Raw genomic sequence first — 524,530 nt, forward strand, 5'->3', positions numbered from 1 at the left:
AACATTACTTATTAATCGTTATGATGTTGCTGAAAGAACCGTAGATTCCAACGCGTAATTTGATATTAATAATTTTCTACTGCTTCTTGGGGACGCACTGGAACACACTGATTGCTTTCGATTTTGAATGTTTCACACACAAAATGGAGAGGCCAAAACCAATCAATAACAGTCAAGCTGAATTCCCAAAAGAAGCCGCACAAGTGGGTCCGGCTAGCACCTGTTAGTGATTTCATAAGTATGCCACAGAAATATGGCGCAACGATTTGCGGCTAGTCGGTTGAAAACCTTTACGGTTGAGTATTGAGTGAGACACTGTCACAGTAACGGATCGATGAGTTTTCCAATGGAGGGGAATATGTTCATTAAAAAACATTGCTGAACTTGTAAATAGTTATCAATAGACTCGATTTTGTGATAATCACAAACGCCTGATATTCGAAAATTCATTTGCTCGAAGAGAATTGTGATTGTAATTATTGAAATTGATAACTAAGAATTATCATTAGGAAGAGTTTAAGTAAAAACATTAAAATAAAATTAACTTACTATAACTTTGGTCGAATGCCTCTTGGAATTAAGGTGAAACCTTATTGAATCCAAAAATGGCCGACTTTGAGTCACCACTTCGAATTTTCGAAAGCAGAAGACTCGGAAATAGTTAATGCGTTCCCTATGAAAATGCTATTTTATGTCTGCTGTGGTGAAGCAAACATAAAATAGAATCCTTCAAAAAAGGAACTTGTTACATAACTAACAGCCAAAAACTAATAAATATCAAGAGTTGTGAGTAAAAACGATAGAGGAAGAGGGAAGGGTACTTGCCAAGTACTACTTGGTGTTTTTAAAATTAACATTATAACCGATAAGCATATTGTTGCACTGATCAGGAAATATATCTGTGAATTAGAGTCAAACAGAACCATAATTTCTCTTCCATTGATGAAACTCGTTTTTACTACTCCAATGGGTAATTTAACCGATTATGGCCCAGGTGTTCGATTTTTCGTACAGTACTTTACAATTTTTTACGCATAACTGAGATGCGATAACCATATTCCGTTTCCTGTGTATGATAGCTGGGAGCTCAAATGTGTTAAAAAACTAATTTTTTTTTAAAATTATGTTATAAACTAAAAAAAATAGATGAAACTCTAAATATTATTATATTGTAGTAGCTTATAAATAGGCTGACCAGATTTTCTCGGGGGGAAAACGGGACAAATGAGTTTGAAAACGAAACACTTACGAAGATAGATTTCTGAAATTGAAATTCCATGTGAAGATTGAAATTTCGCCTAACAAGTATCATGGCTCCCATGAATTGACTTTCCATAAGCCCACATACCGTTTACGATAAAGAACGCATTTTCCAGTTGGGTGGTACTACCAGGAAGACACAAAGGGTACTCAATAGCTTCGACAAATTCCTGGCAGCTTAAAAACATATTTTCTATTTCGTAAAATATGGGAACCCGACGGATTGTAACTGTCACGAACTCTGTGTCCATCGACGCCCCATTCGAAAAAAAAAACGTTACAAAATTGCAAAAAGACCGGACGGTTAAAAATGGTCGGAAAAACGGTACTGTCCCGTTCAAAACGGTACGTCTGGTCAGCCTACTTATAAATGAATTTTTGTGCTTATGAATAAATAAACGAACAGTGAAAAACTCGGTTGTGGAAAGTCGGTTAAAATTTTCTTTTTTTCTTGATAAGATGATCGTCAAATCCCTAAAGGTGAGCAAGGCACCAGGACCGGATGGTATCCCTTACCTGGCGCTCAGGCTGGCGATAAAAACGGCCCCCGGGCTGTTCAGGGCGGTCATGCAGAGGTGCCTGGATGACTGTCTCTTTCCGGACATGTGGAAGTGGCAGAGACTGGTCTCATTGCCGAAGGCTGGGAAACCGCCAGGGGACCCATCGGCATATAGGCCTATCTGCCTGCTGGACACCGCGGGCAAGGTGCTTGAGAGGATCATCCTCAACAGACTGGTGAGGTACACGGAGGGTGTACACGGTCTGGCAAGTAATCAGTTCGGCTTTCGGAAGGGCAGGTCCACGCTGGATGCAATCTCTTCCGTCATCAAGACGGCGGACCCATCAAGACCCTGATTCAGACCCATCGGCATATAGGCCTTTCTGTCTGCTGGACACCGCGGGAAAGGTGCTTGAGAGGGTCATCCTCAACAGACTGGTGAGGTACACGAAGGGTGTACACGGTCTGGCCAGTAATCAGTTCGGCTTTCGGAAGGGCAGGTCCACGCTGGATGCAATCTCTTCCGTCATCAAGACGGCGGAGGTAGCAATCCAGCGCAAGAGAAGGGGAATACGCTACTGCGCAATCGTCACGCTCGACGTGAAGAATGCATTCAATAGTGCCAGTTGGGACTCCATAGCGATCGCGCTCAGGAGCATCCATATACCGGTGTCGCTGTACAAGATTCTGGAAAATTATTTCCAGAATCGAGTACTTGTTTACGACACGGAGGAGGGTCAGGAGTGCGTCCCAATTATCGCAAAGTTCTATCCTGGGTCCGATGTTGTGGAATGTCAAGTATGACGGAGTGTTGAAACTCAAGTTCCCTGTAGGGGTTGGGATCGTCGGCTTTGCAGACGACATAACGCTGTAGGTTTGCGGCGAGTCTATCGAGGAGGTCGAGTTGACGGCCGCGCACTGTATACGCAAGGTCGAGGACTGGATGCGCTCCAGGAAACTGGAGCTCGCGCATCACAAGACGGAGGTCACGGTTGTGAACAATCGTAAATCGGAGCAACAGGCGGTGGTCAGAGTCGGAGACTGCACCATCACCTCGAAGCGATCCCTGAAGCTCTTGGGGGTTATGGTGGGCGACAAGCTCACGTTCGGGAGTCACGTCGACTATGCCTGTAAGAGGGCCTCATCGGCTATTGCAGCATTTTCTCGTATGATGTCCAATAGCTCAGCGGTTTATGGCAGCAAGCGAAGACTTTTTGCCAGCGTTGTTTCGTCCATGCTTAGGTATGGTGGGCCAGTGTGGTCCAGAGCGCTAGGTACTAACAGTTACCGTGATAAACTGGAAAGTACCTACAGGCTCATGTGCCTGAGAGTTGCGAGTGCGTATCGTACGGTGTCATACGATGCAATCTGTGTCTTGTCCGGCATGATGCCTATCAGCATCGCCATCAAGGAGGACAGAGAGTGTTTCGACCAACGTGACACAAGGGGCATACGAGGTACCAGAAGGTCATTCTCGATGCTGCGCTGGCAGCGGGAATGGTCCAACTCCATAAAGAGCAGATGGACGCACCGAATCATACCGGAGATATCCGGCTGGGTCGGGAGACGACATGGTGAAGTGAACTTCCACCTGACACAAATACTGTCAGGCCATGGTTGCTTCAGGAAATATCTGCTCAGGCTCGGACACGCGGGGTCCCCCATGTGTCCCGAGTGCGTGGAGGATGAGGAGACTGCTGAGCATGTCTTTTTCGTATGCCCCCGTTTCGTAAGAGCGAGGAGCGACATGATGGCTGTGAGTGGGCCTGGCACTTCTCCGGACAATCTAGTCCGGAGGATGTGCGACAACCCGGACATCTGGAACGTGGTCTGTGCGACCGCCTCTCAGATTGTTTTGGAGCTGCAACGTGTGTGGCGGGTCAACCACCAACACGCCAGTGGTAGGTAAATACCAGTCTCCAGGTAGTTAGCTAGGAGGTTATAAGAGTAAAGAGGGTGCATCACGCACAAAAGCCACTCCCCGACGTGATACTTAACCGTCGTTCCGGGAAGACCAAGGCTGGAGACTGGAGGGGTTTTAGTGGGTCGGGGCAGGGATCAGTAGGTGCTTGGGGGAGTTAACTACCCCAGCATCTCCCCCCTAGTCTCATCCCCACACCCTGAGTTCTCTTCTCAGATGTCTGTTTGCAGATTTCCCCGCCACCTCTAAAAAAAAAAAAATAGGATCCTACACTGGCTCCGGAGTTTGCGGATCCGGTGTTATGGGTTATGGCCCACCATTTTTCAAGCAGAAGTGTATGCTATACTTATCTTCGCCAAGTTATGTCTTAAACGTAACTGCAGGCATGCTAAAATCGGCATCTTCTCGGACAGTCAAGCTGCACTAGAGTGTGAAATAATGTGCGTCCAAATTTGTTTGGGAGTGCAGCGCAGCACTATAGGAGTTATCCCGACCAAGCCAAGTTCTATTGTACTGGGTACTTAAACACTGAGGTAGCGAGGACAATGAAAATGCTGACTTTCTCACAAGACAAGGATCAGCATAGCAATTAAAACTTTAAAGCATGAGAAACGCTGGAAATAGCTAACCGATGGATTGACACAGACAAGCTAAACCGTTTATCTCTACAAACCCTGCTATAACCAAGAGGCTTCTCGGTCTAAGGCGTGGTGAGTTATTACCGGACACTGCCCTGTCCTTCACCACCTTAAGAACATAGGTATTGTCTCATACGATAATTGCCTCTTCTGAAATTTTGAAACGTTAGCTCACCTGTTTTATTAGTGTGAAGTCTTTGCCTTTGCTAGCTATTACTTCTTCGGACGTTGCCTTTTAACTCCAGGTAAGGAATTCAAATCCCAAAAAGGTCGTTTGTCTCTTTGACTATGTAATACCAAATTGGGCGCAGCACTACCAACCTCATAATCTGTGAAAAGCAATCGGGGCCAGTCGCAAAAGACAATCAACAAGATGGTCGCAGTGGCTCTCTAAGTCCCAATTAGGGTTTGCAATCCCGGGAACAATTTTGAAACCTGTAATTCCGGATCCCGGGAATAGAAATATAGATTCCCGGGATTCCTGTGCTCCTCAAAAAAATTTCCATACAATATTGCAATAAAACTAAATATCGTATCAAAACACGAAACTTACGTCGTAGAAGTGTAAAGAAGCTTCAAAGTGTGCATTATACGAAGCAAATATTTGCTTGAAATGATTATCAATATTTGCTTGCCGTGTTATATCAAATCATTTGCTTAAGTTATTTATCAAAAATATATGCTGTCTTATATAGATATTTGAGCCGTTGCGGAACAGAGTGGTCTAAGGACCATTTTTTCGAAAATGAGTTTTTTGCATAAACCGCATCTACTTAAGAAGCTGAAGTTGGGAGATTAAGAAAATTTCGGAAAATCGAATTTTAAAGCTGATTTATTCCTTGTTGAAAATTCGTCCGAAACAGAATGGCCGTATTGTTTCGGAACAGAGTGGTCTATGTACATAAATCGATGTAATACTATCATGTAACACGTAACATGTAGCATATTACATGTGATAAGGAACATGCCACTTGTTTTGTACATGTCACACGTAATATGTAACATGTAACACGAAAAATGTAACATGTAAAATATTATGTAATATGTAATATCTTGTGTTACATGTGATGTAATACGTGACATCTTACATGTGACATGCTATATGTATCATATAACATGTGACACTAGCCATTTTATACGATTCACCGTCATTTTCTTTGTCATTTACCGGGTTTGTGTACATAGACCACCCTGTTCCGAAACGATACGAGGATTCCATTGAATATATATATGAAGTCAGAGTGGTCTATGTACATTGGTGAGACAAAATCACCGATTTCGCAGATTTTCCGAAATTCGCTTCTCCTGAACAATTTGCTTGATGGCACATAGATCACTCTGGTTCGCAACGGCTCATTTGTTGACACTCTTGAGTGAAAGTGAAAAAAAGCATCCATAAACGTTATTTTTTTACAATCCTTTCAGAGTTCTCCCTTCCCGCTTTTTGCATAAAAGTGAACTGCCGAAACACCTCATTATATTTCATGCGATGGAAACAAGACAGCAAAATCAGTTTATTTCTTTTAACTATGCCTATGGAGTATTTCACTTCCATGGAATGTTCATATACTCTTTCTTCTTTCTTTCGTTATTCGTTAACGAAGATTGTCAAGTCATCGGTCAGTGTCAGTGAAAATGTGTTTCGGTGAGGTTCATTTTGGCTGAGTGGAACGAAATAGTGATCGACGACAACAATGGACAAAAATATTACGCCACAAGAAACTGGCTCCGGATCATCCCCATAGATGTTTCTATAGGCAAAAGATGCCATTTTGTGCTATTGGTTAAATTTTTTGGAACACGACTCATTTTTGAGAAGTTATTCAAAAATGCTATTTTGGGAAGGTTTTGATGATGACAAATATTTGTAGGGCCAAAACGGTTTTTTAAATCGGTGTGATGTTTCGGCAAAGTTGTAGATAATGATTTTATCTTTCTGCAGAAAATGTTTTTGAAAAACAGTTAAAAAAAATTAAAACTAATTATATGAAAAAGCTCGTTTTTTTTAAATCTATTAATAATCTTTTTTTTTTATAAAACTGCAAAAAATTACCTAAACAACGCAACTGATACGATCATGGAGAAATCAGGAAAAAAAGTTATGGGCAAATTTTGTTTCCAAAAAAATATACCTTTATTCTCCGGATTTTTTCGTGATCGGGCCGATTGCATTGTTTAGGTAATTTTTTTTAGTTTTTATAAAAATAAATAAGATTTGAAAAAGATGAGCTTTTTAGATAATCAATTTTCAATTTTTCTTTTAACTTTTTTTCAAAAACTAAATATTTTTTTTAGAGTGTACATTTTTGTCGGAAAGATAAAATTATTATCTACAACTTTTTCGAAGATATCGCCGTGTCAAATAAACTATTTTTAAACTAAAAAAAACTTTTTTGAAGACGTCACACCAATCAAACAAACCGTTTTGGCCCTTAAAATATTTGTAATCATCAATATCATCAAAATAATATTTTTCAATAGTTTTTCAAAAATGAGTCGTGTTCCAAAAAATTCAACCGATAGCACAAAATGGCATCTTTTGTTTATAGAAAAGTCTATGCAAAGTTTCAGACAAATCAAAAATGTTTGATTAAATTGGTTGCCCGTTTTTTTGTGTAATTGCTCTGCAGATATTCTGCGTCAAAGCAATTGTATCATTCATATTAAAAACGACGTGCCACCAGCTACCAGAAACAAACACCGCTTCTCCCGGTTTCGGCGAAATCTCAATCTGCAATTTTCGAAAATAAGGGAATAAAATGACACAGCCGCAACCAGAACCCTTACCGGCTTGCAATCACACAGTTTTCCTTCATGCTAAGCAAAAATAAACCGGCACTAAAGAACAAAAACAGAGCTAACGAACGCAGTGCGTCTTGAACTGTCCTACAGGTCAGACGTGTTTTCGGTTGCTTGTGGACTGGTCTTTGACTGCCTATAGCTTCAAAGTTTGTGTTTTGTCAGTGTGTCTTTTAAAGACTACCTGAAAGTTATTTCCCATCAGTCTTTCTCAAGACTACCTACTTTTGAATTTAACGTTTGTTTTAACTTTTTTCGTATCACCTGAAATGGCAGGACGAAAAAAGAAACAACGCATCGCTGCGGGGAGGAGAAGAGAGGCATCTCTTTCTGACACTTCGAGTGTCTGTAGTGACAATCCTTTTGATATTTTGCCTGAGCAAGAAGCTGGTGAAATGGAAGTTATTAGTAATGAAACTATACAAAATGTAAAATCTTTGAAAAAGGAGAAAGTTCCACAATAGGTAACTATTTCTTCTGAATTCAATATTTTCAAAAAGGAACTTTCAACGTTTGTTTCTGACGTTAAAGTTACCTATCAAATTGGTCGTAGAGGCGAATGCCGCTTATTAGCCGACTCTATTAAGGGTCGTAATCGTCTTATTCAGTATTTAACTGAAAAGATGTATAAATTTTTCACATATGACACTAAGAGAGCCAAGCCGTTCAAGGTCGTATTGAAAGGTCTCACCAACGATCAATCCGTTGATGAGATCAAACTTACTTTAATAGAATTACTTGGCATAGCCCCTACCCAACGCCATGTTGCAGGCAAAATCAATGTTTGAAGCCATTCAAATAGGTACAAATTTTACAATTAAAATTGTTTCTAATTTAAAATTTAGCAATAATTTGAAATAAACCTATCAAAATTTTAAATTGGAATGCTCGCTCATTGAAGGCCAATGAGAATGAGCTTTTTAATTTTTTAACAGTAAATAATGTGCATATTGCAATTATTACTGAAACATTATTGAAACCTAACATGAAATTGAAATATGATCCCAATTACGTGGTTCATGGATATGATAGGATTCAGGGTTCCGGCGGTGGAGTTGCAATTGTTATTCATCGCCGAATCAAACATCGTGCTCTTCCCTATCTTGAGACGAAAGTTATTGAAACTTTGGGAATTGAAGTTCGAACTGAACTTGGGATTTTATTTATTGCCGCAGCATATTTACCATTTCAATGGACACGCGAGTACAAAAATTATTCTGAAGGTGATTTACAAAAACTCACCAGAAATCGTTCGAAATTTTTTATAATCGGCGATTTTAACGCTAAACATCGATCATGGAATAATTCTCAAAGTAATTCCAATGGCAAAATTTTATTCAATGATTGTTCTTCAGGATACTATTCTATTTTGTCTCCGAATAGTCCTACATGCTTTTCTTCTGTAAGAAACCCTTCAAAAATTGATTTGGTGCTTACAGATCAAAGTCATGTATGTAGTGATTTGATCACACATGCTGACTTTGATTCTGACCATCTTCCAATAACTTTTTCTTTATCACATGAATCAGTTTTAAACCCTATGAGCTCGGTTTTTAATTATAACAAGGCTAATTGGGAAAGATACAAAACTCATATTGAGAGAAATTTCAATAATGAGCTCGATTTGCAAAACGAAGTGAATATTAATCCCGCTTTGGAAGCATTGAAATGTGCAATTGTTGATACCAGGAATTATTCTGTTCCATAGGCTCAAGTGAAATTTGATTCACCAATAATTGACGAAAATCTTCAACTTCTAATTCTTCTAAAATCTTCAACTTAAGAAACCTTCAAAGCCTATTCCAGTTTTAAAAGATGGTGAACGTTTTCTTGTATCCAATGAACAAAAGGCTCAAAGACTTGCTCAGCAGTTTGAGAGTGTTCATAACTCAAATTTGAATTTTGTGAGTCCAATTGAAAATGAAGTCACACGTCAATTTGATTTGATTTCTTCCCAGAACTTTTCACCTGCAGAAATAATTGAAACTAACTTGAATGAAGTAAAATCAATTATTAAATATTCCAAAAAAAAGAAAGCTGAAGTTTCAAGTTATCGACCAATCAGTTTGCTTTCTTCAATAAGTAAACTGTTTGAGAGAATTATTCTTAACCGAATGATGTCACACATCAACGAAAATTCAATTTTTGCAGATGATCAGTTTGAATTTCGCCATGGGCATTCCACTACTCATCAATTGCTCAGAGTTACTAATATGATACGAGCTAACAAATCTGAAGGTTATTCCACTGGAGCTGCTCTTTTAGACATAGAAAAAGCAAATCTAGAAAATCTATAACGAGCGTCTTAGCAGAGTGATTGAGATCAATCAAAGAAATAGTTATCGGTTTCCGTTATACTCTACTAATTTTTTTTTTTTTTTTTTTTAGTAGAGTATAACGGAAACCGATAACTATTTCTTTGATTGATAGAAAAAGCATTCGACAGTGTTTGGCATAAAGGTTTGATTGCGAAATTGCAAACTTTTAATTTTCCAATTTTCCTAATCAAAATTTCAAAAAATTTTCTTACTGATCGAACTCTGCAGGTTGTCTATCAGAATTCAAAATCTGATAGATTCAGAGTCAGAGCAGGTGTACCTCAAGGTTCAGTCTTGGGTCCAGTCCTGTACAACATATTCACTTCAGATCTTCCTGATTTGCCTCCAGGATGCACAAAGTCATTGTTCTGCGATGACACAAGCATTTCCGCAAAAGGAAAAGGTCTTCGTGTTATATGCAGTCGATTGCAGAAAAGTTTAGATATTTTTTCTTCTTACTTGCAAAAGTGGAAAATCTCTCCCAATGCTTCTAAAACTCAAATGATAATTTTTCCTCATAAACCTAGGACTTCTTTCCTCAAGCCAAACAATAATCACGTTGTCAAGATGAATGTGGTTATTTTAAGTTGGTCTGACAAGGTTAAGTACTTGGGACTAATTTACGATAATAAACTTATTTTCAAAGAGCACATTGAAAGTATACAAGCCAAGTGCATCAAATATACGAGATGTTTATATCCTCTCATTAACAGGAATTCTAAACTTTGTTTAAAGAACAAACTTTTGATTTACAAACAAATTTTTAGACCAGCAATGCTTTATACTGTACCGATCTGGTCAAGTTGCTGTTCAACAAGGAAGAAAACGCTCCAAAGGATTCAGAATCAAATTCTGAAAATGATTTTGAATCGTCCTCCTTGGTTTGGTACACTCGAATTACATAGACGTACTGGTGTTGAACCATTAGAAGCTATGTCAAATAAAATTATTAACAATTTTCGACAAAAATCGTTGCAATCCTCAATTGCTACGATAAGCTCTCTTTGTAGCCAATAAGTTAGCAATTAAGTTAGTTATATGTTTACTTCCCCTATTCTGACAAGACGGTTTAAATCCCTACGAACGATAAGTCCTAATTGCGGAAGCAAACAAATCCTAACAATTAAAATAACAAATTTTCAACAGTGTTGAGAAGTCACCATTGGACACACATACTCATTACTTACTAATATTTATCATAAATACTTAAGCTACTAACAAATCCCCCCCCTTAAAAAAAAACCAAAAATGTGATTTTTCCAAAGAGACAGTAGATGAATAATTTCCCCAACTTTGAGCAAAATCTGTGATGATCGTGTCCAAGTTTGTGCTTTTTCGTGGTCACTTCGTATGGAATGACCTATATGTTTACTTTCATTATGTGATTTCACATTTTTATTAACAACGCACAAGGTTACAATCCGATTACAATGAATTTCAATGGCAACCTATGGAGCAACTAGACCTTTCATTTGTAACTAATTTTTTGAAATTGGTCCAGCCATCTCTGCGAAAAGTGAGTGAGAAAAAAAAATTGCACATACACACACACACACACACACACATACATATATACATACCTACATACAGAAAATGCTCAGTTCGTCGAACTGAGTCGAGTGGTATATGACATTTGGCCATAGGGACCACTTTTATACCTTTGGTTTTTCCAGTGATTGCTATACCTTTCTACTGCCGCACCAAGCGTAACTGTCCTAGCGTCCATAAGGTTTGCACAGAATATGGGACAGTTATGCTTGGAGCGGCAGTCTAGGATAAAGGCAAAAATATCTTAAAATATGTGGAAACCCCAGGAAAGTAAATTAAACAAATTTCATGGAATTCTCATCTAATTTTAATGTTCAAAAAAGAACATACCTGGAGGTGGTGCACGATAGTTAATATAATAAATCAGAATATCTTACTGCGTAATCACATATAATTATAACCCATAACATAATGTCGAAGTAAGGGGCCATCCACATACCACGTGGACAACTTTGGGGGGTTGGCTAATGTCCACGGTCCATACATTTTTTTTTAAATTTATATGGACAGTTGTCCACGGAGGGGGAGGGGGGGGTGGTCAAAATCGTTAAAAATCTGTCCACATGGTATGTGGATGGCCCCTAAGCTAATAAGAAAAAAACGGAGAAACCCCGTTAGTTTTTTGACTGTTTGGCTGTACTGCAGCATGCACAAAACATCGCTAAAATCATCATCCTTTCGAAAGACTGCTACAACGCAGAAAAGAACGATAGATTTTCGTCGACAACGCGATCCAACCCTCATGTCTCATTATGCTTGATTACCTGTGCACCTCATTCATTCGTCGCAGTAATTGTCGTCATTTGCTGCGTAGTTACGCAAGCTAACTGCACTTGCTGTGATATGCCGCTTGGTATTGCATACACAGCAGCGATTCGAGCCTGTTGCAGCAAGCGGGATGCAGTGGGGTGTGCGTTTACCTTAAACACGTTAAACGAGTGCTGACACGTGGTTTTACGCTTCCTCCTGGCTTCTTCTGCGATGGCACTTGGCGCGCGATAGGTATCCTGCCGGGTAAACAGGTTTACCCCGTTCATTGCACTATTGTACCGGTTTTTTGGAAAATTTGCATAAATTTGTATGCTGTCCGACACACTTGAAGATGAAATTGATGGGTTCTCGGTGGACCGGTTTACCGATTTCGTAACGTTTGATTAAATCCCATCTCAACCATGTGCTGTGTGTAGGAATGCGTTCCTGGCTTGACATTTGTCTTCCTTAATTGGTATGTTGCGCGAGGTTCCGAACGGGGCTCATTACGCCACGGGTTTCGAAGCGTGGAACTGCATCACTCTGATTGTAGCTCGTGTCCCGCATGCTTATTAGAGTTTGAAACTGCGACTGGTCCACAGAACATGTTGGTTAGCATTTCAAACGCCAGGGTTGGTAGGATCCGCTATCTGCTGATTATGAAAACAAAGTTTATTACAGATGCTGTGCTCCTCTGTTATGTTTGGATTCTCCAGCGGCGACCCTTTTTGCTGGAGTGCAAAAGCCGGTAAGATACGTTGCTACAGTGCGCGTCGTCATGCACAGGCAACAACGCTTTGAGTTTGTTTTGGTATGCGATGAAACTGGGAACATCGCCCAGCTTGCAATGCTGTGATTGCTGCTGAATGAACGTTTTAGAATGACGATCTTTTGAGCATGAGTAAAAACTGCTTGAGATGTGATGCTAGATTGTTTTTTTTTTGAAAATAGCTTTGGTCATGTGTTATGACTTTGAAGAAGCTTTTTTGAGAAAAGAAGCCGGGGTTTTGTATAATTTTTCAACAGTCTGCCAAATTGGTGTGAATATTGATTCGAATATTTTGCATATCAGTTTTGTATTTGTATTAATTGCTTGCGTTGATATGAAGTTGATATGAAAAGCCAGTCTATTCTAAATATCTGCACCGTCGATTTCTAAGTGAAATCAAAACAGCATCATTTGACAACTCTGATCGATAGGCTTGTTTGATAACAAACGTTCATTCTGCATACCGCGTAGTTTGTGCGCAGCCTTTCGCTCCTCTCTCGCCCGGCATCGCGCGTTCTTACGAGAGAGCATCATACGCACACACATCAAAATCGGTTCACTCGTGCGATGTTTTATGCTATTTACCGCTGGAGTATCCCTTTTGTGCTCGGTGAATGCTCCTGCATGCAACGTCCAAACAGGCAGCCACAGCCAGAGCAGCATAATAGGTTTCGGCTGCCGATGCGCGAGGAGAGCGGTCATTCCTTCATCGAGGGTCGTAGTGAGCGGATGCACTTAGTCGGTTTTTCCTGCCCGTACGCGTCGCTTTCCCGGTCGGTGTGTGTGGGTGTGCGCGTATAAGAAGGCAACAACTGCCAGCTGGTGGAAAGTGGTGCAGTGTTCTGTGGCGGCAGGAGCTGATTCCGGAGAGTTTTCAATAACAGTGAGCCGCAACAAAGGAGCGTGGTGCGGGGGTGTTTTGCTTGAAAGCACAAGGACGCGAATTTAATTTTTGTTCTTCTCGAGTGGGGCCATCCTTGTTGGATAGCGGTGCTGCTCAGTGGCACCGGTCGAACAACAGCAAAGGTGTGGAGGTGTGAAGTGTAGAGTAGAACGAGAGATAACGCTCGCAAGATTTTATATACAAAAGAATGCAGCGTTGTTGTGTTTTCGATTGTCGGTCTTTTGGTGAAACAGCATGTGAGTGAAGCGAGCAGCTCATTATCACATTTTGGGTGACGAGAGGTGTCAAGCTGGAGGGTGTTTGGAGGAGAAAAATTGTCATAACAATCATTAAAAGAGCGTTTGTTACGTTCGAGTGTTACCAGATTCTGAGAGAAGAGAGAAAAATAATACCTGGAAGCCAGTGGGTGAGCAGGTGGTTTCCTTCGTGTGGGTGGCAAGCGATCAAAGCTAGTGTTTATACTTTTCCCTCGCTGGAATGCATTCACGTTTAAAGCGGCAGCAAATAAAATGGTAAAGATGTTTAATTTGTGAAATTACGTGAAGTTCTAAGCTTGGAAGTGGATCGTTTAATAACGAAAAACCTAATTTTCCGTGCGATCGAAAAAAAGTTGTTCCTGGATTTTTGATAGTTCTCGGAAATACTTGCGAGGGGTGGTTAGTTATACCTATTCACAATACCGGTGTCCGTGTCTAGTAGCAGTGCATGAAAAGCCTCGGATGTAGATTTGGATGGTGGAATGACCTTCAAATTATTGATTTTTGCTGCAATATCATCGTTCGTGTTTCCCGGAAGTGAAGAATGAATTGAAAATACCAAGAAAACGTCACGTGAGCTTAATAATTCTAGTAAATTCTACTTGCATATTTAATCGAATATATCACTAATATTGCGCTATCATCGATGAAACAAATTATGTGTTACTGTGAAAATATATCTACCACTTAATTTAGCCGCCTAATTAGTGTGAGTTTAACTACCGGAATAATCAGCTTGTAATTAAATATTTCCATATCTGATCAGAAAAAATAAACATATATTAACAAGCGCGTGACTGAAAGAAGTGAATGAAAATTATTTGAAAAACGAAAATTCATCATTGCATATGCACACCAGATCGACCGAGCTAGATTGCGCAACAAACAGTATAATTCAGCGATAAATTTGATTTTCGTCGCCCGCCGGTAAATTGTGAAAACGAAAAAAAAAAACAACACGCCAAATCCATTATTGACAATTGGAGGAAAAAAACCGAGTTGTTTACGTGTGCGGACTGAACTTGTACTATTCGCATTCGCTCCGGACCGACCGATTACTGTTTGGATTACGTGAATTTTGGACTGCATCCCAGTTCGGATTGTATGAGCGTTGGTTATAAATAGGATTCATCGGTATAACGCCGGTAAGTGATATAGAGCTATGTTTTAGTTGTCCTATGCGAGGGAAAAAAACTTGCAGTGTCGAGCTTGGAACTGCGCAGTTTATATTATGTAATTTCGATAGTTTCGACAGAAAGGAGTCAAAGAACTGAAATTTGTTTTTCAGATCGCGTCAATCAGACAATTTTGATGAATTATCAATTATTTTCAACAGTTCATTCTAAGATTATTTTTATTGCTGGTATTAAAAGTGAAATCTAGTACTTGCACTGTCAAGAAATGTGAATATTGTAGAATAATCTAATTTGAAGACAATTAATATCAAAAGTAGAGTTTAAATTGTTATCGTAGCAAATCGCCTCCCAGTTGGTCTCGAAGTACGAAGTTGGTTTATCGAAAAAGCCATCTTATGATCGAATATAGACTGGAAGAGCATTTGAGCAATTTTTTTCGCGCAAGAAGTATTTTTTGATTTTACACCTAAATCTCGTACCTAAAGGCCGAAATATTTGGCAGCAACATCTAATAATTAGTGAAACGATTTTTCATGCACATTATGAACTTCATATTTAAAATATCTACGCTGGCATCTATTTGATATTTTCAGTACCATAAAAATTAAGATGATGTTGTTGTTTTTATGGTCAGTTTTTTTTAAACCTAAGTTCTTCACCACTCTATGTACAGTTTTTAAATTAAGAGTCAGTATTTCTTTAAAATAGTGTTTTTCGTTCCTAATTAAAATCGATTTGCGTTTAGCCATTTTTCTTAATGAATGAATTATTATGCTCACAACAGTTGATTCTGCAGTAAGAAAAATCTTAAGCGATATTTTTGGGCAATTGACATATATATTCTTATCTAATGGCTACCAATTCTATGGATTTAATAAAATGTTAAATGGTTGAATGCCCATCATTTAAAATAAGTTTCCTTGGACTTTTTTTCACAACAACAAAAATACCCTGATTGTTTTAAACTTTTCTAGACCACATAGGGTAGGATTACCGATATACCGTTCAACGCAGAAAAATCTTCGGAAAACATCAAACGAAAAAAATCAAACAAAATTGCAGGTATTCAGGCGCTATTCGGGTGCTAAAGAAAATTCCCTGCGAAACAGATGCAAACTGCTTAAAATAGGTTCGAGGTGATTGGAATTGTGTCCCTCGATGGGGAACTTCAATTGATTATTGTTAAAGTTTGCTAGATAAACTTTAGAATATGAAAACCAATGTTGACAGAGAAAAGGTAGAGAACAATTTGATGTTCTTATGTTTGTATTTCAATTTAACGATTTAGAGTATATCGACTCAATACACAGGCGGCTCCTAAAGCTGCTTGAAATATGTTCCCAACCCTACATAACCAGTGTTGCCAATATAAATTTTATTAAAACTGGAAGAATGCTTAAGAAAAAACTGGAAAAAACTGGATTTAAAAAAAAAAAAATGAATAGCATAAAAATGCAATAGAGCTTCTCTGTGATGGTTACTGAATCCAATGTTAGTTTTAAATATAGCGAAAAATCAATTATTTCAATCAGAACTGTTTTGTTTCGGGATTCCTTTCCTTTTAATTTTATTGTTATCCTAATATTAGATTTAAAACGGCCTAATTAATTTATTTTAAAATTATGAAAATGAACTTTGATTTAACTTTTAACAATAGTACTGAGGCAACATTTTTTTACGTTACATCAGTGAAGTTTAAAATCCAATTATCTCTGAGTTCGCTATCTCTTGGTATCTAATTATCCCAATATTTAAACTTCTACGCAACAGAAATTATTTTGTTGAATGCCGCTTGTATATGACATTTTTGAGATCGATGGTTTTTATTTTTGAATAACATATTAAGCTATTATTGGAATTGTTTTTTTTTCACGATCTGGTAAAATCTATTTGTCAGTTCCTGAATAGAGCTTATCTTACTCTCCTTTTTCATCTCATCCTTGCTATGTAGTTTATATTTTGGCCGTGTTTCGTGCGAGAAAATAGAATAGGCTGGAAATGTAGATAAGAATTGTTACAATGATTTAACACTCTACAACATTTACAATCTAAAAATATTTCCGGAAACCAATCGGAGCTTGGTTTTAAAACTGTTTGACTGGATCACTAAAAAAAAACTGGAAGAATCCAGTTTAAACTGGAACATTGGCAACTCTGTACAAAGCACTGGATTGAATACAGAGAGTGTGCATGAATTACCCTGCACAGTTTGCTGCATGTCGTTTCCTTCGCTTATGCACACTTTGCTTGGGATTTATTTATTATTATTTTTTTCCTGTATGGACTTCCTCACTGCGACCAGAATCGTAGATCTATTGTGAGATATGCCCGGGTGTCTGCTGTATCCCGCACTTCTGTTAATGGCAATACCGCTATTGAGAAGTGGCATGCTTATTATTATTGTTCATCAGTGCTTGTGTGTAATGTGATACTCTTCCTTACACGCTTACTGTTCTACTATACCGATACTCGTTTCTCTTGCAAAATATCACCAATTATATTCCCTGGAGAAGTTTCGTCGTGCGTCCTTCTGGCCAGTTTTATTGATAAGAGAGACTTATTTTTTGTTAAGAGGAAGTCACGCAAAGGTATTGTAGATTTCAGCGTAAAGGAGGGGTAACTGGTGGGGAGCTTGAGAATAAACCCATGCTTAAGTCCTTTTTGACATCGGATGGCCTGGTTCTACTAAGATTCGAACCCACGACCATCCGCTTGACAAAGCGGACTCTGTAACCTTGCGGCTACGCAGCTTCCTACAATTGCTTGGGATAGAAACGACGCAGTATAAAAGTGTAAAAAATACACGTTACAAAACCCGAGGATGTGCTGAATTGTCACATTGTGTGATTTTTAATTCGCTCAGACAGGTGTGTGGCAAGGGTGCAATAAAAATAAGTTTTATTTCATTTGTTGACATACGACACTTTTAATTTACGTGAAAAATTTGACTTTCAGCGGAACATGGTTATGATAAAACTTATTCTTCGATTTCTCAAAGAGAAAAGTGTTAAAATGCCTTGCAACCCAAATTAGTCTACTTAAAAGCTCCTGTTGGCAAACTTACGGTTATTGAAATAATGAAAACATGCGTGTGGGCATATCTTGGAGTTCTCTCTTCGTATTGTTTATCAGTTCCAGTTTTCGCTACAAAATAGTTTGAGTAGATCTTACGCTTCAGGTTTGTCTAGAAATTCTCGATGAGACGCAGCTGGGGAACATTGGGCGGGTTCGCTGACTTGGGTACCTCGTCGATATTCAGCGGCTTCATCTCCTCCGATGCCAGTTGCGGCCAGAACACCGCGTCTTCGCCCTTATGATATTACTTGATGAACGACACAACTTCCGGCAGGCACTCCGTACTACAAATTTCCACATTCACGGCCAGTCCGAAAGATGAGCGGCTTTAACATCCCCTTCTCGCTGCTTGTCAGCTACAGAAGTTCCATCTTGGGGACCTTGTGTGAAAAATGAACTTTACCTCAGAGCTCACTTCCTTTGTGGGGTACGTAAAACACGAAGTGCCCTGCCAATCATTACCGTTCAGGGTGAGAAAGGTCTCGTTGTCCATCACTACAGTCACGTCGCGGTTCGCCAAGAAACCAATTTGACTATTTTATCTGCTGCTTCATTGTCTGCAGCTCCGAAACCAGTGAACGGATCTGCCGCTTCCTGATATCTGAGGGAATAGGGGCATAATTAGCACCCTAACTTGGTTGCTGATTTAAGCATGGAAAACGACAAGAAATTTAAGCTGTCTTGAGTGCGAAACTTGAATCAACTATCTATAATTAAATGTACACTATTCACAAATCTAAAAGTTTATCGTATAATGGTGAAAATCACAAATTAGATTCATGCATCAAAAACTAGCAATCAGTCGATGTGTGGGGCACAATGAGCACCCCACTGAGGCATAATGAGTACCCTCGGGGTATAATGAACACTCTTCTAGAACATACCTAGAAACTGTGTAGTAGTACAACTAATGGGCCAACGTTTGTCGCGAGATGCCGTGATACTTGGCGGCTAATTTTGTGAATGTCCCGTCGCGGCTTATGGTGGCCAATTCTGCCTGCAGTCCCATTTTCTGGCCAATTCGGTCTTAAAGATTTTCTAATATATGTTCGCACCATCACTGTAAACAAACACTGACTATGGAAACAGACAAACTCACAAGTCTACTGAGATCAGTGCTGAGAATATTCACTGTCATGATATTCAAAAGCATCGATTTTCAGCCGTCTTTATATTGATAATCATACTACCCATGCGACCGTTGATATTCATGGTACCAAACAACCGGTGAACACCGACAAGATAAACTTTAACACTCGTGTTGATATTTTGATCGTCAAAAATAAAAATCATATCAAAATAGTGAAAATCAAAATTAACCTTATTCGACCACTGGGCAGTGTACAGCTTCTGAACAGATTTGCACTACTTGGATTGATAATCGCCGAAGCTTCTTTGAATATCATTACGAGGCCATTGATATTCATTCCACCGTTCTGTCATTGAATATGAGGAACGATATTCATGCATCGTCGCAATGAACATAGGTTACTGAGTTGCATCAGAGAATAAATGTGCTGACACTGAGATTAAATCAATTCATCTACTCATGAATAAACATTGATATTCTAAGGCACTGACTGAGATGAATTTCAGGTAAGTTTATGTGACAAGGTGTGCTCATTTCACCCCACCTAAAGGTGACCATTTCGCCTCTATCGAATTAGTTAAAGTTAACATGAGATTTTAACACTAATTATAGCTTAAAATCAAAACTTCAATGACGGTGAAATTCGGGGTACGACCCGTACGTTATATTGATGTGCCTACATACTTGATTGAGCCATTCGAACGTTCGTAGAAGCTTATTTTGTAGTGCGCAATAATAATAATTTTTCCAACATCCGGGAACCAAGTTGATTTTTTCAATATATTTCCATATTTTAAACAGATAAATCACTGTTGTTCTACATAAAGAGATACTGTAGTAACTACGAAAAAGTTCCACATACCATATTGTATTAAAAATGCGTAGTTTCGCATAAAAGAGGGGTGCCCATTTCGCCCCGTGTGCTCCTTATGCCTCTAATCCCCCTATGTCCATGTTCGCCAGGTATTTGTTCACTGTTTGGCCGGTTGCATCGACCTCCCGGTCAAGCGCACGCAACGATGCAGCCACTTTTTCTTCGGTCTCTCTTTTCAGCATCCTTTGGAGCTTCTTATCACTCATGGTTGTCGGCCGCCCGGAACCGGGCTTTCTTCCGATGTTTTGATTGTTGTCCAATAGCGCCAAGATATTGTAGATGCCGAAACGGGCGGGCATAGATTCTAACCTAAAACTTATATCTATTGAATAGCATCACCTGGTGCAGATTATGAAAGGAGATTTCTTTATTATAAATGAGTACTAAACGTAGGTCGAACTTGCATGATAACAGCATGATAGATTGCATGAAGAACTACAATTTAAGGTCAAGATTACACCTAAAATAAACGTGCAACGATCAAACCAAGTCACTTTACATGCTAAAAGCATATGTTATCTATATTGGTAAAAATGGCTAAGATGTGCAATGTGACAACATGAAAATTCCAAATTTCGAATTATAATCAGACATTTGTTTTCAATATAAAGGATTTTTCAACTCCTCTCTAAATAAATCGAGTTGAAAACTGGAATTATCAATGTTATAATGAAGAGTGATAAAACGAAAATACCTTCGATCCCCTTATCCATCCTACATAAAGAGCGTTCCAGAAAGTGAAAACACGCTTAAAACATTTGCATAATTTTGAGCTGTTTTGTATTCGATTGGCTTTATCCTAGTGTTTGTACTCAAGCGCCAAACGAGTGCACAAAAAATGAAACGATCCGTGGTTTATCGGAAAATTGAAAAAAAAATTCTTTGGAAAATGTCGCGACATTGTATACTAATGGTGTTTGCTCCGGGGCTATCAATATAAAAGTATTTAGTTTTTGCAGCAAAATGAGTTTTTTCCACAAGTGAAGGAACATTTAGACTCAAGAGTAATTTTATAAAGGGGTGCATGTATTTTAGCTTATACTTTGCATTATAGCTCAAAAATCTTCAGCTGCATAGAGAAATTTTTTTAAGAACGAATGGTAAAGAATTGATAATGCTTAGCATAAAAATATACGCTGTTAAAACGAAATCATTTTCAACAAAAAAAAATCCAATGAACACTAAATTGTTTTGGTTAAAAAAATTTAACATATTTTAATAATGTAATATGATTCCAAGCATACGAGTTCAAGATATTTCAAAATGTGAAAGGGAAAGCTTTTATTTTTTATGAAAATTCATACTTTCACAACAAGCACAACAAGGTTTTTATTAATGTTAGATCAATATAACACAACTCACTTTAAGACAGCAAAAGGAATGGGCTCAAAAAACCAGAAGTTAATATGTAATTTCATCCTTCAGATTTACAGATTTTCTTCATAAACACTTTTCACTAATATTGATCCACAGACTAACAGACGTAACACTGAAACCAAGCTCCATCGCCACAAAAAACCATCATTTCAAATTTTCATTCAAATAACAGTCGTCGCGCGACAACGCCCTCTGAGGCGCTGTCTTGTCATCTCATACATTTTTCTTAGTTCCCAATTTGACACATGCGTACGTGCGCTGTTGTCGAAATATAGGACGCAGCGCGAACATGACAGTAGGTGGTGCTAGTGTTACTTACATAAACTACTGTTATCATCCGAACGATGGATTGATCGATAATTTGTTCAAAGTGTTATATCTGTTAGTCTGTAATTGATCTATGAAATGTCACCGTCATCAACTCACTCAGTGGGAATGCGAAGCCTAAAAAAGTAAAATCCCGATTTTTACACTTAAAATATTATGTTATGTGAAATTTCCTGTACTTATTCATTTTCTGTCATTTTGCGTGATTTATGTGACAAACATCACATGCATACTATGTTTTATCACGTAGCATCTACGTCAATTTGGCAACGTCAAACAGAATGAAGTATCGCGTGAACTCTCCATGCGAAAATACACAGAAATCAAAATTGCGAAGCTGTTGACTGATTCAGTCTTTGAACATGAAAGGAATTCCTCGATGACTTCCCAATAAGTGAGCTTTAGAAAAACCATAAGAATCCGGCATCGAGATTTCACACAGATTCAGTTCAAATTGCGAGGAATTTCTTGAACATAAACAGTTGCAGCTAACAGTGATGATCGCCATCGAATGCCGCAGTATCATTTTGCCATTTTGTATGTCGTTTAATTCATACGAATTGATGATTTTGCATGCCCGTGAACTTATCAAGCAACATGTTTGGATAATTTCTAAAAACTATTCCTAGTCTCTAAAGAATTTGGGAAACCACAAATGAAAATTATACGTTGTATTAAACGTAGAACCTATCGAACAATCAAATGCTTTTCACTTTACCGGTAGTTAAATTCTACGTGAAACTCACATGAAATGCATATGTCTACTGAATAAGATTCACAGGATAAATCATCTCACCAGTTCATGATGAACTCAAATGACAATCACGTAAAATCTACATGAAAATGACAGTGGAAAATATTCACATAACTTTTCCGGTAATTATAACGTGAAAAATATTTTGAGTGTAAGTATCCGAAAAATTTAATTTTTTGTTCAGAAAGTAAAGGTACTTTAACTTGTTAAAAAATTGTTATGTTTTCACAAGATTTTATCCGTTCAATTTATTCGCCGCGGGTGAAGTTGTATGATGTTTCACAGAGCGTAGAAATTTCTGATTCAATTCTCGGAATACACCTGAAAAGAACCCTACTCTTTTAGTCTAGCTTAAAGTTCAGTTAACCTTATTTGAATTTAACGTTGTTTTGAGTCAGCTTGTGTAATATTTTGTTTCACTGCACCATTCACTCGTTGTTAAAAAAAACGTCTCTAACTTATTTTATTCAGTCGGTCTACTTTGGATATTGAGATCAGTACAGTTTTCTCTTATAAAAACGTAGCACGAAACCTTCATAGAAATTAATTCTCAATGGAAGTTACGTGTCAGGATCAGTGCTGATAAAAGTCATTTTCCCCAGCAAAATTCTTCGAAAATTACAGCCAATCATTTTCAATTCTCACTTCCAACGATCGCAGCACTCTTTCAGATACACTAGATTTTCGTCCTAGTAACGTGCTGTTATACTCAGATGAAATAGATCGCGCGCATCGTTCGCGGTTACGGAATGAAATTTGACGACAAATCCAACCAAATGATCTTCACTTCAAAGTGAAAAAGACAAACAAACAGTCCACTCAACCAACATGAACCTCACCGAAACACTTTTTCACTGACACTGACCGATGCCTTGACAATCTTCGTTAACTGATAAACTAATTTTGGTGTCTTGCTTTCATCGCATGAAATATAATGAGGTGTTTTGACAGTTCACTTTCATGCAAAAAGCGGGAAGGGAGAACTCTGAAAGGATTGTAAAAAAATAACGTTTATGGATGCTTTTTTTCACTTTCACTCAAGAGTGTCAACAAATATCAACCCTGGTCAGGATAGTTAAATTGAGGACGGACACAGTTCTAGGGCAGTTTTTAAATATTCTTAAGCAGATATTTTTAGAAAGAAACCGAAGCCATTATTTCCTCTGCTGCTGCAAGTTGACTGAAATTTATTGGATGTTTCGCAGAGGCATCAATTAAAAAAATCGGTGACTAAATGAAATTTTAACGATAAGAAAATTTGCTTGAATGGCGAATGGAAAATAATGTACTGCCTAAAAGATATAATAAAATTGAATCGAATGCTAGGGTAAACTTGGCTAGCCAAAGCATCGTCTGAGGGATTCGTCTACGAGGTGGATTTCGATCTATTCGGTACACTAAGCAACCAAACAGGACACTCAACAATCTAGAGTGATTGATAAACATGCCTCGTTCATGTTGTTTTTATGATTCATTACAATTATTATCTGGTACTGTAGTGACAGTATAAGTTTTTTAAGTTCAATTATCGTCGAGTAGATGTTATCAATGATTTAAACGAAAAAATATCGATAATAGCGTAAGTTTTAGACTGGTTTCTCTCGGCTTTGGATACAAGGAATCAATTCACTTCAAATTTTTCATTAGATATATATTAAATATCGCCAAAGTATTTTTATGCTGTAGTACAACAGTATCAAACATGCAACTGATCAATTATTTTCGAACAAATTACTGACGAATACACACATGAGGAAATGCTTATCCGCTCAAAGCTGCAGAGGCCTTCGGGACGTGCATTTTATAAACAATAACCCGTACCACAATTCAAGTGAAGCACAAAACTGCCCCGCAGAGGGAGGACCTCAAGAGGACATTTTACGGCTTTTCAAGTTGAATGACTGTGTGCAGCCATCACTTTGTGTGCTCTACATCGGAAGGGTGCTTGAGGCTCCTTGACTGGCTTCCCTATAACCACCCAAAACTCGGGTTGATGAATATGTGCAGCGCTGCAGGCTTATAGGGCTCTAGGCGATTTGTTGCATTTTTACTTTCAGTGAGTGGAAAAAATCGACTACCGGTGGGAAGTGCATGCGGGGCGTACCACTCTCACAGGGTGGGTATTTCAGTTGATGCTGTTGAAGGGAACAGGTGATAGACGCATGTGTTCACCCCTTAATATTTACGGCCTACCATTGTGATCTACTTGATTATTTATTAAAAAATATAAGATGGACTATTGTTTGTCGAGTGGCCTTGAGTGAGACCGTGGAGCGGGGAAACTGAATGTGACTCACTGACTAGCAATGAGAATCTACTTGACTAATCGAAATGCGGGAGTGATAAATGATATCTACTAAATAAGTAAAAATGCAAATGGTTTATTTATTCTGTGGTGCGACATAAAGTCCTGACGCTAAAATTCTTATAGATTTCATCACAGTGAATAGTAATAAAAAACAAATTAGCATCCTATCTATCCACAAAAGTTATCGGTCGAAAATGGTTCTCATCATTACGGGCATTACGATCTCATCTCGAAAAACTTTAACCGACATCATTCACAAACAGAGCACCACTTCCAAATTTGCATTCACAGAATATACAGAATACTTAGGCAGCGTAGTGTACTTGACGCGCGTAGAGAAACCAACGAAGTGATGATTTATGATCCATCCTAAAAATAATTGCCTCACCCATCACCCTGCAGAGAAGTCGTCCTTTCAGTGGCTATGACTGTGAAAGCATGAAAACGAATAATTTCGATGCATCACGAGATATTTGGAGAGGCTGAATGAAAAAAAAAAACAACCAAGCGAATGTCAGTCGTCTTCGCTATTTGGATCTAATTTGGCCTGGCTGCCGGTTCGTAAACTCAAAACTCATTCCGAATCGTAATGCCCACGAGCAGAACAGGACAGAACAGATGCAACGGTGCAGCAGATCAAAGAAACGGGGACAAGTTCACGTTCATGGGCAGCAGCACACCCATTAAAGTGCAATTGCACCTTTCGGGAGCTGGCCAGTGGTGTGTGTTTTTGAATGGAGAAAGAGTGAAATTTTCGGAGAAATTTATAAAGAATTATATATTTATAGCCTTCTTATTAGGCTACCCCAGGTGCATATGGCTCACATTTAATGACTGTTTGCTGCAGAGCAGAAGCGTTGGACAATTAATCCTTATTTCACGGAGTAGTTCTTTTATGTGCCAAACACAACTGCACAAACATGCTAAAAATTTAATACAGTTATACATCGATATAAGTGTACAATGCAGAACGATTGTTCTAACGATGATAATTTAAGTTGCTATAAAGTATGCGTAAGTAGACTGCATCCTAAAATATAGATACCCTTTGAGAAAATTCTGCTTGGTCAAAAAAAGACCTTCACTTGTGAAAAGTATTCAAGTTGCTTTTTTTTCCTGTATGGACTTCCTCACTGCGACCAGAATCGTAGATCTATTGTGAGATATGCCCGGGTGTCTGCTGTATCCCGCACTTCTGTTAATAGCAGTACCGCTATTGAGAAGTGGCATGCTTATTATTATTGTTCATCAGTGCTTGTGTGTAATGTGCTACTCTTCCTTACACGCTCACTGTTCTACTATACCGATACTCGTTCCTCTTGCCAAATATCACCAATTATAATTCCCTGGAGAAGTTTCGTCGTGCGTCCTTCTGGCCAGTTTTATTGATAAGAGGGACTCATTTTTTGCTAAGAGGAAGTCATGCAAAGATATTGTAGATTTCAGCGTAAAGGAAGGGTAACTGGTGGGGAGCCTGAGAATAATCCTATGCTTAAGTCCTTTTTGACATCGGATGGCCTGGTTCTACTAAGATTCGAACCCACGACCATCCGCTTGACAAAGCGGACTCTGTAACCTTGCGGCTACGCAGCTCCCCAATTTAAGTTGCTTAGCCAATTCGATCATTCGATTAAAAATTGATGATTTTTTTTTTTTATTCTTGCTTATTTTTCGTCGGTCTAGTTCCGCCACTGTTGTGGCCAATCACCGACGCCCAGGGAGGCGACTCCACACCCAGGACCCTAACTCACGACCCGTTTATTAACGGACCGGCGCCAACGGCTTTACTTCCTCATGCGATGGAAGGCGTGATCCCAGAGATTTTTCGCCTCAGAAAATCTCCCGGTGTCGGCTAGGATTGAATCTAGACCAGTTTGGGTTGGTTGTGAGTGGATCACGCCACCTCACAACCATCGACACCTATGTCGGCGGTGGGATTCGAACCCAGGCGTCGAGCGTGGTTGGCGGAGACGTTACCAACCACACTAGGCCCCCGCTATGAAAATTGATGAATTGGTTTTTTGCGTATTTCCAGACCATTTCTCCAGGATTTCCGTATATGAAAAAAAACACAACAATATAAGGTGCGCAACTAAGTTCTCGTTATTTGTTTATAGAGAGCGCCAGTAGCAAGTGCTGATACAAAAACCAATTCATGTCTTTTTCAGATTTGATCTCCTTGGGATGTTTCCTAACGTTTAATCACGCGACTCTCAATTGACTGCACGATTCCGAGCTGTTTTCCGATGTCCCGATGAGGGAGCTGAGGATTTTTCGGGTGCTTGCACAAAATCAATTCGCCACGTTGCTTTTCTGGTGACGCTATTTTCGGAATTTAAAAAAAAACTGACAGCGATCAAAATACAGTGTATATAATACACTCTAAACTATATAGTCTTTCCCAAGTCGGGGTTCGAACATGGCTTGTTAGACCAACATCAAATTTCGACACCATTTGTGAGGCATAAATGCCAAGGAATATACTAAATCCTAGAATACTAGAATCAAATCAATATTCGGCGTGACAGGTTTCAATTTATTAAATAACAGCAAAATACAAGCATTATAGCATACCGACCTTCCGAGTTGTTAGCTGAAATAAATGAGTTTTCGAAAGTCATAAAAATAATGAAATAATCCCATTTGGAATATTTGATGTAAACCGATGCTCTGTCAAGCTCTTCGTGCTCCCAGAGCACTCTGTGCTCCTCACACGTCTGCAACGATAAACCTAAATCCGATTGCCCTAAGTAACAGTGGAATGAAATCGAAATTCTTCTGTCGTTAGGCCGTATGCCAATTTATTATATATACTTTTCCTTTCATCCTGCCAACTCCGGAGATAAACAGTCACCCATCATGTCACTTGGTGCCGTTCGGAATCCGGCTTAGACTGGTATCCGTGCCTAGGGCGGTGTGTGCCTTCCGTACAGTTCCGATTGCTCGCTATTCACACTCGGAATTACAGGCTTCCGCATCAATTACTTTCCAGGACTTCCCCAGTGGGAGTCGTCTTCAGCTGGAATTGCAGCTCCGTTGCTACCACCTACCACCGTCTTGTTTACCCGTCAAGGAAGGGGATGACGGTGGCAGTGTCACACAATAGTCAGCAAGCAACACGACATCGTGTCGTGCGTATAATCCATTTTCGGTGTACTGCGAAATTGTAATTTAATTGCTCGCAACGACTTCCAAGCTCTGTTTTGCACTAAGGAACTATGGTGAAATAAAATCAATTTCTACCGATTGTGTTGGGTTCGAATGCCAGATTGCTAATGCGAAAAAACACCGCCGCAGTTGGTAAGGGTGTCATAGTGAGAGGGGAGGAGAGGTTCTGTCTAGCTGAACGGTCGTCGGTAAGTATTACGTAGTAACCGGAATAGGACGAACGGCGGCAGTTTTCAGCTTTGTGCTTTTCCTTCTAGTTCAATTTCCTCGCTTCTCTTCCGCATTTGTTTGGTGCGATAATGCCAGGCTGTTTTGATTTATAACCGGGGACGGCACAGGGCATGGTAGAGCATTCGGCGGTGGCGCACAAGACACTCAAGCCCCGTTTGTCTGGAAGATAGCCATGCTCTGGGGAACGAAGGGGGAACTTGAAACAAAGGCTAACAACAGCGACTGTACATGATACACAGATTAGCAAATGCTTTGGAGTTAACTTTCGTTTCGTGTAGAATAGTTTCCGGAAAGGCAACTTACTTTACGAGGAAGATAACGGCTTTAGTTGAGGTTCTAATGCGAGAAACTGTTTGCTCGAAACATTATTATGCTTCGTATTGGAAAGGTTGGCGTTGGACAAAAAAGTATGTCCGAGAGTAAATCCAACTTACTTTAACTGTTACGAAATCTTTTACAACTAGGAGTGACATTCATTTTATATTACGCTGTGTGTACAAGGTAGATGCAGAATATTTTTTCAGTAAGTAGGTAAAAACTTCGCTGAAACCTGGATCTATCGACATTGTTTATCAATATATTTAATTACAGATTTTTCTACCCGTATTTAATTATCGACTTTTGTCACATTGAGCTAATAAAAATTTCAACACAAAATGAAAGGTACTTAATGATGATTTGCAACTGGCAATTTTTTCCAGTTACTGCTGTACCGATTTGAGCTCTCTTAGTATGCATCTTTATATTTTTAAATGTCCAAGCTTTTTGTCTAACTGAACTTGAATGTAGACGGATGTCTGTTGCCTGAATTGGCGATATATTTTTTCAACAAGAAAAAGCACTCACCCACACTGATAATACTCTCGATACTTGCCATCCCTGCATTGTAGTGAATGGCCAAATCGTTTAAAACCACTTCCAAATAAACATATATTCCAATCCCCAATGATATTCTTGTTGATTTCCCTGCAGTATTTAATCTCTTCTCACGTGCAGTCAAATTCTGACACAATCCGAGCTTTTCCAGAGCTCACTCGCTCTCCCTTCTTTCGTGCAGGCACCTATTATGCTTTTGTTAACCCAAGACTCTGAAATCAAAACCAGATCGGCAGCGTCATTTTGAAAACTCTTCTTTTTGGAGTAGAATTACGCTTTACGCCAACATAGAGGTGTACATTAAAAAACCAAAAACATCGAGAGCGTCACGAAAAATATGCACCTTCAAGTGCATAATACTCAGCCAATTTCCAACGGATTTTCTTCATTTTTCAGCAAACGATTGGAAAGTTAGCTGAGCGTACAATGAAATGCAGAAAATACAGACACTCAAACATTTGTATTATGTCCGACAGTCAAGCAGCGTTTAAGGCTTTGAAGTCTGCGACATGCACATTAAAGCTAGTTTGGGAGTGTGTTCAGTCACTCCAAACACTGGGTTGTAAAAATCAAGTAGACTTGTTTGGGTTCCTGTCCACTGTGGCATAGATGGAAACGAAAGAGCCGATTAACTGGACTTGGATCGTCTCTTTAGTTCATAGGACCAGAACGTTTATGTGGTCTATCCGCTTGTTCCCTTAGAATGGAACTGAAGGTATGGGAAACTCTAAAAGTGGAATCCAACTGGACAACACAACCATCGGTAGGCAGTCGAAGCGTTTCATCACACCGCACGTTTCTATGACTCGCAAAATACTGGATTGTTCAAAGAAAGATCTAAGCACGTATACTGGTTTAATAACAGGGCATTGTCCGAGCCGTTATCATTTGAAGTTATTAAAAAACTTCAAGATGATACATGTCGAGTATGTGGCATGCAAAAAGAAGATTCGAAACATCTGTTATGCTGATGTCCGGTAATTTTTTATCAAAAGATATAAGTTCTTCAAGAGAGGGCTACTGGAACCCTCCGAAATCTGGAGAACAAATCCTAGTGCGGTTGTGCGCTTCATGCGAAGTGTAATACCGGACTGGACTAATGCTATTGGTTAAGTTGTAACGACCACTTCCAATAGTGATACGTTATCCTGACTTAGCAAGATTAAAAAGAGGAATATGTCACAAAATATCAAAAAATTGGATTTAGTGACGAAAATGCCCAACAAGGAAAAAAAAACACAAAAATGCAGAAAATTATGATTTAGCGACGCCAACTGTTGTGCTATTGATTTACAGTAAGTGTTCCCTAACTTGGACCGCCTTGAAAGGGCTTCTTTTAAACTGGCGTTCACTAACTGGGACAAGTTCCTATTACAAAAAACAACAAGCGTCATAAATCAAATATGAATGTGTCGCAGCATGCGGCGATTTCAAATATAATATGTAACGTATGCGTTAAAAAATGGACTTTTTTCGGATGGTGATAAAAAAATAACTGAGACAGATGATTGAGTTTGATAAATTTCCTATGGAAGGTAATGGAAGGTTCCTTGCAAAAAATTTTTATGTAGGGGAACTGCTCCGTTATTCATCTCATTGAGCCGATATTCACAAAGAATGCACGGATTAAATACCAAATTTTCACGAAATCATTAAACAAAAAAACAAAATACGCTTACGTGCTCTTATGGAATCGTTCAGCATTGTATATTTAGTAAACTTAGCTAGATTTATCCAGAATTTTGTAAAACAAACCATTTTTCACAACGCTTCCATATCCATCTCAAAACTTGAATCACTGCTCAATTATTCATCTCATGACGTCCCTATATTCCTCACACTGTTAATCATGAATGAAACACATTATCATGAATGAACGTAGCCGCAGCCCGTCACAGTAGGTTACCTAGATATCCGCTGTAGTTGTTTACGTGCAAAAACCTAGGTAACCACTGCAGTGTTGTCGATTTATGTCAAATATGTCGGAATAATTCAACATTTTCGGTATGATTTTTTCGTATTAACTGAAACTGATTTGGCAACTTTTGATTTTCTTCTTCGCAGTGAAAACAGATGAAAATACATACAGTTGAAATATAGGAATTGCAAAAATTCATCTCATATATTTCTGCTAATTCAAGCTTGTTTTTGGAAATTTGAGGTGAACATTTCAAAGATTGAAGTATTCTTGGTGCAGTGAGTGATTTTGTTTAGTGAATAAATGGTCCGCTAGTGATGAATACAAAACAACTTTGGTTGGCTGCTGAACGAGTCCCGTTGTAACCGTATAGAACAATGCGCGGATTTTGTTTTCTGAGGTAGGTGATTGAATTAAATGAGTTTTCGAGAGCAGATGCCCGACTATAATATCAAATTTAGAGCTTTTGAGTGAGTTTTTGAGAATTCTACTTTATTAGAAATCTAAATTGAACTCAGAAGAATACATTCCATGGATTGGCAGATTGGTTTATTCAGAAAATATGCGTTTTTTTCCTGTTTTCATGTTGTAAATATATGTGCTGAGATGAATAATGGAGCAGTTCCTCTACTTGCGTGCAGCCTTCCGGCAGTTAACCGGAACATTCTCCATGGCGAACGAAAACATGCGTGTAGACATGTTTTTTAATTCTTTCGTCGTTTCATTTATCAATTCCACCTCAGTTTTCACGACAAAATTGTTGGAGTAGATCTTACGCTTCAGGCTTGGCCAGAAATTCTCGATGGGACGCTACTTGGGGACGTTGGGCGGGTCCGCCGACTTGGGTACCACATCGATATTCAGCAGCTCCGTCTCCTCCAATGATGGCTTCGAGAAGTAGGCCGACGCCCCATTCGGCCAAAACACCGCGTCTTCGGCCTTTTGGTATTTCTTGATGAACGACGCAACTACCGGCAGACACTTCGTACTATAAATTTCCCCGTTCACGGCCAGTCCGGTGCGAAAGAAGAGCAACTTTGGCATCCGTTTATCGCTGATTGTCAGCCACAGCAGCACCTTCTCGAGGAACTCGTTGTGAGAGATATAATTCACCTCGGTGCTCGGTTCCTTCGTGGGGGAGGTAAAATACGAAGTGCTCTGCCAGTCGTTGCCATTCAGGGTGAGACAGGTCTCGTCGTCCATCACTACCGCCACGTCGTGGCTTGCCGGCAAAATCGACTTGACCACCTTATTCAGGCACTGCCGCTACGACATTGCCTGCACCTCCGGGACTAGTGGACGGAACTGCTGCTTTCTGACATGTATGTCCATGTTCGCCAGGCACTTATACACTGTTTAGCCGGTTGCACCGACCTCCTGGCCGAATGCACGCAGCGATGTAGCCACTTTTCCCTCGATCTTCCTCTTCCGCGTCCTTTGGAGCTTCTTGTCGCTCAGGGTCGTCGGCCGTCTGGAACCGGGCTGTCTTTCGATACCCTGATTGTTGTCCAATAGTACCAGGATGTTGTAGATGGCGGAACGGGCATATTCGATGTCCAGAAACTGCCTTCTTCAACGCAATGGGGTACCGTTCTTTGAACGCGCACACTTTTGAACGGAGTAGCTTCACTGTTTTCGCCATCACGATTAGAGTTCGACTGATAGAGCTGTCATTTTTTTTCTGCTGACTCATGGGTTATGGCATGATGCTGCATGCGTAGTTTCGTCAGTGTGTGTAAAGGTAAACTCAAGAAAAATCGTTAAATGTTGTCCATTTTTTTTTTAACGCAAATGTTAGGTATGGTTTTTACTGCAACACCCGCTCATTCGAGGGTGAACCAGCGGAGAAAATCGGCAGACCGCATTGGTGATCTGGGATCATCTTCCACAGTGCTAGATTCTGGATCCCTTGTCTATGTGCGAAGCACCGTGATACAGGCACAGGTCTGTAGCACTATTGAACGTGTCTGTCCGGATCTGGCGCGTTCACTTTTAGTCGTTTGAGTACTGCTAAGAGTTAGTTGTGCGTGGCTGGCGGCGTGTGTTCACTATTGTGGCCAGTGCTGATAAAAGTCATTTTCCCCAGCAAAATTCTTCGAAAATTACAGCCAATCATTTTCCATTTTCACTTCCAATGATCGCAGCACTCTTTCAGATACACTAGATTTTCGTCCTAGTAACGTGCTGTTATACTCAGATAAAATAGATCGCGCGCATCGTTCACGGTTACGGAATAATATTTGACGACAAATCCAACCAAATGATCCTCACTTCAAAGCGAAAAAGAAAAACAAACAGTCCACTCAACCAAAATGAACCTCACCGAAACACTTTTTCACTGACACTGACCGATGCCTTGACAGTCTTCGTTAACTGATAATGCAAAAAGCGGGAAGGGAGAACTCTGAAAGGATTGTAAAAAATAACGTTTATGGATGCTTTTTTTCACTTTCACTCAAGAGTGTCAACAAATATCAACCCCGATTGTGGCAAACCAACGGCACTTTTTAGCGCATCAAGGTTTTTCAATTGGAGTAGTCATGTGGCAGAAAAAATACCACTCACCAAAATGTTGCTGATAGGGATAAAAAAGTTATTTTTGAAATAAACAGAATTCAGTTCTACCCACGCTATTAATTGTGTTAAACACCGAAGTACCTACTCTCCCCCCAGTGATGAAAAAAAAACATCTCTAGCGGTTTTAAACACATATTAAGCAATTCTGAGACGCGTTGACTTCGTCGTCAATATGAGGATAACAAAGCATCGGTCTTGGTGCACTCTCTTCACTTTCCTTCTTACGATATGCTTCTTGTCATTAGTGTTCACCACAACACCTGCTTCTCAATGTGCACAACTCGGCATATGAAGTTATTTATCCGAGTCACACAAAGCGAATAGTTTGAATTGATTCGTACTCATCTGTTTAATGAAAAAGAATTTTTTTTTAAAAGTAAATGACAATGTATGCTCTCCTACTCTCGCTCAACTCAACCACAGTCAAAGTAGTCCCTTCCACCAGTAACAATTTTCACCGTATAGAGGACGCCTCCTCAAACGTCTATAAATTGAGATTTCAGAGCTACAACACTTTTTCTGATGTAGCATAATAAGGACAGCAGTAAACGAAACAACCCTCTAGAAGATATTGATAACGTTGGACTTGAAAATTTTATATCTCCGTCCGTTTCTCGATTTGGCCCTAGTGCACAGTGGTCCAAAAGACAAAAGGTGGAAATTAATTCCATAGCGCCCATCACTTTCATCTAACTCGTTAGTATGAATGACCCACATAATATCAAATTGTCAAAAGTTATGAAAAGTTCTGTATTAAAAATAGAAAAAACTAACTGTTGGGAGATAGAAGAATGGTTTATTCGACAAAGTTTCATATTTTTAAAAGTTATACAACTTTGTCGAACAAACAAAATTCCTATCTTCATTGAGTAGAAAGTTATGGAGTATATTATTAGAAGTTACTCAAATTTCCGTTTTTTTGTACTTAACATTTGTTAGTTGCATTTTACTTGAAAACATTGTTCTGAAGAAGCGTTAGGACATATAAAACACATGTTTTTGTCAAAAAATACACATCTCCAGGATTTTTCGTTACAAAGTTATAGCATATTTTAGTTTATTTGTTCGAAAACTTCAAGAACGTATAAGGTAAAAAAGGGCAAGTGGAACCATGATGTCAACACTTTTTCGTAAAGCTTAGTTCATGTACCTAAAACTGTTATAGGTTCCATTTGTTTCAATCCACCCACTTTCATCCTATATGTTTTGAAGTTATCGAAAAAATATACTTAAATATGCTATAACTTTGTAAGGAAAAGTTCTGGAGATGAGTAATCTTCGGCAACAACGTGTGTCCTGTATGCTCAAATGATTCTTCAGAACAACATTTTCTTGTAAAATGCAACTTACAAAAGTTAAGTACAAACAACTGAATTTTGAGTATCTTCTTCAAAATATACTTAATAACTTTGTACCCAATGAAGATAGGAATTTTGTTTGTTAAGCAAAGTTTTATTTTTTGACGTAGGACTACGTCTAACCGCACTATATCGAGATACATTCTGCGGAAACTAAAACCAAGATGTAACGCTGAAATGAAAGATTTCAAACGGTAATGCTGATGTAACCACATGATGGATTACAATTATCAATATGTCGTTGGATTGATGAAATGATGGACAATTTTGTGATTCCTCAGTTATCATTATCATTTCATTGTTTAACAGTGAAAATTGAATAAAAGTTTCAAGGTCGAATTTTCACGAACAATGTACCAATCACATGCGAGCACGCCTGGCACAGACTTCATGAGTAGACACCAACTGCCTGCTGTGACATCCTGTATAGAAGTGGCAAAAAAAATTTGACAGAATCTCCCCGTCCCAATAGGTCAACTAACGTTTGCTTCTATGAGCCTAGACTATATTGATGTCTTGAAGGTGAAGCTCTTTTGGCAAGTTCGTAACCACCTCCAATATCAGGCAGTTTTACGTTCTGCTGTTAGAATGTTATTAAAACTGATGTCTTGAAGGAAACCATGCTGGCACAGGCATCAGTGCTGCACCGAGCACTGAGTGCTGGTCAGTCGTCGTCTATTAGTGCAGAAAAACTCGATATTCATTCGTGTGCAGCCAAGCCCCAAGACTACATTGCCGCTGTCAACGCACAGTGAGGTTTGTTGGGTTAACGCGTAGGTGTCGTTTTGCGATCTGGAACACAATCGCATTGCCGTTTGAATTGTCTCTTTTTCTTGTTTCGTATAGTAGAAAATATCAATATTGAATATGGTTATTCGGGTGCCGCAAAGAATCTGCGCCCCGGTGGCACAAAATTACGTACGCGTCGGTAGAGGCAGATAGCAGGGTATATAAATTAGGTTAATTGTACAGATAAAATGCGTTGTTTATTTTTGAACTCTACACTGTGTTTTTCTCATGTCTATTTTGAATTTTCTGTGAATATATATTTTTGCAAGAAAATTTTACTATGTGACATCTTTGCCGCTTGGTGATCGGAGAGTGAGCCATCTTTCACAAGACAAATAAATATTGTTTAATTTTTACTAAATCGTACTCAATTTAGGTTTGTTTATGAGCTTACCTTTTCGCGTATTGAAGAAAATTAACAGTATTAGAATTGAAGAAATTTTTTCCTTCTAAAATAGAGCAAATAAATAATCAAAATACAGACCCCGTTCGATTTTGCTAAACACGACATGGCAGAATTTTTCTGTTGCCAAGATTGAACCATGCCAAAAAAGAACGGTTCTCTTTTCATGACTTTTTTCATAGATATTTTCACCTATGAACTAGTTTTAGTTTCAAGTCGTTTGAGGTGTCGCTTGATGAATTGAGACTGACCATCTAGATACTTGATGGTACTACCCGAGATATTAGAGGCTTAGTACTGCTTAGATCATGATCATTATATTACCGGCACATGTTCCGGTCATGTTCCAGGAGCCGTTTTACCGATTCCGGTCATCCGCTTCGGCAACATAAAGAACCAAAATACCCTTCTTTTGGAGGATGTTGAGCTTAAATTGGTTAAAATAATCAAGAAGACTAAGAAATATGATCAAACATAATCGCTCGTTTTGCACATGTGTGCCAAAATCGAACCGTGTCAAAAGTAAAACGAGCTCAAATCAAACAGAGCCTCAAAAAGAAATATAACACTATTGTAGTCCTACGTCAACTATGCGGTCGTATCTTGGATACCACCCTTCTACTATTTTTTAAATTTATACAAAAGCAAAGTCTTGGTGCTATATTTCGATTCGGAACTTGACTTTCTGTTAACTATACACAGACTTCGCAGCCAACTGTTTGATGTACAGGACAATTGCGGGGCTAGCGCTACGATCCTATTGACACTAACAGTCTCCTCCGTGCCGAGACTCGAACCTACGGCGACTGGCTTGTCAGGCCAGTATCGTACCTCGAGACCAACTGGATGAGAACTTATACAATTTTGTCAAATAAACCATTCCTCTATCTCTTAACACAAAAAAGTTAGTTTTTTTATTTTCATTACAGTACACTTTTCATAACTTTTGACAATTTGAGATTATACGGGTCATTAATACAAACAATTGTACCATTAGCTAGGATGAAAGAGAAAGGGCGCTATGGAATTGAGTTCTACTGTTTGCTTCTTTGGACCACTGTGCAGTGTGGTGTCTGTTTGTTGGGCATAGAAATGGAGTGGAGTAGTGTAAGCGCCGGCGTTTGTCCTATAAAAAGCGCACAAATGCATGTATAAGTTGAAAACTTCAGTTGGTCATATCTTCGAAATCACAAATAACCAACTGTAGTTTTGTGTTTTTCTGTTAGTCAAAAAGGTACTCTGTTGGAAGGTTTTATGGAAGCTTGGATTCGTTTTGCACCTTTTTGAGTTATAACTCCAACAAAAAGCCGCTAGAAACACTTCTTTTTAGTTTTTATTCTTGGATACTGTACATAATAACCAATATACCACTAAAAATTGTTCATCTTGATTTACCGCGTTATCCTCTTTTTTAAAGAGCCATGTTTTGAGCATTAGAGTTGAAAATATGAATGAAAAACTGTTTTTTTACAAATCCTTTTTAGAAAAAATCTTGTATCTCTGAAATCTCAATATATAGAGGTTTGAGGTATTCAGCAAATAGTTTCGTAATAAAATTCTACGCAACATTACTGAAGAAACTTTTGGTCTAGCAAGTCACCTTCAAAAGTTAGGCGTCGCGCCCTTCATACAGTGAAAATTGTAACTAATTCCATTGTAGCAAAAGAAGGACAGCAGTGAACGAAGCAACTTCCTAGAAGATATTTCTCTCGCGAGTCCGACGTCTTGCAAAAACTTTTGTTTCGTGGTTTTCTTATATTTTTTTTGCGTTCTTAGAGCCTCCACTAGTAACTGCTATATTGGTAGCGCTGGTCCTAAGAACGACCAGGTTGTCAAGATTATAGACCTCGGAGATGAGAGATTTATGTTGAATCCATTGCGGAACTATCATTTTTTATATCAATATGTGGAGTAATTAAGCTCTATTTGTTTGCCCTCATATAAATTATATTTTGAAAAGTGAACTCGAAGATTTGTTCCTTCCCGAACGGACAAACGACCATGGGTCAGCAATCCTACATTTCACAAAGACACAAATCTGAAAATCATACTTTCCATTGACATGTTAGCAGATAAAAATTCCTTAATTGAGAAACCTCTGAAAAGAAATAATCTGTCATAAACTGAACAATGTGTCGATAGTACTGACTATTAAAAAAGAGATAGAAAAGCTTTATTCGACAAAAAATTTGTATAATGTCCAATCAATTTGATGTTTGATACGGACATCTAACCCAACAATCCTTCCGAAAAAAGTTCAGTGTGCTATTCAGCCAGATTAGATAAGAATATACATCGTAATGTCTATGAATGGAACTAAAACGACCGAAATAGAGTGCCAGATTCTAATGCTCAAATTTTCTGTGAGGCACGGGTCGCCGGCTCCCGTATTGTCGCAAGGGTAAACTACAATATGATTGTGTAAGCGTCCGTAAACCCCTCGCAATACAACAGCCAAACTGTATGGTGGCAAATCGAAACGAAGGAACACCAGATCCTCTGCATTCATCCTGACGCCGACCTTTCGTTGATGTTCCGGATTTCCATCCCTTCCTGCGTGCGTCACAATTTTTAACTCCCCCATTTTCGCTTCCCCCCTAGCCTTCTTCGATGTTTACATTTGCTATTTGTTGTTCAAAATTGCAAAAAGCACTGTACACGACTGGCGGACGACCGGCGATAGGGATCTTGTACTCTGGTGGCATTCGTTTGGTGTGGTTTACCAACCACCAGGGTGGCAGCAGCTTTGAAAATACCGACGAGCATCAAGCATAAAATATTTACGCAAAAATATAAAATATTTCAACATCCGGACAATCGAAACAGATGTGGGACGGGGTTCGGCAGTTGGGTGACCTTTAAATCGCTGTCCGTCGCTCTCTTCAGAAACCACACATGGTAAACCCATGTCAGTGTTCATGAGGACAACAGCCAGAGGCAAAAGCCGCATATCCAGTTTGAATACCGAATTTTTGGTGGAGCCACCTTAGCATCCACTTGACACTTGCATACTTCTCGGTTAGAATATGTGTGCTTGTCTAAATGGTGGCGCTATTTTGCGGTTCCGACACTGACAGAGGCCATAAGATGTCTATTGTTTTTAGTTTTGGAAGGGCAGCAGCAAAGCTGCAAAGCTAAATGTTGAACAATCCTGCGCTGTAGCTGTGTCAACTGGATGGGACGGAAGGGGCCAATAATTTCGGTTATTGTTCTGCAACTGCATCTTTGACACCCTCGAGAATCGTGCTGTCTGCATTGTTTATTTACGAGTGCCTCTTTTGAGTAAACATCACTAGCATCTTATATGTCTCTGTAGAGCCGAGGGAGAAGCGGTTCTAGATTTTACGCTCGATGCATATACTAGCAAGTGCCATCCAGGGAGTAGTACAAGGGGCAATCCTGAGGTTCGTTTGCTTTGGTGATTTGAAAATGCACTAATGTGAACTCGTGATATATTTCTTTATTTGCAATTTCAATCCACAGTCATATATGAGACAAAACTTTTTTACGTTTTTTATATAAGGAACTAATTTTTCCTCTCGCAGGTACCTACAACACATTTGTTACCATAGATTTCGATGCTAATGTAGTTCTAGCGAAGCTTTATAATTCCCATTATAAGAGCATCGACTGCCATCATCGATAAATGCACGACCAAAAATTATTCTACACTTCCAAAACCCGATTTTTTACTCCTGGCTTCGGTGGCTTTTCCCAAGCGCTTTCAGTTCCGAATAGAATACTGAATGATGAAAAATAAAATCTAACGGATGAGTGGGTATAGAAGCATGGCAAATATGGTGAAGAGCTTTTTTGTGGTTTTCTTTTTTTTTTGTTTTCGATTGCAAAGCCAATATGAGGCAATACGGCTTTATATTATGCATACTGTGTTGATTGAATATTTGATTAAAAACAACATGCATGTCTCTGTTGGGTTTTATATAGAAGGTATTCAAGATTCTGTTTTTTATTCTCATAAAAAAACCTTGATATTTTGTTCATGTTTTACTCTTTTTTCTGGCTTACGTGTTATTGAAATGAAAACAAAAAAAAACTCAATTGGATTCAAGAACACAGATAAAAATCTAAATTATTTCTGTGCCTCTTATCAAATTCTTGGTCCCACCTGCTGGACTATATTTTTCGTAAATTTCTGAATAACTATTTCCCCAGTTAGTACATTTTTCAATCGTCAGCTCCACATTTACTGCTTGAAAGAGAAGAATTAAAAAAAAAAATCTTCGTACAGTAGGTCACCGTGGAACAAATTTCTAAACCTTACTATAAAACGCGTAAATCATAAGTCAAGACGAAAATGTTCAAGTTGATATATTCAATAATCATACTGGGCACAGTCATTAAAGCTCCTGATGCCGTCGTATAGTGGTTTAAAATTGGAAATTGCGAACCTAATTCTTTCCTAACGTTTGTGTACATTTTAGCCTTTTGGTTTGGACTATGACTTTTATAGTTTTTGATCTTACATCTCGTAAAAATTCGCTATTTGGATTTTAAGGTAAAAGTGTATGAAAAATAACTTTCTAATTCATCCGTTAGGGAAATAATCAGTCCAAGTTTTTTTTTTTTGTTGTTGCTGCGGCTATTATTTTGGTCTATTGTGGTGTACCCTTGTTTTTGCAACAGTTTAGTTTGGCACATTACTATAATAGGTCAGTACGTCTTGAACTGTCCTAGAGATCAGACGTGTTTTCGGTTGCTTGTGGACTGGTGGAGTTTGTGTTTTGTCAGTGCGTCTTTCAAAGACTACCTGAAAGTTAGTTCACATCAGTCTTTTTCAAGACTACCTATTTTTGAATTTAACGTTTGTTTTTAACTTTTTTCGTTTCACCTGAAATGACAGGGCGAGAAAAAGAAACCGCGCGTCACTACGAGGAGAAAGAGAGAGCATTCTCTCTCGGACAATTCGAGCGTATGCAGCGAGAATATGTTCGATATTTTGCCTGAGCAAGAATCCGGTGAAATGGAAGATATTGGTAATGAATCTATACAAAAAGTTTTTTTTAAAGAAAAGTTCCGCCTATTGGGGTAACTATTTCTTCGGAATTAAATGTTTTTGAAAAGGAACTTTTAACATTTGTTTCTGACGTTAAAGTTACCTATCAAATTGGCCGTAGAGGCGAATGCCGCTTATTAGCTGAGTCAATTAAGGGCCAATATGTGTTCCGCATTTACCTGCCAAGATGTACAAATTGTTTATTTATGACACTAAGAACGCCAAGCAGTTCAAGGTTGTCTTGAAAAGTCTCACCAACGATCAAACCGTTGATGAGATCAAACTTACTTTAGAGCAGTTCCACAAAAAATGTCGCAGTTTTAATATTTTAGATTTGTTTTTGTTTTTTCAAAAAAAAATTTTCTTCTGATTTCTCCATGATCAGACCGGTTGCAGTGTTTAGGTGATCTTTTGTTGTTTTTATAAAAAAAATATTAGATCTTTAAAAAATGAGCTTTTTTAGATAATTAATTTTTAATGTTTCTTTTGTCTTTTTTTTCAAAAAATAAATAATTTTTTCAGAGTGTACATTTTTTTCGGAAACCGTTGTACCGTCCAATTTTTCTACTTCTTTGCCTTCTTTACTTCTTTACCCGTTTTACGTATGCACAGGTTACAGGTAGTTCGAACACTACACCTAATGTTGGTAGTTCGAAAATGGCCGGGGGCGGGGTAAACAAAAGATGGTAGAAAATAAAAATACATTGATTACCCCAGCTAATATTTTTTCTAATGTCAACTGCCTGGTGCCTATTACGGAAGGTAAACTTTCGTTTCTGTAACACAGGCAATGTTCGATCTAATGAACACCATACCTTACCAAACAGTCCCAAGCTGTGGTGTGACCTTTGCTGTACGCAAGAGTCGTCTCCATTTCACTCGATCCATGGCTGCAGTTCACGAGCTCTGCAGTCTGCGTAGGGTCCGCAGGTCGTCTTCCACCTGATCGATCCACCTTGCCCACTGTGCACCTCTTCGTCTTGTTCCTGACGGATTGGTTTCAAGAACCATCTTTACCGGGCTGTTGTCGCAACGTAGATGGCTCCCCAAGCATCTCCTGAAGTTCGTGGTGCATTCACCTTCGCCACACTCCGTTCTCCATCTGCAGTCCTCCAAAGATGGTACGCAACACCTCCCGCTCGAAGGCCGCAAGGGCGCGTTGGTCCTCCACAAGTATAGTCCATGTCTCATGCCCGTAGAGAACTACCGGTCTGATCAACGTCTTGTAGATGGTTAACTTGGTGCGGCGACGAATTCTACCCGATCGGAGCGTCCTCCAGAGACACGAGGTATGCACGATTTTCTGCCGAAGTATGCACGAGTTTCTGCCATAGTGCGCCGTTGTTTCTCTGCTGCCATCGTTGTCGGCAGTTACCAGTGAGCCCAGATACACTAACTCATCGACCACCTCGATTTCATCACCACCAAATTGAACTCGTGGTGGGAGGTTAGCACTGTCTCCTTGTGAACCCCTTCCTTTCATGTACTTCATCTTCGATGCATTGATGACCAGTCCAATCCGTTTGGCTTCGGCCTTCAGACCGATGTACGTATCCGCCATCTTCACAAAAGTCCGAGCCACAATGTCGATTTCGTCGGCGAAACCAAACAGTTAAACCGGCTTTTGGAATATCGTACCACTCGTGTTAACCCCACTATTCTAATGACACCTTCCAGGGCAATATTTAACAGTAGGCACGAAAGATCATCACCTTGCCTTAAACCTCTTCGGGTTTCGAAGGGGCTCGAGAGTGCCCCCGATACTCGAACTACACACATCACTCGATACATCGACGCTTTGAACATCCGCATTAGTTTGTCCAGAAATGTGCATAATTTGCCATAGCTGGTCTCGATCGATTGTGTTGTACGCCGATTTAAAATCGATAAACAAATGATGTGTGGGCACGTTGTATTCGCAGCATTTTTGCATAACTTGCCGAATCGCGAATATCTGATTCGTGGTGGCGCGGGCACCCGTGAATCCCGCCTGGTAGTGCCCCACGAACTGCTTCGCGGTGTTCAGCAGAGTGATTGCCCGGTAATTGCAGCACTCCAGCTTGTCGCCCTTTTTGTAGACGGGACACACAATACCCTCCATCCACTCCTCCGGTACTCGTTCTTCCTCTCAAACCTTGACAATGACATAGTGCGCGGCTCTACCCAGTGTTTCTCCACCGTATTTTAATAGTTCGGTGGGAAGTAGGTCCACTCCAGCAGCTTTATTGTTTCTCAGCTGACCAATCTCGCCCAATCGCTCTCGTACGGTGTTGCAGCATTCTCGTCCGTGCTGCATTCTTCTCCTTCTCCAAACCAGTCATTTCTATGATTCGGGGCTCTTGTCCCTAGCAGCGCTACAGCAGTGCTACCTATGGCGGATCGGATGCTCCTCCAGCCATCTTCAAGAGCAGCTCCACCAAGCTGCTCTTCCGTGGGCAGCGCTGCCTCCAGCTGCTGCGCGTATTCCTGTGCAGGCGTCACGCAGTTGCTCAATATTTGGTCGCGGCGTTCGCCTTCGGCGGGTGTTATATACCGTCGTTAGTTTTGAGCGCATGCATACAGCTACTAGGTAGTGGTACGAATCTATATTCACGTCCCGTCGCGACCAGTTATCCTAGACCTCCAGCTGCGCGCAGAACGCTTCCTTCTTGTCGCCGGGCCTTCCTTCAAGTGGGTAGTGCACGTTGATGATGCTGTAGTTGAAGAACCGATCCTTCATCCTCAACTTGCACATCCTTGCGTTGATCGGCTGCCACTCCATCACGCGTTGGCGCATCTTGTCCAGTACTATGAAGCCGGTTCTCAGCTCGCTGGTGGTGCCACAACTCTGGTAGAAAGTAGCCGCCCGGTGCCCGCTTTTCCATACCTTCTGTCCTGTCCAACAAAGTTCCTGCAGCGCTACGACTTCGAAGTTGCGTGGCTGTAGCTCGTCGTAGATTATCCTGTCGCATCCTGGAAAGCAGAGCGATTTGCAGTTCCACGTCCAAGTTTCCAATCGTAGTCCTTATTTCGTTGCCTAGGTCCATGTCGATTGTTCCGATCCGTATTATCTCTTAACGTTGTTTGTAACATGTTGTTTTTCGGGGCGGCTCGTCTTAGCTCTGTTTAAAGTCCCACGCTGCCACCAGGACGTTAATCACTCGCTCCTAACATGGAGATCAGACGCTGTTTTGAGCCGCACAATCTTGGTGAACAGACGCTCGGGTTGGCGAAGCATTTCCTCTACCGCCGGCATATGGTTTACGCGCCAATGATCGCGTCGCACCTTCTCACTTAGCTATTGTCGGATGACAACATTGCCTAGGCAACACCAACCAGTTGTATCCATGTTTCAACCGGCAGTTTAGTGTAATCTTATGACTCCATGTTGCAGGCAAATTCCATGTTTGAAGCAATTCAAATTGGAACAAATTTTACACTTCAAATTGTTTCTAATTTAAAATTTAACAGTGATTTTAAATAAAACTATCAAAATTTTAAATTGGATCGCTCGCTCATTGAAAGCCAGTGAGAATGAGCTTTTTAATTTTTCAACAGTAAATAATATGTACATTAGACTGGGACACAGTTGTATGGGAAAAAAGCGTTGGTGTAATTTTTTCGCTCCCATGCACTTTTCGTGTTCCTTATGGGTTCTGTAACAACTGTGTAACTTTTCAGATCGATCGCTGGAACCCCTGATTTGCGCCCGATTTTTAAAGTTTCCATACGATTTTATATGGGAAAATCCACTTTTTCAAAACTTATCCTCTAGAAATTTACAGTTGGCTTCTAAAAATATACCAATACATGATATTTATATGAAATTTTCCTGGGAATAATTCTTCTGAAGACTGTAAGGCGCTACAAAATTTGTAGAAAAAGTTATTCACCTTAAACTGATCGAATGTCTGACGAACGGCTCAACATTGAATTTTTCCAGCAACACTGCCACAGCATGCTGCTATTGCAAACTCAACAACGTGATGAGAAACAGTTTCGTGTAGAATTAAGCTTGAAAGCGTGATTTTTGCTCATAGTATCTTCGGAGAAAATGCTTAGAATATCAATCCCTATATTTTGATAGGATTCGTTTTGTGATTTATACCTCTAAAAGTGAGAAATTAGCTTTCTAAACACCCCTACTCACTTAGATAATATCACCGAGTACGGTAAAATGAATTACCGAGATTTCAACAGCTGAGATCTCGGTAAAAATCTCGGTAATACATCAAAATACCGAGATTCTGTAAAATCAACAATTGACAACTTGTCAAACTTTAACGAGATTCTCGGTAATATTTTACCGGGACTCGGAAATTTCAACTGTCGAATTATTACGAAAATTTCGGTAAAATTTACTGAAGTACGCATTTTGTGATTTCTCAGATAAATCCAGGAAATGATTAAAACGGTTAATTATCCGTGTAATTTTATTAATGATTTTGTCAAATGATTCAACTTATTACAGCATTGGTAGAAACAGGAGAGTTGTGTTGCTTCCTGGAAATAAAACAACATCCATCACTGCAACTTCCATTCTGCGAAGCGAGCCGTTAACCTACAAAATTGAGTAAGGAAAGAATTAATTGTTTTCTTTTAGTATTATATTTGTACACAAACAAGATCTGAGAAATAATATTGTATACTTACTCAACATTGTAGGTTAATATGAATATTACAGATTTCTTCGGAATGATAATTAACCGCGAAACCTGTTCCTTTCACATCTAAACCGAAACACGAACAAAACTGATAGTGAAGCTTTCGTTATTTTGACAGTTCTATTTTTCGGAATCTCGGTAAGAGCTTTTTTGGTTCAACGAGATCTCGGTTAAATGATGTCAGGCTTCCGAGATTCGGTATTTTAGTTTACTGAACTCGGAAATTTGCTGTTTTACGGATTTTTTTGGCAAACAAATTTACGGTATTCCGGTAAACTCATTCGGTTTCCGATTTCTCAGTAATTTTGTTACGGAACAACGGTAAACGAAAATGTTTTCAAGTAGTTCGGTATTTTACTTTACCGAGAAAACATCATGCAGTTAAGTGTGTACGTAGTGAAAAACACATTCGTGTGGGATTAAGCTTGAAGGTATGATATTTTGCTCACGTTATCTTCATTTTCGGAGAGCTTGCTTAAATTATGAACTATCAAGTTTTAATATAGATTGATTACTCCCCCTAAAAGAGGGAAATTAGCTTTCTAAACACCCACGTCGTGTGACAACTTGGGTTCTGGTGCCAATTTAATAGATCATACCCTGGTGTCTTTCAGAAAGGAGTTTGGTAGATACATAGCTACAATTTGTGCAGATACATGGCCAGCAGGTCACTACGAACCACCGTAAATGAATTCTATTGAAAAAGATAAAAAGAGAGTATTGATCTTTGGACGGGATGTTGATTGAGCGGGCATCAAGGTGGGCCGCTGAAAGATCCGAAACAACTATATATATATTTTAAGTAAGCTCTCCGATAATGAAGATAACGTGAGCAAAATATCATACCTTCAAGCCTAATCCTACACGAAAATGTTTTTCACTACGCAGGGGTGTTTAGAAAGCTGATTTCTCACTTTTAGGGGTATGAATCACACAAAGAATACTATCAAAATATAGGGATTGATATTCTAAGCATTTTCTCCGAAGATACTATGAGCAAAAAATCACGCTTTCAAGCTTAATTCTACGCGAAACTGTTTCTCATCACGTTGTTGAGTTTGCAACAGCAGCATGCTGCAGCAGTGTTGCTGGAAAAATTCAATGTTGAGCCGTTCGTCAGACATTCGATTAGTTTAAGGTGAATAACTTTTTCTACAAATTTTGTAGCGCCTTACAGTCTTCAGAAGAGTTATTCCCAGGAAAATTTCCTACAAATATCATGTATTGGTATATTTTTAGGAGCCAACTAGAAATTTTTTGAGGATAAGTTTTGAAAAAGTGGATTTTCCCATATAAAATCGTATGGAAACTTTAAAAATCGGGCGCAAATCAGGTGTTCCACCGATCGATCTGAAAAGTTACACAGTTGTTACAGATCCCATAAGGAACACGAAAAGAGCATGGGAGCTAATATTTATTTTTTGTCCCACCCTAATGTACATTGCAATTATTACTGAAACATTTTGAAGCCTAACATCCAATTAAAATATGATCCCAATTACGTGGTTCATTTTTTTTTTATTCTCGCTTATTTTCCGTCGGTCTAGTTCCGCCACTGTTGTGGCCAATCACCGACGCCCAGGGAGGCAACTCCACACCCAGGACCCTAACTCACGACCCGTTTATGAACGGACCGGCGCCAACGGCTTTACTTCCTCATGCGATGGAAGGCGTGATCCCAGAGGTTTTTCGCCTCAGAAAATCTCCCGGTGTCAGCTAGGATTGATTCTAGACCAGTTGGGTTGGTTGTGAGTGGATCACGTCACCTCACAACCATCGACACCTATGTCGGCGGTGGGATTCGAACCCAGGCGTCGAGCGTGGTTGTCGGAGACGTTACCAACCACACTAGGCCCCCGCTCTACGTGGTTCATAGATATGATAGAATTCAGGGCTCTGGTGGCGGAGTTGCAATCGTTATCCACCGCCGAATCAAACATCGTGCTCTTTCCCATCTTGAGACGAAAGTTATTGAAACTTTGGGAATTGAAGTTCAAACTGAACTTGGGATTTTATTTATTGCCGCAGCATATTTACCATTTCAATGCACACGCGAGCACAAAAATTATTTTAAAGGTGATTTACAAAAACTCACCAGAAAGCGTTCAAAATTTTTCATAATTGGCGATTTTAACGCTAAACATCGATCATGGAATAATTCTCACAGTAATTCCGTTGGCAAAATTTTATTCAACGATTGTTCCTCAGGATACTATTCTATTTTGTCTTCGAATAGTCCTACATGTTTTTCCTTTGTAAGAAATCCATCAACAATTGATTTGGTGCTAACAGATCAAAGTCATGTATGCAGTGAATTGAGCACACATGCTGATTTTGATTCTGATTATCTTCCAATAACATTTTCTATATCACATGAATCAGTTTTAAGCCATATGAGCTCTGTTTTTAATTATCACAAAAAATTAGAATTAGGAAAGATATAAAACTCATATTGAGAGTAATTTCAATAATGAACTGGATTTGCAGAACGAAGTGAATATGAATTCCGCTTTGGAAGCATTAAAATGTGCAATTATTGATGCCAGAAATTATTTTGTTCCAAAGGCTCAAGTGAAATTTGATTCACCAATAATTGACGAAAATCTTTAACTTCTAATTCGTTTGAAAAATGTCCGCAGACGTCAATATCAACATTCTCGTGACCCTTTTAAAAATATTTATAAAGGTTTACAGAAATAGATTTAATATAGATTTACTCTTCTGAGAAATCAAAATTTTGAGACTAAAGTTGAAGAATGGAAACCATATTCAAAACTCTTTTGGAAGCTGTCGAAGATTCTTAAGAAAACTGCAAAGCCTATTCCAGTTTTAAAAAAATTGTGAACGTTTTCTTGTATCCAATGAACAAAAGACTTGCTCAGCAGTTTGAGGGTGTTCATAATCCCAATTTGAATTTTGTGAGTCCAATTGATAGTTAAGTCACACGTCAATTTGATTAAAGTTCTTCCCAAAATTTTTTACCTGCAGAAATAACTTAAACTAACTTGGATGAGATTAAATCAATTATTAAAAAATTTAAAAATATGAAAGCATCAAGTGACGATGGAATCATTAACATATTAATCAAACATCTTCCTGAGAGCGCAATAAAATTTTTAGTAAAAATTTTCAATTGCTGTTTTCCAAAATTGCATATTTTCCAAAATTATGGAAAAATGCAAAAATTACTCCAATTTTAAAGCCGGATAAGAATCCAGCTGAGATTCAAAGTTATCGACCAATCAGTTTGACTTTTTCGATAAGTAAACTGTTTGAGAGAATGATTCATAACAGGATGATGTCACACATAAATGAAAATTAAATTTTTGCAGTTGAACAGTTTGAATTTCGCCATGGGCATTCCACTAATCATCAATTGGTCAGAGTTCCTCATATGATACGAGCTAACAAACCCGAACGTTATTCCACTGGAGCTGCTCTTTTAGACAAAGAAAAAGCATTCGACAGTGTTTGGCATAAAGGTTTGATTGCGAAATTGCCAACTTTTATTTTTCCAATTTTTATTATCAAAGTTTAAAAAAAAATATCTTACTGATCGAACTCTGCAGGTTGATTATCAGAATTCAAAATCTGATAGGTTTCCTGTCAGAGAAGGTGTGCCTCAAGGCTCAGTCTTGGGTCCAGTCCTGTACAACATATTTACTTCCGATCTTCCAGGATGCAGGATGCAAGTCATTGTTCTGTGATGACACAAGCATTTTCGTAAAAGGAAAAAGTCTCCGTGTCATATGCAGCCGATTGCAGAAAAGTTTAGATATTTTTTCTTCCTACTTGCAAAAGTGTAAAATCTCTCCCAATGCTTCTAAAATTCAATTGATGATTTTTCCCCATAAAACTAGGGGTTCTTTCCTCAAGCCAAACAATAATTACGTTGTCAAGATGAATGGGTTTTTCTTTGTTGTGGAACTAGACTACTGCGTCCATTAATTAGAACTACGGGGTTATTCAAAATTGGTCTGACAAGGTTAAGTACTTGGGACTAATTTACGATAAAAAATTTGTTTTCAAAGAGCACATTGAGAGTATACAAGCCAAGTGCATCAAATATACGAGATGTTTATTTCCTCTCATTAACAGGAACTTAAAACTTTGTTTTAAGAACAAACTTTTGATTTACAAACAAATTTTTAGACCAGCAATGCTTTATGCTGTACCGATCTGGTCAAACAACAGTTTAACAAGGAAAAAAAAAACGAGTGGGGGCCTAGTGTGGTTGGTAACGTCTCCGCCAACCACGCTCGACGCCTGGGTTCGAATCCCACCGCCGACATAGGTGTCGATGGTTGTGAGGTGGCGTGATCTGTGAGTGGACTGTGACTGTGACCAACCCAAACTGGTCTAGATTCAATCCTAGCCGACACCTGGAGATTTTCTGAGGCGAAAAAGCTCTGGGATCACGCCTTCCATCGCATGAGGAAGTAATGCCGTTGGCGCCGGTCCGTTAATAAACGGGTCGTGAGTTAGGGTCCTGGGTGTGGAGTCGCCTCCCTGGGCGTCGGTGATTGGCCACAACAGTGGCGGAACTAGACCGACGGACAATAAGCGAGAATAAAAAAAAGGAAAAAAAAGCTTCAAAGGATCCAGAATAAAATTTTAAAAATGATTTTGAAGCGTTCTCCTCGGTTTGGTACACTCGAATTACATAGACCTACTGGTTTTGAAACATAAGAAGCTATGTCAAATAAAATTATTAACAATTCGCGACAAAAATTGTTGCAATCCTCAATTACCACGATAAGCTCTCTTTTTAGCCAAAAAGTTAGCAATTGAGTTAGTTGTAAGTTTACTTTTTTTTTTGACAAGTAGGTTTAAATCCCTACGAATGAGAAGTCCTAATTGCGAAAGCAAACAAATCTTAACAATTAAAATTATAATTTTTCTAACATGATTGAGATGTCACCATTTGTCATTGGCCACACATACTTATTATTTACTAATATTTATCAGAAATACTTAAGCTACTTACAACTCCTCTTTAAAAAAACAGATTTAGTCTAAGTGGTCATGAAGCTTTGACTAATAATCGATTAGTTAACACGCTGTAATGCAAACAAGCGCATATCAGTCCCACTATAATTTATTGTAATCGTTATGATTTGACTTTTCATTAAGCAAAAGTATCAAAAATAACAAAATATCTGAGAAGGAAACATATCAATATTTCGAGCGGATCGTATTTTATTTAATTAAACATTTCAGTTCTTCTATCGCTGTTTTTCTCAGTTCGATGATTTCGCTGATGGGACTGATATGCGTCCCATGGCAGGGCAGTATATGCAGACATCTCCAAGTTAAAAAAAACTCTAGGCCAGTATTTAATTCATTACTACCAATGGTAAATTTTGACATACAGTTGTTAAATAATTCTTAAATGTTTGATGGCCTCGTGTCACGTTTAAAAAAAAACATGTTATGAACATGCAATATTTAACCAATAGGGATATGTTTCAAACTGTATAAAATACCTAAACTGTAATATAAATGTAAAATGCTAAGCAGAATATTCATTTAGGAGGAGGCTAATTCGTATACACTAATTATAATATATATATATAAATATATATATATATATATATAAATATATATATATATATATATATATATATATATATATATATATATATATATATATATATATATATATATATATATATATATATATATATATATATATATATATATACTGGGCAAAATCATAAAATCGCGTGACTGGATTGAAGTATTTGGAAACAATTATAATGTATTCCGGCACGATCGGAATTTGTCTACCAGTAAAAAAAAGGTCAGGCGGTGGAGTCCTCATTGCCATTAATGTAGACTTTACTTCTGAAGAAATAATATCCGACAAATATAAAGAATTTGAACACGTATGGGCCAAAGCATTTATTGCTGGCGAAGAACATATCTTCTGTTCCGTGTACTTTCCACCGGAACATGCTCATAAACATTCATATGAATTATTTTTCAAAACTCAAGAATCTATTATGTCTAACATGGAACCAGAAGTAAAACTGCATGTCTATGGCGACTTCAACCAACGTAATGCAGACTTTATCGTAGACACTGAAAATGAATCTATCTTACTCCCAGTGGTAGGCGAAAACGAAACACTGCAGTATCTTTTTGGCAAATCCTCAGAACTCGGTCTATACCAAATCAATCATGTCAAAAACAAACAAAATGCCTATTTAGACCTATTATTCACAAACTGCCCTAAAGACTTCTGTGTAGATGCATCATTGACTCCCATCTGGAAAAATGAAGCTTTTCACACAGTAATTGAATATTCAATAGTAATGAATAACAGTTCGTATCCTAGCGACTGCGAGTACGAGGATGTACCTGAATACCACAAAACTGACTTCGAACAAGTCAAACGTAGACTACGCATAATAAATTGGCGTTGTATAATTCGTAAAGAAGGAAATGTCAACGAAGAAGTACCAAAATTTTATGAAATAATTAATCAAATTATATCAGAAAATGTACCACTTAAAAAAGAAGACGAACGAACACCAACAAATATCCAGTGTGGTTTAATCCACAATTGAAGAACCTAAAAAATAGAAAACAAAAAGCACATAAAATATACAAAAAAGACAACAATAGGGAAAATCTTCAAAATTACCAAGAAATTTGCCGTCAACTTGACACAGTCATTAAAATTGCGCATGAAGAGCATAACCGTAAAATCGAACATCAAATCAAGTCCTGCCCTAAGAACTTCTTCAATTTCGTAAAAACCAAACTAAAAAGTAGCAACTTTCCATCACGAATGCATCTTGACAGTAAATTAGGACAAACTAATAATGAAATATGTAGTCTTTTTGCCACTTTTTTTCAAGAAATATACACCACATTTAAAGAAACAGATCGCGACCGCGAATATTTCTCGTATTTTCCTGAATTTACGAATTTTTTATCTGTCAATCAGATATCCGAATTCGATATTCAAAACGCACTTTGAAATTTAGACGCTACGAAAGGTCCTGGACCTGACAGAATAGCTCCAATTTTTCTCAAAAACTTGACAGAAGAACTATCTACACCTTTACTACACCACTTCAATATGTCTCTGAAGAATGGACTTTTTCCAGAACTCTGAAAACCTCATATTACCAACATTAAATCTGACATTCGTAATTATCGTGGAATTGCCATTATTTCATGCATTCCAAAATTATTTGAAACAATAATGAATGAAAAAATCTTTCAGCAAGTAAAAAACCAAATCACAACCCAACAGCACGGCTTTTATAAAGGCCGATCAACTACCACAAATCTTTTGGAATTCATAACTTTCACTTTGACTGTAATGGACAACGGCAACCGCGTTGAAGCTCTTTATACGGACTTTAGCAAGTCATTTGACAGAATCGACATACCTTTATTGCTCTTCAAGCTCGAAAAATACGGAATGGAAACAAAATTCTTGGAATGGCTGCAGTCATACTTAACAATGAGAACACAAATAGTCCGCTTCCAAAATTCCTTTTCAAACCCAATAGAAGTAACTTCCGGGGTTACTCAAGGTTCTCACCTGGGCCCTCTTCTTTTTATATTATACGTGAATGACATTTCCTTTCTTCTTAAATCAATACGTGTGCTTTTATATGCTGACGACATGAAGCTCTTTATGGAAATAATCAATGCAGAAGACTTCGAAATATTCCAGAATGAAATTAATGTATTCTACACTTGGTGCAACAAAAGTCTATTGCAACTCAACATTAAAAAATGTAATTCAATAGCCTTCAGCAGAAAAACAGTGACACCACCTACAAACATTTTCTTAGGAAACCAACCAGTAGAAAAATGCAAAATCGTAAGGCGTAATCTTAGACACCAAACTTACATTCATAGAACATTATAATACAATTATCAACAAAGCAAATAGTGTGCTGGGCTTTATGAAACGCTTCGGCCACTATTTTCAAGACCCATATACAATCAAACTATTATGTATTACATACGTCCGACCAATTCCTATATTGTAATACATGAAGAACGCATTGAATCTGTTCAAAAACAATTTCTTTTGTACGCGCCTCGTAAGCTAAATTGGACAGCATTTCCCTTACCATCATATGAAGCACGCTGCATGCTTATAGACATACAAGCACTTAAAGTTTCTGAATTTAGATCACACCAACATTCTCGATGGATCCAGATCAATTCCTTTCCACTGTCACTAACTTCTTTCTCTGGTACTTGTCGATGATGCAGAGGATTCCTCGGTCTGTAGTAGAAACAAGTATCAGACTAACATTCCAAAAATCCCTTCCTTAATTGATTGGCATTAGATAATCAAAAATTGCAGATTGAAGATGAATCGCTACTCCCAGGCATCTTTGTTAGTTTCAATTAATCTTGATCGATCGCGGGCATCTCACGGGCGATCAAATATGCTATGCGAATAAAGTAGCACATTTTCGCAAATGCATATTGCAATCATTCCAAAAAAGGTTTTTTGCTCTGTCAATTTGCTCACCAAATTTTTATCTATTCAATTAAGCATTACTTGTAAAATATTTTATTGCCACTATCTCTATAATTTAGCATCCCCGTTAATAAAATTGAATAGATGTAATTACTTTCCCTTCCATTTTAAATAACATTTTCACCCTCTTCTCGCTCCAACCAACCCCAATCGCTAAAACCAGCAGACTAATATTTTTCAATTCTGTTCAAATACTTTCAACTACGGTTCAAACGGCCTGAAAAAATAGATCTGACCGATAACCGAACTGACCGCATCGTAGGCTCTGCAATATGACCAGGGAGGAGGAGGGTGGGGCAGCTGGTCATCGTAGGACCAACCACAGGGCAATGCGATGCGGATGAAATGTGACCCGTTTGCAATGAAGCAATTGATTGGACGGCCAGCGACGATGGAGGGTCTTTCAACGAAATTGGTTTTATAGACGGCCGGCCAGCAATCAGTACCAATCCGACCAATTTAGATTTCGATTTAGATGCTTGCAACCGGGTTGCTTCAAGATGAATTGGTTGAGCATATTTGAATTTTTTGTGCAAGAATATTTTCTCCAGTAATTGAAAAATATAAAAGGTAATGGGTTTGAGAAATTAATCCAGTTTGTCGTTACCTTTGCAAAAAGATGACGTGATGCGAAATCTAGAACAGAGAACGATGTACTATTAATTGGTATTATAAATCATTCCATTTCTCGTTGAATCATTCAGTAATGAAATTCTGCTTGAAGAACCATTCCCACAATATTGCATTAAATGAACGCAGGAGAAACAAACAGAAAATATGAAAACTAATTATTCTCTTGCTAGCACCTCGGCACTGAAGCGCACTTTTTGCAACGGTACAGCAGCACCGGTATACTGTCACTTGCCAGGCAAGCTGAACCACAGCATGGAAAACAAATTTCCCTCTATGGAAATTGGTTCCGATTTTCCTCTCTCCGTTTTCCACTTTTCCACTGTGGTCGCGAATTCTGCCATATTGCCAGGCATCAACCACGGCATTCATTGTTGGGTCGGTGTGGCACGTTGTATGCTCCTACCGTACGTGCGATTGCACATTGGCAAGCTCTGAAGCTTTGCCAAATGAGTAACATTAGCAAATAAACAGCTTTGTGGAGCGATGCCGCTCTCATAGAATGCACTTTTGCAGCATTTTTTTTTTTTTGCGAGAAGCTTTGCCTGCCAAGGAATTATACATTGCAAGATGCGTGATGATGGAAAAAGCAATGAAAATGCTTTCATCTCAGCTATCAGCTTTTCTCCTGTATTTTCCCATCGGGTGATCACCATTGATCAGGATCTACATGAATATATAGACAAGCGAACTGTTTGATGCCCAATATCATGTTCGTTCAATGTGAGCAACAAAAAATGTTGCGTTTGTCCGTGGGAATGGAAGAAAGGGCTTTGAAAAGTTTTCTGTTTTGCCGAAATTCAATCACGTTAAAATTCATGAAATTGTTCATTCGAAATGCATCGATGAAGAGAGTCTAGTATCATTCACTTGGTGCATCGAAAAGAATACAAAAGCACTTGCGCAATGCGAATATTGTCGTAAGCATACTGACGCGTACAGTTGTGTACGATCTTTGTAGTAAATTTAATTCATTCGTGATACTCTCACGGCGCGAAATTACCTCAGTAATACCAAATAGAAGTGAAAAGCGTTGGAATTGCGCAATTTTGTTTGCATTTCGCGTCTGGCGATTGATACGTACGTTTATGCACGGTCTTTGTAGCAATCATTTTTGCTATTTTTCACCAAGCGCGTAATTCTCGTCGTCGTAATTTTGCATACTTCATTTTTCGAAAATTTATATAGAGTAACATTTAAAATGGGCTAAAGTTCCTATTTTTTATTTAAATCTTCATACCGTAATAATAAAAAGATTTATAGGAAAGTTAACTGCTGCGAAATGGTCGGAGTATTAAAAACTTTGGGAATTTACGCTAAAAAAATTTAAAAAATAAATGATTTAAAAACGGTCATTTCAGGTTTTTGTGAAGCAAGATTTTTAGGTAGATAAATTTGTTGCTTGAAACACTTCTGCACATTTCGAAATGTTCGCTCTTAAGAAAAATATATTTATTTCTTCAACAGTCTAACAGTTTTTTTGTGAAGTAAAGTCTTTTCTCTACCAAATGTCTTGGTTTACTACAACGGGCGCAAGACAGTGTTTCAAAGTACTTAAAAATTTTTAAACTACACGTTTGTTATTTGAGATTATGCTGAAAAAAAACTCGATTGAGTGCAAAAATCTATAAAAACCTACAAAAAATAAGAATAATATTATGTCGGTGAGCGATGTTCATTTCAACGTAGAAAGAACGTTTCTGTAAATAAAACAAGTAAACCAAACCGAGCCTTTATCCTGAATCATTTTGCACCAAAATAAATCAAACTTTTCTTCACCAACAGCCAATCACCAAACAATTTCCCTCTGCAACGGAGAACTTCCCCGCTTGGCTTTATTTTATTGATTTTCAATATCCGTTTATTTTTTCCGATACAAGCTCATCACCGCTGCTAGCATCTTTGTCCAAGTGGGATTATACGCTATCAGCGATTTCGGTCCATCGATTGCGGGCTGACTGTGGCAGAGGGATGATAATCGAGGGGTGGCCATCGTGGGATGAACGCGTATTATGCCTTTGATACTCGTTTTTGTTTTTCCGGACGCTGCGGTTTGCGTAAGTTTTTTTTTATTGAGTATTTATAAAAAAAATCCGATTCACTGGATCATGGGGATAATTTTGAGGATAAAAAGCTATGTTTTCACATCGGTATCATATTGCTTTTTAAATAATTTAAGCAGTTTCATAATTAATTTTGGCGGTTTTCTGTTGTTTACTACTGTTGTTGACAGGGGTGTAACTGTTGCATAATAGACCGAAAATGGCTGGCGCAGTTAATGAATTTCATACGGTTTGAAACATACCAAAAAACGAGTGAATGTTTCGAAAAATTTCAGTGACCAAAATTCTTTCCCTGCTGCACTTATCTGAAGCAGTCAACATCGTAAAATCTTTTACGAGTTTCAGTCCGTAGCAGATGCTAATGAAGATTCTGCTCGCATCACGCCTATCAGCAAACATAATCTTGCCCATAGCGGGCAACGATCTATCCGGCACCTCTGCTGCAACCGGGGGGCAATAGTTCACAAGCCATTGAAGTCCTTGATGGAGCTGCTATCTCGCCGCACTAGGACGGTTCTGTACGGACTCGAACATGTTTCTATCCTTGGAAAGAGGCCGCCTTCGGCGGTTCTGTAGCAAGTTGGCACATTTTGGCGCAGAATGAAAAGGTCCTCGCTCACATTTTGCCAGTTGTCTGTTTGAATAATGGAACACGTGTAAAGATTGGCACGTGATTGGCTTGCCTAATCGACTACAGGGGGTCCTGGGAATATTGGTGGCTTTAGTTTGAGTTGTTATACGGACTACCTTTCCAAATTTGAGTCAGGTAGTATGATTAAATTAGCGAGATAGTACCGTATTGTATACATACACAGGATGGTGTTTCCTACTCGTATCTCACGATTATTATTCAACAAAAATATTGAACATGACCAACTTCATATTGTCCGTGCTATTTTCGTATAAAAGTCGATTATTTTAGGGCGATTCCTATCATTGTTATGTTAGAGTCGCAATAAAAATTGTTCTTGATGAATATGAACCATAAAACCATGTCCCTTTTCTCTACATAGATGATACATACAGCCAAAAACATGCCTGTAATGTTTCTATATTGCTAAATGTCCACAAGCTCTTTTAACAAGTCGTGTTTAGTTTTGAACAGTCACTAGTATTATAGGTTTGAAACCGAACTCTCAGTCCTGAAAGAAATTTTAAATTTTTTGTCAATCTGATGATTTTAGAAACAGGCTTTCTATTTTGGCGCAAGTTTGAGACTTCATCTCTCAAAGGCAGCATACTTAAACGGCCATCTCATTGGTGACCAAATATAAAATCTCATGTTCTCTACATAAAAAACATACCATTAGATTCGATTGTTCTAAAAAAAATTAATTTGCTTCAACCCGTCCTCCCCTCGTCAAGGCTTATCACAGAACAGAACTCTTTCCAGAAATGCTACGTCATTTAACCCTCTAGTGCCCAATGCCGCCTTTAGACGGGCTTCAGTCAAACCTCTAAAAAACTTCAATGATTACTTAAAAAATATTTATAAAGATTCACAGTAATTTTACCGCAGTCCGTCTAAAAACTAAATTGGGAACTTCAGGGTTAAGTATAATGTTATGTCAAATTTCTAATTTTAACTAAAAGCAAACACTCATTGTACTGCTTCAACTGAAAATATGTGGTCGTCCTTAAAAGGACAGTTGGTTTCAGTTTTTACAAAGCATCAATCATCATTCTAACTACGTTTCCCACCAAATCCAAAACTTCCGCAGCAAGGTACTCCATTACAGCCGCCAGATCGACAAACAATCTATGGCTTAGCATGAGATAAACGGGACTTTGTCTTTTCCTTGACTTTGTCTCCATGACCAGACAACGTAGCTTGAAAAGTTTATTGAGCGGAATAGCGCACAGTGGGACCGAACTGAAAAAAGACGGACAAAAGTATTTTTCGACGTTTTAGCATATATGTGTCTTCAGAGAAGTTTTCTAATGTGCGATTTTAAATAATTCAAGATATTCGTTGAAAACGTTATTAAGGGAGTATTCTGTCAAAATAAAAGCAACAACATCTTGTTGCAGGACAGCAAATTTAGGTCTTCGGCAAAGTTGTAGAACTATAAAATTTATGAATTTTTTTCGAAAACACTAAGTGTCTATATTGTAAAACCATTGAGCTATGGTGAAATTTATGTCAACACCCCCTTAAAATCAATTTATTGAGTTTCTTGAGTTTGAAACGCATTTGATCGAGTTGACATATTCTACAAAGTTGTTGATATCCCCAAGATACACAACTTTTCCTAAGACTTCAATATCGTATATCGAATGGTTTGCTCAGAAAATTAGTTTTGAGCCTAAATTTCATTCATTATTCAATTTATATCTCAATGAGTGGCACCTTGTGGCAGCCAAAACTAGCATCGTTTATTCAGTCGTTGTATACACTTTAAGTGTACGAAAAATCATGGCCGGGTATGATCGGATATTATGGTTTTCCCAGCAATCTTTTCAATCATATCATTCACATTTCGGATGACCAAACCATTCGCTATACGATATTGAAGTCTTAAGAAAAGTTGTGTATTTTAGGGATATCAACAACTTTGTAGAATATGTCAACTCGATTAAATGCGATTCAAACTCAAGAAACTCAATAAATTGATTTTAAGGGGGTGTTAACATAAATTTCACTATAGCTCAATGGTTTTAAAATATAGGCACTTCTTCGAGAATAATTCATAAATTCATAAATTTTGTAGTTCTACAACATTGCCGGAGACCTAAATTTGATATCTTGATGTTGTTGCTTTTATTTTGACAGAATACCCCCTTAATAACATTTTCAATGAATATCTTAAAATATTTAAAATCGCATATTAGAAAACTTATCTTCCTATATGCTTAAACGGCGAAAAAAACTTTTGTCCGTCTTTTTTTCAGTTTGGTCCCACTGTGTAGCGGTGTGACAATGACAAAACTGCTACTTGTACTGCATATAGTTAAGATGGCACCAAAGGCTAGCGACAAGGCAACCAAGTTTAGACTTCCGTAAGTTCCCTTGCTAACACGCAGAGAATCCTGAGTAAGAATCCCCAGGATACCTTTACCTCGGTGACGGAATCGTGAAAGGAATCGCAATCACGATCCGGAGGATTCTTATTCCAGAATCCTAGAGCCATATACAGGGCATTCCTGAGGATTCTTTTTTCAGGAATCCTTTTCAAGGACGCTCACGAATTCAATGTGAGGGATCCTAGAGCATCTATGCGAATCGTATGTGTTCGTCCGGGTTCGCTGTTGCCAGGAGAGTTAGCCTAGAACGTTGGGTCAGAAGCTTAAGCTAAACTCAAGCTGTTACGAAATATACAAACTCAAAGTATTGTTTTTTGCATTCCTTCTACCAAGTAGTAATAAAAATTAGCTTTTTTAGGGCTACAAACACGTTTTTGAAGCAATCATGATTTTTCTTACCTTGTGAAAAAATGAAATGTGTGACCGCTGTTCCACATTTATTCCGAAAGATAAAAAAATTAGCGCTAAAAGTCCTTGAAACAGAGTTGTTTCTTGCTAGATGCGACTATATTTAATTTATCGAGTAATACCCGCATAATCAATAACCATAAATTGATTGTAATCCATAACGTTTAACGATAAACTATATAGTCGTGACTATATTCCCAACTAGTTGTTAGGCACGTTTTTATGCGTCGATTATGCGGGTGTGTAATACAGTTTAAACAATCAGATAAAAGCAACGACATCTCAGGAAAATCGTTTGTTGATAAAATTGAAGAAAATGCTATCGGAAATAACAAAAAAAAACGAGACGTATCCCGCGTCATATGCTAATGGTAACTCGCATTGACCTGAAAATAAACAAACTTGCCGGCTGCCACTATTGGGACGCACCAATGGCACTTCTTAGTGCTCCAAAATATTTTTTCGAAGTTGTAAAACAGCGCAGGTGGAATTGAATCCCACTTTGCAAACAGAAATCTTTCAAAGAATAACTATACAATAAACGTTTTTGGCTAGTTGTTGAGTTTAATAATTACTGTTAAATTGGTTGACACATTTCCACATTTTCTGAATATATCTTGAATATTTCAAGAATATCAGCGAATACAATTTTTTTTAAATGAGTACTGGCATGCATAGAGCAAGATCCAATCACTACTTCAAATTTTTAGTAACAATTAGGGTGTTTTAACGTTCAGCAACCATTATGCTGTTTTAATGTGCTCTAAATTTTTCGTAAACATCCTTATTCCGAGGAGACTTTGTTCGTTCCATTGTTATGATAAATTTGGAGTGAAACTTTACTGCTTTCGCAAAATTAAATAGCTTAAAACGACTTAAATGTGATTATGAATATAAGAAGTATAATAGGGGCCATTCACAATGACGGAAGATTCAACATCTAGCTGTGTGGAAGGGGAAGTGTAACTACCCCAGAATCACTCTCCTAGTTTCTTATCCACACTCTGAGTTCGCTTCTCAGGTATTTGTGAGCAGATTTCCCAACCACTGTCGAAAAAACTAGCGTGCTGGTGGTTGACCCGTCCAGGAGGTAAGTATGGACGAAACCATGCTGGCAAAAAGTTTTCGCTTGCTACCATATACCGCTGAGCTATACGACATCATACGAGATAGTGCTGCATGAGGCCCTCTTACAGGCATAACCGACATGGCTCCCAAACGTGAGTTTATCGTCGACCATAATCCCCAAAAGCATCAAAGATTGCTTTGGAGTTATGGGCCGGTGTTCGACTATGGCCGCTGTTGCTTTGATTTACGGTTCAACACAACCGTGACCACCGTCTAATCATGTACTAGCTCCAGTTTTCTGGAGCGCATCTAGTCTTCGATCTTGCATAAACAGTGCGCACTTCTGCATGACTGCCCGAAACAGCCCATGGTTCCACGTCTATGGAAGTCTTGATGATCAGGTTCGGGATTCTATCCGGTCCCGATGCCTTGGTCACCTTTAACCCTTTATAAGGCCGTGTAAACTGCGCTAGGAACATGCTCAGTAAAACGTAAATAAAATGTAAAATTATATCCAAATTGACATTGCACACTTCTAGCAGTTTCAGAAAACTCGGAGTGTGCAAGATAACCCTAGAAATCCTTGGTTATGCAAAATTTGTAAACAATATTCTTGGTGCAACAGAAAAAAAATATTATCAGGCGGATTGCATGGTGTCTAACGAGTTAAAAATGCCTGAATCTGCACGCAAAAGTTGAATGGTGCGGAACCACTAAAAAATTGTGCGGTTTTAGCGCAATTGTTGATGTAGTTTGGAACCAGTACAATGATTGCATGTTGGGCATAACGTAAATCATGCTCTAGCTTTTTTCAATGTATTCAGCAGCTCCAAACCACTACACGCTTCAAGCTTCAATCATCCAATGTGTTCTTCAATCCGCACAGAATTTGCTCTTACTTCGCACAACTAATGCGTAAAACGCATAACGCAAAGGTTGTACAAGTAATACATTGACAGAGATTAAAATCAGAATATGTATCATTTACACAAAAATCGTATTGTTTCGGTAAACTTCGGTTTCGGGCGAATGATCAGTTTCGGGGCGCTCAAAAAAACCGCTCTTTACTTTCGCGAGCCAGTGCGTATCAACGGCTCGTACATTCCCAAAAATCGTCAGCAACGCACATGCGTTGTACTGGTTCCAAATTTAATCAGTGGTGCTCATTACGGGAGTCACTTCACGGTGAAATCAGAGTGAAGTGAATCAGGTCCTATTACGGAACTCACGTAAGTGAGAAAAACGTCGCAAAGTGACATCTGCCGCGGAATCTAGGTTATTATGAGTGTCATATCAGTGAAGTGAGAACGGAAAATGTGACGATTCGCGTGGAATTATTTCACGACCATTTTGAACGGTGAAATGATTCCACGAAGATACCATAACTTTTAAAGTTGATTGATTTGTGATCTAATGGTAAATATTGGATTTATTCTTCAGTAACGAAACGAATCAGAATTTGATCCGTGCCTTAAAGCGGTCAAATTTTCATTTTTTTGCCCGATGAAAAAAATGCAAACTAGTTCAGGAAATTTTCGATACCGAAAAAAAAAACATTTTTTTGATGCCGAATGTTTAAGAAATGCAGAACACGTCAAGATCTGGTGTTATCTGAAAAAACGAAAAAAACGACTTTCTGGGACGAGATTTTTGAGCTGGGAAACAATCTCATTTCACTTGTCCTATTCTCAATTTCACTTCACTGTCAATCTCACTCTACGGAGGTGATTTTTGTCACCTCACTTGAGGTGGAATCGGGAATAGGTCTAAAAAAGTGAAGTGAGCGTGAGAGTGAAATATATTTCACCGTGAAGTGACTCCCGTAATAAGCACCAGTAAATGCGCTAATTTCGCTCATAAATGATCTGGTTACGCACACTCCAACTTTTGCGTGTGTTTTTCAGAAGGTTGCTCTCGTTGAAACAGTGCAACCAGCAATCAACACTAATAATTTGGGTACTGACTAGATTAATGAAAATATTAACTAATCAGTTCACTTTCATGTATCCGGTCATTTAAAAACATCATTGAATCATTAACAATCAAAAAGACGATAAGTTTGATCAAAACATTTTGCATTTTACTATGACTCTGGTTTTGTTCATATGCATACGATTCCACGTTACTGGCATCAGCGTCACTAAGTTGTGTGAGGGAACATGAATCGCTGAAGGTTGTTTTGGCTGCAGAGTATTGTTAGGGATTAGCAAGTCGTTCATATGAACCGGCGCACGAAAATGAAGCACGATTTTTCGAGCACCCCAAAATGATCGTTAGCCCGAAACTGAAGTTTGCCGGAATATCACGATTCTCGTGTATATGATATATATTCTGTTTCCATCTATGTCAATGTAATCGCAGTACAACTGTTGCGTTATGCATTTCACCCATTTATTGTGCGATTTTAGTGCAAAATTTCGCACGAATCGGGAAAACACATTGATTGTACAAGACTTGAACTTTTTCGTGTAAGCATCCAACTCTTTTAATTTAGCCGCTATTTTAATTTAAAAGGAATGAGCTGCGCCTTTATTTAGTATTGTAAGATTCACAATTTTTCTGCTTAACTGGTCAACACAGGTGCACTCTAAAAGCTCAAACCGAAAAAAATGAAAGATTATAGCTATTCAATCATTTCTGTGAATTTTGGTGTTCCTGGCCATTAACTTTTTTGAAGTAGAATACTCCTCTCAGGAAGTTCGGCTACATAGGGATGTAAAACGAAAATCTAAAGCAGGACCAGGTGATGCAGGGCAGCGGATACCAATGACAACGGAAGCGTCCACTACTGTGGCAACGGGGATAGCGCAGCGGTTGACGTTGGTCTCAGCGTCTATATAAGCAGGGCTAGCTGTTGCAGTGTGGCATTTTGGTGAAATGCTGTCTCTGAGCGATAGCAGGCACACTAGCAAATGCATCCAATGTAAAAAACGTTCTGGAAAACTTTTCAGTGTTTATTTCCCCCAAGGAATATTTTATTCGCACTGCCAGTGATAACGAAAAGATGTGATCGGCATCTAATCAAACATTGAATTAAACAACACATTGTCCTTTTCAGGATGAAATAAAAACCTAATTGAAGAGTTAATATTATCTCTTAAATCATTTTACACTTTCAGAAAATTCGGAACAGATACATATTTGGCTTCATCTCCGTGTCTCAGAATGTACTGAATCATCTTTTCTTTCAGTCATGAGCACAATATCCGAAAAGCTTTCACTATCAGCATGAAAATTAATTTTTCGCATAATCAAAATTAAAAAATTATCAAGTCCAAATCATGACAAGCAACTATATTATTAAGAATGGTCCATCCTTGTTGAAGCGCGAAATTTGACAGATCTGATTAGTCGTTAATATGATTGCTTCTCAAGCACGGTCGACAGGATCATACCCCTTGCCATTTTAAATTTGCTATTTGCTAAAGTTGACTCATTTTGACAACACATGAGCCGTCTAGTTTTGAGTGTTAAATCAGCTTTTCACTGTTTATTTTATCACAAGGAATACTTTATTCGCACTGTTAGTGATAACGCCAAGATGTGATCGGTATCTTATCCGATATTGAATTGAACAACAGATTAAAAAATGACTGACACGCAAGCAGCCGGGTTTTCTTGTGAAAGTATTCTACTTCATCCTTGCGGTCGTGGCTTTGCACACAACCCTCCTGTGATTTTTCGGAAACTTGAATGAGTGTTCTCGTAAACTTAACATTGAAGCCACCAACCCGGCGAGTAATTACCACGCGAACTCTCACGTAAGTTGAGTTTTGGTTATGGCTAGAAGTACCAAAATTCATAGGAATGGATAAATAACTATAATCTTTCATTCTTCCCGGTTTGAGCTTTTAGAATGCAACTGTTTTCATTTTGTCAACCAGTTATACTATTATTTTGTAAACTATTTTGTCTCACTACTAATTCCACAGCGTTCCTTGTTTTAATTTTTTTCTATTTCACTTTTGAAAGTGGAGAAATAGAATAAGTAATCAAAGAGCTTTTGCGAATCTCTGTTTTTTTTACGGTTATCAGATCCGAGTGCTTAAGAATCCTTAAGCTCTCTCGTGGTTTTGATCAGGCAAAAAATGGCCACCTTAAGGAAAAAATACATCTTCGACACTGTCGATGTTCAATATTCAAACATCAAAGCCTTGAAAGCGAAACAAAATAGCAATCAGGTTAGTATTTGATTAACCAGCATCTTACTGTGAAAGCCTCAGAATGTACCACTCACCTAGATCGAGGAATCCTTTTAGAGTTTGCCACTCTCCTGTACTAATGCTCCTCTACACCAGAGTTTCTCCACTCTTTGAATATTCTATGCAGATATTCTTTTTCTACGCTTTCCGTACAACCTTTTTCTTTCGTCCAGGTTCAAGCAAATATTTTCCTTCATGTGTGTGCTCGGTTCAATTTGGTGGCTTTCCCAGTTTTCCTTTCCACCAGAGCATTGCTAATCATATAAAAGGTTGCCGGTTTATTTCGCAGGCAGATATGTGTAAAGACAACGTATTTATACTGAGCACGTAGAATGTTTTCTATTTGATGAAAAGCTTGGATATGCACAAAGGTACTAATTCTTTTTATATGCTTTTTCACCCTTTTTACAGATTTTTTTTCAACAAATCTGTGTGCGGCGTGCAAGAAAAAAACCAAGTGGTAAGTACGTGCAGGAGGCGCCTGTTAGAGGTGAAATAATCATTTTGGTTAGCCTTATAGTACGGTTAACGAGGGATTATATGTACCTACTTCTTTTGTTCATGGAAGGGTGAGCCAATTTTCGCAAGCTGAAAATAAAAAAATGACGTACATTGAATACTTCTATTTTGATGTGGAGTTTGTCAATGAAGATTAAAGCTAGTCTCTCCTCTCCAATGATCAGGAAACCTGAAGCCGGAACGCAAAAACCCATCCGATTTAAAAATCGCCACCAAACCCATTCATCACCCGAAAGCTAGCTTTCAAATGTCAAATTTGCTTGCCGAGAGATCCATCATGGCGCGACACACATTCTCTCCAGCACATGGGGCATGGCAGATAGCACTCGGGAGCCTCGCAAGGGTGGGTGGTCGAGCTGATCTGTGTCATTCGTTTGGGCGACAGTCACAAGTCACATGTTGCTCCGAGCTGGTACCCTTACCTAATGCCGCCCCGTTTGTCGACCCACGTTCCTCTACCAACCAAAGGAAATTTGATGACTTCATTTGGTGTTCGGTTTCAGCGGCAACACTCGGCACAGGAAGAGAACATTTGTAGACGACGCACATCGTATACATCATGGTGGAGCGCAAAAATGTCATTAATGGATTGTAGCATTTTTTTTCCGCAGTGTTTTATCATTACAGCGAGGTTGCTCGGTTCCTTCGGGCACCTTTGAAATACGAGGCCACCAACTTCGCCATTCACCAACCTGGTGCCAGTTTTTAATTTTGATAAGAAAATATCATATTCCTTGTTGCAAACCGACGACGGTGAAGGTGTTTGTCACAACACAGGTGATAGGTGGCGTACACAACAGTAGGGCAGGCAAACTAGTTTTTGTTTCTCTAGCAGTGCTCTTTTCGAAAAAGATTATGTACTATTTGTTACGGCTGGTTGGTAACTCGATATTTAGTATCTTTTTACAGTTTCACAACTAGGATCGGTGTGCCATGGTGCGGCATAGGACACCGAATAAATGTTACAATTTTGTTTCCCGTGCCGCTCGGTGACGGATTATGTTACGGTACAATTTGACGCTCGTTTGAATTTATAGGTTCTGTCAATTGTTTTTGTATAAAATACGATAGATTTTGGTTTTACCTCATCCAAGTATCTACGATACTATTGACTGTTGTCTGCTCGTGTCACGAAAATTCGAAGTCAGCTAGCGACCAGAACAGGTAAAACAACCTATGTACTTTAAAAACAGTTGTAAAACAGCTGTGACATAATCGAAACAAGACAAGTCAATGACTTATGCAAAGCAGCAACAAGAAACAGACTCAATAGCTACAAAACAGTTACAGAACAGAGACCACACAGTGGCAGAATTAGGGCAAGACAATCTGTGGCCAATAACAAATAGTGACTTTTCAATACTAACAGCGATCTGTAATAAGAATTGTTAAGATTTGTTCAGCTAAATTCTCAAACCCAATTCCCACGAAAGTGTCGCAAATTCGTGTTTCTATTTTTGTTCGAGTCATTTCAAGAATCTGAACGTTCCTTTGTTCTCCGAATGTTTAGCGAGCTTAATGTCAGAACATTTTAAAGTAAAAGTGCAAAATACTGAAAACCTACTGAATTGTTTATAACAAAGTGAGCTGGAAGTGTGTTTGTCTCTCTGTATGTTGGTTGAGACACTTTGGAGTGGAGAAAGAAGCAGTGTGGTGAAAGCATTGCTACACGCAGGCACATACTGAAAGGGAAGTGCGCGGTGAACTTTTTCTCTGCTCTTTCCACATACTGAGGAGAATGATTGCAGTAAATGATACGCTTTTCATTGATATCCGTGCTTTGTGTGAGAGTTTACCCTTTCGTTGCTTACTGCTCTACTATACCGAGCCTCTTTATATCCTACCACTATCACCAAGTTACAATTCCCTGGAATGAGACTTCACCTAACGTTCCTCTCTGGCCTGGTCTCTCGCCTGGTCTTATTGAAACCTCGTTCCCCGTGCCAACATCACCAATTATAATTCCGTAGAGAGGATAACTATTCCTGAATTCAGTTTTATTATAAGAAGGACTTATTTCAATTTTTTTTTTATTATAAGAAGGACTCAAGTCTTATCGAAACCTCGTTCCTCCATCCAAGACCGAACTTTTAAACGGTACTCGGACCAGTATTATGATTAAGAGGGACTTACTTTTGTTAGGATAAAAGTCAGCAGGGATACTATAGAATTTAGCTTGAAGGAAGGGTATATGTAGTGGAGAGCTTGAGAATAAACCTGTTAAATTACTTCGACAACCAAATGGTCTGATTCTACTAAAATTCGAACCCACGACCATCCGCTTATCAAAGCGGACTCTGTAACCGTGCAGCTACGAAGCTTCTCCTTAAACCAAATGTTTCCAAAAAAATAATACAACTTGTAGGGCTCGTGTAATTCACTTTGTGATGAGAAATTATTATACGTAATGATTACAATAATTTACGTATCATTATTCGAATAATTTGCTGCGAAGCCTGGATGAAAATCCCTGATACTCATAATGCTTATCAATAACTCACCGGAAGTTACTACTAGGTGCCATTGAACATTCCTCTATTGTTCATTATTTTGAAACGGTTTATAATTGAACCGATAAATTAAATCGGATTATACGAATCCATAAGGTACATTAGCACATAACGATAATAGTGACTGAACTATACTGAAAATAATTCATATTGAAAATTAATAACATTAAACCCAAACAAACCTGCTGCTGACATGGCTCGGCAGCCCGTTTCCAAACGAAGCCCACGATGAGTGGTGCATAATTAATTGTATTTTTGTTGTGTATAAATTTTGCACAATTCGTCACGATATAACAAACCCGTGAGTTTAGGGTTGGCTGTATGTTTCGTGTGCAAAATATTCCGACGGCTGTTAGTCACTGGCAGCAACTAGGCGTCATACGGTCGCTCTTCAAGTCGTGCTATACTCTTCAACAAATGTAAAAAAAACTGTGACTCAAATAAAAAAGGGGAAACCCGTAGTTATTTCTAGTCTTGTTTGGGAATAGTAATCACAGAATATAATCTCAACGTTGTCCAAAATTCAGGGAACAAAACTTACTACAAAAAGAATACCCAAATTTTATTCGAAATAAAAAAAAATAATTTAAACTGCCCATTAAAAAACATATTCTACTACCCTTGCGATCGTGAATATTATCTGGTGCTATTCGCAGACACGTTAATAGCTTCCGGCTTAATTTGTTTATGTTTCTTAGCAACTGTTACAACCATCGTAAGATAATGTTTACTGTTTTCGTAGACGCTGCCAAATTGCTGCTGATATTACGACTACTGCGTATACTAATGATGATGGTAACGAAAACTGCTTGAAATGGATGAGGTTATGTTCGGTTTGTCTTGCGTTGCAGGATACTAACGAAAATCTAATCTATAAAATCTCATAAAAATCTAAATTTCGTAGATCGCCGAGAAATAATGTTCGACTGTTTTATTGATAAGTGTGCCATTGCGTTCTAAAACACGTCTGCAGGTTGTAAGGTTACTCACCTAGCGGTGTGATTTGTCTTTCCCCCACGTGAACTTTATTTGCAAATATGTTTTTGAAGCCTAATGATCTCTACGGTTTTTCTTAAAACAATCTTTTTAAATGCCCTTTTATCAATTTTCCTGAATTTTAACAGGTAGCAAACGTAGACTTTTCGTCGATAAGACTAAGCCAAAGGTCAAAAAACGAATGAGGCTGAAAACCAATGTGATTTTTTACTTTTGAAAATTTTTGAATGCCGAAGAAAAAGTCAGCAGAAACAAAGACTACACAGTGCAACATTTTTTTGCCTTGGTTTATGCATGTTTGTCATTCTCCTCAGTATGTGGAAAGAGCGGAGAAAAAATTCACCGCGCACTTCCCTTTCAGTATGTGCCTGTGTGTAGCAAATGCTTTCACCACACTGCTTCTTTCTCCGCTCCAAAGTGTCTCAACCAACTTACAGAGAGTCAAACACAATTCCAGCTCATCCCATATCAGATAGAAACAAGAGGGGTGAATCACTCTACAGAGAAAACGCAGAAGTACACCGCAGAGTCCACTGGCGAGTAGTCTGGAAAGTGAAAAAAAACCTGCCGGGCAAAAGTGTAATCCTCGTGTAGCTACACCGCGAAAACAAATTCGACCAGAGTAAACTCGACCGGCACGAGCAACGCAGTCTATTTTTTTTCTCCCAATCTCTTTTCCTCTTCTGCCACGCTCAACAAACAAACTGTAAAACGCCCCGCAGATAGCTCTGCTGTGCAATTGTTGTGCATGATGTCCATACGTGTGAGAAAGTACACCATAGTTCATTGTCTCGCAAGAGAGAGATTTCAGATTTCACCGCGGTGCTTGCAGGAAGCTCACCAGATAAAAATCGTCTGTCGTTCTCTTCTAGCATGTGCGTTAATTTGCTCTTTAGTGTGAGAGCAATTGTTTTCGCAGTGCAAGATGTTCTCCTGCACTCTAGGGGTTTTCTGAGGAGAAAAGGCAAGGATGCTTCTATGTATGATTTTTTAAAGACAAATTTCCCCGAGTTTGAACACATTTCACCTTAAGGGGCAACAGTGGCGCAATTCTGAATTTTTGAGAAATCGGAAATTTTCGATGTTTTTTCGACGCCATTTTTTCTAAGCCAAATATCAAAAACCTAAGAGTTTGTCCACATATTAGCATTTTTTCCACCATTATTAAAAAAAAACAGATCTTAAATAGGACAAAAACAGCTCAAAACGGCGATTCTTCGAAAACGGTTTTAGCATGGTTTTACTCTATTCCACAAAATAAAATAATATCGAATATGTATGAGCGTTAATGATAATGCGCTAATATCTAAAAGTGGTAGTAAAAATCTGTCTTACATTGAGTGAAAAAGTCTCATGAATCGATTGGTTGGTGTCTGATCAACGTAGAATACTAAATAGATAATAGATAACGTAAAATACTAAATAGTACAATACTAAAATAGATTTATCTCGATGTTAGATTAAATTATTTGAAATCTGTTTATTGTAATATCAACTATGTAAGCGATACTCAAAGATACAATAACAATTTGTCTTAACGTGATCCTCTCCCTTTTGCGAGTTTGGTCGATTTTTTTGCCAAACATAAAAAACTTGCTTCAGCTATGAAACAGAATCATCGCGTCTTCGATAAAGTTAAATGCGATCCCTTTCATACAAAATGGGGAGGATCATGTGAAGATAAATTCTTATTGTAACTTTGAGTATCTCTTACACTTTTGATATTACAATAAACAGATTTAAAATAAGTAAGTCTAGCGTCGAGATAAACCTATTTTAGTATTGTAGGGGAACCGAGGCCAAATTGACACGTTGCTGACATTTTACGTGGATCAGACACCTACCAATCGATTCCTGAGACTTTTTCACTCAATATAAGACAGATTTTGACTACCACTTTTAGATATTAGCGCATTACCATTCATGCTCATACATACTCAATATTATTTCGCTTTATGAAATATACTAAAACCATGCCAAAACCGTTCTCGAAGAATCACCGTTTTGAGCTCAGATTTGTCCGATTTAAGATATGTTTTCTTGAAGATGGGTAAGAAAATGGTAATACATGGACAAACTCTTAGAATTTTGAAATATGTTCAAACCCGGGGGAATTCGTTCTTACGTCAAAATAAATGAAAAAGTCATACATAGAAGCCAAGGCAGAAGAAAAATTACATTTTTGTTGCACTGTGCTATCCTGTAGCAAAGCGGAATCAGAAAATCATTGGTTTGGCGTGCTCACATCACTTACTCTCAATACGAGCTGTAGTAGAGATATGAAGGCGGAGGAATATTAAAGTGAGAATAGGAGAGAACATCGTAAAACATGAAGTCTTTTCTTGCTATTTGCAGCGATACCGCTTGGCGCATAACGCGCGTGCTGCTAAAAATCGTTGCGTAGTTTAGTCAATGATCAATTCGAGAGCAACATAGGGTGTACAAGAGCGTGCTAATGGAAATGGCTTTCCGAATTTCGTTTGCGATAGGTATCAAAAGTTGTCTTTTCGCCGATACCGCTTCCCTGGAATAAAGTGCTGATACTAGACACCTTGTTTTCCGTGGAAGAAACCACGACGTCCGCGACATAAGTAGGCGACAACGACGAGTAGCGATAACGTTTTTTTTTCTTGGTAACTATAGGTGACAAAAACGAAGTTGAGAAATGAAAGGAAACAAATGACAGGGTAAAAATTCAGGAAAAAAGAATTTTTCCCTCTCGGGTTTGAGAAGATTACGTTTAAGTAGTTTTTTTTTTAAAAATCAATCTAGCAACCGACTTGATTTCGGGCGGTCGTTATTTTATCTGCACGTACGAGAACTTATGTATTACAAGTGTTCGGCAATGATCTTGAAGATTAACATAGTTTTTGTAATAGGACTTCCGCAAGTCGTGTCTCAAAGCCAAGCTTCATTTTTATGACCGATGAAAAAAAGCATAAAATGTTTTATGCCAAATGTCTAAGAAATGCATGAATCGTCGTGATCTGGTGCTTTCTTTAAATTTTTTTTTAAGAATAGTCTTTTCAGGAAAAAGAAAATTTCTGAGCTGGACGTCTTTTCCAAAAAGTTGCTCATTTGTCTGAATTTTTTTTGAGATAACACCAGATTTCGAAGTTTTATGCATTTCTAAGACAGTTGACTGAAAAAACAATCGAAAAAAAAATAAACGGAAAACCGTTTACACAAATTTCAAAGTAGAGTAGTTGCTGAATCATGGGTGACGAAACTATTAAAATCGAATGAAACTTGTGAAAGTTACTAGAATTTCAATTTGTTGGTGACCGGGTACCCCATCGGATATGTAAGGAATGAAAAAAAGTCCCTCTCATTCACCTACCTTTTGTTACTAGGTATGTAAAAACTAAGTTTCATTATTTTTATTGACATTAAGACGAGTTATGCTATTTCTCATTTTTTTTTATTATCGCAGTAAATGTAGGTATGATAATGGAAAAATTAATTACCTGAAAATATAATAGTAGAAAACCGCCAAGGTACAATCATGCGAGGCTGAAACAACTCGAAATCGCCGAAAACTACATGCTTTCTCTTGAAACTGCACTGTCAGAAAAGGACGAGCTAGAAGAGGTCTGCTGGATAACTTTCAATTCTACCATCAGCAATGTAGCGGAGAACGTCTTAGGTCTCTGTAAGTCGGCGTTACGAATGGTTTGACGAGGAATGTCGGCAGATATTAGCTGAAAGAACGCAGGGTGGCCAATAATGCTGCAAAGAGCCACCCGTCAGAACGTGGAGCGATACAAACAGAAACGGAGACAGCAAACCCAATTTTTCCAGGAAAGAAAGCGCCGCCAGGAGGAGGAGGAGTGCGAATAGCTACAACATGTATGCCGCTCTCATGAAACACGAAAGTTACAACAGAAATTCGACGCAACCCGCAAAAGGTTGGTTCTGCGAGCCGAAATGTGCAGGAATAAGGATGGAAATATCTTGATAGATGATCGTGAGGTAATCGAAAGGTGGAGACAGCTCTTCGATGAACATTTGAATGACGTACAGTCAGGAGACCAGAGCAGCGACGCAGGAGAATCTGTAGCCATAGTAAGGCGCAGTTAATGATGCTATCCAGCGGCTTAAGAAAAAGGAAGGTCGCTTCACAATCTGGTCTGGTCCATCTGTACACGCGGCAGATCCACCAAAAATGCGGCGAATACAGAGTCCCTACGCATCATCTCTTCGTCAACTTCGAAGCCCTATATAACACGACTAAACGTGAAAAGCTATGAAAAATACTCGACGAGAACGGCTTTTTCGAGAAGCTTGCCAGACTGATAAAGGCTACGATGAAGGATATGCAATGTAGTATGAGGATTTCGGGTAGTCTATCCGACCCATCCGGATCCCGCAGGGAACTTCGACAAGGTGATAGTCTTTCCTGCCTGCTGTTCAACATTGCGCTAGAAGGTTGAAAGATGAGCGGGAATAGACACGCGGGGCATGATTTTCGTTAAATCCGGTCAATTGTGACGTGGACACTGTCGGCAGAACATTTGAGGCGGTGGCAGATCAATACACCAGACTAAAATGTGAAGCAGAGAGGATTGGGCTGAAGACAGATACATCTAAAACGAAGTACACGCTAGCGGGTGGTACTGAGTGCGACAGGGCGCGCCTAGATAGTGTTGTGATAATCGGCGGTGATGTGCTTAAGGCTCCACAAAATATTACGGTCGATACGTCTAAGTCTTCGCGCAAAGTGTAACTTGTACAAAACGTTTATTAAGCCGGTTGTTCTCTACTGGCATGAGACGTGGACAATGCTTGAAAAGGATCTGCGAGCGCTCGGAGTTTTTGAACGACGGGTGCTAAGAACCATCTTTGGCGGTGTGCAGCATAACGGAGTGTGGTGAATGAACCACGAGCTCGCACAACTCTACGGTGAACCCAGTATCCAGAAAGTGGCCAAAGCTGGACGGATACGTTAGGCAGGGCACGTTGCGAAAACGACGAACAACTACCCTGCAAAATTGGTTCTCACCTCAAACCCGGTAGGTAAGAGACGAAGAGGAGTCTCAGACAGTTTTTTCAGACAGTCTTTCATACAACCAACGGTTTCTGAAATCCAACGCTTTGCATAAAACCTATGCACAAATGCATACGCCCTTTTATACAATAACTCATGGGTCTAAAAAATCTCTCCATCTGTAAAAAATGCTTAGTTTGCTAAGCCAAATACGTGTACACTGTTATATTAAAATTAAAAATGGTTGAATAAATTTTTACGTAGGGGAGGAGTACCAGTTATGGCAATACCTAAAAAATGTACCAGTTATTGCATGAACCAGTTATGGCCTATGGAGTTTAAATGGAGTATTGCCATAACTGGTACCATTGCGCTTATGCGATATAGCCATAACTGGTGCACTTGCCATAACTGGCTCACCTACCCTATTTCCAAATAATTTCACGTGATTTTGCTCGAAAGGCGGCATGCATGAATGTCGTAACGTTCATAGGGGGAGGGGGATATCCCTGAGCGTTACGATTTGTTAAGTAGGGGAGGGGGGAGGTAAGATCAGCATTACGTAACAAAAAATGTTGTTCTAAAAGAGCATTTTTATTTAACAAATTTTTCTACTGCGTTCCTTAATTTTTATTAGGGGGCTGGCATTACGTTTTCGTTACATATTTGAGGGTTAGGGGCCAACATTTTGATTTTTTGCGTTACGTAATTTATGAATGTCGCCTCAGCCAAAAAAGCCGCTATGCTCCATGAACACCAATTGCGTAATTGAAACATAACGAATTTTTTACTGACTCTGACGCAATGCAACACACCATTAGAAAAAAATAATTGTACAAAACCCACTTGAGAGCGAAAACTGGCTCAAATATCATGTTCAGCCCAGACAAACAACATAATTTCAAGAAAGTTATCTTTATTGTTAACTACAATCCAAAATTGATCGAAGAGAAAGGAAATAAATAAATTGAACGTGACATTTTACAACTTTATCTTCGATTTAATTTGAGGTTTCATAAACATGGTTTGGAAAATCATACTATCGAAATGAAATGAAATTTCAAAACAACGTTGAAACATAGAAAAAAAGATTCAAAAATCAACTTGAAATGGTAATAAATTGGGATCTGGCATATTTTAATAATAAACCTGATGAATTTTAATATCTTGAATACACATTAGTTCCAATCATGGTGGTACCGGTGGGTAGGCAAATTATGGAGTATGGGCGAATTGCAGAGCTCTCACGCTACTTCTTAGTGGAATTATTTTACCTCTATTGCAAATTTCTAATTGCTTCTAAATTGTCGAAATTCATTATTTAGGGGGTTTGAAAGACAGTGCTTCCTACACACAAATTCTGTTCAAATTGTTCATTAAATCTCAGATATAACTCTCGAATTTCGTTATTTTCACATTCTTCATTTGAAAATATGATTGTGAAAATATGTCCAGCCATCATTAACAAAGTAAATGAGATTGGCAAACATCACATATACTAAGTTCGTTGGACTGGCACGAGTGGTATAAAATTTCTCGGTTTCCGCAGTGATTGCTATACTATTCTAGGATACAGTCAAAAATCGAACGGAAATTTACTGCAGGACTCGAGCAAATCATGTTGGTGATAATAAACTTCAGTATCGATTAAAATAGGTATATATATTTTTTACAACCCCAATAAAACCACGAGTTGTGAAGTGCTGTTTGCTGGTAGTGAGGAGTTGGAACGGTAATAAATTACTGCGAAATAAAACGAATGCTCTGTTCTCGCTCGCTGGGTGCTGAAGAATTAAGATGTAAAAACTCACAGAACAAATTTTTTACAATAAAGACAAGAAATATAAATAATAGTATTTTTACAGAAGCCAACAAGGAAGATTCAAATTTTTGTGAACGTTAATGATTTCCGTTTTTTTTTTGCTGCAAAGGTCGTGATACTTTTGTAACAAGAATTTTAGAGATTTCTACCAGTCGAAATTACTCGACTCGGCGGCAACAGCCTTTCGATAAAGTCGAAACACGAACATCGCTGCTGGGGTGTGTCTCACTCCAGCAGCGCACGCTTTGCCTGGACCTTTCCGGTGCTCTAACGACAACGTGCGCAATATAAAATAATAACCTCCTCTGGCGATAAGTGACATGAGACTGATTGTGAAAAGGACCCTCACCCGAGCGGTGGCGTGAAGCAGAAAGAACAACGAAACAGTCAAAGGTTCAAGCGCGGGTGCTTTTGGACGTAAATAATTCGAGTGGAAAACAGAGGCATAAATTAATGTTGAAAAAGAGAATCCCCTCGTTGTCACAGTAAGTAAAAGGGAAATCATCAATACAAAAAAGAAAAACTGGCGTCGATTCCGCTGTGCTATACAAATTATTTGGTGACTTATCATCGGTACATGCCATATTACCAGGGTGTTGCAATTCAGTCACACTGCAGCAGAAGAGAGGTCGCGCTTTGAGCGCGGTTTCCGAAAGTGACCTGCGAACTTCATGCAGCAACCCACAGGAAAGGACATAAATTATTCATTGCGAGAAAAGTACTGCGACGCAGCTTGATGCTTTGGAGGTAAATTATGGCGTGAACCTTTTGCTGCCAGCTGTGTCACCTAAGTGGAAAAAACGAATATATTTTACATTCATGTGTATGACTATAACTTCTATTGGAAGCTGATAGATTTTGATAGTCGTATTCAGAAAACAATGTTTCTGTGTTTATGATAATTCCAAAACCAAAATTCATATATTTCTTTGAGTCGGATTACATAAGCTACCTTGAACAGAAATTATTGAAATCAACACACCGCAAACAGATTTGGTTACAGTAAAGCTTATTAGCAAAAACCTCTAGTGTTTAGTGTTATTTTTCTAGTCAGTTAGAAGCTCCTACGTTATTTCATTCAGCAAAGCGCTACCAGGTCCCAATGATGGGCACTAGCTGCACATGACAACCTTGTCGTTAAAACGTGAGTTAATTGTATCTGGGCGATTTGTTTCCTAATCCAATAAGATATTTATGGTTCGAAAACGAATTTTCCAAAGTTACCCCGAAACCAAGCATCGTTTCGGCTATCCTAATTACAGGTAGGAGCGGACGGGTGACAAAAGTACACCAAGATCATCCATTAGTCCTTTCGATCCTTTTACGGCTATACCGTGGAGACATTCGACACACATACCAACACACATCGAAATGCCAATGATAGCTGGGCAAGTGAAACCGCTTTTAGCTGGAGAAAGCCATGGGATTTACCCTTATCGTACGACCCCCGGCTTCCGTATCCGCATCCGGATGGAATTCATTGGAACGTATGGGTGTTGAACAGCCAACCGAAAGCCGTGTTAAATTTCAATTAATTTCGCATGCCACTTTCTGTCGTGACAAGTTGCTAGTATGGACAACGATTTGTTGGCTTTGATCTGATTAATACCAATCGGATCAGGTTGATTGCAATTTAAAGCTACATCGTGCCCGATGTGTGTAGAACTTGAAGCCTTCGGGTGTTGGTCGTCAATTAGCTCTTGTTTGGTGGAAATAATGCAATTTTCTCTACGTGTGGATTGTTAGAGTCTATCCCGCAATGTGAATCACGTTTAGTTTTAGACAACTGGTGAAATAGATGGACATAGAAATGTGTTCTACATTGTTGTAATGGACGATTGTGTGAATTCGTGAATAGATATCTCTAATTATCAATGCATTCCCCGAGATAATTCGGGACACAAACTATAAAAAAAAAACAGCTGAGTGTGTCTCCTACTATTTTTGAGACTTACACGCCAAACTCGGTGACGGTCAACACCGCTTCTGTTTGTTGGTCAAAACAAACTTACCAAAACATCAAGTTTAGTACCGGTTTTTTAATGTCAGAGGAAAATCATGACCTAAATATTACGCAAACACGGCAAAAATAGCGACCCAATCGAACATAAATAAAAGAATTACGTGAACAAGTACATGTTCCTTGGTTGATAGGTACGGTGCACGCTTACACGGCGGTACGCAAAAATGGAGTACTTTTCCACTTAGTGCTGAAATTGGAATTGCGCTGGTTGGACATATTCCTCACTTAAATGGCCGCATGCTCTAGGACATTGCCTACATAACATAATTCCGCCAGCTTGATCACTCCATGGCTGCCCGCCTTCAATCCCGCAGGTACTCTGTACTTGCCAGATCATGATTCACTTGGTCTAACGACCTTGCTCTTTGCGCTTCTCTTCGTCTCGTGCCAACCAGATTTGGCGTGAGAACCAATTTTGCAAGGTAGTTATTCGTCGTTCTCGCAACGTGCCCTACCCAACATATCCGTTCAGCTTTAGCTATTTTCTGGAAACCCAGTAGAGTTTCGCAAGTTCATGGTTCATTATCCGTCTCCGCACTTCGTTCTGCACACCACCAAAGATGGTTCTTAGCACCCGTCGTTCGAAGACTCCGAGCGCTCGCAAGTCCTATTCAAGCATTGTCTACGTCTCATGCCTGTAGAGAACAACTGGTCTAATAAGCGTTTCGTGCAAGGTGCACTTTTCGCGGGAACTTAGACGTTTCGACCGTAGCTTTTTGTGGAGCCCATAGTAGGCAAGGCTCCAGCTGATAATTCGTCTCCTAATCTCACGGCTGGTATCGTAGTTCTCAGTCACAATTGAGCCAAGGTACACGAACTCGTCGGCTACCTCCACCGCCTCAAATGTACAGACAGTGGCCACGACACCCGCAAAGCAGATTAATTGACCGAGTTTAACGAAAATTGTGACCCGCGTGTCTATTCCCGCTCGTCTCGCGACACAATTTAGCGCAATATTGTACAACAGTCAGGAAAGACCTTGTCCTTGGACGCAACTACGGGGGGCTAAGGGGGGCTACAGCCCCCCCCCCCCTAGCAAGTTTTAAGCCCCCTCTAGAATTTCCCAGAGAATAATTGTAGTCAATATAAATACATCCCATACTTCCTATCAGAGCATCAAAATCAACACAAATTGTGAAGTCATCATTCATTGGCTGAGAACTAGTACTGTGCCCAGGATCGATTCTCAAACCTCTCTTACTTACCTTACTAAAAAGACGAGTGCCGTGGTGGCTCGTGCTGTATCAAGGAGTTGTTGCCATGCTGCTCGGTTTTGGGCTGTGTTTCGCCAGTTCCTCAGACGTCTCACCACCCGCAAGTCTCTTTCGATCTGGTCGAGCCATCGCGCACGCTGCGCCCCCTAGTCCACAGGGTTGCTGAAGAGAAGTGATTTCACAGCCACAGCCATCCTTACGACGCGACCGGCCCACCGCAACCTATTGACTTTCGCCAGCTGTGCAACGGGGTTCTCTCCAAGCAGCGCGTGCGGGGTTCTCTCCAAGCAGCGCGTTCATGCACTGTCGCCATTATCCGTCGTCTGTCTGTACTCCACAATAGCTAGTCCGCAGCACCTTATGTTCGAAAACTCCAAGAGCGTTGAGGCAAGAAGCGTTCATGTATCGATTCCGTAGAGAACTACCGATCGTATCAGCTACATCGTCAACTTTTTACTTCGTCGCACTAGACTCGATCGAAGTGGTCATGCCAATACCCCCACCATAATTGGTGCGTACGTTTGTATGTCTGAGAAAAATGAGCCGTCGATGAGAACATGGTCAATTTGGTTGGTTGTACGTTGGTCAGGTGATCTCCAGGTGGTTTCGTGGATGTCTTTCTAGGGAAAGCAGGTTCTTCGGACTGCCAGTCTGCGGGAAGCTGCGAAGTTGACGCATCCCTGACCGTTGTCGTTCGTGACGGTGTGCAGGCTGGGCGAACTAATCACCGGCTTATATATGTTTTCCCTACCGACCTGAGCGTTCATGTCCCCAATGACGATCTTGATGTCTCTACGCGAGTAGCTATCGTAGAGTTTCCCAGGGTGTGCGTAGAACGTTTTTTTCTCTATATCGGGACGTCCTTCGAGAGGGCAGTAGGCATTGAGGATGGTGTAGTTGTTGAACCGGCCTTTTATTCTCAACAAACACAACGTGTCGCTGAACGCCTGCCACTTGATCGCAGACTCTGCATCCTGCCCAGCACTATAAAACCTATACCCAGCTCATTGTTTGTGCCGCCGCTCTGGTAAAATTGTGCCCTGCGGCCACAAATTCGCCGTACCTTCTCTCCTTTTCGGTAAAGCTCCTGGAGCGCAACGATACCGAACTGGTGAAGTTCTAGCTGATCCAGCAGGATCCGGTCGGCATCCGAGGTGTTAAGCGATCTACTGTTACATGTACCGTGCTTCTAATCGTCGGCCTTATTTCGTCACTATATCAATGCGGGTACTTCCGGTTCGTTTTCAATTCTTGATTGTTCGTAGTATGTTTATTTTAGCATGCTGTTTTACTAGGGCTGCGATACCTAGTCTCGCGACGGGGCCACCGTCTTGAGTGTAGAGGCGAGACACCGCATTTCATAGTTCATCGTCCACTTCGGATCAGTCGCTGTTCGAGCCGCCCCCATCCTGGAAAACAGACGCTCAGACAAGCTGCTCTCCAAGGAGAACAACTACCGCTTCCCTGTCAGCATACGACCAAGTTCCCACCGGTTCCCCAATCTTAACTTAATAACTATTTTATGCCGACTAGCACGGGTGTACTGCTGGTACGCACTGCCCAGCCGTTTACCAAACCTAGTTCGCCTCAATATCGAATCACTGTCAGCTGAAAGAGATGGTCAAGATATTCAATACATCTTCGGAGGATTATTCCCGACTGAAGTGATTTTGTCTTCTGTTACGACACTACTTTATGCGTTTTTAAATAGGCGCATTGTAACTCTTTTTCCTATTTTTTTTAAATGAAGTGTATGAAAACTAGCCCCCCCCCCTAGAAATTTTCCTTAGTTGCGCCCATGACCTTGTCGAAGTCCTGGATCCGGATGGGCTGGATAGACCACCTGGAATCCTAACACAATACTGCACATCTTCCATCGTAGCCCTCACCAGTCTCATTCGCTTCCCGGGGAAGCCGTTCTCGTCGAGTATTCTCCATAGCTCTTTACGATTATTCATGTCATAAGCGGCTTTGAAGTCGATGAAGAGATGATGCGATCTAACGCAGAGTAAAGATCTCGTCCGTTGAAGTCGGCCTGATAACTTTGCACAAATCTGTTGGTTAGTGGTGACAGTCGCTGGAAAAGTAGCACATCTACGTCGCTTGCTGCACTGACAGTCTCCTGCGTCGCTGTTCTGGTCTCCTGCTTGTATGCCATTCAGATGTTCAGCGAAGTTCTGTCTGCATCTTTCGATCACCTCACGATCATCTGTCAAGATATTCCGATCCTTATCTCTGCATATTTCTGAGCGGTAGTGCTGCTGTAGTTCTTCGCACTCCTCCTCCTCCTCCTGGCGGCGCTTTTTTACTGGAAGAGTTGGGTTTGCAGTCTCCGTTTTTGTTTGTATCCTTCCACGTTCGGACGGGTGGCTCTTCGCAGCATTACTGTCTGCGCTGCGTTCTTTTAACCTAATATGGTGGCGAAACGTGGTCGATTTGAGTTTTTGTTCGGTTATGTGATCTTCAGCCGTACCGATGTTGGAGGCTATGCTGGAGAAAGGTACTACGTATGGCCATGTTCTTGGAGGCAGCGAAGTCGATTAGTCTTAGGCCATTTTCATTTGGCAGCCGGTGTGCGCTGGATCGTCGTATGGGTCTAAATTCCTCCTTCTGAAGGACCTGAGCGTTGCTATAGCCGGTGACGATCTTGACATCATGTTTAGGTCAGCGATCGTATTCACGTGCTAACTGTGCGTAGAGTTCGTCTTTGTCATCATAAGTACTTCCGAGGTGAGGGCTGTGCACCCTTATGATGCCAATGATGAAGAATCGGCCTTTGATTCGTAACCTGCACATTCTGGGGTTAACCGGCCGGGGATGTTGAACTTGCGGTTTTTCAATTTTTCGAAAAGTACACGGGTATTTCCTAGGAAAATGAGAGATCGGCAGTTCTATATTGCACCTTTGGTCCAGTCGTTCACCAACCGGTTGCACATATTATGGTAGGGCACCACAACACTCGTCAGCCTACGTCAAACACGAGTGTCGTTTGAAGGATATGTTCAAGAAATTTGCTGTGGAATGGTATTTTAAAGAAGTTGGAAGTGATTATGATCATAGACGTTCTGTCAATCCTAGTCAATAGAGCTAAGTGACCAGTGCTCTGGATAGTTACACAGATTTTGGCCCTACCATTTCCTTTTTTTAACATGAATGCTCTAGAAAATTCATTTGTTATTTACAGGCGTCATCTATATCCCGATTTTTTTTAGCATCAGTTCGCTAAATAAATTACGATTAATGTGTTGCGCACAGACAACTTCAGTTATTTGAAGCATTCTATTATCGCTACAACTTTATCTCATATTCCTAGCAGAGCTCGAATGCCGTTGTGGTAAAAGTGTACGTCTGTTGAGGTTATCCATTAATCAAGCAATTTTCGATGCCTTTGAACGGAAATAAGAATAATTACGGTGTAATGTCTGGTGAATATGACTTTCCATTTTAGACTTGCTATGAGGTTTTAACAAGTTTGGCAGTATGAGGCCGAGTGTTGTCATGCAGTAGAATCAATTTTTCATGCTACTGCTCGTATCATGGCCGTTTTTAGTGCTGTGCTCGGCTTAATCACACCGGTTGAAGTCGTTACCGTGATGATTTAGTAAGGCTTCAACAACTCATAACAAAAAAGCACCGTGCTGGTCTCATTAAATTCACAGCAGAACCTTCATCGCGTGTATATTCGGCCGCACCGCTGATTTAGAAGCATAACCGGGTAGATCCCAGGACTGTCTTTTCTTTTGGTTGGTGTAATGAATCCATTTTTCATCACCCGTCACAATGCGATGAAGTAAACCATTTCTTTTTTACCGCTGTAGCAGTTATTCACAGGCGATGAAAACGATGCTTAACATTCCTTAGATTCAAGTTATAAGGTACTCAAGTTACTTGCTTTTTATCATTCCTAAAGCATGCATTTGCTTGGAAACGGCTTGGCGGGTTACTCCTAATAACGAAACAAGCTGCTTCTGAATTTGGATGGCTCCTCATCGAGCTTCTCTCACACGGAGTGTCGTCAACATCAAAATTAACGTCTCTAACGTTTGTGCAACGTCGAGATTCGCCAGAAAAATCGACTTGACCATCTTTCTTCTTTCTTCTGGACAGAGTAGCTGCACTGTTTTCGCCATCACGATTAGAGTTCGACTGATAGAAGAGCTGTTAATTTTTTTCGGTTGACTACTGGGTTATTATGATTCATGCTGCATGGGTAGTTTCGTCAGTGCGTGTGTAAGTAAACCCATAATTTTTTTATCCATTTTTTTACGTTAAAGTGACCGACCCAATCACGGCACTTTGTTTAACTTGAAGCAGCATTTCCGTTAACTATTTTTACCTCTCAACGTGCTTTATCAGCCGCCGTTTTCTTCGATTGAGATGAGAAAAGTAACATTTCTCGTAAATGAAAATTTTTGGCACGAAAGCAGACTGCTTGTTTTGCTTTCACTTGCTTTTATGGCGACAGATCGTTGAGATCCTATACCGATTCCAGAATATGCCTCCACAAAATTCGGTCTTGGGTTGCTCCTCTCCAGTCTTCCCATACACCCGCTGTTCTGACATCCTCGTCGACAGTACACATCCAGCGCGTACGAGGTCTACCTCGAAGTCGTCGGTCTCTATCCGGTTCTCTACTAAATATTATCTTTACCGTTCGCTCATCCACCATCCGTGCTACGTAACCAGCCCACTGTAACCTACCTTGTTTCATCAACTTGACAATATCAGCGTGTTTGTATATTTCGTACAGCTCATGATTCATGTGCCTGCCCATTTTCTAGTTTGCCAGCGAGTATTGCCTGCGATCAATACTCGGTGGCAAACTTCTACGCTCGAAGACCCTGAACGCTCGTCGATCGGCCTTCTTTCACGTCCACGATTCGTGTCCGTAGAGCGCCACCGCCACGATTCGTGTCCTGTAGAGCGCCAATTTCATACGGACCTGTAGGCTACGAGACCTAAGCTGGCTACGGAATCCGTAATAGTCCGTATTCGCTGCCGCCACGAGAGCACCAAGATAGACTAATTCGTCGGCCTCTTCAGAAGTATCCATCTCCACCGCAGCACCAACACCCACAGAGCTTCCACGCTATTTGTCAGCCACCATGTACTTCGTTTCGACATTTTTTATGGTGAGTCCAATTCTCGCAGCCGTAAAGGTCTTCTCAACTGCTCTACGGTTAGCACCAATGAGATCAATGTCGTCCGCGAAGCCCAGAAGCATGTGAGATGATGGTGCCGCTCCTTTGCACATCTGCCCTTCGTATCACATCTTCTAAAGCTATTTTAAAACCAAGTTCAAGCACAATTTGCCACAGCTCGTTGCATTTCACACCGCCCTAAAGTCTATAAAAAGATGATGGCACGAAAGCAGACATTGACCCCTATTACAGAAGATGAGGTGAGCGGCGAGCTACTCGTCGGACCAATTTTTGTATTTCAGATGCCGAATCGACGGGATTTTGGACGAGTAGCTCGTCGGTCACTTTACTGTCAAAAGCCAAGTTTCACTAGCGTTCCCTAATACAGTCAGTTTTTTTTCACGCGGGAAATGCGTTCCTAATTTGTTCGAACCGCGTAAAATAAGACTACACTGGGGTCGCTTTTTACGCGGTTGGTTGTACCGCATTTAAAAGATTAGATTAGATATATTTATACTAAACTTATTTGATACCGCGTGCAAATAATTTTCCGAACGAGTAAAAATAATCCGCGTTATTGTAAAAATATCCCGTTTAAAAAAACTCATAAAAACAACCCAGTGTAAAGTGTAAAGTGAGTTGAAAAATTGACATTGAAAACTGTCCCAAAACGTTTGAACTTTAACTGAATATGATATTGGTCAATTTTGAAGCCAAATGTCATAATATGAATTTTTCAGTATTATTACAAAAATTGTGATTTCTTTTTAAAACTGATATATGATTACATTTGTCCTAAAATGGAAAAAGGTCGATATCTTGTACCGTTTTTGCGTTGTTGAAGAAAATAACCCGCGTAAATAAACCTGACTGTACAACATTTTCCTCGCTTCGTCAGTGACTGCGGATGGAGCGAGTTACTCTTTGGCAGTCTTTGACAAAGTTGTAGGTAATCTTATGCAAAAACTTGAATGAAAAACTTTGCTGAAGACACTTTGGTTCTATCTCTTCAAAATCGACCACAGGCAGGTAGTTTTAAACTCCGATATTCCCAAAATTTCTTAATATCAAAAATACCATTTAACTTTTTCCGGTGATTTCAGAGGCTTCTAGTATGCTCTAGACTTTTTTTCATATTTGAGAAATACATCATTCTGCCGAATATACTTCGAGCACATTTTCAATTTTCCTACAAGGTTTATGATTAAAAATGCACTTTCTTGAACTAAAATGCCATCTAAAGCTGCAAAAACAACAGTCTACAATCGAAAAATGGAGGTTGTTACTAGCTTTCCTTGGTTAAAAAATGTACCGTAAACATAAGTCATTTTCGCGCGTTTTAATGAGAAATCAGTGACCGTTTTGATTCTGTACACATTCAAAGATAAAACGCTAAAAACACCATTTTCAACCGAAGAAGTAGAAAATTGTCGCTCGGGGTTATATCTGGCGAATACGGAGAGTGGCGAGCCAACTCACAGCGCAATTCCCTCAATTCATCGTGGTATCGCGAACAGAATGAGCGGGAGCGTTGTTTTAGTGAAAGAGCACTCTTTTCTTCGCCATATTCGCCCATTTCGCCTTGATTTAATTGCCCAATCGATCCAATAATGTATAATGGTGCTCTTTATGAGTTTTTCTTACTTGTTCAAGGTAGTCGATGAATATTACGTTTTAAGAATCGTAAAAAAACACTGGCCAACACCTCTGGTCTCAGAAGTGTAGTAAAGGATCCATGATTCATTTATTGTCACGAGTCACCGTAAAACTTTCTTTCTATTGCACGTAATCAATGTTAGATTCTCTGTCGAAAGTTTGACGCGTTGGATGTTTTTTATCAATTGTTAAGAAACGCGACATCCATCGTGCGTACGGCTTCTCTATGTATAAATATTAATGAACGATACGACTAAGGTCTGTGCCATAGTTGACGCGAAAAGCGGCGCGAACCATTCGCCCGGCCGTAGGTTAATGTACAGCTCTACTTACGGCTGTACATTAACCTAAAGCCGGGCCAATCGGTTCGCGCCGCTTTTCGCGTCTACTATAATAGCAAAGGCCTAACGCGTTCCTTTGAGATGCCTATGGTCGTAACTAGCTCGCTCAATTTCACATTGCTATCATTTATCCCGATATCACGATTTTATTTTTTAGTCCAGCGTGACTCATTTGGCTTTCCTAAGGGTACTGCATCGGTTATAGAGGCCCGGTCACGACAAAATTGAGCAAACCCGTACTTTTTGGTTGCATTAACTAGAGCAGATGTTCTGTAACACTTATCAAGCGATTGCTTCGGTGGAAGAGTATTTTTCCCATCAGAAAGCAATGCCGAAACTCTAAACTCACTTTTTTCGATGGTAGAAATCAAGACAGCTTTTTAATTTGCTACGCCATCTCTGTGTCAGGTCATAGACTTTCCAGCCTATGCACGCTGCTTTATTTAAACTCAAATTTGATTAGGATCTACTCAGTTTGGTATTCTTATGCAAAATGTCAAAAAGTGAGTTATCGGGTACTGGATAATTGAGTAACATTTACCCAAATTTTCAAAATTACCATGTTTACTCAGTTTTGAGTTATTATCCATGATGTTTACTCTCCCCTGAGTATATGTATATGTCAAAAGTTTTCAACAGCGATATTATCTGTTTCCGAAGAACAATTGGTGTCGCTTTTTATTCGTTTGCTAGCAGTAAGTATTTGATCTTTCATCAAATCAATAATTTCCTAATCAATTACATTACAAACAACATGTAACAATATTCCATAACAATTTCAGCCCAACATCATTATTGCAGAGGATTTGAAAACATAAAAAACATCTCTTCAATATGAACAACCGCATGTTGTGTGTCCTGCGATGCCGTTTTAAGTCGGGCTTTTATTCGTGATAATGAACGGAAACATTTGTATCGATGTACAGTGCCCAATACATGCAATCGATACAATTTAAATCCTTCGCAGTGTTTGGTGACGGATGATGACGGATTTTCTGGTGTGCGTACTGCACAAAAACATGAGTCACAGTTCACGGGCAACTGTGAACCGGTTGGTTGCCGCATTATATAAAGACACGTGAATGATTTAAAACTTTTATAATGTTTCGATGAAAAATAAATCTATGATTTTGATTGTTCTGAATTTATTTTATTTATTGAGTCAGATTTACAAAAACCAGAAATCATCAAATTTCCAAATTTAGGCAAACTGGGTAACTTGTACTCATTTTCGTTAATTCCTGGTTTGCATAAACTGAGTAGATTCTAATCAGTTTTTGACGTATGCCGCCCTTACTCAGAAGTGAGTAACCGTAAAAGTACTCAAATTAGGGTACCTCCACTTTTTCAAAAATGGGTCATATCTAACTCACTTTAGAGTAACAAATAATGAGCGTGTGTAGTGGACAAAGAAAATTCAGTACCAGAAATAATTGCCATTTAATTACCAGCTTATCTGCGATTACAATGCCTCAACCACTTCCAGACTGTATGGCTTAATTTAAAATGGAGAAACTCATGTCGGTCAGTCTACCAATGTTTGCGTAAAATAACTGAGAATTTGCAGATTTTTTCTCCTTCTGCTTGTTAGTGCTTCCTATCAGCTGCGTTCATACGGACACTTCGGCAAAGCATTTTGCGATGACCGGGGGAAAAAGGAATGGACAACGCACCGCCATAAAAAGAAAACCTATCTTCTTAATGCCCATTGAAATCATCCCGCAATGGGTGAATCAGGACAAAAGGTAAACGCCAAACCACGGCTACTGTTGTGGCTTCTCCCTGTACCACCACATCTCGTCTGGCTGAATCTGAACCTTTCGGCGGATTATGTGTGTGCCAGGCCAGCAGCAATGCTTAGCATTTGTGTGCTTTTCTTCTCAATCCCGGTGCTCTTTTTCCCTTTATTCTTTGTACACCAAAACTCACCTGCCTCGACTGAAATGGAGCAAAAAAAAAAAATCCGACGCAGATCAATTTCTTCTTCTACGATCAGACGATTTTTTTTCAGCGGGAACGATTGCGAAGTAAAGAGGATCTGATATGAATGATTTAGTAGAAATGCTCACGTGGAACGAATGTGACTTTGAATTATTATTTTTCGGAGCCTCATTTGATTTCCATTTATTGCTGCTTGAAAGTGTGATGGTAAACTGAATATAGTAAAACTATTTATCCTTCGATCCTGCAGCATTCGATTAAGGATGTGATCTCAATCTTTTATTTCTGCATTTTTATGTTTTTATACGAATGGCGCATTTCGATATCAGCTGGAAATACCGAGTCGTCATCGATTCCGCACACACGTGCATTAGACGATTACATCGAAATTATGGGGCAGGAGTGAGGGCGCCTAAATGATCTGTATCGCTTTATCGTAGCTATGTTCAGAAATCCTAAGGATATCTTCCAAGCCACGAACGTATCGGAAGGGTAGCGTGTGCTAATTGAATTGAGCATTATTAGGGGTGCACGAAACTGAAAGCTGCGTCGTTAGGAAAGGCGGGTTGACATCGAAAATCATATTTTCTACCAGGTTCATCTAATATGCAGTAATGGTATCGGATCATATTAGAAGAACCAGTATGGCGTGCACTCGAAGCTGATAACATACTGAAAATAATCATTTGAAAATGGTTCGTCGGTAGTGTTTCAATAATTTAATATGTGATATGAAATATGGATTGGTCACGTGACAACGGGTTCCTGATGGGTGGGCGGAGAAACAATTCGTTAGAAGCCCATCGCGTGTGTGTTCCTGCCCGTTATCAGGATTTACACCATCTGTACCGAATGCACATTTTGACTGTTTCGAAACAGTCATTTATGAACTGAATCGGATGTGACGTGTGCTGTGCTGGACCAAAGGACAAATTTGCTGCAACAGCTTAGGTGGATATTAACTACAAATGGTGCGAGCCACCCTAGTGTATTATTGTCACCACCACGGTGTTGTTATCACGTGTACTGGGCTTTGGAGGCCACGTTTTAGCGCTGCATCGATTGAATTTATTGCTGTGTTTTTGCTGACTCAGTCACTTCACGCGGGGCACAGTGCTGACCCATATTTCGGTAACGAAACAATAGTCATACGGTTGACCATAAATCACGTACATAGAATCGGAAACGTTAAAAGCAGGAGTAGGAAATAACAGGAGCAGGCAACGGTGAGCGCTTACTAATGTGAGCATGGACGTGACAAATTGACAAATGGTGGAAAGCGCGAATAGGTTTTAGCGATTTCGGTGGTTAACATTTATGTTTTTTTTCTCCTCTGGCAACAATCTGTCGGATACAATCAAACCACCAGGCAGTATGATTCCTGGTTTCATGGATATTCCGATATCACTGTATTCAACAACCGTGCTGTTACACTTTGATAGTAAAAAAAAGGTTTAGAGTCGCTTTCGCCACTTCGAACAAAAGCAAACGCAAAGATCCAAGGCGAAGAAAAAAATCACATCAAAATTGCAACATCTGCTAACCGTATTCGGATCAGTGCACGCCTTCTGCAAATTGCCTTTTCCCGCATCGTACGTCGCCGCAACGAGAAAACCGGTTTTTGCTGGTTACAGGTACACACAAACACATACCAATCGAGGCTCCCGAATTTTTTTCATGTTCAGACCACGATTGTCAGATTAAAAACGAAAAAAAATATTCCAGTCCACCTTGCGGGGCGAGTCAGTCTTACTGATAGACTAAACAGCTAGAACTACAGGCTTGATTCAACGTATAGAAATAAATTCATTAAGATTACTTTACTGCTGTAAATCCTGGAATAAATAGAAAATACACACATAAAATACTAGTAGATCCAATGTTTCGATACATAGGATCTATTTACAGGCAAGGCCAGATGTAATGAAGAATTTTAAAACAAAGCTTCAAAAAAGGGAACAACGACCGTTTTTGTTGGAAGCATAGCAGATATCAAATTTTGCTAATATCGTTTTGAGCGTATTAGTAGAATGATACCAAATACACCGAAAGAATGAAAAATTTCCATTAAATTCTACTAACAACTTTAGAAGTAAATATTAATCTTACTCATCTATGACCCAAATGACAATTGTTAAAGGGTCAAAAATAAATATTAAAAAAAATACTCGTCTGCATGCTCTTTACCGCTTTATGCAGTGATAAAGATTACGAGCCGTAGTTCGAAGTAGTACGTATCTGCGTATGAGTAAATTTAATGTTTACTTTTGAAGTTGACAGTAGAATTTAATCGTATCCCTTCCGGCTGGTCTCGAGGTTCGATGCTGGCTCAACAAGCCAGTCATTGCAGGTTCGAGTCTCGGGTCGGGAGAGACTGTTAGTGTCAGTAGCGCTAGCCCCGCGAATGTCCGTACCCTAAAAACAGTTTGCTGTGAAGTCTGTGTATAATGAATCAGAAGGTCAAGTTCCGAATCGGAATGTAGCACCAAGGCTTTGCTTTGCTTTAGTAGAATTTAATAGAAACTTTTCATTCTTCCGAATTATGGTAACAGAAATGTCTATTTCTGTGGGCTATATTTAACCTTTCAATAGTGAAAAGAAACCTAACTAGTCGTTACAGGCTTCTGATTTGTTTTTTTTTCTGTAGAATAATCGATAATAAATCAAGAGCGACCGAATTTGTATTTTTCTGAAGAACTTCTGTAAAACCAGATACAGTCAAACCTGTTTTTGTGCGAGGGATAGGGACCGCACAAAATAAATCGCATAAAAAAAATCTTCTGATAATTCACGTGTAGCTACAAAACAATGTTTCCACAACATTATTGCAAAAAATGGAAATGGTGAATGGGGACCGCATAAAAAAATTTCAGTTAAAAATAACTCGTAAGTTGATGATTCTGATTTTGAATATCAATGAGAACAATTTTTGAACATCTGATTGATAAACGTAACTTTTTTAAACATACTAATCTTTCCAACCGCTATCCTTCGTAGGCTAGCAATACGTGACTTTTCCTTCGTAAAACTGGCTCAAATAGTTTTTTTTTCGTAACACTTACACTCTGGAAAAAATGCACGTGAAATTTACCGGGAAAGGTCACTGATTCTCATCCACCTTCTTTTCACGTAACTTTTCCCGATTTCTCGAAAGCCGATCATGTGTCAGTGTGTTAGTGTCAATCAACCAGGTGTTGGTCAGGTAATTGTTGCCTGATCTTCACGTACATTATTACGTGATATTTAGGTGAAACCATAAATAAATCGCATAAACTCCACATGATTTTCACGTACTTTTTACGTGTTAGTCAGATGGAATCCACGTGATCTTTAAGTAAATACAATACACGTAAATAAAGACACGGCGCATATGACAAATAAAATTTGTTTTCAAATATCAACAAATAATTACTTGCTCCGAATCGACATTTCCGATAGGGGAGAAACAGGACTGGCCGGAACGATTGTCAACCGTTCATCCGCAGCTGGTGCCGGAGGTGTTCTGCTCGAAACTGACTGTTGACGATTCCAATCGTTCCGGAAAGAATTCACTAACTGAAAATTCAAAAGACGTATATGTTTCTTTTATTAATATGAATATTATCCTGGCTACTTACATTGCGTGTTTTCCAATATTGAATTAGTTGGAGCAGCTCAGGAGTCCTTTGTACGCCATATTGACTTTTTTGCATACTAAAAATTCACGTAAATAGCGTTGTCGGAAACGTCAAACCACAGCCGCACTAACACTAACAAAGTTAAAAAACACAAATACCAGCGCGCTGAAACCATCTACCGTCTGTACATGAATTGACAGTAAATCGTACGTGATGTTTAGGTGCAAGTTACTAACGTCACGTAAAATGACAGATTTTCTGAAGGTCAGTCACTTACGTGATTTTTCAGGTGGATTTTACGTGCGTATTTTTTAGAGTGTATGTAATGCGTTGAAATTCATTCCATGGATCGGAAAAACTAAATGGCTGGAAATCTTGTCGGATGTGGTCGTTTTTCATATACCGCAAAAAAAATATCGCACAAAAAAGTCGCACAAATAAAATAAACGCATGAAAAAGTCGCACAAAAAAAATTTCACACAAAGCAGGTTTGACTGTATTTTTAAATAAATTGGGATTTCATCATTCATTTTTCATCATTCAGTATTAATGATTTAATTCAGTTACCTGTGAATTTACATTAATTTCGAAATATTGAACCAACCTCGAAACGTATTTCTCTAATGAAGGTTGATTCATTTAATATTTGGTCGCACAAAATTGAACCTATCTTGGTTGAAAAAAAAAAACACGTAGAAAAAATTCTGAGATATCAATTAGCAGCAAATTTATTGAGTTTCAAAAGAAAAATAAAGAAAATACTACAAGCTATACAGCCCTAGGGGTTGTATGAAATGGTGACGTAGGACTAAATGTATATATTATATGCTGCGATAAACTGTTCATAGGCAACACTACCGTTTATATTTGATGGTCGTTATTGTAAAACTAACGATGCATGAATACATGAAAATTTTACCCTAGTAGTAGTTGTGGAAATTCCCATAACTCTTATCTTCAAGCATTTATAGTTCTGAAAAGAACCGATTCCATAATCTTTATATATGAAATTCGTGCTACAGAACGCTGATGATCGCACCACCACCGGTAGTATTGAATATTTTGTTGGCCGCGCATAAAATTTGCTCTCCGCTGTGCCCTCCAGTAGCTGTGCCAGCAAAATATCCTGCAGAGTACGATGGTAACTGTTGCTGCCGTACGAAAAATAAAGGTAACATGCTCCGCACTGCCTGGAAGTTGGCTCGTATGCAGCTTTCGTTTCTCAATGTCGCGACCTCTAACAGCTATACTCCACTCGCTGTTGTGTGACAAACTAGACTGAAGCTGAATTTTCTACACGCAGTCTTTTGTATCGAGTTCAGCGTAGATTTTTGCCATTAGGGCGTGGCCACACAGCTTAGAGAAAGAGGAACAAACCAAAACACCTTCGATACTACTGAGTGATTTTCATAAGCATCAAAAGAAAGTTTTTGCTTTCCCGATGCGAAAATTACTCTGGTTCTTAGGTTAACTAATTTTCGTTACTAATATTCGACTGATAACGGTGTTCGAGTGGCCACAAAAAAAAACAATGAAACCGGAAAATCACTCAATTTAGCAGTGAAAATTCTTGAAATGAGGGTTATATCTTTCTGTGATAAACTATTCATAGGCAACACTACCGTTTATCTTTGGTGCGCCCTGGTCGTTATTGTAAAAATGATTATTGAGAAATAGATGAACATTTCACACTAGGAGTAGTTGTGAACATTCTCATAACTCTTATCTTCAAGCATTTATAGTTCTAAAAAGAACCGAATCCATTATCTTCAGCTCGAAATGTGTGCTATACAACGCTGGTGATCGCACCACCACCGGTAGTATTGAATATTTTGTTGGCCGCGCATAAAATTTGCTCTCCGCTGTGCCCTTCAGTAGCTGTTGTAGCAGTAGCATTTATTAGTAACTTCGAAATCAACATAACTGCTGGCGCCAAGATGTAGGCTAGCTATTTCGGTACACTTGTCGCAATCCCATCGCATAATTTCTCTCTGCGTGTCAGCCGCTCACTTAGCGCGATAGTCTCTAAAGAAACTACGAAGAAAGGTTGGAAAGGGACAGATAGAGCCAATTTAAGATTCCAAAATGAAACAGCCAAAAGAATCGTAGATTTCCGAAGTAACCCGAAGAAGTTGGCGGGACATTATGTATTTCCTGTAAGTCGTACGGAATCACCTTCCCTTGCCTGAGGACTTACATTGCTCGTTCATTTCGTCCTAGTCTGCCAAGCATTTCGGAAGTGTCGCGCGTGTGTCTGTTGTCCGCGTTTTTCCTAATAGTAAGTCATATAAGTTATAAGCGAGTTTCTAATAGTAAGCCATATAATATGAACGTAGTAGAGTTGTATTAAATTTCTTTATTTTTAAATTAGATAGAGTCGAATAACGTGTGCAAATAGTTTCGCCAATTCAAATAAAATGTGCAAGAAAATTCAGATAGGAAATTCAGATAGGTATGTGCTCATTTCATAATGTCAATGACCCGCTCACGTGCTAATGACCCTTTGTACAATAGCCAGCCGGCTACTCACAATTTATTCGACAGCCACGACGAACGAGAGGAAAGGGGCAGCGAAAGGCGCACCGCGCACTGGTTTTTTTCCCCATCGGACGAAATTCCCGACAGCGCTACATCGTCGGAAGACACGCGGTATTCCCAAAATCCGCATCATCGTGTAACATCCTGTAGACCGGAACCCTCCGGTGAGCTAGTGTCCGTTTCAGGTCGAGATATCTCCCGGTAAGCGGCACTAAGGAAGCGAGTTTATCCCCGCCGCAGTTTATCCCCCGTCGGCGTTTGCCGACCGATCGCACGCACGTTGCCACATGTGATCGTCATCACCAGCAGCCAGCCGTAGCCAGCAAAGCAACTAACATCATCATCAGCAGCCAGCCGTAGCAGTATCCAGCGAAGCAACCAATAGCAGCAACACCAGCGACCGTCGCAGCAGTCTCGGTGAGTCGTATCGTTCTTTCTATCAAAGAGGCCTCCTTAAAGGACGCCCTGTAGATGCTGTAATAATTTTCCCGACTTAAGTCGGCCGTGACCGGCATGCTAACGCCGTGTCCTAAATTATAGGGTGAGCATAATTTAGCGTGCACGCAAATATGACAGAACCACTTTTATGTACGCCACCCTACCAGATTAGACACCCGGATGCAAGCACTTGCTTAAGCCGGTGACGACACTGCAGATTTATAATGAAGCAGCGGATCGAAATATAAAGCACATGGGTCCACGAGCACAGTAGGGAGAAAAAGCACACGAACAATAGAAGATAGGCCTAGAGTTAAGAAGTACATATACCAATACAACACACATTAAAGCATGCTAGTAATATAAAATACAAACCTGTCCTTTGTTGTCTCCAATAAATGGTTTGATTTGTTTAACAAATGATGTAATGCGTTTACTGGAAGGATTTAGTACGTTCTAATACACTCCCCCCACAATTATGGATCTCCCACAATTACGGATCACTTTTGTGTCTCATGTTATTTAACTCAGTTAAACTAACGATTCGAAGGCATGTAACATTTTTGCAGTAAAACATGCCATATTTGCTAGCTTTAAACACAGAAAACATCGTTCTTATTCCTAGATTGATGTGTTTTTTATAGGTGTGAAATATTGTCTTCCAGAATCTATCAAAATATTTGTCGTTTTTCTCAATCAGCGTAAATAGCACGCTCATCATTCATAAGGTTCATATGTCATATAATCGTTAATTCTCGTGCAAAAAATAACTCATACACGAAGATCAAGGTAAGTTCTTCACGATTCATCAAAATGTTGATGGTTGATAACGATTTTTCTATAAAAACTAGTTATTTTCTAAGTGTTCCATAATAGGGACCGAGACAAGATAGTTCTCTATAAATATGGATCACTCCGATTCAAATGTGATTTTCACCAATTAAAACACCCTCTCAACTTCTATTCAGCTCTAAACGGAAGCTAAACAGTGCTGAGCCTTTGAAAAATATTATTTCGAAGGCACGAGGGACAGGAAAGTTACGTAAAGCGGGAAACTATTATGATGTACCGTATACAATGGTTCATTGCTACCTTCGGGAGCGACAGACGTGGACTCTCGATCTAACTGCAACCTCAAAAGCCATATAAAATGTGGTCAGGCCATGCGGGATCTTTAGTACGATTTGAAATATGTTATTTCTTCAAATAACATAATTTGAATAAGGTTTATTGAATGAATTCGTTGCCAAAAGCTGTTTTTATTATGCTGATCCATAATATGATGCGAAATGTCTCATAATTAGAACCGCTCTCAAAAGTGATCCATAATTGTGTATTTGATGAGTTATGAAATAAACATACTTTCTGAGAAATATTCACAAAACATGGAAAGAAATACTCAATGAAGTGAAAGATTACATATTTCTGTTACTGAAAACATTTTTAAATTACTTATAAACAATAAAATTGGTCAGAAATGGATTTTTTGAATTCATACATCTTCTTAAGTGATCCATAATCGTGGGGGGACTGTATGTTCACGTCATTCGTATTCGTGTAGTTCGGTTCGTTGTGTCTTCCGCGTGGCGAAATTTGAAAGCCGAGCAAAGCTCATTGTTCGAGATGTTTGCGCAGTCTAGCGGCAAATAGCGACTTTGCCTGTGATGATAACATCAAGGTATGGGTGATTCCTTACCGCAAGCTTTCTTTGCGTTTACGTAGGTGTTGAAAATTTCTGCTGGCTGATAAAAGGGTTTTCTACCCGCTTTTGGAGCCTTAAATTTATTAGCCTATCTGGTCCGATCCTGATTCCTTCTCTTTATGGCAACTTTGACTGACCCGTAGGGGAGTCTCACCGGGTAAACATAGCGTGGCGTGCAGTCTCCTAACGGAGTGGCGCTTAAGCTGCACGCTGATTAGGAATCGACCAGGGCCGGCTACACTGTGCCAGCAAAATATCCTGCAGAGTACGATGGTACCTGTTGCTGACGTATGAAAAATAAAGGTAACATGCTCCGCACTGGAAGTTGACTCGTATGCAGCTCTCGTTTCTCAATGTCGCGTACCTCTAACAGCTGCACTGCACTCGCTATTGTGTAACAAACTAAATTGAAGCTGAACTTTTTACACGCAGTCTTTTGTATCGAGTTCAGAGTAGATTTTTGCCATTAGGGCGGCCACACAGCTTAGAGGAAAACAAACAAACCAAAACACTTTGTTGAGTCAAAATATGTAGGAAGTGGAATTTATTTCTTTCATGTTATTGTTATCTGTGCTCGGGAAGCAAGCCAATAACGAGGGAAATGTATGGGAAAGCTTGACCATGGAACTTTTCACCTTTTTCCACCATTAAGCAGTGAAGCAACAATGTTGAACATTATATCAAAAAATTGTTACACATTTTATCTATCCACCGACATATAAATGACTAAGATGCATTTAGTCTTTCGCTTGCTATAATCGTTTGAAGTCTGACGCAACATTTGCCAGTTTCATTTTCAATTTCACAACGTGTATATTTGAATTGGACGAAAATCTGGGCAATCTGATGGGTTGATAGCTTTTTCGATAATATTAATCACATTCTCCTTGTACTAATCCTAGACTTCCCGGCTGAGGTGGCTATTCAAGTCAGGCCAGAACTTTACCGGACCGTTATGTGATTGGATGAACGACAATATCCGCTTCTGGAGGCACTGCCTCTTGTACACCTGACCATTCATGGTTGATCCGGTGATAAAAACCCTGGTTTTTTGCCACAGCTGCAAAACCCCTCGCCACAACATCAGCTTCCGGACGAACTTGCCAGCAAACATGGATTTGAACAGCTTGGTGACATCACCCTTGCACTTGGACATATAGAAATTTTGTTCTGGGAGTCTCATCGTCCATATAAATGCAACCGTCGAATTTGATCAAGATTTTCTTATACAGCACCCAGCGCGGCGTTTTGCAACGAGATTCTGCTTGAGGGTCCTGTCGGGGTGCTTGCTGGCGTGGAACGACCAGGCCTTAACACCAACAGATTCGTCGAACAGTGCGCAGGGTGATCCTAAGATTCGTCCTAACTGCTCTGCAGACTTTCAATCGTAGCTGCTTGTCAATAGTTTCACTTCTGCGATTGCTTTGATCAGTAGACTGGGACACGGTTATATGGGAAAAAAGCGATGATGTTATTTTTTCGCTCCCATGCACTTTTCGTGTTTCTTATGAGTCCTAAAAGAATCGGATAACTTTTCAGATCGATCGGTGGAACTATACTTTTGCGCCCGATTTTTGAAGTTTTCATACGATTTTATATGGGAAACTTCACATTATTAAAACTTAAACTCTAGAGATGTCCAGTTGGCTCCTAAAAATATAGCGATACATCATATTTGTAGGGAATTTTTTGTTAAGAACTCTTATGCAGACTGTAAGGCGCTACGATGCTTGTAGAAAAAGTTATTCACCCCAAACTGATTGAGTGTCTGACGAACGGCTCACTATTGATTTTTTCCAGCAACACTGCTACAGCATACTGCTATTGCAAACTTGTTTCAGAATGAGAAATAATTTCGCGTGGAAGTAAGCTTCAAAGTGTTATTGTTGCTCATAGTATCTTCGGAGAAGCCTCCAAGATCAATTTCACACGAAATCATTTCTTATCACATGATTGAATTTGCAACAGCAGCATGCTGCAGCAGTATTGCTAGTAAAATTCAATAGTGAGCCGTTCGTAAGATATTCAATCAGTTTGGGGTGAATAACTTTTCCTACAAGCATCGTAGCGCCTTACAGTCTTCAGAAGAGTTTTTCCCAGGGAAATTTTCTACAAATATGATGCATCGATATATTTTTAATAGCCAACTGGACATCTCTGGAGAATAATTTTCACATATAAAATCGTATGGAAACTTTAAAAATCGAGCGCAAAAATGAAGTTCCACCGATCGATCTGAAAAGTTACACGGTTGTTATAGGACCCACAAGGAACACGAAAAGTGCATGGGAGCTAGAATTTATTTTTGTCCCACCCTAGTGATCAGCGCGATCCAGTGTTATAGTTTCATTTAATCGTTTCAGCACGATGTTCACGCTTGATTTGGGGAATTTATTACCTTGGTAATTTTAGCACCTGACCAAGTCGGATTTTAAACGTGAGTGTGTGAAATTTTCTCACATCTTTCACGTTCCATTGCCGAAATCTTTTGATCCACTAATTCGAATTTGATGAAACTTTCACCAATATGTAAATAAACCTTCCTCATCACTGCGCTGTCATTGGTTTCTCGTAATCACCACTCTCTAGCGCCACCGTAAATAGAAAGCTGCGGCCAAATATTAGGTGGATCTAGCTTCATAAATTAACACAACATTTTGTGATTCGTTAGATTTAACTTATTTAGTAGATAACCCAGATGGTCTCGAGGTACGATGCCGGCCTAACAAGCCAGTCGTCGTAGTTTCGAATCTCGGCTCCAGAGAGACTATTAGTGTCAGTAGGATCGTAGCGCTAGCCTCGCAATTGTCGTGTACACTAAACAGACGGCTGCGAAGTCTGTGTATAAATAAACAAAAGGTCAAGTTCCGAATCGGAATGTAGCTCAAGGCTTTGCTTTTTTTAGTAGATAACAAAGCTTATTGCATTGCAGGTTGTGTTGCATATAGATAGTAATTATGCTCTTTTTTAAATTGGGTAAATAATCTATCAAAATTCATGTTAACAAGCAGGGTTTGAAAAAAGTCTCCGATGTGTGTCTTATAATACCATTGTAATTCTGAATCAACCTAATAGCACTTTCAGGGTCACAATATCACAGGTTTATCCCTAATGCTTAAATGCTTAAAGAACCCCGCTTTTTCTGCCTAGGAGAAAGGGTCGCGCAAACAATTTTCAAAAATACCCCCACTTTAGCAGATCGCTCGTAGTCAGTAATTTGGTAGACTTGGTAGACAAATTAAAAAAGCATCCAAGATACCACCACATGGTTGACTTAGAACCACGTAAATTAATATTCGTCAAACTCTTCGGTTATATTTGCAGTAATCCTGACAAGGACCGTTTTCATTGTTCTTTTGGACGACGCAATAAAATATGCTGAATTTGTTTTGGAAAACTCATTACACTTCATATAAAATATTGAAACGTCTTAAGAAAAATCCTAGAAGGCTATGGCTTATAGCAGCATTTACTCTTGTTATCTGCTTGTAGTCGACACAAAAAGAATTAAATTGTCCTCTTAAGAGCCGCAACACGATACAACGCGTTAGTTATTTAGTAGCGTAAATAAGAGCTTTATCGGTCCAGTTCTAGCAGTTGCTAATACAGAATAAGATCATGTTTTCGTACATCTGGATTACAAACGGAATAAAATCTTTTTGTGTCTTACGAAACTGAGAAAGTGACATAATTTGGAAAAAGGTGGGGCTGCTTACAGTAACGATATTGGTTTAAATAAAAATCGCGATCAGAAAGCGAGCTCGTGATTGGTTAGCCGCTGCTTTTCTAATTGATTTCCAGTTAATTTTTTACTGGTTTACAATCGAACAGATATGCTCATTGTTATACCAAAAATTAGGAGAATACTCCACCTTCAGATTAAGCCAAATCTGTTTAGTGAAATTAACAATACATATATTCAAAAAATTTAAAAAAGAGAACTAAGAGATTTTAACCATAAAATGTGTTATTTTGCAACAAAGAGGGGTGTCCAACAGAGCGGGGGTATTCCAATCGACACCAACATTGGGATTTTTCCAAAGTGATGGTCGTGTCCAAGTGAAGGTACAATGGGGTGGGACAAAAAATAAATGTTAGCTCCCATGCACTTTTCGTGTTCCTTATGGATCCCATAACAACTGTGTAACTTTTCCGATCGATCGATCGGTGAAACGCCTGATTCACGCCTGATTTTTGAAGTTTTCATACGATTGTATATGGAAAAATCCACTTTTTCAATACTTGTTCTCTAAAGATGTCCAGTTGGCTGTTAAAAATATTTCAATAGATTATATTTGTAGGAAATTTTCCTGGGAAATCTCTTCTGAAGACCGTAAGGCGCTACGATGCTTGTAGAAACCACTATTCACCCCAAACTGATTGAATGTCCTGCGGACGGCTCACCATTGAAAATTTCCAGCAACACTGCTACAGCATGCTGCTATTGCAAAGTTACTTAAGTATGAAAAATAATTTTGCGTGGAATTAATTTTCAAAGTGTGATTTTTGCTCATAGTATCTTCAGGGAAGCCTCCAAGATAAATTTAAGCGATATCATCTCTTATCACATGGTTGAATTTGCAACAGCAGCATGCTGCAGCAGTATTGCTAGTAAAATTCAATGGTGAGCCGTTCGTCAGATATTCATTCAGTATGGGGTGAAATCTTTTAACACAAGCAAAGTAACGCCTTGCAGTCTTCAGAAGAGTTTTTTCCAGGAAAATTTCCTATAAATATCATGTATTGATATATTTTTAGGAGCCAACTGGACATCTCTATAGAAAAAGTTTTGAAAAAGTGGTTCTTCCCATATAAAATCGTATGGAAGCTTTGAAAATCGGGCGCAAATCGGGCGTTTCACCGATCGATCTGAAAAGTTACACAGTTGTTATAGGACCCATAAGGAACACGAAAAGTGCATTGGAGCGAAAAAATAACATCATCGCTTTTTTCCCATATAACCGTGTCCCAGTCTTATGTACACTTCGTATTATATTCTAGAATACAGGGTGTTCAATAAGTGCTATTACAACTTTTCAACGTTGTGTAGGGCGCAAGACCCAGCGACATGTTCCGGCGGTTGAAATCCCACATGGTGAAGCGGAATTTCATTTATACATTAATGCGTCGGTGCGGGTGTGAGATTCGTTTTGAATCGACATACTAAATAAAAAATAATATATTTAGTGCTGTCTGATTCCAAAAGTAATTTATTCATTGTATCTTAGTCTCTTATATTTGAATCTCGTACATGGTCCGATAGCGATTGCTAAAGTGAAACACAATATCATTGTTCCGAGTGCTGCTACGCATCTCTGTACAGGCCTATACAGCGCGCAACTCAGCTATACCATTTGTCATGCTATTTTTGAGTCATGCCAGCTTTCATTACGGCGGTTCATCATTATTAGGGTGGTGCTGAAATTGATAATTCAATAATTCGGACGGTCGCGTTCGGCGAGGACGCCAACAGCCATCAAAGTGGGGGGGAAAGGGGTTTGTCGAATAATGAACCACTCAATCTGGCAGACCGCTACTGACCTGGATGTGTCGGTCGGGATTGCCCACACCATCATGACGAAGGACCTGGGTTACAAGCCGTACAAGAAACGCAAGGTCCACGCGGTAACGAAGACTACAACAAAGAAGAGAAAATTGATACGACAAGCAGGTCAAAAGTTCTATTTTCTGATGAGAAACTCTGTGGCTTGCAACAGCCGCACAATGTCCAACATGAGAGCCGCGCCGGTGATGGTTCGGGGAGCCGTATCCAGGTGTGCGAAACTACCACTGGGGTTTATCGATTAAAACGTGAACATCAATGCTGCGTAGTACATCACTGAGGTTCTGGAGAAGATTGTGGCCTCGGCCCTTCGAGACCTCTACGAAAAAGATCATTACGTCTTTCAACAAGACGGTGCACCGGCTCACACGGCGAATTTTGTCCAAGCGACGCGGAATTTGACTAATTTCCTCGATAAGATCTTGTGGCCTCCCAGCTCCTCGAACTTTAATCCCCTGGTTTTTATGTATAGTGGTAGCATGGTCAAGCAGAGCGAACATGAAGAGAGCACTATGGATCAATTCCATCAATTCAGCTAATTTCCAAGCTCTGGGACAACATGCGGACGAGATATGAACCAGGTGGTTAAGTATGTAACTCATTAACCACCTTGTAGATGTTGCTGGAGTAAAATGTGATTATATCAAAACAAAACGCAATCAAACATAAACGCATCGAAAACTAAGTACATGAGAGAAAGAGGTTCCAGAAAAGATAGTATAAACCTCCCGCCTCGAATTCATATTAGCGGTGTTGAAATCGAGGTGGTAGACGAATTCGTGTACCTGGGCTCACTGGTGACTGCTGACAACGACACCAGCAGAGAAATTCGTCGACGCCTTATGGCAGGAAATCGTGTCTATTTTGGACTCTGAATAAAATCCGCCGCCGCACGAAGTTAACCATCTACAAAACACTGATCAGACTGGTAGTCCTCTACGGCCACGAAACCTGGGCCATGCTCGCGGACCATGCTTGGGGTTTTCGAACGGAAGATGCTGCGTACCATCTGTGGTGGAGTGCAGATGGAAGATGGGTCATGGCGGAGGCGGATGAACCACGAGTTGCGTCAGCTGCTGGGAGAGCCACTCATCGTACAAACGGCGAAAATCGGGAGTCTACGGTGGGCTGGGCATGTCGTTAGCATGCCGGACGACAACCCGGTAAAAATGGTCTTGATAACTACCCGACTGGAACGAGGCGACGGAACGCGCAGCGAGCAAGGTGGCTCGATCAAGTGGAAGACGACCTACGGGGCCTCCGCAGACGACATGGCTGGCGAGCTGCAGCCATGGACCGAATTGAATGGAGACGACTTCTTCGAACGGCAAGGGACACTTCGGCCTGAAGCTGACTGCCAGCCAGCCAATAGAAATGTACCAATTTAATCAAGTTTAAATCTGTCCTCCTTTCACCAAAAGAATTGCGTAACCTTTTCAGGAATCCTTTACAGTTGCCTTGCGCCTCATTCTGAGAGATTTGGTCGGAAGTGTCGACTAAAAGCTCTATATTAAGTAGAGTTGCACCGGATAATAGGGCTGGGAAAAAGTTATTTTTGAAAATTAACGATTATTCAGATTATCGAGTAATGATTTGAACTCGAGCTTGTCTAGGGTAACTCACTTTGATTCAAGAGTAATTTGGTTTTTATTTTTTTTATTCAATCATCATGTTATGTTGAATATTCGGCCGTCTTTGCGGGTTGAACTCATTGCTCACTGTGAGATATCAACTCAATATGTTTTCATGTTCAATCGTCCAAAAACATAGATAAATTGTTAAAACTATAGACGAACTTTTTCTTAGGAATTGTAACCGTTTTCCGACGAGAAAGATAACAAACAGTATCTAAAAGAATCCCGAAAACGTGATATTCTGGCAATGCTAACAAAGAAGAGAAGAAAACCAATACACTATAAATTACGTGCGTCATAATTGATTTTTTTTTTCATAATTCACACGGTGGTGCCATTAGCATAACTTTGAACTAATTCGTCGATAAAATCAACATATTCACAGGTAATATTCACAACCAAATTAATGGATGCAGAAGTAATGCCACAGAGTTTAGAGTGCATCAAAACAAAAAACCAAACAAGTAACCAGGGTAGAAAAAAAGGTAAAACATCGAACCACTGTTGTCTGTCCTGTCTGGAAGCAGCACAACCGAAGGTAACCAAAGAAGTAATCAACCGGAGGTAAAAATCTGACGATGGCGATGGAAAGGAAGTGGAGGAGCATAATTATGCTGGTCCTGATGAATGCAGCGTCGTTGATGTGCACCGAGACCGGCACAAGAAACTGGGCTACAATTAGAGTAAATCCAATATTCGCTTAAACAGGTGCTGCTTCTTACCTTCCAGAAACGGTTTCGAAATTCGGTAACCCTATCTTGAATTGTGGTTGCGATCTGTTGCGTCGTCGATATCAACTTGTATGGTTTTGATTATTGTGTACGCTTTATTGTGAATGTTTCTCTGATTACTTATTTAGACTTTCTGAGAGAAATGGTTCACCACAAATTCACCGTGACTCAATAGGTTTCAAATTACAGAACTTTTAGATGGTGAAAGTAGACTTTCTCTTGAGTCGATCAAGAAAATTCTATTTATTAAAAAAATTCTGAACGGAATCGAACTCATTTCAATTCCGTATCAAGATTTATCGTACATTCCTCGTCAAAAAATAGTTGGTGAAAATCTTTACGTGCCCTGTTTGATCTCTAATTGGAAACCATATCACCCAGCAGTAATAAAAAAGCAATATTTATTTCTCGAAGGGTCATTGTAATTGCTTATTGATCCAACGGGGGTGTCAACAGTTAACGCAACGTTCCGTTCTGTGTTTGTTCGTAACTTCGGAAATAGCAGCAACGTTTGATGATGGGGCTATTCCTCATTCACTTTCGTGGTATTACCACCTACTTACGGTTTGTTTGCTGGTCGTATTGCCACTCCAACAGACGCGGAAAGTTCGAGGAGCAATCCCAAAAACAAACCATCTACGTGATTGATTTTCTTCTGTTTGTGGATCTGATGGAACAACGTAAAAGTTTCTTTCTATTTATGTGTCAAAAAGATTGCTATCGTTAAAGCGATACGAACTCTGGTATAAATTCCCTGTTCAGAAAAAAATCAGAATGGTGGCAAGATAAAATATTATAATGAACTAATATTTTGAATATGAATTTGCTGGCTGTCCCATTAATAAATAACAGCATAATTCCCCGAAAATGTTCTCCAGATTAGCAAACAAAATCGATACGGTCTCTGTCTTTTAGCAAAACATAAAAAGAGCCACTACGTGCAGTCCCTTTCTTCGGGAAAACCTCCGGCACGACGACGGTGCGGTTGTTAAATGTTACTACCATGGGAAACCTGCAGGCGGAGGCAGTTTTATTACTAAAGAGTGTTCATTATTTTCGTGGGGCAGTTGGGCATGAGGTAGAAACTGCGGGACTGTGGGACCGGGAAAAATATTTTGTGGAGCACGCTGTAAACTTTTGTGGGCCAGTATGATCCGGTCTGGATGGTGTGATTCTGAACGATGTGACGGCTTAAAACGAACTCCGGAGGGCAGTATTATGCAGTACTGATTTATGGGACAGCTGAGTGGCAAGTTTGCAAATTGAGCTGTTAGCGAGAATGATAATGTCAGTTATTAAATTGATATCAGTTGGAAACTTTACGTGGTGTGGCTTACTATCTTGTTGAGAATTAATTCTAAGTAGAATAAACGTTGATATTAAAGGTTAGCTTAGAAAAGTTTTCTCTTGCATTTCAGACTATTCGGCTTAACACAGGCTACTGGTCTAAATTGCTGTAAAGGTAAGTAAACGTTGAAATGATATTAAGCCGCTGCGAGAAAATATAATCATAGATCCACTCGATTTAACATCTAGTACCTCAAATGAAACATTTTGTCCGCAAAGTTACTAAATGTAATATTATGCTAAGGTAGACGAAACGTAAACAGAAAACGTAAATCACTAATATCTGTAATCAACTCAGTACAGTTGTTAAAACTGCACATAAAGAACATAACCGTAAAAAGTAAAATGAACACAAGAACTATTCGTTTATCAAAAAGCATGCATAGCGTTTGCAGACACAGACCATGCCTTTGTTTCTTAATCTCCAGAAGTTTATCATAACATTTTTGTTAAACAATACATCATCCTTAAAAAAATTGAACACCCCGAAGGTGCTCTAACCAGGCAAAATTTCTCTTATATTCTTGGTTGAAAATTAACCACAACTCTATAGCAATGTCGAAACATTATCTTTTGGAGAGAATTTCTCCCTATTTACAGAATTTTATTAGTGTTGATTTTCAAATCCGCGTAAAATTAGACATTCATAATTATCGACCAATTATCATTATCTCATGTGTTCTTGAACTATTTGAGTCTCTTGTCAACAACAGAATATTACAACAAGTCATAATTCAACTCAAAGTCTAATAAATTATTAAACATCTGTAATCACGTTTGCTTCAAGAATGTATTCTGTGATATATCTTAATAGCAATATTAAAATATTTCGATAAGTAAATCATTTTCCTATTAAATTTGATCAAAGAACTTCGATATTATTTGATTGTGCTTTTGCTTTATGACTAATCTAGCTGGATATTGGATATTGTTACGCGAAGGCGATTTATATTTAAGAGCTCGTAAATTGTTAAAAAATTCTTTTGTATCGTTTCGTTAATACTGGTATTCTCATGGTGACCGGCCAAATGAGAGCCTGGTGACTGTTTTTCTCAAAAGGTCACCATTAATCCAATAAATCAAAAATAGCAAAGTAGGTATTTTCATATCTACAAATGGTTTCGAGAGTGAATAGTGAAATAATCATAACAAGTGACGTGTGTAGCGGGGGCCTAGTGTGGTTGGTAACGTCTCCGCCAACCACACTCGACGCCTGGGTTAGAATCCCACCGCCGACATAGGTGTCGATGGTTGTGAGGTGGCGTTATCCACTCACAACCAACCCAACTGGTCTAGATTCAATCCTAGCCGACACCGGGAGATTTTCTGAGGCGAAAAATCTCTGGGATCACGCCTTCCATCGCATGAGGAAGTAAAGCCGTTGGCGCCGGTCCGTTAATAAACGGGTTGTGAGTTAGGGTCCTGGGTGTGGAGTCGCCTCCCTGGGCGTCGGTGATTGGCCACAACAGTGGCGGAACTAGACCGACGGAAAATAAGCGAGAATAAAAAAAAAGTGACGTGTGTGATAATTTTCATTATTTTAGCCAAGCAGCGACATGGTCTTGAGGTACGAACTAGCCTTACAAGCCAGTCGCAGGGCTCGAAGCGGTTAGGCAATGCAATAGTAGTGACTTCAGTGACCAAAATATCACAATTAGTTATCAAATAATGACTTTATATCGATTGAAAAGTGATCAAATAGTGATGCGAGCTTGCAAATTCATCTGGATCAATTAAAAAACGGAAGAACACTTTTGAAAACACAAAAATACGAGAAGAGATGCCAGGTGTTTGTGAAGAGCGGTTGAAACTGTGCGAAAACCCGAAAACTGTTTGAAATATGAAATATGTAATTAGCCGTAACATGGCTAATTTCATTTCTGTAGCAGTGTTGCTGGAAAAAATCAATGATGAGCCGTTCGTCAGACATTCAATCAGTTTAGGGTGAATAACTTTTTCTACAAGCATCGTAGCGCCTCATGGTCTTCAGAAGAGTTTTTCCCCAAGAAAATTTCCTACGAATATCATGTATTGATATATATTTAAGAGCTAACTGGACATCTCTAGAGATTAAGTTTAAAACATGTGGATTCTCCCACACAAAATTGTATCGAAACGCAAAAATATAGTTCCACCGATCGATCTGAAAAGGATCTGATAAGGAACACGAAAAGTGCATGGGAGCGAAAAAATAACACCATCGTTTTTCTCATATAACCGCGTCCCAGTCTACTTCGCATATATGACTCTGATATTAAAAACGGGTTTACCTACAAACGGCCGCTCCACAGGAGACCGAAAAATTATTGAAAACTAATGATGATTCAAATAAAACGTTGAAGTTCAGGTGATTTATTGATCTTACTCATAAAAAGATACCATGAACAAAATAACTATCTACCTTTTATGTCATATCATCAAATGTGCTAACCTTACAGTATAAAGTCTTGTCAAAATAATATTCGCTATTGTTTTATTTCGCTTGGTGTTATAGTTTTTCGACTAGTTTTGGTTAAAAATAAATTCAGAATCTGATTTGTGATTTTCCCGATGAACCACAAAAAATTATAAAAATAGTGAAGTCTCGGCAAGGGAAAGCTATGTTGTCGATTGATGGCATTTTTTTCCTGTATGGACTCCCTCACTGCGACCAGAATCGTTGATCTATTGTGAGATATGCCCGGGTGTCTGCTGTATCGCGCACTTCTATTATTAGCAATACCGCTGTTAAGAAGTGGATTTCTTATTATTATTTTATCAGTGCTTGTGTGCAAGTAATTATACCCTTCCTTTTACACGCTTACTGTTTCACTATACCGAGCCTTGTTCCTCCTATCAAATATCACCAATTACACCCGATTGATGGCATACTGTTCAACAAAAATAAACAGGTAAGTTCACTCGGCTTACACACAGACTTACCCGATCAGAAAGAAAACACAAAAATGTAACAGAAGTTGTTAGTTTGTTACGGTAAAAACCTTACAGGCTGTGTTTTCAATTTAGTCCCGTTATTTGTTAAAATAACAGAAATGATTTTACTAGTATATAGAACAATATAATAACAAACATTGTTAGAAACAACAGGATTTGATAAAAACGAAAAATCACAGGAGGGTTGTGTGCAAAGCCACGACCGCAAGGTTGAAGTAGAATACTTTTACAAGAAAGTTAACCCAGCTGCTTGCGTGTCAGTCATTTTTTCTAGTGAATGAACGTTGATTAATCAGATCAATCGAATTTTGCGCTTCAACAAGGATTGACCATTTTCAATAATATAGTAAGTTGCTTGTCATGGTTGGGGTTTGACAATTTTTAAATTTTGAGATAATGAAAATTTTTCGGATGTCGTGTTCATGCCTGAAGGAAAAGATTATTCAGTACGCTCTGAGACACGGGGATAAAATAAAATTCATAACTTTTACAAATTTAAAAATGTTAATTAACTTTATTTATTTATTTATTTATTTCGTCAATCATATATGTAGACTGGTTACAATAATTTCTAAACTATACAAGAACATAAAACAAATTAATTTTGTGTCCTCAGCCTCAATGACTTGAAATACTGTTATAGTTTATACCGGGACATCGTAAAGTCAATAGCTTCGCAGTGTTGATTATAAGAATTCATCATACTATTTATAGGTCCATTTTTTGCGTATTCCGTACGATGATGGTTAAGAGCAAATAAACTACGGTGTCGAAGTTGTCGAATGGGTGCATAAAAGTTCAATTTAGAAAGTAGTACTGCTGAGTCAACGTTCTGCGAAACGATATCGTTTACAAATGAAGCCATCGCGTACTCTCGCCGTTCTTTTAATGTTTGAATGTCAATCAACATGCAGCGTGCTTCATATGACGGAAGACGATGTGCGGTCCAACCTAGCTTACGAAGAGCATACAGTAGAAATTGCTTTTGTACTGATTCTATTCTTTCTTCATGTACGCCAGGACGAGGAGACCACACAATGCTACAGTATTCCAGTATTGACCTCACATAGGCAATATACAAAGTTTTGATAGTGTACGGGTCTTGAAAATTGTAGCAGAAGCGTTTGGTGAACCCTAACATGTTGTTTGCCTTGTGTATGATAGTGTTATAGTGGTCGATGAAATTAAGTTTAGAATCTAAGATTATTCCTAAATCTTTAACTTTATCACATTTCTTCACATTCTGATCCCCTAATGCAATTACAATTTTGGGAGTTGTTAGTTTTCTGCTAAAGGATATTACATTGCATTTTTTTACATTTAATTCAAGTAGGCTTTTCTTACACCAGATGTAAAATGTGTGGATTTCATTCTGAAATACATTGATGTCTTCTTGACTTTTTATTTCCAAAAACAGCTTCATGTCGTCGGCATATATTAGAACTTTAATATTTTTGAGGATGAAGGAAATGTCGTTTACGTACAAAATAAAAAGAAGTGGTCCTAAGTGGAAGCCTTGGGGAACACCTGAAGTAACTTGAATAGGATTTGACTTTTTTCCATTAAATTTTATTATTTGTTGCCTGTTTGTTAAATATGATTCAAGCCACTTCAGGAGACCAGACTCAATTCCAATTTTTTGCAGTTTAAAAAGTAGCATTGGTATGTCAATACGATCAAATGCTTTGCTAAAGTCTGTATAAAGAGCTTCAACATGGTTCCCATTATCCATTGCATTCAATGAGTAATCTACGAATTCAAGTAAATTTGTGGATGTAGAGCGGCCTTTGAAGAAGCCGTGTTGTTTGTCAGTTATTCGATTTTTGACTTGAGCAAATATCTTTTCATTGACAATTGCCTCAAAGAGTTTAGGTATGCAAGAGATAATAGCGATTCCACGATAATTACGTATGTCAGATTTACGCCCAGATTTGAAAATAGGCACTAAAAATGAGCTTTTCCATATATTTGGGAAGACTCCAGTTTCCAACGACATATTGAACAGCCAGAACAAAGGAGATGTAAGTTCCTTCGAAAGATTTTTCATGAGTGCTGGAGGTATTCAGTCAGATCCAGGTCCTTTGGAAGGGTCTAAATTTCTCAGACCCTGCAAAACATCCTGTACCTGAAGTTGGTTGACACCAATGTTTCTTGGATATTCTGGATAAAATGCAAAATAATCGCGGTCGCGATTTTCTTCGGAAAATGTGGTATAGATTTCCTGGAAAAATTTTGCAAAGAGATTGCAATTTTTCTCCGAGTTATCACCAACACGTTCATCGAGTTGCATTATTGATGGAAAATTGTCTGATTTTAGTTTTGTTTTGACGTAGTTGAAGAAGTTCTTTGGACAAGACTTAATTTCTAGTTCAGTTTTTGCATTGAATTCTTTAAATGCATCACTGATTGCAAAGTTCAGTTGATCACATATTTCCAAGTAAATTGCTAGATTCTCACTGCTATTGTGTTTTTTGAAAATTTTGTGGGCTTTTTGTTTGCGGTTTTTTAAATTTTTTATTTGTTTGTTAAGCCAGACTGGATGTTTAATGTTAGCGTGGCGTCGTTTTTTCTTAAATGGAATCTCTTGAGAGATGATGTTGTACAGAATTTTGTAAAAGACGCTAACAGATGATTCGACATTTCCTTCATCTCTAAAAATTTGTTGCCAATTGACACAGTTTAATTTGTTTTTAATATTTGCATAGTTCGCGAGTTTGAAATCAAGGACTTCCTCATACTCACAGTCGTTGGGTCTTTGATATTCATGTAGAAATAAAGAATATTCAATTGCTGTGTGAAAATTTTCGGTCAGTTTCGGTCTGATTCGGTCACACAGAAATCTTCATGGATATTCGTTAAGAGTAGGTCCAAAAGAAATTTTCACGGTTTCTTACATGGTTAATCTGGTTCAAACCTAGTTAAGCAATTTCGTCAAACATGCGGTGCAAAGTGATGTTATCTCCAACGACTGGGAGTAGGATGCTTTCGTTTTCAGGGTCCAAGATGAAGTCAGCGGTGTTTTGATTGAAGTCCCCATAGATGTGAACTTTCACTTCTGGAGGTAGTTCAGATAAAATTTTTTCTGCGCAATTAAAAAACTTTTCATACGTAATTTTTTTAGCGTTATGTGGAGGAAAGTACACAGAGGCGAATACGTGTGTTTCACCTGCTATGTGCGATTTTATCCAAATGTGCTCGAATTCTTTGAATTTAGGTGCAGCAACAGTTTCTGAATTAAAATTCGCAGAGACCGCTATGAGGACTCCTCCGCCTGACTTCTTTTCGGATTCTTGAAGATTCCTGTCATTCCTGAATACATTAAACATATTTCCAAAAATTTCTTCACTTTTGACACTTTCATCCCAGTTTGTTTCAGTCGCCAATATGACTGAAAAGGATGAGCCTAAAAGATTGTTGTAAATTTGTTTCATTTTGGCTGGGCCTTTCATGCGATTGAAATTTTGACAATAAACCAAAATTTCAGTCGCATTTTGTGTTGGTGAAGAAATTTTTGGGGATATGGTGGTTGACGGTGTTTGAGGGTTGGTGAGTGTTACCTGTAAGTCTTCTTCTTTCTCATCGAAAGGGGTCGTTATTTCCGAAAACTCGGTTTGTAAAATTTGTCGGTGCTTTCTCTTAGTTGTTGTAGGCGGTGTGTTCGTTCACTGGATAACGATGTCCGATGAGACTGCAGGTCTGCTAAAGCGTCATCGCGTGATATTCCCAGTTCTTCATGTACGTCCAGGAAAATTTCACGTAGCAGGTTTAAGTCAGTTGGTAGTCCTTCAGCTGCCAGCATCACCGATGCACTAATTTTGGTGATTCCTCGAATGCATACCGTTATTGGCTGATCATGCAGGAAAGCGAGGAAAGTTCGTACCGTATCCATAATTTTGTGATCACGCAGCCGTGCTTTCAGATAGCGTTTGTCACCAGCAGCGGATTGCTCCGTTAGTCTGACAATCGGTGGACGCAAAGGATCTAGTAGCGGAGCAGTATTTCCCGGTTCTGACTGTGAAGTAGTGCTCTGTGTTGTACCTTTTTCAGATCGATACGGGTTGATAGTTTCTCCTTTCCTGAAGTTGATAAGTTTTGGAGCAGAAAGTGCAGCTATCGGATGGTCGGTTGATGAGGGTGGCCCGGCGAATTGAACTTTTGCTGTGGCTAGTAATTCTTTGTCTGATGCGTTGATACGTTGATAGTTTTGCGTACCGCTGTGCTGGTTGTTTTGTTAACTGCTATGAGTGATTTGTTGTTTTCTTTTTTTACGGTTTCTTTTGACTTTTTCGGCAGCTTTTTCTTGTAGTCTTCGAGACCGTTGCTTGGCATCATAAGTGGACCAGTCCTGCTTCCATTGCCATTTGTTACTCAGAAATCTCCATCCTGGAGATGTGTGGTCCGCTTTCGGGTAGTAAGATTTTTCAGCTAGTTCTTCCTGAAGATTTTTTTGAGGTTTTGTACTGCATGTGTTGGTCACCTGAGATTGTAGACAGTCCCTGAGACAAATTTCACCTCCTCGAGTATTTCAGTAAGTTTTGAGTCGTTATTTGTATGAGGTTTCAATGACTCAGCCTCTGCGATTGAACTAATAAAATTGCTAGTCAGGCTTGAGAGCCGTTCACCAAAATATTTATGTATTTTTTGTGGCATCGTTGAAAACGACTCGCTGATGCCGGTCAATGTCGTGTGCAATTTATTGTCACACGACTTTATGTGCTGCCCGACCTCACTGCACATGTTTTGATTGCTTTTGTTAATCGCTGACAAAGTTTCTTTGACATCATTAAGCAGGTGCTCAATACTGTTGAACAATTCTGACACTAAGCAGAATTTTTTCATATCCGCGGCAATTCGATGATTGGCGTCCGTCTGTCGATGTATTGCCTCCACAAGCTGCTCCTGTTGATGAAGCAGCTTCCGTACGTCAGCTTCCTTCCGGAGAATTTCTTGACATTCCGTACACACTGGCGCCATATAAGATGTGATGAAAAGTTCGCGGTGTCGTTGTTCGCCGATACACGCAGCATGGTAAGTTCTACTGCAGAGCTCGCACTTCCAAAGAAAGCGGTCGTCAGGTGTGAAAAAAAAAACAAAAAAAAATGTATACTATACAAGTTAATTGCGGAGCGAAAAGCAAACGCGTCCGCGCCCGATGACTGTTCGAGGCGAAAAAAAAGAAAGAGAAAACATTAACTCTTCAATCATCAGGTTTTTATTTCATCCTGAAAACGATAATTTGTTGTTCAATTCAATATCGGATAAGATACCGATCACATCTTGGTGTTATCACTGACAGTGCGAATGAAGTATTCCTTGTGATAAAAAAAGAGTGAAAAGCTGATTTAACACTCGAAACTAAACAGCTCAGGAGCGATGCCAGATTGGAAGACATGTCTTCAAATGGAAGACATTTACCCTGCGGTGAAGACATTTTTGTTTGTGAAAACAAATGGAAGACATTCAAAAGTATGTGAAGATTTAAGGAAATATGTGATATGACCCGCATTTTGTAGAGGTGGTGACCTTTTTTTTTTGCTCGACAGTTTTTGATTTGCCTGTGTAACTTTTTCAGTCTTTGGTACGTGAAGACATTTGGAGAAATGACCTGGCGTCCCTGCAGCTCAGGCCTCTGCCAGGCTGAATGCCAACGCGAGCGATCGGGCGAGATTTTTGCCGTATGGTAATGAACAGCTCTACTTACGGCTGTTTATCGCACAGAGGCTGCGTTTCACTAAAGTGCCTCACTGCATCAGCTGCTATCGATGCTGATACCCGCTGCAACTGCTACGCTATCCGTAGCCATGCCACAGTTGTAACCGCTATACGCTGCCATTGGTATCCGCTGTCCCTGCATCAGCTGGCCCAGCTGCCATCGATGCTGAGATCCGCTGCAACTAGTGCGCTATCCATTGCTATGCCACAGCTCTGGCCGCTATCCGCTATCGCTGGTATCCACTGCACTGCTACTGCTGCTGCTAAGGGAGGATGACTGCTGTTGTCGCTGTCTAGAACTATTATGAGCGGCTCCGGCTGAAACAGGCTCTTATATAGGTCAAATAGCATATTTTAAATTGAAAGGTATATGATTCTGTCGACCGTGCTTGGGAAGCAATCATATAACGACCAATCAGAGGTCGAATTTTTCGTTTTGACAAGGCTTGACTATTTTCAATAGTACAATAGTTTGAATAATAAAATTACAACTATCTTCATCTGGGAAGAATCTTAGAAGATTTTCCAATCTATTGCTGCAAGAACGAAGGAAATCCATCGAATACTAACCGATTTTTTAGCATTTGAAATTGGACATATTTTTCACTTTCGGTTTTAAATTTTCATTTCACATGCCTATGTAGCCGAACATCCTGAGAGAAGTATTCTACTTCAAAAATTAGTTAGACTTGTTTCAGAACTACTTCATTTCAGGTTTTGTTATTATAACTCATTCAGATTCAATTTTGTCATCAAAATTATATGGAAAAATACAAAATTGTATCAAAATATGTTATTTGTATCTCGCGTTGATAGGATTCTGTAATTTTTTAGTTATGCTCTTCTGGTCGGGTATGCGCTTCATTATTCCTTTTCAACTAACGTAACACTTATCAAATACAGTGCTTTTTCGATTCTATCAACAGTCGTTTTTATCACTACTTGTCAAATTCACGCTCGATTTTCTCACACCTTTTTTTCGTTTTTATCACGCCATTTCAAAAAAAAATCTAAATCAAGAATGTACATACCATGGAATGGGGTGAAATTGATCAGTTTTCTTAATATTTTCCAATTAACTAGCTTCATGTACATTTTTCCCGAGATAGTATATATTTAAAACATGTAATGGTATGTGCTCTAGAACACCACTATGACTATTGGTAAAATTTCTATCGTCTACTTCATGAAATAAATTCGAGAATTCTATAAGGTACTATGACTTCCAGTTGAAGAAAGTGTAATTGAAACCAAATTTTCACTTGTGCCTTGTGCCCTTAGTGCATGTGTATATTTTTATGAACTCAATTCAATTGCTTATTTTTCTGGAAAGGACAAAAATTGTTATATTAAATTGAACGTCGTTTATATTCAGGTAAATATTTCATTCTTTCGAAATTCATCACATTAGAGTATTCTTCGCATCATTCCTATGTTGTTTTCCTCGCTAAAAACAGAGACAAATATATGAATATATCTGAAAATATTTGCAATCAAAACTGAAAAATGATTTTATTTTTTTGTTGCATACTTCTCATTACAAAATTTGGAATCTTACCAGAAAATAAAAAACTCAATTTTTCTAACCGGGAAATCAGCCTTGTTGAAATCAGACGATGGGTTGATTGAAGCTCTTTTTTTTTCCTGTTAAACAAGTGGTTAATGTGTAAATTTGTGTTGACAAAATTTATGTAAAGTAAAAGTTAAGCGAACTTTGTTCTGAAATGCCAGGACGAACCAAAAAAGCTTGCTTTGATGCGGCTACGAGGAAACGTGAGGCTTCTCCTCCGAGTGATTCAGAAAGCAATAGGTATGAAATTCTTTCTACTATAGGGGATCAAAAAATTTGAAGCTTCTCATTGTGAGCAAAATGCCGATATTGTGGTAATAGTTGCAAATTTTAAAGTTTTTCGTTCAGAACTTTCATCATTTCTGTCTGATGTCAAAGTTAATTTTCAAATTGGCCGCCGAGGCGAAATTCGTATTTTGGCCAAATCTTTTGAAGACCATAAGCATCTATTTCAGTATTTGACTGAAAAGATGTACAAGTTTTATACCTATGATGCCAAAAATGAGAGACCGTTAAAGGCTGTTTTGAAAGGTCCTTCAAACGACCAAACTATTGATGAAATTAAAGATTGTTTGACGGAATTACTTGGTTTTCCCCCAACCAAGTAATTTTGATGAAACGTAAATCAAACGCAAAATTTAACAATACTGAAATACACCAGGAAAATTACTTGGTACATTTTGATCGTATAGTGATTTAAAATTTTTAGAAAAAACGTGCGAATAAAGTGGGAAAACTTCAAGAGACATGGAATTGTCAAGCTTATGGTCATAGAACTCGTAACTGCCATATGACAACAAAGTGCATGATTTGTGGTGACTCTTCCCGCACAAAGGACATCTGTCCTGTGAAAGAGACCACCAATAATTTTAAATGTGTAAATTGTGAGGGTAAACACAAATCAAATTTCTTTGATAGTCCTGTTAGGTCGAAAATTATTTCCTCAAGACAACGTAGGAATTCAAAACAACCTGTTGTCAATAATATTAATGTGGGTAACCAAAAGACTTTCAATACTGTTCAGGCACCACCAGACATTTCATATGCTAGTGTCCTTTCAGGTAAAATTTCTAATTCAAACAGCAACAAGCCTCTCGTGTTTGGTGCTGAATAGTCAGCCAGTATTGAACTCCCGAGAAGATTGACTACCTACCATGCTGCAGCTAATGTCCGCTTTGTTGAACTGTAACTCGATGTACGAGGCTGTTCAAAAGGTATAAAATTTACAACTAATATTGTCATGAAATTTAAATTCAAATTTTAAATTTTTTAACAGTCTATGGTGTACATATTGCAGTTGTGACTGAAACGCTTTTAAAGCCTAACATTAAACAGCAGTTCGAGAGTGTTCATAATTTCAATTTGAACGTAATGAGTCCTATTGAAAATGAAGTATCACAAAAGTATGATCAGATCATCACTCAAGAATTTCTTCCTGAAGAGGTACTAGAAACAAACTTGAATGAAATACGAACTATTATCAAGAACTTTAAAAACATGAAAGCACCAGGAGATGATGGGATTTTTTATATCCTCCTCAAAAGACTTCCAGAAAGCTCTTTAAATTTTTTGGTGAGAATTTTTAACAGATGCTTTGAATTAGCATATTTTCCCCTCAAAATGGAAAAATGCCAAAGTCACTCCAATTTTTAAACCTGGAAAAATCCAGCTGAAGCATCAAGTTATCGTCCACTTAGTTTACACTCTTCTATAAGCAAACTTTTTGAAATAATGATTCTTAATAGAATTATGACACATATCAATGAAAATTAAATTTTTGCAAATGAGCAGTTTGGATTTCGCCATGGGCATTCGACTACTCATCAGTTACTTAGACTACTAATGTTACTAATGTTTCGAATGTATCTTGAAGCTTTCCAATGGTGATGTCAAATTTAAAATCAGTGGTTGCGAACTTACTCAAAAAACGTTTTTCTGATGAAATCCAAGATGGCGTCGACATCCAAGATGGCATACAGCTCTATCATTCCTCTTTAAAGCGATGTGTTGGTTGCAGGGGGTTTGATGACAAATTCAAGAGAAATAAATCAATGAAAAGATCAAGAATGGCTCAAAAATCAATTTTTGTAGAATCCTTTTAACCGAATCAATATAAACTAACCAAAGTGGTTTTCTCTTTTTTCCACTACTTTCAATCATTTAGATACAAAAATATCGTTTTTTAAAAACCTCATGTCACCAGTGGGACGGTTTCAGCGAGAATTACTCAATGTTATATGCAGTCCCCATCTGGACAAGTTGTTGTACAACCAGAAAAAAGATGCTTCAAAGGATTCAGAACAAATTTCTGAAAATGATATTGAAGCGTCGTCGCTGGTTTAGCACGAATGAACTACACAGGCTTACTAATGTGGAAACATTAGAAAATATGTCAAACCAAATTATCAATAAGTTCCGACAAAAATCGTTGCAATCCTCAATTACAACGATTAGCTCACTTCATAGTTAGTAAGATAGGTGTAAGATTAGATTAAGGTTTAATTTTAAACCCCTTTTTTTCTCTTGACAAGTAGGTTTACAATTTTCCTTCAATTATATTCACTTAACTGCGGAAGCAATTACAATCTTTTAATGAAATAAAGTTTAAAATATATGTAATAGTGTTGATATGTCACCGTTTGTGGCAGAACACACAATAAAAATTTTGAATAAATATTAGTAAATAAATTAATTCATCACAAAACATCCCCTCCCCCTATTAAAAAAATATGAAGAGAATTTTGTTTTGCCATTATTTCACGAAATTTCTTTTGATAGTTAGGCTCAGACGTTGCCGTAGCTATGAACAAAGTGAACATGAAGGATTTTATATTTGGGTTATACGAATCATGGAAAGCTGTGGATGGCGAATATATCAGAGGACTTTGGAGGGAGCTTGGGGTCATTAAAAGCGATCGTTTCATTGACTAAGTTGGACCTACCCTTGGTTGAATGGCTTGGAATTTCAGACTGTGACACAGAAGATATTTCTGTAGAATACGGAGCAGAAAGGCTCTGCCATAGGAGATTGACGGATAGCGAAATTGTGCGAATAGTTTAAGAAGAAGAAGAAGTATCAAGCGACGAATCTGCAAATGACGTTGATGATGCTACTATCAGTGAGTCGCCGATTGAAATCAGTGGAAATGATGTCAATTATGCTAGTGAATCTTGCAGTTTCACATGAACAAGCATCAAATTCTCTTAATTATGCTGTAGAATTAGCAGAAAAGAATCAATTTGACATTGAATATATAATTGCATTGAGGAAAGTTCGTGAAAATGTTATGGAGAAAAATATTATGAATTATTTTTTTTATTTAAATGTATCTTAAACTCATAATAAAAGATATTGAACTATTGAAGTGCGTTGTTCTACTTACTCTGTAACCTGTAACTCTGTAACCTTGCAAATATAGTTTGCAATCAGAATGTTCAACGAAAAAAACTAGTTATTTTACACATTTACGGCGATTTTTGCTTTTTTTTAGTTCATTATTTGCATAAAAACTAAGCAATATAAAATAACTGTAACAAAAAAGCTATCAACAAAAAAGTTGTCGTGATTCGACCGATTGAAATTTCGGCCTTCCATTAGTATTTTTTTTTCTTCATCTATTTCCATTAGTATTGATATACTTCAGCCGTTTGGATCCATCCCGTAAAAACCAAATCAGCCGTAGACAGATTTCTCGCTGAAGAAAAACGTATGGGGCTACTAGGAGATAAAATAGAACATTATCCTGAGGAACAATCATTGAACAACATTGTGCCATTGGAATTACTAAACAAAATAGTCCATGATCAGTGTTTGGCGTGAAAATCACCAATCATAAAATAATTTGAGCGATTTCTGGTGAGTTTTTGCATATTATCTTTAAAATATTTTTTGTGCTTACGTGTGGATAGAAATGGTAAATATGCTGCGGCAAGAAATAAAATTCCAAGTTTCGTTTCAACTCCACTTCCAAGTTTTACGATGCTTGATTCGGTGATGGATTAACATTAACGCCAACGCCGGAAACCTGACATCTATCAAATCTATAAACCTCATAATTAGGATCATATTACCAAATTACCGAATTTGCTGTTTGGTCTGAAAAAAGTTTCAATAATCATTGCAATATGGAGAATTGAGAAACTTTTTTATTAGCTTTTAGTGAGCAAGTGTTCCAATTCAAAATTTTGATTGGATTATTCACAAACGTTGTTAAATTCTAATTTTGAAACAGATACAGTGGTAAAATTTGTTTTAATTTGAATTGCTTGTTCATAAAATCGAATATTTCCTATTTCATGAAAAAAAAAGTAAACTGCCGTGGTCACAGGTCACAGGTAGTAAATATTAGAAAAAGTATTCTGAGTAGCGATGCTGACAGTCTTCACCACTGTATTTTTGTTTACCACCATTTTTAGTTTACCCGCGCTACTAGCGGTATCCGAGAACTGCTGGGTAAACAATTAGACCTACCTACTACAACTGCAAGCAGACTACAACAAAAGTAGGTAGACTCAGAGGAGCTCGTAACCCTACTTAAAGCGTCGGAGAAACATGTAATGACCACATACAAAGTTTAAAGTTTATCTAGTAAACTGTTATCTTATAAAATAGTTACAATATCAGAGGAAGCAGTACAATGGATTTCAATCTACAGGAAGTTTTGGATGAAATATCCAGTGTGAATTTCATGTTAGATGAGTTTCACCGGTATAATATTATAACATCTAACTCGTCACCTGACAGTTACGATCGAATGTCGAGCGCATCATTGGAAGGATGTGATCTATCAAGTGACGAGCAATACGTCACATTAACACCCGTGCAGAGCCCCATAGTCATTGATGGTGCAGTTTCTGAGATACCAGACAGCAATGTTTACCAAATTCTGGTAGCGCCCAACTGGCAGGAAATCGGAAGCCAGAATGCAGGAAGTTACACTACGTTAGCATCAGTGGAATCATGCGGACAGGATTACAACTCAGCGTACAACCAAATATATGATCCTGTTAAACGAGAACCGAATATCGTCGAATACTTTTCAACATTTGTAGAAAGCCCTTCCGCGGTGTGCGATGAGAATCAGAAACCTGTTGATGGTTATGTAACCTATTCAATTGCTTCACCAGTCGAAGAAACTCCAACAGTTTCGTCCCAAAACCTAACAATTTCGGAGAGCACCGACGAACAATCCATTGAAGTACCTCAAAATAAACTACACCGTATGCCACGTAGGATAAATCGCTTCACATACGACACCAAACTGTATTGTAAGTTGTGCGAGAAGGAATTCGGCCGCAAAGCAAGCCTTCAACTACATAACGTCATTTACCATGCCAGTGCTCGACCATTTCGATGTGAAACCTGTGGCAAGTATTTCGTGACCGAGGCGCAGCTAGCAAAACATAAGTTGAACCACGACCCAAAGAACAAGAAATTTTCTTGCTCCCAATGCGAGAAGTCTTACGTTCATGTGAAGGACCGCGACCGACACTTTACGGCCCATCATGGAACGCCAGCTCATCAGTGTAAATATTGTCGTAAACGTTTCACCCGCCGAGATCATATGTTGGCTCACGAGCAGGCACATGAAGACCAAGGTTCGATGGAGTTGCATCGGGGTCGCCGTCGTCGGAAGATGCCTGGTGGTAATGGAGTGCTGATGGCAGCATATGAAATTCAAAATTAGATTCTTAGACGAAGTTTGTTAAACTGATTTTTAAATTAAACAAATAACTAGTTTACCTAGTATCTAGTGATTAAGCAATTATCTAGTGTAACAAATTGTATCGTTTAACAGTTATATCAGCTTTATATATTTTACAGAAAACAAAAATATTTCTTTTCACTATTTTGGGTTTCCCATTTTCGCTTCAAAATTTGTCTATTAGTTCGTCTTTTTGTTGTTCCAATGCAAGTCCTCAAATAAATGCACAGTTAATGCGATATGTCAAAGTTTACTTTTTCGATGATACCATAAAAATTGGCTGTTGGGAATTGGTTAAACGGTATTTCTCCCATTTAACCAGAAGAAACATCTCACTGTGTCCCAAAATCGAAAATAGAAAGTTCCATTGAAACATTAAAAAATAATTGAAACAGTTTTTTTTTTGCATTTCCTTGCTTGGCTGTGTATGGTTTGGCTGTCGCTGGTTGTCGCTGTCTAGAACTATTATGAGCGGCTCCGGCTGAAACAGGCTCTTATATAGGTCAAATAGCATATTTTAAATTGAAAGGTATATGATTCTGTCGACCGTGCTTGGGAAGCAATCATATAACGACCAATCAGAGGTCGAATTTTTCGTTTTGACAAGGCTTGACTATTTTCAATAGTACAATAGTTTGAATAATAAAATTACAACTATCTTCATCTGGGAAGAATATTAGAAGATTTTCCAATCTATTGCTGCAAGAACGAAGGAAATTCATCGAATACGAACCGATTTGAAATTGGACATATTTTTCACTTTTTTCGGTTTTAAATTTTCATTTCACATGCCTATGTAGCCGAACTTCCTGAGAGAAGTATTCTACTTCAAAAATTAGTTAGACTTGTTTTAGAACTACTTCATTTCAGGTTTTGTTATTATAACTCATTCAGATTCAATTTTGTCATCAAAATTATATGGAAAAATACAAAATTGTATCAAAATATGTTATTTGTATCTCGCGTTGATAGGATTCTGTAATTTTTTAGTTATGCTCTTCTGGTCGGGTATGCGCTTCATTATTCCTTTTCAACTAACGTAACACTTATCAAATACAGTGCTTTTTCGATTCTATCAACAGTCGTTTTTATCACTACTTGTCAAATTCACGCTCGATTTTCTCACACCTTTTTTTCGTTTTTATCACGCCATTTCAAAAAAAAATCTAAATCAAGAATGTACATACCATGGAATGGGGTGAAATTGATCAGTTTTCTTAATATTTTCCAATTAACTAGCTTCATGTACATTTTTCCCGAGATAGTATATATTTAAAACATGTAATGGTATGTGCTCTAGAACACCACTATGACTATTGGTAAAATTTCTATCGTCTACTTCATGAAATAAATTCGAGAATTCTATAAGGTACTATGACTTCCAGTTGAAGAAAGTGTAATTGAAACCAAATTTTCACTTGTGCCTTGTGCCCTTAGTGCATGTGTATATTTTTATGAACTCAATTCAATTGCTTATTTTTCTGGAAAGGACAAAAATTGTTATATTAAATTGAACGTCGTTTATATTCAGGTAAATATTTCATTCTTTCGAAATTCATCACATTAGAGTATTCTTCGCATCATTCCTTTGTTGTTTTCCTCGCTAAAAACAGAGACAAATATATGAATATATCTGAAAATATTTGCAATCAAAACTGAAAAATGATTTTATTTTTTTGTTGCATACTTCTCATTACAAAATTTGGAATCTTACCAGAAAATAAAAAACTCAATTTTTCTAACCGGGAAATCAGCCTTGTTGGAATCAGACGATGGGTTGATTGAAGCTCTTTTTTTCCTGTTTAACAAGTGGTTAATGTGTAAATTTGTGTTGACAAAATTTATGTAAAGTAAAAGTTAAGCGAACTTTGTTCTGAAATGCCAGGACGAACCAAAAAAGCTTGCTTTGATGCGGCTACGAGGAAACGTGAGGCTTCTCCTCCGAGTGATTCAGAAAGCAATAGGTATGAAATTCTTTCTACTATAGGGGATCAAAAAATTTGAAGCTTCTCATTGTGAGCAAAATGCCGATATTGTGGTAATAGTTGCAAATTTTAAAGTTTTTCGTTCAGAACTTTCATCATTTCTGTCTGATGTCAAAGTTAATTTTCAAATTGGCCGCCGAGGCGAAATTCGTATTTTGGCCAAATCTTTTGAAGACCATAAGCATCTATTTCAGTATTTGACTGAAAAGATGTACAAGTTTTATACCTATGATGCCAAAAATGAGAGACCGTTAAAGGCTGTTTTGAAAGGTCCTTCAAACGACCAAACTATTGATGAAATTAAAGATTGTTTGACGGAATTACTTGGTTTTCCCCCAACCAAGTAATTTTGATGAAACGTAAATCAAACGCAAAATTTAACAATACTGAAATACACCAGGAAAATTACTTGGTACATTTTGATCGTATAGTGATTTAAAATTTTTAGAAAAAACGTGCGAATAAAGTGGGAAAACTTCAAGAGACATGGAATTGTCAAGCTTATGGTCATAGAACTCGTAACTGCCATATGACAACAAAGTGCATGATTTGTGGTGACTCTTCCCGCACAAAGGACATCTGTCCTGTGAAAGAGACCACCAATAATTTTAAATGTGTAAATTGTGAGGGTAAACACAAATCAAATTTCTTTGATAGTCCTGTTAGGTCGAAAATTATTTCCTCAAGACAACGTAGGAATTCAAAACAACCTGTTGTCAATAATATTAATGTGGGTAACCAAAAGACTTTCAATACTGTTCAGGCACCACCAGACATTTCATATGCTAGTGTCCTTTCAGGTAAAATTTCTAATTCAAACAGCAACAAGCCTCTCGTGTTTGGTGCTGAATAGTCAGCTAGTATTGATTTAGGTAGTCCAACTCCCGAGAAGATTGACTACCTACAATAATCCATGCTGCAGCTAATGTCCGCTTTGTTGAACTGTAACTCGATGTACGAGGCTGTTCAAAAGGTATAAAATTTACAACTAATATTGTCATGAAATTTAAATTCAAATTTTAAATTTTTTAATTTTTTAACAGTCTATGGTGTGCATATTGCAGTTGTGACTGAAACGCTTTTAAAGCCTAACATTAAACAGCAGTTCGAGAGTGTTCATAATTTCAATTTGAACGTAATGAGTCCTATTGAAAATGAAGTATCACAAAAGTATGATCAGATCATCACTCAAGAATTTCTTCCTGAAGAGGTACTAGAAACAAACTTGAATGAAATACGAACTATTATCAAGAACTTTAAAAACATGAAAGCACCAGGAGATGATGGGATTTTTTATATCCTCCTCAAAAGACTTCCAGAAAGCTCTTTAAATTTTTTGGTGAGAATTTTTAACAGATGCTTTGAATTAGCATATTTTCCCCTCAAAATGGAAAAATGCCAAAGTCACTCCAATTTTTAAACCTGGAAAAATCCAGCTGAAGCATCAAGTTATCGTCCACTTAGTTTACACTCTTCTATAAGCAAACTTTTTGAAATAATGATTCTTAATAGAATTATGACACATATCAATGAAAATTAAATTTTTGCAAATGAGCAGTTTGGATTTCGCCATGGGCATTCGACTACTCATCAGTTACTTAGACTACTAATGTTACTAATGTTTTGAATGTATCTTGAAGCTTTCCAATGGTGATGTCAAATTTAAAATCAGTGGTTGCGAACTTACTCAAAAAACGTGTTTCTGATGAAATCCAAGATGGCGTCGACATCCAAGATGGCGGCCAGCTCTATCATTCCTCTTTAAAGCGATGTGTTGGTTGCAGGGGGTTTGATGACAAATTCAAGAGAAATAAATCAATGAAAAGATCAAGAATGGCTTAAAAATCAATTTTTGTAGAATCCTTTTAAACGAATCAATATAAACTAACCAAAGTGGTTTTCTCTTTTTTCCACTACTTTCAATCATTTAGATACAAAAATATCGTTTTTTAAAAACCTCATGTCACCAGTGGGACGGTTTCAGCGAGAATTACTCAATGTTATATGCAGTCCCCATCTGGACAAGTTGTTGTACAACCAGAAAAAAGATGCTTCAAAGGATTCAGAACAAATTTCTGAAAATGATATTGAAGCGTCGTCGCTGGTTTAGCACGAATGAACTACACAGGCTTACTAATGTGGAAACATTAGAAAATATGTCAAACCAAATTATCAATAAGTTCCGACAAAAATCGTTGCAATCCTCAATTACAACGATTAGCTCACTTCATAGTTAGTAAGATAGGTGTAAGATTAGATTAAGGTTTAATTTTAAGCCCCTTTTTTTCTCTTGACAAGTAGGTTTACAATTTTCCTTCAATTATATTCACTTAACTGCGGAAGCAATTACAATCTTTTAATGAAATAAAGTTTAAAATATATGTAATAGTGTTGATATGTCACCGTTTGTGGCAGAACACACAATAAAAATTTTGAATAAATATTAGTAAATAAATTAATTCATCACAAAACATCCCCTCCCCCTATTAAAAAAATATGAAGAGAATTTTGTTTTGCCATTATTTCACGAAATTTCTTTTGATAGTTAGGCTCAGACGTTGCCGTAGCTATGAACAAAGTGAACATGAAGGATTTTATATTTGGGTTATACGAATCATGGAAAGCTGTGGATGGCGAATATATCAGAGGACTTTGGAGGGAGCTTGGGGTCATTAAAAGCGATCGTTTCATTGACTAAGTTGGACCTACCCTTGGTTGAATGGCTTGGAATTTCAGACTGTGACACAGAAGATATTTCTGTAGAATACGGAGCAGAAAGGCTCTGCCATAGGAGATTGACGGATAGCGAAATTGTGCGAATAGTTTAAGAAGAAGAAGAAGTATCAAGCGACGAATCTGCAAATGACGTTGATGATGCTACTATCAGTGAGTCGCCGATTGAAATCAGTGGAAATGATGTCAATTATGCTAGTGAATCTTGCAGTTTCACATGAACAAGCATCAAATTCTCTTAATTATGCTGTAGAATTAGCAGAAAAGAATCAATTTGACATTGAATATATAATTGCATTGAGGAAAGTTCGTGAAAATGTTATGGAGAAAAATATTATGAATTATTTTTTTTATTTAAATGTATCTTAAACTCATAATAAAAGATATTGAACTATTGAAGTGCGTTGTTCTACTTACTCTGTAACCTGTAACTCTGTAACCTTGCAAATATAGTTTGCAATCAGAATGTTCAACGAAAAAAACTAGTTATTTTACACATTTACGGCGATTTTTGCTTTTTTTTAGTTCATTATTTGCATAAAAACTAAGCAATATAAAATAACTGTAACAAAAAAGCTATCAACAAAAAAGTTGTCGTGATTCGACCGATTGAAATTTCGGCCTTCCATTAGTATTTTTTTTTCTTCATCTATTTCCATTAGTATTGATATACTTCAGCCGTTTGGATCCATCCCGTAAAAACCAAATCAGCCGTAGACAGATTTCTCGCTGAAGAAAAACGTATGGGGCTACTAGGAGATAAAATAGAACATTATCCTGAGGAACAATCATTGAACAACATTGTGCCATTGGAATTACTAAACAAAATAGTCCATGATCAGTGTTTGGCGTGAAAATCACCAATCATAAAATAATTTGAGCGATTTCTGGTGAGTTTTTGCATATTATCTTTAAAATATTTTTTGTGCTTACGTGTGGATAGAAATGGTAAATATGCTGCGGCAAGAAATAAAATTCCAAGTTTCGTTTCAGCTCCACTTCCAAGTTTTACGATGCTTGATTCGGTGATGGATTAACATTAACGCCAACGCCGGAAACCTGACATCTATCAAATCTATAAACCTCATAATTAGGATCATATTACCAAATTACCGAATTTGCTGTTTGGTCTGAAAAAAGTTTCAATAATCATTGCAATATGGAGAATTGAGAAACTTTTTTATTAGCTTTTAGTGAGCAAGTGTTCCAATTCAAAATTTTGATTGGATTATTCACAAACGTTGTTAAATTCTAATTTTGAAACAGATACAGTGGTAAAATTTGTTTTAATTTGAATTGCTTGTTCATAAAATCGAATATTTCCTATTTCATGAAAAAAAAGTAAACTGCCGTGGTCACAGGTCACAGGTAGTAAATATTAGAAAAAGTATTCTGAGTAGCGATGCTGACAGTCTTCACCACTGTATTTTTGTTTACCGCCATTTTTAGTTTACCCGCGCTACTAGCGGTATCCGAGAACTGCTGGGTAAACAATTAGACCTACCTACTACAACTGCAAGCAGACTACAACAAAAGTAGGTAGACTCAGAGGAGCTCGTAACCCTACTTAAAGCGTCGGAGAAACATGGAATGACCACATACAAAGTTTAAAGTTTATCTAGTAAACTGATATCTTATAAACTAACAGAGGAAGCAGTACAATGGATTTCAATCTACAGGAAGTTTTGGATGAAATATCCAGTGTGAATTTCATGTTAGATGAGTTTCACCGGTATAATATTATAACATCTAACTCGTCACCTGACAGTTACGATCGAATGTCGAGCGCATCATTGGAAGGATGTGATCTATCAAGTGACGAGCAATACGTCACATTAACACCCGTGCAGAGCCCCATAGTCATTGATGGTGCAGTTTCTGAGATACCAGACAGCAATGTTTACCAAATTCTGGTAGCGCCCAACTGGCAGGAAATCGGAAGCCAGAATGCAGGAAGTTACACTACGTTAGCATCAGTGGAATCATGCGGACAGGATTACAACTCAGCGTACAACCAAATATATGATCCTGTTAAACGAGAACCGAATATCGTCGAATACTTTTCAACATTTGTAGAAAGCCCTTCCGCGGTGTGCGATGAGAATCAGAAACCTGTTGATGGTTATGTAACCTATTCAATTGCTTCACCAGTCGAAGAAACTCCAACAGTTTCGTCCCAAAACCTAACAATTTCGGAGAGCACCGACGAACAATCCATTGAAGTACCTCAAAATAAACTACACCGTATGCCACGTAGGATAAATCGCTTCACATACGACACCAAACTGTATTGTAAGTTGTGCGAGAAGGAATTCGGCCGCAAAGCAAGCCTTCAACTACATAACGTCATTTACCATGCCAGTGCTCGACCATTTCGATGTGAAACCTGTGGCAAGTATTTCGTGACCGAGGCGCAGCTAGCAAAACATAAGTTGAACCACGACCCAAAGAACAAGAAATTTTCTTGCTCCCAATGCGAGAAGTCTTACGTTCATGAGAAGGACCGCGACCGACACTTTACGGCCCATCATGGAACGCCAGCTCATCAGTGTAAATATTGTCGTAAACGTTTCACCCGCCGAGATCATATGTTGGCTCACGAGCAGGCACATGAAGACCAAGGTTCAGTGGAGTTGCATCGGGGTCGCCGTCGTCGGAAGATGCCTGGTGGTAATGGAAAACTGATGGCAGCATATGAAATTCAAAATTAGATTCTTAGACGAAGTTTATTAAACTGATTTTTTAAATTAAACAAATAACTAGTTTACCTAGTATCTAGTGATTAAGCAATTATCTAGTGTAACAAATTGTACCGTTTAACAGTTATTTCAGTTTAATATATTTTACAGAAAACAAAAATATTTCTTTTCACTATTTTGGGTTTCCTATTTTCGCTTCAAAATTTGTCTATTAGTTCGTCTTTTTTGTTGTTCCAATTGCAAGTCCTCAAATAAATGCACAGTTAATGCGATATGTCAAAGTTTACTTTTTCGAAGATACCATAAAAAATTGGCTGAATTGGGGAATGGGTTAAACGGTATTTCTCCCATTTAACAAGAAGAAACATTTCACTGTGTCCCAAAATCGAAAATAGAAAGTTCCATTGAAACATTAAAAAATAATTGAAACAGTTTTTTTTTGCATTTCCTTGCTTGGCTGTTTATGGTTTAGGCTGTCACTGGTTGTCGCTGTCTAGAACTATTATGAGCGGCTCCGGCTGAAACAGGCTCTTATATAGGTCAAATAGCATATTTTAAATTGAAAGGTATATGATTCTGTCGACCGTGCTTGGGAAGCAATCATATAACGACCAATCAGAGGTCGAATTTTTCGTTTTGACAAGGCTTGACTATTTTCAATAGTACAATAGTTTGAATAATAAAATTACAACTATTTTCAATCGTGGAAGAATATTAGAAGATTTTCCAATCTATTGCTGCAAGAACGAAGGAAATTCATCGAATACGAACCGATTTGAAATTGGACATATTTTTCACTTTTTTCGGTTTTAAATTTTCATTTCACATGCCTATGTAGCCGAACTTCCTGAGAGAAGTATTCTACTTCAAAAATAAGTTAGACTTGTTTCAGAACTACTTCATTTCAGGTTTTGTTATTATAACTCATTCAGATTCAATTTTGTCATCAAAATTATATGGAAAAATACAAAATTGTATCAAAATATGTTATTTGTATCTCGCGTTGATAGGATTCTGTAATTTTTTAGTTATGCTCTTCTGGTCGGGTATGCGCTTCATAATTCCTTTTCAACTAACGTAACACTTATCAAATACAGTGCTTTTTCGATTCTATCAACAGTCGTTTTTATCACTACTTGTCAAATACACGCTCGATTTTCTCACACCTTTTTTTCGTTTTTATCACGCCATTTCAAAAAAAATCTAAATCAAGAATGTACATACCATGGAATGGGGTGAAATTGATCAGTTTTCATAATATTTTCCAATTAACTAGCTTCATGTACATTTTTCCCGAAATAGTATATATTTAAAACATGTAATGGTATGTGCTCTAGAACACCACTATGACTATTGGTAAAATTTCTATCGTCTACTTCATGAAATAAATTCGAGAATTCTATAAGGTACTATGACTTCCAGTTGAAGAAAGTGTAATTGAAACCAAATTTTCACTTGTGCCTTGTGCCCTTAGTGCATGTGTATATTTTTATGAACTCAATTCAATTGCTTATTTTTCTGGAAAGGACAAAAATTGTTATATTAAATTGAACGTCGTTTATATTCAGGTAAATATTTCATTCTTTCGAAATTCATCACATTAGAGTATTCTTCGCATCATTCCTATGTTGTTTTCCTCGCTAAAAACAGCGACAAATATATGAATATATCTGAAAATATTTGCAATCAAAACTGAAAAATGATTTTATTTTTTTGTTGCATACTTCTCATTACAAAATTTGGAATCTTACCAGAAAATAAAAAACTCAATTTTTCTAACCGGGAAATCAGCCTTGTTGGAATCAGACGATGGGTTGATTGAAGCTCTTTTTTTCCTGTTTAACAAGTGGTTAATGTGTAAATTTGTGTTGACAAAATTTATGTAAAGTAAAAGTTAAGCGAACTTTGTTCTGAAATGCCAGGACGAACCAAAAAAGCTTGCTTTGATGCGGCTACGAGGAAACGTGAGGCTTCTCCTCCGAGTGATTAAGAAAGCAATAGGTATGAAATTCTTTCTACTATAGGGGATCAAAAAATTTGAAGCTTCTCATTGTGAGCAAAATGCCGATATTGTGGTAATAGTTGCAAATTTTAAAGTTTTTCGTTCAGAACTTTCATCATTTCTGTCTGATGTCAAAGTTAATTTTCAAATTGGCCGCCGAGGCGAAATTCGTATTTTGGCCAAATCTTTTGAAGACCATAAGCATCTATTTCAGTATTTGACTGAAAAGATGTACAAGTTTTATACCTATGATGCCAAAAATGAGAGACCGTTAAAGGCTGTTTTGAAAGGTCCTTCAAACGACCAAACTATTGATGAAATTAAAGATTGTTTGACGGAATTACTTGGTTTTCCCCCAACCAAGTAATTTTGATGAAACGTAAATCAAACGCAAAATTTAACAATACTTCCCTTAAAATGGAAAAATGCCAAAGTCACTCCAATTTTTAAACCTGGAAAAATCCAGCTGAAGCATCAAGTTATCGTCCACTTAGTTTACACTCTTCTATAAGCAAACTTTTTGAAATAATGATTCTTAATAGAATTATGACACATATCAATGAAAATTAAATTTTTGCAAATGAGCAGTTTGGATTTCGCCATGGGCATTCGACTACTCATCAGTTACTTAGACTACTAATGTTACTAATGTTTTGAATGTATCTTGAAGCTTTCCAATGGTGATGTCAAATTTAAAATCAGTGGTTGCGAACTTACTCAAAAAACGTTTTTCTGATGAAATCCAAGATGGCGTCGACATCCAAGATGGCGGCCAGCTCTATCATTCAATATCAATATAAAATAACTGTAACAAAAAAGCTATCAACAAAAAAGTTGTCGTGATTCGACCGATTGAAATTTCGGCCTTCCATTAGTATTTTTTTTTCTTCATCTATTTCCATTAGTATTGATATACTTCAGCCGTTTGGATCCATCCCGTAAAAACCAAATCAGCCGTAGACAGATTTCTCGCTGAAAAAAAACGTATGGGGCTACTAGGAGATAAAATAGAACATTATCCTGAGGAACAATCATTGAACAACATTGTGCCATTGGAATTACTAAACAAAATAGTCCATGATCAGTGTTTGGCGTGAAAATCACCAATCATAAAATAATTTGAGCGATTTCTGGTGAGTTTTTGCATATTATCTTTAAAATATTTTTTGTGCTTACGTGTGGATAGAAATGGTAAATATGCTGCGGCAAGAAATAAAATTCCAAGTTTCGTTTCAACTCCACTTCCAAGTTTTACGATGCTTGATTCGGTGATGGATTAACATTGCAACGCCAACGCCGGAAACCTGACATCTATCAAATTTATAAACCTCATAATTAGGATCATATTACCAAATTACCGAATTTGCTGTTTGGTCTGAAAAAAGTTTCAATAATCATTGCAATATGGAGAATTGAGAAACTTTTTTATTAGCTTTTAGTGAGCAAGTGTTCCAATTCAAAATTTTGATTGGATTATTCACAAACGTTGTTAAATTCTAATTTTGAAACAGATACAGTGGTAAAATTTGTTTTAATTTGAATTGCTTGTTCATAAAATCGAATATTTCCTATTTCATGAAAATAAGTAAACTGCCGTGGTCACAGGTCACAGGTAGTAAATATTAGAAAAAGTATTCTGAGTAGCGATGCTGACAGTCTTCACCACTGTATTTTTGTTTACCGCCATTTTTAGTTTACCCGCGCTACTAGCGGTATCCGAGAACTGCTGGGTAAACAATTAGACCTACCTACTACAACTGCAAGCAGACTACAACAAAAGTAGGTAGACTCAGAGGAGCTCGTAACCCTACTTAAAGCGTCGGAGAAACATGTAATGACCACATACAAAGTTTAAAGTTTATCTAGTAAACTGTTATCTTATAAAATAGTTACAATATCAGAGGAAGCAGTACAATGGATTTCAATCTACAGGAAGTTTTGGATGAAATATCCAGTGTGAATTTCATGTTAGATGAGTTTCACCGGTATAATATTATAACACCTAACTCGTCACCTGACAGTTACGATCGAATGTCGAGCACATCATTGGAAGGATGTGATCTATCAAGTGACGAGCAATACGTCACATTAACACCCGTGCAGAGCCCCATAGTCATTGATGGTGCAGTTTCTGAGATACCAGACAGCAATGTTTACCAAATTCTGGTAGCGCCCAACTGGCAGGAAATCGGAAGCCAGAATGCAGGAAGTTACACTACGTTAGCATCAGTGGAATCATGCGGACAGGATTACAACTCAGCGTACAACCAAATATATGATCCTGTTAAACGAGAACCGAATATCGTCGAATACTTTTCAACATTTGTAGAAAGCCCTTCCGCGGTGTGCGATGAGAATCAGAAACCTGTTGATGGTTATGTAACCTATTCAATTGCTTCACCAGTCGAAGAAACTCCAACAGTTTCGTCCCAAAACCTAACAATTTCGGAGAGCACCGACGAACAATCCATTGAAGTACCTCAAAATAAACTACACCGTATGCCACGTAGGATAAATCGCTTCACATACGACACCAAACTGTATTGTAAGTTGTGCGAGAAGGAATTCGGCCGCAAAGCAAGCCTTCAACTACATAACGTCATTTACCATGCCAGTGCTCGACCATTTCGATGTGAAACCTGTGGCAAGTATTTCGTGACCGAGGCGCAGCTAGCAAAACATAAGTTGAACCACGACCCAAAGAACAAGAAATTTTCTTGCTCCCAATGCGAGAAGTCTTACGTTCATGTGAAGGACCGCGACCGACACTTTACGGCCCATCATGGAACGCCAGCTCATCAGTGTAAATATTGTCGTAAACGTTTCACCCGCCGAGATCATATGTTGGCTCACGAGCAGGCACATGAAGACCAAGGTTCAGTGGAGTTGCATCGGGGTCGCCGTCGTCGGAAGATGCCTGGTGGTAATGGAAAACTGATGGCAGCATATGAAATTCAAAATTAGATTCTTAGACGAAGTTTGTTAAACTGATGTTTTAAATTAAACAAATAACTAGTTTACCTAGTATCTAGTGATTAAGCAATTATCTAGTGTAACAAATTGTACCGTTTAACAGTTATTTCAGTTTAATATATTTTACAGAAAACAAAAATATTTCTTTTCACTATTTTGGGTTTCCTATTTTCGCTTCAAAATTTGTCTATTAGTTCGTCTTTTTTGTTGTTCCAATTGCAAGTCCTCAAATAAATGCACAGTTAATGCGATATGTCAAAGTTTACTTTTTCGAAGATACCATAAAAAATTGGCTGAATTGGGGAATGGGTTAAACGGTATTTCTCCCATTTAACAAGAAGAAACATTTCACTGTGTCCCAAAATCGAAAATAGAAAGTTCCATTGAAACATTAAAAAATAATTGAAACAGTTTTTTTTTGCATTTCCTTGCTTGGCTGTGTATGGTTTAGGCATTTTGTGTCAAATACAAATTCTCTGATTTCCTAACTCGTTCGAGTAGGTACTGCTTTTCTGACCCAAAATCATAAGTACATGTGACATAGCTTTGTTTAGTTCTAGAAACGATTGTCACGGATATATAAAAACGTTGATGTTATTTTTATTCGAATGAAAATTTCTAAAATATCAGGAACAGGAACCTAAATACAGTTCGTGCAGGTTGGATATCTAACGTCTTCGGTAGCGGTTTTATTCGGCAGGTTTTTGCATAAAACTGCTGCAGAAAACCTACCGAAGAAAATCACTGCCTAAGTCGTTCGATATCCTATTTCGTGGCCTCCCAGTTAGTTTCGGTGAACGAAGCTGGTCCATCGAGCAAGCCGTCGTATAGTCGAATCTCGGCAGAAAGAGTAATAGCTGAGTTTCCTAAATTTCCAATGCTGGGCGATTCTATAAGAGTATGTAAGCGTATTTTGTTTATTTTTTCAATGATTTCGTGAAAATTGGGTGTTTAATCCGTGCATTCTTCGTGAACATCGGCTTAATGAGATGAATAATGGAACAAATACCCTAATCAAAAATGATTAGGGATTGTTCAGTTCTGTTTGGTGAACAACAAAATTTAGCGCTCAAACGACGACATACCGGCCGTGAAGCTGGATTATGGGCAGCTTTCTGGAATTTTTTTTTATAAAGCCACTGCTACACGGTGATGTCCCTAACAAGTTCAAATTCGTGTTTGAGCTGCGTACAAAAAACCAGGACTTCGGATCGCAAGATGTACAATCGGGAGTATCTGAAAACGTATTCTTCGTAATTTTGAAATGGGCCTGAGTTGGCAATCTGCTACTACCGCGTAGAAGTACTACAGTGGCATTAAAACACCGGGGTGGATTTCATCGAGAAGGATGTAAATCCTCTCAACTGCTCTCAATTTCACCCAATTGAGAAACTTTTGGCAATTGTCAAACACATTATGAAGAACAACCGAAAGGTGGTTTGTGATGCAACAGACACGAAGAAATGATAGAACAAAATGATCGCTCAGCTCAGATTATCTAACAGGATGTCCAAAATGTGAGCCATGTATAGAACTTTACTTTAAAATGCAAGAAATTGAAACGGCAAAACTTCACTGATAGTTCTAAAAATAACCTCACTTTTCCGGATTATGCAGGATGAAATCAAATTCTCTGATAATTACAGGTTCTTTCAGGCGCTAGACATCCTGTGTACAGTTAAGCAAAAGAAGTGGGAGATTCATAGATTGCTTTTTGTGGTTGCGTATTTGCTTTGTAGCAATACGTGATGAAAATTTGATTGGGTTATGCGTAGTTTGAGGATTAGAACATATTTTAATACATTTTTACGCCAAATAGTGTTGGTTGGATGCGGTTTGCAACCCTTGGAGCGATTTCCCGAGAAATACCTTTTATTGATTCCCGGGATTCCAGAGTTCCTCGAAAAATTTCTCATGATTGACTACATTTTCTTATACAATAGTGCAATAATACCCTAACAAAACGAAATAATAATAATTTCGCCTTAAAAAGTCCGTACCAAATATAGCAAATATTTTCCTCCTCTAATAAAAACACTACGCTTTCACTTCAACAAACTGAAAGAATTGTTGTTTCTATTGAAATGTATCAAGCGCTAGAGTCGGTGGTTTGAAAGCATTCTAGAAATCAAACAACAACAGTGATTTAGCGGACTTAAGCGAAGTTTGAGGGGGGCAAGTTACATTATTTGGGCCCAACGGAAAATTGTCAGCAAATCTGAAGCGATTGTTTGACGAAACGAAGACCCTGATACCTCCTCTTCTGCTAATCATTGCAGTAGAAATCGATCGCGAATTTCTGTTGTGAATTTGAATATGCTTTGTTAATTTTTTAACTCGTCTTTCATGCAACTGATAGAGAAATATTATTCAATTTTGTTACCCTTTATTAGCATTTTTAGCTTAGACTTTATCATCCCCGGGTCCCGGGAATATTGCAAACCCTTACGCGAATATCTCAGATCCTGGCTAGTGTGTTCCAAAAGTTCGTATTCAAAATTTTCTACTGTTAAAGTTATCCTAACTTTTGCTTTTGCTATATTTTAAACATAGTATTATTTCATATATTCCAGCTGAATTATCAATACCAACGGAGCATTTCCACAAAAAATTGTCCCAGTTTTAATATATTCCTTAAATTATCATTTTTGATTTGGCTGAAGCTTTGCATGAACGTTTCTATTGGCAAAAGATGCCATTTTGAGCTATTGGTTTATTTTTTTTGGAACACAACTCATTTGCGAGAAGCCATAGATAAATGCTGTTTTGGAAAGTTATTGGTGATTACAATTATTTTTAGGGCCAAAATGGCTTGTTTGATCGGTGTGACGTTTCTGACAAAGTTGTAGATAATGGTTTTGTCTTTCCGAAAAAATATACACTCTAAAAAAATATTTATTTTTGAAAAATAGTTAAAAGAAAACTTAAAAACCAATTAACTTAAAAACTTCGAAAGAATACCGATCATACAAAATCAAGAAAATAGAGTTTATGATTTTTTTGAAAAAAAAAATTTTGTTTTAAATTTGTTTTCAAGGGGCATATTTTGTTTTTGGAAGGACAAAATTGTTATCTTAAAAACGGTTTGTTTGATTGGCATAGTCTCTTTGGCAAAGTTGTAGATAATAATTTTGTCCTTCCATAAAAATATGCACCCTGTGAAAAAAAAAATCAAAAATGGTCGATTAAATTGGTTGCCCATTTTTTCTATGGAATTGCTCAATATGTAAAATATTAAATGAAAAGTTGTAAGATTATACTGGTTGGTACACTAGAGCTCAAACTCATAAAAAGAAACATCAGTATAGCTTTTCAACTGTTCTATTTTCGCGACGGTTAGAGCAGCAAATTTCACAGGAACGCACATGAGACTTAATCAATTGAAAACCTGATCAGAAGTCAAAAAACCTGAAATCCATTAACCATGTTCTGAATAGTTTCATTTTGAAGTGTGAAACTTACTAAATCAGCTTATGAGCATCCAGAAGTTGTGTTATCCTTTGTTACATGTGGTTGAAACCGATCAAATTTAACCTTTTTGTTGTTGCATTCGATGCTCCAATACCGTTTATTGTTATATATAAAAAATACTACAAGGTGTACAACCCTAGGGGTTGGATGAAATGGTGACGTAGGACAAATATTGATTCAAACTCTCTTTTTTTGTAAGACTTGGACCACTGCGACCATTATTTTGATCTTTTGTGGTATTCAAACTCTCTTAACATATTTCACTTCGCCTGGTATACACCGTGTATTTCGAACAGGTATAAGGGCTCCATTTGCTATCGTGTTAAGGAAAAGAATGAAGTTGAAATTTCTACACGCAGTCTTTTGTATCGAGTTAAGCGTAGATTTTTGCATTGAAGGCGTGGCCACGCAGTTTCGAGAAAGAGAAACGAAACAAAACACTTTGTTGAGTCAGAATATGTAGGCAGTGGATTATATTTGTTGTTCATTTTCTGGGCTATCCCGGACTACCCTTTTTCTGTCCCGGACAGTCCGCGAATGAAACAGAGTGCAGTTTTGAAGACACCAACACATTCACACATATGTGTCAAAATAGAAGAAAAAACGTGTCAAAATCGGTTTGCTTTGAAAATTGTTCTTCGTGTGTCAAACATCAGGTAGGATTTTATTTATTTTATTTTGTTATTTTGTCATTTTCAGTAAATTGGCAAATTTTTCGTACAGTAGCACAAACGCGACAAAAAGACAATGGCGATAATGACTAAAACAAAAGTGACACACAACAAACGAATTCGACATTGAATATTATATAAGCATAAAAATGTTGTTAATGAGATTTTTTATAACTCTATATGTTTCTAGTTAAACTGGTAGTTTCAAATCATTCAAACCAATCTGAACTCAAGAGTCATATCATTTGAAAATCATTGGAAAACTTCATATTTTCAATTTCCGGCAGTGTTTTGACCATGGTTTTAAGAATATATCTGTGTCATGTGATGGATAAGTGTTCTGCAAAGCGAATTGAAGACAAATTCACAAGTAATTCTAAATATTATTACCAGCGATGTTGACATAGATATATCAAAGTTCGCAGAGTACATTCTTAAGGCTGCTCAGTTTTACATTCGGCTTTTCCCTTGGCATCCAATGGCTCTGATTAATACTGATTCTTTGGATTTTTCTAAGTGCTATGATTGATTGATACACAACTATATTAACCCCGAATCTCGAAAATCTAAAGAATCTAAAAAAAATATTTATAGTTCATTAATAAAGGTTCAGTCATTTATTGTTGAAAAGAAACAATTGCGCATACGGTCTTAATTAACTATGATTGGATATGGACCACATTTTTAAGAAAAGTAACATATTACTCAAAGGTAGGTTATTCCACGAAAATTTTCAGTAACAACTATTTTTTATCCTTTGAAATACTTTTGATCAGGTTTGATGCTTTAAGTGCTCCACTGTGGAACGGTAAAAAATATAAACTTTCTTTTTTCAGTGCGTCTTGAACTGTCCTATAGATCAGACGTGTTTTCGGTTGCTTGTAGACTGGTCTTTGAATGCCTCTTTCTCGGACAATTCGAGGTATGTGCAGCGAAAATATATTTGATATTTTGCCTGAGCAAGAAGCTGGTGAAATGGAAGATATTGCTAATCTATACAAAAGTTATTTTTTTTTAAAAAGTAAAAAGTTCCGCCTATTGTGGTAACTGAGAAAAAAGTTTGGCGGAGGTGAAAAGCATATCACCCAATGCCGTTTTTGCCAACGTTATGGCCATGGCTCAAAATTCTGTAACATGGACTAAAAATGCCTCATTCGTGGAGACTCGTCTCACAAAAAGGACACATGTCCTGGGAAAGAGAGTAAAAATTTTCGCTGTGCGAATTGTAACGGCAACCATATGTCAAACTTTTATCAATGCCCGTTTAGTAATAGGCCGGTAAACAAAATTCAATTTCCCAATCAAAACAAAATTTTCCAATTGTACCAGTAGTACCGCCTTTTGCATACCCGTTAAACGTACCCACAGGTAACAGGTAGTTCGAACAATATTTCGCCTGATGTAGGTAGTTCGATAATTACCGTTAATATGGGGGTAAACAAAACACGGTAGAAAATAAAAAACATTGATTACCCCAGCTAATATTGCTACCGAAAATGTTTTTGTTGATGACACCTGCCTGAGGCCTATTACAGCAGGTAAACTTTCTTTTCTGCAACAGACAATGTTCGATCTTATGAACGCTATGCTGCAGGCAAATTCCATGTTTGAATTCAAATTGGAACAAATTTTACACTTGTTTCTAATTTAAAATTTAGCAATGATTTTGAATAAAACAATCAAAATTTTTAATTGGAAGGCTCGCTCATTGAAGGCCAATGAGAATGAGCTCTTTAATTTTTTAACAGTAAATAATGTGCATATTGCAATAATTACTGAAACATTTTTGAAACCAAACATCAAATTAAAATATGATCCCAATTACGTGGTTCATAAATATGATAGGATTCAGGGTTCCAGCGGTGGAGTTGCTATTGTAATCCATCGCCGAATCAAACAGCGTAACCCATCTTGAGACGAAAGTTATTGAAACTTTGGAAATTGAAGTTCAAACTGAACTTGGGATTTTATTTTTTGCCGCAGCATATTTACCATTCCAATGCACACGCGAGCACAAAAATTATTTTAAAGGTGATTTACAAAAACTCACCAGAAACCGTTCAAAACTTTTTATAGTTGACGATTTTAACGCTAAACATCATGGAATCATTCTCAAAGTAATTCCAATGGCAAAATTTTATTTAATGATTGTTCCTCAAGACACTATTCTATTTTGTCTCCGAATAGTCCTACATGTTTTTCTTCTGTAAGAAATCCATCAACAATCGATTTGGTGCTGACAGATCAAAGTCATGTATGTAGTGAATTGATCACACAGGCTGATTTTGATTCTGACCATCTTCCAATAACTTTTTCTATATCACATGAATCAGTTTTAAACCCTATGAGCTATGTTTTTAATTATCACAAGGCCAATTGGGAAAGATAAATAGCTCATATTGAGAGTAATTTAAATAATGAGCTGGTCCAATTGAAAATGAAGACACACGTCAATTCGATTTAATTTCTTCCCAGAATTTTTTACTGCAGAAATTATTGAAACTAACTTGAATGAAGTTAAATCAATTATTGAAAATTTCAAATCTTTAATATATTAATCAAACATCTCCCTGAGAGCACAATGGAATTTTTAGTGAAAATTTTCAATTGCTGCTTCAAAATTGCATATTTTCCCAAATTATGGAAAAATGCAAAAATTACACCAATTTTAAAGCCGGATAAGAATCCAGCTGAAGTTTCAAGTTATCGACCAATCAGTTTGCTTTCTTCAATAAGCAAACTGTTTGAGAGAATTATTATTAACAGCATGATGTCACACATCAACGAAAATTCAATTTTTGCAGATGAACAGTTTGGATTTCGCCATGGGCATTTCACTACTCATCAATTCCTCAGAGTTACAAATATGATACGAGCTAACAAATCTGAAGGTTGTTCCACTGGAACTGCTCTTTTAGGCATAGAAAAAGCATTCGACAGTATTTGGCATAAAGGTTTGATTGCAAAATTGTAAACTTTCAATTTTCCAATTTTTATATTTGAAATTAAAAAAAATATATATATCTGATCGATTCTAGTTGTAAAAAAGTCTTCGTTCATATGCAGTCGATTGCAAAAAAGTTTAGATATTTTTTCTTCCTACTTGCAAAAGTGGAAAATCTTTTCCAATGCTTCTAAAACTCATTTGATAATTTTACCTCATAAAACTTGGGGTTCTTTCCTCAAGCCAAACAAAAATCACGTTGTCAAGATGAATGGTTTTTTTAAGTTAAGTCTGACAAAGTTAAGTACATGGGACTAATTTACGATAAAAAACTCATTTTCGAACAGCACATTGAGAGTATACAAGCAAAGTGCATCAAATATACGAGATGTTTATATCCTCTAATTAACAGGAACTCTAAACTTTGTTTGAAGAATAAAGTTTTGATTTACAAAAAAATTTTCTGACCAGCAATGCTTTATGTTGTACCGATCTGGTCAAGTTTCATGTTCAACAAGGAGAAAAACGCTCCAAAGGATTCAGAACAATCTGGAAATTATTTTTAAGCATCCTCCTTGGTTTGGTACACTCGAATTACACTTACTGGTCTTAAGACATTAGAAGCTATGTCAAATAAAATTATTAACAATTTTCGACAAAAATCGTTGCAATCTCCAATTGCTACGATAAGCTCTCTTTATAGCCAATGAGTTAGTAATTGAGTTAGTTGTAAGTTTACTTCGTTTTTTTGACAAATAGGTTAAAATCCCTACGAAAGATAAGTCCTAATCGCGAAAGCAAACAAATCTTAACAATTAAAATCAGAATTTTTCTAACATTGTTGAGAAGTCACCATTTGTGGTTGGACACACATACTCATTATTTACTAAGATTTATCATAAACACTCAAGTTACTTACAACCCCCCTTATTAAAAAAATCTTCCTTTTTTGTTCTTCAGTTTAAGTTCTAGGGCATTTTTTTCACTTGAGCTCTAGGGCAAAACCTGTGTTGGGCAGTGTTGTTTTATGTATGTTACTGTGCACAATTTCTACTTCATCCAGGAGCAAATTGAACCTTGGTTTTCAAGCGAACAAGTTAACACATTCATATTCAAAGGAAATCAGTCTAGCATAGTCCAATATATTGACAACTGAAAACCCATTTAGTGACAAATATGTTATTATGGCCAAATGAATAAATCAATTGTTGGTAGTTAAGATGATGTAACCGAAATTAATAATATATATAGTACCTGCTTAACGAAATAGAGAATACAGCGCATATTGAAGAATTTAGCTTCGCTACCTACTGCTTGTAGCAAACATCAACAAAAGTAGGTAGGCTCAGGGATGTTCGTAACCGTACTTAAAGCGCCGGTCAATCATCAAATGTCAACATACAGAGTTTAAAGTTTATCTAGTGAACATCACTGTTGTATTCAAAACTTATACGGCGCCAGTTAATAAAACATCAGAGGAAGCAACAGAATGGATCTGAGTCTACAAGAAATTCTAGAAGATTTATCCAGTGTTGACATGCCGTCCATCATACCAAATTTCAATTCCATATTGGATGATCTTCGACGATTTGATATTCCAACACCGGAGTCGTCACCTAACAGTTACGATGGAATGTCGAGCGCAACGTCACCCAGGGAACAACAATACGTTACGTTGACACCCCCGCAAAGTCCTTTGGAAATCTACGATGCAGCAGCTGTGATACCAGGAATTGAGGATGTTACAATCTGGCAAGATTCCGGAAACTCGAGTATGGGAAGTTATGCTACGACGACAACAGAGGAGCCCTACGGACAGGATGTTACACATCAACCGAGTATCATCGAGTATTTTTCATCATTTGCACAAGAGATTTCGTCGTCGTGCGATGTGACTCAGGAACCTATTTACATAACCTGGTCAGTTGTTTTGCCAGTCGAAGAGGCTCCACCAGTTTCGGCCACATCACAAACTCAACAACTCATCGAAGTGCCCCAGAATGAGCTGCAGAGTAAACCGCAAAGGACGGCCCACATTACCTACGGTACTGAATTATACTGTAAGCAGTGCAATAAGGAATTCGGCCGCAAGGGGAGTCTTCAACAGCATATCCGCAGGTTTCATGCCAGCGAACGGCCATTTCGATGTGGAACCTGTGGCAAGAGATTTGTGACCGAGGAACAGTTAGCAAAACATAAGCTGAGGCATGATCCCAAAAATAGGCAATTTCCCTGCCCGCAATGCGAGAAGTCCTACGCTCATGTGAAGGACCGCGACCGACACTTTGACGCCCATCATGGAACGCCAGCTCATCAGTGCAAGTACTGTGGGAAGCGTTTCACACGTCGGGATCACTTGTTGGCTCACGAGCAGGCTCATGAAAAGCAGGGTTTGATGGAGTTGCAACGTGGTCGCCGTCGTCGGAAGGTGCCTGGCGGCAATGGAGTGCTTATGCCAATAGATGTATGAAATTTGTAAAATTTAACCTAAGTTTGTAGCAAATTGTATCTGTAAATTAAGCAGTTTTAGCTCAACCAGTGATTATTTGTAATTAATTTTAAAGAATAGCTGACTTTTGTAATTTTATTTCATATGAAAATACAATAATACAAACAAATCAAAATCAATTGTTTTTTAAATGTTCCGGTAAACAATGTGCAGGTTTTTGTTCCTGTATAGTTTTCCATTTCTCTTTGTTTTGTTTGTTGTTCTTCAAGGGGGGACCCAACTCTGGAAAGTGGAAATTTTGTTTTAGCATGTAAAAATGGATTATGTGATTTGTTATATTTTTGATATCTGAATTTTTCAATTTCATATTAGACAGTGATTTTTAATGAATTTTTTTCACTTAAATGACCGCCTTTTTGTCAATTTTTGGAATTTTCAAAAATTATGTAACAAGTTAGATAATCCATTTTTAGGGGTAAGCCCAGCCCCCTAAGGAAAATGATTCTTTAGTAGCACTTGATGGCAAATATTGTTATATTTCTTTCACAGAATCATTACCCAGATTGTGTTCTACAATATATGAAAGCTTTCAGTACTTTCAAACTGTTATTTTACAAGGAATAGTGAAGTTTTGAAACCCAGATAAAAACGACGTTTAGCAACCAGTGCCAGGGTGAAACCGGCACCTCTTGGGGGTAACATCGGCACCTAAGTTTGTTTATTTGATTTATTAGCTCTACCAACAGACATTTTAAGTTATTAATATATAAAACATTACGAAACAGAGATATAAATCTTGTACGTAAAACTTGATGCGATAAATGAAAGTCGGAAGCAGATGACACCCGGTTGAAGGCTCGTTGAATACCAATGATGGCACTGTTTGCGGTGTAGTTGGTACGACGAAAAGGCAGTTGCAACGCATAAGACCTCCGCAGGGTTCTGGATGGCGCGTTTAGGTTGATCAGGCGAAGAATGGTCGGGCTGTCAATCCGTGAAGTCAAAACATCTGAAACTACCATGGTGCGAGCTGTTTCTCGGCGAAGCTGAAGAGTATCGAGCTGGAGAAGCTGGCAGCGATCCTCGTATCGGGTGTTACGCATGGGTTGCCGCCAGGGAAGCATTCTAAGAGCATAGCGTACGAAACGGCGCTGGATGCTTTCAATGCGGTGGATTGCATTATTGTAGTGAGGAATCCAGACAGTAGAGCGAAATTCCAATGAGGACCGAACAAGCGAGCAATAGAGTGTTGTTATACATTGTATGTTTCTGAAATCCCGCGTCATGCGGCAAATCATTCCCAGTTGTCGAGCGGCTTTAGCAACAATAAACGATATATGTTGCTTAAATGTCAGTTTGGTATCGAGGAAGACTCCAAGATCTTTGACGTGATCGACTCGCTGTATTGAAGACCCATCTAACTTGTAATCGAAGTGTAGCGGACGGTGTTTTCTAGTAAACGTTATTACTGAGCATTTTGTAGGGTTGAGTACCATGCAGTTTAACTTGCACCAACGTGCAAATATGTTGAGTTGTTGTTGGAGATAAGTGGCGTCTTCCAAGTTTTTGATTTCGTTGAACAGCTTCAAATCGTCAGCGAACGCAAGACGAGGACATTTTAACAAATGATGTACATCATTAAAATACAACAGAAACACCAATGGGCCAAGATGACTACCTTGGGCAATTCCGGAAGTAGCGACAAATGGTTTGGAAATTTCGTCGCCGATTTTCACTCTGAGAGTTCGTCCCAGCAAATAGGATTCTAACCAGCCAAGCAAGTTGCCGCTGAACCCGTATCGATCAAGTTTGGCAACGGTGATTTGATGGTTTACTTTGTCGGAGGCAGCCGAGAGGTCCGTGTAGATAACGTCGGTTTGATGTCGGTGATCAAAGCTGTCGAACGCGTAGTTAGTCAAGCAGAGCAGGTTTGTAGCACAGGAGCGCTTGGGAAAGAATCCGTGTTGATCGTCCGAAATAGTGCTTTGACAATGTGAGAAAATAGGTTGAAGGACGACTAGCTCAAATAGCTTTGAAGTTGCACACAAAGCAGAAATGCCTCGATAGTTATCTATCTTCGAGCGATCGCCTTTTTTATGCACCGGAAATAGAAAGGCCTGTTTCCAGGTTGTAGGAAATTTACCAGTAGCCAGCGACAAACGAAACAAGTGGGTAAGCGGTGTGAGCAATCCAGCAATGCAGTTTTTTAGTAGTGTAGCTGGGATTCCATCCGGGCCCGGAGAGTACGTGTGTTTCAATTTTCTTGCAGCGGCAAGGATTGCATTATCGTCGATGTTGATCGAAGCCATGGAGTGCCCAGGGAAAGGGACGTTATTAGCAGCATCAGAAATTTCACCATCTGTTGGTGTTTCGTTGCTGAATACGCTTGAAAATTTAACAGCGAACATTCGGCAAATAGCGGCAACATTACTTGCTTTCTCACCAGCCAATTCCATCGTGGATAGTAAGCCTGACTCCTTTTGTTGTTCGTTGACAAAGTTCCAGAATTTTTTCGGATCTGCTCTCAGTTTGCCTTCTATATAACGTCTGTAGTTCGAGTAGCACCGTCGACGAAGTCTTTTGTACTCGTAGTTCAGCTGTCGGTAATGATCGCGAAGGAAAAGAGCGCCAGTCGCTGAGAACCTCCTTAACGCGGATTTTTTTAACGTTTTTAAGCGACGCAATTCCGCTGATTGCCATGGACGATATTTATGCGATCGGCTTCGTGTTTTTGGCACAAACGCATCTATTAGGCCGTTTAAAACGGAAGAAAAATCGTAAACAGCCGAATCGATATCCGTTGGATTTAGATTGCCAATCCAATCAACTGTTAGCAGCGCGTTAAACAAACCGTCGAAGTCGGCGCGCCGAAAATTAAAATTTAACCGAGTAGGAGGCTCCCGATACTCGACTTTAAATCGATCGTTAAGCGACAAAACAAGTGCCGGGTGGTGAGCAACGTTTTTTTACGAGAGGATCAGGTGCGAGAGCTAGCAGTGGTGCCGTATCATTAATGCTGACGAAGCAAAGATCTAGGCAACGCCCATTCTCGTTTGCATTACAGTTGATTTGCTGCAGTCCCGCGGCGCTGTAGGCATCCAAAAGATCCAGAGCGCAGACATGGAATGTTGACTGATTCGGGTCGGGATAAAGAAATCCGTCCCGAGAGGGGCGCCAAAACAGACTAGGTAAATTAAAGTCCCCGATAACAATTATTTCGTCGCACGGTTTGGCTCTGGAGACTATCGTTAACATCGACTGGATATGCAAATCGATCAATTGCTTGTCGCGTGTTCGATCCGGTGGAAAATAAACGGCACAAATGAATAGTTTCCGCCCAGATAGTTGGACGGACACCCATACCTGCTCAAGAATATTCCACGAGTTCTCATGGATCACGTTGGCTTTTAAGCGACGATGGACAGCAATAAGCACACCTCCGCCGGTCCTTTTTGGGCTGTTAATGGGACCACGGTCGCAGCGGAAGCCTTCATACTCCGAGCCAAATAAATGCGATGATTGGGTGCGATCATCCAGCCAAGTTTCCGTGAGGGCAATCAGCTCGTAGCAGCCCTCTGAAAAAGCTAGTAGATAGTCCTCGATGTTGGAATTCATACCGCATGCATTCTGGTAGTAAAGTTGGATCGAAGAGTTTGCTCTGCATGCATCAGGTGTTCTGGATTCGGTGAGCGACGGTTTTGTCAATGCGTCAGGTATACTAAAACACGAATCTGAATCTGAGTATTCATCGTCAGGAGCATGAAACGGAAGATACCTAACTCGTGCGAGAGTCGGTTGACTCTCGCATGACAATATCACAGCCATTTGAGTGGGCCAATTTGCTATTGGCGAAATCTATCTTTAAATCTATATTATGAATTTACTCGAATTAAATGAACCAATTTGAATTCGCAAACCGCCAAATGAGAGATCTTACATTTCTGTATGTTACTGTTGTATTTGATTGTTGTCGGTTAGCTGGTTCTGGGGAGATTGCCGGAGCAAGTTCCGGTGAACATTATGTATAAACAATGAAAGAAGTTGATACTCGGCAAGCCTATCATGTGGCACTTAAAATCATATTATGAACTAGTTTAATCGAAGGCAGGATCACATTGACCACACTGGAGCATATTCCAAATACCACCGGGAAAACGGCTAGTTTTGTGACTTGATTCAGTATATTTGACACCTTTAATAACCCTTAGAATCATTCATAAATCACAGAAGTGCTTTAGTGCATGGTTCTAAGTCCACTAATTAATTTATTTAGCAGTGAGACATCGGTAATAGATGAAAAAAATGTGTCAGTAATATTCAACTAGCCTCAAACCATGTCGGACTTACCCCACTCACTGGGTGACGGTGTTACCCCGACAGCACACATTTTTTTAAAAAGAGTATTTCTACATATTCATCGCTTCAATTTACCTCAGATCGAATTCCTGTGATTGCTAACAAAACAGGCAATGAATTGTAGAGCAACGAAAAATTATTTTAGTCTTTTCAAATGAATAAAAGCTTAAGTTCCCCTCACGAAAAATTACATCCGTTTACGCATTAGCTGCAGTAGCGTATGTTTTGTCTATTATTTTGACGTTTGACGTTTCACGGTGGCTTCGATGTATCTTGAAATGTCTAAAATATCAAATACCAACTCTCCACATATTCCAAAACACAGTTAATTAGCGTTTTCTAGTTAAATCCTATGGGTGACGGTCTTACCCTCAGTGCCGGGCTTACCCCCAGGACCCCTACATGATGAAAAAAATTAAGTTAGGTACTGATGTGGAGAGAGCATCCACGTTCCCAGCTGCAAACAGCGTAATACTCACATCCATGACATGCATAATACATCTTCAAATACACTTAACTCTAAACAGTGGTTAAAAATCTTAAACTAGAAACTAGATTTATGATCTTAAAACTAAGGAAAAATCAAACCTCTTCATTATGGCCAAATGGACATTTAATTAATTATACATTTTATCAATTTCAAGCTCACGGCACGGACGCATAGCAATATTATTAATATCGATTTCGAGGTTCCTCGAATTTGGAACCTTTGCTTCTTTTGCTAGTTATTTAATTTAGTTGCCACTTCAAGTTGTTTCGATAAATAATTGTGAAAAAGTACGCAGGCTACACAGACAGATCATATAATTGACATAACAACCGATAGGAGTTTCCGGATACAACTGAGACTAGACCAGATATTTATCTACTGTGACCGTAGATACTTTAAAATTTGCTTATTTCTTCCCAGATAGTTGTATGAGTTACATTCTAAAAGGGCGTATGCCTTTTGGCATAGGTTTTATTCGAAGCATTGTAGCCCAGAAACCGTTGGTTGTATAGAAAAACTGTCTGAGAATGAGTTGTAGCGAATCGAAAATGCATCATAAAAAAAATATCCACTGTACAAAAAAAAATTTTTTGACCAAAACACATTAAATTTCAATTTAAAAAAAAGAGTTGAATTTTTTTTTATTATTTTTTTAAAGAAACTTGACGTTAGTACGCAACTTTTAAAAAAAAGTCCCGGATGGAGAAATGAAAAATATATTTTACCATGAGAAGTCGCAAAAAACGCCACTCTGCATCGACGTTATATTTTGTTTTGAACTTGCAAAGTTTTTTTCTATTTTTATATTGTGAGGCAGCTCCATCGGACATAAATATCGCTTTTTTCAGCTGTATTGTTGTTTTCAAAAAACTCATTAATTTGGCAATGAACACCTGAACCGCAACAGTATCATGATGGAGTACTTCCGATATTATGATGAAGCTGATATTCTTAAGTGTTCCAGATTCTGAATAGTAAACAACGAAGGATGAATGGTGGCTTGACTATTATTCCAAAAACTACACGAATCACAAATTGATAAAGACGTATTAAAATGAGCTTGACTGTTCAATATTTTTAATTTTGCAATAACGTTTTCGTTTAATTTGCGTAAGCTTGATGAGCACCGATGATCAGGAAAGGGTTTACAGCACTTGTGCTAGGTGTATTCCATTTTCACTTTATTCATCTTCACAAAATGCAAACTGTTACTAACACATCTGGAGTAGTGCAATCGTATTTATATACGAAAACAGATATTATAGGTAACCCAGTAGTTATTGGTTGCGTACTTTACAAACAGTTATTATTAGTAAACAAGTAGGTAGTGTTGCACGACAATCATATTTGTTTATAAAACATCCGGCAAGGGGGAACGTGTAGGTAGGCTAAGGTTTAGCGCTTGAGTTATTTATCCAAAGAATGAATTGTATATTTTTGATCAAGCATTCCAATAAACGTATGGTTTTTGCTGGAGAACCACGGACAAATTAAGAAAAACGTGTATTTTCCGAAATATTAATAATTTTTCGAGCTTAAATTCAAAATAACTCGAAAACCGATGCCTTTAGAATGTTTACTATCAAGAGCTTTTTGCTTCAAAATGACTCTCTGCATCTTTTGAAATCAACAGAATACAGATGTTTTGAAAAATGTTTAAATTAGAATTTTTATAAAAAAATAATCTACCATAAAAAAATTATTTTTCATTTCTTCATCCAGGACTTTTTTTAAAAGTTGCGTATTAACGTCAAGTTTCTTTGAAAAAATAATAAAAAAAAATCAACTCTTTTTTTTTTTAATTGAATTTTAATGTTTATTTTAAATTTTTTTTGGTCGAAAAAATTTTTTTTGTACAGTGGATATTTTTTTTATGATGTATTTTCGATTCGCTACAACTCATTCTCAGACAGTTTTTCTATACAACCAACGGTTTCTGGGCTACAATGCTTCGAATAAAACCTATGCCAAGAGGCATACGCCCTTTTAGAATGTAACTTATGGGTGTAAAAAATCTCTCCATCTGTGAAAAATGCTCAGTTTGCTAAGTCTAATACGTGTGCAAAGTTTCATTCAAATCAAAAATGGTCGATATTCGACCATTTTGGTCATTTGGCGCGATCTTGCTCTATTATGTTTTATCATCAATTTCAACTGGCACTGATAAAAACGATTGTCAATCTAGTTGCACAGCGCATAACAACACATTTGCGCATGCGCTGTTAAGCAGTTGTCATAGCAACAGATTTGCGCATTGTCGTAGATTAGTACTCGAGATATATTTTTGCCACTTCATTCTATCAAGTTGGCTTGCTTTCATGCAGTTATTTCTTCATATAGTATCAGTACTTGTTTTATAGCAGCCTTCAATTTTGGCGCTTTTCTGGTGATGGAGATGTCAAGGAATAGGTAATGTCAAAACCATGACAATAGCATGCGTCCATTTTGTCTCGTGAGCGCATTATAATCATCAATGCCTCTGAATAGAGTTGTCAAAATGGTGGTAAGATAATTATGAGCATTCGTGAGAGCGTCCGTTACTATTGCGCGTAGTTGAATAAGAATGTGAATAGCAAAAATGTCCGTCTCTGCCTAGATACGCTTGACAACAGTTAAAAAAAAACAAAAAAATCCAATCGTTGTAGATATTAGCTCCGAAATCTCTCTGCAAATTTTAACTCACTGAAATAAGTTGTTACTGGTTCTCTTCAATTATATAAGTACAGGGTGTCACCGTGGAAGTCATTCACTTTGTATATACTAGAAAATAAAAGCAAATGAATATTTCTTCTCTAATGCTTTTTCATTTGCATGGTATTAGTTACAGTTAAATCAGTTCAATTCAAATCTTTCATCTTTGCATTTGATTACGGCCGGCAAACGTAAATTCCACAAGCCGCACGCACGACTCCGATCGATTTCATCAAAAATTTTCACCAAACGGGTTTTAAAAGTGTCCGAAGTTATATGTTCATATGCTCGCAGCAGGCTAATGAAAAGCAGAGTTCGTTAAAGTTGCAGCGGGGTCGCCGACGTCGGAAGGTTCCTGGTAGCAATGAAGTGCTGATGCCGATAACCGAAAATTAGACTAAGAAAGAAGTTAGACCTAGAAATCGAATCTTAACGACACAGACCGTGAGTTTTTTTCCAATGTCAGTGGTTATTAATAAAATTCTTTGTACATTTAATATAATATACTTAACATTAGACATAACCTAATTATTTATTAACATATTTAGAAACCTTAAAAAATTAATTGTTTTTTTTTTTTAATTTCCAATCTTTTTTGCAAATTTGTCGTAAATTATTCTCGGATTTTTTTTGCTGATAACACTCGAATATTTTTATTTGACGCGTGTTTTGGATTTGTTGAAGATGATTCGATGGATATTTTGATAAACAATATTTTGAAGCGAAAATTTCGCTCATGTTACTTAATTTGATGTTTTTTCGGTTCTGATTTCAATTCAGAAGTTATTTAAAATTCAACTCGAAATCCATGTATCTAGATATTTTAAAACAAATCTTAATCTATGTTAAGATATCATCACCTTGATGATGCATATTGTTGGTTGAAATAATTAGATTCTAAACAAATAAAATATATTAACTTTTTCTGTCGCACAGCTCTCTGCACCGAGTATCTAGAGAATGACATGGATTTAATAAAAGAACCTATAATTTTATCTAGTATAAAACAAATCTCGCCACTTCATAGCAGGTGACATTTTTTTTTTGTTTTTAACAGTTTCACAATATTTTCTGCATAACTAACAACTATGTCAATTAGCTTCCGGTGTTCTCAATCAGCATTATTTTAAAATGACTCATTAACAATCCAAAGAAAAAAAATCACAGGAAGGTTGTATGCAAAGCCACGACCGCAAAGTTGAAGTAGAATACTTTTACAAGAAAGATAACTCGGCTGCTTGCGTGTCAGTCATTTTTTCTATTAAATAAACGTTGACCGTTTATTGGCAGTGCTGTAATTTCTTTTTGTTTGATATTTTGAATGAAGTTCATTTAATATTTTTGAATTTTGTGCAAATGAGAAGTTGAAGTGCTGCCGAATTGTAATATGCACATTTAATACGACATCATTAAACGGGAACGGAACAAAGGCTACGGTTATGCAGAACGCGAATGGCGGCGCGATGCGATTCGCCTTACCGTGGTGAAATGTACAGCTCTTTTTAAGGCGAAGTAGAGCTATACATTTCAACACATTTCGTCTTGCCGAATTGCATCGCACCGTTATTTGCGTTCTGCATAACCGTAGCCAAACACTAAGCGACGCACGTAACACGTAATAATTGTCAGAGTATGCATGTAGATGAAGATAAATAATTTTGGATTATAGCGCAAAACGTATTTTCTCGTTAACTCTTCAAATATTCATTTTTGTTCTTCAAATTTCTGTTGTTCAATTTAATATCCGATGAAATGTCTGTTTATTATCTGATGAAGTTCTTATATAGGCAAAATGATGCATTCCCAATTTACTAGGTCCATAACTCAGCCGACCGTGCTTGGGAAAGCGCGGTATAACGACCAATTAGAGGTCGAATTTTGTGTTTTGACATGGCTTAAGGATTTCCAATAGTACAATAGTTCGAATAATAAAATTGCAATTTCATGCATCTGGTAGGAATCTTAGAAGATTTTCTAATCGATTGCTGCAAAAACGAAGGAAATCCATCGAAAACTAACCGATTTATTAGCATTTGAAATTGGACATATTTCTCACTTTTTTCAGTTTTAGATTTTCATTTCACATCCCTATGTGGCCGAACTTCCTGAGAGAAGTATTCTACTTCAGAAACGTTGTCGCACTGAAATCAGGTGATATCTAGTGCTTTGCATTCTTAAGAGATTGTTTTCTTCAAGAGTTGTTAAAATGAATACAAAATGCAAGACTGTAGGTTCAATCAAACTCTAACAAGAACTTTTAATGGTTTGAGCAGTATAGAGTCAACTGTTCCGATACAGTTGGCCACCATGCCCATAGAATCCAATAGGAATCATTATTCAGTAGGTACATTGTTCAAATTAATTTGTGTTATTTTGTTTCTTGCGAACTAAACCCAACATACAGAACTGTGGCATTAATGCTGTAATAAAAATAAATTAAATTATTTTATCGCATCGACACCATTATTTAACGACCGTTCAAATGTCACGTTGCTGTACGGAGCCAGCAGAGACTTATACCGCGCAGGGGCACCGGGTATCGATCTTTCACCCAGTTTTTTCGCACAGTTACCCGCCATCTTGGCACGTCGTTTGCAGCACGCAAGCAGCCTGCTCAGAGAGCCCCGAGTAGAATAACACAGTTTGCGGATTGGCCCCGTTTGTATGTTTGCTTGTGTCGACTGTTTGCGGCAGGGTTTATGGCTCTAGTTTTGCCGGAAAACAGACCAATTACCATAGCCACATTTTCTTTCATTATGAAACAACAGATTAACATTGTACAACATGTTAACTTTTTTTTTAGTAATTTAGTTATAGTAAAATGAAAAACTATATTCCGTGCTATTACCCTTGTACAGTAGCCAGAGCACAGTGACTCGAGCTGATACTCGTATATGTCAGCTATCGAGCAGGCAGCACTGAAAGCGAAGCGAAGCCAAAGCAGAGCGCCGGCCAGCACAAACACAGTGGCAGCTGCCAGTGCGGGACGAGCGAACCCCGATTATTTCTGTAGTACAGTTTTGACGTCTATCCGCATACACTTTTGTACTTTGCAAATTTCGTGATTCAGTTTTTTTCTGAAGCATTTTTGTGGAATTATCACCATTTTTGATGGAAAGTTTAGAATGCACACTTTTGGAAGGTGGTTCTTGTTAGATTTTAGTGGTGAATAGCTCGAAAATCGGCGGTGAAGTGTGAAATATGGTGTGAATTCGTCGGTGTTCCTGTTCATCGATTTTCTTGCTATGAATAAATTTCCTATAGGTATAATGGTGAAGCGTCCTCATTTATCTAGAACTGAGGCAAAAGTACACTAATTCAGTGTTTGTAGGAGGCTTTATTCCAAAACTTAAATTTGTCACTATTAGTTAATGGATTGAATTAATAGCAATAACAAATTTCAGCACATTTAAACAGTTTTCCAATGTTAGTGCCATATCTTCGATCTCCCCTTGCTGTCGCGGTCTGCGTGTATTTGTCTGTGATGTCGTCGTTCGAAGGCAGCTGCAGTAGTCACATTCGGTGTACTGCTCGGGTAAAGTCAAACTTGAAATATGTGGTGCAAGGTGCAAGGAACTTTATTTTAAAGTGTAAAATCTTGTGCTAGAACAGCGACCTCTCGCTCGCGTACGTAAAGTTATCGCGGTTGTTTGGTTAAGCAGGCGTTTGGGCTATCGCGAAAGTTTGTCCGGCCACGGAGCCTGCTTGATGGTGAAAAAGGCTGCCATTTTCAACGCCATTCCAATATGGTCGCAAGCATTTATCATTCAGGTGCCGCAGAGAACCGGAATTCATTCGTTGCGGCTGAAACGTGATTGAATCAAACCGCGCTAGTGTATCCCGGATGCCGGTTAAGGCAAACCTCTAACGACAGCACTCGCGGCAGCCAAGTGTGTTTATAGAAGAACGAAAATTGTAGACCTTTTTTTTACTCTTCGCGGTTTGTGGAATGCGTTTGAAATCAGCACACTTGTGAATGAATTGCTTATGCGTAGTGAATAAATTAGTAACTTTGAAGTAAACATTTGGCTAAAATCTCTGATTTGTACCCAACCGTGAAGACACAGCTTTTAGAAGTAGTGAATTATCGTATTTAACTTTGTTCGTCGCACTGTTAAGTGATTAAATCACCATTTGTCGAACGTCCAAGGGGTTATATATCAAGAAAAGCTTAATTCTTGTTACTTTTTCCTCAGTTATGATAAATTGAACAATTCACCATCAGGAAATTCTTAAGCAGTTGAAGTGCTACAAATGACGATAGTCAAACAATAATACCGCAGCAACTAAAGTGCTACTTAGCAAGTCAAAAACAGTGTCCAAGAAACCACAAACTAAAAGAAAAACACAAACTGACAGCTTCCGATAATATTGCATCCGTTTCACTCACTTCGTGCTAGTGCCAGATATGCTGCAGCTAGGCAGACGTGCGTGACTGTGACAAACCTATGACAAGTGAAGCGCTCCCGTGGACGGTTAGTTGTCAAACCGAAAAAAAAGTAAATAAGAAACAGTGAAGCAAACTAGCGAAAGACTGTGATCGGCAGGTGACATATGAGATGGACTGATGGAAATCTAATAAGACAATGAACTCTCATCGAGTCTGAAACTGTGCTAAAAAGGTACATTGATAAGAGATTCTTTTTTTAGCGGCATTCGAAACGGAACACAATCTGCTTCATTCTAATAATAAAATGCTAAACACCCATAAAAACGTAACAATCTCGCAAGAAAGAGGGTCATAAATCGTTATCATCGCTGAGACTCTCTCAGCAAAAACATGCCGGCGCAGGAAACATTAAAACCAACTTTTAAGGGATGATTTTGTTATATTGGTGTTTTTATTGCCACGCAGTTGAAACTTTCCGCTCGGTATGGAATCGATACGGAGGTGGTCATGAGCCCCCAGTGCCAGCCAGGCGGACATGTTCCCGAATGCCGTACTGCTTCGGTGCTAGCATTAATATTTTTACCCGTTGTGTATGTGCGGCAAACATGGCAAGTGTTCGTACCATCGCCGGGCAAAGTTCTGCGAAATGCGACGACACTACAATGACATGGAACTCGGTTCGGTATTTTCGTGTGTGCGCCAGAGTACGTAACGCCAAACTGTTATACGGCGACTCGCAGTGTTGCCAGCGGGTGGCGCCATGAGTTGTGCGAAACAGTTGAACAATTTTATGGGGTTGTTGATGTTTTGTCAAACTGGTTGGAAAAATGTTTGGTTGGTTTTTCTTTGAATTACAGTCGAATCCTTCTATAATGACAATTTATATAGCGACAAATCTCTCTATAGCGACATTCTCAAGCATCCCTTTTGCTTTCTATTCATAAAAAATATTCCTTTTTTTGCGACATTTCTCTATAACGACGTTCCTTGCGATGTAGTTATAAAGCGATTCGATTGTATGCATAATATTTGATGATGATTATTTATTTGATCATGATGAATGATTGACACAATCAGTGTCAGACATAATGGACCATGAACATAAAAATAGACGTAATCGACAAGTGCGAAAATTTGCAGTTAAATGCATGTTTTCATGTGGAAGAAAAACTTCAATATAATTCATAAATATGAGCCACTCCAATTTTTCACCACTGATATACATAAGAATATCTCCCAGATCGTCTCGAGGTACGATGCTGGCCTAAAATCATGATTAATTCTTGAAAATGGCATGTGTGAGAACGGTGTTTACGATTGAAAATATTTTGGAGCCCGATCTGATTGGTGTGATGTCTTCGGCAAAGTTGTAAATAGTAATTTTGTCCTTTCAAAAAAATATACGCTGTAAAAAAATTTAAAAAATCACTGTGTATTTTTTTGATTTTTTTCATAATAACTATAAAATGCTAACTAAATATTGATGATTGCTTGAACATGGAGAAATGTATACTAAAAATATTAAAATTTTCTGGAATATATTTGTTACAGTGTTCATAGTGTCCAGTACAGTAAACAGTCGGCTGCGAAGTCTGTGTATAAATAAACAGAAGGTCAAGTTCCGAATCGCAATGTAGCACCCAAGGCTTTGCTTTTTGTTTTTATGCATAAGAATATTGAAGTTACTTATAACTTAGTTTTTTATTCTTATCTTATGTTACTTGCATTTTACAAGAAAGCGTTGTTCTAAGGAATTGTAGAGGCATAGTAAATACACATTTTTGGCAAAGACCAGACATCTCCAAGATTTCTTTTCACAAGGTCAAGCATATTTTAGTTTTGACGTGGGACTAAGTCTTTACTTTCTATTCTTGTATGCATTCTGTAAAATTGGGAATGAAACTGGCAAATGTTGCGATTTTAAACGATAATAACAGCATAACCACATGATGGATAACAATAACCAATTTGTTAGTGGAAAGATAAAATGTTGAACAATTTTGTAAACGCTAGTTATCACTCTACTTCCATTGCTAAGCGGTAAAATTGATAAAAAGTTTTAGGGAAAAATTTACGCGGACAATGAACCTATCACATGCGAGCAATCCTAGCACAGACGACATGAATAGACACCAACCACTCCTTGTGATATTCTCTATATCAATTTTCAAAAAAATTGACAATCTCCCCGTACAAAGAGGTCAATTTATGTTTGTTTCCATGAACCTAGTCTAATTTGATGTCTCGAAGGTAAACGTTTTTCGAAAAGTTTGAAACAACCGCTTTCTTGACCAATTTCTAAACCTGCTGTAGAGCGTAATAGAAACTGATGTCTTGAAAGAAAACTTGCTGGTAAAAGCTGGTAAACTCCAACAGATGTTGCTACAATACTCTCATAATTTAATGAAACTTTGTGGGTGTGTGGGCCTTATCAAACCAAACAACTTTGCATGTTTTTTCTTTCAGATAGACAATTCAGGTGCCTGAAACTCTTCTGAACAAATCAAATTGGGAACTCCTAAGGATTTTTCCTTATCCAACCCTGGAAAGGAATCCTCGCTTGAGATAAAAAATTTAAAATTCTTCAAAAGCTGGAAATATATTCAATTATAGTTGAAGATGTCATTTTGTGTTGTGCAATTTTTTTTAATCATGACTAATTCTTGAAAATGGCATGTGTAAGAACGGTATTTACGATTGAAAATATTTTGGAGTCCGATTTGATTGGTGTGATGTCTTCGACAAAGCTGTAAATAGTAATTTTGTCCTCAAAAAAAAAATACACTGTAAAAAAATATAAAAATATCACTATGTATTTTTTTGATTTTTTTTTTTCATAATAACTGTAAAATGCTAACTAAATATTGATGATTGCTTGAACATGGAGAAATGAATACTTAAAATATCAAAACTTTCTGGAATATATTTGCTACAGTGTATATTTTTTTGTTTGAAAACTTCACTTCACTCGTAGACAGATTTTCGAAATGTCTGTTATGCTTTAGAAATAAAAATTCTAGAGCTGTGTTATTTCCACCTGCAAATTGAGATAATACTCAAAAAAAAAAAAGCTTAGGTCAAATCAGTGAATATTTGGTAATTGGATTAAGTAAATTCAACAGACACTCTGAATAAACGAAAATTCGAAAATAAAAATCCATTGAAAACAAACGACGTAAAAACAATTTTTTTTTTTTGGAAAATTAGCGTTGAAAACGTGTGAGCGCCAAAATTCGCATAAAAAGCTACTTTAATGTATTCCCGTAATTTGATTTATGTCAGTACAAAGAATAAAAAAAATCATGATAAAACAATACAGATTCTTAGACTAAAATCTGGGGTTTCTAAAATTCTGTGAGAAAATCGGATTACCCTAGATGTAAGAAAAGGTTGAAAAATGTCAATGACATTCCACTGTGGTTTGAAAGGGTAATAAAAAAAACTTGATTTCTCAGCACCTTTTGCCTATGTCCTAGCTTAACCCTCTAGTGCCCGAATTTATTTCTAGACGGGCTTCGGTTAAATCACTATGAATCACACTTTTTTAGTATCTATTGAAGCTTTTTAGAGGTTTGACTGAAGCCCGCCAAATGGCGGCATTGGGCACTAGAGGGTTAATGATGTCTTCGGAATAATTGTTTGTTTTAATAATCCATATAATCTCGAAGAGTCAAAACCTTTTCAGAATTTAGGTGAAAAAAAAATTTTTTTCGTGTCAAGAGATACAGAAATACAGGGTGTCGGAAGCCTGGAAAAACCTGGAAAATCAGGGAATGTCAGGGAATTCATTTTTCGATCAAAGAAATCAGGGAAAACTGAAAAATATCCCGGGAAATTTTTTAAAGCCGTGACGTGACTTTTATAGGCGGCTCTTAAGCGCAAAAACTGATTTTTTCAGCACAAAAAGTTAATTCGAGACATCTACTATTTGGTTTCATATCCAATGCTGAAAAATATCAGGGAAATAAATGTTTAATTTCAGGGAATATCAGGGAATTTGATTTTGAAAACTTTTTTTAAAAAGGAGTAAGTAGAGGCACGAAACACAAAAAAGTTAGATTGTTTAATATATAAAAACCTGCTGTATTTTATATATTAAACAATTTAACTTTTTTGTGTTAGGAAATAGGAGAGTGGTTTATTCGATTTTTTTTTAAATGTGAAAATATAAAACTTTGCTAAATATAAAAACTTCTATCTCTTTCGGGTACAGAGTTATAGAGCATTTTGAATTAAAGTTACTTAAAACTCAGTTATTTGTACTTAACTTTTGTCACTTGCATTTTAGAACAAAGCGTTGTTTTAAAAAATTGTCGATGCACACAAAACACACGTCTCTGCCTCTGTCTTACACATCTAGGACTTTTCCTTACAAAGTTACAGCATGGTCAAGCTTTTTTCGATAATCAATGTATCATGATTTTTATACAATTTATTAATTTTTCATATTATATAATTTTATATTATTTATATAGTTTATCAACTATCATTTCAATACATAGGGGTCATTCCATGTCAAGTGTCCGAGGAAATGCATCGACCATCTCCGATTTCGACCAAAATTTGTGAGTCGATGTATTTCGAGCCGGAACTTATAAGTACAAAGCGTTGTACCGTTTGGTGGACCCCTCGGCCAATGGGACTGCCTCCAGTTTTTGCGAATTTAGCATAATACTTTTTTTATTTTGTGAATATCTCGGGACCCTGAAGAGCTACAGGTGATATTGACATATCATTTTGAAGGGTTTCAGATGTAGAATCGAACTAGGTGAATAATTTTTTTCTGCAGTGTTGCCAACATTGCATTTTTTTCAATTCAAAACTTAATTTGCAATTTACTCAAAAAAACCCCCTTCGATTTTGATTTTGACCACGCCAATGTGTTTAGCAGACGATTTTACATAGGAATCACTTATCAGCAAAAAACAAAATGTAGCGTTCCAGAGATAGAGCATTTTCAAAATTGCAAATTGATTTTGTCTTCGCACGAAAGCGCTTCTACATAAACTGCCACTATCCTTATGGTATCCTAGCAGGCGTTTGTGTAATCGAAGAGTTGTTGCTTAGAGGAGCATCCGTTAATAATGTAACGCAAAAAATCTCGTTTTGGTAACACTTTTCACATGAATCTTCATTTTATTGGTTTATCACATTGTAGAAATTATCCTCTCTCAATTTAAAACCGTTTCCTAACAGGCGAATGGTCATGTTTTTTCCTAATTTAAGGTTTGCTATGATTTCAAAATTGTAAACAATGTGTCTCACGTGTGCAGTCATTTCATTCTTGAAGATGGTGTGTTTAATTGGATTGTATCTAAAACAAATTTGTGTCGCTGGAAAACGGTATTGGTTATCACAGCAGCTTACGTGATTAGGTTTACTAGCTACTAAGGAAGCATGCATAAATGACGTAGTTTTTTTTTTTTGAATTATTTTTACCCCCTTTCCCCTCTTCCACCGTAGCATTTCGTCACAAAGTCAGACCTCTATAGATAATTTCGTAGAATTATAACGAACTCCTCACCACGCCCCCCACCCTCATCTTACCCCAATGACTTGCAAACTTTATTACTAAAAACATACATTGTATCATAAATGAATAAGACAAGACAAAGAATTAAAAATGACCATAAATATGCAAAGCCGTAAAAAAAATAGGATAAATCCAAATTTTTCAATTTCATATTTGCTACGTAGCTTGGCTTGACCCTCCCCCTCCCCCTGGCCTCCTCCTCGTCAAATTTCGTCACAAAACTGCTAGTCGTTGCATATTCGAGTCCCGGCTCGGAAGAAGACTGTTATTATCAGTAGGAATCAGTGACTGCGAAGCCTGTGTCAAATAAACAGAACAGAAAAATCCACCTCCGCTCTAATCCTGGGTAAGAAGAAGAATAAGAAGAAGAACATAGGCGGATAAATGTTATGATAGAGTTACTTGCTCTATGACGTGCTATGATATGAGCAAATTAAGATATTCGGTTATGATAAAATATTTTGGATGCGTTCGGAGATTTGTTTGAACATGTGGTCTTGAATGTAAATATGCAAAATTATGAAATGAATTCTGAAATCAGCATTTTTTTCACGCTATTAACAATGTCACAAGTTGGTTTCAAAATTCGAGTCATGGACAAAAGTCTACATTTAACAAAAAACAGTTTGAATTTAAATACGAAAAGTGTAGCCAAAACTCTCCTGTAACCTTTCGTGAAAATGATTCTAGAGCGGGATTTTTTGCGATACATCATTAACGGATGCTCTAAGGTACATCTCTTCGATTACACAAACGCCTGCTAGGATACCATTAAGATTGCAGCAATTTATGTAAAAGCGTTTTCGTGCGTAGACAAAATCCAAAATCTTGCAATTTTGAAAGTGCTGTATCTCTGGAACGCTACATTTTGTTTTTTGCTGATAAGTGATTCCTATGTAAAGTCGTCTGCTAAATACATTGGCTTGGTCAAAATCAAAATCGAAGGGGGGGTATTTTAAGGAAATTGCAAATTAAGTTTTGAATCTAAAAAAATGCATATTGGCAACACTGCCGAAAAAAATTGATCTCGTTGTTCGATTCGTCTTCAAAATGATATATCAATATCACCAGTAGCTCTTCAGGGTCCCGAAATATTCACAAAATAAAAAAAGTATTTTGCTTAATTCGAAAAAAATGGAAGCAGTCCCATTGGCCGAGGGGTCCACCAAACGGTACAACACTTTGTGCTTATGAGTTCCGGCTCGAAATACAACGACTCACAAATTTTGGTCGAAATCGGAGATGGTCGATGCATAGTCAATTTTAAACAAAGGTAAATAAACTCCTGCTTAATGGTTAGCATCCAACAAGTACTTAAAATAATTTCTTGATTAGTAGATATTTTCCGGTTGGAGTAGGCTAGATACATGTAGTTCCCAAATCGGCATTGATACACATCATTTTTATGATTTAAATGTACTAACATTTTGCTTCGCTTTGTTCAATGATTTGAAGAAAATGCAACATTTTTTAATGATAAGGGCAATTTACCTCTTCCACGTAAATTGTTTAATTTTGATTTAATCTATCGCTGAGAACTGTGTCGAGTTTTACAAGTATAATAATAGAACAACTTCTGAGGAACTTCATCTTTAATTCCTGAAGAAGTCAACCAATCTCACCTTATCCTTGTGAGGTAAAAAAAATCTACACAAACAGGTCGTCATATCATCAACACTAATCCAAATAGCTTGGGGTAGTGATTTCCGGCGGAAGATTGTACAAGTTGTAAGCCGATGACGAGAAACTCATGATTACGTGTTCTTTTTTTTTGCCTCCATGGGAGCTTTTTTCACACTTGACACTGCATTTTTCATCATATAGGGCACATCATGGGCCCTGACAAACCAATGCTTAATTTATGTGCCACATCGTGGCTTCGGTAAAACTTTGGTAGAACTTTTCTCAACATCGTCACTCGGCGTCGAGGCGGGGAAATCCGGAAACGTGCATAATCGGCATAGCTATGATGTCAGGAAACTGCTTGCAGCTATCAAGTGGAGTTTCTCACTATCCGAAGATAAGTGCGATGGAATGATATAAGCGGGGAAAAGCTACTTAATATTAATGGCATGATTGCAGAATGCGACAGTTTTAGAGTTCCTGGCCCGAACGACGCTGCACCACCCCGTTCGTCTGACAACTTCGTGCTGAGTGGGAGTTTCGCTACTCTAAATTTCCCCATTACTAGCGTTCTGCTGCTTGCACTGGATAAAATGGTGAAAGGCTGGAAAACAAAACTATATATTTTATCGGTTCTGACAGCGAGAATCTGCCTCCTGCACCAACTTGTTGTTGTTCAGCTTGGTGCAAATTCGAAGCACTACATCGTGACTGGAAGCTCATTGACCGAGGCACCGAAGTGCCTGTGGCCTTTGGGTGCACCATGGAGCTGCATGCTAAAATATGGGGGTTAGACTGGAGTTGAAATTTATGTTGTCGCGACTCTCCCCGACCCCCGTCATTAGCTGAGTATACTGGTTTTTGCTTTGAAATGACTAAATTTAGTCGGGAATGAATTTGCCACATATATTTCAGGTCAAGTTTCAAGTATGTTCGAATGTGACCAGTCATTCACTTCATTTCCATGTCGGTCATAAAAAACATTTAAATCTTGCCTCCTTTTCAAATTATTCAAATTCCAAAAAAGCGTACTTATCTCACCTCCGATGACCTTATCGGATAGAACTTCCAAAAAGCACTTTTTTTCCAGTTGCCTAAACAAATCTAATAGCCTTACCTCCCTTAGAACCCTCTTGTAAACGAAAGGGTAAGTTCTTTTGTCTCTCAGCACGACATAGCAAACTTCGTGCAATCGAAGGAAAGTCCCCGTGACTGGCCAATTGCTATAAATCTCCCACCTTCCCTTTTCTGCTACATGTCGTGCTGGAATCTCATTTCCATTTCCTGCTGTCCGTTCTAAGGCGAAGTGCCATTTCTCAACTTCAGGGGTTTTTAGCCGAACGACACTTTTATCAAGTTCGCTCTATCTTCGCAACCCCTGAACTGTTCCTCTCTTCTGTTTTCTTAGCGAACCCAATCCGTCTCATTCGGCCTAGTTCAAATGAAGTGTGAATTTTTGGTTTGCCAGAACGTACATTGGCAAATTGTTTGCTCTGAATTAATCAGATGAATTACTGCTGTTTTGATGCTCCATCATGTCGGTGCGGTCGATCGGACGAGTTCGTTCACAGCAACATTCTACTGCCTAAATCCTTCACTGTCAATCGGGTAAACAAGGGTGAAGGGGCTTTCGTCTTACGATTCATCAAGTTTTCTACTCAATTACAGAGTTCGAGTCTAATTAAACTTCGATTAACTTCGCAAAGTCCTCAATCGATTTTCCAACGCGCGTTTAGGAAAGCGAGGGTGTGTTTAGGGCCAACAATTATCATTAATGTTGAGTAAACTTTGATTATGTTACTTTTTGGTGCTCAGGCAGGGCATATTGATTCTACAGTATATTAACTTACATATTTTGTTATAAATTTTAACTGGAAAGATGATTTATTATGTTATTCCTACGCTTTTCATCAAAATAACTCCCTGCATTTTATGGTTAGGTTGTTTTTTACTGTAGTTATTGTTGTTATTAGACTGAATGGGTCGAGGGGTCTCAATGAAACATAAACATTGAAATTACTACACCTAACACAAACGAGCAAGATTTCATTACTTTAGTGCAATATTTTATTACCTTTTGTGTTTAAAGTCCGCGCATTAGAGAAAAAGGGTAGGAAACTAAAAGTAATAAAATAAAAGACACGCGGTTGTATGCGTTGTTGCAGTGAAATATACAACAAGAGCCGGAATGCATGTTTAGCGAGACTCCACTCGCTGCATTTGTATTGATGCAGCGATCTGGTCGATTTCAGTCTCCTTTATTCACACATACCAGAGTTGCCGAAAATGTAAATATGGGTTTGCTACATAGAGGTTCACGAGTTTTGTATAATAAAACAGGTCCAAATAAGTTTTCATGAAGCGATGAGTGTGTTTTTAGCATGACTTGCACACGCTTGCAGAAAGCCAGCCTATGATTGGGTTTTTTCCCTAACGCAGTTTACAGATTGTAATGTGATTTTAAAAAGCATACAAAAAAGTCTTTGTAATTATCAACGTTGCATGAGGGAGAAAAAAGTATACCTGGTAGCTCTTGTCATATTTTCTCTCTACTAGGAACGCGTATGACGAACAAACTGATACTCGCACACCGGATGATTTGGAGTGGTCAGTATAGAGCTTTCTACGCCAGATCTCACCAATACAGACTTAGTCTGTATCCTTAAAATCGATTTGTTTTCAACCAAAAAATCAGCTGATATTAAATTTCGAAAAATATTGCACTTATGAATCCTAGTTCATTAGTGTTACCTGTTTTAAAAACCTAAATTAATCCACCTAGCGGTCAGACCCAGCCTTTCTCATTCAAACTTATCATTTGTAAAAATAGATTTACATGAACGCTTCAATCCAATAAATGTGTATTCACTTTTTGGGTTCTAAAATAATGATGTTGTAATAGAAGTATAAAATATGAAATTTGATGTAATGTAAATGCTCAAAAAATAGCGAAACAAAAGAAATGACTCTTAATTTCGAACAATTCAATCACGTGCGATACTGGGAACATTCGAATGGTACGATACCACATTTAAATTATATTGTGGCCACATATATTGATCAGAGCAGGTTTATTTTTAAATAGCCTTAGAATTTCTTCTCTTTCCATAACTTTTGAACCACATATCAAATTGTTATGAAGTTTGTTTTTTGTAAGTTTGAGAGAAGACTCGTTCGTATGACACTTACTTTACTTTACTTTTTTAGCTAACGGACCGTTCACCGGTCTAGGGCCGAACGAATTAGAGATGTCCAGCTTCTTCTGTCTTGGGTAGCCGTTCTCCAGTCTCCCCGTACACCAGCAGATCGTACATCTTCTTTCACCGCGCACATCCACCGCGTGCGAGGCCTACCACGGAGTCGACGGCCTCTTTCTGGTTCTCTACTGAAGATAGTTTTGGCGGCTCTCTCGTCAGGCATCCTGGCTACGTGTCCAGCCCACTGAAGCCTGCCCCGCTGTATTACCTTCACTATATCAGCATGTTTAAATACCTGGTACAACTCGTGATTCATGCGTCTGCGCCACACTCCACCTTCCAATTTACCACCAAGTATCGATCGCAGAACTTTACGCTCAAAAACTCCGAGCACTCGTCGATACAGCGCTAGTTTTGTGCTAGTTTGCAAACTACGGGACCTTAGCTGGTTACGGAGTCCGTAGAAAGCCCTGTTCGCAGCTGCAACTCGTCGTTTCACTTCACGGCTCATATCGTTGTCGCATGTCACAAGCGTACCAAGATAAACGAATTCGTCAACCACTTCAAATCGTTCCCCATCTATCTCCACCTAAGCACCAACACTACGGGGACTCCCCGCTCGTATGACACTAGTGATGTTCAAATAAGTCGTGTAATCTTTGAGATAATAGAATTTCGTTGTTTCATTAACAATTTAATACATAATGGTTGCTTAGTTCGATTATAATCAAATGAAATGGGAACGTATTGGGCAGCCAAACATTGAAACCACGTGTTAAATCATAATTCATCAGTTAACCCTTAACTAGCCTGTTCATCTGATAATACTATTGATCAAATCGGTTGTGTACTTTATGAGATAATGAAGTTCCGTGATTTTCACAATTCGGTACATTACAGACGAAGTTACAGTTCGATTACAGTAAAATTCAATAGGGTGTTATGAGTCAGCTAGACCTTTCATTTGACACTTATTTCGTGAAAATCGGTTCAGCCATCCCTGAGAAAAGTGAGTGAGTTTCTGTATTCTTCGAAATATGTTTCTTTTCATAGCTAGATTTCACATTTTTAAACATAACAGGCAAAGTAATATTCCGATTGCAAAAATAATCAATAGGGTCTTATGGGGTAATTAGACCTTCCAAATGAAACTGATTTTGTGGAAATAGGTTCAGCCATCTCTGAGAAACATGAGTGAAATAAAACAGTATTCAGAAGACGTTACTTTTCATAGCTTTTGAACCACACGTTCAATCTATATAAAATTCAAAAGTTAAGGGTTTTTAAGATAGCCCGTTTATTTGATACCAATTTTTTTGAAATCGATTGTGTGGTTTCTGAGATATTGATGTTTCGTGATTTTTACATTTTTAAACATAACCTCTAAAATAAAAATCCAATTACAATGAAATTAAATAGGGTCTTATGGGGCAACTAGAACTTTCATTTGCATATAATTTATTGAAATCGGTCCAGCCATCTCTGAGAAAAGTGAGTGAGTTTAAGTAAAATCTAGAAACCCCTCATGGCTATTCAATCTGCTTCCCAAAAACCCCAGACATGGTACGGTAAACAATCGACCGCATAATTCCCTACTTAACTCCAATTAAGGGTGCTAAATTTTCATTTTTACCTACTACAAATAAAAAAAACAAGATTTACGCTTTGCTCTTTACTAGTCCACATAAGCACTTAGGAAGACTGTACGTCACAGTCGAAATATATATTTGCGGACTGAATTTCAATATTTATTTCCAAAAAATTTAGTAGAGTATAACGGAAACCGATAACTATTTCTTTGATTGAGTTTAAGTAGTTTTCGGAATATGTTTCTTTTCAAAGCTGGATTTCACATTTTTAAACATAACAGGCAAAGTAATAGTCCGATTGCAAAAAAAATCAATAGGGTCTTATGGGGTAATTAGACCTTCCAAATGACACTGATTTTGTGAAAATCGGCTCAGCCATCTCTGAGAAACATGAGTGAGATTAAACACTCTCCATAACACGTTTCTTTGAATAACTTCTGAACCACACGTTCAATGTTCATGAAACTCAAAAGTTGAGGGGTTTTTAAGTAGCTCGTTCATTCAAAATCAATTTTGTTAAAATCGGTTGAGTAGTTTCTGAGATATTAATGTTTCGTGATTTTCACATTTTTGAACATAACCTCTAAACTAAAAATCCGATTGCAATGAAATTCAATAGAGTCTCATGGGGCAACTAGACCTCTCATTTGCAATTAATTTCATGAAGATCGGTCAAGCCATCTCTGAGAAAATCGAGTGAGATTGGGATAGCGTTACATACACACACACATACACACACACATACAGAAAACGCTCAGCTCGTCAAACTAAGTCGATTGATATACGAGATTCGACTCTTTTGAGCACTTTTATACCTTTGGTTTTTCCAGTGATTGCTATACCTTTCTAGGAGAAAGGCAAAACTTTGTTTTAGTGGAAAACCAGATGAAATAAAACTAAAAATCGGCTTACAACTTGAATAAAAGCTCGGGGCAGGAGAATATTTTTTGTTACTACCAGCGTGTTGGTTATTTGCAACCAAAATTAAACTTGTATTAGTGAAATCGACCACTAATACTAGCGCAGATAGGAAGGTCTATGTGTTGTTTGTTGACTGGAGATGAATTTTACTACCTTTTAGTTAATGAAATCATCAAAAGGGAACCAATGGTGTGGAAACGGCCATATTCTTGATCTCGTAACCACTGTTTCCAACTGTACAGATTTATCTGGAAATGTACAGATTTTCTCGGGTTTTTCGGTACAGAATCTGTACCGTACAGATTACAGATTTTCAAGAAAAAGTACAGATAAGTACAGATTTTTTAAATGGTTGAATAGATTAGACAATACTTTTTAACAGACTCTGCAACGATACAATGAATGCGATCTTGCAATCCACACACTTAGAATTTACTGTCAATTCTCGGTAATTCGCTGCCGAGAATGACACTACTCGGTTGAAAAAATGGCAGCTATTACATGATTTCGTAAATCTCGGTTCAGCCTAACTGAAATTTTGGCACAAAATATCCGAAATATAGGTAATGATGCATCGCCGAGCTCGAGAGCCATTCTTAAGTGTGAAAACTTTTACTGATAATCGAGCTCCCGCATAAACGGATGATAATCCATATGGTTTAACGATACCCCATAAAGTCGGGACTATAACCCGAACTAGTTGTTAGGCACGTTTTATGGTTATTGATTATGCGGGGTAGTTGATCAGAGTTAATATTAAGAAAAATAATGTAGTCACAGTTTTCTTAAAATAATGAACAAACATCGTTGAAGTTTTTTTTAATTTACAACATAAAACTTATGGACCAGTGGTACAGATTTTGGTACGGATTTTTTCCGGAAAAAGTACAGATGAAAAGATTTTTCAGCTTCCAGTACAGATGGAAATGTGGCAACACTGCTCGTAACATATGCGAAACACATGACAGTATGTGTTGTTACTTGCCTGGAGAAGAATATTATTACTTTTTAAGTAACAAATCTATTACAAAAGGCAGAATTTCTAGTTATTGCTTCTAAAGTAACAAGGATAAGAGTGCTTAGAGTTATGACTAATTTCAAAAATATGCGACTGTCAATTATAAATCTCTCAGTACCAAAATGGATTGAATTGTGTGTGTGAGTTTGTGCAGTTTCAGGAATACCGAACATCATTGCAGTTCGACGCTTCAGAACTCCTTCCCAGAATCTTTGTCGGGCAGTTTAGAACATCTTTGGTGTGCATTGCTTCCTGCAATTTTTCGGAGTTCTGTGGCAATTCCTGTGAAATTTTTCCGTGTTTAATTTAAATAATTACAAGAATGATTTACCGTCATTGAAATTTGATTTTTCTAAACAGCTTATAATAAAAAAGGGGAAAAGATAAAAAGTGTTCCCTATTTCTGTAGCTTGAAAGTTTAACCAAAAGTTTTGCTGTAATTTGAAATTTTCATTACAAACATAAAATAGAAAAACAAAATCTCTTGTAGATCGAAAATAGTTTTTTTTTTCATTTTTCTGAAAAATATATATTTTTTTCAGTGTATAGGTTTTTATTTGTGCAACCACAAAGCTGTAAGGCGTCATCCATAAATTATGTAAGGGCTTTTTTCGAAATTTTCGACCCCCCCTCTCTTCCCCCATAATAAGACTTAGTAAGATTTGGCATTACCCCCCTTCCCCCCACGAATCTTACGTAAGATTTTCTGTTTTATCGAAAAATTATTTTCGAAGATTTAAAACATTTTTTTACTTATAGTGTATTCGTAGAGGATAAAAACAAAACATTCAGTTAATAGCATGTTAAAGTAAATAAAATTTAAAATTGAATAGGAACGAAGTAAAGCCCATAATCATTCAGCGATGGTGAATTCACTGCTTTCCCATGGTACTGTTGAGATCGCAGCGAGAAATAATCAAAAAAAATTTTTTTTAGTTTTATTAATTTTTTTTAGTTTTTTTAAAATTTTCTATCTTACGTAAGATTTTCTTGAACCCCTCTCTCCCCCTTCGTAAGCATTCTTAATTTGGATACCCCCATTCTCCCCCAAAACCCTTACGTAATTTGTGAATAACGCCTAGGTCACTTTCAAAGTTTTAACAATTTTTGGGTAGTGTAATTGAAATCACTTTTACTTTCTTTAATCTCTGTTTTGGAACTAATTTTATACTGAGGTTCTTAATCTTTTACGGACTTTATTACAATACAATTGATACTTTGAATCAATTGTTGCCTTTGCGGTCTCAATAAGAAACTTGTTTATTGTTTTCTGATCCCGCTTCTAGTGTTCCAGAATTTTTATTCACAATAATTTGAATTTATTAATTTTATAGTGAATTTTTTTTTTAAGTTTTTTAACCTCAAAAAGTGTTTTTATTAAAGATCTTTGAAACAACTTGAGCAAATTTTTGATCTTATGCTGGTCTCTATTTTCCCAGCAATTATAAGCCTTTTTGCCATACAATTTTTTTTTGTTACGGTTACTAGTTGAATTTTATTGAGATTTTTAAAAGGATTTAATAGTTTTGATACATTTTTTCAAGTTTTGTCTATTTTCAAATGTTATGGCCTTTTACATTCTTATGTTTTATGTGTCCATGTTTATTTACAAAAATGACTTTTAATTTAAAGGAGTATTCAAGCAATAATAATATAAATTAAATTAAGTGTCAGGTTCTGCATTTTCAAGCCCTAAAAATATTACTTCAAATATTTTGAAACTAATTGAAAACTATTTTCATTACTTTTGGTTTGATGTGCATCAAACCATCTGCTGTTGAGAGAGCGAAGAGTAATAGTTTCTCTGATGAATAAACGCTCTTCATTTGACAGAGCAAAAGCCCAGTGAAACTCTTATAAATAGCTCATGTACACGCAAATGAATCGCTCAGTGAACATCTGTGAGTTGCGTTACTGTTCAGACGGCCCTGTCTGTCGCACACAGAAACAGTAAAAAATTGAATGTTCTGGAGAATACACACTCATGGCGAGTTCTGAGTCTTCCTATATTATTAAATTCAAAAACTGTTGGGATGTGGCTGCAATGGGAACCTACATGTTTTGTTCTTTGGCCAACTTCTCACCTATCAACTGAGAATGCGTATGAGAACTGCTCCCTCTTAAACTAACAGAGAAAACAATTGTTTACTCTGCATGCGATCATTGTAAGTGAAAATAAACTCTACGACTGAAATGCTCTATGACTAAATGCGGTATGTTACTCACTCTGTGTGTGAGAGTCTTTCTACCAGACGTTTGACAGGTAGAGGAGGAAATGTGAGCAAAAATCAACAAAGTGAATGAAACCTGGTCATCCACCTATGTTCAGCAACTTCAGTGGGAACTCGTTATTTTTTTCAAAAATGATCTGGTAGTTAGGCTATTAAACCCATAAACTGTTAGGTAAACGACTGATTCAATTCAATTGCGAGAGCAAAATAAACGTCAAAGTTTGCTTAATATAGTTTGGGGTAGCTTATTGTAGATATTGTAGATTGGTGATGCATCACTTACCTCGGAACTTTGAATTACTTGCATCGTAATTCAGGGGTCTATTCACTTCACGATGCAAACTGAAGAAGTTACAATCACAGTAGTGCGCGTTTATATTGCTAAGTCAATTATTTTTACATAGCGCTGAGGTCGGGTGGTTTGGGCTTTTCTGCTTGGGCTTATGTTATTATAGACCGTCATGCTCATGCTAATAATTTTTATCAAGCAGCAATGAAACATCCGTCTGGACATGCATGGCTCTCGAAAAATAGAGTTTCTGGACTCTGGAGTCTAATGCCTGGAATACCTATTTTAGGTGGTATTTGGCTATCTTTGGCTGTTTTCCGTATATCGGAAGTTCCAATCTTGAATCTCAAAATGGCGTCTTGAGTTGATTCCGGTCTATGAACATCATAATTTTAGAAATACTCAATGGTTGGTCGATATCTGCGTTCAAAACAAGGTTCTACATTTTCCAATAGTATGTATAGTAAAATAGTTAGCATCATAAAATTACACAATATTCCGTATTTTGGCGGATGCTTTACTAATTCTACAATCGATTGCTGCAAGACCAAAAAAAAGTTTTTAAAATTGGCTAAATTAGAAACATTTGAAATTGGAAACTTTCGCGACGCTCTCGATGTTTTTGCTTATTCTATTTGGCGGGGCTATCGTAGAATGCTGCCGTAAGGCGCAGTTCTACGTCAAAATTTAAAAGAACTTTCAACCTAAACTTTCTTTAAGTTTTTTTTCAGCCGTTTTTAAGAGAAGGTGTCGAAAGTTCCTGAATTATTCAACGATATACAACGTTCTTCTACCCCTGTAGCACATAGTGTTGATTTTTTTTTTTGGTTGTAAAATGTCAAATGTGTAGGAAAAAATATTTTAGGGTAGAAAAAATTTACATAGTTTCTTACAGAATACAAAATACATGATGTATGTATTGTCAATAAAAATCTATCGGCTGATTTTTTTTTCTTAAAACAATAAATTTGTGCTCATTCATAATCATTAAACCCGTTAAGCTTGTTTCCTCTAATCTTCTATCTCATTGGATCTGATCAACATAGAAAAAGGGCTTCCTTGTGTAAAATCTGATTTTTAAAAATCAACAAATTGAAATAACTTTTCCTCCAAATTCGATCTGGTGCCTTTGAATAAGCTTCATATGGAGTGTTTTGAGGAATCACTTTTGTCGTTGGAATAATAGGCTATTGGCCGAGTTTCCTTCTATCACTTTGCTATAATTTTTTGTAAATTGTTTCCGGCCGAAGTTTCGCATAGATTCCCTAGGATTCCTCACATGGGAATCGGGGGCGTTCTCGATAATGAATCTTGAAAAAATAATTCCTGAATTTGCACTGTCAATGAGACCAAGATTCTTAAAGGAGAATCCGTCGGATTCGAAAGCTTTCACCTTTAAGAATTTTCAAAATTGGAAACACCCGGACAAACTTAATCCACAGACTAACAGACATAACACTTCGAACAAATTTTCAATAAAATCATCGTTCGGACGATTCCAGTACTTTACGTTAGTAACACTAGCACCATCTGCTGCCGTGTTCGCGCTGCGTCATGTATTTTGACATCAGCGCTAGCGTTACGGCATGTGTCAAATGGGGAACCACAAAATATGTATGAGATTGCAAGACAGCGCCCCAAGCGGCGTTGTCATGCGAAGACAGTTATTAGATTGGGAAATTGAAATGATCGTTTTTTTGTGACGATGAACCTAGGTTCCAGTGTTACGTCTGTTAGTCTGTGCTTAAGGGGGGGCCCTACTCTGGAAAGTCGAAAAATAATAAATTTTCGTATTTTTTTTTCGGATGCTTAGAGTAGAGTGATGTGTTCGGATATTGTGGCTATTTATTAAGGTATATTTGAAGATATATTTTGCACGTTCTGGATACAAATATAGTGAGGATTACGCTGTTAGCAGCGTTTCTCTCGAAACCATGTTTTTTCAACTGGTGGTTAATCTCAGCATCTACTGAACCAATTTTGCTGAATTTTTTTTAACATGTAAAAATGGATTATCTAACTTGTTACGTAGCCGTTTTTTGATATCTGAGTTTTTCAATGTTTTATGATTTTTTAAATAGTGATTTTTCATGAAAAAAAAAAACAATTTTTTTACCAAAATGGCCGCCATTTTGGAAATTTTTGGGAATTTTCAAAAACGGCTACGTAACAAGATAGATAATATGTTTCTATATACTGAAAAAAAAAATCAGCCCGATCGGTCTACTAGAAGCTGAAAAAAACGTACCACCAGTTAGGTACTGATTTAGAGAGAGCATCCACGTTTCCAGCTGCTAACAGTGTAATACTCACTATATTTACATTCACGACATGGAAAATACATCTTTAAATATACCTTAATCAATAGCCAAAATAGCCAAACACTTCACTTTACTCTAGACAGCAAAAAAAAAAATATGAAAATTCATGATTTCTCGACCTCTAGAGTAGGGTCCCCCCTTAATCTTTTACTTTAGCCGTTATGTGCTCGACGGGATATCCGGGAACCTTTTTAGGTTCCATTAAGGCGAAATGTCATAGTTCACCTTAACCAAAAGTGATCAAAATAAGTGACATATAAGCACTTATTAAATAGCAATGTCTGACCACTTTATTTTTTTAGCAATAATGGTGGGTGAAAGGAAAGGACCTTAATGGTTTTACCATTTACGTACCGGGAAGAATACTCGGATAATTAAATTGAATTAAAATTCTTGTAAGTTTTGCAATTTTCATCCGATTTCGATTTAGTTTTGGCACTTAACAAATCAGTAACTTATCAACTTTCAAGTCAGCGTTGCCCCGAAAAACTTATCTCTTTCTCCGAAAATTCGGTTTTCCAGGGATATGTTTCGAAAGGAAGGACTTTTATGAGTATTTCAACAGAATCTTACAATTTTTGGTTCAAAGTTCATAAAATATCTTCCACAGGCCATTTGTATGGCTCTGAGTATTCTGAAGATATGCACTCGAAATAGACCTTCTGGAACAGATTTCATAGGGACTTTTAGTGGCCCTTAAAACAAATTAATAAAACGAGGTCGAATACCATACAAAATGTGTATTTTTGGAATCAGGGTGACATCCAGAGACCGGAAAATGACCCCAAACGTCATTTACTGCTCCCGAATTCTAAAAAATAACCTAAAATGGCCGATCCACTCGTGTTTCTTTAGATTTGGACCACTGCGACCATTGTTTTGATATTTTATGCTATCAACTCGTGTTTTTTGTGTGCAAAGACTCGAAAGGTTTGCTTCAACCAGAACGCTTTCATAACATTATATGTATTATAATACACATCAAAGTTTTACGATGAAATTTTAAAACTGCAACGTGTAGGACCACAAAATCAACATTTTTTCATAAAACATATATCGTATTTTCAGTACAATTGGATTGCTTACAGATGCGTTAACGCAAAAACGATTCCTTTCACGATTCCATCACCGAGTTATAGGTATCCTAGAAATTCTTACTCAGGATTCTCTGTGTGAGTTATGGTTGTTTTCTGCTCAAATACTCTGCTTTAAATAGTTTTCGCGGACACCGGACGGTTTTTCATTCAAATGAATAATTGCATTTTAGACTCATCGGATTTTCAAGAACTAGTAACTTACTTGGAATGTTCGGCTGAATTCTAGTGATACCAAAAAGTGATATGATAAGAATTATATATTGGTGGATTTTCAAATGAATGATTCGTTTGTTACGGAATTTATCGTATGAAAATGTTTCACCGGTATTCGATTCTTATCGTGGTGCTGATTAAATTAGTTCTAATCAACGAAAAACTCTACTAAATTATCAAGCCTAATTAATCGATGATACCTTGCACGAAAACTTTTCACTGTAATCAATCACAGTGGCTGACCCATTACAACCGGGGGACCACTGTTGGAGTTTGTTTAGTTAACTACAGTACAGGTACGAACAAAGCATATCTGAACAAACATTCCATAAACAACCATAAACAACGCTTTTCGCTTCCTTCAATGTCAGACCATCATCAGTGTACCTCGTCCCAAAAAAAAATTCGATTTCCTTCTCCCGTTTCTTCCACACAAACCGGGCAGCCGGGTGGGTGCAATTCGACTTTCCTAAATTAGATTTGTGCCTGCCTTCCTGTCTTCCGCGACGTCCATCCTGGCATGGATGGAAGTGAATTGCTTCCAATCGAATGTGTGCTATCGGCTGAACGTAGTTCTGCTGGCTTCGAAATGCAATAAAACGAAGATTTTTGGCACTGACAGGGGCATCGTCTGCAGTTCCCTGGAGACTCAACCGCGATTCAAACACGTCGGAGTCGATTTGTTCTGGTTAGAGGGTGAAACTTTCCCGTTGCTGTGTATGTCTGGAAAGTTTCGCAGATGTGAGTCCATAATTAAGGTGTCACTGGCATACCGCCACTAGCCACACACTATATGATTACTATGTTGTGCTTAGTTATGTTTGGTTTCGTTTTGTGTGGGGTGAATAAGTCCGAAAGAACATGGTAGATATAGAAACGATTGCTATAGCATTTGACCGCTGTTCCGTTTCGAAAGGCCCACCGATGAACTTTCAGTACACTTGTAATAACAATAAATAATTTTATTCCTTTACAGCTCTCCAAATGTTTTAAAATCTAGTTGGTTACAACCAGAGAAAATCAAATCAACTAAGACTCAAATTTACCTACACGGCTCCGAATTTAAGAGAAATGACCTCCGTTAAGGATACGGCATCGTTCTTTGCCAACGGCAGTTCGAACCAGTTCGACTTCGTGCTTGGCTTATATCCACAAGTTTTAAAGCTAAAGGCAGAAAACAAATGCAAAAAACCCGAAGAACTGATCCGGCTGGACGATTGGTATCAGAACAAACTGCCCCAGTTGATCAAGAAGCGTGGCAAAGAACGATTTATGGTACACGAGGAACTGGTTCAGACGATGAAATGGAAGCAGACACGTGGTAAATTTTTCCCACAGCTATCATACTTGATCAAAGTCAACACCCCGCGGGCAGTTCAAGCAGAAACGAAGAAAGCTTTCAAAAAACTGCCGAACCTAGAGCAGGCGATCACAGCGCTGTCGAATCTGAAAGGCGTTGGAACGACGATGGCTTCAGCATTGCTTGCCGCCGCTGCACCAGAGACCGCTCCCTTCATGGCGGACGAATGCCTGATGGCGATACCGGAGATCGAAGGCATCGACTATACCACACGTGAGTACATGAACTTCGTGCAGCACATTCAATCCACAACAGACCGGTTGAACGAGGAAGTGCACGGGCCGGTGAGTAGTTCAAACACCGACGGTAGTAACGATGAGGATGACAGTAGCAACGATACGCCGAAAATTGAGAAAAAATGGTCCCCGCATAATGTTGAACTAGCCCTGTGGACACACTATGTTGCCCGAGAACTGCAACCGGAGCTGCTCGATAACATGCCGCCTGCCGTTGATGGTAGTAAAAATAGCTATTCTCGAAATCCGGTGTCCACGACTACGCCGTCGAAGACTCCTGCTACACCTGCCGCCACAAACGGTGCTTCGGTATCGCTGGCATCGTCCGAAAATAACACCATGGAGGAACCGTCCGATGAGAGCAATCTGGACACGGAACTTGGCAAAGCGACCTCAGATGAATCCTCGAAGGATAACAAGTACATCGACAGTTTGGACGAATGCACCAAGTCGGAGGATAGTCTAGAGAAACCCAGCACGACCACAACTAGTATTCGCAACAACAACAGCGATGAGGTGAACGACAGCGACTCACAGAGTAGTGCAAAGAGGTCCACGACTGGTGGTGAAGACGAGGACGAGGAGGATGAGGAAGATGACGAAGAGGAAGATGCCGACGAGGAAAGTTCGGCAGATGGGGCTCCGAACGCAAAGAAGACTAAGTTTGAGTAGAACATGAAACAGGTGTAATGAGAGGGATGGAATGGCGTGGCATAGTTATCTTGTTACAATTAAGGCCTGTCGGAAGCTGGCACACAAGAATCACAAATCAAAATCAGTTAACATAATTACCGTCGCAGCTACTAACCGACCGATGCGGCGAACGACATGAGGACAGTACGTAGGGCAGGCAGCTCCGTTGGAGCGCACAAGGTGGCACAGGGAAAGGGAGGAGGAGTAGTGGGTTTTAAGTGCGCCGGAAGGAACTGAAAACACTAGGTACAAATTATGTTGAACTGATTGCAAGTGGAAAATCATGTGAGTGTGGAAGATAGCGGAATACGAAAGCTTCGATTGGGTCGGGTTTTTTGGGGGAGAAGAAGAAAATAAAGGAGGCACAAGAAGTTGTATAAGAAAGAGGGAATCTATTGGATAATAGTATGTAGGTGAGTTCTGCTTCTCGCTAGTGATTGAAGTGGAGGAAAAGAGAGGGGGCGTTAATATTGTTGCGGCACAATTATAACGATGCCAGAGTGCGAGGGCGAACGAGAGTGGACGAGAGTTTTATCATTAAGCTAAATTTATTTGACACTCTCGCAGTAGATCTTTTAGACAAAGAAGGAAGCGCGGTCGAACCTTCGAAGTGCTAGTTGATGTTCAGTATCTTAATGAATCAGTCGAAGAGCGCTCGTTAGGTTTCTGTTTTTTCTCTGTGTTTTTATCTATTGCTTTGCTGAATTCTTTTTTTTCGGTAGCGTTGGCTTAATTGAATCAAGTGGAAAATGCAATTCTCTAATTAAATCTCTATACAGCTGGCAGTAGTCAAACGGTCGGTGGATTTTAATTACGTAATAGAAGAATAGAGGCTGGTGGATATTGTTGGTGTACATGCCCGGAGAACTGGTTTAGATTGAAAGATTTGGGAAATGGTGATGCATGCGAATTGTTTATTGTTTTTCCTTATTTCGATTTTATTCTGTAAAATTGCAGATGAATTTATTTCTTGAAATCTCAAGATTCAATTACCCGGATCATCAGCAATATGACGTGGGATAGATGAAACTGTAAACTATTAAATTTCATTATTGGTTCAGCAAAGATAAGAGCAATCAAAAGTTTGATTGAGCAGTGAAGTGTAAGTTTGAATCTGAATTCAATTGACTCAATGCAGTTAAACTTTTTCCGAACAAGGTAACTTCTTCTTTTGAGGGTTTACAAAATATATCCTGTTGTTACAGCGCGATCAATTTCTAAGTATTGGATTGCGAGAGGTAGGTTAATGATGATTAGGGTCATTTCGCATTTGTTGATATTCTGTGAACTATTTCTTTTCATGAATAAGTTTTTAACAGCTAAAGTTACTACAAGCCGCTCTGGAAAGTCTAATTTGAACTGTTATAAATTGCTTCTTGAAACTAAAAATCTATCTTTGACAAAATATGAAAATCAAAGATAACGAACGATGATGAAATGCAAAAAAAAACATTAAACATAGTACACGAAAAAATCACAAGGGTTGTGTGGAAAGCCACGACCGCAAAGTGACGTAGAATGTAATATACATAAAGGATGCGGCAGGAAAAACAACGAAAATGTGTGGTACTACTTCAAATCTCATTTTCAACTTCTTTGTGCAATTATCGAGTCGAGTAGGTTCTTTCAAAAAAATGTACTCGATGTGTTCTCCATTTCTATCAATGACATCTTCAAGACAACGTCGGAGAGTGAGCATGTTTTTCAAACGTAGTCCTCCGATATCGACAACCACGTACGCGTTATGACAGACTTCAAAATCTTGGAACAAGGATGAAATGGTTTGCAGGTTTGTGCCACAACATACACCCTCACTGTATACTCCAACGAGATACTGAACTTCTGAGGAGCTCCAAATCTTTGGACCAAAATTTTATGTTTTCTATTTGCCATCGTTGGCTCCAATTTGGCGTGATATGGCGTACCATTCTGTTATGGAACAATGTATTGATCCTAAGAGAAGTTGGCCTTCATCCAAGATAGTACTTATTGTAAATAACGATATACACTACGGTATTGATTTTTAAGCCAGCATTAATGAAAACAGGCGGTTTTTTCAACCCATTGAACAACACCAAGCTAAACGACCGGGTTGCAAAAAATTTTTGTGTGGCCGATTTGATCACGTTTAGCGTACGTGCAAACCGCGAACCTCTACTTTCCGGGCTCCGGTGCTTAGGTTCCTCTAGACACTTTTTGATGCTATAAACTATATCATTCCGGGGGAGCTGCAAGCTTGTAATACCCTTTGTCGTTCATTTTGTCAATTTTGCAATAAAATAATTCTGTTATTTTGATGCACCACTTCAAAGTGAACGTAACCAAATACACTGTCAACAAAAATAGGTTATTAGTTACGCAATTTACCCCAATAATAACCCTTTATAAGGCCGTGGAAACTACGCAAGGAATTGACATAAACCTAAGTAAAACGTATTCCTTTCAGGAGAAACAACACATCTGTGCCTTTGTACAATTCACTATTGAATCAATTGAAAAAATTGGTGGCAATAAAGTTGCCACTGCCCGTTAACCGTACAAACGTTGGTGGCAATATAATTGCCACTGCCCGTTAACCCCCAAAACGATGGAAACATTTTTTTTGCAGCTGCATTGTAAGCTTCTTTTTTTTGTAATAATAAAAAATGAAACATCATAGTAATTAGATTGTAGCAGTAAGACTTCATTTATCTTGAATTGTAAAGATCAAAGTAAAGAATTGTTCAAGTAATATTCTGAACAAAATTTTCGGAAGAAATTTGAAATTTGTCGTCATATACACCATGTATTTTAAGAAAACAACTGCATAATCTAACACAGTAGGTCCTAAATAGGATGTTTCTGGTGAAACATCCTACCGGTTTGTTAGATTTTTACCAAATTAAGAAGAAATTTCCGAACGACGTTCTAAAATCTTGGTTTGTTTGCATAAAAATGAAGCTAAAATGAATATTGCAAACTTCTAGCAGTTCTAGAAAAAACTAAGGTGTTCTAAGACACCTTTAGAAGTCTTTGGTTAATCGAAATTCAAAAATAATAACAAATAAAAGCGAAATTCAAAAATAGAAAAAAATGTATTTTGTTGGTGGTAATATAGTTGCCACTGCCTTATAAAGGGTTAAAGGGTAGGAAGGAATGTCAAATCATCAAAGGAATATTTCTTGTACTCTAAAATCCTCACATTCCAAATTTGGTTCCGTTTGCCTGATTGGTTCTAAAGTTATGTAGAAATTTGTGTTTTATTTGTGTGGGAGCCCTCCCTTTCAAAAGAGGTTCCGTTTGCTTGATTAGGTCTCGAATAATGCAGAAACTTGTGTTTCATTCGTATGGGACCCCTCCTTTTTTTTCATTGGAGAAAGTGCCGGCTCAGGTACCTACTACTGATGCTGCCCGCTACCGCACAAAGGCAGCTTTTTACTAGAGAAAGCACCGCACCAGCTTGCTCTGCTACTATCGCTGCTGATACCCGCTGCCCTGATACTGCTAAGTCAGGACAGTCCTAGTCGCTATCCAGTACTTTTATAACTGGTTTAAACAAAAGCATACTTTTATATAGGCCAAATAATATATTCCCGATTTACTGGTCTAAAATTCTGTCGACCGTGCTTGGAGTAGTAAGCATTAAACGACCAAAAAGAGGTCAAATTCAATTCAACAGTACAATAGTTCGACTAATCAAATTACAATTTTCTGCATTTGGGCAGACTCATAGAAGATTTTACAATCGATTGCTGCAAGAACCGAGGAAATCCATCGAAAACTAGCCGAATTAATAGCATTTAAAGATGGACATATTTTTCACTTTTCCGTTTTTAACTAACAGGGATGTGAATAAATATGACGAACTTTCTGAAAGACGTAGTTCTACGTCAAAGGTAACAGACAACACTGGTTACCAAAAACCGTTTTAAGTCGAGTATTAGATATGTTTTTGCAAAGTTGGTTTATTAGTTGGTGCTAAATGCTTACAACTTTCACTCCAATCTACCCATTAAATTGCGCCATCTTTCTTACGCTCTTTCATCCTTCATTCTCTTAAGACTTGGTCATTTTTTAAAGGCCACCCCTGTTTTCCAGAGCTTGCCGTTCATTCCTCCCAGAATCTTTCTGTTGGGCGAAGTTCTGTTGAGGGTTTGCCTCCTTCGGCAAAAAACAAGATGGTTGGCTTCCCAACACTCGCATAATGTCACAATGCCAGATCCGGCCATTCTTTTTTTGTATATTGGGTCGTTGATGGTGCCGGTCGTTATGTACGGCTTGTTGAATAAGCAGCACTCACAGTCACGCTGAATACTTCTAGACCAATTTTTCGACCTTTTTTTCCGGAACTTGCCGACGAGAAACTTCACATCGGTCTCGGCGCCCATTACGATGCATTTTTGCTGCATCGATCTCTCGTGGTACAGCCTCCTGGCGTTAGATTTGGCCACCGTGTTCTGTTTATCGGTTCAGTTAGGCACCATTCTTGCCTTGAAGACACGAAGCTCGGCCCGCTTCGGCCGAAAGGTTTGGATTTCGCTTGAAGGAATCTCTCACCTTCCTTGTTTTCACGGTCGTATTAGCTGTCAATTAGAAATTTACCACACGGAATACGGTCGAATGGTCGATTCTGTGCTCATAATTGTTCATCAAAGCACTCCTTGCTTGGAAACCTTCTCAATAACCTCTTGACAGTTGGCGACGAAATTTTGCAAATGTCAACATTACACTCTGAACTAGTTTTAGCCAAAATTTCTTCAATTTTCACCCATACAACAACAAGCAGCACTGGAATTCGATTCAGTAGAGACAGAGTCACACAAATTTGCACACAACACATCGACCATCAAACAGTAAGCGCTGATCTCCTTTTTATTTTTGTGTTCTCTTCTCCCCATTTGCTCTTTTGCATTTTACTCAGAACAGAATACGTATCATTGGCGAATTCTGAATCATCTTATGATATTAAATTCAATATCTGTTAGGATGGGGTCTCAATGTAAACTTACATGTTTTGTTTCTTGGCCAACTTCTCACTTAGTTACTGAAAAGCAAATGAAAACTGCTGTATTTTGGAAGGAGAGAGAAAACATTTGTTTACCCTTCGCACACTATGATTGTGAGTGAAAATGAATTCCGCGACTAAAAAGCTCTACGACTAAATGTGGTTAATTGCCCACTCTTTGTTAGAAAAAAACTAGTTTTCTCAGACGTGTAACAGGTAAAGGAGGAAGCGTGAGCAAAAATTAACGTGACGGAAAACTAACACACAGAGCTCGAAGTGCGTGCAAATAACAGCCCTTACAACAAGTTGTGTATGCAAGAAAGTGTTGCATTTTTTTCGAATGAATTTTTTAAATCAATTTCCTCATACTCAAAAAAAGGGTTCATCTTTTTTGCCACCGACAAATAACGTTTTGCATTTATTTGAAAGGTGAGTTTGTACATAAACAAAAAAAATCGAATTTCGAGCTTGAGGATGAGCTTGACAACCGCTTACTTCGTAGTTGTTCCTTCATGATGCATCTTCACTGAAGTTGCACAATAATTCAGTGGCTTCCGCTTTGAATAGATCGATAACGACACCGACCGAGTTTACCTCTGCATCTCCTTGACTGCGACGGAAAGGAAGGGTTGTGTCACCATGGTAAGTGACGGAGTATAACAATGTTGCGCGCGACGTTAACTCATTACGACGGTGAGAGATGTTTGTTTTCGTTTTCAAACACCGCGATCCTATGCGTTTGACGCGCGTGAAAATCATTCTAAGTATTTGTATAAATGTCGTTTTTCATTCCCGAAAGCTTCAAAAAAGCAATACGGTAGATGCGGTTCTTGGAAAGGTATATATTGCGCAGTCAATCACGATGTTTATTGACCGAGCGAAACCTACTTTTGTTTGCAACGTGCTTGAATAAAACCAACGAGCAAGCAGTATCTGGCTAAACGGCCACCGTGAGACATGAATAAAAGCGAAGTCACTACGCTTCGAAAACCCGAAAAAATCGACTTACCATAGAAGCGCTTGCTACGAATAGCGATGTAAAGTGCCATGAGAAAAAAAAATGAATGGGTTCAGTGTTTTATTGTATACGTTATTTAAATTACCGATTGTTTTTTCGAAACTCATCAGATGAGAATTCAATCATAACACAGTATATGTGCTGATATCCTATATTTAGAGACCTTTGCTGCAAGTATTCAGATCACGCATTCGATTTCAAGATACGCCGGTCTTAAAAAAGAATTAGAATTTCGGCTAAAAAATGCAGTACAAACATGACGTAGTATCTCAAATGTCCTGCCAGTAGGCGTCTAACCGTTTGCATTAAAAAAATGATTTTTTTCGTATGGTGATAAAAATCTAAGACAGATAGTTAAGTCTGATAAATGTCCAAAAAAAAAATGAAAATTGCAAAATAATTCTTCACCCTTGCGAACGGCCTTCCAACACTTTATCGGAATATTCGCCAGCTGGGGGACGTTGGGCGGGTTCGTCGACTTGGGTACCACATCGATATTTAGCCACTTCATCTCCTATGGTATTTCTTGATGAACGACGCAACTTTCGGCAAGCACTTCGTACAATAAATTTACCCGTTCTCGGCCAGTCCGGAGCGAAAGAAGAGCGGCTTTGACATCCCTTTTTTGCCGACTGTCAGCCACAGCAGCACCTGTTTGGGGAACTTCACCTCGGAGTTCACTTCCTTCGTAAAGAAAATGAAATACAAAGCGCCCTGCCAGTCGTTGCCATCCAGGGTGAGGCAGGTCTCGTCGTCCATCACCATCGCGATTTGCCGGGAAAATCGACTTGACCATCTTATTCACCCGCTGCCACTACGTCACTGTCTACAGCTCCCAGACCAGTGGATGGGACTACCGCTTCCAAGCGCACGCAGCGATGTAGTCACTATTTCCCCGGTCTTCCTCTTTAGCATCCTTTGGAGCTTCTTGTCATTCAAAATCGTCGGCCGTCCGGAACCGGTCTTTTTTCCGATGCTCTGACTGTTGTCCAATAGGGCCAATATGTTTTAGATGCCGGAACGGGCCTATGCGGCGTCCACAAAGTGCCGCACGATGTCCGTTTGCGATGCGGCGGAGTACCGTGCTTTGAACGCACACACTTCTTAACAGAGTTGCTTCACCGTTTTCGTCATCACGGTTAAAGTTCGACTGATAGAGCTGTAATTTTTTTGCTGTTGACTCATGGGTTGCCATGATTGATGCTGCTTGGGTAGTTCCGTCAGTGCGTGTGAAGGTGTTAACCCATGAAAATCGGCAATTTTTGTCCATTCAATGCAAACGTTACTGCTGACCCAGACGGATGTATATGGCCTTCGTAGAAAACTTCGTTTGTTACCGTGTGTACTAAAGAATGAATTTGCGATGCCCTCATTATCTTAGCACTATCCCGTATAATTGTATGCGACCGATGGTATGATGCAACTTCTTATTTTGCAAATGTTGACAGTTGACATCTTCTGCTAACTTAGCTACGGCTTTCGTATCAACTTTAGTTTGTTTGAACAATGTATACAATGTTCGACGTAACCAAATCTGCGTTAAGTTTACGATCGTGCACCAACAACGTCCACCAGTCTTAACTCGAAAACGAACTGCCGATCGTTCCGTATCCGTTTAAAATAAATCCAAGCAAAACAGTAACAAACAGTAGCTATCAAACACCCCAGCCGATAGTCTATGTTAGTCATCACTATTTGTTCAGTAATGTTTATCGTAAACCATATAAAAGGTGTGGTTTTTTTACTGTGCATGATCGATTAGCTTTTGTTTTTATCATGGTTTTTTATCAAACCGTTTACCAGGGCACATTCCAACTGTAGACATTGTTCTGCTTGTTCGAGTAATGAAAAAAAAAAACGTAAATTCTACCCTAGAAAAAAATACCACAACTTAAACACACGTATACATAAAACAAAAAAAAAGAAAACAAAGTCAAAAGTAGAAGATAAATGTTTTGGATCAAATTCAAAATCAACGTCGAAGACCCATATTTTCAGTTTCATGAAAGTGCTTGGAGATAGCATATGTAACGCAAATATTTATAACCTGATTGTATGAAAAGAAGAAAAAAAACGAATTAACACACATTTCGGTTTAGTAGAAATATTGAGCTAAGAAAACTCTTATATAAATATCAATTCGTATAGACATTATTTATTGTAACTATTAATTATTATCATTATTATTGAGAGTAAACAATTCGGTCACTCACAATCTAATCAAAATAAAAATCTTGCAAAAATACCAACTGCGACAGATCAGCCAATCGTACGAGAAGAATGAAACTAGTATTAGTTGACGTTTTTTCTGTTTCCCTTACGAATAATGTTAAGTAAATACATTATACGAACATGTTAGAGCAGAAGTAAATAAACAGGAAACAACCACAAGGAACACAAAAATGACAGTTACTGACAGACACCATCCGGGAAGCACTCTTACAGTTTTAGTGTAAAGCGGAAGCATCTGTATCACCACTACTTGCATACAGCAAACTACAATAGCAAACCTGAGCGTGGAAAAAAGCGTTAGAAAACAAAAAGATTATTACAAGACAAACCTATACACACAGTTATGGAAAACCAATAGCGATGCTAGGAACTAGTAATCAAACCAATAAGGATGAAGACAAAAAAAAAAAACAAAACAAAAACCACTAATAGCCTTTAATAAAATATAAAAAAAGAACAAGAAATAATTTAATAAATGTAAAGAGTAAGTAGAACACGCTGAGACTACCAAGAAAAACAATGATACCTACACACACACATACACAACACACTAGAAATTCACTGAAATCAAGTAGGGTTTAATACGTGCAAAGTCGAAGCGCGGTGGCAAAGTGAATGATTCTAGCGGTAAAAAAATACTGAAATGCAAATTTACAGAAAAGTAAAATTAAATAAATTAAGTGATTATAATACAAAAAAAATCCGATTTGTTTTCTTTAGTGTCCGAACTTTTTTCCCGCAGCTGGAGTTGGCAGTCTCATTCCGGTAGGAAATTATGAGCTTATAGGAGTGGTAATTTTCTCGCAGCAGCAGTAGTACAACCATTTAGCAAAACTTTGTCGTTTGACCCGCGCTTTGCTGGGTTTCTTTACTGCATGACTATAACAGCACGATATTACAGGTACCGCGAAAGCAGGCCCCGATGGGAGACAATAATTAGAGTGTAAACGCTTGTAAGCTCCTCTCTTGCTCTACATGTCGCCAATATTTTGCTAGGATTTGCATCACACTCAATTCAAGTAAGTACCCTAGTTAATGTTTTGCATATGTATTCGGGAGAAACAACAATTGGAATGAAATTTACCATTTGGGAAAATTAGTTGGTTAATTTTCCGGATTGACATAGTGCCAAATATTTTGGTTTATATTTCTTTCAATAATTAAACAACAACCTGGAAGGGTTATATTCTACTAATCATGGTTGGTTTCTAAGGGCGACAAAATTTTTCTCGCACACCACTCCGAAACACTACACAATTTACCGCATCGCCTCGCCTCGAGGTGCCACTGCTGCGTGCCGAGTAATCCGGAAGCGCGAGGGGAAAAGGATTACTGCTTTCATTTGGTAGAATCGCCTTTAATTGTCATCCACCACACCACCCACCACCACGACAGTCGAGTCGACTAGTGTCTGATGGTGACTGTCCCCCGGTGACCAACCGCAGCGTGGTGGCCCGTACACGAACTGACTGGCTAACCACGTCTGTCTGACTGCCGGGGCGGGAAACTTACTGTCCGGGAGGTGTTTAGCATGCGGGTCATGCGAGTTCAACAACGACGAACGTTCAACCAAGTCCCCCGGAGGTGAAAAACGACGTCCTATTGTGAACAATTTTTCATTTCGCTCCGTCGCTACTTTCACCTGGCGAACGATCTTGGTGGAGGTGTTTCTGTTGAATAGGGGTCCTGGAAACCAGAGCTCGTGGTATCCTTTACCATGTGCGGAAACTACTCTGCAAACTGTCCGCCGCTGCGGTGAAAAATGATTCCTTTATTTAAATATGAAAATTATTCTGCTCTGGTGCTGCGAATGAATGAATAATGTCTCTTCGTGGATTACGCCGCCGTTGTCTTGGGAGTGCTGCGGGAAGAGATTTAATTTTCGCCCCACATTTCCGCGCTTGGATTTGGCATATATTTATTAACTTACTTTAGAGTATTATTTTCCCGCTGCATTGAATTCAAGAGAATGCTTTCACATTTATAAGGTATATTTTTTCATCCTTCTTGAGTTGTAATTGTTTCGTATCAGTTGTGTATTCATTGAAAATCTAACTCAAAAACAACAAAGTTATTCCATTTTTAAACAGAAAAAAACGAGAATTGTACGGAATAATTTACTTTAGAACTATTACATACAATTATTCGCTGCAGCGCACCAAATCTTTAACTAAACGGCTCCTAGCAATAATAACGAACATAAAAATTATCGATTTATCGCAATTTAACAGAAAATAGTTGAATGAGTTGAATGAATTTGTTTTCGACTAGAGTCAGGTATTTGGATCATTTTGATTCAAACGTTGTTTTTCAAAAAGGCGTTCTAGTTTCAGCGCATGAAATCTTTAAAACAATGTCTTTCGAAAACTTTAATCTCTACCAAGAAGAGTTGTAGAAATATTATTTCTAAGCCTGGGAAAAATATACACGGAAAAAAATAACTTCTTATGATTTGAATAGTGAAAAAAGTTTAAGCCGAATTTGCAAATTTGCTCCAGCCTAAAATTTTGGTAGGATTAATTACAATCATTGTTAAATTTTGATTTTGAATCAATGTTAAGGGTAAATTTTACTCTTCCAATTAAAATTGCTTCAAATTTGCCTTCAGCATAGCATTTTTAAGATCAGACATTGCCTGTTGCAAAAAAGTTTACCTGCCGCAATGCTACTTGAGTTTATTGCTGTATTTTTGTTTGTCACCGTTTTGTGATTACCAATATCAACGGTCGTTTTCGAACTACCTCCATTTGCTGTCATCACGTTCCAACTACTTACAATGTTTGCATATGACAAGCGTGCTTGTACAGAAACAGACATATTGGGCAGTACAACTGGTACAATTGGAGAATTAGCAATATGTTTTGAAAATTTGCTTTGACTGAGAAATTGAATTTTGTTTTATTTGCCTTGCCTTAACAATGGCTAAATGAACATGGTATTGGTTATCGTTACAATTGGTTTAACGAAAACGTTTATTCTTTTTCACTAAGCATTAGTCTTTTTGGTGAGAAATTCCTACAAATTTTACTTTGTTTTGGCAGAGTTAATGTTGTGCCCCACCGCAGTCCGTGTCTTTTCACTGAGTCGAATGCCGCCTTAATATCTTCAAACAGATAGTGAGTCTGCGAGTTACACTCCCAGGGTTAAAATTGGATCCTTTTTGGAACGTCTTTATCGAAACCAGCCTGGTATTCACCAACGAAAGATTCCGTTAACGGTCCTAATCTGAAGAACAGGATACGGGAGAGCAATTTGTATGTGGAGTTGAGTAACGTTATGCCTCGATAGTTGCAACCAGAGCTTCGAAATCTCACATTCAATGCTTGGAATACAGCTGAAGTGAAGCTAAGTGTGCAATCACTCTCACCCTTTGCAGTGATACTGGATTGAATCTAGTTACTCTTACCCCAAATTTAATGTTTTACTGATTCGGCTGATAACTGGCTAAGGCGCTACACTGGTTTATTGCCAAGATTTGGGAGGAGGAGGTAGTACCGGAGGACTGGATGGAGGGTACAGTGTGCCCCATCTACTAAAAAGGCGACAAGTTGGATTGCTGCAACTACCGCGCAATCACGTTGCTGAACGCCGCCTACAAGGTGCTGTTTCAAATTCTGTGCCGTCGACTATCACCGTTTGCAAGGGAATTCGTGGGGCAATACCAAGCGGGATTTATGGGTGCCCGCGCCACCACGGACCAAATATTCGCGGTGCGGCAGGTTGTACAGAAGTGCCGTGAGTATAATGTGCCCACACATCACTTGTTCATCGATTTTAAATCGGCATACGACACAATCGTTCGAGACCAGCTATGGCAGATTATGCACGATTACGGCTTTCCGGATAAACTGACACGGTTGGTCAAGTCGATGGATCGGGTTATCGTGCTCGCTATTCAACATCGCTTTGGAAGGTGTGATACGTAGGGCTGGTATCGACACGAGTGGCACGATTTTTAGAAGATCTGTTCAGCTCTTTGGCTTCGCCGATGAAGTTGATATTGTAGCACAAACCCTTGAAAAGATGACGGAGCCGTACATCAGACTGAAGGCTGAAGCCGGACGAATTGGACTGGCCATAAACGCATCGAAGACCAAGTACATGAGAGGAAGAGGTTCCAGAGAAGACAGTGTCAACCTCCCAACACGAATTGATATTAGCGGTGATGGAATCGAGGTGGCAGACGAGTTCGTGTACCTGGGCGCACTGGTGACTGCTGACAACGACACCAGCAGAGAAATTCGTCGACGCCTTATGACAGGAAATTGTGCCTACTTTGGACTCCGGAGGACGCTCCGCTCGAATAAAATCCGCCGCCGCACGAAGTTAACCATCTACAAAACACTGATCAGACCGGTACTCCTCTACGGTTACAAAACCTGGACTATGCTCGTGGAGGACCAACGCGCCCTGGGGGTTTTCGAACGAAAGGTGTTGCGTACCATCTGTGGTGGAGTGCAGATGGAAGATGGATCATGGCGGAGGCGGATGAACCACGAGTTGCATCAGCTGCTGGGAGAACCACTCATCGTTCAAATGGCGAAAAACGGGAGATTACGGTGGGCTGGACATGTCGTTAGGATGTCGGACGACAACCCGGTGAAAATGGTTCTTGATAACAACACGGCTCGAACAAGGCGATGGGGCGCGCAGCGAGCAAGGTGGCTCGATCAAGTGGAAGACGACCTGCGGGGCCTCCGCAGACGACATGGCTGGCGAGCTGCAGCCGTGGACCGAGTTGAATGGAGACGACTTCTTCGAACAGCAAGGGACACATCGGCCTGGAGCTGACTGGTAAGGTAAGGTAAGGATTCGGCTGGTGCTAATTTTGTCACGCTTTGCCATTCATTTTTTCACGAAAGTAATGAATGTTATCAAATTTTTAGCGCTTATTTAGTTTCGTCAGGCTAAAGCAAGTATTGGGAGCTTGGAGTACAGGATAAAGCTTACTTACTTATTTTACTTTTACGGCGACAGATCGATTATCGATCCAATGCCGAATCCAGAATACGTCGCCATGTCACTCGGTCTTGGGCTGCTATCCTTCAATCTCCCCTAACACCTATTTCGCGGGCATCCTCGTCGACAGCACACATCCAACGAGTGCGAAGCCTACCTCGAAGTCGACGGCCTCTATCGGGATTTTTGCTAAATATAGTCTTCGCTGGTCGTTCTTCCGGCATTCTAGCGACATGTCCAGCCCACTGCAACCTGCCGTGTTTCATCCGCTTATCTGCTTTTACCCATGCTGAGCAACCTAAGCTGAACAGCTAAAGCCCTTGGGGTCCCCGGGACCGCCGTTAGGCATTATTTCAGGGAGAGGGCCCGTCGTGCTTTTCGCACTTACCTCTATGGGTAGCAGAGCAGCCTATACAGGCCAGTTAGTTAACCGTTAACTAACTGGGACACGTCGATGGTTTCCCGTCGATTGGTGCCCTGCAAAATACTAACGATCTGTGATGCTGCCGTGATGACCGCATCCCAGATTTCCCTGTTTTCGCACATCCTACGCACTATATTCTCTGGCGTGGTGTCCATCCCACTTATTGCCAGCATTTCGTACCGTACCCGCTCGAAGCGCGGACATGTTAAGAACACATGCTCTGCGCTTTCTTCCGCACCCGTACAAGCGGGGCACATAGGGGACTCGGCGTACCCGAACCTATGCAGGTACTGCCTAAAGCAGCCATGGCCTGACAGGATCTGTGTCAGATGGAAGGTTACTTCCCCATGGCGCCTATTAATCCAGCATGCTAACTCTGGAATGAGTCGGTGTGTCCATCTACCTTTTGTAGTGTTGGACCACTCCCGCTGCCACCTGGCCATTGAGGATCACCGTATGGTGTTGCGAATACCCCTCGTGTCGCGTTGGTCGAAGCACTCTACATCCTCTTTGACGATGATGCTGATGGGCATCATGCCAGCCAGGACGCAAACCGCCTCATACGACACTGTTCGGTATGCGCACGCGACCCTTAGGCACATTAGCTTGTACGTACTCTCGAGTTTGCCGCGATGGCACGAGGTACTCAATACCTTGGACCACACTGGTCCTCCATACCTGAGTATGGACGTGGTCACGCTAGCAAGGACTTTGCGCCTGCTGCTACGAACCGCCGAGCTGTTTGCCATCATGCGAGATAGCGCTGCCACAGCCATGGAAGTTTTCTTGCAGGTATAATCGACGTGGCTCCCGAACGTGAGCTTGTCGTCGATCATAACCCCCAGAAGCTTCAACGAGCGTTTTGAGGCGATAGTGCATGTACCGGCACTAATCGATGCCTCCTGCTCAGACTTTCTGTTATTTACAACAATAACTTCAGTCTTATGGTGCGCTAGCTCCAGTTTCCTGGAGTGCATCCAGTCTTCCACTACGCGTATTGATAGCGCGGCCTTTAACTCTACCTCTCTAATAGACTCGCCATAGACCTCAAGAGTTATGTCATCGGCGAAGCCATCCGCTTATCTATATCCACCGATTTGTACACCTGGTACACTTCATGGTTTTTGCGTCTGCGCCAAACACCATTTTCTAGTTTGCCGCCAAGGATTGAACGCAAAACCCCATGCTCAAAAACCCCACGCATGCTTTATGGCCGTAGAGGGCCACGGGAAGAATTAGAGTTTTGTAGAGTGCAAGTTTAGTATGGGTTTGCAGACTACGGGACCTCAGCTAACCGCCTTTTTATCTTACGGCTAACTTTGTTGTCGCATATCACTAATGTACCCAGGTAAATAAATTCGTCGACTACTTCAAATGTTTCCCCGTCTAACGATTTCTACCAGCCACCAAACGAAATTTTGGCAGAGTTAAAGATGAGCCCTATTCTCGTAGCTTCCTTCCTGAGAGGTCCGAAGGCTTCTTCCTCTGCTCTACCCTCGGCCCTCCGTCCAATGCGATGTTGAACAATAAATTTGACAACCCGTCTCCCTGCTTCAAACCATCTAACGTCACGAGGGAGTCCGATATTTCACCGGCTATCCTGACGCATGATGTGGCTGTTCGAGATTAACCATGTTCGAGCATAATCTGCCATAACTCATTTCTCTTTACTGTATCGTACGCTACCCTGAAATCAACGATGGTGCGTCTGCAATTCTCGAAATTTATCGAGTGCGTTGAATTCTCGAAATTTATCGAGAATTAGTCGCAGGGTGAAATTTTGTCCGTATTGGAGCGTCCCCCTCGAAAACCCCATCGGTAGTCGCCAACAAAGGTCTTCGACAACGGCCTCAGTCTATGGAACAGAATACGGGAGAGTTTTGTAAACGGTGTTGAGAAGGGTTATGCCCCGATATTTACTACAGTCCAGGCGGTGGCCTTTCTTGTGGATCGGACATAAGATAAATATGAGGGCAATTCTTCATCGGACCACACTCTCAGCATGATCCGGTGTAAAGCACGATACAGCTGTTCTTAAAAAAGTTCGGCTGGAATGCCGTCCTTACCAGCTGCCTTGCAATTCTTCAGCTCTTTCACTGCTTTTTTAACCTCGTCCATGGATGGTGGGTTCACATTTTTGACATCATCCTCAATCACCATCCTGGTCTTATCGACTACACTGTTTTCTTTACCATTCAACAGCACACTAAAGTGTTCCTTCCAACGCCTGGCCACCTCCGTTCTATCGTTAATCAGGTTCCCTTCCCTATCGTTACACATGACAATGGCTGACACATTCCGGTTCCTGATTCCATTTATCTTCTTGTAAAAGCTTCCCGCATCGTGCCTAGAAAAGCAACTTTTCGCCTCCGCAAGAATCCGCTCCTAATGCTGTCGTTTTTTCCGGCGATGGAGTCTTTTTTCAGCAGCTCTAGCTTCCCGGTATCTTCCTACGCTCTGACGATGTGAACTCTGGCGCGGTTCTTTTCATCCGTCGCTTGCTGTCGCTCAGCGTCAAACCACTCATTGGACGTGGCTGTCGCAGATGTAACCAACACTTCTCCCGCTGTGGTACTGAGTGCACTGTGGATATGCCTCCACTGTTCATTCAGGCTACCTCCAACTTTCGCATGTACTCTGTAGCCACAGTTGATAGCCGTTGGATGTTCAACTGTATCCTCCTTGTGGTCCTGGATTTAAACACGTTGGACAACCGGGCGCGAATCTTGGATACCACGAGATAATGATCCGAGTCAACGTTGAGTCCACTATAAGACCTCACGTCTGTAACGTCTTGAAAGTGTCGACCATCAATCAGAACATGGTCGATCTGAGACCAGGTCTCTCCATTTGGGTGCCTCCAGGTGTGCTTACGTATATTCCGGCGTGCAAAATAAATGCTACAGGTAGCCATACTTCTGACTGCAGCTAAATTGAAGAGCCTCAGGCCGTTGTCGTTCGAAGTAGAGTGGAGGCTTTCTCTAGCATTCACGGAGTGGTAGAAGTTCTCCTACCCGGTCTGCGCATTTGCATCCCCGTTGACGATCTTCATGTCGTGTCCTGGGCACTCATTATACGTTTTTTCCAGGAGATCATAGAACTCCTCCTTCTCTTCATCGGGTTTATCGTTTTTTGTTAGGGAATTAGGATTACGTTGTCCATTGATGTGAACTTTTGTAATAGAGCCTCCCTCTAATGACACGCTCCATCTGTTTCCCTATGAACACGAAACCGACTCCGCTTTCACGCCGACACTGTAGTAGATATGGTACTTAAATGAAGTGCCCTCAATAGGATCCACTGCCCACAATAGGATCTACCGCCCGGAATTCGCGTTCTTCCGTTTTCGGCCACCTCACCTCCTGTATGGCAGCAACCTCCAGATTCACCTTCTGCAGCCCTCTAGCCAGGATACCTGCACGTGCCGGTTCGAGTAGAGTCCTTACATTCCAAGTACCGAGTTTCCAATAATCGTTATCCTTTTTCGTTCGCCTAGGTCCATATTAATATCTGGATTGTTCCTAGTATTTTACCTTCGGTATGCTGTCTCACTAGGGCTGCGATACTTAGTCTCGCGACGAAGCTGCCGTCTTAAATATAGCTGGCGAGGCACCTTACCTTACCTAGCAGGTTAGAGCCGGGGTGGCTCGCGCTGTATCAAGAAGTCGTCTCCATTCCACTCGGTTCTGGGTTGTATGGCGCCATGCTCCCAGGCGTCTTATCACTCGTAGGTCACTTTCAATCTGATCAAGCCATGGTGTACGCTGTGCTCCTCTGTTTCTGGTGCCGGAGGGGTTACTGAAAAGGGTCGTTTTAACGGGGTTGTCGTCCGGCATCCTTGCGACGTGTCCGGCCCATCGCAGTCTTAACTTTGATCAGATATGCAATGGGGGTCTCTCCTAGCAGTGCGTGCAGCTCATGGTTCATGCGTCTACGCCATTCTCCGTGTTTAGTCTGCATTCCACCGTAGATGGTTCGCAGCACCTTCCGTTCGAAAACTCCAAGGGCGTTGAAATCCTCTGAGAGCAGTGTTGTCGTCTCTAGCCCATAGAGGACTACCGGTCTAACTAGTGTTTCGTACAGCTTCAACTCATTGTCTTACGAAGTGCAAAGTAGGCACGGTTTTCCGCTTGAATGCGTCTCCGGATCTCCTTGCTGGTGTTGTTGTCAGCGTTCACCAGCGATCCTAAGTACACGAACTCGTCTTCCACCTCAAGCTCATCGCCGTATACGGTGATCCGGGGTGGGAGGCCGATAGTGTTCTCCTTGGAGCCTCTTTCCTTCATATACTTAGTTTTCGATGCATTGATCAGTAGTCCAATAGCCTAGCTTCCGCTTTTAGTCTGGTGTCGGTTTCCTCCACCGTCGCAAAGTTTCGTGCTATGATGTCGAAGTCATCAGCGAAGCCGTAAAGCTGAACCCGTTTCGTAAAAATCGTACCACTCGTGCCAATGCCCGCTCTTCGTATAACACCTTCGAGGGCGATGTTAAAAAGCAAACAAGAGAGTCCATCACCTTGTCTCAATTCTCGGCATGACTAGAAGGGACTCGAGAGCATCCCCGAGACACGCACGTAACACATCACACGGTTCATGGTAGCCTTGATCAGCCGCGTCAGTATATCCGGGAAGATATCCTTGTTCTCGTGCATGATCTGCCATAGCTGTTTTTGATCAACTGTATCATAGGCTGCCTTGAAATCGATAAAAATGTGATGCGTGGACACGTACTCACGACATTTTTGCAAAATCGGTCGGATTGAAAAAATTTGGTCCGTGGTTGCGCGGGCTCCCATGAAACCCGCCTGGTACTGCCCCACGAACCTCTTTGTTAAAGATGTTCGACGTTGGAATAAAACTTGGGAGAGTATTTTATAAGCAGCGTCGATGAGCGTAACGCCACAATAATTACAGCACTCCAGCTTGTCACCCTTCTTATAGATGGGGCAGACGACTCCCTCCATCCGCTCTTCCTGCAGTTTTTCCTCTTCCCAGATCTTAGAGATGACCCAGTGCAGTGCTCTAGCAAGCATTACTTTACCATGTTTGTAGAGCTCGCCCGGCAGGCCGTCTTTGCCGGTGGCTTTGTTGTTCTTCAGCCTCCCAATCTTCCGCTGAATTTCGTGGAGGTCGGGGACTAATTCCCTGTCATCTACTGCTGGCACTTCCAGGTCCGTTCCAGTTCCGCTTCTGTTTGTTGCATCGCCATTCAGATGTTCATCGAAGTGCTGCTTTCACCTGTCGACCACCTCGCTGTCGTTCGTGATGAGGTTACCTCCTATATCCTTGCAAAAGTCGGCTCGCGGCACATAGCCTCACTAGCAGTGAACAGCTCTTCTAGCTCTTCATGGTCACGATCCTCTTGCTGGCGCTTTTTACGTCTCAGGATCGTGGTCATGTCGTTCCTTGCCCGTCTGTATTTGACCAAGTTCTCTCTCGTCCTTACCCTCAGGTAATTTACCCAGGTCCGGTTTTTCTCTGTCACCGCTGCCTGGCATTCCCCATCATACCAGTCGTTTCTACCACTCGGCGCCTCTGTTCCTAATGTCGCGGATTCCCTGATGGCCGTGCGGATCGAGGTCCAGCCATCCTCGGGAGAAGCTGCGCCGAGCTCCTCTGCCGTGGGTAGTGCCGCTTCAAGCTGTTGCGCGTAGACTTTGGCAGCTTGCGGGTTCCGTAGCTGCTTGTTGTTGAGCCGCGGGGATCGGCTCTATCGTGACTGGTAGACAGTCGACAGTTTTGAGCGCATACAAACCGCCACTAAGTAGTGGTCCGAGTCAATGTCCCACCTCGGTAGGTGCGTATGTTGGTGATGTCCGAGAAAAATCGTCCTTCGATGAGCACATGGTCAATTTGGTTCGTTGTTTGTTGGTCAGGTGATTTCCAAGTGGCTTTGTGGATGTCCTTGCGGGGGAAGAATGTACTTCGGACTACCATTCTTCGGGAAGCTGCAAAGTTGACACATCTTTGGCCGATGTTGTTCGTTTCGGTGTGCAGACTTTCGTGTCCGATCACCGGTTTATACAAGTCTTCCCTTCCGATTTGAGCGTTCATATCCCCGTTGACGATCTTGATGAGCTGGCGAGGCACCGCGCTTCGTAATTCAGACACCCGCTCCGGGTCAGACGCTGTTGTACGCCGCCCCTAACATGGAGATACAGCCGCCTATGAACCTACTTTCCAGTCAGCATACGACCATAGTTTCCACCGGGGGTTGGTTACCCGCCCTAGTAACAATATTGATTTTATCAAAGTTTTATAGTGCTCAATACAGCCAAAACAGCGCTATTAAACTTTCATGAAACCCGTTTTGTTACTTGGGCGATCTCCGCTAAGGTTAATCGTATCCCGGTCGGCACCTCGTGGAGGTTGGGATAGGAGTTGCTGGACAGAGATGAATGACCACAATAGGGTCTCAAGTGACACGTGCTCAGCCGGTTATTGCACTATTAGATAGCATATCCTACAAAATTTAACAGAAAACGTAATTTTTTGTCAAAACGTGTTTAAACATGAAAAAAATTTAATGTCGGTTTTAAATCATATTCTGTTATTGATGAATTCCGCTTATTTGAGAATTGTAGTTTTGATGATATTTTGTGAATTCGGCCGAAATTACAATGCGAATAAGTGAGACGATGTTGCAGTAGTAAAAAACTCACATACATATTCCATTTCATCAATTTCCAATTGATTCATCAAGTACTGTTAGCGCAGTAGATCGAATTGAATAACGTGCATCATTCGGATACTTTTTTAGAATCTTTTGGCCTAGTTCTATATGCAATCGCAAACAGTAACATAACAGCAGTTTGCAATGAGATAAGATAAAACAATGATTTTGTGAAAATACAAGAACAATTTTCAAAAATATGGCAAACTAGCGAACAGGAATTAAAAAAAAATCTGTTTACATTCATAATATCTCTCTGTGAATTTTTTTAAAAAAGGCGGAAACTTCCTTAGAACCAATAAATTTGAACAATCGCATAAACGCATGAAATAGACATTGTTAATGAGTACAATATGAAATTTAACGATTCTTTCCTCTGAATGTTCCCAGAGTCTAATTTGCTTTTCCATGTTCGTGATTTAAACATCACAAATGTAAGTGTTGTCATTGCCACTGCGAGCTGTAAAATATTGGACATTCCGTAGTGTTAAACCCCTTCAAAGGTCTTCAGCACGTTGGGAAACACCCATGATACATTTTCATTTGAAGAAATTATAAATTCTATCCCCTTCAATTACGAGCCCACCCTTCAACTATTAGTCAGCCAGAGTCAAAACCGGAAGAGAGCCATGAGCATGAATCGAGCTAAGAAAAGGGAAAAGGAATTTATTTGAGTGAACTCTGCGTTGTTTGAGTTTCCTATTGTTGTGCGGGAAAGCGTCCGAACCCCGGGCAGATAACAGCGGTGTGGATTGCGGGGGGACAATTAGTTTTCCCTCACCGCAAACAAGTTCGGCAAGAGGACTTTTACGATAGGAGTGCAAACAGTGCCGATTGGGCACATTTCGTGGCAGCTTTGGCGACAAACGACTGTTGCGAGATGTTGTTGAAAATTTTCTACGACAAAAGTTGGTCTTAATCAGGGCGGAAAAACGTGCCATCGACCATTACTACGCAGGGGAGGGAATAGAATGTCTTTTTTTTCACTAAGTCGGCTTGTGCGGGATGAAATTGGTTGGAACTTTGCTGGACGAAACTTACTAATTCGGAAATATTGCGTGAAAGTTTTTTTTCTATGTAGAGCGGTTTGGTCTCGATTCGATTGGGTCCTCATAAATTGTCGAAATGGATTACATTGCCCAAAAGTACCAGTTTGCAAGTAAACTCGTGTTTCTTAATTGAGTTGTTTAATTGATTACTCTTAAGAACTCACTTTTTTTAACATCAAAATAATCAAAATAATAAAAACTACAATAACTCATCTCAACTTAGGACTGAAATCTCTTAAGCATAGATCAAACTCAAAATTTTCTTTTCATTTTCCCAAATCAGGAAGAGTAATATTCTATTGCAATATAATGCAAAGCAAATTGCCTTTTCACTTAGTCAAAAGGGCTATCATCTGCACCTATGAATATTCCTTTCTTTCGGCTATTCGAATGGGCGCTGCTTTGACATCGAATGATAGTAACAACAGCGTGCAAATCGGCCTGTTTTGTAGTGTTCCTGCCTTCAGCCAGCGCAATTTGCCATTCGCCAACAGAAATCGGTGACCAAATTATCCTATCTCCAGGGACAAAGCCGAAATACGGCTTCCCGTCGCCGTTGCTTATCACGAATATCTGCTTCACAGCGAAAAGTTGTTCTGATTCAGAGCGACGAACCAAATGCCAACTTGGCTTGGGATTACTATCTGCAACTGACGTGTCATTCGTTCGACGGACGATGCAGTCAGTTTCGAGAAAACCTCAGCGCTAAATCAGTACCTTTTAGGAAACTTTGTCCTGTTACCGCTGTTTCTCGCTCCTTTGGCTTGGGCGGCGCAGATTACGGGTTTATGGCCGCGGTTAGTGGTTGACGGATAACATACACAAGCGCAGAATTAAACTAACAGCTGCAATGGAAGAGGATCACTCTGTGGAGTCATAACGGGAAACGGATGTGGATGCGGTTAAGGATCAGCTTTCCGGGCATGTGCTCGGGGATGATGCACGATGGGCTGCTTGTGCAGCACACGATGGTCTGTCTAGATGAGATGCACTTGGCCAACACCCGGAGGAATCTCGGTTGGCACAGCATAGTTTGGTAATTAAAATACATTCGCCGGAAAAGAGCTAGTAAAACTTATCCAATTAACGTTGGAGTTACGTTCCAGGCTGAATTTCTGTTGCAGCCATGCTGGTTAGTGATACATTGCGTAAAGGTTGAGTTGTAGATGAGTTACGTACAATGGACGTCATTAGGTGCTTTCTTTAGCAGAAAAAGACCACCATTGGCGTTCCTTTTAGAAGCAACTTTCAATGCATCGGAGAGAATGTATTATGCATAAATTTGATGTCTCCGGTCCTCTCATTGCGACTGTCAACACTGTAATTGATTGATTTTTTGTTATAAGCAATCAGCATGACTCACTGCATACTGCATACTAATTCCGCACTAATATTTTTTTTGCGTGAGATATTTCAGATGATTCTCAACTCAAGTAGCTGTCAGAAAATTTCATAACAAAATGCTAGACGGAATGGAATATCACTAGGGAAGAGTTATTAAAAGTTTAAAGCGACATGAAAAATAGACAGATAGCAAATTGAAGTACATTCTGTACAAAGTACATACAGCTATAAGACTTTCTTTCACCGTTCACAAACAGTATTTTCTCTGTTGTTATATAGAGTAAGTTTCACTCATAAAAGCAACTGGAGATTATTCCTTACAGAAAGGGTCGATATTGAAAAGGCTATTTCATCCCAACATCAAACTTTTACGCAGGAAAGTTCAAGTTAGCGATATTGGATGAAAACAATTAATCTACGTTAGAGAGAAACATGAAGAGTAATCATCTTTTTCTGTGCATATTTATGCTGTTTTATACTGTTTAAAACTTCATAGTCTCTGGTTTAACACAGCTTAGCACATTTCAGCAAACTACGGTTAAAGTGGAAATGTCTAAATTACGGTCAAAAATTGTTTAATCAAAAAAGTGTGTAAATCGATCTTTTTTTTTATTTAAAAATCAAATTATGTTCCCTTATCAAGTGCAATACAGTATGAAGGAATAATATTGACTCAATCTTCCTTTTTAGCGAATGCCAATTGTTGGACCTTTCTCTCGATTCCTTCCATCAAGTTCAGCTTCTTGGTCATTTTGTTTGCCGCAGAACGCTAGTTAGCCTTGACCTGCGTCTCATTGACAACTGTCTTTCGTACCTTCTTGAGGCTCCGCTTGACGATAGCCCAGTATTTTTTTTCTGTAGAGCGGAGCTCTAGTGTGTTGGAAAGGTTCATGTCTTTGGCAGTACCTGGACGTTGTTCGCGGCATACCTATTTCCCGCAATGGCAAGATGCTAAGTCTGGCCAAAACAAAACGGAACAACTGTGTTGCTTAAGAAAACTCACTTACTTACTTTACTTTGTTGGCTAACGGACCGTTCTCCGGTCTAGGGCCGAACGAACTAGAAATGTCCAGCTTCTTCTGTCTTGGGCAGCCGTTCTCCAGTCTGCCCGTACACCAGCAGATCGTGCATCTTCTTTCACCGCGCACATTCACCGCGTGCGAGGCCTATTACGGAGTCGACGGCCTCTTCCTGGTTCTCTACTGAAGATAGTTTTGGCGGCTCTCTCGTCAGGCATCCTGGCTACATGTCCAGCCCACTGAAGCCTGCCCCGCTGTATTACCTTCACTATATCAGCATGTTTGTATACCTGGTACGACTCGTGATTCATGCGTCTGCGTCACACTCCATTTTCCAGTTTACCGCCAAGTATCGATAGCAGAACTTTACGCTCAAAAACTCCGATCACTCGTCGATCAACTTCCTTCAGCGTCCATGTTTCATGTCTGTAAAGGGCCACCGGGAGTATTAGCGTCCTATACAGCGCTAGTTTTGTGCGAGTTTGCAAACTACGGGACCTTAGCTGGTTTCGCAGTCCGTAGAAAGCCCTGTTCGCAGCTGCAACTCGTCGTTTCACTTCACGGCTCATATCGTTGTCACATGTCACAAGCGTACCAAGATAAACGAATTCGTCTACCACTTCAAATCGTTCCCCATCTATCTCCACCTCAGCACCAACACCACAGGGACTCCCACGCTCTTTGTCAGCTACCATGTACTTCGTTTTGGCAGAGTTAATGACAAGTCCCAATCTCGCTGCTTCTCTCCTAAAAGGTACGAAGGCCTCCTCCACGGCCTTACGGTTGATACCGATGATATCGATGTCGTCCGTAAAGCCAAGAAACATGTGAGATTTCGTGCTGTAACTCAATTGACGTTATCTCAGACACTCCTGCACATAAGTTTCCTGGTTGATGGACCCTTTCGCGATGAAAATATTGCTTTTCGAAGCACAGCGACAAATGCCCTGTCACACGAGATATTTATTTGCTAGGGTTTGCAATCCCGGGAACGATTTCCCGGGAAATAGCTTTTCCCGGGATTCCCGGATCCCGGGAACAAAAATATGATTCCCGGGATCCCGGGATTCCCGAGTTCCGCGAAAAATTCACTATAGTTTCTAATGCAATATTGCAATAAAATTAAATACGTCAAACTGGTGCGACCTGAAATAAATCATTTTAGAAAACTTAAAGTCAGTATAGTATTTCAACGTAAAAATCATCTTTGAATGTTAGTTAGTGAACCTTCAAATGCTCTAAGACTGACTTATTTTGACTCGTATTGAACTGATTATTTAGTATTCTATAAACAAAATAACGTAGTTAATTAACCAAAATTCTTCCTCGAAATCTTACGTTCTAATCAATAATGATATAAACTCCAAGAGGGTTTGAAATGTTGTTCTGTTAATGAAAACTAGGTTTAAAACGCAGTTTATTTAAAAACAAATCCCAATAGCATAGCAAATATATTTGAATGAAAAAAAAAAAATAGCGAATAGGTTTGCTAACGCTCAAGTAAACAGTAAATCTTTACAGTAGTGTAAAAAACATTTAGCTAAAAAAGTCCGTACCGAATTTAGCAAATATATTCCGCGTCCAATGCCTGCCTAACACTTAGTTATCTCTTCAACAAACTGAAAGAATTGGACACCAGTTTTCAATTAAGTGTAGCAAAAGCTGTAATCGGTGATTTGAAAGTATTCTAGAAATCGAACATCAGCAGACTTGAGCAAAGTTTTACAGAAGGAAATAAAATTTTTGAGCTTAACGGAAAATTGTCAACGGATCTGAAGCGATTGTTTGACGACATGAAGTCCTTCAATTTTTCTCTTCTGCAAAAATATGCTACAAAAATCGATCACGAATTTTTAATGTTAACTTGAATATGTTTTGTATTTCATTTGTTTTTCATGCGAAATGAGAATGAAAGTTAAACAGTTTTTTGTTACCTTTTACTGATCAACTTCATTAAAAATCTCCTTTTGCTAAAAAATTTGTCTGTTCCCTGTTCCCGGGAACTCCCGGGAAATGCGATTTTTTATTCCCGTTTCCCGGGAAATCGATTCCAGGGAATATTGCAAACCCTATTATTTGCAAACTTCGCAAACAAAGTTGTAAATCGACAGTCCGGCTTGTAGTAGACGACACTCCCAGTTTGCTTGCGACATCTCGGACGGAAAGAATGGGATGCCGCTTGAAACTCCTGCCTACTCTTTTCGTCGTGCTAACTCACACAAACGTTAACGAATGAGAAACAGTTTATTGAAAAACGATATGAGTGCGCCGAGCTTTTCGTCGTAAATATTCGAATCATCCAACGTCCAGCGCATTCGTGAAGATGTCCGCCAAATGCTAGTCGATCGAAATAGGTTTCGCTCGTATGCGTTCACAAGATACTGTTTGATGTCAATATCTTTTACTCGATTACACTCCTGGGTTTGGAACATCCCTATGCAACCCCAGTGGTCTTCATAGATCGTTACTGGTTGTGTAATCTCAACAGCCAAATAGCTTCGGCCAAACCAGTGCTCAATGCCATGAGCTTATTGCTTAACCACGAGACTGTTGCTGTAAACTTGGAACAGGAAGCCACTTACTGACAACAGATGATTTGCAACCTTCACGAGATTATCATTGCATCTTAAGTCTGAACGGAACTGGATCTTCGTGGTTTCAGAGTTTTTTTTTGTAACGATTTATCATGAAAGTGACTGCCTTCTTGATCGGTTGTTCTCCTAAATGTACCCGACCTCGCAATTGCTGTTTGCTTCTGCTGAACAAATTCAAGGATTTCATCCGCTGTGAATTCAATGAGGTTTTGACTTTGTCTTTCTGTCGGTTTGATTTTACCTTGTGAGAGTATCAGCTGCCACGCTCCGGTGGTCGTGGGTTCGAATCTTAGTAGAATCATGGGTTTACTCTCAGGCTCCCTACCACGTACTCTTGTTACAATCTGAATTCTACAGTACTCCTGTTGACTCTCCTTCTAACGAAAATATGTCCCTATTATAATAAAACTAGTGTGAGTAACGAATGAATGTTCCCTTCAGGGAATTGTAATTAGCCGATATTGTTAGGATAGATAGAGGCTCGGTATAGTAGAGCAGTAAACTTTAAACGGAAAGGTAAATCCAGTGCTCAATGAGCGTATCACTTACTTCAATAGTGATACTGCCAATAATATGAAGTGCGGAGTACACAAAACACCTGGGCAATATCACAATCTTATCACAAACGTTAACTGGAACTGATTTGGCAACTCTTGATTTTCTTCAACGCAGTGAAAACAGATGAAAATACATACAATAGAAATTTAGGGATTGTAGAAATTCATCTCATATATTTCTGCTAATTCAAGCTTGTTTTAGAAAATTTGAGGTGAACGTTCCAAAGATTGAAGTATTCTTAGTGTAGTGAGTGATTTTGTTTAGTGATTGAAATAAAAAGTGGTCCGCTAGTGATGAAAAAAACTTTGGTTGGCTACTGAATGAGTCCCTATATAGCCGTATAGTATAATGCGCGGATTTTGTTTTCTGAGGTAGGTGATTGATTTATATGAGTTTTCGAGTGCAGATGCCCGACTATAATATCAAATTTAGTGCTTTTAAGTGAGTTTTTGGAGATTATACTTTATGTGGAATCTAAAGTGAACTAAGAAGAATCCATTCCATGGATTAGCAGATTGGTTTAAAAAGAAAATATGCGTTTTTTCCTGTTTTCAATTGTGTTTACATGTTGAATGAGATGAATATACGGGCTGAGATGAATAATGGAGCAGTTCCCCCATCACAAACGTTAACGAACAGTTTATTGAAAAATGTTTTTACGCCTTGTCCATGAGTGATTATCAACTTATCATGGACTGCTGGGCAGTGCCTACTTCTGCAAAAAAGTTCGTAACATAAATTTAAAAAGTATGAACCTGAGGGCGCCAAATCAGTTTTTGTCTGCAACTGAAATCAACCTTCATCCGCCTCTACGTGGAATCCAAACTAATAAAAGCATTCTCTAAGATGGGTCGCTCTAACGAGTAATATAAATCTTTTAAACAACACAGGTCATAGGAATCTTTGGCTATTTTGGTTATAAACCCCTACTGACCATTAGCCTTAGCACTGGCGGCTGATCGATAGCCTCCAAAGGAAACTTCATGAACTAATTACATTTTTTTTCAAAGATGCGAAAAATGAACACGGGCTGAGGGTATAATTTAGACTTTTAGATTTTTGATTTAGATGGTACAATTGCGAGAGGTGGTCGATATTGGTCTTAGGGGAAACTACCTCCCCAGTAGTTAAATTGGCCGAAACACCACATCGGACATTGTGGGTTCGAGTCCCGTCTTTTCTAAGTCCAAATCACAAAATCAGCCCGTTTTCATTTCTCGCATCCTCGAAAAAATCACATACATTGCCTGCTCTACAACTGCAAAGGAAAGCTTTTTATCCAGCAAATCAAACCCAAGTCATTCATCTCTACAACCCTGTTGAGCACGACTCCATCGATGTGGTAGCTGAACATAATAGACTGTGAGTTTCGATGAAACGTCATTACAGAGCATTTGAAAATGCCGTCAATTAACTAATTACGATGGCACTTTTCTACAAACAAATTCAGTAACTGCTGCGAACAGTGCCACGGTGTCATGTTGTATGCACTTCAGGACGAAATATAGTTTAAGATTATCCGCATCACCAAGCAAAATATGGACATCATTTAAAAATGTTGGCCCCAAATTACTTCTTTGAGGTACACCACTCAAGTAAACGAACGAAGTTGAGCAGAGGCGACACGCGACTAAGTAGACTACCTGTTCAAACAACAGTATTGGGCATGGACGCAACTGAGGAAAATTTCTAGAGGGGGCTAGTTTTCATTCGTTTCGTTCAAAAAAAAAAAAAAGGAAAAAAAAGAGTTACAATGCGCCTATTTTTTAAAACGCATAAAATAGTAGAAAAAACACTTCAATCGGGAATAAATTCCGAAGATGTATTAAATATCAAGACTACAGCGTCAACGTCAACCTCTTCCAGCAACACTGATTCGATATTGAGGAGAACTAGGTCTAGTAAACGGCTAGGCAGTGCGTACCAGCAGTACACCCGTACTAGTTGGCATAAAATAGATCCCAGTGTGGTCCAAGGCATAATGCCATATCCCTAACTCCACGTGGAGCCGAAATACGAAATACGAGCAACCAAGGGAAGATTGGGGAACCGGTGAGAACTTGGTCGTATGCTGACAGGGCAGCGGTAGTTGTTCTCCTTAGAGAGCAGCTTGTCTGAGCGTCCGTTTCCCAGGATAGGGGCGGCTCATACAGCGACTGATCCGAAGTGGACGGTTGAACTACGAAATGCGGTGTCTCGCCGCTACACCCAAGAAGGCAGCCCCGTCGCGAGACTAGGCGTCGCAGCTCTAGTAAAGCAGCATGCTAAAATAAACATACTACGAAAAATCAAGAATTGAATACGAACCGGAATTACCGGCAATGATCTAGCGACGAAATAAGGACGACGATTAGAAGCTTGGTGCATGTAACAATAGATCGCTTAACGCCCCGGGTGCCGACCGGATTCTGCTGGATCAGCTAGAACTTCACCAGTTCGGCATCGTTGCGCTCCAGGAGCTTTACAGGAAAGAAGTGAAGGTACGGCGAATTTGTGACCGCAGGGCACAGTTTTACCAGAGCGGCGGCACAACCAATGAGCTGGGTACCGGCTTTATAGTGCTGGGCAGGATGCAAAGTCGTGCAATCAAGTGGCAGGCGTTCAGCGACAGGTTGTGTTTGTTGAGAATAAAAGGCCGGCTCTACAAATACACCATCCTCAATGTCTACTGCCCTCACGAAGGACTTCCCGCTATAGAGAAAGAAACGTTCTATGCACAGCTAGGGAAACTCTACGATAGCTGCTCGCGTAGAGACATCAAGATCGTCATTGGGGACATGAACGCTCAGATCGGTAAGGAAGACATATATCAGCCGGTGATCAGCCCGCAAGGCCTGCACACCGTGACGAACGACAACGGTCAGGGATGCGTCAACTTCGCAGCTTCCCGCAGATTGGCAGTCCGAAGAACCTGCATTCTCTAAGAAGACATCCACGAAACCACCTGGAGATCACCTAACAAACGTACAACCAACCAAATTAACCATGTTCTCATCGACGGTCCGATTTTCTCAGACATACAAACGTACGCACCAATTGCGGTGGGGATATTGGCATGACCACTTTGATCGAGTCTAGTGTGACGAAGTAAAAAATTGACGATGTACCTGATACGACCGGTAGTCCTCTACGAAATCGATACATCGACGCATCTGGCGGAGGGCCTCTAGGCTCTTGGAGTTTTCAAACGGAAGTTGCTGCGGACTATTTATTGTGGAGTACAGACGGACGACGGATAATGATGACAGTGCATGAACCATGAGCTGCATGCGCTGCTTGGAGAGAGCCCCGTTGCACACCTGGCGAAAGTCAAGGTTGCGGTGGGCCGGTCGCGTCGTAAGGATGCCGGACGATGATCCTGTGAAATCACTTCTCTTCAGCAACCCTGTTCAGGACTAGAGGGGCGCAGCGTGCACGATGGCTCGACCAGATCGAAAGAAACTTGCGGGTGATGAGACGTCTGGGGAACTGGTGAAACACAGCCCAAAACCGAGCAGCATGGCAACAACTCCTTGATACAGCACGAGCTCGGCTCCCATCTGATTGGTATTGGCTGATGGGTTTTTTCGATAATAAACAAACATTATTGCTATGCCCATAGGTCGCGCTATGTGCTGAGTTGGTAGGTAAGCAAATTATAGGGCCATACAGATGGTGTGGTCCGTAGTGAATTCCGTTTGTTGTTGTTTATCGGATTTACCGTTGTGCTAATGACTGATCGTACTTCTTCATACTACACTATCCCCCTTTGGTAGAATAATGTAGTGGAACGGAATTATTCTAAAGGGACTGTCTGCCTCAGTTGCCTCTAACAATAATGGTTTGGTTGTAATAAACGGTTTTTCACTTTTAACTATACTTTTGTGATTCTGTTTTTGTGAACAATAATGGTTTTCCCTGTTTTAATATGCTTAATTTCGCAATTAGGTTTGTTTATTGAGGTTATTGTATAACGTCCAATATAAAATACATCTAGTTTCTTCCTGTTTTCGTTTTTGACGTAGGACTACGTCTTTGTTTTCTATACTAGATTACACTTTGTGAAATTGAAAATGAAACTGGCAAATGTTGCGTCAGATTTCAAACGATTATAGCAAGCGAACGACTTAATGCATCTTAATCATTTATATATCGGTGGATTGATAAAATGTGTAACAATTTTTTGATATTATGTTCAACATTATTGCTTTACTGCTTAATGGTGGGAAAAGGTGAAAGGTTCCAAGGTGAAGCTTTCCCATACATTTCCCTCGTTATTGGCTTGCTTCCCGAGCACAGATAACAATAACATGGACGAAATAAATCCCTACTGCCTATATTTTGACTCAACAAAGTGTTTTGGTTTGTTTGTCTTTGTCTAAGCTGCGTGGCCACGCCCTAATGGCAAAAATCTACTCTGAACTCGATACAAAAGACTGCGTGTAGAAAATTCAACTTCAGTTTAGTTTGTTACACAATAGCGAGTGCAGTGCAGCTGTTAAAGGTACGCGACATTGAGAAACGAGAGCTGCATACGAGTCAACTTCCAGGCACTACGGAGCATGCTACCTTATTTTTGCATACGGCAGCAACAGTTACCATCGTTCGCTGCAGAATATGTTGCTAGCACAGCTATTGGATGGCACAGCGGAGAGCAAATTTTATTATGAGCGGCCAAGAAAAATATTCAAAGCAACCGTTGGTGCGATCATCAGCGTGAAATGTTCATCTATTTCTTAATAATCATTTTTACAATAAAGACCAGGGCGCACCAAAGATAAACGGTAGTGTTGCCTATGAACAGTTTATCACAAGACATAACCTTCATTTCAAATAGGTGAAGAAAAAAAAATCTCATTTCAAGAATTTACACTGCTAAATTAAGTGATTTTCCGGTTTAATTGTATGTTTGTGCCCACTCGAACACCGTTATCAGTCAAATATAAGGAACGAAAATTAGTTAATCTAAAAACCAGAGTGATTTTCGCATCGAGAAAGCAAAAACTTTCTTTTGATGCTTATGAAAATCACTCAGTAGTATCGAAGGTGTTTTGGTTTGTTTGTCTTTCTCCAAGCTACGTAGCCACGCCCTAATGGCAAAAATCTACTCTGAACTCGATACAAAAGACTGCGTGTAGAAAATTCAGCTTCAGTTTAGTTTGTTACACAATAGCGAGTGGAGTATAGCTGCTAGAAGTACGCGACATTGAGAAACGAGAGCTGCATACGAGTCAACTTCCAGGTACTGCGGAACATGTTACTCCTTTATTTTGCATACGGCAGCTACAGTTACCATCGTACGCTGCAGAATATTTAGCTGGCACAGCTACTGGAGGGCAAAGCGGAGAGCAAACATTATTATGCGCGGTCAAGCAAAATATTCAAAGCTACCGTTGGTGCGATTATCAGCGTTCTGTAGCACGAATTTCTAACTGAATATTATGGAATCGGTTCTTTTCAGAACTATGGATGATTGAAGATAAGAGTTATGAGAAGTTTTGCAACTACTACTAGTGTAAAATTTTTATGTATTCATGCATCAGTAGTTTTACAATAACGACCATCAAAAATAAACGGTAGTGTTGCCTATGAACAGTTTAGCGCAGCATATAATATCGTCAGTTGAATTCAATACTGGCACAAAAATTTTGAGTTGTGCCAGTATTGAATTCAACTGACTATATATATTTAGTCCTACGTCACCATTTCATACAACCCCTAGGGCTGTATACCTTGTAGTATTTAGGTACCTTGTAAACTGGGTTGATACCGTTATCGTATCGTTTTTTTCTTTGTTGTTTATTCTCTAACAATCTTTGTATTGCTGCTTCATGAGTTTTTGTAATTTAAATTGAAGTTCATTTTTAAATGTTTCGAAGTTGTAAATAGGTTCATTATTACTTCCTTAATCATCTTGTGGTAAATTTGCCTTTACATTGCTCGCTTTACTAAACTATAAATGTAAGTCATATGACAAAAAATTAAATTAGATCGTTAAAATCTAAAAATATGTTTATCCTCAATAGGCACTTTTTAACGAGTAAACACATCGAATGCGCAAAAGTATTGATAACATCTAATTTGTTAAAATATTAAATTTATCATATCATGTAGGTATGTTTTACGTAAACCACTATTGAGACATGTAAACATTCAGTTTTCCACAATACGCGTGTGAACTGATTGGTTCAATCGTCTTTACAATTAATCCTCTTGATACATCGCAAAGGTCCCCCAGAGTGTGAATAGCGTGTTTCTGATTCTGGCATTACAACAACAAACGTGACAGCACACAAATTATTTAGATCTATTATCCTATTAGATTGTCTTGTGACCGGTTCGAACGAGGAATCCCAAAATCGTCAATGCTCATTGTTATCATTCCCAGGGTTGGCTGTGCATTCTCCATTAAACCCAACCTAATGCTTGGTAGTACATACACAATAGTTCGCTAACGTAACAATGCTATCAATATCCTAAACATTCGCAGGTAAAACCGACACACATCCTTGTGATGTGCCATCGCCATACAGCGGTCTGTATAAAGGATTCTGCTGCCCGAGCTTGACGCCGTCCTAGAATTTGTGCTCGTTTAAATACTGTCTCCCTCGTTTTTCATGCCTCCACATACCACAAACGCACCACGTATCAAGCATTTCCACAGATATTTTATTCCTCCGCCCAAGAGGTTGGGAAACCCGTCACAACAATAGCTTATTTGTATGGAAATTCATCAACATGGAATGTGTAGCTAAATGGAAGAACCACACCAAGCGCAAGCTGCCACCGCCAAGTGACGCCCCGTGTGTCGGTCGCAGTCGCTCAACCGACTGACTAGCTGCCACTGTTCACGGCCGGATACACCTTAACTCATACCACTTCGCCGCATCCATCGGAGTGGCTGATTGTGCCATCCGATGGATCCTATTCATCACGCAGATTTATAAAACTCGATAAGAGACTCATTCAGTTCGCCCCGCTTTTTGACAGAACACTGTTAGAAATGATTGGGGAGTTTATTGACATCAGCAAATTTGTAAAACAAGCAATAGCTTGCAAGTAATTTTCTCAGTGCCAGTGATTGATGACTATGAGTCACAAAACCCGCACTCAAGCACACAAACACAATCAGAGGACATTTATTGAGCGCTTCAATTCAAATTCGGAAGTTCGGTACAACAATTAAATCACCCACCCACCCACCTGCTCCCAAAGCTGTGTGTGTGAGAGCTTGTGGAAATGGAAAAAATCAAACTTGCGTGACAGCAGACGGGGGCGCGTTGCTTTGCTGCACGGTGCTGTCATTGCGTGAGTTCCGTTCATTTTCCCGTTCCCCTACGACCGGCAGACGGATCAAAGCCGCGAGATGAAAAGGGTTGCAATTGAAGCGATTGAGCACGGTTGGAAGATCTTTTTCCAGACACCCTTCTGGCCGAGCCCCCAACAGTATCGGTACGAGAGGTAAACAGAAACCGTTTTGAAGGGTGCTTGTGACACTACTAAGAGCGATGGAATTTCAATTGCATCCTGATGTCCACCGGGTGGTGTCAAATGGACGCCCGGTTGAATCCGAGAAGGGTGTTGCTTTGGTTTTTTTTGTTCGCACCACGCCGACGTTTAGTACGAACATGGTCGGAATGTGGGAGTAGTGGCCGCGAAGTGAATTTAATTCGTTTTAGTGTTGGTTTCAAACACTAACTGAAAGAAATGTTTTTGAAGTGTCGAATATCTGAACAGGAAGCAGTATTTTTGCAAAGGTTTAGCGTGCTTCAGAAACCATAAACCGTGACCGCCGATGTTTCATTTTCATATCGTTGATCCCACCGACGAATCTTTGCTAAATTGAGAATTAACTGGGTGTGATTTTTAATAAGTGGGTACAAGTTTCGAAGTAGGCTTTTGTTTTAAATGTTAGAAAACTTTTTTCTCGAATGTTCAAAAATAATTAAAAAATGAAAGCAAAAGTAAATTCAATTAGCCATATGATAAAAAGCGTTTTTCTATGGAATTTACCAAGTTAACACAATGCAAACAAGAATGAGAGGAGACTCATGTTATGACCAGAGCTGGTAGGTACTGAGTGACTTGAAAATGGGGACTTAAGAGAACAAATGCCTGAAAAAAAAGAAACCAACATGTTGTTGCTGCTGGTAGAGATGGCAACTCACTGGCACGTTTCTATCTCTCACACTTAGAAGTCATTCCAACTTCCACTGAGGGTGTTGAAACAATAGCCAGCTATAAATAATAGTCTCTACTGAGTAAATGTACGAAGTGCGAGAATTGGATAAGCGATACAAAACTCGATTCTAGAACTACGTCTTTAACGTTTTGCGGTGGTGTAACGGAAACACATCTGACCGGAGATTGGAAGTTGTGGGTTCGAGTCCCCCCTGCTGAACTATATTTTCCGTAGTTTCTACAATCATATTTTCAGTTAGTTTAATTTTCTATCTTCATTACTATATTTACTCCTTAAATTATAAATAAATTCATTGAAAAAGGTAACAAAAAAACTGAAAACAACAACGAAGAATCGCTCGCCGTTCCACCGTTGCTATTAGGGATAACCAATCTTCTTATTTCGACGCTACACCTAGAATACCGCAGAAAAGTCAATTTCGACCGGTTATCTTCCACCTCTTTTTTTAATGACATGAACCTAGTTATTTTAGGACCACGGCTGCCTTACGCGGATGACCTCAAACATTACCTTCAAGTTCTCACAATTGAAGGCTGTCACTTCCTTCAACGTCAGCTATATATTTTTGTTTATTGATGCCATCGGAACCGTATGAATGTTAATCCATCTAAATGCTTGATTATTTCATTTTCGCGGAAAACAGACTATAAATTACAAACACGTTGTGTTAGAAACAAAAATCGAGCACGTAAACCAAGTTAAAGACTTAAGAGTAATTTTAGAATCCCAGCTCACTTTTAAGCCTCACTCTTCGTTTGCTGTTAATAGAGCCTCTAGAGTAGTGGTTCCCAACCTTTTTGGCTCCACGATCCTTTTGCTAAACACAAATAGCTACGCGGCCCTCTTCGCGAAACACGGAGAGCTTCGCGGCCCCCTAAAGGATTCCAGATATAGCTTTCGCAAGACGAGGCTCCGTTTTTTAATATCATATCATCCACCAAGTTTAATTTGTTTCACGTCTTGGTTCTAATTCGCAGAAGAGTTAAAAATCTGCTGTCACAGAAATATCTGGGAACAAAGTTTAGTTACCCGGGAAATTTACCTAGAGCTTCAAGGCGGAGGAATCTGCAAACAGACACCTGAGAAGAGAACTCATGGTGTGGGAATAAAACTAAAAGAGTGATGCTGGGGTAGTTACACTTCCTAGACACCTACTCGGCCTTTTTCGGACCCACAAAACCCCTCTAGTCTCCAGTTCTAATTTTCCCAGGACGACGGTTAAGTATTACGTCGGGAAGTGGCTTTTGTGCGTGATGCATTTTCTTTACTCTAATAATCTCCTAGCTAACTACCTGGAGACTGAAAATTAACTACCACTGGCGTGTTGGTGGTTGACCCGCCACACACGTTGCAGCTCCAGGACAATCTGGGTGGCGGCTGAACAAATCGCGCTCCAGATGTCCGGGTCGTCGCACATCCTCCGGACTAGGCCGTCCGTCGGACGTGAAACTAGACTGCCGGAGGCCAAGGACTGGGCTCGTGGCGTGGAAAGAGTCCCTCGATGATACGCTCCGCTAGTGATCGCTTTGCAGGCGCCAGCGCACCTACTGTTTTGGCTATCACGATCCTGTAGGCGTCACTCCACGGATTCGTATTGGCTATCGCGAATAGCCTATCGAAACAGGCCCACGTGCTTGCCTTAATCGTACTCTTTAGCGTCGATCTTGCAAAACCGATTGCTCGCGGCGCTCAATCGCCTGTCTTGCCTCACGCACTGCGAAAGTCCGCTATCACGTCAGTTCACCAGTGAACCTAGGCATGGTGGCGTAGCACGCCCGCGATATAATGGCAACAAAATGATAAACAGTCATGCAGAGCCAACTGCTCCCATCGCGCTCTCTTCTCATTGCCTCTTCGAATACCTTGGCATCGTTTTTCTCCCGCGGACGGTCGGAGTGTTGGCTCTACCCGTCAATTGCAGCCTCGCGTTGTTGTCTACACCATAGCAAACCGACTGGTAGTCGTTATTGGTGTGATCATCGTCTACCCTCCAGCTCGTGATCAGTTTTGAGCTGGAGAACATAACGTCGATGATCGATTACGCACCATTTCTACTGTATTTGGTCCCAAACTTTGCCAGATCTAAGTTGAGCTTTGCCAAAGCCTTCCACAAGATCTGACCCCTGTGGTTCGTAGAGCGACTCCCCCACTCAACAGCCCAAGCGTTGAAGTCGCCCACAACACCAACGGCGTTAGACCCGTTAGCTCCATGGCTCTTTTCGGTAAACCAATGCGGAGGAGCATAGCAGCTGCAGTAGAACTCTCCGTGTACCTTGGCAACTGCGTATCCTTTTTTTGAAGTTGAAACTGAACCGAGAACCTCCTCGTTGTCCATATGGCTGCCATACCGGACTTATCTGCAACCCCGTGACCATTTCCGGAAGGGATGTGGTTCGTCCAGGTTTTCAAGCTGAAGAGTCACCTCTGAAGTAAGTTCGCGAATCTGCACCTTTTTGCCTAGGAACTGCTCGGCTACCGCCTTGTAGGAGCGCCCTTAAGAATCATCTGGCTAGTGCGAGATGGATGATACTCCGCACATCCGCCTTTAAATCCTTAAGCTGGGTTTCGCTCTTCATTTTTTTCAAGACTTTGGTTTTGTCGCTGCTCTGTCTTCGCGCTTTTTACTTCGTGGTGCCCATTTCCTACCACGGTAACCCATGGATTTCCCACAGTCGCCGTTCCGATCGATGTTCCAGCCCTTGAGCCTCCGTTCATCAAGCTATGAAAAACGCTGCTTATTAATATGTTTAGAGTCCGCAAAGACACAGCCAGGGCATTGTTTACCGCAGACCTTTTGCAGGCCCGCATATACTACCCCGCCGTTTCGTAGTAACGAACCTAATGACCTTCACATCAAATTGTATTGAGTGTAAAGTGCATGTCGAAATTATTTATACTGATCTAAAAGCAGCTTTTGATTGTATCCTGCTAAAGAAAATATCTCAATTGGGAGCTTCATTATATTTCGTAACGTTGTTAAAATCATGCTTGTGTAATAGAACGTTGCATGTCAAGCTCGGCTCTGTTGTCACAGCTTCCTTCACGAACAAATCTGGTAAACCGCAGGGCAGTAATTTTGGGCCACTACTTTTCATAATTTTTTCAACGACGCTGCTAGCGCCCTAGGAATAGGTGTTTACGTCGAGGATTTGAAATTTTTTTTGACAGTTCGTAATATCGAACATTTTTACCGTTTACAGTCGCTACTGGACTGCTTTGGCACGTGGTGTAAACTAAATGCCGTGAAACTAAGCACAGTGAAATATGAATTGATTGCATTTCACGTTGCCATTGAAGACAGGTGCTAAGACTCCGTATCAAACATCATGAAATTTGGGATTGGAACGTATGCAGACATTGAAGAATAGGATCCATGATTATAAGCACCCTCAATATCCAAGAAAGAACACATCAATTTATCGGAAAATTTTGAGTTTGTATAGCCGCAAGGTTACAGAGTTCGCTTCAACTAGCAGGTGATCGTGGGTTCAAATCTGAGTTGTATCATGTCATTTGGTTTCCAAATGACTTCAACATGGTTTGTTCTCAAGCTCATTGCCACATTTTTTTCCTGATGACTTTCCTCCTTGACAAGTTCTTCCTATAAAAACTGGTCAGATGAATATTAGTTCTTCCCAGAGAATTGGTATTGTCGATATTTGCAAAAAGAACGAGGTTTTGATATGACCTACTCCTCTATACAAAGCTGACCAGAAGAAAAGAAAACAATCTTACAGCTAACTCAATTGCTAACTTACTGATTATAAAGATAGTTTTCTTTAAATCAAAGAAATGCTGCTATCACTGTCAATCAGGGCTGTCATTCGCATACTCATTGCGCTCAATGCGTTAATTTTACGTCAAGGCACAATGAGAAAGGTGCCTACACATTTTGACAACCAACAGGCACATAGAAAAAGAGCGAAAACGAAATGACTATGAAAGATATACCAAGTGAGGAATATTTCAAGAGAGGAAGAACGTAAACAACACTTTGTGCAGCTTTTTGTGAAACATTGTGTGAGAACAAAGAGCTTCAGTCTGAGCAGTTTGCGTTGTGTTGCGTGTATAAAAAACAGCAGAGAAAAGGTACCAAGAAATTGATTTGTCGAAATTTTTCAGCCGAAAGAAATAGATTTCGGAAAATAGAAGAAGAAGTTGAGGAGTAGAGGGAAGTATACTAATGTACAAGGGCCATATACATTTTTAAGAATTCATTTAAACATGGTTCTCAATGGCGTGGACGTGTTTCTTAGGATATATTATGCACTTCCAGACATGTTACTGTCCCGGTATTCATATACAAGCACTACATGCATTCACTACTGATACTGTTCATTAGGGTGGTAATGACTTGTAAGGCAAAAAAATGTCCTTTGTCGCGTTTAGAAGTTCGCTCAGTCGAAAAGTGAAACTTTGACCGCTTTTAGGCATCTCTTCCCGAAGTCCGATTGAGCTGAAGTTTAGTATGGGGACTTTTTTCGAAGACAAAACTTTTGAGCCCTACTTTTAAACGAAATTCGGAAAGTCGGTTTCTATTCTAAATCAGGACAGGAGTCAAATGAAGTGCCAAAACCTAAAATAAATTTAATACAATAATAGTTATACCAAAATAAACATACCGCGTAGAAAATGGAATAATTACATCGCATCAATACATCCAACATTAAGAGAGCCGAGTGAATGAATTTCCAAAAAAAAAACACAACATAAACCAGCATTAGCATACACATAAATGCCATAGATTATTGCACACGTTAGTCAAATCCGATATACAATGATTCCTAAGCAACACACAAAGAAAGGCACAATGTGTGGGGTCGCACATTTTGGCAAATGCACAAAGAGTACTCAGTCGTATTTTTTTGGTGCGAAAGTAATGCAAAAGAGCGAATGGGGAGAAGAGAATACAAAAGAAATATCGAGAGTGGCACACACGGTTTAATGGGAAATGTGTTGTGTACAAATTTGTGTGGCTCTGTCTGCGCTGAGGTGAATTCCAATCCTGCTGGCAACTGATTGGAGCTGACAGTCTCTTTCATTCTCAGCTCGTCCGTTGAAAGTTGAAATTCAAAGATTTCACTTTCAACTGCAAATCCTTTCATGACAGTGAAAGGTTGCAGCGCTGGCTGGTACAAAAAATTGTTTGTAAATCAAAATTTTATTCTTCAAAGAAAGTTTAGAAATGCTGTCTCATACATTTGATGCTATTTGTTTGTATACTCTCAATGTGATCTTTGCAAATAACTTTTTACCGTTAATTAGTCCCATGTTCTTTTCCTTGTCAGAGCAATTTTAAATAACCTCATTCATTTTGAAGAGAAATATTAGTTTTTACAGGTGTTTGGCGACGTTTCATAACAATAGAGCTAAATTTTTGGCATTGTAACTAAGGAAAAAACCCCTTATGCAAAAACGGTAAAGCAAGTTTTTTTACTTTTTGTTTTTCTCGTGGGATTCGATTCAGGCACTGCGGCAGCAGCTGGAGGAAGCCGACAAAAAATTACCAAATATCTGATCTACTATTCTCTTTGTTTTTTATTTTTGGGAAATATTTAATTTGCGGTGATATGAACCGAAGTCTATAGTTGAAATCACTCACCGGAATCAGCGATTCCTTTAGTTGCAATCAGGAGAACAAAACTTCAAATGATTCGGGATAACGCCCGCTTTTGGATTTTGACAGCTAAATTGATAAATTCAAAACGTGCATCAATAAAGGCAGAGTAAATGCGTATCAAATGACGTCATTATTTTATTGCATTGTTGCCTTGCTGAAGTAGAGCTATATTGGTGTGGTCGATGAAAGAAAGTATTATTATTTAGAAATTCCCAGTCCTCTAGTGCCAAATGTATAATGTTGAGAGCAAAATTAGTAATGGTATGATCAACTCTAGGAAGGGCTACAGAAATCCTAGAGTGGGCTAGAGGCGTTATGCTCAACGTACATGCGTTGTACTGGTTCCAAATTTAGTCAGTAAATGCTCTAATTTCGCTCATAAATGACCGGGTTACGCACACTCCCACTTTTGCGTGTACGCAAGTGACGATAGACACCCCCGGAGAAATCGCTGGATATCTCTCCGCTATGAGGTTATGACACCTCCTTATCTCACCGCTCTAGGCCGGACGGTATCGTGCTGCGGAACTACTGTGAAGAATTTCACCAATTAGAACCTGAATGACACACTTCTTCCCACAATCATTTGCCTGTTTTTTCCTACACGAAACTATCTTAACTCACTCTATTAATTTTCTTACTATTTCTGTAAATTTCGATACACAAACTATATTTATTGCCAATTTCATTTTTTCATATTGTTTTCTTGAATTGAAATTACAAATTAATAATAGCGACTCACGATTCATTCAAGATCATGTAAATTATAATATCTTGCACTTTTGAATGAATATACTCTGAAAAATAAATGATTAGTAGAGCCTATAATTGTTTTTTTTTGTACATCATTTTAACTATACTTTCCATTAGATGGCTTTTCGCACCACTAGAATCTAGTATTTTTTTCTTATCACAATTTTCCGCTCGGCGGTCTTGAAAGGAAAAATCGAACGGAGCTTTCCGACTGACCAAGAAGCTTTATTAGTACACATTGATTCTGTTCTTCTGTGAGGGTATCCGGTTTATTTCATGATATCTGTGTCAATTGTAATCTCTTTTTGTAAACTAATAAATGATAAAACACAAAAAAAAGTTGGCATTTAGTGAGAGAGAAAGTGTTGTTTCATTGAAATAATTTATAATTTCACGTGTACGTTTTGAAGATTTCAATGTTTTGGGTATTGGAGTCTTTCTTAGCTAAGTTTTACATATCAAAACTAAAAGCTGTGAAGCTGTTTCATTATATTAGTGCGTTAATAATTTATTAGTCGTGGGCGCTCTTGGAAATTAATATAATATCCTCCTAACGTTTCTTTTTGCACCCATTTTATCAATTTATAAACTGCATTGAGCGCCTTCATCAATTTCAGAATTTTCGACATAAATGGGTTCTGTTAAAACCAGTTTAGCATTTAGCATCCTAATGACCCAGAATTATATCTAATATTATCACCCTGTTATTTTTGTGTTTTAGTCTTTTTTGTTCTCTTCCACATTTATTAATTCGAAGATTTTGTGCTTTAAATTCCTCAGCTGTTTGCTAACAGCAGTTATGATAATTTCAGCTTACGTAATTTTTCAACGGTGTATCAAAACGCTACTTTGTTTTATGTTTTTAATCTGTAATGCTTCTCTGATTTTATTCAAGTTTATAGAACTGCTGATGAAAAATTCTTATCTATTTTTTATAATATAGGTACAAACAACGTCTCCAGGGAGAATTGAAGAACAAGTTATTTGTAACTTCTAGCATTCTTAAGCATCAGCTTGCTTCACTATGTACTTTCACTTTTTCGCCGAACGAAACCCATACAAGTTTCTCCCGAAAAACCCCTCTCAACGATGAGGTTTCATAGCAATTTGACGAAAATGTAATCTTTTTCCAATACGTTTCAGATAATCAAGAAGTTCGGTTATCTCCCCCAACGGTCTCTGCTGGGCTCGAGTGTACCGACATTAAAATCTTTGATCCCAATCCGTGCCATTGCCATTACGACAGCAGGACGACAACATTCCCCCTCTTTGAAATACAACCAGCGCCTTTATTTCGCAGTTTCTCCAGTCCGTAATTTTCTACCCTAAAGTTCTGGGAACATAACAAAAAGTAAGGCGCTTTCTTTTCAGTTCGTTTGCCTTAATTCTTCAGTGTGATAGATAATAAGGTTCGCCACCACCTTCACAGGTCACCGCTTTAAAAAAGAAGGTAGAAAACATTTCCACTACGCAAAGCATGACTAGCGAGAAAAGTTAAGTACTTCTTCGAAGGAAATTTTTCAAAAGAGCATTGTTCAAACCATCGTCGCGTGGGGGTCAGCTTCTTGAGGTTTTGTAAACAAACGCGTTATGTGAAAGCCATTGACAAACTGTTTGGATTTTTTCGTCAGTTTGTTCAGGCTGAGCTGACTCAACTTGTCAGTTTAAATCTTCACGTGCTACAGGTTCCATGAGTGTAAAAATTATTTCTGACGGGCGGAAATTAATGGAAAATTAAATCGGAAACTCGCGTCCGTTATAACGCATGCCAGAACTAGCAACATCGATGACACGACGGGGAATCGTCGCGAACGGGAAATGGGCCGTAGGTTTCACAAAAAAGCGTCACTATACTGTTGTTTGCCCTTGTTTAGATTACGGCACGTGGCTGCCATTACCAGCGCATATGTTCAGGTTGCGACAGTGCCGTCGAAAGCCGAGAATTTTTGCAGACGCTTTTCGCCTGTTTTTACTTCCAGGTAAATACACAGCAGACTATTCACTCTCGATTACCAACCTGTAATGGAGCGAGTCTCCCTTTGCCGCCAAATTCTTAATTAATCGATAATAAAGCCACCCCGGAATGTCCTCGGGGTGCAGGAGACTGTCGCAAGCTTTCTGCTATCCAAACAATCGAGAAAGATTACGTTCGATTTTATCAACGTAGCGGGTTTCCCTAGTCTCTCGACCTAGAATCATTGTTTTGCTAATCTATCCCCGTTCCTGCCAGTAGGTTGGGTTCCTTTCAGTACACATTTAATAGTTGATTAAGTGGGAAAAATATTACCCTATATCTTCAAGAAAATTGAGAAATTTTACCGGATGAGGATTTTATCACGTACAATTTTTACAGCTGCAAAGCAAACGTCCCACTTTTCCGGGGGCAACATTTACAAACAAAAGGTACCAATCAACCTGTAAACCCTTTTCCCCCCCTTCGTGAATCTGTTAACAGATCGAATCGTGCCGTGCTGTGGATTCCCTTTCCGTGCCATAAATAAATCGAATGTTCAACGGCGCCGTCGCTGGAAGCCGTTGTGCCGGAGGGAATAATTTTCAATTTGAACCTAATAGTGTTGAACAGGAAGTAAAAGGATTGCCTGTGGTAGTGGCATCCTTGGGGATCGAGTGAAAGCCCCCTGGTAAATCCTTTGTTCGAGGTGTTCCGCACAATGACCAGCGGAGAGTTGCGGGTTTCAGTATTGGATATTCAGGGCGAAACTTTCTTAGATTGCTTCATTTAATAATTTTCTCTTTCATTCAATTATAACGATATACTAAAGAGAACCACGAAGACAAATACTATGTTGGACAATAAATTAAATTTGGCTTATATAATATGGATATTAGGTTCACTGTTTTGAGAACCGCAACATATATCTCACTAAAATTCAATATTAGTGACATTTCCATACTACTTTTTCTCAATTTTTACACATCAATATTTTAGTTAATCAAGTTTTTGTGGTCGCTCCAACCGTTCGTAAATTGTGAGGAGTTTAAATTTATTGTTCAACAATGTGAACAAAAATTATTCCTCGGAAACTTTATGTGCGAATGTTATTATTATTCAGCCTTCATAATTTTATGAACAGACTAAAATATATTTATACTGATATACACTTCATCATTATTTCCATGATTGCAAAAATCTAATCAACTGCCGATTTCCGATAACACTCGTAATATTTGCACTCACTTTGTTTGTATTTATGCAAATGATATGGCACAAAAATCACCCATTCAAGCGGCTCCCGGCCGCATCTCCAATTGATTTCCCCACATTTTCCCCTAACGGTTCCGCTCAAGTGTGTTGAAATCGAAAGCAAACCACTCGAGCAACAACAAAAACCAATCTACTCGAAAAATGCAAACATCGCAGCATAAACCGCACTGCAATGCGAGGCCGACTTCTCGATAAGAGCCGTATATAAATAAATAATTTCAAGTGCTGCCACATTCTCCGCACCGCAGCATGCTAATGATTGATAGCGCAATAGCGGAGCAGGTTCTCTCCAGTTATGTTGCCAGAATGGTTCGGAAAATCGCTTCCTACCAATGGTAGCATTCAGTAAGCGTGTGCCGCAATGAATACCACCGCTTGTAAGAGGAGGTGATGGATATTCAGAGAGAATAACAGGGAAAAATATGCCAAATGGATTTGGGAAAATGGGTTACCTTCGGATGCGGATACGTTGTCGTGTTGCGACATCGAATCGAAACGAATGGGCCGTAGCAGATGTGGGTAGCGAGCAACTGTAGTAGGGGAGAACCGTACAAGACGCACCAGTTGGGTAAGATGGCCCACGCTATCAATTCCCCAAAATACTCACACATGTGGCTTTTTATGACGAAATTCATCGCTTTTCTCATAAAAACCCAGCTTCTCTACAGTTCTTAATGAAAAAGTGTGCCATAATGACTAAAATACTCGAAAAACTGTGCAATTGGCTGTGGCTCTGTCCAACATGTAACTATTCATGAATTTTATTTAAGCTTTTATGATTAACTGACTAGTAAATAATACAAAAAACTATGGTTCCCCTAGCCTTTACACTTTTGGAGTTTATAATGCTATGAGTATTTCAAATTATTTCACTAACTTTCATTTTTTTACCTAAAAACAAACAAAATTAAAATTGGGGCAGAATGCACTATGAAGAGCTTGCAGGAGATTGCTTGACAACTGAGAGCATGTTCCATTATTTATGATTTTACTTTCGAGACTTCAAGTGCTTCTCGCTTCGCGTGCTGATATCTGCTAGTGGCATATTAGCCTACTGCTTTGGAGCATACTGACCTTTGTTGTGGTGCGTTTTGGTCACGGGCTTGTTTCGCGGCAGTGGTAATTTTTACCAAGAAAGACAATGAAATCGAGTATTTTAAAGTAAACTTCGTCATGAACATGCAATAAATAGATCCTACAATCTTCCTACTCGTACAATGTCGCTTTGGAATGATTTGAAGCGCGGTAATTCGCGCAAATGCTTAACTGGTGCGTTTTGTACAATCCTCCCCTACCTACTAAAAGGTGCAGAAATATCGGAATGCTAAACATGCTCGCATGAGCGAGCATTAATTTCACTTTCAACCTAATCATAAGCCGTTATTATGTTTGCGGTTTCATTCAACGGCTGAACGAGAACCCGGACCCTTTTCGTGGAAGAATTTAGATGAGTTTTCTCGACAGGTGGGTACAGTGATATGATGACAAGCTCAAGCCTACGGGGCCGTGTTTAAAATTTTTACATTTAAAAATGGATTTGCATATGATTTAAAGGACAATCAAGTTTTCATGTATACCATGTATGTACCATATTGATATTTGAATAATAAAAAAAAATACTCAGTGGGATTAGACTAAAACTAATTTTAGAATCATCAATTATAGAGTGATCTTTATAAAAAAATTATGTTCTTTATTTAATGGTATTCGTTCGTTAAAAATGTGGAATCAATTTTCAAAACTTGTTCTAATTTTCTATTGATCTATATGAGTGCAATTATACATCTGATAATTGCAGGAAACTAAACAAACTAACCCAGTACAAAGGTGAGGAAGAAAAAGCGCATCCAAATGGGCGTTATGAAACCGTTCCAGCAAGTCGAGTTTAAAGCTTCAAATTACACCGGCCTTAGCATAGAATTCTACCCTCGGAATGTTTTTTTTTTTTCATAAAAAGAGCAATGCTTTTACTTTCTGCATTCTAGTGTACCAGCCCCATGTTCTAGTTTACAGCCTATTCACTGCATTTATATGTACTTGTACTTCGTGCTACTTTCACTATTCATCAGCAGTATTCCAACCGGCGGTGAAACACACTGTGGACCAAGGTTGGAAAATATTTTACTTGGTTTTACGGACATTTTAATCGTTCATAGGTTTTTAGAATGCTTTCCAGGATGATTGACATTGCCAACATATTTTAGTTCAAACTTGTCCTAATCCATTTCTTTTGGAAGCATGATGTGTCCGTTTATTGTAGTTCATCGTAGAAGAGCGAATTTTTACCATATAAATTATGAATATGCGTGTTTCTTTTAATTGTCATTATGTTTTGCTATGAATGCTGAATAAGGGTCTGCATGTACTGAATTCTCGAATCAAAAGTGTTGAATATACCATCTCAACGTATGATTTTCTCTACAGATAAACACAAGAACTATTGAATTTTGCTGTATGCAGATTTATATAGGTACCACTTTTTTGAAATAAGGATTAGAATAACTTTAAATATTAAAAAAAATATTATTACTTTCTGCGAATATCATACATTCTTTTACATATACCGTTATTTCCTTAGGTATATTACCTAGGTATATAAAAAAAAGTAATCGGGAATGTACCAAAATCGACAAACGTAGCCTTGATGAAATTAATTTTTTCTCGAAACAAAGGTTTACCTGAGTGAATGTGCATTAATAACCGATTGTTTTTTTAATTGATAGTTAAACTAGAATTTACCTCTGCCTCTGTGCTGATTGTTTTTCTTGAAAGATTTAGAAGAAAAACAATCCTTTAAACTTACAGACGACGTTCAAACGAAGTTCTCACGTTCTTATTTTTCCAATCCTATACTGCACAATCAAAATTAAACTACTTTTTGCACATTTCAATTTGAATTAAAATAATTCATAACGATCATAACACAAAACAGTAATACACACTTAGATTTTATTGCCGAGAACGCAACAGCTGAGAAATTCAGCAAAATGCTCTACTAGTTTTCGGCAGAAATTTCAAGAACTTCGGCAAACAAAATGTCAATACCTACTGGTTTACGTAGATCGATATATTTGCTGAATTTTCGTCGAAATACAGGGTGTTAGCTAGCTCACTAAAAGTCCTTTAAGGGGTGATAGAGGACCCTATTAGATGAAAAAATCCTTCCACGCATATGCTCAAAACTCAACTACTGCAGAGTTATTCACTTTTTCAGGTTTCGGTTATGTTTGCCTTTACCGCGGTCTAGCACAAGAAGTGTAATAGCTAGCTCGATTCTGTTGGTTTCGTTGGAAATCTAAGTAAATTTCGTAATCAATAGTGTCTTAAAAACGTCCAACTAGAGAAATTGAGCAGCACTTATGTACTTGCTTTACTTTTACGGCGACAGACCGATTATCGATCCAATGCCGAATCCAGAATACGTCGCCATGTCACTCGGTCTTGGGCTGCTATCCTCTAATCTCCCCTAACACCTATTTCGCGGGCATCCTCGTCGACAGCACACATCCAACGGGTGCGAGGCCTACCACGAAGTAGACCACGAAGTGCAACCTGTCATGTTTTATCCGCTTAACTATATCAGCCGATTTGTACACCTCATGGTTCATGCATCTGTACCAAACACCATTTTCTAGTTTGCCGCCATGGATTGAACGCGAAACCCTACGCTCAAAAACACCAAAGCTCGCCGATCGGCCTCTTTCAACGTCCACGCTTCATGGCCGTAAAGGGCCACGGGAAGAATTAGTGTTTTGTAGAGTGCAAGTTTAGTACGAGTTTGCAGACTACGGGACCTCAGCTGGTTACGCAATCCGTAGAAGGCCCTGTTTGCAGCTGCTATCCGCCTCTTTATCTCACGGCTAACGTCGTTGTCACATGGCACTAGTGTACCCAGGTAAATAAATTCGTCGACTTCTTAAAAAGTTTCCCCATCTAACACCACCTCAGCACCAACATACGTCGGACTACCACGCTCTCTACCAGCCACCATGTATTTCGTTATGGCAGAGTTAATGATGAGCCCTACTCTCGCAGCTTCCCTCCTGAAAGGTCCGAAGACCTCTTCCACAGCTCTACGGTTGATACCAATGATGTCGATATCGTCCGCAAAACCGAGAAGCATGTGAGACTTCGTATTGATGGTGCCGCTTTTTTGCACGCCGGCCCTCCGTATGGTACCCTCCAATGCGATGTTGAACATAGGTTTGACAGCCCGTCTCCCTGCTTCAAACCATCTAACGTCATGAAGGAGTTCGATATCTCACCAGCTATCCTGATGCATGATGTAGAGCCTTCAAGGGTGGCACGTATCAGCCTAACTAGTTTTGCTGGGAAACCATGTTCGACCATAATTCGACATAACTCATTTCTCTTTACTGTATCGTACGCTACCTTGAAGTCAACGAACAGATGGTGCGTCTGCATGGTAAATTCTCGAAGTTTATCGAGGATCTCACGTAGGGTAAACATTTGGTCCGTAGTAGAGCTTCCCCTAGAAAACCACATTGGTAATCGCCAACAAAGGTCTCCGACAACGGCCTCAGTCTATGGAACAGAATACGGGAGAGAATTTTGAAAACGGTGTTGAGAAGTGTTATGCTCCGATAATTACTACAGTCCAGGCGGTGGCTTTTTTTGTAGATTGGACATATGAGACCCTTCAACCAGTCCGAGAGCAATTCTTCATCGGACCACACTCTCAGCATGATCCGGTGTAAAGCACGATACAGCTGTTCGCTCCGGACTTCAAAAAGTTCGGCTGGAATGCCGTCCTTACCAGCTGCCTTGCAATTCTTCAGCTCTTTCACTGCTTTCTTAACCTCGTCCATGGATGGTGGGTACACAGCTTTGCCATCATCCTCAATCACCATCCTGCTCCTTTCGGCTACGCTGTTTTCTTCACCATTCAACAGCACACTGAAGTGTTCCTTCCAACGCCTGGCCACTTTCGTTCTATTGGTAATCAGGTGCCCAGGATTCTTCTGAGTGCTCAGATTGATTAATAAACGAAACAGTGTAAAACCCGAACCTTCCTGATGTAAAAAATAGTTATGTTTCATTCATAAAGGCTCAGCCATTTATTGTAGAAAGAAACTTCTTCTGAATCCGAACTACATCATCAGAAAAGTAACAAATCACTCAAAGTGGGTTTTCAAAATTTTCAGTCACTACTATTTAGTATACTATATTTTCGATCCATGATCCGTTTTAAGTCCAAAAATCCTTCAAAATAATTTTGATCAGGTTTGATGTTCTAAGTGCTCCACTGTGCGGTGGAGTCTTTTTTCAGCAGCTCTAGCTTCCCGGTATAGACTGTTCCGAAAATTATAAATACATCTTATTTCTTAAATAAAACAAAAAATAGAGGATTTTTCGGGTCATTTTATTCTGAAACTAGCTGACCCGGCAAACATCGTCCCGCCTATTTTGGTGTTTAATTTGATAATTTTGAACGTTTCAAATTTATTAATTCCTTGCGATTGGATTATATCGTTTAAAAATAATTGGTTTTATCGGAATGGCAACATCCTCAACTTTTGGCTCTTGTACATGACCTCTATTCCGGATATATATTGGGTGCATTTCAGTTATTTTCGTTGTTTTCCAGAAACTGAAAGTGGTCATCTTCTGATTCAAAATGGTGTCCAGGGTCAATGCTTGGCTTCTTTACATCATTTCGATTACGGACTTATCCATATGTAGTAGTATTCGGTTATCTGCGGATGTTTACCAGAAGTTGCCATTTTTCAATTCAAACTGTTGTCTAAGGTCAATTCATAGCTCCTTGCATCATTCTGGATCCGGTGATCCAGAGCCGTAAGTCGCCATCTTGGATTTTAAAATGGCATTTGGAGACAATTTCTGGCCCCTGAGCGTCATTCTGGTTTGAGAAACACCCATATTGGGTGTTATTTGGTCATTTTTGGCTGTTTTCCAGAAACCGGATGTCACCATCTTCGAATTCAAAATGGTGTCTGTGGTCGATTCTAGCTCCTGTGTAACATTCTGGTTCCGAAGATACTCATTTTGTATGGAAATCGGCCATTTTTGGTTGTTTTTTTAGAAACCGAAAGTTGCCATCTTACAATTCATAATGGTGTCTGAGGGCAATTTTCAGCTTAATTCTCGTTCCAGAGATACTCATATTGGGTGGTATTTGGTCACTTTAGGCTGTTTTCCGGACACCGGAAGTCGCCATCTTGGATTTCAAAACAATTTCGGCCCTCCGTGCGTCAATCTGGTTAAAGAAACGCTCATATTGAGTGGTATTTGATCATTTTAGGTTGTTTTCCAGACACCGGAAGTCGCCATCTTACAATTTAAAATATTGTCTGAGGTCGATTTTTGGCTTCAGTGCATCATAACAATCCCGGAAATACCCATATGGCGTCGTACACAAATTACGTAACGCTAAAAACCTAGATTTCAGACCCCCCCCCTATGTGACGATAAGTAACGTGAGATATGACTCCCCCCCCCTAAAATTACGTAACGCAGGACAACCTGTCCTCCCCTCCAAATTTGCAATTTTGAGCAAACATCTCAGTTACGTAACGGGCTCAACTACCCCCCCCCCCCCTATGTAACAATAAGTAACGCAGACTTACTCCCCCCTACCTTCAAGCGTTACGTAATTTGTGTACGACGCCTATTGGGTGGTATTTGGTCATTTGCCGCTGTTTTTCAGAAACCGGAAGTCGCCATCTTGAATATCAGAGTGGCATAAGGAGACAACTTTTGGCCTCTGAGCGTCATTCTGGTTGAAATGGTCTGGTCTGGTCTGAGGTCGATTTGTGGCTTCAGTGCGTCATAACAATCCCGGAAATATCCATATTGGGTGGTATTTGGTCATTTGCCGCTGATTTTCAGAAACCGGAAGTCGCCATCTTGGATTTCACATTGGCATTAGGAGACAATTTTTGGCCTCTTAGCGTCAATCTGGTTGAAGGAACACTCATATTGGGTGTTATTTGGTCATTTTCGGCTGTTTTCCAGACACCGGTAGTCGCCATCTTACAATTCGAAATGTTGTCTGAGGTCGATTTGTGGCTTTAGTGCACCATAACAATTCCGGAAATACCCATGTTTGGTGGTATAAGGTCATTTGCCGCTATTTTTCAGAAACGGGAAGTCGCCATCTTGGATTTCGAAATGGTATTTGGAGACATGCCAGAAGAAGGAAGGGTGTCGAAACATTATGGACATGTTCGTTACACCTAGAAAACATTCACCTGCTAAATTTGCTTATATTTGCTTGATTGGTTCTCGAGCTGTGCGTAATTTGAATTTCATTTGTATGGGACCCCTCCCTTATAGAAGAGAGAAGGGTGTCAAACCATTATATTTGTTACCCCTAAAACCATTCACCTGCCAAATTTGGTTCCATTTAGTTGGTTAGTCCTCGAGATAAGCAGAAATTTGTGTTTCATTTGTTATGAACTCCTCCCTCACAGAAGAGGTAGGGGAGTCGAAGCACAATGGACATACTTGTTACCTCTAAAAACATTCACATACCAAATTTGGTTGTATTTGGTTGATTGGTTCTCGAGCTGTGCGAAATTCGTATTTCATTTGTATGGGACCCCTCCCTTGTAGAAGAGGAAGGGGTGTCAAACCATTATGGATATATTTGTTATCCCTAAAAACATCTACCTACCAAATTTGGTTCTATTTTCTTGGTTAGTTTTCAAGATGTGCAGAAATTTGTGTTTCATTTGTATGGGACCCCTCCCTTCCAGAAGAGGGAAGGGTGTCGAACCAACATAAACATATTTGTTACTCCGAAAAACATCCACTTGGCAAATTTGGTTCCATTTGCTTGATTAGTTTTCGAGATGTACCGAAGTTTGTGTTTCATTTGTATGGGACCCCTACCTTCCAGGAGAGGGAAGGGTGTCGAATCAACATGGACATATTTGTTACTCCTAAAAACATCCATATGCCAAATTTGGTTCTATTTGCTTGGTTAGTTTTCGAGATGTGCAGAAATTTGTGTTTCATTTGTATGGGACCCCTCCCTTGCAGAAGGGGGAGGGGTCTCGAACTATCTTAGTCACCTTTCCCGGCCCCTAAAACCCCTATATACAAAATTTCACGCGGATCGGTTCAATAGTTTCCAAGCCTATATGAATCAGACAGACAGACAGACAGATAGACAGACAGACAGACAGACAGACAGACAGAGCTGCATTTTTATATGTTTAGATATAGATAATAAGTCTAGAGAAACATTTCAAAAGGTCCTATCTGCTTTTACCGATTTTTTGATCGATCACTTTCATTCAATTACCACAACTTAATAAACACCTTTTCCGGCACGTTATTTGCACAAGTTGATAGCGGAGGGATCACTCTAGCCTTCTGAACGAAAACCACACTTGGGAGAGTTACTAAAGCTGAGCCATTACCAAAATGAAATTACGCTTCGGAAAAACGATGAAAGCAGATAGGACCTTTTGAAATGTTTGTCGAGAAGTGTTTTCTTTCCAGTTTCAATTCAAGTTGGGATTATTTTTTGTAGGATACGCGAGTTCTCTAACTTTTCTCTTAACACTACTCATAAGCTTTTGCACAGTGTGTTCTCCGACCATTTTTACCACCTTAAGCCAATCTTTTTTAAATTTTTCAACATTGTCCGCTGGTTTGACATATTTCCTCAGCTTTGCCTTGGTCAAAGCCCAAAAAGTTTCAATAGGGCGAACTTCAGGGCAGTTTGGAAGATTCATCTCCTTTGGGACACATGTGACATTATTTGTATTTGTTTTATACCACTCTAGTGCATCCTTAGAGTAATGGCAGGAAGCAAGATCGGACCAAAAGATTGGAGGATTGTTATGCTGCTTAACCATGGGTAACAACCTTTTCTGCAAACACTCTTTCACGTAAATTTTACCATTCATTGTGTCATTCGTAATGAATGGACGAGATAATTTCCCATATTCACAAATGGACTGGCAAACCATTACCTTTTGCCAAATTTTTCGGTGTAAATGGCTTTCACTGGTCCAGGGACATCCTTTCCCTTAGGTGATGTATAAAATTGCGGTCCTGGCAGAGTCTCATAGTCCAGTTTTATGTAGGTTTCGTCATCCATGATAACACACCCCATTTTTTTGGTCAGAAGTTTGTCATAAAGCTTCCGAGCTTTCGGTTTCACAGATTCAGCTTGTTTTGGATTTCGTTTTGGCTGCTTCTGTTTCCGACGGGTCTGCAGACCCATTCTTCCCTTGGCACGCATAACGTTACTCGCCGAGGTTCCAAGCTTTCTCGCCACATCTCGTACTGATACTGAAGGATGCCGCTTGTAGTATTCCTTAACCTTTCTGTCCATTGTGGGATCAATAGGCCCGGGTTTTCTACCGCGTCTTGGGGAATCAGTAAATGGGCACTCTTCACAATACTTCCGCAATGCGGTTTGAACTGCTCCGACACTTATACCTTCTTCTCAGGCTAATTTTCTTATAGAAATACCACTCACGGTGCCCCATTTGTGCACAATTCGCTTTCTTTGCTCCGGAGAAAGGCCACGCACTTTCAAAATTTCGCACTAAATGTTAGAAAAAATTACAGCATCTGTTTCTTTTGGATGTAGACAACAGGACGCAGGCAACGTTGGTTGAATACTGCACGTTATTTGAAATGACGGTTGATCGTAAGTGTATTTATAATTATCGGAACGGTCTATATCTACCTACGCTATGACGAGTCACAGCCGTGGCTAACATGTGAACTCTGGCGCGGTTCTTTTCATCCGTCGCTAGCTGACACTCAGCGTCAAACCACTCATTGGACGTGGCTGTCGCAGATGTACCCAACACTTCTCCCGCTGTGGTGCTGATTGCAATTTGGATATGCCTCCACTGTTCACTCAGGCTACCTCCAACTTGATCCTCGATCCGCTCATCAACCTTCCGCAGGTCCTCTGTAGCCCCTTCTCCAGTTGATAGTCGCTGGATGTTCAACTGTATCCTCCTTGTCGTCCTGGATTTTAACACGTCGCGAATTTTGGATACCACGAAATAATGATCTGAGTCAACGGTTGGTCCTCTAAACGTCTTTCACGTCTGTAACGTCTGAAAAGTGCCGACCATCTATCAGAACATGGTCGATCTGGGAGCAGGCCTCTCCATTTGAGTGTCTCCAGGTGTGCTTACGTATATTCCGGCGTGCAAAACAATTGCTACAGATATCCATACCTCCGGCTGCAGCGAAATTGACAAGCCTTAGGCCGTTGTCGTTCGTAGTAGAGTGGAGGCTTTCTCTACTAAACACGGGGCGGAAGAAGTTCTCCCGCCAGACCTGCGCGTTTGCATCCCCAATGACGATTTTAATGTCGTGTCCTGGGCACTCATTATACGTTTTTTCCAGGAGCTCATAGAACTCCTCCTTCTCTTCATCGGGTTTATCGTTGGTCGGTGCGTACACATTTTTCAGGCTGTAGTTAAAAAATTTGCCCTTAATTCTCAACACGCATATACGGTTACTGATTGGCCTCCCTCTAATGACACGCTCCATCTGTTTCCCTATAAACACGAAACCGACTCCCCTTTCTGCTTTCACGCCGACACTGTAGTAGATGTGGTACTTAAATGAAGTGCCCACAATAGGATCTACTGCCCGGAATTCGCGTTCTCCCGTTTTCAGCCACCTCACCTCCTGTATGGCAGAAACCTCGACATTCATTTTCTGCAGCTCTCTAGCCAGTATACCTGCACGTGCCGGTTCGAGTAGAGTCCTTACATTCCAAGTACCGAGTTTCCAATAATCGTTGTCCTTTTTCGTACGCCTAGGTCCATGCCGATAATTCCGTTCCATATTTATATCTAGATTGTTCGTAGTATTTTACCTTCGGTATGCTGCCTTACTAGGGCTGCGATACCTAGTCTCGCGACTGCCGTCTTAGATATAGCTTATAGCTATAGCGAGGCACCGCGTTTCGTAATTCAGCCGCCCGCTCCGGGTTAGACACTGTTATACGCCGCCCCCAACATGGGGATTTAGCCGCGTACGATCCCTCTTCCAAGTCAGCATACGACCATAGTTTCCACCGGGGGTTGGATACCTGATCTCCGCTAAGGTTACTCGTATCCCGGTCGGCACCTCGTGGTGGTTAAGATAGGAGTTGCTGGACAGAGGTGAATGACCACAATGGGGTCTCAAGTGACACGTGGCCAGCCGTTTTCCAACCAAGCAGCACTTAGAAAGAAACAAATGTGAAATCAAATGTTTTTGAGAAATAAACTGCAATTTTCTGTCTGAAATGTGTGATAAACATGAATTTTGTAGTTAACTAAAATAAACATTGAAGTCTACTCTACAAGTTGTTCTTTGACCCCAAGCATCTAACTCTTTTAGTTTACCTGCTATTTCACTTTAAAAGCAATAAGCTGCGCTTCCATTCAACGACGCGTCTACGCAAAAGAGTGGAGCAAAAAATAGTGATCCTTACAACACTGAATGACTTATACAGTATATCCCCGTGGAAAATACAGTGCAATGGACTGTTAACGTGAGTTCGAACTTCGAAGTAAAATCACGTTACCAGACATTCATCTCATTTTTACAAGATGTGTAAAACTTGAAACCGTCATTTAACCGTAAGTGATAATGCTTCCGCTATGTGGCGCTCGCGTCAATGATAAACCGAGCACTGATATCGATAAAATATCGATGCGGCAATATTTATGCAGTGCAACTAGGACATCACAAGACAGATGTAAAAAAAAAGGCAAAGCCTTGGTGCTACATTCCGTATCGGAATTCGACCTTCTGTTTACTATACACAGACTTCGCAGCCAACTGTTAAGTGTACAGGACAATTGCGGGGCTAGCGCTACGATCCTACTGACACTAACGGTCTCTCCCGAGACGAGACTCGAATCTACGACGACTGGCTTGTTAGGCCAGCATCGTACCTTGAGACCATCTGGGGAGGCAAGACAAGACATATGTAGTTAGTGTATTAACGTATTTTGATCAAATTTTTTCACACGATTTTCAATATTTTTATATGAATCTGATTGTCTGTCTCTGTGGTAAAATCACAGAGAACAGACGTCCATCTTATTTTTAAAGGATGTAAAAAACATGAAACCATCATTTTGAACGTAAGCGGTAATGCTCCCGCACTTATATCGATAACATTTCGATATGGCAACATTTTTGCAGTTTTCACACTATTTTTTATTGTTTTATTTGAACATATATGTCTGTTCTCTGCCTAGGGGCAAGACACTATTGATATGTTGCGAAATATTTCTAACATTCAATAATAAAATGTTTTCATCCTTGCGTGTTTGGGTACCCCTCTATCTATATTAAAACTCGTTGATGTCACATTATCGTCGCTGTGATATCAATGTGACAGATCAACGATAAATATCAACATACATCAACCAATATTCGCGAAAATAAAAGTGTCTAGCCCCTAAAATCTCTATGGTAAAATGTAACACCCCTATGTCATCGCACCAGATTTCAAGGGCTAACATCTCAACGTATATGTAAACGAGATAGCATATCACCGCCAATTCTCATACACCTTTATCTGACAGCTGACAGCGGGCACAAATGAGATGAGCCCAGGACATGAGTTCATTGTCATTCACTGTTATTCGGTAGGGATGTCAATAGCTCGAAATGTAATTAATTAATGTTGTATTCTGTGGAAAATTCAATAATCAAAAGCCTCGAAAGGTTTTGGAGCAAAAAAGACAATGACTACTTCACAATTAATACGTGTTTGGCCACGCAGCGCATGGAGATGGAGACGTGCGTAGAGCTATAGCACTAGCTTGCTTCATTTAGAAACTAAAACAAATGAATTTGCTTTATCTTGGAGTTTTTTTTGACTCAGGAAATATATTAGGCTGCCAAAATGAAGGTATTTTATTATACTTTTAGAGAAACGCTTGGGAAAATTATTCCGTCAGTCATCGGATGAAACTGCGAACTTTCTTTGAAATTTGCGTCATCATTTTCTGTACACACACCTGGTCCACCTCAGTGGCTAGTTTGAACTAATTTCTCATCATCTGTGCAGCATCTAGGATCATTTTTCCAGTCTTCCTAATCTTCTTCTAGACAGAGCTTCGCTTTTTGAGACACTCTTGCTAATATGCCTTTGAGTCCACCGTCTTGTTCTTGAAGAAAACCTTGGTTTCCGTCCACAGCTGCAAATTCCTTGCCAGATTATTGGTTTCCGTGTAAATTTTTCGGTGAAAACAAACTTATATTACTTGACGGAACAATACTCTGTGCTATAGCAAGATAATATTTCGTTCCGGAAAGCTGTCCAAAATCCATCTTCACGTATGTTTCGTCGTTCATAAGCAAGTATCCTGTGTACTTCATCAGAACCTTCTCGTACAACTTTCGATTGCGTCTTTGGGCCACTAGATTTTGCTTAAGCCTTCTTACAGGCACGGAAAGAACGGTAACCGCCTCTTAGATGGATCCACCGGATTGTTAGCACCATATTTTTTTGCGATATCTCAATCCGAGAGTCCTGGGTTTACTTTGATTGTTCTCAATACCTTCCAGTTCAGCTGCCGATCGTATGTTCCACTGCGAGATTCCAAGTCGGGGAGCTGCCCTATAAATGTCAATATTTCCTGATCATTATCCTGATGTATCATTTAGATACAGTCATTAGTATTGAAGGTAAACATTATAAAAGAGCTTTTCCATATTCTGAGAAATTTCTTGCTTTCGGAAACTCACAGAAAAATAAACTCATAGATTCATAGCAAAATAGGAACTAAGCCCCATATATCAATTCCATCAGGTCTGATACCTATTGAGGTTTCAGTTCTTGCAAAACCTGCAAATTGGAGTTGTTTGTTTGGTTGAAAACGCATATCCTAATTGGGTTGTTCAGCTCTATCAGTTTTTATAGCGCATCTGGAAAAGCTGCATTTTCTAAGCAAAACATGATTCTCAAAAATTTGTCATTGTTGACCTTAAATTTATAAATCACGAATTGGGTTGTTAAGCTATTCAAGGATTTATGGTTTTCATATGTTAGCTAAAAGTGGGTAATTTCCTGAGCAAAACGTGATTTAGAAAAATATACCATTGTCCTTCGATTTTTGCATAAAGAATAAAAACCGCCCTAAATCGCTTGAATGCCAGTTGGTACATGGGCGAACTGTCATTGTAGTGATTTCGAGCAGTTTTAATTTGTGATTCATAAACCGAAGGACAACGATAGAAAATTTTTGGAAATCACGTTTTGCTTATGAAATGCAGCTCTTTTAGATGATGTAAAAAACTGGTATAGCTAAACAACCCAAATAAAACTGCTCGAAATCGCTACAATGACAGTTCGCCCATGTACCAAATGTCATTCAAGCGATTTAGAGCGATTTTTATTCTTCATTTGAAAATCGAAAGTCAATGATATAACATTTAAAAAAAAAACACGTTTGGCTCAGAAAATTACATTCTTTCAGCTGATATATGAAAATCAGAAATCCGTCAATAGTTAAACAACCCAATTGCCTCAAATTATGAATATTTTTCATGGGAAAAAGTTTTTTTCATAGTATCTGTTTCAAAAACCTGGTATTTTGGTTTTGTCCTATCATTGGTGTTAACTATTCCAGTGTGAAGCTGTCGCCGTTGACCGTGAGGAAGGAAAGTTCTAACGAAGCATATCTGTAGGCAGAAACTTTGCGAAAGAGCATGAAACGAGCATGCAGCAGCCAGGTATCATTGTTTCCTTAGTCTTTTATGTCAACATAACATTTCGCGTGAGCGCTATTGGCAACAGAAGGAAAAATCTTGCCATTGCTTCTGAATGTCACTCTGGAAACAGTATATATTTTGTTGGAGGTGTCAGGTATAGGATGCCTGAAAGCGAAACTCGGAGCGAGAGCATAAACACTCGTTGAACAATATGAAAGAAAATAAAAAACCATCCACTCGGTCACATTGACCGGGGGAAACGAAATGGAAATTCAACCATTCCAGTTATATTTTAAAACATCCAAGCGTTTTCATTTCGTGCTTATGTTAGCCTGATTCAAGAGAGTATTGATTTTTCTGTGTGCTGGCAACACGTGCGCTACCGTGCGTGTGTCCTTGATATTGCTGATTTTGGCAAGGATTTCAATTTTACTTATGCTGCAGTCTGACAGCTTGAAGCGTTTGACAGAACATGCCATTCATGCTGGCCGTCTAGACTGAAGAGCCGCTCATCAATCAAACCACTCCACGTCCCGATGAGGAGTTGCGGATTTTAGTGTGGTTTGCAAAGCCATTTTCAACAACCCTCAGGGTGCAGGCAGATAGGTTGCGAGCAGCTGTGTGGAGAGTTTTGTTCTACACATAGCAAATTAATTTATTACCACTGCATGTCCTGCCCGGCGGGGATACTTTATACTGTTGTGTAATTAAGCACCCATTTGGCAGAGGGTGAGTGCGTTGATGGTATCTGGCAAAACCAAGAATATGTGCGGAATGAATTCTGTACATAAACGTGCGTTCTTACCATTCATAAACGTAAGCTGTCCGAAAAATACTGATAGATGATTTTTGAAGAAAATAAACCAAGGAATCCAGAAAAAATATAAGTTTTGACCGGAAGTGTTGCCAGATAAATTATTTTTGTATTTGAAAACTAAATTTACATTTTTCGGCAAATGCAACCATTTTGATTTTAAATTTGATAATTTCATCGTGTTCCTTGGAAAATTTCACATAAGAAACAACTATCATCCCGAGGTAATTGAGCCAATCACGAGATATAGCATTTTTACGAAAATAGTTCTGAATTTCGTAATTAATTTTTCGTAAAAATGTTATATCTCAAGATTGGCTCAAATTACCACGGAGTGGTAAGTGCTTCTCATGTGAAATTTTCCGAGAAATACGATGAAACCATCAAATTTACAATAAAATTAGCTGCATTGTCCGAAAAATGCAGATTTAATTTTAAAATACAAAAATAATCTATCTGGCAACACTTCTGATCAAAAATAATATTTTTTCTGGATTCCTTGGTTTATTTTCGTCAAAATCCACCTATCACTATTTTTCGCGTGTCTTACGTCTATAAATTATAAAATACAATAATTACGAAGTTTACAACTTTTTTCGTAAAAATGTTATGTCTCGAGATTGGCTCATATTACCTCGGGATGATAGTTGTTTCTCATGTGAAAATTTTCAAGGAACGCGATGAAATTATCAATTTTAAAATAAAAATGGCTGCATTTGCCAAAAAATGTAAATTTAGTTTTCAAATACAAAAATAATTTATCTGGAAACACTTCCGGTCAAAACTTATATTTTTTCTGGATTCCTTGGTTTATTTTCTTCAAAAATCATCTATCAGTTTTTTTCGAACATCTTACGTCTATGGATTGTAAGAAAACGAAAAAGAGATTTTTGCCAAAAATTGCGTGACTTTGCAATAAAGAGGGGGATATTCCAATCGATACCAAAATTGGGATTTTTCCAAAGAGACAGTAGATGAATAATTCCCCTAACTTTGAGCAAAATCTGTGATGGTCGTGTCCAAGTGGCATGTACACTTCATATGGAATGACCCTTATGACTGTTGGCCTTAACCGCAAGCTAATAACTTTTCTTAGCGGAGCACTAAAAACTACACAGAAGTCTTGTTTAATGCATTTCAGACTTTTGGGAACAGAATTCCAAACGATAATAGATTTCAATCAACTGTACGGAATGTGATAGTCAATTATTGGAAATAAAACCACAAAACCACGTTTCACGTAAAACTACAAGAGCCTTAGTCAATAGCATATGGTTGAATGGGTAAACTGTTTTGTATAACCATATTGTGCATCGCAATAATTGAACAACACAATCAATAATGCGAGCAGAATGCACTTCTCTCAGAGTAACGGTCTATCCGATATCATCGCATGAACTGAGCCCTTTAATTAAATCATTCGAGTAGCTTAGCTTGTTTACTTTGTTCATATTTCAATCAATTTTCCCCGAGACTGTCTATTTAACTTTGCTGTAGATACCGGTAACCGGGATAAGGCCACAAGTGGAAGATGAATATTTGCATATACTTATGCAAACAGTACCATCGATAACGACTAACGCATGGTCTCTGAAGGAACGGCTGTGGAATAGCTGCTTACTGTTTAGTAGATATGTTTAGTCTCAACAAAAACACCGCAGCTGTGGGGGTTGATGATTTCATTCAATTTACTCTACGGCGCAGGAACGCTCCACGTTCACTGAAACTACTTGCAATAGGGGAGCAGAATAAATAGATTCCCATAAACAACGATTTCCAGTTGAATGCCACTGAAGAAGGCGTTTCAGTTAATGCGGACGGGGTATGATTAACCTAATCAAACAATGATTGAAAAGTTTATAGATTAGGTATGGCGTGCGTTCGAAATATTCAACGTATCATAAAATTTAACAAATTTCATGAGTCACCAAAGCTTCTCATGCATTGTTGCAGGTATCAAGACCAGTCCCGTGATGACAGCATTGTCTCACACCTTTCTAGTAAAGCTTTTCCCTGATCCTGGCGGCGATTTTGTGTTCCGTCGTCCATTCACTCGCCGAGACAAGCAACGGTCGGTAAACAATTCCCACACCAAAAAGCACCCAAATGGCTCCTGGTTGCAGGAGAATTTGCAGTTCACTGCTCACTGACCAGCTGAGGGTAGTAATTTGCATAAAATCCGTTTAAAGCTTGCCTTTTGCGTTTCGTTCCTTCCGGTGAAACCTATCTGAATCCAGCGTCGGTGAGGAGCAATGATGACAATGATGCTCATATTCGTCCGGCATGGTGGAGAACCAATGAGGAAGACGGCGACATAATCATATTGCAATCATTCAGGCCACCGTTCAGTTCGCTTCTGGTTTCATCCGTTCGTTGTTCGGTCAGCACCGACATCACCGGCAGTCATGACAACGACGACGGCGACAGGATAGCCATTCGTTTTGTCTACCAACCGTAGTTCGTCGCAATGCACTATAAAAAAGTCTGTTCCAGGCAATCGATTTTGGTTAGGCGAAAATTAATAACGTGTTAATTTGGGGTTATATGAACCTGAACAATGTGAAACAAAACTTAAAAGCGACAAGTTCAGAAATCTGATCATCCAGTGGAAGAATGCGATCACCAAGCTCCGATCATTTGTCATTTTTCTACGAAAGTTCTTTCATGAGTTATCTGTATGTAATCAACACTAACATAACAAACAAAAAAACAAAAAATATTTTTTGAGTGCTACATTTTAGCCTATATTTTTTGGAATTTTATTTTTAGTTTGTAGCAACAACTAGAACAATACTATTTAGTAGTATATGTCATAAAAAACATTCTACAGGTAAAATAAGGATCCAAGCATGGGAAGACCTTTGGCTTCCTCCTGCATACTACCGCATTTCGAGAATGCCTTGTAAAATATCATTATTTTTTCAACCAACCTACAATAATTTATTGTGAAACTGCTATACCAGCACCAGAGCACCTAATTCAATCAATTTAGATATTTGGTTTCACCGTAAAACCATCGAAACATTCTAATCTTGCTATTTTTCACATCATTATTTTTCCTCTTCCGGTGTTGTTTATATTTTTGTGTCAGTAGCTAGAAGCCTACAAGACGATTTTCCACAAGCACCGGCACGTAAGAGTCGCGTAACCATTCAAACTAAGTTTCTCTAATAAACACCGCGATCGCAACAAATATCTGGGAAAAATCGGTCGAAATGGACTGAAATTTGCCTCTAAAGCGTAGCGTCTCGCAAAATCCCGGTTTTTGCTTTTTTTTAGTTTCAAGTCAACTGCGCGTGTCAAGTAGAGATGGTCGGGTATGGGAAATTTGTTACCCGTACCCGACCCGTATCCGATTCATCGATAATTTTCAAACCCGTACCCGACCCGAACCCGAAGTCGGGTTTGTTTAAAATACCCGTACCCGACCCGAACCCGAAAATTTTTTTTTCCAACTACCCGTACCCGACCTGTACCCGACAGAAAAATACCCCGAAATTGCCGGTACCCGACCCGTCCTGGATTTTTTTTATTTTTATTTGTTTTTTTTAAATACCTGGTTACCTCGCACATTTTATGCACTGACTGTCATATGTGGTGTCTCGAGATGATGGCCGGAGCCAGGCTAGAACCGATTGTTCATGTGAACGAATGTTAATAAACCCAGAGTCCCAGGCGACATATTGGTTCTCCTTGAATCCAGCGTAGCACCTGTCACTGAGAACGTCCGCTCGTCTGATGTTGAAAAATTTGACCATATTCATCACGCAGCAAAATATCTATTCATAACTGTGTACGGAGAATTTGGGTTCCATTTTTCGTGTTAGTTACCTCATATTAAAATTGATCAAGGATTTCAATTATTTATTTTGTATGTACACGAATGATGCATATAAAATGTTGGAAATTTTAATTTTGTTTTCGAGAGATCAATAAAAATTCAATAGAATTTTTTTGAAAGATTCATAATAACTTTATAATGAACCAGATCGAAACAACTAGAAGATCAGGATAAATTAACCTATACTGGGCCCCTTTATTTTATTAATTTGTGTTCGTGATGCAGACTGGCTGGACAAGATGTTTCCAGATGGAAGTTTTCTAAAAATCACTCAAGTTTTCACATACAATGAATTAATCTGGTGGGTGGTCCACTATAGGGAAGGGATCCACTATATGTTAATTTACCCTACTAGAACAACACGGAGAATGATGAGAAATGCATGTCTGGTGGAGTTTAAAACCAACGACGAGTTTTATGTGCACATCGTAGCAACCTGGAAACTCAAATTTGGTATAACACAGATATTTCTGTACATGCGGCATCCCTGATCACAGTGCAAACTAAGACCTTGGAGGAAGAAACGAATACTACACTAAAAATCGGTCGAAACAGATGAAACGGAAATTTGTCGTTTTTTGATAGCGTGTAACTATCTTCCTGCTGTAACCCGAGCATGAATCGAACTAAGTTTTTAGTAACATCAGAAATACTAAATGTGCAAATTTGTCTGTAAAACACAGGTTTTCTAGTCAGTTTTTTCAAATTTTAAGTTTGTATATATTTACGTGTATATATTTACGCAGACTTTTTTTTTTGTTCACACAACATTTATTTGACACGATTTCGCAGACTTGCGCAGAGTTGCAATAATTTTACAATTTTATACCTCACTATTTTGTGGAACGAAAATCAACAATCAACCGTGATGAAGTGGATAGTTCGAAATTGTTACCAAACAACAGTTTTTTTGATACCCGAGTAATGATTACGGAGGAGGTATATTACACGTTTTAACGACAAAAATGCCTTAAAAAAATCGGCAAACTTTCAAAACTCGTAGCTTACCAAAGGACAGAAATATTATGTTTCAGAAAATATTATTAATTTTATTGCGTGTATGGATGTTAAGTATTTTTCGAATAAGTCCACGGTCAAGTAAAATGCAATCATCCTTCCACAGTGATGACGTTGCCGGTGCAACTATAAAATTGTCGCTACATAAAACAGAAGTTGGTTAAGCAATTCCTCAAATTTCAAAAGAAAGCTTGCACCGTAAATCCAGAAAGCGCAAGATTAATAATCGAAATACGCTGGCAGGATTATTACTGAAAGTTTATGAAATTTATTATTTTAAGCAAAAATAAACCAAAATATTTTGGGTAACCACACTGAATACAAAAAAATGCTTGCGTTGAATATTTTATCAAGTAAGGCGATACCTATTACAATACCTGCTACTAAAAGATGCTTTTTTCTCCTGGTTCAAATTGACAACTCATTCTGATTCATTTGACTTTCCCACAGTTTCGTATCCGTTTCTCCCTCCCAAACCAAGACTATGCTAAATCATCTAGGCTTGAAGGGTTGGTAATTAAATTCTCATAATGCACGAAAATCGAATTACCCGTACCCGACCCGAACCCGACCAGTTGAGAATTTTTCAAACCCGTACCCGACCCGAACCCGAAGCCTTGGTTTTTAAATTACCCGTACCCGACCCGAACCCGAATAAAAATTTTTGGCGTTAACCGAAACCCGACCCAAACCCGTCGGGTACGGGTCGGGTACGGGTATCGGGTAAAAATACCCGTACCCGACCATCTCTAGTGTCAAGTTTTGTGCCCGTGTTGTCAGTACTGCCAGCAGTTGGCTGTGCTAGCATTCGGAGCGAAAAGTTTGAAATTGATTACGTGAAATCCAATAGTTGATCATCAAGTCTTTTTTAAGAGCAGGTGATATTGCAAATAAAAAAATTATTCATGTTGATATAAACATGTACTAATCCTCAAATTGATGATTCTGTTGACTTTTTTAGCATCTAACAAAAACTAAAAACCTGGTAATCATGCACTGTTAACAATGATAAACTAATGCTTGGATTCCGTCCCGTTTCACATTTTATCTATTTATGAATACTTGCATAAATTGTGTAGTAAAACATCAAAATACAAAAAAAGAACTGTTTTGGATCACAAAAACTTTGAGAATTTAAATTTGGAGCTTTAAGCAGAATGTTATTAAAATCTTTCGGCAGCCTTCAGCATTGTAAAAACTCTGCTCATATTTTGAATTACGAAAGCATATAGTATTGTAAAAAATCTGCTCAAATTTGGAAAAAAACACATATCTACACACTTAATTTATCTCAGCAAACTTCCCAACAATTGATCGAGCTCGACGAAGTTCTTACAAATGTCAGCAACATATTTCGAAAAACATTCTTGAAAACTCTGCCGACTACTTGTAGAACATTAACATTGATATTTTCGCTGAATTTATCAGCTGTTGAGTTCTCGGCAATAAAATCTAAGTGTGTAAAGCAGGCATTACACACTTAATTTATCTCGGCGAACTTCCCAACAGCTGGTCTAACTCGGCGATTTTTTGTGGATGTCAGCAATATATTTCGACAAACATTCGGATCTGCCGTAAGCCAGCGAGCCTTGGCATATTATTTACCGATGGTCTCTAAAATTTTGCCGAAAACTTGTAGTATATTTTGCTGAATTCATCAGCTGTAGATTTTCCGACAATCAAAACATGTGTACCAAGAAATAATCGCCAATGTTACGTATATCTTTTGTATGTGATTTAACCTCAATTTTCTGAGAAATCGAGAAAAAATTAATGAAAACCATGATTCGCAACGCTACCGAGATTTTTGATATTTTGTGACGAAATTTCAGTTAGTTTGAACCGAGATTGCTGGAAAAATGGGTCAGCTGTCATGTTTTTCCGAATATCCGGTGGTGCCGTTCTTGACAATAAACTACCGAGATTCGGCAGTAAATTCTAAGATGGCATCCATAAGTTACGTTATGCTCATAGGAGGGAGGGGTTATCCATGAGCGTTACGATTTGTTACTTGGGGGAGGCGGGAAGTAAGATCAGCGTTACGCAATAAAAAATCTCTGGAGAGACTCTCCAAAAATGAGCATTTTCATCAAGCAAATTCTTCTACTGCGTTACGTAATTTTTCTCAGGAGGTTGGCCTTACGTTTCGTTACATATAGAGGGTGGAGGGCTAAAGGATGGGTTTTTTGTTTTACGTAATTTATGGCGCCTAAAAGTACAGACAAATGTCTGCAATAATCACACTTGGTGGCTCTACTAAAAATGAGGAGACTCTAGCACAAAACTTAAAAAAATGTGCAAAAACTGTAAATGTTATAGAGAGAGGATTTCTCCAAAATCTTGCATTTTGTAAAAATATTTGTACATCTTGCACATCTGGTATGTGTAGGTATCCAAAGCAGAGCCTTGGAGCTACATACTGATACGGAAGTTAATGTACAGGAAAATTGCGGGGCTATCGCTACTGACACTAACAGCACAGACTAACAGAACAATTTTTCAATAAAATCATCGTTTGGATGATTCCAGTACTTTACGTTAGTAACACTAGCACCATCTGGTGTCGTGTTCGCGCTGTGTCATGTATTTCGACATCAGCGCCAGCGTTACTGCATGTGTCAAATGGGGAACTACAAAATATGTATGAGATTGCATGACAGCGTCCCAGACGACATTTTCGCGCGATGACTGTTATTCGATTGAAAATTTGAAATGAACGTTTTTTGTGGCGATGGAGCTAGGTTCCAGTGCTACGTCTGTTAGTCTGTGCTAACAGTTTCTCCCGAGCCGGGAGAAATGCAGCAACTATCGTGGCACTGATCAACGCCGCCTGAAAGGTCTTTTCCCAGTTTCTGTATGATACAGTCGATCAAAATAATGCATCATCTTGTACGTTGTTCAACTTTGCTCTTGAGGGTATAATCCGACAAGCGGAATCGAAACGATAGGCGCGATTTTCAACAAAGGTAGGCTTCGCAGCCGACCTCGACGGTATTACGAGAAACTTTGCGAGGACAATCTATTCCAGGCTAGAAGTAGAGACTAGGAGAGTCGGATTAGAAAATAATGCTTCGAAAACCAAGTACAACAATATATGAAAGGGAGAGGCTCAAGAGAAACCATTACTCGCCTCCCACGGACGGTGATCATGGACGGGGATGAGCTCGAAGTGGTAGAACAATAACACAAGTAAGAAGATGGCCGGACATGTCGCGAGGATGCTGGACAACAGTGCGGTAAAATCGGTTCTTTTTAAAGACCCCACCGAAACCAGAAACAGAAGGGCCCAACGTGGTAGGTGGCTTGACCAGATTGAAGCAGATCTGCGTGTGACAAAAAGCCTAGGAAACGAGGAGTTGCCAGGACCGAGGAGAGTGGAAGCAAATTCTTGATACGGCACGAGCCACCACGGCTCTGGGCTGCTGTAGTGAGTAAGTAGGGTATCCATGGAAGAAGTCGAGCATTCGGGTTGTCAAAAATCATGGGCGCAACTAAGAAAAATTTCTAGGGGGGGCTAGTTTTCATGTATGTAAATTTAAAAACAGAAAAAGGAGTTTTAATATGCTTATTTAATAACGCTTAAAATAGTGTCGCAACAGCAGAAAAAATCACTTCGGGATAGAATCTCCGAAGATGTACTGAATATGTTAAACACAGCGTCAACGCCAACCTCTTCCAGCAACACTGATTTGATATTGAGTAGAGCCAGGTTTGGTAAACGGCTGGGCAGTGCTTTTTAGCAGCACACCCGTACTAGCTAGAATAAAATAGACCCCAGTGTGGTTCAAGGCATAATGCCCTATTCCTACCTCCACGTTTTACCGACTGGGATACGAGCAACCGAGGGAAAACCGGTGAACCGGTGGGAACTTGGTCGTATACCCCACAAGCTAGGGGCGGCTCAAACAGCGACTGATCCGGACCGAACGGCTGAACTATGAAATGCGGTGTTTCGCCAGCTACACCTATGGCGGCAGCCCCGTCGCGAGACTAGGCATCGCAGCCCTAGTAAGACAGCATACTAAAATAAACATACTACGAAGAATCAAGAATTCAAAACGAACCGGAACAATAGGCGATGATCCAGCCGACGAAATAAGGACGACGATCAGAAGCTTGGTACATGTAACAGCAGATCGCTCAACGCCACGGATGTCGACTGGATTCTGCTGGATCGGCTAGAATCCCGCCACTTCGACAACGTTGCGCTCCAGGAGCTTTGCCTGAAATGAGAGAAGGTACGGTGGATTTGTGACCGCAAGGCCCAGTACCACCAAAGCGGTGGAACAACCAATGAGCTTGGTAGCGGTTTTATAGTGCTGTGTAGGATGCAGAGTCGTGTGATGAAGTGGCAGGCAATCAGCGACAGGTTATGTTTGTTGAAAATAAAAGGCTGGTTCTACAACTACACTATTCCCAATGTGCACTGGCCTCACGAAGAAAGACCTGATGCAGAGAATGAAACGTTCTTCGTACAGCTGGAGAAACTTTACGATAGCTGCTCGCGTAGAGACATCAAGATCGTCATTGGGGACATGAACGGAATGAAAGACTTATATAAGCCGGTGATCGGCCCGCACAGCATGTACACCGTGACGAACGACAACGGCCAGCTATGCACCAACTTCGCAGCTTCCCACGGGCTGGCAGTCCAAAGTCCCTTTTTTCCTCGACAAACGTACAGCAAAACAATTGACCACGTTCTCATCGACGGCTCGTTCTTCTCAGACATTACATACGTACGCACCAATCACAGTGCTGATCGGACATGACTACTTCAATACAAAAAACTACAAAACCCTGATATAACCGGTAGTCCTCTACGGAAGTCTTCTTGGTGTTTTCGAACGGAAGGTGCTTTGAACTATCTACGGTGGAGTACAAACGGACGACGGATAACGGCGACAGCGCATGAACCATACTACATACTTGGAAAGAACCCCATTGCGCACCTGGCGAAAGACAATAGCAGCAAACCCTACCGGCACCAGAAAGTAAGGGGCGCAGGAACTGGTGAAACACAGCCCAAAACCGAGTAATATGGCGACAACTTCTTGATACAGCACGAGTTACTACAGCTCTTATCTGACTGGTAAGATGAGTAAGAGAGCTAGGTTTGAGAAACGATCCTGGTTTCAGAACTAGTTCTTAGCCAATGAATGACGATATCTCAATTTGTGTTGATTATGATGCTCTGATAAGTAGTATGGAATGTATTTATATTGAATAAAATCATTCTCTGGGAAATTCTAGGGGGGCTAAACACTTTCTAGAGGGGGCTGAAGCCCCCCCTAGTCCTCCGTAGTTGCGCCCATGACTAGAAGTAATGTATATGAAAAGATCTGACACTTGTGTATCTTCTTATCTCGTCTTTGCCAGGACCGAGGAGATTGGAGGAAAATTCATGATACGGCTCTAGGCTGCTGAAGAAAGTAAAGTATCCACGACTTACGAGCGAAATTCGAGCAGCCAAAAATGAAATGCGTGAAAGTGTTGGAAGTTTCCCAGTTACTATTTCCGAATGACAAAATCACGCAGTATTTTTGAAGTAGGTACCATATTGGTACGTCATTTATTTGCTTGTGGAAGTGAAAATTGGCGTGATTGAAAAAGTTTTAATTAACATCTGACAAAATGCAAATAAACTGTTGCTTTTAGTTGAAATTTTTTGAATTAACAATGAACAGTAGCAAGTTTCCATGCAAAGCTTGACTAGATGATCTTTCTGCGAAACAACATGATGGAAGTTTTGTCGATTGTCAAATATGCGAAAAATTTAAAAGTTTTTTTTGTTCGGAACTTAATCGGAAATCAATCCAAATTTAAATTTCTTTCACCTACCTTGGTTGAGGCATCTGCCATTCGAAAGGAAAACTTCATATTCGATGTTTAAAACGTATTCACAGACATTAAGAAATCCGCTCAATTTTCTGGAAGTACATTCCTCCTTTTTCGGAAACTATCATTGACTTTTCAGTATTGTTTGATAGATTTTTCAAACAGTTCTGTATCAAAAATTGTGAGAGTGACTAGAATCTCAAACAAAGATTAAAATCGAAAAAGGTACGAATAATAAAATTTTCAAGATTCTGTCCTTCATGAATCTTTCTTTTGTTGTTTTGCATTTCGAACCATTCGTGCACTTTCGTTATAGAGTTCTCCAGGCGCGTTTGGATTAGTGCGATCTATTCGATTTTCTTTGTTAGCTGTAAGATTTTTTTGTCACCTGTGAGAACTGTCATCTAGAAGAGAGAATAAAAAACTAACGAGTTTGATTCATACTCTCACAAATTTTAATATACAGTGTAAAGCGGGCCGTGTCGTAGTGTTCGTGTGTTTTCGCTTGAAGAACTCTATGTGTGCAGAAAAATATATAAATAGTATACAAGAGAATATAAATCTTTTATGCAATACATTATTCTGACACATTCAAGACATTTCATTAGAACATAACAAAAATAACGTAAGTTGATAGAAAATTGGAAATGATGGTAAGAAAATTGAATTAATGAAAATCCGCTCAAAATGAAACTAATCTTAATTTTACGCCTTAAGATAGGCAAAAAAATATAGGTATTTCAGTTCAGTTTCAAAATTTGACGTAGTATTAACATATTAAGCAGCCTCATAGGCGTTATAATACCCTATGTTTTATTTAATTGAAAAGTAAATTTTCGGATTGTAATAGAAAGTGCGAATAGTGAAACAAATATTTTTTACGATGATTAAATACGTCATTTTCCTAGCTGCATATAAATCTATGTTCGACAATGTATTTTTTTCTTTGAATATTTCAAACTCAGTATATCTAATCTGTTATTGGAAATAGAGCAAAGTATATAGGTAGCAATCTGTCGAAATTATCAGCTTACATATCAGTATTTCCGCTACTGTAAGCCGATGCAACAAATGTCGTCACCATTTTTACAGTGCGTATACTAACCACAAACATTGCGCGTTGTACTGGAAGACAAATTTGTTAGGCTTGCATCAATCCTATAACAAAACCTAGACTAATCCCAATCGATAAAACTCAAACTTCACCATAAACATGGAAACGGAAAGGATAGTTAACCTTCCACCATTGTTCACAGCCCTGTTCCCTGACGATTGTAGGAATTTAAACTCTTCAGACCAATAAAAGTACATTTATTTCCTCACCGCGAAATACAATTGTTTGAGCGAAGGGAAGAAAGAAGTTGCCCACCCCCTCTCCAGCATCCGGAGGAAAGGAAATGCCAACTGTGGCGTTTCTGCACTTCTGCGAAAATGTCGGAGCTGAGCAAATATGGATTAGCGCAGTCGGCTGGTGAAAGGCCTACGAAGTGAATGCGAAAATTTGCATTTTCCATCATAAATGGCTGAATTAAAATCACGGCACGCTGGGAAGATAAATAAGTCCACCGAGAGCCGTACGACACGCCGTTGAAATTATGTTAGTTCGTGAGTGGCATGCCGAATTTTGCCGGCTGACAGCCAAGTGCCATGTGGAGACGGGTGTAAGCATGGTACAATTTACTTCCAGTCCCAGGCTAACGGGCTATGGCTATGAGTATACATTCTGCCAAGGTGAGCCAAGGTATGGATCTTTCGATAGGATTGCTTTTGTAGGAATGATGGTTTTTTTATATCACCCTGCTAAATCATTGTATTGTTTTGATAAATGGAACCCGGGACAGTCTAGAAGAGTACACGGGAGTATTACGCTTCCGGTCAGTGGAGTAAATTGAGACGATGAAAAGTGAAAAACCTGAAGCTCGCAGCCGTTTCTGTAATCCGATATAACAATTTTCTTTGCGCTCTTAAACTTAATCCCGTCGCAACTACAAAATTAAGCCGGTCTTTTTAGCATCAATTGTCGGCTGAGTTAATTAAAAAGCAGTTCGCCGTGTCCACAAACTACGAGGAATTTAATCAAATCTTTGCAGATTCCGCTACCCGGCTAGACCATTGAAAAGCTTGTCCACTTAAGGGTCCCTACAGCGTGACTGGAACGCAAAATGAACCATCGCATTCGCATTCTGCTGACTGGCTATCGGGTTGAAAAGAGCATGTCCAACCGGATTTCACCCGGTGATGATTTATGCCTTCAGCTAGGATCCGGTTAGAATCATCGTACAAAACAATACTCAAAACTCAAACTTCATTCGCAAGTGTCTCAGGTCAGCCTGAAGGGATTAAGAGCGTATGTCGTCTACTCGATGCACATCGGATAGACGAGGTTTATGGACCGTAGTTTAATACAGTAGCTGGAAGTAGCTTTGGGGTTGGAGAGTGGGAGCTGCACCATGAAAGATTTCATCTTGCAAATACCGTGCTGCAGGATCCTCCTCAATCGCCTCAATGCTGTTGAATTCGAGTGTCTGCTTCCACTTCCACGGGCATGTTTCGGGCTGGTAGACTCTTGCATTTTCCCACTCAGCCATGCAATTTCAATAGTGTTTTTCCTGCATCGACCATATGTATGCATGTTAGTCAAGTGAGTGAGAGAGCATGGGATAGAATTGCTGTTTTGCCAAACACAATTCTCCTCCCCCTGTGTCGGGACTCCATTGGTTTTCCGTATGCACTTGTTTATATTTTTTGCGAAATTGCCCTTAACAATGTTTACCATTCTCGTCTTGTCGAGTGTCTGCATCGTCGTTCCATTTCGGTTACTTCGGAAATCAGAAATTCCAAAACAAAAACAACATTGTAGATTTTTGCATTTTACTCGCAATGCCAGCCATTCAAACGACAAGTGGAAATCGAACGAATGCAAATCGGATTATTTGAGTTTGTTTAGTGTGTTTTTATATGGAGCCGGTGCATCGGGAGGCATCGTAGGTTGTTCAGCTTTATTTTTTTACTGTCATGAATTGGTACTAAAAATTAGTTTCTTTCAGACCTTCATAGCTTCACAGTTCTTCCGTCAGCATTTTTTTTATAATATTTAATCGCTCTGAGCCAAACATTAGATTACTGATTTGTGAAGTGTAATGTGGTTGAAACCTGCAATGTTGATTTTACCATAGGGCTAAGTAAAAATACAAAAATACAAATACGGTAATTTCTCTCACTATCATTTGAAACTAGTTTCACGTCACCAGCGTTGCTCGGAATAAAAAAGTTGAAAATATAGAATATTTTTCATGAAACTCATTTATCCGTAGTAGATTTCAAAATGTCATCGATTCTCGGTTTTCAAGTATTATCCTTGTTCAATAAATATTAAATATATTGGGTTGGTTTTGGCCATATCAATATGTTCTACAGCCGGTGAAGTAGATTTTTAGTAACTGCCAGATGACAATTCGTCACACTATTTTACTTTTTCAACTTTTTCGTCAGTAATGCTGTTCTCCATATACACAACAGCATCCACTGGAACACGGAAGTTATTCTGATTTGGTAACCAACCACCAGTGATCCGTTTCTGGTTTTCAGCTCATGCTCGTTGAATCCAAGTGAAACTTCATTTCCGCTATGATATATTAAAAGCGACGGCATAAAAGTATCTCTGTAAAAATTTCCACAACTTAAAAAGTGATGTTCAATGTATACAATTAGTATAAAGTATGGAGTCTAAAGTATAAAGTATAAAGTATAAAGTATAAAGTATAAAGTATAAAGTATAAAGTAATAAAGTATAAAGTATAAAGTATAAAGTATAAAGTATAAAGTATAAAGTATAAAGTATAAAGTATAAAGTATAAAGTATAAAGTATAAAGTATAAAGTATAAAGTATAAAGTATAAAGTATAAAGTATAAAGTATAAAGTATAAAGTATAAAGTATAAAGTATAAAGTATAAAGTATAAAGTATAAAGTATAAAGTATAAAGTATAAAGTATAAAGTATAAAGTATAAAGTATAAAGTATAAAGTATAAAGTATAAAGTATAAAGTATAAAGTATAAAGTATAAAGTATAAAGTATAAAGTATAAAGTATAAAGTATAAAGTATAAAGTATAAAGTATAAAGTATAAAGTATAAAGTATAAAGTATAAAGTATAAAGTATAAAGTATAAAGTATAAAGTATAAAGTATAAAGTATAAAGTATAAAGTATAAAGTATAAAGTATAAAGTATAAAGTATAAAGTATAAAGTATAAAGTATAAAGTATAAAGTATAAAGTATAAAGTATAAAGTATAAAGTATAAAGTATAAAGTATAAAGTATAAAGTATAAAGTATAAAGTATAAAGTATAAAGTATAAAGTATAAAGTATAAAGTATAAAGTATAAAGTATAAAGAATAAAGTATAAAGTATAAAGAATAAAGTATAAAGTATAAAGTATAAAGTATAAAGTATAAAGTATAAAGTATAAAGTATAAAGTATAAAGTATAAAGTATAAAGTATAAAGTATAAAGTATAAAGTATAAAGTATAAAGTATAAAGTATAAAGTATAAAGTATAAAGTATAAGGTATAAAGTATAAAGTATAAAGTATAAAGTATAAAGTATAAAGTATAAAGTATAAAGTATAAAGTATAAAGTATAAAGTATAAAGTATAAAGTATAAAGTATAAAGTATAAAGTATAAAGTATAAAGTATAAAGTATAAAGTATAAAGTATAAAGTATAAAGTATAAAGTATAAAGTATAAAGTGTAAAGTATAAAGTATAAAGTATAAAGTATAAAGTATAAAGTATAAAGTGTAAAGTATAAAGTATAAAGTATAAAATATAAAGTATAAAGTATAAAGTATAAAATATAAAATATAAAGTATAAAGTATAAAGTATAAGTATAAGTATAAAATATAAAGTATAAAGTATAAAGTATAAAGTATAAAATATAAAGTATGAAGTATAAAGTGTAAAGTATAAAGTATAAAGTATAAAGTATAAAGTATAAAGTATAAAGTATAAAGTATAAAGTATAAAGTATAAAGTATAAAGTATAAAGTATAAGGTATAAAGTATAAAGTATAAAGTATAAAGTATAAAGTATAAAGTATAAAGTATAAAGTATAAAGTATAAAGTATAAAGTATAAAGTATAAAGTATAAAGTATAAAGTATAAAGTATAAAGTATAAAGAATAAAGTATAAAGTATAAAGAATAAAGTATAAAGTATAAAGTATAAAGTATAAAATATAAAGTATAAAGTATAAAGTATAAAGTATAAAGTATAAAGTATAAAGTATAAAGTATAAAGTATAAAGTATAAAGTATAAAGTATAAAGTATAAAGTATAAAGTATAAAGTATAAAGTATAAAGTATAAAGTATAAAGTATAAAGTATAAAGTATAAAGTATAAAGTATAAAGTATAAAGTATAAAGTATAAAGTATAAAGTATAAAGTATAAAGTATAAAGTATAAAGTATAAAGTATAAAGTATAAAGTATAAAGTATAAAGTATAAAGTATAAAGTATAAAGTATAAAGTATAAAGTATAAAGTATAAAGTATAAAGTATAAAGAATAAAGTATAAAGTATAAAGAATAAAGTATAAAGTATAAAGTATAAAGTATAAAGTATAAAGTATAAAGTATAAAGTATAAAGTATAAAGTATAAAGTATAAAGTATAAAGTATAAAGTATAAAGTATAAAGTATAAAGTATAAAGTATAAAGTATAAAGTATAAAGTATAAAGTATAAAGTATAAAGTATAAAGTATAAAGTATAAAGTATAAAGTATAAAGTATAAAGTATAAAGTATAAAGTATAAAGTATAAAGTATAAAGTATAAAGTATAAAGTATAAAGTATAAAGTATAAAGTATAAAGTATAAAGTATAAAGTATAAAGTATAAAGTATAAAGTATAAAGTATAAAGTATAAAGTATAAAGTATAAAGTATAAAGTATAAAGTATAAAGTATAAAGTATAAAGTATAACGTATAAATCAGTACTTCCCTCATGATACTTAGTTTATTAGAATTATCTATTTGCAAGTTACATTGGGAATAATTTGTGCATGGTCGAAATATAAAAGTTCTTCATTTCGAAATCGAAGAGCTACGATAAACATTTGTTGTAAAACATTTGTTGTAAAAATCATGCTTTAATCAGAAAACACATTTTTCGAATTATATATAGAAACCGATATAGCTTTACAACCCAATTGAAATATTAGAAAACCAATCAAATTTTCAAATAAACAAATGAACTCTTCAGAGTAACTCTTTGCTTGTTTTTAGAAAATAATTTAGCTTTCTATAACAAAAATGAGATATATCGGAGCCAACATTATTCAAGCAAGTTATTGCATCTCCCAGTTGGTCTCGAGGTACGACGCTGGCCTAACAAGCCAGTCGTCATAGGTTCGAGTCTCGACTCGGGAGAAACTGTCGGTGTCAGTAGGATCGTAGCACTAGCTCCGTAGGATCGTAGCACTAGCACTAAACAGTTGGCTGCGAAGTCTGTGTATAATAAAAACAGAAGGTCAAGTTCCGAATCGGAATGTAGCACCAAGGTTTTGCTTTGCTATTGCAAATGTTTATTGAGTAAAAGACTTAGTGAAAATAAAACCTCCGCCCTCCGAAGGTACTGGAATGATCTTGGTGAAGACCATTTTGAATACTGGTCGTTGAGCGCCTCGAGTTTTTTCTAAGTTCTTTCTTGATGGTTTACTCAATGAGGATTTTTGAATTAACGCGGATTTTCGAATCAACGCGTTTTCTTTACGAGATACGTATCCCCTGCGTAAAAAAACGTGACGGTATTAGTGAAGGAATTAAAATAAACATTAGTTTCGAGTGGCCGTGTTGCCAGATAAATTATTTTTGCCTTTGAAAAAATCGAACTGCGATTTTCTACAAATGACTATATTCTGATTTGAAACTTGACAATTTCATCGTGGATTGGTATTTGTGTCAGCTATAGCCTCATATATAGTCTACCCGACACGCATGGTGTCGACTTGCTGACATTTGTTGTTTGTTTACCTCGTACGGCGAAAGAGTACCGCGACGTCGCGTCATAAGAAAGTTGTTTGCGGCGTGCAAGTCAGAAGTTCGTGTTTTCTGATGAAAAGCTCTTTGTATTGCAACAGCCACACAATATCCAAAATAATCAGCAACCCCTTGTCCCACATGAACATCCCGCGGTTTCAGAGCGCCGCGTCGGTGATAATTTGGAGGCCGTATCCAGGCGTGGGAAGCTACCACACTTCGGGATCTCTAGTGAAAGGACTATTACGTCCTTCAATAGGACGGTGCACCGGTCCACACACGAATATCATCCAAGCGTAGTGTCGGGCCAGTTTGACTGATTTTCTCGATAAGACTTTGTGGCCTCCCAGCTCCCCGGAAATGATTAAAGAATGGATATCGTGTATTTTCGTTTTGAACACATTTTTAAAGTGTATTCGAACTTATTGAACACCCTGTAAAGAAATAAATGAAAATAATAAAGGTGTTTGGTCAAAAATGGCACTTTTTTGAGAAAAGGTTAGAGTCCCATGGAACAAGCCTCGAAACAAGGGGTGGTCCAAGCGGTATAGTTCTCTCAAATCCAAGACAAAGAACATTCGAAGCTCTATAGTGACTGGCGTTGTTTGCCGAGCGAAGCATCTAAAGCAAATATGATTAAATAGTACGCTTGACAAAAGTTGCGTTAGTCAGTTAGTTGTGTAGTCTAAAATAGTGAATAGTAACTTTATTTTTTGTAAATTCTGTATTTCCAAAACATCTAAGTTAGAGAGCAATGTTGTCACTCATTATTTCATTCTAATGATAAGGTTTGAATTTTTGGCTTAATCTGTTAGAAATTTAAGCTAATTCAAATTCGAACTGACTCAGATTCAGATCACGTTCGAAACAAATAGCATACAAAAAAACAAGCCTAATCTAACGTGTTTCCCTTATTCTCTCTTGCAGGAAATGAAGCAATAAGGTGAGTATCGTTGAGCCATACGAAATTTACGCCAATCGCTGGCAATTCATTTGCCTAGATAGGTCCCATATTTTGCGGAGAACATCCCAATAGAGCGTACACCACCTAAACATACGATGTTTCGTCCTACCGCTGTTGTACCTAGAATCCTAGAAGCAGCCCTATTAGGGACGAATAAACGCGCATAAAGCTGAGTTACACCCACACACCAATTGTAGAAAAAACACATCATTTTCATTCGACCGTAAAACAGAACGCTGCCCATTTTACGGTCGAATGCGGGGATATATTCCAAACGGCTTGAACGGTAGACAGATATATGATGACTATTCCATGTTGTAGACGGCGAAGCAAAAAAAGTAACACCTTCAAATAATTTGTGTGAATTTAGTTTCCCGACTAAGCAATCATCCCGGATTGTACCTGAAAAATGATGCTACATGGATATTTTTCCGTGACACAAAATCCTGATCAATGACTGCACGTTTGGCGACTGACGGCAGTTGTGTATCGAATAGACTAAAAAGGAAGCTTCTTCAGGTATCCATACCGAACAAAAATCATTTTTCCAAAGAAAATCGATTGAATCGTCTTTTCCCAAACCAGATCGGCTGTCTCATTTTCGCTGCTGCGCTTTTTTTACTTGCCGGCTTGCCGAAGCGTATCCTTTTTTAGTAACATGGTGGAAGACGACTGAAGCGAACAGAACAAGACGCAGCAAACTGAAAAGAGGGTGGCGAAGAAAAATATACATCCTAATGTTAAAGTGACAGTTTGCTGGCGAGCTTAAAGACGGTAGGGAAAAAGAGGAGAATTTTCAGAAAATGCACGTCTCGACCCCGGTCGGCACACCGTACGACGGAGAGGGAGAAGTGTTATTTCTGGAAGGTGAAGAAATTTATGATCAGTATTTCGGGTGTGCGCGTACAGAAAGAAATAGAAGTCATTGACACCGGATCAGGCTCCGCACATGGTCTATTTTCCTAGAGCGCTTACGTATCCGCTCGTTTGTAGCCTGTCTGCGTATGCGAAACTGGGTGGGGAGCACGGAATCACTGGCCCAATCACTAGTATCATGATGATAGCAATGAATACAAGAATATATGCAGGTTCGTAGCAACCGTACCGAAGAAACACGCGTGATTGTGCCCGTAATCAAAATAAAACAGATAAGCGGCGTCCGGAGTGGGGAGCATGTTGCTCGGTTGTCTGTCAGACCAACCAACAGTACGAACATTCCCAAAGCGGACCGTATCAGTTTCGGGGCATTAGCAGATGACATGTGCGGATCTCAGACGGGGGCTGATGACGATGACAGAAGAAAAGACGACAGCTGGCCCCTGTCTTCAGCAGTATTTGTACGATATCAATGTACGTGGTAAAGGGTAAGCGGAAAGGTTTAACCCGGGCAAAGATATGACAACTTGGTAAGTGGAAACGATTTGGGGGTATTAGATCGGACACTGATACTCTGGGAAACTTGATACCCTATGTTTGCGTTAATTATTAACGTTCGAAACATTGTTTCTTTAATAAATACCGGAAATACTTGTCTATTCTGTATGCTAGGAGGGTTGATTATTTTTTCTATTACAAATATGTCATTTTTAATCGAGTATAAGGTTATTTCTCTAGAGTTAACCGTTCTTACGCTTCCTTTCACTTTTCAAATACTTTAACTATAGACAAAGTTTCGTAGCCAATTAGGATATTGTAACATGATCGGAACAATCCGAAAATGTACTATAATCGGAACAATTTTTCATATGCGAGATTACTCCACTATTTTATGAAAAATGATTTCAAATATTCACCGTATAATCAAACAACTTCTCCTAATGGTCCTCCAAATGAAATTTGAAGTGATGACCTCCTTGCGAGACAACGTGACGGAAAACTGGCAAAAATCCAGCACTATTGTCAAATATTTGTAAGATTTTGAGGTTTGTCTGACGCACAATCAGGAATCTGACAAATCCAGAACAAGCTATCGTAATGGCAATAATACGCAAAAGTTTATTATCTGATTGTTTGAAGCAAAAATTGAAATACTAACCTTAGAAAACTAGCTGCACAAGTTGAATGGTGCGAAACCACATCAATATTGTGCGAAATCAGCGCAACTTATGATTAAGTTTAAGCGTTGCCCAAAACGCAAACATTCATGGTGCAAATTTAGAGCAATGATTCCGCAAAATGAGGAGACACATTGGTTGATTAAGACTTGAATGTTTGCGTGTAAAGTTAAGTACATAAAGTTCATAGATATGGTAAGATTTGGTCATTGCTATAGCGTTTAATACTTTTATCAAAAGGTTAAAATACAAACAATATCATAATTTAACAAGATTCTAATTTAGAAGCGTTTGGTCTCTCAAGAAACGTAAACCGATGCCATGTTTTGTACATCGGTTTTTTGGAAGGCGTGTGGGATAATTAAGTTTGAGGATTATTTTCTCTAAAAACTCTCGTTATTCAATCAATTTAAACTTGGACGAGTTCCACAACACGCTTTCCGTACAAAAAGCTTAGTATCATCACGAGTAGAATAAAAATGCTAACGGTTTCAGATATTTTCAAAAGAACCAATAGTCATCGATCGAAACCACGTTGATTGATTTTATGGATTTTCAAGACGTTACTCTAAAAATATAAAGCTTGATAATTGAAGAGCTAAGTTGAAACCTACCGTGGGAGACTGAGAAAATCAGGTTTCCATGAAAATACGTACTTTGGTGAATTTAAATTGGTTTTTCTCAAAATGTTTGCATGCTAAAATAAATATTTCATCGCGTATGGATTCAGGAGACCTTACCCTGAAAATGTAGAGCACTTACATACCATATTTCATCCACCCGACATGATTTGATACATGGAGCAGTTGATACGTATGAAAATTCCCAGTGTTTGCTCAATCTGTTTGGAAAATTAGAAACAAACACAGACATATTTGCGTCTCACAAAAACGGGGAGGGGTTCAGAAGGGTGGCACCTTTACCAAAACGTAAAGCTACTATTTCCCTTGAATAAAGTTCCAAGTTTTCCCAAATCGGCCGTTCCAGTGCTGAGAACGAGCATTTTCAAAAAACAAGTTCCGTCCCGGGTCTTTACGAGTTAAGAGGGTATATAGTCAAAATGATAGCAACAAATTTCTGTCAACACCCATTAAAATCAATTTATTGAGTTTGAATCGCATTTAATCGAGTTAGCATATTCTACAGAGTTGTTGATATTATCAAGATACTTACCTTTTTTTAAAACTTCAACATCTTTATATCGAATATTTCGCTTTGAAAATTGTTTTGAGTCGAAATTTTACTCATTTTAATTCATATTTTTCAATTTCAATCAGTATCATTTAATCAGTCTTTGTTATGTACTAGAAGTGTTCTCAACTAATATGTCCAAAAGGTTCTCAATAAACAATCTAAATATATAAAAAAGCAGCTCTGTCTGTCTCTCTGTCTGATCCCTATAGGCTTGGAAACTACTGAACCGATCGACGTGAAATGTTGTATGAAGGGGTTCTAGAGGCCGAGAAAGGTGACTAAGGGAGGGGTTCCAAACAAATGAATCTCAAATTTCTGCCATCTCGAGATATAACCAAGCAAATGGAACCAAATTTGACAGGTGAATGTTTTTAGGCACGGTGCTCCCACAGACCGTTATTATAGAAAAAAAATGCACCAAAGAATCCATGTACACCATTCGATTCGTTATGACGTCCAGAATCTCTGGTCAAAATTTCAAAATCATCGTACGGTACATTTTTGACTAATGCCCTTTTGAAGGTCATAAAGTACAAAAAAGTGATATTAAAACGACGAAATACTCAATGTAAAGCACGTTTTTCAGCCAAAATTTTATGAAACAACTTCCAAAATAGTTTCTACACATTCCAAGTATTATATTTCAAGACATTTACAATTGGTGGAAAGATTTGATTTTATGTACTCATTGTCTTCAGCACAATTGTTTCAAAGAACAAAGCCTTACTTTTGGCGTTTTTGGTTTTTCGATCAATCCACCTAACAGTTAGATAAAAAAAATATGTTTTCTAATTTTCAATATACCGGATTGCTTTCTTCAGCAAAATTGTGGAAAATTTTAAAAGAAAAACAATTGCAGAATACTGTGATGCCCTCTCTGTACGTTGAACACGACAACATAGAGTTTTTTATGGAACACCCCTCCTTAAATTTTTTCTCTATAATTTTTTCTATGATTGTCGAACGTAAGAGAGAGAAACCGAATTACCGATAATTCAGAAATGGTCAGGCGTTGGAAACAACACTTAAGTGTGTTGTTGAATGGCGAGGAAGACAGAGCAGCAGAATGAATATCGAGAAAGATGGACAAGCTAGTAAAAGAGCTGAGAAACTACAAGGGAAGAACGGCATTCCCACCGAAGTCTTCAAAATCGAAAGTAAAAACGCTTCACTACGGACAAAATGTTCACTTTGCGACGAGTCTCCGATAAATTTCGAGAATTCAATTTGCAGACACATTCAGAGTTGAAAAGTTGATAAAATTGAATCTCTCACAATGTTTTTGAACAAATGTATAATGAAAATACCGTAAGAAAAATAAAGAATATTGATTCCAAAAAAAATGCAGACACACCATTTGTTCATAGACTTCAGGGCATCAGGGAAGCTGCGAGAATAGAGTTTGTCATAAACTCTGTCGAAAAGAAGTATATGGCGGCTGGTAGAGAGCTTGGTAGCCCGTCGGATGTTGTTGCTGTGGTGGTGATAGATGGGGATTCGAAGTAGTTGGCGAACTCATTAACCTGGATACATCAGTGATTTGGCGGCAAACTGAAAAATGGTGTTTGGTGCAGACGCATGAACCATAAACTGTACCAAGCAGACAAATCGGCGGATACAGTCATGCTTGAAAGCTCAAGTATGCTATACGTTATAGTTAGCGAGAATCTTGATAGAGGCCGGCATTAATAGAACCCGCACACGTGTGCTGTCGACGATCTTCCCACATGGTAGGTGCTAGAAAACACCTCTTCCCACATGGTAGGTGCTTCAAAACACCGGAAACACCTTTTTTACCTGTATGGACTTCCTCACTGCGACCAGAATCGTTGATCTATTGTGAGATATGCCCAGGTGTCTGCTGTATCCCGCACTTCAATTTTTAGTAATATAGCTATGGAGAAGTGGCATGCTTTTTATTATTGTTTTATCCGTACTTGTGTGTAATGTGATTTTACTCTTCCTTCTACACGCTATCGCTCTACTAGACGGAGCCTCCTTCCTCCTGCCAAATATAGCCAGTTATAATTCCCTGGAGAAGTTTCGTCGTGCGTCCATCTGGCCAGTTTTATTGATAAGAGGGACTTATTTTTTGTTAAAAGAAAGTCACGTAAAGGTATCATAGAATTCAGCGTAAAGAAAGGATAGTGGTGGAGGAGTCTGAGAATAAACCCATGTTTAAAGTCCTTTTCTGACATCGAATGGCCTGATTCTACTAAGATTCGAACCGACAACCATCCGCTTGACAAAGCGGACTCTGTAGCCTTGCGGCTACGCAGCTCCCCCTGCACTTCACCTCGGAGCTTACTTCTTCGTGGGGGAAATAAAATACGATGTACCCTGCCAGTCGTTGCCATCCAGAATGAGATAGGTCTTGTCGTCCATCACCACCGCCACGTTGCGATTTGCCGAGAAAGTCTACTTGATAATCTTATTCTGCAGTTGCCGTTACGTCATTACCTGTAGCTCCGAGACCAGTGGACGAGACTGTCGCTCCCTGACATCCTGACATCTTTTGGAGCTTCTTGCCGATCAGGGTCGTCGGCCGTCCGGAACCGGGCTTTCTTTGGATGCTCTGATTATTCTTTAATAATTCCAAGATGTTGTGAATGCCGGAACGGCAATATCCGGGGTCCACAAAGTGCCGCACGATGTCCGTTTGCGATGCAGTGGGGTGCCGTTCTTCGAACGCGCGCACTTCTGAACGGAGTAGCTTCACTGTTTTTGCCATCACGGTTAGAGTTCGACTGCTGGGGCTGTAAATTTTTTTTCTGCTGATTCATGAGTTACTATGATTGATGCTGTATGGGTAGTTTTATCCCATGAAAAATCAACAATTTTTTTCTACTTTTTAATGCAAACGCTACAGCCGAATTCTTATTACGCCTCACCCTTATGTACCTCATCTTCGTGGATCATGCAGTTACAAGTCTTTGGTTTAGCATGTAGGTCATGAAAACCAGGATGGCTTGAAGGAATTTTTGACACTTAAACTTATATGCTGTATGATCGTGTATCATACGAAGAAATGTGATATAAGATACAATTTTGAAGCTCCAAAAGTCTCCCCGGAAAACAAAATTTACAATAAATATTAACTTGTTACTTGAAACGTTTCATTGTCTAGCACAGCCAAGCAATACTGATTTGAATGAAACAAAAATGTACGCTTTAAGCCCTTGTACAGTCCGTTGAATTAATTTAGAGAACACATGAGTGCAGTATGCTTCATTCAGTTCATTTGCAGTGCAACATACGGACAGAATAAAATACAATAACAATGGCTCGCTACCTTTGTTATAATATACCAAACGGACAAAAACAAATTTTTCGAGTGCTGCAGCAGCATTGGCACACGGCATGGCATAGTCTACGAATTGTAAATGCGATGGTTGGAAAAATTACCGCCACGATGAAGTCCAACCGTAGAGTCATACCAACAATTTCCAACCCTCTATACCCCGTTCAAGTTTCCATTTCATTCACAATCGGTATAAACTATTCCATCCTACCGCACCGCGATGTTGCTCCTATGTTGTAATGACGTTGTTTTTACATTTAAAATACACACATTTGGACCCGTGGGCACCATGTTTCTGTATTTGTACGTCGGCTTGCGTTGTGAAAATGAAACATGCCTTCAATTTTAATTCCGTTCATCACCGGACGGTGCGCCACGAGAACGTCAGGGAAATCCTCTAATGGAGCTTCAGAGAGGAACACACAAACACACGCACATTGGACAGGAGTGCAATTGCAGCATTACAATGTTATCCAACGTCGGCCGGTCGAGTGTGGGCTGAAGGGACTCCGTCATTGTTGGTTCGCAGCAGCCGAGAGGGTGTCCAGTACGGGGTTTTACAATACCACTTCTGTTGGCCAGACCATCATGAAAATAGCATCATCGTCCAGTTTATTGTCATCCATTTGGCAGTCGCTTCAATTCCGGGTTGAGGATATGAGAGGGAAAACACGGCTTGTTGTGTTGCTATAGCCCTTAATGTGTTGATAAAGAGTGACAGGGAAACATTTTCCCGCTAGCAAGGAGCCATCCTATGAGATGTGCGTTATAAATGGTGAAATTTCAGAGGCAATTATGTCCTAAATGTGCCGTTTAGATGAGTTTCGGTACGTGCGATACATCGTGTTTTCTGTTTTGATTTAATGTAAATAAATGTAACATGAAGTTTGAGCTCCCAAATCAATTTAGTTCTTGGCATTCATTGCAGAAGCTTACAGTACTAAAGAATACAACAAACTGATACTTACTAGTAAATGCATCACAGTTATTCGATAGCGTATACTAAGAATGCAATGTTTCAACCAACAACGCCATGGAACCGCAGTAGATTACAACATGGCATTGCAAAACCACTCGACTGCCGAGAGTCGCTTCTCTGACGACTGTGGACAAGTGGGTGCTTAACATAGATTAACGCATGTTTAAGCATGCAACGAATGCAACTGGTTGAAGAACCAGCAACCGAACGAATGGCGCTATTTTCTCGAAACGTAATGCAGCAGTTTTTCACGGACGAGAGTCGTCCTCAGCAGCCGAACGGTTATTTTCATATTATGTGCCACATCGAGTGCCACTGGAAAAGTTGTTAGTAGGGCAACTTTACTGGAGCGGCTTTTAATTCAAAAGTGATACATTGACCCAGTTTGAGTGTGCCGTATGCCCCTGAATGGGGCCCTTAAGTTCTTTTCCGGATGATACTAGATGGACCAGAAGATGACACTCTGGGTTGATGGCCGATAAAAATATTAAAATGAGGAGTAAAATTGTCTTTTAAATTTGGGTCAACTGAGTGGTTGCGCAAATGAAGTTCTGGTGCTTCATAGAATTTTAAGAGAGCTTACGTTTTGATAAGTGCAGCTTAGCTCTTGAACAAGTTAATAATAGTTTTTTTTCCATCATCCTAAAATTCGAAATTTTCGAATTAATTTGTCGGAATTCATGGTTTAAACATGTGTTGGCGTTTTCAATATTTTCTCCTTTTTATTCCAATTTAGCTTTTGTTGATAGCTTAGCTTTTGTAAAGAAAACGATGTAAGTTTTCTTTTATGAATTCATAAAAATTACCCCCTGCTCTGTTACACCATTCCTTTTTTATGATACTGAAAACAAAATATCATGATGTTAAATTTACTCGAGGCGAACCAGCTTGAAGCTGAAAGCCTCTTTAATAAAGACAAAATGAATTTACTTACTTTAAACTTAAAATTTAACTTAAAAATTTTTTAAATTTCTTGCAAAAAATCTATTTGCCATATAGATTTTTTTTACCAGAACACCTCAAGATCAGAACAAACATATGAACATAAGAGCACTCCAAATAAAAATTATTTCACATCAACTTGCATCCGGAAAAATCCAAACACCATTTATAGTTGTCCAAATTGATATTACTTTCTACTAGTTTGTTCGAAAAATTAATTTATTGAAGAAACTGTGCCGCAGAAAATTAAACATCACTTTTTTTGTTTTTGCTTTTATTGGTTTGACAAAATGATAATATGTCCTTAACAAAGTTGTACTACATTATAAAACCAACAAAAAATAGTTTGATAAAAACATGAAATAAGAATGTTAGTTCAAATTTGCCCAATAAAAATTCAAAACTAGTCACAAAATAGAGAAATTTTGAAAAAAAAAATTTTGGTGTGTGAGGTAGAATTTCCCTTTTGAGTTTTTGTTAGTTTTACCGACATTGGCATTATGAAGCCAAGCGTTGTCATGCAGAAGAATTACTTCTTCGTGCTTCTGCTCGTATTGCAAACGTTTTTCCCCAAAGATTTTCCCACCAGAAACACAACATACGCGCCTTTACTGCGTTTATTGTTAACCGAGCCGACAACGTAGAGGCATGACGGAGACTTTTTTCATTGGGTTGCTGTAATAAATCCAGTTTTCATTACCCGTTACGATGTGATTAAGAAAACTAACTCTGCCGCCGGAGCAGTTGTTCTCAGGCGAACTAGATGACCCTGCCGTTGTAGCTGCCGATTCCTTTGAATGAAATGAGAAAAGCAATAAAATCATTAGTTTTCACACAGATAAAAATATTCAGCTTAGTTCATCTTGTTTTAGATTTGTCAAAATCGACCAGCACTTACTGATGGCGCCATCCATTGACAAACAGTAGAAACTGCCCAAGTAACACACGTTGTTGAAGCATAGCTGACGTTACCTATTCCATGACATCTCTATCACCAGGAAAACGCAAAAATTGACAACTAGATTAGCTAGAGAATTAGCTACTAGAACAAGTACCGGTAATATTTAGGTGAAGAAAAAAAGTACTGGTAATATATGAAGTATTACCTACATCACTTCATACTCTCCCAGCTGGACTGTTAGTGTCAGTAGGATCGTAGCGCTAGCCCCGCAATTGTCCTGTACACTTAACAGTTGGCTGCGAAGTCTCTGTATAATAAACAGAAGGTCGAGTTCCGATACGGAATGTAGCACCAAGGATTTGCTTTGCTTTGCTTACCTACATAACTTCATGAAAGCAAGCCCACTCGATGGAATCAAGTGGCAAAATATATCTCGATTATTAATACGGAAATACGCAAATCTGTTGCTATGACAGCTGATAGCCAGCGCATGCGCAAATGTGTTGTTATGCGCAGTGCAACTAGATCGACAATCCTTTTTATCAGTGGCAGTGTTAGTTGATGATGAATTGATGAGAAAAAATAATTTTCAACCTTTCAAAATGAGTTTCTTTCACTTGAATATTAATTGTTTTCGCGTTTCAACGTTATCTGGACATAAAATCTAACAAACTAGAAAACGTTGTTAGATGTACTATAATAGAAATAGGAGTGATATTGGTTACACTGCAAGCGTTCTATTTATCTTCTGATGCGAAAAGCATTTTGACCCGCTTCGAATAAATATAGAAATCGTTTAAATAATTTGAATATTAATTTGATCAAGTAATTTTACGTTGGCTGCTGAATAGATCGACCTTTGTCTTAAGGAAAAGTCGATCAACCGTGTCTGCTGTGCACCTCTACGTCTCGTCCTTGACTGATAGTTTTCAAGAACCATTTTTATCGGGCCGTCTCCTCCTCCTCTGGTACTCGTTCTTTCTCCCAAATCTTGGCAAGGACCCGATGCACGGCGCTAACCAGGGTTTCTCCATCATATTCCAGCAGCTCGCAAGGAAGTTGGTCCACTCCAGCCAGTTCTTCAGCCAACCAATATCCTCCTCCATCTCCAGGAAATCAGGAATCTAACTATATTCTGCTTGTGCACCAAGATTTGCCATACCGTCCTCGCGCTCTACTGCATTGCTGATCAGATACTCATCGAAGTGCCACTTTTCGATAACCTCACACTAGTCCGTAAGGAGGTTGCCGTCAATAATCCTGCACGTGTAGACTTCTGTCATGTAGCTTTTGCGGGAGCTGTTCAGCTTTTCGTAGTACTTCCACGCGTCGTTAGCACGGTACAGCTCTCCCATCGATACGTGATATCGGTCCTCTTGCAGGCGCTTATCGGATATTGGTCTTCTTGCAGGCGCTTTCGGCGAACTGAATTTTGGCTGTTCCGTACTCGTCTTTATCGTTTCACGTTCGCTCTCGTTGCAGCCTAAGACAAGACGCGACAGCTGCCTTCTTATTTTTCTTTTCGTAACGGCCGTCATCCCCGTCGAAATTTTTTTGGACGTTCCATACCGTTGATGCCAGAATGATTCTTTCAACAATTTCTGCAGGTCAATGAAAATAAAAAAAAAATTCAATATATAGGCGAATAATACTCAATTTTTTTTTTATTTTTTTATGTTCAATAAAGCATACTTCTACTATCAAATTTTTTCATCCTAAGTTTCTTGGTACCTAAATTTTTTCTTCCTAAGTTTCTTGAACTTCAACCGAAATAGTAAAGAACGATTAATCAATGCATTTTTAAAGTTATCACAGTGAAATACATTACTCGGTAATATCATGTACCTTGCATACTTTTGCATCATTATTTATGAACAATTATAATAGCTTAATTATGACTCTCCAGCATCACTGCTTTACAGTGAAAAGTAACCTCGTTGTATTTTCTACGTGACGATTGCGTTATCGGATTCAGCCAATCAGCAGCCGGCAGTTGTGGGCACCGCTAATCGAAAATTTAGCGACGCTAATCGCTAAGCCGCTAACCGAAAAATTTAGCTCGATAATCGCTAAACGCTAAACGCTAAACCCACATTAGCGGAACTTTCGCTTATCGCTAATCGCTAACTTTTTAATATGTAAACAGTCATATCATATTTATTGCTCGTTTTTTGTAAGATTTTGACCACTTTGATCTTTTTTGGTTAAACAAACGAAATCAATTTTTTTAAAGCTAAGTATTTACAATAAGAGGTTCACGAAACGGTATTCATATTTGATTTTGTAAAAACAAAAATAACAAAAGTTATTTAGCTTGCATTGAAAATAGATACTCTTAGGAATGTTTTCATAAAAATTCAATTATTATCTGAATCGAAAAGTAGAACCAAAGTTGTCATAATTTCAAGCGCATTGCAATTTACCAAAGTTCTTAGTGTGCCGAAAATCTAATCTAGACCTTGTGCTTGTTTTTCAAAATGCTCCTGTGGCTTGTACGATAACTGGAACTCCATTCTAGGGTAAAAAAACTGACAAAAGTAAAATTCGCAGTAAAGTATGTTCATCTTTCGGATCAATTTACGTACGCCATCAGCAATTTACAGTTTTTCTAAATATTTCTATTGTCGCTTCTCTACAAAATTTAGCGAATTAGCGATTAGCGTTTCGAAGGCCAAAATTTTAGCGACGCTAACAATTCGCTAACCAGCTCAGAAATTAGCGAAATCGCTAAATCGCTAACTGAATTTTAGCGTCGCTAATTAGCGAATTAGCGAATTAGCGGAATGGTGCCCACCACTGGCAGCCGGTTCAAATTGGTTGCATGTAACGGTGACCAGCTGTCGCGTCTTGTCTTAGGTTGCAGCACTCTCGCCCGCAGTAACGCCATTTCAAGCTGCTGCGCGTATTGTTGGCCCACCCTGCCGTTCCTTAGCTGCTCAATATTTGATTGTGGCATTCGATTTCAGCAGATATTATACTAGACAATTTTAATGTCTCGTCGCGGACAGCTGTCTTAGACCTGCTCCAGCTGCGCGTATAACCCTTCCTTCCTTTTTATTTTTATCACTAAACAAAATCACTCACTAAACTAAGAATACTTTAATCTTTGAAATGTTCACCTCAAATTTTCAAAGACAAGCCTGAATTAGCAGAAATATATGAGATGATTTTCTACAATTCCTGAATTTCAACTGTAAGTATTTTCATCTGTTTTCACTGCGTTGAAGAAAATCAAAAGTTGCCAAATCACTTTCTGTTAATACGAAAAAATCATACTGAAAATGTTGAATTATTTCGACATAATTGACATAAATCGACAGCACTGCAGTGGTTACCTAGGTTACCAATTTTGCACGATAACAACTACAGCGGATATCTACGTAACCCACTACGACGGGCTGCGGCTACGTTCATTCATGATAATGTGATTCATTCATGATTAACAGTGTGATGAATATGGGGGCGTCGTGAGATGAATATTTGAGCAGTGATTCAAGTTTGGAGATGAATATGGATGTGTTGTGAAAAATGGTTTGTTTTACAAAATTCAGGATAAATTTAGCTAAGCTTACTAAATAAACAATTCTGAACGATTCCATAAGAGCACGTAAGCGTATTTTGTTTATTTATTCAATGATTTCGAGAAAATTTGGTGTTTATTCCGTGCATTCCTCGTGAATATCGGCTTATTGAGATTAATAATGGAGCAGTTTCCCTATATGTTTCTGACTATTTGTTTTTTTTTTTTTTTTTTTCTGGTGGAGCAATGGTATACGTAGTTAAATTGCTGCTCAATTCACAATTGATCACAATCCACACGGGTTAAGTGACACCAGTTTAAAAGTGAACAAGTGGTTTTGATTCTTAAAATGTGTTGTCGTATTTTGTTAAAGCAACAGGTATTTAAGAACGAATGGTTTTGTGATTATGAAAGTTCAAATCGTGGTTTTCTTAGTTTAGTGCATGACGATGGAACAGTTGATGAGGAGTCTATTTTGACTATTGAAGCTCTAGTCATTAAATATCGGAAAACACTGTAAGTTTTACTGTAGTGCCCTAGTAGTCAGATTCGTAATGTTTTGACAGTACTCAAAAATCGCTTTTTACGCGAGTTACCTTTATCCATTACACAAAAACGCCATAAAGGCAATTAGAACTTAACAAAACAAACAAAATCCTATCAAAATATGTTATTTTCATTCCGCGTCGAACACTCGACAGAAACGGACGTGCAAAGTGGTCGTTCTATTACAATCCGGTCCGTGTGTACGAATAGCCAAACAAAAGAGTGTATTATTCGCGCTAAAGGCCAACTAGATTGTGAGTTGTGTCGATACGTTCTGTACCCGGCTCGCAACTTTGGCTGTATTGGTGCAAAATACCAGCTGCAGTTTTGATCTGTGCACAGTGAATAGATCTTTCTAATTCAAGGCCATCATTTGACAGTCGAGCCGTGTCGCTGTGCTGAGTGATCTCACACCCGGCTCACTGCTGGTGGCTGTATTGGTGCTGCTGTACTGGTGCTGCTGGCTGCTTTGGGTGCAGCTTCGAACGATCGGACAACCACTGCTGGAAGGAAGAAGTAAATAGATACGTGTTTAGTCGGCGCTAGTGCGCTAGTGCGCTACATTTAGCGCGATGGATATAGATCCCTCGCCTCCCGTGCCACCATCCCCGAACCCCCTTGACCCTGACCCTTCTGTTACCCCCTCCCCTGTTCATTCTCCAGTCCCCCCTCGCCCCAGGCTTTACCCGGACGGATCTCAACAGGGCAGCTATACTGTTTATTTTCGTTCAAAGGCAGGAGTGAATTCAAAGCGATTAAACATACTGCAAATTTCTAAACGAAGGGGTACAAGGCCGTGACCGAAATTTCCAAGGTCCGACCTAACAAGCTCCGTGTCGTGGTCAGTGATCTGGCGCGAGTATCGCGTTTACATACCCGCACGAGACGTGGAGATCGACGGTGTCATAACCGGTTCGAGTCTGTCTGTCGAGTGTATCCTAAAAAGCGCAACCGGTTGCTTCAAAAATACCGAAACACAGGCGAAGATTTTGGATTGTAAGCAATTGCGGTCCATGTCTCTCGTCGGCGGTAAAAAAGTTTACACTCCGTCAGACTCGTTTCGCGTTACGTTTGCCGGACCTGCACTCCCTAGCCACGTCTCGATCGATCGGGTTCGTCTGCCTGTGCGATTGTATGTACCCCGTGTTATGAATTGCACCAATTGCAAGCAGTTAGGCCACACAGCCGCCTACTGCTGCAATAAGGCACGATGTAGCAAGTGTGGGGAGACTCATGCGGAAGATTCTTGCAGTGTTAACGCTGAAAAATGTATTCACTGTGGGGAAAACCAGCATGAGCTCTCCACATGCCCGGTGTACATGCAGCGCAGAGATAAAATCAAGCGGTCACTTAAGGAGCGTTCAAAGCGTTCTTATGCTGAGATGCTGAACCGACCGTGACCACTTCTACCATAACATCGAACCCCTTTGATCTGTTGTCCTCTGATGAAACCGATTCTGACGATTCATCAGCAGGAACATATTATGCCAATCCTGGGGAGTCTAGGAAGAAGAAAAATGTTTCTTCTCCTAAACTTCCCCGTAAAGGTCCTAAGATTTCCCAAAGTGTAATGAAAAGTACGAACAAACCAACAGTGCTGCGGAAAAACCGAAGCAAACTCCTCCTGGGCTTGCAAATTTAAAGTCCCAGAAGGAGTTCCCAGCACTGCCAGGAACATCTAAAACCCCAGTTGTTCCTTTTGCACATCCAGTTGATGAAACAAACTCTGGATTAGTGAAATTTTCTGACATTGTGGACTGGATTTTTGAAAATTTCAATATACCCGATCCAATTAAAATTTTTCTTACAGCATTCCTCCCAACAGTTAGATCATTTTTGAAGCAGTTGACTGCCCAATGGCCCCTCCTTGCAGCGATTGTATCCTTCGATGCCTAAATAAACTGCGTATATGAAGGATTCTATCTCTGTCTTACAGTGGAATTGTAGAAGTATTTTACCAAAAATTGATTCGTTTAAAATTTTGATAAATAAAAACAAATGCGATGCATTTTCCCTTTGTGAAACTTGGCTTACTTCAAATATTGATCTCAACTTCCATGATTTTAATATTATTCGCCTTGATCGAGACACCCCATATAGAGGAGTACTTTTAGGGATTAAAAAGTGCTATTCTTTCTATCGTGTTAACCTCCCCTCGATTCCAGGCATCGAAGTTGTCGCATGTCAAATGACAATACAAGGTAAAGAGCTTTGTATTGCCTCAATATATATTCCTCCCAGAGCACAGGTTGGGCAACGGCTGCTCTTTGATTTAATAGAACTTCTTCCCTCGCCACGTTTGATTTTGGGAGACTTCAACTCTCATGGTGTGGCTTGGGGTTCCCCTTACAATGATAACCGCTCCTCTTTAATCTATAACCTTTGCGATGACTTCGACATGACTATTTTAAACAACGGTGAAATGACACGTATCCCGAAACCTCCAGCGCGCCCAAGCGCTCTGGATCTATCCTTATGTTCGACGTCGCTACGGTTGGATTGCACATGGAAGGTAATCCTCGATCCTCACGGTAGCGACCATCTGCCTATTCTTATTTCAATTACAAACGGTCAACTCGCATGCGACCAATTGACATTCCGTATGACCTCACACGGAATGTCGATTGGAAGTTATACGAGGAAATGATTTCAAAAGCGGTCGAGTCGATTCAACATCACCCACCACTTGAAGAATACAACCACCTCGCGGGCTTAATCCTCGACGCCGCGTTGCAAGCCCAAACGAAGAAATATCCCGGCGTAACGATCAAAGAGTGGCCTACGATGTCTACACGCAAAGATGTGCTCCGATGTCTACACGCAAAGATCCGACGCGTTTTTGGCCTTCCAGAAGGGAGGTATACCCGACGACTATATACGGTATTCGGAGCTTAATACCAAGCTTAAAAGCCTGGCTAAAGCAAAGAAACGCGGATATTGGCGTCGGTTCGTGAACGAGACGTCGAGGGAGACATCGATGAGCACTCTTTGGAACACAGCCCGAAGAATGCGAAATCGCGTAACGGTCAACGAAAGCGAGGAGTCTTCAAGTCGGTGGATATTTGATTTTGCCAGGAAAGTATGTCCGGACTCTGTTCCTGAGCAAAACATTGTTCGCGATGCGTCTCCGGGCCACGACGCGATAGAATCACCTTTTACGATGGCAGAATTTTCAGTTGCCCTTCTGTCCTGTAACAATAACGCGCCTGGGTTAGATAGAATCAAATTCAACTTGTTGAAGAATCTACCCGGCAATGCCAAGAGGCGCTTGTTGAACTTGTTCAATAAGTTCCTGGAGCAAAACATTGTACCGCAGGATTGGAGGCAAGTGAAGGTGATCGCCATCCAAAAACCAGGGAATCCAGCTTCTGATCACAACTCTTATAGGCCGATTGCAATGCTATCCTGTATCCGGAAATTGATGGAAAAAATGATACTCCGTCGTTTAGACCATTGGGTCGAATCAAATGGTCTACTATCAGATACTCAATTTGGCTTCCGCCGTGCCAAAGGGACGAATGATTGTCTTGCGTTGCTTTCAACAGATATTCAGCTGGCGTATGCTCGCAAACAACAAATGGCGTCTGCGTTCTTGGACATTAAGGGGCTTTTGATTCCGTTTCTATTGACATTCTTTCGGGTAAACTTCACCGACAAGGATTTTCTCCAATTTTGAACAATTTTTTGCACAATTTGTTGTCCGAAAAGCACATGCATTTTACGCACGGCGATTTGGTAACTTTTCGCATTAGCTAAATGGGTCTTCCCCAGGGCTCATGTTTAAGCCCCCTTCTTTACAACTTTTATGCAAATGACATCGACGAATGTCTGGCAAATTCATGCACGATAAGACAACTTGCAGACGACAGTGTAATCTCTGTTACAGGAGCCAAAGCTGCCGATTTGCAAGGACCATTGCAAGATACCTTGGGCAATTTGTCTGCTTGGGCTTTACAGCTAGGTATCGAATTCTCTCCGGAGAAGACTGAGATAGTAGTTTTTTCTAGGAAGCATGAACCTGCTCAGCTTCAAACACAATTAATGGGTGAAACGATTTCTCAGGTTTTGGTACACAAATATCTTGGTGTCTGGTTCGACTCTAAAGGCACCTGGGGTTGTCACGTGAGGTATCTGATGAAAAAATGTCAACAAAGAGTGAATTTTCTTCGTACAATAACCGGACAATGGTGGGGTGCCCACCCAGGAGACCTTATAAGGCTTTACCAAACAACGATACTGTCTGTTATTGAGTACGGGTGTTTCTGCTTCCGCTCCGCAGCAAACACACATTTGATCAAACTGGAGCGAATACAATATCGTTGTTTGCGTATCGCCTTGGGTTGCATGCAATCGACCCATACGATGAGTTTGGAGATCTTAGCTGGAGTACTACCATTGAAAAACCGCTTCTGGAGCCTGTCTTCTCGTATTCTAATCAAATGTGAGGTCTTGAACCGTCCCGTGATTGAAAATTTTGAAAGGTTAATCGAACTTAATTCTCAAACCCGTTTTATGACATTGTATTTCAATCACATGTCCCAAAATATTAACCCTTCTTCGAATATTCCAAATCGTGTCGACTTATCAAATACTTCTGATTCTACTGTGTTTTTCGATACATCCATGATAGAAGAAACTCGTGGAATCCCGGATCATTTACGCGTACAGCAGATCCCTAAAAATTTTTCCAATAAATATCGAAACATCAACTGCGACAATATGTACTACACTGACGGATCACTTCTTGATGGGTCCACTGGCTTCGGTATCTTCAATAACAATTTAACCGTCTCCCATAAGCTCGAAAATCCTGCTTCTGTTTACGTCGCAGAATTAGCTGCAATTCAGTACACCCTAGGGATTATCGAAAAAATGCCCACGGACCATTATTTCATCTTTACGGACAGTCTCAGTTCCATTGAGGCTCTCCGATCGATGAAAGATGCTAAGCACTCTCCGCATTTCCTGGGGAAAATACGGGAACATCTGAGTGCTTTATCCGAAAAATCTACTCAGATTACCTTAGCGTGGGTCTCTTCTCACTGCTCGATACCGGGTAATGAGAAAGCGGACTCTTTGGCTAAGGTGGGCGCAACAAACGGTGATATTTATGAAAGACCAATTGCCTTTAATGAATTTTTTGCATTTGTACGTCAGAATACGATCATCAGTTGGCAAAATTCTTGGACCAAGGGGGAACTGGGAAGGTGGTTACATTCCATAATCCCCAAGGTATCGACGAACCCGTGGTTGAAGGGGTTGGATGTAAGTCGGGATTTCATTTGCGTGATGTCCCGGCTTATGTCCAATCACTATAGATTTGACGCGCATCTCCGTCGTGTTGGGCTCGGGGAGAGTGGTATCTGTGCCTGTGGTGAAGGTTATCACGACATAGAGCACGTTGTTTGGTCATGCCCTGTATACCGTGATGCCAGGTCTAGATTAATAGCTTCCCTGCAGGCCGAAAGTAGGCAGCCGGCTGTTCCTGTTCGTGATGTCTTGGCGAGCCGTGACCTATCCTACATGTTCCTTATATACGTTTTCCTGAAATCCATCCACGCCCCAGTTTAGTCCTATCCCCTTCCGCCTACATCCAACCAAACGACAAGAACACGTTAAGACCCCGGATCCGGAAACAGCAATCAGACCCGCACAATACTCTCAAGGCCTGATGGAAACAACCCAATATGCCAGTCCGTAATATCTTAGCCCAGCAGCGGAACAAATTTAATATGCTGCTTACCTATGGCAATGAAAACCATCAAACAGCAAACCTGTGCTTTTAATGCAAAATATTCTAGCTTTAAGTTAGATTTAGTTTCAGCTCGTAGTCGGCAGCGAGGATAAAAAATTTGCTTTTAGTTATTAAGATACTTTAGAAAGTAAGCTACCAGATATAATTGGCGCCGTTAAACATTGAATTGTATTTGTGCCGTGTCAAATAAACTATAGATGAAGAAAAAAAAAATATGTTATTTGTTTTCCCTGTTGATATAATATTGAGTGGCATTTGGTATTTCTTGGAAGACCATTTTGAATTTACAATGGCGTCTAGATTTGATCTTTGGTCTCCGAGCATCATCTCGATTCCGGAATGAAAATTTTTGCTTTTTTCCATAAACGAAAGTCGAATAAGAAAAAAAAATTCTGGGGTCGTTTATTTTCGGAACACGGAAGTCGTCATCATGCATTTCAAAGTGATGTTTGGAGTCAGTTTTCGGTCATTTTCAGTAACCGGAAGTCACCATTTTAGATTTCAAAATGGCGTCTGGATTTGATTTCCGGTTTCAGGGCACCATTTTGATTCCCATATTAGATGATATTTAGCTTCTATACACTGTTTTCCTGAAGACGTCTCCTTGGATTTCAAAATGGTGTCTTGGGAAGATTTATGTCTATGTGCACTGGCTGACCCGGCAAACTTTGTCCCACCTATTTTTCTTTTATCTAATACAGGGTTTTATTAGTTACTGAAAAAAAAAAACAACAAATAAAAAAATTCCGTTTAAACTCAAAAGTCAAATCGTTTTCGGAATGAGAACATCCTCAACTTCGAATTCGCCTTCAAGTATCGTCGCTTGTACTACCTTGGTTTTAAGATAATTTGGGACCAATCTTGTCCAATTACATGAGATTATATGGTTCAGTTTCTGGGCGTGAGAATGACAATATCAACTTTTAACCGCAAAATTATGTGCATTACTGTAAAAAAGAAAACTGTTGGGTGATTCAGAAAGTTAGGGAACTCTTTTGGACAGTTGATTACTTCTTCTTCTTAATTATTTATACAATCTATTGAGTTATTCATAAAACCTACTGATTTATCTTGAATTTCTTTCGGAATTATCGTCATGTTTGTTTTTCGCTGCCAAAATTTCACTTTTCCATTGCCAATCGCTAACAATTGTTTCAAGAAAATTTCTGCAGTTGAATCGCGTCGCAATGCGGTAATCCAACTTTGGGTTTTCTGACTGGCGGTATATTTGTTTCCAAATGCTAGATCTGGGATACCTAAGAGTTCAAATCTGAGATGCCTAAGAGTTCAATTAGTCACGTTTTAGTGAAAAAAAAAAAATTCTAGCAGTAGTGAAGGTTATCAATTGAAAAACGAATCAACTCTAACTGCCAACGCCTTCTAAGAACGCAATATGTCGTCTATCCCTGCTACTGCTGGAAAACCGAATTCTTTTCTTTTAAACTTTCCCCTTCAATACCTATTTCACAAACTTTCTCGCCGTACAAAAATGCTATGTGTTAAGACGAACACAACAAACAAAATTGAGTACAAATCGAACTATCTATTCCCAAGTTATGGAGGTTTGCACATTTCTGTCTCTCCCCTTAATTTATATCTATGTGCATTATCACGATTAGGCAAATGCCCACATTGGATGATATTTGATAATTTTAAGCTATTTTCCAAAAACCAGAAGTCACCATTGGGGATTTGAAAATGTCGTCATAGGTCTTTTTCCGGACTATGTGCATCATTCTCGTTTTGAAAATACCCATATAGGGAGGTATTTGGCAATTTTTGTAATATTGAGGTAACGTTTGGTCTATTTCGGAAACAGGAAGTCGTTATCTTCAAAATGGCATCTGAATTTGTTTTCCGGTCTCTGGGTGCCACTTTGGTTCAAGAAATACCTATTTCGGATGGTATTTGACAAGTTCAGGATGCTTTTCAGAAACCGGAAGACGCTATCTAGACATCTGGAGTTTATTTCGGGCCTCTAAATACGATATCGGTTTCGAAAATATTCACAGTGGATTTCTGGTCGCAGTGAGGAAGTCCACATAGGAAAAAAAAACACAGTGGATGGTACTTGACCTTGTTTTCAGTTTAAAGTTCAAGTGTTTTTAAATTGAAAGAAATTCAATATAAATATCATAATTACTCGCTTCAGGCTCAAAAACCCTTGCAATTGATTCCAGTATGATCTGAATTTAATATTTATACTTCGCAATACGAAAATCTTCCCTCTTACTCACGGTAATGGAATGACGCACGCTTAGCCTTGGAGCTAATAGCGGCCTCGATCAACTAGATTAGTTGAGAGAATTCGTCATCGATATTGTTTTTTGGCACATTTTGCATGTTTAGGATAATTACAACGATACACCGTGCCCCAGTGCTGAGCCGAGAAAATTTTCAGCTCGAAAAGATCTTCGACTCGATCGGGAATCGAACCCGATATTACAACCGTGTGGGAGAGCTAGCCGACCTACATCGCTAACCACAGAGTCACGGGGACCACCAACGTAATGGAATCAGGGTTGATATTTGTTGACAGTCTTGAGTGAAAGTGAAAAAAAGCATCCATGAACGTTTTTTTTTTCAATCCTTTCAGAGTTCTCCCTTCCCGCTTTTTGCATGGAAGTGAACTATCAAAACACCTCATTATATTTCATGCGATGGAAGCAAGACAACAAAATCAGTTTATCAGTTAACGAAGATTGTCAAGGCATCGGTCAGTGTCAGTGAAAAAGTGTTTCGGTGAGGTTCATTTTGGTTGAGTGGACTGTTTGTTTTTCTTTTTCGCTTTGAAGTGAAGATCATTTGGTTGGATTTGTCGTCAAATTTTATTCCGTAACCGTGAACGATGCGCGCGTTCTATTTCATCTGAGTATAACAGCACGTTACTAGGACGAAAATCTAGTGTATCTGAAAGAGTGCTGCGATCATTGGAAGTGAAAATTGAAAATGATTGGCTGTATTTTTCGAAGAATTTTGCTAGGGAAAATGACTTTTATCAGCACTGAATGGAATGAAGCTACACTAATATCTTAAAAAGTCCGAGTAGATTAGTTCGACACCCAAAAACTTCAAAATACAAACTATTGAACTATCTGAAGGTTCGAAAATAATGTAGGATGTTTTCATTCCCCTCTCCGTTTAACTACGCCACTGAAAAAGAGAATTAGAAGTATCACAAGAACAAACCTCGTATCTTAGGACCCACGTATGCAGAATAACACGATGATCAATCATGTTTGTTGTTTAAATTTTTTTTTTGTTGTTGTTTCAGACAACGAACAAATTCGCTGTTGTCATCCCTCCCCCTTTCTTCCTACACTGAAGAGATAGATATAATTCAAAGTTATTGAAACATATACACTAATATAAAACCTTTATCTACCGAATTTAATGATAATTGGCTAAGCTATTTTGAAATTTATAAAGTTCACAACTTCTCTCCTTCCTCTCAACTACGCCACTAAGATATATTAAGGGGTAGTATCCACCAAAACAAATTTTTTTTTTTTGGCTTGAACTATGCCAAAGCTATCCTAGAATCAAATTCTACATGGCCCAAGTACTGATCTAAACTCACAATTCGTTTAAATTAATTTTTACCGAACAAATATTATGTTCCGAAATATCATTTTTCGTTTATTTTGGCGATGCTCGTTTTTTTTTTTTTTGAATTTCGAAGCTTGGTAAACTAGCAGAAGTTGCCTATGATCGATATCGTGTTTCAAATTTGAAGTAGAGAGGTTGCTGCATCAAGTTTCGACCGTTACAGCGTCTCTACAGCACGTGTTTGCTCACAATTTCCCTTTGTTTCGTCGATCAGCCGTTCTCGTTGTGTACGTTCTTTGTTTGAGTTTTTCTATACTTTTTAACTGTGAGTTATATTCAAAAGTACTCAAATATGAGTGACAAGTTTGAGTTTGGCGTGGGGTCGGACACCAACCGCGTCAAAGTCGCTGAGCATCGCATGTCTAATATCACGAAAGAGGGTAGGCGCAGCCTTACATCAGATAAGAAAAGGAAAAAGAGGAAAATAAAGCCCAGGAAGGACAACTTTACGGCGCAGGGATAACTAACTGAAGGTAAAAAAAAATAATAGGGGCTTTATTATTGCGATTGTTGAGATTTATAGCAGTTTGAAATTTTCAACGCGTTTTTCTCAAAACCAAGTTTTCAAAATCGGCGAGCAGTAGAACTGAAAAAGTTAACATCCGACTTGAAATTTTAACTGTGGCTTCTTCATTAGATTATCTAGTGAAGAACACACGATTTTAGCGATTGATTAACAACAACAAAAATTATAAACAATTGAAGTTGATTTTATTTGTCTAAAAGCAATTTTTTTTCCAAACTGTTGCCATTTTGCGAAGAAAAATTTTAAAAATATTATCATGTTTACTTCACTAGCGACACTTATGTAGATAATTAAAATTTTTTTGTTATGGTTATAGGCGGAGTTGGGTATGACTTCTACTGCTCGCCGTGAAAGAACTTTAAAAAAACGGTTCACGGCAATCGCTGCACAGCCGCCGTTCCGAAAAAAAGGCCCAATAATTTTCTTTCTATCCTCCAAGAGTTGCTTGATCCCACGATATATTACTTATATACCTTACATCTCAAATGTCATGAAAAAAGCCTTGTTTATTTGAGCATTTGGTGAATATTACCCCTTAAAGTCTCAAATTACAAGTTTTCGGGGAGGAAGTTTTCGCATTTATAAGCTACACATTCACCTCCTCCTTGCCTTTAATTTTTGTTTCCAGTGCAGTTATTATTTGTGAAAAGGCAAATTGAAATGTGCACAGCTTGAAACGTGTGGTTTTGTGCGATACGGATGATTAGCGATTGTTAGGTAGCCGAGATTAATTAATCCGAATTTCCGATGCTGCGATTGAAACACGGTTTCACATGTAATGTCTTCCGGTGGCCGATTACCCAGAGAACCCGAAGTATTCATACCAACCTCGGTGGATCCAGATCAGTACATTCCCACTAACATTAGCCCTTTCCTTTGATACTTGTGGATGTTGCAGAGGATTCCCCGCTTTTTAGTAGCAGCAAGTATCAAACTAACATTCCTGAAATCTTTTCCCTAATTGATTTGCATGTGTGTAGCTGGCCAACGTTATTATTCAATTAAAAGTTAGATCATTAGGAATTGCACACTGAGACTGATTTACTACTCGCAGGCATCATTTTGACGTTTCTTTGTGCAATTCCAGCTGTTTATGATCAATCGCGGGTAACACACAAATATGCTATGCTATGCTGTTAGAATCAATGTAATTTATTTTATTTGATCCGCAATGAATCAATCAATTTTAACCGATTTTAGTGCCTCCGATGTTTTATCGGAAAAGATGCTTATTAAACAATATATCCTAGATGATTATGTACAAAAAACTACCGAGCAAAATCAACTCAGCAATCCCAAACTGTTTGTAAAGCTAGTATTCAAAACGATTGACGTAATGAATCCTCTTGGGAGAGGTCAGTTGAATTAAGAATGGCTTCGCATTTCTTGAAATCACCATAGCTACAAGTATTTCTTGAGGCATACCATTCCATAATAAAGTGCTCATCTAAACCTCTCTAATGATAGTGCACATTTAGTTCCAATCTAATTTGCATTCCGTCATTTCACAACCACTCGACAAAGTGCATCGCTTCGCTCTGTGCGGTTGACGAGCTCAATTCAAAAGGTATTTCGCACTAAATCGCCGCACCAGATGAGTCCGGCATAGACAGAAACAAGACAGACAACAAAGAGTGAACCCGGAATTGAGGCAACCAACGTTCGCTGGAAAATTAAAATCATAAATTTCCCAGCAAACCCAACAACTAACTGGACCCGAGCTTCAACAGCATGGACGCGCTGTGCAAATTCTCTAATTAATTGAGCCCTCTTTCCGAGCGCGTGGATGCGGAAGCCTGCCAAATGCCCTCGTCCAGAGGGAACGAACTACCGCTGGCCCTCCTTGACTCAGTTTAAAGCCCACTAGAGTTATTGTGTGATGACTATTTTGCTGTTAAACCTAGAACGGAACGGCCGGCATTATGAGCAAAATTGTAATTTATTGCTCGATGCTGGTGTGCTCCAAAGCATGGCGAATCATTAAAATGCAACGCATTTGCCCGACCCGAGAGAAGTGGATTTCCCATTTGGAAGTGATGAAAGTCAAAGTCAGTTAGCGTGATTAGATAACAGAACATCGTTTTCCAATGCTCAAACGGTAGAGACCACTTCTAGAGTTACTCATCACTTATTCAACAGCACCTGCTTATTTTTTTAATTTATCATTATACTGTTGCGAAAATGTTTCTGTCTAGCTCCAATGTAATTACAAGAATCCCAAACATCATAGGATTTCATGGAAGGAAAACTTTCACTTCATTTTTGTTACTGCGTGGCATAAAATACGGCCGGCAATAAAATAGCAAAGCAACAACAATTATTACACTTTTGCTCTAAAATCCTAAGAATTATGTGAGCTGCGGATCCGAATTACGTTCCCACAAGAAAATGGACGGCGCCAGGAGACGCAGACAGCGCAAACTTATCTGGAATGGAAAGCAAACTGCCAGACAGTACACAATCTTTAGTATAGGCATCCTGTCGAAAAGTTTTCGTTTGTTTTGCTGAAATAAAATACGCCGACACCAACGCAAATCATGTACTAGCCAATATTAGGGAGCATTTGCTGGCGATGGTGTTTTCGGGAAGCTGTTAATAACACAGAAGTGAAAATACGAATTTATCTTAATTAACTTTGGGTAGAAACTGAGCTGAGTGTGCTTGGTACCGGAGGTCCACAGTTTGATTGATCGTTTCGGCATGGCTGTCAGATGCGATGGTGGAATTAATTGCGAAATGATAATAATCGTAGCTAAATGACTAAATGATGCTGACGTTTCACGATGCTTTGCTCGACACCAGTTTGTGGGAAGAGTTGTTAAACCCATGTGCGGTTAATTGTTGGAGAAGATTTTTCGGTTTTTCGTAGTCTGTTTTGTGGGGAGTAAAATAGTTGCTCAGGATTAATGATTCAATTAGGTTAAGTGATGCAACATATCGTTGTTGTTTGTACAAAACATATTTAAATGCAAAAATTTAAAGTTATTTCAATTGGAGATGGTCAGTAAATTTTTTTTTCGAATTCAAATCAATGAAATTTATAAATTATTTTCAAAAACCGTAATATAAAAAATCTGAAAAAAATCAAGCTAGAAATGCTCATGTGGAATAGTATTCCGAGCTTTCGTCAGCGTTCAAGCGAGAAATCAAGCGTTTCCAAATAAATCAAACCGTCAGATCATCGCTTTCTGTGGTAGAATAAATCAGACATCGGGGTTGTGTTCTGCCCAAAGCATACTGAAATTGAACCGATTCAAGTTCTTGAATTGTTTTGACAGCACAGCCATAAGCAAGATAATACATTAATTTTGTGCGCATCAATTCACTCCTCATTAAGTATTTACGTTTCCGCAACGCCACACGTTTCACATTTTGATTTCAATTCCCATTTACTCGACCTACTGAGCAGCTCAAAATATCTGCTGGCACAATTGGCCCAAATTACCGTACTACCTTTGAAGCTTCCACAATCGCTAATAATGCGCCGACACACGGCTGTTAGTGCAATTTTGTAAAACCCATTCAGGCAGCAGTAAAACTATTATAATCAATGCACAAAACGACTGTGCCACTGTACGACTGTACGACTGTTCCATGTCAATGGAACATCCAGTCCAGCTTTCCGTCTCCCAGCCAACCGATGAAAAAACTCATCATGAGCAAGAAGGTTTTCCCTTGCTAGTTTGATCATTTCATTTACTCACACCAACCTCGCCAAAGCGCGCATGGTTTCAACTTAAAACAGGCCAGATAAATGGAGGCTCTAACATCATACGAAAGCCAGCTTTGACCGGCGCCACAGCAGTGTTAGGAAAAGTGCACCACGTCGCAAAGGAAAATAAAAAAATAAATTGGATTTCCTGAATTTTCACTTCTTCGTTTTCCTACGACGGCCCATTTTCCCAGTGCTTCGCAGTGCACGGAGTGAACGTGCCTACATACCTAGTTTGTTTTGCGACAGTTTCCTTCGCTCAGGCGGGCGTTTATGAAATTATATTTTCGCTTCCTCCGGGGACTTGGCATGGATATCACTTCGTGGCTCCTTTCCCGGGGACGCGCCGTGTTCAGTCGCGATGTAGGTGATGCAGATTAGCATATACATTTTTTGATGGTTTTCTTTTCTCAACATTGCTCTAATCAACGTTGTTTGTAGTTTATTCTGTTTGGCTATAATATGGATTGGGCTATTGCATGATAGCGTTAACGTACAGGGGTAAGTTAGCAATAATGTATTATATTTTGTAATTTATTTTGTGCTTTAATACTCCGCACGATTAACACTAGTGTTGCGTTGAGTGCCAATTTGTAGTTAAAATAAAGACTGAGTTTAAATAAGGTACAAATGGTGTCGAGTAGTTGTTCAGGAACGTTTGTTTGTTTGCCGAAACACATAATTTTCATCGGTATGGTTCCTTGGAAGGAATAAAATCATAACGCTGTTCAAACATTCGTTCTGGTATACATTTTATTTGATAGCCAAGTCACTAGGCTTAAACTATGATTTAGACAGAGAGGAAAAAGTCCTTTTCTGTCCACTACTCTGACCGGTCTTCCACTACCTTCCTGGCTGATTATTGTTGTGATTTGCAAGAAATTATACACAGCCTAAAACGGAAGATTTTCGCATTCAAAACCGTAATGCTCCTTGGTTCGACGCCATTTATAACAGAACTGGGCATGTATAAACAAAACAAAATACTACAAGGTATCCAGCTTTCTACACACCATAATGGCGGTCGCTATAATATAATATGCGAACCTCTCTGCTTTCGTCAGATTTGGTATTTCTGGAAAATTGGCAACACAAATGTTGCCAGATATATTTTTCTTTTGATTAAATATATGAAGACTTCAAACTGACGTAAGCAGAGTTGTCAAAAAGGTGAGTAATTTATTACAAACTTTGCATTATAGCGTCCGCCATTATGGTGCGTAAAAAGCTGGCTACAGTCCCAGAGTTTGTATGAAATGGTGACGTGGGACTAAACACTGCACAGTGGTTCATTAATGCAATTTAGCGGTACGAAATTAATAACTCCATATCGTGTTAGCCATTTTAAATAGTTGTTTGAGGTTTTAGTCACCGTATAATTTTATTCCCTTTGGATGGTTGATCTTTCTCGGTGAAATATACACACTATGTTTGCTTTAACATGACGTTTCGGCGTACTGTTATTCAGCCATCGTCAGATCTAAAATTTTATTTCTCCATTAGTTACACAACACGTACTACACAAATTTTTATTTTCAACTTACATGACAAAACAACATTCTTCTCCCACCAGTGTGGTTTGCTTACTGACCTTTTTTATTATTATTATTATTTTTTTTTTATTTATTACTCATATACCTTCCCTGTGTTGGTAACTTTTATTTTTCTGTTACGGTATGAGATATTGCTCGGATCTTACTCACTAAACCATTGTAGGCTGAGTCCATCCCCCCACATTCGCGTTGCATATTAACCGTTCTCTCGTCACCCACCCCAAAATTTTCGTGTTGTCAAAATCAAAATTGTGCCCATGATCCAGGTGATGCTGTACTAATCCTGTTTTTGCTTCTTTTTTCCGTATGTCATTTTTGTGTTCATTTATTCTTGTTTCCAACATACGCCCTGTTTGTCCAACATAAACTTTGCCATCATCTGTGCCACACGGAACCTCATATACGACATTTTTTGTTTTCATTTTTGGAATCGGGTCCTTAAGGCGGCTAAATACCGTGTCTTTTATCTTGCCACCCGGTTTATGCGCTAATGTTATTCCCTGCTTATTTAAAATTTTTGACAATTTTTCGCTTAGCCCTGGAATGTAAGGAGCGGAGATAAATCTTTTTTCTTGATTGCTGTTTTTGTCTGTCTGAAGGGAGTTGTAGTGCTTATGTGTTCTTTTTTTAATTATTTTTCGTATAAACCATTCCGGGTACCGATTGCACAGAAGAATTTCCCTCGCTGCTGTTATTGTGCACGGTCTTTGATTTGCATCTGTGAGCTTTATTGCTCGATCAACTAACGCGATCGCTGTGTTGCACTTGTGTGCAAACGGACTTTCTGAATAAAAATCTAAGTACCGTCCATTTTCCTGTTTCGGTGCCCAAATCTTTGTTACTTTTCCCTCTCTTCTGTAAACCATCATGTCTAGAAATCTAAGCTTTTGATTCTCCTCCCTCTCAATCGTGAACATTAATTTTTCATGATAAGCATTAAAAGTGGACAAGATGACGTCAATGTGTTGCTTATTGGCTATACAGAAGCAATCATCCACATATCTACGATATATTTTCATATATATTCCCTTCTCTTCTAGTTTATTTATGCTATCCTGCTCTAATCTTTCCATCACTAGATCTGCAACTACTGGAGATAACGGCGAGCCAATCGGAACGCCGAAATTCTGCCTATAGAAGACACTTCTGAACACGAAGAACGTAGATTTCAATACCAATTTGATCGCCGCTATGAAGCTGCCTTTGTCTATTGGTGTGTGGTCCTCTATCTCGTTCCATCGCTGTTCAACACATTCTATTGCGTAGTCCACCGGTACATTTGTGTATAGTGACGTCACGTCCAACGAGAACAAAACCTCATCTTCGTCCGTCTGCACTCCTGATATTTCGTTGGCGAATGTGAAGCTGTTAATTATGTGTGCTTCTGTTTTCCCCACGATTTTCCCTAGGATGTTTGATAAATATTGCGCCAATTTGTATGTGGTGGACCCAATGGTCGAAACCACCGGTCTCAAGGGCCTACCTGGTTTGTGGATTTTTGGCAGCCCATATATGCGCGGTGGGTTACAGTTTGACACGTTTAGCCTTCGATGAGTGCCAGCGTCGATGTATTTTTTTTCCTCCAGTTGTCCAAAATTGTTTTGATTTTTCGCGACACCCTTGCCGTCGGATCGTAGCGAATCTTCTCGTAGGTATTGTCGTCCCTCAACATTTCCTCCATTTTTTCCTCATATTCCTTCGATGACAACACTACCGTTTTGTTTCCCTTGTCGGCTTTGATGATCAATAAATCTGGGTTTTCCTTCAAGAACTTCCTGCTTCTCCCGACGTCCTTGGCAATCCAGTCTTGTTGATGATGGCGTGGTTGATTATTGAAATTTAGAAAGTTGGACATCGCATTGGTTACATCTGCTCGGATTTCTTCCACATTTTTTTGATGTTTTATCACTTTTTCGATTTCTGACAACGTTTCAATGTATGGAAATTTTCCACGATTCGGTACGTTGTAGTTAGGTCCTAGCATCAGTGTACGTTCCAGGAACTCCGGTATCGGTGTGTTGGTTGTATTCTCCACCCAACTCGGTTCAAAACTCATCTCTTTTATTCTCTCCCGCTTTATCTTTTCACTTTTCCGTATTTCCTTCTCTCTTGTGGTGACGAACACATTTGTAGTTTTGTTTTTCACTAATATTAATATTCGGTTAAAATCTTCTCGTTCTAGCACCCAGCTCAGCTTGTTTCTCCATTCTATCTTCTCCTTTTTTGTTCTCGCTGCTGTCCTTTTGGTGTCTGCTATTAGTATGCTGATAATTCTGATTTTTTGTTTTAGTAGAACTTTTTGCATTTCACGGTGGGACTCCTCGTTTTCTAAATTTACATGTATCCGGTAGTTAAGGCAAGCCGGTATTATTCTGCATTTTCTACAGTTCAGTAAAAATTTTAGACGGTTACTAGCTTTCGCTAGTTTGATGGATGTTTTTTGGTATCTTCGAAGCATTTCTCTACCGTAGCAGCCATATTTGTTCGAAATTTCTTTTTCTAGATGCATCCCGTTCCTTTCCTTGATCAAACGATTCTATTGTTTGAGGTTTTAGTCACCGTATAATTTTATTCCCTTTGGATGGTTGATCTTTCTCGGTGAAATATACACACTATGTTTGCTTTAACATGACGTTTCGGCGTACTGTTATTCAGCCATCGTCAGATCTAAAATTTTATTTCTCCATTAGTTACACAACACGTACTACACAAATTTTTATTTTCAACTTACATGACAAAACAACATTCTTCTCCCACCAGTGTGGTTTGCTTACTGACCTTTTTTATTATTATTATTATTATTATTTTTTTTTATTTATTACTCATATACCTTCCCTGTGTTGGTAACTTTTAATTTTCTGTTACGGTATGAGATATTGCTCGGATCTTACTCACTAAACCATTGTAGGCTGAGTCCATCCCCCCACATTCGCGTTGCATATTAACCGTTCTCTCGTCACCCACCCCAAAATTTTCGTGTTGTCAAAATCAAAATTGTGACCATGATCCAGGTGATGCTGTACTAATCCTGTTTTTGCTTCTTTTTTCCGTATGTCATTTTTGTGTTCATTTATTCTTGTTTCCAACATACGCCCTGTTTGTCCAACATAAACTTTGCCATCATCTGTGCCACACGGAACCTCATATACGACATTTTTTGTTTTCATTTTTGGAATCGGGTCCTTAAGGCGGCTAAATACCGTGTCTTTTATCTTGCCACCCGGTTTATGCGCTAATGTTATTCCCTGCTTATTTAAAATTTTTGACAATTTTTCGCTTAGCCCTGGAATGTAAGGAGCGGAGATAAATCTTTTTTCTTGATTGCTGTTTTTGTCTGTCTGAAGGGAGTTGTAGTGCTTATGTGTTCTTTTTTTAATTATTTTTCGTATAAACCATTCCGGGTACCGATTGCACAGAAGAATTTCCCTCGCTGCTGTTATTGTGCACGGTCTTTGATTTGCATCTGTGAGCTTTATTGCTCGATCAACTAACGCGATCGCTGTGTTGCACTTGTGTGCAAACGGACTTTCTGAATAAAAATCTAAGTACCGTCCATTTTCCTGTTTCGGTGCCCAAATCTTTGTTACTTTTCCCTCTCTTCTGTAAACCATCATGTCTAGAAATCTAAGCTTTTGATTCTCCTCCCTCTCAATCGTGAACATTAATTTTTCATGATAAGCATTAAAAGTGGACAAGATGACGTCAATGTGTTGCTTATTGGCTATACAGAAGCAATAATCCACATATCTACGATATATTTTCATATATATTCCCTTCTCTTCTAGTTTATTTATGCTATCCTGCTCTAATCTTTCCATCACTAGATCTGCAACTACTGGAGATAACGGCGAGCCAATGGCTTTTTTACAAATTTGTTCATAAACCAAAAATGTAAAACTCTCTTCTTTTAAACTTCGAACTTTTCCGTAAAAATAAAATGGCTATGACCTGTAGTTTATGGGATATTGAAAAAAAGGAAAATTTTGATGTTTTTTTTTTGGAATGCAACCTGAAACTCTCATGGCTGGAAGAATATCGAACTAGGCGTATTCAGCAGTAACTCTTTTACTCTGTGAGTAATTATGTAAAATTCTACAAAATTAGAAAAAAACTTGCTATTTTGCCACATGGCTTCGGAGATATTAAAGAGAATTAAATATGAAATATGAACTCTTTTGGTCTAATTGTGATATGACATTTAAAAATCATCAAAATTGCCGTTTTTTTGTAATATCTCAAAAACTACAGGCCATGGCCATCCTATTTCTGCAGCAAAATTATTATAATATAATATAATTTGATAATTTAAAACTCATAGAGTTTGTTAGTATACTTGAAAAAAAAGAATGAAATTCAAAATTTTTCTATTCATTTTCTCCAAAAAAATCAATATTTAATACACTGTGGCTTCTTGAATAGTTGTGACTTTGGAAAAGTTTCATATTGTCGGCTAATAAACAATTTTGTGAAAAAAACCATCCTTCTAAATTGAAAAAAATAGGGAAAAAATAGTAATAGTTTAGCACGAATATTTTCATACAAAAATGTTTTTTGGTTATTCTCATAAACATTGCTGAAGACACTATTTCAAAAAACCAACACGATCTGGAATTATTATTTTTCACTTCGCTAGATTGCATGCCTGGACCACTATGCACTGTGGCTAGAGGGGGTTTTAGTTACAAAGGATACAGAGACCGCGGACAGAACAAATTCATTTGTTCTGTGACTTAGGGGAAGGGGTGATAAAATGGACACTCTAAGCCATTCCTCAATTTTCTCCAGAAATTAACACTAAAACTATGAGTCGATCGCGTACATTAACTGAGCCACTAATGGTTGATACAAAAAATAAGTAGAAGTTCTCAAATATAATATCTTTCAAGGTTTACATGAAGGGTTTTTAGGGAGTAAAATGAACACGTGTGGGTAAAATGAACATAGAGAGATGGTAATATGAACACCTTGGGCACGAATCGCATTATTGCATTTATCAACAATTTAATTTTCATCGCTTTAACAACAATATATGAGCTTATCCACAAGAAATTGGGAAACGCTGGAAGCTTGTTTTATGGAAACTCAGCATTCAACTACATAGGGACAACTGGATGAATTTTCCTGCTGAATTTTTCTCTGTGGTATTGTGGGGCATCGAAACGTCAAAATTTTTTTACCACCATTGCCGAACATCCAATCCGTGAGCGACGACAGCCGTGTCGAGATCGAGGGAGAGGTTAGGGTTACGAATGAGGAACTCATCGTGATCGCCAACTCCCCAAAGTGAGGTGAGAGACCCATATAAGCTTATCTACCTGCTGACCACTGCGGGCAAGGTTCTTGAGAGGATTATCCTCAACAGACTGGTGAGGTACACGTAGGGTGTAAAAGGTCTGACAAGTAAACAGTTCGGTTCCCGGAAGGACAGGTCCACGCTGGATGTTATCTTCTCTGTCACCAAGACGGCGGAGGTAGCACTCCAGCGCAAGAGAAGGGACATACGCTATTGCGCAATCGTCACGCTTGGCGTGAAGAATGCGTTCAACAGTGTCAGTTGGGTCTAAGTACTTGTTTACAACACGGAGGAGGGTCAGAAGTGCGTTTCAATTAGCGCAAAAGCTCCGCAAGGTTCTATCCTGTGACCGGCGTTGTGGAATATCATGTATCACAGGGTGTTGAAACTCAAGTTCCCTCAAGAGTTGTGATCGTCGGCTTTGCGGACGATATAACGCTAGAGGTCTACGACGAGTCGATCGAGAAGGTCGAATTGACGACCACGCACTGTATACCTAAGGTCAAGGACTGGATGCACTCCAGGAAACTGGAGCTAGCGCACCATAAAACGGAGGTCACGGTTGTGAATAACCGCAAATTCAGAGCAACAGGCGGTGGTCAGTGTCGGAGACTGCACCATTACCTCAAAGCGGTCTTTGAAGCTCTTGGGAGTATGGTTGACGATAAGCTCACATTAAATAGTCACGCCAACTATGTTTGCAAGAGGGCTTCAACGGTTATTGCAGTACTATCTCGAATGATGTCGCATTGCTCGGCGGTGAATGGCAGCAAGCGTAATTCTTGTCAGCGTGGTTTCGTTTATACTTAAGTATGGGGGCCCAGTGTTGTACAAAGCGCTAGGTACTAACAGTTATCGTGGTAAACTGAAAAGTACCTGCAGGCTCATGTGCCTGAGGGTTGCGAGTGCGATTCGTACAGTGTCATACGACGCAGTCTGCGTCCTGTCCGGCATGATGCATATCAGCATAGCCATCAGGCAGGACGGACTTGTTCTGGTGGTATCCGGATGGGTCGGGAGGCGCCATGGAGAAGTTAACTTCCACCTAACACAGATCCTGTCAGGTCATGGTTCCTCAGGCAGCATCTACACAGGTTCGGGCATGCGGGGTCCCCCATGTGCCCCGAGTGCGTGGATGCTGAAATGACTGCTGAACATGTCTTTTTCGTACGCCCTCGTTTTGCGTGTGCGCGAAGCGACATGATGGTAGTGAGCGGGACAGACACTACTCCGGACAACCTAGTTCAGAGGATGTGTGAAGACCCGAACATCTGGAGGGTTGTTCGTGCAGCCGCCTCTCAAATAGTCCTAGAGTTGTAAAGCAGGCGACAGGTTGACTACCGACACGCCAGTTTTAGCTATCTGCCAGTCTCCAGGTTAGTAAGCTAATTAGCTTGGAGACTCAATAGAACCAGGAGGTTGCACAGAGCATTGTGGCCGCTCCCTGAAGCAATACCTTGCGGTCGACCCGTAAAGTATTATGGGATGGAGACTGGAGAGTTTTTAGCGGGTCAAACCCCACACTACCTGCGGTTGGTCTCTCAGGTGTGTGGCAGCAAATCCTCCCTCCAACAGAAAAAAAATACCTAAAACGAAGGAAAAAAAACCTGTGACATTACGAAGTTTTGGACTTTTTCGAACTTAATGAATTCCACCTTCCATCCGCAGAAACAACACCAAGTGTTGTTTTTTTCGGATGACACCCGGATGCACCGTGACTAGATCAACAGAAAAGTTATCTCCGGAAGACACTTCTCCTTGTAAACTTATCCATTCATGGTTGCTCCAGTGATGAAAACTTTTGTCTCCTTTCTACAACTACAGATGGCTTGCCAAAACACCAACTTGCGGGCGAATTTATCCGTGAAAACAAATTTGAACCTACCTGGAGCATTCCCCTTACGGTTAGCAAGGTGAAATTTTGATATATTTTTCATCGTCCATCAAAATACAGCCGTTGTACTCTGTCAGGACTTGCTCGAAGAGCTTTCTTGCTTGGATTTTGACAACCAGGTTCTGTTTCAGCGTCCTGTTGAGTTGTTTGCTGGCATGATACGACCGTAATCCTTCACGCATACAGATTCAACGAACTGTACTATGTACTGCATTGAACCTTTTTGTCAAATCACGGAGGGAGTACCCCAGGAGTGTTCCAGACTGCCCTGATGACCTTCGCTCGTAGTTCAATGTTCCAATTCTACGTATGGTTTGTTTAACACGATCCACCGTCAAAGTGTCCCGGTAACGTTTTAGCACGGTATTTACAGTCGATTTCGGTAGTTTGAGAGCTTCGGCGATCTTTCCTCCTGACTATGTTGCGTTTTTATCGTAGGTGTCACATTTTTTCTCTTGGATAACTATTCAACGTGTGTACCAATCCTGACTAAATTTCCACCTCTAGGTAAACAAACCTTCCAAATCGAAAAGCTGTCATTAGTTTCTCGATACGACAACTAGAAGCGCTGCAGTAAATAAAAGGAAACGGCCAAAGACTAAATGGAATAAACCTTACTAGTTATACCACTTTCATAGGTTGTAACAAGGTTGCAGTTCATCCTATCTGATTTAACGGTACGTTTAGCCACGGCCAGCTGTTCATCGATCCAGGTTTACCTTTGGGTTTTTTATATAAACACGAAGGATTCAGAATCCATCTAACGTTACGAACGCGACTGTTGTCTCGCCAGCTATCCGCACTAGAGTGGCAGCGAAAATGGTCATGTCACCGACCATGTAAATTTTGTTTATTGACCTAAAAAATTATTTCTGTAAAATTTCAGCCAATCGGACATGATTTAGGCGTGCCTCAAAGTGTTCAAAGTTTTGATGTGTTGACCCTCGAAAATGGACATCACTAATAAAAATTCTAGTTCAAAATGCCTAATAAACATGAAAATGATTCACCAAACCACATGTAAATCATTTTCACGCACCTTAAACATAATTATATATTAGAAATGTTAATTTTCGAGGATCAGAACACTAAAATTTTAAGCGAGACACCCCTAAATTATGTCTGATTATGCTGATGTTTTGCATAGTTTATTATTTTGTGCAAATAAACAAAATGTTCTTCAAATTCGATTTTTCCATACATCGCATTGCCACCCTTATCCGCACGCATAATTTCGATCCCTACAACGTGATACGATTCAGCTCAATCTGTTTCGTCGGGAAGCCATGTTCAGCATAGTCTGCCACAGCCCGTCTCTTTTCACTGAGTCGTAAGCTGCCTTAAATTCTACAAAAAACAACAAGTTATGATCCCGGGATTTGTCAAGGATCTGTTGTAAGGTGAAAATTTGATCCGTCCAGAAACACACCTGTCGAAAACCAGCCTAGTATTCGCCGACGAAGGATTCCGTTAAGTCTGAATCTGAAGAACAGTGTCGTATACCAACTCTTTTGTACGGCACCGTAAACTATAAACAAACAAATTTTGAATTAAATCATCGACCCACGCAGGTAAGTTCCGTTACACAACTCAGCTGTGTTTAACTGAATGCCTGTTGCCTAAGCGTTACATTACACTCGCTACCAGGCCTTGCTTAGTGTACTGCAACGCTTGGTGCTCGATTCGTACAGCACGCAAAAAGCAGCGTTGCAATTTTGATGCTCGTCACTCCAGCTATTTCCAGTAGGAACCAAACTGATTATATTTATACACACATGTAGAACCAATAATTCGGTGATCGATTTGGCTATAAAAGGAAATTAATTTCAATTCAGTGTTAGCATTCCGCAGCGACTGATTTACTCCAGTTCGTCTCACCGGAAAAGCTTTAGGAACAAAAAGGTCTCATCATTGCGAACGGGTTGGCTTTCGAAACCTCCTCCCGTTCTATGTCCCGAAGTTCCGCCGGTTGTTCCGCTCCAAGATTGAATACACGTACCGAGTTCGATTAAATTAGTCATAACAACAAAACTAGTACAAAACCAATGAATAGCGGTATGTAAACTATTAAAACAGAATATGGAAGAGAACTTTGTATGCAAAGTTGAGCAACGTAATGCCTAGATAGCTGCAACAATCCAGATTGGGCATATGAGGCCTTCCAACCAGTCGTTCGGCATTTATTCTTTCACCCAGATCCTCAGTATGATCTGGTGGATCGCTTAGTATAGCCTCTCGCTTCCCGCTTTTGAAGTTCGGTCAAAATAGCATACTTCTCAGCGGCCTTGCCGTTTTTCAGCTCACTAATCGCTTTTTGATCCTGCTCGGAAGGTGTCCAAAGTTGTATTTTGAGCTTGCGAGCACTTGCTCCTATTTTCGCAAGCTCACTGTATCTCCTTGTATTTCCCTGTGTTCTAACGCACGCGGCTTCTGGCACGGTTTTTTTTCAAGGGGGGGATTTGTTAGTAGCTTAAGTATTTATGATAAATATTAGTAAATAATGAGTATGTGTGTCCAATCACAAATGGTGACTTCTCAACACTATTAGAAATTTGTAATTTTCATTGTTAGGATTTGTTTGCTCTCGCAATTAGGACTTATTATTCGTAGGGATTTAAACCTACTTGTCAGAAAAGGGGAAGTAAACTTACAACTAACTTAATTGCTAACTTATTGGCTATAAAGAGAGCTTATCGTAGCAATTGAGGATTGCAACGATTTTTGTCGAAAATTGTTAATTATTTTATTTGACATAGTTTCTAATGGTTCAACACCAGTAAGTCTATGTAATTCGAGTGTACCAAACCAATGAGGACGCTTCAAAATCATTTTTAGAATTTTATTCTGAATCCTTTGGAGCGTTTTCTTCCTTATTGAACAGCAACTTGACCAGATCGGTAGGGCATAAAGCATTGCTGGTCTAAAAATTTGTTTGTAAATCAAAAGTTTGTTCTTTAAACAAAGTTTAGAATTCCTGTTAATGAGAGGATATAAACATCTCGTATATTTGATGCACTTGGCTTGTATACTCTCAATGTGCTCTTTGAAAATAAGTTTTTTATCATAAATTAGTCCCAAGAACTTAACCTTGTCAGACCAACTTAAATTAACCCCATTCATCTTGACAACGTGATTATTGTTTGGCTTTAGGAAAGAAGCCCTAGGCTTATGCGGAAAAATTATCATTTGAGTTTTAGAAGCATTGGGAGAGATTTTCCACTTTTGCAAGTAGGAAGAAAAAATATCTAAACTTTTCTGCAATCGACTGCATATGACACGAAGACTTTTTCCTTTTACGGAAATGCTTGTGTCATCGCAGAACAAACTGTTCATTTGCAAAAATTGAATTTTCGTTGATGTGTGACATCATTCTGTTAAGAATAATTCTCTCAAACAGTTTACTTATTGAAGAAAGCAAACTGATTGGTCGATAACTTGAAACTTCAGCTGGGTTCTTATCCGGTTTTAAAATTGGAGTAATTTTTGCATTTTTCCATAATTTGGGAGAATATGCAATTTTGAAGCAGCAATTGAAAATTTTCACTAAAAATTCCATTGTACTCTCAGGGAGATGTTTGATTAGTATATTAAAGATTCCATCGTCACCAGGTGCTTTCATATTTTTGAAATTTTCAATAATTGATTATTTTATTTCATTCAAGTTAGTTTCAATTATTTCTGCAGGTAAAAAATTCTGGGAAGAAATTAAATCATACTGACGTGTGACTTCATTTTCAATTGGACTCACAAAATTCAAATTTGAGTTATGAACACTCTCAAACTGCTGAGCAAGTCTTTGAGCCTTTTGTTCATTGGATACAAGAAAACGTTCACCATCTTTCAAAACTGGAATAGGCTTTGAAGGTTTCTTAAGAATCTTCGACAGCTTCCAAAAAGGTTTTGAATATGGTTTCAATTTTTCAACTTTAGTCTCAAAATTTTGATTTCTCAGAAAATAAATCTATGTTTAATCTCTTTCTGTAAATCTTTATAAATAGTTTTCATAACAGGGTCACGAGAAAGTTGATATTGACGTCTGCGGACATTTTTCAAATGAATTAGAAGTTGAAGATTTTCGTCAATTATTGGTGAATCAAATTTCACTTGAGCCTTTGGAACAGAATAATTCCTGGCATCAACAATTACACATTTAAATGCTTCCAAAGCGGGATCAATATTCACTTCGTTTTGCAAATCAAGCTCATTATTGAGATTTCTCTCAATATGAGTTTTGTATCTTTCCCAATTAGCCTTGTTATAATTAAAAACAGAGCTCATAGGGTTTAAAACTGATTCATGTGATAAAGAAAAAGTTATTGGAAGATGGTCAGAATCAAAGTCAGCATGTGTGATCAAATCACTACATACATGACTTTGATCTGTTAGCACCAAATCAACAGTGGAAGAGTTTCTTACAGAAGAAAAGCATGTAAGACTATTCGGAGACAAAATAGAATAGTATCCTGAAGAACAATCATTGAATAAAATTTTGCCATTAGAATTACTTTGAGAATTATTCCATGAACGATGTTTAGCGTTAAAATCGCCGATTATAAAAAATTTCGAACGATTTCTGGTGAGTTTTTGTAAATCACCTTTAAAATAATTTTTGTGCTCGCGTGTGCATTGAAATGGTAAATATGCTGCGGCAATAAATAAAATCCCAAGTTCAGTTTGGACTTCAATTCCCAAAGTTTCAATAACTTTCGTCTCAAGATGGGGAAGAGCACGATGTTTGATTCGGCGATGAATAATAATTGCAACTCCACCGCCGGAACCCTTAATTCTATCATATCTATGAACCACGTAATTGGAATCATATTTTAATTTTATGTTAGGTTTCAAAAATGTTTCAGTAATAATTGCAATATGCATATTATTTACTGTTGAAAAATTAAAAAGCTCGTTCTCATTGGCCTTCAATGAGCGAGCATTCCAATTTAATATTTTAATTGCTTTATTTAAAATCATTGCTAAATTTTAAATTAGAAACAATTTTAATAGTAAAATTTGTGCCTATTTGAATGGCTTCAAACATTGATTTTGCCTGCAACATGGCGTTCATAAGATCGAACATTGCCTGTTGCAAAAAAGAAAGTTTACCTGCCGTAATAGGCCCCAGGCAGTTGATATTAGAAAAAATATATTCGGCAGCAATATTAGCTGGAGTAATAGGTGTACAATTATTTTCTACCGTGTTTTGCTTACCCATATTAACGGTCATTTTCGAACTACCAACACTAGGCGGTATAATGTTCGAACTACCTGTAACTTGTGCATAAGTTAAACGGGTATGCAAAGGAGTAGGTAAACTATGCGTCACTGGTACGCTTGGAGAATTTTGTTTTGAAGTTGGTTTTAATTGAGAAATTGAATTTTGTTTACCTTGCCTTGCCTTAACAATTGCTAAACGGACTGGGCATTGGTAAAAATTTGACATATGGTTGCCGTTACAATTCGCACAGCGAAAATTTTAACTCTCTTTCACAGGACATGTGTCCTTTTTGTGAGAAGAGTCTCCACAATTGAGACATTTTTGGTCCATGTTACAGAATTTGGAACCATGGCCATAACGTTGGCAAGTACGGCATTGGGTGATATGCTTTTCACCTCCGCCATACTTCCTATATATTTCCCACTTTACACGCACATTATACAAAGCATGTGCTTTTTCAAAAAAATTTAGATTGTTAACCTCATTGCGGTTAAAATGAATTAAATAATTAACAAGGGAAATTCCAGTTCTCTGACTGTTATCGCCTCGTGTTTTTTGTTTCATTAGAATTACTTGGGTAGGGGCTATGCCATGTAATTCTGTTAAAGTAAGTTTGATCTCATCAACGGTTTGATCGTTGGTGAGACCTTTCAACGACCTTGAACGGCTTGGCGCTCTTCGTATCATATGTAAAAAATTTATACATCTTTTCAGTTAAATACTGAATAAGACGATTACGACCCTTTATAGAGTCGGCTAATAAGCGGCATTCGCCTCTACGACCAATTTGATAGGTAACTTTAACGTCAGAAACAAACGTTGAAAGTTCCTTTTTGAAAATATTGAATTCAGAAGAAATAGTTACCCCAATAGGTGGAACTTTTTCCTTTTTTAAAGAATTTACATTTTGTATAATTTCATTACTCATAACTTCCATTTCACCAGCTTCTTGCTCAGGCAAAATATCAAAAGGATTGTCACTACAGAGACTCGAAGTGTCAGAAAGAGATGCCTCTCTTTTCCTCCCCGCAGCGATGCGAGGTTTCTTTTTCCGTCCAGCCATTTCAGGTGATACGAAAAAAAGTTAAAACAAATGTGAAATTCAAAAGTAGAAAGTCTTGAGAAAGACTGATGGGAAATAACTTTCAGGTAGTCTTTAAAAGACACACTGACAAAACACAAACTTTGAAGCTATAGGCAGTCAAAGACCAGTCCGCAAGCAACCGAAAAAACGTCTGATCTGTAGGACAGTTCAAGACGCACTGATGCTGGCACGGTTCTTTTCGTCCGTCGTTCTCTGGCACTTTGCATTAAACCAGCCGTTACGCTGTTTTCCACGTGTCGTACCTATCCCACCTCTTTCGCAGTCGTTTCAATGGCACCGTGAACAATACTCCATAGCCCATTTATGTCTTTCACTCGTCTCTCGTGCTTTTCAGCGATCTGTTGATCCATCTTCCTGGCGTATTCTTCTACCACGCCATCAACTTTCAACCGTTGTATGTTGTAACGCATCGTCCTCTCTGTGCGAGATTTCTGCACGTTCAGCAACCGTGCGCGGATCTTACGAACGACCGACGTAATAATGGTTAGAGTCAACGTTTGGTCCCTGATCTAAGGCGTCGACACAAATTACGTAACGCCTGAAGGGGGGTGAGGGGGGTTAAGTCTGCGTTACTCATTGTTACGTAGAGGGGAGGGGGGTAGTAGAAAAAGTTACGTAACTGTGATGTTTGCTCGAAATTGAAAATTTCGGTGGGGGGTCGAGCTGATCAGCGTTACGTAATTTTAGGTAATTTTACATAGGAGGGGGAGGGGGTCTGAAATCTAGATTTTTAGCGTTAAGTAATTTGTGTACGACGCCCAACATCAGTATCATACGAAAAATGACGACCGTCAATCAGTACGCGATCGATCTGGGGGCAGGCTTCTCCATTTGGATGCATCCAGGCTCCAGGTATGTTTCCAAATATTTGAGCTTGGGGAATAAGAGTTACATATGGCTCTGGCCGCGGCGAGGTTTATCAGTTCAGGACTATGGCTTACAATGACCGGACGGAAGAATTCCTCCATCCCAACCTGTGTTTGCAGCTCCGAAGGCGACTTTTACGACATGTTTTGAGTACTAGTCATAGATTCGTTCGAGCTTTTCATAGAACACATCTTTGACGTCATCGGATTTGTCGTTTGTCGGTGCGTAGGTGTTGATTAAACTGTAGTCGAAGAATTTGCCCTTAACCTTCTAAACGCATATACGGTCGTCAACGGGGCTCCACCGGATTCTTGTTTTCTGATTTCCGAGATGCCTCGTTCCGATGCTTTGCCGCCACTCTAGTAGATGTGGTACATGAACAGGTGTCTGCAGGTCTACTGCACGGAGTTCCCTTACTCTAGAAACAGACCATCGAACCTTCTGAATCGCTGCGATTTCGACTCAAGCAAGCAAGCCAGCACGCGCCGGTTTGTTGAAAGATCAGTCGTTTCAAGTACTTAATTTCACGTATCCACGTATCTAGTAAATTTTAAAATTCATAACAAAAACATACAAAACTTAACAATTTTTGAATTAGTGGAAAAATATCTTCAAGATGCAACATCATACATGAATCAGTGATGGAAACGAAACGAATATGATGCAATCGTCGTTTATTCATCATATTTGCACTTCACGAAGTGTACAGGCCGGGACTAAACTCAAATCCTTTCAACCCATAATGAAATGATGATAGGGTGCATAGGTTTCTGGGAGAAAACAAACACATGACTAGGCTACATCAGCTCTAAGAAGCGATTCGATCGTTGCGTTTGTCTCTCCATAGGCCGGTAGTTACGGGAAGAAAGGATAGCAACAGGAGAAAATCATGTCGCCTGAACAGCAGCAGAGGTGTGGTGCGGTGAGAGGGAATGCGTGGGGGAAGGAACTACTTCGGCAGCGGTTGAGTTTAAGCGAGAGTAGGAGAGCATACACTGTCATTTTCTTTCTTTTTCTGGCAAAAAATCATATTCATGAGTCAAAAGAATAAGGATATAACAAGTTCTGATCGCTCTCTGTAACAGAGGCGAATGACTTCATATACCGAGTTGTGCACATTGAGAACCACGTATTGTGGTGTACACTAATGAATAGAAATATATCGTAAAGAGGAAAGCAAAAAGAGTGCACCAGCACCGATACTTTGTTTTTCGCATACTGACGACGATGTCAACGCATCCTAGGCTTGTTTTATATGTATTCATTAATCGCTAGAGGTGATTTTTTTCCTTCGCTGTACATGATAGTATTGTCAAGATTCTACACATACTTTAAACAAAAGCGGGATTCTTCAAATCACATTTTCAAAAATCATCCATCCGGACGATTTACAAGCACATCTGTCTTTTCCCAAGAAAGTAATCTGAGACAACTTCTATTCGTATTATTTTTCAGTACTCGTCTTAGAATGAGTTGTAAGCTGTTCTTTGCTGCGTAGTTGGTAATCTCTCCGCCAATCACGCCCGTCGCCTGGGTTCGAATCCCAATGCCGACATGGGAGCCGATGGTTGTGGGTGGTGTGATCCACTCACAACCAAACCAACTGGTCTAGATTTAATCCTAACCTACACCGGGAGATTTTCCATCGCATGAGGAAGTAAAGCCGTTGGGGCCGGTTCGTTAATCAACGGGTCGTAAGTTAGGGTCCTGCTGAACTAACAAAAGATGAAGAGCTGAAGAACAAAGATAATGAAATTCATCAAAGAAGGCATTCCTTCTTGGAAATGCAAAGTTCTATGGCGTCCGTCACTGATACCCATAGTGATGGAACGAACTGACAGCGCATAAAAATTAACGCGGAGTATACCACAATATATCCAACTAATGGTAGCAGTGGTCATAAGCTTCTACAAGGAAAAAAAGTTAGGGTCCTGGGTGAAGTTGCTTCCCCGGGCGTCGGTGACTGTCACAGCAACAGTGGCGAAACTAGACCGACGAAAATGGGCGAGAATAAAAAAAAGCTGTTCTATGCTAATGTTTTTTATTATTGCGAATTTGCCCAGCTGTAAAAAGCTGTGAAAATTGTTGAACATTATTGAGAAGACCTACAACAAAATCAACAGGCAATAGTTTTCCCCAATTTGGTTCTTGAAGAAGTTGACGGCCCCTTTCATTTAAACACGTTTTCCTTCAATATTCCTGGTTGCATTTAAAGCTGATCACTAGACGAAATGTTCACCATGCCATAAGATCGCTCTATTTTTGGATACCTTTAGCCAGTTGCTAAGACAATCCTTCAACAGGATAAACTTTCAACAAGACAAGCCTCACTATTCGATTTAGAATGTACGCTTTTCAATTAAAAACGAAAAAAGCTCTCCGCTTGTTTAATTAATTTTTGTTTTTTAGATTTAAGTAATTTCAAATTTTAATTGTTGAAATAATAATTATCAGATGAATTAATAATAACTCAACTACATAGTTTGGTGCTTTAGGTAAAAAGTCGTATGATAAAAATAAACAAAAAAAAATTAACCCAATTAGTACAGCGCAATTCGATTGATAACTTTAATTCCATTTAAAAAAAAACACCAGAACGAACTATCAAAAATCAATCCCCGATAAAAATAATTTTGAATTCATAACTCATCGTTATTTTCAAGTTAAAAAGTAATGCTAGGTGGATTATAACTATAGTTTGTAATGTAACTTATTTTAAGCACGAAAACAATGACTTTTTCTCAAACATTTTATACATTACGCCTACACATCTATTTTAACTTTTCACTATATATAAAAATAACACTAGTATTAATCATTGTTTTCTCTTTATTTTCAGTTATCCGCCCTGGATTTACTACCGCACCGTCAACACTAAACCAACAATGAATAAACCATATCGACGCAGCCGTAAAGACTTCATACCCAATACGTAGCCAGTAGAAATGGCAACAACTGCTCATCGTCCTATCGTGTTCACTTAGAAATAAAAACAAAAATCAGCTTTTTATTGTCGAGCCATCGCGAGCGTTCTGATCCGATTACTCGAAGCTCAACGCCGCTATCTGTGAAACTTCCCCACTAGCAATTAGCTCTTTCGTAACTTACTCCAACCGTTGAAGTTTCGATTCAAGACGAGCAAGAAAATGTCGATAACAGGTTCGCTGGTCGGTTACGAAAACAACAACGAGGTATCGAAGAAGAACCGCTCTCTGCTCAACATAACTGCGACCTCAAACGCGTCCTCGAAGCAATGCCCAAGTCTAAACACAAGCATATCGAATAGTGTGATAACTACGGCCAGCAGTCAGTACCGGCAACATCGAACAGATGGTAGCACCGGGGGAGGTTGCACTTCCGGGGGTGGAACCAAAAAGCCTCGACGGTTGCATCTGAACACACTGTGGTCGGTGTGGTACGGAATACTGATAACCCTCCTGCAGGGCTATTTGGTGCTTCAGGGAACGCATCGCTATCTTGGTCTGTCTGCGCTGAGTTGGAAGTATGAAAAGCCGACCACCGAACTGGACATACAAATAGTGTTCTGCGGGTTGGTGGTGTTGTTCCTGCCGCTGCTGCTGGCTGCCACGATGTTTCGCGTCGGGAATCTGGCCAATGATGGAATTAAGCTAGCATCCGGTACCAGATTGTGTTCGTCGGCACCCACTGACGGACTGGAAGAGGAAGCCTTCGAGGGAACACTACGGTACGTATGACAACGAGAGCCAACCTACAAGTGGTACATTGTTGCTGCTCAACCACGACCGCAGCGGCTTTCAACAGTGCAGACAGATGCGATTTATCATAGCGACACCTTTCAGACTCGCGCATCAGCGTCCGTCAAAGGAGCAACTTGGCACTAATGAGATTAATTGAGCTTTTTGTTGCTTTCGGGAACGAGTGCAAACAATTGTGGTTCCTGATAGCAGCGTACTGTGTTGCGCCTCATTTGTTAAGTCATTATTGGACTCTTTTTCCTGAAAGCACAAGAAATATTTACACTCGCCCGAACATTTCTATTGATCGATATCGAAGGCTATTAATTAACGGCTCCTAGTAAGCGCCGAAATACGAAGTAATTGATTACGAATACTCGGTGGAACGTTCCTACTTCAGACAATAGACATCGAATTCATAATTTGTTCATTCTCCCGCTAATGGAGTGATGATTGAATTATAAATTAGCTAATGATGGCAGCCAACACCACTTTGTTTTACCACAGACTGTTTGCGGCTTTAATACTGAATTCTGTTACTGCTTCCCTCTAATTTTAAACCCGTTCTCGTATCTATCTGTAGCGCACTCTGGATTCACGGAGGACCGACTTCCGCTTTCATACATATCATAACGGCTATATGTCTACTACTTCCGCGATTACTACTAGAGGCAAAAGTAATCGAAAACGGATTACTACCCAAAGGTAAGTGATAGAAAACTAATAAGTACCGAACAATGAATGGTTCGTTTCACAACCTACAAAGCGTTACCTCCGCTCCGCCCGCCCTGTGGAAGCGCTTGGTTATCCATTGTAAATTTAACCGCAGCTTTAAACTTTTCACCGCGTGCTTAAAACGACTAATAGTTCGGTACGCTCTAGCGTTCGTTTGTGGTTCGTATAATTTCTTCCATTCGGTTACAGCGGGCTGAAATCGTCGACTGGATACTTAATGCCCAGCCCAGTCTTAGTGGTAGGATAGAGGAAGAAATAAAACTTTTTTAATTACAATTGATGTTATTCGCCTGGTCGAGTTTCTTTTCGATTAGCGTTTCTGCGGTGAACAACGAACGAATATGTATATAGAACGTGTTGAAGCGCTCTTAAAGAGTACATTGTTTCCCGTAAAGTTTTGTGGATGTAAAACTGCTATTGAAGCTCAATGGGGCTGAAGCAATTGTTATTCCGAAGTTGCATGAAATTTACCACTTCATTATCTAAGAGTAGGATGCTTCAGTTACTTTTAAAATTTTCAGCGTACTATCAGAGCCGTAGCTACTCCGTTTTGCGTGGTGGGCACGGAAATTTCACTGACGTTTTGCCTTTCTCCTAGAAAGGTATAGCAATCACTGGAAAACCAAAGGTATAAAAGTGGTCCCAATGGCCGAATGTCGTATACCACTCGACCCCTTTTGACGAACTGAGCATTTTCTGTATGTATGTATGTATGTGTGTATGTGTGAATGTGTGTGTGTGTATGTGCAACTTTTTTCTCACTCACTTTTCTCAGAGATGGCTGGACCGATTTTCATAAAATTAATTGCAAATGAAAGGTCTAGTTGTGCCATAGGTTGCTATTGAATTTCATTGTAATCGGATTTTTAGTTTAGAGGTTATGAATCAAAATGTAAAAATCACGAAACATCAATATCTCAGAAACCACATAACCGATTTCAATAAAACTGGTTTCAAATGATCGAGCTGTCTCCAAAACCCTTAAAATTTAAATTTCGTTATGATTGAACATATGGTTCAAAAGTTATGTAAAGAAAAGTTATCCTGAGGTTGTTCAAACTCACTCATTTTTCTCAGAGATGGCTGAACTGATTTTCACAAAATTAGTGTCAAATGAAAGGTCTAGTTGCCCCATAGGTTGCTATTGAATTTCATTGTATTCGGATTGTAACTTTGTCCGTTGTTCATAAAAATGTGAAATCACATAATGAAAGTAAACATATTGACTTTCTCCTAACGATCACTAATTAAAAGGTAGATAAGTGATCCAAATGGTCGAATGCCATATACTACTCGACTCAGTTCGACGAAACGAGCATTTTCTGCACGTGTGCATGTATTGGTGTATATGTTTGTGTGTGGGTGAGTACGTGTGTGGATGTTTTCCAGAAACCGAAAGCTGCAAAATCGGGTTTCAAAGTGAAATATGGAGTTTACTCCCGGCTTTCGAGCCCGGGATAATGTTCCTGAAAAACATTGGTAATGTTTGTCCCTCTAAGGTTGTTTTCCAGAAATCGGAAGCTACTAAGTATCTAGAAATTTAAAATGGCGTCCTAAGTTGATTTCTGGCCTTTGGGTGTACCGCTTCCGCAATACTCATAATGGATGAAGTCGGCATCTTCGCCATCGAAATACCCGGATTAGGCAAAATTTAGCCATTCTAGGATGTAATCCGGTAACCAGAAGTAGTCATCTGGATTTTTGCGTGATGTATTCAAAACATATTTATTTCATTATATTTGCATATATATGTTTTAATGTATGCTCATATATGTATGAATGTTAGGTTTTTAATTTTAATTTAATAATGGTGTAGTATTTAATAATGGTATAGTTGTGCTGGAACCAGCAGAAATTTTCAAGGAGTATTTTTTCTCTTAAATCGTGTAAATCTATTCTAACTTATAATAAGTTTGAATGAGAAAGGCTGGGTCTGACCGCTAGGTGGATTAATTTTTTTTACCCCATAAATACTCGGCAGGGTACCCGGGTACCCACAAAATGAAATGCTTCCTGCTTTTTCATTTCTTGACCGATTTTCTATCTTGGCCTTGGGCTCTACTTTTAGAGTCCGGGACCGACATGAACCTGTGACTACATGTGGTTCCTGTAAATCCGGATCTTTCTGAGCATGTTCCGGTGAGACAAATTAGTACAATTGTCAATGAAACCAAACAAGATTGGTAACAAAATTCATGAAATCACTCTATTCATTCATTTTGAGTCCTTCTGATAAGTTGTCCAAAATTACTGAATTTGACATTATCATTGGTATTGTTTTTGCTAACATTTTTGGTTTATGTTTAAACACTAAATAAAACAACAAAGGTATTTCAATTTTTTTTTTGTAAAAAATGCACACGTGGACAAAAGAGAGTGTTTTCTTACCTCTAATTTCAAATCTCTAACTCCGAAACATTATTTTAAAACTATAGTTTTGAAACTCTAATTTAGACACTCTAATTTCGCAACTCTAATTACGAACCTCTTTTTTCGAACCTCCAATTTCGAAACTCTCATTTCGATACACCAACTTCAAAACTCTTATGTCTAAATTCTAATGTCGAAACTCCAATTTCGGAGGTTTAATTTCGAAACTCTCTATTCGAAACTCTCACTTCGGAACTCTCACTTCGAAATTATCATTTCGAAACTCTCGTTTCAAAACTCTCATATCGAAACTCGTATTCCCAAATTCTATTTTCGAAGCTCTTATCTCAGAAATTTAATTTCGAAATTACTAAACTTTCTAGTCTCTCTATTTCGTAACTCTAATTTCGAAAGTCTTATTTCTAACCTCTAATATCGAAATTCCATCTTCGAAACTCTCATTTCGAAATTTTCATATCGAAACTCTGATTAGAAATCAGATCTCGAAACTTTACTTTCGCAACACTATTTCGAAACTTTAATTTCGCAACACTAATTTCAAAACTTTCATTTCGAAACTCTAACTTCGAAATTCGAGTCTTGTGCTTTAGAAAATTCGAAGTGGTGACTCGAAGTCGGCCATTCTTGGATTCAATGAGGTTTCACCTTAATTTTGAAACTTTAATTTTGAAATTCTCATTTCGAAACTTTAACTTCTAAACTGTCATTTCAAAACTCATTCCAAAATTCTAATTTTGAAGTTCGAACTTCGAAACTCGAATTTCAAAACTACAATTTTAAAACTCTTATTTTTAAACTCTAAACTCGAATTTCGATACTTTAATTTCTCAACTCATATATCATAACTTTAATTTCGACCGCTAATTTCGAAAGTATTATTCCGAACCCTTTAATTTCAATATTCCAATTTCGAAGTACTCATTTCGAAACCCTAACTTCGAAACTCTTCTTTTTAAATTCTAATTTCGAAACTCTAATTTTGGAACTTTAATTTCGAGACTCTCATTTCGAAACTTTCATTTAAAATCTCTCGTTTCGAAACTCTTATTTCTAAATTCTAATTTAGAAACTCTAGTTTCGAAACTTGAATTTCGAAATTCCAATTTAGAACTTTTATTTCGAAACTCTCACTTCGTAACTATCATCTTGAAATTCTCATTTCAAAAATCTTACTTGGGAACTCTTATTTCTAAATTCTAATTTCTAAACTCCAATTTCGGAACATTAATTTCGAAACTCTTATTTCTAAACTTTCATTTCGAACCTCTCGTTTCGAAACTCTGACTTCGACACTCTTATTTCCAAACTTTAATTTCGAAGCTCTTATTTCGGAACTTCAATTTGGAAACTCCAATTTTGGAGCTTTAATTTAGAAACTCTCACTTCGTATCTATCATTTTGAAACTCTCATTTCTAAACTCTATCCTCGAAACTCTAATTTCGAAACTCCAATTGCGAAGTTCTCAATTCGAAACTATAAACTCCTATTTCGAAACGCTAATTTTTAAACTCATATAGCAAAGCAAAGCAAAGCCTTGGTTCTACATTCCGATTCGGAACTTGACCTTCTGTTTATTTATACACAGACTTCGCAGCCGACTGTTTAGTGTACTGGACAATTGCGGGGCTAGCGCCACGATCCTATTGACACTAACAGTCTCTCCCGAGCCAAGACTCGAACCTACGACGACTGGCTTGTTAGGCCAGCATCGTACCTCGAGACCAACTTGCTTCTCTTGCTTCGAAACTACAATATCGAAGTTCTAATTTCCAAATTTCTATTTTCATACTCCAATTTTCAAACACCTATGTCTGAACTCTAATTTTCGAACGCTAATATCCAAACATTTTCTAACCTCTAATCCACGAACTCCTATTTCTAAACTGTAGTTTCTGATTTCTGATTTCTAAACTCTAACTTAAACACGTTAATATTAATACTCTAATTTCTAAACTCTAACTTCGTAACTTTAATTTGCAAACACTAATATCCAAACTCTTATTTCGAAACTCTAATTTTATAACTTAAACTTTGGAACTATAATTTCGAAACTCTAGCATCGGAACTTAAATTTTCTATCTTTTCTTTCTTTTAACTTTCAATTCCAAATTCTGATTTCGAAATTCTAATTTCCAATTTCAAATTTTCAAATTTTTATTTCCTAACTCTAATTGTCAGGCTCTATTTTCAATCTTTTGAGCTCTCATTTCGAAACTCTAATTCCAAAACTCTAATTTTGAAACTTGAATCTGAACTCTGACTTCTAAACTCTGTTTTTGACTCTCTAATTTCGAATTTTCGATTTCTGTTTTAGAAATTATCTAAGGTCTTATTTTTAACTTTTGTTTCTGAATTCGAAATTCCTTATAATTATTTCTAAACTCTAATATTTGAACTGTAACTTTTGAGCTTTCACTTCTGTACTGTAATTTCTAAACTCTAACTTTTTATCTTTACTCTCTAAACTCTAATATCTAAGCTCCATATACTGAACTCTACATAATAAGCTGCAAATCAGAATTTCCGATCTCCAAAGTCTAAAATCCGAATGCCAAACTCTCAACTCTGCACTCCAAATTGGGTTTTTGGCTATTCACGGATTTCCGTTTTTTATATATTATCTGATTTATTTAAAACTTAGGATAGATATATATCACTATTTATTTTTCGATTTTTAAATGAAGAATAAAAATTTCCTCTAAATCGCTACAATGACAGTTGGTATATGGGCGAACTGTCATTGTAGCGATTTCGAGCAGATTTCGAGCAGTTTTAAATCGTGATTTAGAAAGAGGACAATGATAGAAATTTTTTTTAATCACGTTTTACTTGAAAAATGCAGATCTTCCAGATGATATAAAAACTAATATAGCTAGGTAAACAACCCAATTCCAAACTCCCAATGACTAGCTTTAAATTATTAAAGATTATTTTTGTAGACTCGAAACTATACAGGCCATCTTTCGAATTGCAAATGTCATTTCAAACTCCATACAGTATGCTATAAACTCTATAATCTGTTATCTATTCTTTTAACTATAATTAAAACTAAAATTTCTAAGTTCCAAATCCCAAACTCCAAATTCTAATCTCCAAATTACAATCTCCAGATTTTAAACTGCGCATTCTAACGACTGAATTTTAAATTTTAAATTTTCAAATATGTATCCTAACCCCAATTCCTAAACTCCAAATTTTAAACCACAAATTCTTTACTCTAAATTATATACATCTAATTCTCAACTCTGAACTACATGGGCGCAACAAAGGAAACTTTCTAGGGGGGGTGGGGGGCTAGTTTTCATTCATTTTATTTGAAAAAAGAGAAAAAAAAGAGTTAAAATGCGCAAATTTAATAACGCATAAAGTAGTGTCGTAGGGGAACTGCTCCATTATTCATCTCATTAAGACGATATTCACGAAGAATGCACTGATGAAACACCAAATTTTCACGAAATCACTGAACAAATAAACAAAATATGCTTACGTGCTCTTATGGAATCGTTCTGCATTGGATATTTAGTAAAATTAGCTAGATTTATCCTGAATTTTGTAAAACAAACCTTTTTTCACAACACTTCCATATTCATCTCCAAACTTGAATCACTGCTCAAATATTCATCTCACGACGCCCCCATATTTATCACACTGTTAATCATGAATGAATCACATTATCATAAATGAACGTAGCCGCAGCCCGTCGTAGTGGGTTACCTAGATATCCGCTGTAGTTGTTTACGTGCAAATATGGTAACCTAGGTAATCACTGCAGTGCTGTCCATTTATGTCAATTATGTCGGAATAATTCGACATTTTAAGTATAATTTTTGCGTATTAACAGAAACTGATTTGGCAACTTTTGATTTTCTTCAAGGAAGTGAAAAGAGATGAAAATACATACAGTTGAAAATTAGGAGTTGAAGTAATTCATCTCATATATTTCTGCTAATTCAAGCTTGTTTTAGAAAATTTGAAGTGAACATTTCAAAGATTAAAGTATTCTTAGTGTAGTGAGTGATTTTGTTTAATGATTAAAATAAAAAGTGGTCCGCTATGGTTGAAAAAATTTTGGTTGGCTGCTGAGCGAGGCCCGTTGTAGCCGTATAGAATAATGCGCGGACTTTGATTTCTGAGGCAGGTGATTGAATTAAATGCGTTTTCGAGTGCAGATGCCCGACTTTAATATCAAATTTAGTGCTTTTAAGTCAGTTTTCAAGGATTATACTTCATGAGAAATCTGAAATGAACTAAAAAGAATCCATTCCATGGATTAGCAGATTCGTTTAAGAAGAAATATGCGTTGTTTCCTGTTTCCAATTGTGTTTTCATGATGTATGAGATTATTATATAGGCTGAGATGAATAATGGAGCAGTTCCCTAACAGTAGAAAAAATCACTTCAATCGGGATTGAATCTTCAAAAATGTATTGAATATCTTGACCACAGCGTCAACGACAACCTCTTTCAGCAACACTGATTCGATATTGAGAAGAGCTAGGTTTGATAAACGGCTGGGCAGTGCGTACCAGCAATACACCTGTGCCAACTGGCCAACTAACAGAAAAAAGACCCTAGTGTAGTCCAACGCATAATGCCATATCCCTACTTCTACGTCGTACCGACTGGAATACGAGTAACCAAGGGAAGATCGGTGAGCCGGTGGGAACTTGGTCGTATGCTAACAGGGAAGGGGTAGCTGTTCTCCTTGTAGAGCAGCTTGTTTGAGCGTTCCGATGTATTGCTGAAAATCATTATGGTGGAAGTAAAAAGATGAAACACAGTGTGTGTGTGAGTTGCGAACCGTTGGGTTTAATATTTTTCTGAAGTGGGAAATAAGTTTCTAAGCTGCCGGCATTGTTTTGAAGTTTCATTTTTTTCTTTCTTGGCAGTACCGCGCCTGTGAGAAAAAATTGTAAAATAGTATTTCAAAAACTCTAAACTTTGCTAGAATGCCGAGAATTAACAAGGTGCCGAAACTACGTTTCTGGAATTAAACAAAATATAGGTATCGAAAAAAGTTGATTAACAATTATGTAAAGAATGATAAAAAACTAGCATTTTTCGTTTTTTTTTTATTAAATATTTTATGCTTGGTACCTATTATTGAATATTTTGATTTTTTTATAATACATATTCATACAACTTTATAATGCCTATTTTTGTAAAAAAAAAATTTAATGTTTCTAGTATTTCTATTATACCCAAAAAGATGTTTTTTTTTGTGATAGTAAGAGATGTTTCAAAACGATTTATACAATGACTTCAAAAAACGATTTCAAAAATTTTGATTGTTCCATAATAGGAAAAGCTGTCATGCACGCTACTTTGTACGTAGATAAACCTCTTAAGTGCTTTACACTCCTCACCCTTTTCCTATTCCCCGGAATCAAACATTACTAGGCGTCTTCTCCGCAAATGCAATTTCTAAATGGAATATGAACATCTGCCTGACAGCCGCGAAAAGCGAGCGGGAAAAGAATTCTCAAATATCCACACACACACACCCTTTGGTTCGATTTCGACAAATTGCCAGCAATTCCTGTACACAGAGCTAGCGCGCAATGAGGGTGTCAATATGCGAAAAATTGCTCCGTCAAACGTGTGCCAAGAGGGAAATGTACTTTCTTGTGACAAATATTTGCGGAAAGCAGTTTTCCGCAGGGGGGATCGATCTGTCAAACATCGTGTAACCAACATATTCGGCAACATGGTGTTTGTTTTGGTTTTTGTTCTTTTTGGTTATGAAATTGATCGATGTGAAATATTATAGAATTGGAACGTTTTTTTTATCAAAACTCGAGAAACCGCGGAAAACTTTTATGAATGTGTTGTGTAGTGATTTTTTCCTCATTATCGTTCATAGTTGCAAACGTCACGGACCAACAAACGTCATGGACCAGAGCTGATCTGCGATAACGCACACATATATGAAATTTGACAGCAGTGAATCCCCTCTGGTTTTCCGTCAATCGTCAATCGAAATGCGAACAAGCAGGGAGAGGGGTGACGGTTTGACAATGTCCAAGTGTTTTTAATTTTGATATGAAAGTCTCTTGTCAAAGACCAGTGTTCCACTTTAGAAATAGCTATAGATTCAATTTTGTGATGATGTGCTATGGTAACATTTCAACATTGTTTAAAAGTCAAACACAAACTTGTCTCGTACACAAAAAATTACAAAACGAATTACATGACAGGTAAACAGTTTGTAGTCTGGTTTGCTTTCGGCCGCAAAGGAGCTCTGTAACTAAAATTTTTCCCTCTCAAGTGGGTTAAATGACAGCGTGAAACATTCAACCCATAGTAAAGCCATCGGCCGGCAGCAGATGAATCTTGTTATCGATTGCGAGATAAAGTTTTCCGATAGTCGTTTCTCGGAAGCTGAAAACTGTGAAACTTTTTTCCCGCAAACTCACCCTGTTAACCTGCAGCACAGACATTACGAGTGAAACTTCGACAAAACACCCACCCACATATGGGAGCAGATGTTACCACATAATTTACTTCCGCTGTCTTGTTGTGCAGCTCGGCTCCGGGAAAATGTAAGCCCATATAAAACATAAACGCACAGTCGATCATAGCAGAAATGAAAAGTTATCTAATACTTAAACCATTTCGGCCAGGAGCTCGGTGCTTCCCCAGTCGGCTTACAGAGAAATAGAAACTTCATCGGAAAGATCTATTGCCAAGACAACAAATGTTGTCAGCAGATAAGGAGACATGTTTTATTTGTGCACGGTAACAGACGCGACTGGTGAGTAGAAAAAATCACAAAAAGATTTGTACGACGGCTTCTTCTTCTGAAGAGGGCTTATGAAAAAAGCAATGATTTTAGCAGGGAAAGAAAGGGAAGGCGTCTCTTCCCATGACGAATTATCCTGTTCTATGATTCAGTTTTTTTTCGATTTTTTGGATTCGAAAGCGTATCAAACAGGCAAATGGCTCGGTTACAACAAATAAAATGTGTTTCTCTCCAAGATGGCATTGTTTTGGATAGTAATTGATATCAAAACGAAAAACTATGTCTTTTCCGGTCTGATCCGTTCCAGCTGAAAATCGGTTCTTGTTTTCTTCTGGTTCGAGCTGGATCTGTTCCAAAATCCAAATTCAATCGTCATTGGCAGTTTTAATGTTGGCTCCGTTCAGTGTGATTTCCAAAATAAGATCGGACTTTTAAGATTTCGTTCTGATTGAAATTCGCGGACTCTAACCGGTCCGATCACTAGTTTGGTTGTGAATAATAATATTAATAATAATTTTGTGATAAGTTATTTATTAGTTTATAACAAATATATTTTCAAAACGATTTCGAAGCGTTCTCATCACGACAAACAGATTCAATAAAGTTTCAAAGAAATCTGAATTTATTTACATTTTTGTTATGAAATCTCATGACATCATGACAAGCAGCTTTAAAAAAATTTCCTTTATGTTGACTATGAACATAAAACTTATACTATTCTAGAATAAAATGCAAGTGTTCAGAACTTATCATTTGCTTCTCTTACATCTCAAAATACTTCACAGTAATGTACCATATCTGGCAACTATCATTAACGCGGTGAAGCGCAAATGCGAAACTTTTTCCTCGGGAACGTGCATCAACCATATTACCTGCAGGCTACACAGCATAGAATGCACACGAATTGCCATGCCAGACGGTAGTGCACAGGTGCAGCCGCTGCTGCTCTGGCAGGAGCAAATGAACACCGCTTCTAGACTATCATTTTTTTACTACGTGACGTCGCGCTGCCACACGACGATTGCTTCCTCATCCTTACGAAGGCACTATTGCCGACGATAACGAATCTTCGGAGGAAAACTTTTGCGAAATTTTTGCCCCACATGCTACGGCATCTGCAGCAGGTTGGCAAGAAGTTGCTTGCACTCTACCCAAACTGAAATCGACAAAAAAAAAGATAAATAGCAACGGTGCGAAGCGAAACAGATCGCTTCGAATTTTTGCGATGCTATCTTTCTATGCTGTCGCAATAATCCATTAGTTGAAATAAATAATATATGAGCAACATCTGGATCGGATCGCGAGTCGAACTGTCAATATCGAAGCCGACTTGAAGTGTTCTATCGGTTAGCCTTGCTATGCTGACAGCACTTTGCAGAAATGCAAAATATGTAAACTGAAACGGTATGTGGTTTCAAATCAGTAAATAAAGTTTGACAGTTTGTCAAAACGCTTTTATAATGGAACTTTACAAGTTCATGAAAGCTGTCAGTTTTGCCAAAGAAATAATGTAATAATTGGATTAAATTAAACGAATTGAACAATTAATATAAATGAATGCATTTTCAGCTTCTGTGTGTAAATTAACGCAACCAGAGTTAACCGAAATTTACAATCCAAATTGGCGGGGGGAAGAATTGGCTGATTGCCGCAAGTGGGATGTTTCATCATCCAAAATTAAATTTGCTTGATTATCGAAAGAAAATAATATAATTCGCAATAAATTATTTGCGAATCTGCCCGACGCACAGTGGAGCACTTAGAACATCAAACCTGATCAAAATTATTTTGAAGGATTTTAGGACTGAAAATGGATCATGGATCGAAAATATAGTATAATAAATAGTAGTGACTGAAAATTTTGAAAACCCACCATTGAGTGATTTGTTACTTTTCTGATGATGTAGTTCGGATTTAAAAGTAGTTTCTTTCTACAATAAATGGCTGAGCCTTATGAATGAAACATAACTATTTTTTACATCAGGAAGGTTCGGGGTTTACACTGTTTCGTTTATTAATCAATCTGAGCACTCAGAAGAACCTGAAGAGTCACTAGTATTTTCATCATTGTCCGTGTACAAAAATTTCACTCGCAGCATTTGCATTGCTTCGGACGAAAAAGTTTGACCGTTTTTCTTTTGGATTTCAGACTAGAGCTCATAATCAAAGCATCCGAATTCAATAGCAACCTGTTGAGAATGTCTCAGAACAGTCATCCATTACATGACAGAGGTAATGTAATCTAAGGAACTAAGGTAACGGCATTGCCGAAAGCTGAAAAGTTGAAATTTTTCGATGATTTTCACAATGATGTAACTCATGAGTTCGGATTGGTTCGGATGATCTAATACCACCTGTTTGACCAGACATATACAGGCTTTCATTTGCAATTGACTCCTTACATTGAAACTCATTGATACTTAACTTACTTCATATAATACGACGCATAAAAAATCTCATTTGTGACATTTTTGAGTTTTTTAAAATGTTCTCTAGCAAAATCCAGACCAATTATAGGTCTTCTAAGTTTACAGATTGATTAAGCTAACCTTCTGTGACAATCTCCATAGTTGGTTTGATGATAAATCACTACGTTGCACTTTATTGTTTTGAAAAACAGTGAACAGTACGGGAGTATCGAATGCAACAACAAAAAGCTAAAATTTTATCGATTTCAACCAGCTGTAACAAAGGTTAACAATATTTCTGGATGCTCATGAGCTGTCAAAAGATTCAGTAGGTATCACACTTCGGAATTAGATTATGTAGAACATGGTAAATAAACTTTTGCTTTTTTGACTTTTGATCAGGTTTTTACTTAATTTACTCCTATGTGCGACGGGCGATAAATGAATAAATAAACGTAATTAATTTTACACTCCCGTGTTTGGCAACGGTTTCCACATGAAACCAAGAATGAAAAATAAAAATTCATCAATTTTATTACCCTGCAAGTAAGTAGCCTCATAGATGAGGAAAAAAAAAAGTAAGTAGCCTTGTTGAAGTGTGGAAATTACGACTACTTTTTTCGTTTTCACTTGAGCTTTGAAGAGTTCACATTATGTACCTAGGTTGTTTCACAATTATTGATCCGAGCTTGTGATATTAAAGAGGAAAGAATTTGAAAAAAGTTAGCACAAAATAACACTAAGTTTCTGCTTGAAATATTACTCAATAGTGATTAATTGGGCTACGATCACGTTCCAATACAACCAGAAGCGCCTTAGTTACCAATAGACATTGAAGTTTGCAGTATTTATATCTTACACTTGTAGCGCAGAGAACAAACTTGAAGAAAAAAAAGTGAGTAAAGAAGTGTGTGAGCAGCGGAATACTCCTAGTAAAACATCCCATGTCAGATTAGGGTAGACTTACTATGTGTTAATGATAGTGTAGCAAGCTATTTCATTCTCTTTTCCGAAAACTCTGTATATAACTGTCATCTGGCTTCTTATTTATCCAGGGTGGTTGGAAAATCGGCTTACAGACAGAACGTGGAGTTGAACTTAACCAAACCCACTAAAACCTCTTCAGTCTCCAACCCGTTTCTTCCCGGAACGACGGTTAAGTATAACGTTGGAAAGTGGCTTTTTGCACCCTTCGTATCTTATATCTCATAGCTAAGCAATAGACTGGCAGTTAGTTACCACGGGCGTGTTGGTGGGTAACCCGCCACAAACGGTGTAGCTCCAGGATTATCTGAGAGGCGGCTCCACTCCTTAAACGCACATACGAGACCATACGGAGAAGACATTCTTCTGGAACCTCACGTGCCCGAACCGGTGTAAATACTGCCTGTAGCGGCCATGGCCTGACAGGATCTATGTCAGGTAAAAGTTCAGGTTTGTCCATGGTGACTCCCGACCCATCCCGATATTTACGGGATGAGAATAAGCCTGTAGGTACTTTCCCGTTTTCCACGATAACTATTAGTACCTAGCACTTTGAACCACATTAGCCCACCAAACCTAAGTATGGACGAAATCACGCTATCAAGAAGTTTCCACTTGCTTCCGTATACCGCTGAGCTATTCGACATCATTCGAGATAATGTTGCTAAGTTTCTCGGCTCGCGCGCGTTGCATCATTCGTTTTTCACGGAGGCACGCGCTGGAGGGCTCCGCTATCGCACCAGTGCATAAATTCAGTGCAGTTAACTGGTGGCTCTCCATTCGTAGGTTGGCGGGTTCTAGGTATGGTGGCGTCGCACACCCGTGATAGTGTGTCAACTAATTGGTCAGCACTCGAACGGTGCCAACTGCTCCCTTCGAGTTCTCTTTTTATTGCTTCCTCAAATACTTCAACGCTGATACTCCCGGTGGCCCTTTACGGACATGAAGCATGAACGCTGAAGGAAGCTGAGCGACGAGTGTTCAGAATTTTTGAGCGTAAAGTTCTGCGTTCAATACTTGGCAGTAAACTGGAGGATGGAGTGTGGCAGACGCATGAATCACGAGTTGTACCAGGTATACAAACATGCTGATATAGTGAAGGTAATACAGCGGGGCAGGCTTCAGTGGGCATGTAGCCAGGATGCCTGACGAGAGAGCCGCCAAAACAATCTTCAGTAGAGAACCAGGAAGAGGCCGTCGACTCCGTAATAGGCCTCGCACGCGGTAGATGTGCGCGGTGGAAAAAGATGCACGATCTGCTGGTGTACGGGGAGACTGGAGAGCCTAGACCTAGACCGGTGAACGGTCCGTTAGCCAACAAAGTAAAGTAAAGTAAGTATACTTCTGGTTCCAACGTAAGCCAGAATTAGGTTGAGTTTGCCAAAGCTTCCAACAAGACAAGAACCCTCTGGTTCGTACAACTAGTTCCCCACTCAACAGCCCAGGCGTTGAAGTCACCCACCACTACCAACGGCCATGATCACGAGGTCGACCATCTGAATGAATTTTTCGATAGACCACCGGGGCAGAGCGTAAATCATGAGCTTGCTTGTCCTCTATATGGCCGCCATACTTATCCTTTCTGCGACCCTGTTACCGTTTCCGGGAGGGATATTGTAGAGGTCCAATACGATGGCGATGTTCGACAACGACACAGCTTAGTAGCCAGCACCTCGGGCCTCCCATAAAGTGCTTGGTGTCCCCTTTTCTGGAACATGCCAGGCACTTGGGAGGCTCCCCGCAGTCTTTCGCTTTATGGCCTGCACCACCGCAACACCACACATTAGCTTCTTGTGGGATCCTCACAAGCCTAGGACTTACGCTCCCCCTCAAACCACCTGAAGCAAACGTCTACATGCTGACGTTCTAGGTCCGCATCTGCCGATGCTAGTTGGAAGGTGGCCACCTAGATCTCCGCAGGACCCTTTCAGAGGCAGATAGAGTCAGTGGCCAATTCCACCCCCACTTTTTCTTGAGGAAATGTGCAACGTGGTACCCCCAGGTGATTTTGTTTTTAAGCTGGTGGGTCTTCTCTGAAGTGATTGCTCGTACTTGCATCTCTTTCTCTAGAACCTGCTCTGCTACCGTCTTGTAGGCAGCTGCTTTATTCTTGGTGTCCTCAAGTAGCACCTCCACTCCGCACATTCGCCCCTAAATACTTGAGCACCCAACTTCGAACCTTATTTTCTTCAAGAATTTTAGGTATTTTACCCGTCCATCTTGAGTATGAGGATGTCTCCCCTGCTTCGTGCCTTTCTGACCTTCCTTGATCGTCTGGCCCAGGGCTCTACATTTTCGAAACAAAACAATGAAACTGATATACTCGCGCTGTCATTTCGATTCGAACAGTTTCTTTTTCACTTGATTCCTTTCGGCTACTATCAACAAATCACTTCTTTCTCTCTTTCCCTTTTTTTTTCTTTCGGATCATTTTAAATGAAACTAATGACTATTTCAATCGACGGAGAGTGTGACGGAGGGAGAGACTCTTTCCATTCCTCCAGTGTCTCAATTGGAATTAGCACCGCATCGCGTCGTTTGATGGTAGCTTTCTAATAACGCAAATACGTTACGCAAGTTCCGATCAATATTTCCTTCCTCTTTCCTATATATATGCATGAAGTACTGTATGGAAGCCTTCTTTCTCCGTCAGCGCTCATTGCCATTTGCAATTGAGAATCGTCATGTGAGAGTGATGGTGATAATCTCCGCTTTCAATTGAAAAGCGTTTGTATCAATTCCAAGCCCTTCAATTGTCAGAATCACAGCAAGAGCTTTCGACTGTGTGCCATGTGTCTCACGAAGTGCTCGAAAATGATACAAAAGATTTTCAATTGAAAGCGACGGATCAAAGCGTCACTATAACCTGATAATTGTCAATTGAAAATGACTTTGTCAGGCTCTGGTCTGGACACTTCGCCATCTTGGCGCGTCGCTTCTTCTTGACGCTCCCTAGCTACCATGGTAACTCAAGGGTTTTCCGCAGTCTCCACTAAAGCCGGTTTTTCGGCGTACCTGGAACCAGTTGGTGTTTATCAAAAATATTATGGCACCACCAATCGTTTCTTTGTGTTTCTTGGGCAGCTTCCCATCATTCTCTTAGCGATTTGCCCCGTAGAGCAGACTACTGCGAACGGAAGGGCATCTGTTTGCACCTCTTTAGTTGCAGGCGCGCTCCTGATCCTAACCTTCTTCTTGGCCACCTCCACTCGAGCTACGAGTTCCTCTTCAATGGTGTTTCAAAACAGGAGGAGGCATTGCTTCGACTCACCGGCGATGTGCCATCTGTTCGCCAAAAACTTGATTATGGCATTGAGTTGTTCGGACAGCACAGCTACTCTTGGTCGCTTATGGGGTTCCATGGTTGTGAATGCCGAAGCAGTGAGGTCATCGCTAGAGAAGGCTACCATAGCACCTTACGAGCAACTAAGCCGCCCCCGACCGGTGTAAGTCAGGATCAATCATCTGATCCTACTCCTGCCTGGTCATTTGGCTTCTGATCTGATCAATTTGTAGATGGACACAATCAGAAGGTTGACACATCTGTGAGCATTACTAACTATTTGCAGGGGTCGCGAGTGGTCTCTTTCAGACAATGATTTTTATATTTTGCTCGGGTTTCTGTATAAGCCTTTTTTGTGCTTATATATTAGAAACACTAGAATTTCATCTTGGCAACGAGCTGATGATCTTCACCGTTACTTTGGCAAAGCGAAAATAAAAATCAAACAGCATACGTTATCAAACTAAAACACCAAAATTATAAAATTACAGCTCACACAACAAAACTCAGAGTAATTTTTCAGCGATTTTGAAATAATGAGAATCAAAATAAGTTTATCTCTAGATAAGTAATGTCGCTGGTGTGCCCATTATGTGTGAGGCAAATCAAATTGCACAAAAGATCTCTTGTACTAGAGTCGATTTGTCGCGATTCGACATGAAAACTGCTTTGAGAATCATGCCCTGAAAGCTTTATCTCTATTTTGAGCTTTCTTATGGGCAACAACTGTCAGAAGAAAAAGCAGACTACACTGAATCAAATTGTGCATCCTTTTGTAACAAATTATCATCATTCGGGTGCGCAGTTCAAACAAAAAGAGGAAAAGTATTCTTTTCAGATAGAAAATATACATTAAAACGTTCAAAAGAGCATGATTATTAATAATAACGGGAAAGATCAAGGTTGAGCACATTGTATTAATTACATTGTATCAGTTAGTGATACGTTCTGTAGTTTAGAACAGTACAGTCATGATATAAAACTGTAGTCAGAATGAAAAGCATTTTTAAACATGATTTGTTTCACTAGAATAAAATTCGATTTACTTAGGAACTTAAATTGGAAGTGAAACGGTGTGAAACTAAATTGAATAACAATTCATGTATATATATATATATATATATATATATATATATATATATATATATATATATATATATATATATATATATATATATATATATATATATATATATATATATATATATATATATATATATATATATATATATATATATATATATCCTATATGGGGCTGCTATGGATGATTCCCTTCCACACATACGCGTAACTGCTGTAAAATTTCGACACATATTGCTCAAATTATGAATACAAATTCTTTCAATGATAATTTTTTTTAACCAGTTATGCATGACGAATCATATCATTCGACGTAGTGTAGGCAACATATTCTAAGCAGCTTTAGGAACCGCCTGTGTATTGAAACGAAAAACTCGAAATGTGTTGGGTGAAATGCAAACAGAAGTATATCAATATGTTCTCTATCGTTTTCTCTGTCAGAACTTGTTTTCAGATTGTAAAACTATGTTAGCAAACTTTAACAATAACCAATTAAAGTTACCAAACGAGGGACACTATTCCAATCACCCCAAACCTATTTCAAGCAGTTTCATTCTGTTTTGCAGGCGTTTCTTTTCAGCACCCGAAGTGGCTCCTGAATGGTATTTCATGTCATTTTCGGAATTTCTCCCGTCTGATGCGTTTGAATATTTAATCTTCTAATAAAGGCTCGACGATTTCGTTCAGTGTAACGAGCATTGACGTTACTTGTCCAGCAAATCAACTCTTCGCATTAGAGATCCTCAGAGGGAGAGATAAGCGAGCAAAATCATTTCAAATCGCCTGGAAATACGCGAAAATTTAATCGACCATTTTCGATTTGAATGAAACTTTGCACACGTATTTGGCTTAGCAAACTGAGCATTTTTCACAGGGGAAGAGATTTTTTACACCCATGAGTTACATTCTAAAAGGGCGTATGCCTTTTGGCATAGGTTTTATTCGAAGCATTGTAGCCCAGAAACCGTTGGTTGTATAGAAAAACTCTCTGAGAATGAGTTGTAGGGAATTGAAAATGCACCATAAAAAAATATACACTGTACAAAAAAAATTTTTTTTGATCAAAAAAAATTAAAAATAAACATTAAATTTCAATTTAAAAAAAAAAGAGTTGAATTTTTTTAATATTTTTTTAAAGAAACTTGACGTTAATACGCAACTTTTAAAAAAAAAGTCCAGGATGGAGAAATGTAAAATAATTTTTTTTATGGTAGATTAATTTTTTTATGGAAATTATAATTGAAACATTTTTCGAAATATTTGTATTCTGATGATTTTATAAGATGCAAAAAGTCAATTTGAATCAAAAAGCTCTTGGTAGTGAACATTCTAAAGGCATTGGTTTTCGAGTTATTTCTAATTTAAGCTCGAAAAATTATAATTATTTAGGAAAATACACGTTTCTCTTAATTTGTCCATGGTTCTCCAGCAAAAACCATACGTTCATTGAAATGCTTCATCAAAAATATACAATTCATTCTTTGACAACAAAACGATTGGGCGAACGGTTCTCAAGAAAAGAGTTAAATGTTCTAAGTGATATAAATATATATAAATATAAATATATATATCAAATATTTATTTTCGAGTTTTATTATCTTAGGAACATATTTTTTATGACATAGATACATTACAGAACTAGTTTCACCTTATATTTTATATACATCATAAGTAAATGATTCGTCATCTTTTAAAAATAGCTTCGTTTGTATCTTATTTTCTGAAGTCGGAACAAAAGAGTAATACTTTTGTGCGGCAGCTATCATTATAGATTTTTTGAAAATATTGCTCCATTCTGTTACTCCTTGTTCATATTCTTCATATGGTACCCAACTCAATGACATTTTTGATGAATTTTTATTACAATCATACAATTCTTTTGCGCTTGTAATGGGATGGTTATGTTCTTTAGCTAAACTTGCATTTCCTGCCATTCGTTTTAATATGCCACCAATTGCATCGCATGGGCCTTTACCATGAGAAGTCGCAAAAAATGCCACTCTGCATCGACGTTATATTTTGTTGCAAATTTTTTTCTATTTTAATATTGTGAGGCAGCTCCATCAGACATTAATATCGCTTTTTTCAACTCTATTGTTGTTTTCAAAAAACTCATTAATTTGGCAATGAGCACCTGAACCGCAACAGTATCATGATGGAGTACTTCCGATATTATGATGAAGCTGATATTCTTAAGTGTACCAGATTCTGAATAGTAAACAACGAAGGGATGAATGGTGACTTGACTATCATTCCAATAACTACACGAATCACAAATTGATAAAGACGTATTAAAATGAGCTTGACTGTTCAATATTTTTAATTTTGCAATAACGTTTTCGTTTACTTGCGTAAGGTTGATGAGCACCGATGATCAGGAAAGGGTTCACAGCATTCGGGCTTGGTGTATTCCATTTTCACTTTATTCATCTTCACAAAATGCAAACTGTTACTAACACATCTGGAGTAGTGCAATCGTATTTATACACGAAAACAGATATTATAGGTGACCCAGTAGTTATTGGTTGCGTACTTTACAAACAGTTATTATTACTGAACAAGTAGGTAGTGTTGCACGACAAACATATTATTTTATAAAACAATTTTATAAACATTCGAACAAACTTACGATGTATATAAAATATAAGGTGAAACTAGTTCTGTAAAGTATCTTTGTCATAAAAAAATATGTTCCTGAGATAATAAAACTCGAAAACAAATATTTGATTCTTATATATATTTATATCACTTAGAACATTTAAATCTTTTCTTGAGAACCGTTCGCATTTTCATAAAACATTCGAACAAACTTATGATGTATATAAAATATAAGGTGAAACTAGTTCTGTAAAGTATCTATGTCATAAAAAAATATGTTCCTAAGATAATAAAACTCGAAAACAAATATTTGATTCTTATATATATATATTTATATCACTTAGAACATTTAGCTCTTTTCTTGAGAACCGTTCGCCCAATCGTTTTGTTGTCAAAGAATGAATTGTATATTTTTGATGAAGCATTCCAATGAACGTATGGTTTTTGCTGGAGAACCATGGACAAATTAAGAGAAACGTGTATTTTCCTAAATAATTATAATTTTTCGAGCTTAAATTAGAAATAACTCGAAAACCAATGCCTTTAGAATGTTCACTACCAAGAGCTTTTTGATTCAAATTGACTCTCTGCATCTTATAAAATCATCAGAATACAAATATTTCGAAAAATGTTTCAATTAGAATTTTCATAAAAAAATTAATCTACCATAAAAAAAATATTTTTCATTTCTCTATCCTGGACTTTTTTTTCAAAGTTGCGTATTAACGTCAAGTTTCTTAAAAAAAAAATATTAAAAAAATTCAACTCTCTTTTTTTTAATAGAAATTTAATGTTTGTTTTTAATTTTTTTTGGTCGAAAAAAAATTTTTTTGTACAGTGTATATTTTTTATGGTGCATTTCCAATTCCCTACAACTCATTCTCAGAGAGTTTTTCTATACAACCAACGGTTTCTGGGCTACAATGCTTCGATTAAAATCTATGCCAAAAGGCATACGCCCTTTTAGAATGTAACTCATGGGTGTAAAAAATCGCTCCATCCGTGGAAAATGCTCAGTTTGCTAAGCCAAATACGTGTGCAAAGTTTCATTCAAATCAAAAATGGTCGATATTCGACCATCGGTGATTTGGCGCGATCTTGCATAAGCGATGAAAAAACCGCTGATTTGGCAACTAGGTTTCACATATCAGAGGTGCCAAATCTCTTCTCAGAGCGCAATGTTCACTAACTTTTTTATTCGGCTCGTATAACTGATGGTGACGGTGGAAGTCCTGGGGAATAATAAAGTGCATCACAAAAACCGTGAAGGTGTTAAATTTCATGTTTATGTTTATTTTATATACTTTCATCATTATTCTGTAGACAATACAAAGGGTTTGTAAACCACCAGTCAAAAATCACTGTGATGAAGCAACTTTGGAGCATTCTCATATCATGTTTTAGCAATAAAACATGAAAAACGTGTAAAAATAAATATATTCTTTATCGACCCTTATTGCAATACCTTTCAATGTGTTACCTTTCTTGTTCGTTTGTCTTGAATTTTGACATGTTCGTTTGGCTCACAACCAGGGATGCCACATGTACAGATTAATCTGTATTTTACAGATTTTTGGCCGAAGTAACGGTACAAAATCTGTATATACAGATATACAGATTTTCGTCGAAAAGTACAGATTTACAGATTTTTCGAAATTGACATTAATTTTTAAAAACAATCCAAATTTTATTTCATTAAATATTAAGCAAATTAAACATATTTTCAACTCCTCACACTTTTTAAGCTAAAAATTTCGTTTATGTACCATAAAAACTTGAAAAATACAAAGTTTCATTATTTTTAAACAATACAGATTTTTTTACAGATATTTTTGTTCCAGATACAGATGCTCAGATTTTTTCAAGGGAAAACACAGATTTAAATGTGGCAACCCTGCTCACAACACTCTCTTCGCATATCTCTCCCTCTGAGTATTGCTACTTCACAGAACCTGTAAAAAACCAGTGATGCCAGTGACACAACTTATCTAGGGACTTAATAGTCTTGTGATTCGAACCTAAGACAAGACGCGACAGCTGGTCACCGTTACATGCAACCAATTTGTACCGGCTGCTGATTGGCTGAATCCGATAACGCAATCGTCACGTAGAAAATACAACGAGGTTACTTCTCACTGCAAAGCAGTGATGCTGGAGAGTCATAATTTAGCTATAATAATTGTTCATAAATAATGATGCAAAAGTATGCAAAGTACATGATATTACCGAGTAATGTATTTCACTGTGATAACTTTGAAAATGCATTGATTAATCGGTTTTTTACTATTTCGGTTGAAGTCCAAGAAACTTAGGAAGAAAAAATTTGGGTACCAAGAAACTTAGGAAGAAAAAAATTGATAGTAGAAGTATGCTTTATTGAACATAAAATAATAAATAAAAATTGAGTATTATTCGCCTATATACTGCAATTTTAATTTGTTTTATTTTCATTGACCTGCAGAAGTTGTTAAAAATAATCATTCTGGCATCAACGGTATTCGGTTTATTCGCGTTGAAAGAGATTTCGAAGGCTGTTCGCACCTACGTGAACTCTCGTATGTAATTGTCAAAATGTGCGTGATGACAAAAGCAAAAATATTTCCTTCTTTCTTTTCCGCACGCAGAAACCAAACAAGTATCAGCAACACCGTCAACGCCAATGGAACGTACAAAAAAATTTCGACGGGGATGACGGCCGTTACGAAAAGAAAAATAAGAAGCCAGCTGTCGCGTCTTGTCTTAGAATCGAACGAACTCGGTTTCATTGCGACTGCTGGATGACTTGACTTCCTTTCTCTACGAGGAATGAAGAACGAAGGTACAGAGAAAATGAACATTGCATGGTAGTGAAATATTTCCTTGTCATAATAACACTAACGTTTGTGCTTGCTATTTTTTGCATTCATGCAAAAGCCAAAGTTAACTTTGTTTTTGATGCTTTTTGCTATACTTCACCTTCCTTGACGCATAATATTTTCATAGCATCTTACAAGACCGATTTCTGCATTTTTTATATTCTACCGGATGAATTGCAAAAGCTGATTAATGGTGACAATTTGCTGTCTAGAACGCTAACTGGGTCACATTTACTCGAACGGTGTTTCTTAGTTAATTGATTAAATTACATGAAAACTGCTTTGTACTTTTGGATCATGAGAATTGAGTTTTACTAAAACTTTTTGGGGAAACATATGACTTTGTTTGGTAACTAAGTATTTAGTTGGCTTTCTCAGCTTGAGCTTGAACGCCCGCACATTCTGTAGTAACTCCTACGTGATGAATCTGAGCTTGCGAAGTTGTACAAAGAACCACTTATAGATGGCTAACTTGGAATCTTCAATATACAATCCAATTCAGTAGCTTCCGCCTTGCATAGATCAATAACGGTGCCGGCAACATTCTTACGATCGGTTAGGGAAAGAATGAGGTAAGTGTTAAATCGTTGTTGCCAGAGTCTGTGTTTACCTTCACATTTCTTTCGACTGTTAGGGAAGGTTACTTTGTCACCCTGATGAGTGACGAATGTTCAAACTCCTGCCTCTACATGCCCCTAAAGCCTCTCCATTGATCGTCTTTCTTCATTATCAAGCCTCATCAGTCACACCTGACAAGTATCGGCAAATATAATTACTTGGCTAGGATTATTCTCATTCAACTGAATCATTTAATCTGAAATTAAATTATGTAAGTTTTAAATTAAAGTTAAATTTCTTAAAAGGATTTTTTCGAAGTTATATTTTAGACCAAACTTAAATAAACAAAGACAATCGCTAACCTTTCTTTACAATTACGTTAGCCATAATTTTGGCGAATGGTTGGACACGTGTCACTTGAGATCCTATTGTGGTCATTCACCCTCGTTCAGCAACTCCTATCCCAACCTCCACGTGGTGCCGACCGGGATACGAATAACCTTAGCGTAGATCGGGTAACCAACCCCCGGTGGAAACTTTGGTCGTATGCTGACTGGGAAGAAGGAACGTACGCGGCTGTTTCCCCATGTTAGGGGTGGCGTACAACAGCGTCTGATCCGGAGCGGGCGGCTGGATCATGAAACGCGGTGTCTCGCCAGCTATATCAAAGACGGCAGCCCCGTCGCGAGACTAGGTATCGCAGCCCTAGTAAGGCAGCATACCGAATATTAAATACTATGAACAATCCAGATATTTATACGGAACGGAATAATCGGCATGGACCTAGGCGAACGAAAAAGGACAACGATTATTGGAAACTCGGTGAATGTGGAGGTTGCAGCTATCCAAGAGGTGCGGTGGCCGAAATCGGGAGAACGCGAATTCCGGGCTGTAGATCCTATTGCGGACACTTCATTGATTTCCTTGAGCTCCTGGGAAAGACATACAATGTGTGCCCAGGACTCGATAGAAAGATTGTCATCGGAGATGCAAATGCACAGGTCGTGCAGGAAGACTTCTTCCGCCCCGTAACTGGTAGGGAAAGCTTCCACTCTACTACGGACGACAATGGCCTGAGGCTTGTTAATTTCGCTGCAGCTAGGGGGATGGCTATCTGTAGCACTTATTTTTAACGCCGGAACATACGTAAGCACACCTGAATGCAGCCGAATGGAGAGCTTTGCTCTCAAATTGACCACGTTCTGATTGATGGACTGCACTTTTCAGACGTTACAGACGTGAGGTCGTTCCGAGAACCGAACGTTGACTCGGATCACTATCTCATAGAAGCCAAAATCCGCGCCCGGCTGTCCAACGTGTTGAAATCCAAGGCAACGAGGAGGATGCAGTTGAACATCCAGTGGTTGATGAACGGACTGAGGAAAGAGTTGAAGGGAACCCGAATTAACAGTGGAGACACATCCATAGTTCGATCAGCACTACAGCGCGTGAAGTGTTGGGTACAACTGCGGCAGCTGCGTCCAATGAGTGGTTTGACGCTGAGTGCCAGCAAGAGAGGGAGTAGAAGACCCGCGCCAGGAGTCACATGTTGGCCACGGCTGTGACTCGTCAGAGCGTGGGTAGATATCGAGATGCTAGAGCCGCTGAAAAGAGACTCCATCGCCGGAAGAAACGACAGCATTGGGAGCGTATTCTTGCGGAGGCGGAAGGTTGCTTCTCCAGGCACGATGCGAGGAACTTCTACAAGAAGGTCAACGGAATCAGGAATCGAAACGTGTCAGCCCCTGTCATGTGCAACGATACGGAGGGGAACCTGATAACCGATAAAACAGAGGTGACCAGGCGTTGGAAGGAACACTTCAGTGTGCTGTTGAACGGTGAGGGAAACAGTGGAGTCGAAAGGAGCGGGATGACTATTGAAAATGATGATCAAGCTGTGGATCCACCATCCATGGACGAGGTAAAGGAAGCAGTGAAAGAGCTGAGAAACTGCAAGGCAGTCGGGAAGGACGGCATTCCCGCCGAACTCTTCAAAGTCGAGAGCGAACAGCTGTATCGTGCCATCCATCGGATCATGCTGAGAGTGTGGTCTGATGAAGAATTGCCTTCGCACTGGTTGGAGGGTCTCATATGCCCGATCTACAAAAAGGTCATCGCCTGGACTGTAGCAATTATCGGGGCATAATTCTTCTCAATACCGTGTACAAAATTTTTTCCCGCATCCTGTTCCACAGACTGAGTCCGCTGCAGGAGACCTTGGCGAGTACCAATGCGGTTTTCGAGGGGGACGCTCCACGTCGGACCAAATGATTATCTTGTGACAAATCCTCGATAAATTTCGAGAATTCAACTTGCAGACGCACCATCTGTTCATAGACTTCAGGGCAGCGTGCGATTCAGTTAAGAGAAATGAGTTGTGGCAGCTTAATCTGAAATTAAATTATGTAAGTTTTAAATTAAAGTTAAATTTCTTAAATAGATTTTTTCGAAGTTATATTTTAGACCAAACTTAAATAAACAAAGACAATCGCTAACTTTTCTTTACAATTACGTTAGCCATAATTTTGGCGAATGGTTGGACACGTGTCATTTGAGATCCTGTTGTGGTCATTCACCTCTGTTCAGCAACTCCTATCCCAACCTCCACGTGGTGCCGACCGGGATACGAATAACCTTAGCGTAGATCGGGTAACCAACCCCCGGTGGAAACTTTGGTCGTATGCTGACTGGGAAGAAGGAACGTACGCGGCTGTTTCCCCATGTTAGGGGCGGCGTACAACAGCGTCTGATCCGGAGCGGGCGGCTGGATCATGAAACGCGGTGTCTCGCCAGCTATATCAAAGACGGCGGCCTGTCGCGAGACTAGGTATCGCAGCCCTAGTAAGGCAGCATACCGAATAATCAATACTACGAACAATCCAGATATATATACGGAACGGAATAATCGGCATGGACCTAGGCGAACGAAAAAGGACAACGATTATTGGAAACTCGGTACTTGGAATGTAAGGACTCTACTCTAACCGGCGCGCGCTAGTATCCTGGCTAGAGAGCTGTGGAAGGTGAATGTGGAGGTTGCAGCTATCCAAGAGGTGCGGTGGCCGAAATCGGGAGAACGCGAATTCCGGGCTGTAGATCCTATTGCGGACACTTCATTGATTTCCTTGAGCTCCTGGGAAAGACATACAATGTGTGCCCAGGACTCGATAGAAAGATTGTCATCGGAGATGCAAATGCACAGGTCGTGCAGGAAGACTTCTTCCGCCCCGTAACTGGTAGGGAAAGCTTCCACTCTACTACGGACGACAATGGCCTGAGGCTTGTTAATTTCGCTGCAGCTAGGGGGATGGCTATCTGTAGCACTTATTTTTAACGCCGGAACATACGTAAGCACACCTGAATGCAGCCGAATGGAGAGCTTTGCTCTCAAATTGACCACGTTCTGATTGATGGACTGCACTTTTCAGACGTTACAGACGTGAGGTCGTTCCGAGAACCGAACGTTGACTCGGATCACTATCTCATAGAAGCCAAAATCCGCGCCCGGCTGTCCAACGTGTTGAAATCCAAGGCAACGAGGAGGATGCAGTTGAACATCCAGTGGTTGATGAACGGACTGAGGAAAGAGTTGAAGGGAACCCGAATTAACAGTGGAGACACATCCATAGTTCGATCAGCACTACAGCGCGTGAAGTGTTGGGTACAACTGCGGCAGCTGCGTCCAATGAGTGGTTTGACGCTGAGTGCCAGCAAGAGAGGGAGTAGAAGACCCGCGCCAGGAGTCACATGTTGGCCACGGCTGTGACTCGTCAGAGCGTGGGTAGATATCGAGATGCTAGAGCCGCTGAAAAGAGACTCCATCGCCGGAAGAAACGACAGCATTGGGAGCGTATTCTTGCGGAGGCGGAAGGTTGCTTCTCCAGGCACGATGCGAGGAACTTCTACAAGAAGGTCAACGGAATCAGGAATCGAAACGTGTCAGCCCCTGTCATGTGCAACGATACGGAGGGGAACCTGATAACCGATAAAACAGAGGTGACCAGGCGTTGGAAGGAACACTTCAGTGTGCTGTTGAACGGTGAGGGAAACAGTGGAGTCGAAAGGAGCGGGATGACTATTGAAAATGATGATCAAGCTGTGGATCCACCATCCATGGACGAGGTAAAGAAAGCAGTGAAAGAGCTGAGAAACTGCAAGGCAGTCGGGAAGGACGGCATTCCCGCCGAACTCTTCAAAGTCGGGAGCGAACAGCTGTATCGTGCCATCCATCGGATCATGCTGAGAGTGTGGTCTGATGAAGAATTGCCTTCGCACTGGTTGGAGGGTCTCATATGCCCGATCTACAAAAAGGTCATCGCCTGGACTGTAGCAATTATCGGGGCATAATTCTTCTCAATACCGTGTACAAAATTTTCTCCCGCATCCTGTTCCACAGACTGAGTCCGCTGCAGGAGACCTTGGCGAGTACCAATGCGGTTTTCGAGGGGGACGCTCCACGTCGGACCAAATGATTATCTTGTGACAAATCCTCGATAAATTTCGAGAATTCAACTTGCAGACGCACCATCTGTTCATAGACTTCAGGGCAGCGTGCGATTCAGTTAAGAGAAATGAGTTGTGGCAGCTTATGCTCGAACATGGCTCCCCAACAAAGCTGATAAGGCTGATACGTGCCATCCTTTAAGCATTACATCAAGCGTCAGAATAGCCGGTGAGATATCGGAATCTTCCGTGACGTTAGATGGTTTGAAGCAGGGTGACGGGCTGTCGAACTTATTGTTCAACATTGCATTGGAAGGTGCTATACGGAGGGCTGGTGTGCAAAGAAGCGGCACCATCATTACGAAGTCGCACATGCCTCTAGGTTTTGCGATATTATTGGTATTAATCGTAAAGCAGTGGAACAGGCCTTCGGACCTCTCAGGAGGGAAGCTGCGAGATGAGAGCTTGTCATAAACTGTGCCAAAATGAAATACATGGTGGCAGGCAGAGTGCGTGGTAGTCCGTCGGAGGTTGGTGCTGCGGTGGTGTTAGATGGGGAAACATTTAAAGTAGTCGACGAATTTATTTACCTGGGAACATTAGTGACATGTGACAACGAGGTTAGCCGTGAGATAAAGAGGCGGATAACAGCCGCAAATAGGGCATTTTAAAGACTACGTAACCAGCTAAGGTCCCGCGGTCCGTACTAAACTTGCACTCTATAAAACACTGATTCTTTCGGTGGCTCTCTACGGCCATGAATCATGGTGTTTTTGAGCGTAGAATTTTGCGTTCAGTTCTTGGCGGCAAACTAGAAAATGGTGTTTGGCGCAGACGAATGAACCATGAAGTGTACCATACAAATCGGCGGATACAGTCAAGCGGATAAAACACGGCAGGCTTCAGTAGGCTGGGCATGTAGCGAGAATACCAGATTAGCACCCGCACTCGTTGGATGTGTGCTGTCGACGAGGATGCACGCGAAATAGGTGTGAGTGCGATTGGAGGATAGCCGCCCAAGACCGAGGGACATGGCGACGTATTCTGGATTCGGCACTGGATCGATAATCCGTCTGTCGCCCTAAAAGTAAAAGTAAGTAAGAGCCATAATTTTCACGGCGCGAAGAAACCGATTCTATTCATTAATCTAATAAAATATACAAATTTATTACCGACAAGACTGACAGACATCAGTACACAGTACAGTACTACGACTGTCTCTATGAGTTGACTAAAATTTTGAAACAAAACAAAAGCAATTATAACGTGATCTCCGGTAAATCAACCTGTTCCCTAAGTAAACTTTATCAGTCATGGTACATGGATAATTGTTGTCACATTAAGCAGACAGACCTCATTTTATTATGGTTAACCTAATATTTTATTTATTTTTGCACCGAACCAGCAGTAGCCAGCTGCAGAATTAGTTTGGTTTTCAAAGCCGTCTGTCTATACGGAAGCGAAATTCTCTCGACGTAAAAGGTTTACTCCGTCAGACAGAAATAACTTTCGCATACCATACTCAAAACAGCCAGCCCAAAATAAACAACCGTCGTCGGTTGTTTGGTGGTTTCTCAAGTTTCGTTCAAATAAATACCCCAACCAGCGTCAGTCGGCAATTTTAGAGCATTTTCCCCATATTATCCGCACCACATCTCGCAACCCTTCACCGTTGACACCTTGAGAGCACCCCTACGCTAACCCCGGAAACCAGCCGACGGGCACCTTTCGATGTGCAGCTTTAACTAACGTCTCATTTGCGTCTCCCCGGAGAGCACTTTTCCTGAAAATTACAACTGTAGATGGAGAGTCAGAAAAAACTACAGCTGGTTATTACTTTATTCTGTTTGTTAGCACGGCAAACATACCGAACACCTTCCTTTGCAGGTTTCCCCCTGCAAATTTTCCATCTCCGGGGTAGGATTGAATATCCCGGATGTGGGCATATGGGTAGCCCACACGCTCGGAATTTCACATGCGGGAAAATGTATACACTTACTAGGGAAAAGGCACTACTTCAACTGCTGATTGTAAAGATGGCGTTGATGACGGGAATAATGATGCTCTTCTGATGACAGCATTGGAATATGAAAACATGCGGAGCATTCAGCTGTGTGAAGCCAGAGCAAGGTTTGACTTAGTCCTCGCTTGTTAACATAAGTTGAAGCAATTGTTTGCTTTTTGCACGTGGAACACGTTCCGAGGAAACTCTCTTTTCCTGTGAACTAAATGATTTCATGGAAGGAAGCTATGTTTCAAAATTACAATGAGTTTCTTCTAGTCTGCTAGAGTAGTTTCGAGGACGCGGAGATAATCTGCATAAGTATATCTTAGTATGCATGAATTGTGTAGTTTTTAATTTTATTTAATCATTAATATATGTCATAGCAAAAACGACTGCCGGCTCACCAAATAGTTATGCTATATAAAAATAAATAATATCATGAAAAGCGATCTCATTTTCATTGTTAGAGAAAAGTTGTTTCAGTCAACCGATCACAACAAACTGCAATTCAACCAAGCAATTACAAAAATATCAAAAACTTCAAGCAGTTTGTTGGAGAACCTCTCCATAACAGGTTCATCAAGTAAACAGACTTCATTCGAGACGGTAACCACCGTCCGATTCCGCAGTAAATTTCCTAATCTGGATGAGCCCTGCAGATAGAATTACATCTAATCGTCAAAACAGTTAATCCACAGTGAAGCGATGCTTCCTCCAATCAAGCTATCAAATCCAACGTTGCCAATTATCGGGCAATCAGCGTGGACATGGAGTGTAGTCTTTATGGCCGACGTTAACGCAGCCAGTCACGGAGAGTAGCACACCGTGACGAAACCGATGGCCATTTCTAATCTCAAACTTCTCCTGCACTGCGTTCATAAACGACGTCTAGTGGAAGTTCGTGCCGGAACGCATTTCTCCACGAACCGGAAGCCCGTCCGGATCCGACATCGAAGCGGCGAGCCATCATAATCGTAAATATAATTCGACCATAAAGACGGACTTAAATTGATTTTCCTTTCCTCCCGCTCGGTACCCGTATGCTGCGAGTTGCACTGCGTGATATTGCGCTCTGTCCCGGAAAACAGTCAACCACGTCTGAGAAAATGAAGCTCATCGTTTTCTACTTCCGCAGGACTGTAACGGATGACGGAGGGCACATACACTGATGACCGGCTCAATGAGCCGGAATAAGGAATAGCAGCCGTTTGCAGCGTTAACTATCTCGGGTACCTACGACATGAAAATGTTGCCTTCTGCCCTGTGACAGAAAATGACTTTCATAACTACTGGATGCAACTTTTCAGCACTCTCCTACCGAAGTACAGCACTTTCTGTGTGGTCACGATTGTGACTTTTGTGTTGACTAGTGCAAGTCAAGAGAATTGAATTATCGTTAGTGCAGCGTGGGTGGGTGGGAAATCGAAGAGAACCGTACTGGAAAAGCTCCAGCATGTTGTCGTGCGTGCATGTGTGAGTTTTCTTTTAAAAAGCATCAAACGAAGGTTCACGCAGTTCGAACCCCTTCAGGGCTTATCGAAACGTTACAGAAAAACAAAAAACATTCATTCCGGCATGATTTACTACATGCAATAAAAACAGCAAAACCTTTACCCCTTATGAACATAACGATCGAATTTAATTCCCATTGCAGGAAGAGGGGAAATGAAACTGGCCTCTGGCTGGAAACAATCAAAAGGTTGCCGAATACCGTGGGGAGTTACTAAATTAATTCGGTTTTCTATGTACAGAGAAACGGAATGGCTTTAACAGCTTGTTCCTTGGAGCAGAAGAATGCTTTGATCAATTGTGATTTACAAACACAATTATTGCCGATTTTTTTTTAATCTGAATTCGACGAAGAAATTTTCATCAACACTGATTTTTTTAACTCTATCATGTTCTGACTGTAAAATTTCGAAATGCAATCAATTAATTTCATATATCATGTATTAGTCGAATGAATCTGACTTTTATTATTTTGTCGAATAACCCTGTACCCTGAAACTGTACGCGATTATTACGCGACAAAGAATCCGGAAGCCAAACTTTTGAAAATATTCTGCACATTCTTGAATGTTTGCCCTCTTACAATTTCAGTTTATCGTGAGTGACCAGAAAGTAACAAAAATATTTAACTCTTAATTTATTATAAAATTTCAGCGCCAATCCAGTGTCCTAATGAAATCTGTGTTATTAGTGGTAACAATGGGGAGCGCAGATTTTGCTCTAGAGCTCAAACTGCAAAAACATGACAGATTATAGCTTTTAAACCATTGCTGAAAGTTTTGGTGCCCTTGGCCAGCTCAGAAGTGCTTCGAAAGGCCGCAGAAGAGAAAGTTTCGATGGGAGGAGTGCGAAAATCTTCAGCTTTCCTGAGAAAAAAACGTATAAAACTGAAATCTATTTACACCTCGAAAAATGAGAACATAACATAACACCATGCAATTGTTATGGTGTTGTATTTTTCAAATCTTCACTTCTCTTAAAAATTTAAGCCTAAGAAACAATACATTTTGCGTCTAATCCTTGCCAAATCTTGCTCCACCTTGCTCGCTGCGTTCATTTTCGTCGTGTACCAGCCGGATTTTCCGCGAACACTAGTTTTGCAGGGTAGTTGTCTGGCATTCGTGCAACATGCTCTGTCCAGCGTATCCGTCCGACTTTGACCACCATCGAGATACTGAGTTCTCCAGCAAGTTGCTCGAGCTCTTGATTCGTCCCCCGTCCACACACCGCCCTCTGCCCTCGTAGAGAACAACCGGTTTTGTAAGCGTTTTATACAGGGTACAGTTTGAACGAAGGCTGAGTCTGTTTGACGGCAGATGCTTGTAAAGCCGGTAGTAGGTACCTACTACACTCTCGTAGATAATACTCCTCTGGATTCTACGGCTTCATTCTTCGCAGATACAAGCAGTGTTGCAAAGCGAGCGAGAAGCAAAACCTTTCTCCTCCTTTCTGCTTGAGAACGAGATATATGCTACGCTTCTCAAGTCTTTTGCACACACGCTTTCGAGATACTCTTTCCGCTTCATGTACCCGCCGGAGTAGCTGCTGCTGCTGCACCGGCACGCAAAAACTCTTTTGACTTGCTACTCAGCGACTGTGAAAGAGTACGCGAGTTCCTGCTTGCGAGTAGTAGTGCTCGACTGAAATTGCTCGACTAGAAGGAGTGCTTGAAAAAATGTGCTCGAAAACGATAATACTTTCTTCATCAACCCGGTTTTGCTTCGTGCACAGATAGCCGAAAGAGTTCGAAGAAATGAGCTGAAGTAGCCCGATACCCTATTTGAAATATTTTTTGTCCCTCTGCAACCATCGCAATGCATCTTGAAACAATTGTCTTCGGCTGGTTGTGCTCGCGAGAAGGGGAGTACACGTGTGTAAAAGAGTAGGCGCGAGTGTGTGCATATGAAAGAGCGAATGCGAGCAAGGAAGACAGCGAGAAAGAACTCTAGAATGGAGAATACTCCAGTGTGTGATATCGGTAGCAACGAGAACATCACTTGAGGTGTTGCATGCGATTTATGAGTAGGACCAACAACACTAAATACCAGTGAGCCAAAGGTAGACGAATTCGTCGACTACCTCGAGCTCATTGCCGTCGATCGTCACATTACTGCCAAAGCGGACCCTGTCGTGCTCGGTTCTGACAGCCAGCATGTACTTCGTTTTGGATGCATTAATCTTCAGCCCAACCTTCTCTGCCTTGCGTTTTAGTCTGGTATACTGGTTTGTCACCGCCTCCAATATTCTGCCGACGATGCCTACGTTATCGACAAAGTAGATAAATTGGCTGTATAAGTTAAAAAGGAAACTTGGGTGAACATTCTGTAGGCGGCATTCAGGATGGTGATCGCACATCCAGTTTGTCGCTTTTGACGTAGGACTACGTCTTTGTTTTCTATACTAGATTACACTTTGTGAAATTTAAGAGTTATGAGAGTTTTCGCAACTACTACTAGTGTAAAATTTTCATGTGGTCATGCATCGTTAGTTTTACAATAACGACCATCAAAAATAAACGGTAGTGTTGCCTATAAACTGTTTAGCGCAGCATGTAATATATACATTAAGTCCTACGTCACTATTTCATACAACCCGTAAGGCTGTATACCTTGTAGTATTTTGTAGACAGGGCTTATAACCCCATCATTCCACTTTTCTGGTACATTGCGGCTCGCAGTTCACGACACAGAGCCTGTGCGGGATGCTTTGAGTTTTTGGTAAAACTCTCGCGTTTCATGAGAGTGATTCAGTTGTACTAGTTCCTCGAACTCTTTTCCTGGCAGCGCTTTTTCTCTTAGAATAATTGGTTTTGCTTTCTCCTCTTCTGTCTATATCGCTCCACGTTCTGAAGGGTGACTCGACACAACAGCGCAGCTCCAACAGTCCTCAAGAGGAGCTTCAACCAACTCGCCCTTTTCCGGCAGCGACGATTCAAATGAATGCGCGTAGTTTTCGTCGACGTCAATTTGCCTCGGTCGTGCGAGATTGTACCGGGGCGGACTCCGGTATCGAGCGTTGTTCACAACCGTGAGTTTTGGGCGCATCTTCACTACCACCAGCCGGTAGTTAAAATCAATGTTGGTGCCCTGGTAGGTTCTGACGTCGCGTCGGTGGTTCTGCCTGGTTCGGTGACCTCCAGGTGTACCGATGTGGGAGGTTGTGCTAGCAAGAGGTACTATGTACGAGAACTATTCTCGGAGGCGGTGAAATCGATGATTCTTAGACTCGTTGGTCAGCTGGTATACGCTGAACTTTCCAAATGGCCGGTTTAAACTCCTCATTAACGCTCAAGACCAGCCTGAACGTTGTAATTTCTGATGATGATCTTGACATCATGTGTTGGGCTGCGCTGAGAATTCATCCTTATCATCATTGGTGCTGTGCATATTGATGATGATGACATTGAAGAACCGCCCTTATATCCTCAACTGGCATATTCAGGGAGTGGTTAGCCACCATCCAATCACCCGCTTCTGCATCTCGCCGATCACGATAGAAGCTTACCCGGTGTATTGCCACATCTCTGGTAGATGGCATGACCGTCTCGGAACATATGTACCATCGAATCTTTCCAACACACCTCCTGCAGCGTTACAATATTAAACTTGTGGTTCTTCAATTCAGCAAGTACTCGTGAGCTGCTAACGAAATTAAGAGATCGTCAGTTCCATGTTCCGAGTTTCCAATCGTTAGTCAGTTTTCGTCGCCTAGGTTAATGCCTAGGTTGTTTTTCCTAGAGCAAGCTCGCAAACCCCGAATGCCACCAGGACTTTGGACAACATTGGAGAACAGACGTTGCTTCGATCCGTTTCTAACATGGAGCTCAGACACTCGAGTGTAGCTCCCGAAAGAAGTCCTTCCCTGTCAGCATACGATGATAGGTTACAGCGGGATTGGTTATTCGATCTTTGCTAAGGTTACTCGTACACCAGTCGGCACCACGGGGAGGTAGGGATAGAAGTCATGAACACAATTTTTTTTTCACTATAAGCAACGCTTTGGCAAATGGAAGGAAAATATTAACTACTTCAACTTTATTATTTTTAAGCGCTAAATAGGGCCAATGTCACGGGTTTGTTTAATTTATCGACATTTCGGATAACACGGGATGATTCTAGTTCCTTTGCTATTTCTGATAGAATCTTTTACCATTTCCAGCACTTTTGTATCTACCAAGTACTTCGTAACAGCCGCCCCAGCCGCTAGATAGACCTGCCGAAATTTAACGGTATACAAGATAAATAAGACTTTTCCTTTCGTTTCTTTGCCGCGATCAGACCCTAGCATCCGCATGATACCGTTTTAGGGATGATGAATAATGAAGGTTTCAAAGTTTCAAAGTTTCAAGTAAATGGCGAGCAAAGTAAAGCATTTTCGATAGCTGTATCGAAAAATGAACACTTAGTATAAAAGTAAGAATTAAATCAATTAATATCCTTTCTTTCGCCCTGCTCAATTATTACCCTTATTGTGTAGTTTTTGACGTAGAATTACGTCTTACGACAACACTACTTTACTTTTTACTTTTACTTTTAAGGCAACAGACCGATTATCGATCCAGTACCGAATCCAGAATACGTCGCCATGTTTCTCGGTCTTGGGTTGCTATCCTCCAATCGCCCCTAACACCTATTTCGCGTGCATCCTCGTCGACAGCACACATCCAACGAGTGCCGGGCCTACCCCGAAGTCGTAGGCCTCTATCGGGATTCCTGCTAAATATAGCCTTCGCTTGACGCTCATCCGGCACTCTCACTACTTCAGCCCACTGAAGCCTGCCGTGTTTTATCCGCTTGACTATATCCGCCGATTTGTATGCCTGGTACACTTCATGGTACATGCATCTGCGCCAAACACCATTTTCTAGTTTGCCGCCAAGGATTGAACGCACAATCCTACGATCAAAAACACCAAGGGACCGCCGATCAGCCTCTTTTAGCGTCCATGATTCATGACCGTAGAAAGCCACCGGAAGAATCAGTGTTTCATAGAGTGCAAGTTTAGTACGGATTTGCAGACTGCGGGACCTTAGCTGGTTATGAATCCGTAAAAGGCCCTGTTTGCGCCTGCTATCCGCCTCTTTATCTCACGGCTAACCTCGTTGTCACATGTCACTATTGTTCCCAGGTAAATAAATTCGTCGACTACTTCAAATGTTTCTCTATCTAACACCACCGCAGCACCAACCTCAGACGGACTACCACGCACTCTGCCTGCCACCATGTATTTGGCAGAGTTTATGACAAACCCTAATCTCGCAGCTTCCCTCCTGAGAGGTCCGAAGGCTTCTTCCAAGGGTCTCCTACGGAAGGCAGAAAATCAAAAAGCAGAATCGCGAAAGGCAGAATCACGAAAAGCAGAATTACGAAAGGCAGAATATTTCATAAGGCAGAATAACGAATGGCAGGATCAAAAAGTGGTCTATTTTTTTTAACAACACACACTCGCGGCCTTTGGCTGACTCTATTGTCCAAATGTATGCTGTCCTTACTCGCTACCGCTCGTTGGGACTTAACTAAGGTAAAGAAAACCTGTTTTAATAATCCTAGAAAACCAGTAGTTGTTTGTATGCGAGAGTCCGCCGCTTCCGACGCGGGTCGGCGACCGGCTCGAACCGCGGAAACCACGGCGCCTTTGTGCCGCCTCGGTTTCTCGCCCTCGATTATGCGTCTTCGCCGCATGAATAGTTTTATGTTAATTATAATCAACTAGCCGTTGAGACTAGTGTAAGTTATACCTACCATCGAAAAATGACTCTCCGCGATGTCGTGAGACTCTTTAGGACCTGAGCCAAACCAGTTTGCGCGTTTCTGATCTAATAATTAGGCTTGATTTGCACCTCCCATCAAAACTGGTCATTGCTTGTGACGAGTTATTATGTCTGGTTACCAAATAATATTAAATAGTAAATGTAGAGTAGCAGCTTTGATACTGTGACCAGGATTCGCACCATTTTGCCATTACGCACTTGGCTATCGTCTGATTTTGCTACCAGTGATTCTGCCTTTCGTGCCCTTCGAAATTCTGCCTTTTGAAATATTCTGCCTTGTGTGTACGGTCATAGAGTTCTGCCTTTCATGATTCTGCCTTTCGTGCTTCTGCCTTTCGTGATTCTGCCTTCTGTGGTGAACCCGATGGTGCCGCTTCTTTGCACACCAGCCCTCCGTATAGCACCTTCCAATGCGATGTTGAACAATAAGTTCGGAAGCCCGTCACTCTGCTTCAAACCATCTAACGTCACGAAAGAGTCCGATATCTCACCGGCTATCCTGACGCTTGATGCAGAACCTTCAAGGATGGCACGTATCAGCCTAATCAGCTTTGTTGGGAAGCCATGTTCGAGCATAATCTGCCATAACTCATTTCTCTTAACTGAATCGTACGCTGCCCTGAAGCCTATGAACAGATGGTGCGTCTGCAAGTTGAATTCTCGAAATTTATCGAGGATTTATCGCAAGGTAAACATTTGGTCCATCGTGGAGCGTCCCTCTTAAAAACCGCATTGGTACCCGCTAACAAAGGTCTCCTGCAACGGCCTCTGTATGTGGAACAGGATGCGGGAGAGAATTTTGTACACGATATTGAGAAGAGTTATGCCCCGATAATTGCTACAGTCCAAGCGATGACCTTTTTTGTAGATCGGGCATATGAGACCCTCCAACCAGTCCGAGGGCAATTCTTCAGACCACACTCTCAGCATGATCCGATGGATGGCACGATACAGCTGTTCGCTCCCGACTTTGAAGAGTTCGGCGGGAATGCCGTCCTTCCCGGCTGTCTTGCAGTTTCTCAGCTCTTTCACTGCTTTCTTCACCTCGTCCATGGATGGTGGATCCACAGCTTGACCATCATTCTCAATAGTCATCCCGCTCCTTTCGACTCCACTGTTTCCCTCACCGTTCAACAGCACACTGAAGTGTTCCTTCCAACGCCTGGCCACCTCTGTTTTATCGGTTATCAGGTTCCGCTCCCTATCGTTGCACATGACAGGGGCTGACACGTTTCGATTCCTGATTCCGTTGACCTTCTTGTAGAAGCTCCTCGCATCGTGCCTGGAGAAGCAACCTTCCGCCTCCGCAAGAATACGCTCCCAATGCTGTCGTTTCTTCCGGCGATGGAGTCTCTTTTCAGCGGTTCTAGCATCTCGATATCTACCCACGCTCTGACGAGTCACAGCCGTGGCAAACATGTGACGCCTAGCGCGGTTCTTCTCCTCCGTCACTCGCTGGCACTCAGCGTCAAACCACTCATTGGACGCAGCTGTCGCAGTTGTACCCAATACTTCTCGCGCTGTAGTGCTGATCGAACTGTGGATGTGTCTCCACTGTTCATTCAGGTTCCCTTCAACTCTTTCTTTAATCCGTTCATCAACCTTCTGCGAGTACTCTTCAGCCACTCCGTCAGTTGATAGCCGCTGGATGTTCAATGCATCCTCCTCGTTGCCTTGGATTTCCAAACTTGGACAGCCGGACGCGGATTTTGGCTACTATGAGATAGTGATCCGAGTCAACGTTCGGTCCTCTGAACGACCTCACGTCTGTAACGTCTGAAAAGTGCCGTCTAATAATCAGAACGTGGTCAATTTGAGAGCAAAGCTCTCCATTCGGCTGCATTCAGGTGTGCTTACGTATGTTTCGGCGTGCAAAATAAGTGCTACAGATAGCCATCCCCCTAGCTGCAGCGAAATTAACAAGCCTCAGGCCATTGTCGTTCGTAGTAGAGTGGAAGCTTTCCCTACCAGTTACGAGGCGGAAGAAGTCTTCCTGCCCCACCTGTGCATTTGCATCTCCGATGACAATCTTTATATCGTGTCCTGGGCACTCATTGTATGTCTTTTCCAGGAGCTCATATAAATCCTCCTTTTCGTCATCGGATTTATCGTTGGTCGGTGCGTACACATTTATTACATTGTAGTTAAAGAATTTGCCCTTAATTCTCAACACGCATATACGGTCACTGTTTTTCAATTAGCACGAAACCGACTCCTCTTTCTGCTTTCACGCCGCCGCCATAGTAGATGTGGTACTTAAATGAAGTGTCCACAATAGGATCTACTGCCCGGAATTCGCGTTCTCCCGATTTCGGCCACCGCACCCCATGGATAGCTGCAACCTCCACATTCACCTTCCGCAGCTCTCTAGCCAGGATACTTGCGCGTGCCGGTTCGAGTAGAGTACTTACATTCCAAGTACCGAGTTTCCAATAATCGTTGTCCTTTTTCGTTCGCCTAGTTCCATGCCGATTTTTCCGTTCCGTATTTATATCTGGATTGTTCGTAGTATTTAATATTCGGTATGCTGCCTTACTAGGGCTGCGATACCTAGTCTCGTGACGGGGCTGCCGTCTTTGATATAGCTGGCGAGACACCGCGTTTCATGATTCAGCCGCCCGTTCCGGATCAGACGCTATTGTACGCGATGACACCCCGTTAAGCATACAGACGCGAGGCATACGGACGCGAGGCATACGGACGCGAGGCATAGTACGCTAGGCATAATGGACGGCAGGCATACGGACACGAGGCATATGGACGCGAGGCCGAATGGACGCGAGGCCGAATGGACGCGAGGCCGAATGGACGCGAGGCCGAATGGACGCGAGGCCGAATGGACGCGAGGCCGAAAGGACGCGAGGCCGAAAGGACGCGAGGCCGAAAGGACGCGAGGCCGAAAGGACGCGAGGCCGAAAGGACGCGAGGCCGAAAGGACGCGAGGCCGAAAGGACGCGAGGCCGAAAGGACGCGAGGCCCGACGGCGGGTCGGCGGTGCGAGAGGCCGCCGCTTCCGACGGCGGGTCGGCGGCCGGCTCGGACTGCGGAAACCACGGTGGCTTAGTGCCGCCTCGTTTCCTTGCCCTCGATTATGCGTCTTCGCCGCATGATTTCAAGAAAGGTATTATACCCAACTTAAACTCTTCAGTAATATAATAACACCTGAACTACATTATTGGATCTCATGCGATCGTACAAAATCGCATTCGGCCTTGCGTCCATTCGGCCTTGCGTCCATTCGGCCTCGCGTCCATTCGGCCTCGCGTCCATTCGGCCTCGCGTCCATTCGGCCTCGCGTCCGTTATGCCTTGTGGCAGTATGTCTCGTATCCATTATGCCTCACATCCATTATGCCTCGCGTCTGTATGCCTAGCATACTATGCCTAACATCCATATGCCTAGCGTCCATATGCCTCGTGTCCCGTCCCCATTGTACGCCGCCCCTAACATGGGGAAACAGCCGCGTACGTTCCCCCTTCCCAGTCAGCATACGACCAAAGTATCCACCGGGGGTTGGTTACCCGAACTCCGCTAAGGCTACTCGTATCCCGGTCGGCACCACGTGGAGGTTGGGATAGGAGTTGCCGGACAGAGGTGAATGACCACAACAGGATCTCAAGTGACACGTGTCCAACCATTCGCCAACCTACAACTACGGCAACATTTTGGGGGTGCAAATTGAAAAACCTGAAACATCGAGAGCGTCACGAAAATTGTCCACTTTCAAATGTTTGAAACTGAGTCAGTTGGTGTCCCTAGCTATTACCGTTTTTTCGCAATTTTCGTACGACACTCTCACGTAAGTTGAAGCATTTTGGTATTGGCTAGGGGCACCAAAATTCACAGGAAGGGTTGAATATCATCCAATATGGGTATTTTTAGAACCCGGTTGATTTCAAGAACCCGAAAATCGATGCTAGATGGTCGAGTATCACCTAACATGGTTATTTTCAAAAAAAGAATCGTGCTTAGCGACCGAAAATCAAGTTTAAACGCATTTTGAAGATCAAGATGGTGACTTCCGGTTTCTTGTAAACAGTATAGGATGATGGAATACCATCTAATATTGGTATTTCCGGAATCTAGATGAGGCCATGTCCGTAAATAAACACCAGACGCTATTTTGAAATCCGAGGTTGCAACTTCTGGTTATCGGAAATCTGCATAATATAACGAAATATCACACATTATGGATATTCTCGTAATCTAAGTAATACCCAGAGTCCTTAAATCGACTCTAGAAGTTATTTTGAAATCCAAGATTGTGTCTTCTAGTTCACGTAAAACCCTGAAGTGGGCAAATACCAGCTAAAATTCAGTTATCAGTCATTAACAAAAATGGAGTTGAAAGAGAAAGAGAACTGCGATTTCCTGCTTTATATTGCCAAATTGAATAATCACAATCGAATGTATTTCCTAAGCTATCACTAGAAATATATTGACACTAGACAGGCTGTCATAATTCTACGTTAACCTTGCGGCCGTGTCTTATACACAACCTGTTCATCTTTTATCACTATCAGCAACGTTGTGGCGAGTGGTAAAAAAATATCAACTACTCCAATTATAGAATTTTGGGGCACTTTAAAGTGCCATTGGTTTTTCATAATAGTGACACCGACAAATGTGTTTAGTTTATCGTCGATTCTGATTGCAGTTGCCTGTGACCCGAGAGGATTCTAGTCGTCTTGTTATTGCTTTACCCATTACAAGCAAACAAACAACACATATTACAGCTAAACACACGCTATCAGTACACGGATATCTGTTAGCAGTGGCCAAACGGCTTGAAATGAACGTTCCAGTTCCGGACAGAATCATTAATATATTCAGTAATGCTCCGTTTGCTATGGAAAGCTCTGATCGACTGAGCGAATGTTGCAGCCAGTGTTGTCTGGAATCCCTCACTAACACGCAGAGAATCCATCCCCAGGATACCTATAACTCGGTGACGGAATCGTGAAAGGAATCTCGAACACATTTCTGAGGATTCTTTTTCAGGAATCCTTTTCAAGGACGCTCAGGAATCCAATGTGAGGAATCCTAGAGAATCTATGCGAATCGTATGTGTTCGTCCGGGATCTAAGTTATTTGATGTCCAATCTTCCAGATTTTTAATAAACTATTCCGGATTCTTCCAGATTTTACTTTCTTTGTCTCGCAAAAAAATGTACAAAATTTGCCTTTTTGTTATATTAAATGTTACACACCACAATAATTTTATCCAAAAAATGATCTTTCGCTCACGAAATGACAGCCAGTTTTTTTTTACTTTCCCCAGATATAGAAACGCTGGTTGCAGCAAAATCTATACAAAAATATATTTTAAATTGCCGCTTGCTGTGCTGCGACTTACCGCAGCCGTGCTTGCTGCTGGTCGATCCTAATTTATCTTGTAGCAGTGATCGGATGGCCAATGATGACTAAATTTCTGCATACTAGCTTCTATAATTGAGTACTGAGAGTTCCGGTGAACGTGTCATTGTGTACTCGAGCGAGCAAAACAACAAAAACTTGAAAATTTGGTAAGAAATGACTGGAATATAAACGCTCAAGCCCTGATCACTTTTTTCATTCTTTCATTTGTAGATTTTCAACTTGCGCTTCTAATTTCTAGTAAACGTAGGCCAACTCAACTCAGAAAAAAATAACACAAAACGCAACATAGAATAAGATCTAAAATATCAATAAATATGGCCTAAAATAGCAATGTATACAAAATTCAAATTTCTGTCTGTTTATACTTTGATGATTTGTCTTTACTTTTATACCCCTCTTTTACGTTTGCGCACTGTTACCTACTACTATTTGTTTAATTTTAAAATATTTACAATATTTACATGAATTAAAATCTCGGGATTCATTGCTTGAACCAGAACACTTACAAATTGTATCTCCTGAATATCTGAATGAATCCTGAATCCTGAATCCTGAATATGAAAGGCACGTGTCGAAGTAAACCGAAGTAAAAAAACCTGGCTCGATACATTCTAAGAAACACTTTTTTTTTTTTCATTATGCCCTACTAACCGACAACTGTATCTCATAAAACGCAATCCTTAAACATTACCGGAAACAGCACACGGCTACGTGCTGCGAAAATGCATCGCCATCAAGATTGCAATTTTCCGTTTGTCCCCAAGTCGAACGACTGCCTGCCGTTATGTGTACTTATTACGAAAGATCTATTAACTTCTCCAGAAGGTATGAGAGGAAGGGGGAGAAAATAAAAGCAATGCTTTACACCAAACTTCCCCTTCTACCGAAACCGACCATTGAAACTGAGCTTAATGATTCATCGTGGATACTTACTTCTTGCACCACTTCCAGTATTGTTGAAGGACACGTAACTGCGTTGGTTCTTCTCGGTATATTTTCCATCATCACCATTCATACATAAAGTAACCGTACTACACACAGTAATAGTAGAAGAAGGAAACGTTAACAAGCTTTGTGTGATATACGTCAGGAAGGGATTAGGCATTAGAGCATAAATCTCATTGCGTGCAAAATTAGAACTGCGCTAACAAATTCCCGGGGGGATTTCAACAAGCAATCTAAATTGCTTGATAAACGATTGGAAATATCATTGGATTTTATGTTCCCGCATGGCTACTAAAATAGTTAATAATGCTTTCTCATTCGGGCTTGAAGCTGCACCGCAGCTATAAATAGTGATTGTGGGTCCCGAATCACACATTAAAGCCACCGGTTATGACTTTCAAAAGTTTTCCTATAACGTAGCAGCATTTATCGATAGACAAGTGGCCGATAGATGGCCTGGAATGGTAATTGTTGCCAACGGTGGTGCCTTTTAGGCTGGATCAAAATTGGAACTTTGATAAATTACGACACACATCTCTAGAGCCAGTTCAGAATAAAATGTGACCCAGTCTACAGCTCAAATCAGCACCGTGCACCAAAAACGATCCTGCCGCTGTTCAGTATTCACGCTACGCGTTGGAATCCGGTCCGGAAGCGTTCCGCAATAATCATCGTTGCAGTTCTAATCCAACGATGAACGTTCGTCGTTTGAACGGGGAACGCTGCTACTTGCCTGCATCTATGTGGCCCCATCGTCATCGTCATGCTACATATTAAAGCATTCGTTAGAGTCTGAAATCTGCATGCTGTTGCTGCTTTTTTCAACGCTGCTACAAGTTCTTCCAAAGTAATCGATATTGGAAGCTCAGCGCAGAAATTCAATTTGCATGCACTTCGTAAGAATTTATGATAATCATGGAAATGGTTTCACATTTTATGGGTGGAATATTGGCTGTAGGTATACAACTAACAAACTTCGGTGTAGTAAGTGCTGAACATAAATAAATTGGCGACTTATACTCAAGCATATAGCAGAAAATGGAGAAAAATTATCCGAATTGACTTTCTAACCAATTTAACAAGTACTCTTGAGAATGACCCGCAAAAACAATCGCGCTTCATTCCGTTCCACACAAAACCGATGCTGTTTAAACCCACTACCAAACAGGTGGCGCTTTTCCCCCTACCCGCGAAGCTGAACTGCGCTTCTACGTCGAAACGAGCCAATCGTTAGTGAAGCGTGCCGTCACTCTGAATCTTTTCGCGAAAGGATTACGAGTACGCTATTGTGGGGCCATTTTCCGACACTCTGAAAGATGTTGTGATGTTGTTCCCCGTTTCACCGCGCGAATACTTCACGCCGCTGCTCGAGGAGAAATAATAAAGGGGAGAGCACTGTACCGTCGGTTGGGATTTTTAAATTAAACGATTGGCGTTTAAATTTTCTTTCTTTTTTGTTGAAATAAAAACAACAATCAACAGGACGGACGAATTCTTTTAAATTAAAAGTTTGTGGCGAACGTGCTCAATAAATGTTTCTCTATTCATGAGTTAAGTAATTAAAAAGCATGTGTACATTGAGGCGCTGAGCGGATTTAGTACCCCTGTTTTTTTTTCCTTTTGTAGAGCCCAAACACAACTGCATCCATTATTCAGAGACTCGATTCGACTCGTTTCATAAAATTTAGTATTCCACCAGGATCATTTAGCCAAAGTAGTTGAGGGTATCCCTTGTTGATTACAGTATGTTTGAAGTGAATTACGAGTGAAAGGAATTCAGGAATTAGCATTTTAATACAGTTTTCTTGTACAGTTTAGCGCTCTGAAAATGACTGTCTCAATAGCGCAGTGTTGTGAGTCGTAAACGCGTTCGTGTTCATGTGGAGAGTGTATTGTGTCTAAAGATGATCGCAGTGAAACCTCTACTCCAGTGTTACGCTGTACATATGCTTTAAAAAGATCAAGATGAATCAAATACTTATTTTTTAGTATCCACGTGTGTGTTTTATATCACGATTTCTTGGGCTGATTGTGTGCTGAGGCTAGACGGTGCAAAGCTAGGCGTTTTTATATATTTTCTTATTGTTGATATTCATATTTCTTACCTGAGAAAAGACGCGTACCGCACAACTTGTTTGTCTGTTTCGCGATATTTTTGAATTGTGAAAATGTTTTGAAATTAAAATTTGTCCGATTACTGCCTGTGAATCAGCTCGTTGGTTCGCGCTCAGCTTTTGTATCTAACGATTTATTATTTGGTTTAAAAGATTATTCTTTCCGCGCGGGATTCGAAAATATCTGATCGTATTGCCTACCACGGCGAATCCTGTTCTTTCCTACCCCATCATACTAACACAAATACACTTCCTGTGACATCCGTAGAGATGCAGAGGTGAACTCGGTCTCATAACAACGTTTGTCGAACTAACAATCCTGTTCCTATTTTTCCCCAACGACTGTAAGGACGTGGCCGGCGCCGTTCTTGATCTTTTTAAAGTGACAGTTATTGAATTGTTGTACATTGAAGATGGTATAACATTCCAAAAACTATCTATGTGGTTCTCTGTGCAACTTCACTAGCTCAGGTCAATCACGGAGAAGCAAATACGATATGTACGGTCGTCAATGGTCATGCTCATGCTCATGCGCTAGCCAATTATAATGATGAACGAATCCATTACCACACTAGGCTTGTCATTTCTCATCAGAGAATCACTAGTGAGTAGGAGAATATCTTTCACTGAGAAAATAACTACTCTCACACTGGTGGGCAAAGCGACGCACTTACTTGAAGAGAGCAGCGAATCGTGTTCATCTGATTAACTTGCAAAAAACTCAGCGGTGGAATCGGAGATATGTTTCCAGATTGATAATAAAATGGTGTGATCTTTTACACACGGAAGGACAATACGCTCAATAAATACACAACAGAGCCTACTGCAGTATTTTCACTGTGTGTCTCTTAAGTAAATATCAAATGAGGGGAAATGTGAGTAAGAAAGTAGATTGCGCTGTGTGCATTGTAACTCGAAACTAAAAAAATAATCCGGCCGCCCGTCACGCATTTTTGCTCTTCGAGTCCTATCGAATTTATCTCAGCAGTGCACCGCGGTTTACTTTTGTGTATTCTCAGTAGAGTGATTCACCACTCTTGTTTCGCTCAGCTGTGGAGCAAGCAGCATGTGTATTATTTTTCTGCGAGCGGCAGCAAGCAAATAGAGAATGAAGAAGTTTGGTGCAAAATATTGTTATACGTAGTGCTCATGCTGGATAAGAAGTGAACGGTAAATATTCACTCTGCTCTTTCCACATATTGAGGAGAATAACAAGCCTGCGCCAATGATACCAGCCGTGAGATCCGGAGGCGTATTATCAGCGGAAGTCGTGCCTACTATTGGCTCCACAAGCAATTGCGGTCGAACAGACTAAGCCCCCGTACGAAGTGTAACCTGTACAAAACGCTCATAAGAGGACCTGCGAGTGCTCGGAGTTTTCGAACGACGGGTACTAAAGACGATCTTTGGCGGCGTGCAGGAGAACGGAATATGGAGGCAAAGGATGAACCATGAGCTCGCGCAACTCTACGGCGAACCTAGTATTCAAGAGGTGGCCAAAGCTGGACGGATACGCTGGGCAGGGCACGTCGCAAGAATGCCGCACAACTACCCTGCGAAGATGGTGTTCGCCTCGAACCCGGCAGGAAGAAGACGACCAGGGGCGCAGCGAGCAAGATGGGTAGACCAGGTGAAGCGAGAACTGGCGGAGAGTACAAGGTGTCCCAGGGATTGGAGAGCAGCAGCCAAGAACCGAGTGAATAGGAGAAACTTTGTTTATCAGGCTATGTCATGACGGAATGCCAAATTAATAAATAATAACAAGCCTACGCCATACCTTGCCAAACAGTCTCAAACCGTGGAGTGAGCTTTGCTGTACGTAAGAGTCGTCTCCATTTCACTCGGTCCACAGGTGCAGATCGCCAGCTCTGCATTCTGCGTAAGGTCCATAAGGCGTCTTCCACCTGATCGATCCATTTTAGCCGCTGTGCATCTCTCAGTCTCGTCCCTGACGGATTGGTTTTAAGAACCATTTTAACAAGGCTGTCTGTCATCCGACATCCTTGCGACTGGCTGACTCCACCGCAACCTCCTGAATCTAGCGGTGTGGGCTATGCTTCCCAAGTAGCTCCTGCAATTTGTGGTACATTCGCATGCTGCACGTTCTGTTCTTTATCTGCAGACTACCGATGATGGTACGCAAAACCTTTCGCTCGAAGACCGCAAGGCCGCGTTGGTGCTTCGCAAGCATAGTTCATGACCTACGGCCATAGAGGACTACCGGTATGATCAGTTTCCTGTAGATTGCGGCGATTTCTGTTTGATCTGAGCGTCCTCCGAAGGCAAAAGTGTGCGCGATCTCCTGCCAATATCTTTGTCGGCAGCTACCAGTGAGCTCAGGTACACGAATTCGTCAACCACCTTGATTTCACCACCACCAACTGGAACTCGAAGTGGGAGATTGGCACTGTCTGCTCTTGAACCTCTTTCTTTAATGTACTTCGTCTTCGATGCATTGATGGCTTTTTCGTTTTAGTGTGGGACACACAATACCTTCCATCCACTCCTTCGGTACTTCTTCTTCCACCCGATTCTTGGTAATGACCCGATGCACGGCTCTAGTCAGTGTTTGGACATAGGTCTGCTCCAGCAACTTTATTGTTTTTGAGACGACCAATCTCCCACTCTACCTCCAGTAGATCAGAGGCTGGAATCCTCTGTTGTCTTCTACTCGTGCACCAAGATCAATTTCCATACCATACATCACCGTTCAGATACTCATCGAAGTGCTGCTTCCACCTTTCGATCACCTCTCACTCGCCCGTAAGTAGGGTGCCGACAAAGATGACTAGAACAAGATACCAGACTTCAAGTTTTTTCATACATTTTCCCCACAATACTTTTACAACGGTTAGTATAGATAGCCATCTGATAACTTGAATGCGCATAAAACTGTGGTTATTAGCACAATCCATTTATCGTGTATAATCCGGCAGAAGAAAATGAAAACCAGATGACAGCACCGTTTGAGGATATTGAAAATTAGATGACCGCACCGTGTAAGGATATTAAAAATTAGATAGCCGGACCATACAAGGATATTGAGAAAAAGTGCTTCACCGTTCGCCACTTTGCCACCGTTATCAAATTATCAGTACACGAATTAGATCGACTTTCGTTCACGTGCAGCCACATTCGTGTCCGCTGCATACTGTCAGAGTCAGGTATCTTGTTCTAGTTATCTTTGGTGTCGACCAAGCTTCTGCACATATCGACTTGCGATACGTAACCTTTGCGGGAGCTATTAAACTTCTTGTAGAACTTACGAGTGTCGTTTGCCTAGTACAGCTCTTCCACCGCTTCGCGACATGATGACATGATGACATGATGAATAATAGCTCAGCGGTATACGGCAGCAAGTACAAATTGCGTGCCAGCGTGACTACATCCATACTAAGGTATGGAACACCAGTATAGTCTAAGGCGTTAGGTTCTGCCTGTTACAGGGGCAAAATGGAAAGCACTTACAGGCTCATGTGCCTGAGGGTTGGGAGCGCGTATCACACGGTGTTATGCGAGGCGGTATGTGTTCTGGCTGGTATGGTGCTCATAAGCATCATATTCAGGGAAGATGCAAACTGCTTCGATGGACGTGACGTATATACGGAACACCGAATTATCACCTTGATAATCATGTCACAGAGGGACTGGTCCAACTCTACCTGCTTCCCTGATAGTCCAAGCACTACAAGGCACCAATCGACGGGTGACCATCGAATTGCCGGAGTAAGCTAACTTTTTGTCTCCTAGTAGTAAGCCGAATTTAGAAAGAGGGTGCCTCAAGCACAAAAGCTGGTTCCCTTTAGTAATACCTAACGGTAGTTCCAGGGAGCATGTCATATTAGGGCTGGAGACTGGGGGTTTTAGTGAGTCGGGCCTAGTAAACCCATCTCCACACCCTGAGTTATCTTCTTAGGTGTTTGTTAGCAGTTTTGCCACCTCCTTGTAAGAAAAAAGAAATGAAAAGAAAAAAAGAATGCATTGAGCTACAGATTGTCGAATGCTCCTTCAATATCAAGTAAAGCAACCAAAGAACTTTTCTTGGCTTGAAGGAATTTCTCCATTTCATTAACTAGCGGTTGTAACTACTTTATTGTGGATTTACCCGATTGGTAAACAAATTGGTTTTCGCTTAGAAGAAAACCTAATAGGCTCGTTGCTTACATGAAGTCGTCTACATTTGGAGACAGTCTGAAACAGAGATTTTCTAGAGTTTCCACCTGGCGGTTTGGTGTGTGGTACTTTGCCACCATGGGCAATGGATCACTCTTGGAGTTTGGATCTTTTTTGTCAGTTCCTCCCATCCTCAACTTGCTTGTTTCGGGCAATTGCAGATTGAACCATTGCTACATCATCTGGGACTTTAGCGATATTGATCCAATTATCTATCCAGACTACATGAGCTGGGCGTTTCTTTTTATTTAGAATCTGCCCATACCTTTAATTCAGCGAAAATTTCCTTTCTCTACGAACTCTGCTTGATCGCCCTTTAGATGGCGATGAGAATCCTCCACGAATCAGTCATAAGATTCTTGTTCTACTTGGCGCTCCAGGAAAAAAAGCGATAAGTACCTCTGCACGTGGCATCCTCACCAACTACTGCCAGATCGCTTTCTTCCCATAGAGCTAGAGTGGGATTTTTTCTTCTCGACCCAAATAGATGCGTCTTTGTCCTGGCAGTTCTTGATGTTAGATCAACTGCAGAATAATTCTGCAGTCGGTATGCATATTGATGCCTATGCACGGGAAAACCCTTTGAGAACTTACTGCAGATGTAGTTATCCGTATTTTTCCATCAACTTGAAAAGAGTTGATGTTAGACTTCGGGCACTGTTTTGTCTCATTGTCTCATGTTTTGGTACTGCTCAATTTGGACATCGCTTTTTGTAACCACGTTGCTTTCTTCCTCAGGGATATCCACGAAGAATAAAGCAGAGGCAACGATCATCTCATGTTTGCTATTAGTTTTTGGGCCTTTACCGCTATGGCAACCAAATCTTATTGGATGAATTCTGTGAAAGGAACAAATTGATTATTTTCGTGTAACGGAATTGCAGCTCTAGGATTAGACTGTAAGTTGCAATAGATTGAATTACCGTTTTCGTTGGCTAAGCCAAGGATCTTGGTATCATTGACCCATGGCTGTTATACCAGCACGATGTTTGACGAACTTCTGGCAAAGGACACATTAGTTTTGAAGCGTCCTCTATCGGATCCAGTGAAGTACCGATTGCAAGACGGTTACCATCAACGGTGACGCTGGGTTGAACTATCTATTCGCTACAAGCATCAGGCTCCTACTGCAGCAGACGGCAGAAACACGTTCGGAGGTCTTTCAAGTGAAAGAAATGAAGGCTTAGAGAAGACGACGTGGTTTCTGGCCATCTAACTGTGTCGTTGTTGGCAGTTTTTTAAGTCGGCAGATCCTAAATTTGATTCTGACGGCAAGGGATTCGTTGTATGCAATATAGTCCAGGTTGAAAGGGAAAGCTGGGGATGTCTATCGAGGTAATTAGCGGGCTTGTGGCATCCAGATTTTCCTATAGGATAGCCCTGACGTTTGTCGCGGTATACGTGACTCCGTGCATGCAAGGTCCTTAAGTTTTTTACTGATCACTCAGTAAAAACAGCACTTGTGTTTGGCGACGCTGTCTCAGTCGATCGTTGTCGCTTTTTTGCGACATACCCTGCACGTTAGACTTCTCCTAGGCATATAAGTCTCTTCAGTTGTCACCGTTGTGATTGGGAGAGTCGTTTGACTGCAGCATATCTTAGGTTTTATTCGGCTGTAGCGAATCCCTGGTTCGTGCGAATGTGTTGAGCAGTACGTCGTGAAGTATATAAACTCCGTTGGTTGCGACAGATTGAGGCAACCGGGTTTGGTTTGTATTTATTTTTGATCCCACGAGTTACTATCAAAGGACGGTTTGCTGCATGACACGATCATCGCAGTAAGACAGAAAATACTGTCGGTGACACTCATCATCCATCCATCCACTTATAGGTTTAACCATTAAGTCTCTACATTATAACCATGGTTTAGATAGCTTGATAGCCGCAAAGTTACAGAGTCCGCTTTGACAAACGGGTGGTCAAAGGTTCGAATCTTAGTGAAATCAGACCGCTCGCCATCAAAGGGACTTAAGCATGGGTTCATTCTCACGCTCCTCTACATGCAAACTCCACTCCAGACTAAAAAACTCGTATCTAAACCTTTGAAAATTTCATCTACTTATACCATGTTATCCGCTTTAGTAACATGGGTGAGGAGATGATAAGGTCGATAAAGAAGATAAGTCTGGGTGAACACAAGCACTATAACACGTAGTCGGTAACTTTCCAATAAGGACACTGCACAAAGAAATAACAGGAGGGTTGTGTGCAAAGCCACGACCGCAAGATTGAAGTAGAATACTTTTACACGAAAGATAACCCGGCTGCTAAACGTTTACTAATCCGATTAATCAAATTTTGCGCTTCAACAAGGGTTGACCATTTTCAATAGTATAATAAGTTGCTTGTCATGGTTGGGGCTTGACAATTTTTAAATTTTGAGATGAAATTTTTTCGGATGTCGTGCTCATGACTGAAGGGAAAGATAATACAGTACGTTTTGAGACACTGACAGTCTAATCTAGTCTAGTCTAGTCTACACTAACACAGCCAGTACTTGAAAGGATCCTGGAAAATAATATCCACCTTTTTTTTTAAATGATTTCCATACATTTTTCTTGTTAACGGCCAGGCCTACTGTGTAGCGCAATATAATACAATGTAATCTAAGAACGGGGACAATCCGTACCAACCGATCCGTATGTAAGAAGTAATATAATTCGTTGGGAGTGACAAAGCTAACAAATTACACTCCTTTGTTGACCAATCTCCTGGAATGGAACATAGGTTGTTCCTCCTTGTGTTCGGGTTTCAAAACCAAGGATATAGCGCCTTTACTCGCTTCAACTGTTACGGTTGGAACCTGAGTACTAACTCTAGTCCTAGCATTTTAAGCTTATGGTTATAGCGCCATTACTCGCTCTCTTGAAGGAATATTGGTTAGTAAATACGTTCGTTTTGAGACACTGACAATGCGAATAAAGTATTCGTTGTGATTTTTTTTGTTAGGGAATTGGTATTACGTTGTCCAGCTTTTATAATATATCCCTTTCAATTGCTATACGTGTCACCTTGCAAATTACAATGACCACTATTGTTGAGTGATCAGGTACATGCACCGACACGCTCCCAGTCGGGTGAAATATGGTTTATGAAGCCAATCGCCTTCCCAGGATTCAAAGACTAAATCTCTTTGGGCTGTAGACAGCCACTGCCAAGAAACCTTGATCTGCGTTCAAATAATGCACCACAACTGCACAGCAGATGTTCCGATGTCTCGCTTTCCATATTACAAAAGCGACAGATATCATCCTGAACCCGGCCAATGTTCTTTAAATGATATCTACTCGGACAATGCCCCGTTACTAGGCCGACGTATGTACAAAGAGCTCTTTTGTTAAGCTCTAGGAGCTTTTGCGAATGATTCTCGTTTGGTGTTTATAAATCTTTTAGATTGGGAACACTTTTTGACATCCTACCAATTGGTTATCACCTCTTGTTCCTCCCAGCGTTAAAGCTCCATTTTCACTTCACAGTTTGATATACCGCAGAAAGGTTCTGGGCCTAGAACTGTGAGTTAGCTCCTTGCTTTGCAAGTTCGTCCGCCTTTTCATTCCCACCAATGCCACAATGTCCTGGAACCCAATAGAAATTAACTGAGTTTGTTTGAAATAGCTGTCGCAATGTGACAATACATTCCCAGACAATCTTGGATGTACATTTATAAGCATCAAGTGCTTTCAGCGCTGCTTGACTGTCAGAGAAAATACGAATATTTGCATGTTTGTATTTTCTAGTCAGACACACATTCGCACATTCAAGGTTTGAAAAAATCTCTGCTTGAAAAACTGTTGGCCAGTGTCCCATTGCCACTAAAACATTAATTCCAGGGCCGAAGATTCCTGCACCAGTTTTGGTACCTATTTTTGAGCCATCTGTGAAAAATATCGCTGAACCGGGACGGACATCAGGAACTCCGACTTCCCAGTCTGTACGCGACGTTTCGCATACCTTGTAAGGAATATCATGATTGTCCTGAGGTGCCATCCAGTCTCCATTCATACTCATCACTGGCCCTCTTTTAAAATGGTTCAGTATAGTCAGGTGACCCACAAGATCACCTGACAAGATAGTTTTTGTTCTTTTGAGCCTCAAGGCACTCTTTTCTGCTTCTAGTTGCACGTATTCGTACAACGGCAGCAGATGAAGAATTGCATCAAGAGCTTTTGACGGGGTGCTTTTCATTGCTCCTGTTATAGCAATGCACGCAAGTCGTTGAACTTTGTCTAGCTTTGTTCTAGCGGTGGACTTTTTGGTTTTTGGCCACCACACTAACGCAGCGTAGGTCAGTTTTGGACGTATAATAGATGTGAATATCCACATCACCATTTTCGGTCTCAAGCCCCACTTTCTCCCAACGGTTTTGAAGCACAACCATAATGCACTGACCGCCTTGTTGATTGCATGGTCAAGATGTGCATTCCAGTTTAGCTTGGCATCAAGGATAACTCCTAAGTATTTAACCTGTTCACTGAATGGAATTTCTACTTCTCCAAGCTTGAGAGTTTTCAGATTGAATTTCTTCTTTCTAGTGAAAGGTACAATTACAGCTTTTGTCGGATTAATGCTGAGACCCTCCTTTATACACCAAGACTGGGTATACTTCAGAGCCTCCTGCATTCTTTTCGAGAAATTGGTCAACTTTTCATTAAATGCATTTACTAGTGCTCACTATCGCACAGAGACTGCATTTCACTAAAGTGCCTCACTGCAACAGCCGCTATCGATGCTGAGATCCGCTGCTACTAGTTCGCTATCCATAGCCATGCCACAGTTGTGGCCGCTATACGCTGCCATTGGTATCCACTGTCCCTGCATCAGTTGGCCCAGCTGCTATCGTTGCTGGAATCCGCTGCAACTAGTGTGATATCCATTGCTTCGCCACAGCTGTGATCGCTTTCCGCCATCGCTGGTATCCACTGCACTGCTAGGGAGGACGATTGATGTCCACTGCTATATTGCTGCTAAGGGAGGACGACTGCTGTTGTCGCTGCCTAGAACTATCATGAGCGGCTTCGGCTGAAATAGGCTCTTATATAGGCCAAATAGCATGTTTTAAATTGCAAGGTATATGATTTTGTCGACCGTGCTTGGGAAGCAATCATATAACGATCAATCAGAGGTCGAATTTTTCGTATTAACAAGGCTTGACTTGTCAATAGTACAATAGTGTGAATAATAAAATTACAATTATCTTCTTTTGGGAAGAATCTTAGCAGATTTTCCAATCTATTGCTGCAAGAACGAAGGAAATCCATCGAATACTAACCGATTTATTAGCATTTGAAATTGGACATATTTTTCACTTTTTTCGGTTTCAGATTTCCATTTCGTAGCCGAACTTCCTGAGAGAAGTATTCTACTTCAAAAGTGCAAGTTGAAAACATTCGGACAATGCCACAAAAGATCGAAATTCCTAGTCGCAGTGGAGTCCATACATAAAAAAATATGGTTTGAATAAGACTTTGGTTTTTGACAGTTCAAGTCTATTCGTACAAGCCCGTTAAGTGATCCGTGATTGGCAGACAGAGTACAATCATACTATAGGAACACTCTTTCTTCCTAAAGGCAAGAAGTGAAGGGAGCAATCAACGGCACAAATAGCATTTCCACTTTTTTAACGACGACTTTGCACCGGATGCTGCTCAATCAAGACAAAAAAACATTATCACAAGGACAAGCACTGGGTATACAGCTCGAAACAGAGTTTTGGTTTTATTGTGCCATCAGCTGGCCAGAATGGCAGGACTGCAACGGTAACCGCTGTCACAAAAGACATCGCGTGAGAGTTCTAGATCGGGAGGAAGAAAACTGATTTGTAAGCTAACTGTTAAAAACAGCTAGTTTATTGGTATTTGCTTAATATTCGAATATATAGATACTAACTTATATTGTTAAAACTGTGAACAAATACGTACACATTGCTGTTTAAAATAAATAACCTCCATGACAGACGGTATAGATTCGCTCTGCTACAGACACATAAAAATAAACTTTCTTTTGATATAAAATGGCACTTTTCCAGTGACTTTTCAGCTATAAATAAAACAAAAAACTTTTACTCTAGGAGCGCTAGCTTCCCGAAAACGACGCGATTGCTTTTGAAATTTCGCGCACTAAAGCATAAATCATTTACCGATGACAGTTGTATTCCGGTACGAAAGTTGGTCGGTAGCCAAAAAGTATCAATCACCTTTTTCACTCGTGAAGCTTTGATCATTTGCCGTCATCAACATGATCCGGTGGAAAATTTGCCTTCCCGGTATCCGTTCAATTTTTGTCGCACTTTTCCGTCCCTTTGTAAAAAGTGTCAAAATGAACGATAAGAAGATGACTCTGACAACCGATGTTGATTCATGGCATCCGGGAGCGTCTTCCGCTGGAGGAGCAACCGGTTTCCCTCTGACCTGAATCAACATAGAAGCGTTGACGAGTGCATGATGAATGAGCTTTCACACTGCAGCCACTCAGCTTTCGTCAAGCCGGCCGCCTTAGTCGAACTTGGCAGCGGAGGCCGAAAAGGACTGCCAAGTCAGGTTTGACGCCCCCGTTAGCTAACCCGGATGTGACTGATGTTTCAATTAATGTGGGTGGTAAAAAACTTCACTCTGAAAACACACTCACTCGACCTGAGAAGGACTTCAAAGCTACAACAGGAGGATTCTGCGATGTACCTGTAAAAAGATGAAGATGCGAGCCGCACTTTTGTTAGATTTACGTTTGTAGAAGCTTCAAGAAGCAAGCAAGTTGAGTGCTTTCCATGCCTACTTGCTGTGCAATGAATCAGACAGAAGGTACGGAGGGAGAAGAAAGTAGGTAATTGGCACCATTAGAGTGCAAAGAAGGAATGAGCTGATTATGGAAATCCGGTGGGAATATTAAACCAATTCCGGCTAATTTGTAAAGGGTATACAGTGTTGGTGATAAAAAAGAGAACAAGTCAATCACAAAATCAATTTTAGGTATTTGAATATTCAATTAAACACCTTCTGCTTTTGGTCCTGATTTCGTATTATAAACGGGCTTAAAACGTTTCCGGTCAAAATGACCTGAAAACACGCTCAATTGTAATCAACTTTTTTCATTTGAATGTAACTTCGCACACTTGGTGCTAGTAACGCTTTTTTATAAAAAAAAAAATTACATGGAAAATATTATAAAAATAGGCACCAACTTTTAAATGGTTTGAAAACGATTCGAATTTTAAATGCACTTTTTTGTGTGAAAACGCTAAGCTAAGACATTAGTTTTGGCAAAAGTTCCTGGTGGAGAAATATCATAACTTTTTTCTCATGAAAGTTAAGTCTCAGAGCATATATCCTGGATTTTACCATTAAGAAACCCTACAGATAAATTATATTATATTTTAGCAATTGTAATTTCTTCTCAATCTCGTTAATAACAGTGACAAATATTGTGTGGTTGCGTAGTACCTTTTTCAAAATTGACAGCGACACAAAAAACCCTACAAAAAACCCAACTCAACTTTTTACATAGAAAACAGTTTTAATCCAACACAATTGCCAGTTTTCTGCGCCACGCGCTCCCTCTCTCTCTCTCTCTGCTGGGCCACTTTTCCGCTGATCAAAATAAAAGCACCAATTGTTTTTCCCTGCCGCGCAGCAAGACATCCGGTCGGCTTCATTAGCGATGCAGCTGGCAGCAACCGGAGGCTGAATTATCCCATCCGGATCCCGTCAATAGGACAAATTATTCATCCGAAGAAACCTTCCCGGAGAAGTTCCATTTTCCGTTCGATCGAACCAGACGAGAGAGGGGGAGAGTGGTTTTTCCAGCTTTTACGTTCCCATCAATTGGATCATCGTTCCATCTCGTTAGCATTCGATTGGATTGTGAAAATAATGGCGAAGCACGGAACGGAACGCGAAGTGCAAAGAAAAGGAAGGTTTCTTTTTTTCTCTCTGTTCCGACATTGGTCGAGTTATTTGTTTTCGATTGTAATCGGGGGCTGAAGTTGGAGGTTGTTCAAGGCAAGTGATTGTTTTATCGGCAGGCAACCTACAGCCGAACTTGCAGCCAGTCAGTACCCTGACACAGTAGCAATTTCATCATCTTGCGCTCTTCCTGGATACTATCCGAAAACAAATTTGTGAAGAGGAAAACTATCCGGAAACGGACAAGTTTGGGTTTCTGTTACGGGTAAGCCGACGTTGTGTTCGGCGGTATGAATATTGGAAGAAGCCAATTTTTCATTGGCTGTAAAAAATATAAGGGTTTGTGTGCCAAAGAGCGATAAAGTAAAAGTTAACTGGTGTTGTAAAACAGTAAGCGAATGCCGCAGAGATGAAAGGATGAAGCTAGTTGTTGGGAGCTTTCTTCATACCTATCCTACCTGTATGAAAGAACGAGTTTTCGTCGAGGTGTTATCTGGCATAGCTGGGAAAATTAGACCTCATGTGTGTTGTATGGAATACATCTACAGGCTATAGAAGACTCTAGTTACGTCTGACGAAGAGAAGAGTTTCAGAGCTAAAACTATTGCTTGAAATTGAAACCTTTTGTAGTACGAAATAAATCACCCGCACAGTTAGTTACCTGTATACGGTATACCCTTTGCGAAAATTCTACTCGCTGCTGGACTGTAGTCTAAGCACAGAGTCAGATATCTACACATATAGGTGCTTACTAGATAATATACTCTGCATATCTCAAAATGGGATCTTCTCAATTATGTGCTAACCATTATAGAGACTGTGGCAGAACATGATGAAAAAAAACTTATTTCTATAGTCCCTCCGACGACAATAGAAAAATACGTCATATAAATTTACTTAACTTGACATTTAATAATTTGGAGAAAGAGTAAAACATACAATATTGACTACAATGTGACTGAACTAAATTGAAAATTTTGTAGATCAATGTTGATAATATTTTTTTCTTTTTTTAAATACTGCCAAACATTAAAAATTGATTGGAAAATATCATTACGTTGTAAAGAAGAAAATCTCTGCAATTTTTATGTTACCGAAAATCGCAAACAAACTGGATAGGCATAAACAGTTATTCAGTATTAATAAAATTCGAATCGTGGCGAATATTTTACTGCTCGTTTTGTCTTCTTCTGAAAAGAACTAAAACTAGTGTTGTTAGTCTCACTCATAAACAGCATGCAACACCTCAAGTGAGGTTCTCGTAGCTGCTGATATCACACACTGGAGTATTCTACATCCAAGCTATTTCTCGTTCTTTCTCGCAGTCTTCCTTGCTGGCATTCGCTTCCGAGATCATATGCACACACGCGCGCCTACTCTTTTACTCGCGTGTAGTCCCCTTCTCGCACGCACAACCAGCTGAGTAAAATTGTTTCAAGATACATTACGATAGTAGCGGAGGGACAAAAAAAAAATTTTTAATTGGGTAACGGACTACTTCGGTAGCGGTTTGCTTCGGCTGGTTTTGCAATAGACTGCTATAAAAAAAACTTACCAAAGCAGTCCGATACCCTACACGTTCCAGTATGCGATGCTTTACAGATTCTTCCCCCCACGTTCGGCTGTCGGCGCACGAAGTATAAAAGTATAAAGTATACATAAAGTATACAAACGATCTGAGTTGGTAAACGATTTTTTGTTGTTATTGTTGCTTTGTTTGCTCGAGTGCATAACGACACGCCCACCGGAAGTATAACTGTCATTAGTCAAATGCAAACAATTCAGTCTTCACTGTTCATCCGATCACTGTTAGCAAAAGGATGATTCACAGAAAACCGGTTCGACCATTAGCGAGCAAACTTGCCGCAGCGCAGGAGGCGTCGATGGTTTTTTTTTGTATGGTTTTTGCTACAACACATGCTCCAGGCCCGGATTTGAGGGGGGGCAAAGGGGGCAAATTCCCCGATTCGAGGGCCCTTTTTGCCTTCCTCCTAGAAAGGGATAGCAATCACTGGCAAAACCAAAGGTATAAAAGTGCTCCAAAGGGTCGAATCTCGTATATCAATCGACTTAGTTTGACGAGCTGAGCATTTTCTGTATGTGTGTGTGTACGTGTGTGTGTATGTAACGCTCTCCCAATCTCACTCGATTTTCTCAGAGATGGCTGGACCGATCTTCATGAGATTAATTGCAAATGAGAGGTCTATTTGCCCCATAAGACCCTGTTGAATTTCATTGCAATCGGATTTTTAGTTTAGAGGTTATGTTTAAAAATGTGAAAATCACGGAACATCATTTTCTCAGAAACTACTCAACCGATTTTAACAAACTTGGTTTTAAATGAACGAGCTACTTAAAAAACCTTCAACTTTTGAGTTTCATGAAGATTGAACATGTGGTTCAGAAGTTATTCGAGAAACGTGTTCTGGAGAGTGTTTAATCTCACTCATGTTTCTCAGAGATGGCTGAACCGATTCGCACAAAATCAATGTCATTTGGAAGGTCTAATTACCCCATAAGACCCTATTGATTTTTTTTGCAATCGGACTATTACTTTGCCTGTTATATTTAAAAATGTGAAAACCAGCTTTGAAGAGAAACATATTCCGAAGACTACTCAAACTCACTCACTTTTCTCAGAGATGGCTGAGCCGATTTCCACGAAATTAATGTTAAATGAAAGGTCTAGCTGCCTCATAACACCCTATTGAATTTCAATGTAATCGGCCTGTTACTTTGTCTGTAATGTATCAAAATATGAAAATTACGAAACTTCATTATCTCAGAAAGTACACAACCGATTTGAACAATATTGGTATCAAATAAACGGGCTAGTTGAAGGTTAATTGATGAATGTTATAGTGATTAAACACGTGGTTCAAAAATTGTGAAAAGAAACATGTTCCGGTGACTTTTCAAATTCACTCGTTTTCCCAAAAATGGCTGGACTAAATTCAACAATCTTAGTGTCAAATAAAAAGTTTGGCTTTCCTCTAGGTTCCCATTTTATTTGACTCTAACCGTATTTTTATTCCAACCGTTATGTATTAAATTATAAAAGCAACGAAAATCTATTATCTCAAAGATCACACGACTTATTTGAACATATCTAGTGTCATTTGAACGGGTTGTCTCTCAAACTCACAAGTAAGAAATTTCAAGAAATTTCGTACGTTCCCGGTATTGCTCGTGATTGAAGTATACGAAATTCAAAGTCATTTCTTTCATTTCGCTATTTCTTCAGCACGAATATTTTACTCCTACTCAATATTTTTTTTAACTTTTTGCCTTTCTCCTAGAAAGGTATAGCAATCACTTGCAAAACCGAAGATATGAAAGTGCTCCAAAGGGCCGAATGGCATATATCACTCGACTCAGTTCGACGGGCTGAGCATTTTCTGTATGTGTGTGTGTGTGTGTATGTGCAGATTTTTATTTGCACTCACTTTTCTCAGAGATGGCTGGACCGATTTTAATGAAATTATATGCAAATAAAAGTTCTAGTTGCCTCATAAGACCCTGTTAAAATTCAAACTCACTCACTTTCCTCAGAGATGGCTGAACCTATTTTCACGAAATTAGTATCAAATGAAAGGTCTAGCTGACTCATAACACCTTATTGAATTTTACTGTAATCGAACTGTAACTTCGTCTGTAATGTACCGAATTGTGAAAATCACGAAACTTCATTATCTCAGAAAGTACACAACCGATTTGATCAATAGTATTATCAGATGAACGGGCTAGTTAAGGGTTAACTGATGAATTATGATTTAACACGTGGTTTCAAAGTTTGGCTGCCCTATACGTTCCCATTTCATTTGCTTATAATCGAACTAAGCAACCGTTATGTATTAATTTGTTAATAAAACAACGAAATTCTATTATCTCAAAGATTACGCGACTTATTTGAACATAACTAGTGTCATACGAACGAGTCATCTCTCAAACTTACAAATAACAAACTTCATAACAATTTGATATGTGGTTCAAAAGTTATGGAAAGAAAAGAAATTCAAAGGCTATTTAAAACTATACCTGCTTTGATCAATATATGTGGCCACAATATAATTCAAATGTGCTATCGTACCATTTGAATGTTTCCGGTATCGCTCGTGATTGAATTGTTCGAAATTAAGAGTCATTTCTTTTATTTCGCTATTTCTTGAGCACTATACGTCTATCTTAATATACGTCAAATTTCATATTTTATGCTTTAATTACAACATCAATATTTTATAAACCAAAGAGTGAATATACCTTTAATGGATTTAAGCATTCATGTAAATCTATTTTTACAAATAATAAGTTTGAATGAGAAAGGCTGAGTCTGACCGCTAGGTGGACTAATTTAGGTTTTTTTTGCTCGTCACCTTCAAGACCGTTTCCTTTAAATGTGTTAAGAAAAGAGGGCCTCACAAAAAAAATTTGCCCCGGGCCCCCCAGTGCCTAAATCCGGCCATGACATGCTCATACCATTGCGGCATTCCGAGGCGGACGAAGTCTTGTTTTTGAGTGCATCAAAATTATTCAATGGAAGTAGTTATTATTTTTCTGCCACTTACCGGAACGTTTTCTAATAGTAAAAAACCTAAATTAATCCACCTAGTGGTCAGACCCAGCCTTTCTCATTCAAACTTTCATTTGTAAAAATAGATTTACATGAACGCTTCAATTCATTAAATGTATATTCACTCTTTAGGTTCTAAAATATTGATGTTGTAATCTATACATATAAAAATGGAGTCCGGTCTGTCTGTCTTTCTGATCCATATAGGCTCGAAAACAAGGTTGTTAATCGATAATTTATTGTAAACGTCGATAACGATACCTGTTATCGTTATCGACGATGACGCTTACGTCTTCGGACATTATTGTCATTGTCAATGACGATAGCTACTGGACGGTATCGAATCAATAACGTTTGTTTATTACTAACCACTGCAATACCATCTTTTGCTTCATTAGATATATCATTTAGATGCATTTTCAATGCAAATATGACAATGCTACATACCTTTATATTCGAATTTATGCTTCCTTATAAGCGCCTCATGAGTTAAAACAATCAAAACTGAGACATTTATTTTCCTGATGAGACGCGAAACATAAACAAATATGGAAAAGTTTCTTCCTGTTGCCTAGTGATGTTTCGTCTCCAACCCTCCGAAGTGAAAAAAACGTTTCCTCACCGATAACGTCTAGTGACTATCGTCATCGCCGATATCGTTAATGTTTGAAGACGCAATCGTCATCGTCAATAACGATACCATACGTTATCGGTAACGGCGATGACGATTATCGACGATAATCTATCGTATTAACAACCTTGCTCGAAAACTACCGAATCGATCGACGTGAAAATTTGTATGTAGGGTTTTTTGGTGCCGATAAAGTTTGAGACCCCTCCCTCTTATGGAAAGGAGGGGTCCCATACAAATGAAACATAAATTTCTACACAACTCAAGAACAAACCAAGCAAATGAAACCGAATTTGGCATGTGGCTTTTCAAGGGGTAACAAATGAAACACAAATTTCAGCACATCTCGCGAACTAATCAACTAAATGGAACCATATTTGGCTGTTGAATGTTCTTAGGGGTATCAAATATGTTCCATAGTCGACCTCAGGCAACATTTGGGATTGTAAGATGGCAACTTCTGGTTTCTGGAAAACAGCCTGAAATGGACGATTCCCATTAAATATGAGTATCTCTGGAACCAGAAAGATGCAGAAGATAAAAGTTGATCACAGATACAGTCCTGAATTTTAAGATGGTGACTTCCGGTGTCTGTTAAACAGCCGGAAATGACCAAATACCATTCAATATTTATGTTTTCGGAACCAGAATTACGCCCAGATGACAGAAATTGATTTCACAGGCAATTTTTAAGTCCAAAATGACAACTTTCGGCATCTGAGAAACAGCCCAAGGTGACCAAATACCACCCAATATGAGTATCTCCGGAGCCAGAATGTTGCAAGAAGCTAAAAATTGACCTCAGACACCATTATGAATTGTAGGATGGCAACTTCTGGTTTCTGGAAAACAGCCAAAAATGGCCGATTTCCGTCGAACATGAGTATCTCCTGATCTAAAATGATACACAGCAGCTGTAATCGACCACAGACCCCATTTTGGATAGTAGGTTGGCGACTTCCGGTTCCTGGGAAACAGCTGAAAATGATCGAATAACACCCAATATGGGTGTTTCTTCAACCAGAATGACGCTCAGAGGCTAGAAATTATTTTAAACACCATTTTGAAATCCAAGATGGCGACTTCCGGTTTGTGAAAAACAGCCTAAAATAACCAAATACCATCCAATATGAATATTTCCGGAACCAGAATAATGCAATGAGCTAACAATTGACCTCAGACACTATTTTGAATCGCTAAACGGCAACTTCTACATCGAAAATGACCGAATAATACTCAATATGGATATTTCCGTAATCGAGATGATGCATAGAAACCAAACACTGACCCTGGACACCATTTTGAATTTAAAGACGACCACATTAAGTTTTTGGAAAACAACCTAAATAACTAATACGTCCTAATATGGGTATTTCCGGTGTCAGATTGATGCCAGAAAATCTGCTGAAAATGACCGAATACCACCCAATATGAATATATTCAGAATTAAGGCTATGTACAGAAGCCAAAAGTCGAGGATGTTGTCTTTTCGATTAAAACCAATCATTTCCAACGACTTGTTATTTGACTTTGATAATATCCTATGGCCGATTCGTCGTGCATTTGCAGTTTTTAAACACTTCGCAAGGAATTAATTAATTTGGAACGTTCAATTAGTACGATACCACATTTAATTTATGTTGATGCCACATATATCGATCAAAGCAGGTATAGTTTTAAATAGTCTTTGAATTTCTTGTCTTTCCATAACTTTTGAGCCACATATCAAATTGCTATGAAGTTTGTTATTTGTGAGTTTGAGACAGTTCGTATGACACTAGTCATGTTCAAATGAGTCATATAATCTTTGAGATAATAGACTTTCGTGGTTTTGTTAACAATTTAATACATAACGGTTGTTTAAGTTCGATTATAATCAAATGAAATGGGAACGTATAGAGCAGCCAAACTATGAAACCACGTGTTCAATCATAATTCTTCAGTTAACCCTCAACTAGCCCGCTCATCTGATAATACTATTGATCAAATCGGTTGTGTAGTTTCTGAGATAATGAAGCTTCGTGATTTTCACATTTCGGTACATTACAGATGAAGTTACAGTTCGATTACAGTAGAATTCAATAGGGTGTTATGAGGCAGCTAGACCTTTCATTTGACACTAATTTCGTGGGGATCGGGTCAGCCATCTCTGAGAAAAGTGAGTGAGTCCAAGTAGTCTGCGGAATATGTTCTTTTTCATAGCTGGATTTCACATTTTTAAACATAACAGTCAAAGTAATAGTCCGATTGCAAAACAAATCAATAGAGTCTTATGGGCAACGAGACCTTCCATTTGAAACTGATTTTATGAAAATCGGTCCAGCCATCTCTGAGAAACATGAGTGAGATTAAACAGTCTTCAGAACACGTTTCTTTTCATAACTTTTGAACCACAAGTTCAATCTTCATGAAACTCAAAACTTAAGAATTTTTAGGGTAGCCCGTTCTTGTGAGACCAATTTTGTTCAAATCGGTTGTGTAGTTTTTGAGATAATGATGTTTCATGATTTTTACATTTTGGTACATAACCTCTAAACTAAAAATCCGATTACAATGAAATTTAATAGGGTCTTATGGGACAACAAGACCTTTCATTTGCAATTAATTTCATGAAAATCGGGCCAGCCATCTCTGAGAAAAGTGAGTGAGAATAAAAATCTGCACATACACACACACACATACAGAAAATGCTCAGCTAGTCGAGCTGAGTCGTGTGATATATGCCATTCGGCCCTTTGGAGCACTTTTATACTTTCGGTTTTGCAAGTGATTGCTATACCTTTCTAGGAGAAAGGCAAAAACATTGAAATCTTGCTTTTCTTCTTAATGTTAATGTTTCACCGCAGACTGCAAAAGCAACGATCGAAAATGTTTAAATTTCTACACAATTTCCTCGTCTTTATCATCATACTGTGTTTATTTTGTCTTTACATTGTAACACACCATTGTGATTTTTTAACTTATGTATCAAACGATTTTTCCGAGTTGTGTAGTAGCATTAATCTAGCTGTTTAATTTTCATTACACAGACTAAACGGCTTGATAACAACAATAATAATTTCAAACATAACTCAAAATAACTCGATAGATAAAATTTCATGGCATTTAGTGGAAATTTACTGTTTTAAAAGCATGAAATAAATGTAAAACTACATATTTCATAAGGTAAGGTAAGAAATTCAGCATTGCTTCAAAAACGTGGTTGTGGCTTTGGAAGACCTTTTTTGTAGAAGGAACGAAAAAACTCACTTTGAGCTAGTGTATTTCGTAATAGTTTTTGCTTCGGACCCAGCGTACTTACCTAGTTCTGCGCTTGTTCATTGCCCGCTTGTGTCCTCGGTGCCATCTTAATGACGAGTTTGTTGACGGTTGAATATTTGACGGAAAACAAATGCACTTTGGCACAACGTTCGTCTTTTGCACCTAAAAAAACAACGCGCAGCGCTCTTTTTTACTCTCTTCCTTAATACCGTGTGCGTGGCTCCGCCCATATGTCGCGTTAGTCCTCTCCGTAGGTATTCAGAACAATCGCATTGGATTATTTTATCACATCATCATTCATTCATTCACTGATTTTCGCGCGACTAGGGTATATATTTTAAAATCGGTTCCAGTTCGTATTTATTCATCGCGTTGCTCGAACTGAAAATATTTTCTAAAATCACCGAAAAAGTCAATTAGAACCCGCCAAATGTTTCTCGTGATAACGTTCCTACCACAGCCAGTCCTAACGCTGCTACGGCCAGTTCGTCGTCGGGTTCGTCGAGATGAATCGACGTAACGGCTTCTCCATGTTCGACGAGGAACGTCAGCAGCAAAGGACCCGTCAAAACTACAGACGGTGTTATGAACAGATACGCAAAGAGTGAGGTCGAAAACTCCAAGTGAACCGTCAAATCGAGGCTCCAAGTGTGCAAAGTAAACAAACTCATGCGTGTTACTTTTCGTACAGAATATGTGTTGCGATCAGTTTAAACTCTGTGAATCACGTGCAATTATGGTTCCAACGAAAAATATATTCGCCATGCTCATGTTATGAGTGATGCATTGGAAATTGTTAAAATTGTATGAACAAGCACTGAAACTCAGTAATATATCCTTACAAAGTTTCGAAATTTCATTACACTTTCTAGTGCGTATGAAAAGTCATGCGAAAATAAATGTGGTTGCCAGAATTGTTTATAATAAAATATTAGCAAAGGGTTGCCATATTAACTGCTTTTCTCTTTGCGTATCTCTTTATAACACCTTCTCTAGTCAAAACGTGGTGTAATTGCGATACGAAAACGGAGAGTGAAGAAATGGAGCAGCTCAATTCTAGATAAACATTTCAAAACGTCCTATCTGCTTTGATCGATTTTTTGATCAATCACTTTCATTCAATCACCACAACTTATTAAACACCTTTTATGCTACGATATTTGCACGAATTGATAGTGGAGGGATCACTCTAGCCTTCTGAACGAAAACTACGCTTGGGAAAGTTAGTAAAGCTAAACCATTACCAAAATAAAAAGACGCTCCGGAAAAACGATTAAAGCAAATAGGACCTTTTGAAATGTTTATCCAGAATTGTTCTCAAAAAACGTGCAAATTCAACAAGAAACTCAACGCATCTCGCGAACCAAAGTGTATCGGACCACTTGCCACATTATCGAACGCTATCGAGTTATGGTATTCGATGAACAAAAATGGTTTCCCCGCGAAACACCGCAAGGGACCCTTGTCGGTCTTCTCTACCTCCTGTTCAATGTTGCACTAGAAGGTGTTACGAAACGTGCGGTCTTTAAAAGTCGAGGCACGATCTACAATGAATCCAGTCAGTTCATCTTCTTCGCTGACGACGTGAGCCTAGTCAGAAGGACATTTCAGACGGTTGCTGAGCAGTACAACTCGCTGAAACGTGCAGTAGACTATGTTGGATTTCGGAAAACCAGTACATCAGAGAAATTCGTAGACATTCTGTAGCTGGAAGTTAGGTCTTCTACGGACTCCAAAAGACATTCTGGTTTGGCAAACTTCGCCCCTATACTAAGGATACTAGGTACAAGACGCTGATAAGACCGTTAGTCTTCTACGGACACAAGACGTAAACGATGCGCGAGGAGGACTTGCAAGTACAAGCTGTTTTCGAATGATGTGTGCTTAGGACCTTCTTTGGTTGAGCATGTGAAGATAGCGTTTCAGTACGTCATAAACCTCCCCACCGTCGTTTGAATAATTTTCAAAGCACGAGTTTTCTTGGAAAGGCAAACTCCATCAATGTCTTTCTTGTCACGAACTTCTTGGCCAGCGCGTATGTCATCTGTGGGCACCACTCTAATAAGGGTTTTGTACATTAGTTTCATGCGCCGCTCTATGCTACTGGATCAATTTTAGTCCAACTCTCCTAGTCTTCCCTTTAAGACTGGCGTAGATTCACTCCGCCGTCACAAAGTTTCTCCTTATAACATCGAGGTCGCCTGCGAAAGCTATGAGATGACTACTTTTGCTGAAAATCGTGCCTCTCGTTTCGATGCCCACTCTTCGAATTACACCCTCAAAAGTAATTTTGAACAACGGCAAGATTGTCCACCCCTTTTTTCATAACCCTCTGCGCGCTCCGATGGGATTCAAGAGTGTTCCGATACGTAACACGGTATGTAACTCATCACTCGATCCAAGATAGCTTTGATAAGTCATGTCATGTTTATGTGGAAAATCGTAGTCGTGCATTCGACTGTATCGTACGCTGCCTTGAAGTCCACAAAGACGTGAAGTGTTGGCACGTTGCACTCCCGGCATTTCTGAATAATTTGCCGGAGAGTGAAGATTTGATCCGTAATAGCGCGTGCTTGTATGAAGCCCGCTTGATATTGCGCTACAAATCCTTTTGCTAGAGGAGAAAGACGGCGGAGCAGAGTTTGGGAAAGGACTTTGTAGGCGGCGTTGATCAACGTTTTTCCACAGTAATAGATTCATTGTAACCTATTGCCCTTTCTATAGCTGGGGTATACACCTCCTTCCATCTATTCCTCCGGTAGTCTCTCTTCCTCCCGAATCCTGGAATTTACAAAATAGAGTGCCGTTGCTAGTGCCTCTTTGCCATAATTATAGAGCTCTGCCGCTAGTCTGTCCTTAGTTGCGGTTCGATTGTTCTTTAGTTACCCAATTGATCTGCAGAATATCGAAAACTGGGACACTGTTATTGTTTCTAGGCACGCCAAAGCACAGTGGGGAATCGCTGGCCATCAGCCAAAAAAAATTTTTTCGTTAGCTGTTTCATAATATTTTTCCTTTATTGCTATAACATTCAAGTGTCTAAATCCAAAATTTGGGCGCAATATCATAAAATCTGAATTTTTTATGACTTTTCAAAGCTTGGCGAACTGACGGCTTTTGTCTTTTTCTTGAAAAAAAATACATTACTTTGAAACGCTCGGTAGCTTCAATGATAGTTTGGATTTTTTTGACGTCAAAGAAAAAGTTGTGTAAATATTGTGCAAAACAAACCCTTTTCATTAGATATTGTAAAATTTGGTCATAGTAGGCCTGACACTAGAAAAAATTTAAAAAACGTGATTTTTTGTAGAAAAGTAGCTTAAAAGTTTAGTTGCCGCAGTTTGCAACGGTTGTGACTACATTCAAAATTTAGGTAAAAACGTAAGCTTTCAAATGCATACTGTCCGCTGCTGCGCAAAACTGCGCAAATTGTCACTTTAGTGAAAAAAGCGATAGCAGATTTTTTTAGTTCTTAGTTTTGAAGTTGAAATTTCATCCAGGATTAATTTTAATCATAACCATGATACCCCATTAATGAAAATTTATGATATCGTACTCAATCCGTAAGGATAAAATATAAATTTGGGCAAAAATCACAAAATTTATCAATGAAAAGTTATAAAATAAGTGTTAAACAAGAAAACAGTAAACAAATCTGAAATTTTAATTACCTCAAACTTTATCACTTTCTGCAAATTTAAAACGATACCAAAAACATTCAGCCCTTTTCAATTTATGATCATGAAATTCGTTAAACTGATTGAAGTGTCAAATATTAGCAGCAAATTCATACCATCAAACTCCGGCCAACAATAGCCCGTTTGAAGATTGCTTTTGCTTCGCACTCGTTTGCATAGAAAAGTAAAGCACACATTTTGCTTTATGAGAAAAAAAAAACAAAGAACAGTCGTCGCCCTCCGCATCTTTTCGTATTCATTTAGAACGTTGTGTCATTACAGTGTCTTAGTTTTCAAATTCATAAATTCGTTGAATTTTATTATGGAGCCTTCAACTTCAGCGGCACCACCTAATTCAATGTCTAGTAAGTTGTCAATTCATGGTGTTATATATGTATTTAAATGTCCTCTTTCAACCATAGAAACCGGATTAGGAAGATAACATATATATGAAACAATAATAAAATTGGCTTTCGTGCTTTATGGACGGCCCCAAACAAAAAATGGATGCCAAATTCGTGTTCAGCGCCCCAAAATTATGTAAATACCAAGTTTTTGTCGCATTTATCGACACTTTTTTTGCTTGGCCAACCTTTGTATGGAGTCGCCCCACTGTGCAAGGTTTACTTTCCTTCCGCCTCCTTCCTTTGCTCCGCTATTGAGGTGCTCATCAAACAACTACTTCCACCTGTCGACCAGGTAGCGCTCGCTAGCTAGGTTTGCCTCCTCGTCCCTACACATATTTGGACTCGGTATGTAGCCCTTACGAGATTGGTTAACCTTCTCGTTAAACTTGCGCGTGTCATTAGCTCCTAACGATTTCTGACCACCTGTTGGCGCTTCTTTCTTCTCAGAATCGGCTCGACGTTACCCCATCTCGTACCGCGGTTGCGGCTTCTCCGTTGTGCAACCCTCGAGGTTGCAATTAACCCCAATTTGTGTGATAAACGCCGAGCGTGTAAATATATTTTGCTTGTCAGTGTGTAGGAGTTTTGTTTTGATTTTTGTTGTTGTGGCAAGCAACATATTCGCCACTGCATGTTAATTTTAAATCGTAGTTTATTCGTTAGATTTTATTTAGAAGTTTGTGATAGGTGTTCCAGTATTTAGGGTTTTAATTTTCGGTGTTAATTGTATCGCGAGTGAAAAGAAATTAGGTTCCGTCTCTCCTCCCGCGGCGAAAAAGAGAGGTATATTAACGGCGAAGAAAAACAAGTGCGGTTGTGTGGGTTTGAAACCCGGAAACGCGATCGAGCAGAAAAACGTCAGGCGGTGTTTTAATTCGGGAGATTGCCCCATCCATCGTCGAGAGTCGAAGCACATAGTTCCTCCGTGGAAGGTAGTACCTCGTCCAGTAAGCGCACATAATTCTCGGCAACCTGCGGCATATATACTGCTACTAGGTAGTGGTCTGAGTCTACATCCGCACCCCAAAAGGAGCATATGTTTGTGATGATCGAGACAAACCAGCCATCAACAAAAACGTGCTCAGGTGATCTCCATGTAGCTTTGTTGATATCTTTGCGTGAAAAACACATGCTTCTAGTCACCTGGTCTCGAAAAGCTTCGAAATTGATGCATCGTTGTCGTTCGTGTCGGTATGCAGACTGTGAGACCCTATCACCGGTCTATACATCACTTCCCTACTAACCTAAGCGTTCATATCCCCGATAACGATCTTGATTCCTTCTCGACGTTAGGTCTACCTTAGAGCGAACCTTGATGATGCTGTGATACCTAACTTGCGGGGTTCTAACTGTACAAGCAACACCTTGTCACCGCCAACAAAATTTAGCGACTTGCACTTCCAGGTACGAATTTTCATTCGTTGCCCAGGTCCGTGCGGAATGTTCCGAGTTATATTTTCTTGATGATTTGTAGTGTAATAGTGGGTTGCCTTGCTAGGGCCACGCTACCGAGTCTCGTGATGGGGCTGCCATCTTGGCTATAGTGTTCGACACAACACGTTTCTTAATTCAGCCTTCCGGGTCAGACGCTGTTGCGAGCCGCCTCAAAGCTTGACAAACAGCCACTCAGAAAGGTTGGAATTTCGTCCGAAGAAGTCAGCCCCCCTCCTTTTCCCTGCCAGCATACGACCGAGGTCACCAGTTGGTTACCATGATCTTCGCTTGGTTACTCGTATCCTCACAGGTGTCCCAAGGAGGTAGCGATGCTATGGACTATAATAAGGTCTATTTCATGCCTGCAAGTACACGAAGTACTGTACATACTGCCCAGCCGTTCACCCACCGCGTAACTTGTAAGGGTGCGCCATAATTTTTGCAACAGAAAAAGGAAGAAAGGAAGAGAAAACTCTTGAAATAAAAATAAGTTATTGAGTAGAAACAATAAAAAAAACAACCACTCATTCACTGTGTCCTCCTTTAGCTCTGATGATAGCTTGGAGACGCTTTGGCTAAAACTCGACGGCGGACCGAATGTCATTTTAAGGAATTTCCTTTCAACAAATTGAGCAAAGACTCCTTCGGCTCGTCCAAAATTGTGTGATTTTGTGAGCAAACCTTTACTACAATAGTTCTAAATAATGGACGCAGTAGTCTAATTCCACAAAAAAAAAACCTTTGCTTCTAAAGTCCCTCATGGTTTACTTTGTGTGCGCCGGGGCACCACGTTGCATGAAGGGTCAGTTTTGATTGTTATTTGTTTTCTGGGCCCAACAAATATCGACACGCCAACCGACTCTGCATTTTTGTTGCAATAATTATGGCGCACCCTGTAGTGTATTATACATAATTCATATTCAAAGATTATTTCTTTTCATTCTCTCAATTGAAATTGAACACAGAGTATGTGAATACAAATAACCGCTGGGTATGTTGTTACTCCAATAAATAAGCAATGAATCTTTTAATTAATTTCCAAGATTGTGGTAATGATGCTGATGAACACATTAATATTTAAATCCTAGCCTGCATCTGGCATGAAGATGAACATTTCTTACAAAAGTATACAACATTTTACCGAAGAAGAAACTAACAATTCACAAGAAAATGGTCCACACGAATTGTGAACAATGAAAATGATTGTTGTGACATGTCAGTTGATGGTTTTGACAAAACAGAAACTTCATAATTGTATCTGTGTAGCGTAACGATATTTGATAAATGTGAATTCTAAATGTAAAATGTTGACCATTACATGACAATTTTTGCGCAACAGTTGCTGTATATTGAATCCGTTGATTTTTTCATACACACCTATCTTAATGAAGTATTCGTCGGTAGTTTTGTTGTAAGTAACACTATAGCCGCATCTGAGTTCATCAATAGATTCTTTTTGGTTCTTTCTTATAAATATGTTTTCCCTACAAACCTCGAGAACTAAGATTGGGAGAAAAAAGTTAAAGTAAGAACTTAGAACCAAAATGACAAGGGATTTCTTAGCTGCAATATAATCAACAAGAGAGCATGTATTTCTGAAATACAAAAAAAAGATCATTCAAACTGTCTGGTTTTATTTGAGAAACACGATTTTTTTGAAGAATCAAGTGCGTCTACCTTGAACCTTCAAGACCTAAAAAGATTCAATTATTTCGAAAGTTGCCGCTTTTTACCGAAAAATTTCCGCAAAAACATTCGAATACGAGGAAATTGGAAACGACTGTCTTGTTTGTTCTTTTTTATCAGAATAAAGAAAAATGCCGATCCAGTATCGTAAAGGTCTCGTCATGTGCGGAAGATAGTGCCATTCCCTTTATCTACTTTAGCAATGGTCTCTAATCGAATTTTTTTAACCATCGTCTGACACACAGCTTCCACCACGACGGTAGTGCAACAAGGTTACGGCAGTTATCCGTTGTTGTTTTCCCAGCTTGTACACAGGATAAATTCGATTTTCACTCGATTCCTTTTCCGATACATCCGATCCGCCGTACGCCAAGAGGACCATTCCCATCAAGTACGACGAAGAAAGGATGGCATTATTATCATCGCTCTCAAAGGATCAGATTCCGTCCCATTGTGTTGTTTCGCCCATGGTGGAGGCGAAGGAAGAGCCGGCAAAACATCCACCATAGTCGGTTATAATGTAGGACAAGTAAGCGTTGTAATAAGTACGATCAGAGGTCAACTCGAGCTGCGGAAATCTAGACTGCATTGAAGCATCCTGCGGAGAAAAGGAAATTCGATTATTACTGAGTGCACTTCCATTTGTCCCTTCCCAGTAGAAACTCTCCGGGCGCTCGGTAGCCAGGTCGACCAGCGTTGCACAATCAGCTGCGTCTCGGTTTTCATTTCGTCTTGTGGTAGCAGGAAGTTGATTGTAGAGAACAAGCAAAAGGAATAATAGTTGCACAATATGAGCTCGATTAATATATGTTATTACAAGTGCTTTTTTACATTCAGTAACGAAAACAAGATTGAATTTTGTTTTTTTTATGTCGTTGAGAATGCTTGAGCATGACATTCGATTGGCAGTTTTTTGCCGTTAAATTAAGGATAATTTACGGGCCTTTCGAAGAAAAATCCAAACTTTACTACAGATAGCTATAACTATGCCAAAAATATTTAAACTGTTTTTTGCTATTCTGGAGGGTTTGAGATCAGGAGAGCCTATCGTTTCAGTTCTATTTTAAGAATTTACAATATTGAGTTTTGACGGGAGCATACTTTTTCATTTTGAAGGTAAACATTTTTAAACTTTTACTATATCAGATGGTCTCGATGATGCACTTCAATAACCAAGCGCCTCCATTGAAGAGTTGCAGTAGCCTTTTTCACACTCAGAATTCATATAGTTGAAAAACTATTCCTGCACACTCAGAAACGCTTGAAGTGGAGTAGAGCAGAATGTGATTAATGCCTGCGGTATGATAAATGCGCTACCTATCAAAATGCTCACACGGTAAAAATTCTTTTCACCAACGGAAGTTTAAACTATGCGATTCCAAAACTACGCCAACGAGCGAAGTTCGAAGCACAGTCGAGTACCTTTGTTCATCAATTTACCGCGGTGTCACACCTCGGAGAAAAAATACCGGTGTTAGCGGAGAATTTTCACTCCGTTTCGGCGTGAAAAACTTTCTCATCCGAATTTCAACGTTACCCAGTGATCTAACCCGCCAAAAGCAGGCTGCCTAATCAGTGTAAGCACGCGATTATAGCCAGCACAAACTAGCGGGCTGTCAGGCACTAAGAAAGGGGCGGAAATGGCTTTGTATGAAATTCTAATTGTTAATAATTGCTTGGAGAATTACCAGTATTTTAACGGTGGTGTCGACCGCAGAATAATTTTAAGATAAAGGGATTTTTTTCATGTTTCGCTCCCTCCTTTCAAAAGATACCTTCTAACCATCATTTTCCGGGTCCTCAAACATTGTATAATAACGAAGTTTTCATCGCAACCTGGGTTGCCGTAATGAAAAACTCTATCAATGTTTATTTACCACTCCATCATGGCTGACTCCAACGTAAGGACGATAATTGAATTTATCATTCATCGCACAAGTATGTATACATGCGATGGAATGGCTCATCAATTACCCCTACTTATAATCATCTGAACTGTCTACGTGAAAGTATTCTCGTCCAAGTTCCAAATCTAGAAGATATTTACCTTTTGAACCATTTTCTCTATTCTAATCATTTCATCTGCAACAGCGCTGGCGTCCAAGTGTAATTGCTTTATTAATATTTCTCATAACGATGCAATATTCCGAAGCCTCATATACTCAATTATCATACCCACAGTAGGTACACCGATCGACTACCAGTCACTAGTCACTATCATCAGCTTACGCGACAGTCTGTAGCAACAATGTCGGTAGCTGGGCTTCTGCCCTGTTTGAACAGGATTAAAATTAAACTTTCCCCTACCGACAGGAATGACCTGCGGCTCGGATTCATACAAAACTAACTTTCTAACTAAAAGGTGCTTACCCCGGAGAGTTCGAATGGTTATCACAGTCACAACTGACAGCTCATCATTTCATGCTGGTCCGCCTGTCTGGGGTGTTTGTGACTGAATGTGGGGCAGCCGGAGCAAATGAGGGAAATCGTCGGCGTCGTCGTTTGTGTTTCAAACAACAATTCTCCACCCATTCGCTTTCTAATGATGGCCGATGGGTGTCTGAACTTTGAAGCTGCTATTGCAGGTAGGTTACAGTGGGCGCTGCCCGGGAAAGTTCACGCTCTTTTTTGTATCGAGGTTACTAAGTTTCCCAACACGGCAGACAGAATCGAGGCCGGGAAATCACAGGAAGCGAAAACATGAAGCAGAATTTTAAAGCCGGTTTTTTTCTGTCTCCACATGGCACTTGTGACATAGTTTAGTCACTAATGTTGGAGGGGATTTTCTTTTACATTTTGTAGGATTTGTAGAGGATGTCTTTGACATAGCGGTCATTTAGCGAATGTGTCTACTCATTATATACTACGGACAGCTTGGCTACAAAATTTATTTACATATTTTTATCCATATTATTTAAGTTTAGAAACAAAAATGGAATCCAAAATGTTTCAATTTTCAAAGCTTGCCAAATTTCTGCAAATAACTGAAACTGGGCATTAGGGTGGGACAAAAAATAAGTACTAGCTCCAATGCACTTTTCGTGTTCCTTATGGGTTCTGTAACAACTGTGTAACTTTTCAGATCGATCGGTGGAACCCCTGATTTGCGCCCGATTTTTAAAGTTTCCATACGATTTTATATGGGAAAATCCACTTTTTCAAAACTTATCCTCTAGAAATTTCCAGTTGGCTCCTAAAAATATACCAATACATGATATTTGTAGGAAATTTTCCTGGGAATAATTCTTCTGGAGACTGCAAGGCGCTACAAAATTTGTAGAAAAAGTTATTCACCTTAAACTGATCGAATGTCTAACGAACGGCTCAACATTGAATTTTTCCTGCAACACTGCTGCAGCATGCTGCTGTTGCAAACTTAACAACGTGATGAGAAACAGTTTCGCGTAGAATTGCTTGAAAGCGTGATTTTTTGCTCATAGTATCTTCGGAGAAAATGCTTAGAATAACAATCCCTATATTTTGATAGTATTCGTTGTGTGATTCATACCCCTAAAAGTGAGAAATCAGCTTTCTAAATACCCCTACGTAGTGAAAAACATTTTCGTGTAGGATTAAGCTTGAAGGTATGATATTTTGCTCACGTTATCTTCATTATCGGAGAGCTTGCTTAAAATATTAATTATTAAGTTTTAATGTAGATTGATTACTCCCCCTAAAAGAGGGAAGTAAACTTTCTAAACACCCACCTCGTGTGACAACTTGGGTTCTGGTGCCAATTCAATAGATCATACCCTGGTGTCTTTCAGAAAGGAGTTTGGTAGATACATAGCTACAATTTGCGCAGATACATGGCCAGCAGGTCACTACGAACCAATGAGGTATACACAGGTGAGGAAGAAGAAGACATTCGTCTGTTCTAGTAGCGAAAAAAGGTAAACAGAAGCAAAAAAAACTTAAGAAGGCAAAACAACTTGAGAATGCTAAAGTCTTAGTAAAGGCTGATTAGTAAAGGCTGACATTCAGAAATACTCTACACTTTTTAACTTTGTAACAAAGGCAACGAAACGATTTTTCGAAATCATGAAAATCTCAACGGACTTTCTTAAAGAAAAACCTGAAAAATGGCAATCAAATAAACAATATCTGGAAGCACAAGAGCGCGTGAAGGCAATTGCAGTAGTGAATAATTTTGCATAAAGGGCCGTGAAGCTTGTCAGCGACTACAACAACAAAATAACAAAAGATCCCGATCAACAGAATTATTTGCTACAAGTTGTCGAATCCCACAGACAACAAAAGCCTCTGAAATATTGAAAGGTGATAACATTTTTTGTTGAATTTTTGTATATGTTTTAATCAATATAAATTGCAATAATTATCAGTAATAAAAAATTAAGTTGGAGCCAAAGATGTTTCCATTTTCAACAGACAGCGGTTTGCAATCAACACGGGGAGCTAAAGAAAAACTTTGAAAACCTACCCTTTTCCAGTTGTTTCGGATCTTTCAGCGGCCCACCTTGGTGCCCGCTCAACCAACATCCCGCCCAAAGATCAATACTCTCTTTTTCTCTTTTTCAATAGACTTCATTTACCGTGGTTCGTAGTGACCTGCTAGCCATGTATCTGCACAAATTGTAGCTATGTATCTACCAAACTCTTTTCTGAAAGACACCAGAGTCACACGAGGTGGGTGTTTAGAAAGTTTACTTCCCTCTTTTAGGGGGAGTAATCAATCTACATTAAAACTTAATAATTAATATTTTAAGCAAGCTCTCCGATAATGAAGATAACGTGAGCAAAATATCATACCTTCAAGCTTAATCCTACACGAAAATGTTTTCACTACGTAGGGGTATTTAGAAAGCTGATTTCTCACTTTTAGGGGTATGAATCACACAACGAATACTATCAAAATATAGGGATTGTTATTCTAAGCATTTTCTCCGAAGATACTATGAGCAAAAAATCACGCTTTCAAGCAATTCTACGCGAAACTGTTTCTCATCACGTTGTTGAGTTTGCAACAGCAGCATGCTGCAGCAGTGTTGCTGGAAAAATTCAATGTTGAGCCGTTCGTTAGACATTCGATCAGTTTAAGGTGAATAACTTTTTCTACAAATTTTGTAGCGCCTTGCAGTCTTCAGAAGAATTATTCCCAGGAAAATTTCCTACAAATATCATGTATTAGTATATTTTTAGGAGCCAACTGGAAATTTCTAGAGGATAAGTTTTGAAAAAGTGGATTTTCCCATATAAAATCGTATGGAAACTTTAAAAATCGGGCGCAAATCAGGGGTTCCACCGATCGATCTGAAAAGTTACACAGTTGTTACAGGACCCATAAGGAACACGAAAAGTGCATTGGAGCGAAAAAATTACACCAACGCTTTTTTCCCATACAACTGTGTCCCAGTCTACTGGGCATGCCAAAATCGATTGATGATGCGTTGTAGCTTTTTATATTTTTCACAGTGTTGAGTAATTTCACAAAATCAAACTCCCGAACATTTATTCATTTTCCCTCCCTTTTGATTTATTTTCAATTTTATCATGATTAGCAGGGAGAAATAATCTGCTCTCTAGTCTTTTTTGAAAGTGCTTATGAAAAATTTGCTCAAGTGATGTTTTCATAAGAATCGGAATTTACACAGTGGCAGTCACGTCGGAGAATACCGAGAACATTCTTGAAAACGCCTTAAATTATCGCGAAGTAAAATTGAGTAAGCTAGTTATGACCATTAGCATCTCCAAGGAACGCCTTGGCCATATCTCTCATTTATTGCGTGCACCATGGGTGGCGCGTTTCTTAACAATTCATCAAAAGGATCAACGTTGAAAAATCAACGACCGGCTTTAAACAACTGCTCAAATCGCAACGTTCTGTGGCGCTGCACTTGCTACGAGCAAATATCTTGAAATAACAATATTGTTCACTCTCTAATTTCCCATATATTTCCGTAAAGACAGACAGGGAACACCCCCTCTTGTGGTGAAAAAGGTAACTAAACTCATTGCACAGTGGTACAGTAAGGCAATTTAGGCGGACATAAGCTTTTCGTTGCGATTTTGGTTTGCGATTTAAAGGCATAATTTTTATAAAAAGTTGTTTCTTATACATAGTCCTCTATTTATGTGCGAATGAAAATTAGGGTGGTCCTAAAATCAACGAAATAAAAACAAACTAACTTGGTTTTATTTGCATAAATAATTGTAAACCAACTAATTCTAAGTCTTTTCGCTCTATTTTTCAATTCAAATTTGAAAACAAAGTTTTCTTCGGTAACTTTAATCAAAAATACGCCAATTTTGACGAAAAAACATTGTCGATATATTGTACAGATGGACTCTTCACTATTTCCATTTTAAAAATAGGCCCTTTTGATATATTGATGTTTCCGTTTAGGGCAAATATAAATAATTTTTTTTGTATCATATGAAAGAATAAATATTGTATAAATATTGTGAAGAAATACCGAAATTTGCTTAAAATTAGTTGATCTACAACTGTGCCGATGAATGTATACATTTATTTCTGCAAATAAAAAAGTTGGTATTTTTATTTAGTCGATTTCAGGACCACTCTAATTTTCATTTGCACTTAAAAAATAGACTAAACATAAGAAACAATTTCTTAGAAAAAATTTCACTCTAAAACCACAAAATCGCATCGAAAAACTCATGTCCGCCTACATTGCCTTACTGTACCACTGTGCATTGTTGTTGAATTTCTGTGAGCGTGTGACCGACATTTTCACACACGAAACTGAATTTACTCAATTTTATATTTATTTGACTCAATTTCATACTTTCACAGAAAAAAATATGTTGCAGATTTCGTGCGTATATTGTTGGTATGTAAAACTAACGCCGTTCCGGGAGTTAAAAATTGATAATATAATGAGATGTAGCTTATCGAGAAGAAATATTCAAATAATCAGGCCATGACGTGTAAATGGTAAACTAATCCCAAGTTGCTATATACGTGGTTCCCTGTGTAACTTCACTAGCTCAGATCAATCACGGAAAGCAACTACGAAATGTGCGGCCGTCAAGCTCAAGCTCAATGATCAGGCCACGAAGTGTACAATTAAATGAAGGTTTCAATTACTCGTGGAGAAGATAAAAGGAGAAACCGCACAATGGTTGTCAATAGTCGAATATGGTTGATGTGCAACTTTTAGCTTAGATAACACTTGAATGTTCTATCAATTTAACAATTTAAGTATGGATACATATAATGTTGTAATTGGTTTAAAAGCTTTATTATATTATATATAAAAGATGTTCAACAAAACAAACATAATTAGTGATAACAACTGTTATGCAAAAACTATTATTTAATGTTAAGTTTTCTTCGCTTTGAAAGTTTTTTTTTATCCATCCGAATTTTTTGCTTTCGAGTTCTAATCTTCGTATTAATCACTTGCAGCTTTGCTTTAACCAGCATATTTATGAATTTACTAGCTGACCCGGCAAACTTCGTCCCGCCTATTTTTGTGTTTACTGTGATAATTTTCAGCATTCCAAATTCATTGATTTCTTGCGATTTGTTTATATCGTTTGAAATTATTGGTCGTAGTATTCGGCTGTTTTCCAAAGTTGCAATCTTACAATTCAAAATGGTGTCTGAGGTCAATTTTTTGCTCCATGCATCATTCTGGTTAAAGAAACACTCATATTGGGTGGTATTTGGTCACTTTAGGTTATTATCCAGAAACCGGAAGTCACCACCCTGGATTTTAAAATGGCATTTGGAGACAATTTCTGGCCCCTGAGCGTCATTCTGGTTTAAGAAACACCAATAATAGGTGTTATTTAGTCATTTTCGGCTGTTTTCCAGAAACCGGGAGTCACCATCTTAGAATTCAAAATGGTGTCTGTGGTCGATTCGAGCTCCTGCGTATCATTCTGGTATCGAAGCATCTCACATTGGATGGAAATCGGACGGTTGAAGAAATACCCATATTGGGTGGTATTTGGTCATTTTCGGCAGTTTCCCATTCACCGGAGGTCGTCATCTTACAATTCATAATGTTGTCAGGTCGATTTGTAGCTTCAGTGCATCATAACAATCCCGAAAATACCCATAATGAGTGTTATTTGGTCTTCTGCCACTGTTGTTTAGGAACCGGAAGTCGTCATATTGGATTTCAAAATGGCATTTGGAGACAATTTCTGGCCTCTGAGCATCATTCTGGTCAAAGAAACACCCATATTTGGTTGTTTTTTGGTCATGTTCGGCAGTTTTCCAGTCACCAAAAGTCGCCATTTTACAATTCAAAATGTTGTCTGAGGTCGATTTGTGGTTTCAGTGCATCATCACGATTTCAGAAATACCCATATCGGGTGGTATTTGGTCATAGTGGCCGGAAGTCGCCATCTTGGATTTCAAAATGGTATTCAGAGACAATTTCTGGCCTCTGAGCGTCATTCTGGTTAAAGAAACATCCATATTTGGTGGTATTTGGTCATTTTCGTCTCTTTTCCAGTCACTGGAAGTCGCCATCTCACAATTCAAAATGTTGTCTGAGGTCGATTTGTGGCTTCAGTGCATCATAACAATCGCGGAAATACCCATATTTGGTCATTTGCCGCTGTTTTTCAGAAACAGGAAGTCGCCATCTTGGATTTCCAACTGGCATTTGGAGACAATTTCTGGCCTCTGAGCGTCATTCTAGTTAAAAAACACTCATATTAGGTGGTATTTGGTCATTTTCGGCAGTTTTCCAGACACCAGAAGTCGCCATTTTACATCTCAAAATATTGTCGGAGGTCGACAAACGTACAAACCGTGGAACACCACCCATGGATTGCCTCATACATAGGCGAACTTTATTATTATAAAATATTCGGCCGAGTCCACTTCAGAATAAAATGTGCATTTTTTTCAGTGTACCCATTAGGGTAATATTATTGTTAAAAGTTACTCTTTTTCGCATGTCGTGTAGAACAAAATCAGAAGTGGCGCACCTAGCGGTCGAAAAGGTGACTAACGCTTCTGTCATTTTCAATTTGTCTTCATAATTTCACGTAAGTGACCTATATTGGTATTTAAGATATTTGATATAACTCACAGTTAAAAAGTATAGAAAAACTCAAACAAAGAATGTACACAACGAGAACGGCTGATCGACTAAACAAAGGGAACTGGGGAGCTCCGTAGCCACAAGTTTACTGAGTCCGCCTTGGTAAGCGAATGGTCGTGGGTTCGAATCTTAGTAGAATCAGGCCATTTGGTTGCCAAAGGACTTTAGGATGGGTTATTCTCAGGCTTCCCACCAAGTACCTTTCCTTCAATCTGAATTCAACAGTACCTCTGTTGACTCTCCTTCTAACAAAAATAAGTCCCTGTTATAATAAAACTAGTGTGAGTAACGTATGGAAGTTCTCTCCAAAGAATTGTAATTAGGCAATATTGTTAGGAGGGACAGAGGCTCGGTATAGTAGACAAGTAACGGAAAGGTACAACTTACACACAAGCACGGAAATGAATGATAAGCGTATCACTTACTTCAATAGTGATACTGCCAATGATATGAAGTGCGGAGTACAGAAAACACTTGGGCAATATCACAATAGATCTAATCTCTGGTCGCAGTGATGAGCCCACACAGGAAAAAAAGCAAAGGGAAATTGTAAGTAAATACGTGCTGAAGAGACACTGAAACGGTCGAAACTTGATGCAGTGACCTCTATACTCCAAATTTGAAACACTACATCGATGATAGGCAACTTCTACTAGTTCACAAAGCCTCGAAATTTTAAAAAAAGCGAGCTTCGCCAAAATAAACGAAAAATGTTATTTTGAAGCATAAAAGTTGTTCGGTAAAAATTGATTTAAACGAATTTCGAGTTTAGATCAATACTTGAGCGATGTAGATTTTGATTCTAGGATAGTTTTAGCATGATTTAAGCAAATAAAAAAAATGACATCAAATTTTTTTTGGTAGATATTACCCCTCAATTATATTCTCAATCCCGATTTCGATTGCAATCTCAATTACAAACCAATATACAATCCCAATCCCAATATTAGGCTCTTTCTTAATATAAATCCCAATCCCACGTGATATGTACCTGAGAGGATATTCATCGCGTAACTGGATTAATTTGATACAGCTTGAAATCCTATACAAATTGGACACCATCGCGCATAAAATTCACGTTACATTTATTTCAATCTTTGAAGCGATCTATTCGATTAAAACTCTTTATCTTTTTCTCTTTTTGCATTCAAAATCCATAGATAACATCTTCGTTGTTCTAATCATATTTGATATTAGGTAGTGTCATCGCACTGTTAGTTTGTATCAGTTATAATTTCAGTGCAATAATACGCAGTTCGTGGAAATTAATTCCATTGGTCATATTTTGTGACCTTTTTCGTTTTGTAACGTTAAGAAAAATGCTGAAAATACCAGGTATTTTTCGGTTGATTGTTTTTGAAAACCAGCATCTTTCATTGACTGCTACATTTGTCTTTGGAAAGCGTTATTCGGTGGTTATTCGAACACTAAAATGCTTTGAAATTTACTTTAGATTTTTACACACAGTGGATTATACTGAACAAAATAGCGCTACAACGATATACGACGGACTGAATGATCCGTGCACAAAAATTTGTTTGCATCAGTATTTCAGTATTGATTGCAGCATATGACTTAAATAAAACAAAAAACAGAAAGAGAGTAGAACAAGTATGGTAAAGTTAACAGCAATTACATCCACTTTAATGTAGCAAACTCGGGCTCTGTTACCCATCAAAATAGTTCGCTTTTTGAGAAAATAAAAACTATCAGCATACAGCATTGAAAAGATTGAACTTAAGATCTATGAACATTTTGGCATTCGTAGTGCAATTCCTTCAATATATCGGCGAGCAGAATGAGTGGGAGCGTTGTCGTGATAAAAGAGCACTTTTTTTTTCACCATGTATGGCTTTTATTTCAACGTTCAATCGAACCAATATGTACAATAGTACATACTTCAATGATTGTTTTACCATGTTCAAGGTAATCGATGAAAATTATGCCTTGTGAATCCTAGAAAAATACTGGTCAACTCGTTACCAGCTGATTCTTGCGATTTTGGGCGCTTAAGAAGGCTCGTAGCAAATATCTTAAATACCAATATAGGTCACTTACGTGAAATTATGAAGACAAATTGAAAATGACAGAAGCGTTAGTCACCTTTTCGACCGCTAGGTGCGCCACTTCTGATTTTGTTCTACACGACATGCGAAAAAGAGTAACTTTTAACAATAATATTACCCTAATGGGTACACTGAAAAAAATGCACATTTTATTCTGAAGTGGACTCGGCCGAATATTTTATAATAACAAAGTTCGCCTATGTACGAGGCAATCCATGGGTGGTGTTCCACGGTTTGTACGTTTGTCGACCTCCGACAATATTTTGAGATGTAAAATGGCGACTTCTGGTGTCTGGAAAACTGCCGAAAATGACCAAATACCACCTAATATGAGTAATTTTTAACTAGAATGACGCTCAGAGGCCAGAAATTGTCTCCAAATGCCAGTTGGAAATCCAAGATGGCGACTTCCGGTTTCTGAAAAACAGCGGCAAATGACCAAATATGGGTATTTCCGCGATTGTTATGATGCACTGAAGCCACAAATCGACCTCAGACAACATTTTGAATTGTGAGATGGCGACTTCCAGTGACTGGAAAAGAGACGAAAATGACCAAATACCACCAAATATGGATGTTTCTTTAACCAGAATGACGCTCAGAGGCCAGAAATTGTCTCTGAATACCATTTTGAAATCCAAGATGGCGACTTCCGGCCACTATGACCAAATACCACCCGATATGGGTATTTCTGAAATCGTGATGATGCACTGAAACCACAAATCTGCCGAACAACTGCCGAACATGACCAAAAAACAACCAAATATGGGTGTTTCTTTGACCAGAATGATGCTCAGAGGCCAGAAATTGTCTCCAAATGCCATTTTGAAATCCAATATGACGACTTCCGGTTCCTAAACAACAGTGGCAGAAGACCAAATAACACTCATTATGGGTATTTTCGGGATTGTTATGATGCACTGAAGCTACAAATCGACCTGACAACATTATGAATTGTAAGATGACGACCTCCGGTGAATGGGAAACTGCCGAAAATGACCAAATACCACCCAATATGGGTATTTCTTCAACCGTCCGATTTCCATCCAATGTGAGATGCTTCGATACCAGAATGATACGCAGGAGCTCGAATCGACCACAGACACCATTTTGAATTCTAAGATGGTGACTCCCGGTTTCTGGAAAACAGCCGAAAATGACTAAATAACACCTATTATTGGTGTTTCTTAAACCAGAATGACGCTCAGGGGCCAGAAATTGTCTCCAAATGCCATTTTAAAATCCAGGGTGGTGACTTCCGGTTTCTGGATAATAACCTAAAGTGACCAAATACCACCCAATATGAGTGTTTCTTTAACCAGAATGATGCATGGAGCTAAAAATTGACCTCAGACACCATTTTGAATTGTAAGATTGCAACTTTGGAAAACAGCCGAATACTACGACCAATAATTTCAAACGATATAAACAAATCGCAAGAAATCAATGAATTTGGAATGCTGAAAATTATCACAGTAAACACAAAAATAGGCGGGACGAAGTTTGCCGGGTCAGCTAGTAAATTCATAAATATGCTGGTTAAAGCAAAGCTGCAAGTGATTAATACGAAGATTAGAACTCGAAAGCAAAAAATTCGGATGGATAAAAAAAAACTTTCAAAGCGAAGAAAACTTAACATTAAATAATAGTTTTTGCATAACAGTTGTTATCACTAATTATGTTTGTTTTGTTGAACATCTTTTATATATAATATAATAAAGCTTTTAAACCAATTACAACATTATATGTATCCATACTTAAATTGTTAAATTGATAGAACATTCAAGTGTTATCTAAGCTAAAAGTTGCACATCAACCATATTCGACTATTGACAACCATTGTGCGGTTTCTCCTTTTATCTTCTCCACGAGTAATTGAAACCTTCATTTAATTGTACACTTCGTGGCCTGATCATTGAGCTTGAGCTTGACGGCCGCACATTTCGTAGTTGCTTTCCGTGATTGATCTGAGCTAGTGAAGTTACACAGGGAACCACGTATATAGCAACTTGGGATTAGTTTACCATTTACACGTCATGGCCTGATTATTTGAATATTTCTTCTCGATAAGCTACATCTCATTATATTATCAATTTTTAACTCCCGGAACGGCGTTAGTTTTACATACCAACAATATACGCACGAAATCTGCAACATATTTTTTTCTGTGAAAGTATGAAATTGAGTCAAATAAATATAAAATTGAGTAAATTCAGTTTCGTGTGTGAAAATGTCGGTCACACGCTCACAGAAATTCAACAACAATGCACAGTGGTACAGTAAGGCAATGTAGGCGGACATGAGTTTTTCGATGCGATTTTGTGGTTTTAGAGTGAAATTTTTTCTACGAAAATGTTTCTTATGTTTAGTCTATTTTTTAAGTGCAAATGAAAATTAGAGTGGTCCTGAAATCGACTAAATAAAAATACCAACTTTTTTATTTGCAGAAATAAATGTATACATTCATCGGCACAGTTGTAGATCAACTAATTTTAAGCAAATTTCGGTATTTCTTCACAATATTTATACAATATTTATTCTTTCATATGATACAAAAAAAATTATTTATATTTGCCCTAAACGGAAACATCAATATATCAAAAGGGCCTATTTTTAAAATGGAAATAGTGAAGAGTCCATCTGTACAATATATCGACAATGTTTTTTCGTCAAAATTGGCGTATTTTTGATTAAAGTTACCGAAGAAAACTTTGTTTTCAAATTTGAATTGAAAAATAGAGCGAAAAGACTTAGAATTAGTTGGTTTACAATTATTTATGCAAATAAAACCAAGTTAGTTTGTTTTTATTTCGTTGATTTTAGGACCACCCTAATTTTCATTCGCACATAAATAGAGGACTATGTATAAGAAACAACTTTTTATAAAAATTATGCCTTTAAATCGCAAACCAAAATCGCAACGAAAAGCTTATGTCCGCCTAAATTGCCTTACTGTACCACTGTGCAATGAGTTTAGTTACCTTTTTCACCACAAGAGGGGGTGTTCCCTGTCTGTCTTTACGGAAATATATGGGAAATTAGAGAGTGAACAATATTGTTATTTCAAGATATTTGGTTATATTCAAAAGTACTTAAATATGAGTGACAAGTTTGAGTTTTGCGTGGGGTCCGACGCTAACCGCGTCAAAGTCGCTGAGCATCACATGTCTGATATCGCAAAAGAGGGTAGGTGCAGCCTTACGTCAGATAAAAAAAGGAAGAAGAGAAAAATAAAGCCCAGGAAGGAAACTTTACGGCCAGGGATAGCCGACTGAAGGTAAAAAATATTAGGGACTTTATTATTACGATTCTTATGATTTATAGCATTTTGGAACTTTAAACGCGTTTTTCTCAAAACTAAAATCGGCGAGCAGTAGAACTGAAAAAGTTTACATCTGATTGACTTGAAATTTTAGCTGTAGCTTCTTCATTAGATTATCTAGTGAAGTACGCACGATTTCAGCGATTGATTAGCAACAGCAAAAGTTATAAACAGTCAAAGTCGATATTTTTTGTCGAAAAGCAATTTTTTTCCAAACCGTTGCCATTTTGCGAAGAAAAATTCTAAAAACATAATCATGTGTACATACTTCACTAGCGACACTTATGTAGATAATGAAAAATTTTTTGTTTTGGTTATAGGTAGAGTTGGGCACGACTTCTACTGCTCGCCGCGGAAGAACTTTAAAAAAAAAGCGGTTCACGGCAATCGCTGCACAGCCGCCATTTTTTTACAAAAAGCAGCAATAAATTATTTTTCTATTCTCCAAGAGTTGCTTAATCCAACTATATATTTTTATATACCCTACATCTAGGGATACCATCTGGTCGGAATTAGAAATCAGGACACTTTTTTTGCTAGCGATCGGTATTTGGCCACTTGAACGTCTATTAGCCACTACTGGCCGAGTTCCGAAAATCGGTTCCGGGAATGGTTCCGAAACCTAGCCTGCGGTATAGCAAAGAACTCAGCCAGGAACGGCCATTAGTCATCCAAGTGGCCAAATACCGATCGTCAACAGTGTTATTTTGCAAAAACTTAAAGTTTGATATGTCACAAGCAAGGTTTCGCTACCGTTTTCAATCTAGCCTGTGTCCCTGAAAGAGTACTTACCAAACGGTTCCCCTCAATAAATCCGAACAACGGAATATTTTGAAATGTCCCCTACTGTCCCAAAACTATGATAAATTTGTGATCTTTTGAAAAAGGGTGAATCAAGTTCTGTTTAGATCTTGCTGAATGGCAGGTGGAAGATTTTTTTTTTCGGATCTGTAGGGGTCAGGTACGCAAGTGTTAACTGATCGATGCACATTCATGAATCCGGCCATTTGGAAACATCAACGGATCACTAACAGCTGAAAAGATATTAGATTTGTTCACAACATTTTGCATTTAACTATGTTTTATTCAGACGCATTCGGTTCTACGTTACTGGTATATCATCGTCGGTTGATTCTGTGGCAAAAAACATCGCAAATGGCCCTTTTGACTGCAGACCGTGCTTTTGAGGACGTCTAATCGTTCATATGTACCGGCTTACGAAAATAAACCATGGTATTTCGAGCGCGCCAAAACTGATTGTTCACCCGAGACCAAAGTTTCGGATTTCGAGGGCCACTTTCGAAGCTCAAAACTGCTTTATTTTCAAATTTTTGTATACAAAAATCGGCACCGAATAGCTTTGAAAAACAGGCGAAAAGGCTGCTTACATACTCTTACATACCAAAGTGTGTACCTTTAATTGAAAGTCTAAGGATAGTTATTTCATCGTATGAAACTGCCACGTGCGTAAAATTGCGAAATTTTGAGATGGTTGATGTGAAAGTATCCCCAAAAATATCGAAATATGTCAAATAACTTTTTTATTCTGGGAGATAAAAAATAACAATGTTCAGCATAAACATGCATATTGGGATGACTGATAACTTTGTAGAAGGTTTGAAAATTCGAAAAAATCTGAGAAAAATGTTATAACGAAAATTGTGATTTTCGGGGCCTCTTCATAGAAAACTTTATGTTGCTCGTAATATATAAGAGATAGAATCATGATGTCTTCGGCAAAGTTCATTGTTTTGAGATCACCTAAAATTTTGCCGAAGACACCATGCGTCTGTCTCAATCTGTTAAAAAAATAAATTTTCTATCTCACTTTTAAGTGGATAAGTCACTCATATTCTTACATTTAAAGATGTATTTTTCAATATCTTGAAACTTCTCCGAACATACATTATGGGTATAATCAAAATTTGAAACGCTATTTAATTATTCGCACGAAAACAGCAAAATAAAACACTGTGCACAGTGGGGAATAGCCGTCAGCCGGAAATTTTTTTTTTCGTCAGCTGTTTCATAATATTTTTCCTTTATTGCTACAACATTCAAGTGTCTAAATCCAAAATTTTGCGCAATATTATGAAATCTGAATTTTTTATGACTTTTCAAAGCATGGCGAACTGATGTTTTCGTCATTTTTTTGAAAAAAAGTACATTACTTTGAAACGCTCTGTAGCTTCAATAATAGCTTGGATTTTTTTGACGTCAAAGAAAAAGTTGTTGTAAATATTGTGCAAAACAAACCCTCTTCGTTAGATATTGTAAAATTTGGTCATAATAGGCCTGACACTAGAAAAAATTTAAAAAACGTGATTTTTTGTAGAAAATTAGCTTAAAAGTTTAGTTGCCGCAGTTTGCCACGGTTGTGACTACATTTAAAATTCAGGTAAAAACGTAAGCTTTCAAATGCATACTGTCCGCTGCTGCGCAAAACTGCGCAAATTGTCACTATAGTGAATAAAGCGATAGCAGCTTTTTTTCTTTTTTTTTTTTGAGGTTGAAGTTTCATCCAGGATTAATTTCAGTCATAACCATGATACCCCATTAATGGAAATTTATGATATCGAACTCAATTCGTAAGAATAAAATAAATATTTGGGCAAAAATTACAAAATTTATCAATGAAAAGTTATGAAATAAGTGTTAAATAAGAAAATAGTAAACAAATCTTTATGAAACTTTTAATTATGTCAAACTTTATCACTTTCTGCAAATTTAAAACAATATTAAAAACATTCAGCCCTTTTCAATTTATGATCATGAAATTCGCTAAACTGATTGAAGTGTTAAATACTAGCAGCAAATTCATACCATCGAACTCCGGCTAACAATAGCCCGTTTGAAGATTGCTTTTGCTTCGCACTCGTTGGCATACAAAAGTAAAGCACACATTTTGCTTTATGAGAAAAAAACAAAAAACAGTCGTCGCCCTCCGCATCTTTTCGTATTCATTTAGAACGTTGTGTCATTCCAGTGTCTTGGTTTTCAAATTCATAAATTTGTTGAATTTTATTATGGAGCCTTCAACTTCAGCGGCACCACCTAATTCAATGTATAGTAAGTTGTCAATTCATGGTGTTATACATGTTTTTAAATGTCCTCTTGCAACCATAGAAACCGGATTAGGAAGATAACATATATATGAAATAATGAAACATCGAAAATTACTAGAAGAAATGAAAATTGCAGCGAAAGACATTTTACCTGCTGATAAGTATAATCGACTTCGAATTATCTGTTAACAATTCAACCCGAGACTTAAGCGATCACAGCGGAAGATGATGATGCTGATGATGATTTTTTCAATTTGTAATTAGTTTGTATTACTTATGTTGTTTTAGTTTATTAAAAAAAATATATTTATATTTAGGCAAAATTTGTTTAGTTCGAGGGGTCGTCCTTTAATTACGTATTTTCTCAATGGGGAGGACGCCCGGTAGCACTACTTGTGGTCAAAGATCATATAATTCTATAAAAAAGGAAAAAAGTGCCAAAAAATATTAAAAATTGGATTTCGTGCTTTATGGACGGCCCCAAACAAAAAATGGATGCCAAATTCGTGTTCAGCGCCCCCAAATTATGTAAATACCAAGTTTTTGTCGCATTTATCGACACTTTTTTGCTTGGCCAGCCTTTGTATGGAGTCGCCCCACTGTGCAGACTCTTGAAAAGGACTATCTTTCCGTAACAGCAAATTTTAAACTAATTCGGCTCTCATTTTATTTTACAGCTCTCCCTGTTCTCCACAGAGTTCTTTATTGGATTCTGTATTGGTGTGATGCATTAGTGTTAGTGAGATAGTTTCTTTGTAAGCTGTAAGAATTTTTTGTTAGCTGTAAGGCCGTGGATATACTGGCGACTCGCCCTGCCGCAGGTTAATGTACTGCCCTACTTAAGGCTGTACATTATCCCCGGTAAGGTGAACCGTCTCCGCAGCGTAGACCGCGCCAGTATGTTTTCGCCTAAGAATCTGGAACAAAAAATGAATAAACTGAGATGAATTATACGCACACTATCTCAGATTGCAATGGTGCTAATGGTCGTGAGATCTGTACGCAGCCCGACAGCCACTGACGATCGCGCACACATACAATGCCAAACGGGCTGTTGTTTTTCATCTCGTTATGTCTGTTGGTTCCTCCAATCTGTCGCTGATGACAGCTTTTACAGCGCGAGATCCTTCGCATAAATCCGAGCGGGCTGTCAGATGATTATGGTTCACCTGGCTGTTCGCTCGGATAAGGCCGATGCTATAATTGAAGCGAGGCGGTGCGAAACAATTTTTCTCACAAGGGTCATAATATCAACAATGAAAAAATATATTAAAAGGTTTGCTTCGTAATTTTTATGGCATCGGCCTAAGAAAATGGAGTGCGAGCCCAATATCATCAATGACGCAGGCCAAACCAACAGCACATCCTCAAAATGAACAAACTAGGTTGTCATGTCCGAACTAACAAAATACATGCGCAAGAATGAGCTGTCGTGTGCAACACAAGACAGTTTCGTTGGCTGTGTAAGCTTCAGCTGTATGTGAGCTCTCATGAAAAGCTTATTCATGAGGCTATCATAGTAAAAGTAGAGCGCAGTCGTCAGTCTAGTGTCACACTGCAGTACATTTCCGAAGCTTGGTTCAAACATTTTATAACGGTTTTCTTTGTTATATTTTCAACTCAAAAAAGTACTTTTCAATGTGGTCTTATACAAATTTGGAATGCATCCTGCGTCAAAAATACCTTAGTGTACTGCAGTTTTTTCCGAAGGGTCTTCGTGCTACTGGACGTCAGTTTCGAAATACCCTCGAACATAATATTATCATGTTGCATATACTGGCATTCAGCGAAGCTTATTGTAAGAATAATATCGAACAATCGTTGCAAGACATTTTTGTTTTGCATACTGTTGAATCACAAAAAAAACTTTCTTTAAACACTACAATAACATCAGGGTTAATAGCGGTCTCGATCAACTAGGTTAGTTGAGAGAATTCGTTATCGATATTGTTTTTGGCACATTTTGCATGTTGTAGGATAAGTACAACGATACACCGTGCCCCAGTGCTGAGTCGAGAAAATTTCTAGCTCGAAAAGATCCTCGACCTGATCGGGAATTGATTACAACCGTGTGGGAGAGCTAACCGATCGACATCGCTAACCACAGGGACCATTTTTAAACATTATGTTTACTATAAATCTATTTTCAATAAATCTGAATAAGCAAGTAATTCTAAAATGTAAATCATCATTTTCACACAATTCAAGCATAGTTTTTAAAACATTATTGAAAGTAAACCATTAACATTTCGAGTCGGTGTCATGCCTGTTGCAAGTAGAAAATAATATGAAGCACGACAGCTGAATTTCCTTTTTTTTGTTTTGTCTCAACTTTTCCGGGTTCTGCCTAACAGTACTACGGTCAGAATCGTAAAATTCAGCAAACTACCTGCGCTTAAATTCTGAACCAATTTAAACTCAACCAAATGCTGCCAGAGTGCATTTGCAAATCACATACGAAACTGGCAGCTGCCTACCAGTATAACACAAGGATTAACCGATAGCCTCTCTGGCAGCCGGTAAGTTCGTGTAACGGTATTGATATCTCTCGGGTGAAATCCTACGGAGAATGGATACATTAAAATCTAACCGACTGTAACATTGTGCATTGTGAATGTTTCCAATTCCGGAATAAATTATCTTCTTTTCCACTTTGCATTGTATAAACGAATAAAATGTACACCACAAACGAACGGCGAAGCTCGGTGTCACTATCTTGGAGTTTTTCCTTCAACCCGTTCGGGCTTTGTGCCTTTGTAAATCCGGATCCTTGCGCTCGCTGGGTAAAAAGAAAACACACGAAAAACGCGCAACCACCGAGACGGGGAAAGCTGAGAAGCGTATACTTTTCCACGAATGAATTATTCATTCTCTAGCAGATGGTAGTGGATGGCAGGGCTCGGGGAGACGGCTGTGGCTGTCTCTTCTCACAACCATTTTCAACTCATTTAACTTTCTTCTACCGTGTATCTTCGCCTTTTTAGTAGTTCAGTCTACAAGTTAGACTCATGAATGTGACATTGTGTCTAGTAGAGCGAACGAAACTATGCGATCGCAAGAAAAGTCAAAGTGCGGCTGAGTTCCTTTTTTGAATTTTGGACAGTCTATTTGTCTCCAAATTTTGCCGTGACAGATCTTCAAAGCGCAGCTCTATAACCAGGAAGTTGGAACCGACGCCGGTTTCCTATTTGCAATAAACCAAGCAGACAGTAGCCCTGGAGAAAGTGCTTGAAAGCACAATTAAGTTAAATCGGGTTGGTTTAACGGCAGTTCCTGAAGCGGCTGAGTACTTTGCAAACACTGCTGTTTCCATTTTACGGAACATTTCAACTGTAACAAACACAATATTCTATTCTGTTCAAAATAATTTGGCTTCTTTGTGATCCGAATAAATTAACTAGAGATCTCAACGTCTGCCTCTAAAACGGGCACTTGAGGCGAATATGAGCAAACTTTATTTCCAAATAAACGAAATTCTCGAGATTGAAAAAATATTTTTCAATTTGCAATCATTAACTTTCTTATTACTTCGAATAATTCCCCCCACAGCTGGCAAATTTTATGATAAATAGTATAACCATCACCTGAGCAAATAACGAGACCAAACATCCCGAGACCCGTCACCTCCGTCTAATTTTTCGACAATCATGGTTATCGGATTCCACCGAACTCTGTCAACCAGATAATTTAATTTTGCGTTCTATTAAAATATTTACGCTTCATAAACTGAACAATGCTATAGAGCTGGTATGACACGGTACAAAGGCAAGGTGTCTTGTGTCTCCTGTTTCTCCTCCCTCCCTCCTAGCTTAGCATTCGTTATCAACGTCTTCGGTTTTTCTTCCACGCTCCACGGAAAAATCCCGACGATGAAAAGCAGTCGAACGAAAATGATTCCAGCAAAAAACCTGGCTCACGCCGAGTTATGTGCATAAATCTAATTAAGGTAATTTTTCCCGACAGCAGGAGAAAATCTTAGCCTCATTTTCAGCGCGAGTTGTCGATGTTAGTCATTTACATTCACGAGCTGTGGCGAGACGACGGGGGTTGTGCTGTTAATGAGAATCCTTAGGAAATGTAGGTTTTCAAACTTTTATTTTGCGGCATATTTAGTTTGAATTCAGCAAACACTTTGTAAACGACAACGAAACAACCTATTTTTCTTCTTTCATTAGAAATATCACCTTTAACACTCTTCACTGTCAAAAACGAAGAACTGTTTTATTACGGTAGCCTGGAAATAAAGGAAATAAAAACTGGAAAACTGGAGAAAATTCATTCATGCCAGAAGCTTAACTTGAAGCTTTAAATGTCGTAAGACGGTTTGGGGGAATTATGAAAGCTTTCCCCCTGCTGTTTTCAAGCAACTGACAAATGAGATCTTAAGCCGAAAAAATGTAACTAGGCGAAAAGCCCGAAATACCTAAAGCATAATTAATTTGCTCAGTTCATTTCAATCGTTGCTGGCATGAAAGGATTCCGTTGGTGGCGTCTGTGTAATCTGTTTATTAATTAGATGCACTAGCGCCATAATTTGCATAATAGAAAGCGTTTAAAGAAAGAGTTCTACATCCAGTCGTTCTATCAAAACTGTGTAATTAAAAGAATGCTTGAATAGCAATCAGACCAACCGAAAGTGGGCTTTTATTGATGTTCGTGAAAATAAAAGCGTCTAGAGTCTAGACGGTTGAATCCGTGTAAAGAGAATAAAAATATCAGTAATGAAAGGCAGTTTTGACCACTTTCGCGATTCAACCATAAAATACGTTAATAGCACTCGAATAATGCAAATTAATTTTAGTGCATTAAACAATTTTAAATTAAAGCATATTCGTTCGAAAATTTCCAATTCATTCTAACAGTCTTAACAGCATAACCGAATGAATTGAATTTTTTTTACTAGTTGAACGACGAAAACCAAGAAACAAGACAGAGTTGAGTGTATCACAAGCCTTCGCGGTCTAGACTCGATCCTACGACGACTTGTTCGGTCAGCCGCGTACCTCGAAACCAGCTAGGAGAGTTAAAAGATATCGTACACCCACATTAGCTTTTCTGGTAAAACTCTTTGGAGTTATTTTGAAAAGCAATTCCAGTGATATGTATTCATTCTGGCTATCAGTGCACTAACAATGTAATACACACTTCGATGAAGTAGCGAAATTTACACTTATCAATGTGTTCGAGGACGTCCCAGGCAAATACCCCTTGAAGCGAAATATTCATTCTTAGAGCGAAATTCAACTCGCCTGTTTTAAAGAAATGTAACCAACATAACAGAAACTAAATACTCACTTCCTGCATTCATTTATTTTAATTCTCGCTAGTAAAATCGTAAAGTTAACACGTGACTTTTTTTAATGCGATCGAAAATTTGAGAACCCGTGAAACTACAGACTTTGTATAATTTTACAAGTATTCAAAACTTATCCCACAATTCGTTTCGTCCACCTACGCGCGTAATAACGTCGAACATTTGGTCCTTCGGTTCCGGATTACGTCGAACTCGTGGTTATGGAGGTTATGTTGAACAGAAGAAATATCGCCTTCGAAAGGCTTAAACGGGAGTACGCGGGTGCGAAACGATTATGTGATCAAAATCCGCCGGTATTCGAGATACATGATCGAATACAGAAACTTCTAGACATGGAAGCAATATTTGAAAAAAAAAAACCAAACCGAAATAGAAGAATTGCTACCACCGGACGATTTAGCGTCAGCATTAAATGTTCGCTCGGATTTCGAACAGGTGTACTGTGCGACAAAAAATCAATATTTGGCAATGCTGAAAGACGATCAACAGGTTTTCGTAGATGATGCTATAAGTGCTGACAACAACAGTGATTTGAAAGAAGCCGTCCGAGTGCTACTAGAAACGCAACGCGCTCTGCTTTCACAACAAGCTGCAGCTTCAACGTCCCTTGAGGAGTTAGCTGTCCAGTTTCGTGGAAAAAATCTAGAACCGCTCCAATATGCAACTTCCTTCGTATAGTCTTCCTGTTTCCAATGGCGACAGAAAGCAGTGGGCTTCGTTTAAATATTTGTTCGTTAGCGGTGTTGACCGTAAAAATCTTACTGGCGCACTCAAATTGCAACTCCTGATTTCGCACTTAGAAGGAGAAGCAAAAGGTCTTGTAAGTAACTACGCTGTTACTGATGTGAACTATAAACAAGTATGGGACACGTTGGTCGAACACTATGACAAACCGAAATTTGCTGTTTCGGCCCTTGTGCAGGAATTTCGCGATCAGCCGATGATCAAGGTGGCAAACTTGGCTAATTTGCGGAAACTCGTATCAACCTCAGATGAGGTGATGCGGCAGCTTCGAGCAATGGGTGAAGAATACGAGTCAAGAGACCCATGGCTAATACATCTGATTCTCAGAAAATTAGACGATGGATTGCGATCCCAATGGGCACAATACGTTGTTGACATTGACAGCCCATCTTTCAACGATATGCTAAAATTTCTCAAAAGAAAGTGCGATGCTTTAGAAACGTGTGCCGTGTTTAGTGCCAAATCTTTCGATCAAACCAAACGAGACGTCATAAAGGAGGAACGAAAATACCCACCGCTTAAAAAAGAACTAAAATGTTTTGGAGTTACCCAGAAGCTCCAATGCCCGATGTGCGCTGGAAATCATACAATTTATCAGTGCACAGAATTCAAGACAGCACCAATAAACGAACGGCGGCATTTGGCTCAGCAAGCCAAACTTTGTTTTAACTGCTTAAGACTAAATCATTTCGCAAAGGATTGTCTGTCGAAATCACTTTGCAAGACACCCGAATGCAAACAACGGCATCATACTTGGCTGTGTCCGTAGGAATCGAACATAGCGATTGAAAACCAACCGGTGGAAAGCGAAGAAAAGGATAACCAAGTAGTTTCGTGCTCGGCAAACATCGGAACGACTTTTGGTTCCTGTATTGTAGGCACCTTGCCCACAGCTGCCGTGCGAATAAAAGGAAAAGACGAACAATTTTACGAAGTGCGAGCTATGATAGATTGCGGTTCGCAAGCTTCACTCATAACCGAAAGCTGTGTAACGGAATTGGGGCTGAAACGACAAAATGCGAAGATATTTATTAGTGGTGTTAAGAGTAGTTCGTCCGAAACAACACGAGGAGCAGTAAGTTTGGAAATTGCTTCCCGATTTGACTACAATCCTGTCATCAGTACAAAGGCGTATGTGCTGTCTAAACTCACACGTAATTTACCACAGCAGAAAATCGACATCAACCGTTTAAAGTGTTTGGATTCGTTGCAGCTAGCTGATCCAGGCTTCGATAAACCAAGTAAGATCGACCTAATCTTAGGTATAGATGTGTTTCTTTCCATTTTAGCTGATGGTAAAGTAAAGGATAACTTCGGAATTCCAATTGCCATGAACTCTGCTTTTGGCTGGATCGTCGCAGGCCAAGTCGGTTATGCAAATACGCTAAATTGCCAAACTCCCATGATCTGTCTCCATGTTGACGTTGATATTGATCGCACGTTATGACAATTTTGGGAAATCGAAGAACTGTGTAAGCCGAAACCTCTAACCGACGACGAGAAGGCAGCGATAGAATCATTTCGAACAACACACCAGCGTGATAAAAGTGGACGGTTTTCGGTTCGTCTGCCATTCGATCAATCCAAACCACCACTGGGAGAGTCACTACCGGCAGCTATACAGCGATTAAAAGCGATGGAGAGAAAGTTCGAAATCGATCCTTCGTTCAAGGAACAGTATTTTTCGTTTATGCTAGAGTACCTGAATCTCGGTCATATGGAACTTGTTCCGCTAGAGCAAGTTAACGTCGCTCCTGAGAAACGTTTCTATTTGCCACATCACGCTGTCTTCAAATCAACAAGCACCATGACTAAATTACGTGTCGTATTTGACGGCTCATGCAAAACATCGACAGGCATATCATTAAATGAAGGGTTGCTGGTTGGCCCTAACTTGAATGAAGATCTTTTTGTAGTTATGACTCGGTTCCGTAGCTACGCAGTAGCATTTACGGCAGATGCAGAAAAGATGTATCGTCAAGTGATGATGGACAAAAAGGATACAGATTTTCAGCGAATCGTATGGAGAACAAATCCCAACAAACCAGTACAGCACTATAGACTCTTAACCGTTACGTACGGTACTGCTTGTGCAGCATACTTAGCCATCGAATCATCACGACAGACAGCCAGAGACAGTTATGCAAAACTACCTACAGCAGCTGAAAGAATTGAAAAGAATTTCTACGTCGATGACCTTCTCTCGGGCGCTGATACACTCGAAGAAGCCATGAAGTTAATGGAAGAAATTATTCAGATTACCTCAAACGCTGGTGATCAATCTTCGAAAGTGGTCAACCAATATCCCACGATTGTTGCAGAGCAATTTGGAAATGAATGCGGAATCTAAACCCATAAAACTAGCTCCTGAAGCAAAGATGACTAAAGCATTAGGCATCCACTGGGATCCTTCCAAAGATGTCTTTTTCTACAAGTTAAAACTCAACACACAGGCAGAACACCAAGCGTCAGATTTTGTCAGACACCGCTCGATTGTTTGACCCTCTCGATTGGCTATCGCCAGTTATCGTTCGAATTAAAATTCTGTACCAATCGTTATGGCTTTTGGATCTATCGTGGGATGATCCGCTTCCTGTGAATGTCGATGATGAGTGAAACAATATCAAACTGAGTTTACCGTTTATCGAAGACATTAATATTCCAAGATGCATTGCGAATTACGGTAAACGAATTCAGTTACACGGTTTTTCTGATGCGTCAGAGTCTGCGTATGCGGCAGTGGTGTACGCCAGATCAGTAGACAGTGAAGGTAGAATACGCGTTTCATTGGTGGCCAGCAAGACCAAAGTGGCACCAATTCAACAAGTTTCTTTGCCAAGGTTGGAACTTAATGCGGCAGTGTTATTGGTTGAACTGTTGAAGGTCATTCGCGAAGCCATCGCACATTTGGAAATTACTGTTTACGCTTGGACTGATTCTAGAATCGTGCTCGAATGGCTATCATCGCATCCAAGGAGATGGAAAACATACGTTGCTAATTGTACCTCAACAATCATGGAACTGCTACCACGAGGTTCGTGGAACTATGTATCAACGAAAGAAAATCCCGCAGATTGCGCCTCGCGTGGTGTGTGAGCGTCTGATTTAGTGCGACATGCTTTATGGTGGTCAGGTCCAGAGTGGTTAAAAAGTAATGAAGAAGAGTGGAAAAAAGGAACGGTCTACCCGTTACTTGAGCAAGACTTTTATGAAAAAAAACAAGAAGTGAAGTGTATGGCGGTAGTTGCTAAAACAGTGTCAACTTTCGAAGTAGAAAAGTATCTTATGGAACGATACTCCTCCATAATATTGATGATAAAGGTTTTAGCGTGGGTTAACCGATTTAATGTAAACATGTTATCAAAATTGAAGGCAACATCAAAGTTACGGGGAAATTTGACGCCTTCTGAAATCCAGAAAGCCGATCTCCAACTGGCACGCTATGCACAAAACGAACAGTTTAGTTGTGATATAAAACTATTTCGCAAGGGTTGCGAACCGGTTAACGTTCAACTTAAATCGATTTGCCCCTTTTTAGATGGTTCGGGTACATTACGAGTTTTGGGCAGGATGGATAATTCAAACTTATGCTATGAAAGACGTCATCCAGTAATTCTTCCAAAGTTACACCGTTATACAGTCCTATTGATTCGCGAAGTGCATCTGCAAAATCTCCATGCTAGTGCAACTTTGGTCATGGCTTCCATAAACCAATATTATTGGGTACCTAGTTGTCACACAGCCGTTAAATCCGTCATAAATAGTAGTGCGCGATGTATTCGCTGGAAAGCCAAGACAGCTAAACAGCTGATGGGTAGTTTACCAGCAGTGAGAAAATGTGAAGGAAGAACCTTCGAGAACGTAGGAGTGGACTACGCCGGACCACTTACTAGGCGCTCGAGTACACTGCGATCATCTAAAACAGTCAAGGGATACGTTGCGGTTTTTGTGTGTCTGGCAACAAAAGCGTTGCATTTGGAAGCTGTCACTGATCTTACAGCAAACGCTTTTAATTCTGCTTTGAAACGTTTTAGCGGTCGACGTGGTCTGCCTAGCCAACTATGGTCAGACAATGGCTCTAATTTTGTTGGTGCAGATCGCCAACTACAAAAAAGTTTGCAGGCAGTCAGCCGTCAAGAGCATGAATAAACACTTGCGCGTAGTGATTAGTACGGAACTGTTGACATACGAAGAGCTTTCCACAATATTGGTCCAAATTGAGGCATGCCTCAACTCTCGTCCTCTTTGTCCTCTATCAACGTCAACCGAATGCTGTGACGCCCTAACACCAGGCCATTTCATCATTGGACAGCCGTTGAATCTAGTCCCAGAACCTGATGTGTCGCATATACCTGTGAATCGTCGCGACCGATACCAAAAACTACGTAGTTATGTCAGTGAAATCTGGAATAGATGGAAGACCGAATTTATCAACACACTTCAGCCGAGGAACAAATGGAGGACCATTCAGGAAAATTTGAAGCTTGGTGACTTGGTGCTCGTTAAAAAGGAAAATTCTCCTCCAGCCTATTGGGAGTTGGCTCGTGTGGTTGGAGTACATCCGGATCGTAATGGAGTTGTGCGTAACGTAACACTGTGCAGAGGACAAACTCAGTATCAACGACCGATTCATACGCTGGTGTTGCTGCCATCCAATTGAGACTTCGCCTCTAGGCCGGGAGGATGTTCGAGGACGTCCCATGCAAATACCCCTTGAAGCGAAATATTCATTCTTAGAGCGAAATTCAACTGGCCTGTTTTAAAGAAATGTAACCAACATAACAGAAACTAAATACTCACTTCCTGCATTCATTTGTTTTCATTCTCGCTAGTAAAATCGTAAAGTTAACACGTGACTTTTTTTAATGCGATCGAAAATTTGAGAACCCGTGAAACTACAGACTTTGTATAATTTTATAAGTATTCAAAACTTATCCCACAATTCGTTTCGTCCACCTACGCGCGTAATAACGTCGAACACAATGTTCAGGAATTGTTTTATTTTCAATTTTCTCGAGCTCAGTTTTTTTTTATTTTTTCACTTTTAGTGCACAATTGATTTTCATCAGACAGTTTTTATCGCGATGAGTTTTTAGTTCTCAAATTTAAGCATGTTTTATTCATCGTCCAAATAATATTTTATTTCTGATTCACAACCACTTCACCATAGAACCAACACCACAAGCACTGCCAGCTATCATGGACCTACTTTGTTTTGGCATAGTTGATGAACTCACCGCTTCTCTCCTAAAGGGTCTTTTCCAAAGCTTGACAGTTTATTCCAATTATATTGATGTCATCTGCAAATTAACCCCTGTTTATTGGTTTATTTGTATAAAATCATCATATTAGGGGCGGCGTACAACAGCGTCTGCGGCCGACCAGTGACCGTATACACCTGTTGATAATTAAGGGCAAATTCTTCAATTACAGCCTAATCAATGTGTACGCACCGACTAATGATAAACCCGATGACGAGAAGGAGGTGTTATATGATCTCACTGAGAAGATCTATAGTGAGTGCCCAGGACATGACATCAGGATCGTCATCGGAGATACAAATGCGTAGGTCAGGCAGGAAGACTTCTTCCGCCTCGTTGTTGGTAGAGAAAGCCTCCACACCATGCCGGTGACAAGGAGATTGCGGGTGCAAGTTCCGTTTGGATACGGTATTTTTTTTTCCAAATCTGTATCATATTTTCAGTTCGCTTTACAGACGTAACGTCATTTAAAGGACCAAACGTTCACGTCCGGTTGTCCAACGTATTGAAATCAAGGAGAAATATGGCTGTATGGCGCCATGTTCCCAGGCGTCTTATCACTCGTAGGTCACTTTCAATCTGATCAAGCCATCGTGTACGCTGTGCTTCTCTGTTTCTGGTGCCGGAGGGGTTACTGAGAAGGGTCGTTTTAACCGGGTTGTCGTCCGGCATCCTTGCGATGTGTTCGGCCCATCGCAGTCTGTTAACTTTGATCAGATGTGCAATGGGGGTCTCTCCTAGCAGCGCGTGCAGCTCATGGTTCATGCGTCTACGCCATTCTCCGTCTTCAGTCTGTAGTCCACCGTAGATGGTTCGCAGCACCTTCCGTTCGAAAACTCCAAGGGCGTTGAGGTCCTCTGAGAGCAGTGTTGTCGTCTCTAGCCCATAGGGGACTACCGGTCTAACTTGTGTTTTGTACAGTTTCAACTTGTACGGCGGCGCACTCGATTGGATCTCATTGTCTTACGAAGTGCAAAGTAGGCACGATTTCCCGCTTGAATGCGTCTCCGGATCTCCTTGCTGGTGTTGTTGTCAGCGGTCACCAGCGATCCTAAGTACACGAACTTGTCTACCACCTCAAGCTCATCGCCGTCTACGGTGATCCGGGGTGGGAGGCTGATATTGTTCTCCTTGGAGCCTCTTCCCTTCATATACTTAGTTTTCGACGCATTGATCAGCAGTCCAATGCGCTTAGCTTCCACTTTCAGTCTGGTGTAGGTTCCCTCCACCGTCGCAAAGTTTCGTGCTATTATGTCGAAGTCATCAGCGAAGCCGTTAAGCTGAACCCGTTTCGTAAAAATCGTACCACTCGTGTCGATGCCCGCTCTTCGTGTAACACCTTCGAGGGCGATGTTAAAAAGCAAACAAGAGAGTCCATCACCTTGTCTCAATCCTCGGCATGACTCGAAGGGACTCGAGAGCACGATCCCCGAGACACGCACGTAACACATCACACGGTTCATGGTAGCCTTGATCAGCCGCGTCAGTTTATCCGGGAAGATATCCTCGTTCTCGTGCATGATCTGCCATAGCTGTTCTCGATCAACTGTATCATAGGCTGCCTTGAAGTCGATAAAAATGTGATGCGTGGACACGTTGTACTCACGACATTTTTGCAAAATCTGTCGGATTGAAAAAATTTGGTCCGTGGTTGCGCGGGCTCCCATGAAACCCGCCTGGTACTGCCCCACGAACCTCCTTGTTAAAGGTGTTAGACGTTGGAATAGAACTTGGGAGAGTATTTTATATGCAGCGTTGACAAGCGTAATGCCACGATAATTGCAGCACTCCAGCTTGTCGCCCTTCTTGTAAATGGGGCAGACGACTCCCTCCATCCACTCTTCCGGCAGTTTTTCCTCTTCCCAGATCTTGGAAATGACCCAGTGTAGTGCTCTAGCAAGCGTTACTTTACCATGTTTGTAGAGCTCGCCCGGCAGGCCGTCTTTGCCGGTGGCTTTGTTGTTCTTCAGCCTCCTAATCTCCCGCTGAATTTCGTGGAGATCGGGGGCTAATACCCGGTCATCTACTGCTGGCACTCCCAGGTCCGTTCCAGTTCCGCTTCCGTTTGTTGCATCGCCATTCAGATGTTCATCGAAGTGCTGCTTCCGACTGTCGACCACCTCGCTGTCGTTCGTGATGAGGTTACCTTCCATATCCTTGCAAAAGTCGGCTCGCGGCACATAGCCTTTACGGGATTGGTTAACCTTTTCGTAGAACTTTCGCGTCTCATTAGCAGTGAACAGCTCTTCTAGCTCTTCATGGTCACGATCCTCTTGCTGGCGCTTTTTACGTCTCAGGATCGTGGTCATGTCGTTCCTTGCCCGTCTGTATTTGACCAGGTTCTCTCAGGTAATTTACCCAGGTTCGGTTTTTCTCTGACTCCGCTGCCTGGCATTCCCCATCATACCCGTCATTTCTACCACTCGGCGCTTCTGTTCCTAGTGTCGTTGTCGCGGATTCCCAAATGGCCGTGTGGATCATGCCATCCTCGAGAAAAGCTGCGCCGAGCTCCTCTGCCGTGGGTAGTGCCGCTTCAAGCTGTTCTGCGTAGACTTCGGCAGCTTGCGGGTCCCGTAGCTGCTCGATGTTGAGCCGCGGGGATCGGCTCTATCGTGACTGGTAGACAGTCGACAGTTTTGAGCGCATACAAACCGCCACTAAGTAGTGGTCCGAGTCAATGGCCGCACCTCGGTAGGTGCGTATGTTGGTGATGTCCGAGAAAAATCGTCCTTCGATGAGCACATGGTCAATTTGGTTCGTTGTTTGTTGGTCAGGTGATTTCCAAGTGGCTTTGTGGATGTCCTTGCGGGGGAAAAATGTACTTCGGACTACCATTCCTCGAGAAGCTGCAAAGTTGACACATCTTTGGCCGTTGTTGCTCGTTTCGCTGTGCAGACTTTCGTGTCCGATCACCGGTTTATACAAATCTTCCCTTCCGATTTGAGCGTTCATATCCCCGATGACGATCTTGATGTCCCGCTGCGAGCAGCCGTCGTAGACGTCCTCCAGCTACGCGTAGAAGGCTTCCTTTTCGCCATCGGGTCTGCCTTCATGCGGGCAGTGCACATTGGTGATGGAGTAATTGTAGAACCGGCCTCTCAATACACACATCCTGTCGCTGATCGCCTGCCACTTGATCAAACGACTTTGCATCTTGCCCAACACAATAAAGCCGGTACCCCGCTCATTTGTTGTGCCGCCGCTCTGGTAGTACTGGGCTCTGCGGCCACACATCCTCCGTACAGTTTCTCCTTTCCGACAAAGTTCCTGCAGCGCTACGATGCCGAAGTGACGGGGTTCCAACTGATCCAGTAGGATCCTGTCGCCACCCGGGATGTTCCGCGATCTACAGTTCCATGTTCCGAGTTTCCAATCAGTGTCCTTTTTTCGTCGCCTAGGTCGTTGCCGATTGATCCGGTCCGTTTCTTCTTCTTGATTATTCGTAGTAAAGTGTTTTCGCCATGCTACCTTACTAGGGTGGCGATGGCTAGTCTCGCGACTGGGTTGCCGTCTTAGATTTAACTGGCGAGACACCGCGTTTCATGATTCAGCCGCCCGCTCTGGGTCAGACGCTGTTGTACGCCGCCCCTAACATGGGGAAACAGCCGCGTACGTTCCCCCTTTCCAGTCAGCATACGACCAAAGTTTCCACCGGGGGTTGGTTAACCGATCTCCGCTAAGGTTACTCGTATTCCGGTCGGCACCACGTGGAGGTTGGGATAGGAGTTGCTGGACAGAGGTGAATGACCACAATAGGGTCTCAGGTGACTCGTGTCCAACCATTTACCAACCGGGTCTCATATGCATGATCTATGAAAAGGCCACCGCTTGGTCGGTAGTTACTATCGGGGCATAACTCTTCGCAATACCGTGTACAAAATTCTCTCCCACATCCTGTTCCATCGACCGTGCTGTTGCAGGACAGGAAACCTTTGTTGGCGAATACCAATGTGGTTTTTCGAGAGGGACGCTCCACCCCGGATCAAATATTTACTTACTATTTTCCACTTTTAAGGCGACAGACCGATTATCGATCCAGTGCCGAATCCAGAATACGACGCCATGCCCCTAGGTCTTGGTCTGCTATCCTCCAATCGCCCCTAACACCTATTTCGCGTGCATCCTCGTCGACAGCACACATCCAACGAGTGCAGGGTCTACCCCGAAGTCGACGACCTCTATCGGGATTCCTGCTAAATGAAGCCTTCGCTTGACGCTCATCCGGCATTCTCGCTACAAGCCAAGCCCACTTAATCCTGCCGTGTTTTATCCGCTTGACTATATCCGCCGTATGCCTGGTACACTTTATGGTTCATGCGTCTGCGCCAAACACTATTTTCAAGTTTGTCGCCTAGGATTAAACGCAAAATCCTACGCTCAAAAACACCAAGAGCTCGCGGATCAGCCTCTTTCAGCGTCCATGATTCATGGCCGTAGAGAGCCACCGGAAGAATCAGTATTTCATAGAGTGCAAGTTTAGTACGGATTTGCAGACTGCGGGACCTTAGCTGGTTACGTAATCCGTAGAAGGCCCTGTTTGCGGCTGCTATCCGCCTCTTTATCTCACGGCTAACCTCGTTGTCACATGTCACTAATGTCCCAGGTAAATAAATTCGTCGACTACTTCAAATGTGTCCCCATCTAGCACCACCGCAGCACCAACCTATGACGGACTACCACGCACTCTGCCAGCCACCATGTATTTCGTTTTGGCAGAGTTTATGACAAGCCCTAATCTCGCAGCTTCCCTCCTGAGAGGTCCGAAGGCCTCTTCCACTGCTCTACGATGAATACCAATAATGTCGATAAACCAAGAAGCATGTGCGACTTCATAATGATAGTGCCGCTTCTCTGCACACCAGCCCTCCATATAGCACCCTCCAATGCGATGTTGAACAATAAGTTCGACAGCCCGTCACCCTGCTTCAAACCATCTAACATCACGAAAGAGTCCGATATCTCACCAGCAATCCTGACGCATGCTGTAGAACCTTCAAGGATCAAATGCTTACCTTGCGACAAATCCTCGATAAATTTCAGGAATTCAACTTGCATACTAACCATCTGTTCATAGACTTCAGGACAGCGTACGATTTAGTTAAGAGAAATGATTTATGGCAGATTATGCGTGAGCATAGATTTCTAACAAAACTTGTTATACTGATTCGATGGCTCCACACAAGCGTCAGAGCGTTAGATAGTTTGAAGCGGGGTGACGGGCTGCGAATCTCATCGCATTGGATGGTGCTATACGGAGGGCTGGCGTGCAGAGAAGCGGCACCATCATGACGAAGTCCACATGCTCCTAGGTTTGGTGGACGACATCGACATCATTGATATCAAACATAGAGAGGTTTAAGAGCCTTCTGGACCTATCAAGTGGGAAGCTGCGAGAATTGGGCTTGTCATAAACTCTGCCAAAACAAAGTACATGGAAGCTGGTAGAGAGCATGGTAGCTCGTCAGATGTTAGTGCTGGTGGTAATTATACATGGGGAATCGTTTGACGTAGTCGACGAATTTATTTACCCGAGTACATTGGTGTCGTAATTATAATAATAAAAACTAGCACTCTATAAATAATATAATCATAAATTTTGAAATCATCCGCATGAACCAGCACACACCCGTTTGGTAGAATTAAATTACAAAAAATGATGAATACAATTGACCCTAAACTACTTCCTTGAGGAACACTATACTGTGGACTGAATATTGTTGATTTAGCCTACCCTCTATACAGCGTTCGGTTTGTCAAGCATGATTTCAACCAATCAAAAGGCCTACCCGAGTAGTGGAGACGTCGGAATATGGCATCCAATATTTCATGGTTCACCGCGTCAAAAGCAGCTTCAATGATCATATATACTGCATTAATTTGCGCACCATTGTTCATATTGCTAATGCAGAAAAAAGTAAACTTACACAGGTTTGTTCCCTTTGGATGGTTGATCTTTCTCGGTGAAATATACACACTATGTTTGTTTTAACATGACGTTTCGGCGTACTGTTATTTAGCCATCGTCAGATATGACAAAACAACATTCTTCTCCCACCAGTGTGGCTTGCTTGCTCTGTGAGTAAGCAAACCACACTGCTGGGAGAAGAATGTTGTTTTGTCATATCTGACGATGGCTGAATAACAGTACGCCGAAACGTCATGTTAAAACAAACATAGTGTGTATATTTCACCGAGAAAGATCAACCATCCAAAGGGAATAAAATTATACGGTGACTAAAACCTCGAATAATTACACAGGTTTGACTCGATAGAACAGTTGGATAAGAATCCACCCTAAGTTTGCGTAATAGAGCTTCAAGAATTGCCTTGTTAAGAAAGAACTCAAAGCAATTCGATCCAGCAAGTTGTGTTCTTCAGAAATCATCACAACTAATCTCCATTTCCCCCTTAAAAAGAGAGCGTCGGTTCTCAGCTAATTTGGGACCCTACGATTCCGGATTAGACGGTCTGGCTGGGCACAGCAACTGGCTAATTCTGCATCTTCGAAATCGTCATCCGATTCACCTTCAGGTACGATTGGGAGGGCTTCTTCAACTGGAACAGCTGGTTCATCTGGAACCTCAGAAACAGCGGGCTTCATCGATTGGAGGTTGACTCATCCAGCAGCATATATGCATGGAGCAGGTTAGGCGAAACTGGAGAGCTTCGTGTGCCGATATCTAACAGAACGTTGTAGTTTACTCGGCCTTCGCCCTCCCCGATCGTTCCAAGAACCCGCTCGGTTGCGTTGTGTCGGTGAACCTCTGAGTAGACCAGATCATCCGCTTCGAATTCCTGTTTGTCTGGTGTTGCGGCGTCTATTGAACTGGATGATTTGGTGTTCACTACAGTTGGGCATGGAAATCTGTGGTTTGACAAGAACGAGAGTTGTACGGATCAATCTTCCCAGAAACAGGTCAGCAGATGACTTCGCTTCAGGAGCGTTTCGATTCGGGATTGAGCGGTACGTGGTTAATAGAATATAGAGGAAATATGCTGGAAAATGGCCATGTTATCTCCCTTTTCATGCTTCTTGAGTCCCCTCATTAGTGTGTCAATTAACCCTTCAGCCATTCGACTGTGGATGATACGGGACTATAATCAGGAGACAGATTCCGTTTGCCAACGTAGTCAATGTGAATATGCTCCCAGGGATTCGACGGAATCGGCCAGAACTCCAGATCGGTTTTCCTCGGGAATTTGGCGGCTTCCTCACAGGAACGGCAATACCGAACACAGGTTTATACGTCGTCGTCTATGTTTGAATAGCAAACAAGGCTTCTAGCCTTATGCGTTCCGTCTCAGGATATCCTCGATGTAGTTGACGGATGCTGCGCTTCCGAAAACGCGCTGGAACGACGCACGACCCGGTCACTAAACATTATACAATCTTGAACGATCTGCAGGCTGTCTTGTCTGGGCAATGGCTGGATCCTTTAGTTGAGATGCAGTTTACGGCCAATCTTAGTTGATGTGCTGGATTATCATTTCAGATGTGAAGGGCAAAGCAGAGATGGTGATATAGAGTATCGCTCTCACATCCGATTCGATTTGCACGGCAGCGAGGACGTAGTCTTCGTCCAGTCTACTGTTTGAACTCATCAGGCGTGACAGCAGATCAGTGTGTTCGAAACTTGCAGACCGCACGAACTAAATGTCAAAGTTATCCTTCCACTTCTCCGGTAGCTGTTACGTATCCCAAATCCTGACCATCAGCTGATGCAGACAGAAAGCCAACCTATCCAGGCCCAGCTTGATAAGCTCCGCTGCGATGTCATCCTTCTTAGCTAATTTGTCGTCTTCAGCTGCTGGATGGTATCCTTAACTTCACTCTTCGTGAGGGCGGCCCCCTTATGTACTGTGCTGACGAAGTCGTAGCTCCTTCCATGTTGGTCCTCTGCTTCTGCGCTATTCAGGTGTTCATTGTAGGGCTACTTCCACCTGTCGATCACCTCACCAGCCGTCAAGATTCCTCCATCTCTATCCCCACACACTTAAACTCGCGGAACAAAGGCTGCGTGGGATGTGTTTAGTTCCTTGTAGAATCTACATGTTTTTAAGAACGATACAGCTGTACCATTTCCTCACACTCTAGCTTTTCCAGGTGGTCCTTTTTGTCATGGAAAAGATGAGTCTGCTGCCTTTGTCATGGAAAAGATGGGTCTGCCGCCTTCGCTCCTGTTAGTATCGACTCACATTATGAGGGATCCTTTGCTGCAGCATCAATATCCGCGCTGCATTCTTCTTGTCAAGACTCGTTTGACACTCCTCGTCGAGCCAGCCGTTACGTCAGTTTCTCTCAACGAATCCAAGCTGCGTTGTTAATGACTGCTTTTACAGTACTCCAGCAGTTCTATAGGGGCTTCATTTCCCCTCTTCCGGCAACGCTACCTCAGGTCTTTATGCGTAATCAGTAGCGACTTTGGTGCATTTTGACCATCGAGAGATAGTAGTCAGAATGGACGTTTGCGTCACGGTAGGTTTGGACGTCGGTATTATCCGAGAAGTGCCTTCCGTCAAGCATAACGTGATCAATTTGTGTTTCAGTCTGTTGTGACAATCTCCAGGTGTATCGGTATGGGAGGCTATGCTGGAAGTAGGTACTACGTATGGCCATGTTCTTGAGGGCAGCGAAGTCAATGAGTCGAAGGCCGTTTTCGTTCGTGAGCCGATATGCGCTGAACTTTCCAATGACCGGTCTGAATTCCTCCTCCTGGCCACACTCATCGTCTTCACTTTCTCATTCAGCATCCCAGTGCGGCGTTTTCAATGAGATTCTGCTTGACGGTCCTGTTGAGGTGCTTGCTGGCGTGGAACGACCGAATGCCTTACAGTGCTGTACGGTGCCGATAACTTCTTAAGCCCTATACATGATGGGTACGTTGCGGCTGCGTTTGCGGTAATTTGACAGTTAGCTCATATATTTTCTGTCAAATTAACGTCAACGCAACGCAAACGTATTCTTTGTGTTTGGGCCTTTAGCCTAATCGCGCAGGATGATCCCAGGGTTCGTCCGAACTACTCTGCAGATTTTCAATCGTAACTGCTTGTCAATCGTTCCACTTCTGCGGTTGCTGTGATCAGCGCGATTTCACGATAGAGTTTTATTGAACCGTTTCAGCACACTATTTACAGTTGATTTGGGTAATTTGGGCTACTTCGCAAATTTTGCACCTGGCCACGTCAGATTTTCAACTTTAGTATACAAAATTTTCTCACGTCTTCCACGTTCCATCGTCGAAAACTTTTGATCCACTGACACGACTGTGATGAAACTTTCATCACTATGTAAACAAACCTTTTTCATCACTGCACTGTCATTGGTTTCTCGTGACCGCCACAATCTGGACAACCTTGCGCGGATTATACATACGACAAAATAGTGGTCAGAGTCGAAGTTCGGTTCCCGAAAAAAAACAAACATATGAAAAGTGTCGGCAGTCAATCAAAACATGATCGATCTGGAAGCAGGTGTCTCCATTTGGATGTAATCATATGTGCTTCCGAATATTCTAACGTGGAAAGTAGGAGCTACAGTAGATCAACTTCAAGCCGTTATCATTGGTCTACGATTAAGACCAACAATTGCCAACAATATTGAGGAATAAAAAAGTGCTAATTGAAACTTAACCCTTTCCCGCTCATGGTGACTCTAGAGCACCATGAATTGTATTGACCATATCTTGGCAGAAAATAGTTAGTTTTGACTACTTTTTTGTACAAAATGTTGCATTTATAATACACTTTTAACTTGGCACACGAATGACAGCTTGGTTCAATGTTTGAATTGTTGTCAAGAAAATTGTAGAAGAAAGTCTGGATTTTTCGATAAAAAAATAATGTGTGTTTTTGACAACCGTTTTTATTTAACGTTAATCAATCGATTTCATAATAAAAATAAATTTTACGTAGATCTATTGTTTATTGAGTGTAACAATCCATTAAGTTAGCACTTTTCATTTTTATTCGCTTGTTCCATAAATTTGTATATGGTGCCTCAGAGCACCATTGGGCATACAGAAGACAAAAAGTTACAACGTATGCTGGCTATAAATATTCGTTACGATGGAATATCATATTGGCCATCATTTGGAGATGCGCAGAGATGTTTCTAACGCAATCAGTGTGATCACTTCACGCACTTCAGGTGTTCGAAGTGTAATGTTCGTCTTTGCATAATGAAAGCGAGATTTTTTTTTTCATATTCCATCATTTTCGATTTTCGAAAACTACATTGTTTCTCTTTTATTGTTATTATTTTCAAATAACTGCTTTAAATACTCAAATTTTGCAAAAAAAATTTTCTCGTGTATTAAAAATAAGTCCCTTGTATGCTCATAGGTGGTCTGGAGCACCATTTCAAATTTCACTTTTTACTTCAAAATATAACATTTCCGAGTAATTTAAATAAGTCTACAAAGTATATTGCCCAAATTAACCCGTTAAGTATTTTTAAATCATGAAAAACCTCGTAAGCGGGAGAGGGTTGATACTGGTTGAAGAACTTTAATTTTATTTACACAGCTGAATCCCAAACTATTTTGCTCAATTTATGTGGTGACGTGCAGAAAATTCTTCTGCATAAGTAACTTGGAACATGATTAAATGATTTAAGCATATTGTAAACGAGTAAACAAATACATGGCTCTGATACTTGTATAACACTATACCATGAGTACACGCGTAATTATGTTTTACGTTAACATGATAAAAACGATTATGATAAAAACAATTTTCAATCTCCCTTGTGAATACTTCAACTTTAAGCGAAATATTTAAAATTAATCTATGTTTTTTTCTCTCACATTTCAGATGACATCTGGCGCACCGACTTGGATTTCATGGTCACCCATAACGATCGGTTGGTGGTATTGTCATTCATGACATCACCCTATCCAAACTCAACTACAAAGCCCCCCCATACACCAGGCTCAACCAATAATGACTACGATGGTAAACTCTACCGAAATGGGTACTTCGAGCATAATGATATGGTGGAGAAATTCTCCGCCTACGAGGAAGATGATGGGGAAGATTTCGGCGATGACGATGAACCTTTTCGAACTCATGAAGCTTTAGAATCCGAAAAGGCACTTCCACCGTCGTCCTCTATTTCCATCTCGACGATGGAAAACTATAACATCAACGTATTCGATACACCAACAACCATGCACACGCTACCACCAGTGCGAAACCTATTGACAACCACATCCGCCCCTAGCACGACTATCATCGTAGAAACATCAACTCCAATTCTACATCCTTCGACCCGACCAACAATCCAGTCGAAAAAAACCGAGCGAAATAAAAATCCCAGCCATTATCGTAAACATTCCGCAAAATCAAACAGCAACGGCACTCGCAAAGAAAAGCATCATCATCACCATCACCACAACCAGCATCGCTTAGACGACGTAGATTCCCGGTTGGAATTGCAACCACAGAAAGAGTTCGATTTCGATGCGTTTGAAGATCACGAAATCACCACCCTTTTTGAGGTTAATCATAGCAGAAAAGTGCAACCGGGATCGAAGAACCTATCAACATCTACAACTGCGGTAACGACTAAAGCTATCGGAACAACCGTCACCGATACCGCCACCGATGCAACGAAACCATCCACTACCCAAAGTAATCCAAAAAAGTTAGCGCCCACTAAGGACAGCAATACACATATCATCAAGCCGGTGAAATTGCCAGAGAACGTAATCCCGTCTACTCCCGTCACCACCAACTCCAAAATCATCGAAATCCGACCAAGCACTACGGGAGAAACCACCTACAGTACGCCGAAAAAGATTAAGCGTTTTACGTCCGATAATTACAGCAGTGAGAGCTTGGAAAGTTTGGAAAACATTCCCAGCGTTGACGAGGATGAATTCATCATTAAAGATGAAAATGGAATGGAAATACGGCCAGCCTTCCTGATAGGAACCGTTCCAGGAAACATAACGACCAAACCTGTTCAGCTGACAGGCTTTGCTGGGTTTTTACAAATCTTCCTACATGCAGATCAACAATTTAACGCGAATCGCTGGACATCGGTGCCATGTTTAGAGTTCATCAACCTGGCAATCGCTCTCATGGCCTGGGCCGTACGCTATCCATCGGTGTTTTGGCACACCTCCAAGATGTTTGCCTTTGTTTTCAGCCTGCAGATGATCGCTAATGGTTTGGATATACTTCTGAGCTTCGCCGGTGCGAGTGTGCTGTACAAGTTGCAGACCTTAGGCCAAGGTTTGCCACTGCAAGCGCCCACTTTGATTTTGAATGGGACGGTAACGATTGCATTGACCATTCTGTCGGTGATTTTGACTATAGCGTCCTCGATGGTTCTGTATCTCTACGGGCACGGCAAACTTGCCATGAAGATCCGCGATCGTCGATTAATTACTGACAAGCAGAGTACCGACGTGTGGGCTTACTTCGCGCACTGTTCCTCGCTGTGTTTCGTATTGGCACTGGCTGTTGTTAAGGCACCACTTCTTCACGATTTGAGTGCTGCATATCGAGGAAGTCTGGATGGGGCGGTTCTTGCTGCTGGTATGTACAGAAAGAATCAATTCGAATGAAATTGTAAGCTTCTTATTTTACAGCTTTGGGCTCCGTGATTCATCTGTTTCTCTGGATCGTTTTATGGCTGTGTTTGACCGCCAAACGTCGTTGGCATTTTAAACTGCCTCCTCTGGATGTGCCGGGTACCCGAACCGGGGTATCGCAGCCCCTGCTGCGAGGAGGATCTCTGCTGCGTAACACGAAAGGTGGACCACCTGGGGACAGTAATGGTGCAACCAGCAGCGAAGAGGAAACCATCTACTGGCCGAAAATAGCTCCGAACTCACCGAAATTGAAAGTAACCTTCAACGAAGTCACCAGTACGTCATCCGATCATGCCCATAGCGAACATGACGGCAATCGGTAAACAGTCAATCAAAGTTGCTCCAAGCGTGAAGCGTGTTCGTGTGGCTTTAGTTTTGGTTTCATCCGGCTGGTTTGAAATTATCCTAGATGTTTTTGTGTGACATTGACAAGCATTTTCAGTTTGGTTTTACGTTGATTGCCTGTTACAATTTAGTTTTAGTCTAGATAGTGATAGATGCTATGTATGTAGGAATTTTGCAGTTTTTGATGGCTCTGGATTAGATGCAATGAAATGTTATAATAGCATTGTATTCTAAAAAAAATCGTGATGATCTCTAGTAGTTTCCAGAGCTAGAAAAAATTGCACTTAATATTTTAGAGTTTTTCAAACGTTCCTCGATGTTTGCAAGAACGATATTGTTCAAGTATCCCGAAATAATATTGTTCGTATTTCGATAGCCATTCGTCCGCTGGAACCACGTTACGTCTGTCCAGTGTTACGGGGGAAACTGATGACGGAGACTACGCTACGCTAAGGAGACCCGCGGGTGATATGATGCATATGGGCGAGTTTGAAGACCATCCCCCTCCGCCGGAAGAGCTACTAGTCAACACCGCTCACACCGACCATGCGGATGACACATCCGAAGAGGGGAAATTACTTGCCTGCGTTCGCGATGACAGTGTTACGTATGCCTCCACCCGCGATCTGGAGCCACCTATTACTCGAACAATGTCTCGCGAGGCATTTATCCGATCACCAGAACAACTAGCAAGCCCTCTAGCTCCAGTCACCGTTACAGTACACAACAATGAAAACATGGTAGGACCAGCATGCTGTTGATAACACGAAAAAAAGCAAATGATTTCATATTTTTCCAACAGGCTCCCGGATCAACGCCACGCTGTTTGCGCCGTGCTGATTCTGGAATGCCAAACGAAGCACTAACACCCCGCTCCGACACCACTTCAACAGAAAGCTCGGCTTCACCACCTGACTGCCGGGATGCTCCATCAGAGACCTCCAGTGGAGTACACTCCGGCGAGGAACGTGACGAAGTCGTAATTCGTCCTCGATCGGGGCCATACAAGTCCATCATTAAACCTCCACCTCCAGCGATCCAGGAAGAGCCCTTCGGACGAACAACCAACATGAAAATGTCCAGCTTTAGTAAAGATGCTTCCAGCGCCACCCTCCCCTTGACACGGGGTTTCGCCGAGATTCATCAATCGTACCCCCAGTGTAGCACGATGCCACTTCCAGCCGGTTACCATAACCAACAGCATCACTATCATTCTCAGTCTTCTTTCACTCCCCCGAATTCCTCTTCCCGACAACAACTCCAACAGCATACGACCCTTCCCAACGGAGTTCGCTATTCCTCCAACCAATTCTTGAAGCGAATGCCCTACATCAAAACAGCTGAATCCCCCTACGGTCACTTGGGTCTAGGCAGTGGACATCACACATTCTCCAAACTATTGCACGATCCATTAGGGATGCCACACCAGTCACCTCCAACTCACTCCCAATCTAGCTACAGTAGCTTCTCACCCGTTCCAACGATTCCTGAGGATCGGGACTCAGCAAACTACTCAATGATCTCCGACCAGGACCGTGACATGTACATTAACGCTGTGCATGATTCCTCGATACAGTTGCAGAATTAGTTAGCCGGATCTATCGGTTCAAATTGAAGGGAAAGGAAATGTTTCAGTGTCAAGTCAAAACGTACCATCGTAAAATTTCACTGTCATTGTAATTAAAAGCCATTTGTAAGCAGATAAGTGTAGAAAATTTACCATTCGATGCGCCTTCTTTGAAATAAGTTAAACCGTACACAGTTAGGTTTTTTAGGAAGAAGTACGAAACCGTAAATATAGCCGCACAATTAATTTTAGAAAGCAGTAAACTTTAGTTAAATTAATACTAGGTTTGTACATTGCTCTACCGTAGGCTGTAAATATTAGGACATTTCAAATACTATATACTATGCGTTTCATAAGCAACCACCAACTTCGCTCACCGAAAGTAATGACAACTCATCTAGAGGACGGCTATATTTTATTCATATATGCGCTTGGTGAAAATCACAGCTTTCGCTTGCTAATACTCCTATTTATAACAGACAGTTGTCAGAACGACTCCATCGATATATATAAAAAAAAAACAATTGCGCCAAGTTATAATATCGTGATATTATGTATGCCATTCTGTTGTTCAAAGCAGAAAGTTTAGGGGGAACAGTATCTCTGTACGTGTATTAAGAAAACTTGGTTTATTTCATCGTTTTTGTTTCTCTCATCATTATCGAAATTTGTTTCACCAAATACAGATGCCGGATACATTTTGGAAGTCCTGATTAATTTAGCGGTGATATTTTTTCTATGGAAGATTTTGGAGCTGAATCATGACTTACATTTGTAAATCTGGAATGTTCAGCGTGTAGTCTTGAGCTGAATAAAAATGTGTAAAACGATAGGTCAAAAATGCCCAAGAAATGATTTTTTCTTATGATGTAACGAAAAAAATCACGTACAGATAGCGTAACTTTACTCACTATTAAGCTGAAATGTCACTTGATGTAACGAACAAACTTAATTTACCTTGGCAAGTTCAGCAAAATATTTCGATGAATATTCGGCAACAAAAATCGTTCGTCGTAAAGCAGTAAGTCTTGAGATCTCCTTTGCCGAGAAAAAGTATTGTCAAAAACTTCTGAACTTACTTACTTTTACTTTTATGGCGACAGATCGTAGAGATCTGCCGAATCCAAAATACGCCTCCACAAAACTCAGTCTTGTCTTCTCTCCAGTCCTCCCTTACACCCGCTGCTCTGGCATCCTCGTCGACAGCACACATCCAGCGCGTGCGGCGTCTGCCTCGAAGTTGGCGGCCTCTATCCGGTTCTCTGCTAATCTTTGCCCGTCGCTCATCTGTCATCCGTGCTACATGGCCAGCCCACTGTAACCTGCCGTGTTTCATCAGCTTGACAATATCAGTGTGTTAGTATACTTTGTACAGCTCGTGATTCATGCGCCTGCGCCACACCCCGTTCTCTAGTTTGCCTCCGAGTATTGATCGCAGGATTCTACGCTCGAAGATCCCGAGCGCTCGTCGATCGGCCTCCTTCCACGTCCACGATTCATGTCCGTAGAGCGCCACCGGGAGGATCAGAGTCCTGTAGAGCGCAAAATTCGTACGGATCTACGGGAACTAAGCTGACTGCGCAATCCTTAATATGTCCTATTCACTACCGCATGTCTCTCAACCTCGTGGCTCTCCTCGTTGTCACATGTCACGAGAATATCTAGACGAACAAATTCTTCGACCACTTCGAAAAACATCTCCTCCGCAACACCAACACCCGCAGAACTACCACGCTCTCTGACAGCCACCATGTACTTCGTTTTGGCAGTGTTTATGGCGAGTCCAATTCTCGCAGCTTGATTTTTGAGAGCCGTAAAGGCCTCCTCAACTGCTCTACGGTTACCACCTATTATACCAATGTCGTCCGCGAAGCCTGAAACATGTGAGACTTCGTGATGATGTTACCGCTCCTATGCACACCTGCACTTCGTATTGCACCTTCCAAAGGTATGTTTAACAGCAAGTTCGAGAGCCCGTCACCTTGCTTCAGACCATCTAACGTCACAAAGGGGTCCGAAAACTCGCCCGCTGTCCTGACGCTTGATGTGAAACCGTCAAGCGTCGCACGTAACAGTTTAATTAGTTTTGTTAGAAAACCATGTTTAAGTATGATTTGCCACAGTTTGTTGCATTTTACTGTATCGTACGCTGTCTTAAAGTCTATAAACAGATGGTGTGTCTGCAAGTTCTTAAAACTTATCGAGGATCTGTCTCAAGGTGAACATCTGGTCCATTGAAGATCGTCCCACTCGAGAACCGCATTGGTATTCTCCAACAACGGCCTCAGGCGCTGGAATAAGATACGGGAGAAAATGTTATAAGTGGAATGAGGGAGGGTTATGCCTCGATAATTGCTACAGTCGAGTCTATGTCCCTTCTTGTAGATAGGATATTTAGGTCCTTCCAACAAGTTCGTAGGTAGTTGTTTCTCAGACCATACCCTTAAGATAATCTGGTGAATTGCCCTAAACAGCCACTCTTTCCCGACTTTGCAAAGTTCGACCGGTAAGCCGTCCTTCCCAGCGCCTTAGTGGTTCTTTAACACTTTGCAAGCATTCTTCACCTCGTCCAATGTTGGTGGGTCCACAACTTGTCCGTCCTCCCCAATTTATATCCTGTTCCCCTGCGACGACTCTCCTACCTTCCTCACCGTTCAACACCACTTCGCAATATTGTTTCCAACGCCTGGCCACCTGCGATTCATCGGTAATCAGGTTTCCCTCCCAGTCAGTACACATCACAGGTACTGGCATGGTCCGGTTCCTAATTCCGTTAATTGTTCTATAGCAGCTCCTCGTGTCGTACCTGGTGAAGCAAATCTCCGCCTCTGCGAGGACGCGATCGTAGTGCTCACTTTTCTTACGACGGTGCAGCCTCTTTTCGGCAGCTCTTACGTCCCGGTATTTCTCCTGCATCTGACGCGTTACATGATTAGCTGCTTTTGACGTGCTGACGTAGGCCCGATTCTTCTTTCCAGTCACCTCTACACACTCAGCATCGAGCCACCCACTACGCGTGGTTCCCCTTCTAATGCCCAGCACTTCTGGCGCTGTTTCGCTGATCATGGATGTGCGTCCACTGCTTGTACAGGTTAACTCCAACTGGTCCACCGATCCGTCTATTAACTTTCCGAGTACACTCTACAGCAACTCCTTTCGCCGATAACCTCTGGATGTTCAGACGTATCTTCCTCGCCGATCTCGATTTAAATACGTTGGACAGCAGGGCGCGAATCTTACCTACCACGAGATAGTGATAATAGTCGATGTTTGCCCCTTGAAAGGACCGCACATCTATGATGTCTGAAAAGTGCCGGCCGTCGATCAGCATGTGGTCGATCTGGAAACAGGCCTCTCCATTAGGGTGTCTCCAGATGAACTTCCAAATGTTCAGTCGTGCAAAGTAGGTACTATAGATGGCCATTCCCCCGACCGCGGCGAAGTTCACTTACCTCAACCGTTTTCGCTGGGGTTAGAGTGAAGGCTCTACTTGTGATTCATATCTGTAAAGTTCTACTTGTGCATTCATATCTCCGATGACGCTCTTTATGTCGTGTTGTGGGCATTCTCCATCTTCATACGTCTTCTCAAGGAGCTCATAGAACTCCTCCTTTACGTCATCGGTTTTATCGTTTGTCGGCGCGCACACGTTGATAAGGCTGTAATTACAGAATCTGCCTTTGATCGTCAATACGCATATCACGGTCATTAATAGGCCTCCACCTAATGACACGCTTCCTTTAGGTTTCTGAGTAGCACGAAACCGACGCCCGTTCCGCTCTGTCGCCGCCACTGTAGTAGATGTGGTACATGAAAGAAGTGCCCGCGGTCGGATCAACCGCCCGGAATTCACGGCTGCTACCTCCACTTTTGCCTTCTGTAGCTCTCTGGTCAAGATGCCCGCGCGTGCCGTTTCGAGCAGAGTCCTAACATTCCAAGTACCAAGTTTCCAATCGTTGTCCTTTTTCGTTTGTCTAGGTCTATACCAAATTTAGAAAATCTATACCGAGCGTCTTAGCATTTTCTAGTAGAGTATAACGGAAACCGATAACTATTTCTTTGATTTCCTAGGTCTATACCGATTGTTCCGATTCGTATCATTCTCTGGATTGTTCGTAGTATGTTTATTTTCAGCATGCTGCCTTACTAATGCTGCGATGCCTAGTCTCGCGACGGGGCTGCCGTTTTGGGTGTAGCTGACGAGATCAGTCGCTGTTTGAGCCGCCCTTAACCTGGGGAACAGACGCTCAGGCAAGCTGCTCTCCAAGAAGAACAGCTCCCTCTTCCCTGTCAGCATACGACCAAGTTCCCACCGGTTCACCGATCTTCCCTTGGTTGCTCGTATCCCAGTCGGTACCACGTGGAGGTATGGATAGGAGTTGCTGGGCATTATGCTATGGACCACACTGGGGTCTATTTTATGCCAACTAGTACGGGTGTACTGCTGGTACACACTGCCCAGCCGTTCACCAACCAAACTTCTGAACTACTGCATTGAATTTTCCGACTGAAGAGTTCTAGGCGATTAAATTAAACTGTGAGTGATTTAAGTATTCAGCGTATCTTTTTATTGATTTCTCAGCCATATTGTTTTGGTATAGACCATTTTCAAAAACATCATATCAAGAAGACTCGCATCTCTGGATCGATCCCATACAAATGACAAGCGTCAAATTAAACAGCGCACTCCATCTAATAACTGTGGAAGTTTTCTATGAAAGTGCTGGTAATTACATAGCTGCGAAGACAGAGTGTGTGTATATTGTGGTCCAGCCGGTGCGTTCGGCTCGCATTCGCATCGCCAGCACACACACTAGCTTGCGTCAGTTCCACTTTTACTCAAAAGACTGCGCTGCCAAAACTGTCGCTCAATCTCAGGCAGAGTTCCCTGTCTTCTTGATATGGTGTTTTTGCCATTTTGCTATAGAACTATTTTCTAGGCATTTGCTGGGTTTTTCTCTATATTTCTTATCAAGTAGATAGTATCCTCAATTAAATCATTTCAAAATTTCTTGTATGAACAACACATGCGAAGTGACACTGCAGAATATTTACAATTCGTATCCCATTACTGCTTCAGTTAGAACCATAATTCACAAAGTCTACAACAATGAAGCCACAGATTAACAGACTAAACACTTTAAAAAAATTAAATAATATCACCGTTCGGATGATACCAGTACTTTACGTCAGTAACACTAGTACCATCTGCTGCCGTGTTCTCGCTTCTTCTTGTATTTCGACATCAGTGCTAGCGTACGTGCATGTGTCAAATTGGGAACTACAAAATGTGTATGAGTGATGTGTATGATTGCCAGTTAATTCTGATTCAACTCGAAAAAACTTTTGAGTTAAAAATCATGTTTTATTAAATGTTTAAAGTTGTATCCGCTGTATCTTAACTAAATCCTTTAATCTGTATTTGGTGAAACAATTTCATCCACACTGGAAAATCCCGCATCATTCAGTTCGATAAATCACATTCTCATCATTAATGATAACGTAAAACCAAAGAATTTGTCATTAATAGAAATCTCAATCATCTACTCACCAAAATCCACCAGAAGACTATAGAAGAAAAGGCAGAAGAAAACTAATTAATTGTAACGTGTGTGACAAAATGGAAAGACAACAAACTCGAAAGGCATATCCGTATTAAACAGAGTCATATCTAGGCGAAAGGGCATAAGTACTAGAGAGTATAACAAATCCGATGTAGAAACCACAGTAGCAGTGGAACAAACCAAACAAATTAACAGAACGAGGCATACAAATACTATTTACTGACTGTTCCCTGACCTCAGAGAATCGAATTGATTGACAACCGACTCTCTCGCTATCTTTCTTTCGTTACGTATTCTGAAAGACAGATGAAATAAACAGCAACAATTGCCATAAGAACCGACCAGAACACAGCAACAGGAAAACAGGAAACGTCGTATTAGCCCGGATATATTGTATTTTTGCAGGGCAATGGTAGTTTTACAGAGAAAAAAAATCCGCAGAACCGTCAGTATACACACCATCAATCGCCACACATCCGAGTGGGTGTATTGTAACTCAAAGCATCATTTTCAGCATACCAGTATATATGAATGTATATCGTAACCACAGGACAATATTACCATGAGACAGAATTTTACATATGAGTAGCGATCCTATTATTTTATGGAGAATCAGACACCATCATTCAAATTCAACTCAACGCCACGTGTCAGCTAGATGTGTGGTAGACGACTGTAGAAATGTGTAGCGAAAATTTACAAATTTGTAAGAGAATTTTACACATCAGCGCTATACAAGTGGAACATCTGTCACAGCTAGAGCAGCCGCGTAACATAGACAAATTTAAAATAACATTCTGATAGGAAGGCTTTACTAAAGGCAAAAACAGCTTATGCAATAGCTATTCCGCTGCAAGCTTCTACTTTCTATTATACAATTACTAAAGGGAAAATCGCAGGCGGGACTCATAATCAAAGAGTGAAACCGAATACCGAGATAACGATATCCTGTAGCAACAAGCAACATTAAAATGTAAGGATAACAACACTTAAAGAGTATTAGTTTTTTTTATCATTTAGCTGAAATTATACAGCGTGAAAAGCTTATTCGAAATTATTTATCGGTTAGTTCGAACTAATTGGAGAATAAACGAAACATGAAAAACGTATATGTAAATTGGCAATTATTGTTTTATTTCATCCAAAATTTGTACCCTACGTTCAATTTGTAAGCGACACTTCCAAGACTGAGTAGCGGTAGTTCGTGATAAAAGCGTTTTCGAAAACTTTGTTTAAAGCTTGTTTTACTTAAAATTGTGCACATTTGAAAAAAGGTCTAGCCAAAATACATCATATTTTCAAGGGAAGGCTTCTTCTGTGCTTAGCTTAAATGAAGATACGTGTCACAAACTTTTTTGTCTTTTCGTAAGAATGAAGAGATGCACGCAAATTACTATTGATTACATTTTATTGCAAGTTTCGTAGTCGTTTACTTGAACAATATGTTCTCTGATGTGCAAAACCAACAAGATCAAATGTACTAATAAATTCACCGCTTCGTTATTGTAGCAAATTGTTAATGTTTAATACGAAGGCATTTGATATCACAAACCTGTCGAATCATGTGATCTCGCAATTTTAAAATTTTCCTTAAGTATGTTTCTAAGTGGTCGCTTGAACTCGTTTTGTTTTTTAGTACTATTCTGAAAAATTTAACGTTATAGACAATACAACTCACAGGTAAAACCTATGCTAACACCAGCAAATTGGTCAATTGATAATTTTCCCTGTAAAAAATATTTTCTTTAACACATATTGACACAGTTAAAAATGGAAAAAGAACCAAATCTACTTCTTTTGCAACTTCGAGACTAATTTCTGCCTCACTTCTCATTGATACAATAAAGTTATTGCAATAAAGTTATTGACAGCAGCGCCAGCTACGTGTCGAAATGAACGCTCTATTTGTACATATGTAAGTTGTACATTTCGCTAGGGTGACTGTAATTTTGACGTTTCTCCTTAAATCGCCGGTCATGCTGTCAGCTTTGCTGTCAATTGATCAAAAGTGTACTGTCATTCCGTTCAAGTCCGTGCAGTAAACAGCTAACCTCGTAGATTTTTGAATTGTAAAGTGTTTGTGCAGAAATCCATTTAAATCGTATAATTTTACTTTACTTTTAGTTATTTTCTGTGCCCGTGAAAATCAATCAACCCGAAAATGTCCATCCTTGCGTACAACGGAGGTTGTGTGGTGGCCATGAGAGGCAAAAACTGTGTCGCTATCGCCACGGACCATCGCTTCGGTGTGCAAGCACAAACAATTGCTACCGATTTTGAGAAGATTTTCGAAATCAACCCGCACATGTATCTTGGGCTGGTAGGACTGCAAACGGACATTCTGACCGTCTACCAGCGGTTGTTGTTCCGCAAGAACCTATACGAAGTGCGGGAAAACCGTCAGCTCACTCCAGAACGATTTGCAGCTCTTCTATCCAACTTTCTTTATGAAAAACGCTTCGGTCCATACTTCATTGAACCGGTCATTGCCGGGCTGGATCCGAAAACCTTCGAGCCATTCATCTGTAATATGGACCTGATTGGATGTCCGAACAATCCGAGCGACTTTGTTGTGGTGGGAACCTGCGCCGAGCAACTGTATGGCATGTGTGAAACTCTGTGGAAACCAGATTTGGAACCGGACAATCTGTTCGAGGTTATCTCGCAGGCATTGGTGAATGCGTTCGACCGGGATGCCATTTCTGGTTGGGGTGCCACCGTGTACATCATCGAGAAGGATAAGCTGACGGTGAAAAAATTGAAGACGCGAATGGATTAGGGTGGTTGTTTAGAGATTGGCTCCACAAGCGGTTGGAGGAAAAACTGCTAAGTATAAGCGATTATTTTGAGGGAACATTCGAAATTGTTTAAGATAATAAACTGCACTGTAAGAAACAAAATTATGTTTATTTCATTTTGAAAAATCCTGTTGCTGAAACATCCCGCATCCAACAGTATCATAGGTATAACTGTTGCTCTGGTTACATATTTATCAAAAAAATTTGGGTATGTAAAACCTGAATTTGCAAAAAGAGAGGGTTCCTAACAATAATACAAGCGGTGTTCTTTTTCTGAATTTTTTAAATTTGAAGAAATAAAAACCATGACGTCCCTGGGCTTGGTGGTTGAGCTCCAATCTAGGGTTCTTATAGCTTTATAGAACCAAATTCAAGATAGAGCCACAAAGTTGTTTCAGCTTTGACAGCCCAAGGACGCGTGCTTCCGGGTGGCGGATGGGAGCTAAGGGAGATCATGAGAGTCAGATACCTATGTTTTAGTTCTGATATCGGCAGTCTCCTATGTAGGAAGGATTCATGACAATATCAATTGGTAAAAGTTTTGTTGAATTCTTTTCACACGTGGACCAGACCACATTGTACAAGCTCTGTTCTCATCTAGAAAGTGACAAATACATACTTCTTAATTCTGTGCAGTTGTAGTAGCCGTAGCAGTAGAAATAAGAGTCTGTGTTTAAATGTGTTTGTCAAAAGACCACCCACGGGGGTGGGGGGTTAACGAAATGACCACGTGGTTTTTTTTCCTGACTTATAATTTATTGTTGACATTAAGTCAAGAATGGAGCTTTTGCATTTTAGAAATATAGAATGTACTGAAAGTTTAATAATAAAAATTAGGGATGTAAAGGATATCCGCATCCGCAAATGCGGAAATTGCGCATGAAAATTGACATCCGCATCAACATCTGCATCCGTAATCACATATCCGCATCCGCATCGGCAGATGTCTAAGAAATCACATCCGTAACATCCCTAATAATAATGTAAAAAATTTAAGCGAATTTTTGGCACTTGATCACGTGGGTAAAGTCGCAAGGGGTTGGCCAAAATAACACATTACTGAAATTGTAAAACCCATCAATGACAGATATCTCTCCTCATCTATGTCTACTTCTTCCTTTCCTTCCCTATCTGAAACTATTATCACTAATTGGGATTTCGGCTTAGCAGTCATTCATCTCAGAATTTAGAACGAAGTTATTGTCATTCGTCCCAACGTTTCAGCACTTATTGGTGCCTTCATCAGGGGAAACTGTTCAAAGGAGTAATTTATTAATAACTTTGCATTTTACAAAACTTTTTCCCTCGACTTACAATGATGATTATCGGACTACGTCAGGTGGTTGCATTTAAAGTTCACTAGTCACTAATTTTAAATTTTTTTTTTTCTTTTTTTTTTATCATTGGACAATCTAAACATCTAAACGTTGGGACGAATGACAATAGCTTCGTTCTAAATTCTGAGATGAATGACTGCTAAGCCGAAATCCCAATTCTTGATACCATCTACAGTCGAACTCTCCCACACTATTATCACTGTTACTTCGACTAACCCCTATATTCAACAACTTATTCTACTATCCGGCAGTCCCAAGCAGGATTCATTAGACCCCTGAGGTTATTATTCTGCGATGCCAAATCTACATCTCTCTCCTGGTACAGTATGGAAAGTAGGGTGGTTACCGGTAAAACAAAAACCGGTAAAACCGATATTTTTTCGCAATACCGAAATACCGGTATTAGAGAGGCGAAAAAACCGGTATTTTCGGTATTTTTCTTTAAATTGAAAAAACTGTCACAATATTCATAAATCATTGTTAGGTTAGTGAATGCTACTCACTTAGGCAGACTTTACAAATCACATGACGATGTATATGTATAATTAATACATTTATACAAAAGCAACATTAAATAATAATTTACCCTTAACTATTCATCAATTTTTGTTTGTTCTGCTCGGATTCAGACGATGTGTTTGTTTGTATCGATACTATGTCAAAAAACTTCATATCGATAAAGCAAAACATTTTTTTAAGTAGAACAGCTAATCTTTTTACACTCTTATACTCACAGTGGCAACGCGTGGGTTTTGAACCTGCCAGTTTAACTACAAATTATAAAAAACATAGTTTGAGGCAGTTATCACAATCATGTCAGCGAAAATTCATTATTCATTTGTGCTACTTGAAAGTAAAACTTAAAAAAATAATAAATAAATATACATTTGGATTAGGAATTTATTTTTTGTTGATATAAAGTGTTTACAGGATGAAATAATCAACCAATAAAGAATTTCATCCTAAAAGTTACTGCTCCTTGAAAAAGTAAATTTGAATAGTTCAAACCTTCGTCGCCCGTACCGCAGCGGGCTTTTATTAGCAACTAGCTGAATATACTTGGCCTCACTCGTGTAAACGCTTTTTCCATAATTTTCTATATTTTTATATATGTTTTACCAACCTCTCATTTCAAACATTTATTTCTAATTTAGTTACAAACTTGTTCATATGCCACATTTTTCGTTTCTCCATCAGGGGCTAAAATTAATAAAATAATTATAATAATGAATAATTTGAACGAACTGTTTAAAGAGCATCGAACAGAATAAAGAAGTATTTACCTTCTATTCATTCGGATTCGTAAAAAGTAAATTCTGGTCTGATCGTGATTTCTTTTTTTTTTTTTTACTTCATTCATATACTCTTCTCCAGTTTCAAATATTGTTTTACTACGAATTTTAAAGTTATTCACTAATTTGAAATTAAGTTTTGCGATGTGAAAAAAAAATTGAGTAAAAATCTGCATGTTTTTTTGTTATTACATTAGTTCCGAGATTAAGTTTTTCGCAATCATATCACTAGATTCATTCATTGGAGTTCTTCAAACACTGTTATCCAGTGTTGTATCTGGATCGTATACCACAAGAGATCAAAACAATGGTCGCAGAGGTCCTAATCTTACAAAAAAATCTGGATCGTAATGAAGCATAGGTACTCATAAATGCAAAAGTATAATTTATTTATTTATTTATTTAACTTCAACTGACAAAGTCTAAATGAAGTGTGGAATGGGAAAAGCCGACTTGAACTGATAACATCATAACCGGTAACCGGTAATCGGTATAAAAACCCATTTTTAAATGAGGTGTACAGAGTTTCAATTACAGATCACATACAAAAATCAATCAAGAATTATAAAAAGTTATAACACTATAACACATATTTTTTATGATTAATCTAGCATATCACTTCGAAGGATTCGGTTTTTAAAATGCTCTAGAGTTGAAGAAAAGTCAAACAAATGATATACACTATTGAAAATACAACACATCGCTTGAACTGGTTCATGTTTCCCATAGTCGGTTCGATGAAACGCAGGTCGAAGGAAGTCTCGAGATCTTAGAGGCCTGGAACCGACGTTTAAATTCAACAGCGACAGGAGCTCAGGAGCATCAATTTCACCCATTAGCAGTTTAGCGACGAAAACAGCTCTTGATGCATTCCTCCGTTTGTTTAAAGTGTCGATATTCGACAGATTGCATCTGTCTTCATATGGTGGTAGGTTTACTGTGTCAGACCAAGGAAGATGTCTTAGGGCGAATCTGATGAATCTGTGTTGTACAGCTTCTATTCTGGATGTCCAAATTTGTAAATGCGGGCTCCATACAACAGAGGCTGTATCAAGAATGGAGCGTACTAGCGAGAAGTAGAGAGCTCGCAAGCAGTACTGGTCGCAAAAGTCCTTGGCCATGTGCATAATGAAACCTAGGTTGCGGTTAGCTTTCGAAATGATGCTAGAGTAGTGGTTCTGGAATGTAAGTTTGGAATCCAGTTACACTCCCAAATTATTTACTACGTCAACTCTTCCAAGAGGAGCATCGTCGATTTTATAATTGAACAATATAGGAGTTTTACGTCGAGTGAAGCTAATAATGGAGCATTTGGAAACACTAATCGTAAGGTTGTTCAAGCGGCACCATTCTGCAAACTGGTCTTCTAAACACCGTACAACAATAAATATATTTAAATCGTCAGCATATAGTAGTTTACATCCAGATGGAATTATAAAACAAACATCGTTAAAAAATATCAGGAAGAGTAACGGTCCTAAGTTGCTACCCTGTGGAACTCCAGACTGGTTGCAGAAGGTACGAGATTCAGTGGATCCAATCTTCACTGAAAGGCTGCGGTTTGTCAGGTAAGTATGTAGCCAACTAACAAAACCGTCAGAAGCACCGAGTCGGCTTAGTTTCCGTAACAATATGTGGTGGTCAATGCGGTCAAAAGCCGCCTTAAGATCTGTGTACACTGTGTCAACTTGAGCATTTTCCTCTATCTTCTTAATGCAAAACGATTAAAATTGAAGCAGGTTTGTGTTAATCGAGCGTTTGGGAAAAAAGCCGTGTTGTTCTATTGTGATGTACGATTTCACTTTACTAAATAAAAGCTCACCCACGAGAATCTCCAACAGCTTCGACCCGGCACACAGAGATGTGATTCCGCGGTAATTCGTAATGTTGCATTTATCTCCTTTTTTATAGACTGGGAAGATATATGATTTTTTGCAAGATTCAGGAAACTTATTCTGTAAAAATGACATATCTCGCCAAACATGTGAAAAAGGCCCATGTGCCATATGTAAACAAGCCACAAATTCACGTTTTTCAATGAACACAAGCTTAATCTACCCGTACAAATACGATTGTTTGATTAAGAGTAAATTCTTTTATCAATACAGCTTATTGGTAAGGGCAGATTTAGCGTGTATCAATCTAAAAACGAGAAAATTTGGCTTGTTTACATGTGGCACATGGGCCCTTTTCACATGTTTGGCGAGATATTACAATTTTTTTGTAGTGGCTTGCATAACACTTCAGCACATTTTGAAGTAGAGCACTTCTCTCAGGAAGTTCGGCTACATAGGGATGTGAAATGAAAATCTAAAACCGAAAAAAGTGAAAAATACGTACAATTTCGAATGCTAATAAATCGGTTAGTATTCGATGTACTTCCTTCGTTCTTGCAGCAATAGATTGGAAAATCTTCTAAGATTCTTCCCAAAAGAAGATTATTGTATTTTTTTTTTAGTCAAACTATTGTACTATTGAAAATAGTGAAATCTTGTCAAAACGAAAAATTCGACATCTGATTGGTCGTTGTATGATTGCTTCCCAAGCACGGCCGACAGAATCATATACCTTGCAATTGAAAACATGCTATTTGGCCTACATAAGAGCCTGTTTCAGTCGAAGCCGCTCATAGTAGTTCTAGACAGCGACAACAGCAGTCGTCCTCCCTTAGCAGCAGCACTAGCTGTGCAGTGGATACCAGCATCAGGGATGCCACATATACAGATTTTTCTGTATTTTACAGATTTTTGAACTGAAAAAGCAATACAGAATCTGTATTACAGAATATTGTCAAAAATAAAGATTTTACAGATTTTTTGTTATGAGCATGAGCATAATTGACCGCCCGCGGTTGCTACTCCGTTATTGCCAGATCAGCTGTAATTACACAGAGAACCAACAGATGGTGCTTGGGACCAACATCCCACATAATCAAAAACCATTGCTGAAGCGGTAAGGACTTTAACTGTACTTAATGAAGTATGGTAACTGTTCGTGATAATGTCTTTCATCAGTTATTACTGTACTAAACTGAATGACTTAAACCACAGACTAACAGACATAACACTTCGAACAAATTTTCAATAAAATCGGCGTTAGGATGGTTACCATTCAAAAACAGCGATTTTCCCGAACATATTTTTTTCGATATTATACACAATATGGTTATCTAATAATCCAAAATTTGGTACTAAAACTATTCTTCAAATAGTACGAATATGTTATTTTGCAGTAGTTTCTAGTTGTTCAGGTATCATTTCATGAATGGTATATTTATATTGATTTATATTCTGACAATCGTTTGTGGAATAGTCGTGATATTGTTTTGAATATTATAAAGATTGTTAGTGGCGATTGCTTTATTTTTTGCAAAAATATGATGTTTTTGTTTTTCACCTTCAAATATCATCACTTTCCAGCCATGTAGCACATTTCTCTTTGTGAGTAGTCATATTTGTATTCTTCCAGGCTGCGAGGGGCGCTGTTTTGCATTCGTCGTGCAATGTCGACTTCAACTTCGTTCTGCTCGGAGATACTGGAAAGAAAAAATTATTGTATAAATACTAAAGCCGGAAGATTTGTGACCAATTTGATTACCTTCCATTATAGTTTGACAAAAACCTGCGACTACAGCGTTTGCTAGAAGATGTCTCTTCGTTTCTCGATGGAGCTTCAACCGTTGAAGGTGTGGTGAACAAATAGTGCTCACTATCCTATTTGGGGATACTGAATATAAATAGTTTAAGCACAGACTAACAGACGTAACACTGGAACCTGGCTCCATCGCCACAAAAAACGTTCATTTCAAATTTTCAATCGAATAACAGTCATCGCGCGAAAACGTCGTCTGGGGCGCTGTCATGCAATCTCATACATATTTTGTAGTTCCCCGTTTGACACATGCAATAACGCTGGCGCTGATGTCGAAATACATGACGCAGCGCGAACACGACAGCAGATGGTGCTAGTGTTACTAACGTAAAGTACTGGAATTATCCAAACGTTTGACACATGCAATAACGCTGGCGCTGATGTCGAAATACATGACGCAGCGCGAACACGACAGCAGATGGTGCTAGTGTTACTAACGTAAAGTACTGGAATTATCCAAACTAAAGCTGAAATGGTATGTAAATGGTTATGTGACTTTTTTATAAATGGTTAAGATACTATACGGGAAACAATTCGTGTATGGTATTTGTTTATACGGGTTCATCCTCAATGTGTAAAAACTGATGACCTTAACCCTTAAAAGCGCACGACGTTAAAAAATTATCTGAAAACATAAAATCTATGTTTAACAGGTTTACTGCCTTAAAACTAACCAATATGCATAAAAAAATTAAAAGATTTACTTTTTAATGTGCAAATATTACCATGTTGTTTTTAAACAACACTGTGACTTTATCGCAGAATAAAGTCTAAACAATTACTTTTGTTAACAGTAACTTTAAACTTGACCTTTTGTTAGTATAATTACTGATAATTCAGACATTTTTACTAACCATTAACCTTATTATAAAATTTATTTTCAAAGACAGTCACCACCAGTCGGGAATCTCGCCATGTTTTTTTTTTTCGTTTCCGAGATTTTGACAGCAAAAATAAAAACAAATCATTCAAATACAGTACTTCCAGCTGTTCAGCTTTCTTCGTTAGAGTCTAGAGAGCTGTTCTAATGAATTATATATCTGAAAAATACTAAAATACGTATGTTTTAAAACGTTTTGGTAGTGTTGTTTTAAAACAACATTGCGCATTTAAGGGTTAATCTTTATATTAGGCAATACCAGCGCCGGCCGCATCCGAATGCAGGTCAAAAAAGGAATTTGTATAGGAAAATGTTGACGTGATACTCGCTTATTGGAAGCCGAGAACACCTCTGCACTTCCACGAGAAATCGCTGGGATGTTGGAGAAAGGGCAAGGTACACAGCAGGGTTCGTTTTGGTAAACAATGCGCTGGTTTCGAGTGTCGGATTCTTTAGAAGAATCGCGCGAACAAGTTCATTATATCCGCCACGATATTCATAATGCGATTCGAACTTATTCAGTTTTACAATGTAACACCGCAACAATAAACCGTACGCAAGGATACTGGACCTTTGATCAAATTGGGACAACTTGAAATGATATGATATCTCCTCGTAAGGTGATCCTCTTTACACCGAAATCTATTGCGCATTGTTGATCTATCTGCAGATAATTCGACCTCATGAAGGTATCGACGCGGAGTCACTAGGGGTTCGGTCAACCGGAAATTTTCTACCTAACAGATCGACCAACGACGTTTCTCGTACACACTTTGTCTGCTCTAAAAAAACGATACGATCCCGCGAAAAACCTGAAAAACAGAATATAACAATGTTGCGCGCTTATTACGAAAACTAACCATGAGTATATTTCTTGCCAAACATCACGATCCTCTGCGTACGACGCGAGCGATAGATTTTACAGATTTTTTTTGTTATACCAACGAACTGGAATCAATTTCAAAGGTAGAATTCGATTCGATTTTCAAAGTTTTGTAAAAAAAAAAACAACATCAGGATTATGTATGCTTCGTTCAAGTCACATTCCATTTTTTCTTTATCGATACCTACATAATTATTATTATTATTTAATAATAATAATAATAATAATATTGAACGATTGAACGAAGCCCGAAAACGAACGTTTCGAAATATTTGTCAGGATTTCTATTCAAAATTCGTAAAACAAATTGCAAAGAGGTGCGATTTCACCGATCCTGTTATAAAAATGGCAGCTTTAAGTAATCTTAAATCGTTCGTGAAATTGGAAAATTTAAATGATGCGGTAATTCCCCAAATTCGTAACAATAACTGACTGACAAGGGCTGTCTAACGAATTTCGCACGCTTGAAAAAAAAACTTTTTGACCGGAAGATTCATTGAACAAATGACTTAACTTGGTCTGAGCTGTTGAACACAATTAGGCGGGATGGTAATTTCAAGTTTCTATTACAGATCATTTGTGAGAATTTTTTATATAAATCTACACTCTTCGGTTTGTTTAGAACACATACTTTTAATATATAATTGAAACCAGAAATTGCATGGCCCCTAAGCTAATGATCTCAATTTTAAAAGCTGAAAGCTACGTTGCAGAACAAGAAGGAGATTCTTATATTAAATTAACGAAAACTTTAAAAAATAAATTTAACAAAAACCTGTATGAACATCATGTAGAGCAGAATGAATTTGTTTAAATATGTTCTGCAAGTAAATTTTTTCCATCCAAGATTCTGAGTTTGCTCAATACAGATTTTTATTACAGATTTTTTGGCCCGAGAATACAGATATTTTCAAAGAAAAATACAGATATAAATGTGGCAACCCTGACCAGCATCGATAGCAGCTGATGCAGTGAGGTACTTTAGTGAAATGCAGTCTCTGTGCGATAGTGGGCACTAGTAAATGCATTCAATGAAAAGTATCAGCATTTCACTGTTTATTTTATCACAACGAATACTTTGTTCGCACTGTCAGTGATAACGCAAAGATGTAATCGGCATCTTATCCGATACTAAATTGAACAACAAATTGTCCTTTTCGGGATAAAATAAAACCAGATGATTAAAGCGGTAATGTTTTCTCTTGAGTTAATTTACATTTTTAAATTTGAAAAAGTAATAAATTTTACTTTATTTCCGTGTCTGAGAACGTACTGAATTATCTTTTCCTTCAGTCATAAGCACGAAATCCGAAAAAATTTCATTTCAAAATTTAGAAATTGTCAAGCCCCAACCATGACAAGCAACTTACTATATTATTGAAAATGGTCAATCCTTGTTGATGCGTAAAATTCGATTGATCTGATTAGTCAATGTTTATTTACTAGAAAAAAAGACTGACACGCAAGCAGCTGGGTTATCTTTCTTGTTAAAGTATTCTACTTCAACCTTGCGGTCGTGGCTTTGCGCACAACCCTCCTGTTATTTTGAGTACAATTGACGGTATTCCGTCCGGCCCCGCTTTATTAGACGTCTTAAGCTTTAGGAGACCGGCTTTGATATCAGCTTCGCTGAAGTGAATGGAGTTTAACTCGAAAACATTTTCGGGAATGTTACGCATAGCGTCGTCAATTTGTGAATCATAAGCTACGGTAGGACTGAAAACACTAGCAAAGTGTTTCGCGAACATGTCACAGGTAGTTTGAGTATTAGCAGACACCAGGTCCTCAAGAAAAATATTAGATGGGAGTCCACTCTGCTTACCCTTCTCGTTAACAAACGACCAGAATCGTTTAGGCTTCTTTTTCAAGTCGTTTTGCGTACCTCTCACGTATTCGGAATACCGAAATTGATTATAAGCTCTATACTCCTTACTCATCTGGAAAAAATGTTGCTTTGTCGAGGGATTACGCCTGTTAGTATACTTTTTCAGAGCGACAGATCTTTTGCGCTTCAAAAATCGTAGTCTAGCATTAGACCAAGCTGGATTCATGATGTCGAATAATCATGCAGCGACACGTCCATACATAGATGCAACCTGAAACGCTAAGCAAAAAATAAATTTCGAATCCAAATTTTATTCTTCAGCAAAGGCTTACTTCGGTAGGTTTTTGCATAAGACTGCGGCAGAAAACCAGCCGAAGACAACCACTACCGGAGACGTTCGACACCCTATATCTTTAATTATTTTTCTGTTTTATTTTAAATACCTAGTACAGAGTTGCGTTTTTTTTCGCGGACAATCATCATTACTTCCCCAAACTATGATTTCAAGAATTTTGTAATTGAAAAAGTAGGTTTAAAGACCACGAGTCACCTCTGGTTTGTATTAATCCGAAAAAAATAAAAATACCGGTTTTATGAATACCGAAATACCGGTTTTTCGAAAAGTCGGTAATACCGACCACCCTAATGGAAAGTAATTAATCAATGGAGACTTGGCCCTACGGCCCCTTTCTGCGCCCGAAAACGAAAACGAATACAATGACGTACTTATGTAGTGATTGTAAGTAAACGTATCTTCAAGCCCCCCTCCGAGATTACGCCCGGTATTCTGACGCATGATGAGAAATCGTCAAGAACGGCACGAATCGGCTTAACCAGTTTTGTTGATAAACCGTGTCCAAGCATAATCTACCATAACTCGTTGCGTCTAACTGAACCGTACACCACCTTGAAGTCTATGAACAAATTATGAATCTGTAAGTCTCCTCCCCTGAAAATATGAAGGATTTGACGCAAGGTTAACATTTGGTCCATTGTTGATCGCCCTTCCCGGAACCGCACTGGTACTCTCCAACAACAGCCTCAGTGTATGAAACAGGAGTAGAATTGAGAAGTGTTAACCTTGATAATTGCTGCAATCGAGTTGGGTGCCCTTTTTCTAGACTGTCCGCTGGTAGTTTGTCTTCGGCTCGAACTATCACGTCGAGCCGATGGATTCCAGATAACAGCTGGTAACTTCCGGCTTTGGAAAGTTTGGTTTCGAAGTCGTCCTCGACGACTCTATCCTCTCCACTGCTGCTTCTGCTTCGGCACCGGGACTGCTTCCCTTCGGGTGTTGCTTCTGCTCCGGGGCTGCTTCGCTTTACGTACGTCTACTGTACAGCATTAGACATTCGAATGAACCATCTCTCGTAGTGCGCGCTGTATTATAGAAAATTTCACTCTTACAAAACATCTTGCATACGTTTGTCAGCCGGGCGCCAATCGTTCGACATTTAGGTCTACAATTCATCATTCAGTCTTTTATTTTAACAATTTATCTGTACAAGGTCTTAATAAATATTACAATATTTATGTCAATTTCATTGAATGTTCGTTCTTTTAATCTTCTGCACCAATTTATCCACGTATTCGTTGAAGTCAAACACGTGCTCAATAAAAATAAAAGTTCTTATAAAGGAGTGACGGGCTCATTATAACCGAACGATGTGCGATGAAAAGGGGTCTGCAGAAATCCAGTTGAACGCAGAGCGCGTTGTGATGCACGAAAGTTCATGAGAGACAAAAGCTTCGGTGAGTCGATTTCTCCATAGAGTAAATTGGCTATAAACACAGCTTGATGCAATCGGCGACGGTGCTCAAGTGTATCAATTCCGATCAAGCGGCAGCGATCTGGATACGGTGGTAAGTTCACCTTCATCGTCGCAACAGTTCAACAAACAACCTATTGTGTAGATTACGACTGAACAAAAGCTTAACAAGCTGTTGAACATCAAAATTGTTTGCTGGGTTTTGGGTCTCGGAATCGATGATGTTAACCAGGTTATTGTCGATCTGAGAGCAGGGTGTTGTCTTGTGTGTTTCAGAAGAACTTGACTGACAACCAAGTACACCCAACTAACCAAAAGTTCGGTTGAAAGTAGATTTCATCGTCTACAGCCAAACTAACGATCAAATGGTAAGTTGGTAACTTGGAAGAAGCTCCGGCCCTCATAAAATCCTATCTAACGCTATGATAAAGATAGCTGAAACATGGACACAACTGATTGGCGTTACCTGAGCAATGTTGTCATCGGACAAAGAAGAAGTAAATACGGTTCGAAACAATCGGCACAGACCTAGGCGACGAAATAACGACTAAGATTGGAAACACGGAACATAGAACCATAGATCGTTATGCTTTCACGGCTGCGGCAATATCACATATATAATTAACTCAATCCAAGTAACTTACAAACGTAACATTGCAGGAACTTTGCTGGTCGAGACAGAAGGTATGGAAAAGCGAAAATCGAGAGGCAACCTTTTACCAGAGCGGTGGCATCATCGACGAGCTGGAGACTGGCTTTATAGTGTTAGATAGGATGCGCCATCGTGCAACTACAGCGTCAAACGTGCACTGCCTACACGAAAGAAGACCGACGACGAGAAAGGAACGTTTTTTGCGCAGATGGAACAGGCGTATGATAGTTGTCCGCAACGGGACGTTAACGGTAGTGATGAACCTCCCTCATAATTTCGTGTCAAGTGTTGCAGCTATCGAATTGCAATATAAACATGCTGCAGTTACTGAACGGCTACTATAGTTCTTAACAAGCATAAGCTTCTGAAAATGCCTTTAATATGACGCAACAAATATACATTTCATTAGAAATAGTTTCAGCATCAGCGCTTATGTTGACAATGTTTACCACTCCACGATAAATGCGAGAATTTCACGTCAACTTCAATTGGGAACATCCTCTACTACTAATCCTGCAAAGATCATGTGTTTTCGAGATCTTGAATCTTGTCCCTATCTTGTTCCCAAAGCTCGTAGTAAAACAACGACAGCTCTCTCACATTTTTTTCCAATTGTTGTTCATTTGCGAAAAAAAGATTTTTAGGCTAAACAGCCGCAAATAGTCTCATGACCTCATTGATAACATTCCTACAAGCGACAGTTCTTGTTTGAATTTGTGCAAACATCTGACCAACACCACCTGTGCTTTCTCCTGCAACGTTCGAGAAGTTATACAAACTGTTTCGCCGTGTATTTGTTTTATTGAAACTGATGCATTTTTCGGTACATACTATAGATGACCCCTTATAACTCTCGTGTCAATATTTCCCGTTGGATCACAAAGAAGTTATATAGCTTTAATGATGTCATCAACATTATTTTGGATAGCTTCAGCGTGTAGTCGACAACCATTTTAGGAATACATTTGCCTTACTCTTCAGTACATCAAATCGATGTGTCAAATCGCCAAAAAACGCATATACTGCTTCAAGAGTTCCAAAAAACTTTACGCATAGCAAACCTTACCTTACCAAACAGTCCCAAGCCGTGGTGTGGCCTTTGCTCGGCATCTTTACGCGTTGATCCTCCACAAGCATAGTAGAGGACTACCGGTTTGATCAGCGTCTTGTAGATGGTTAACTTGGTGCGGCGACGAATTCTACTCGATTGAAGCGTCCTCCGGAGACCAAAGTATGCACGATTTCCTGACGTAATGCGCCAATAAATTTCATTTCTGGTATCGTTGTCGGCAGTTACCAGTGAGCCCAGATTCACGAACTCATCGACCACCTCGATTTCACCAATACCAACTTGAACTCGAGGTTATCCGCCATCTTCACAAAGGTCCGAGCCACAATGTCGATATTGTCGGCGAAGCCAAACAGTAGAACCGACTTTTGGAATATCGTGCCACTCATGTTAATTCCCGTTTTCTCATGACACCTTCCAGAGCAATGTTTAACGGTAGGCAAAAGAGGCCACCACCTTGCCCAAAACCTCTTCGAGTTTCGAGGGGGCTTCGAAGTGCCCCCAATACTTGAACTACACACATCACTCGATCCGTCGTCGTTTTGCCCAACCGCGTTAGTTTGTCCGGAACTCCGTATTCGTGCATAATTTGCCATAGCTGGTCTCGATCGTTGTATTCGCGGTATTTTTGCATAATCGACCGAACCGCGAATATCTGATCCGTGGTGGCGCGGGCACCCATGAATCCCGCCTGGTAGTGCCCCACGACCTGCTTCTCAAATAGTGATAGTCGACTGCAGAGTGTTTGGAAAAGTACCTTGTAGGCGGCGTTCAGCAGAGGTATTACCCGGTAATTGCAGTGCTCCAGCTTGTCCCCCTTTGTTTTAGATGGGACACGCAATACCTTCCATCCACTTCTCCGGTACTCGTTCTTACTCCCAAATCTTGTACAATGACCCATACGCATAGCATATAATTCGTAAAAGAATGCCGTCCACATAGTTCAAGAGAGTGATCTATACCCCTATTGGCGATAGCGAATCTGCTGTTACTTATTTGGTTTTTGCTTGCGAAAAAGAAGAAAGGAAATATGTTTTCTTTGTAAGCGCCAACAGCCTTTAAAATCTCTTTAACTAGCGTCATCACTAATTGACGGCGCAGTTGCAAACTGCGAAAGTTTAGTGATTTGTAATAAGTAATGTAAGGGTGTTTCAGACATTCCACACCCCCAAGTCGACGTCACTGCCTCGCAAAGGGATCCACAAATCCACCTGGAGATCACCTGACCTACAAGTGGAAAACCAAATCGACCACGTTTTAATCGACGTAAGTTCTTCTCAGACGTCATCAACGTTCGGCGAATTTCGGCTGAACTAAAGCTTAATAAGCTGTTAAACGTCAAAATTGTTTATTGGGTCTAACAGGTATTTGAAAGTCGTTCCCGCGATAGGATCTACTGCTCGAAACTCACGTTCATCCGTCTTCGGCCTCCGCATTTCCTGGATAGCTTTGACTTCCCTCTTCACTTTTAAGAGTTCCCTGGTCAAGATACTCAAGTGTGCCAGCTCGAAAAAAATTCTCATTTTCTAAGTACCGAATTTTCAATCATTGTCATTGTGATGAGAAGTCTCGCGACGCACAGTGGGGAATCGCTGGCTATCGACCCAAAATTGAAAATGCGAATTTCATTTCAATTATATTTTTTCTGTAGTTGTATACTATTGAAGTGTTAGAATCCAAATTTTCAGAGCATTACGACGAAATTTGAATTTTCTATGATTTTTCAAAGTGTACTGAGTCAGCGTTCTAGGAAAAAATGCAATGTTGCGAAACTTGCTGGGGCCTCAAGGGTAACTTGTATCTTGATGACGTCTGAGGAAAAGTTGTATATAAAATAGTGGAGAATAAATCCCCATCATTGGACAGTGTATAATCTCATTGCAATACTCAAAAAAGTTAGGCGGAATCAAAAAATTACGTATTTTTTGCATAAAACAGCGTTTAAAGTTTAGACGGCAGGGTTTGGCACTACTGGCACTATTTTTAAAAGATAGCTTGGAAAAAATGCTTTAAAATGCATCTAGTCCGATCCTGCGCAAAGTTGCGCAGAGTACCCTTCTTTTGAAGAGAAACAACGAGTGTTCGGCACAATCGGACTTTCAAAATGTAAATTTAAATTGTACACTACAAGCCGTCAACAGAATAACGAATGGCTCGTATTAGTTTGATAATCACAACGTTTTCAAACATGATTCAGTATAATTAATCACACTATTTTCCTAATTACAAGTTGAACTTATCTATATTCCGATAATTAACGAAGTATCAAAACTTATCATTGGTTATGTTTTGGATCACCAGCACTGAGTACCAAAATCATGTTTTAAGTTTATATCATAGCAGTCACATGTAAAAACAATCGTGTAAGCACAAACCATGACATAATGAATCGCCTGCTAATTTCTACAGAGCAAATAATTAATTATTATTTTGACGTTAGAAACTGCTTTTTGAAAACCCTCCCTGAAGATATTAAAACTGTATTGAAAATGAACACAAAAATGAAAATGAAGGTAGAAGTGAATAAAAAGAAGAAAGCGATAAATAAAAGCAATGTAATATAGTCACTTTGAAAACAAAACAAGTCATAAGTGATTTTCAACACAAAGCATATTTTTCAATTGATTTTTTTTTATTTTCTTAATAACTGATTAATATATTATGTTTTTTTATGACATATGAAAGTCTTTCAAGCATCATGCATTTTATTTTCCAAAAGATTTAAACCGACGTAAAATTTTCCTCATATAATATATATAAACAACATGAAAATTTCCCTGGCGTCAAAAATATGCATTTTCATGCAAAAATAATATCAAATTCGAATTCAGCATCCCAAAATTACATAAAAACCATGTATTTTTCATGATTTGAAGACATTTTTTTGCTTGGCCAGCATTTGTATGGAGCCGCCCCACTGTGCGACGAGGCCACCGTCTTGGATATTGTTAGCATGACATCGCATTTCAAAGACCAGCCGCCTGCTTCGAACGCAAATAGTAAACCTTAGATAGTAACATTTCGCTGTCGAATCTTGACCTTTCTGTTTATTGGACTCAGACTTTGCAACCAACTACTAGTATGCAGGATAATTACAGAGCTAGCGTTGCGATGTTGTGGTTACTAAGTTTTGAACCAGGATTCGAACATACGACGATTGGCTTTATAGGCCAGTATCGTACCTCGAGGCCACCTAGGAGGCTGGCGCTGTTATTCTGTCTTATTTTCCGGTTCTATAAACATACATCTTCTCCTTCTTTCTAGTTTCCCATCTTATTTCTGCCTTGAACTATCGTTAAGGTGAAACTGTTTTAAAGCCACAAATGGCAGGCTTCGAGCTACCACTTCGAATTTTCAAAGGCACAAAACTCGGTAATAGTCGGTATCACCTGTGAAAGCGCTATTTTATGTTTGCTGTGGTAAAGCAACCATCAAATAGCGTTTTTAACAGACTGTACCACAGTATAGAAAACAGTATAGACGTAGTCCTACGTCAAAAATCCAATCGTTGAAGAAATTCTGATCGATTTGTGATAAAAACTCGTGAATCTAATTTTGAATCACTAAAATATGAACGATCAAAACCTGTACACATTTAATTCATAATATATTAACACTGTAGTCAGTCACACTAAGCGCACGTGCAACGCCGTTTCAGATATAGACCCCAGATCGTTAATAATGGTTACTAATGGTAAGTATGTAGAGCACATGTATCTGAGATCATCTTGCAGCAAGTATCGAAATAAAAACACTAGCAGTCACTAACATTGGTGTACTTTTTATCCACACTACGAGCGCCGCCGTCGGTAGCCTGCCGTCATTACCAAACGACGGCACCAGTAGTGCCAATGCACTCGAAGCATACGGGCGAAGTTCGTGAAGTGTGAAAGTGAACTTGTTCCGCAGTTGCCACAACTCTAAGTCCTGAACAGATTGATGAATAAACTCAACCGACCACTTTCGGAGTTCGCCATACACCGTTAAAAGTGTGAAGTGAAGTAGGCCAGTAGCCGTCCAGGAAATGCTATCATACGCATTAGCAGCAGTCGATATGCTGCTGGAACTTTTCACCAAAGGATGTCGGATGGTGAGGCGTGAGTTTCACATGTAAGTTTCAGCAGCTTCAGCAGGTCTAACCTTTTCAAAGCTAGCGATGGCATGTGATAATTTGCACATTGTACAATCATTGCTCGATGTACTTCAGATATGTCATAACTATTTGTGCATCCTACACCCTTTTAAGGTGTTATCGGTTTTCCATACCACAATCGATATCTGTATAGATCAACAAACAAATGGTGGTAGTGGTGTATATACTTCCGCTTCGTAGTTCAGCTTTCTTCTCCAAGTGAGCAAAATCATATGACGGATGGATTACTCTTCTCTGCTCTCATCACTCTGGTCTGTCGTTAGGATTTTTACACAGAAACATATGGTAATCGTTATGAGGTCAATGTATATCACAATCTAATTTTACTTGAAAATTATAAAATTGGAACTTTGACTCAAAACATATTTATTAAAACCAGTGACTGCATTTGACTGTAATTTAAACGCATAGACTAACATGCCACAGATAGGGCAGACCCACCGCTAGGTGAATAGTGGTGTTATAATGAGCAAACAGCCGCACTTGATCAGGTTTTCAATCAACACTACTGAATACATTAAAGTCGCTTCATACGCGTTTACGCGGAAGTCGATGTTTACGCGATATGTTTTTAATCGGTTATTCAGAGTGTCGGTTAAATTTTGCGGAATCTGATTTCGGGAAATTTACTCTTTTTACCTGGACTTTTAATTTTTCCCTGTATTCAATTTTCCCAGGTGAAATTTTCTGAACACAGCTTTTCCAATTACTTTCTAAAATATTTGACAAACTTGTTGAGTCAAGTTTTGTATTTTTTACGCGCCGCATATCCCCCACGTAAAAAGCAACTGTAGTGTATGAACGAATTGGACTCGGGAGAGAGCGAGAACGCATCCATTTGTCTGCCGTAAAAAGCCTACAGACAACGATCAAGTTCAGTAACGCGAGTGTAATTACCCGCAGATTTCACTCATCATTTGCAGAAGTTAGTGCGGAGAACATGTTTCATTAAAACGGCGAGAGTTCAGGTGAAAAACACGTGCGTAAATTTGTGAACCGATTTTTTACTGTTGTGTCCTCGGAAGATTCTGTAAGAGCGTAGCGGTAACTCTGTGCTAACAGCGATAAAACCAGAGGCACAGCATAAGGCCATCTTTTACGGTCTCTACATATAAAGGTTTGTGCAAGGTTGAGTGATTGGTGAGAAAAGTTCAGCGCCAAGTTCAAGCGGATTTTCGTGATGTTGATAATAGGTACAGGTTTATCAAGGTGGAATGGTAACTTAGTTCGAGTGTAAAAATGTTCATCGGACATTTGGTTTCTTTTTTACTTCTGTAACAAGAAACAATGTCTAAGATCAAGTGACAGTGCTTCGACTATCGCACAACTTTCACTTTATTGCAAATGGAACTATCCACTCAAATACTGAAGATATATGTGAAAGTGCAAGGATTGTTAAACTATGTCAATAACAGTTAGCTCAGCTGCTTCTACGAGCTTCAGCGTTTATACGGTTATACGGTTATGTTGGCAGTTATTCTACAAGACGAAAACTGGTCAAAAACCGGATAGAAATTGTGAATTTCAAATTTAGTTAATTAAAATAGTGATACAACCAAATTAAGGCAGACCTTAAATTTTAATTTAAGTTTGGTATTACAATTGCAAAGTGTCAGCAAACCCTTTTGTTGGGTTCACAACAGCCTTCAGTGAGCAGTTTAATATCTGATTTGGATAACGAGCGCTCCGGAAATTGTTCGCGTGAATTCCGGAATCTGCGTAAAAAAACCGCGTAAAAAAACCCGCGTAAAAACCGCGTAAAAGCGACTTTAGTGTGGTAGTGTAACTGATGATTAAAAGAACTAGCTCACAGTATGCTTTCCAGGTTGTTTATGTTAATAAAATGTTCATGTTAATAAAAACTAGTACAAGAACAGTTATTAACAACATATGTAATTATGAATTTAGCAAATATTACAATATTTAATTACTAAAAAGAAATCACACTCAGTTTTTTTTTAGAAAGCTTACCGAACTTTCAAGCATTTCTACATAAACGTTCGTTACAATTTTCGTCTTCCGGAGATGTTAAAAAAAGTGGATTTCTCGGTAAAACAAGTCAACTGTCCGTTAATGATCGCTTTCCAAGCCGGTTATTAAGTTACAAATTTTCATCACATATTTATAGCTGCTTCGTAATACAGTCGAATTTCGCTGGTTGCACCGAACTCGCAGTCCAGTTAGTGTAAGACTTTCACTCGTTGAGCTGAGATTTCGAAGTTGTAAATCGATCGAGAAACACATCAATTTCTATATATTAGCTTAAAGAGTGTAATTTTCTGAGAAAACCTTTTTTATATTTCAAATTTTTATCATTATTCTTCAATTTTTAAATGAAGGATAAAAATCGCTCTAAATCGCTACAATGACAGTTGCATATGGGCATATGGGTAAACTGTCATTGTGGCGATTTCGAGCAGTGCTAACTCGTGAATTAAAAATTGAATGACAACGATAGAAAATTTTGGATATCACGTCTTGCTTAGAAAATGCAGCTCTTTCAAATGATATAAAAAACTGATTAGGCTGAACAACCCAACAATTTGTTGAAGCAATAAGCTCACCTTGTGGTGCTATTGCACAAGTGCTTTATAACGCGTTTCTGTTTGAAAATTTCCACGACATATTCCATCAATATTGTTCTTACATGAATGTCTGTCTGTGGTAATACCCATACGTTTAATGACATGAATCGTTTTGGAGATCAGAACCTTCAAATGAATACAGAAAGTACTTGATCTTTTTGGGAAACAACAAAAGCCTAAATTGAATAGTTGAAGAGGTTGTTTATATGACACGACCGAAAAGTTGAGGTAGAATTACGACAGCCTGTCTCATGTCAATGTTTTTCTTGCAACAGCTTTGGGAAAACGAACGATCTGTGCTTTTGTTGACCCTGTTGAATGAAAGATGAAGAGAAATTGTGTCACACATTGTGAAGTCATTTTTTACAAATAATAGTTGAAAATTTTTCTATAACTCGCACGTATATTCATATTCTGTTGTCTATCTGCTAGCTGTTATGGAGAACTAAGTAGCTTACTTGTTCTGAAAATGGATTTTCTACCGTTGGCGAGATAACAATAGAACGAAAATCATCCCACGTTATGCAAATGGCAATCTACAATGAAGAGAAATTAATTTCTTAGCGCACCAAATATCATTTGATTGCATGTGCAGTAGGTAAAACTTTTCTGACTCTCGTCAAAATATTACCAAAACCACACGCAACACGTGGTTCGATACGGAGCGTCAAGAGGTAACGGACGAGAAAACCGGCCCCGTGCTCGCCCTATGGTGGCAGCAAATCGTGTGACTCGCCAGATGATGGAGAGTTATCGAGAGGCTAGAGTGGCCGAAAAGAGACTTCCTTAACGCAAGAAACGTGAGCACTGCGAACGACCTCTTGTGTAGGTAAAAGCTAGCTTCTCCAGCCATGACACGAATAGTTTCCATAAAGTGGTAAACGGAACCAGTAACCGGACGGTGCCAATCCTTTCCCTGTGCAACGACAGAGAAGGGTACCCGATAACCGATGAGACACTGGTAGCCATGCGAAGGAAGCAATATTCCGAGGCTACTGAACGGCGAAGAGGAGAGAGCCATCGACAGAAACAAAAAAGAAATTGAGGAGTATGGACAAGCTGTGGATCCGCCAAGTTTGGACAAGGTTATGGAAGCTTTTAAAGAGTTAAAAAGTCACAAAGCAGCTGGACTGGACGACCTTCCAGCCGAACTTTTTAAAGCCAGGAGTGAGCATCTGTTGCGTGCAACCCATCGGCTCATCTCGGAAGTTTGGACCGAAGACAAACTGCCAGCTGACTGGATGGACCGACACGAATTTGCCTAGTCGATAAAAAGGGCAGGAAAGCTTTGTCCGAGAGTGCCAGTGCGATTTTTGGGAAGGGCGATCTACAATGGACCAAATGTTCACCTTGCGTCAAATCCTTGACAAGTTGAGAGACGTTAACTTGCAGACTCATCATCTGTTTATAGACTTCAAGGTGGCATACGATTCAGTTATGGCTGATAATGCCTGAACACTAGGTATAATATTCTGTCGACCAAATTAGGGTAAGCAAGCACTATGCGACCAATCTGATCAATCAAAATCTCTGTTTCTACAAGGTTTGACAATTTTCGATTCTACAATAGTTCGAATAATCAAACTAAAAAATTTTGCATTTGGGCGAGTGCATAGATGATTTTGCAATCCCAATTCCTTGGTTTTTCCTGATATTCCCTGAAATATAACATTATTTTCCTGATATTTTCTTGTATTCAGCACAAAAAAATTCAACGAATTTCCGGTTTTCCCTGTCATTCCCTGATTTTCCTGATCGAAAACTGGATTTCCTGACATTCCCTGATTATCCAGGGTTTTTCTAGGTTTTCGTCACTCTGCGTAATTCTACGTCAAAAAATTGACGGCAGACAGATTTTTATTGCCAACACCTCCACGCGTATGTGTGTGTGTGCATTGCCAAAATACGGTAGCTTTTCGCTGAAGGAAAATTGCCAATATAACTACCGCCACCCCACAAAGGTAGCTTTTTACAAGAGGAAGTAGTGCACTACCGCTGGCGCAACTCCGCACAAAGACAACTCTTTACTAGAAGAAGTAATACCGCTACCACTGACATTGCTGGTACCTGTTGCAGATTCCGTTGTTGGTACCTTCGCTACAGCCACCGTTGCTGGTACCCCTGCAGCTGGTGCCCCGCTGCTCTTCAGTTAGGACTACGCTAGTGGCCATCCACTAGTAAACTGATTGGTTTGAGCATAAGCAGGTTCTTATATGGCATTCCCGCTTAACAAGGCATAATCTTCTGTCAACCGTGTTAGGGAAAGCAAACTTGAAGCGTCCAATCACAGGTCGGAATCAGCGTTTCAACGAAGTTTGACAATTCTCAATAATAAAATAATATAGGTCAAATAATCGAACTTCAATTTTCTGCATTTGAGCGGGTGCATAAATGATTTTCCAATCCATTGTTGTAATAATGAAGGAAATGCGATTGAAACTGTTTGAGATTTAAAATGTTAGAAATGAAACTGAACAATTTTCGTGGCGTTCTTGATGTTTTTTACGCTAGATGAACTGTCGCTGATGCTTAACTAGTTCAGAGCAGGCTTTCCGAATTATTTTATAAACTTAAACTTATACAAAAGTTGTCAAGAATAACCTATGAAATTAAGGATATACCTTATATTAGCCAATAAGGAGGATTTTTGAGGTGCACAATGTTTCGAATAAATGTTTTTAGTAAGTTTCGAAACCAATAAGTACCGTAAAATGGGGTAAAATTGACATTTTTTTTTTCCAGTGTTATGTTTGTCTACGAAAATTGCATCAAAGGGCCATAGGACAGGTTTATATATACTGTTAGATGAAGGGAAATAAGTTTTTGCACACTTTTTATCAAGAATTTCGCATCAATGAAAAAATAACTTTTTTCGTGCCTCGATGTAACGTAACTCGATATAACGTAACTGTTCACATCACTGGGTCTAGACTGTACGCCACACGCCCGATCAGAAACTTCAACTATAAGGCGCCGGTCTGGAGTAGCGGGAGGTCATTCGGTCATTGATTGTTGACATCGAGAGTGGAGAGATAGGAGACAATAGAATGTGAGGCAGCGTGAAATTTAGAAACGATAAAAGCAAATTAATAATATAGTGAATATTAGATTAGTTTAGGAAGCAGTTACAGAAACGTTGCAAACGGTAGATTTATCGGTATCAAGTGATAGAATCATTATTACATTATTAAAAGTATTAAAATATTACTTACAACTAGGTTGGCAAAGACACACGTGTTAAAAGGAATTCTAAATCTAGTGACTAACTAATTAGATGGACGCTCTGTATACAAATGTGAGTAATCTACATACTAAAAGTCTGAAATTGAATACTAAAATTATACAATTAAATGACAGACTAGTGTTGGAATAAATAATTTGCTACCGAGCTCGTGCCGAGGTTAAGGAAAAACTATTAAATTGTAGGTAAAATATTATATACTGATAGAAACATCAAAATAATAAAAAATACATACATTGCAGTTTGAGCTGCATTAGAGCTGCTACAAAACTAGTGGTGCAATCCTTTTCATTCCTGTACAGTAACGAAGAAAAAGGTGCCTCGTATCAAGGAATGACTGTATAAAATTATCGAAATCGTGTTTTTTTTTTAAACCAAATGTCTTGACAACGAACAAAACGTCGAGATCAGGTTTTTTCCTAAAAAGTGTTTCCAGAAAAATCGACTTTCCGTCTTCCAGTTCGAAAGCCTACTGACTCGACGATTCATTTTTAAAACATTTGGCAGAAACAGTTTTTTTTATTCCAAAAATTTTATATTTTTTTTTCCATCGGCCAAAAATTTAAACCTTCAACGACTTTCGGATGTTCGATTGCAAAAGTTAAGTTAATCTTCTAGACCTTTTTTTGTTAGGGAATTAGAATTACGTTGTCCATTGATGTGAACTTTTGTAATATATCCCAGTCGATTGCTATACGTGTCCCCTTGCAAAATACAATGATCACTGTTGTTGAGTGATCAGGTACCTGCACGGACACGCTCCCAGTCAGGCAAAATATGGTTTTTGAAACCAATCACCTTCCCAGGATTCAAGGACCAAATCTCTTTGGGCTGTAAACAGCCGCTGCCAAGAAACCTTGATCTGCGTTTAAATAATGTACCACAACTGCACAGCAGATGTTCCGATGTCTCGCTTTCCATATTACAATATCATCCTGAACCCGGCCAATGTTCTTTGAATGATATCTACTCGGACAGTGCCCCGTTACTAGGCCGACGTATGTACAAAGAGCTCTTTTGTTAAGCTCTAGGAGCTTTTTCGAATGATTCTCGTTTGGTGTTATAAATCTTTTAGATTGGGAAAACTTTTTGACATTCAACCAATTGGTTATCACCTTCTGTTCTTCCCAGCGTTTAAACTCCATTTTCACTGCACAGTTTGATATATCGCAGAAAGGTTCTGGGCCGATAAACTGTGAGTTAGATCCTTGTTTTGCAAGTTCGTCTGCCTTTTCATTCCCACCAATGCCACAATGTCCTGGAACCCAATACACCTTTGCCAGGGATTTGTAATACAGAATTCTCCGTACGTGCGGAGAAATGAAAGACCACCCGAATTATCTGTTGCTAGATTGATTTTAACAAACTTCACTGAAACCCCTGAAAGAAAATAATTACTTTTGAGATTTTCTCTCTGTCTTCTGCTAGCTTTCTATGTCTTGGAAAAAAATCTTTTCTTGTTGCCTACTCATTTTACTGCAAACCGCAAAATTTTTTTTGAGAGGGCTAGAAATGACAACTTAAGCCCATATGAACTAGTCTACCACAACATGATCTATCACTACTCTCTCACATTCTGGAAGAACAAACCAACTGAGGGGGTACAATTGGTATAGAAAATATCACCAAAGAATACGCTGACAAAAAAGGTTGAGAACCGCTGTACTAGACAATTAGTAACACTTTCACCAATCATTTACTTTGAATGCTGAAGGTTCGGTAAGTGTTTGTTTTCACGTTCGCATTGAGAGAAAGTGATTGACGAACAATTTCCGGGAAAATACGAACTCATTCATACAGGTTTACCGCCTAATTTTATTCGTTTTCCTTGGTTTTCAATATAGTAACTAGCAAAGCAAAGCCTTGCTTCTACATTCCGATTCGGAACTTGACCTTCTTTTTTTTACACAAGACTTCGCAGTCAATTGTTCAATGTACAGGACAATTGCGGAATAAGCGCAACGATCCTACTGACACAAACAATCTCCACCGAGCCGAAACTCGAATCTAGGACGATTGGCTTTCTATGCAAGCAACGTATCTCAAGACCAACTGGAATGTGTACAAAATAATAGCTATTAGGTCATATAATGTGCTGAAAATAAACTTTAAAAACTCGAATTGATTATTATACGAATCAAGACGTGCTCGCCATTACCTCGAAGTTTTCAAGCTAACTTTCTCTCGAATAATGAAAATTACGTACGTGAAACTTTGATCGATTGTTTACTCCACCGGTGCATGCTTAGAGCAATATTTTGACCACTATTTCTTCAGTGGAGGCTGAGATTTTTACACTCAAAACCGTAAAGTGAAAAGAAACCTTATATTAAAATTGTATGAAAAAAGCCACAATTGCGATTCTTCTTCAGAGGTTGTATACTAGAGTGTCCCAAAAAAAATCGATGTTGAAAAAGTCAAGGTGCTCAGCCCCAAATTGAAAGATAATGTTGTTTATAGCATTTTTGTAGAACATTTCGACTTTCTAAAAGGTCGTTTTCAGGTTGCCCAAAGGCGATTAATGAAAAAATGACTTTTTCAAGCTACAAAACCACTCTTTTGCACTTTCTTCAAATCTGTTCGATTCCTACATTCTTCCATATATTTTTTTATTTTTGTGGGGTTGTTTTAGAATATTTTGCATGGTTTGGTTCAGCATCGCATTCAATTATTTGACTCACAGAGCCCATTGAGCATCACAAAAAAGTGAATTTTCAGTATAATTTTCAGATAAAACCCTTCAAAACGCAAATAAAAAGTTTTTTTGATCAAGAACTGAAATTTTTACTGCAAAGCGGAATTCAAGACGAAAATTTACATGAAAAAAGATATTTCATATCTTATCGGTGGGGTGAGATATCGGCGTTTTACATGTGATGGAAAACTATGCATTTTGTCAAAAATGCCACTAAAGCTCAATATCTCCATTGCACAGTGTTTTATTTTGCCGTTTGTGCGTATAATTTCCTAAATAGTGATTTAAATGTTGATTATAGCTATGAGGTATGTTCGGAGAAGTTTCAAGATATTCAAAAATGCATCTTTGAATGTAGAAAGAAGGGTGATCAATTCACCAATAAGTGAGATAAAAAATTGACTTTTTAATCAGAATGAGTTAGACGCAAGGTGTCTTCGACAAAGTATTAGGTTATCTTGAAACAAGAAACTTTACCGAAGACATCATGTTTCTATCTCTTACAGATTACGAACAACATTGAGCTTTCTATTAGAAGGCACGAAAATCATAATTTTCGTTCTAACTTTTTTCGCAGTTTTTTCCGAATTTTGAAACCTTCTACTAAGTTATCAGCCATCCGAAAATGCCTTTTTTTTCTGAACATTGTTATTTTTTAACTCCCAAAATAAAACAGTTATTTAACATATTTGTTAAAATGCATAGTTTTCCATCACATAGAAAAATGCCAATATCTCAGCTCCTCGATTAGATATCAAGTATCTTTTTTCATGTAAATTTTCGTCGTAAATCCCGCTTTGCAATGAAAATTTCAGTTCTTACTCAAATTTTTTTTTTGTGTTTTGTAGGGTTTTATCTAAAAATAATTAAAGAAATAATTTTTTTATGTTTAATGGGCTCTGGGAGTCAAAAAACTGAATACAATGCTAAACCAAACCAGGCAAAATATTCAAAAACATTCCCACAAAAATTAAAAAATGTACGAAAAAATGTAGGAATCGAACAGATTTGAAAAAAGTGCAAAAAAGTGGGTTTGTAGCATAAAACCAGTCATTTTTTCATAAATCACGTTTAGGCAACCTGATAACGACCTTTTAGAAAGTCAAAATGTTCTACAAAAATGCTATAAATAACATGATCTTTCAATTTAGGGCTGAGCACCATGACTTTTTCAACATCGATTTTTTTTGAGACACCCTATTGTATACCTTTTTGCTTGAAAGAAATGAGGAAAGTTAGATTTTTTTAGGTGTGTTCTTTTTTTTATTACAATTAGGTTGTTATTGTCAAATAGTACAGTTTTCCAACAACAACAAAATAAGTATTTAGTTGGTAACGTACATTAAAAAAATAAGGAAATCGACTTCATCCCAGACATTGAGAACGAATCATTATTACTCCCAGTCGTAGGAGAAGACGAAACATCACTATTTCTCACTATCACCTTTATGAAAAAATAAAGTATTTCAAGTGCCGGAATTTAATAAAGCCAACTATGAGCGAATAAAAAGTAGACTTCTTACATTGAATTTGCAGAATTTTATTAATACTGAAGGGCAATGAGGCAGCTAAATTTCACACAATTCTGCAGAATATAATATTAGAAACTGTACCAATGAGAAGAAGAAGAAACTGAAAAGTAGTAATTTCCCGTAACGAATGCATTTTGATGGAAATGTAGGCGAGAGCTTCTCCGAAATTTGTGATCTTTTTGCAAATTTCTTTCAGGAAGTTTACACTGCATTCTCTGAAGAAGATTGCGACCGAGACTTCCTTGCGTTCATCACCGGAATCTCCAATAATGTATCTGTCAATCAACTTTATCAACACGAGGTCTTAAACGCACTTAAAAGATCAGACGCATCAAAAGGGCCTGGGCCTGACCTATGTGCCTATTTTAAAATCAGGCGTGAAATTTGACGTTTGTAACTATCGTGGAATTGCCATTATCTCTTGCATTCCAAAACTTTTTGAATCACTTGTAAATGACAAAATTATTCAGCAAGTAAAAAACCATATCACTAGCAAACAGCATGGCTTCTTTAAAGGTCGTTCAACGACCCCGAATCTTTTGGAATTTGTAACTTTTATTCTCAACGCAATGGATAATGGTAGGCGCGTAGAAGCCCTTTACACTGACTTCAGTGAAGCATTTGACCGAATCGACATACCATTATGACTCTTCAAACTGCAAAAAATTGGATTGGCGCCTCAACTTCTGAGTTGGCTCCAGTCATTGCTAACAAATCGCAAACAAATAGGGCGCTTCCAAAACAAACTTTCAAACCCCATTTCAGTCACCTCTGGGTGCCCCAGGGTTCGCATGTGGGTCCACTTCTCTTCATATTGTATGTAAATGACATTTCCCTCTACTCAAAAAATACGCAGACGACATGAAACTCTTCATGGAAATCAGCAACTCTAGCGCGGCAGAAGAATTCCAGAAAGAAGTCAATTTATTCTATACACTAAGGTCGCTTTTTACGCGGTTTTTTACGCGGGTTTTTTACGCGGCTTTTTTACGCGGATTCCGGAATTTACGCGTTTTTTACGCGGATTCTGGAATTTACGCGTTTTTTTTACGCGGATTCCGGGGTTTACGCTTTTTTATTGAATTAATTTCGTATAAAATTTCATCTTTATCTTGAAAGGATGTGGCGAGGCGTGCTTCAATTACTTTAATTCTCTTCCTAAAAATTAAGAAACCACGAAAAAGTTCACTTTAAAAAAAAATAATTTTTTCCCCAACCAAACGAGAAGCGGGGGCCGCGACAAAAAACATCAAGTTTTGAAAAAAAGTGAGCTGATGCTGAGGAATTGTTTTAATTAAATTAATACCACCAATTCTTTTCTATCGATTTGGCTGTCGTCTTTAATCTACATAGATGTAGTTATATTTGATATAATATGGGGTTACATGACAAAGGCATAATTTTACTATCATTAACAGGTATCTAGAACACTCCACACGATATGTTTGACTTTAATGGTGACATTTGATTATCATTAGCAACTCCCCCGTGTGTCCTGCTTTTGACTAGTTTTTTTTTTTTCCAACAGCACGACCAATGTGCTAATTTGCGTAAACCAGCCGAATTAATTTTGTATGTATCTAGTTCCTGCGATGAATCTTTCGCTCTAATTGGCATGATGAAAGCGTACCAATTTTTCTATTGTCATGGCGAATGAAACGCCATTAACGTAAACTTGTTGGAGCTTGAAACGCCGCACGCTTTTTTCACGTTTGAATGTACATAAGGCTAAAGCCAAAAAATGCACCATACTAAATAAAGCTCCATTCCTCCAGCTGACGTCAAATAATAAAGTCGAAAGTGGCTTGAACCGATTCAATGTCACACTCTGCAGAACAGCTGATTTTTTCACTTGTTAGTTTGAATTATAAATAGCGTATCAGATGGCGAATTCGAAACAAAAATCTCGATTAGAAATAGATGTTACTTACCGTTCACCTGCCACGCTACGGTATCAAAACAGGTTATCTGTGATATTGCATGGCAGTATGACCACAGAGAACAGACGTTCATCTTCTTTTCAAAAGATGTGTAAAAACTTGCAACCGTCATTTACCACTAAGTGATAATTCTCCCGCTATGTGACGCTTTTGTCACTTACAAACCAAGCACTAATATCGATAAAATATCGACACAGCAATATTTATGCAGTGCAACTAGGGCACCATAAGACAGATGTCGTTAGTGTATTAACGTATTTTGATTCAAATTTTTACACACGATTTTCAAATTTCTTTATATGAACATGAATGTCTGTTCTCTGTGGTATTACGGTTCGGTAGTTTCCAAGCAGCTCCCTCGTAAATCTCTAACACAACCGAAAATGCAGTGGTGTTTTGATTATTCATTTAAAACTAACATTTTACTATTGATTAACGTAGACGCGTCCTGTTACAATACAGCTTATACATGCAAATAGAAATACAGTCAGGTTTTTTTACGCGGATTTTTTAATTAACGCGGTTTTTTACGCGAATTTTTTAATTAACGCGGTTTTTTTACGCGGATTTGTGAAATCACGCGGTTTTTTTTACGCGATACCGCGCTAATTCAAAAAAAAATTTCACGAATTTCCGAATTAACGTGGGTTGGAACCAGAAACGTTTAAGTGTTTATCTAGTAAAAGACTTAGTCCAAAAAATACTCTCCGGCCACCGAAAGATCCGGAATGACCGTCAAAGAGGACAATTTTAAATACTGGTTCTAGAGCGTCTCGGGTTTTTTCTAAAGCCCTTTTTGCTGGACTACTTTACGCGGATTTAAAAAAGACGTGTTTTTTTTTGCGCGGATTTTTGAATTAACGCGGTTTATTTTTACGCGGATTTTTGAATTAGCGCGGTATTTTTTTACGCGGATTTTCTAATTAACGCGTTTTTTTACGCGGTTTTTTTTTACGAGGTACGTATCCCCCGCGTAAAAAAAACCTGACTGTAAATGTTTTGATTTTTTCTATAATCCATAATTGATGATCAACACAAAGTTCAAAGAGTAATGGCTTACGATAATGATCGCTAATAGATCTGATACCTATATCAAGTCGGTAAGCTATTGAAAGTTATCTAATCGAAACAGTCACCGTTATCGATGACTACCTGGAGCAGTCCATAAGCGTTGTTTATAATGTCAAAATTCCATATTCTCACGCACTGTGAGACTTGCAATTTGAACCAACAATATTAATAGAAAACGGAACATGTTAACTATTTCATGAATAGTGACTGTTTGAACTATACTATACTATACAAAGCGAGCAAACTATCGAAAATTAGTATATCAAACACGTGTTTATTGTTTATACTAATATTGTCGTGTTTGGTTAGCATTTCTTCGATTGTTGTGAATAAACTACGTTTGTGTCCGCTCTAAAAAAATTAAATATTTCCACCGGTTGAGCAGCCGCAGCTCACAAGGTTTATGGGTCCGGTTTCGGTGTACTTTGGACTCACTTATGTAGGTACAATGAATGCTTTTGTTTCGACTAACGAATTCGCCAGCTCTTAATCAATTGTAATGATTATTTTATTTTAAGGCTGCCGGCCGTAGAACGGAACACTCTTTTTGGTCGGTTAGTGGTGGGATTAAGTAAACAGAGGTGACCTTTTTTTGCTAACCATTTTGTGCGAGCATCTCTAACAGGGTCGTTGCATCTTTTTTATTACATAACGGCGTTCCAAATGACGAAAGAAAACATCGGATCGTACATGCCATAGAATGCCATAATTTTTTGCGTTTATAAACTTGCAAAGTTTGTAAACTTACTCCAGTGTTCTGCTTTATCAAATAATTTCCGCTATTTACCATTCACTTTTATCATGTAAACACACTCGACCACTCACTTGAGAAAAGAATGCCACTATAAGCTTGCCCCTGATTAAAACTAAGTGATGCATATTTGCTGAGACATGTATGAAAGAATCGGAAATTTTAACACTTAAAACAAAACTTTACACACGATCTGAACTGATAATTTTTATTGCACTAGAATGGGTAAATCATCCATCATTGATAGCGAAGCAAATTTGTAGCAAAAAAATAATCACCACTTTTCGAGTAGTTTAAGAAATTCCTATTTAAATACAAGCGAATTTCGCACCAATCTAACCACCGTTCCTCTTATCTTTTTTTTCCACAGAATTATGAGCTATGCCATCCGGCGGCTGCTGCGTGGTGCAATGCACGTGTTCAGTTGGTTTGTCGTGCCGTACTCGTACATCGTCAGTGCCCGGGTACGACGCAAGTATCTGCCACCGCTGGACAACCCACTGCTCCAGATACCGGCCGTAACGTTGGCCGCCAAAATTCGCAGCGGTCAGATCAAGAGTGAAGATGTTGTCGCCGCTTACATTAACCGGTGCCGCGAGGTAAACCCGATATTGAACGCAATCGTGCAAGACCGCTTTGAGCAGGCTCTCGAAGATGCCCGACGAATAGATCAGGAAATTGCTAGTGGTCTGAGAACCGAAGAACAGATGGCGAAAGAGACACCAATTCTAGGTTTGCCGGTTACCATCAAAGAGAGTTTGGGAGTGAAGGGAATGAGTAATACAGGGGGAAGAAAGTTAAAGAAGCGAAGAATTGCTGAACACGATGCTCCGGTGGTTGAACAAATCAAAAAGAATGGTGGTATCATATTGTTGGTTAGCAACACTCCAGAGCTTTGTATGTGTTGGGAAACTTACAATCAATGCACTGGCCTAACAAAGAATCCGTACAATTTACGTCGAACTGTCGGAGGATCTTCAGGTGGTGAAGCAGCCTTGATAAGCTCAGCAGCATCCCTGATGGGTGTAACCACAGACATAGCAGGTTCGTCACGACTACCTGCTGCTTTTGTAGGCGTCTTTGGTCACAAACCGTCACCATTCGTTGTTTCTCCATACGGCCATCATCCATCATGCGAAGATGAAACATGGGGAAACTTCTTCACTCCTGGTGCGATGTGCCGATACGCAGAAGATCTCCCACTTCTTTTACAAGCAATGAGAGACCCAAAAGGAATAGCTGTCACCTTAGAGGCAGACGTGAACCTTACAAACCTAAAATATTACTACATGGAAAATGATGGTCCAACGGGACTAACAGAACCGATCCAGCCAGATATACGGGCCGCCATCGAGAGCGTCGTTAATCATTTCAACGCAGAAAAAGTTAACATTAAAAGGCTTATCTGGTCCCTGGACATTTCCATGTGCAAAATGCTGCGAATGAAGGACATTGAAACTATCTATACTCTGCAGACAGATGAACAACCAAACACTACGTTTGGAAAAGAGATTCTTAAGTACCTATGTGGATGCTCTGATTCCGATTTACCATCGGTGGTGATCGGGCCAATGCAACACATCATTCAAAACTATATACCCAACTCGAGGCTAGCCTTTCTGGATGAACAAACCGAACTGCTGCGAAAGGACTTTATCGATATGCTTGGAACTGATGGTATTTTCATCTATCCGGTATTTCCAAACACTGCCCATAGACATTTCGAAATCTATCACAAATTGGTCGACACAAGCTATCTCATGGTGTTCAATACGCTTGGACTTCCGGCAGCGTCCTGCATGGTGGGATTAGATAGGGAAAAATTACCTATGGCTGTACAGGTAAAGTCTAACGCGTATTTTTTGAGAATAATTTAAACAAATTGACATTTTGCTTTCCAGATTGTTGCTAGTCCTGGTCAAGACCATCTGATTCTAGCTGTCGCCAAAGAGTTGGAACGGAAGTACGGTGGCTGGGTTCCACCACCGGTCAGAAAGTAGTTATCAAATGGCCGGCTATAGCCGGCGGTGCTAGTGATAGGCTATAATGACCACAGAATATCACTGTGATAGACTAAGTGAGAGATTGTTACTATATTTTTTCTATTATTCAACCGTTTCATTCCACTTCCAAATTCGGTGATTTAAATAAACTTCAAAAGTATAAAATGCTTTATATTTTGTTCAATCTACCAAGGTTCGCGAGCGTCTGCGCATGAACCATTTCTAGTTTGCCGCCAAGGATTGAACGCAAAACCCTAAGCTCAAAAACACCAAGCGCTCGTCGATCGGCCTCTTTCAACGTCCACGCTTCATGACCGTAGAGGGTCACGGGAAGAATTAGTGTTTTGTAGAGTGCAAATTTAGTACAATTTGCAGACTGCGGGCCATCTGCTAGTAACGCAATCCGTAGAAGGCCCTCTTTGCAGCTGCTATCTGCCTTTTTATCTCACGTCTTACCTCGTTGTCACATGTCACTAATGTACCCAGGTAAATAAATTCGGCGACTACTTCAAAAGTTTCCCCATTTAACACCACCTCAGCACCAACATCCGTCGGACTACCTAGCTCTGCTCTCGCGGCTTCCCTCCTGGGAGGTCCGAAGGCCTCTTCCACTGCTCTACGATTAATACCAATGATGTCGAAATCGTCCGCCAAACCTAGAAGCATGTATGAATTTGAATTCAGCAGCCCAGAGACGTGGTGGCTCGTGCCGTATCAAGAATTTTCCTCCATTCTACTCGGTCCCGGGCTACTCGTCGCCAATTTCCTAGACGTCTCGATCCGCAGATCCTCGATCGCAGATCCGCCTCAACCTGGTCAAGCCATCTAGCACGTTGGGCCCCTCTATTCCTGGTGTGGTCCTTGAAGAGAACCGATTTTACCGCACTGTCGTCCGGCATCCTCGCGACATGCCCGGCCCATCGCAGCCTCCCGACCTTCGTCAGGTGTGCAAAGGAATGGAATCTCTCCAAGTAGTGTCTGTAGCTCGTGGTTCATACGCCTACGCCACTCTCCGCTTTCGGTTTGTACTCCACCAAATATTGTCCGCAACACTTTCCGTTCAAATACGGCCAGTGCGCGTATGTCCTCTGTGAGCAACGTCACGGTTTCGAGTTCATAGAGAACTACGGGTCTAATTAGAGTTTTGTACATCGTCAGTTTCGTGCGGCGGTGTGTGCTCTGGATCGAAGCGTCCTGCGAATGGCAAAGTAGGTTCGATATCCAGCTTGAATACGTCGTTGGACCTCCTTACTTGTGTTATTGTCGGCGGTTACCAAAGATCCCAAGTATACGAACTCCTCTACCACTTCGAGTTCGTCGCCGTCCATGACCACCGTCCGTGGGAGGCGAATGTTAGTTTCTTTCGAGCCTCTTCCTTTCATATACTTGGTTTTCGGCGCATTTATTTCTAGTCCAACTCTTCTAGCTTCCACTTCTAGTCTGGCGTACATTGCCTCCGCCGTCGCTGAGTTTCTTGTAATAATGTCCAGGTCGTCTGCGAAGCCTATGAGTTGACTACCTGAAAATCGTGCCTCTCGTTTCGATGCCCGCCCGTCGGATTACACCCTCAAGAGCAATGTTGAACAATGTGCAGGATAATCCATCTCCTTGTCTCAACCTTCTGCGCGCTTCGAAGGGATTCGAGAGTGTCCCTGACACACACACGTAACACATCACTCGGTCTAAGGTAGCTTTGATAAGTCGTGTAAGATTATCCGGGAAACCGTAGCCGTGCATTATTTGCCATAGCTGGTCTCAATCGACTGTATCATACGCTGCCTTGAAGTCCACTGAAACATGATGTGTGGGCACGTTGTACTTTGATCCGTAGTAGCGCGGGCTTGTGTGAAGCCCGCTTGATACTGCCCTACGAATTCTTTCGCTAAAGGAGATAGACGGCGGAGTAGGATCTGGGAGAGAATTTTGTAGGCAGCGTTGACCAGCGTTATGCCGCGGTAGTAGCTGCATTGTAGCCGATCGCCTTTTTTATAGATGGGACATACAACTCCTTCCATCCATTCCTCCGGTAGTCTCTCTTCCTCCGAAATCCTAGAGATTACCCAGTGGAGTGCCGTTGCTAGTGCCTCTTCTCCGTGTTTATAGAGCTCTGCCGAGAGCCTATCCTTGCCGGCGGCTCTGTTGTTTTTAAGTGACCCAATTTCCCGTTCGATCTCCAGGATATCGGGAACTGAGACACTACCTTCGTATGTAGGCACTCCAAGGATAACTTGCCTCCTTCCGTTGCTCCGCTATTGAGGTGCTCTTCGATGAACTGCCGCCACCTATCAACCACCTCGCGCTCGCTTGTGATCAGGTTTCCCTCCACGTCCCTACACATATCTGGACTCGGTGTGTAGCCTTTACGGGATTGGTTCACTTTTTCAAAAAACTTGCGTCTATCGTTAGCCCGAAACAGTTGCTCCAGCTCTTCACGATCTCTGTCCTCCTGCTGGCGCTTCTTCCTCCGCAGAATCATGCTCAACTTATTTCGTGCTTGTCGGTATTCGGCCGCGTTCTCTCTTCTGGCGATACTTAGATAATTTTTCCAAGCTCTTTTCTTCCTCTCCATCGCTAGCTGGCATTCCCCGTCAAACCAGTCATCTTGTCGGCTCGACGTTACCACACCTAGTGCCGCGGATGCGACCTCTCCAATGGCCGAGCGTAACTTCTCCCATCCATCGTCGAGAGTCGAAGCACATAGCTCTTCCGTGGAAGGTAGTGCCTCCTCGAGTAAGCGCGCGTAGTTCTCGGCAGCCTGCGGGTTGGTCAACTGCCGGATGTTTGGCCGGGGAGGACGGTCCTGACGTGTGTGAAATACCGTGGATAGTTTTGAGCGCACATGTACTGCTACTAGGTGGTGGTCTGAGTCGATATCCGCACCCCGGAGGGAGCGTATTTTTGTAATGTTTGAGAAAAATCGGCCATCAATGAGAACGTGGTCAATTTGATTTGTTGTTCAATGGACAGGTGATCTCTAGGTGGCATTGTGGATATCTTTGCTTGGAAAGAAAGAAGGTGCTTCTAATCACTAGGCCTCGGAAAGCTGGCAAGTTGATGCATCGTTGGCCGTTGTCGTTCGTGTCGGTGTATAGGCTGTGAGGCCCTATCACCGGTCCATACATGGCTTCCCTACCAACCTGGGCGTTCATATTCCCGATGATCTTGATGTCCCGTGACGAGCAGCCGTCGTATGTTACCTCCAACTGCGCGTAGAACGATTCCTTCTCGTCGTCATCCTCTGATCACGCGATCCTGCATTCTGCCCATAACACAAAAACCCGTTCCCAGCTCGTTGGTTGCCCCACCGCCCTGGTAGAACTGGGCCTTGCCTCCACGGACTTTCCACACTTTCTCACTTTTGCAACAGATCTCCTGCAGAGCCGCGATGCCGAACTTGCGGGGTTCTAACTGCTTGAGCAGCACCCTGTCTCCGTCCACAAAATTTAGCGACTTGCAGTTCCAGGTACCGAGTTTCCACTCGTGGTCAGTTTTTCGTTGCCTAGGTTCATGCCGAATGTTCCTTGTTATATTTTCTAGAATGTTCGTAGTGTAATTGAGTCTAGTGATGGGGCTAATTGAGTAGTAGTAGAGTAGTGTAATTGAGTCTAGTGATGGGACGCCTTCAAAGGAGGCACGCACAGCTTTTTTAGTTTTGTTGGGAAACCATGTTCGATCATAATTCGCCATAACTCTTTTCTCTTTCCTGTATCGTACGCTGCCCTAAAGTCTATGAACAGATGGTGAGTCTGCAAGTTGAATTCTTGAAATTTATCGAGGATCTGTCGCAGGGTGAACATCTGTAACGTCTGAAAAGTGCCGACCATCAATCAGAACATGGTCGATCTGAGAGCAGGCCTCTACATTTGGGTGTCTCCAGGTGTGCTAACGTATATTCCGGCGTACAAAATAAGTGCTACAGATGGCTGAAGCGAAATTGACAAGCCTCAGACCGTTGTCGTTCGTAGTAGAGTGGAGGCTTTCTCTACCAATTCTTCTGCCCGACTTGCGCATTAGCATCCCCGATGACGATATTGATGTCGTGTCCTGGGCACTCATTATACGTCTTTTCCAGGAACTTATAGAACTCCTCCATCTCTTCATCGGGTTCATCGTTGGTCAGTGTGTACACATTTATCAGGCTTTAGTTGAAAAATTTGCCCTTAATTCTCAACACGCATATACGGTCACTGATCGGTCTCCATCTAATGATACGCTTCATCTGTTTTCCTTTGAGCACGAAACCGACTGCCCTTTCTGCTTTCACGCCGCCACTGTAGTAGATGTGGTACCTAAATGAAGTGCCAGTAATTCTCCCGTAACCTCCACATTCACCTTCTGCAGCTCTCTAGCCAAGATACTGGCACGTGCCGATTCGAGTAGAGTCCTTACATTCCAAGTACTGAGTTTCCAATAATCGTTGTCCTTTTTCGTTCGCCGTAGTATATTATATTCGGCATGCTGCCTCACTAGTGCCGCAATACCTAGTCTCGAGACACGTAACTGCCGCTTTAGATATAGCTGGTGAGGCACCGCGTTTCGTAATTCAGCTGCTCGCTCCAAGTCAGACGCTGTTATACGCCGCCCCTAACAGCCGCGTACGATCCCCCTTCCCAGTCAGCGATCGGTTACCCAATCTCCGCTAAGGTTACTCTTATCCCGATCGGCACCTTGTGGAGGTTGTGATAGGAGTTGCTGGACAGAGGTGGATGACCACAATAGGGTCTCAAGTGACACGTGCCCAGCAATTTATCAACCGTCATCTTCTCACGATTTCCTCAATATTTTCGTGTTTGTTTCTCACGGTCTTGTTTGATTGATACTTTCTCGATATTTTTTCATTATTTTATCGTTGTTTCCATTCAGCTTTCTCATTATTTTATCGAAGATTCTCGCTGTTCTCTCTTCAGCTTGCAGTCCCCGTCTTATTCTCGCCATCCTCACACTGTTGTTTTCTTCACGCTTAGTCATTGCTGTTGTCTTACTGTTTTCTCACTGTTTCTAGCAGCCTTTTTACTGTGAATGCTCTCAGAATAGTTTCTCGCTATTTTTTTGCCTTGTTTTTACTTGTTGGTCATTGCTTACTTTTTGTTTCTTTCCTTTTCGTTCCCGTTTTTTTTTTGTTTTTTTCCGGTTATTTCATCATTGTTCTTCCACTGTAGCCTCTGTTTTCTCGCTGTTCGCCAGTTATCATCTCTTTGTACCTCATTTTGGCGGCGTTGGTTTCTCGTTTTTTTTTTTGCAGTTTTTTCAAATGTTTTCGGGTTTTACTTCGATTGTTTTTCATTTTTCGATGATTTTTTTTTTCTCGTTGTTATCTCTCTAATATGACGATGTTTTTCTTTCTTTGCCCACTCTTTCTTGCTATCTTCTGACTCCACACTATTTTCTCGTTATTATTTTACTTACTGGTTCATCGGTTATTATTAGTGCTTCTTAAATTTTTCTGACTGTTTCAAACTGGCTAACTTGCTCGTGTCTTTTCGTCATTTCTTATCTTTCTGCTCAGTTATCTTCTCATTTTTACCCTTTTATTGCTGTTTTCATCTTTAATGACCGTCTCATCATTGTTCTTTTGTTATATTCACACTTTTTTGCGCTTTTTGTTCATGATTTTCTCACTGTCTAATCGATGTTTTTGCCAATCTTCTTTCGTTCTTTTTCGCGCTTTGCTTAGTATTTGTTTTTAGTTTTTGTTTTTTTTTTTTGGTGATGTTAGTTTCATGTTTGCTATTCTCATTTAGTCCTTATTTCCGCATTATTTATTCGCCGTTTTTTGCTTTTCTCGTAATATTTTTAATTTTTTTATGATTTCTTTCTGGTTTTCTGTTTATCGTTGTTCTTCAGTTGTCTCATAGCTTTTGCTATATTTTTCTTTTTATTTTGTCTGCGAGAACCAACGCAATTTTTTTCATTCTCTCTATATTGTTTTCTTACTGGTTTCACACTCACAATTTGCACACTATCCTACCTTTTAACTGTTTTTCATAGTTTTCTCATATTTTCTTGCTAATTTTTTATGTCTTTGGGTTATTTTTTCACTTTTTTTTCATTTTTTATGTTTCATTGCTGTTAACCTGTTCTTTGATAGCTATATACTTGCTTTTTTTCTATTTTTTTCTCTTTTGTTTAGTTCTGATTTTTTTTTATGTTATCAATAAGTTTTTTTTCTTTTCCACCTGCTGGACTATATGCTCGGTAAATTTCCAATTAACTATTTCTCCAGTTAGTACATTTTTCGATCGTCAGCTCCACATTTACTGCTTGAAATAGAAATTAAAATAGCTTGACTTGCATTATAGTCATTGAAAATAACAAAGTTATCAATAGGTTTAAAAAAACGAATGAAGAACGCCTAAATAAAGAGAATAACTTTATTTTGGCATTCTGTATTCGTCTTTTTTGTTTATTCTCTTTTTTAAATATTTTCTGTCGCTGTAGCGAGTAAAATCTAAGTTTTTGTTTTCTAGCTGTTGACCGTTATTTCTTGCTGCTTTCCTGCTTTTTGTTGTTGTTTTTTATGGTAGTCTTGCTGTGCGAGGTGCCGACCGGGATACGAGTAACCTTAGAGGAGATCGGGTAACCAACCCCCGATGGAAACTTTGGCCGTATACTGACTAGGTTTCCTCATGTTAGGAGCGGCGTACAACAGCGTCTGACCCGGATCGGGTGACTTGGAGCATGAAATACGGTGCTTTGCCAGCTAAATCTAAGAGGGCAGTGCCGTCGCGAGGATAGGTATAAGATAATATTATGGGACGGAATAATCGGCATGGACCTAGGCGATCGAAAAAGAACAACAATTATTTGAGACACGGTACTTGGAATGTAAGAACTCTACACGAACCGGCATGCACAGGTTTCGTGGCTAGAGAGCTGCAGAAGGTGAATGTAGAGGTCGCAGCTATCCAGAACGTGAATTCCGGGCAGTAGATCATATTGCGAACACTTCATTTAAGTACCACATCTTTACAGCGGCGGTGTGCAAATAGAAAGAGGAGTCCGTTTTCGTGCTGGTTGCGAAGACTTACAGCGATTACCCAGGACATGACATCAAGATCGTCATCGGAGATGAAAATGTGCAGGACGGGCAGTGAGACTTCTTTCGCCCCGTAATTGGTAGAGAAAGTTTAATTTCGCTGCAAACGCTGTTATGGCTTGCAGTAGCACTTATTTTGCACGCCGGAATATTCGTAAGTACAACTGGATGCACCCAAATGGGGTGGCCTGCTGTCGGATTGACCATGTTCTGATCAGTGGTCGGCACTTTTCAGACGTTACAGACGTAAGGTCGTTCAGAGGACCGAATGTTGACTCGATCGATATCTCGTGGTATTCAAGATCCACGCCTGGTTGTCTAACGTGTTGAAATCAAAGACAACGAGGAAAATAAAGTTGAACATCTAGCAGTTATCAACTGGAAAAGTAGCTGCAGAGTACTCGCAGAAAGTAGCTGAGCGGATCGATGAGCAAGTTGGAGGAGACCTGAAAGAAGAGTGGAGACATACGATAGCGCGGTAACATTGGCCGCCTCGAAACTCAAGTCTTCCATGTCCGCTGGACCAGACGGCATTCCATCCGTTTTCCTTAAAAAATGCATTGGTAGTCTGGCTTCCCCGATGAGTCGTCTATTCGCTCAATCAATTCGCACTGGCGTCTTTCCCTCGGTCTGGAAATCGGCGTACATGTTTCCAGTGCACAAGAAAGGCCATAAAAGTAACATCGACAACTACCGTGGAATCTCCGCACTTTGCTCCATATCGAAACTCTTCGAGTTCGTTGTGTTTGAACCTACTTTCTCGTTCTTCAAGCAGTACATCGTCGACGAACAACACGGGTTCATGCCTAAGCGATCAACGGCCACGAATCTCCTGACGCTCACATCCTACGTAATGGACAGCTTTGACGACCAGTCTCAGACGGACGTCATCTACACGGACCTATCCGCCGCTTTCGATAAACTGAACCACCGAATCGCCGTGGCTAAACTCGCAAAGCTTGGCATCGGAGGCCCACTGCTTCACTGGTTTCAGTCGTATTTGTCTGACCGGTATTTAGTTGTGAACATTAATGGAGTTTTTTCGACATCTTTTTCCGCTCACTCAGGCATTCCGCAAGGCAGTCATCTCGGGCCTTTGATATTCCTGATTTACTTAAACGACGTCAATTTTCGACTTCAAGGCCATCGGCTGTCATTCGCTGACGACCTTAAACTGTTTGCCAAGGTAAAAACTCCGTCAGATGCCGCAGCGCTCCAGAACCAGTTAAGGGTTTTTGCAGAATGGTGCGCGGACAACCGCATGCAATTGAACGCTGACAAATGCGAGATAATAACATTCTCCAGAGAGCGTAGTCCACTGAATTTCAACTACAATTTGTCAAATACACCTCTGCGACGCACAAACTGTGTGAAAGATTTGGGAGTATTGCTTGACTCAAAGCTAAGCTTCAAACAACATATGACAATCATCATTGACAAGGCTAGCAGAAACTTGGGATTTATTATGCGTATCGCCAAAAACTTCAACGACATCTATTGCCTGAAGGCACTGTATTGCGCTTTGGTGCGCTCCAACTTGGAATACTGCGCCTCAGTGTGGAATCCCTACTACCTGAATGGAGTAAACAGAATCGAGTCAGTGCAACGAAGATTTGTTCGCTTTGCGCTCAGAAGACTTCCGTGGAACGACCCTTTTCGACTACCTAGCTACGAACTGCGATGCAGACTCATCGACTTGGATACACTGCAAATCCGTCGGGACATATCCAGGGCAATATTCGTCGCGGACGTGCTTACCTCACGATTAGATTGTCCGGCAATTCTCGAGCAACTCAATATTTACGTTAGACCACGCATGTTGCGAAATAGCCTCTTCCTTCACGTTCAGAATAGGCGAACGAACTACAGTAGCTTCAGCACGATAACCGGTCTCCAGTGCCATTTTAATCGTTTCGCTACAAGCTTCGATTTCGACACCAGCCGCGAGATGCTGAAGACCCGCTTTCTGACTTTAGCACGTAATTTTTAGCATAGTACAATCATTTGGGCCACAAGGCCTGTTGATGTAATTTTTACAAATAAACAAATAAACCCCGAACGAAAATTTCTATACAAGTATTTTGCGATTCAAAAACGAAAGGCAATGTTATTTCGAAAAGTTGGAGCTAATTATTTATACGGAAAGCTAACATTACCAGTGGAAAAACAAAAACGTAACTAAACCAAAAGCAAATAACAACCAACAACTTTGACACGCATGAAGTACGTCAACTTGCAGAAATAGATTACATTTATTCACGAAATGTTTGAGATCTTTAATGGCTACAACAATACAAAAATGATCACTTCGCGGGTGATAGCGATAGTTGTTGTGTCGGTAATAGTTACTGTTATAACACGTACAATACTGATAGACACTGTGACTGCGTGGTAAAAAACCTAAACATCTACGATCACTCAGGGCTAATCAAGACTTTCTTTTGGTGTCCTCTGAAATTATCGAACCGGTGGTGAATCTACTTTTCTCATAGCGATTATCTGTTTTATTGTTCCATACGTGCCAACTGTTACGTAACAATTCGAATGTTATCGTCAGCAGAATGCGGCGGCAATCGTTGGCAACGTCTAGTCTCAAGGTAGTATGAAAACCGGTGCGAATGTCACTCGTTTGACACTGGGTTCGTCTTCCTTTGGTTCGTGGCGAGGGCCACCCTAATCACGTAAGAATTGTGTCGTCTAGTTCTTCTTCTTTGCCCACCGGCTGCAGTGCAACCTTGCGCAGGACTTTGCTTACTACTTCACTGAGCGATTCTCTGGCACCCGGTTCCAGTAGGGCTGAACACTTTTGATGCACTTCATCACCTTCGCGTAATCGCAGCACATAGACTAGGGCAATTTCTGAGTTCGACTTAACATAACCATTCTTTTCCTTGGTTCCGTTCACGAGCATCGGAATGACTAAACGCAAATATTCGGGAGCAGTGCTCTCGACTGGGACAGTTTTGGCTAAATGGATGCAGGTTTTCGCCAGTAGTTGTTTTACTTCATTGCTAACGTGGTTCATGGATTTGACGAATGGCCCAATAATTTGCTGGGGAAGCTTGACATTTGCCGAGCACATACCGTGTTGGAGAAGGTATCCCGCAGCTCGCACACCATTCAGAGCGATTGGTATTTTATCCGTTGTTATCGACGATGTAATGGTTTTGCAAATTTTAGCCTCATATTTCTCGGTATATACTGTAACAGGGTGCTCTTTGAGGGCGACGAAAAGTGCGGTAATTCGGCCGTGTCTTAAAGCCACATCTTCCCCATAGTCTTCATTGAGCAAATGTGAATTGAAAGCATCGTCTAGCTGATCGGGACTTAACCATCGGCAGAGAGCACCGAAGCATCCAGCTGCCGCTGATCGTGTTACGTCCTCCGGATGACCCAGCATTCCAGCGAGAGTTGCATAAATTTGCTTTTTCAGCGGTTCAGTCATTTTGTCACCAGCTGGAGTCAGAATGCCACGCAGCGCTTGCAGCATAGTCTCGCGTACACCAGAATCATCCGCATTCTTGACACCATTGTGCATCTCCACGAAGAGAGGATCCGGTCTGGTATGGATAACGATCAGCTCCGCCAGAGCGTGACCAGCCTTGATTCTTACGATCCTGTTAGGATCGTGCAGAGCTTTTAGGAATGTTGTCTGCAGCTGGGGCAAGAATTGTTTCAGCATAATACCAACCTTGTGTAGGAGAATAGCAAGAGTTTCAAGGACTGCTGCTTTTACACCGGCATTGAACCGATCACCAAGAATGCGAATCAGTGGACCAGTGATGTGAACAACGGAAGGTTGCAAGGATGTTGCCGATGTTAGCATGATGACTTCTCCTAAGCCTTGTGATGCATTTTCCTTTTCCTCAGGCAGACCATTGAGAATGGCTTCACGGAAAACGGGTAGCAGAGGGGTAATGCCTTTCGGTAGACAAAATCCGGGAAGTTCAGCACCTTTAAGATCGCTACTGGCAAATTTCACTGCTTGGCGAACATCCGTGACATGTGCAATCTGTTGAGCGGAGTCCAATGTTTTTGTAACGGCGTTAAGTGCATCCCACGCTCGCTGCAAAATATCACGGTCCGAGTCGGCTAACAAGCGCAAGAGACCACGTAGCAGTTGTGGAACGTATTGAGAATAATCTCCCGGAGAGTGAGTACAGAAGGCGCAGAGCAGAGTTGCGGCTGCTTTTCTCGTTTCCGGGTTGTCTGATTTGGTTGACTCCATGACGGTGTCCATGATGGTTCGGATGCCTACCTCATCACTCACCGATAGGATGACAGCCTGACAGTACTCCAGCTCTTGAGCTTCCTCCGGTGTTCCTTGAGCACCAGCCAAAGCTGATAGTAGAGCAGGTAATATTTTCGGGAGATATTTTGTCAGAGCTTCTCCAGCAACGGATGCCAATATAGATAGTGCTTTTGTGTTAACGGGGTTGGCCGTTAGTTGAGGAATGAGATATGGCAGGACGACACGAGATTTGATCGCCATAACTTGACGCAAACCATCCAAGGTCCACTCGGCAACATCCGGATCGGGATCAGAAAGACTTTCCAACATCGATGGCAGAATATCATCCAGAGCACGTGATCCAACAGTCGCGTGGAGGGAATCGAAAGTTTTGGCAGCAGCTTGGCGAACTTCTGGAAGTGGGTCAGCTAACGCCTTACGCACCGTTGGAACCAAACTGTTAACGAAAGTGAGCACCATATCTCTCGAAGTGGACGCCATGATTTCAGAAAGACCAATACAAACTCCCTGACGTTGATCGGCTTGATCCGAATTCAAACCACGTTCGAGAATGGGAATGATTTCCGGTAATACTCGCTCTCCCAGCTTACGGACAAGATCTCCCAATGTTCTAGCCGCAACCTGGCGTTTGTCGTAGCTGGTACTGGCTAGGCAGCCAAGCAGAAGACTGAACAGCGTAGGTAGAATTTCCCGAAGAGTTCGAGGGGTATTAGTAACAACAACTTTCCACACATGCAACGCCGCTTGTCGCACCATCAACGAAACATCGCTACGACCCATGTACAACCCAGCCAACACTCGGTTTCTTCGTTCGGCACCCAGACTTCTGATAATTGCTTTGTGACTCTGTTCTGTTCCAAAATTGTCGTCCTCAGAAGCTGTCTGCGTCGTCATCTTTCCAGAAACTCCGGAGATCTTGTAAAGTAGATCTCCCAACAGTTGAACCGAGCTATAGCGAATACGCCAGTTATCGTCGAACAAACCTTTTTCCAGTTCGGGTAGTAAAAGCGCAATAGCTGATTCCGCGTACAAGTTTACAATTCTTTGACCAGCCTTCAAAGCAGTATCTCTTACGTATTCGTTCTCATCTGCAAGAGCTTTCAGGATTGGGTTGATAATTTGCCCAATGTACGGTGTAAAATCGTTCGGGAAAGCACTTGGCATGTAGATGAACATCATGATGTAGCCATCCTTAACATGCGGTGCAATATCTGTGCGTTCGGCGGTGGCAATAATTTCAGGCATCAGTTTGTGCAGTTTCTCTACACCTAAGCCTCCGACAACTTCGGACAGACCCTGAGCGGCACCGGAACGATCTACGCTGCTGCTTTCTGAAGTCAATGTTTGCATCAACCAAGGAAGCAAATCTTCGAACGAAGACTCGCCCATGCCTTTGACCATAGCTCCCAGGGCACGAGAAGAAACAGCGCGGACCTCCGGCACGGGGTCCAGTAAGGAAGTTTTCAGTCCTGGGATGATGTTCGGTAGGTACGGCGTCAGATCCTTCTGATCGGTAAGTGAGTACATGTTTCCGATGATTTGAGCTGCCATCTTGCGGGTTTCCGTCGAGCGATCGTTGAAGGCTCGCTGAACAACAGGCATGATTAGAGCAAGCGATGGAGCATCGATAAAGTGTACGAATTTCGTTTCCAGAAGGCTTTGTAAGCATGCTGAAGTTTTGATTGATGGGTTTTCTAATGCTTTTAGAAGAATCGGTACGATTGCTTGAATTTCCGGATTTTTAATGACACTTCCTATGACCTTCAGAGCATCTGCGCCAGCTTCCTGTACTTTAATGTGCGAATCTCCCAACACTTCCATCAGTTTCGGTACGATGCTCGGTAAACAAGATGAGAGTTGTTTCGGTGCACAGAAAGCCATCGCTCCGAGCAGCTCAACCGACGCTGTCTTTGTTCGCCAGGAGTCTTCATCCAGTGCATTGAGCAGAGAAGGCAGCACTAGCTTCACACCATGAGCCGATAATTTTGCCATTACAGTTTTGGCACACTCATCGGCTGCTTCTCGGACATAAGAGGAGGAATCCCCAAAACACTGCAGCAGATGCGGCAAAACATGCACGATGTACGGCTCAAAGAGACGACCCAACGTTGAGCACAGCATTTCGAAAGCAAACAGTGCACCTTCTCGGCATTTGTAATTTTTCTTATCTTGAATGTGATTCGTTAGTTTTGTCATTATATCAAGTTGCTTGAGGGACAATATACCAAGACCCTTCACGATTCCAGCTATTCCATAAGCGGCACCTCTACGAACTCCGTACTTTTCCGACTTAACCAATTGCTGCATTAGCTTTCTGACCATGTTCGGTGCTTGTTCTTTTACGGACGGAATCAAATGAGGAATACAGTTGGCCACCGATTCTTGAACCTGCTGTGAAGGTGTCGCCAGAGCTGCCAGCAAACGGTTAACAATCGGCTGAATTCGACTGTCGTCACGTTCCAAGTGACGGGCTAACGAACCCATCAAAATAACAACAGCCTGGCGAATATTATCGTAATCACTATTGTTCGGTGCCTTATCCAAAAACTCCTCGAAAGTTGGTAACAGATAGGATACACTTTCTTTTCCATGATGCTCAACGATAGCCAGTGAAGCGGCTAGCATCTCCTTGTGGACAATTTCCTCGCGATCGCGCAACCCCGTCGAAACCATGAACTGTGTCAAACTGTTCACCAGTTCAGCCGTCAAGAAGGGTGCGGTTTGACTGAGTGCAATTGAAACACCCCTCCGCGGACCCCATGGATCTATCGCTGGTTCAATTTCACGATCAAACTGATCCAACTTTGCTGGAATCATCGTCAGTTTATCTTGATATATTTCTAGCAGCTGCTCTACAATACTGTCAATAATCGACGAATCTTCAGCTAAAATAGAAACCAACGCGTATGAAGCCGCCTTCTGAATGCATGGCTCCGGGTGAATTATATCCTTCATAAGTTCGTCAGCCATCACAATCGGAACCTCGAAGCTACCTTGAACCCAAACGTTCTCCGCCAGTTCCTTGGTATCCTGGCACACGTCATGCTTCGCAACCCACAACCGCCTAGTTAATCTCAACCCTAGCTCGTAATCGTCGGTAATTGAGGGTAAAGTTTTAATCATAATTGCCAACGCCCTCAACGCAACATCTCGAACCGCTTCCAGCTCATCTTGCAATGCCACCAGTAAGCACTCAATCTCCCTGTGATCGGCCTTAGCAGTGTACTCTTTTCCTGAGCTACTTTCAGCAACATCCAACAAAGCCGACACTGCCTGCGTCTGAACTCGTCCCCGCTGCTGTTGAATCAATTTTAAAAGCAGCTTCAACATTTCCAATCTTGGCATATACCTTGGATGATACAAATCTTCGAAATTCTGTCCGTCAATCGTGTCCCCCTTCAGCTGAGCATGATAGGCGATAATCTGTATACCATTAACCAGCAAACTTTCGTCCTTCGATGCATCCGGCATTGTCAAAGCCCGCTTCAAAAACTCAAACGTATAACTGAACGCCGGTGCATTCAGCAGATAACTCTTAGCGTCGTCTTCCTCAATATGAACATTGTACTTATCTATAGTTTCATCGTACAGCGATACCAGAATGTCACTAACCAGTTCCAATATATTCGCACTGCACCAGCTCTCCTCCAAATCGCAATGCGGTTGACTCAAACGAATTGTTGCGATAGCCAAGTCTCGGCCGACTTCCGCTAGCTCCCCGCCAAAGCAAGTATCCATCAGTCTTAGGTATAGTTTAACCATTTGCGGTGCTGCCAATGGAGACGCGAACACGCGTAAAATAGCCGGCAGTAGGGTCGGGAAAAAGAGCGACAGTTGCTTCGGAGTTCCTTTGGCGGCTCCCTCGATCTGCGAGATCAACGTTGCGATGATGTTACTTAACTCGCGTAATCGACTTTTGATAGCTTTCTCTTTCTCAGTTTGCCGCTCAATCGCTTCTTTTTGCTTAGGTGTCAACTGCGGGGGCTTGGACTTACCCTCCTTACGGCGTTTTTCCTCAATTTCGCGACGTAACTGCAATTCCTCCAATTGTTCTTTGTAACTGAAACAACCGACATTTTAAGTGGGATAAAAATTTTAACTGAGATCGATGCACTTACCTATAAGCTTTATTCTCACGTTTCAGATGAGCGGTATTCAATTGCTCGTCCGAGTTGGGTAGAACGCTCTTGTCGTACAGCTCCCCATCCGGTGTCAAATAAGTGAAGTATTCCTCATCGCTTACATTCGACATGCGAGAATTGTTCAAATGATCCGTAACGTTCTTCACCAGAACCGGAAGAATGGCCTCAGGGCTGATACGAGCTAACGTTGCCAACGTGTTCTCGTACATAGTAGTCGCTTTGTAGCTGTTGAAGAAGGAGTCCTTGATTGCAGCGGAGTTCATTGAAATGAAATATTTGCCGTCAAGCTCGTAACTCTTCAAAATCGCTTCCCACAGGTCGGACCTCACGGATACCGCGGCTGGATGGTGCGCACAGAGTAATGCATTCAATGCTACAGCTTGCGAATCTGCATTGGAGATAGATTCAATATTTGTTACAGTTTGCATGATGTCTACCAGTGCCTGAGCAGGAACAACCCCATCTTCCTGTTCGCCTTCATTAAGGATGCGCACATTTTCAACGAAACGGACTAGTTCTTGTAGGAGGCTCTTAGCTAGAGAAACCCCATTCGCGCTGTTAACGATAGTCTTCACACGTGGTAGACAGTATCGGCGAACCTTTTTGTGGGGTGAGTTTGTGCAATAGATCACCGTTTTAAACAAGGTGTCCGGTGAACCCTTCAAAGCGTCATAGTGATTCAGCAGTAGTTTCTCACAGTACAACATTACGTAGCAAAGTGTTTCGGGTGCTGTGTTGGCAAGAAATTTTTCACCCAGGAATGTTTTCTTATTCATGTCTAGAACGACATTCCAAAAGTCCTTGAGCGAATCGCTAACTTTAGCATTTGTTGCCAGTACTATGCAAGCTGCTCCAACACCTTCGGACACCATCGGTGTCTGTGTAGGATTCTGGGCCGCTTTCTCTACAATTTTGGAAAGCGCAGCCGTGAAGTCGCTTCCACTTGGTAATGACCCATTTTCCAAACAACCGAGGAACCACTGCAAATAACTGGTGCGCAATACTGGAGATTTAGCTTCCAACCCTTTTTTGAAGGTTTGCACAATTTTAGGCGGTATTTCCCCACGAATGTTCAGAGACCACAGGCCGAACATTTCCAGTGCATGACAGAGTGCCTTTTCCTGTAACTCGGTTTCCAGTGCCTTAGTGAAATAGTCGGTTACTGTCGGCATGAGCACTTGTATATCATTGCAGTTGATCTGATTGTAGCTTAAATTTCCAGCACCCTGCAAGCAATAAATTGAACAAAAAAATCCATAGTTTTTACAAACTAAAATGAGTTTCACTAACCTGCAGCAAATTGATCCTCAGTTCCATTATGGTGATTTTCCCACCCGAGCCATTTAATATAGCAAAAACCTCCTTCAACATCGCCTCAATCGCTTTCGGAGAGCCGCATTTCATGGCCACCTGTTTGAGCGATTCTACCGCTTCTTGTCGTACCGTTTCATCCTTAGAGGCTAAATTTTGCACCAACGATTTGCCCAAATCCAATGCGAAATCACTTATGTCGGCTTGAATCTCGCACACAATAGCCCCCACGGCTCGTAGTATTATTTCCGGTGACCGAAGCATGGAACGCTGCAGAGCCGGTAGAATAGAGCTCTTGAATTCTTCCTTACTGATGGCACTGAATATCGGAGCACAACCTGAGATATCACTGGCATGAGGTTTAACCTTGACCGTGATAAGTCCCTTCACGATATAATCCAGCAATTTAGATTTATTTTGTTCAAGCAGAGCAACCGAATCGAATTCCTCCTTGCAGTAACGGAGAATAACAGACAGCATAAGTACCACCGAACTGCATGGCTCCAACGCCAACAGCTTTTCAAAATATACCTTCTCAATGTCTTCCTTTTTAGTGAAGAACTCTTTTAGGAAGCTGTATGCTTTATCCGAAATTTTCTGAATGCCTGACGTCAAAGACAATTGATACAGTGCAGCCTGATTTTCAATGAGTTTCGAAAACTCTTTCTTGCCTACATCTGAATCATGATTTCCATGCAGCGCAACCAAATTAGCCCAACTCAACGCTAATACTGCTGCCTGTGCGCCTTTTAAAGGAGGAGCTGCAGCGAGATCCTTTGAAACTAGTGCTTTCAGTACATTGTTCATATGCTCGTATGCCAAATCCGGATGCTGTTTCAGCAGAGCTACGATTAAATCACGCACTAAGGTCTGCGAAGCTGGGTCTTTATACTTGGTTAGAGTTGTTCCAATCACCTTACAAATTCCGCGGACGATAGTGGCGTTGATACCTACAAAATACATTCGAAATCATACGCACAAAGCAAGAAAGAATGTAAAGTGAGGTTACAAATGCGTCTGCATTTGATTAGCTAGAAAATGATTATAACTTGATGTTCCATAGCAAAATTGTAACGGAATCTTTATGCACTGAACTTCTCACCTGGATTGGGTAGCACTGAAGTAACATTGCGAAATAGTTCCGGCCGCTCTTCGACGTTAACGTTCAATACTCGATTCGGCAGGTCCTTCAAGGCTTTAGCGAGCTGATGGCAAAATAAATCATAAATTAGTCGAATAAAAACGTCCAAACAGGATATTAATCATTCAACGTTATGCGCTAGCGGTTTTCTTTCATTATTTTGTGCAATTTACCTCAGAATCTGCCATTTTTCGCTTCTAAAATCGGGTTTTCGTGCTTGTCTGTTGCGGAACTTGCACAAGGAAACGCGAGAGGATGCAAAAAGTTGACAACTGGACACGGCTTTTTTTCACGTTTTTTTTTTGGTTTACATTCAATTCTCATTTGCTCCCACCACCATTGAGGGGCGCACGGATGTATTATTTCAGCTCTTGGAGTGAAACCTTAGTTGACCTGTTGCGTTGCATGCAACAAGAATCGAGCCCCGAAGAAAATTCTATAGACCATTTTACGAGACGTTTCCGAACTCAATTCATGAATTTAATTTTGAGAGAAAGCTCGGAACCGCTGACATAACGCACGTAAAAGCAGCATCAATATCAGCAGAATCCGTGACACCTGTCAGTTCGTAAAATGGTCTATAAGAAACTGTCAAAAAGTCCTTTACAAATTCAATGCAACATTTTTTTGAATGGAAACGAGACAAATGCAGGGCTGCGCAGGTACACCGCCTTCATAAACTACTCAAACCAGGGGTCTGAGCAATATGGCGTCATTTGTTCAGTAAACAACTTGAAAACCATGATTTTTCTCGACCACAGTGCAGTTCTAACATTAAGATATATTACCGTGTAAATGGTGTTACCAAAATTATCACAATAATGTCAGTGGTACCGCTACAAAATTTGGTAACGCGACTTTTATATCGGATTTGACGTTTATAGCATAGCCCTGACTCAAACAGTGATTTTATTCAGAGAATGGTACCATTCGAGTAGTTCATTTTGTACTAATTTTTTGTAAGATTTCTTCCTTAGTGTTACGCATGTCTTATGTACGTGCTTCCACTTTGCTATCAGAGTGCCTCGTTGAGATTTGGTAATATTATTTGAATCAAATGTTTACAAAATTCTGATATATTTTGCTTTCAAATGTTATTTCCAATAAAATATTTTCTCGTTTTGCGCTAGAATTAAAAGTAAAATGTTATTTTAACCCTCTAGTGCCCAAGTTAATTTCTAGATGGGTTTCGGTAAAACCATTATGAACCATTATAAACACTTTTTAAGTATTTATTGAAGCTTTTTAGAGCTTCGACTGAAGCCCGCCAAATGGCAGTATTGGGCACTAGAGGGTTAATCTGCATGCGCTTTGATTGTTGAAACTTGTTTGCGCTGCCTTGTGTTAGTTCCATTCCTCTTTTGCACTACATTTCAAACATAAATACAACTAATGCAACGAACAACCTTATGTAGTTCTACGTCAACGTTGAGGTCGTGGTTTTGCACACAATCTTTGTGATTTTTATTTTCCATTTTAGTCCCTTCTGTCGAATAAATCATCAGAGGAAGAATAGGCAAACCCGTTCAGTAGTTACTACTGATATTTGCAGCTCTCAATTCGGCTGGTTTTTTCGAAACCTCCAATTGACGATTAAATTCCTTCAAGTCAGTTTCAATCGTCGTCGTCTGTAATATTTTATTATAGAACTGATTAGAACTTTAATAAAGTCTTTAAGTACTTATATTCAAAGGAAGTTGGATATAAACAATTTGATTAGGCCCTGAACATCCCCTTGCCGATAGAGTTGGACTAATTAAAAAGCAAGCAGCTAACAATGAAAAAAAAACGCCTGATTTAAAAGCCGGCGATTTCAAACGATAAACAGCTTTTCATTGAATTTTCCTATAAAATTGCTCCGATCTTCCTACAAAATCGCTCTGAAAAAGTAAAACAGGTATTCCACAAGGAAATGAAGGGTAAACTGGTCTTACCAAAAGTGGATTAAGTTTCTCGGTATCATCGTTACGTGTTGGGTATTAGCACAATTTTCTCTAGATGTAAACGTGGTTATCCGTGCTCTTGGCAAGTTGAATTTAAAAGTTGTAGGGTAGGGAACATATTTTAAGCAGATTTAGAGGCTACCTGTGTATTGAGACAAAATGCTTGAAATCTTTAAGGTGAAATACAAACATAAGTATATCAATTTGTTCTCTATCTTTTTCTCTGTTAGCACAAGTTTTCAGATTCTAAAACCGATTTAGCAAGCTTTAACAATAATCAATTAAAGTTCCCTATCGAGGGACACTATTCCAATCACCCCGAATCTTTTAGCAGTTTGCATCTGTTCTGCAGGGTATTTTCTTCAGCATCCAAATAGCACCTGAATAGCCGCAACTTTTTTCGTTTGATGTTTTTTCAAAGATTTTTCTGTGTTGAACGGAATTTTATGCATTCATAAGACAGTTGGTTAATCAGAGTTTTTGTTCTCATCATTAATATTGATCAAAATTCAGGATTTTGAGGCCCGTTTATTTCGACTGATTAAAATAGGCGCCACTACTTAAGCCGTTCCTTACCCTAGATATATTATTCGTTCTATTTATGTTGAGAAATATTATTACAAGATCCATAATATCAATTATTTCCAAAATATTCGCACCCAACGTGCGTAATTCTCATTTCTAGAAAAGATGTACGGATTCTAAATTGGATACAATTCTCATAGAAAGCATAACCAAAATAAGAATCTATTTGACTTTCAGAAAATGTGATTTGATTTTCATAGATCCGGGAACAACCTGGCAAACTTCGCATAGAAATCGACCAACCGCAGCTCTTGTCTACGGCTAGCGGCAGCGCTTCGAAAAAAAAAATACGCTCCTGTAAAACACTCGATGAGCCAGCTGACGAGCTTGAAATACAGGGTTTTAAGCTATCTAGAAGCTTCGTTTACTACCACACGATGCTCGCAATTTAGAAGGAAAACAACATGTGGAAACGGTTCCGGATAAATTAAGCAAGTCGGATAATTCACAGCATAAGAACCAGCAAGACGGAAAATTCTGCACAGTAACCGTCACGCAAATTTTCAAAATGATATATTTTTAAGGTTAGTCATGAGGATAATCAGTCACACTTATACTGGGCTTATGATTATCATAATATCAAGAACACGAGAGAAGTGAGTAGAAGAGTAGTTACGCGAGATTCTGGTCAGAAAATTTCATTTACACTAAATTTACGAGAACGAATTTGTTTCTTTTTTGTTACTTACGCTTTTTGTAAAATAAAACCCTTTGTTCAAAACAATATTCCATTTCCTAGTATCATAGGTAGCTTTATTAAGTTTCATAGCATTTTTGTAGTCTACAACCTGATCTACAGAATCTTTAAAAGAAAACACAAAAAATTTGGGAATATTATTTTTTCGCAAATCCGTAGAAACACCGCCATCTATTTGAAAAATACCCAAGTTTGTATTGAGTCCCAGAACGATAAGGCACGTGTTCCCATCGGAATAACCGATGTCAGGATCTATTTTTGATAAGCATCGGGTACAAAATCAGCTGCTAGACCAGAGCTAGAGCTAGAGCTACAAGACATAATTTCATACCCAGTGTTTTTGCTGGAATTCTGATTTCAAATCCCTAGTAACAATATTGGTTTTATCAAAGCTTTGTAGCGCTTAATATAGCCAAAACAATGGTATACAACTTTGATAAAACCAGTTTTGTTACTTGGGATGCCGCTATGTCAAGATCTGGGCCAACGTTTATTACAATCTGCTCGGGAAAGCATTCATGGTGAAACGCTTCAACACATGCGAATGTTTTATATATTCTTAATTATAAATTTCTTTAAAATTGAAAAATGTCTATTATTCCAAATTACGGTGTAAGCATATTGTTATTTTATAAGTCGATGGCGAGCCAGACAAAAATTTCCGCTGTCTGAAGCATTTCTGCCTAATAATCTTCATTTGCAAATCTTAGAAAATTGAAAGATTGTGAAAGGATTCGAAAAATTGACATAAGTTCCCTATCGAGGGACACTATTCCAATCACCCCGAATCTTTTAGCAGTTTGCATCTGTTCTGCAGGGTATTTTCTTCAGCATCCAAATAGCACCTGAATAGCCGCAACTTTTTTCGTTTGATGTTTTTTCAAAGATTTTTCTGTGTTGAACGGAATTTTATGCATTCATAAGACAGTTGGTTAATCAGAGTTTTTGTTCTCATCATTAATATTGATCAAAATTCAGGATTTTGAGGCCCGTTTATTTCGACTGATTAAAATAGGCGCCACTACTTAAGCCGTTCCTTACCCTAGATATATTATTCGTTCTATTTATGTTGAGAAATATTATTACAAGATCCATAATATCAATTATTTCCAAAATATTCGCACCCAACGTGCGTAATTCTCATTTCTAGAAAAGATGTACGGATTCTAAATTGGATACAATTCTCATAGAAAGCATAACCAAAATAAGAATCTATTTGACTTTCAGAAAATGTGATTTGATTTTCATAGATCCGGGAACAACCTGGCAAACTTCGCATAGAAATCGACCAACCGCAGCTCTTGTCTACGGCTAGCTGCAGCGCTTCGAAAAAAAAAATACGCTCCTGTAAAACACTCGATGAGCCAGCTGACGAGCTTGAAATACAGGGTTTTAAGCTATCTAGAAGCTTCGTTTACTACCACACGATGCTCGCAATTTAGAAGGAAAACAACATGTGGAAACGGTTCCGGATAAATTAAGCAAGTCGGATAATTCACAGCATAAGAACCAGCAAGACGGAAAATTCTGCACAGTAACCGTCACGCAAATTTTCAAAATGATATATTTTTAAGGTTAGTCATGAGGATAATCAGTCACACTTATACTGGGCTTATGATTATCATAATATCAAGAACACGAGAGAAGTGAGTAGAAGAGTAGTTACGCGAGATTCTGGTCAGAAAATTTCATTTACACTAAATTTACGAGAACGAATTTGTTTCTTTTTTGTTACTTACGCTTTTTGTAAAATAAAACCCTTTGTTCAAAACAATATTCCATTTCCTAGTATCATAGGTAGCTTTATTAAGTTTCATAGCATTTTTGTAGTCTACAACCTGATCTACAGAATCTTTAAAAGAAAACACAAAAAATTTGGGAATATTATTTTTTCGCAAATCCGTAGAAACACCGCCATCTATTTGAAAAATACCCAAGTTTGTATTGAGTCCCAGAACGATAAGGCACGTGTTCCCATCGGAATAACCGATGTCAGGATCTATTTTTGATAAGCATCGGGTACAAAATCAGCTGCTAGACCAGAGCTAGAGCTAGAGCTACAAGACATAATTTCATACCCAGTGTTTTTGCTGGAATTCTGATTTCAAATCCCTAGTAACAATATTGGTTTTATCAAAGCTTTGTAGCGCTTAATATAGCCAAAACAATGGTATACAACTTTGATAAAACCAGTTTTGTTACTTGGGATGCCGCTATGTCAAGATCTGGGCCAACGTTTATTACAATCTGCTCGGGAAAGCATTCATGGTGAAACGCTTCAACACATGCGAATGTTTTATATATTCTTAATTATAAATTTCTTTAAAATTGAAAAATGTCTATTATTCCAAATTACGGTGTAAGCATATTGTTATTTTATAAGTCGATGGCGAGCCAGACAAAAATTTCCGCTGTCTGAAGCATTTCTGCCTAATAATCTTCATTTGCAAATCATAGAAAATTGAAAGATTGTGAAAGGATTCGAAAAATTGACATTGGGGTAGTTTGTATACGCAGTTGGAAAATTATTTTCACACGGTATGAAATAAATTTAGTATAAGTAAATTTAAGATTAAGTAAAAGAAATTTCAAGTATCAAATTATAGGTATTTTTAATTGACGTAGGGCTTATTATTGTTGGAATGTAAAGCCAAATTATACTACTCGGTTTTAATTCCAGCTTTACGTTTAAGCTTTACGTGCAATATTGCATACATGGCTTATCTAGATACATTCTTAACTGATATAAGTAAAGCGCCTGATGAATGGCAAATTGCTTTTATTTACATTTCATAGTAACTGTAGTGAAATGTTATTCTCAGCAATTATTCACCAAATCACCCTACATCGCTTGCGTTGTGGTGCATGCTAAACAATTGGACTATTGTTTCTATGACATATTGCATCAACGAAAGGATGATCAGTGTTACTTTTCTGAGTTTTTTGTGAACCTCGGTATATCTTGCAACGCAATATTTCAAATAATTTGTATATAAAAAATAGCGCGAGCCTTAGACTGATCGTTTACTATGAAATATTTGGCTAACTTTCCAGCCAATACTAAGCCATTCAACTTTTTAATAGCAATGTAATTGTCTTCTACGCCATCTTGTTCTTCTTTGTTCTTATCCGCTACCTTTCCGCAAAGGACATCGTCGCCAAAAATCGGATCAGCCAGAAGTTCTATCTTTTTCATGGTCATATCATCAAATCAAGGGCCACCACAACATGGGCCAATAGTAGAATTTTGCTGTTATCAGTATTTCTAGTACCTTTGACATATTTGACGCAGTTTGGTCTCAGTGATCTCCAACAAGTTAATTTTTCCGTTACTTTCAATGCAATGCAAAGCTCCAATGAATTTATTGGACACACTCTAGCATTGTAATTTTTCTCTATGCTAAAGTTACTGTCATAGGTGAATCTTCTCCCATATGGTCCAATATGTACCTTAGGGTGGCAGCGAAAATGGGCACGTCGCAGACCATGTACATTATGTTTATTGACCTAAAAAATGAACTGTGCAAAATTTCAGCTCAATCGGACATCGGAACTTTGTGTAATGTTGTAGTGTATTTTTTGTATGCATTTTTCCTGCAAAAAAAACCGGTCTGTCAAAATAAATGCTACGTCGATTTTAATACGACCCCCCACCTCCCTTGTCTAAGCTTGTCACAAAACGATGATATCCCCCTACCTCTTTTATGCTACGTCATTTATATTTGGCCCTAAAGCTTCCTTGCTGTCCTGCTGTGGGAAACATGTGGAAATGTTATAGTTTTAAATGTAATAATACCAGCATCAACTATCCCCTTGTACTGGTACCCATCTCAAATTCAGTGGGTAATAGTTCCGAAACGCACTTCGCACACAAGAACACACATACACAACACCAGTGCTCAATTCGTGCGTGGATGGTTTTGAACCGGCAATTAAATGTCAACGGCATGTAAATAACAATAAAAACACAGCTGATTGTGTAGCTTCTCGATAACGCTAGATTCTATTAATCGTATTACAAAGCTATTGGTTATATATATTGCCTCGGTGAAATCATGATTAAACGGCCGTCCAGTAAAGACAGTGAAAATGACATCCTACAGATGCAGCAGGAGTTTTTAGCGGAGTCGAATCGTAATGCTAGTTTTCAACCAGCAGCTAAAGTGGTTCGCTTGCAACGTGATGTCGAGGAGAACAATCCGGTTACAGAAGAACAAGGTATTTATTAACTTTTTTTTAATAACCATTGTAAATTACAATTTTTGATTCAAGCCCAACGTAAATCCGAATTCGCCCGTCGACGTAATCTCAAGAAAACAGGACAAACAAATTCTAAAGAAACGATTCCGCAAAATACGATAATCGGTGAAATTGTAGAAAAACAATATGATCATTCCACTCTGACAAAGAATGTGGTTGAAGCCGAAGTAGAAGGGGCATTTCCGAAGCCGGTTCCTTTGAAGATACATGCCGGAGTTCCTGCAAGAAACAAAAGTTTATTTGCCCAGATGTTCAACCGAAAGGAAGAGCCACTAGCGAGCGTTAAGAAGGTTAAATCTCAACTACAGGATTCTAAGAGTGCTATTCTGGAGGGAGCCGATGCAACTGATATTCATGAGGAAAACCTCCAAAAAATGCAACAAATGAGTGAAGAGGAAATTCTGAAAGAAAAGCAGCATCTTCATGAAACTATGGATCCAAAGTTGGTGGAGTTTCTAAAAGCTAGGAAAAAAGGCAACACAAGCTTGACACAAACCATCCAACCAGAACCAATTTCCGAAGTTGAAGAATTAGACGTGGAAGTGCCTAATTTGGATGTGTTCCAGCATGAGGGGTCTGATCAATGGATCAATTTTAACATTTTGGAGTCGGAAAAATTAGAATGGACCAAAAATATTCGTATAAGTCTACGAGACTGTAAACCCGGCGAGTCCTATGAATCTCGGTTTGATTGGAAAGGTATTCTACAACCATTTGTAGATAAAAGGCATGATGAAGGGCAAGACGATCGAGAGTTGTATCTCCATGGGGAAGACGCTGATCGTCCGGGCTACACTCTCCAGGAGCTGTTTCGTTTGGCTAGGGCAAACGTGTTGCAGCAAAGAGTTGCTGCTCTGAACGCAATTGGTGGAATTTTAAACATTTTTAATCAAGGATTCTATGACGGAGTTTTAGAGCTTCCAATTTCAAAGATTTTCTTTTTCATACGCTTCGCCCTCGATGAAAATACTCCCGTCGTCGTAGAAGCAGCATCACGCGCTTTGGCTTTCTTGTTCTATAATGACACAGACGAAACTCTGTTGGATACAATTTATGACACGAAGAAGGGGATTTACCAGCCGGAACTGGGTTTAAACGTAACGCATAGTCGCCAAGAGGAAGAGGAGGAACGTCGTCAATGCGCGTTAGAGCGTGGATTCGATTCGATGAAATTGAGCGACCAAAAATCTAAACAATCAACCCGTAAAGCTCAGTTCCAAGCTCAACTGGATGACGACCCGGACGATTTGACCAACCGTGAATCGATGAACGATTATCATTTGGCAGAAACCGATTTGTTGGAATGTTTACTGCGAACAAACATTCTCGAGCGAATTAGATACATTCTGTTCACCATGCGTCCGGAGGGTAATATCAGCATTAGCTGTGCAAAACTGTTGATTAGATTAGCTCGAACAAATCGTTCGATAGCTGAGAAGATTGCTACTAACGAGCAGTTAATTCAGGGCTTGATTGGAAGTTATTTGGGAAATTCAGTCGATGGATCCGAACCGAGCAAGCACGAACCGCAGCATTTAGTGATCAAACTGCTACGTGTAATATGTTCATACGATAGTGGCTTCTACGGGAGGTATTTCAGTCGACTACATGTGACTAGCTTGTTGAAGCGATATGTTTTCACCAGAAGTGATATCAATGTTAGTATTATACGTGCTATCGTTTAGATTATCTGTTTAACCAAATATTTTCTTAATAGGTGAAGCTCGTGCAGGTTCAAACTGAGACGTTTCGATTTTTGCGACTTATTCTCAAGTACGTTAGAGATGATGAACTTTTTCGGTAAGTTCTTTTCAATTGCAAAAAAAAAACAATGGAAACAAGTTTAGGTCACATCGTTTGGAGAATTTCATAGCAAATTACTAGAGATGGTCGGGTTTGATGTTTTTCAAACCCGTACCCGACCCGAACCCGAATTTTTTTTTCGGTCGAAACCCGAGCCCGACCCGACCCCCGAAACTTTTTTTTTCGTTCAAACCCGAACCCGACCCGAACCCGAAAATTTTATTTCTTTGGAACTCGAACCCGACCCGAACCCGAAATTGTGAAACCCGAACCCGAGATTTCATAGATTTTATAGTCGGGTTTCGGGTTTTCATACCCAAACCCGACCTGAACCCGACATATTCAAACCCGAACTCGAAAATATTTTTCTCACAAAACCCAAACCCGACCCGTACCCGACACTTTCAAAAATTTTCAAACCCGAAACCCGACCATCACTACAAATTACGTAACTAATCATATTTCAATGAAACTTTGTGAGTTTATAGGCGTTGGTAATTCTCACGTACCTATTTACGAATTATTTAAAAGCCCGATTTTATAAAAAGCTAGCCAAACTTTATACAACAATCGTAAGTTAAAAAAAAGGTCAATGTCATTTTTTTTATTATTTTTATATTGCGAGGTGGTCCTGTATGTATGTTCTGTACTACATGTTACATTGTTAAATCTAAATCAGCATTGCAGTCTCCAGAAGGTAAAAGAAAGTAGGTCATCATCAGCAAACAGGCTTAGATTTCCAAATCCGCCACTAGCAGATGACAGAATTTAACTACTTCCGCGTGGGAATCGAAATAGCATTTGGCTGCTTGGAACGCCGTCAAACAGTGGTCCTCCGTTACTGAAAAAGAAATACCATAAGACAAATCAAACAAGCAACTCAGACTCTCCGTAATCCGTAACTCACATATATGGCCACACTCCTTGTGCAGAAAGTGAAACGCTTCCTGCATGTCGGTGTTCGGGGCAAGCTTGGCCAACCGATCCAAATGTATGTGTCCAGTTTCTTCATTGATAACCATTAGCTTGTCGAAGAGACAATGAATGTAACACTGGACCCCTCGGTCCTCGTGGATTGTTCCGTCCATGCAAGTACGTATCAGCTCCTCGGAGGCACCCGATTCCTTTAGGCACATATTGTGCAGAATTTTTGCCGGTTCCTTGTATTCCTCAGGAATTTGCCAATTCGACTTGACAGCCTGTATAAGATAGAGGGGAAGAAAAACAAAACATAATTTAATTTTAAAGTGGCCTAGAACTGCAGTAGAGGAGGAAACTTGGACAAATTCGGCCAATTTAATAGCATTCATACGAACATAAACCTAATTCATTCCACGAAAGTACGCAGTTGGTTTCATTTAAATTTTATTTCCCATAATGGTTGCAGTCAGCTTCGATAATACTTTCCGCAAAGTAATGATTTAATTTTCTGGTCTAATAAGTTACACAATTGAAGTAAAACTTTTTCACGAGGCTGAAGTTCGCTTGCAACCATTGTGCAGCGAAATTGCTCAATCGTAAAATACTCGCTATCAGATGTGAGATAGAAAAAATCTCGATAGATGGATATACACACCGCATATTAGAGGGGAGTGGAAATTGACAGTAAATATCTATACAGCTATGAAGCACTTTTCATTTTGAGTTCGAATGAAGGGAGGGTCAGGAATCGGGAAATGGTAATCCGTTGAGGTAGGAAAAAGTTAGCGCTTAGCGAGAGGAAAAAAACCGCAGGAGACTGTTTCCAGATACTAGTGCGCATTCTGATTAAAAGTTTCAACTGAAGAGGAAGTAGCAGTGCACAGAATATTAACAATTATTTACGTACTATGCGTTTACGATTCTGAGTACAGAAAGAGTAGTATGGCTCAAGAAAGTAAGAAAAAGCAGAAATAGAGTGCTTTTCAAACTACTTCTTTTGCTTTAAAACTTAAGAACGCTGGGTATTGCGACTGGAAACGGAGCTAGCGAGCCGTTTAAATATAAGTTTTATTATCGTCTCCTGTAAAGTTTTCGTTTTTATCTGGACTCATTCAGCATCTTATTAATCTGCGTTGAAAGTTTTAACTCATGCAAACTGTAGCAATTTGTTGCAAAAATTTGCACGATGTTTTGCGAATTGCGAAAATGATTTTGGTTTGATTTTGCATCTCCTAGTTTCATTTTGAACTATTAACCAAGCATGATTTTGGTCTTTCTAAGTTTATATATTCTGAATTTTTTTCTGTAATTATAGAGTAATATCAGGAATATATATGGGTATTATTCGTATTATTCGAGCACTGATTGAATGTTAGGAAGGAAATTTATGTTTGGCAAAACTCTTCAAATTAGTTAAGATGCATGTCAAAAATGAGTTCATGATAGATATTTCCGAACAGTGATTTATCGTCAGAAAAATCATAACTTGAACTTGAAAAACCGAAAATATCGAGGGCGTACGAAATTGCACACTTTCCAATGCTAACTATTGTACTATTGATAAATGTTAAAAGCATATTTTGATCAATCAGAGCTGAACATAAGGCCAAATATCAGGCGAAATTCTCAGTGTCAGTCTCCTGTGGAAGCTTAACTTTCAGTAGTCACGTATAGCATGCATAAATTCAGTTTTCAATGTATAACCGATCACTGCAGCAAGAGGATGATTTTCTGGGAACTGGATCGACCAGTGATTTCAAATATCTCGCCTACCTTCCAAAACGCACGGATCAAAAGATGAAACCGGTAGACTGCGTACTGGTGATTACAGACCACCTTTCACAACGCTAGATTTTGGATCCCCCGTCTGTGTGGGAAGCACCGTCATACAGGCCTTTGTGAAAACTAAAAGCACCCGTTTCTTAACGACCTTGTAAACTATCACAAAATTGGCATATCGTCGTTTTAGTTGAAAACTGGTACAGCTCATAATACATAGTTTCTAGAAAAACGGGTTTGAAAATTTCTAAAAAGTAGATTAAAATCAAATTTCAATACTTGCGGAAACCGATATTCCTTTGTAGTATTGCGGATGAAATAGATTTTTACCACTATCCGCAATGTTTTGGCGAGTGGCAGAGATGGTTTAGCAGTGCAGTAGCTGCTGCGAAAATGCTTTTGGAACGCTAAGAAATCACTTTCTCTTCATTGCAGATTGCCATTTGCATGACGTATGGAATGATTCTCGTTCTGTTATTATCTCGGCAGCATTTTCTATCGTTTTAGAACTTTATGAGCTACTAAGTAGTTCATAATAGCTAGCAGATAAACAGAAAAGAATATAAAAATAAAGTTAGATCCACTCAACATTGGGTCGCAGCTTTCTATTTACTATGGCGACTCTAGTGGAGATTACGAGAAACCAATGACAGTGATTGATGAGGAAGGCTTGTTTACATACTGGTGAAACCCTAATAAAATTTAAGTCAGTGGATCAAAAGTTTGCGACGATGGAACGTGAAAGACGTGAGAAAATTTTGCATACTGGAGTTGAAAATTCGACGTGATCAGGTGCAAAAAGTGCCTCAAATTCCCCAAATCAACCGTAAACAGCATGCCAAAACGTTTCAATGAAACTCTAAAGCTGGATCGCGCTGATCACAGCAACCGCAGAAGTGGAACGATTGATAAGCAGCTACAATTGAAAGTCTGCACGGCAGTTCGGGCGAACTCTGGGATAACCCTGCGCGATTTGGCTCAAAAGTTCTCAGTACCGTAAAGCACTGTTCGACGAATCTGTCGGCGTGAAGGCCTGCGGTCGTTCCATGCCAGCAAGCACCTCAACTGGACTCTCAAGCACAATCTGGTTGCAGCATTTTAATGGACAATGAGACATACTGCCGTTCCGAGCATAGTTGTCCTAGTGTTCATAAGGTTTGTGTAGAACATGGGAGAAGAAGCTCCCAAGACAACAATTTTTTATGTCCAAGCACAAGGGTGATGACGCCAAGTGGTTTAAATTCGTGTTTGCTGACAAGTCCGCTCGAAAGTTGATAGTGTGGCAGGGGATCTGCAGCTGTGGAAAAAAATATATGGATTTAATTGGTAAAAGAAAAAGCTGTCAACCCACCAAATTGCCCACGTTTTCGTTCAATTGAAAATATTGGGCGATAATAAAGAGCAAGTTGAAGAAAAGTGGCAGAACGATAAAAAAAAAACAGCTGATTTACACAGAAGGTGGATTTCTGTATTTTTCCTTTCAAGGTCAATAAAATTGCTGCAAAATGATATCTCAAGATATTTTCTATGTGTCATTTTGACGAAGATATCTAGAGAAACATTTTAAATGGTCCTATCTGCTTTGATCGATTTTTTGATCGATCACTTCCATTCAATCACCACAACTTATTGAACACCTTTTATGACACGTTATTTGCACATGTTGATAGTCTTCTGGACGAAAACCATTTTTGTGAGGGTTACTAAAGCTGAACCATTACCAAAATGAAAAGACGCTCCGGTAAAACGATAAAAATAGATAGGACCTTTTAAATGTTTATCTAGAGATGTCCCATTTTGTGCGACCAAATATTAAATGGATCAAGCTTCTTTTCGCGCGAGTTGCAGTTAACACTTAACTACTTATCATATTTTGATGCGTTTAGAAGCGCCATTGGTGGTCGCTATAGTGACACTCGGCAATTTTATTTGATTCCTCGTCATAGCACCATTACCATTTGCATGATGAGTGGGATAATTTGCGATCTGCTATTATTTCGGTAGCATTTACTATCATTTTTAGAACTTTATCAGCTACTAAGTATTTTATATCAGCTAGCAGATAGACGAGCGCTCCAGCATCAGAGCAATATTTTTAGCACTGCAAATGATATATTCGGCCTACCGGGAATTAAAGCCCGGCACAGGATGGACGGGATTTTACCTTTCCCTTCTTTATCGCGACCAGACCCTATCGTCAGTATGGTACTGTCATACGGTAAATGAAGGTAAGATTTCTGTTTACAACTTTTGTATCAGGCTTTGAAGAGAAACACTAAGAGGAGGGGCTACGTAGACGATAAGATGGGAAAGATAAAGATTTGTTTTCCGTTCTCAATAGCAATATAAATAAACATTAAGAAGAAAAGCTAGAGTACAATGGCTGTTTAGCTTAAGCTTCGGACCCAGCGAGCTTGGTTAGCTCTCCTGGCAACAGGAAACGTAAACAGTCTGAACTTGGCTGCGTTGTCACTTGTCTTCGGTGCCATCTTAACGATTCGTTAGTTGACGGTTATACAAATGAGCATGAACGACCACACTTTTAGTAGTTGCTCCTCTGTGATGGATCTCAGCTAGTGAAGTGGTACGAAGAACCACATATAGAGGGCCATTTGGGATCAATTACCATCTTTAATGTACATCAACTGTTTGCTAACTGGGCGACGAGCACTTCCCAGTTATTGAAATCAGCTCGCTAACTGGGATATCATCTCAACGCCGAGGGGGAGTTCGATGAATAACGCTGCTTCGCGACAACTTCATAAAAGGCTTTCGTTCTCAAGTTGATCACCAAATAGAGAAGCCACAACTACAAACTTATCTCTCAAATAAAACTTTTAAACTTTAGTTTTATATAGCGAGTACATTTATCAGCTTTATTATTGTTTTTGTATTTTAAATATGCTCGATTAGAAGAACTTTAATTTTTCAGTTTTTGTTCCCAATCCATAATGTTCGTCGTTTCGCTCATAATGTTCGTCTGTATACCATAAAACAGTGTGCAGTGCAGTCCGTCCCCTTTGTCAAATTCTTTCATTCTATCACCTACGCCGCGCCGCCAATTTGTTGCGTAAGTTCCCTCCGTAGGTATTGAAGCAAGAAACGCGTATTTTTCCATCATTACAACGCGGAATAGCTCGTTCATCGTCACGGCGCTATTCCGCTCAAACGAATTTGCAAGTTACAATGTCGTCTGGTCGTGGCAAAGTCAAGGAAAAGACGAATTCCCGTTCATCTCATGGTGGGCTTCTATTTTCGGTTGATCACTATTGTCCATTCCAGGGAGGTGTTCTGCCGAAAATTGAAGCTGCTCTGCACCCGAAGAAAACGGGAGAAAAGGTGTAATTCGATTAATTCTCAGCTTTGTAAAACTTGGATTTTACCGTTCTTTTAAAGACCACCACATGAAGCAGTAAAAATGAGTTTTTGCTTCTCATTGAAATAATAAATTCTACAGTATATTTTCATCCTGTTTAAATGGATTATTCCAGTTTTTTTTTTTCGATTAATCCAATCAAACAGTTGAATCATATAATCATCCAGTTTTTGTATATTTTTGCCAGTTTTATCCAGCTTTTTATCAGCCCAAGTTCCCATTGGTTTTTGTCTATTTTGAAAATATGTTCTCAAGTAAAAATTTGAACATAAATTATTTGTAAAAATTCTCTAAGAGGGAATTTATAAAGATTTCACTAATTCTCCCTTTCCATCTGCTCCTCGCACGAAACTCAGCAAAATGGACAGCAACATGACATAACATAGAGTTTCAAAAATCATTAAAGACAGTGCACCCTGGGCCAGAAATGGAATCTAGCGAGCGAAATTAATAGCGCTCTTAGGGTTTGACCAATCGGTTTCCGATCTTCTACAAAGTTTCTTGGTATAGTTAGGGTGTCATTTTAGATGTTTGAATTGGTTCGGAATTTAGCCGCGAAGGTGGCGTTGCGATGTCAACTTCTTTCCTTTACACGCTAGAGCTTTGCGGTATTCGACAAAGTTGTAGCTCTTTAAATCCCATGAAACTTTACAGAATATACAAAATTTCTAACTCTTCAAGTTACAGAGATCTACGAGTTTTTATAAATTTTGTCTGGATTTCACGTTTTATTGTGATAATTTTATAAATTCACTCGAAATAATTTCTTACAATTTTTTTCTCGATAGAAATTGAAAAATGACGCCGTTTTCTTCCGAATACAGAAGTTTCTGAAATACTTAAGTGAAAATAATACACAAAATTTGAAAAAATACATAATTTTGTGAAGTAGATATCTCAGCGGGTAGCAAGTATTAGCAAACCATGATTTTTTCTAAAAATTGTCCATCAAAAAATCTTTATTTTCTGAAAATTTAAACGGAATACTTATGATGATTCAGAAAATTGCATATTCTTTGGTTATTTTAATGTTTCGAATCACAAAAATTTTACAAAAAACGTGAAACTCAAACAAATTCTTCAAAAACTCGTAAATTTCCAAAAAAAATTTAAGAGACAGAAATTTTGTTTCTTTTACAAAGTTACATAAAATTCTCTAATCTAAAACTTTGTCGAAAACTGCAAAGCTCTAGCGTGTGAGAATAAAAAGTTGGTGTCGAAGCGCCATCTCTGTGGTCAAATCGCGAACTAAACTGAGCGTCAAGTTGAAGTTCTTATTACACTGAGAAACTTTGCTAGAAACTGCACATAGGTTGGATAGAGTATCAAAGTACTGGACCGTGTATTGCATGCAATAAATACATAGCAATTGTATTTTTATATGAAATGTATTCAAACTGAAATATCACAAAAACACCAAAAAACACTTCTTTCAAATTTTCAGAAAATAAAGATTTTTTGATGGACAATTTTTAGAAAAAATCATGGTTTGCTAATACTTGCTACCCGCTGAGATATCTACTTCACAAAATTATGTTTTTTTTTTCAAATTTTGTGTAATATTTTCACTTAAATACTTCAGAACCTTCTGTACTCGGATGAAAACGACGTAATTATTCAATTTATATCGAGAAATAATTTGTAAGAAATTAATCCGGGTTAACTCATGAAATTATCACATAAAAACGTGAAATTCAGACAAATTTTACAAAAAATCGTAGATCTCTGAAACTTGAAAAGTTAGAAATTTTGTATATTCTGTAAAGTTTCATGGAATTTAAAGATCTACAACTTTGTCGAATACCGCAAAGCTCTAGCGTGTAAGGGAAAGAAATTGACATCGCAACGTCACCTTTGCGGCTAAATTCCGAACCAACTCAAACATCCAAAATGACGCCCTAACTATACCAAGAAACTTTGTAGAAGATTGGAAACCGATTGGTCAAACCTTAAGAGCGCTTTTAATTTCGTTCCGCTAGATTTCATTTCTGGCCCAGTGTGCAGTGTAGAAGAAAAGTGACAACTAATGGATATAGCATTCTTTTCAAAAGCCTGCGAAATCTGTAGTCGAATAGGGCAGACTTAATATTTATGATTGTGACCTGGAGCAAGAATACTACATATCAAGTGATTGTAGGCGGCTTGTCATATATGTAGTATTTAATTGTTATGTGTAAAATTGCCACTCGATTCAATGAAATTTATAGAAAACCTATCACAACCAAATTTTAAACGCATAAATTAGCCAAATTCTCACATGGTAGTGTTTCTCTTATACATATCAAGTTTTTTTCAAGTTTTATCTTCAATATTACTCCAGTTTATTCATAAATGTTACTGGCAACCCAGGTTCCAACCACGCTGTTTTACTTGGACAGTGAAATGGTACCTTATATTTTGTTCCAGCAGATTTTAACATTATTTTCGAATGACTCCAAGTCAATTAAACAACTCTTCTCTTCAAGGTCACCAATCATTTAGTAAAAAAAAGAGTTGAAAGAGAATTTTTACTAAAATTTATCGTTTTACACCATCAAATTAATAACCCCAATCGAGCGTGTTCCCAAACATATTGCACAAAATTCATTGACATAGGAAAGGTGTTCGTAATTCCACATCAACCTTGCGGTCGTGTCTTACAAACAACGTCTTCAATTATTACATTTATTTTCAGATCCAGAACGGTTTGTTTGCTCGGTGTAGCACCTTCGACAAAGTTGTAGATAAAAACTTAGGCTACACAAAAAAAAAAAAATAATCAAAGCTCGTTTTTTTTTTTAATTTCATTTTTTATTGAAAACGAGAAAAAGTTGGCAGAAAAACTCAGATTTTCGACTCAAAGTGATTGTTTTTTTTTTTCTGGAAAGACAATATTTCTGTCTACAAAAGTGTCGAAGACATCATACCAATCAAACAAAGCGTTCTGGATTTATTTTCTATTCTTTTTTGTTAGAAAATTTTCAATTTTTGTATTTCTCCATTACTGCCATCATTGTTTAGCTGTTTTATTAAAAAAATGAACTTTCTAAAGTAACTGATTTTCTATGTTTTTTTTTAAATTTTAAAAATTATGAAATAAGTTGGGATTAGAAAAATACTAACTGCATAAAATGACACTTTTAACCCATAATGTTTTTAGTAAATAGTCAAAGATGGCCAAATACTAGTTTATATGAGTATTCCCGGATCGGGATGCCTTGCGTGTTGGTCGTGTTTTTTGCATACAATCCTCCTGTTATTAGACGGCAGACAGGAGCATCACCGGAGAGACCGTCCATCCCATCATTCGATAGTAAAACGATTTGAGCCGATAGTCGACCGTTGCTGTTTTATAATAATTGAAGTGTAATAAATGAGCGAGAAAATATTAACTCTCCAAATTAAATATTCAACTTGGCTCTAAAAGGACAATTTGTCGTTTGATCTGTGCTATCTCCGACAGTGGAAACTCTTCTGATAATACAGTGGAAAGCTATTTTCACACTCAAAATTTGACGGCCGACAAATTTTGCTTGCCAACATCCTCGTTGGTTTGTTCTCAAAATACGCAGAACTTTCGCACTGGAAGAAGTGCTGACCAATGCACCTACCGCTGATTCTGTATAATCGAGTTTTCCGGATAATCTACTCACAGAAACAATATTAAAATTTGCTGTTAACGAACATAAAATGAATATTTCTTTTTTTTTTATTTTACTTGTATGATGCAGTGGCGTAATCAGAAATTATTTCTGAGGCGAGAAGGGGTAAAATCTTGAAAAGCAAAAAAAAAGTAAATTGGATATTGATTATTTTTACTTAATTCGAACATGTCCCAAACATGCCAGAAGGAATAGTAAAGGTAAAATTTCAGAATAAAAATTAAAAACGAACACCAAAAATATAAATTCCGGATAATCGAGTTTCCTGGTAATCGAGTCCGACTTGTACTACTGCTGATACCCGTTTCAGCCACTGCTGCTACCCGCTGCTGCTTCGTTAGTAAGGAGCGTCCTAGTGGCCATCCACTAGTAAACTGATTGGTTTGAGCAGAAACATTTACAATGGACAGCTTAGGAAAGCAAGCATCAAGCGACCAATTAGTGGACGAAATCTGCGTTTCAACGAAGCTTAACAATTTTCAATAGAATAATCAACTTACAATTTTCTTTGGGCGGATGCATAGATGATTTTTCAATCGATTGCTGCAAGAAGAAAGGAAATACCTACAATGAAAACTAACTGACTTATTAGCATTTGCAATTGAACATATATTTCCTTTTTTCCACTTTAAGATTTTGATTTTCCACTGCTATGTTGTCGAACTTTCTGAGAGTTCTACGTCAAAAATTGTTTGATAAAAAAAATTGATATCGACAATTTCATGTATCACTACTACTCATCGATATTTTCCGTGAAACTCACTACTTTTTATCGATATTTTTCGTGAAACTTTGACCGTTTTGAGGCACGTGTTCCCGATGTCCGATCGAGCTAAAATTTTGCATGGGGCTTTTTCGAGAAGACGAAACTTTTGAGCCCTACCGCTAAACGATATACGAGGGTCAATTTATTTTCATACATCTCTAGTATAGCTAGATCAGGTATTCAGCAAGAAAATCCAGGAAAAAAGGTTATGTTGAAAATTATGATTTGAGTGAACTTTGTATATAAAACTTACTTAATCTTTAAAATAAGCGATAGAAATTTGACACCTTCGACAAAGTTGCTAGTAAAAGCATTTTCCACAACTTTCTCGAAAACACTAACTGTCTATCTCACTGGCCTGAAAAAATGAATTTATCATATCACTTCTAGGTGAATTAATCACCAAATCGTCCATTTTTGAAGAAGCGCAATAAAATACATAGAAACTTTTCCAAATAAAGTATGTTACTCAAATCAAATTTAAGGGCGCTATTAATTAAAAGGACGAAATCAGCGAAATAAATCACTGTGCAGTGGTATCTTACTGTTCATAGGAATTATTACACCAGTTACAGCATCCATTTTTGTAATTTTATCTTATTCACCAAAAGATTTCGTACTCTAAAATTAGATTGATCTTACTTGTAGGATTTTTTTAGAATTAGTTTAAATGCATCTATAATAGCCATTTTTCAGGTTTCAATGTTGTTAAGACATCCTTTTATAGTGATTGTACTGAAGAGCGATACAGCATTAACAAAATGAATAGGTACTGGTAAACAAGTATCGCTCGAATTCGCACGTCCTGTCCCGTGTACACCATGGGGAATTTTTACAATATACGTAAGTATCTAACAATATTTTCAACTTTCCAACCCCATCGCAGAAGAAAAACTTGTTCGTTCTTGCGATACGAATTTTGGCTGATTTCTCGTTTCCGAATCCACATGTATGTGAATGTGTTGCGATTTACGGATTCACAGCAAGGTCGGAGGTGTTCTAAGGGCTGTTTTCGAATGGAGCAAAATTATACATAGAGCATGACGAAGAAGGAGTTTACTAGCAGCCGGGGGAGGCTGGCGAAAGTTTGACTTTCTTGTTATGTCACTGTGCAATCAGCAGAAGTCCGAGTGTTAATAGATTCATGCTGGCAACGGCAAATAACTAAACCGGGCTTATCCCGGTTTTATTGAATATTTTTGCTCACTGTTTCGGAAAATCACTACAAGCTGACGAATCGGACGACTGACGCGACTGTAATAACTGTTTATTGGGAATTGGTAGTCCAATTTTATACACTCGCAGCTTGTCCGTTCATGCGCTAGCTAATGTCACAGCGACCGTTGGCAATGGAAATGCAAATTGTTTCACGTGCCAGGGGGTAGTGCCCGGGCTGTCGTCATGACTGGAGCTTTTCTCGCTAGCATCATTGCCGGAAATTGATAGGTTAGTTTTTCCCTGATAGACACATTAGTCGTGGGTCACGGGTTTTTAATTTCCACAGACAATAATTACAGTTTAGTGTTAGTAAAGGTAAATTCTTGACGCTGCGTTCCGCTAACGGACTTGACCCTGTTTATTATACCTATGTACATAGACTTTCTTAGGTTTTCTGACGAATTTAATCAGTGTGAAATATCATGTATCGAAAGGTTCCGGTATGTTCAAAATTTTAGTTATGTACCATTTAAAAAAATCGCAACTCTATTTTTTACTTGATTATCAGAGCCTTTGATTTATTTATCTCTAAACGAAGCTATGCCATTCCAAATTTCATATATCGCCAATTTTATCTGCTCTTGCTTTCGTTTATTGTCAACAAATTTATTTTTGATTCTGGGGTGGTTTTAATTGTATTCCTAATATATAAATGTATTATGGAATTCATGTTTACCACCAGCTATCAGCTTGAGTTACTCATCACCATATTTTTGTTGGAAGAACAAACCACAGAGTGGAAAAAACGCTTGAACCACGAAAGGAATAACGCACTTGACTCGACTATTTTTAATTGTAATACAACATATCAGCAACAATATGTTTGATGTTATTTATTTCATTATCCATTGATTTCTATTGATCCATTGATTTTCGTTTCAAAAGGACGTTCAAAATTATTTATTTGATTTCATTTCTGAAAAAATTCAAATTTGATATTACTTTCTACTAATTAACTACTATTGGCATTTAAATCGAACCAATCGGCCTCTGAAGCGCATCGAGAGTGAAATAGTTTAAGCTTTAAAATCGCGGTAACAATCATTTGAAATTTTCTAGCTATTACCGTTTTTCCAGATACTTCAGTGAGTTTCCTCGTAAACATAAAGTCAATGTGACGAACCCGGCCAGTAATTTCTATACGACACTCACGTAAGTTGACGCGTTTTAGTAATGGCTAGGGGCACCAAAATTTTTTAGAATGCGCTTTTTTTTTCATTTTGTCGACCAGTGTTATTTTTGAAAAACCTAAATTTATCCTCCTAGCGGTCAGACCCAGCCTTTCTCATTCAAACTTTTATTTGCTTAAATAGATTTACATGAACGCTTCAATCCAATAAATGTATATTCACTCTTTAGGTTCTAAAATATTGATGTTGTAATCTATACATGTAAATATGCAGTCCGGTCTGTTTGTCTGTCTGTCTGCCTGTCTGATCCATATAGGCTCGAAAACAGTTAGCAAAATTGAATTGTGTTTTAAGTTCAGAGCAAAGCTTACGGTGGGATATGGTATCAAATGCCTTTGAGAAATCCAAGAGTAACAGTACAGCAGTGCCTTTCTTATCAATGTTTGCAGCTAAATCATCGTACACTCGAAGCGCTGCAGTTTGAATACTCTGTCCTTTGCGGGAACCGGCTTGGTATTCAGTGAGCAGGTTCTGCTCTGCAATGTAGGGCAACATTTGTTGCTCGAGCAGTTTTTCGAGGGCCTTCGATAAAGCGCATTTTCACTTAATTCGAACATATCCCAAACATGCCGGAAGTAACTTAAATGGCAACAAATATGCCAGAAGGGATGGCAAAGGTAAAATTTCGGAATGAAAATTCAAAACGAACATCAAAAAAATAAAATTCCAGACAATCGAGTCTAAAATTCCATCCTCCCATCTTTTCTCAATCAATTACAGGGCTCATAGTTCTGAGTTTTTTGTTTTGTTTTGCGGATTGATGTAAATATTTTGCTTGTGCTTAATTTTTTTCTACATTGCTTTCGTCAGAGCAGTATAGTTTTTGCTATTTCGTTGTTTGTCTCCATCGTGGAAATATATAATTTTTTTTCACATTTGGTATTTTTTTCAAATTGCTGTGAATATTGCACAACAAATTCATAGCTTAACTTTGATTAGGGTTTGCAATCCCGGGAACGATTCCCCGGGAATTACCTTTTCCCGGGATTCCCGGATCCCGGAAATAGATAAATAGGGATTCCCGAGCTCCTCGAAAAAATTTCCGTACAATATTGCAATAAAACGAAATATCGTATCAAAACACGAAACTTACGTCGTAGAAGTGTAAAGCAGTTTCAAAGTGTGCATTATACGGAGCAAATATTTGCTTGAAATGACGAGCAATATTTGCTTGCCGTGTTATATCAAATTATTTGTCAAAATATATGCTGTTTTTTTCAGTAAACGAAAAATTATGAAATATTTTCTTCGTCTAATGTCTTTTTTTTGCTAATGAGTTTACTACTACTAAGCGGATCGGATAGTTGCTTGATTTTTTCTTTGTTTATTGACAAAAAATTTTGAAACCTGTAAGTTGATAAAAAAATCTGAAACCCGTAAATCAATGCGACCAGAAATAAATAAATTTATAAAACTCAGTCAGTGTAACTTGGGTCGTGGCCGCAATTTCACATTAATGACGTTCCCAAACATACATAAAACATGCTATCATAACTCTTATTTCCATTTTATTCCCGTTACTGTATTGTAATGGAGACGCAAGGTATTTGGTAGAATTCTAATTGATAATGAACATTTTCTGCTTTTTTATTGTTCAACTCGATGTTTTTTTTTTTTTCATCTATAGTTTATTTGACACGGCACAAATACAATTCAATGTTTAACGGCGCCAATTATATCTGGTAGCTTACTTTCTAAAGTATCTTAATAACTAAAAGCAAATTTTTTATCCTCGCTGCCGACTACGAGCTGAAACTAAATCTAACTTAAAGCTAGAATATTTTGCATTAAAAGCACAGGTTTGCTGTTTGATGGTTTTCATTGCCATAGGTAAGCAGCATATTAAATTTGTTCCGCTGCTGGGCCAAGATATTACGGACTGGCATATTGGGTTGTTTCCATCGGGCCTTGAGAGTATCGTGCGGGTCTGATTGCTGTTTCCGGATCCGGGGTCTTAACGTGTTCTTGTCGTTTGGTTGGATGTAGGCGGAAGGGGATAGGACTAAACTGGGGCGTGGATGGATTTCAGGAAAACGTATATAAGGGACATGTAGGATAGGTCACGGCTCGCCAAGACATCACGAACAGGAACTTCTCGATGTTTTGCAAAAGGTTAAATTAAAAGACAGTGAAACAAATTTTTGTATCCAGTTGTATTTCCAGTTAATCCATAAATTCACTCTCACTAATAGTGTTCATTTCAATGCGCTAGTCTTAAATAGCACTCAGCATAATTTGTTCCCGGGATCTTTTCCCCGGAATTTTCCAACACTCTATTCCAATATCATTCTTTAGTATTGCTTAATTGAATCTGAAGATTGATCGAATAATTCCTACGTTATCCAAGGCGCACTATTTATCAACAATTTTAACCAACCTGGTGGAACTTGGTTGTGTTTATTATCTAACGTCATTATGATTCGCCGATGAGAGAGACCGGTCGCGTAGAAAGCAGATATTGATTTTCCTTGCACTTTCCACTCGAGTTACCGCTGTCGAGCTTGATGATGGAAATGATTATGTAAATTTGCCTAATCACTCAAACAATGCACAGACCACCGCTGAAAGTGATTGGGGCGAAAATCAAACTGCAACATCCGCGCTATATCCACGTGGATCATCATCCTCCACTTCGAAAACAGAGTTTTTGGTAATGTTCGCCGGGTAGGTTAATCGAGATATTTTATGATTGCTTACATGTCTTGATCTGTTGTGCGTATTACGGCAAAACAAGTGACCTTTACTCTGCTGTAGTTGCCATTGGATTCGAAAGCGTGGAAATTTATTGAAATCAAACCAATTGGGTATGAGAGAGATCAAAGTTTCGCATCGGTTTGACAGGTATGCTAGCGAGTGGAAATTTGAAATAATGAGAAAAACTAATCATTGTTTATTTGCTGAAATATGTTATCGTAATATATAGGTGGTGAGCGTTGAACTGGGCGGAAAAATGAAGTCCTTTTAATGAATTTTAAAATATTATGGAAAGCACTCCAGCGATTGAAATTCAAATGTACATCATTGATGAAATTATCTAACTGCTAACACCGGAATGATTTCATGCAACGTCACATTTGAAGGACCATCATAACTGCTACTATTCATTCCGATTGAATTGTACTATTATTTTACACTCTTCCGTATCTTCTCCAGGGAAATTTTACCGGCTTTGTTCTACCTGCTTGAGTGGCACTTCCAGCACCTGACCATGGAGGAAAGCGGGCCGTACATCATCCGTCAGCATGCTGCAGCCTTGTTAGCGCTAATTGGCTATGATCATTTGCAAGCGGCAGCAGAATTGACGCCGCAGAACTGTGACCGATTGTTTGCCTGTTTCAGCAAGTGGTTTAATGCGGCCATCAAGCACGGTGCGGCTGAGGTAAGTGACTCTAAGCTGGCAGCACAGTAGAACCGTTTGACTGAGCAGTCACTAAATTATTTGCAGTTTTCCCAGAAGCTCTTGTTGGCTGCTTGTCTCGAGACTGCGAGCAAGGTACGACCGTTGGCCGGAAGCTACTATCATAACTTTACCGATGGATATTTGATGCCATTTCTCAGGAGTGCCAAGTTTGATAACCTGACGAAGGAGCTGAGGTAAGTGGTGCATCTCAATGTCAACATGAAACAATGGTTCAAGCAATCAACTCTTATATTATTTGCTATTTTGCTGTTCGGATTTCTCGCAATGCAGCAATGTTGTGGTGTCTGCGTTGAGGAAATGAGCTAGCCGTATGAAAAATGTATGGTAATATTCAAACTTCGTTCCAGTTATTAAAATTTAAACTTAACTTTTCGCTAGTCTACTATTGAGATGATATGCCAAGCAGCACGTCACAAGTTTAGAAAGCATTTCAGCTATCGATCAAGATATTAGTGTTAGAAATCCGTCCGGTGGCAGCTTGGTTGTCATATTCACATTTTTTCGTTATACTTTTGACAGTATGCCATCGTTTCAAAGTAAGATGTCTAACGTCAAAGATGGGTCAATAAAAGTTTGCCTCACTTTATTTTAAAAGAAAGGCGCATTTCCACGCAAAGGCAGTTCTTTGTGGTCATAGATTCCAATGCAAAAAACTATACTGTTATAGAGAAAGATGTCAAACGATTTTGAGCTATTGAAAAGCGACTATAGAACCTGACTTACCACGATTTGTTTTGCTATCCAAACCATACGTGTGAGGCTAACTTTAAAACGATCATCGATTATGTTCCAGAGCAGAAAAAAACAATTGAAGTCTGAAAACATTTCCCTATGGTATTTTTGAAGCACCCAAAAGATTATTTTCCTCTACATATTATAGCGTCCAACGATCACATTGATTGTTTTGCATGATATGGGTGAATTAATTCACAAGCAAAAAATGATATCCTATATGCGAGGTAAAGAAGGAGTCATCGCTCAGGATAAACCGCTCAAGACAGCAGCTCGTTTGTTTGTTTAGGATTAAGTTCACAAACGTTGATTTGATTTTGAGATATCGTTTGTCTGAAGGCACAGCAAGGCAAATCACGTCGGAGGCTAAGAATATCCATCGGAAAAATAAAAATATATGAAATGCATTACAAAAACTGTTCATGAACCTAACGCGACTGCTTTGAAGCTTTAACCAAACTTATAATTGCCACCAGGTTTGAAATAAAACCTGGCTAAATATGTTGCTTTCGACCTTTTCCCGGCGTAAGAAATTCCAGAAAAGGAAATGAAACTGGCAAATGTTGCGTCAGATTTCAAATTATAATAACAGCATTACCACATGAAGGATAACAATAACCAATATGTTGTTGGATGGATAAAATACTGTACAATTTCGTAATACGCAAATTTTTACTATTATTTCATTGTTCGGCGCTGAAAATTGATAAAAAGTTTTAGGGGTGAATTTACACGAACAAGAACCAATCACATGCGAGCATTTCTAGCACAGACAACATGAATAGACACCAACCATTCACTCTGATATTCTCTTTATCAATATCAAAAGAAAATTGACAGAGTCTTCCCGTCTCAGTAGGTCAATTTGTGTTTGCTTCCATGACTTAGACCAATTTGATGTCTTGAAGGTGAAGGTTTTTCAAAAAGTTTGAACATCCCTTTTTCTTGAACAGCTTTTAAGTCAGCTGTAAGAACATAAAATCACAGGAGGGTTGTGTTCAAAGCCACGACCGCAAGGTTGAAGTAGAATACTTTTACAAGAAAGATGACCCGGCTGCGTTTTCTAGTAAATAAACGTTGACCGTTCATTGGCAGTATTGTAATTTCTCTTTGTTTGATATTTTGAATGAAGTTTATTGTATATTTCAAAAATTTTGCGCAAATGAGAATTTGAAGTGCTACCGAAATTAATATGCACATTTAATACGACATCATTAAACAGGAACGGAACAAAGGCTACGGTTATGCATTACGCGAATGACGGCGCGATGCGATTCGCTTTGCCGTGGTGAAATGTACCGCTCTTTTTACGGCGAAGTAGAGCTATACATTTCAACACATTTCGTCTTGCCGAATCGCATCGCGCCGTTATTTGCGTTCTGCATAACCGTAGCCAAACACTAAGCGACGCAAACACGTTATAATAGTCAGAGTATGCATTTAGATGAAGATAATTAACTTTGGATTATAGCGCAAAACGAGGAAATATTAACACTTCAAATATTCATTTGTGTTCTTCAAACTTCAGTTGTTCAATTTAATATCTGATGAAATGTTTATCAGATCTTTGTGATACCCCAAAAGTTAGGTTCAAGCCACACAGACAACAGTGGAAAGCTGTTTTCACACTAAAAACTAGATACAGCAGATCGATAGCCAGTATTCATAAAAAGGTTGTGTGTTGCCAAAATATGGCAGAGCTTTTCACTGCCGGCTGATGTACCTACTACTGATGCTGCCCGCTACGGACGAAGGTAGCTTTTTACTAGAGGAAGTGCCACTGCACCAGCTGGCCCTGTCATTACGGCTGCTGCTGCCACACGAAGGTAACTTCTTTTTGATGAAGTAGGTGCCACTGTACTTACCGCAGCTGTTGATACTGCCCCTGTTGCTGCCGATATCCGCTGCAGCTATCAACGTTGCTGCTATCCGCTACCTCTTCTGCTAAGTGAAGACCATCTCGGCCCGCATTCAAAACTACTATGACTGGTTTATTGATTGATTTCTTTTGAAGGGACTTTAACCTTAAACGGTCATTCGTCCCTAATGAATGGTTTAGGCAGATGCAGGCTCTTATATAGGCCAAAAAATGCATTCCCAATTTACTAGGTCTATAACTCTGTCGACCGTGCTTGGAAAAGCAATCGTATAACGACCAATCAGAGGTCGAATTTTGTGTTTTGACAAGGCTTGACAATTTTCAATAGTACAATAGTTTGAATAATAAAATTGCAATTTCCTGCATTTGGTAGGAATTTTAGAAGATTTTCTAATCGATTGCTGCAAAACCGAAGGGAATCCATCGAAAACTAGCCGATTTATTAGCATTTGAAATTGGACATATTTATCACTTTTTTCGGTTTTAGATTTTCATTTCACATCCCTATGTAGCCGAACTTCCTGAGAGAAGTATTCTACTTCAATAAAAACTGATGTCTTGTAAGAAAACATGCTGGTGAAAGCATCAGTACCGTACAGTATACGTGTAGCAGACAGCCGTAGGTCTCTCGTCGTCTATGATTGCAGCGGTACACTTCTAATAGTATATTTCTATACGTGTGCAATCGAGGAAAAAATTGCATTGTTGCTGCTGATGGTGATTAAAAGTGTATCTCAAACATATGATTACCATAAATTATCCAACAAAAATTGTACACTTTTGCAACGGTTATTTTTATTTTGTTGTTGCACAAATGTTGTTGTTGTTTGCACAACAAAACACTACGGGCACAACATCGCCTAATGTAAACGAAATTCTTTCGAGTTGTGTTAAATGTATTTCAATTTCAAACAAATTGTTTCTGTCTGCGGACTCTGTAACTTTTGTAACAAAAAATCCCCCTAATTACAGTGTTTAGTCTCACGTCACCATTTCATATAACCCTTAGGGCTGTATACCTTGTAGTATTATATTCCTGTTTTTCTGAGAGCTATATCACAAATCAAATTTTATTTTGGCCATCGTGTTTTTCGGGAGCTTTTTTCAGTAATTGTGAGCTAAGTTTTCGCTATTTTCCGTTTGGTTTTCAATTTTGTTTTGCCAAAAATCTTTCTGTAGTAGATTTTGAAGTCTATTGTTTTGTATTTCCGGCGTTCGAAAAAGTCTTCAATCAATCCCAGCATAATTTTTGACTGTATTTTTCCGGTTTCTACCGGACTTCTCCTAGAGCGTTAGTTGTTTCAATGATGATTCATCACATTGCAGCGCATTTTCCTGCAAAAGTTTAGGTCTCTATGACTTCATTAACCCTCCGGACGGAAATATGACAAACCTGACGATATTAGGGCCGATTACCTTTTCCTTGTTTTTTTTTCAACTTAAGTTAGGATATTTTTCCATTCCATTATTTCGTTTGAGTGCGTAAAAAGTAACTTTTTATACTAAATTTTACTTCTTTTTTCTTTGTTTAGTACTTGTAGTAGGACACATACTGGTTCACCAAATTGTGCATCAGTGCAAGTTGTTGGTGCACCATTTTGGCAACCGCATTATGTTGACCGATATAGGCTGCCTCTACTAACGCTTGACAACCTGCGATATGTTCGATCGTTTCCCTACATCATTGCACGTTTTGCATTGATCTTTATCCTCTTCGTGCAATATGTACCTAGGTCTTCGTTGCAATGACCCGGTCCTGGATTGCTATCATGAAACCTTCTGTCTCCATAAAGAGATCACCTCGCACCAGCCACGCATTTGATGCCACCTTATCGGTATGTGTTTGAGCTAACTGATGAAGGTGCGCATGCAGCTTTTTCAGCTTCCACGTTGCGCTCATCTCATCCGTTATTTTCACATCGCAATTCAGCTGGTAGTCCTCCTGCGCTAGATGCAGATGGTTTGCTCCGCAAATAGTGCGGTAGACTTCGTGGCGATTCTGGCTTTCTACGAAGTATCTCCACAAATGCTGTATCTAAGAAGCGCAGAGACAGTGACACCCCTTCCTCTTTCAACACGTGGCAAGGTAACTCTCTCGGTTGCTGATTTTGGGTGGTGCATACGGAATTTGGTGAGCGACACTCGCAACGCGCGTTCTATTGCCTCCAAATCCGTTTTGGTCCATTTGACCACCCCGAAGTTGTAGGTAAACAAGGGCACGGCGAACATGTTGATTGCTTTCGTTTTGTTGTCGGCTGAGAGGAAGGACTTCAAAATACGGCTGACACGATACAAGAACTTTTCATGCAGCTCTTTCTTAATCGTGGTGTGGTTATTTGCTTTGAGTTGCAGGAAACCCAAGTATTTGTACGATTAACCTTCAACCACACTTCGAGTTTCCTCTCGCTCGTTGATGTGGAAACTATCGGCGTCCTCTAATTTGCCTCGATGAAGGTTGACAAGTCAGCGTTTATCGACACCAAACTTCATCCGAATGTCGTTACTGAACATTGTCACCACCTGTAACAGATGGCGCAGCTTCTCCTTTGATTTCGCAAACAGGTTCAAATTATCCATGTAAAAGGTGTGGGTTACTTTTGTACTTGTACTCCCACTTTTCAATCGATAGCCATAGCTGCATTGATTGAGTGCTCTGCTGAAGGGGTTCATCGCAAAGCAAAACCATAGCGGACTGAAGGTATCTCCTTGAAAGATCCCCCTTCTTATGCTGAGAGTTTTAGACTGATGACGTGGAGTGACGTGCTGCACATTCCCACTGCGGGCTGCATCAACCTGATGACGCCATCGCACGGTGTCAACATTTCGATTATTATCGAATTTTCATGTACCTCTGATTTTTTTTCGCAAAAATGTTGCCAACTGGATAAGAATCAAGGATCGGGAAGTTAAAAAATATTTCTTCGGCGATTTTTTGAAAAATTTGGATTTTAATTTTTTTAGCGCAAATCTACAAAACAAAATTCCCTTTAACTTAACTAATGTCAGTCATATTAACATAGTCAGCAACCAGTGCATTTGAGGGTAGTGCAGTTTAACAATTTAGTCAGTCATTTTACCACAGACAAACAGACGTACCATTCCATACAAAATTCTAAAAAATGTGGTTCCGATTATTTTGTGCGACACGTACTGGACATATTCCGCAAATGATAAACTTTCAGCCTTTCTGCTGTTTCTGGCAGCACGGCACACGACTGTCTACTGAGTTCAAAGGTAAAAGGGCTGATGTGCACCACCGCTGCGGCGGGAATATCACAGACGTACCTGTTTGTCTGTGGTAAAATGACTGATTTAATTGTTAAATTTTTGAAATTAAATGACACTGCACTACCCTCAAATGCACTGGTTGCTGACTATGTTAATATGACTGACATTAGTGAAGTTAGAGGGAATTTTCTTCTTTCTTGATTCTTATCCAGTTGGCAACATTTATGCGAAAAAAAATCAGAGGTACATGAAAATTCGATAATAATCGAAATTTTGACACCGTGCATCGTCTATTTTATACAACTTCAGTACCTTTATGAGGTACGAGTGAGGTAACGAGTCTTATGCCTTCTTATAGTCGATAAGGGTTTGCAATATTCCCTAGAATAGATTTCCCGTGAAACGGGAATGAAAAATCTCATCTCCCGGGAATCCCCGAGAACCGGGAATGGAAAAAAAATCTTAGCAAAAATGAGATTTCAAATAAAGTTTAGGCTGATACAAATTTCGAATTCTTTTTATGACCAAGGTTATCAAAGTTAGCAGAGGGGGTGGCAAAAAATAAATAACACCGAGACAACAAAAAAAAATATCTTTGATCAAAGTTTGTGTGCAAGTTATGACTAGGGTTACCATTTGGTCGGGGTTAAAAATCAGGACAACTTTTTCCGGTACAAATTTGATATGAGGTGTTTTCTTTTTTTTTGAGGTATCATTAAATGAAACACATAATTTGAGATTTACACTTCAAAATACGCCACTCATTTATTTATTCAAAGTATTTCTCGGACGATACAATTTTGCAACTTTGATTCATTAGGCGTTAGTAGATACCTAAAAAATGCAGTAACCTAAACTGTTCAAAATTGGGTCCTAAAGTTTCACACGGTTTTTTGATTTTTATATATCAGTTGAAAGAGCGCAATTTTCTGAACAAAACGTGATTTTTAAAAAATGTTTATCGTTGTCCTTCGATTTTTAAATGAAGAATAACAAACTGCTCGAAATACCTTAAATGTCAATTCTCCCATATACGTTTGCGAAATGTCATTTAAGACATTTCAAGCAGTTTTTTATTCTTCATTTTAAAATAGAAGGAAAACGATAAACATTTTTTTAAAAATCATGTTTTGCTCAGAAAACGCGGCTTTTTCAAATGATATTTAAGAACTGATATCCAGCTATTTACGCCGCCATAATGGCGGAGGCTAAAATGCAAAGTTCGTATTAAATCATCCGCCCTTTTGGCAACTCTGCTCATGTCAATTAGAAGTCTTCACGTATTTTATCAAAATAGAAATAAATCTGGTAACATTTGTGTTGCCAATTCCTCAGAAATCCCCAAAACTGAAGTAAGCAGAGAGGTTCGCATATTACGAACACGCATCATAGTTACCGCCATTATGGTGCGAAAAAAGCTGGATAGCTTTAGGACCCAAAAGTCAGAAATCAGGACGCTCCAAACATATCTCAAAATCAGGACATGTCCTGCTAAATCAGGACGGATGGTATCCCTAGTTATGACGTTTGTAACTTGCACTCAAATAAATGTTGAAAAATAACACTTTATATTATTATTTATTTCGCTTGCCTTTCGACGACACTCTCGGTGTCACCTGACTTGTTTGTTGCTAAATTAAGCATTTATGCTGTCGGAAAACCAATGAAATGAACAGAACGGTTTGAGCTTTTTTTTCTTCCCCTTCCAATATTCAAGATTTTTGAAGGGGGGGGGGGGACATAAAATGAAAATAAAATTTGTAACGGCCTTATTAATAAAAACTATAAAAACTAAACTATAAATTAATAAACGGCCTAATTAATATTAATTAAAGGTATCAAACAGTTAATTACAATTTTGTTATCGATTCGCATGAATATTTTTTATTTATTTTATATTTTATTTACTTAAGTTCACTCCAGAAATTCATAATTGATTTTTGTAGCAAATGTTAGCAGAAGAGTAGGTTTCAGGATTTTTATACCGTCGAACAATCGCCTCAAATCCGTTGACAATTTGTCGTTCAGCCCAAATAATTTAATTCCCTTCTGTAAAACTTTAGAGTTTTAGAACTTAAGAGCGCTGAATCACCGTTGATGTCTGATTTCTAGAATACTTCTAAATCACCGATTCCAGTTCTTGCTACATTTGATTAGAAACTGAAGAGTCCAATACTTTTAGTTTGTTGAAGATAAAGCTGAGTTTTGCCTACGTAATTAATGTGAAATCGCGGCCACGACCCAAGTTACACTGACTGAGTTTTACTAATTTATTTATTTCTGGTCGCATTGATTTACGGGTTGCAATTTTTTTTTATCAATTAACAGGTTTCATTTTTTTTGTCAATAAACAAAAAAAAACAATCATCTATCCGCTTAGTAGTAAACTCACTAGCAAAAAAAGACATTAGACGAAGAAAATATTTCATAATTTTTCGTTTACTGAATAATTTTGACAAAAAGTTTAAGCAATTGATTTGATATAACACGGCAAGCAAATATTGATCGTCATTTCAAGCAAATATTTGCTTCGTATAATGCACACTTTGAAGCTTCTTTACACTTCTACGACGTAAGTTTCCTGTTTTGATACGATATTTAGTTTTTTGCAATATTGTATGGAAAATTTTTCGAGGAGCTCGGGAATCCGGGATCCCGGGAATCAATATTTCTATTCCCGGGATCCGGGAATCCCGGGAAAAGGTAATTCCCGGGAAATCGTTCCCGGGATTGCAAACTCTATAGTCGATGTACGCCATTCCAAGGTTTCACTTGCTTCGGCTTGCCTGGCTAACAATAACTGCATCGATGATGACCTGATCTTTGCAGCCTTGCGTGTTTTTGAAGCAGCCTTTCTGTTCCTAAGACATCACTCTGTTCACCTCGCAACAGACTTGAAAGACATGTTATTGGTCTGTACTTGGCTGGATTAGCCGTGTTACGATCCTTCGGTAGGAGGTAGGTTACCCCTTTTGTGATGAATTCTGGAAGCTACCGGGAGTCTCCTGGGTGATTATTACTGCAGCAGCCCTGCGTTCAATTCCATCACAATTTTCTTCCTCTCCTAACAACCACATCCCGCTGTCATTGTGTTGAGCGGGGTTCTCCCACAAATTGGCCCAGAACTGTGTAACTTCGCCAATATTCGAAAGCCCTTCGCTGTAATCGGGTTGTCATTCCTGATGTGGTTATAGAACTCTCTCGTTTGTGTTTAACATCCGGTTTACTCTTCAGCCTCCAACATTCACTATAACGCCGCATCTGTTTTGCAAGAGCACTCAATCTTTGTACATAGGTGTCGAGGATCTCCGTGATTTTAAGTTCACTGAGATCTCGGAGCTCTGCGGGCTTTACGATTTCTGCTATTTGACGAACCAGCCTCCTCGATCGGCCTCCCCTCGTGTACTGTGTTAACCGACCGATTTTTACCAGCAAAGCTACAATCCTAGATTCCAGTCATCGCATTCATTTTCTGTTCACTGGGACGAGCACGACCTCCACAGTTACCTTGGGAATGGGTCCGCAGTCCCAGGGTTCTCAAAACGGCTACAGCTGCACAATACACTATGCACTGCAGATCCTCAAAGTTCTCAGCGGCTTCTAAATACTGTGGCAAAACATCCTCATTGAAGATTCCTACTGCATTCGTCAGCCGGTAGGATTACTGTAGTTTAGGTATTCTGCGTCGGGAAGTGGGGTCTGTTCCCCGAAACTGTGTGACCGCCGTGTCCATCTGGAAAGCCAGTTCGTCTCGTAGTTGCTGTCGTTGTTACTCCATTGTTTGTTCCGCCGCGCGTAGCTTCTCCACTACCGTGTTTATCGATGCATTTTGTTCCGGCTCCTCATTTGCAACCGATGCATCATGCCCTGCAGAACTCCTGCTCGACGTATCGCTCGATCCATTCCCTTCTCTTAACTCTCTCCAGCCTGATTGTGTCCAGCTCAGTGGCAGTGAGCATATTGTTGGTTAGTATTGCTTCAGGTTCCGGTCAAGCTGGTTGGCAAACCGAGGGTACTGCTCAATGAACATGTCTAGCATTCTTGGCCTGCCAGACATATCCGTCTCCAACTTCGTGCAAACGTGGTAGCAACGAATCACGCACATGTTCATCTCCTTAGTCCAACGATCCGTTGCCGTTGGCGGTCTGCCAACATGAGCGACTGACAACGGTCGGCCGCAGCATTATCAGCAGATGCAGCAGTGCCTTGGTGGTGTCTGTTGCTGCTTTGACTGTTTTGCGTGTAGCTTAGGCGTCGTACACAAATTACGTAACGCTAAAAATCTAGATTTTAGACCCACTCCCCCCTATGTAACGATACCTAACATTCGACATGACTCCCTGCCTAAAATAACGTAACGCTGGTCAGCCTGACCCACCTCCGAGATTTTCAATTTCAAGCAAACATCACAGTTACGTAACTGTCTCTGCTACCCCCCCCCCCCCTCCCCCTACGTAACAATAAGTAACGCAGACTCAACCCCCCTCTCCCCCCTTCATGCGTTACTTGTGTTAATTTACTTGTACTTGTGTGTTGTTACTTGTGTTAATTTGTGTACTACGCCTTACGGGCTGAGCCCGTTGACTGGAGGACCGCTCTTGCACCTCGTTATTCTCCAGCCGCTGGCCGCTCGCTTTGTCCCCTGTTCCAGGACCAGCTCCAGTAAGGCCTCTTCGGGCGATCGCGTTGGCCTATTTCTTCTATGTCTATATCTCCATACCGGGTTAACTTTTTAATTGGAAGCCTAACCAGTTGGTAGGGTTTTGGGTTTAGATACTTATAGCGGTACCAGCTCGCTTGTCAGGATTAGTTTTCGGATATTGTGGTATTTCTAGGATGCTCAACAAAGCCCATTGTTAGGCCCCGCCACATCTATAGACCATCCCCGCTGCGTGTCCGGGATTGCTTATTCAAATATTCGCAACTATCCATTATATCTAATGGCCGTGTCGTCATCCGCAACCTATGACCCGTTCGACAGCTAGCTGCTAAGCCCCGTCGAGTCCCCACCTACTCAAATGGTACCGAGTTATTATTTTTATTTTTCGCATAGCTCTGGAGGGAGCATGAAAAACAATCTTTGATAGAAGATCTGGTGCATCATACTCGCCAGTTAGTAATTTGGAGATAAAAAGGACCTGTCTGCAAAGCTCTCGATAATCTAATAAATTTCAACATCATGCGCGCAAAACTTTCGGTAACCAGATGGAAGATTTCGTTGATAAAAAGTACAAACAGCAATGGTCAAAGATTCTTGCCTTGGGACACTCGAGAAGGATCGAAAAATGTCTGAGAATTGGCAGAACCGATGTTAACCCTCTATTTCTATTGCTATTAAGAGAATATCATGATCACTCGAACAAACAAGGTTGGTAGAGACAATCCCCTTCGGAAATAATCCATGGTGATCAGTGGAAATGTAGTGCTAGCACTAAGTTGAATAACCGTAAATCAGACCAAAAGGCGGTGGTCAGATTTGGTTCAAATTAGTTACGTAGTCTATGAGATATTGGAGATTCGTGGTTTTCACATTTTAATATGTATTGGAAACTAAAAGTCCGATTGCAATGAAGTTCAATAGCAACCTATAAGGTAACTAGACTTTTCATTTGATACTAAGATTATGACATTGGACCCTTTGGATTACTTCTATACCTTTGGTTTTGCCAGTGATTACTATACCTTTCTAGGAGAAAGGCATAACAGAAAATTCCAAAAATTACATCGGACTGAAGAATAAAACAAAGGCAGGAATTTATTTGAAATGTTCAAAATCATGATTAAAAAGTAGTTTTAAATAATGAAGGGTAAAAAATCTGTAACGGCTGTGTTTTCATTATAGTACAAAGGTACAATGATTGACAACAAGGTCTTTTCGTTGTTAAAAACCTCAATTTGTCCAAACATGTTCCACAATGTATTGAAAAAAAATTCTGAACGTTCGAATGTCGAAGGGAAACAAAGAAATGACAAAATTATTGGTAGTGCGGAGAGCTCTATGGCTTTCGAACCTTTCTATCCGAGCTGTGGCTCGCAAAGTGAGAATGTTACCAAGATTTGTTCAGAAATCAAAGAAGTGTTCCGGTTAAAAGTCCTGCGAAATGACGGAAGTCCAAAACCGCGATGAGAAACAGAACTCGACGGCAAAAACACGTACTCGAATTGTTTCGACAAAATTGTCATGTGTCGTAATGGAATCATACGTCGAGGTAAACTTCAAACAAAACTTCCAGGATTGGCTTATTAGACTGCAATTCCCCAAAAAAATGTCTTGTTTGGCCGGCAGTTTGTACCTGTGGCAGAAAAAGCTCAGTTTTTTTCTTCACAGGCACAGCCAACAAGGAAATTTACAAGAAGGAGTGTCTATAAAAACGATTGCTGTCTTTCTTAAAGAGTCATGATGGTAATACTTCGTTTTGGCCTAATTTGGCATCATGTCACAATTCCAATACTGTAAGGTGGAGTGGTACAGAGCCAACAATGTCAATATTGTACCAAAAACCGCAATTCCTTCAACTGTCCACAGTTGCGAAGGTAATTGGGAAGTGGACGCTCTCTGGAAAAAATCAGGATGTCAAAAACGACAAACATTTTCATCAAATCTTGACCAGAGCTACCAGTAAGATCACCGGAAAGACTGTGCAAAACCTAGTGGATGGAGTGAAGCGCAAACTACGATATTTGTTCATCAATAGAGAAAAAAGATGTTTTGAACCCATTGTAAGCCATTTCCCACAGTTATAAAATGAATATTATCTGTTTCTTTTAAAATAAAACGCGCCGAATTTATCGCAGAAAGTTTGTATGGCGACGATTTCTGCGACGGATTCGGTGCGTTTCGTTTTAAAAGAAACAGATAATAGTCATGTTAAAGAAACAATGCTTCGTGAGTGTTTATTCATTTTTTTGGGTGTCAGGATTATTACGAACCAAAATCTTATTAGACGTTAGAAGATATTCATAAAAGCGTCAATAATGTGACAAAAAAATGTTACGTGAGCTATGACTTCAATCAGTTTCAGAAATGCTCAATTTTCCCTATCCCTCTTGTCCCTTCCACCGCTGGAAAGAGCCTTTTCAATAATGTTATTTAGTTTTCTTCATCACCTCTTTCCAGAAATTGGTACCCAAACTTTATCTCTGGCTTCAAAGCTGAACTATTTTGTGTTGATACATCAAAATCTTCTTTTTTTTCGCAAAATGAAGGTTTCATTTGATGTATTGTGGTATTGTTCACCAGCGTTCAGATGAACAAAATCACAAGTTTAGCAAACTGATGACATTTTCAATATGAAAACGATATTTGGACAAACAAATGTGGTAAATCCTGTTTTTCACTGCGTAAGATTTTTCTATTCAATTTAGCTTGCATTTTTGCTTTTTAAAATTATTATTACGAGTCCCATTTGGTTGAAGTCGACACAAAACAATCAGTGTAAAGGCAGTATGTGAAAAAAAGCAAAATAAAGTCAAACAAAGTCATGAAATCCATGTTCAAACAGCAAATTTGTGAAATTATGCAAAATTATCTGGAGTTTTCCCTAATACTCTAGACCTATTTAAAAAACATGTAGTACTCCATGATACAATTCCTTAATTATAATTTGAATCGAATAATTGAAAATCGTTATTTTGTTTCTAATTAGGTACACGCTTGTTAAATTACGCGAGCAATTCAAAGCATAGCTGTAATCTAGAGGAAACAACAAATTTCCACTCCTCTTCGGTGGAATTTGTATTCAAACAAGCCCTAGAGCTTCTTCTTCTCCTAAATTTTTGATTGTAGGCATTCCTCTAGGTCTTTTTGAGAAACGGTTGGTGCTTTCTGAAACAACTCATTGTGATTAGTTGATCTAAATAATTCAAAAGGGTTTATTTTATTTTAATTTATGCGCTTGTTAATTCTCGCGGGCTAGAGAAAACAATGAAATTCCACTTTTATTTAGTGGAATTGGCACTCAAATTGTACTCGCTCTTTTCATTTTCCGGCCGGCTTGTACTGATACTAGCTTTTTCAATTCCATTTCCAGCAATACGGACCTATCGAACCTTGATCCGACCACTGAACGAAGCGAACGGATACCACCCCTTCCGAATCTGGGAGGAATTCTTACAAGCGATAAAACCCCACCCACGCTTGTGCTGACAAGGTGTTACCCGGTGTTTTTCCTCTACGCGCTGCTCGATTTTCTGCGAGAGCACGCCGCACACCACGATCCACGTCCACTGGAACGTTTTGTGCACAGTTCCAGTCACTTTCGCTATCTGAGCGCCCTTGCCGATACGGTTTCAGTGCAAAGCCACAGAAATACCAATGACAAATGCACGACGACAAATTGGTTTCTGAAAACGGAGCTGTTTTACCTGCTTGAGCTACTAGCCCTATTGGCGGAAAGTCACCAACGTCACTGCGGAAAACCAATTTCACCCTCGGTCCGTAGCGAAGAAGATATGGAAGATACGGAAGTGCTATGCGATGTGGGGTGCTGCAACCCTCAGTTGCAGCTGGCAGTAGCCTTTAAGGTTTTGCTACACCTTAGTGAAGAATACTATCCGCTGATTATAAAACTGTTCGATGAGATAGTTTTTTCCCGGGAGTTCTACTCTGCCGGTAATGTGGCTCCAGAGGAAATGCAACGGTGGAAGTTCACCTACAAAGTTAAGCTCAATTCACTGCTAACGAGTCGGGTGAGTTATTTTTATCGCACTCGAAATTGACTATTGAAGGGAGTTTGTTCTGTGACAAACAAAATTTCGAGATTTTTTAGTAAACAAATTAATTCTACTCCCACCTAGCTAATAGATTACCGTAATAAAAGCGCGTGCTTCTATCTGTGGATTGTTTGATTTACTTTTGTTTTATACGCAAAACGTTTTAACTAATTTGAATAATTGAGTGAAAGTTTCCTCTACAGGTGAATCCGATTGGTTCGGGAAGTTGTTTCAACGTTTCGGGGTGGCGCAAGCCACTGCTATCGCAAACATGGCCGTACTCGTTGCTGTACCTGTTGCTAGAAAAACTCGAACAAGGCGCCTCCCAGCTGAAATTTTTCTCCGAGGAGCAAATCATCCAAACGTCGCTATCGTTTTCCGACCTGGTGGAAAACAACTTAATCCGGCTAGTGTCGGCCACCGAGAAGCTAATGTATTTGATGACAGCTTTTCTTGGACCCGGTTCGAAATTTCTTGATGCACAACTTTCATCGCTTATCACGCTTCGCATTGATGCACTGCGGGAGGAGATGCTCCGAACTGGAATGCGGTTCGACTTCGAAACCAGACTTGAGGGGAAGAAAAGTTATCACGGACTGTATCAGTTGATGTTGGATATTTTCCAGAGTTCTAGCTATGGCCATGCCCCCTTCAGTGCCTTGGTCATGGCACCGTTGGCACAAATTTATGATATCCAGTGGCGTAATGTCGTATGGTCAGAGCACGTGGCTGTGCTTAGGTTCATTACTTGTACCGAGCAACAGGTTGGTATCGATTTCCAATTTGTCTGTATTTTCTCGTGACACACTTTATCTTCTACGTTCTGTTTTCTAGCTCTTTGGGTCAATAGACGACTATCGGCAACCCGCGGAGACAGACGTTACATTGCTCAGGTATTACAACCAAGCTTTGAACTCCAATCTGTTACGTCCGGGGTCACTCCCGGCTCAGCTAGCTGCATATCATGTGGAGACTTATCGTGCCGGTAAAGCAGCTGCAGCAGGAACGGTAAAGTGTCATGAGAGTAATGATAAATAAAGGAAAAGGGTTTTTTGCCCACGTGGACTATTGACGGGTTTGGCTTTTGCTGGGTTTTAGAAGGAAATAATTTATATTCTTGGTTTTAGTTTCTATTTTCAGTTTACTAATATTTTTAAAATTTTTTATGGTGATAAAGTTCAAAGACAATCAGTTCTAATTAATCGTACAAATATCAACAATATGAGTTTAATTTTATTCTTTATGCCGTTTAGTATAATCTATTGATTATTTTGAAATTTTATACTAATGACATTTTTATTACATTCGGCGCAACATTTGTTCTTAATAAATTTGTAACTTTTTTTGTTCACGTCTTAGGATGAATTTTTTTTTCTGTAGTAGCGCTTATTTAAGCCACAATATATTTTCTCCAGTTTCGAGTCCTGATAAATAGTTCAATTTCTTCCATGTTGACTCCCTTTGTAATTACGAGATTTAGTCAATCGATTAGAACCACGTTTTTCTATGGATGAATCTAATTGGAAAGCAAAAACTATCTGCTTTTAAAGAATTCTTTATTCTAGATTCCGTTCTAGGCTGCAAACTGTAGAACAAAACTAATAATTTTCAATAAAATAACTATGGCGATTAATTTTATTTTCCTAATTTTTTTTTCCTATTTTAAGTGTGCATTCACCAACCAAAGCAAGGTTACTTATTCCAGAAAAATCTGGGGTGTCACTTAAACCCTACCCGTTAACACCCATTTTTTTATAATAAAAAACTCATTAAGATCTCGATGGTTAGAAGACAAAATTATAGATTGAGTCTAAAGAAAACGTTTGAATTTGGCACATAATTTACAACAAAAGTTCAATGCATAGTACAGAAATTTCAGTAAAACATGACCTTGACTCATTTTTTGAACTTTGTCAGATTTTATGTCATTTCATTATCTGCACATCAAGAGATAATAGAATTCAGTGTAAAAGAAGGGTAAATGGTGGGGAGCCTGAGAATAAACCCATGCTTAAGTACTTTTTGACATCGAATGGCCTGATTGTACTAAGATTCAAACCCAAGATCATACGATTGACGAAGCGGACTATGTAACCTTGCGGCTACGCAGCTCCCTCAAAGACGCGCATTGTTTGCATTGTTCGCTTCAACGTTCGATCTGTTACTATTGTTAGCTTCACAGTTTTTTTTTCTTCACATATGGCTACACAGTTTGTGAACGGTGCGTTTTTTTCTTCGGTTCAGTTCTGCGCTGTAAAAACAATCGCCAGCAGGGAAGCAACTGAAGCAATTTCCCCGCACAGACAATAGGCTGCAGATAAGCAGCGAAAGATACATCTTTGCAGAGTATGATGGCCATTTAAAGGAATTTTTTTTCTATTTTTTTCTCCGGTGTCGGTTTTATATTTAGGCCTGCAGATTGGATTCTCTCGTCCACCATGGATGAAGAAAAAACTGACTTCTGCGATCCAGGAGATGGAATCTCGATAGATTCCCAGTTTTCGGCGGGTACAAGGTGTCGCGAGTCGTAAAGGTAGCCGCACAAAACCTGATCTATCGGGTAAAGCTGAACGCGGAAGAATTACGGAAAGGCCCCTGGGTTGTATTTTTCCGGCTGAAGGTAAAGGTATTGAATACAATTTGTAACATGGTGGTCGCTCAATTTCAAAATTCGATTACCCTACTTTCACCATTACAGTTTTCTCGGTTGAATTTTTCTTACATCTTACGTATAAACTTATACATTTCGTGTTTCAACACTTAAGTAGAAAATTTTTGGCAGATGAAACTTCTTTTGAAGACAATAAATCTGGCTTGGAGTTACTTCACATTAACTTACACTGCTTACTTAGACAGTCAAACTGACAGAAAAATTTAGTACAATTCGCAATTAAAATTGATGTGAAGCAACGAACAGCTTGCAGATTGGAGGTCCATTTCTATGAATTACACAGTATGGATAGAGAACATAACTCGTGGTGCAACTTGGCTCTACTTTGAGTTGGATTTGAGTTCATTTGGATGGGAATGTGATTTCGTGTCGGTTGGCTGGTTCTACTATACGGTAAAACCATCAAGTTTGCTTCCTCATCCCGTGTTAAAACCATTTATTTTTGTTTCCATATGTAGAAGTTGGTAAACGGTAGAGTCTACCAGCAGTAAAATCAGTGCGGATTTGTGACATAAAATAGACCTTAGTTTAGTCCAGAACAAACTGCCTAGTAACTCCTATTCCCACCTCCACGTGGGAAACAAGTAACCAAGGGACGAACGGAAAACCGACGGTAAACTTGGTCGTATGCTGACAGAAAAGGTAGGCAAGCCAAGCCTGAATTAAACCATACCAGACGCCAAGCCTGAATTAAACCATACCAGAATAATATCTGTCACGGTGCAACAACAAGAAAAATATTATCTGGATGTTATCATTAAAACAGTCGCTATTCGGTTAGTTTAATCATTTTTAATATTTAAATGTGAAAAATTTATTTGGGGTATCGAACGTTTTCGGGGTTGGTTTTCTGCAACAGTCTTATGCCAAAACTGCCGAAGAAAACCACTGCCGATGACGGTCGATACCCTAGTTATTTTCCTTATTCTCTGTTCGTCATTTCGACTACAATTAGTGGAAATCTCAAAATTTTACGTGATTAACTTTTTTTTTTGGCTCCGTTTGTTATGCTTTTTGGTAAATGTGTAGGAGTTTTTCTAGAATAAATTTGTCATAAAATTTAACAAAATATATCAAATAGTTAGATATACTCTTTCAAAGAAGAGTTTCACGTTAGGAAAATCACCCTGTGGCTGTGTGACAGGACTATTCCACGAAACGAAGGCAAACGAATACAGTTGAAAATAAAACTTTCAATTAAATTCAATTAAAAATGTACACGTTCTTTATTCTAAACTGAAATAAGTCTACCAACCTACATCGATTTTTTTGCAAATTCGAATTTCTCACGAAATATATCGGTTATGGTAAATGTTTCTTGTACTTAAACTCAAATGTTTTGACACCGCATATAACTTTTTTATTTGTTCTATTAGATTACACAAATATTTTACTTATTAAAAATAAACAAACCGCTGGTGAGGAACAAGAACT

At 39.4% G+C, this 524,530-nt stretch overlaps 11 protein-coding genes across 26 annotated transcripts; 9 read left to right on the forward strand and 2 right to left on the reverse strand.

Moving 5' to 3' along the window:
* Positions 1-13,205: 13,205 nt before the first annotated feature.
* LOC129732306 (protein tincar) lies at positions 13,206-427,382 on the forward strand. 2 transcript variants are annotated; one of them, XM_055693091.1, is made up of 11 exons: positions 13,206-14,808; positions 65,909-65,957; positions 106,289-106,332; positions 187,449-187,566; positions 257,119-257,134; positions 302,961-303,827; positions 304,421-304,542; positions 417,003-418,733; positions 418,787-419,108; positions 419,511-419,874; positions 419,937-427,382. In XM_055693091.1, the coding sequence occupies exons 6-11, from the start codon at positions 303,268-303,270 to the stop codon at positions 420,720-420,722; spliced, it is 3,885 nt and encodes a 1,294-aa protein (XP_055549066.1). In that variant the 5' UTR covers positions 13,206-14,808; positions 65,909-65,957; positions 106,289-106,332; positions 187,449-187,566; positions 257,119-257,134; positions 302,961-303,267; the 3' UTR covers positions 420,723-427,382. The 2 variants fall into 2 exon arrangements, with proteins under 2 accessions (XP_055549066.1, XP_055549067.1); XM_055693092.1 differs by lacking the exons at positions 13,206-14,808; positions 65,909-65,957; positions 106,289-106,332; positions 187,449-187,566 and adding an exon at positions 132,673-132,690.
* Positions 121,071-122,120, forward strand: LOC129728993 (zinc finger protein 681-like). Its single transcript, XM_055687466.1, has one exon. It carries the CDS (start codon positions 121,071-121,073, stop codon positions 122,118-122,120), a length of 1,050 nt encoding a protein of 349 aa, XP_055543441.1.
* Positions 128,151-129,567, forward strand: LOC129728994 (zinc finger protein 681-like). The gene is made up of 2 exons (XM_055687467.1): positions 128,151-128,224; positions 128,306-129,567. Exon 2 carries the CDS (start codon positions 128,518-128,520, stop codon positions 129,565-129,567), a length of 1,050 nt encoding a protein of 349 aa, XP_055543442.1. The 5' UTR covers positions 128,151-128,224; positions 128,306-128,517.
* On the forward strand, positions 133,472-134,521 carry LOC129728997 (zinc finger protein 681-like). Its single transcript, XM_055687469.1, has one exon. It carries the CDS (start codon positions 133,472-133,474, stop codon positions 134,519-134,521), a length of 1,050 nt encoding a protein of 349 aa, XP_055543444.1.
* LOC129728998 (zinc finger protein OBI1-like) lies at positions 143,106-144,086 on the forward strand. Its single transcript, XM_055687470.1, has one exon. The coding sequence runs from the start codon at positions 143,106-143,108 to the stop codon at positions 144,084-144,086; it is 981 nt and encodes a 326-aa protein (XP_055543445.1).
* On the forward strand, positions 154,560-187,242 carry LOC129732307 (probable serine/threonine-protein kinase mps1). Of its 11 annotated transcripts, none has more exons than XM_055693094.1 (3): positions 154,560-154,866; positions 155,799-156,224; positions 177,001-187,242. In XM_055693094.1, exon 3 carries the CDS (start codon positions 177,096-177,098, stop codon positions 178,290-178,292), a length of 1,197 nt encoding a protein of 398 aa, XP_055549069.1. In that variant the 5' UTR covers positions 154,560-154,866; positions 155,799-156,224; positions 177,001-177,095; the 3' UTR covers positions 178,293-187,242. The 11 variants fall into 11 exon arrangements, with proteins under 11 accessions (XP_055549069.1, XP_055549073.1, XP_055549074.1 ...); XM_055693098.1 differs by having other exon boundaries at positions 155,828-156,224; XM_055693099.1 differs by having other exon boundaries at positions 155,840-156,224.
* Positions 427,383-428,218: 836 nt separating the features above from the next.
* On the forward strand, positions 428,219-429,165 carry LOC129729430 (proteasome subunit beta type-3). 2 transcript variants are annotated; one of them, XM_055687987.1, is made up of 2 exons: positions 428,219-428,334; positions 428,390-429,165. In XM_055687987.1, the coding sequence occupies exon 2, from the start codon at positions 428,427-428,429 to the stop codon at positions 429,042-429,044; it is 618 nt and encodes a 205-aa protein (XP_055543962.1). In that variant the 5' UTR covers positions 428,219-428,334; positions 428,390-428,426; the 3' UTR covers positions 429,045-429,165. The 2 variants fall into 2 exon arrangements, with proteins under 2 accessions (XP_055543962.1, XP_055543964.1); XM_055687989.1 differs by having other exon boundaries at positions 428,297-428,319.
* Positions 429,166-446,251: 17,086 nt separating this feature from the next.
* On the forward strand, positions 446,252-462,549 carry LOC129727687 (fatty-acid amide hydrolase 2-B). 4 transcript variants are annotated; one of them, XM_055685736.1, is made up of 3 exons: positions 446,252-446,531; positions 460,760-462,230; positions 462,291-462,549. In XM_055685736.1, exons 1-3 carry the CDS (start codon positions 446,446-446,448, stop codon positions 462,387-462,389), a joined length of 1,656 nt encoding a protein of 551 aa, XP_055541711.1. In that variant the 5' UTR covers positions 446,252-446,445; the 3' UTR covers positions 462,390-462,549. The 4 variants fall into 4 exon arrangements, with proteins under 4 accessions (XP_055541711.1, XP_055541713.1, XP_055541712.1 ...); XM_055685738.1 differs by lacking the exon at positions 446,252-446,531 and adding an exon at positions 447,420-447,553; XM_055685737.1 differs by lacking the exon at positions 446,252-446,531 and adding an exon at positions 447,431-447,691.
* Positions 462,550-471,906: 9,357 nt separating this feature from the next.
* LOC129729869 (eIF-2-alpha kinase activator GCN1) lies at positions 471,907-480,566 on the reverse strand. Its single transcript, XM_055688733.1, has 5 exons — positions 480,448-480,566; positions 480,236-480,338; positions 479,113-480,083; positions 477,799-479,048; positions 471,907-477,740 (listed from the first exon to the last, which is right to left on the reverse strand). The coding sequence occupies exons 1-5, from the start codon at positions 480,460-480,462 to the stop codon at positions 472,106-472,108; spliced, it is 7,974 nt and encodes a 2,657-aa protein (XP_055544708.1). The 5' UTR covers positions 480,463-480,566; the 3' UTR covers positions 471,907-472,105.
* Positions 480,567-487,420: 6,854 nt separating this feature from the next.
* Positions 487,421-522,276, forward strand: LOC129727107 (RNA polymerase II-associated protein 1). The gene is made up of 8 exons (XM_055684573.1): positions 487,421-487,717; positions 487,772-489,417; positions 489,477-489,559; positions 505,607-505,832; positions 505,899-506,047; positions 519,744-520,401; positions 520,629-521,189; positions 521,260-522,276. Exons 1-8 carry the CDS (start codon positions 487,555-487,557, stop codon positions 521,461-521,463), a joined length of 3,690 nt encoding a protein of 1,229 aa, XP_055540548.1. The 5' UTR covers positions 487,421-487,554; the 3' UTR covers positions 521,464-522,276.
* On the reverse strand, positions 490,157-501,340 carry LOC129727110 (pheromone-binding protein-related protein 6-like). Its single transcript, XM_055684580.1, has 3 exons — positions 501,253-501,340; positions 490,470-490,761; positions 490,157-490,403 (listed from the first exon to the last, which is right to left on the reverse strand). Exons 2-3 carry the CDS (start codon positions 490,696-490,698, stop codon positions 490,294-490,296), a joined length of 339 nt encoding a protein of 112 aa, XP_055540555.1. The 5' UTR covers positions 490,699-490,761; positions 501,253-501,340; the 3' UTR covers positions 490,157-490,293.
* Positions 522,277-524,530: the final 2,254 nt, after the last annotated feature.

Source organism: Wyeomyia smithii, chromosome 3, assembly GCF_029784165.1.
Source record: "Wyeomyia smithii strain HCP4-BCI-WySm-NY-G18 chromosome 3, ASM2978416v1, whole genome shotgun sequence".
Classification (NCBI taxonomy): Eukaryota; Metazoa; Arthropoda; class Insecta; order Diptera; family Culicidae; genus Wyeomyia; species Wyeomyia smithii.

What these genes read in the sequence shown, in the direction of transcription:
- LOC129729869 (XM_055688733.1), bottom strand. An exon ending in TGAGGATCAATTTGCTGCAG is followed by an intron (nt 479,049 to 479,112) that starts GTTAGTGAAACT and finishes TATTGCTTGCAG; the next exon opens with GGTGCTGGAAATTTAAGCTA. An exon ending in CGTGAGAATAAAGCTTATAG is followed by an intron (nt 477,741 to 477,798) that starts GTAAGTGCATCG and finishes CGGTTGTTTCAG; the next exon opens with TTACAAAGAACAATTGGAGG.
- LOC129727687 (XM_055685736.1), top strand. Translation starts at nt 446,446, where the DNA reads ATGCTATCATACGCATTAGCAGCAGTCGATATGCTGCTGGAACTTTTC. An exon ending in GTGAGGCGTGAGTTTCACAT is followed by an intron (nt 446,532 to 460,759) that starts GTAAGTTTCAGC and finishes TTTTTTCCACAG; the next exon opens with AATTATGAGCTATGCCATCC. An exon ending in AATTACCTATGGCTGTACAG is followed by an intron (nt 462,231 to 462,290) that starts GTAAAGTCTAAC and finishes TTTGCTTTCCAG; the next exon opens with ATTGTTGCTAGTCCTGGTCA.
- LOC129728994 (XM_055687467.1), top strand. Translation starts at nt 128,518, where the DNA reads ATGGATTTCAATCTACAGGAAGTTTTGGATGAAATATCCAGTGTGAAT.
- LOC129728993 (XM_055687466.1), top strand. Translation starts at nt 121,071, where the DNA reads ATGGATTTCAATCTACAGGAAGTTTTGGATGAAATATCCAGTGTGAAT.
- LOC129728998 (XM_055687470.1), top strand. Translation starts at nt 143,106, where the DNA reads ATGGATCTGAGTCTACAAGAAATTCTAGAAGATTTATCCAGTGTTGAC.
- LOC129732306 (XM_055693091.1), top strand. Translation starts at nt 303,268, where the DNA reads ATGTCGATAACAGGTTCGCTGGTCGGTTACGAAAACAACAACGAGGTA. An exon ending in AAACGGATTACTACCCAAAG is followed by an intron (nt 304,543 to 417,002) that starts GTAAGTGATAGA and finishes CTCACATTTCAG; the next exon opens with ATGACATCTGGCGCACCGAC. An exon ending in TGGGGCGGTTCTTGCTGCTG is followed by an intron (nt 418,734 to 418,786) that starts GTATGTACAGAA and finishes CTTATTTTACAG; the next exon opens with CTTTGGGCTCCGTGATTCAT.
- LOC129727110 (XM_055684580.1), bottom strand. Translation starts at nt 490,698, where the DNA reads ATGTGCCTAAAGGAATCGGGTGCCTCCGAGGAGCTGATACGTACTTGC. An exon ending in CAAGGAGTGTGGCCATATAT is followed by an intron (nt 490,404 to 490,469) that starts GTGAGTTACGGA and finishes TTTCTTTTTCAG; the next exon opens with TAACGGAGGACCACTGTTTG.
- LOC129727107 (XM_055684573.1), top strand. Translation starts at nt 487,555, where the DNA reads ATGATTAAACGGCCGTCCAGTAAAGACAGTGAAAATGACATCCTACAG. An exon ending in TCAAGCACGGTGCGGCTGAG is followed by an intron (nt 505,833 to 505,898) that starts GTAAGTGACTCT and finishes AATTATTTGCAG; the next exon opens with TTTTCCCAGAAGCTCTTGTT. An exon ending in AACCTGACGAAGGAGCTGAG is followed by an intron (nt 506,048 to 519,743) that starts GTAAGTGGTGCA and finishes TTCCATTTCCAG; the next exon opens with CAATACGGACCTATCGAACC.
- LOC129728997 (XM_055687469.1), top strand. Translation starts at nt 133,472, where the DNA reads ATGGATTTCAATCTACAGGAAGTTTTGGATGAAATATCCAGTGTGAAT.
- LOC129729430 (XM_055687987.1), top strand. Translation starts at nt 428,427, where the DNA reads ATGTCCATCCTTGCGTACAACGGAGGTTGTGTGGTGGCCATGAGAGGC.
- LOC129732307 (XM_055693094.1), top strand. Translation starts at nt 177,096, where the DNA reads ATGACCTCCGTTAAGGATACGGCATCGTTCTTTGCCAACGGCAGTTCG.